General features: G+C 45.9%; 6 protein-coding genes, 1 non-coding gene and 1 pseudogene across 22 annotated transcripts; 3 read left to right on the forward strand and 5 right to left on the reverse strand.

Moving 5' to 3' along the window:
* Nucleotides 1-2503: 2503 nt before the first annotated feature.
* On the reverse strand, nucleotides 2504-81477 carry Ift43 (intraflagellar transport 43). Its single transcript, XM_057783027.1, has 9 exons — nucleotides 81413-81477; nucleotides 78946-79038; nucleotides 51070-51134; nucleotides 25139-25171; nucleotides 23830-23873; nucleotides 3815-3887; nucleotides 3507-3582; nucleotides 2957-3019; nucleotides 2504-2798 (listed from the first exon to the last, which is right to left on the reverse strand). The coding sequence occupies exons 1-9, from the start codon at nucleotides 81464-81466 to the stop codon at nucleotides 2679-2681; spliced, it is 621 nt and encodes a 206-aa protein (XP_057639010.1). The 5' UTR covers nucleotides 81467-81477; the 3' UTR covers nucleotides 2504-2678.
* Nucleotides 81478-84883: 3406 nt separating this feature from the next.
* On the forward strand, nucleotides 84884-111086 carry Tgfb3 (transforming growth factor beta 3). 2 transcript variants are annotated; one of them, XM_057782740.1, is made up of 8 exons: nucleotides 84890-86173; nucleotides 86514-86661; nucleotides 95563-95726; nucleotides 95981-96110; nucleotides 103138-103245; nucleotides 105273-105444; nucleotides 107820-107973; nucleotides 108898-111086. In XM_057782740.1, exons 2-8 carry the CDS (start codon nucleotides 86556-86558, stop codon nucleotides 109054-109056), a joined length of 993 nt encoding a protein of 330 aa, XP_057638723.1. In that variant the 5' UTR covers nucleotides 84890-86173; nucleotides 86514-86555; the 3' UTR covers nucleotides 109057-111086. The 2 variants fall into 2 exon arrangements, with proteins under 2 accessions (XP_057638722.1, XP_057638723.1); XM_057782739.1 differs by having other exon boundaries at nucleotides 84884-86661.
* Nucleotides 111087-111174: 88 nt separating this feature from the next.
* Ttll5 (tubulin tyrosine ligase like 5) lies at nucleotides 111175-369502 on the reverse strand. 13 transcript variants are annotated; one of them, XM_057782729.1, is made up of 35 exons: nucleotides 369260-369502; nucleotides 368508-368566; nucleotides 367669-367840; nucleotides 360925-361031; nucleotides 353081-353163; nucleotides 351401-351507; nucleotides 349331-349461; nucleotides 341978-342060; nucleotides 334362-334431; nucleotides 333538-333622; nucleotides 323137-323238; nucleotides 320955-321046; nucleotides 319938-320045; nucleotides 309707-309788; nucleotides 307632-307693; nucleotides 304955-305049; nucleotides 296497-296610; nucleotides 296137-296228; nucleotides 289545-289607; nucleotides 284792-284830; nucleotides 280623-280780; nucleotides 279434-279740; nucleotides 275371-275491; nucleotides 272624-272770; nucleotides 271520-271623; nucleotides 268373-268500; nucleotides 266051-266134; nucleotides 265158-265550; nucleotides 258735-258919; nucleotides 238689-238843; nucleotides 195735-195930; nucleotides 180199-180413; nucleotides 155857-155939; nucleotides 151558-151680; nucleotides 111192-113677 (listed from the first exon to the last, which is right to left on the reverse strand). In XM_057782729.1, the coding sequence occupies exons 3-34, from the start codon at nucleotides 367740-367742 to the stop codon at nucleotides 151559-151561; spliced, it is 3987 nt and encodes a 1328-aa protein (XP_057638712.1). In that variant the 5' UTR covers nucleotides 367743-367840; nucleotides 368508-368566; nucleotides 369260-369502; the 3' UTR covers nucleotides 111192-113677; nucleotide 151558. The 13 variants fall into 13 exon arrangements, with proteins under 13 accessions (XP_057638721.1, XP_057638712.1, XP_057638714.1 ...); XM_057782731.1 differs by lacking the exon at nucleotides 368508-368566 and having other exon boundaries at nucleotides 258735-258916; XM_057782727.1 differs by lacking the exon at nucleotides 368508-368566 and having other exon boundaries at nucleotides 369230-369502.
* On the reverse strand, nucleotides 166100-166205 carry LOC130883259 (U6 spliceosomal RNA). Its single transcript, XR_009057945.1, has one exon. It is a non-coding gene; the product is annotated as a U6 spliceosomal RNA (small nuclear RNA).
* LOC130882681 (60S ribosomal protein L17-like) lies at nucleotides 366662-367296 on the forward strand (annotated as a pseudogene).
* A 148-nt stretch (nucleotides 369503-369650) lies between the features above and the next one.
* Erg28 (ergosterol biosynthesis 28 homolog) lies at nucleotides 369651-378332 on the forward strand. 3 transcript variants are annotated; one of them, XM_057782743.1, is made up of 6 exons: nucleotides 369651-369876; nucleotides 372205-372365; nucleotides 374944-375034; nucleotides 375784-375839; nucleotides 377348-377466; nucleotides 377593-378332. In XM_057782743.1, the coding sequence occupies exons 2-5, from the start codon at nucleotides 372233-372235 to the stop codon at nucleotides 377455-377457; spliced, it is 390 nt and encodes a 129-aa protein (XP_057638726.1). In that variant the 5' UTR covers nucleotides 369651-369876; nucleotides 372205-372232; the 3' UTR covers nucleotides 377458-377466; nucleotides 377593-378332. The 3 variants fall into 3 exon arrangements, with proteins under 3 accessions (XP_057638726.1, XP_057638724.1, XP_057638725.1); XM_057782741.1 differs by lacking the exon at nucleotides 375784-375839; XM_057782742.1 differs by lacking the exon at nucleotides 375784-375839 and having other exon boundaries at nucleotides 372209-372365.
* A 2079-nt stretch (nucleotides 378333-380411) lies between these two features.
* Flvcr2 (FLVCR heme transporter 2) lies at nucleotides 380412-446026 on the reverse strand. Its single transcript, XM_057782599.1, has 10 exons — nucleotides 444941-446026; nucleotides 407595-407736; nucleotides 404712-404852; nucleotides 394967-395034; nucleotides 392514-392617; nucleotides 389303-389413; nucleotides 388001-388106; nucleotides 387593-387704; nucleotides 387065-387120; nucleotides 380412-382006 (listed from the first exon to the last, which is right to left on the reverse strand). The coding sequence occupies exons 1-10, from the start codon at nucleotides 445694-445696 to the stop codon at nucleotides 381941-381943; spliced, it is 1662 nt and encodes a 553-aa protein (XP_057638582.1). The 5' UTR covers nucleotides 445697-446026; the 3' UTR covers nucleotides 380412-381940.
* Nucleotides 446027-473733: 27707 nt separating this feature from the next.
* Batf (basic leucine zipper ATF-like transcription factor) lies at nucleotides 473734-495803 on the reverse strand. The gene is made up of 3 exons (XM_057783157.1): nucleotides 495527-495803; nucleotides 493132-493236; nucleotides 473734-474241 (listed from the first exon to the last, which is right to left on the reverse strand). Exons 1-3 carry the CDS (start codon nucleotides 495587-495589, stop codon nucleotides 474032-474034), a joined length of 378 nt encoding a protein of 125 aa, XP_057639140.1. The 5' UTR covers nucleotides 495590-495803; the 3' UTR covers nucleotides 473734-474031.
* Between the last annotated feature and the right edge of the window lie 53413 nt (nucleotides 495804-549216).

A 549216-nucleotide genomic window follows, 5' to 3' on the forward strand; every position in this document is an offset into this window, starting at 1 on the left:
CAGTTTATCTCTCTAGCATGGAGTTGAAAAGCCCTGGTTCCTGGGGATCAGTTGAGACAAGCCAGAGACACAGAGGCCCTTACTCTAGTTGAAGGTCCACCCATACATTTCCCACTGGGGTTCTGCATCCAGAGCTTCAAATTCCAGGGAGTGCTGTGCCACGCAAACCTCTTAATACATTCTGTCTGCCCAGCACACTGGGCACGCCTGGTCGGCCTAGGATCAGACAGCCATTTATTGACCTCTGGCCCACGACAGAGTCCATTGTTCCCGTTCCACACAGCAAGAATATCTCCGCTTCTCCAGGCTGAGACATGAATAGGAATTAAAAAAAAAAATACTGAAGTAAGTTTTCCTATGATGTTAGAAGGCCGGAAGAGGTGGAGGATGCCTGTGATACCCAGAGACCCTGGGAACACTGAGGCAGAACATCTTGTATCCCCTCATCTGCTTGACTTCTACCCCTTAGCCAGGCCTGGCCCATCCCCGCCTCCTGACTCTGGGAGGGTCCTTTCTACTGGACCAGCTGACTTCCTCTGTCCACCAGTTCCTTCAGATCTTTGAGCAAATGCTACATCAGATATGAAGCCCCTCCTGATCACACATTTCTTTCTGTTTTATTTTAGAGACAGGGTCTCAGGGATGCTAAACTTGCTAAGAAGTTGAGGGTGACCTTGAACCTCTGATTCCACCTCCCTAACAGAAAGACTACAGGTGGGTGCTACTGTGCCTGGTTTATGTGGCATGGGGATTGAACCCACGGCTCTATACATGCTAGGCAAACACGACCAACTGAGCTCCATCCCCGGAAGGGCCAGCCCATTTTAAATGCTGATATGTATTGTTTGGGCCTAATGGGCTCAGGCACACTGAAGGTCTTGTTCTGCAAGCCTGCAGGCTCTTCAGAATGAGAAGGGATGCCCACTCTGGGTTTAGGAAAAGTGGGAGAAAGTTCTAGAGAATGTTGGATTCTGCCCATTCATTACATCAGACTACTTTCGCAAGCTGAAGGCAATGTAGGAAGGAGAAAAACACAGGTGCCATGCACGCGGTGGAACGAGCTTCTGCATGGCAGCACTGTCACTCACTCAATCCTGGATGACCCTGGACAATCTCTTCACGTCTCTGAGCCTCAGCATCCGTCACTTGGGCGAAGCATGTTTCACTGTGTCCCAGCAGCTGTGGGACGAACGCGGGGAACTGTAGGCTGAGAGCTCCGGTAGCACACGAGCGCTCGGTGTGGGTTGGAATTTGCTGCTGTTGTAGGGAGAAGAAAGGAGCCAAGCCCTAGCCATTAGCTAGGGCCAGCTGAAGACCTCCAAGGTTGTTAAGAGCCTGGAGGCCGCGATGGAGTTCGCTAGTAATTAAGGGACTAGAATGCAGCCTTTGTCCTCTGGGTTTCAGAAAGATGTAGGCTCAAGAAAAGCTAGCCCGGATGAAAACTTCTCTGTGGCCATGGGAATTATTCTAAAGAAGGCCCGTCTAGTGCGACTCTGAAACAGGAGGCAACAGGACCCCAAAGCCACTAAGTCCCTGAGTTTATAATTAACCGGCAAGCATCCGCTCCACAGAAATGGAGCCCAGTAGCTCACCAGGGAAGGGCACTGTAGTCACACAAAAACAGCCCCCCAGTGGGTTTTTGATGTGTTGAGCCTCTTTGTTTTTCTGAATTTTAATGAAGAGCATTGCAAGCAGGAAGGCACAGCACTAAGTGCCTGGGCTAGCTAGGCAGCCTTCCTGGGCCTGCATGGCCAGTACAGGCAGCAGAGAAAGACTCCCCCAGTTCCCCACAAAATGTCTGGAGGGGGGAATAAAAAACAGGAGGCTGTGTAGGAGGTGGGTGGAGCTCTGCGCCCATCTCCACATTCTGGATCAGCTGGTGAAGCTAAGGACAGGGCAGACCAGCAGCGGTGTGCCAAGACAGCCAGAGGCTCCTGAGTGCTCCCCAGGAGAGTGCTTCTGGGGTTCCTTAGGGATGCTAGGATGGAACCTCCCAGTGTGAACCAGCTAGGAGGCTTTGGGGATCCTCAGACAGAAGGAAGACAGGAGAGTGTGGTCTTAATAGCCACCCATCCCGCCATCATATCCTGACCTTCGCACCCACCGCTTGCTGCTCCAGGAGGGTACAGCGCACCTGACAGCAGCTGCGGAGGTGCCCTGAGAAGTGGCAACTGCTTCTAGGAACAGCCATCCTCCCTCCCTCTTAAACTTTCCCTCTTGCGCTTCAACTCTGTGGAGCATTTAGAGCCATTATCTGATTATTTAAAAGTCACCTTCCTGCCTCCTGTAATTCCAGCACTTGGGAAGACTGATGTGTTGGAGGATCAGAAGTTCAAGGGAAATCTGGGTAAACAGCAGCAACAACGAGAGAGAGAGAGAGAGAGAGAGAGAGAGAGAGAGAGAGAGAGAGAGAGAGAGAGAGAGGAGGAATGTTGCCTTTCATCAACCATGAGTCTAAGAGTCTAAGAAGGTGTTGGACAGAGTGGAGGGAATGCTGAAATGCTCACAGACTAAAACCATTTATTGAACTGGAGTGACTGGAGTGATCCACTGTGGCCTACTGAAAATAAATATGTTATTACAAAACATTCAGTATAAAAATTCTAAGCTGCTCTCAAGCTCCCCTGGTTTTAGACTTCCTGCATTTGTCCGAATGCACAGGGATGGATGTTCCAGGGTCAGGTGTACCTAGACGATCCCACAGGGTCCTCCTTCTCTGCCCGCTGCAGGTCCCACTCCGTGAGGAGCTCTGATGACACCTCAGTGTACAGATGGTCCCAGTCCCAGCCTACATCATCCTGCCAAGATGAAGATGGCTAGGTAAGAGAAAGAAAAGCCTTCCCTCCAATTTGGGGCCAACTTCCCACCCTATCCAGGCCCAGGGAGGCACAGGCTAAGCTGGGGGGCTCCCTGGCTGGAGGGGCATCAAGGTGCAGGGCTGGGGTGAGTACTGTACCTCTCTTACTTCATGCTCAGGCGCCAGCACTTTGGTGAGCAGCTTCAGGTCAATTTCTCCATCCTGCGAATGCACGAAAAGTCAGGCTGGACCCTCTAGGGCTTTAGCATTCCGTTTACAAATAAGGAGAGGAGCTTGCGTATGATAGAACTCCCCAAACCGAGACCCCAGAAAAACTTCGATCAAAATACCATATCCCAAGTGAATGGTATGGTCGCTGGAAAAGGAGGGGAGGCTGTGGCATCCTCCACGCTGGACTCTCTGGGAAAAAGCAACACTAAGAGGACAGAGCATTCCACAAGGGCAGATGGCGACAGGGCGGCCATCAGGTGGCCACTGTGTGCCAACAGTGTGACTAGAGATAGCCGGGAGCCTGGGACAGGGATCTATGGCCCATGGAGAGTCCAACTATGTTTTGAGATGGCCAAGGAGTTACCTCCAGCATTTCTAGGCAGCCTTGGGATGTGGAAGAAGCATGTACGGCTCTGGAGGAACCTCCACGGACGTCCCCTGGAGTTGGCCCCTCTGAGCAGAAGTGGGGTCCACTCACCAAAGTCTGAAAGGCGGAGTACTTCATGAGGTCATTGTCCAGGTCACGGTAGGTCATCACTCGGTTTACCTGGATGCTGAAGGAAAGAGAGTGAAAGAGTCACACGCAGTACTGGCTGCAGGGGAGCTTCCGGGTTTCCATCTCTAGAACCATGTGTGCAGACAGAATGTTCTAGCACAGTACGAAGAATAGAATGGAGCCCCTTGGCAAAAAGACCGGAAGGGCCCACTGCAGATGACATTTGGAGTGTGTCAATGTATATGTTGGAGGCTTCCTCTCCAACCCCACACCTAGATTTATTTACCCACCTCGGAGGGGACGCCACCTGCAGCACAAAGTCTTCCTCCTGCACATCTTCCAGATCGGGGATCACGGGAATATCTGCAAGGGGAGGTGGCCTCATCACTGTCCACAGCATGAACAGGGCTCCTGTCTACTTGCCCACTGACTGCTTATCAGCTCCGAGACGCCAGCCCTGGCACCGTAGGCTGTGGTTTCACGGGCACTCAGACAGTCAAACACGGAGTGTGATCCATGTCTGAGCCACAGGCCTTATCCCTGATGGACTCTGGCACCAGGGAAGGGGCCTTGAGGTGGATCTCCACAGAGAAGTGTAAAGAATGAGAAGGAACCCTCAGCCTTCTATGCAGGCAGATGACAGTGGAACCAAAGGGCGTGGCACAGTCTGAGACAGAAAGGACAGTGTCACCAGCACAGGGGACACCCATTCATGAAATAGATCTGTACATGCGCTGCCCCAGTCAGGATCCCTGCTGTTTGCCTCTGGAGGACGCTTGTCCAGTCACAGAAGCTGTCAGAGATCAGGGTCGCCATTTTTCTGGCCTCCTGTGACACTAGCTCTCTGGTCTTTGTCTTGCTAGCTTTGGGAGTTCCCTCCCTGAACTCTCCAGACATGCTACACACACGCGCAGAGATAAGAGACTACTCTAATGCCACAGAAACAGGAGAACCAAGGATAGGCCTGCCACTTCATTAGGGGCGCCTGCTTAAGTTGCCAAAAAAGCATCCACTGGCAGAAAGACATATTTTCTCCAAAAGACTCTCCCTGGCTTGTTCAGGAGTTTTGTTCTAATCAACCAGAGCAAGAAGAAAGGCCGAGTAGGGTGAGGCAGTTCTGGGAGCTTACACCAACTGCAGATATACAGCAAAGAAAAACATTCCAAAGGGGAGGCTTCGGCTTCCGTGGGCTAGATGCAGTTTTATTTCCAAAAGAGGCATCAAGTCATTCCACGAACAGCTGGGAAGACTCCCGCCACTTCCAGCCTATTCATTATTTAGACGCCGTGACTGCTCTACTCAGGCTAAGCCAGAGTACGAAAATGTCTTCATTACTGCTTCCAGCTGTAGACTTACAGAGTCTCCGTACCCAGAAAAGAAGAATGAGCAACCGGGGAGACACAGAAAAGAAAAAGACAGGCAGAGAAGGGGAATTGTGAAGAGGACTAAGAAATAAGGAGACATTGCCAACAGGAATTGAACAAGACACACATGCACCAGGCCCCAAATAACGAGACACATTCATGAAGCCCTGGCCCTGAAGGGAGCCTTCTGAGCTTAGAGTCTCTCTCCCGGTCCTGAGATTCCATTTCTAATGCTACTGAAAATCTAGCTTTCTTTTCTCGTTCTCCCACAATCAGTACAGCATGGGGGTGGGGCTCCCTGGCTATGAGGCTGCACAGTCCGGCCGAGGGACAGAGAAGCTGGCTGTGCCCTGTGCCATCCGCAGAGTGACAGTTTTTGAGGGAGCCAGTCAGCAGCTCACTGTTGGCTCTCCTTGGCTGTGGAGTCCAGCCTGAGATGAATATTCAGGAGTTGCTGAAAATGGCCCATGCTGTGTAGGGGCTCGGGACGGGGTCTTCCCCAAGTCCGCTTCCCCTCCGCAACTTCAGCATTTGGACCCTGTCAACTCAGCCCAGCATCCTCAAGCCCCAAGGAACTGCACTTCTGCTCAGAGTTTACTGCCACTCCCCGTGGGCTTTCCTGGTGGGCCCCACTTCCCTCCTCCAAATGTGCACAAGGGGGTGTGGGGCCTGCCCATCTGTGACAGATCAGAGGTCAGCATAGGCCTTGGCAAAAGGCGGCTCAGAGTGGCACTGGTGGGGCTGGCCACACAGTGGGACTTCTCTCTAATTGGAAGCCTGGTGCCCAGTAGAACCCGGTGAATCGCCTGAGTGAGACAGAGCCAGCGATGACAGCCAGGCCAAGACAAGCTGGAACATTCCGGTGCAGTGACAGCTTGAGCTACCGCAGCAGAGGCAGACCATCCAACTCCCCACTCCCAGCGGAACAGGTGGCTGTGGAGAAGGTTTTGGGCAAACTTCAAAGAACTTCAAAATTTTAGAGTTTTGGATTTACAGTCACAGACAAGGGCTTGTTTATGTTCAGAGGATGTTCTGGGGAGTCAGTTTTTGCTTTCTTTTCTTCCCTTCCCCCAACTTGACCCCTCTGCCACACATACCATGGACAAAGCTAGAGAAGAAGAGAGGGAGACAGAAAGAGAGAGAGAGGAAGAAAGAATATAAACTCCAGAAACTTGCTCCCTCGGGGTTGGAGAGATGGCCCTGAGGATAAAGTACTTGCCGTGCAAGCATGAGGACCCGAGTTCAGATCCCCAGCACCTAGGAGAGAGCTGGGTGCGGCAATGTGACCTGTAGCCCGAGTGCTGGAGGTGGAGACAGGCAGATCCTTGGAGCTCTCTGGCCACCTAACTTAGTCAATCAGTGAGCTCCAGGTTCAGTGAGAGACCTTATGTCAAATTTTATGTCAAAAGGATGGAGAGTAATAAATGAGGATGCATATGATCCTCACATACACACACACCCTCATACACACCTCCACATACACACGCACACCCTCACATACACACATACACCCTCACATACACATACACACACACACCCTCACATACACACCCACACCCTTACGTACACACACCCCCTCATATACATATCCACACCCTCACATACACACCCACACATACCCTCGCATATACACCCACACCCTTACGTACTCACACACACCCTCACATACACACACACATACCCTCGCATACACACCCACACCCTCACATACATATGCACACACTCACATACACACACACACACACCCATACCCTCACATACACACACACACCCTCACATATACATACACCGTTCTAACAGAGATGAGGGGAGGGAAGAGGGGGGCCGTTTGGTTCTACTGAGAAGTTACCACTATTCCATCCCTTTCTGCAGTACTGAGGTCATCACCCAGAGCCTGTGTGTCAGCCAAGTTCTTTCCCACTGACCTACACCCTAGCCAATCTACCGTTTCCAAAAACCAGTAATTCAATCGACTCTTTTCTCTCGCGCTGTTTCTGGAAAAGCAATGACAATGGCTGTGAGGTGAGTGGAGCAGGCACGCAGAACTCCTCTCCAAAGTCAGGAGTCTGGATCCAGGCTCCACTGCACACTAACTGTGTGGCTTATGCCCCCAGGCCTCGGTTTCTTCATCTATAAAATGAAGGTCACGAATGCTTCTGGCTCTTTGGCCATTGTGAATATCAAATGCAGTCACGGAAAATACTAAGCACTGTGCTAGTACACAACTATTATTTCACTGTGAACCGTCCTAGCACGGAACATGGGGAGAGGCTGCGGCCCTGCGCTCACTTTCTCAGTCAATCCTGCCGGTGACTTTGATCTGGTTTCAGGAGAGCATGGAGGTGACTAGGACAGCCTGTGTGAGATGAGATCCTCAACAAGCAACAGAACCAGGCTTCTGGCTGCTCTGAGGCTCTCCCAGACCAGGGTGTTTCCTAATGTAAGCATCTTACCTCCAAAGACAACTCTCTTACAGGGGAAGGCCAAGGGGCTTCCAAAGGTAGGATGGCTTCCCTTGGTTCCCAGATCTAAATAAGCTTAGTCCCCACTGAAGTGGCTGACTTGCTACAGGCCACAGAAGAGCAAAACTGTCGCTCTACCAGAGAACCTGGAGACACCGCCCCACCATGACTCAGACTGGGGAAGGGGGCTGGGTACCTCCAACAGCCTGGAGAAGGGGAAGGACAGGTGAGAGCTTTTTCTGAGGCAGTGCCCTGGGACTCATCTTACATCTCCTTGTGGAGTCTCCCTGCCCCCCAGCATCTGCTGCGCAGCCCCAGGCCAGAGTCCTACGTTGTCTCTCCTTGCCCTGCATATTACCTCCCCGCCCACGCTAGCAACCTCAGCAACATGGAGTGCAAGCTACTTCTCTGCCCACGCGTGCCTGTTCAGTCAAACTGTGGGAAATATTGTCCCCCTTGTTTGTCCAGCCTGGTCACCCACCTATCTACCCACCCACCCATTTATCAATTCATTGATCTGAGCACCTACTATGTGAAGGCATTGCTAGCAAAGCCAGCAGCAGCAGCACACAAGGCAGGCACGGCCCTCATCTTCACGAAGACCAGCCAGACAAGCATAATAAACAGAAACAAATTCCCTGCTTACAAGTAAGAACTCATACTAGGAAGGAAACTAACTTCATTCTATGAGAAAACAATAGGGAGACCTAATTGTTATTGTTTCTAAAGTGAAAGTCACATTATAGGTGCCACGAATTCAAAGGCCATGGCGAAGTTTAGCATGGAAGGTTTAGCCCAAGTCCTTTCCTCAGAGGTAATCATTTAACTTCTGTAAGGATTTATGGAGACGTGGCACACACCACAGCACATCTGTCCCTTTAAAGTGCTGTAATTTTTGTCCTCCTGGACATACAGGTGTGTCACAGTCTCCAAACAGCCGTCTAATATCCCACTACGTGAATGCACCATGATGCATGCAACCTCGTCCAGGGAGGACCTGGGTTAGAATTTGGGCCATGGGGTGAGGACTGAAGGGAAGCCGGCTGGAGTTAGGGATAGAACAGCTGAGAACTGGAAGATAAGCAAGATCAAGCCTGGCAGGGACAATGTGAAGGACACTTGGAGGGGAGATATCCCTTGTCGCCCCGAAGGTCGGTTTGGGTGGCTGGAGCATGTGGCCTGGAAAAGACTGGCATGGGCTCGGGCTCGGCAGGAGCGTGCACACGGTACCAGGAGAGGAAGGATGTGCTCAGCCGGTCAGAAAGCAGCTACTGTGCTTGCTGTGTGCACATCATGGAAAGCAGGACAGAACAGATATGGCAAAGCTGCAAAGAGAGGCGCCACACACAGCGATACGCCAAGGGCAGAAGGGAGATGCAGAGCTCTTCCTTGGGATCAACTCTGAATCCCACAGGCAGAATTAAAAGCTTCAGGTTTTGTCCTGGCTTAATTCATTCGTGACCTCAGACAGAACGCACAGTGGCCTGTAGGACGCAGAGTAAGTGGGATTTAGTCCATGGCCCCCGCCCTTGTGGTAAACTAGCTGATGCCAAAGACGCGTTCCCAAATAAATAACAGTGAAATAAAGGCAAACTGAGCAGAGCTGAGTTGACAGGTGCCCCTCAAGCGCAAAGTCAAGCACGTGGAAGGAAGCATGAGTCCATCTCCTCTACACTCTTCCAGCTATGCTGTGAGTTCCACTGCGGCTCCAACCACCGCAGGAGGATTGGTTCTTCAGGTCAACCTAGAGCGACCCTTGGATACTTCCTGGGTTTCAAAATATCATAGCAAAGGCTTTGCTTTGCTTGTAAGCTGCAAGGCCTGTGGGAGACAATGAATGGGTGGGGAACAAAGGGGCCTCCTGGCTCCATCCCAAGGCTGGGTCACACTGTTCTTCACCCATCTCCACTTTTGGGAAGCTCCTCACAGAGGCTTGTGAGTACATGACAGGCACTCTGAGAATCGATACCAAAGCAAACTGATGCTACCTCCCAGATCCAGCTCACCAGTTAAGACCACTGAAAACAGCGTGGGGCTACAGATGTGGCCTGGCTAGAAGAGTCCCTGCCGAGCAAGGACTCTTGTACAAGGCCCTCGGTCTGAGCCTAACAACACAAACGCATAGATAAATAATGCCTATATAAATATAAGAGATAATACATGTACATCACACAAGCACATCAGTTATAACTGGTTTAAAGAGGGGAGAAGCTGCCTTTTACCCTCCGACATGTTTCACCACGGAGAGCACCGAGATACCCAGACACTGGCTGCCTGTTCCCAGAGAGGTCCTGTTCTACTCCCTGGGCTGACCATAAAGAGCTAGGCTGCTGTTCCGGGTGAGGGGGATCCGGGTGTCTACAACACACCATGTGGCAGCTTCTGTCCCCTCCAGCTGTTTGTACCATGACAGACTATGATCGCCTACCCTCAACTTTGGCCTTTTGAGACAGGGTCTCCCTCTAGCCCAAGCTGGCCTCAAATTCACCGCAGTCTTCCTGCTTCAGCCTCTAGGAGAATACATGTCCTAGCCGCGATGCCAGCGGAAAACAATGTTTTAGGTGGGCTCTGCTTGCCCTGTGTACGGCTTCAATAGCCATAGGCTTTTCACCTAGAGGAAACAAAGCAGGCCCCGTATGGCCTCTGGATCCTGCCCAGGAGAAGATGTCTCAGGCTGAGAGCCCTTCACTCAGAAGTTGTTCTTCTTTTTTACTGACTTGGTTTTTCTTTTAGCAGCACTGGGGATCAAACCTGAGCCTTGCACACTTATAGCAAATGTTCCGACAGTGAGTTTCATCCCAGCCCTCTGCTGGTTTTCTTGGTTGGGGATTCCTATACATGTCCAGATAGGTTTCTGTAGAACATAACATCTCTTCCACAAGTCAGTGCTTTCTCACCTTCCCAGGCCCCTTAGGGCATTTATGATAGCATCTGTCCTTATCACTTTATCTGCTGGCCACTTGGGACACACATCTCTTCACCTGTTCTTGGCCACTCTGTAACCTGGCCACCGCAGGGCATCCGTGAGCTGTTAGGACTCATGTCCACCATTCAGATCCAAGTTCAACAATCAATCTACATGAAAGAAATTGGGGCACACTGTTTTAGGGTGCAGTCCGGACACACCGAGTTTATGCCACAAGTCAGCACTTGCAGGTGAGGAAGAACAATGGCCATGTTCTTTGGAGACGGTGACCCGAAGGCAGGGATCACTGTGTCGTTTCTCTGTAGCTGAAAACTTTGTTTTACTGAATGCTGTCACCTTCTGCATCACGCATGGGGAATTTTAAGCAGGCAAACGGAAGAAGGTCTGATTGAAGATGAAGTTAAGTGAAAGAAATTGGTCTCATTTAGCACATGACAGGATTCATCTGTGTTCCCAAGTCCACTGAGGTGGCATCATGGCCGTTTCATATTCATGAGCTGCTGCGACACTGTGTCCCCTCATTTACAAAGAGCCGTGTTCAGCAAATTCTGTCCCTGTGGACACCCCGTGCATTTCATGGTCTTGTCAGAGAGACATCAAACGCTCCAGTAACCAAATACCAGAAAATGGCTTTAATTAGTGGATCTCAATCGTATAAATAATTTTTTTTCTAAGTGAAAAAATGAGGAATTTTTTAAGAGGGGAAAGCAGTAGGCAACAGGCTTCAAACACCGGAAGGAACAAGGGAGAGAGGTCTCGGAGGAGCCCTGAGCGGTCTACTGCAGGCCCCAAATCAGGGGATGAGGTCTCCAGGTCTCTGGCAGGCCTGCTGTCTGAAGCCTCGTCCCTTGTGATTTCTACTGCTTAACACAGGGTCCAGGCTGTCCTCGTTACGGGCAGATGAAGAGAAGAGAGCAGAAATGGTAACAGTGGCCAGAAAGACACACTACAAAAGACTAAGGCCAGGGCTGATGCAGGCACAATGGTGACCGGAGACAGAGCCACACCTGGGCAGCTCCCAGAGGAAGCGAGCGGTAGAAGACAGACGGCAGATGCTTCCACACAGGAAAGCGCCATGTGCTGCTGCTAAACCCAACGCTGCTATGCTGCCAGGGAGGCAGACCAGGCCCTGAAAGGAGGAAGGTCACTCTGGACAAGAATGTGGCTCCTGAGATGGGCCATGTGCTCCCCAGGCCGAGTCGGTCGGCAGCAGAGAAGGGGCTTGGTAAGAGCACCCTGTGAGTCGTGGCACTGTGGTGTGTAGAAGCCTGACCCCACTGCTGCCCACAGCAGCGTGTCACTACGCTTCGGAAGGAGGTCTCAGACACCCAGACAGAATGTCTTCATCAGCACTCCCCCTCTGCAACCCCTTCCCCCAAGTCTACCTAGAGCTCTATAGGAACCAGTGATGACCACACACAGGACCATCAACCAGGGCGGGGCTCGTGAGAGACGAGCAAACTCAAGAGGACTCCCAGGGGACTCAATTCCAAGAAGACCTAAGTGTTACATATTGGGGTGGCCTCTAGGGGACCATCATCGTGCTGGTGACTGGCAGCTGAAGGAGATGAACAGCAGGCTCCTCGGAGCTTCCCGGAGCTTTTCTCCACCTTTTATCTGCAGGCCTGCGCTAAGGACGAGGAGGAAGAAAGAACTTTAAACTTAACGAAGGAACGAGGAACTCTTCGCTGAGGCCCAGCGCGAGCGACACGGTGTCACTGCGGCAGTGAGAGCACCATCGCAGACGCACCACGCGAAGTGTGCTGGAAACCAGGCATCTCGGATTCTATTTCATCCTCTTCATGTTCCCGGGAAAAAAACAAGACAAACTACACGGCTTTCATTCCAAATCCTAAGGTTTTGTGTTTTTCCTTATATATATTTATTAAAAAAATGCTCCTTTGATCGATGCCACCAGCGACACCCCACAGACGGAATGCCTCTGAGCCGCTCTCTCCACGCAAGGCCACTGCTGGTGACAGCCAGCTGGTTTTGATCACAGCCATTCCGAATCGGATTTTCATAAGATAGATGAGGGGTCTTACTGCCGCTCTCTCTTATCAGATGAGAAACGGAGGGGGAGGGGAGGACGGGTCCTGAGGGAACAGCGCAACAATCAAGGGCTGTGTGGTTCTTTCTCTGTCCCTCAGCTGCGGCAATTTTCAAAAGAGTTCGCCTCAGGCACTTTTAAATGATGGTGTCTCAATTCTGTAATCATCTTTCAAGAGCTTTCTCTTAAAGGGTCTTTTAGGTAAACCTAGTCCGTCAACCACACTTATGGACTCAGGAATCAAACTGTCCTCCTGTGGATGTGTATAGATGAGTCCCCATGGTCGGTGACTGGCGGTGAAGTTTTTGAAAGCTGGGGAAAGTGACTCGAGGAAGGAAGAGCCACGGCCTGGCTAAGTTCGCCTCTTGCGAGAGTTAGGGGGTCCTCTGCTGCCTCCTCCCCAGATTTTGGCCACCAGGAGGTTCAGCTCGCTCAGGTCCTAGAGGAACACATTTCCATCTGTGTCAGAAGGCAAAGACTTCTTTCTACAAGCAAGGGTAAAGTGACGGTCCATGCCTAACCGCAGACACATAAACATACCTGCCCCTTTCCATTTCATCGAGGCAACACCCGGCAGTCGGGCTTCAACGTGAGCAATCGACCGCCTAGTGAGGGACGCATAGGCAGTTACTGGCCACTCCAAACAATTGGCTGAGCGTTGGAGGCAATTCAGTAGCTACACCTGTCTTCATGGCAGAGTCCATTAGGCTGTTTCTTTACGGAATCCCCAGCATTTGAAAAAGATCCTAGGACACCAAGCCTTTACCTCCCGGTCACGTACACTCGAGCATGTATGGAGAGTTTCTGTGTAGAGGCTGCCATTCCTGACGTGGAGCGCGTTGCACTGAGGAGCTCACCTGCTCTCCTGGGGCAGCCGCCTCCTCCTTTTACAATTGTATGGACGAGGGACTACATCCGGCCTGGAAGGCTGACATCCCTTGGCCACATCTGGACAGCCCCAGAGTACCAAATAGGAGTGTTTCATCCTATCCAGATTCTACCTTCCGTCCCCATGAGGAGGAAGCCAAGATGCTGAGAACATAGACCCTCACTTCTATCATGATTTCAGAGATGGAATTCTTCATATTGGTCAGATGAATGTTGGGTAAGCTACAATAAAACACATTCCTCCAGCTAGACTATAAATGACAATGCTGATGGCGCTTCCTGAGTTCCCGGAGGAAGGTCACGCAACCTGCTTCATCAAAAGCATGCATGCACACAAGGTGCAGTGCTTCAGATGGGGACATGGGAGTAAGCTGTACATGAATGAAGAAGATGGAATCCCAGAGAAGCTAGCTGTTGACCGAGGTGTCCTGACAGCAACTATGACAAGTTTGTTATGGTCTGAATGTGACCTGTTCCCATGTGACACGTCCCCATGGGCTTATGGTTATGCACATTTGTTCTCTAGGTGGCGCTGTTACTATGGGAAGCTATGGAACCTTTAGGAGGTGGCACCCAGCTGGCAGAAGTAGGTCACTGGGGACAGGGCTTTGGAGGTTATATTATCGCAGGGCACCATGATGTGAACAGCCACCCACACAGGCTTCTACCATGTGATGTGAGCAGCCCCACCGTGTCTCCCCTCTGTGATGGACTGAGACCCTCCAAAACTGTGAGTCAAAATAAATGTTTCCAGCAAATACTGTGGTCACAGTGACTCAGAAGTAAGAAATACATCTGGTGTGACTTACAGCATACCGCTCAGATACAAAGAGTGTCCCCTCCCAAGCTCTGCCAGATGCAGCAACAGAAGTCAGCCACGTGCTTCTTGCCATAACTATGTAGAACTCCCACCTTAGACTGGAACATCCAAAACCATGAACCCAAACAAACCTTTCTTTTCATAAGTTCCTATCTCGGGTATTTTATTATAGTAAGCGAAAACTACTTTCTTTGCTGCTGCGACAAAATCCCTGACAATAACCAACTCAGGAAAGGGGTCATCTCGGCTCACAGTGTGAGGGTACAGTCCACTGTGGCAGCAGGAGCTTGAGGTGGCTGTCAGGAGAGCAGAGAGAAATGAAGAGCGGTGCTCACTAGCCCTCTCCTTCCCACGCAGTCCAGCGATTAGGGCGGGTCCTCCCAGCTCCACTAACCTAGAGAGACCCTCACAGCCAGGTGGTGATTTGTCTCTGGGGTGATTCTGGACCTCATCGAGCAGAAAACCAAGTGCAGGCAAACATACACTCTTCTAAGTGACACTGAAAACAAGGGTACTTGGGACTCGGAATTCAGCACCTCCTCCATGCTAGGTTAGCTATGCTTTCACCATCATTACAGCTAAGGTGCCTACAGTGAGCATATGATATAATGGTGTGCCCACTGTCCTACCTGTGGCCAGTGATGTCATATTGTTAGCTTGAAACTAGCCGATGTGGCACCGCAGAACCTGGCAAACCCTGCCCTTTGTGATTGGCTTTCTTCCTATGGGGAGCTGGTTGCACTGGTCATGTGACCCGTGGGTTATTAAGCCCGCCATGGTGAGCAGGCGAGAGGGTGGTTATCACCAAGGTGAGCGCGTAGCATCACCACAGGTGAAGCAGTTAGCACTGTGGACATGGACACAAGCTTAATTATCAACACGCTTTCCCACAGGATTGGTTTGTTTCAAATTTCTTTTCTTTAAAAAAAGATTTATTTATTTATTTACTGTACACTGGTGTTTCGCCTGTATATACTCTGTGTGAGGGCGTCGGATCCCCTAGAACAAGAATTGTAGACAGCTGTGAGCTGCCATATGGGTGCTGGGAATTGAACCCAGGTTCTCTGGAAGAGCAGCCAATGCTTTTAAATCACTGAGCCATCTCTCCATCTCCGTTTCAAATTTCTTACCCAGTATCTTGTAAACAAAGTAAGGCACAGACCAAAGGGAGGGCAGCCTGCCCTAGCTCACAGCCTCTGAGCACTGGCTGTAGTTTCCATGTGTGGATGCTGAGGCAGGATAGGCAGGGATGGGGTTAGATTGACTTCTGTATAGAGTACTGTTAACTTTGGACTTAAACTGGTTTATTTAATAAAAACATCAGTGGTAATGATTACTGCTTAACTAAAACTATGAACACAAAGGGGCCAGATTTAGGAGGCACCTAGGAAATGCCACCAGCTGCAGGAAGCTTCAGGAAGGCAGGCTATACAATAAAGACGTCACTAAGCATGAAACAGGTGAGGCACCAGGATTACACTCGATCTGCTCTTAAAGGGCATTTCCCACTTTCGCTTGCTCCCCACTGAAGCCATTAGGCTTAAAGTGACTGCTGTCCACAGAAGGCATGGAGGATGTGGTAGAGGGTTAAGGGAGAATGAGACAGTGCCTGGAAGAGAGGCGGAAAGCCCAGAGATGGAGATGGCTGGGGAGCAGGAGTCGGGGGTCGGCTGAGATAGTCCTCTAGAGATAGCGTATTTCCAATTCCGCTGACAGCCTGCACCTCACGTCTCTTCCAGCCTTATTGCGTAGCTGTGCTGAGCCACTTTTACCTATTTTCCCTGTTGACATGGATAGAAAATTGAGCAATTACCCTTAAACTCAAAGCTCTCAGATCATCCAGATTGCTACACTTGAAGAATTAAGTCCCCAATCGCCCCTGGCTAGAAGTGGCTCGACTCAGCTTGTCCTTTAGGAATTAAACACTTTTGGGTTGGTCAGAAGGATTTATTATTCCTAGGTTTCAAGGCATTTCACTTCTGTCAAAACTGGACCTCGGAATGTGAAAGAGACAGCTCTCCCCAGCGGGGCTGCGGTGCACCCACAGCTCGGGGCCGCCATGAGAGGGAGTCGCAATGCTAGACACAGTCCTGCATGACGCAGAAGGTGATGCCTGAACACCGTGACTTTGATTAAGCTCCTGTTTCCAGAGACTGGGGAGAGGCGCACAGATGTTTTTCTAACTTGCATTTTGGTTTAACATAAACGAGTTGAAAGTTGAGTCCATGTTCAATTGTACATTTAGCGATAGTTTTAAATGACTATCCTTTGTGCATGTGTGTGTCCTTTCGTGTGTGTGCACCCCAGAGCACCTTCCTGCACCCATTTCCCCAGTGCTGGGACTACAGGCACCCACTCCTGTACCCAGGATTTTCAGGTGGGCGCTAATAAAACTCAAGTCCATGCTTGCATGACAAGCACTTCGCCAATTGCGGCTTCTCCCCAGTGTCCCTGAATATTCTCTTCTGGAGATAAAGAATTTCTTTTCCCATCTGTATACCCCTTCATGTTCTCTGAGGCCTTACTATCAGGAACTTGCCTTCTAACACTGAGTGCATTTTAGGGCAGATGGAGACTAAACAGGCCCGAAAGAGGTGGGGGTGGGCGTGGGGGTTTGTGCCTGTGGTCCCTTCTCTATCTCCCAACTCCTACTGCCCTTCCCTGGATACTTGAAAAACCACGTTTAGATTGTCGGTTCGCCTCATGCCCAGCTCAAGCGGGGGCTCTGTTTTTCTCTCTAACAGCACCTGTGCTCTTCCTTCAGGGGACCAGGTCACCATCTATTCCTCTTTGTTGTGTTTTGTTTGTTTGATTTTTCGAGACAAGGCTTCTCTGTGTAGCAGCCCTGGCTGTCTTAGTACTCACTTTTCAGACCAGGCTGTCCTTGAACTCACACCTTTTAAATCTGCCTGCCTCTGCCTCCCCAGTGCTGGGATTAAAGGTGTGCGTCACCACGTCTGCTGGTCCTGCTTATTTAGTTGTGTGATAATGTGCTCTATTCCTGTCCCCTGCTACACTGTAAGCGGCTTTGAAGGCAAAGATGATGACTGCCTTGTTCACCACCATGCCCTAGAGCCAAGCCTCGCGCATCCCTCAGAGGGATGTACAGACGGTTGCTGAGTCAAGGAACAAGGGAGCAGCTTGTTCAAAAAGTCACTTTCACAGACCGAGTGCAGTCCTATTCCAGAAACGATGCTCCTTTTCAAATGCCGTGTAACCATCCATGACAGATATCTAATGGCTTGAGAGCAATAAAAAACTTGATTTTTTTTTTTTTGAGACAGGGTTTCAAAAATTTGATTTTAAGAATGGATAAGCTACAAATTGAAAAGTGGGATTATGTGAAATTAAAATGTTTTGTATAGCTAAAGAAATATGCACTGAGAGCTTATGGAATGGGGAAATCACTGCCAACTATGTATCAGACGAGGAATTAGAATGTGATGCTCTCTATAAAGAACTTCCAACAACTGCCAACTATGTATCAGACGAGGAATTAGAATGTGATGCTCTCTCTATATAAAGAAATTCCAACATTAAACACCAGATATCCAACTGATAAATGGACCACTGAACTGAATAGAAAGTTCTCAGAAGAAGACATACAAATAAATATTCGGAAAAAGTGTTCAACATCCTTAGCTACTAGAACTGCTTTGAGGTTCCATCTCACCCCAGTAAGAATGGGCATCATCAAGAAAACCAAGAAAAGCAAATGCTGAGGCGATGGGGAAAAGGACACCCGCTTACACTGCCGGTGGGGTGGAAACAGGGGGAGCCACTGTGGAAGTCAGTGCAGAAGTCCCTCAAAAAACTAAACACCAAACTGCCATGACTCAGCTGAGCCACTCCCAGGAATATACTGGAAGGACAGTTAAGTCAACGTACCATGGAGATATTTGCACACCCATGTCTACCACTGTACTGTTCACCTAAATGTCAAGCAGGCAAAAGAAGAAATACGTTATACGCACAATGGAATTTTAGTTAGGCAGAAAGAAAAACTAAATGATGACTTTTGGAGGAAGATGGGTACTGAAGATCACATGCTGTGAGACAGATCAGACCCAGAAACATAGTTAAATACTGCACACACTCTCTTACACAGACTCTAGACTGAAATGTATATCTACGTATGTGTGTGTGTACATGCATGTGCATGTGTGTGTGTGATGAAAGGGGAAGGGAAGATTGTATGGGGAGAGAGAGGAGAAAAGAGTAAAAAGGAAAATGTGTGGCAAGAAAGCAGAAGGGAGGGGGCGTGTGATGGGACGAGGGGACCATTAAGTCACAGGGAGAGGGCATAAGAGAGACTGGGACCCATACCATCAAACACAGTGTGACATGTGTGTGTAAAAATGCCAAAATGAATGCCATTACACTGTATACTAAGTGAAGGCTGCTTGTCTAAATAGAGAAGACTTGCTTTGCCTGCTCCAAGGTCATGTGGGGCTCTAGCTGCCCACTACTCTCCAGCTAGTCTCTATAATCACAACCTCCCACTGGTTAGGAACAACAGGGAGAGCCTCAAGCTAGAGCCAGCAGGTTAGAAAAAAGACTGAACACCTCCATAACATCACTAAAGGCAGTCTAGAGATGGAATGGACAAGAATCGGGGCTTAGATCTGCAAACCAGCACCCCTTCTGACTACAATAACCGTTCTCCACCTAGAGTCTTTCCTCAATGCCGGATCACGTCTTCTCTTCCAGCCAATCAGGTTCTGTTCACACCTCACAACCGGACCCAGGTTCTTCCTTCTTCCTGAGGTGTTTTCAGTACCTACACAACATACGGTTACTACTATGCAACCATGTCCTGTCATGCCTCTCCTCTCTGTCACAGCTGCTGAATTCCTATAGAGGTTTTTTGTTTTAATCTTCTGTTTTGTTTCCCAACAAGGATCCATGTTCCTTTAGGGCAAAGCCATCCTGGGTTTGGTGAAGGATTTACAAATTGCTTCCAAAAGACCTAATCCAACTTGCAGCTGTGTTCTACTTACAGAGGATTTTTTTTTTTTAAAGAATTCGGTCTTGGGGGCTGGCAGCCTAGCTCAGTGACAGACCGCTTAGCGGACCTGTGGCCCTGGGTACAAGTTCCAGCACCACAGGCCTAAAAGTGTCATTTTTAATTTCGCATTTAATTTTCTTGTGCTGGGGATTCAGCCTTACAGGAGCTATGGGCATTTTACAAGTAGAAATCCATCCTTAGTCTGCCTGTCATCCTCTCAAACCTAACTTGACATCTTTCAAGCTGTGCTGTGTTCATCACAGGCTCCAACACTCTCCGCCACCTACCCTTTTGTTGTCTCACGTGTTTGTATTCTCTGCCTGGCCTCTACATCCATCTGAGTTTTCAGCCTAGCCACAGTCTCGCGAACAGTTCCACGTCATGTCCTTTGGTTCACCAGCAGACGCCCAAGCCACTTGCAAATGTCGCTCACTCTGTTTTTATCCTGAAATCTCTGAAAGTCCTTTCTCCTGTGCTTTTATGTCCTATTCCCTAGAAGGACGAGGCACTGGTGGAGGGATGTCATGCTTCTCCTTCCTTCCTTGGCATCAGAGCAGCATGAGTGGTACCCACCAAGGGTGAAGATGCTGAGAATGCAGGTATGAAACGGCTCCACGACCGACAGGCAGGCAAGGAGCAAGAGTGTCTTCTCACTAGACCAGAAGCTCCTGGAGGCCTGGGACTGCCTTAGTGACCACTGTCTCTAGCACCTGGGGCAATACAGGCCCCAGCAGGCACTGGGTGAGGCCCCGTTGGCTCTCCTCCATAAACCTAACCTCCAAGGCTGGTGGAATGGGAGAAGACGACAGACAGAACAAGGGAGACTTGCTGTTGGCTCGCCTCTTCCCTAGCGCTGCTGGCCAATGACCCATCCCTACCAGGTGAAATCATCCCCTTCCTGGGTGAAAACGCTCCCTGCTCCCCTAAGAACCTGAACAGGGTTTTATTAAGAGAGCCAGTAGGTCTCCCAACAGTTGTCCAAGGTGCTTTTAATGTCATGGTTGAACGTGTGGCATGGATGATTCATGGGGATCATTCCTGGACTCTCCCCACCCACCGGATATTCTGAGTTCAAAGGAGCAGCCCTCACTAGCCAACCACATAAGTCTCTGAGCAAAGATAATTCTAGAAACTAGTTATATATAACATATGATTCTTAGCGCACAATGGATTCTAAACATTCAAGTTCGGTGAAATGGACGAAGTCACATGTGAAGTGTGACATGAACTAGTTTTCCACTAAGGACACAAGCAGAGCTCAATGGAGAGACTGACTGACGCTAGGAAGGAGGTGTCACTCCTGGGGGGTTTGTGAGGAAGGGGTTTGTGCGTCAGGCCTCCATGTCAAAATCAGAAGTTTCCCATAACAGGTTTAAGAAAGGGAAAATATTAGCGGCGTTCTCGGAAAATCAGTCTTTCTTCTTTCCTTCTTTGGTGGGACTCAACTAGGCACCCAGCAGTCACTCTATAGCCCGTGGTGAAGATCCCAGCAGCTCTAAGGAATTCAGCCCAAAGGCTGAAAATAAGAGCTCGGAGGTCAAAGGTCTCCCTCAAAATCCTGCTGCTATCACATACTGGGTACGTGACCTTGGGCAAGGTTACCCTCCCCTGCCTTAAGCCTGCTTGTCTTCAGAATGGGGATAATGAGCAATTCAAGTGTTTATCAACAGGCTAATATACAGTGTGTGGTATGCCCATATAACGGAACATCACTCATCAATAAAAGCGAAGATACTAACAGCATTACATGCGACGATCTGATTCGGGGTTGGAATCATGATGAGGAGAAAAGCCAGGCATGTCTAGGCTTCTATTTATGTAAACTGAGATAAAATATATGTACGTATGCCTCCATTTATTCTGGGAAATGAAATCATTTTATCATGACCAAAAAAAAGTACCAACTGTTGAGGCCAGAGGCTGAGGAGGGATGCGCTGAGGGGTTAATAGAGACTCTGTCTGTTCACTGTGACAGCAGCTTCACAGGACAGGAACGTCGCTAAAGAACTGCCTACTTGGAATGGTTAAGGTTTTCTGTACTCAAACAGACTCAATAAAGTTGATTTAAAAACCTTTGCCATGGAGAGGTGGTGTGTCAGGAAAGTGCCTTTGGCACAAGCATCAGAACCTGAGTTAAGATCCTAGGAACCCAGACAAAAAGCTAGGCCTGGTGGTGTGTGTCCAACACTCCAGCAATGCAGGGCAAGGGTGATGGGTAGATCCCTGCAGCTCACCAGCCGGCCCAGTCAAATGGATAAACTCGGGGTTCAGCAAGAGACCCTACTTAAAAAGTAAAGGTGAAAAGTGATCTAGAAATGACATCCCTATCAGCCTCTTACCTTCGCATGAATGCGTACACATATACACACACACATATGCACATACACACACATGCACACAAACAAACCACACCGAGCTTGCTATAGACTGTTGATTGTTCTTGAGAGTCACAGGACGCAATATGTAAAATGTAAGCCAAATTGGTATCATATCCCTAGCTTGGCAATTGGTAATGGTGATGGCGACATTGATGGACAACTGAGGTATAAGAGCTGATTCTCCTGGGAGTTGGAAAGGCAGCCTCTGAGTCCCGCTACCCCATATAAACCCTCTAAGCCTCCATTTCTTAATGTATTAAAGGGCAGGTTTGCTGAGCACGAGCCAATCATAAAATGATTCCTGTATCAGAAAGGGTCTACACCCAATCGCTTCAAAGTACACCTAACCTCAGCTAAAATTTCCCTAAGCAGGCTTAAAAGGGGCTGCCTTATCCTCCCCCAAGGTCGAAGCCATTTTGGGTAGACCCAAGCATGCTGATTTTTTCTCTGTCTACAACTGCTCATTTGGAGCAATCTAAGGACTCTAGAGTAGCATTTTCCACAAGGAAAAACATGAAGGAAGCAGGGTCTTTAGATGTGCTGCAAGGCGGCTCCAGGCAGAAAGAGCTCTAGAAATCATGATTCCTGAATTTGATGTTTGTTTCTCACACAAAGCCCAAGTTTCTCAGTGTTACAAACAAATACACAAGCAACCAGAGACCAAGTTACTCAAAAACTGACCTGCAGACACTACTAGCCAATATTCACTCCTTCTTGCCGTTCCAGACTGGCCAGATCCGTACCCTGCAGATAACCTCCATTGCCATCTCCTAGTTCAGGCTGAGGCCCCCAAGCTTCCCAGGCCTCAGAGGTCTTCAGCCACAGGGTGTGAGGTGAGCTGGCCCCAGACAGGGAATCAGGACCTTGATGACTGACCTTAGCAGAGATGTGTTAGGTTGCACAAGAGGCACCAAAAGGACAGTCCTGTGATAGAGTCCTAAGACAGTGGCCTGAATCCAACACAGGTTAGATTCTTACTGGTAAACAGAAACCTGAACTCAGCAACCCTCAGGAATCTTACAATTTGGGTTTCTGTTTGTCAGGAAGGTTACTGCTTCCCTTCAGCTGACAGGGGCGAGATACACTTGGTTCTGGATAACCAGTTTGTGGACACCGACTCTGTGGACTAATATCTCAAACCCACGCCTTCCCACTGAGTTGCAGCTCTCTGGTTTTGTGAGACAGCCCGGCAGTTTGTCCCTGATGAGCGATTTTCTACCCACAGAGTGGTCGTTGGTGGTCGCTGCGCTCGCTCACAAGATGCCTTAGACTAATCCATGGCCGTGGGCCACCCTCAGCCGAGGAGAGCTAGAAATACAGTCTGAAATGGAACTGTAAACTTACTTAAAACGTACTTTCTAAATGCAATTTTAGCCGGGCGGTGGTGGCGCACGCCTTTAATCCCAGCACTCGGGAAGCAGAGGCAGGCGGATCTCTGGGAGTTCGAGGCCAGCCTGGTCTACAAGAGCTAGTTCCAGGACGTGCACCAAAGCTACAGAGAAACCTTGTCTCGAAAAACCAAAATAAATAAATAAATAAATAAATGCAATTTTATTTTTTTCTCTCCTTCTTTCCCTCTCCCTCCCTCCCTTCCTCCCTTTCCCCCTCTCTCTTTGTAACTTGATTATGTGGTTTTCAAGCATGAACTTTGTAGTTGACAATATTTTGTCTTAATGGCAAAAAGTTGGACACGTCTTAGTGCTAGCTCCAGACAGCTCTCAAAACAAACACCTTGACCATCAAAGACCTGCCAAAAAATGGATCAGCCTTTGAAGGTGGACAGATAGGTTCAGGAATAATATGTCACATCCAGTGTGTCCCATAGCCAATCAAACTATTCATCAGTGAGGGAGCTGTGTGTGTGTGCGTGCGTGTGCGTGCATGTGCATGCGTGTGTGTGGAGAGAGAAAGATAAAGAGAAGTGGAAATACCTCTTCCAGAAGGAAAAGGAGTCAACAGAAACAAAAGAGACAGCAATGATAGGATTAGCCGCCCAAGTACTTAAAATGGTCACTACAGATTACTATAGCAATAGAGGACACGTATATGAATGAATGTATACACATACACACACAAATCCATACACACACATAAAAAGAAAGACATGGGCAAGACAAGAGGTAAGCGGAAGATCTGTTTTAAAGAAGAATTGGGGCTGGGAAAAAGCTTCTGAATCTCCACCAGCCATGCAGAAAGTGGGTCTGGCTGCTCAAGCCTACAACCCCAGGAGAGCTGAGTGCAGCGGAGTCCTGAAGGAGCAGAGAGGAAGTGGATAAAGCAGGGGACCCCATAAAAGTATTCGGCAAGGCAGAGACGTGAGCAGCAGTCTTGGCTTCAAGCCCGCAGCCAAGGACTCCCCAGGGGCCCCCAGGCCTCCTGACTATGCCCCAACTTCCTCAAGGAGCTCACCTTCTTCATCTGATCCAGTCAGGCTGTGTTGTCTGAGGCGGCGGCTGTTAGCGGAAAACAGAACAGGAGAGTTTTAAACACAGCTGGCAACAACCTAGAGTTAACAGCTGTCCTGACTAGTTTTAGATCAGCTTGACACACAATCTGGAGTCCTCTGAAAAAAGGGAACCTCAGTTGAGAAAATGCCTCCATAAGACCCAGCTGTACAGCACTTTCTTCCTTAGTAATGAAGGGGGGAGGCCCCAGCCCATTGTGGGTGGGGCCATCCCAGGGTTAGTGATCCTGGGTTCTGTAAGAAAGCAGGCTGAGCAAGCCATGAGGAGCAAGACAGTAAGCAACACCCCTCCATGGTCTCTGCATCAACTCCTGCCTCCTGGTTCCTGTCCTGTCTGAGTTCCTGTCCTGACTTCCCTCAGTGATGAACAGTGCTGTGGAAGCGTCAGCTAAATAAACCCTTTCCTCCCCAACTTGTGTTTGGTCATGGTGTTTCACCACAGCAATAGTAACCCTAACTAAGACAATAGGTAATAAATTAAAATCCTCCTTCTTTCATAATCTTGGTCAAACCTTTCAGGCAAATGAGTCTGCTGTGCATGGCTGTACAGGCCGTGTGACCCCCCATACCCACGGGCAGCACCCACAGACGCACACGAATGCTCTCCTCAAGCCTGCAGGGGCGAGAGCACCTGCCATTTTGCCTTTGCCTAGAATCTTTTCCTCTCATTTTAATTAATTTCATTTTCATTTTTTAAAAGTCTTAGGAGAAGGCCAAGGTCAGCAGATTATCTTACTTTCCGCCCATCTGTGCTGTTCTAGCGGAAAGTTTGAGCTAGCACCCTGTTACCTGGACACGCGATCCTGAAAAGCCGGTGGTGAGCCTGACATGGAACAAGTGTGCCAGGTTCTGATCTTCAGGTGAGGAGGGACCATAAAGCAAGCTCTTACCTCACCGTGCAGACCTCAGCCCCAGGCCACAGCCAGATTCCAGGGCACCTGATCTTCTTTTTGAAGCCTTCATTATCACTTTTATGCAGATGACTGTTTGGTCTGCATACCGAGTGTGGGCCTGAGGTCAGAGGGGGCTGAGCCCCTAGAACAACTGGAGCTAAGGACGGTTGTGAGCTGCCACGTGGGTGCTGCAAACCCACCCCTGGTGCCCTGCACAGGCTCTGAGCTGCTGAGCCATCTCTCCAGCCCTCCATCTGTTGTTCTCAATGCTGTATTCAAAACAGGCTGGAGGGACGATGGCAGCCAAGGCCACACTGCTGGCACAACCCCCTACAGGACACACAAGAACACGGGAACTCACTCTTCCATCTCCTCGGAAAATTTCTTTCCCAATCTGAAAAAGAGAGAGAGAGAGACAAAGTTTAAGACGACCCCTGAGTTTCACACACTAGAGCATCCCTGGGGAGGGGTTCAGGTAGGGCTAACTCGGCATCTCTGTTTGGCTGAAATCTCTGGCTTGACCCCACTCAGTTCCTCTCCAAACCCTGACATCTCAGAAAGATCACCAGAAGTCGAGCTCTGTACTCCTGGCAGTCGTGGGGGCGCCTCCTTTGAGGCTGCCAGCTCCCCTAGGCTGTGTGTGGCACGAGCGTGTGTGTGTGTGTGTGTGTGTGTGAGAGAGAGAGAGAGGGAGGGAGGGAGGGAGGGAGGGAGGGAGGGAGGGAGGGAGGGAGGGGTGTGATGTTCACCCCCAGGTATTGAGTAGAGGCAGAGATTGGATCAGATGTGTTCCTGGATCACCTTTTACATTCTCTGTCTGTCTGTCTGTCTGTCTGTCTGTCTGTCTCCCTCTCTCTCTCTCTTTGGAGACAAGATTGGCCTGGAGGTCTCTATGTAGACCAGGCTGGCCTAGAACTCACAGAAGTCCACTTGCCTTGCCTCCTGAGTGCTGGGATTTAAAGGCCCACACCGCCATGCCCCGCCACCATATCTCTTGAGACAGGGTTTCTCTCACTGAAGCTTGAACTCACTGATTGGTTGGACGGGCTGGCCAGCAACCTCTGGACCCCTGCCCAATGCCAGGGTGACAGACATACATGACCATATCATATTTTCTATGTGGATGCCAGGGATCAGAACTCAGGTCCTAATGACGGCACAGCAGGTTTACTTTACTGCCTGGTCATATTCCCAATCCCCTGTAAGGCCTTCTTAAAGCCTTGGCTCAGTACAACTCCACATTAGATTGTTGAGTTTGAGTGTCGGTAGAGCAAGAAGCTGAAACCGGAAATGGAGGCAGACAAGGCCTCTTTCAACAACTGGATAATGCCTCACTGCCAGTTTGCTTTCTTCAACGACTAAGGCTCTGGCTGTATTTGGTGCTGTTCCTTACCAGACTAGGAACGTCACAGGAGCAAAGGGGGCGTGCTGGCTCTGTTGTTCAGTAAGCAGTCTTCTATCTCATCACGAGACTGGTACTGGGTGGAATCTGAACCTGCGTGACACCCAAGCCTTTACCTAAGGCAGTGACTCTTACGTGTCAGTGACGAGTCCCACTGGGAAGCCCGTTAGGCACGCAGACTGGCGGGCCTGGCATGGAGAGACTTCTGAATTGGCTGATAAGTATATGGGAAGCCAGGACTACATACTGTTGTTGACATTTGTGGTTTTATTTATTTATTGCTTTTATTATGTGGTATTATTCTTAATAAATAGTTTATGCTCTTGGGAACAGAAATGAGGTTTTACACATGCTAGATAAGCACGCTCCTCCTAAACTACACCTTCAATGTAGGACAATGGATTTTCAACAAAATTCCAAGGAATTCTGACCTAAGAAAGTTCCCACAGATGCTCTGTGACTGGCAACTGCTGACGGTGTTTAAAGCAGGCTTTGGGGTATACGGTGATTCCGTTTTTCCATGTCTGAAAATCCCTACAATGAGATTTGCATTTTCTTTTATTTATTTATTTATTTATTTATTTATTTATTTTTATTTTATTTTTTTTTTTTGGTTTTTCGAGACAGGGTTTCTCTATAGCTTTGGAGCCTGCCTGGTGCATTTTCTTTTAAATAAATTATTTTCAGCCTGAAATCGAGCACATGAGAAGACAGCCGGGACATGGTGGCAGCATTATAACGGCCAGAAGCAGAAGGAACTGGAGCTGGACAGTGGTCAGCTGCCGCATGGTGCTGGGAACTGAACCCAGGTTCCAGGTGAGAGCAGCGAGTGCTCTGAACCATCTCTCCAGCCCCACCCACTCCAGGCACTGGTTCTAAAAGTCAGAAAAACAATAGGTGCCCAGAAGACTCAGTCAGCATGTCACCAACAGTAGGAGGATGAGAGCAGGTCATGGGGAAATGGGATCAGAGACAAGGAAGACGAGGCCAGTGTCTTCACTTTGTGCACAGGACAAATATACTCACCGGTGATCGCCCTCGGGAGCTGCAGTACCCTGAGGTTAAGAGTCTCCCCACCAAGTGCTCCTACCAAGATGTATGTTCTGCGTGCACTACCACACAACCAAGAGAAGCCCAAAGCGGTGAGCGACCTGTGCTAGGCTCTGCATCTTGAATGTCCCCCGAGGGCGCTCGTGCTAAAGGCCTGGCTGCCCTTATGGTGCTATTGTGATTTCTAATGGGCCGTGGCAAAAGCAGGGGGAATTCTGCGGTGCGAAGATGATGGTGGTGATACTCTCTGGGGGAGGCTGATTAACGGCCACTTATCCACTCAGTGTTCAATAAGTGGCTGAGTTTAAGATCCAACTCAACTGCCCTGGAGCCCACATTCTGCTTTCTCTCCCTCTAGGGGGAGCCAGAGGACATTCTCCACCACCTCTTTTGGAGAAAGGAGACAGATGAGATGTCCTTGGAAGGGGTGCGTGCCCTCAGGTCACTCTGCCCCCCCCCCCCCCCCCGTCTCTGGGCTTTATCTAGAGTGGCAGTTTTCAACCTGTGGGGGCTGAATGACCCTTTTACAGGGGTCACCTAAGACCATCTGAAAACACAGATATTTACATTATGACTCCTAACAGTAGCAAAATTACAGTCATGAGGTGACAATGAAAATAAATTTTATGTTGGGGTTCCCACAACATGAGAATCTGTATTAAATGGTTGTTGCATTGGGAAGGTTGAGGACCACCCATCTAGAGTATAGAGTATGGGTGAATTTGGTTTGGACCACACTGCTCACCTTTCTGGATTACTGCAATAAAAAAACAGGTAACAACACAGCCCTTGGGACAGAAGCCTGACGGCCAGCCACCCTGAGCTCCCTCCTACCAGGCTAAGAGTAGTTCTGAGCAACAGAATCACATGTAAAACTTTTTCAACGGAGACCTGCTATCTCCCCCCCCCCCCCCCCGCACACTCACCCAAGTATTAATTTGTAGAAATAGGTCCCGGCCATGGTTATGAGAGTCACATCCCTAACTGTGTTCCGGATATGAGGCTGGACACCACACCTGCTGAGCAGCAAGACAGATACCTGTGCCCCTTCCTCCTCTTTTTCAGTTGCCTACCTACTGTCTTCCACCCCAAGGGAGAGTTGATGGAGATGGACTTGAAGAAGAGAGGGCCAGGAGCCCAAACAGCCCAGAAAGGAAAGCTTCTTATCCCGGGACTCACACGAGCCTGTGGCGGTTGTGCAACCCAAGCAGGAGTTCGTCACCATGGCAGGCCGGACAATCCAGGCCCACTAGAGACACCCACTCGCTCAATACGCAAACTGTAAAAAGCATGGCACTTGCTGAGCCAGCACTCTGGAAAGCTAAACGCCAGGCTTCTTTTGAGGGGCTCCTCCATCGCTTGCTGCCTGCTTTGGCCATTCTTCAGAAGACAGCTTTACCTATGGACCAGAGGAAAGAACCCCTCCCCTCTGACACGGCAGTGGGGAAGAAGCGTGTCTGGTCAGCTGGCAACCTGAAAGGGAGAAACCAGTCATCTCGCGGTGGCCCTTTGTAAGCCACCAGAACAGCTGGCCACAAGCTGCTGCACTCCAAGTACTGGCTTCTCAGGTGAAGTGTTCCAAGGCTGCCTTGCTCCCTCCACCTTCCTGCACAGCCCAGAGCTTGGCTCAGCACACGAGCAGTCCTTGCCTGGTTTTCATCCCTGCTTCTCTCAGACATGGTCAGTTTGATGCAGCCACACATTTCTCCAAAGAGCTGAGAGTTAGCAGTGGCCTGCCAGACACCAGGCACTAACACGGTATAACGTATGAACTGCTATGACATATAGCCTACATGATGCACTAGAACAAGCCCATCATCACTGCTATTAACCTCATTGCACAGCTGAAGCCGAGGCTCAGGGAGGTAAAGTCGCTTGCTTTCTGCTACCTAGAGAACAGCAGGCGTGAATGCAAGCCAGGATGGCTAACACCAAAGCTTAGCTTTTAACCCCTGTCTCACAGAGACACACATGCAAGTAGCTCTATATGGCAGATGTCCCCTTCCATACACTCCACTAGGACCCAACTGATACTTTCTATGGTGCCAATATGCTTCAAACTTACAGGAGGGCGCCAGCTTTGCCAAGTCTCCCAACCCGGTGGTTTAATTGTTCTGTGTGGTTTGTCACATTGCATGACTGCAGCCACGGAAAACCCGAGGACTCGGGGTTCTCTTGCTTTCACTCTGGGGCTCCATGGAAAAGTATGTGCTACGGGGTAAAAAAAATAATCACCCCAGGGTGATTCCTCAGGTGAGGGTCTATCTACCTTGTGGGCAGTACCCGATTCACCTCTCTGATGGTCTTGTAGCCATCTGTCCTCACTGGTCCCCTGCTATATCAAGGGCTTGGGCTGGTCATCAAAATAAGGACCGCATCTGAGGGACCTGTAGGTGGTTATGACCCCAACTGTAGACATTCCCAACAGCTGAGGGTGAGGCCCCCAAAGCAACCTGGGTCCCCTCTGCCATCACAGTCTGCTGCTTCCACACGAAGACTAAAGGTGGCCCTGACGCAGACCTCCTCCAAATCGTCTCTCATTTCTAATGGAACACCGCGGAGGTCTAAATGGAGATAAAGGACCACGGCTCAGAGGACAGGCGGAATGCTGTCTTTATGCAGCATGACAATGTTCGGTGGTTAATTAGATACCGTTAACCTAGTTTAGCAGTGGACATAACTGGGATAAATGGGGGGAAGTGTCCTTGAAGCCTCTTAATAGTGATGGCGCGCACTAGACCCCAGACCTGCCTCCCTGCTGAGGCAGAACCAGTGCCAAATGGACCCCGGAGTCAGTGGACATTCCCGACGGCCATTGTCTCCGATCTAAGAAGCGCAGTTAAGAGTCTGGGCACACAAGGACAACCCTGACTCTGGTAGCTGAGGACGCTAAAGGCACAGGCACGACTCCATTGCAAAAAGAGGAAACTCTGCAGCAAGGGCCGTGTTCACAGAAGAGAGTTAGTAGAGAGACATCAGAAAATACACAACGGCCAAAGCTTCTTACACTTTGTAAACACATACACCCGTGGAAGGAAGCAATCAAAACAGTTTCCTATGAAGTGTTCTAGACTCGGGGCTAAATGCATGATAGAAACCTCAGAGCTGCTGGGCAGTGGTGGTACTCATCTTTAATCCCAGCATGCAAGAGGCAGAGGCAGGTGGATCTTTGAGTTTGAGGCCCTGGTCTACATACATAGTGAATTCTAGGCGCTCTAGGCCAGCCAAGGCTAAAAAAAAAAAAAAAAAAAATAGAAAAGAAAACAAAAACAACAAAGAAACAAAAGCAACCAAACAAAAGCTTACCTCCCCACTCACCACTGCCTCTGAAAGCTCGCTGAGGTTTCACCCAGGCTTGAGTGAGGGATAAAGAGCCATTTATCCCTGATCCCCAAACCAAGGCCTCACTTTATAACACACATGGCCATCAGATGGGACGTCATGGTGGGAACTGAGGGGAAGGTGGTGTCGGCTGCTGTGAACACAGCCACGCTGTCCACTCAGGATCAGGTAAAGAACCAAACGCTTAAATCATGGCCACACTGTCCACTTGCGATGGGGTAATGAACCGAACTTAGGTCTTTGATCTAATCCATCCCCACACTCCCAAGTTCCTTCTGAAAGTGGAAGTGCCTACTTCCCTCTCCCCCAGTTCCTAGTTCTCGTTATTCCTGTTTAGTGTCCGGTGAAGATTAGGGTTATCTTTTTCTCACTTCTTTCAAAGATAGTTAAGAACTCGATAATGTCCATGCAGTTCTAGGTCACACTCCATCCTATTTAGTTTGTGCAAGAATAGTTCATCAAGTGTCATGTTGAGAGATGAAAGCCACATCCCTCTCCTGTCTGTACACAGACCCTGTCCTAGATGGGCTAGCGAATTAATGGCCATTCCTGGGTGAAGTCTGCCCTCTGCTGGGAAGATTAAGAATAGCATCTTTGTTAGGATTCTAATACAGCATGAAGAAAAAGGTTGGGACACAGTCACAGTTTTAGTACAGGTATCTACTGCAGAGAGTTTGGAGTCTGCACCGGTGCCACTTCAAACGCGTATTATGTTTTTCAGGAAACCTTTATGGGACTTTAGTTATCTACTAGAACAAGTAGGAGCTGGGACTTGGAGAAGTTCTATTTGGTGTTTTAAAATCTGGTGGGAGAAGAACATTATAGAAATAATATTAAATCCTCCACAAACTCACGATGCAAAGTCTTAGTGACTCAGATCACTGTCACCTACCCTGAGTCACTGCTAAGTGTGACATGGAGATTACAGGGACCCAAGGACGGCCCCAAAGCTGGCTGGCGGCAGACCTAGAGCCTCCCACACACTGGCCAAACGCTGTGTGCTCTCCTATGCTCCACACTTCACAGGGCAGGGAAGGTGGAGAGAAGCAAACGCCAAGGAGGGACTCAGAAGGAAACTAGCCGCCACAGCCTCCTGGAAGGCCTGCCCGCTGAAAGCCAGTGAAGCCACAGGAAGCTTTCCAGTTGGAAAAGGCAGGCCAGACAAAGACCAGAGCCATGACACGGCCACGTGAGGCAGATAAGGTGGCAGTTGCTGGCAGCCAGGTAGTGGCTAAAAACGAGGAGGGGAACAGAGCTAGCAGAGTCTGCAGGCAGGTTTGCTCAGGAAGGGACTGCTACCCACACCAGCTAGGCTGAGATGGCACAGTGGCCATCTTGTTGGGTCCTTGGTTCCCCTTCAAGTCACCAAGACAAGAGAAGCTGGAATTCTGCAGATAACACGCAGCTGGCCTGGTCCTTTGCTCCTGCAGGAGGGAGAATGGGGAGAGGTAGCAGCTGAATATGGTTTCCCAAATGCTCCCCATGCCGAATGCCACGGCCGGGATTTCTGCTACAGCAGAGGACTCTATATAACCACTCCACATTTCCTTAAAAAGACCGTACTTTCCATCTAATCAATTTATTTGAAAGGAAACTACAACCTCGAAGGAAAGATGGCAGCATCAATCAGTGGGACCGTATGGTGAAAACAGTTTTAAAGACTATATGTGTTATTTTAGTGTAGATAGACACAGCAGTTTGCCAGAAGTCTGAGTCTCCTGTGTATTCTGCTGGAAACGGGCATCAGCAGGGCTGGAGGAGTGTCAGGGAAATCCTGGGGGCATGGTGAGATTCATTCTTTGGACGGTCAAAGACAAAAGCTAATGGAAAAGATGAACCACTAGGTTTGAGTTCAGTCTTGGTGAAACCCAGCTGTGTGGACCATGAAAGGGACAAGATGTGGCAACAGAAACAAGCAGAAATCGGGGGTCCCCAAGTCAGAGGCCCATTTCTCGGTGTTTCCAGAAAGCTTGATTTCAATTCTCTTTTGTTTGGTTTTTGTTTTTGTTTTGTTCTGTTCTGAGATGAATCTCCCCATGTAGCTCCAGCTGGCCTTGAACTTGGATTCCTCCTGACTTCACCTCCCAAGCGCTGAGACTGAGATCTGCTCCACCAGTGAGGCCTGTAAAGATTTCCTTCTGGCACGAACCTGTTGGGGTTTTCCTACTTCCTTTACATCCTATCCTCCCAGAAGCCCATAGAGACTCTGACCTGAGTAATGAGATGCACACAGGGAGGGTTAAGACCCCCACAACCCCTTGTGGCTGCCACATTTGAGGCAAGAGGGGCTAGCAGGGCTGTGTGTGGTGCTTCTTGGAGATCTCGGAGCACCCCAAGCAAGATACATCAAGGGTAAACATGAGCCAAGGACACTTCAAAACATGGCTTCTTACCTAACAGCCACCAGGAAACCAGGAAATCCTGGACGCAGGCTGGTGAGAGGACCCCAGAGTGAGACAAGCCCACCCTGCCAAGCTGTCTCCTGTGCGCATGTGCCCAAACTGCTGCTGCAGGCATAATAAAACTGCTCTTGCTTATTCCTAACAGGGAACCAAAAAGCAAAAGGAGGGGGTAGGTGTGATGCTCACAGACGGATTTTACTTCTGAGAGCACGAACCCATCAAAGGGAGAACAAGGGGACCATTTCTGTTAGGAGAATTTCACCCAATGGCAGACGTCCCTCATCACTCCCTCCTGGCTCCCACCTGCTCAGACTGCAAGGCAACCAGTCTCCCTTTAGCGTAGCCTGGCTGGCTCAGGGGACACAACTTTTTTCCTTGAAAGTTTTTTTTTTGTTCATAAGTTTGCTTCATATGATCAACATCTCATTTCTGTGAGGTCCCAGAGGACGGCAGTAAAGACGATTTTATTCCAAGCACCTAGCTCTTGCACAAACAGTACAGCGAGCGGCCTTTGCATGAACTCGAGATGAATGTGAGCGGCTCTCAAGGTCTGAGCATGGGCACGGCTGTAGAATCCGAGGCACATTCCATTATACTAATTAGCTGCATGACCTTGGGCAGTAGGGCAAGGTGAACGCAAGGGCCTTTCTAACTGTAAGCTCCTGTAATTCCAAGCCACTTAACCTCCCCAGGCCTCATGTTCCCCAGCTCGGAACGGAGGAAGGCAGGTTCCACCAGTGCTTGGGCCCTGCCCCTCCTGATCCACATCCGACCCTGGATCTGTTTGCTGGGAAACACCTCTATTCTGACAGTTCCCCTGCAGCCCCGTCTCCACAACTGGCTTACCTCTGCCTGAGAATTTCAACCAAGAAAATGCAATATGCTTGTTTGGAAACCCAAATCAACACAGCGGGCAGGAAGTGGGATGAAGGGGAGACAGTTTCAGTGTGTGGGGGGGGGGGGTGGAGACGGGGAGGGTAGGAAGGAAACCATCTGTCCTCTTCCAGGCATTTTTTAGGGACAACACCGTCACCTGCATGGAGAAGTCTGGCTTTCTCTTGACAAGTCTCCTAACCCAGCCACTTGCTCTCTTCCCACCGAATGCCACTCCTGGTTCCCTTCCTGCCAGGTGGCTGGAAGAAGGGTATTTGCACAGATTTGCTGAACCCTCTAATCCTCGGAACTCAGGCAGCTCCAACCTGGGTGCAGTCTCGGGCCATGGGCCTTGATTTAGACAGATGGCTAGAGACCAGAGATTCTGAGTGTGGGCAAGTCAGAGGGTTTGAATGTGAGTCTCCAAAGCTCATGCTGCAGCTTAACTCCTGGTGCAGCAACTTAACCCTTGGTGCAGCAATTAACACCTGGTGCAACAACTTAACCCTTGGTGCAGCAATTAACACCTGGTGCAACAACTTAACCCTTGGTGCAGCAATTAACACCTGGTGCAGCAACTTAACCCTTGGTGCAGCAACTTAACCCTTGGTGCAGCAATTAACACCTGGTGCAACAACTTAACCCCTGATGTAGCTTTCAGGGGTGCTCATAACATTAGAGCAGAGGGATAAGCACATCAAGAGAAGGCTGGAGGGAACTCACTAGGTCCTTCTGCCCCTTCTGTTCGAGAACAAAGACTTGGGGTGCAAACTTGGAGGCAGACGGCACCTCTCAGCAGAATCTACTGGTGCCTCTTACTCTCTGGGTCCAGTACGCGGGAGAAACATTCCTATTACCTGGTCTATTGCATGTTGTTATAGCAGCTGAAATAGACTAAGACAGAGGTTCAAATCAGTTTCGCCATTCCCTAGCTGTATGCCCTTGGGGGAGCTTCTTAAACAGTGAAAATACCACCTTCTACTTCACAGGACTGGTTCAGGAATCAAGGACCATAATTCAGGCAGAGTACTGGGCATAGTACATTCACACATCATCTAATGAGGGGGATATGTGTTGAGCAATGCACCATTAGATAACATCATCGTTGTGTGAGCATCACCGTGTGCATTTAAAATAAGCTATGATACCACCAGACAACATCTTCTTGGGGACCCACTGAGGTACCTGAGATCTGCTGTTGACTAATGTATCTTATGCAGGGCATGACTATACTCGGCGCACATGAAGTGCACAGTGGATAGAAGCAGCCACAGCCATGGCAGTTATCCTCACAGGAGGCAGTAACATGACGGGATGCTTTTTCTTGCAGGGATGCTCTTTCTCCGTGATATCCAACCAAACCTGAGCCTCAGATTGCTAGCTACTTGTGTCTACCTCAGTTGCTCCATACCTTTTGTCTCTAGGGGTCCAACATTCCCCCACTCCTGCTGCCCCTCCCTGAATTTGCCTGGGCACTCAGCTGGGCGTCCTGGGACTCTGTGGGCATTCCACCCAGCTTGCTGGCCTTGCTCAGCTGCCCACTGCCTTTTAAACAGAATGAACTTGACCGCACCCCAGGTTTTATAATGTGTACCCTGCTAACTTTCCTACCTCCTGCCTTATGTTCTCTGACTCTTGGTCCCTTCCCCTCATTTCAGCCTCTACAATTTATTCCTATGTAAAAAGCAACTTTTCCTGGCTTTTACATTTTAAATCCTTTCTTATGGATTCTCCACTTCTTTCAGCTTTTAGAATTAGGTGAAATTGTTTCTGAGCTATGTAATACATCACACGACACATTTAAAAAATATAGTCTTGGGCTAGAGAGATGGCTCAGAGGTTAAGAGCACTGACTGCTCTTCCAAAGGTCCTGAGTTCAATTCCCAGCAACCACATGGTGGCTCACAGCCATCTGTAATGAGATCTGGTGCCTTCTTCTGGCCAGCAAGCACACAGACAGACAGAGCACTGTATACATACTAAATAAATAAATAAATCTTAAAAAAAATTATAGTCTTTTCATGTAACCCAGATTAGTTTAGCACTCACTACGTAGTCCAAGGTAGCCTCAAACACAATTCTGCCTTGGCCTCCTCGGTGCTGTGGTTATGAGAGCCGCCACAGCCAGCTTCACTGTCCTTACAATCTGAGCGGCTAGGCTCTTCTGGAGCAGCTTGCTAGTTTGAGAACAAAGACAATAGCCTAGTCCTCACCTCAAAGTCATCCTCCCTTCCTCTTGATACAAACCCCAGTTCTGTTAGGGTAACAAAGAGCCTGCCTGAGTTTCCACTCTGCAGCCTCTCACTCTGTGGGGAGGGGTTGTTCATTTCTGAGGGACAGGAACCATGAAGCAGATCTGAGGGAATTCTTCCTCACACAGCATCTCCTGCAGATCTGAGGGAGCCCCTCCTCGCACGGCATCTCCTGCAGATCTGAGGGAACCCCTCCTCACACATCAACTGCAGATCTGAAGGAACCCCTCCTCACACGGCATCTCCTGCAGATCTGAGGAAACCCCCTCTATACATGTCTTCTCCAGGAAATAGAATTCTGCTGGGAAGTTCTTCACCTTCCTGCCATTTCTGCTTTGCCCATCTGAGGAGAACAGGTGAGGTCGCAGACATCTGTGACTCAATGCTGGGGTCTGCATATGACGTAACTACACATTACAGGCAGTGGGGCAGAGAGCTGGACGGGCTCTGTTCATGCCAGCGCCATGGGGCTGTAGGCCCTGGTCCTCTTATTTTGAGACAAACACTTTTCTGTGTCTGCCCTGAGGATGGGTTTTTACTGCTTGGAGTGAAAACAACCCCACTGCACAGCTTGTTCAGGCGGCAGATGTGAATCTCTCCTGTCCAGAAGACACGTGCAGCTGGCGGGGAAACTAGACGCCGCGCAGCCGTGATCACTTAATCCTGGAACAGTATCTCTAAGGAGAAATTCATGAGTAGGAATGGATATGAGGCAACTGAAAGTCTCAAGGCACAAATGAGAGACATTGTCACAGTTGCTAGAGAAAGTCTCAAACTCAGGAAAAACAGATGACCAGATTCAATCTATGACTCTGCTCTCACCTAAAGAGAAGACACCCGCCATGAGGAAGGGCAGGGACAGCTTTTCAGAGCACAAAATATGGGCCACCATGAGAAATGCATACATCGGCTTTCCTGCCACACAGCTCCTGGGAGACATTTTTTTTTCATATTAACGGGATGACTGAAGATTAAGACCCCAGGAAGGGGGACTGGTGGCTGAAGGAGCTGGAACTTTTGATGCCGGTCTCCAAACTTCCCTATGCCTCACTTCAGACTCTGAGAGGGGAGAGAAGCTGGAGGCTGAATTCATCATCAATGGCCAGTGACTTGATTAGCCATGCCTATGGAATAAAACATCCACAAACACCCAGCGGAAGTAGGTCCTGAGAGCGCCAGGTTGGCAAATAGGAACGTGTCCAGGTGCAGGGCAGGTAGCACACCCCGACTTCACCAAGACGGAAGTCCTGCCTTTCCTCTCTCTATCCCTTCAGTTAGCTGCTCACTTAGATCCTTTCAAATGTGCTGTGTGGGCCAGTGAGACAGCTCCGTGGGGAAAGGCACTCACCACCAGGTCTGAAAACTGGAGTGCCCCCTGCAGCATGCAAATGACGGAAGGAGAGAGCTAAGTCTTGCAAGTTAATCTTTAACCTCTACAGCTATGGCACATGCACACACGTGCGCACACACACACACATGCACACACACACACACACACACATACATACACTCACACATACAATAAATAAGTAAAAGGTGATAAAAATTTTTTTGAGAGAGGGTTTCACTGTGTAGCTTTATCTAGTCTGGAACTCACTATGTAGAACAGGGCTCGAACTTCCAGAGATCCACCTGTCTCTGCCTCCTGAGTGAGTGCTGGGATTGAAGGCACATGCCACCACACCTGGCATATATATATATTTTAAATATGCTTTACAATAAATTGGCAATAGCAAGTGAAGTTTTTGGTTGAGTTCTGTGAGTACTCCGACATAATATTTGTACCGAGAGGAGGTAGTGGAAACCCAAGACTTATAGCTTCTTGGTCAAGAGGGAACCCGAGGCCTGCAGAGCAACCAGAGGCCTGCGGTCGGCACGGCCTGGTTGGGGTGGAAGAGTCCTGTGGGGCTGAGCCCTTATCTTGCAGGATCTGCTAATAACTCCAAGAATATAGTGTCAGAACTGAGTTAAACTGCAGAACACTAGAGAATTGCATGGTGTATTAAGAACCGCCATATACAGCACGCACACACACACACAGGCACACACACACAGACATGCACACACATGCACATATATGCACACCCACACAGGCACACATGCACACATACACAGAGGAACACACATAGGCATGCACAGGCAAAGGCTGGCACTGTTCATCTTCCTCAATTGTTTCTCTGCCTCATTTTTTTAAAAAATGGAGATAAGGTCTCTCACTGAACCTGGAGTTCACCAATTAGGCCATACTGACTGGCCAGCAAGCCCCTGGGAAGGTCTGGTCTCTACCTCCTCAGCACTGGAATTCCAGGCATGTGCCATGATACTCTGCTTTTTCCATGGGTGTTGGAAATCCAAACTTAAGCGCTGTCTCTCTGGCTCCGTGACCATTCAGTTCCGGGCCAACCTCCTCAGGAAACATTGGGCCAACAGATGTAAATGATGTGACCAAGATCACATGCCGAGGACAGGAAGAGGGGAGGAACACACATGGATGCCTGGCTCCTGGTACAGACACAGGAAAAGGCGACACCAGCAAAGGAGGGTGCTCATTCAGCACACTCAGGAGACAAGACGCCTGGCCATGTTAGTACACGTTCTCAGCACCTTACTCTAAATAAATTACCAAGCCCCGGGCTGACCATGGGAGTCACAGCCTCCAGAAGCAGGGATGGGACTGCTAGGGCCCCAGGGTCTAGCTGCCTAGCTCCCACACTGGCTGCCTGGGAACAGATCCAGCTCTTGGAGGGCATTTCGGGGCTGGAAGGGACAGTCGCTTCCAGTGCCTAATTGAACTTAATGACTGGCCTAATTAAGCTTGCTAATGGCAGGTCTAGTAGGGCCTTGGCTTGTGCCTCGTTACAATCGCATCCGCCCCCCTCACCTTCCTCCACAGGACCAGGAGCTGGCCGAGGCACAGTTCTTAAGATGACAGGCCCATGGTGGCCAGAGGGCTCTGGCCACGCCTCCTGGCCTTGCTGTTCCAATCGCACGTGCGCAAGAAGAACCCATATCAACAGAGTCCTGGGGTACCTGCTGAGCCCTACCACAGGTAAAGTCACTATACCAGGTGCCAAGGTGCCAAAACTAGATGCGGAGGCCCGGACATTATGAGTGTGACTTTTACAATCAGCCTTGGGTGGGACCAAGCTCTGGCTGGCTGCTGAGCACTGTGTGGCTCTGAGCAAGCTATTTAACCTTTCTGGTACTGGCTTCCTCACCTGCCAGCAGAGCTAACGACAGAAGCTCCTCCCAGGGCTGTTCTGAGGCCATAGGATGACGGTGGGGCCCAGCACAGGGCCCACGCAAACGTCACCAAAGATGAGTATACTTGCCTGTGCTGCTGGTCCACATGTGTGTTCTCATTCCATACAAGAGAGGGCAAGACACAGAGGATATTTCCCCAGAAGAGAGTCTATGGAAAGGAAGCTGCACGTTTCCTAATGCTTCTAAAGAGCTAGTCTTTAGAAACAGTTAACAGTGATAACAATATAATACAATCTTCACCATCGTTATCAGAGGATTGATAACAAGAAAAAAAAAAAAAGAAACATCCAAAACCTCCACCAACAGAGGAACCCAGTCCACAGAATTAATACAGAGCAGTTAGGAAAACAAAGTAAGGATGGTGGTGCGGCTCAGTGGGTGGAACGCTTGCCTAGCATGCATGAAGCTGGGTTTCTTCACCAGTACCACGTAAACCAGGCACGGTGGCACAGGCACATTTCTGACTTCCCAGAATTCAATCAAGAGGAGGGAGTGACAGAAGGATGGGAAGTTCCAGGTTCTCCTCTCTGCGGGGAGTGCAAAGTCAAACAAACAAAAAGAAGGTAAAGCTAGAGGCCCTAAATGCAAACACAAACACACACACACACACACACACCTTCTTCAAGATGCAATTATCATTAAGAGAAATACAACAGGGGCTGGAGAGGTGGCTCAGAGGTTAAGAGCATTGGCTGCTCTTCTAGGGATCCTGAGTTCAATTCCCAGCAACCGCATGGTAGCTCACAACTGTAATGGGATCTGGTGACCTCTTCTGGCCCGTAGGCATATATGCAGGCAGAACACTGTATGCATAATAAATAAAAAAAATCTTTAAAAAGAGACAGAAATATAATAAAAAAGGCAATGTGCAGAATACAGTATGCTTAAAATACTTCTATGTGGTATGTGTGTGTGTGTATCTATGCAAGCAAGTATACACACATTTTGTAAGACAGTCCTCAATTTCTCACTACCTGTGTTAAAATGCTGAGAATGCCCCAAGCTTACAGAAGCACACAGTTTAGTACAGCTCACTGCAGAAACTCAGACACTCCCATTGCAGTCTGGTAGCCAACTCCCTCCCGGCTGGTGCCCAGCATCTCCAGAGAGCACTACATTCTGTCATAGCCCGGAAGAAGATCCAAACCCAAGAATCAAAGTGAAGTTCCGCCTCACACATACTGCTTCAGACCACCGGAAAATCAGAAATTACTTGCCAAACTGTCACAAGTCAGCTCACCTCTTGAAGTACATGGGGACAGCGGTCCTGGGAAGTCACTGCTAAGGAGATGGTCAAGACTGGAGGAGATGGCAGCTGTGGGTAAATTTAGTTTGTTTCTGTCTGGCTTGCATTTGGACACTAGGGAAGGAACTTTATTTTAAAGCATGGAGCCTGAAGCTGATGTCAGGGAGTTCTCCTGCAGTGAGGGGCTCACATGGACCCCAAACAGCCCTCCGGCAACAGCAGAACTGGACAAATCAAAAGATACAGGTTTGAACTTCCTAAGAGAGATGACCTCTGCACAATGGACAATCCAGGGAAACAGGGAGTGTTCCACAGGAGACTTGGCATTTTGCCTATGGTTATTCAAGGGCTATTACCGAGGGCTGCTCATTCTGCTCCTGATCCATGGAGACGCGCCTCCAGCTCTACAGTCCCAGACCAGCTCCAAGAAATGGCCCACCACGGTGACTGGAGAGCTTCATGTCTGCAACACTAGACACTGCAAAGGGCTGCAGGCCAGTCTTCAAAGGCACATAAGAATTCATTCTAGATGTGTAGTTGGACCTTCATTACAAAGAAGCCAAGACTAACCTGGCTGAGAGAAGCTTGCGGTGGGAGGGGAGCTGTAGCAGGCTGGGGAGGTGAGGGCCGCCACCTATCCCTAGGCCCACCAGGGTTCACCAGGCTACGACAGCTACTGGGACAAGAACCTGTGGAGTGAGGGCTTTAGAAAGCTGCACCCACAAGGGCTCCAGCTGTCCTCTCCCTGAGCACTTGTTCAGCCCAGGCAGTCACTCTTCCTGACACTGGGGCATCAGGTGTGTCCCTCTGCTCCAGGGGTGCTGAGGACTCCTTAGCGGCACACCACTCGGCTCTGCAGAGCTAACGGATGCTAGGCCAGGAAGCACTGGGCAGCGGTGCCGTCACTGCACACCCAGGCATTGCATCAGCGAACTGGCTTTGTGACACTAGGCAGGGCCCCAGTTTGCACCTGACTGTGTACCCAACACCCCTGTATCTGTTCCAAGGGGAGGCCTGTGACCCCCCCAGATCACAAGAAAGATTGATGTGCAAGTCATACCTCTTCTCTAGCCTACAGGATCCCTGTGAGCATCCTAAAGCCTCCAGGAAACTTCCCAGGAGTCACATGGCAGGTACTTTCTAGGCCTGGGGAAATACTGTACCTCCTGCCTCTCTACCTCCCACTGAGATTAGGAAAGTCCGGTAAAAGCCAGCACTTTGAGATCCCGAACAGGAGAGCACAGACGGTACTGCTGCCTTGGAGTCATGGCAGTTAGGGAAAATATATCAACCAGTGTTTGTCTGTGTGCACAAGCAGCGTGATGTGTGTACGCATGCGTTCGCGTATACACACAGGTAGACATTGCATGCCTGCAATCCCGCCACACAGGAGGCAGAGGCCAGCCTCGTTATATAGTGAGTTCCTGGGCTAAAGAGTGAAATCCTGTCTCAAAATAAAATAAAATAAAAGACATGAAGCGAACTTGCAAAGCCTCCACATATCTTCTTTTGCTTTCTCTCCTTTAGGAATTCTTAGCCTCCTTCAGCCTGGTTATACTTCAGTTTTAAGCCTACGCTTTTCTGCACAAATATGCAATAGGCCACCCCAGAAAACCAGACTGAGGCCCTATCTCCAGGGCTTGCCTTCCCCAACACCAGTTAGAGTCCTGGGAAGTAGCTCCCTGCTGTAGGCTGTGGGGCTGAGTGGGGAGGGGCAGCTCAGCCTCTTCCTTCACCTGCACCCTGTTCTGCCATTATCCACCGACCACTGTCACTCCTTCCAACTCTATGGATGGATAGGGTGCTGGGGGGCAGGGTGGAAAGACCTGATGTGTCGGCGCACTTTCTCCACTTCCGTGAGGATCCTTGTCTTCCGCCTGTTATTTCAATGCATACAGTCTGGGTGTTGTTTAGTTTATCTTCGGGTCCTACTGAATATAACAGATATCCAGCAATAAAGGATGTAGGTAGATAAAAATTAATTAGGAGTAATTATGGGCTTGCTTATTCATGTGCTTGTTTTTGCAGAACCAAGCACCGACCCTGGGGTCCTGCTATGTGCCCAGCTTCTTTTAGCCTCTTTTGCAACTTGGAGGCAATGCCTCACTAAGCTGTCCAGGCTGGCCTTGAAATCTTCCGGGCTCAGCTTCCCAAGTATTTGAAGCTAGCCTGGGTTGGCCGAAGATTTTCTAAATTCATTCAACAAAAACCTCTTTCTCGACCATTGGTCAGTCTAGGAGGCTTTGAACACAAACATAGAGGAAAAGAGAACTCACTCTTTGTGGGTGTTGGTCAAGAAAACTGTAGCAATTTCCACAAGGGACAAAACTTTCTAGATTGATTCCTTATGTCCTAGGTGCTCTAAGGGAGGTGAAAGATTCCACCCTTTGGGAAGCTCCTTAAATTCAAGGAGGCAACAACTCAATTCAGGAGGAAGTCCCTGAAACTGATCAAATTCATTCATCCATCCCGAAGCATATACAAGCAGTAAAGATGGCTAGGAGACACTCAGACAAGCAGAGCTATCTGGACAACTACCTGAGCCACCAGAAGAGGCTCGGTCCAGCCAAGTTGGCTGGAAAAGACCCTCTCCAACCTGTGGACCTGCCCGAAGGCTATGCAGTGTGCTCCAGGCTCCCAGCTTTCCTGAGTCGTCACCCATGCTGGTGCAAGCTTTGTTGACGTAGTTGTCTTTGAGTAATTCTTGTTCCAGTAAGTCCCCTCACCCTTTCACCTGTAAGAAATCCCAATCCAACACACTGGTTCACCAAGTTGTATTTGGGTGGTAACCTTACTCTGGTCGGTCAGTCACCAGTCCCCTAGCTTGGCTGAGTAGACGCTTCTTTGTGTCTCCCAGGAACAGTGACACACAATAGAACAAAGAAATGTAAGGTGTATGCTAAAAAGTTTTGACAGTGTTTGGCTCTAAAGCCATCTTTTCTAAGCTTAGAGTATCTTAAAAGTTGACTGCAGAAGCCCTCCCCCCACCACACACACACACACACACACACACACACACACACACACACACACACGGTCTTCCCTTCTCAGTCATCTGCCCCCCTGATCGCACTCAACCTTGGACCCCTGTCATCTTACAGGTGACTAACCTACTGGACATTCCTACAACCTTACCACAGGTTTGAAATTTTTACACAATAAAGATTAATGGCCAGGAGGCAGGAAAGTAAGGACAGGTTATATCTTTGGCAATCAAATCATCAATGACAAGTTCTTAACAGAAGAATTTTCTGTAAGGAGTGAAAAAATTTTAAAAATCACCATGTGATAACACTTAATGGAATGATTTCCTTAAGCAACTCTGGCCAATGGATGCTGCACCTATTAAGAGTCTGATGGGATGGTAGGGTGGAGGGGCATATATGACTAACTCCATTGACCATGGATTACTTAGAGTGGAGTAAGTGGGTACCGGTGCCCACCCTTTGGCCGTACCTTCCCATATCTGCACTGCCCACACCCGGGCCCCCCCACACCTGGGCCCTCCCAGACCCCTCCACATTGGAACCCCAAGACCTCCCCGCCCAAGTCCCCCAACACATATCCAGACCCCCCCTCACACACAGGACCCTCCCAGGCCCCCCTACACCCAGACCCCCTCACTCCTGGGCCCCCCACACCCAGGACTCCCACACCCGGCCCCCTCACTCCCAGCCCTCAACCACAACAGTGCACATAGCTTGAAGTACCAGCTAGACCTAGCTATAACTCTTCCTTGGAACAGGACCATGGGGAAATAAAGAAACCATTTAAACACCACAACTCTGAAAGAAATGATCCAAATCCAAAATACAGGATACTCTCAGGCTAAGTGTCTTACAGTCTGCTCTCCACCCAGCAAAAAAAGCAAAATACTTGGGAAAAGTGAGAGGTGCAGCAAACCTAAGAAGCTAAGGGCAACAACTAAGCAAAGTGTGGACCTTGATTTGTCCTTTTTATAGCCCAACTCCACCAAGACATCTTTACTGCAATGAAAATAACTGAATATGATCTGGGTATCAGATAACATTAAGGAATTGTTATTAATTTTGATAGGCATAAAATAGCATGGTGGTTAATAAAGGAAAACAGTCCTTATCAATTAACAAAAATGAGCTCCAGCAGGCGGGAGGAAGTCAACAATCCTGTCACGTTGCTCTCCTTGCCAGGGACTCGTATCCACACGAACGTCTTCGTCAGACGAACTGTTTACCCGTACCTAAGTCTAACCCAGCAATTTCCCATCTTTCAAGTCGTGGAGCAACTAAATGAAACAACAGAGCGGCAAGCTGGAAGGGATGGAGAAGATTTCTCACAAGCACAGTCAGCCTCACGGCTTGTCCACATCTAGGTCTGGTATAGGCCCAAGGGCAGAAGATCGTAGGATGCAGACTTGCATCCCCGGAGCCACGCACAGCACCCAGAGGGGAGCTCCAGCAAGCCTGCACCTGCGACACCTTCCTAACGAGCGGGCTGTGGTGGGGCTGGGCAGGCTGTGACACGGCTGGGATGCGAGGACACAGCCCATGTCTCTGGCTGTGCTCGGAGACCGCCGAGCCCTCCAGTCTGGTGAGTCTTTGCCTTTCACACTTCTGTAACCTAATAAGAATTAACTACTCGCTGCTAACAAGAAGGTAGAGACTCCAATATGCAATGACATAGAGGGAGAGGACAGAGCCCTTTAGCATTCTTGGAACATCTATGCCATTAAAAGAGAGAGAGAGAGAGAGAGAGAGAGAGAGAGAGAGAGAGAGAGAGAGAGAGAGAGAGAAGGAAGAGGAGGAGGAGGGAAGGGGGTAACCTCGGGACCAGCGTGCAGCAGTTCCCCCGCCATCTTGATGTCCTTGACACGTGCAGATGGTGTGGAAGTGGCTGGCACCAGAACAGCCCGCGAGGAGGAATGAGCGGCCAATGGAGATTTATGTGAGCAGAGCGAGATGGACAAGGTAAAATTGTCAGGAGGAGTTGTTGGAAAGTAAAATATATTGTGACAATTCCACTCCTGCCGTTCATCAATAAACTGACAGATCATTTAGTGTCAATTAGGAGTGATAGATGGACAAGTCCCCATGATCCTGGGCCAAAATTAATGGCTGGGAGGGAGAGGGTGATTGAAAATGACGGCTGACATTGAGAGCAAAGTCCTGAAAGTCCCCGAGGGGCCATTACTTGCCTCATTCCCTTGCAGATCAATGCAGGGACAAACCCAAAAACAGACACTTTGAGACAAAACTTAGTCAGAAGGCCTTCTCCTCCCCAGGTCTGCTTCCCTGCGCTCAACTCTTATCACCACGGCCATGCCGGGGACCCATCAACACTTTCAGTGTCCTCATCCAGACAACCTCAGGCAGCGGACTCCAAGATGGCGCCTCTGGCAGAGCTACTACTTTCAGGCCAGAAGGGGCAGATAATAATGCAGGTCCTAAGCTATTCCTCAAGTCAGTCCTGCTCTGTACCTTGGAGTGAGCCCGAGTTCCGGGACACGGTACCTCCCAGGGCCAAGGCCCACAGATGCTCTACTCTGTCTTGGGAGTGTTTCACACGCCGAACAAAGGTACCTCAGGCTCTCATGTATGCTGGCTCCGAGCTCACTAGTCAGAGGCAAACAGCCCTCTTCTGTCCACAGAATACAGGTAGCTGTCTGACACTGTCATTTGTCCCCCTTCACTGATGGAACCTACCTGAGTTTGTCACAGCCAGGAGCTGTCTGCACCCCATTCCCATATTATTATGATGAACCCCAAATCTCTAAGGTGATGATGGTGTTTGCAGGTGGCAATTGGGCAGGGCTGGGGTCACAAGGATGGAGCGCTCACAAGGGGAGAGAGGAACAGAAGCGGACCTACCCAGAAAGAGCCCCTCATCAAGAACTATGTCACGCTGCCGTCTGACCTTAGACATCCTGTCCCCAGAAAGACCAGCGGAACTGTGCACTGTCTGAGCTCCAGGTATCTGGCAATTCCTAAAAGCAGCCAGACTGTGTCAGAAGTGTTGTGCCACGCAGCCATTACTATCCCAGGAGCTTCAAAAGCAAGCAGACTGTTTTCCAGCACGAATTCTTTGACCAACCGCCTAAGGAGGAGGCTGCCTTCCTCTCAACACCAAATCTTAAACCAAAACATTCTCACCATCTCTGTCAGAATCCAACTACCTTGACCCACATCTACTCTGCAAGGTGGTCCCTGGCCTTGTCACTGTCTTCTGATGTCACATGGCGAGCACCACCCACGCCATTTGCCTCCCTCTTGCCTGTGCTCCTTGGACGATTCCCGACTTATTGACTAGAGATGCCTGATATCCTTGATTAGAATCTAGCTCTCCCGGGCCAGGAAGCACACCCTGCACTGTGGTACTCACTAGATCAGTCTGGTTCATGCAAAAAACACCAGTAGACACTAAAGCTGCTAGGGAAAAAGTTGTGGAGAGCAGACTCCGTGCAGCGCCCTAAGGCAACCAAATTGACCACTATTCACTCTTGGAGAAAAACAGAACTTTCCGAGGGGAAGCTCTCTAGGTCCTCAACAAGGCTGAGCAGTCACACTCAATACTGCCAGCACAGTCCTGTGCCTTCGCATGAGATGCGGGTGCAAGTGCACAGTAACACCTGTTCTTTCCCAAACCTTCAACATGAATCTAATCATGACAAATTGGAGAAACTAAAGACAGTTTTCTGTGAGACGGCTGGCCTGGATGCCTCGGACAGTCCACAGATTCCACAGTAATGGGAACTGTTATGGGGTAAAAAAGGAGAAGAAGCTGGGCCTGGTGGCATCTACCTGGAATTGTAGCACTTGAGAGGCTGAGGCTAGATGACAGATATGGGTTTGAGGCTAGGTTATAAAGACCCTGTCTTTTCCCCTGAAAAAAGGGAGAGAGATAGAGAGAGGAGGGGAGGGAAGAGGGATAGAACTAGTTAGTATAATGTGTGCATTCTGACTGGATTCCAGAGCTAAGAAGACACAGAAGGACAAATAGGGCTATTTAAATGTAAATGGCGTATCCGATACTATTAAGTGACCAGTGATCAAGATTCTGTGACTACACTGGAAGATGTGAACTTTAGTATAAAGGGAGAAATGTCACAGCATTTACAACTTACTTTGGAATGGTTCAGGAATAATACAGAGGACGAGGGACATGGAGGGAGAAGCAGTGGGAAGAAGGGGTGCAAAGGATTGCAAAGAAACACGTCCTGCTGCTGTTTTTTACTCTGTTCTAGTGCTGGGGACAGAACCTTGAGCTGGGAAAATTCTCTTTCACTGAGCTATATCCCTGGGCCAAGAAAATCTCTAAATGTGTTATTTTGAAGACAACTACTCAAAGAAATTCTAATTACAGGTAATGTCTACTCTAAGACTGCTACTCTTTAAGACGATGTAATTTTTGTGTGTGTCTGTGGTTTTTTGTTTGTTTGTTTGTTTGTTTTTGTTTCTCGAGACAGGGTTTGATTTGGAGCCAGTCCCGGAACTTGTTCTGTAGACCAGGTTGGTCTCGAACTCACAGAGATCTGTCTGCCTCTGCCTCCCAAGTCCTGGGATTAAAGGCATGGGTCTCCATCACTTGCTCCATCACCAGGCTTTATATGTGTCTTAAATAACCTTGGCAAGTGGCCACCCCACTGGTGCAGTGAATAAAGTTTTGGTCTACCTTACATATAAGACTTAATGCAAGGAATTAAAAACAACTTGATTTGTAATCACACCTTTAGCAGGGAGTTCTGAGCAGAGAGAGCACTTCCCCTGACAGCTTACAGCCATTCCACTCCACTGGATCCATCTGTAAAATGGGACTAAAGACGAGGGCTAGGAAAATGCCCAACAGCTTTCTTCGTGTCAGACCAGCCTGGATTAACTGGCTTACACAATGAATCAAACTCCGAGAATCCAGAAAACCCAGCTGCAGCCAAACTTGTTCAGCCTGGAAGCCACCCACCCCAGAACTAAAGAAAACCAGAGGTTCACAGCAGGAGCTGCATGCAGGTGGCAACCAGCACTGCCCAAGAGACACCCTCCTATTTTGTTGGTTTGTTTGGTGTTTTTGTTTTTTTTTTTTTTTTTCTTTTTTTTTCTTTTGGTTTTTTGAGACAGGATTTCTCTGTAGGTTTTGAAGCCTGTCCTGGAACTAGCTCTTGTAGACCAGGCTAGCCTCGAACTCACAGAGATCCACCTCTCTTTGCCTCCTGAGTGCTGGGATTAAAGGCATGAGCCACCACCACCAGGCTTTATTTTATAATCCTGGAACTAAGAGAGGGCCATGCTATCACCAATCACCATAGTTTTAAGCATCAGTGTTAGAATTTTGCTGTTGTTTCCTGTGACATTGGGAATCAAATTGGGGCATTGCACACACTATAAACTGTAGCACCCGGCTGGGCAGGCCCCTGAGCTGAGAGCTTTTCCTGTGCTGTGTCTTCCAGCCTCAGGGCAGCTCTGTCCTATTACTGATCTTATAGGGCTAAATGACATCCCTAAGTGGACAGGGCCACAGAAGTTAGTGCTAGGTGTTTTTGAATCAGATGCCCACGGCTGTGAGTGGATTCCTATGGGCAAGATCAGGGATGACCAGCTGCCACGTGACAGTCAGTCTGCAAATCAGGCAGAAGTGGGAACTGACTTAAGAGATGTCATTTGGGAACCTTCCCAGAGACATGGGTACTATCATGGATGGCCCAAGAGGTCCATCTCCGTCTAGACTGAAAATCGCTCATCACACTGGGGCCATAGCTCAGTTGGTGTTCTTTCGTCTAGCAGTACACAAAGCCCTGGGTTTGACTCCCAACACTGTGTAAGCCAGGTGTGGTGCTGCACGCCTGTAATCCCAACACTCTGGAGGTAGAGGCAGGAGGACCATAAAAGTTCAAGGTCCATCCTTAGCTACATATTGAGCTTTCTCAAAGCCAGCCTGGGCCATATGGTACTCTCTCTCAAAAACAAAATCAACAAACCCAACAATGGTGGTGCCTGTCTTTAATACCAGCATGTGGGAGGCAGAGGCATGGGGATCTCTGTGAGTTCTAGGCCAGCCTGGTCTACAGAGCAAGTTCCAGGCTACTCAGAGTTATATAGTGAGATCCTGCCTCAAACAAACACACAAAACCCTACCAAACAAATCCCATAAAATCTCCTTGGAGTAAAGCTTTGGAAGCCTGGCATGCCTGTGCTAAGACACCTAATGCTAACTCAGATTAAAACATTGACATTCAAAACAACCCTTCATTTTCTAGACCTAGAAGTACTCCCAGACGACCCTTCGAGGAGAGGCATAGACAGCACTGTCTGCCAGAACACCTTTAGGGAAAATACTGTCAAAGCCATCAGTGAAGGGATGAAGGAAAGAAGCCCAATAATCCCATAGCAGCAGCAGCATCTACCTAGTGCCTCCTAAATGCTTCTTTCTCGTCTATGAACCAATGTGGTCCTCACATCAGTTCACTGAAGTAAGAGCTACTTAACCCTGATGCAGAGATGAGGAAACAGAAGCCATAGAGCTTAATCACCTGCTCAGCATCTCTGTGGTGTAACACGGAGCAGAGTCAGGATTTGAAACTAAGCATTCTGGTTCCAGGATCTGTGCCTCCCGATCACCATGCTCTGCCATCACTCGACATGGAACCACAAGGTCTCTGGCTTAAGGATGAATGGTTGGGGTGAGAAAGGGGTTGGCTATCACAGCAGCACCGGTCTTGTTGCTTCAACCCCTGCACCACCCTATTAGCACTGACATCCAGAGGTTCAAGGATGCTGAATGCTTCGCTCAACCTTATCCAGCTGGCTAAGAACAGACCCAGAATTCACAGCCCCACACAACCAAAAAGGGATGTGACGGGCCTGTGGCACTGGTTGCTCCTTCTAGGAGCTCCAAAGGAGAGGAGAGAATAAGACAATATTGAGTTATCATGGGCCAGTGTTCCCACCAGCTCCCAGCACCGGCTTATGATAAACATGAGATGCCAACAAGGCAGTGAGGGGACACCTGTCCCGCTCTTCACGAATGAATGATCTACGCCCAATGCAGACTACATTCTGCTACAGAGTTCATCCAAGAAACTAATGGGCAATTCCAGCAGGCTGGAGAGATGAAGAACAGAGCAGGGCTGGACTTTGAAAACGGCCAGTCAAGCAAGAGAGGAGTCATAAAGGATGGAATAAATCAGGGCCCACTGACACAGACCTCAGAAGAAGCAAGTCAGAGACAGCAACTACTGCCAATGGGTGGGAAGTTGGGGTTTCGTGGAAAAGGGACATTAAGAGGTACAGGGATTATTTCATGGGATGGGAGAAAAATGTCCTAAAATTGACCAGGCAACAGGTGCAGAACTAAGAACAATTAGATTGTATTCTTAAAAAGCATGTGATTTGCCTCAGTAAGGTTACAAAAATGACAACACAGGCATGCCGTCCCCGTCCCCATTTCCATAGCGCCCTACCCACCCCAACTTATCCCTGGGAGCTGTGTACTCACTTTGACACCTTTATGGAGTCGTCGGCCCAGCCTCCCTGCCGTCGAGGTGGTTTTGGTGGGGGAGTCTGTGTGAGAGGAGACAGCAGTCACTCGGCTTGTGCCTCCCAATACCACAGAGCACCAGGTTCAGGTCACCTGAACCAAGTTAGCCCACTGAAGCACTTCCCCAATAAAAATATGAAAATAAATTCTAATTTCCTATGGAAACCATCCCATCATCCCGTGTGGTGGGTGTGGAGATCAGCACACTGTTCCTGATGGACAGCTGGCAGCCGTCTACTGAAGACTTAAAATACTCAAGGTTTTGTTTTTTGTTTTTCTTTTTCTTTTCTTTTTTTTTTTTTTCAGGTCTGGAAAATAAACCCAGGGCCTCATTCATGCTAAGTACAAACTCTACCAGTGAGCTGCATTTCCAGCGTGCACACGTGCATGTGTACATGCATGCGTATGTGTGTGTGTGTGTATACATGTGGTGTGTGCATGTATGTGGGGGGTAGGGAATATGTTCACATGTACGGAGGCCCAAAGCGGCACTGGGTGTCTCTCCTCAGCTTTTCTCCTCACTGACGTCTTTAGACAAGGTCTCCCTGAACCCGGATTTCACTGATCAGGCTAGGCTGGCTGAGCAATGAGCTGCAAGGCTCTACCTGTCTTTCCCTCCCTGTGGTTGCAGGACCACGCTACCATGTCCAGCTTCTTATGTGGGTTCTGAGGACCTGATGTTTTACCTCCTGAGCCATCTCTCCAGCCTGCTTATGCCTGTTAAGGCAGTAATCCTTTTTTTTTTTTTTCTCTTTAAAGATTTCTTTGGTTTTACTTTCGGGGGGGGGGGGGGGGGGATGGATGTTCTGCCTGAATGTATGTCTGTATACCACATGTGTGCAAGGCCTAGCAATGGCCAGAAGAGGGTATCAGATCCCCTGGAACTGGAGTTAACAGATGGTTATGAGCTACCACATGGGTGCTAGGGGGATGGAACCCAGGTCTTCTGGAAGAGAAGCCTGCTGAGCTATCTCTCCAGCCCTAAGACAGCAATTCTAAACCCAGAAATTATCACAAGGACATAAACACAGATGAATATTTCATTTCTGTGTAACCAACACTTGTCAACAACCAAAACAGACAGCAATAAGAAACTAAATAAAAGGATACATACAAAATAATATGCAAATAATGTAAAACTATGTTATAAAAATATCAAAGTTCATATACATTAATTTAAAAACATTTCAAAACAGCAGGAATAAGGATCTGATTTTGCAAATGGCCACAAATATTTTTACTTAGTTCATTAGCTCTATACACATAATAGGGACTCCCAACCAAGGGCAATTTAAATTGCCCTTCCCTGTGCTGTTACCAATTTTCTGACTTCTAATGGCCTATTTATATTACTTTTATAAGAATAAAAGTAATAAAATGAAGATTTAAGAGTAAGGTTTGCTTAGCGGACATAAACACGGTGCTGGCCATTTGGCCAGGAAGCACTCCCCTAGAATGGGCACGGCCACAAAGCCTACCGGAAAAATTCTTAACCAGAGTGGTGGAAATAAAAATACCACCCAATAGCAAGCTTCTAAAACACCTGAGCCAGTGAAACAGCCCAGAACACGCCCTATTTTGAATTACACAGCATTCTTCCAGGAATGTTTTTTTGAAATCTCAGTTTTCTTTTTCCAAGAACTTCATAAAATTCTAGTCTGGAGAGGCGTTCTGATGAATGGGCTGCGACAGGGGTCGGCAAACTTTTATGAAGGACTAGGAGGCAAGTATCTCTTTCATGGGCCACACTATCTCTGGTGTGACCACTGAACTCTGACATTGTCGAGAAAATCAGTTCTGATATTAAGGCAAACAGTATAGCTGACTTTCAAAAACAAAACAGAAAGTCTAAATCCAGGCAGCAGGCCAACTGTGAGGGGAAGGATGTGGTTTGCTGACCCCTGGACCGAAATGTCATGTCACTGTGCCCTCCTTTCTGAAGTCTAACAGGACCGTTTGATGCAAACACCCTCTCAATATGCCTGCATGCCTTCATGTTTTTTTATGTTTTGTTGTTGTTTTGGTCTTTTTCAAGACAGGTTTTTGTTTTTTGTTTTTTCTGTGTAGCCCTGGCTATCCTGGAATTTGCTCTATTGGCCAGGCTTGTTGGCGGAGCTTTCTGTTCCTCCTGGTCCCGCAGCCATTCAGTCCCAAAGAAACACACAGAGGCCTACATTAGGTGGAGGCTGCTTGTTTGTTCCCCAGATGCTCTGACCCAAAATAATCACACAGAAATTTGTATTAATTACAATACTGTTTGGCCAATAGCTTAAGCTTTTTGTTTTTATTAATCTGTGTATCACCACATGAGTGTGGCTTACCAGCAAGGTTCCAGCACATCTGTCTCCGGCTTCTCTCTGACTCCATCTACTCTCTCTCTATATATATATATCTTTTTCAGCCTGGCTATATTCTGTTGAGTCACTGACTGAAAGCAGCTTCTTTATTCATTAACCAATAAAAGCAACACATATACAGGAGGACTTCCCACATCATAGGCTAGCCTCAAACTCACAGAGATTCAGCTGGAATTAAAGGTGTGCACCATTATCACTCAGCCTGTTTCTGTTATTTGTTTGTTTGTTTGTTTTTAACATGGTGATCAGTTTTCTTTCCTACCAACTTAGCAGTGCCGCAGCCTGGCAAACAAGTGTCCCATTTACATACAGGGTCTTTCTGTGGTAGGAGCCAGGATCTGCTGGAAATGACTGAGAAGGATCCAAGCCATGGAATAAAACACCCACACCTCACTGAGCACTTGGAAAATGTAAGGGACACTTGGGGGAAAAAAAATCAGCTTTCTACATTAGAGGCTGGCAACAGAGGCAGAGGAAGGCCCTGCAAGCCGATCCCACTTAAAGGCATCTTAAATACAGAAGCAGAAAACGTCTACCTTCTGTCCACAGAGGTGGTACGGGGAGACCCAACGATGTACTAAGGGGCGACGCCCTTGCTTCTCAGTCCACCTATGGGCTGGAAGAAGCAGCCATGTATCCCATGCCCTGCTTTCCCTTAGACACAGCTGGTTGAATCCCAGTGTACTGGACCCAGGCAGAAGTAAGTAGAGCCAGGTCCGATGACGCATGCCCCTAATCCTAGCACTCAAGAGGCTGAAGCAGGAGGATTCCAAGTTTGAGGCTAGCCTGAATGACACAGTGAGACAAACAACCACAAAGAATCAACTTGATTTCTTGCCCCAGGAATCCAGGCTTGAGCTGCGGAGGTAAGGGGGCTTCTTCAGACAGCACAGAGCAGGCAGGGCCTCTCTAAATAGGCAGAGGGACCCAAGTGATATGCAGAATGAAAGGACCTTGTCTTGTCTCCTGCCATGCATAAGACAATATGTTGAAGGCACAAACGTATGAACAGAACTGACCCACACTGAGCCCCCTTGAGATGTTTTAAACTGATTTACGGCCAGGCAAGGCAAAGCATGTTTATAATGTCAGCACTTGGGAGGCTGAGTCATGAATTCAAGTCCAGCCTGGGCTACACAGAGAGACACTATCTCAAAAAGGGGGTGGGGTAGGCTAGAAAAATGGTCCAGTGACTAAGAATGCTTGCTATTCTAATCATAAGAACCAGAATTCAAATCCCAGCACCCAAATAACAATCAGGGCATCTCGTGCACACATCTAACCCCATCTCTGCAGACAGTGGAGATGCAGGGATGACTGAGGCCGGCTGGCTTTCAGCCCAGCCAGGAAAACTCCAGCTTCAGGCTCAGGGGAAGTCCCTGCCTCAAAAGAAATAGGTAGGGCCGGGCGGTGGTGGCGCACGCCTTTAATCCCAGCACTCAGAAGGCAGAGGCAGGCGGATCTCTGTGAGTTCGAGACCAGCCTGGTCTACAAGAGCTAGTTCCAGGACAGGCTCCAAAACCACAGAGAAACCCTGTCTCGAAAAACCAAAAAACAAAAAAAGAAAGAAAAAGAAAAAAAAGAAATAGGTAGGGAGTGATGGAGAAGGACACCTGGTACCCTATTCAGGCCTTCACGCATGTGCACAGGTTCACACCCACACATGCTCACGCACGCATGCACATAAGTCTCTTAAAAATCGAAAAAGCCTACCTACCGGAGGATGGCCCCGTTTTCCCTGAGTCGATGCGGTGTGGACATTAATTAGTTATCGTGTTTTGTTTGGCCTCACAGTTTCTTTTGCTTGTTTTCAGTTTATGATACCATCTAAGAACTGGAAGGTTTCCACACTACAAGTCAGTTTCCAGCTGTCCTGACAAACTGGAATATCCGGTAATACTCAGGCTGAGCAGGAGCATCCCCGGGAGCAGGGGACACACGTGGCCGGTCCCTCACCTGTCCTTACCTCTGGCTCCTTCCTGCTAATGTTCCTTCTGTTGATACTGTACTGTGGCACTGTTTTTATCCCTGGTACAGAATTCTCTGTTCTGCTGCTGCTTACCAGAAATGGGGAGAGGGAGGCTATGCAGTTTCTGAGAAAAAACAGGCAGTGTGATCTTTTCTGGCGTGTCCAGTGGGCAGAATGAACACACTTTGACGTAACCATTAATTAGTTCAGTGGTTCTCAACCTGTGGGTTGCAACCACTTTGGGGGTCTAATGGTCCTTTCATGGGGGTCCCATATCAGGCAACCTGCACATCAGATATTTACATTAGGATTCATAACAGTAGAAAAATGACAGTTATTTTACGGTTGGGGGGTCAACACAACATAAAGAACTGTACTAAAGGGCCGTGGCATCAGGAAGGTTGAGAACCATGGCCTAGTCTAAACCGCACTCCCTGAGGCTGGTGCAGCCAACACCTGGGTGTGTGGTCTCCAAACATTTCTCTGCTTCAGGTGTCGGGAAAGACAGGATGAACTCAAGCAAAGCCTGTGATGGTAAAGTATGGGGAGCACCCAGTCTGTTGGGGAGCTTTTCTGTAAGATGCCAGGAGCCCAGGACAGGTCAGGAGGAGACTGACTCTTGGGTACTGGCTCTCCTCTACTCTGCATGTGGTCACAGGGACGATGGGAGGGCAAGTCTGACCTGGGAAAGGAAGGTGCATAGAAAAGGAGCAGAGGTGATAACAGACTTCTGAAATGTGGCTTTTGAGTAATCCCTTCAAATGGAGAGGGAGCGGCCTGCTGACAGGACGGCTAAGTGCATAGAACAGTGCCAGAGCTCCATGACTACTGTCACACAGGAAAGACCAGACCATAATCAAACACACAATCATTTGAGGGAAAATTAAAGCCAGACTCCTTTCAGGCAGGCCAGATCTCCTCAGTCACTGCAGCTAAGGTGAGAGGCTTCACCTCTAACCAGGCCCCAGGAAGCCATGGCCACTGGGGCGAGCAAAGAGCTTCCCCTCCTATGGGTCACAGCCACCGTTCTTTTACCAGTCACAGAATGGCGCCCTTGACTGAGAAACAAGCCTGCCGCATAGCAGCTGGTCCTCCAAGCCCAGCTGCTTGACATCTAGCTCTAAAATCAAAGTTTTTCTTCACAAATGGCAGAAACCTCCCAGAGCTGACATAATATACACCATGGTGGAGGCTGCTCCTCCTTTTCCTCAAACACTGGAGCATCTAGGAGAGGGGGTACGCGAGGAGACCTCTGGAAAGATAGGTAGGCAACAGGACTCCCGCCACTAGGGTCTTGGTTAAGCTCAGGGGGCGCTGGGGCAGTCAGGAGGCACACGCGTGCCTTCCCACTTCTCGTAAGAATCAGCCGACAAGAGACATACTGGGTGCTTCTCTTCGATGGCTCAGTTGGCAGCGTGGAGGATGGTAGAAACTTAACAGAAAGGGGGTAAGCTTTAGCTGGTAGTTCGTTTGAGGGTGCGGGCCATTGTGTCAGGGAAGACGCAGTGGACAGAGAGTGGGACAGCTCACACTGCATCCTGTCATCATGAGGAGAGATGAGTACATCTGCACAGCTTGCTCTCTCCTTCCCCACCCACGACTGGTGCTTGCACCCTCTGTCAGTTAACCTTTCCGAAATACCCTCCTAGACACACTGGGAGCTGGATTTCCATGGCTGTTCTAAACCAAGCTGTGTTGACAGACAGGCTAGTACCGTAGGAGGTAATGAGGGACAGGCAGGACTCAGCAGTCTGCAGAACTGGAACCTGCGCATTCAGAGGGAGAGGTCCATCTCCTGGTGGGGAATGTTTACACTCTGGGTTGATTACTGAGACCAAGAACTGGAAAATGGTCTCCAGGCCTGGGAGTCCTGTCAAGGTCACGTAAACATCCTGGCTGAATGAGACAGACTTCATTACCCGCTATTCCAAATTACACGGAGTCTTCTGCAGGGTTCAACTTCATTCCCTGGGCACTATCCTGGTGCAGAGACAGAAAACTATGCCATCCTTGTCTTCAGATATTCCTAGTTCAATGAGGCCAACAGGAGGCAAACTTCAGGTCTGGGTGAAATCTGTGTGAACACACATCAGGTTGAAGGTAAACCCAGGAGGCCACAATGGTGGCAGTGCAGACATGAGTTCAGGGAGCCGCAATGCTCCAGGGAGGCAGAGCTGAGGCTGAGGTGAGACCTCCCCTTAGGCACAGGAGAGCTCCAGGAAGCTTTGCCCTTTCTTGTCACCCTGGTGGCTGGCTCATGAAGCCACTTTGTCCTGGGGCATCTTAAAAACTGCTTTGACAAGCATGTTCCCAGGACTCGGCACACAGCTGAAGGGCAAAGAGAATGGTGCCAACCCAGGACACGCAAAGGAAGGCCAAGTCAGGGAAGCAATATGGAGAAAGTGAGTCTTGCCCTGGATTGAGAAATGCGTGAGAAGGGCTTCAGTGCAGCTCACGAGAAGAGCACTTGCCTAACTGAATCTGATTCCCAGCACTGGAAAAGGCAGGCAGGCAGACAGATAGACACACAACCCAAGGGTGTGTGTATGTGACAGCAGGGATAGTGACGTGATAGTGATACCAGCAAGAGCAAATGCTGTAGCTCCATCAATGTCATGGTCAGGGATTCTGGGAATATCCTGGGGACGCATCCTGAGCATTGACAATGCAAGCCAAGTGATGTCAGGTGCACCCTGCTGGCACTGCCGCTTCTTAAACTAAGTGCAGATGGTCTACTTGACATGGAAGTAGATGACTGGCTTCAGACAGTGCAGTTTCAGAAAGTTTCTTCTACATGGACTGTCCATCCTCTGGTTGCCTTGATGCCCTTCCTGGAAGCTCTGGTGACATCTAGGCACCCAAGAATCTCCATCTCTAAGAGTCCCAAGACCTTCTAGGAACAAGCTGAAACACAGGACAACCTGAGGCTAGGCCACTCCTAACGTTCCTTTTGAGACCCACATGCCTTTCCTTCCTGAAGGTCACAGCTCAGAGGCAGGAGTCCTGCAGTCCTGAAGGTCCTACCCAGCTCGGTGCTCTGAGCCCCAGCTGCAGTCATTCCTCTCCCGCGGGGGCCACAGATCCCTCTCCATCCTGCCCTTCAGGTCTGGATAGGACCAGAAGAGACATGAATGTGTGACTCATTTTTTTTTCTTAGCTCGTACATGCCTGAGTTCTCTCCATAATGACCCATTCATTTAAAGGGGAAAGAGTTTGCGGGGGTCCCTCCTTGGAAGGAGACCCCCAGGCTTCAGGCAGGCTAAGAAGACAGTTACCACCCTGCTTCCCTGGAGTCCATCAAGTGCAGAACTTGCCTGGGAGCACCTGGGAGGCTAGCACGCTCTGTTCCTACAGGTGCTCTGAACGAGACAGTGATGTTATTCCTGTGTTGGGGAGGAAAGAATATACAGCTCCAATGATTTTCAACGCCAGAAGAGAGGACTGACCCTCAAATTCCAAAGTCCCAGCTTATCCTTCAAACGACTCTGCTCTGAGATCCAGAGGTAAGACCCCAAGACATCAGTCAGAAAAGCCATTTCCAACTTTGGCTGACTTTCTGCCAGATGACATCACACACACACACACACACACACACACACACACACACACACACACTTTTTTGTAAAGAGGATTCTTGGATTATGTAACCCCAAGAAGGGCAGAAATGAGGCCTGGTGACAGCAGCATCCCTCTGTTCTCTCTGGAAAACCAAGCCACATCTCGAGTGTGGGAACTAATCATAGCCTGCTGGGGCTGCCGCTGCCGGGCGGAGGGGGCAGGACCCCGCATAGCTCCGCATAGAGAAGCAAAAATGTACTGTCTCCAAAAATAAACCCAGGGCAGGAATGACTGCGAGTAGAGGGTTGCGAGCACGTGACCACGGCTGCAGTCCTGAAATACCAGCATGCTACAAAAAGAAACCCGGGAGAGGCAGAGCGCGGGAAACTCAGGAAGCAGCCTCTTTATATGGTCTCATCCGAGTGGGCCAGGATTCAACGAACTGGAATTACCAAGTCAGAGGGAGCCTCTCAGGCCAGACTCATTTCTGATCTTTATATGGTTCCCCCAGATTCCTAAGATGCCGACACACAAAGATGCCGCCGTGCCAAAAAAGGAGCCTTTTGGGTTTGGAGCCTGAGCACGTGCTCTCGGGAGCTCTGGAGAAAGCCCACTCCCAACTTCCCCCCACAAATGAGTCAGGATCATCAGGGTTCTCAATTCCGAGGGTGATCTGTTTCAAAATGCCAGAGCAAGCACACAGAAACGCCCAGTGTGCAAGCACACAGAAACGCCCAGTGTGCAAGCACACAGAAACGCCCAGTGTGCAAGCACACAGAAATGCCCAGTGTGCAAGCACACAGAAATGCCCAATGCACAGACACGTAGTTAAGTGAGGGTCTAGTGCAAAGTTTACACCAGCCTTCTTCAGTTTGAACTTTGGTCACTGGCTGAAAACGAACTTCCTTCCTTGCTCCAGCAATACAGGTGCTTACACTCGGCAGGGGTCGGTATCCATTCTGCCACTCAGTACTCCTACGCTAGTACATCACCAAGGACTTCCTGTCTCCTGCCTAAACCCTGAGTCTCACGCTAAGACATCATAGAGCGGAGTTTTCCCACAGTGGATTTAAGGTCAAGGAGGGCCATGGATCATCTGAGCTTACAAATGAACCCTTGTGAGAATAAACACAACTCTCTCTGTGAAAGAACAAACTGAAATGGACCTAGAACACAATTATTCTACAAACAAGAAAGAAAGAAATCTGGGCGTTAATGGCCGCCAAAGCCATGGGTGGAAGACTGACCGGGAAGAATTGGTTTTCATGGTTCCAAAAAGAAAATCTGCCTTATAGATTAAGTACTAGCTGCGAGGAAGCAAGTGCTTCTTAAGGAAGGCCGTGTCTGTTGCCACCCCAGCTCAGCCAGCACACTTCACAGCGGTAACAATGGACGTGGCGTGCCATCTCTTGAAGGGCACAGCACCACCCCGGAAAGATCCCTGCCAAGAATGTTCCTCTGGAATCTAATCAAGCCTTCCGATCTCATTTCCAGTAAGCTGGAAATCAGGTAAGACCAGCCAGGTCTACAAAGGAAGTTCTGAAACAGCAAAGCTTCTGTTACACAGAGAAATCCTGTCTTGAAAAACAAAACAAAAACAGAAGAACAAGCAATAATTTTAGAGATAGGAAATGAGGTTCCCCGAGTGACAGATGACGCTGAGGTGGGGACATCGAGAGTGACACCTAGTTTCTTAGGAATATGTCACTTTAGATAAATGGTGAGACGCTGTAACCCAACAGAGACTATACCCAAAGCATAACTGTTATATCTAAAATATTTTCCAAATTATAAGCAAACAGGGTAAGTGTTAGCTACAGTTTGGTCTCGTGAGGAGTACAGGCTGTACCTTGTAGCATTGTCCCCCTACTTTTCCAGATGTTTCTGTTTGTAATGAAGAGATGACCCAGCCAAGGAGGAAGCCACAGTATAAAGTTCAGGCTAACAAAGAGCGGGGCTGGTGTGGAGGCGGGCACATTGTGCACACTGTCCACGGATGTGCCGGCTCAATAAAAAAATAAAAAATAAAAAGACGAGTGTAACAGCAGCACAGACATTCTCCACTTAATGGCCAGGAATTCCTAATGCCACAGCCAGAAAATAACTTTCCACCAGACACATCAGGTCTTGTGATCCCTGACATGAGCGGAAGCGATGGGGAAAGGCGCCTTCGTTGCTTATTTGGTCTTGTTGGCTGGAGACTGACCCAGAGCTTCAAACACACTAGACAAAAGCCCTACCACTGACCTAAAATGCCCGCGCCCCCACTGTGCCTTTAGATAAAAGCACCTCTCTGTCCCTAGAGAGAGTCATCACACTTTATGGTGGAATATGCTCTCTTGTGAACATATGCACTATGAAATTAGGGTAAAAAAAACAGGTGGTACAAAGAACACCATGTAACACAGCTACTAACCAATCGCACGATCCTGGATGTTTCCTTGAGTTAGAAGAATCCCTTCTGTTGTACAATCCCGTGTCTCTGTGGGGCTATGAGTTATAGTATTTCGAATTTCTTGGAGCAGGTACTTTGGCCAAAAAAAAAAAAATACGTGAAATGGAACATTTATCGCCCATGAGTGGATATGAAGGAGATAGGTCAAGAGCAGAGAAGACCAGGCTACAGGAAACAAATAGGAGACATAAGCAAGAAGACTTGATCAGAGTCGGGCGGCACTCAGGAGATGGAGGCAGAGGATCTCTGTGAGTTCAAGGCCAACCTGGTCTACAGACTGAGTTCCAGGACAGCTAAGGCTACCCAGAGAAACCCTGTCTTGAAAAAACAAAATACAAACAAAAGGTCTTCAGAAGTGTTGTGACATAGCGTGTCCCTTGTACCACTCACTGGTCACACACCAGTCAACAGTCCATTTGGTTCCTAATCCTTGAAAGACGAATTCAAGCCTGCAGCTCCAGGCTCTTTTGCTCCCCTGGGATATCCCTGGGTTACAGGCCCCACGGCAGCTCATTCTAAACACACATGGCATAACCAGGCCTCCACATACCTGGCGTGTGCCTGGAAGGCCCGGTCCTGCCCTCTCATCTGTTTCACTTCTAAGCAGTGATTGATTGTTGGACCAAAATGACTTGTTCTGAGCAGGCTCCAAAGCTACAGAGAAACCCTGTCTCAACAATCGCCCCCCCCCCAAAAAAAAGGCTTGATTGAAAGAGCCACTCTGGGCACGGCAAAAGAACATGCTGATTAAGGGTCAGTAAGAATGATGGCCAGGATGTGAGGGAAGACTGCTTTTGCTGCATCTCAACTCACCGAAGACCCTCCGATAATACCAAGTTCGCAGATGAGAAAGTAAAGCTGAAGCTAACTTACCTAAAACCATATCATCTGTAAGAGGCAGAACAAGGACCGAAAGCCAGGCCAGTAGGCATCAGAACTTGCCCTGAACCAGCTGGGACTCCCTGATGGCTATGTGCACAGCTGGGATGTGGTGCTGAATGTAACGGTCACAGACAAGGTCACTTAAGGATAGACTCAAGAAGCCTCCAAACAACTTGATCAATGCATCTGTCCTGACATTAAGGAGAAGACCTGAGAAGCCAAACTGAAACCTCATTTTCTACACCAAGAGTGAGAGGTACGCAATAATGACGTAAACAACCTATAATACTGGAGAACAAGCGAGCGGTCTGGGCTAACCTCTACTCTGCTTACACTTGGCTTACACTGAGGGGAGGATTAGAAAGCGAGGCCCAAAATAAGCCACGATAACTTGGACACCAGGGCAAACAGTGTCAGCTTGTGTGGTGTAAAGGTACACATTTCAAAGGCAGCTGTGAACTGCCGTGAGCCCAGGACAGCCTCCTTATATCACGTGGACCGGCTCTGAGGAATGAGGGAACGAACAGAGGAGAGAGGATTGAGCTCACCAGAAAGAAGTAATGGGGAAGCTGTAGTTTGAAAAGATGCAGAGGAAGAAGGAAGGGAAGGGTCTGGGTTCAAAGGTTAGAACTGCCCTTTGATAGCTCTCTGACTTGGGCTGGTCACATCTTCACTGAGCCTGCTTTCTTGTGTAAGATGAGGAAGGTCACAAGTCCCTGGCAGGTCTACCGTAAAAACCTTGGTAAGTTACTGCCACCTCATGTCGTGAGCGTATACTGTCAAGAACAGCGACCATGATCAAATGCAGGCTTTAGAGGAAATATTCTTCATGGCGAGGGCAAAGACAGTGCAAAGGTTTTGGTAGCATCATACAGGCAATCACTGCAGGGCCTGCCCTGGGCATGCTTAGTTCCAGAATCTAATAATTATCCTACCTCACTTCATAAGAGAGAAACCAAGATGAGAAACCCAAGCTCTTCTCTCACTGGACCGTCACTGTGATGCTCAGGAAGCCATGTTGTCTGAGAGTCATCAGACTCTCCACTCTGAGTCGCTCCTGGGACATGGCTGCCAAGAGTTGCTGAAGATCTAAAAGGAACACTTTTCAGCCCTGAAAATCATGCTTAAAATTCACCCTGGATCTGCCCATCTTGGACAGTATCTCTGAATTATATCCCCTTGGGTCATACTAAAACCAGCGCTCTCCACTCCTCTTCTTGGGTCCACATACCTTCCAGGCGCTAACGAAGACATGCCCGGTTCCCCACACACTTGGCTACTTGGCCAACATAAACATTCTCCTCAGCTTTCATCATAAATCAAAGCCTATACATTTTTGCCATTCTCTTTACTCTTTCCCATTTGTTCAAATTAATCCAGCATGTGTGTAGCAAGACGCGCGCGGCATGGAGGGGTGTGAATTCCTGGCCTCAAAAAAGCTACCCCTCCTGGCACCTGTGACTCCGTGGCTCTGTATAATCAGTTGAGACTTGCCACCCCAACCAAATCCAGAGAAGAATAACTTGGAGCAAGCTGAGGGCAGAAGCATGCCGGGAGAAACCTGAGCTCTTGTGTGGTTCCTCAGGGGTGACCACGGAAAAGAAGTAGGGGTGGTTGGAAGAAGCCAGCGATTCCTGAGCTACCTGCTCACTGTGTGAGACCCAGAGCGGACTGCCAAGCTCCATCCCCCCCATCCCCCACTCTGTGGCCCAGTGATGACTCAGGGACATCAGGTTCCACACTGCAGTCCTTTATCTTGTTTCAGCCCTAAGAATTCAGTAGGAACTGCCAGTGCACAGCAAGGGCACGGCTAACGCTTCAGTCTGGCCCCTCCCCATCATTTCAGAAGTGGCCCCTGTGATCCTCCCAGACTTTAGATTCCTTTAGGAGTGTTCCCTGACTCCTGAATCCCCAAATTTCATGGTCCCTCAATATTTCAAACAGCAAGATTTTCTATGGGTTTTGGGGGCATGGTTAAAAGTACTAGATTATTTTAGCTGTTGTTGTTTTATTTTTTGAGACAGGGTTTCTCTGTGTCGCCCTGGCTGTCTTTTATAGACCAGGCTGGCCTCAAACTCACAGAGATTCTCCTGCCTCTACATCCTGAGCGCTGGAATTAAGGGTGTGGCCACCACTCTGAGATAGGATTGATTTTTTAACCTTAAAAAACCCACCATTTGATATCAACATGTAGAAGAATGAAAATAGACCCGTATCTATCACCATGCACAGAACTCAAGTTCAAATGGATCAAAGACCTCAACATAAAGCCAGCCACACTGAACCTCATAGAAGACAAAGTGGGAAGTACACTTGAACGCATTGGCACAGGATCCACTTCCTAAATATAACCCCAGTAGACACTGAGAGAAACAATAAATGGGACCTCCTGAAACTGAAAAGCTTCTGTAAAGCAAAGGACACGGTCAACAAGACAAAACGACAGCCTACAGAATGGGAGAAGATCTTCACCAACCCTACATCAGACAGAGGTCTGATCTCCAAAATATACAAAGAATTCAAGAAATTGATCACCAAAAGAACAAATAATCCAATTTAAAAAAAAAAAATGGAGTACAGACCTAAACAGAGAACTCTTAACAGAGGAATATAAAATGACTGAAAGACACTTAAGGAAATGTTCAACATCCTTAGTCATCAGAGAAATGCAAATCAAAATAACTCTGAGATTCCATCTTACACCTGTAAGAATGGCCAAGATAAAAAATACCGATAATAACTTATGCTGGAGAGGTTGTGAGATAAAGGGAACACTCCTCCATTGCTAGTGGGAGTGCAAGCTGGTACAGCCCCTTTGGATGTCAGTGTGGCAATTTCTCAGAAAATTAGGAAACAACCTTCCTCAAGACCCAGGAATACCACTTTTGGGTATATATCCAAAGGATGCTCAATCGTGCCACAAGGACATGTGCTCAACTATGTTCATAGCAGCTTTGTTTGTCATAGCCAGAACCTGGAAACAACCTAAATGCCCCTAGACTAAAGAATGGATAAGGAAAATGTGGTACATTTACACAATGGAGTACTACACAGCAGAAAAAAATAACATCTTGAAACTTTCAGGCAAATGGATGGAGCTAGAAAACATCATTTTGAGTGAGGTAACCCAGGCACAGAAAGACAATTATCACATATACTCACTCATAGGTGGTTTTTAAACATAAAGCAAAGAAAGCCGGCCTACAAACCACAATCCCAGAGAACCTAGACAACAAATGAGGACACTAAGAGAGACATACATGGATCTAATCTACATGGAAAGTAGGAAAAGACAAGATCTCCTGAGTAAATTGGGAGCATGGGTACCTTGGGAGAGGGTTGAAGGAGAGGGAAGGGGTAAGGAGGGGAGCAGAGAAAAATGTAGAGCTCAATAAAAATCAATAAGAATATATATATATATATATATGTGTATTAAAAACCCACCATTTTCTCTGACCTTCATTGTATTAAAGAATGAAACTATATAATCTACCAAAATTATAAAGACACAAACCAAGATGATAAACTGTTCTTTTACACTGAATTAATTTACTTATGAAAGACTGGGCGGTGGTGGCGCACGCCTTTAATCCCAGCACTTGGGAGGCAGAGGCAGGCGGATCTCTGTGAGTTCGAGACCAGCCTGGTCTACAAGAGCTAGTTCCAGGACAGGCTCCAAAACCACAGAGAAACCCTGTCTAGAAAAACCAAAAAAAAAAAAAAAAAAAAAAAAAAAAAAAAATTTACTTATGAAAACTTAAAACTTTGGTTTTTGGGTTTTTATCACTTGTTAAAAATATACTCAAATTCTAGTGCTGGAAGATGCTGCTGTCTCCAATGCCTCAAGCAAATCTCTCCTCTCTGATTCACTTTTACTTATGTGATGTGCGCGTGTGCATACGTGTGCACGTGTGTCTCAGATCCCTGCGCTAAAGTTGCAGGTGGTTATGCACTGCCTAATGTGGGTGCTAGGAATTGAACTCCAGTCCTCTAGACAAGCTGCAATCACCTAAACCACCATCTCTCCAGCCCCTTCCCATTCTTCTCAAACAACGCAGGCTGAAGGCACTGATCATGGGTGATGAAGGACAGTCACAAAGGCATGGCTGATCAACTTTGTCACTTAGCAGGAGGCTCTGTAGGAAGGCCCTCTCCCGTGCCTTTGAACAGCACACCTCATCTCTCCAACTCTTGGAGAGATTAACTTTTCAAGCGTTATGCAAGTTTAGTGACCTGTGGATACCTATTTGCTAAAACAAAATCCAGACAGAACAATATAATCCAAGTTTCTATAACGTCACGGTACAGTGTTTCATATAGAAATAAAACTACTGGACATGTGTAGCCAAGAAATTCATGACCCAAGGTCAAAATTAAAAAACCTAGGAAAAACAGACTTTGCATGACCCAGATGTTGGAATAGTCAAAGGTTTTAAAGAAACAATTAGAAATATATTCAAGGGGGCTGGAAAAAAAAATGGCTCGGTGGTTAAGAGTATATACTGCTCTAGGAAAGCGCCCAGGTTCAATTCCCCAGCACCCACGCAGCAGCTCGCGGCTGTCTGTAACTCAGTTCCAGGGGATCTGACATCCTCACAGCAATGTACATTGAATAAAATAATTAAAAACAAAACAAGACTCGATGTGAAGGAACAAAAACAGAAAGGGGGACACAAAGCTAGCAACGCTCCACAGGGAAGAGCGGCATAGCTCATCTGACAGAAGCGTGAGCCATCTAACATAGAGTGTCCAGGAACAGGGAGAGAGACCTGGGGATGAGATGCTATTTAGGTCTACTGCTACACCTCCCAGAATGCACCTGATCCCGGAAGCTAAGTAGGGTCGGCCTGGTTAGTACTCGGATGGGAGCAGCTATCTGAGGAAAACCTGGCCTACATATCTCTAACTCTGGAAAAAAAAAAAAAAAACATACAGGTATGAAAAACCCAGCAAATCCCAACAAAATAAATATACAGAAAATCACATCTGGGAGCATCACTGGCAAACTGTTAAAAATCAGATGTCAGTCAGTGAAGCTGAACAACATGACCCAGGCACACTGATCCCCTGCCTCTGCAACCGCCTGCTGGAAACAAGATTTACATATAAAACCACCTTCACCAGTTACAAAGAAGGCCTGCGATCAAAGGAATAGCAATCTTGTTCTGTTTTGAGACAGGGTCTCCCACATAGCCCTGGCCATGCCTCCCACGTTGTTGGGGTTAGGAGAATTGTGCCCCTAAATTGCCCTAGCTGATTCTGGCAATTCTGAAGAAAAAGAAAAAAAGTTAGTCTAGGATTCTATATACAAAGAGAATATCCTTGAAGAGTAAAGACGAAATGAGAACACTTTCAGACAAACCAAACAGAACAGTCCCCGGTAAACAATGCCAGGTGAGGGCTGGAGAGATGGCTCAGAGGTTAAGAGCACCAGCTGGTCTTCCAGAGGTCCTGAGTTCAATTCCCAGCACCCACATAGTGGTTCACAACACCTATAATGGTATTTGATGCTTCTTCTGGCATGCAGGCATACATGCAGATTGAGTACTCACATACATAAAATATAAAAACAAATAAATCTTTAGAAAAAAGAAAAAACAAATCTAAAAATGAAAGAAAGGAAGAAAGAAAAGAAGGGAAAAATGCCAGGTGATGAATGTTGTCTAAGCTACAGAGAGGAAATGCTAAAAACTCTAAGCTGAGATTACAAAGTGTTCAGTGCAAGTTATAATGCACATGCTTTTAAAATATGTGTTGTCGATAGCACAGAAGACAGAAGGGGACAATGGAACTCACCCTGCAGTGCAAGGTCCCCACATCATATACACGTAGGTTAGGAATTTGTAGTCTAGCTTCTAGAGTAGCCACTGCAAGAATGATATAAAAAACTACACACAAAAAGCCAAGGATAGAATGAAGACGGGACATAACTCTCTATCACACTGGACAAAAGTATGTGGCCAGAAATGTTTCCGTCTGGCACTGATTACAGCCTCAGGAGCCTTCTCATGTGAGGTATCATTGCTAAATGAGTGTTTTACTATCAGCCGGCTCCACAGGAATTACTGGCATGCAGACAATGAGAAGAGGTCCGGTCTCACTCGCAGTCTCCCTGAGGCTTACCAGCAGCGTCTCCTGGTTCCTAAGCAAACGCAATACTCTGCATTCACCACGCGCTCTCTCCATCTCTGGCCTCTCCTAAACCCTGGCTTTCTTCCACAGATTTATTTTGTTTTTCTTGCAGCTCTTTCAAGTAGAGCCTGCTCCATCAAGTCTCACAAAAGAATGCCTCTACCTCACTCCCCCAAGCTCCTCCTGACCTTGACTTCTAAACAATTACAAAATATGTCTTGGGTTTTTTTTTTGTTGTTGTTTTTTTTCTGAGCTCTTGCTATTCAGTTCACAAGTCTCTTCTATTCTCCATCGTGGTCACTAAAAATTGCCTAAGTAAACAATGATTGTGCTGGTCAGTTTTTATTGTCAGTTTGACACAACCTAGAGTCACATGGGAAGGGGGAAACCTCAGCTGAGGAATTGCTCAAGATCAGACTGGCCTGCCGCCATGCCTGTGAGTACCTTGATTGACGACTGATGTGGGAGGGCCTAGCCCTCTGTGGGCGGCACCATTCCTAGGCAGGTGGGCCCAGGTAATATATAATAAAGTTGGCAGAGCCTGAACAGGTAAATGAACCAGAGAGAGAGACAGAGAGAGTTGGGAAGAGTATGTCTTGTATGGGAGATTGAATTCTCCATAACCACTGGTTAAAACAAAAACCAGAACGGGGTACAAGAAAGAGAAACTAGGGAAATGGAAGGAAAACAAGGGAAGGCCAAAAAGAGAGGGAGAGATGCCAAGGGAGCTAAGGAGCCCTTATCATTTGGTGGGGAATATAGACATGTCAAAGTCTACTTGCTGGGTTCTTCCAGCACATTCTTACTGAACCTAGTCCGTGTGTGGTTCTGTGCAGGCACACATAGCCCGACAGACTGCCCCAGAATCTGTAGAGATGTCCCCATTACTAGGTTCAGTAAACTGCCTTCCTGGATATTCTCTAAGGGGTGTCTAGCACTGCTGACCCTTCCTCCTTTGTGACATTCTCACTTACCTTGGCTTATGCACACCCCACTCTCCTCTCCTCTCTGGTCACTCAACATCTTTTTATAGACTGGCTTACCTATGTGTTCTTTAACTGTGGGTGTGTCTCAGTTTCTGCCTGTTCCTCAGCTTCTCATGGGGCCTCTTCTCTTTTGAGCCTACAGACTCTCTCATTGGGAGCACAGCTTCTACTCACCACCTGAATGTTAGTGATGTCAGCCCTGAACTTTGCATATTCAAGCACCTCACAGAAAAGCATCCTGGGCATCACCCATTGGCAGTCCTGCAGGTTTCTCAAACTGGTGCACCGCTATCGAACACAGAGCCCTCCTATGCTTCTTCTCTGTTCCTTTAACCAGAACTGAGAACTTTCCAGGCGCCAGGACCAGGGCCAAAGGGAGCAAAGTAGGAACGCCTAGAGTTTACAATTGATGGCTTAAATAATTACATAAACTACAGCTATCCACCGGAAGAGGGAAAAAGTCAAAGAACATTATGAAAATGCGGCGAGGGTACCAGCTTAAACAAATTTATTTTTAAAAGAGAAACACGCAACTCGAACCCGAGAATACGAGCAGAGGTGTAGGGCTGAGGAGACGGCTCAGTGCCTGCTGTGCAAGCAGGAGGGCCTGAGTTTGAGTCCCCAGCACATACGTATGAATAAAAGCCAATCATGGCTATATATGACTACAACCCCAGTGTTGGGATTGGACACAGGCAGATCCTGGGAGCTCACTGGCAAGTCAGCCTAAGCAAAATGGTAAGTTTCAGGTTCAATGAGAGACCTTATCTCAAGGGAACAAGGCACAGAGCAATAAGGGAGACACCTGACCTCCTCCCCTGGCCCTGGCATAAGTAGGGTTATTATTCTGGTCTGTGGGACGACACAGCTGGGGGATGGGATAGAGTCCACATAGACTCCAGAAGCAAAGAACAGAGTTCAGCTCCACCGTGACAGGGGAGCGCTCCGAAGTGAGGCTGGAGAAGTGCAAAGAACGAATCTCCCAGGGCTAAGTGGGAGTAACGAGCATTTACACACATACACATGCACACACACATACGGAGAGTTTGGCTATGACTGGCCTGGAACTCACTATGTAGAACAGGCTGACTTCAAGCTTACAGTATTTCTCCTGCCTCAGCCTCCTGAGTACTGGGGTTTCAGGCATGAGCTACAGCAGTCAGAATTTTTTTTAAACTTCTGAGAATAATGGGTGCCTATCATGGGAGGAACCTGGAGTGATGCACACTTGGAACTGCTCCGTGAGCCCCGTTACAGGCTTCGGAATGAGAGCTGCTGCACGCTTGTTCAGGACGACTCCAGCCGAGCCTCAGGACGCTGGGCATACAAGGGAAGGACCAGTCACCAGGCCACCCCCATGGGACCTGCGTGACACTGCAGTGGCACAAGCCATTTCTCTAATTCCATCTTGTTTTCCTTCACAGAGTGCAATTCGAAGCCAGGGCTTCTGAGGAGTCCGCTCTGGAAGCCTCGCCTAAACAGAAGTCAGTTCTCATTACAACACAAGCCTCGTTACCATTAAGATTCTCCTACCAAGAAAGACTGCTGAGCATGGGCCAGCAGTCCACTTACTCCACAGGGCGTCAGACCAACTTGAATGCTACAGCACAGCACTGAGGTTCTCGGGCCCAGCTCAGAGGTTTTCCTGACCAGACCACACGAACATGGAGAGGAAATGTGACAGGAAGAGGGCCGGTTTCAAACCCACGGGGCACTGGCAACACTCAGCACAAACCCAACTTGCCACACGCTCTCCCTGCCTCCAGATCGTCCCTCCCTTTACAGGAGACACCTGCTTCCTCTTCTGCCCTTAACTGAGTCTCAGCTCAAACATGGCTTCTTCCTGGAGAGTTGATCTGGGTGCCCTGGGCTTAAGAGCCTCACAGCTGGTGACTTCTCGCGCTGATCGGCTCCCACGTTTCACAGCTTCTTTGCAGGCTCCCAGACCAAGGTTCTAGAAGACCTTGTGTTCGTGAATATGCAGGACCTGGTACACAGCGGCTTTCAGACAAGCTTTATAAGTGAATAAATGTTACCTCTTATTCAAGGCCACTGAAATCACCAAGGTCACTCCTGTCCTCATCTCCTCCTCGGGCCCTCAGAACAACTGAGGAATGTGTCAACTGCTAAGGATTATTCTTTGGAAGGCAGACAAGTACCGGATAATAACTGGCCAATAGTAAAGGCAGGCATGCTCACAGGGGAGACAAAATGGGTCTCCATGGATTCTCTCCGAAGATCCCCATCCAAATGTTGTTTTTTGGGATGTTTTGTTTGTTGGTTTTGGGGGGATGCCCTAAGGATCAGTTAGTTTTGTGAATTATGAACACTGCTGACTCTTGACCAGACCTGAAAATTTAGGAAAAATTGGTAACAGGTTCTAATTTTCACGGCACAGATAAATGTCAATAGTGGCTGCATGTCTTGGACACTGCTCTAGAACCGTACACAGTCTCTCAGGTAACCCCCAGGAGCCCTGTGAGGTAAGTGTCGCCACCATGTCCACTCAGCAGCTGAAACAGGCTGAGTAGGGTAAGTAACCTATGAAGAGGGACACCCAGCCAATGGCAGAGCTGGGGTTAAAGGTAAAAAGACAACCCTCACCTTTTTGGACAGATAATGACAAGAGATGACTTACTGACACACTGGGCTAGCCCCTGGTATATATTTCAGATGAGAGTCTAAAGACTTGGTGAGAACTACCCTTCCTCATGGGTCATGGATGAAGCTGTCCTGAGACAGCCAGAAAGCTTTACAGGCTGAAGCTGGGGCTGGACAAGACTCTGAGATGCTGAATTTGAACTGTGAGTCTCCACTGATACGACATTCCTGCCCACACAGCAGCCGAGCCTGGGGATGGGTCAGTGATGTACATCTGCCCACCCAGAGGGAGAGCCCCAAACTGAGGCATTCGAATCATGACATAAATATGAAGTGTGGAAAACGCGTTCCTTGTGAACAGCTCCACATCAGATTCCCCGCATCCCTCTCTGGCAACGTTATCAGAGGCATCATTCAACTCAGGCGATTGGAGAAGGGGCTACGAAAAAGGCTGAAAAATGTGACCAATCATGAGAGTTATTTTTGTGAGAAAGGAGAAAAATGTCACCAAAAAGGGTCAGTAGATAACCCTATTGGGCTGAAAATAACCACCCTGCTGGCAGAGCAGCCAGGGGACAGGCCGAGGGCGAGGGACGTAACGCAAAGGGCCGCGGGAGCGTGGGCTGAGCGAGGTGGCTGGGGGATGAGGAAATTGGCCTAATTTGGGAACATGAGCCCAGCAACATTTCTCAGATTCCTGGGCAAGATTCCGGCTAACTTTGAGCTCTGTGTCCTCAGGAGGAACACTGAGGGTATCGTGGGGGGGGGGGGGGGGGAGGGAACAGCTGTGTCTCCAACGCTGCTCTCCACAAGGATAAGGGCGACCAAATGAGGACTCACTCCCTCTGCAGAGGACTCCAGGATAACCCTCCACACCCGTGGTCTCTCTGCTCTCTGCCAAAGTCCCTTCTTCATGGGATGGAGAGGTGGTCTGTACACCCACCTGCAGGGCAGCAGGTAGAAGAGGGCAAAGTGGCTGGCTACAGGCAGAGATGAGCTGAGGGCTCTGGACGGGTTACCTAGCCTCTCCTGAGTGAGGTAACGGCACTTACTGCAACAGGCATCTTGAGGCTTTCCTGGGTTGCCACGTGGGCTTAGCACACAGGCAGCAACGGTCTCAATGGTGGCTCTGATTTCTATCTGCAAATTAAAAGCTCAGGCCAAAAGCCACTTTATATAAGCAAGGCAGAAACGCACATCCATAGCAAAACCAGCCTTGGAGCGTTTTGCCAAAGATGACTCTTGCCCAAACTCAGCGTAACATAACTGGATGGCCCAGGGCTTTTCTCAGAGGAGTTATGTAAGATTCCTTTGAGTCAGCAGAACGGCTTGTCAGGTAGGAACAACCACTGTCAACTGCCATGGCTGCTCTTCCTCAGACAGGCCATAGAGCTAGCTCCCAGCAAAGCCCTCTCCTAATTGAAATTACTGCCAAGCTGATTTACTAACTCAGCTACACACCTGATCCAAGCCTGAATTGTGACCAGTGAGACAGACAGACAGACAGACACAGACACACACACACACACACAATGGTTGTGAGTCTTTTTCATTGCTCCACATTTCTTGGAGGCTCCATGACTAGATACTATATTACCTACTACGCTTACACTGCCCAGTGTGATCTCCATGACAATCCTAAAGAACCAGGGGACTGGGACAATGGCTAGGTTGGTGAAGTGCCTGCCACATAAGCAGGAGGACCTGTGTGCAATGCCCAGCACAACACCCAGGTAGAAACCAGGTACAGTGGTTCACATCTGTAAAGCATAGGATGGCAGGGAAGTCGGCGGGGGGGGGGAGGGGGGTGGACAGACAGATCCCTGGAGCTCTCTGGCCAGCCAGCCTAGCAGACTGGATGAATTCCAGGTTTAGCGAGAGACCATGTCCCCCAAAATAAAATGGAGAGTGATCAAGAAAGACACCCAACATCAACCTCTGATATATATATGCTCACATGAAAAAGTCCATACACCACACACACACACACATGCGCGCATGCACATACTCATATACCCAGACAGAAAGAATATGGCGCAACTCCAACGGACTCCAAGCCAGTAAAATGACAAAGGAGCTCATCTCCTTCTTAATTCAGGAAAACCAGGAGGTTCCGTTCTCTGAAATCTCTCCATATGGGCGGGGTCCCATCACTTGGGTTGAACCGCATGTGTTCCACAGGCAGAAAGCCCCTAAATGGTGACCAGCGTGGCTGGAAGAAGACCACTAACAGGAGACTTCCCGGGCAACTCACTTAGGCACACTGGGACACAAGACAGCGTTTTCATGGAGCCACACACAACTTGAAGGAATTGGAGAGGAATGTGAGGAAGGGAGTTAGCCAAAAATAGAATCCTTTCCTTCCTTATCCAAGTCTATTTAAAAATTTTGTATAAATTCTAATTTCTAATGTCAAGTTAGTTTGTATCAACCCCTGTGTATGTGTGTGTGTCTGTCTGTGTATCCGTGTCTATGTCTCTATAGGCTCATGGAGATCAAATGTTGACATCAGGTGTAGGGTTTCTCACTGAACCTGGAGCTCACTGATTGCCAGTGCTGGAGCCCCAGGGACTCTCCTGTCTCCACTTTCCAGTAGCTGGTGTTACAGGTGAGCACCGCTGAGCCCAGTTTTTAGGTAGGTGCCAGGGCTCTAACACAGGCCTCCTTGTGTTGGCACAGTGTGCTGGTCTGAACAAGAGTGGTCGCCACAGACTCAACTCCTTCGTCTGTCCTCAGCTGCAGGGGCCGTTGGGGAAGGATTAGGAGGTGTGTCGCACTGGGTGGGCTTTGGGACTTCAAAAGACTCAAGTCATTTTCATTGTGGTTTTAGCCCCCTCAGGATGTGAGCTCTTGGTGGGGAGGATGCAGGGCACACATGGGAGAATTTGAAGGAAGGAAAGGAAGGGGGGGGTGATGTAATTATAATCTCAAAATAATTTTTTTAATGTGAGCTCTCAGCTGCTGCTCCAGCTGTCTGTCCTGCCTACTGCCAGGCTCCCCACTATGATGGCGATAAATTTCCTGTCCCTCTGGAACCGTAGGCCCCAAGTAAACCCTTCCCCCATGAGTTGCCTTGGTCATGGAGTTCACCACAGCATCAGCAAAGTAGCTAACACACATGGCGAGCCCTTTACTGGCTGAGTCAGCTCCCAGCCCTGTCAGGTCAACTCGGGAAAGCCTCCTCCACAGCCGACTCCTCAGTCACCAAGGAACACCAATGCCCCAGGTAAAAACTCCACCAAAAATCAGAGTGGTCGTTACAAGACCCAATTCTGACCGGATTAAAAGCTCTCTTAAAAGCAAGGGCAGTTGTAAAACTGTGTGCTAACCAATAAAATGCAGCTACCCATATACCCTCTGAGCCACTGAGGTCTCCGGCTACTGTTTCCTGAGCAAAGGGGAGCATTTAACTGGATACGCCCTGAATTGTTCCTGCCTAGAATGCAGATCCAACCCCTGGACAATCATCAGTCATCTTGCAACGGACCCTGAGAACTAAAGCCACAAGCTTCCAAATGCACAGCAGGAAATGGGATGAGTTAGGGTGACACAGGATATGGCCCAGTGACCACATCCCCTCTGTCCTCCACTGAACTCCTCGAAAGTCAATCCTGTTTCAGCCAGACCAGAGCAAAGTGTCTGCTGGACGTAGCCAATTTCAGCGCTAACAGATGCAGAAGAATGCCTGGAAACCATCCCCAAGCAGTGCAGGTTTGAAACTCAGGAGGTATGGGCGCCATGCAAACCAAGTGAGTAAAGTCTGGCGGTATGTTAAAGTGAGAAGTGGCCAGACGTGGAGGTGCATGCTTGCAATCCCAGCACTCAAGAGGCTGAAGCGGAAAGACCTTATCTGATGTGTGAGGACAACCTGAGCTACAAAGCAAACTGTCTCAGAACAAACAAGCAAGAAAACGGAAAGTTAAGAAATGACCAGGTGGTGGTGGCACCTGGGCCCTTTAGTCCCAGCACTTGGGAGGAGAGAAGGGAGAAGGGGGAAGGAGGAAGAGGCAGAAGAGGCGAAAGGAAGAAGAAGAAACTAGCAGCAATAGTAGCAGCAGTGATACAAGCTGGAAACAGTAGCACATGCCTGTAATTCCAGTTATTCAGAGGCTAAAGCAAGAGGAAGGCAAATTCAAGGTCGTCCAGGGCAACTTAGTGAGATCATTTTATCCAAAATAAATAAATAAATAAAAAGAAAGGAGGGAGGGAGTGAAGAAAGGGAAGGAAGGAGTGAAGGAAGGAAGAGAGGGAGGGAGGGAGGGAGGGAGGGAGGGAGGGAGGGAGGGAGGGAGGGAGGGAGGAAGAGAAAGAAAGAGCTGGACATGGCTCAATGGTAAGGCACTTGTCTAACACATACAAGGCCTTGGGTTTCATCCCTAGCATTACAAATAAAGACAGGCAGGTGAAAAGCAGCAAACTGGAGAGGCCTGGTCACCCATAAGGAAGTGGCGCCAGTGCCCTGGCCAATTGCTGCCATGCAGAAATGCCAGTTCATGGGTCTCATTGGGAAGAACTTCTGATTTCCAAGGGAAACCCCAGATCTGGGTTTTTACATCAGGTTTCTCGATTTTATAACTACTAACCTTTTACGTTTTTTTCTTTTTAAAGTCTAATTGTATAAGTCGAACACAAGGTGACTGCAGCGCTGTCAAGAAGCCTCGGTAGATAAAGAGCTTGCTGTGCTCGGTAGATAAAGAGCTTGGTGACCTGAGTTCAATCCCCGAACCCGTGGAGGAAGGAGAGAACCAGCTCAGAATGCCTGGGGCCTGGATTCCAGCGTGGGAACCACACCCGGCCCTAACCATCCTCCCTCAACAGGAACAGCAGAGTGTAGCTCATTCACTCACCAGCGTGCGGAATGCTGAATGAACGGGGGCTTGCACAGCGCTTCCAGCTTGCCAAAGTGCTTAAATGCATAGCTCACTTGATCCCCACATTCAGCTACTGGCACTGTGATCACCATTTGGCAAATGACAAGATGAAGGATTCCAGAGATTAACGGATTTAAGAGCCAAGCAATTAGAAGAGCCAGTGGCAAGCCCGGCATCTCTGCTTCCTTCTTCCACGGCCCAATTCATCCAGCTCACTTTAAAATAACTATTTATTTCAGACTAATTCCTACTTGACTCTAAAGTACCACCAGTCTGTCTGACAGTTCCCAGGTACCACGCTTAGGATTTTTTAGGGATACCTCCACTAAATAAAGTCAGCGAGGGGATTAAAAATAAACATACCAAGTAGTGTGCTCAGAACTGGGTGTGAATGGGCACATAATCCTGGTCTAATTTTAGAAAGAAACGGCCAAGGAGTCTCACACAGCCCAGGGAGTATATGGTCCAGTGGGAGGCTGCTCACACCAGGCCTCAGGAGAGGGGAGGGAGGCATCCTGGAATCCTGCTGGGCACCAGAGAGATAAGGAGCTGAATGACTTTTCATAACGACTTCGAAGGAAGATGCAGAGGACCTGAGTCAGCAACAGATGTACACTACACACACACACACACACACAGACTGCCAGCATTTCTTAGCAGATCAGGCAGTGCTGATCTATATCCTGCCAGCCTCCGCCAGCTTTGATGAGGTGCCAATTATCCGTTTAGATTGGTCATATGACCTACAGGACCTAATATCCTCCCTAGGGTCCTCTGCTGATGGAGAAGAGTCAGCTGCCAGATTTTACATGTTGGCGTCATGGTTACCATAATCACTCCTCATACTCATGCTTCTACAGTGAGTGGGGAAATGAAAGCTCTGCAGACAGGACCACATAAAAAGTTTAAGAAACTGGTGACATCATTTCTGATGCAGGGGAAACATCTCCGCTTATGTGATCTGTAAGTATAGTGTGTCTGGGTCGTGCGCACCTATCGTCTGCCAGGCTTCTCAGCTCAGGTCCCCTCAGCCACCCACCATAAACTGTTAATGGCCAAGAAGCCAGGTTTCCTACTATCTGGTGGCTCATTCTCTAGTGGAGCAGAGATAGAGCAGAAAGAAGTGGGCCTGTCCCAAGGCAGGGACTGTAAAAGCAGGAGGAGGCGGTCCTAAGAAGACAGCCTACAGAGGTCAGGGAGATGGGAAGACGAAGGCTGTCCAAATGAAGGGGGCTGACTGAACCCTGGATTTCCCGGCCTTTACAAGGAAGCTGGATCACTCTATAAGGGTCAAGGCCAACTGGAAAAGTTGCCAGAAGGCAGAGGCAGCCCAATCTCCTTCCCGCCTGAGACGCTAGGAGACAGTGGTTGCTACTGGCAGCAAACCCCCAGTTGTGTGAGCCAATGTTATGGCACCAGTGCGCCTTCCTGGTGTTTATTCGGTGGAGATAAAAACCTGGACAGCTTCTGCATTTTGAAGCTTCCCAGTGCCTCACTTCAGGCGGCAGGAGAAGCTCGCCAGGGCTAGGGTGTGCTCGGTTGGTAGAGCGCTAGCCCAGCTAGCATGAAGCCCTGAGTCTGATCCTAGCATCTGCAACAACAGGGTGTGGCAGTTCATGCTTGTAATCCCAGCTTTCAGGAGGTGGAGGCAGGTGGATCTCTGTGAGTTCGATCCATCCTGGTTTACAAACTGAGTTCCAGAACAGCCAGGGCTGTAACACAGAAAATCCCTGTCTCAAAAAACCAAAAACCAAAACAAACAAACAAAATTAAGTAAAAATTGTACACTATGAATTTGGAAAAACAAAAACAAAAAATGGTCCAGAATCTAGTAGGTCTCTAAGAAAAGATGTTCCCAGTAGGACAAATGTCCTAGAAAGGAACTTCCAAATCAAGACATGCAGAAAAGCTGGTATTCCAAACAAATACCGAGTACCACAGCCCTGCTCATTAAGAGTTCACTTATTCTTAGAGAACATTTCTCTACATCTTCTTGTTTCCTTTCTGTCTTTGTAGCACTCACCTCTCCAGTCTGAGTCAGGGAAGAATTCTTGCTACTGAAGAAATTCTCAGCCTGAATTGACTCCTGTTGAGCTCGGCGGCCCATCTTGGCTCCCTGCAAGGAGAGACAGAGCACAGATGATCGCATGCCATTTGAGGCCTTGTGGGTATGGCATAATGGGAAGCCAGGACTCGGGTTTGATGGCACGGTAGAGAACGGGATTTGAGTAACTTGGTTATACTAACAGAGGCTTCTCTAAATCCTTAAGACAAAATAGCCAAAAGTCCATTCTGTTGGGCAAAACAGGAAACGGACAGGTTCCTGATCATGAGATTTTCAAAAGCCAGTTACAGAGAAAGCAAAGTCACTATTCCACCCATGACACACAGAAACACAGCAAGTGCCAGGCGGTGGTAGCACATGCCCCTAATCCCAGCACTTGGGAGGCAGAAACAGGCAGCTCTCCATGAGTTTGAAACTAGCCTGTTCTACAAGAACTAGTTCCAGGACAGCTAGGACTGTTTCACAGAGAAACCTTGTCTCCAAAAAGAGAGAGAGAGAGAGAAAGGAAAGAAGGAAAGAAGGAAAGAAGGAAGGAAGGAAGGAAGGAAGGAAGGAAGGAAGGAAGGAAGGAAGGAAGGCAGGCAGGCAGGCAGGCAGGCAGGCAGGCAGGCAGGCAGGCAGGCAGCTAGCCTGGGCAGAAGCCTCAAGCCACAGCTAAGAACTAATAGGAAAGGCTCCCACCTCCTAGGCAGGGCTTCAGTGACAGCTACCAGACAGGCTTTCAGAGAGAATTCCTCAATTTCATGGCAGCTGACACCAAAGGAATTCAGAGGGACGTCTTGCCCTGCTAGTTGGATCGGCATCACCGAACCCCACCCCCATCACAACCAGCACAGGAATGCCGAGACATCATCTTTGGAAAGCAGAACACTTCAAGACTCTGAGTCACCAGATGAAACATTTGCAGGTGTGGGCAGGGGCTCTGTTTCAGCATCCCCCAGGACAGAAACAAAACTCCGAGGCACACTAATGGATGCTGAAGAGTGTCTGTGTGTGATCACTTACTTAAAACAAAATAGAAAACCATCATAGCACAGCATTTTTGGGTCTCCTTTACCCTGACTCTGGGTCTCACAAAAAGTATGGACAAAGACTGAGGCTGACACCATTTCATAAAAGAGGAAACTGAGGCCCAAGGAAGTGATTAAGCAGCAATGTCTTCTTGTGACTTTGAATCCTGGGCTCATCACATAACACCCCACTGAAAACTCAGCGCTAAGTGCTCTAAGAAGGAAGAAAAGGAGTGTTGCACCGAAAACGCTAAAGTTGATCTGGGCACCAGACTGCAATTATCAATCCTTCAAGTTGTGATGCCAATCTTTCAAGGATGAGGGGAATGGTGTTCCTGATAATACAGCTCATTTCCCTCTCCAGGAAGGTGCCCTGCTTTGTTGTCCAAGTGTGTCTGTAAACGCTGTTGACAAGGGATTTCTCTAACAACTGTTGGAGGCTATTTGAAGACCCTATAAATTGACAAGACAGGAAAACACTTTATAGCTTGAAATCCTGTATTTTAAGGGTGGTCTATTTACTGTCCTTCTTTCCCCACCCCCCAGGGCAAAGGTCAGTGGTGTTCTGTTCCCTGCAAGAACAAAGTCCGATGCACGCTAGAGCTCAATCCATATTTGTGTTAGAATTACTAAATCATAACATTCACATCCCAGGTACTAGAAAGATTCATGTATCACAAAGACCTGGTGGCCTCTGGTTCTTAGCTTTTTAAAAACCCTGCTCCAACCTCAACTAATTGGCTCCAGCCCCTCGTCTCCCTCCAACAGGTGCCTCTCTAGCACCTTGGAGGGTGTCGGAAGCTACCAGGGCCCTTCAAAACCCCTGCGATTTTACAGGAGACACTAAGGACTTTCCAGGTGACCCAATCCTTCAAAGTGATCTCAGCTAACTCTAAAGGCTATCGAGACCTGGTGGAGGCTTTGACAGTCAGAAAACACTGAATGTAGGTCTTCAATCAAGTCCTATTATCTACTGACTATATGCTAGTCGTGGCCTGCGAGGGAAGAGCAGGGAAGGTCAGCTGGGGCGGTAAATGCTTTCCACGAATTCCCAATTTCACCTACACAGCAACGCCTCCTCCGTTCTACTTAGCGAGGAAGCTAGCATTCTGGTCCATCATCAGGTTTTGTTATGTTTTTACCCAGTTGTTACCCCCCCCCCCACGTAATAAACTGGGGTATTGATTTCCAGTCCTGCCCCTAGCCACCTCTCTTCCTAGCAGCTTTTGGTAGAACTTCCGGGGACTAGACTCCAGGGCGAGGGCTGCCGCGGCTCGGGGCGCAGACCCTCCGTTATGACGGGATTTGCACTCGGGCGACTGGGCCGGGGTCTGGCCCGACTTCGGGCTTCTCGGGGAGTCCGGCTATTTGTCCCACCCATGAACCAGTCCCCAACCCCCATCATCACTCCTCACGGAGGTGGTCGAGCTGCGTCGTCTCTCCTCGCCCAGGTCCAGTAAATCGTCCATCTCCGCGGCCGTTGACGTCACTTCCTGGAAACAGGCGTCCCCCACCGCGTCCCTAACAACGACCCCGCCCTTCCACCCCAGTATTTAAAGAGTCCGCCTCACAGTTCCTGAGTGCTGCGTTCACCTTCCAGTTTAAACCAGATCTTTCCTCAGCCAACTTTGTTTGACTTCGGGTAAACACAAATCTCCAGATAGCAAAATCCACTAAGGTTAGCCTTGGGTACTGCCTACGTGTGTAGATTTGATTAAATACGTTTGTGAGTGAGTGCAAGCACCGCTGTTGGTGATTATTTTGACCCGTCCCATTCACAATGTGCAAAGGCCTTCAAATTACTCCTCAAGCAAAAGTTGAAGCAACCACTATGGAGGGCAGGACACAGGGTATTATTTCCATTTGACAGATGCACACTAATGTAATAAATACCTTACAAAGTTTACAATGACTTGCAAAAATGTGGAGTATGTGACTTCTGCCTTCAAGAAGTGTATTGAAAGCAGTCACACATTCATGCATGCCTGTAATTCCAGCACTCAGGAGTTAGAGGCAGGAAAATCGGGAGTTCAAGGTCATTCTCAGCTACTTAGTGAGTTTGGGAGGTAGGACTGGGTTACAATGAAACTCTGTGTTTGAAAACAAAGTTTATTTAGAGGCCAGATTAAAATGTTCAATGCTCAAGTGCCAATCACTTTGAAAGGTATAACTATAGGCAAGGGCGGGGACAGAGGCCTTGCTTGTCACTGCTACTCAGGTGGATCATACGCCCAGGAGTTTGAGTCTAGGCTTAGCAGCAGAGTGAGGCCCTTCAAAAGAAGAGAAAAAAAGATGCAATGTTAGGGGTCTTACTTACTCTGAGCAATCCCACAAAGAGAGCAGCACTAGATCCTCTATGCAGCAGACAGATAGCTTGAAGAAAATAACTCCGAGCCAGGCAGTGGTGGTGCACGCCTTTAATCCCAACACTCGGGAGGCAGAAGCAGAAGCAGGCTGATCTCTGTGAGTTCGAGGCCAGCCTGGTCTACAAGAGCTAGTGCCAGGACAGGCTCCAAAGCTACAGAGAAACCCTGTCTTGAAAAACCAAAAAAAGAAAAAGAAAAGAAAAGAACTCCCGGACTAAGTGTTGGGCCAGCCCTTGTGTCTTTCTGCAATGTTTTTTCCAGCACATAATGACTGCCAGCCGTCCTCGTAGGCCTGCAAAAGGAGATATCCCACGGATTCCCGCCTTAGGGGGTAGTCAGCTTGAGTTCTCATTGACTCATATAACAGTCAACATCTCTGGCCAATTCCTGGTATTGGTCACTGGGACCCACAGGAAATGGAATGTGGACGGCTACAAGTTCAAAACGAGGAAATTGGGAGGACTGTCCCTAAAGCTGAATGACAAACATTACTGAAGTACCCAGCAAGTGACCTCCAGCACAAGGATTCATTCCCGTGTTCACTAAGTAAGACCAAACATCTTCATGCCCCATGACACCATCATCTGGGAGTCCGAGGAGGTGATTTCTCATCATTGCTTTGTTTGACCTTGGGATGACCTTTAGAGATTTCTCTGAGATCCTTACTTGCAAGAATATTTTGTTAGATTTTAATCTGATGCAACAATCATTGCCAAGAATCTCAGACAGCTTCGATATAGGCACCAACTATTCCCTTGTTCCTTCTTCCGTGGTGCTGGTTATGCAAGAAGGGATTAATGCTTGGCTTTTTCAATTTCTTGTAAGCTCCCGCCCACTTCTTCCCCAACTTTGAGAAGACAAAGGGTGAATGGTACTCACCCTGGGCAAAGAGAATCCCCAGCAAGCAGGGGCTGGCAAATCTTACCTAGCACTTGAATCATTTGAGAAGTAAATTTAAAAATATAGCTGCTATCCAGACACGGGCGTGAGCAAGGCAGAGAGTATAGCCTGGAAGAGAAGTCCCTTGATGACTTTGCCTCCTGTGTTGTACAGAGTTAGCCCAAGAACCTCAGCCTCTGGGGTCACCCCATTTTAAATTTCAATATTCCACAATCGGGGTACTCTCCTCCCCTTCTCTGTTCCATCCCTCATATAATTTTATTTATTTAATGTTTAACATCCTCTCCCATTGGGAAATGCAAATTCCATAAAAGCGAGATCTGTTTTGTTTATTAACTTATCCTCTGTGCCTAGAACAGTGCAGGGCATGCAGTAAACAAAGGCTATCCTTCAGGGTTGAGGAGGTGGGTCATCAATTAAGAGCACACACTGCTCTTGCAGAAGTCCAGGGCTGGATCCCTAGCATCTATGCTAGGCAGCTCACAACCTCCTATAAATGGCTGCCCTTATCTGGCTTCCAAAGATACCCATGTGCAAGTTCACAAGGACACACACACAATAAAAAAAAAAAAAAAAACAAAAAAAAACAACCTCTTTAAAAAATCTAAATCTAATTCTCAGACCGGCGGTGGTGGTGCACACCTTTAATCCCAGCACTCGGGAGGCAGAGGCAGATAGATCTTTTTGTGAGTTGGAGCTCAGCCTGGCCTACAGAGCGAGCTTCAGGACAACCACGGTTATACAGAGAAACCCCATCTTGAAACAAAACAAAATAAAAAATTCTATTTCTCAAATTGCAGAAACAAACATAGCAAAGTCTGGCAATAAAAAGGCAGAGCTGAAATGGTGGTATCGATACCTAAAATCTGTGTGACCTTAAGGGAGTCATTTTTAAGGTCTCTGTACACCTAAATTTCCTAATTAAAATAATTGTCTCTCCAGATTGGACAGCCTGGAATAGACATCTCTGTTACCCAGACGCAGTGTGACCTTGAAAAAAGTGAACTGTGCCTCGGTTTCCTCCCTCGTAAGGTAAGACATTAACACCCCTTCAATTGAGACTTCAGAGCTGGGCCTGTCTGAAAGGGTCCAGGAAGGCAATGATGAGGCTGGGAAGAAAGTGGGCAGCTCGGTCTGGGTCTGGCCTAACTTAAGCTGCTCGTGGGGACAAAAAAAAAAAAAAAAAAAAAAAAAAAAAAGACTTAGGGACCCGGTCGGGAAATGGGCTGGGGCCAGGTGCTGAGTCGGCCGGGAAGGGAGCAGCCCTCACTCGCACGTGAGACCGGGGACTTGACCGCGAGATCTGGTTGTACTCGTGGTCCTGCGGGGCCGAGCCACCGAGCCTCCGTCACTGGCAGCCCGGCCTCGCCAGAGGGCACCCTCGGCCTTCCGGAAAACGCCACCATCTACCCAAGCTGCAGCCTCCCGGCTCCCGGATGGTCAATGAAGAACCGCAGCCAGGATCGCGGCCGAGCCCGGTCCCACCCTCCGGCCTGAAGAGGGTGGCCCAGCCGCCCGGTCCCGTTCCCCAAGCAGACCTCGCGTGTGTCCCCGGCCCGGCCAGGGGGCGATCGGGGACGCGGGGGAGGCGAGAGAGCGGGGCGGGGAGCGTGGACTGACAGCTGGCCCCGGCACAGAGGGGCCGGGGTAGCAGGAGGGAGGGGGCTCGGGAGTAACTTTCCAGAAAAACAGCCAACGTGTAGCAGGAATGACTCCAAGAGGTGGGGGAAAAAAGTTCAGTTACCACGTCGAAGCAGAGGACTCGCAAAGTATTTTTCAAATGGGCTCGGCTTTTCCTGTGCCTGTTTAAAACATTAAAACCGTGTAGCGAGAGAGGCTGCGTGTGCTGGTCCCTCCCTCCCTCCCTCCCCCACCCCAGGCCGAGACGTCATGGGAGGGAGGTATAAAATTTCAGCAGAGAGAAATAGAGAAAGCAGTGTGTGTGCATGTGTGTGTGTGAGAGAGAGAGAGAGAGGGAAGAGAGGGAGAGAGAGAAGGGGAACGAGAAAGGGAGGGAAGGAGAGGGCCGAGGGTAGGGGACTGAGCCACAGCGAGGCGAGACACAAATGAGAAGAGGCTTGCCGACCAAGGAATACCGCTTTCCGGAGTCAGCTGCTGTGAATCGGCTTCTATTTTCTTTTCCTTCTGATTTTTTTTTCCCCTAAAGAGGAGCAAGGGACAGAAGCCATGACCGAGGGAGAAGACAAGCTAAGATGCTGGTGACTGTGGGTCCAAGTGGATTATCGGAGCTGTCTCCAAGAGGCCTGCCCTCTCCGCTTGCCAATTGCACATAATCGCTCTCATCCCAGCCAATGAAGAGGAGAGGCAGCGTGAACAGAGTCATTTAGAGAGCCCCAAGGAAGTGTAAACAAAAGGGGAAGCATGAATGGAGTGCTCGAGAGACAAGTGTGTCCTGCACTGCCCCCACCTTTAGCTGGGCCTGCGGCTGCCCAGCCCTGCTTCTCCCCACATACCCACTGGTGATTTTTTTTTTAAAAAAAAAAAACAAAAAACAACAACTTTTTTTTTTCTTTTCTTTTACATTCTCTTTTCTTATTCTTCTTCGGGGCAAGGCAGAGATTCTGTTTTTTTGGGACCCAGCCATGGCCCTTCTGCACTTTCTTTAAAATACCCACTTTCTCCTCATCACCAAACAGCGGTTGGCAATATCAGATATCCGCTCTATTTATTTTTACCTAAGGAAAAACTTCAACTCTCTTCCCACTCCCAGCTGCCTTGCCACCCCTCCCAACCCTCGGCTTGCCCTCCACCTGGCCTGCTGGGAGCCAGAGCCCAGCAGAACCTGTTTAGACATATGGACAAGAATCCCAGCGCTACATCGCACACACAGTCCGCTATCTTCCCGGGGCTGCCAGCGCTTCCTGGGAGTCCTGAAGCCATCACAGTGCAGTGAGTTCATGCACCCTCTTGCCAAGCCTCAGTCTTTGGGATCTGGGGAGGACGCCTGGTTTTCCTCCCTCTTTCTACTGGGGTCTCCTCCTTGCCAGGCCTCCCCTGCCCCCTGGCCTCGCTCCTGGGCTCACACCTGAAGATGTACTTGCAAAGGGCTCTGGCGATCCTGGCCCTACTGAACTTGGCCACGGTCAGCTTCTCTCTGTCCACTTGCACCACCTTGGACTTCGGCCACATCAAGAAGAAGCGGGTGGAAGCCATTAGGGGACAGATCTTGAGCAAGCTCAGGCTCACCAGTCCCCCGGAGCCATCGGTGATGACCCACGTTCCCTATCAGGTCCTGGCTCTTTACAACAGCACCCGGGAGTTGTTGGAAGAGATGCGCGGGGAGAGGGAGGAAGGCTGCACTCAGGAGAACACCGAGTCGGAGTACTATGCCAAAGAGATCCATAAATTCGACATGATCCAGGGGCTGGCGGAGCACAGTAAGTCCAAACGCTTGCCGGGCGTCTACTCTGGAGGGGATGAGCTGGAAACCGGTGTTCCGCAAAGGGGGCCTGTTGGTGGTTACCCAGCAGAGTGCCCAGGGTTCACTGCAGAGGTCAGGCATTGCAGCTGCAGCTGGGTGGGTGGGAGGGAAAAGGAGACAGACATTCTGGTTAAGAGACAAGCACTTCAAGAGGCCAGGAGTCCCGGAGCCAAGTGGCGTTCCGAACTCCTATCACATGCCTGATGGATATTAACTTGGGATGGTATTGTGTCACCTCAGGAAACATGTTCTCACACGTGTGTCCATAGAGGTTAACTGTGAGCACACGGGTCCATCAAAGCGGGGGCTGGTTGGCCACCATATCCTTCAGGGTTCTCTGAGTCCGGCCGTCTCCCCTTATTCTCCCAGCTTTTCCCAGCTCTGTATGCCACATCTCTGGGTCGGTTTTCCAGCTCTCAGGAAGCACAGTCCCTGCCCCAAATTTGATTGTCAAGTTTTTGGAAGCCCGAACAAGATATTAACTTCTTGCAGCTTGGGCCCTTCAGTCTAACACACACACACACACACACACACACACACATACACGGGGGGGGGCACACACGACCCACGTGAGCTGAGGGTGGGAGGATAATGCATGTATATTCCCACATACGTGGACTTTTGGAAGATGTGGGCTCTTACATTACGCAGTAGACAGATTTCTATGTGTAAAGTGGGGCCTCCTGGGCTAATGGACACAGGAGTGCAGGATGGAGGCGCTGGCTAACCCAAAGCATCTGTCTGCCATGGAGGTGTGGGTGGGAGGGATGGCTGTGGGGGCCATGGGGATGTGTGTCTGGGAGCGTTTCTTCCCAGGAGGCTGCTGTCTGCGGAGGAGTCGTGAAACTTCTGGGTGAGACGTCTGTGTGTGTTTGCACACGTGTGGAAGTCATGTGTGTTTACTGAATGGGGATTTAAAAAGCCTCAATACAAGAGAGAGAAACTGGCAGATGTTGAGAAACTGACAGCCCAGGAAAGAGGAATGTGAGCTGTTCCGGGCCTGAATCCGGGAGCAGCTCTGTTTGCTTTCCCTGCCAGCAGGTGTCCTCCGTGCCCTGGTGACTTCAGCCCAGGCCCACCTGGGAGGTGGGCAGTGCCCGAGTGGGGTGGGAAGATGGGCTGGAGCCAGGAGGGTGGTACAGTCAGAGTGGCCACGGGGCAAACAGCAGGAGGCTAGAGAAACCTGGCTGCAGAGAAGGGACGGGAATGAGCGCCAATGGGTGGAGTGGCTCTCAAGGAAGATGCAGAGGCCAGCAGGGAGCTGGCCTGCACCAAGCAGAAACCTGTGGTTTATGGAGGTGGGGTGGAGTTTCTCAGTGCAGTTTCCTGTGACTACCTGGAATGTCCTTTCTTAGGATCTGGCTCCTTAGGGGAGTTAAGGATGGAAAGAAGGCAGACCTGGAACTCCCTGCCGAGGGTTCCCCCATTGGTGTTGGTACAGAGACTTCCAGGTGACCATGGTTTCCAGTCTTTCCAGCCTAGATGGGCTGAGCTCTCGACTCCTTGGTCACCTACTAAAGCAAGTCATAGTAGCCACAAATATCAGAGAAGGTTACAAGCCTGAGGAAAGCAGAGAACAAGAGAGTAGGCCTGGAACCTTCCTAGCCTGGGTCAGGAGGAAAGTCTAAAGGAGGGATTGAGTGATGAGGGCCCACCTCACCTGGAGCCCTGGGCTGAAAATGAGCACTTTACAAGGAAACGAGGCAATATCTGTGGTTACTGCGCAGAAGCCCAGGGCTCAAAATGGGCAGCCTCAGACAAAGCAAGGAAGACCCCCTCCACAGATGTGCGTTCCCAAGCTGTAGCATCAACATCAAGGGAGTTCAAGACAGGGGGCAGGACATGGGGGCTATAGAATCATGGTCTAGCCTGTGCCAGCTTGGCACAGTGAACAAGATTGTCTTCTAGATGCTGAGGCGGAGCCAGTGTTCACTGGGACACAGGCAATGCCACGGAGGCTCACAGTACCAGGCTCTCTGCACTTGGCATAGGCGATATGGTGGTTGAACAGACCCCAACCTGGGCCTGTCCTGTGGCTAGTCAGGTGTGCCTCACCCCGGCTGCACGAGGCACACTCAGTACAAAGGAGGCTGTGGCAGCTGCTGAACAGAGGAGAAGCCTGTCCTGAACTTCTTTTGTTGTCGCTGTTGTTCTCAAGACAGAGTTTTTCTGTGTAGACGTGGCTGTCCTGGAACTTGCTCGGTATGCCAGGCTGGTCTTGAACTCAGAGATCCGCCTGCCTCTGCCTCCCGAGTGCCAGGATTAAAGGTGTGCACCATCACTGTCAGACTGAGGGTACATGGGACCAGCTCTGGGTCTATGCTGTTGCATTGCCAGGAGCTCCATGGCAGAGCTTTGTGGGAGAAGGGGCTGGCTCATGAGATGAAGTTCACTTCCGTATTTTGTCACTACCAGAGGATAGACATTTGGAGGGAAGTGACAATAGGACCTGGAGCAAGGTGACAGGGGCCCATAGAGAGGAAAAGCAAAAGTAGGACTCATTTCCAGTGGGAGGCGGGGCACCAGAGTGAGAGCAGGAAGAGCTGTCTTGTGGCCCTGCCCTGTCACGGTTAATCTGTTAAGTGATCTAAACTAGAAAGGATGTGTGCGAAACACATGCTAAATGTGTTAAGCTGAATACATGCTAAGCTGAATACAAGTGTGCGTGTAAAATGCACAACTCAAGGCCACCTTTAATCTTTAACCTGGGGGTGGCAGGGACAGCAGTTACAGCCTTTGTAACCCAGGTACCCCGGGTGGTTGGGAATAGCTGAATCTGTTTCCAGCTCTGACTGTTGGAGGTGGGGCTGGAGATTCATACGCCATGTATACTCCCCCAGCTTCAATGAATGGGTTTCCTTTCTCTTTTAGACAATCTCAAGCAGGTTAAGCAAGCTCAGCCATGTGGTGTTTCTTCCCAGAGCCTCAGTTTCCTTGTGTGAGGTTATCTCTCGGCTCCGTTTCACTCTGAATGAATTTTGTCACGTCTGGGGATGATTTGCCTGGATACCTTCTGGGAGGTAGAGGCAAGATTCTATAATCTTATGATTTTCTAAGATATTGCCATGGGAGATGAATAGACGCTTTCTCTGACTCATGCAGTGGAGAAGGATGCTGTCTTTTCAGTTTTGTATCACTCATGCAACCATCAGCCTAAGCATTATCTTTGTCTTTTGTCTTAGATGCATTTATATCTTTTCTTTTCTTTTTTTTTTTAAATTTATTTATTATTTATTATGTATACAATAGTCTATCTGTGTGTATGCCAAAGGCCAGAAGAGGGCACCAGACTTTATTACAGATGGTTGTGAGCCACCATGTGGTTGCTGGGAATTGAACTCAGGACCTTTGGAAGAGCAGGCAATGCTCTTAACCTCTGAGCCGTCTCTCCAGCCCTATATCTTTTCTTTTTTTTTTCCAAGATAGGGTTTCTCTGTGTAGCTTTGGAGCCTGTCCCTGGAACTTGCTCTGTAGAACAGGCTGGCCTCCAACTCACAGAGATCTACCTGTCTCTGCCTCCGGAGTGCTGGGATTAAAGGTGTGCACCACCACCGCCCGGCCTGTGGCTTGTTTTTATCAGCCAAGGGAAGTGCTAAGACAAATGCACACTTCCCCAGCAGGAAGAATACCCAGTGATTTGGGCTTTCTTTTCTGGTTGCCACCTGTAGATTTTGTTCATCATGAAATTTCAAAGGTGTTCCGCGTTGAAAGAACTCACATGCCACAGGTATCAATGTCAGACACACAGTAGGGCTCTGGCTATCCAAGGGGGCCCAGAGAGAATACCTGGGTCCCATCTCTCCCTTACAGAATAGGGCTAGCATGGAGATATCCTGGGGGACTTGTGTTTTCACAAGCTTAAAGACAAATGCCTTCAGAGACTAGGATGGGAGCGCAGATGGTTCTAGAAGAACGCTGTGGCCCAGGCACCATGGCAAAGTAGTTCAGGTCATGGAGAAAGTAGGTGTCTGTGGTGTGGCTGGGGCAGGAGGCTCTGAAACCCCAGTGACCTGCTAAAAGAGGAAGCCACTGTGTGGCTCTTACTGATTTTTGCATTCAGGAGTGTAAGTCCAACTTGTTTATATCTTATCATTTCTCAGGACAGTAGAGAATCTGGAAATCTCTGTGAAATCTCCCAACTTGTAATACAGACTTAAAATGTTTATGGCTTCCACCACAACACATTTAAACATTAGCTGAACAACACATCGAATTCATTTCCAGGTTAATCCATGTAATGTTTGAGACCATCCAGGCAGGGCTTTCTCAAGCTCCCAGAGCCCTTGAAGCCACGGTACCTTTCTCAGAAAAAGGATAAACTTTGCTTCTCTATCCAAGCTCCACACTGGGAACATCTAGAAAACTTGGGGAAACTGCTATGGACTCACTCAGTGCAGTCAGTCTCTGGGTAGTGGGGTTCACTAGTTTAAACACTCTCCAAGTGACCCCGTTGCTCATATCAGTCCTCCATTGGCTCCCAGAAACGAGATACCAGAGCCAATACCCACCTATCGGAAGTCATTTTAAGAGGCCGTTAACTACACATACATTTCCTGGTTGTCCATGGACACTGCATGCATTTCCTGGGTTGTGTGCTATTCTTCCTTCCCAACGCGAAGCAGACAAAAGAGCGTCTGTCACTATGCGGTGTTCCAAGAAATGGAAACAGTTGGAAACAATGTCCTTTACGGAGGTGACTCGCGCCCTCTTGACCTTCAAAGGCAGAGGTGGGGACTAAAGGGTCCTGGTCATCGAATCTAAGGCAATGCTATGGTGCCAGGGCCATTTTGAGGAATCCCATCATAGCTGTTGCTGAAGCTACTACTATCTTTCTATTGGGCAATCACCCAGGCTCACCCTTTCAGGGTCTCAGATTCCATAAATGGAGTGCCACCAAATTCCACCTGGGTTCAGCTCTCGCCTCTGCCACCTACTGCCTGAGAGGCCATAAAAAACCACTTAGCTTTTCTGATGTTCCATTTTCCCATGAGTAGAATGATACATTTTATATATTCTCTTTATTTTCAAGTACTGTCAGAGAAGCTACATAAAATGCAAGGTGGTATATTACATCCTTTGCGTATTTACTTATATGATTCAATCCACTAATTATTTTAAGCTGATTTTTGTTTGTTTTGAGATAGGGTCTTACTAAGTAGCTCTTTCTATATATTAGCCCTGGACTCTTAGAACTTTCTTATTAGATTTATTAATGTGTGTATGAGAGTACCCATGTTTGCTTACATTTGAGTTGAGGCCAGATGAAAATTTTTTGCAGTCTGTTATCCTTCAGTGTGGGTCCTGGGCATCAAACTCAGGTCATCACACTTAGCGGCAAGCACCCTTACTCACAAAGCCATTTTGCCAGGCCGTGGTCCCAGGCATTTTTTTTTTTGACTTTTTTTTTATTTTATATACATGGTGTTTTCCCTAAATGTATGTCTATAGCATATGTGTACCTGGTACCCTCAGAGGCCAGAAGGGGGCATCATATCCCCTAAACTGGAGTTACAGATGGCTGTGAGCCTCCATGTAAGTGCTGGGAATTGAACCCAGGTCCTCTGGAAGTGCAGCCAGTGCTATTACCACTGAACCATCTTTCCAGTTCTCACCCCAGGATCTTGATTCCCCAGCCTTCACCCCCAAGTGCTTCCCATTGCTTCTTGATTTGCCTTACAATTTTCACTAAGAGGGGCTTGTGACAGGGTACAGGACCTTGAGTGATGGAGTGGACGCTAGCAAGGAGAACAGTCATCCTGAGGACTCTGTTAGGGCATTGCCTTCCCTGTTCCCTGACTGCCCACTGCCTCCGCCCCACTCTGACCCCTTTCTCCTTAGCCACCACATCCTGCTTTCTTCCCTCCTTTTATACCTGGGCGCACTCTGCTCTGACTTATGCTCTCCTACCAGTCACTGCAGAGGCCAGATGGGTGCCATCTTCTCCCAGACCAACTCTTGGTCATTGAACAGGTTACCCGCCCAAGTGCTTGTCCGCATCCAGAGTTACAAACCTGCCAACTTAGGTTTGAAATTGCTAGGGAGACAGCTCCATTATGACATGTTTAAGCAATTAGGAATGTGTGCTGCTCTTGCAGAGGGCCTTAGTTCAGGTCTCAGCACCCACCTCAGGTGGCTTACAACCACCTCTAACTCTAATTCCAGGGGACCCAGTGCCCTCTTCTGGCCTCTTTGGGCACTGCACTCATGTGTACAAACCCCACACACAGATACACATAAGTACACATGATTAAAACTTGAAATAAAATATTTTTTAAATGTGTGCTTTGCATGTGAGAGGCTCTGGGTTCCACTTTTAGCTGTCCTCTATACATACCCATATGAGAATTGCCATCACCGATTCCTCTCTCTCTGGTCCTATTTAGACTGGCTTAGAGAATAATTGGCAGTCTTTGTTTCTTCAAGGCTAATTATTAAGCAGGGCTTCATTAGCTGGTATTCACACATTTCTTTCCTACATCTGTTCCATTAATTTTCCTTTAACCATGAATGTCAGGCCCACCAGATGGCAATTTCCAGAAACACCCACTCATCCATTCCTAAAGCCCAGAAGTGTGCTTGCTGGTTTCAGGCCTCAGATCTGCCCCGCCTTGCCCGTGACTCCTAACCCACCCCTGGGGGTGCTTACCCACTCATTCCAGCCATGTCCATTATGTGTGGAATCTGGGTCTGGGAGCTCGAATTTCGAGTCCTTTGTCACCCTTTGTGTAGAAGGATTTCTCTGGTGTCAATGTTCTCAGACCTTGATGTTATAAAGGACGCAGGGGCGGAGAGAAGATGGAGGCTTCCACTCTTCTTTGTCTGGCTTGGAACTGTGGAGAGCATCTGCTGCCTTCTGGCTGATGGACAGAGATGAAGAAAACGGGGTGACACGGGCTGGTGTAGCACATGCTAGCAGGGGTGACAGAGACCCTCTGTGCTGGGTAATTTTATGCCAGCTTGACACAAACTAGAGTCATCAGAGAGGAGGGAACATTAACCGAGAAAATACCTTCATATTTTCAGCTGTTGGCACGTCCGTAGGGAATTTTCATAATTAGTGATCAGTGAAGAAGGGCCCAGCCCACTATGGGCGGTGCCATCCCTGGACTGGTCCTGGGTTCCATAAGAAAGCAAGCAGAGCAAGTCATGGGAAGCAAGCCAGTGAGCAGCACCCCTCCATGGCCTCTGCATCAGCTCCTTCCTGTATGTTCCTGCCCTGTGTGAGTTCCTGTCCTTCAGTGATGGACTATGGATGTGGAAGCATAAGCCAAACAAAATCTTTTCTCCCCAAACTGCTTTCGGTCATGGTGTTTCATCACAGAAATATTAACCCATAAGGAGAAGAGAAAATAGTTGAGACAGATAGCTCTTTTGATTTGAAATATATCCCCTCCCCCCCGCCCAGACTTGAGATATGGCTTCTTTACCATAGAAACTGATCTTTGTTTAAGTCTAAGCCACAGCATTGATTCAAACACTTTCTGTAACTCCCTATTACCAGTAGGATGAAGTTTAGGCTCTCAGTTTGACACATGGGTGTCCCTACAGCCTGATGTCTCAACCTTCTTTCTCTTTGCTTCAGCTTGCAGTTGCAGGTCGCTCAGCCACTCTGGCCTGACTCTGCCTTCAGTTGTCCCTCTGTGTAAAACCCCTTTGTCCTCCTGCACTGTCCTCTCGTAGGGTATAGATTGCTGTACTAATTACGTGTTCCTATTTGATCCTTCCTCATTTCTTCCTGCCATTCCTCTGCATCACCAAAGGTCCTGTGATGTGGGTCCGTGTCACTCGAAGGCAGGGACTGTGGCTTCTGTCATCAGCATCACACCTGGCTCATAGCATTTATTTTGGATGTTTTATTTTTAAAAGATTTGTGTTTGTGTGTGTGTGTGTGTGTGTGTGTGTGTGTCTTGGTCTGGGTCTGGCTGTCTGTATGCCTGAGGAGGCCAGAAGAGGGTATCAGATCCATTGCAGCCAGAGTTACAACCAACTGGTTGCAAGTTGCCCAACATGGGTGCTGGGAATTGAACTTGGGTACTGTGGAAGAGCAGCAGGTGCTCTTAAACACTGAACCCTCTCTCCAGCTTAAGAAATGAATGACTGACTACCTAGTGAACAAGAAGGTGAATGAATCAGCTAGCTCTAAGATAACTAAATGACTAACTTCTATCTTCCCAGAATCTGTTTTGAAGTGATTTATTGATTATTTTGTTTCTGAAACTTAGCCAGGGCTGGGAATTTGCTTCATAGCCCAGGCTGGTCTTAAACTCAAGATCCTCCTGCCTCAGGCCCCTAAGTGCTGATATTATGGGCTGGGCTGCCAGGCCTGGCTGAGAATCTGTATTTTTGAAAGATTAAGAAAATTAGTTTGGAGAGCTTAGCAGTTTGGAGATAGCAAGACAGAGAGCAGAGCTGGAGAGGTGGCTCAGCAGCTAAGGTCACTGATACTGAAGACCAGGTTCAGTTCCTATCATCTGTGTGGGGTAGTTCATAATTGTCTGTAGCTCCAGTTCCAGAGGATACAACGCCCTCTTATGGCCTCTGTGGGCACTGCAGACATGTGGTGCATATACATACACTTCGCTCCATACTCATACACATAAAATAAATAGATCTTTTTTTAAAGACTGTGGGCAAAGGGGACAGTTGCACTTGACTACCCAGTCTCAGGTACATGTTCTATAGCTCCAAGGTCTCCTTACTCAGGACTCTGTATGACTCTAGGGTCACCAGAAATCTTCCCTGAGGCCTCAAGCCTCTAGGGAGCTCATTAACAGGACTGTGGCCACTTGGCGTGTGTCTGCTGGCAACATACCGGGCCCTCACTCACTGTGCCTCTCCCCCTTGCTTTCTCCTCTAGATGAGCTGGGTGTCTGCCCCAAAGGGATTACCTCTAAGGTTTTTCGCTTCAACGTGTCCTCAGTGGAGAAAAACGGAACCAATCTGTTCCGGGCCGAGTTCCGGGTCTTGCGGGTGCCCAACCCCAGCTCCAAGCGCAACGAGCAGAGAATCGAGCTCTTCCAGGTACCTGTTCCAGCTGGAATCCACACACTAGAAGTCAGCCTCTTCCATGTCTGGCCTCTGCTGAGCATGGGGTTGACAGACCTGGTCTGGAGCTGACAGAGGGCTCAGTTACCAGAGGTGCACAAAGGGCGCGGTGTTCAGAAGCCTTTAGTCACCCCGGGCTTGGCTCGCCAGTCCTGGGCACTGGGCACTGTAACCTATCCCTGCTACTTGGTCCTGGCCTCAGATACTCACTCTTTCCTCTGCCTCCTTAGATCCTACGACCCGATGAGCACATCGCCAAGCAGCGCTATATCGGTGGCAAGAATCTGCCCACAAGGGGCACTGCTGAGTGGCTGTCGTTTGACGTCACTGACACCGTGCGTGAGTGGCTGTTGCGGAGAGGTGGGTAAACTCTTAGCAGGAACCTTTCAGAATCAACCTCAGGTGGCTTCTGCCTCTTGAAGGGGAGAGGAGAGAACTATGGGAGCCAGATATCTGGTTCAAAGTCTAGCTTTCTCCAGACTCTGTTCTCTCCTTCATTGTTAAATGCTAGCACTGAGTCTGGCCCTAGGGACTCAGCAGCGAGCAAGACAGCGAGAGCTCAGATTTCATGGGGCTTTCATGGGGCTTTCGTTGTGGTGGCAGAGACACATGGTAAGCCAGTGAGCATACTGATAAGATGGAGTGCCAGTCCATGACAATGCACTGAAAACTAAAGAATCGAGATGATAACGGTTGGGTGCTCCACACTGATGGCTTGGAGGAGGTCTCCTGAGGAGGGGAGTCTGACATTGCAATCCGAGTTGTGTAGCAGCAGGCCGCTTGTTTGTTTCCCGGCTTCTCAGACTCCCAAAATAATCACACAGAAACTGTATTATATAAAACACTGCTTGGCCCATTAGCTCTAACTCCTTATTGGTTAACTCTTCTGTCTTAATTTAACCCATCTCCATTAATCTGTGTATTGCCACGTGGCTGTGGCTTACTAGGTAAATTTCCTAGTGTCTGTCTCTGATGGGCTACATGGCCTCTCTCTGACTCCACCCTTCTTTCTCCCAACATTCAGTTTAGCTTTCCCCTCCTAGCTAAGTTCTGCCCTGCTATAGGTCCAAAGCTGTTTCTTTATTCATTAATGGTAATCACAGAACATAGAGGGAAATCCCACCTCAAGCTAGCCCTTTAAGGTCAGGAGGCCAGGCTAAAGGGAGATCTAAGCAAAAGAAACAGTTAAGGCCTAGGCCCCTGGATGGAACCCGGCTTGATTTGTTGTAGCAGCAGAGAACAGACTGGAACATTGTGAGCCGAGGACATCTGGCTTCCTGTCAGACCACTGGAAGGTTTGGGGCTTCCTCCAAGTGTGTTGAATGCTATAAGCAAGGTGTGCATGTGGGTGCAATGGTGTGACTTACCCCTTTAAACAAAGGCCCTCTGGTTACTGGGAAGTGAAGGGAAAAGGCAAGGCAAACACTTAGGGAGCCTTGTAGCAGCCTGGACGAGGGTGGCAGGGGCTTGGACAGAGGTAGTACAGTGGATACAGAAATGACACGGATTCATCTGTAACTTGGAGGTTGAGACAATAGGCTAGTATTAGGTATGCTGTTTGAAGGCACAAGAACAACGTCTGATGACGTCTAAGATTTTAGACAGAATGTCCAGGCGGTATCATCAGCTGTTGGAAGAAGGAAGACTAGAAGAGTAGACTTGGGGCAGGTTCTGTGTAGGCCAATTGAGTTTCAAAGACCCAGTGTCACTGAACTCTACAACACGTATGTCAAATGTCACATGTCCAATACCAACCCAGCTCACTGTGTCTCATCTGGAAAATGGAGTACGCTTCCAGCCTGCAGGCTTCCCAGAGCTGCTGTCAGGGCCACATGTATTAGAGTTTTGTGGTTTCGATGTACTTTGTAAGAGTGAGCTTTCGCTGTGCTGGACAAAGAAGCCAAGGTTCAGAGTGAGCAAATTCTTCCACTGAGCTAATCCAGCCTGGAGTAGAATTTTTGTTTCCCCTCGAGTAATAATAGTCTGATGTCTCCCAACGCCATGTTGGTACTTCCTGCTCTGACAGCTTAGTGGTGGTGGAGATGGTGATGGAGGTGGTGATAGAGGTGGTGGTGGAGATGGTGGAGGTGGTGGAGGTGACAGAGGTGGTGGTGGAGGTGGTGGTGGAGATGGTGGATGTGGTGGAGGTGACAGAGGTGGTGATGGAGGTGATGGAGGTGATAGAGGTGGTGATGGAGGTCGTGGAGGTGATAGAAGTGGTGATGGAGGTGGTGGAGGTGATAGAGGTGGTGATGGAGGTGGTGGAGGTGACAGAGGTGGTGATGGAGGTGGTGGAGGTGATAGAGGTGGTGATGGAGGTGGTGGAGGTGATAGAGGAGGTGGTGGAGGTGGTGATGGAGGTGGTGGAGGTGGTGGAGGTGACAGGTGGTGGTGGTGGAGGTGATAGAGGTGGTGATGGATGTGGTAGAGGTGGTGATGGAGGTGGTGATGGAGGTGGTGGAGGTGGTGATGGAGGTGGTAGAGGTGGTAGAGGTGGTGATGGAGGTGGTGGAGGTGGTGATGGAGGTGGTGGAGGTGGTAGAGGTGGTGGAGGTGGTGGAGGTGGTGGAGGTGGTAGAGGTGGTAGAGGTGGTGATGGAGGTGATGGAGGTGGATGGAGGTGATGGAGGTGGTAATGGAGGTGGTGGAGGTGGTAGAGGTGGTGATGGTGGTGATGGAGGTGGTGGAGGTGGTGGAGGTGGTAGAGGTGGTGGAGGTGGTGATGGAGGTGGTGGAGGTGGTAGAGGTGGTGATGGAGGTGGTGGAGGTGGTGGTGGAGGTGGTGGAGGTGGTGGTGGAGGTGGTGGAGGTGGTGGAGGTGGTGGTGGAGGTGGTGGAGGTGGTGGAGGTGGTGGAGGTGGTGATGGAGGTGGTGGTGGAGGTGGTGATGGAGGTGGTGGTGGAGGTGGTGGAGGTGGTGGTGGAGGTGGTGGTGGAGGTGGTGGTGGAGGTGGTGGAGGTGGTGATGGAGGTGGTGGTGGAGGTGGTGGTGGAGGTGGTGGTGGAGGTGGTGGAGGTGGTGATGGAGGTGGTGGAGGTGGTGGAGGTGGTGGAGGTGGTGGAGGTGGTGATGGAGGTGGTGATGGAGGTGGTGATGGAGGTGGTGGTGGAGGTGATGGAGGTGGTGATGGAGGTGGTAATGAAAGGTTACATATAGGGTCCATCTGTTCCTCCTGACCTCTACCATCAACAGCTGTGATAATGTCAGCCCATTTACATACTGGTGGCCAGAGTCCCCAGGCAGGAGAATCCTTCAGTGTCCTTAATGTTTGAGGAAAGTGGGGTTGAAGGCAGTCACAAGCTGCCTGCTTTTACATTTAGCTCTTAGTCAGCAGGGCTTTTTGTTGTTTCAACAGTTGGGAGACTTCACATAAAGCTGGGGAAGGTGTGGAGGTACACACCTTTAATCCCAGCACTCTGGAGGCAGAAGCAGGGGGGGGTCTCTGAGTTCGAGGCCAGCCTGGTCTACATGTGAGTTTCAAGACAGCTAGCGCTGTGTAGGTAGAAAAAAGCAAAAACACATAAGCAAAACCAAAAACAACAACAACAACAAAACCCCAACAAAACCAAGGTTCCTGACTTTTCAAGACTAGTTGGAAGCCTGGCCCCTGCCCATGTATCGGAGCTGAGCAGTAGCCACCCTTCGAAATGTCCCCAGCCGCCGTGCTCCCTGCGGGTGAGGCTCCAAGGGGACTCTCTCGCGTCCACGATCTATTGGACTCTGTAGGCGTCCAAGTCTTCAAACTCCCACCTACAGGGCCTTGGGAGATAACGGAGTTGATGCGCGGTAGGCTGGAGACCCCGCCCTTGAGGAAGACAAGGCCTGTGACAAACAACAGGACTCAGTCAACCGCGGCAACTCTGCTCCTGATTCAGGCAGCTCTCTGCTCAGAGCTTACCACCGGCCATGAAGAAGGGGCTGGGGCAGTTCATCTTGGTTTCCCTGTCTGATTTTGATCAGCTCCACCTGGATCTCTCTGAAGCCCTGGGCACTTGGAATGCTCCCGTCCCCAGCTGCAGAGCTCAATGAGAAGTTTGCGTAGGATATGCTTTCCATCCTCCTTGAGACAAAAGAAGAGATCATTTCATAATAAAACCCGTGGGTCCTCCACCCACCACCCTGCCACTGCCAACCCTGAGGTTGGTTTTCCATTGGAACCCTCAGTTCACAGGCAGGCAAATTCTGCCCACCCCTCCCTTCCCTCGGGGGAAGTAGCTGAGGCCTTTGTTCACGAATCTCCTCAAGAGTTCATGGTCCCAAACCAGGCTGCAAACAGGCTCCAAGTTGGAGCAGCTGATGGTGCAGATTGATGGGGACTGAGTCACACCTGTGGCCTGGGAATCACTCAGAAGCATCTGCAAGCCTGTGTGCCCCAGGTACCCAGGCTGCACGCCAAGGCCCAGAGCTGCATGGAGCACCCAGGTCCTTCCACCGTTAATGCTGTTACTCACGCAGCCCAGTTTCTCAGTATAGAGCCAGGCTGGGAGGATGTGCCCAGGGGTCATGGTGACATGGTCAGAAAAAACAGGCATTTTGTACCTTGGTGAATGGGAGAACAGTGACTCCATGGTGCCTTGTGTAGCCTGTTCCTTGTCCATGACAATTAGGTGTGTAGTACCTCAGCTGGGAAGGGTGGCACACACCAGTGATTCCAGCACTGAGCTGAGGCAGGAGACTGCCAGTTCCAGGCTAGTCTGGAACCGTATAGTGAGTCCTTGTTTAAAACAAATACAAAGTATAGTGTGGGGTCTCTCATCAGAACCCACAACTCTCTGTCTTGATCTTAAAAGGAGGACTCATGGATTGGGTATCTTGGGCAAACTACCTAATATTCCAAACCTCAGTGACCTCCTCTGTACAGTGGGCCGATGATGGTTTTAGTTTATACAATTTTGTTTTGGTTTTTGACACAGGGTTTCTCTGTGTAGCCCTGGCTGTCCTGGAACTCCTTCTGTAGACCAGGCTCGGACTCACAGAGATCTGCCTGCCTCTGCCTCTTGAGTGCTGGGATTAAGAGGCATGCCCCACCACTCGGCAGTTTATAGAGACTAAATGAACTATTGCTGGTAAAATCTTGGAGCAGTTTGATAGAAAGTAATGTCAGCAAATGTGGGTAATTGTCACCACCCATGAGCCCTCTCCTAGGGAGAACCATAGGCCGAGTTAGGCCACCGTCCTATGCTGGTCACATGCACACAGACCTCTCCTTTCCCAGTACATCCGTGTGCACACTTTCACTCTCTAACACAGGATGAGAACTTGCTCACTCCAGGTCTCTCCTACCCACCTTGGACATCCTTGAACAGGAAGCACTGTGTGTTGCTCATTGCAGCTACTATGGCTCCTTCCAACTCCCTAACACCAAGGAGAGAGCAGACTTCACCCCTGGTCATGGCTCCTCTCGCTGCCCCCCAGCAGCCTGGCTATATTAACTTGTTTCTAGAACAGAGACCTTCAAAAGGTGCCTTTGACGTTTCCCTTGGGACAGGACGGATATGGGTGGACTTTGGGGTTATCGAGGAAGTGACTTAGTTCTTAACCATTCTGTCGGAATTCATGTTGTCTGGACCCTTGGGATGCCAGGCTCACACCACGGTGACTGAATCACCATGCCCGTACCAGTTTGCCTTGGAGGAGGTGCTGAGCCAGGTGGATTTGGAGGTGTTCTCTGATGACAGGAGATCTTAGGAAGATATCAGGTTGGTCCTGAGGCCACATGACTATTCAGGTGACCTCAGGGAAAAGTATACCCATCGTCTCACGGAGATGTTCACCTGGAAAGAGCCTTCTCTTGTGACCTCTCCCACACCAGCCAGAACTGGCACTATACCAGAGCCAGCCTGGTTTTCTCTGTGACTATTGGAATCAGTCAAACTTTTTAGTTACTTTGTGTGCATGTGCGTGTGTGTACCTGTGAGTGCGCATGTAGAGGCCATAGGTCAGCCCCACTGGTGTTCTTAGAATAGTCAGCCGCTTTGCTTTGCTTTGCTTTGTTTGTTTCAATATAGCTTCTCATTGGGATCTGGGGCACACTGGGTTGGCTAAAAATTAGGCCAGAGAGCCTCGGGGGTGCTCTTATCTGTGGCTCCCCAGTTCTGGGATTACAAGCATGTGTTACCCACGCCTGGTTTTTTTACATGGGCTCTGAGAATTGAACTCATGCTTGTGTAGCAGGCCCTTTAAAGACTGAACTATTATTACCCAAGCCTTCATTTCCACTTGTTTTTCCTTTTCTCTTTACTTCACTCGGGCCCCTTTTGCCAATGTCTGTACTTCTTTAATTCTGTTTACCAAAACATCAGCCCACAGCTAAGAGAAAAGGCCCTAGCTGGCCCTTTTGCACTCAATGTCTGTCAACAAAGCACCTCTGGGTTTCCTCAAGCTCATTCCCTCCAACCCATGCTATCTGGACCCTCGGGTGTAGCTCCCGAGAGGCGCTGCTGATAAGCGGACCATTCTGTGTTCCCACGCTGCTCATCTGGAGAGCTATCCACAGTCCCAACCTCCCACCACGGTGTCAGGCTTTTCAAGAAACTTCTAAGACATTTTTTACCTCATCACGTCTTGTTCCTTAGAGAAAATATAACCACAGTTTGCCTCTTAGAACCTCTGGGATAATCTCCACGGTGATGGTAGAAACGTTGACATTATTTACAATGACCTGAGTCACCGTAGTGTGACTTCTAGCATGGATTTCTGACTCCTTTACTTCCTCCCTCGTCACCCCCCACCCCGCCCTGCCCATCACCGTCACCGTCACCGTCACCCTACCTCCAGTCACTCCCCACCCCCACCCCACCATTCAGCTTTCATAAGTTCCTCAGTTACTCCCCTTCGGCCCCCACCCCCAATCCCTGCCTCATCTATGCTATTGAGTAACTGACTCAAGTAACTGTTCTCCCGGAAGACACTGAGGGACGTGAGCTTTTTCTTTCATTCTTGTGTCCTTTCACTTTGGTGGTTTTTTTTGTTTTTTTTTTTTTTTTTTGAGACGGGGTTTCTCTGTGTAGTCCTGGCTGTCCTGAAACTCACTCTGTAAACCAGGCTGGCCTCAAACGCAGAGATCCGCCTGCCTCTACCTCCCGCATGCTGGGATTAAAGACGTGCGTGCACCACCGCGCTATGTACCCTTGCACTTTTGCCCCGTGTATGTAGGCAACAGTCTCTTTATAGCATCCTTTGAAAACGGATGACTCTTTCCATCTGCCTCCAAAATGCCCACTATTTACACGCCCGACTAATTGTTTGGAATCCGTGGACTGCGGCACCCAGTGCGGGCAGCTTACTCTGAGCTTTGGAATCGCTTTTTGTCACCTGTGCCCGGATGTGGGTGTGCTGCCCTGTCCCTCAGTGATTCTCCCCCTGACTCTGGGTCTTATTTTACAGAGTCCAACTTGGGTCTGGAAATCAGCATTCACTGCCCATGCCACACCTTTCAGCCCAATGGAGACATCCTGGAAAATGTTCACGAGGTGATGGAAATCAAATTCAAAGGTACTGATGCTGAGGTGTGATGGGATGAGGGGGTGGATAACTCAGTAGGAGGCCCCTTGGGAAAGCCAGGAAAGGACCAGCATCCTTCATAAATATGGCTGTTTTTTTATTTTATTTATTTATTTATTTATTTATTTATTGGTTTTTCGAGACAGGGTTTCTCTGTAGCTTTGGTGCCTGGCATGGAACTAGCTCTTGTAGACCAGGCTGGCCTCGAACTCCCAGAGATCCGCCTGCCTCTGCCTCCCGAGTGCTGGGATTAAAGGCGTGCGCCACCACCGCCTGGCTGGCTGTTTTTTTAAAAAAAAATTATTTATTTTTATTTTACGTGCACTGGTGTTTTCCCTGAATGTCTGTGTGAAGGTGTCAGATCTTGGAGTTACAGACAGTTGTGAGCTGCCATGTGGATGCTAGGAATTGAACCTGGGTCCATCTAGAAGAGCAGCCAGTGCTCCTAACCACTGAGCCACCTCTCCAGCTCCCCCATAAAGATGGCTGTTTTGCTCTTGGGTCATTTTGGCCCCCAAAGCCCTGAGCACAGTGTTCCACTTGGACAGAATACATTAGCATCAACGAGGCAGCAGGCGTCTCAGGAGTGACGAAATCACCAGGCCAGCTGTCCAGGGAACTGGGACAAGAGTGCCTCTTTCATAAGCTAGGCGCGCCAACCGAGGCAATAAATGTATACCACCAAGCTGACACGCTCAGCGAACGAGCTGTCCTCCCCTCTCCCCAAGGAAATGAACTCCAGTGGGCCTGAACACAAGTGCCCTGACTTCCCAGCTTTCAGATATTGCTGGACCTTCACGAGCCTTGCCCAGGGATTGTTTGAGTTAATGTGGTTGCTTCCCGGTTCCAGCATTTGACCATGGGGGTTAGTATAGAGTTGGTGCAAGTGCTGAGAGGCTTTGTAGTCTCAGTGTCTAAAATAAGCGCAGTTTTCTGGGGTTCAGGGAAAGTTTCCTTTTCTATCTCCATGTTGGGCCACTGAGAAGTGCAGAGGGCAGAAGGCCATCTTGTAGGAGGCGAAGGTTGCTCTTGGCCTAGCACAGATCTTGGGCCTCAGCAATCCCTTACCCTGCATGGGCTCAACCTCAAACATTTTATTGATTTTTTTAAAGCTAAGAGTTTGACATCCTAACTACAGTGCCTTTTGGGTCCTCACATACAGGCCAGGCTAAGGTGTCACCTTCCCACCATCACAATATTGTCCCTTGTGCAGAAAGACTAAAAAAAAGGGAACCACACACCTAGGGCTCCTATTTATCTTATATACCCAAAAGCCCCTTCCTAAGATTCAAGTTCCTCATGGAAATCAGACTTCCAGAGTTTCTGCCCTGGTAAAGACATTCAGCAGTCAGCGGCTGTCCTTCCCAAATGAGATCCCCAGGAGAACAAATGTTTCTAAGTTAGGCTTCTCCTTTTCAGCTGAATTTGAGCTCTCTTTCTAAGCTTGCTTTAAAGCTCTGTTTCCTCCTCTGAATTTCACAGTGAAAACACCTCTGAACTCCTGAGTCCAATATGGATGGCAATGGTTCCTAAGTCTTGTTTCTTTGGCCCCCACATAGACTATTTCAAACAGTGACACTTTAAACTGCCAGTGGGTCTTCTGCGGTATCTTGACTAATTCAGACTCTAGCAGGAAACCCAAAGTCACAGAATAAGTCTCAGAATCTAAAGTGGCAGCCCCAAAGTGCGTGATAGGTACCCTCCTATCATGGGGATACTTCATGGCTTCATGAGGGAACCCAGGATACATCCATCTCAGGAAGGGCAAGGCGCTCTTACGCAGGGAGTTGTGAGGGCATCTGATTAGTGTCTGGAAGGGTAACCATGGTCACCGAGTACTTCTGATACTGGTGGCCCCCCTCAGGCTGTGCCTTCTCACAGGGTGAGGGGAGGGACTTGCCCTGTACCTTCCTCCCTCACAGACTGTGCTATCCCTCACCCTGACTGGGCAGTGGAAGCAGCCTGCAAGGACACTGCTTATCTTAGACACGAGGTTGTGGCCTTGCTCCCCTTTGCAGGGGTGGACAATGAAGACGACCATGGCCGGGGAGACCTGGGACGCCTCAAGAAGCAGAAGGATCACCACAACCCTCACCTGATCCTCATGATGATTCCTCCACACCGACTCGACAGTCCGGGCCAGGGTGGGCAGAGGAAGAAGCGGGCGCTGGACACCAATTACTGCTTCCGGTGAGCCTCGGCCCCATAGGGAGTGAGGTCAACCTTCCCTCTTGTGGCACTGACTTGAGATCTGAGCCTCAATCAGCCAAGGGTCCCTGATGCTTTTCACATCAGATAAGAGCGTTCATCCTGGCTGACAAGAAGACTGGAGATCTCTTCCAAACCTCTTGTTTTTCTGAGATCCCAGTATCTTCTGTAGCCTGGCTCCATCCAGTCTGGATAGAGTGAGAAGGAGAACCAACTGGGATGTTGGTACTGGGGATGCTTGGGGAAAGCCTCCTTACGGTCTTCCTGCCTGTGTACTAGCAAGGTGTGTTTGTGTAGGGGAGATTAGTGCAGGAGCCCATTGAGGAAGTGTTTGCTCCATTCCCTACTGTCTTACTTTCTTTCCCACTGCATCAACAAAACATGACAAAACAGCATGAGGGAGAAAGGGCTCATTTTACCTCACTGCTCCAGATTCGGCCCACCGCAGAGAGGGCGTGAGGAGCTGGAAGCAGCCACTCACATTATATTCATAGTCAGAAGAGAAAAATGAATGCATGCTAGCGTTCGGCTCACTTTCTCCCACTCTCCCGCCTAGGGAATGGTGCTATCCACATGGGTGGGTTTCCCCACCTCCATTCTTGAAATCAGGATAACCCCCAGGCACGCCCCCAGAGGCCTTCTCACAGGTGATTCTGGACTCTTTCAAGCTGACAATGAACAGGATCCATCACATCTATGCGGTTGGAGGAGGGAATGGATGGGGAACATAGGATGATCGCCATTCGTGTCTCTTGAGCTAGAGAAAATAGCAATGACTACCTTCAGAGGCTGTTTCTCTCCCCCCCCCCCCCAGGCGGGGTTTCTCTGTGTAGCCCTGGCTGTCACAGAACGCCCTCTGTAGACCAGGCTGGCCTTGAGCTCACAGAGATCCACCCGCCTCTACCTCCCAAGTGCTGTAATTAAAGGCATGTGCCACCACCACCTGGCCTGCAGCTTCTCTTCTTTGTGAACAGCTGGACTGCTCACAGATGTGGGAGGGGTGAGGAAGCCTACACACCTAGGGCTAACAGGAAGAAAATGACATCGGGAGGGGTCTGAAGGATGACATTCTTGCACACTGTGAGCTGGGAGTGCATCCGTAGACACAGGAAAGCTGGGGTTTGAACAAAGCCTTCCTTCAGGGATGGGTGAGGTGTGGATATGTAGGGATCCAAGAGCAGGAGTGCAGGGGTGCTTCCAGGGAAAGGAGCAGGAAGGGTTAATTGGCCAGAGAAAATGCCCGGATGGAGTTGGGGTGGGACAACTAAACACCCTGTTAAGAGATGGCCAGCTCAGGAAACAGAGGGGAGGTGGTGTGGTTGCCACCACCCACACCAAGGCTGGCACAGACATCTGTTCTGTGTATCTATTTGTCAACCGGGATGAATGCTCTTATCTGTGGACAACAGTGACTTCAGCCCTAGGGGATGTCTTGTGGCTCCTTGGTCTGGCTGCTTGATTTTGCCCTTGAAGAGAGAGACGTTCTGATCTCACCTGGGTTGCTTAATGTGCCAGCTCTTCAGCTTTTTGCCTGTGGTCCCGGGGGTTTCTGGAGCACCAGGTGACTTGTCCGTGCTTAAGAAACAAGAAGGGAAGAGCCAACAGCCTTCCGCTCCCAGCTGTTACTTCTCTAAATAATCAAGCGTCTCTGCCAGAGCTTGTCCTACTCCCTGCCAACTTCTCTAGTTCTGCCTGGCCATTAGTCAGGTCCCATGACCACCCGCCTGCAAGGGTGGCCAGGAAAATGAGTATCCCTGGAGTGGGAGGAGTCAAAGAAGGATGGGGTTAGGAAGAAACAATGGAGTCTATCATGGGTCGGCCTTTTCTTTTTCCTTTTTTCTTTGTCTTCCTTCCTTTCTTAATTTCTTTTCTCTTTCTTTCTTTTATTTTATTTTATTTTTGTTATTTGAGACAGAGTTTCTCTGTGTAATAGTCCTGGCTGTCCTGAAACTCACTTTGTAGACCAGGCTGGCCTCAAACTCACAGAGATCACCTGCCTCTGCCTTCTGAGTGCTGGGACGAAAGGCATGCACCACCACTGCCTGCCCATGGTTCCATCTTAAAACCTACAATTGGAAGTGGTGACTTCTTGGTGTCTTCAGAGATCTGTTGAGCCAAGGGCATATGGCCACAGGAAGGGTTGCCGAATGAATTTCTGCAGTCAGCAGGATTGGAGGGGCCTGATGGCCCCACTCAGGTTCCCTGGGAGTCACAGCTGTAATCAAGTGCACTTGAACCTGGGATTCGAAGGACTAGGCTTACCTCCTGTGATGGCAGAAGTACTCCAAGGGGAAGCAGGAAGCTTCTTTTGTAGTCAGTCTCCCTTTTTGCTGATTTCCTGTACGTTTTTACCACAGCAACCTGGAGGAGAACTGCTGTGTCCGCCCCCTCTACATCGACTTCCGGCAGGATCTGGGCTGGAAATGGGTCCACGAGCCTAAGGGTTACTATGCCAACTTCTGCTCGGGACCTTGCCCGTACCTCCGCAGTGCAGACACGACCCATAGCACGGTATGGGGCAGGGTGCATGCTCTCTGGGACCTGGGCGCTCCACTGACGAGCCTACTTGTCAGAAAGAGTGAATGAAAAGATTGGATCTTAAATGAGCAAAACCCCTGTAATAACATTCTGATCTTGGCAGGTTGGCCCAATTCTACTGATTCACACCCTGAAATTTAAATTCCCACCACAGGGGCTAGCACATGGGTAAACAGGATGCTTAGCATGCACGATGCTCTGGGTTCAGTCTCTAGCACACATGCTTAAATGAACACGCACACAGGCACATATGGACACACGCGCAGGGTTCCTACTAAGAGTTTCAAGCATCCTTTTTATTTTCTTCGTACCATGGAAGTTATTCAACTGTCACATGTCACCCTGTGTCATAGATGTGTGCACCTGGTTGGCAGGATGTGGGGTCCAGAGACGTTTCTATCTCTGTTAAGACCACATAAAGCATGTTATATTGTTTTACCAATAGAAAGAGTAGAGGCGTCCATGCCCCCTGCTACCCGCCTTTCTCAAGGGGGACAGAGAGCAGGGCAGTCATCTGTGAAGCGCATCTCCACACAGCACAACACTGCTGCATCCTGTCTGGGGCATGCACTCTGGCAATTACTAAATGTGCCAAGGTAGTGGTGAGCGAGAATGTTTTCCACTAACGTGGAAGGCCTTTTGGAGGAGTTTCTTATCAATTGTAAATCCCCAGCAGTGGTCACATGCTTCAGTCAGTAACCCAAGTCCATGGAGTCGGCCTTCTGTCACGCTGAATGGCTGCAGCTAGTCTCTCATCCAAACTCTTCCCACAATCCCTCTTAAACAGCCTCTGTGGCCACGCTGCTACATGCTCACTCGGAATGGGCCCTAGAAATTACATAGCGTCTGGGTCACAGACATAGGAGGGTCCTGCTAAATATGTGACCCTACCCACAGGTGCTGGGACTGTACAACACCCTGAACCCGGAGGCGTCAGCCTCACCATGCTGTGTGCCGCAGGACCTGGAGCCCCTCACCATCCTGTACTATGTCGGCAGGACCCCCAAGGTGGAGCAGCTGTCCAACATGGTGGTGAAGTCGTGCAAGTGCAGCTGAGGCCAGCCTGCAACGGAGGAGGAAAAACTGCCACCACTGACTGCTGCTCCTTGGGAAACCAAAGCGACAGACCTCACTCTAGAGGCCTGGAGCCCGCAAGCCCTGGCTCCCGGCGAATGGCCGAGAGGGAGGCTTCCTTCTGGAACATTTCTTTCTGCTAGCTCTGAGAATCACTGTGGTAAAGAAAGTGTGGGTTGGTTAGGGAAAGGCAAACTCTTGAGAACATGGCATTTCTGTGGTACAGACAGAGGTGGTGGGGTGGAGGAGAAAGGATGCCGAGGCACCACGGTGTGTGGTAGTAGGACGGGGCTACCCTAGGGAGGAGGTTGGGTAGAGTGAGGGTCAGTGAGGGTCAGACTGGAAGGCTCTTCAGATCTGAGGTCAGCTCTGCTCATTGAAGTATCACATCTGCTCTAAGGGATCAGGATGACATTAGAGGCGGCCGGCATTTTTCTTCAGACAGGTTACCAAGACAAAGTCCCCCCCAGAGTCAGATCTTGCACTGCCTGGGACTAAGGACAATCCGTTCTTTTCGCATACTGCCCTCTCACCAGTATCATGAATCATGACAGATAATGCAATTAGTTTCTGGGCTAGCAACTAGCTATCTCGAGTCCTCTGGAGATGCCGAACTCAAAAGCCAAGGTCAGAATTTGTTCTCGAGTCTTCCCTCGGGGCCCCTCCTTTTGCCTTCTCCTTGGTCGTATTTCCCCATGAACATCTGGCTAGACACCTTCCAGGTAGGTCAGGGTTGGCTCTCTGGATTGTGGGTCCACACAGCCTGGGGCATCAGGGATCATTTCCCTCTTACCCTCTTAGACTCCATGCTCCCCTGGGCTTCCTGGAAGCAGGTGCTACATGCAATAGTGTCTGGGGAGGCTGCGCATGTCTGACGTGACGACTTGGCCCCAGATGCACAGACTGAGGTATAAAGACAAACACAAATATTACTCTCAAAATCTTTGTATAAATAAATATTTTTGGGGAATCATGGATGATTTCATCTTCTGGAAGGTTGCTTCTAGAAACAGTAAAAACCCTGTTCTAAGGTAGATGTATGTCAGACTCCATAAATGTCCTTTGCTTAATTTCACATTGGCATCTACCTACCAGAGACAACAGTCCAGGCAGAGCATCCCTCATTGTTTGGCATGAATACACTGGGCCCACTGTTCTGCCTCTAGCACCTGAGAAGACTGCACCATGTCTAGGCACACTTCCCTCTTGCAGGGTACACTATTCTCAAACATAGAGACAGTGGCTTAGATGTGTAAAAATTTATAGCAATCTTGTGGCCGGGGAGAGATGGGCCAGTGGGGTAGGTGTCTGTACAAATGGTACCCAAGTCTGGCTCTCTGGAACCCATGCAAAAGTCAGGCATAGCCATGGCCATCTGTAATCTCAGTCCTGGGGACGGGGAAAGTGGCCTGGAGGCTCTCTGGCTAGCCAGTCTGGCTGAAATTACAAAGTCCAGGTCAATGAGAGAGCCTGTCTCAAGAAATAAGGTGGCGAGGAACACACACACACACACAACCCCTCTGGATAACTGTATGGTGTGTACCCTTGTGTGTAGAAATATGCCATTAGATTCAATCTAGATGATACACGCCAATAGTTTTGGAAACCACGTCGAGCCTTGGAGAAGCCACATGTGGCAGATGGTTCCAAATGAGACAGATGCTGTTAGCAGAGGCAACCAGGAACTCCTTTTCAGACAGTGGGCCTCTTTAGAGGCAAGAGCTCCCAGGGCAATGCAGAATTCCACTGTGGCTTAGCATTCATCTACGGTCGTCTCTGAGCCAGCAGAGCAAGGAACCCTCTGGTCTTAGCAGCTATAGAAAGCTACCAACATGGGCACAGCCACCGAGGCACAACCACTGATCTTACTAAAGCTGAAGCCTGCAGGTGGAAGGACATATGAGCGTGTGCAAACCTTGTTCTGAGTTCAAGACCCAACTCCTGAGGTTGGCCACTGCCTTAGTTAGGGCTTCTGTTGCTGTGAAGAAACACCATGACCACGGCAAGTCTTATAAGGAAAACGTTTAATTGGGGTGGCTGGCTTACAGTTTTAGAAGTTTAATCCATTGTCATGATGGCGGAGAGCATGGCAACATGCAGGCAGATGTGGTGCTGGCGGAGTAGCTGAGAGTCCTACATCTTGCAGGCAAAAGGAAGTAGACTGAGACACTGGGCAGTATCCTGAGCACAGGAAACCTCAAAGCCCACCCCCACCATGACCATACCCACTCCAACCAAGCCACACCCCCTAATAGTACCACCCCTATATTATGGGGGCCAATTACAATCAAACTACCACAGCCACTAAGACTATCTCTGTGCTTTGTTCAGGCCCAACTCATTTATACAGTGGCCCCCGTCCCTGGTTGTGGAAGTACTCTGTCTTATGTGTGTGAGTGCATGCGTGCGTGTGTGTGGTGGGAGCAATATGCCAACATGTCAGCCAGTTTAGTTTTGAGACAGGTTTTTACACTGTAGCTCTGGCTGCCCTGGAACACCTAGGAAGATCAGGCTGGTTTCAAATGACTCCTGAATGTTGGGATTAAAGGTATGCACCGCCATGCCTGGTCCAAGTACTACATTCTATTAATTGTGACAGTTATCCTCAAACTTCAGTAGGAAAGTCTCTCATGTTCAGAAGAGATGTACAATATGGGGCTTAAGAAATGTTAAGAGAACTGGCTGCTTTTCTGGAGGACTGGGGTTCAATGCCCAGAACCCACTCAACTGTAACTCATGTTCCAGATGGTCTGACATCCTCTTCCGGCTTCTACAGGTACATGGTTCACAGACATACATGCAGACAAAAGACTTACAAACAAGGTTTAACAAAACCGAATACAAACAGAAGTAACATACAGTTTTAGGCTACAGACCTAGAGGTCTGCTTCCACTGGGGCAGGGTCCAGGCTGCCTCCATAAATTGCCTTTGGGGAAGAAGCACAGTGCATCAGATACAGGTCCTTTCCAGCATCAATAAGGATGCAAGAAATAATCTTTCTGTCCCTTTCACCCTGTCTCCCAGGGTCCTGCTACAAGTCTGAACCAAGGCAACTGGATATGCTTCCTGATGCTATCTTAAAGAACACACCATGATTACAGGTGTTCTCACGCTAGACACTACTCATGTCAAATAACATGTACAAGCACACGGGAAGGTCTGCAGTCTAGTCTTCCCTTTCCTGGGCCACTCACAAGCACTGGGGCCATTTGAACCACTATCTTCAATGGCACACACTTGTTTTGAGGAGAGCGGCAGGAACCGGAGAGGAATGTGTTGTCTAGCCAGCTCAGATCAAGTGAGCAGTTAAGATGGTCCTAGACTACATGGAAACCTTTCTCTATCCTGCTCTTGAGAGCCCTAATCTTCCACTGTGCCTGAACCCAGTTCATGCACTAAACAGAAAGCAAAGTCCCCCTTCTCTGTCTTCACCCCCTGCTCTTCTTCCGTTTGTTGAGACAAGGTCTTGGGACTCTGACTTCCACACTAGTACTGAACTCACTACAAAGTCCAGCCCAGCCTGGTGTCTAACTCGTGGTAATCCCCCTGCCTTCCTCATGATGGGATGAGAGGCATGAGCCACCACACAGGACCCATCTGTCTTCTTAGGTGTCATTTTTTTTCTGTCTGGATTTCAACACGGTTGATGGGGGGTTTCTTGAAAGTCCGACTCTCAGCAGACGTTGGAGGGAAGATCTAATGTGTGCTGCAGTCACCGGGAGCAACTGCGTGGAGAGGCTGGGTGCAAGTGGGCACATCCACACCCCACTCAGGACCACAGTGAATAAGGCTGCTGGAGGACACGCCGGGAGTGGTGGCACACACCAGTTCCATGGCTCTGGGAACTAGCCTGGTGCTCCCATCTGCTAAGTTTCTTGATAGCTCCCATTCTAAAACGAAAACTGAAAAACTGTGCAACAGTGAGATATGAAACAAAATGAAATGTTGGTTCCATTTTAGCCCTGACTGTGAATATTGATTGTTGGGAAATTAGTGAATGGAAAAAAAGGAAAGAAAAATTGAATTACTTTATTAATCTTAGAAGTCAGTAATTCCAAAAGGCGCCTGTCCCATGGCAGTCGCCTGCTTGCTTCCCCACTCTGGGGAACTGGTGCTGTTGGCTCCTCTACCCCAAGGGAAGATCAAGTTTGGTGGATGGTGTTGGGATCTGAAGCTCGTACAAAATAAAATAAACTTAATACTTCAATCTGGAAAAGAAGCAAAAGCCAGATGCAAATAGCCAAAGAGCCTCTTTTATATCATCTGGGAGCAGCAGCAGGAGGGACAGAGAGGACCTAGCGGGGTGGGGAGGGGAAGGCAGGGGAGGCACACTCGCGCTCTGAAGGGGACATGACACATCAGGCCAGAGTCCCCACTGCCAAGTTCCACCAAACCCAGGGGATTTGCTTCCCTGTTGCCCTGGTTGGGCTGATGGCAACCATATACTGCCACTTCTGCTTGAAGGCCTTGGGGACTCTGAGGCAGCAAAAAAATACTATGGACCCCTGGCAGCACCGTGGAGGCGTAGTCCCCATCCCGCTCCCAGGAGTGCGCAACAGGTTCTTCTTCCCCATCTCCGGGTCATCGGTCAGTGAGTGGGATCTGGAAAAGAGAATGTCAAGCGCTCAGTGGCCGAGGATAGTTCCTAACGCATAGCAGGGTCTCTGGCAAAGGACGCTCACTCTGGAGCACACAACCCTCTAATCCTCTCCTCAAGGCATCCTAAACGACCTGTGTTCTGGTGCTGCTGCATCCTGGGTGTCTCTGCTTTTTTTCTTGGGCAAAACCATTTATTCTCGTTTACCTATTATTCTTGCTGTGTAGCCCAGGCTGACTCTACACTCCTAGCTTCAAGCCATTCCGCTGCTGTGGTCTCCGCAGAGCTGGAACCACAATGAAGCCGCCATGCCCACAAGTATGAAAACATCTTCATTCCTCCTCACTATGCCTAGACACCTTCTGGTAGTTTCTGTTACACAGGAATCCGAGGCAGGAGGATCACCTCAGCCCAGGAGTTCAAAGACAGCCTAGGCAACAGTAGAGTAAAACTCCCTTGTTCAAAACAAACACCCTCATGTTTCTAAACAGAGGATACTAAAAGCGTTCTCCCTGCCAGAGCTCAGGGTCAGCCACAGTATTTTTTAATGTGCTCTTGAGATCTCAATCTTGAGTGTCAGGTTGTCAGATAATGTCCTGCCTTGTGCCTACCCCCATCCCACCTCACCCCCATACATACACTGGGCTTCAGGACAAGCGTGCATCAGGTAACCCACCAGCCAGCCACAGTCCTTCCTCGGTTGCAATGCTCTGAATTCTATCATTTCCTTGACTGCTTTTAATTTAAAATTGGGTTAATAAATAGTCATTTCTATTTCAAAGATCTATCATTATGTTTGTGGGAGGGAGCTATGAGTATATGCCCAGAACCATGAGAAAACCCCTGGAGCCGGCGTTATAGACGGTTGTAAGCCACCCGACATGAGCCGTGGGAGCCCAAGGTTGAGCCCTGGTGCTGTAAGAATGAACGCGTGAATAAATGAATGAAATGATCAGCAGGAAGTTCTTCGTGGTTATCTTCCCATCATTTGCTCAATTCCCAGGGCAAGGGAGGCTGCTGAGACTCATTCTTCTCAAGTGTATGTTTTCCTGTATGTGTATGTGTGTGTGTTGAGGTGCACATGGTGAAGGTCAATGGTCATCGCTAGCTGGCTTCCTCCTCGGCTCTCTGTCTTGCTTTTGGAGACAGTGACCCTGCTCTCTCTGAAGTCCACAGCATGTGCACTTTCCATCACTTCTGAGGCATCTTCAGTCATTACCTTCTCAGACATCAGTCCTTTCCCGTGTTTTCTTTCCAGAATTCCACTTACACATCCATTGGGCCTTCTCAATTGACTTTCCATCTCTCTCTTTCCTTCTTTGATTTTGTATTCCAGATAATTTGTCTAGACACACCTCTGAGTTCATTAAGTCCCTGTCAGCTGGGTCTAATCTGCCAACTACTGATTTATTTATTTATTTTGGTTTTTTTGAGACAGCGTGGTTTCTCTGTAGCTTTGGAGCCTGTCCTGGAACTAGCTCTTGTAGACCAGGCTGGCCTCAAACTCACAGAGATCTGCCTGCCTCTGTCTCCTGAATGTTGGGATTAAAGGCGTGTGCTACCACTACCTAGCTTGATCCACTGATTGTTAAATTCCATCATATTTTCAAATCTGAACGTGACATATGGTTCTTTTGAACATGTGCTTATCACAATTCTAATCTACTGTTTTTGCTCATTTTTTTTTCTTCCCCTAATTTCTATAGCCATGAAGAGTGGTGATTTCAGTGTCTTGGTCCCTGCAGATCTAGCATCGGCTGCCTTGTCGGCTTTTGCTCATACTGCTGGTTACTGATCCATTCTATTATTTTAACTGTGACCTTTCATTTCGTAGGGTTTTACCTGTGGGAATCATTTGAGGTTTGGGTTAAAGGAGGATTCCTCTAGGGTCAGCAAGATGGCTCAGTGAGTAAAGGTGCTTGCGGCCAAGCCTGATCACCCGAGCTGGATCGCGGGGATCCATGCGGTGGAAGGAGAGAACCAACTCTTGCGAGCTGTCCTTTGAAGTCACCCATTAGGTTGTCACTCTCATCCTCTTCTGCTTTTGTTTGACGTCCTGGCCTCAACATTCTTTCTTGTATTTTGCTAACCCATGTATTTGGGATGACGCAGCTCATACGTGAGGACTTGGTGCTTGTTGGCACACGTAGTGACATCTTACCATGCTGTTTCCTAAGCAACAAGCAGCATAATCACAAGGCACACTTGGGGTTGACCCCCAACTACCCCTGCATGCCCCTGGAAACTACATTATACCGGTCCACAGAGAGCAGACTTCCACAGACCCAGCTTTCCTTCAGCCCGCTTTTCCATTTGCGCCCGGCTTGTGTTTATGACCACACAGAATGATCCGCCACGGAGCACTAGGAGGACTCCCGACAGAGCACTGCCAAGGCGGGACCAGGCTCTGGTTCTTGCTCTCCAGGAGGCAGTGCCTGGATGGCAGGCAGGGCTGGAGGGTCGTGGAAATCCATCCCAGTGGCTTCTTTTGCTTCTGGCCTCCACCTGGATGCCCTCACAGACGGTTGGGACTTCTGGGATGAGCCACCACGTCTAGCACCCGTTATTCTCTTGGAAGTGCAGAGGCTGTGTTTTATACCATGGTTTACACCATGCTGAGCACTGTCGTATGTATCCCAGGCTGGCTAGAACTTGTTATATAGCCAAGCAGAGGAATGACCTTACAGTTTTGACCTTCCTGCCTATAATGAGAATATAGGCACACACCACCATGCCTATTTTATGAGGTGCTGGGGTTTTTGTGTTTGTTTTTAATTATCTAAATGCAAAGACCTTTCTCTCTTAGGATAGTCCCTAAGGCCTTTCCAAATGGTCAAAGAGGCCTTGGTAGTCTCTTCTGGCATCATTCTAGTCTGATGAAAAGGGAAGTGAATTAATCCATTTATTTATATCCTGAGTGACATTAGCAGACAGGGACAGCTGGAACAAGAGCCATGCTCTGCCCCTCACCTTCCCGGGCACTGATCCAGCGTGGCGGAATGAACAACACAGGCACAAGAGTGTCGGATCTGTTTCGTGAAACCCTGCCTGGCAGACACAGCTGCAAGGGTTTTCTCAAGTCAGCCGGGGGTAACGAGAAGGCAGCCATGGGGCATAGTCTTCAAAGCTAAGTCAGCTGGGGTAACGAGAAGGCAGCCTTGGGGCATGGTCGTCAGAGCTAAGCCCGACCAGCATAGCAGTGAGTTGGCTCTCACACCAAATGCTCCCAGAACCCCTTTTAGTTGTGATGAAGGCACTTGGTCGAAGCCATGATGTCAGCGCCAATGTTAGTTCCGAGATGTTCTATTTGCGAATTAGCAAATGATTTTTAGTATAAATCTATTTAAAGGAATTCTGTTATCGTTTTTATACAATAAGCCTTTTTATTTTGAGACAAAGTCTGCCCAGGCTGGCCTTGAACTCTTGACCCTGTTTCAACCCCTTCTAAGTGTTACTATTACAGATGTGCACCACTGCACCAGGCTAACTCTTCGTCTAGGAAAACGTATACATTTTAAAATCATATTTGACTCTTACTAACCTCTAATTATAGTTTTCTTACTGTGATTCATTTTCTTAATAGGACAGTACCAGATAAATGTACTGGTAAAATAACATCATGGAACAGAAACAGGTGTCTCTAGACAACTTTCCAATGCGTCTCAGTGGAACATTTCTTCCTGTCCCTGCACGTAGACAGTGATATTCAGAGGGAAGGTCACTTTACATGTGCAACGGCCTCTTATTTTTTGTTTTTATTTTTGGCATGAGTATATTTAATAGCTACCCTTTTATGAAAATTTAAAAATTGCATAGCTGATCTAAATGAAACTTCTTGGGTTCTAATTCCGTGCTGTGACTATTGCGCCCATTTGGAAGCACAGTCTACCTAAGTAGATCCGATTATTTCTGTCTGTATATACAAATTTAGATTTGTAGCTGGGTGTGGCAGTGCACGCCTTTAATTTCAACACTTGGGAGGCAGAGGCGGGTGGATCTCTGAGTTACAGGCGAGCCAGGGCTGAACAATGAAACCCTGTGTTAAAAAACTGTAAAATAATCACTGTAAGAATAATTGCTTTATGAAAAACTTCTGGTCCCCTTGGAGGCCGTCCTGGAGATGGAGAGAGGAAGCAGAACCACGACTCTAATCTGACTACAACTTCTTCTCACGTTTACTCTTGGACATATTTATATGTCACAGCCATGTGGAGGTCAGAGGTCAGACTGAGGGGGGCAGCTGCCTCCTTCTATCCTGTGGGACCTGGTGACTGAACTCAGGTCGTCAAGCTTGGTGACAAGTGTCTTTATCCACTGACCCACTTGAAAAGTGAGCCTATTATCCCATTTTGCTATTTATGACTCAACTTTGGGCTTTAATGATTCTTAATGTGTTTTCAGTTTATGGTAGTAAATCTTTCATGGGCTTTAAGAATGGAGTTTACACAGCTTTGATTCCAAAAGGACAGACAGACCCCATCAGCAGGGATTCTTCTGTCTACTCTAGAACAGTGACTTCCAGTCTGTAAAAACCCAGCTCCACCCTCCTGTAGTAGACATAGCACTGTTGGGTTAGAGAGGGCCTGGGCACAGCCCTGTGCCTGAATCAGAAAAGCAGGGCTTCAGCTGCCCAAGAAAGGTCGGAAGGAAACGTAGAGACCTGGGCAAACGTAGAGACCTGGGCAAACGTAGAGACCCAGGAAAACGTAGAGACCGGGCAAACGTAACATAGAGACCCGGGCAAACGTAGAGACCCGGGCAAACGTAGAGACCTGGGCAGATGTAGAGACCCGGGCAAACATAGAGACCCGGGCAAACGTAGAGACCTGGGCAGATGTAGAGACCCGGGCAAACATAGAGACCCGGGCAAACGTAGAGACCTGGGCAGATGTAGAGACCTGGGTAAACAAAGAGACCTGGGTGGCCTTTAAACTGCTTTAGGACTGAGGTGTACAGTTACAAAAATGGAACATACATGCCATGACTTCAACAGAAGCCTCAGTACTTTGCTATACATGGTCCCTGGTACTTTTCTCTCTATATTGCATTTCCTTCCGCTGGGGTTGGAGGGCTGCTGACAGGTGTGACCCCGAGTGCACTACCAACTGTTAGGCCATCTCTCCCTGATAAAGCAAACAAAAGCTCCAACTTTGTGTTGGTGGTGGATTTATACCACAACTGGATTCAAATAACCACCATGATGCCACTGGCTAGTTCTCACGAACCTAAATGTGACCCGCTAATTGATTCAGTGACCCATTACTGCTAGGTCACAGCTCATAGTTTAAAAGTCCCTGCTGTGAACTCGGGCATGGCAACCCATGCCTGTAATCCCAGGACTTGGGAGGCTAAGATGCCAGGATCACCCTAGGCTCTATATCAGCCTGGGCTATATAGAGAGTTCAAGGTGAGCCTTAACTACATAGTGAAACTGTCTCAAACAACAACAAGAAGAAAACAACCAACCAAACCAAAATACAAAATCAAAAACAAACCACTGTTCCCATGAGGGAATCACCGAATTCTTTAATAGTTTAGAGGAAGCCGAGAGGGACGGCGTATTCTATTCCGAAGCTGCTGAGGAAGATGGCACGCGCTGAGGAGACTAAGTTCCCAGGCATCAGTGGGGCAGGACTCGTGATGCGAGGATCTCCAAAGACCTGGCCTCCAGCAACCCCAGGCCATCACCCCGAGCAGCTGAGATGCGCACAAATAAACGTAGACAAACCACAGTCCCTGTGCTTACGTCCCTCCTCGGCAATGTGGAAGGAGCTGGACAAAGGTCAGAGGTTGCTACATGACAGTGCTCTACACGTTCAGAAGGCTTCTATGGAGGATGAGTCACAAGGAAAGAATCTAAACAAAAATCCATTCCCAGACAATCAAAAAAAGGCACCTGTCTCATCATCTAAGCCCAACAGTCATCCCCATGCCATGCGTCTCTGGGGTCTAAAATACCCAGATGTCTACAGGGGCCAGCTGCTGGGCCTCCTCAGGGCTTTCTTAGCCCGGGGCTCTGAGCTGCTCTTCATCACACTCTTTCCTTGGGAGTTTATTCACCTATAGCTTTAATCCCTGTAAGGTGACGCTGAGCAGCACCACAGGCCAGGCCTGTCTCATCCGTCACAAGGCTGTTGCTGCCAACGGAACGTGTCACGGCTTCAGTTAACGCACTGTAAGGGAACCACAGTCATCGGAGGGGGCTGGAAGCAACCCCTCACTCACACTCCTGTAAGCCACCTTAATTAAACTCACTGCCCCCCTCCAAAAACAGGACATGAAAATAGAGGGTACACTAGTTGAGAGGAAGGGGATCACTGGGAACACAAGATGGTGTAAGAATTAAAGGGGAGTGGATTCGATCAAAACACATTATGTGCACATATGAAAATGCCGGAATGAAACCCAGCAGTATGGACAAGGGGCCCCCGAGACAAAAGTGTCGCTGCAGGTGGGAGAAACAGTATTCTTGGGTACTGGTGGTGGGAATGTAAAATGGTAGTGTCTCTAAGGACAACCGTATGAACAGGTCCTCAAAAACCGTAGAAATAGAATTACCATGCGATCCAGTAATTCCATTCCTCTGTATATGTACAGAAGAAACAAACACAGGATTGAAGTTAACCGTATGGCTCCACATTTAACACCTAGCTCAAAGGCGGCAGCAAGCAGCCCAAGGGCCACTGCTGGCTGAACAGACAGACAAAACTTGGCACGTTCACACGATAGAGTCTTATTCAGCTTTAAATGGGAGGGAAACTCAGACGCATGTTACAACCCAGATGAACCTTAAGAACATTACACTAAGTGAAACAAGCCAGTCACAAAAGGTCAAATAATGCACATTCTCACTAACGTGAGGCATCAGGTGGTAAAACCTGTAGGGAAGGGAAGGAGAACGGTGGCTCAGGGCAGTCATTTAATAGGTGCAGAGCGGCAGCGTTGCGAGATGAAGTCTGCACATGGACGGTGGTGCCAGCTTCACAACATGAGTGTGCTTGATGCCGCTGTGTACTGAACACAGGCAAACATATCTGGTTCCAGGCATGACACGAAATGCTTATTGCTCCTTTATCGTACTCAAAGCCTGCATTTGTACAGAAGTCAAAGTGGAATGTAGGGGACTTGACTATTTGGTCTGGTCCATGGCACTCCTCGTTTGCTTATGGTTTTAGCCCCTTTGGGAAAGTGTCCTACCCCCTTCCCTTGATGTCAACTAGGTTATTCTGGCCAGACTGGAAATAGTTCCATATTCCCTGGATCACAAAAGCTGGCAGGTGGCCAACACTTGGCCCAAGTCCACATCCCCTTGACCACAGCAACTCCTTCAAGAGGTGACCTTGCCATGTAAGCCAAGTCCTCCACTATTGTCTTGAGGGATGCTTCTACTTCAGTAGAAAGAGCACAACTCCTGGACTTGGCCCCTCGACTGTCAAGAGCAAAGCTGGAGCTGTTCACTCCCCGCATTCCATGATGTTTCCACACAGATGAAGCCACAGAAAGTAAGAGACAATGAGGTCAACGAAGCCATGACAGGAATCAAAATGGATGAAGGTGGGAGAAAGAGCAGGAGGCAGAGAGGAATGGAGACAGGGGAATGTCCCCCACAGGCTCCCGTTTGGACACTTGGTCCCTAGCTCATGGTGCTGTTACAGGAGGGTCTGGAACCGTTAGCAAGTGTAGCCTTACTGAGGAAGTAGGTCATGGGTAAAGGGCAGGTGGGCCTTGCATTTTATAAGCTGACCCTGCTTCTGGCCTATGGGGATGTGAGGAGTCTCCAGCCACACTCCTGCTGGCATGAGCTCCACCGCACCTTCCCCACATGAAGGACTGTGCCCTCCCAACCTTGAACCAAAACAAACCCCGGTCCCTCGCCCTGCTTCGGTCAGGTAATAAGTAGCAGCAACGAGAAGAGCAACTAATACAGACAGTATAGGAACTCACCAGCAGCGTGAACCAAACTCCCTGCATGGGTATTCGGAGTCAGGTCCAGCTGCTTCCAACAAAAATATCTTCTAGATACCACCAGTGGAGATCCAGACACCAGGATTGTATGAGTGAAGGCAAAAGCCAAAATTCAGGAGAAGCGTAATGAAGACAACGAGACCACAGAGAGAAAGAGCTGAGGAAGAACTGCCAGGAAATGGCCATTCCAACCTTCGCTAGATCACCAATTTAATTTTCTAAAATTATTTTGGGGCTGGAGAGATGGTATAAGGGTTAAGAGAACTTGCTGCTCTCGCAGAGGACCCAGGTTTGGTTCCCAGCAGTCAGGCTGCATTTCACAATCATCAAAACTGCAGTTATAGGGGATCGGATGCCCACTTCTAAGTGCCGTGGCACCAGGCATGTGTGTGGTGCACATACATATATACAAACAAAATAAAATATTTAAAAATTTGGGTGGACAAATTTTAAAGTCATGTTACTGTCACAGCCTCTGAATTCATGTTCAACATGAACTTAATTCACGAGAACAATCTGGGTTCAAAGGCTATGACGGTAACTTGACTTTCATTCACCCAGGGTTTTTCCGTTTTGTGTGTGCGTGCGTGCATGGCAAGTGTCATGTATGTGTGCAGGTGTATTTCCACGGATGCACACACTCATATCAGAAGTGGGCAGCAGATGCTGTCTGCTATCACTGCTCACCTTATTGGCGGAGGGGGGGGGGTGCAGGTCTCTCACTAAACCCGGAGCTTGCTGTTGCGGCTAGGCTGGGATCTGCCTATCTCTGCTTACCCAACAGTGGGGTTGCAGGCATGTGCAGCCAAGCCTGATTTGGTTATGGTACCCACTGCGGGTTCAAAAGCAGGCCTCGTGCTTTCACAGCAAGTGATCTTACCCATGAGTCATAGCCCTGGCCTCCAGACCTTTTCTTTAAAAAAACAAAAGAAGTATTTAAAACCGAGCCATGTATGGCTCAAACTAAACAACCAAACTGGAATAAAGCAGGGGTCCTCAGTGGGAAAGGAGCTTTGCCAGCAAGCCTGGTGACCTGAGTGCTATCTTTGGCTTTTATATGGTAGGAGGAGAAAACTGACTCCCACAAACCACACAGAGATGCATGTGTGCGTGCATGTGTACACACAAAATAAGTAAACGTGATTTAAAACAACAACAACAACAACAAAGAGATTCAAAGTTCAAGCGTCTCTCCCACCCTCTGCTCTGGGGCTTCCAGCTGTCTGGTCCTGCCGCTCATGTGCCTTTCTCATGACAGCCGACACACAGACAGGAGCATGACTTTGCTTTGCTTTCAGCTCTTCTTCCATTTGTTACGTAGCAATACATTTCGGAAAGCGGCACCACAGAGACATCTAGGTTAAGAGCACTCCTCAGGTAGTCTGTATGCAAATATGCAAACCTCAAGATGTCTTTGTAAGGAAAAGAAAGATGGGCCCTAGGATCTGTCTGTTAGTCTGTCATCCTGCAACCAAGAGCTAACAGGAAACAGCCTCTCCCTCCCTGACAACCGAGGCCCACCCAAGAGAGGCCATGGCCAGTGCAACAAGGGAGGTGCTGTTTCTTAGGACACTCTGAAAGAGAAGGGGAGGATGCCGGCACCCCCATATCAGGGTTCCTTAAGGTTGTGGGAAATGAAGTTTAACCTCCATTGGGAACAGTGACAGCTCTGTCACATGGACGCTGGCGCTTAGACCAGCATGAGCAGTCACACTGACAATGATGCTATTAATATTAGAGCTACAGCCAATGGGAACCTGGGTCTTCGTTGGGGCGTCAGAGGTCATTAGAGGCTATACAGCCAATGGGAACCTGTGTCTTTGCTGGGGCATCAGATGCCAGCTTGCTATCATCAGGCAGATGTGCTCCAGATCCTCCAACTAAAGCTGGGCTTCAACAATCGCCAACCCTTCCCCTGCAAACCTCTTCCTGTAAATTCATCAAGGTTCTGGGATGTGTCTGCTATTTCATGTTTATCACCCAAGCTAATCCACCCAGCCCCTTAGTCATCTTTATTGCTCTTCACTGGCTGTCTCACACAGCCTCATCCTGCTGAGGATTATGGTGCACTGCACGCCCGTCTCTAACCTCCTCTCATTTACGCCCCTCTACGGCCACCAACCTGAGTACAGTCAGGGCAGTTTCCCTAACTCGTGAGGACGCGAGCTCTTAAAGCTGGAGTCCTGTGCGGCTTCACTGTCTGTACACTGTCTTCTCACTCTCCACGGAGGATGTTCTGTATGAGTTTGCCTAGCTCTTCTAATCAACAGTACTGCTTCCCCTGCATCTCTCCCTCACCCCAGAGCCGGCAGGCACGCAGGGCACCACGTGACACTTGGGCTGAGGGTTCATCGTATTGTTTATCTTTATCCTACCTCGTAAGTGCTCTTCTCTACCCTCAGAGAACCTTATCCTACAAGCCAGGGTTTTAGATCTCTACCACAACCTTCGTTTCACAGAATGGTTCTGCAGTCTGTATTAACCTACCGCTATGAGGGTGCCCAAGTGTTTGGTAAATAGATCTGCCATGTAAAATCACCTCCAAACTGGCCAGCTCTTTAATGTTCTTTATTTGTTAAGTAGCACACACATGAAAACAAAACCACTGTTGATTGGCAGCCTGCAAGATGGTCTGTGATATTCATGTCCAGTGTGGATGGGACTAATGGCTCACTTCTCAGACAGACAATATGGTAAGTTACAGGATGGGGCATCCAAGATAAAGTTCTGAGCAGTCTGGAGGATCCCCCCTAGGGGTTTTCTCGCCATCCCACTGACCCACGAGCGCTCTACTGGCCTGTTAGGGCTACCATACAAAATACACACCGGGACGGAAGTAGGTAACACAATCTCACTGTTCTCTCAGCTCTGGGGGTGCTGGTAGGTTTGGCTTCTCTACTCTGTGTCTTCACACGGTCTTTTCTCAGGGAACTCTTGTGCCTGGAGTGTTCTCTTCTAGGGGGTCAGAAGGGATGAGGCCCCAGAGTGACAGCTTCATTTTAATTTAATCACGTCTTTAAAGGCGTGTCTCCAAGTGCAGCCTCATTCTGAGAGGACCAGGGGAAGGGAGAGCTTCCCCACCTGAGATCTGGCCAAGCACAGACAGACAGACAGATACCCCTGGGAAAGGGCACACGAGGGGCTGGCCAGCAAGAGCAAAAATGAGATTCTAGAAGCTGTTCTCCAGTTCATCTCACAATGAGGTCAGAGTCCCTACTGCTAGCTCGCTTACAACTGTAGGCGAAACCTCAGCCAAAGATGGCGGCTGAACCAGGAAGCCCAAGCCATAGGAACTGAGGCAATAAAGGCTTGTAGAACCATATTTGAGGATAAATTTATTACACAATTCTCAATACCTACCAACAAAGAAATCGTGTTAACTGAATATTTATGCAAAAATAGTGTGGCTGGGGGCTTCACTGTGAAGTGGGGAGAGGCCAAATACTTCTCTGTTTCAAACTTGGCTACAAGTAAAATCAATGCTCCGTTTTTAGTGGCGGGTATTTGCTGTCTGCGGATTAAGACTGAGATGTCACAAGAGAATAAAGAACAGAATCAGGAATCTAGAAAGTTTACTGGCCTCCCCAGTATCCCATCTGGCCTCTAAAGTCACCCCATGAAGAAGACATGGCAGCCATTTTAATTCAGGTGCAAAATATCTGACACGTGGCAGACACTAAAAATATTTCTAAGTGGAACTGTTTCCAAAGTCCTATGGCAAAACAGAGTCCAGAAAGGCCGGCTGTCCATGGAGGACAGCACAGCTAGTGTGTGGCTAGGGAAGGTACAGAAGCCAAGTCCAGGGTTTTTTTCCCCACTGAACTGTCTCATGTATTTTCTATTTGCATTTTTCATCTCCAAAATTATGAATAAAAATAATTTAAAAAGTAAAATAATGCTGTGCTAAGTGACATTTTACTTTTTGCTTTCCCTCCAAAGGCTATGCTGAAAGGAATGGAAAATAGACAGAAGCCAACAATTCGTTCTGCCAATGGCCGATCCATCAATGTGGGCACACATACCCCCACATTCCGGAGCTGATTCGGGAAGATTTGTACCATCTGGACCTAAATATTGCCCCCCTCTGAGGCAGGATCTTGATGCATTGCTGGGGTTGGCCCTGCGCTGTGGTCCCCCTGCCTCAGCATCCTGAGTGCTGGGAAGACAGCTGCATACACATCACAGACTTCTTATTTTTTAATAATAAGAAGAAAAAAATGAAGAAAAAAATAATTTTTATAGGTATCCCAGCTGGCCTCTACAGCCATTCTGTGAAGAAGATATTTTGTCTGCATTTATGTATGTCTGTGCACCACGTGCATGCCTGGTGTCCTCAGAAGCCAGAAGAGGGTGCTGGATCCCCTGGGGCTGCAGTTACAGCCAGTTGTGAGCTGCCATGTGGGTTCTGGGAACGGGTCCTCTGGTAGAGCAGTCAGAGCATCTGAGCATCATCTTTGCATTTGATAGTCAGTGGACTTAACCTTCTCAGATTACGAAAGACAGGCCCTCCACCGTCCACACGGTACACCTTCACAGAAAGCCTTTGAATCTCAGGGAAAACAAGATTACAAACATGAATGGCATTTATGTTTCTTCTTAGGAGTTCAAGGGACCGAGTATGGAGATGGTGCTCATTTATCTCATGTTTACTTCCGTCCACTATACACATATGACGATGTAGCATATGTGCACATATGACAATGTGTGTAATGGATGAAGGACATAATTCCTAGATCCTTTAGAAACTAACAAGGCAGTGGCAGAGGAAGAGCAAAATATAACATCTCAGCAAATTTTACAAGAGGACAGTGGGGTGGTGGGAGAGCTGATGGTAAGAGATGGTTCTAGAAAGAGAAGTTCCGTGTGCGGCAGCAGGGCGAGTCGTCCAGATGTGGGATGTGGATGGGTGTGCTGGGCCAATGGTGACAACGGCCGTCACCAGGGCAGGGGACAAACCCCTGGGCTGCCCAGGGCCTTCCGCCTCCAGGCAAAGCTCCACCATTCATCTACAGGGCAAACCTTGGGATTGGAGACAGCGATTCACTATGTAGTCCAAGCTGGTTTTGAACTCCTGAACACTGGGAACACCAGCATGTCAGGCACCACAACTCTGCACTGGCTTTATTGCTGGTTTCTGTTTTGAGACATGGTCTTACTCTATTGCCCTGGCTGCCCTAGAATTCTCTCTGTATGTAGATCAGGATGGCCCTGAACTCAGTCTCGCAGGCCTCTGACTCCCAAGTATAGAACCGAAGACATGAACCACCACATCTGGCCTTAGAAATGACTTATTTACTTATACTTTATAGTATTTATTAATTTATTATCTTAACTAATTAATTTTTAAGCTTGTGTGCCAGGGGTGTAGAAGTAAAAGGCAAGTTATCAAAATCAGTTCTTGCCTCCTACCCGTGGGTCCCAGAGACTCGAAACAGCTGCCAGGCTTGGAGACAAGCACAGGAGACAAGCACCTTTACGTGGGGCCAAGTCATACCCAACCTTGTTTCTTTTTCTTCCACATTTAAGACAGGGTCTCAGAGGGTCTTACTCTGTGTCTCAGACTGGCATAGAATTAAGCCATATAGCCTTGAACTCAAAGCCATGCTCTTGCCTCTGCCTCCTGAATGCAGTGTATCCTGACCTGTGATGCTATGTGTGGTGGCGGACGCTGGATGTCTAGATTTGAAATTGAACTATGTGGAGTTGGCTAAAGATAAGGAAAAGGACGAAGGCAAGATCCTGAAGAACAAGTCAGCACAGCATGAACAGCACTGTAAGAGACGAGAAGGAACAGACAGATGGGATGTGTGCACGTGCGCATGTGTGCATGCGTGCATGGGAGAGAGAGAGAGAGAGAGAGAGAGAGAGATTACCAAACTCAAGACTATAAACACATGCTTAACACCATTAATGGGGCTACCAAGAGAGGGGATCCTTTCCCACCCTCCTCTATTCATGAAAGCACCTCTGACCACACTGTACAGGCCATGGACACACAAAAACATGTGAAAGTTGGGAGGGGGATTTGTTGGCAAGAAGGAATTCAGGAGGAGTAGGGGGAGGGGCGGAAGGACCGTGAAGATGATGAAAATACATCATATATATGTATGGAATTGTCCAGTAATAAAACACTGCTATTTCTCAAGGCAAGAGGATCTAGATTCCCCTCGTGCATTTCCCATGTAGCCCTTGATCTGGTTGCTCCTTAACTCCTTGTTCTATGTTATTTTTTCACTAGAAATTTAATTAAGTAACATATGCTAATTTAAGGAGAATTTACAGTCATTCTTGGCCTTATAAAATGGCAATTTAATTTTTTTCTTATATGTACACTTACACACTGAATGTATCTTAGGGACCCTTTGATCTAGTCTTTGTGTTAGTTTCCATGTGTGCCAAATTTTAGGCTGAGCATGCGCGTAATGGGCACTGGCCGACTACACCATGGGAGCACAATTAATTCACATTAGTAACAGGGCCACGCACCCCCAAAGCACATGAGAACAACAAACAATGAAATGAAAGGCGGAGGGAAAGCGGATGTTCCAGACCCCTGAACGTTTTATCTAAAGTCTCAACGTTGTAGCTCCGGCTGGCTTGTAACTCACTGTGTCGATCAGGCTGACCTCAAACTCTGAGATCTGTCCGCTTCTGCTTCCTGAGTACCTGGATTAAAGATGTGGCCCTTTTTCGTAAGTCTATCGATGACTCTGTTGAATTTTAACACCAGAAGTCACCTTGTCATGTCGGAAATTTCTTTTTCCTTTTTTCCTTGAATGAGACAGGGAAGTCAGAAAGTGACTTTAAACTGAACACAGCAAACACGTCCCGTGACGGGTTATAACTTTGCAGCATTTTGGAGTGCAACCTCGATTCTCAAAATGTCAAGCTATTATTCGGATTGGAGAACAAATGGCCCCAGGGCATACAAATTTGAGACCCCCCCCTCCCGCTTTAAAGCCTCACGGAGGGCAGGCTCTTCAGAGTCCTTACTAGAGCCTCTCAGAACTGGCAGTGGAAGGCAGCATTCCTCAGACCAGTTGGAGGTGGCAGCCTGTATATTTTGAATACTTTGGGAAACATGGCCTTGATTTTACTAGCTGAGAGAGGGTGGGTGACCAGCCCAAGCTCACGCAAACCGCAAGCTGAGGTGAGAAGCAGCTTCCCCCTTCTAAATCAGGCCTTCTTTTTGGCACACCACACTGCTGGTATGAACCTCATATTCTGTTCTAAATCCTCCATGGAGAGCCCAACTCCACTCTCTTCTAAGACTCAGATTCTCTCTTTGAGTAGCAAGGACAAAGATCAATGAATGATCTCTCTGGGAGCCCTTCAGCTGCTCCTAGGTGGGGGAAGTCAATGGGGAGCATGGGGGAGTTCTGGGATGCTTCAGGATGCTTAAAAGAAAAGCGGATTTATGCGAGGTTAATTCCTGGAACAGATGTGAAACTGAATACTTCGAAGCCCATTCCTGCCCGTGCTCTTTCTGGAAGGGAAATGAGAAGAGCTGGGCTAACCTACTCTTGATCACTCCAGGCTTCCCGCACTCCCATGACCAGGGCACAAGCCCTTTCCTACACAGCTAAGGGGAGAGCTGGGGCTGGTCAGAAAAGGAGGCGGCCTGCCCTTTCTCCCACCTGACACCCTCAGAGGCGGGGACTTGTGGCAGGCTCCAGACCTCCTTCACCCAGGGACCAGCTGCTTTCCTGCCCTGGGCCATGAGGAAGCAGTTGCTTGTAAATGTGATTTGGAATCCTGATAACTCATCAATCTGGGGCTAGGGAGAAATGAGAATTAGTTTAATCTCAAGTGCCCCCCACGACAGGCCTGCACACAGTAAACGCCAGGCTACTAATGAATGGTGGGGGATTTTGTTTGTCTTCCTACGAAGCCAGGCTTGTGAAAGAGACAGATGAATTAAGGAAAATGGTACCGTCTTGGCTAGGTTCTAACACTACAGTACAGAAACATACATGTACACACACGTACACAGTGCATACAGCTTCTCCATTCATCACAGCTGCTTGTGCCTCAGAACTCATGTGTCAGAACGGAGGCTCGGAGGCTCGTTCCTATGAACCAGGCTGACTGGAGTCTGCTGCTCCTTTGGTTAACATGGAAGGTGCACGGCTCCCTAATGACAGGAACAGTAAGGCCTGGATCCCTGGGGGAGTCAGCAGCAGGCCCCTGCTTTTTCGGATCAGGCATGATTGCAGAGGGTTAGCCAGGAAAATGTCTTGGCGCTCAGCAGAAGGAAGTACCAGGAGCGGCCTGGCCAGCCCAGGGTCACTTAAGGTATCTCCAGGAGTCACCTTTCAAAGACCAAGCCACTTGTTGAGGCCCATTGTCTTTATGGTCAGCAGCAGGGCTGTGTTGGAGGAGGGGTGGCTGGGAGCAGCACTGGAGGGATTACCAAGGGCAGGGAAGCAAGCAGGGCCAGCCAGCCCCATTCTCAGCTGCTCCCTCCTGGATTTGGAGCATGCGGTGAAGCTTAAGGTCCTGAAACTATAGTCAGGGTCCCCTGAGCTCTCGGTGGACTAAAGCCATAGAAGTCCCCTGGAGCCTGACACCTTTCCAAACAGGGACATACAAGTGAGGCCAGGCCCAGTGACAGCTGCCACGTGCCAAACGCAGAAGTTGTTTGGCAATGTAAAACACTGTGGGTAACAGGGGGACCCACGCCTTTCCTCTCAAGATCTTATAGCACCTCTAAAGCAAAACAGATAAACACTGTTGGATAAGCCGATGTTATGTGTCATGAGCAGGGCACACTAAATAAGCATCTTCAAACAAACCTTTAAAAGTCTATCAGAAATTGTTTTTTTAAATATACATTTTATTGCTTTCAATTATGGAGAAGTGTGTGCACATGTGTGCTGCTGCCCAGGTTGGCAGAGGCATCAGATGCTCTGACTGGGTGTTAGGAACTGTACTCTGGACCTCTGGAAGAGCAGTGTGTGCTTTTAACCTCTGAGCCACAGCCCCAGGCCTAAATAAACCTTGTTACAGAGTGGTGGTGGTGGTGGGGAGAAGTAAAAACTTATTGCTGACACCGAAGGCCTTCTGTTCTGTTTCGAAAGAAGGGTATCGCCCTGTAGGTCAGGCTGGCCTGGAACTTACTGTGTACGTAGCCTAGGCTGGGCTCAAACTCATGGTAATCCTCCTGCCTCATACTCCCAGATGCTGAGATGATAGGCTCACCACACCAGCTTGCTCTATTCTTGATCTTTAAAATATTAAATTTTTGGATAGATACTATGTCTTTTTTGCTTGCATTTTGGAGACAGGGCGCCCCTCAGGTTGCCCATGATTACCTGGGACTCAGCCTACATAGAGGAGGGGGACTTTGAGTTCCCGGTTTCCCTGCTGGAGTCACAGGTGCATGCTGGTAGCTCTGGCTGCATTTCACATCTGAATAGAATCTACCCACTGAGTACACAATTCACAAGTTACTATTACACAGTGGTGTAACTACCACACGAAAACCCAATTTTAGAAAGCTTTCCTTATTCCAGAAATTCACCCTCCTCCCTCCCCCCGCAGCCTAGGAAACCACTGATGTACTTTAAGTCTATGAGATCACCTCTTCTGTATATTTTGTTTGTTTGCCTGAGTCAGGGTCCACATAGCCACGGCCTGCCTAAAACTCAGGATCCTTTTGCTTTAGCCCTCGAGTGCTGGGAGGACAGGCGTGTGCCACCACACCCAGCCTGTGCATTTTACGTCATCAGGGTTGTGATACATGGTGCTCTGTGACTGGCTTTACTCCACGTTTTCAAGGCATGCCCGGGTAGTGGTGTGCGTCGGCAGCTCACCCTTCTTTCACAGCTGTGTGTACACTGTATTTCTTATTATGTGGCAGACATCAGGTTGCTTCCACATGTTGGCTCTTAGGAGTTATGCTATCACACACCCTTGCACTCAAATATACCATCACTTATGGGTGGCTGGGTTAATTGGTAACGGCATATTTAACCCCGAGGGACCGCCAACTCTTTCCCAACCAGCAACAGCACTTTACAGGCTCATCGGCACTGTGTAAAAATTCCAGTTCCTTTCCATCTTCATCCAGACTTGTTAGCCCCTAGCTCTGTTTTGATCTGCGTTTTCCTTAATGACACATCTTTTCTAGGCTGTTATTGGCCACTTGTGCATGTTCTTTAAAGGGATGTCTTTGAAATCCTTTATTTCTAAACTGCCTGTCCTTTCATGTTGAGTAAGAATTCTGAATATATTCTGGATAAAGTCTTTTGCCAAACATACTTGGCATTTATTTTCTCCTGCTCTGTACCTTTCTTTGGTGTCGTACATGTACACATGCATGCATGTTCGTGTGGTCCCTGTGTGCACAGAGACCAGAGGAGGACAGGAGGTGCCCTGTTCTATCACGTGCCACCTTGTTCCCTTGAGACAGGGTCTCTCACAGAACCTGCAGCTAGAGTAGTGTGCAGCAAGGCCCAGTGAGCCTTCTGTTTCTGGCTGCTTCCCTCACCCATGCTGAATTTGAACTCAGATCCTCGTGTTTGTGCAGGAAATGCTCTTATGAACTGACTCATCTCCCTAACATCCCTTTTCTGGTCTGTACCTTTCTTGATGGTATCTTCTGAAGCACACAATTCAAACTTTTTTATGGGGTCCACTTTAACTGCATTTATGGGGCTTTATGGGGATGTATAAGAAGAAACTGCTGCTTAGTCAGTCATAAAAAACATACTCCTATATATAGGAATTTTAGCTTTAATTCTTTCTCTGTTTTTTTGTTTGGTTTTTGTTTTTTTTTTTTGATACAGGTTTCTCTGTAGCTTTGAAGTCTGTCCTGGAACTCGCTCTGTAGATCAGGCTGGCCTTCAACTTACAGAGATCCTCCTGCCTCTGCCTCCCAAGTGCTGTAATTAAAGGCATGTGCCACCACTGCCTGGCTTAGCTTTAATTCTTGTATTCTGCCAGTATATGTACAGTATAAACTAGGATCCAACTTTATTCGTCTGCAAGTGGACAGCCCATTGCCGCAAGGCCATTTGCTGAGACTATTCTCTCTCTTCTGGCAGTTGGGTCGACAATCAATAGCATCATCATATGAGGGTTCATTTCTGGATATTTAATCCTAGTCTGCTAACTTATTCTATGTCACACTTCTTATTGTACAGCATCTGTATTTATTACTTTTAAGTCCTGTTTAAAATTCCAATGCAGTACCGTTGGGTAAGCTTCTGTTTTGGATTATCACTGGTTATCAAGACCACTACTACTCTTTTTGGAGAATCTCAGTGAGGACCTGAGCACAAGAAAGCTTTTCTTCATCTGAATCAGGGGTCGCTAGGAACCTCTTTCAGTTCTTATGGCAGCCACACTGTGAGCAGACCCAAGGACACTTGTGGACAGAATTATTGCTAAGGTGGCAAAATGAAGCTCATAATGTAGGTCTGAGTACTGTGAGGGCACCACCCCCCACCTCCGCTGCAGGGCACAGCCACCCCTCTGCTGCCGGGCACATAACAGTCTGTGTACTCCAATGGCACCACCACTCGTCCACTGCAGGGCACTCGAGCAACCTGCACACAGCTATGGAACTGGTTGTAATAAACCAAGAAAACGGTATTATTCCAACTAGAACACTGACAGTTGGGTTTTACCCTCTATGGCTCATTTTCCGTCTTCACTCTGCCAGGAAGATGGAGACTCCCAAATATTTCTAAAACCTCCAGGAACCAGGGACCCTAATTCCATGTGTTGGCCAGGATAGTGGCAAAGAAGGGCCAAGAGATGTGTCTGTCTTTGTGTCAGTCACAAGCTGGTGACGGGGGGCCTTCGGAGGTGTGCCAGGTGTGTGCCGGTGTGTGCCAGGTGTGTGCCAGTATCCATTCCCGCGTACTTTCTCAGGGAAAGATCTGGATTTGCTGACGGAGGTGGCGGGCCCAGCTAAATGACTGTTCTCTGGTCTCTGCTGCCAGGACGGTGTGGGTAATAATGCCAGGTACTGCTGAGGAAGCTTCCTACAGGCAGGCAGGCTGAGCTGGCATCTGTCTTCTGCCCTAGCCTTCTTCTTCCCAGGAACACGGGCAGTGTTGGTGACAATGGTAGCATCTCTTACCAGAACTCTGAGAGACATCCCTTAGGGCTAGCTGCTTCCCGTGATGGCCAGGAAGAGCCAGTGACTCTGGACTTCTGTCTCTGACTTCTGAACCCCGCAGAAAAAGAATAATCCCCGTCTTAGACTGCCTGAGCTGTCCCCCCCAGGTAATACTCTACAATGATGATCTAGTGACTATGTCTTTCCTGTCCTCTGTCCCCCACTCCACAGCAGAGGGTCAGGCTCCTGGCTTCAGCTAACACCCTGGTGGGTTCTTTCTGCCCATCAGAACTGCTGTTCCTTCATAGGCGCCTTAGGGTGTGGGGGCACAGCCAAAGCGCTCAGGATCATGGATGTGGAAAACTTTCTCTTCCAAGACTTCTAAAGTCAGGTTCTGTCCAAACGAGGGAAGGTTAAATGTTTGGATTAGAGATGGCTTGGCAGTTAAGAGCACTGCCTGCTCATGCAGAGGGCTGGAGTTCAGCTTCTAGCATCTACACAGTGGCTCACAACCATCTGTAACTCCAGTCCCAAGGTGTCCAGTGACTCTCTCCCCATCCACCCCCTGTTTTTTGAGGCAGGACTTCTCTGTGTAGTCCTGGCTGTATTAGAACTCACTCTGCAGACCAGGCTGGCCTCAAACTTAGACCCACCTGCCTCTGCCTTCCAAGTTGTGAGGTTAAAGGACTGCACCACCACCTCCTGCATCTTCTGATTCCTGTGGCAAATACTCACACACATATTTTCTTTTTTTTTCAGTTAGATTACATCTGCACACTGCCAGGAATCCTGGAGTGAGCCTTCTGTGATGAAAGTCAGATTCTGCAGGGAGACCCAGAACACACTGACCAGCAGCTTCACTATGAAAGGAAGCTGATAAAACACCGCTTTAAGGGCCCAGCGCTCAGAGGGCAGGGTCTGGATAAGAGCTGAATTTCAGTCCCACCACTGTCTGCATGACTTGGGCACGCTACCTAATTCCCCCGCCCCCAACCCCCATGTTTTTCTCAGAGACAGAAGTGAGACAGTAACCATGCCCATTTCTACAGCACTAGGAACATTACACACAGTCTGTACTCACGTTGGAAATTTTAACGGAGTACACGAAACACAACTTACCCATGTTGGCAATCCAAATCATACTTCAGCCTCATGAAGCCGTGTACACCTTTATGTAAGCATCACAACTGTATTCTGTGAAACTATAACCTGTATCCATTAACCACTAACTCCCCAGTTCCCTTTCTCTAGTCCTTGGCGGTCACCATGCTACACCTGTGGACAGTGACAGGAAGGTCTTTCACCTAGGGTCCTGGCCATTTGTATTCTCTCCTTTGGAGAAACATTCTTTAGATTATGAATTGTTTTGTTTATTTGTTTTTTTGGAGCCAGGGTTTCTCTGTGTAGCCCTCGTTGTCCTGGAACTCACTCTGTAGACCAGGCTGGCCTCGAACTCCAAAAATATTTACATTATGATTCATAACAGCAGCAAAATTACAGTTATGAAGTAGCAATGAAAACAAATTTTATAATTTGTTTATAACAAGAGGAACTATATTACAGAGTCACAGCATTAGGAAGGTTGAGACCTTGCTAATATATTTCACACAACGCTCAATGCTAGTCATAGCTCTGAGAGCAGAGCCTCCAGCGTATGCAGTATACAAAGTGAGAGACACCTGGGGAACTCATGGAAAGTTCAACACACACACACACACACACACACACACACACACACACACACACACTTCGGTGTTCAAAAGAAAATCCCATCTCCGTGATAAAACTTGAAAAGGCTCTAAAGGGTGCAAGAGAGAAGAAAAAGGTGAAAGATAACGTGTCTCAAACACACTGAGCTGCACTGTGACTCTGCCTCCTTCCAGCGAGGTCGCTGGTGTGTGTGGCCTGCAGCGGGAAGTTCTCAGGAGGAGGTAGTGCTGAAACAAGCAGGTTCATGGTGGTGTCTGGAATACAGGTCAGAGGTCATTAACTATAGCAGAGATCCGTTTATAGGAAACAGTTTTATAGTGCTACAGGCGGTGGGACATCTAATTTTGGAGTTTAATAATAAAACATATTGTTTATGAATTTTCCACTAGATTTTATCTTCTGAGATTTTTCATTTTACTTCAAGCCAGAAAAAAAGAATTATTTTCCACAAGCAAATTTATATACATAAGTATGTATTATTTATTTTAAATCTCATATTTCAAGGCATTGAAGCACTATGGGTATTGACAGGGATTCAAAAAACATATGGAGTCTAATTCTACCTTCGGTTATGGTCTTCCCGAAGAGACAATCCACCCGAGAACCAAGCAGTGACAAGAAATGACAAAATATAAAGAACTGTTAAACTTGATGATGTAAACTTCTGAGTCTCGAGGGACTGAAACAGACCAGATCAATGCAAATTTATAGTACGGCTTATGGGAGGAGGAAGAGTTTAACTGGGTCCCCTAGGGCCGGGGAGGGTTTGCAGATAGACACAAGCACACAGATATTAGCAAGGTAAACAAAGGAAGGACTGTGCCGTGCACTCATTCATGTCCTCGGCAGGATTTCTCAAACGCCTGCTGTGTCCTGGACACTGTGCTGGGGCTTCGGACTGGACCCGGTTTCCTCCTCCTGGAGGCTGGGAAAGCATTCAAGTTAATCCATGAAGACCGAGTGTGAGAATGGCCATCAGAGCTCTGCCAGAGCTGAGTCAGATCAGGGATGGAAACGGGGCAGGGCTGGGCAGAAGGGAAGCTGCACAAGCCAGACACGGGGAGAGATGGAGGGAGAGAGAGACATGGCATCAAAATAACAGAAACTATGTGAACTCCGGACCAGAGCACACAAAGGCCATATTATGTGGACAGAGCACTGTGTCACCTGCTTCCCAATCACGAGGGCACAGCAGAGGAGAGACCGGGTATCTGAGCCCAAAGAGAAGTCCTCCTCAGGATGGTCTAAGACACACGCAATCCCTAGAGCCCTCTGGGCAGCCATTATCCTTCCCTGGATCAGGTGACCGCAAAGACCACTCCTGGCTTTGTCCTGTCTTGGGGCCATCTTTACTGACAAGCACCATAAAATTTTCCCTGCACGTACATCATGTCAGGAAGCTGCCAAATGAAACACATTTCTGGGCTAGCTGGCTCGGAGTACTATTACTTCATTCAGTGAACTCTACATAAAGCATGCTAAATAGTTACTTTGGAATAAGAATAGGAAAAAACAGGAAAACGTTTGATCCTCCCCAAAGGTTTTCTATTTTTATTTTTTATACTGCTGCCTGCTGCGAAGTCAAACCCGGAGCCTCATGCATGATAGGCAAGTCCTCTACTGCTGACCACTCCCCTTTCAGGTAATGAAAACTCCAATTTATATCATGTTTCCATTTTGTCCTGGCTAACACAACACTCAGGAGCAAGTTTTACATTAACTATAGTTTGTTTGACCTCCGATTTAAGAATTTTTGAATTTTCTTATTTCTTGGATGAGTTTCCCTTCATATTTCATGCTTTTTGATGGATGTTTTACATTGTATTTTGAGACTTTCTGCTGAAGGTGAGGTTTATGTAGAACCTGCTGAGTCAGAAACTCACCTCAAAGAAGCTGCCAGCAACGGACGATGTGGCAACTTCGACTTCTACACTTCCGCTACACTAACACTAGGTTGGCATCAGACTGGAAGGCAGGCCGCCAGTGGGCGTCTGCTGATGAATGAATTGGAAGAGCTCTGATTGTGTCTTCTGACGAATGGATACAAGAACGGTGGACAATGCCAGGTGGGGTCATGAATCCCCCAGTGCTGTCATCCTGCAAACTGTACTGGGTAATAACATTGGTAGTTTTGTTTGTTTGTTTTCTGAGACAGGGTTTCTCTGTAGCTTTGTAGCCTGTCCTGGAACTGGCTCTTATAGACCAGGCTGGTCTTGAACTCACAGAGATCCACGTGCTTCTGCCTCCCGAGAACTGGGATTAAAGGCATGCACCACCACCACCTGGCCTCCATTGATAGCTTTTAATCAGATATTATGATATGGAATTTTCAGATAGTTGTTCTTAGAAATAAGACTTTCCTCAACCTTGCTCATCCTTCTTATTACTAACTACATGTGCACATATTTACCTGTGGTGATATCCTGTTTGTACAAATAAAGCTTGCCTAAAGATAGGGGGTGGAGCTAGCCACTAGCTAACCATAGAGGTCTGGAGTTCTGTACAGACAGACAGGAAGTGATTTGGCTGGGCAGAGAGAGGAAGTGATAAGGTGGGAGGAGACAGGAGCTCACTCTCTTTTTCAGTCGGGAAATTGAGCAGTTAGGGTGGCTGTGGTTTTGCTTCTTTGTCTTTCTGATTTCTTAGCATTTCCCCCTCTATTATTAAAACCTATTAGAACTCACGCTACATTATTAGTGCCCAACTTAAAGGTACAACTTCATGAAAAAGCTGCTTGCCTGTGGCTTTGCGGTCACTGGCACAGGCTGTAGTTGCATGCAGGGCTCCTGCTGGAGTCACTGCACAGCAGGCTAGGTTCTTCTCAAACTCCACAGACACCTGGGCTCCAAATGCCACAGGGCTTACTTGCCCTAGATTGGCGCTCTCTCTCTCTCTCTCTCTCTCTCTCTCTCTCTCTCTCTCTCTCTCTCTCTCTCTCTCTCTCTCTCTCCACTGTGGGTTGTGGCCTTTCCCTACACCCCCCCTCATGGCTGCCACTCTCTCAGCTCATGGCTTCACGCTAGCAGCTGGAGCTCTCCTCAGCCAGGCTGTTCACCACCTGGGTTCACCACTCCGATGTCTATGCCTCACAGTTCACTGACATTGTCGGCAGATTTTGTAAGACAACTGGGAATTCATACATGGAGGAATTACTTAAAATAGAGAGCTTATTTCCCACATTAGAACATGGGAAACATTATTATTATGGGAGGATTTAGGCCTCTGTATGATAATATGCTTGAAAGTTTGAAAATGGAACAAAAAATGAGAGGGTATCTAATTTAGATGGAACATAAGTAATGTCAATAAGAAACATTATCAGTTTTATCACTTTTGTTTTTACACTAAAAATGTTGATTAATATGAGGGCCAAGATACAAGTTTTAGAAAAACGTAATAGAACAGATCATAGAGATATTCCAATTCAGACAGAAGAATTTAATTGGAGAACCAATTTCAGCACTGCATTATAAGGTTAGAGAGGAATAGCCTAAGGTTTTCAAATAACCAACTTTATTTATTCAGCCACTTTACAGGAACAGCTGCCAAATGATAGATACCCTCAAGGTTGTGCAAGAGTTAATTGCCTCCTGTGGAAATGTTAAATTTAAGGAGATTCAAGGAAGTGATAGTCTCATATGGCACCCATTCACCTTTAGTGAAGCAGATGTTAAACTCAGGGTCAACTTGTACTAGAATTATCCCTAGAGACTGTAGAGACTTGGATAAAGTGGTCTTGGAACCTGGTCCTCAATTACAATGGAAAACCTGGTGGAAAGAAGAGGCTAAGACCACTGAACAACAAAGTAGGGCTAGAGGCAAGGAAATCTCCCAAGACCAAATTCTTGGAGAGGGAGATTATGCTACTGTACAAAGGCAATCTGTATATGATGAACATACCCTTGGTTTATGCTGCACAGCAGCTTTGAATGCTTGGAACAGAACTGGTGAAATAGGAAAGAAAGTTAAGTCATTTACTAAAGTTATACAGGGCCCAAAGGAAACCTTCATGTATTTCTTACAAAGACTGATTTCAGCAATAAACAGAATGATACCAGATTCAGAAACTAGACAAATAATTGACATAAAAAACTCTCTGGCTTTTGAAAATGCTAATGCACAAGGGGTAATTAGGCCACTAAAAGTAAGATCAGCACCCTAGGAGGAATGGATCCAAGATGCAATCAATATTGAATCTCATGACCAGGATGCATGGATAGGAGAGGTGATTTCCAGAGGTTTGAAGAAAAATCAAAATGCCAAGTGTTTCAATCATGGCAGACATGGTCACCTAAAAAGGGATTGTAAACAGGGTGTTCCTTGAAACAATGGTTTGTTATAAGCATAATTCAAACAAAACACCTCTTCCTTCTGGATTATGTAGAAGGCATGGCAAAGTCAGGCATTGGATCAAAGAATCATTCAAGGCAACCCTTTGCCATCAGGGAAACTCCTTGAGGGGCCTCTTACAGGGACCCATGCCAAACTTGGTTCAGTCATTTCCTGTAACCATGGAGGAAACTCCTTCCGAGAGTAGCTAAAGAACCTAATACTTACAATAAGAAACCATACAGCTGTGGATGATAGAAAAGCTACAGAGGACAGTACAAAAAACTCAAGAGAAAACATAAAGCAAATATTTTTTTGCAACTTCTATAAATGAACAAAGACCAAAATTAAAATATGAATAAGTGGTGTTGTCATTGAACATCTGGTAGACATAGGTATGGATGTAACAATAATTGCACCAGAATGCTGAGGCATCCACATTGACCTCTTCAGGAGGTAAATGTTCAGTTTCTAGGAATTGAAATTTTATCTCAGGTAAAATAGAATGCAAGATGGGTTGAATGTATAGGGCCAGAAGGACAGAGGGGAAAATTAAAGCCATATGTTGCTAACATAGCAATGAATTTATGGGGACATGATTTGTTACAGCAATGGAATACTCAGATTAACAATCCTCCCATGTCAGAAACAAAGCATAAATTAACATATATTTCTGGGAAAAATATTAGCAGGTATTAAAAACAGTCACCAACCATTCAGGTTATACAAGAACAGGACACAACAGCTGCTGATATTTTAAAGGCACCAACAGCCCTACCTTTATAATGGTTCACAGACAAACCTGTATGGGTTATACAATGACCTTTAACAACAGAGAAACTGCAGGCTTTAGAACAGTGGGTACAAGAGTAATTAGATGCTCAGTATATTGAAGAATCAACCAGTCCTTGGAATTATCCCGTATTTGTTGTTAAAAAGAAATCTGGAACGTGGAGAATGCTAACAAATGTAGGAGCCATTAATAAGGTGATTCAACCAATGGGCTCCCAACAGTCTGGAATTCCTTTGCTTTGTCTATTGCCTAAAGGATGACCCTTTATGGTTATTGATATAAAAGTTATTCATATAGCCGGATGGTGGTGGTGCACGCCTTTAATCCCAGCACTCAGGAGGCAGAGGCAGGCGGATCTCTGTGAGTTCGAGACCAACCTGGTCTACAAGAGCTAGTTCCAGGACAGGCTCCAAAACCACAGAGAAACCCTGTCTCAAAAAACCAACCCCCCCAAAAAAAGTTATTCATACAAAATATTGTTTCTTCACTATACCTTTACAAGAAAAAGACAGAAAAATTTGCCTTCACAGTGCCTACTTAATTCTCAGCCTGCTAAGAGATAGCAATGGAAGGTTTTCCCACAGGGAATGCTAAGTAGCCTCACCCTATGCCAATATTTTAAACATCAGCTACTGGAAATGATAGGTAAGCAATTCCTTAATATATAGTTTACCATTTTATGGACAACATCTTTTTAGCTGATTCAAATACATATACTTTAGAAAGAATGTTTGAAGAAGTAAAGAAAAGTTGCCTTGTTGGGGATTACAAATTGCTCCTGAAAAAATACAAAGAGGAGAGTCTATTAATTATTTAGTATATAAAATATGTCTACAGAAAATTAGACCCCAAGAGGTGCAAATTAGAAAAGATCAATTGCAGACTCTTAATGACTTTCAAAGATTGCTAGGAGACATCCTATCTGTGGCACACTACTGGAATAGAATGTGTGACAAACTGAGTAATTTATTCAAAACCTTAGAGTGTGACAAGGACTTAAATAGTTCCAGGAAATTATCAGCTGAAGCTGAAAGAGAATTGGCTTTGGTGGAAGAATTACAGAAGGCACATGTGGATCATGTGGATTCAGAGCTTAACTGCATTCTTGTCATATTACCTTCCAAGCAGCTCCTACAGGAAGTTCAATGCAGAAGGAAGACAATCTTAGAATGGATCTTTTTACCACATAAACCAAGGAAAAAATTAAAAACATGTGGAAAAGATCTCTGAGTTAATTCTAAAAGGAAATTTGAGACTTTGTCAATTAGCAGGAATAGACCCAGCAGAAATTGCAGTACCTTCAATAATGGTGAAATTGACAAATTATGGGCAGAAAGTGAACCCTGGCAAAGAGCTTACAGTAATTTTTTTGGGAGAGATTAACCACAAATATCCCAACAGCAAGAGAATTCAACTTATAAAGAGCACTAACTGGGTCCTTCCTCACATTATATGAGAAACACCAATAACTGGAGCCCCTATATTCTATAGTGGTACAAATAAATCAGGAAAAGCAGCTTATAAATCAGAAAATTTAAGTGGATCAAAGTTCTTATGATTCTGTCCAAAAGTAAGAAATATATGCTATTCTCATAATACTAATGAATTTTATGGAATCTCAACATAGATACTGATTCAACATAGATATGCAGAAACAGTTGTTCTTCATACTGAAACCACTGAATTTATAACAGATGATACAAAATTGAACTTATTATTTATTCATTTACAAGAAATAATCAGGAATAGGAACCATCCCCTATATATAACGCACATCGATCCCACATTGGTCTGCCAGACCCTCTCGCACAAAGTAATGAAGATATGATCAACTATTGATTAGAAATGTGCTAGAGGCCTCAGAATTTCATAAAAAAATCATGTCAATAGCAAAGGTTTAAAAAAAGATTTGTATCACATGGCAACAATCCAAAGAAATTATAAGGAAATGTCCTACTTGTTTTTTTATATAAATAAACTCCACTACCTGCAGGAAGTAACCCAAAGAGTACTCATAGGAATAAAATATAGCAAATGGATGTGTTCCATTTTGTAGAATTTGAAAAATTAAAATATGTGTGCCACATCATTGATACCTACTCAGGGCAAGTACTTTGAGTTCAGAAAAAGCTGATTCAGTAATCCCATGCTTGCTATAAGTTATGGCCATTATGGGTATACCCGTACAAAAAAGACATATGCTCAAGCATATATCTCTAAGAAAATAAAACCTTTTTGCTTATTATAATGTAAAGCATATTACATGTATATCACAAATCCTATAGGGCAGGCAGTTACAGAAAGATAAAACTAAACTCAAAGGATATGTTAAATAAATAGAAAGGGATATGTTAAATAAACAGAAACCCCCCAGAAATAGACTGCATAATGCTTTATTAACTTTGAATTTTCTAAATGCTAATGAGAAAGAAACAACAGTTATAGAAAGACACAGGATAATGGAAAAAAATACCCTATGGGATTAAATCAGCTGTTATACTTTAAAGATGTCTTAACATCAGAGTGGAAACCAGGACATGTGTTATGTTGGAGAAGGGGTTTTGCTTTTGTTTCCACAGGAGAAGAAAAGCTATGGATACCATCAAAATTGTTAAAGATTAGATTTGAACAAGAGACACTCCTTTATTAGGAGAGATAATATTTAATCAAACATCATGACTGTTCAATCTAAACTAACTTTAAAACCAAGAAGAGCTTTACCTTTGATCAGATATAACTTAAGGCATAAATTGCCTCCCCAAAATTAGGGCTGGGAAGGGTTTTGTTTTTGTCTTTTCAGGACAATTAAGGTGTTCATCTAAGGAATCTGAAGACTACTGGACAAATGAGACATGGGAAGAAAAAGGACAAATCATCCCCCAAAAAATGTTCCAAGAAAAAAATTTGGCCTATTAGTATATCACACCTCCAACAGAATAAAATTTCATAAATCTTCCCAAATGTTTGACATATAATGCAAATTGTTTTTGTTGTAGCCCCAATCCAAATAAAAATTAAAGTTGGTTTTGGAGTTGGAGTGTGGCTCTATCCTTCTCTAAACCCAAGCATGCTTTGTTAAAGTAAAATCCCAAATCTCTGTCTCAGGCTAGAAGAGATGCCTAATATACAAGAGAAGAAAAACAAAAATTAAAGGACTATTTTATTATAAATCTCATAATCCTTTGGTCCTATTTTGAGTCTTTGAAACTTTTCTTGGAGTATAAATATTATGTAAAAGTTACAAAATTAAAAATATACTTAAAATTTTTATCATGCTATTAATGGCCATATAGAGTACTAACTAATTCTACAAAAAGGCTTCATCTACCTTCCTGTACATGATTTGGGGTTTGAGTCTCTATCACTTTTCTGCAGTGAACCATGAGCACGCCTAACAGTGACTTCAGGAAGTCTTCATGAGGAGGATGGGGCCCCACAGCGACAGTTCCTCCAGAACTATGATAACACAACTAAGCTGAAGAACAACACTTAAAGATCGACTTTGAACTACAAACTGCTCAGGACAATTTTGAAGTGGCTAGCTGAGATGATCCAGCCATACTGAGTACTCTAGCCAGAACTTGAGATAAGTCCTTGTGCTTTCCCATTACACAGAGACTGGACAACAAATGATAAGGCTACCTCTCCCAGGAAAGTTGCCGTCATCCCCAGAGAGCAGGAAGTAAATTTAAGAATATGACACCCACATTCCCAAGAGGTGGGGTGGATGGTTTTGGTCATTCAGTGAGTTATGGATATTTGTTATTGTTTTGGGCCGTTAGTTACAAGTTGTTATTATGATCAGGAAGAAAGCTGAACAAAGGAGATCAGACTTAGAGTTCTTGTTTTGAAAAAAAAGGGGGGATTTAGATGAAAGGCTATAAGGGTAGATTATTGAATCTACTCTGAAAAGAAATAAGGGGATATAGAAATAAGGTGACTATTAGTTTTAAATATTTTACATTGGATTGGATTTTTTGTATACCGATAAAAATTTAAGGTTATTTTTGTTAGAACATACTGTACATACATTTCTAATCTTGTTCAAGGTACTGTACCTATGAAACTCATTTAACAATGTAATGCATTGAAAGTTATTATTATCAAATATTTACGATAATAAGGAAATAAAGGTCACCAATTAGTCACCTATTACAATCAAAGTTACAGTCATATTAGGTATATTTTCAAGGTCTAACAGAGATATATTTTAAATAGATTGGTCATCTTCAAACACTTCAGAGTTCTATAGAATATAACATTTAAGATTTTTTTTATAACATAGGTTCTTTTCTTTTTTTCTTTTTCTTTTTTAGTGGCAATGAGACATGTCTGCTACAGGCAGTACCAATCTACTTCAGAGAAGATGATGGGCATCAGGGAAACTCCACATGGAGTTTACTTTTCTTTGTGGCAGAGGTTAGTCACTGGATAAGAAAGTGCTCTTGTCTCAACTGCTTACACTACGCTGTACAAATTGCACAAGCAGGACACAAAAGAAAGAACTGCTGAACTTTGCCAAGACAATGTAGGACAGCTCTTCAGAATATCCTGCTTCACAGAAAAGTCTGTCATGCTAGGCCTGTAGGCCAAAGATGGATGCCCCAACATTGCAGAGGAACCTTGGGTGACTGTACAGGCAGCTAGCTGTTTCTGTCATTTCTCACATTGTCTGGAAGTTGCTTGCTTGCACTTCCTGCTTACTCAGGTAATATTTCCTTCTTGGGTCTCTGATGGAGTTTTCCTTGTTACCAGATTCAGAAAAGAATTCCACTAAAGAAATGTAAAGTGTATAATGTCAAGAGACACAAAAAGACAGTTTTGGTAATGCAAGTTAGAATAAAAAGTGAATTAGGTACCACCTTTTGGATTCACCAAGATAGGATAAATATGGAATATTTTTTTCTGAATTTGTCAATTGTTAATGAATTAGACATTGTTGATATATTCATTGCCTGTATATATAGTTGTGATATATATATGTATATAGTTATGATACTTATTTTATATAGTTTTTCTCATATTAGTTATAACTTGAATTTTAAAACAAAAAAGGAGAAATGTGGTGATATATTGTTTGTACAATAAAGCTTGCCTGAAGATCAGAGGGCAGAGTTAGCCACTAGCTAACCACAGAGGTCTGGAGGTCTATACAGACAGACAGGAAGTGATATGGCTGGGCGGAGAGAAGAAGTGATAACATGAGAGGAGATAGGAGCTCACTCTCCTTTTGGCTAGGAAGTTGAGTGGTTAGGGTGGCTGTGGTTTTGTTCCTTTGTCTCTCTGATTTCTCAGTATTTTCCCATTTATCTTACTCTAGGCTTTTATTATTGAGACCTATTAAAACTTATGCTACATTTATTATCTCTTCTTGCTATTTATATGTGCACTTATTTACCCCTTCTTACTGCTAACTACATGTGCACTTATTTACCCCTTCTTACTGCTAACTACATGTGCACATACTTACCCCTTCTTACTGCTAACTACACGTGCACATACTTACCCCTTCTTACTGCTAACTACATGTGTACATACTTACCCCTTCTTACTGCTAACCACATGTGCACATACTTACCCCTTCTTACTGCTAACTACATGTGCACATACTTACCCCTTCTTACTGCTAACTACATGTGCACATACTTACCCCTTCTTACTGCTAACTACATGTGCACATACTTACCCCTTCTTACTGCTAACCACACGTGCACATACTTACCCCTTCTTACTGCTAACTACATGTGCACATACTTACCCCTTCTTACTGCTAACTACATGTGCACATATTTACCCCTTCTTTATGAAAAGGATCTGGTAACAGCAGATGTCTATATCTGAGGAGCCAACATATGATCTGGTCAGAGGAACAGGCTCACAGCGTACTGTTTCACTGTTTGGTCGGGTGGCCAGTTTTAATGAGTCTAGCTCCTAAGAAGACTGACTTTTTTCGATGTTTATATACAGCAATTTCCCTTCATAGAGGGGGCTTCTGTGTGTGTGTGTGTGCATTCATACATGTGAGTACAAGCATTTCATTTTGTTTGAGAAAGATTCTCTTTGTTGTGGGCTGATGCACACACCAGGCTTGCTAGCTCTCTGAGCTTCTGGAGAGGTCCCTGTTCCCTCCTTCTCCTTTGCTGTAGAAGCAACAGGATTGCGGCCATACATTACTGTGCCTGGCTTTCCATGGGTTCTAGGGATTAGAACTCAGGTACTCACGCTCGCACAGAAAGTGTTGGACCCGCTGAGCTACCTTCCTTGATCTTGTAGTGTCTCCCTTCTCCATGACCAAAAGCTTAGCATAGACAAGTCAGATCCTCTGCATGAATCAGGAATGGGTGTTTGCGTACATGCACAACAGAAAGAAGAATGAGCAGGCACAAAAGACCAGAGGAGAGTCTTCTAAGAGTAGCAGTTTTGAAAATTTCATATTATGACATTTGCTTAAAACTATGAATAGTTCATTATCCAATAGCCCTCAGTTCTCCTACAAAAAATAAAGACTTAACAAGTTTCAAAACATCTACATTCGGCCTTGGCATCTATTTGAATTTCCATGGCAAATTACATGTGAATAAGAGGAGGGAGGGGAAAACACCCTCAAATATTCCAGTGCCAAAATACAAAAGCACAAACCTTCTACTTACTAACAAGAGACTAATCAGTCAAAGCACCACAGTGATTTACAACTAGCTGACTTTTCTCATAATCTGAGAACCTGGTTGGTTTTTCTACTTATATCCCCATTTTGTGCTGGGGTCATAGGTTATGTCTTAATGATGTAGCTAAAGGAACACTTTACCCATTCGAGCCGCTTCTCTCTGGCATCAGGTACCTGGATTTCCTGGATTAGGTTAAGAGCAGAGAGCCCTTGCCAGCTATTCCGCTGACGGGGATGCCCATGCTCAGAAACTGAGAAGAGAAGGCTAGGCGATGGGTGTTTTAGTCTAACTAGTGATGTTTTCCACTCTGAGGACTGGAGGGAACCCGAGTCTTGTCTTTATAACCTAATTTGAAAGAATAAAGGATAAATATCAACACCAGTCATGTCAACAGGGCAATCTACTTCATCATTCTCCGAGCCCTGCAGTTAAATACCTACACCCCCTGGAGCCCAGCTCCAACTCCACAGATGAGGTAAGCACAGTTGTAAATATTCTATGTGAGTAAAGATTGCTCTTCCCAAAGACAGGCATGGCTTAACACGCCATGTCCTTTCTGCAGAACTTTTAGGAGCAATTATGTCCTAAGGACACACGGATGGTAAAGCATAGGTATGTGTCCGTAACAAGCATCCCATTAAGACTGGTGGCAAGGTGTGTGGGTTCACTGGCTGTGTGACTGGAGGCTGGACTGCTAACAGGGAGTGAGCTGTGGAGTGACTCCCAGGGGAAGGGAACTGGTTAGCTGCCCAGTTCAGGGCTACAAGAATGAACTGGAGCTGGGCGGTGGTGGCGCACGCCTTTAATCCCAGCACTTGGGAGGCAGAGGCAGGCGGATCTCTGGGAGTTCGAGGCCAGCCTGGTCTACAAGAGCTAGTTCTGGGACAGGCACCAAAGCTACAGAGAAACCCTGTCTCGAAAAAAACAAAACAAAAACAACAACAACAAAAAAAAAAAGAGAATGAACTGGATCTTCTCTTGCCAAATTGAACAGAGGCTGCCCAGGACCACACGACTTTGCTACAAAATGCAATGATGGGTACACGTCTAAGGATTTAGGGTGCCAGGGATTTTTTCCCAAGAGCAGTGTGTGCTTTGGTAAGACAGCCCGAGAATGAGGCCACTGGACCGCCCCTGTCTCTTTAACAAGGTAGTAATTGTTAACAGTGGAAGCATCACTCTTCTCCTGGGATCTGGCCAGCTCCACAAGAGACAGTATCACTTTTCAGATGTTATCTTTCCCAGTAGCTTATTTCTTAATCCACTTCAGAAAAAGAGTTCTTTGGCTTTCTTTCAAGCAGACCAACCCGCTTCGGACGGGTTCTTAGAAGTACCCTCCCATCTTCCCCATCTGAAAGCCAGGCTGCCTCCCCTCCGACTGCCAGCCGGGTGACTCAGCTAGCTATACTTGAGCATTGTTTCTCAACACAGAAAGAGTAACTGCAATGAGAGAGGCCTCAGGACAGGGATGTGCAGGGTTTCATTGGCTGGCTGCCAGGTCAGACGGCCACATACAGGCTGCATCCTTTTGTGTGGATGCAGCCAGATCAGGCTAGCAAAACACATCGCTAAAGTACCACTGTGTGGTGAGGCCTATCACAGAATGCCAAGACAGCAGTTTGGAGCTGGGTCATATGAACCGAATTAATAACTTTCATTGTATTCCTGGTGCTGCACATTAATGAAATCCTTACTGGCGTTTGTTCTATGAATGTGCATGGTAGACACGGCATGAGAAGTCAGTGTAGCCTCAGGAGGAAGAGGGAAAGGCTCGGGAGGAAGAAGCAAATCACACTTCCAGTTCCTAGAGAGTCTACATTACAATCACGAGTCAGAAAACTAAGCCGTGGTGGTCAGGAGACAGAGAGGAGCGAGGAACTCCGGACAAAGAGAAGACCTGTCAAGGACACAGGCTAGTTTCTCTCGTGGTTAATTTCCAGTGGCTTCAGAACTCTGGAGGTGTTCGTTAGATGCTTAGGATCTGGTTCAGGAATGACTGGGCAGGGAGAACACTTTGGATTGGTGTAGGAGGGTTTGATAAAGGGAGTTGTTGGGGATAGGTACCTGGGACTGGCTTGCAAAGAAAAGTCTTCTTCGGGGGCAACTTGGTGATCTATTCAGGACTGAATAGCCCTGATGGAGGCCGACACTTTCCTAGTCTGTAGGGACCTCAAATATCAGAATACTGAGCACACAGAAAATAACACAGGAAATACAGTTAACACAATATATATATATATATATATATATTTATATTATTATATTAGGAAAATAGACAGGAGCTAAGACAAGTCAGCAACGTCTCTGTCAGAATTTAACACTTGCCTAGACCAAGGGGTCTTTCATTCCCGATACCCTCAGCACAGTTACCTTGAAGAGGACACCAGGAATTTTCTCAGCATCGTATAACATGCTTTGCAAACATACTCAATCTTCTTGGTCTAGCACATCTGTCCCTCTACCCTACATAGGGAAAGCTTCTGGGGCTATCATAGCTGCGGATGCTGCTCATCACTGCTGTGGGTGCAGAGACTTCTGTGAGCCACCGATTCACAGACTGCTGCTGGAATGGGCTGTGGCCTCAGAGATTGTTCTGCCTCCTCACCGGGGAAGCTACTTCTCTGTTCAAGGGAGGCAGCACACTGCAGATGGGCGATATGAACCGAATTAACAGTTTCTGCAGACACAGCCTGGTGGGTCTGATGGGTAATGCTTCTCTGTAGCCACACTGCTCACTGATTTCTGAGACCGTGACTGACTCTGGGCCCATTTCCGTGCATCCTTGGCAATGCTGTCTCCAGAAGATGGTGAGCTCAAGTTCAGCAGGACCGCTTTTGTGCAGAATTCCAGGTACGGAAATGAACTTTTTCAAGGCTGCACTGCTGAAACGCCTACATGGCTGAGCACTGATGAGGGAGAACCAGAAGAGAGGCTCAAGGAAAATGATACACCGTGGCGGTCCAAAGCTCACAGTCCTGGAAACAGAGATGCCAGTACTCCTTGGCAGGCCATCAGTTTGGTTTGGAGTTGGCTGTCACATTCACCCTTCCGGATGCCAGTATATGAAGGACATCTTGATCTTTTCACTCAGCTTTCTATACTTTTTACAAGTTGTTCATCATGGGACAGGCTGTTTAGTGTCAGGGTTAAAGTACTATTGGCTTAGTGGCACGAGAATTCCGGGTGTTTTCGGTTTCTCCCGTACATTTTGGTAGATGATCAAGTCATGGATTTGGTGTTCCTGTCTCTCTCCTCATTCCTTTCTGGAGAGAGTTTAAATGGGTTGAGAAAGATATTTGAAGCTTTCTGATCCAATGTAAATGAACCCTGTGGTGGGTAAACAACTTTCCTTTCTCCTTTGCTCTCCTGGGCTATTTTAATGAACAATGCTTCTCAAAGGAGTTTATAAATATTCCCCCAGAGGAAAGAAGAATATTAAGCTCATAGGAGGTGTGCCATTAATGCTGAGTATGTGGGACTGAGCGAAGAAGAAAGGAATAATTGCAGTCTTGAGGTTTCAGAGAGTTTTCTGGTGAATTGTGAAGGCTAAGGCTGGAAGACGACACTGAGGAGCATTAGGAAAGTGAGGACACAGCTTCACAGACCAAGTCTGGCAGCTCCTTAATTGCACAGGCTACCACAGGTGGTGTGGGATGGGATAGAGCTTGTTTTGCTGCCAATTAACGGGTGTGTGCTCATTTAAAACTTGTAACAACCACAATTATCAACGTCACCAAAGCCTTTACAAAATATTTTTGTTCCCTTTCCACCTCATTATCTCAAAGTCCACAAACTACCTACCTCTAGCCTAAAAGCCTCTCCTGATAATGAGACGACTGCAACTGAGTCTCGGCAGCGTCACCTTTCCATCCCCCGCTCTACTTTACCTGTGAGCCTTGGTTATGGTTTTAATGTTTCTATTTGTCTCAAAGACCCTGCATTTTTAAACAAAAGCGTTTAATAACAGCAGAGAAGGTTCTTACTGCCACAGCGCCACCTTCTGGGGGGCCAGCACAGTATAGAAACTAGCGGTGCACAGCTTAACTTTGACCCAGGTTTGAAGTAGTCCTTACAAGTTGTTTGTATAAAGTCCCAATTGACTGCCTTTTCTGTTGCTGACCCAGGGCTTCGTACATGTTATAGCAGTGAGGTACGTCCCCAGACCCTGCATGTTAAGCATGCTATAGCAGTGAGGTACATCCCCAGACCCTGCATGTTAAGCATGTTATAGCAGTGAGTTACGTCCCCCGACCCTGCACTGCATTGCTCTTCTTCATAGTTACTGAGTTCTTTGCTGTGCCATGAAGTCACAAAATGATAACAACAAAAATACGCTATTATTCTTACTATTACCTTAAATTGTCCCTGACTTCATCGACTTTGATTTTCTCTGTCCTATAACTGTGGCAAGGGCTCCAGAATGTGTGGGTAAGGGTTTGGATCTGGCGAAAATAACTTGGGGCGCTTCCAAAGATCCTGGAAAAATGAAGAAGAAAAAAATCCCCACTTAACACTGTATTTGATCTTGGCCCAAAGGACAAGAGGTAAAATCCCAAGCTAGGCTTAGAGAATCATTGTTCTCAGATGTTGTCACCCCACCTCTGGCCAAACACGAACTCTATGTCTCTCTTATGTTCCCCAACAGCACAGGGGTGAGCATCACCTCAAAATCTTACCCTCAACCCCTGCACAGAAGAATGCTTAGGGGGTTTTAATAATGGGAAATGGAAGGAAAAGAAGAGGGCATCAGACACTAGTGCCACTGCCCCAGGAGCATTGCTTGTTTTATTCCTAACTTCTCATGTGCAGACCCACGGAGGAGCCCAGCAGCCACATACTGTATGATGAATAGTCTGCTAACGGAAACAGGTCGTATCACCGCAGCAGCCAGGCAAGGAAGTCACCTGGAAGTGAAAGTGACTTCTAGGTAAGACCCCCCTGGATTTACTTTCCACTGAAGTAGGTTCATTTCTCTTGTTTCAAGACACCGGAGGAGTGGGTGAGCACAGTCACACTGCGTGCTTCCGAGCTGTCCCTATGAAGATCACAGAGCTACTGCACACTTCACCAGTGCTGCAGATAATAAAGCTTTAGACGGGACATTGCTTCTTTCTTCCTGTAAATGGCATCCAACACTGACTTTCAAGACAGCAAGGTCCTATCCATAGCTACAGACCAACGGGAGCTTAAGAACAGGGTGTGGGAAGAGATGGCTGCACTCCAGTTGGAATGCTTTACAGAAGGGAGGGAGCAGGCTGCGCCGCGGCAAAGGGTGTGGCCGCGGATCCCCACAGTAACCCTAGCACCTCAGTTGTCTAATTTGCCTTCTTTGCTGTTTTAGTTCACCATCAGCCCTTCAGAGCTCGAGGAGGAGCACCATGGTTACAAAGGAGAGCCAGTGAGGTTGGCTTCAGGCCAAGGGCCCTCACTCCGGCTTCCTTCTCAAGTTTCCAAATCTGCTGACTCTCCTTCCTTTCATTGCAAACTTAGAATGTAAGGCCCCAGGTAGGGCAGTTAAGAAAGATAACATTCAGGCAGCATTCCTTCAAGCCCTCTGCTAGGAGAGTTCTACTTTACCAAATGTGCAGAATGGAAAGACAATGCGATTAGCCAGCCATCAGTAGGAAAGGGCTCAGCTGTTTTACAACTCGAGCTACCTGCAAAGCCACACATCTTAAAGTGGAGTCAGCCAGATGAAAGAGAAGGGTTAAAGGCCAGGAAACAGACAGGAGCTATATTTATGGACCTGTTACTGTACAAGATAGGGGCTCGAGGTATTTGGAAGACAGCTGAGGAGAGGAATATAGCATTGCTGCCTTCTCTTTTTCTGTCTCCTTCCTTCTCCCCCGCCACCTCCTTCTTCTGGGTTTAAAGAAAACTGCTGCAAGTGGCAGCCCTGACCATCGCACAGAACACCTTTCCGGAGCTCTAGAACAGTCTTTACAGTGCAGCCCTGACCATCGCACAGAACACCTTTCCGGAGCTCTAGAACAGCCTTTACAGTGCAGCCCTGACCGTCGCACAGAACACCCTTCCGGAGCTCTAGAACAGCTTTTACAGTGCAGCCCTGACCATCGCACAGAACACCTTTCCGGAACTCTAGAACAGCCTTTACAGTGCAGCCCTGACCGTCGCACAGAACACCCTTCCGGAACTCTAGAACAGTCTTTACAGTGCAGCCCTGACTGTCGCACAGAACACCCTCCCGGAGCTCTAGAACAGCCTTTACAGTGCAGCCCTGACTGTCCCACGAAGACCCTTCTGGAGCTCTAGAACAGTCTTTACAGTGCAGCCCTGACTGTCCCACGAAGACCCTTCTGGAGCTCTAGAACAGTCTTTACAGTGCAGCCCTGACTGTCGCACGAAGACCCTTCTGGAGCTCTAGAACAGCCTTTACACCTCACTGCCGTAGAAATCACAAGCTGCATTGCTGACACACGGCCACGCAGGGCAGTTACTCACTAGCAGCTGCAATGCCACGTGTGCCGGGAATTGAGTGAGTACCAGCCCGCGCTGCAGCAGTCCTTAGCATCAGGAAAGTCTCAGCCAATGAATCCAACAGCATACAGAGCACTCTAGTCACAGGGTGACAAAGCACTAAATACCTGGCGAGTGAACATGGCAGGAATAATTGGCTGGCTTGTACCTTAAGGTGAAAGCAGGGGAATATAACGGCTTGATCTGTCATATTTGCTGACACAAATAGACCAGGACTTTGACAAGATCTTCTAGCTGACATCATCAAGGGCTACCAAGCTGCTGCAGTCAGGATCCAGCAGATCCCTCACAGTTGTAACTCCCTCAGCCAGAGAGCACAGAGTTCAGCTCCATATGGCTCAGTTAGGAATGCACAGGAGGCAGGCGGGGTTCCTGGGTCCTGCAAATGTCTCCAGCTTAAGGCATGTGGGGGAGGGAGGGGGCTCTTATTGCTGTGACCCGGAACAACTTCAAACCTGCCCATGATTCTCACTTTGCTCCATCACAGTTCCAGGTGCAAGTTTTACTTCATTAAACCTCTCTGCCCTAGTCTAAGAGCTGGGGGCGTCCTCAGTGGTAGAGCGCCTAGCTTATGTGAGCTGCAGCCAATGCCTAGTGTGAAACAGCAGACACCACCGAGCTCTAGTATTCACAAGGGGATCACAAACACAGGGCCATCAAGTATCTCCTGATTCGGGCTCTGATGCTGTGAAGGAGAATGAATTTCTGAGCTTTTATGAGAATGATAACATGGCCCCATAACCTGGATGCAGGAAGAGTCCTTCTGTGCATATGCCTTCATTTAAGCCTCAAAATAAGGCAGTGAGATATACAGAACTGTCCTCATGACACGGTCAGGCTTCCCAGTGACCTGCTGTCACTTTCAGGGGCACTGCCACCTCTCATCACATTCCCTGTACTAATCCTGAACTCCCCAGGGCTTCGTGGGGCTGTCAGCATGGCGACAGGCTCCCTCCACGGCTTCTGACTGGCTCAGGATGGCGACAGGCTCTCTCCACGGCTTCTGACTGGCTCAGGATGGCGACAGGCTCCCTCCACGGCTTCTGACTGGCTCAGGATGGCGACATGCTCCCTCCACGGCTTCTGACTGGCCCTGATACTTCACCACTTTCTTCTTGCCCTATTTTGCACATAACCATTTCCCCAGCCATACTAACAAATGGGGTTTGCAGACAAAGTACATACATGTGCATGGCACAGGGCCTTTGCATTCATTGTATGTACTCCATGACGCTTTAGATATACTTCCCAATCTGCCGATTCCTGTACACGCAAATAAGACAGGGGCTCTCAGATCTTATATCTGTATACTTGACCATGGAGTTGCTAGAAAGTGCTCAACACGCAGCATGACATATGGTGAAGGCCTAGTCAATGTTGTCTGTTGTCATTCCCCATGTCCCCAGGACCAGAATCAATCACAGAATCTCCTGTAGCCACTTCTCATGCCTTTTCCATCTCCTTGAGTCTTTCAGTGCCCCAAATAGAGTGGAGACCATTTTGCTTGTCCAGTGCTGTGTGGACTCAGGAGCCTGTGTTCCGTGGTCAATGTTTGTTGACTTGAGTCAAAGTGACTTTCTTTGAGTTTTCTGATTAGTGTGGGCTTATGAATTATTATACAAAACAAACCTCTGGCTCACTGCTCCCTCACTGCATATATACACTTACAGTGAGAGGCTATGGGCCCCGTTGACAGACTGTTAGCATCAATACAAAACTTACATTAAAGTCCAGACATCTAACTCGATGCATGGATAACTAATATGCTGAGTCTTAGTTTCCTCATGGGAGGGGAGGTAGCAGATGGAGCTCATGAAGCTGTCATGAGGGTTGAGAGATCCAACATTCAGAAACACTATGTGAAGAGTGAAGTACCAGTCAAACGCAAGGAGTGTGTGCTCACATTAAAACTCAAGAGTATTCTGCTAGACAAGGATGTTGCATTTACCCCCATCAGGTTCCAATAAAAGAAAAGAAAAAAAATCCAGCTACCACAGGCTGTCTTATTATTCTAAAGAAAAATATCAAAATACCTATCTGCCAATGCTTTCAAAGGACATTTGTTCTTTTGAGCTGATACTCCTGGCAGAGGTAAAGGAGAGGACTGCCAGGTGCCACCCTCCTTGCTGCCCCACCCAGAGAAAGGCCACTGACCTGTGGAGCTGGCGATGGGCAGAAAGGCCGCAGGGTTAAGGCCGCTCTGAAGTCCATTCAGCTGCCCTTCCGCAGCGGAGACTCTGAAACACAAAGGAGGCCGGTGAGACCTGCAGGCAGGAAGACTCTCACGGAGAGGCAAGGTCAAGACAGATCTCTGATGGCCTTCCCTTTGGTCTTGGAGTTTCTTCCATATTTACACAAGCCCCTGTTTCTTTTAAGCCTTTGTTAAAATGTCATGTTCCCACAGATGGCTTCTTTCAACAACAGATACAGCCATCTCCAAAAATATTATGTATTTCAAAACTGACCTTTTGTTTATTCCCAACTGCATGGTTCTTTTCTCACTGTGGTGTCTCACTATCCAACAAGTAGTTATTTAGCGAATGAATACTTAGTTGGTGGTTCTGACTTAGAGAAATAACATGTTTGAAAGACTGCATTTCATGTAGAGCAGCGGCTCTTGGGGAAGGGAGGGGGACAGATTTGATCACCATCATTCTTCCCTGGCCTTGGACATCGAACAAGACTGAGACAGCTGTAGCTCTCATACAGCGGGTTACCTAGCAAGTAAGGGCCAGGAACGCTACTGAACAATCAGTCCGCAGCACACAGACAGGATCCCCAAGAATTAGTGCAAAATGTCCTAGATTAGGCTGAGGCTCCTCAGGAGCAAGCTATACGATGTCTCCCGTCAGGCCAGCCCTGGGGAGGCGGAGCATGACGGGTCTTGGTGCATAGGTTTCCGGCATGTCTCAGAAAGTCTACTCTGACACGTCAATTACAGACCATGCCAGATCTCCCTGTTAAAGGCTCTTACAGCTCTCTAACTTTTTGTTGCATTTATCAAAATTATAAGTTTCAAGGTTATAATTACCAATTTATGTAGATGGAGCCTATGTGTCATCTTGCCTGGCACACAAGCTCTATGAAGACAGAGACTATCAACAGTCTTGTTCACGTGGGGCATTTTGCTTATAGCAGATATTTAATACATAGTTTTGGAAGAAATTTGACCCATTATGTCCACAAACACATTTACTTACTGGGACCATCTGCCTTGATTCCAGTTGGTATATAACAGTTCTAGCTGAGAGGTTATGGGCAGAGTTTGCTCCTTCGGTTGGCTTTGTACTGTTGAACATTTATCCAACAGTCTTTGGAACCCCTCCCCCAGCGTGGCTGTCCTACTCACTGGTCCCCATAAACATCCTCAGCAGGCCCTGCGTTTCATGATGGTTAGTGCGGCCGGCATTAAAGCAAACGCGGAGGAAGTAAGCATGTGATGAAAGAAAGGGGCAGCGCTGACGACTGTAGGGGAGCAGGGAGCCGAGTCCCCTGGTGAAGGGCAAGGATGACCTTTCTGAGGAAATCCTCTTTCAGTTGAGTCATGACATTCTAAGAAATAGGTGTTGGCCCAGAGTGGAGAGGAGGGAAAAAAATTTTATGATGAAATAAACTTGTTCAGTAATTCTGAGCCAGAAACAGGCTTATACTGCCAGTCCTGGGAACATGTGGGGACCAGATAGGGAGAGGGGGATATTTGCTCTTGTAATTCTTGCTGAGAAAGAAGTAGGGTCCTCTCTTACAAGGCCATCTCCCTGACAGAAGTAAACAAACAGACACTGAAGTTATTATGCTTGCTTTAAGATCACCTGAGTAGGGAGCGGCATGGGTTGAACTCGGTTTCATTAAAGCCTGTAGGTGAACACTAAGAAGGGAGGACAAACTTATTGGTTCTCTAGAAGAAAGAGATAGGAGATTCTGAAGGTTTAGCCCCAGTGACTTCTGGGTCCCCCAAGTCTCTTAACCTTCTTTTTAGCCTCTCTGGAACTCCCCACTCTCTTTCCCCTTTAAAAGGCTTTCTTCTGTTCCTCTTCCAAGATCTCCAGCACCCCCACCCCTGTCATCCGTCCACAAGCACCACAGGCTGGGAGTTGGACCCACGATTCTACAGTGTCATCCATAGGGCCCCTACTCCTGTTTGATGGAGAAATGTGCCCACAGCAATTTAAGGGGAAAATCTGAGTGAAATTTTCCATGGAAACAGTAGGATCCAAAATGGTTTAGGCCTGTTATGTCTGGTTTTGGCACACTATGGGTAAACATGTTTGTGTTGTGCTAACATCATTTCCTTGGGAAAATACATTACAACTTCTGGGCAGCCCACTCTGAACATGGCTAGCCAGGGTGGGGGTGTTTTTTTACACTTGCCCCAAAATGCTATTTTTTAAATCTTCCTAGGATTAAATGTATTTCAGGGATATTTACCTAAGAACATAGGGATGAAGCTGTCTTCCTTGGTTTTAATTATCAATATGATACAGCCTAGAATCATCTGAAAGAAGAGCTTGAGTTAAGGAACTGCCTAGATCAAATTAGCCTGTGTCTGTGTCTGGGGAGAGGAGGCCCGGGACACACAATGATTGCTAATAGATGGAGGAGAGCCGACTCACTGAAGGTGGTACCAACCCAAAGCAGGTGGTCAGAACTGTGTAAGAAAGCTAATATTAGCCAGACTGCAAGCCAGCTAGTCTCCATGGTTCCTGCTGTACCTCTGTGGCTGTGAAATGAGTTCCCTGGTGTCTTAGTTAGGGTTTCTATTGCTGTGAAGAGATACCATGACCATGGCAATTCTTATAAAGGAAAAACATTTAACTGGGGTGGCTTACATTTTCAGAGGTTTAATTCATTATCACCATGGTTGTGACATGGGGGTGTGCAGGCAGACCTGGTGCTGGAGAAGGAGCTGAGAGTCCTACATTGTTTTTGACTTTCAGGCAAAAGAAAGTTATCTGAGACACTGGGTCTGACTTGAGCATATGAGATCTCAAAGCCCACCTCTACAGTTATACACTTCCTCCAACAAGGCCACACTTGTAATGATCTGTCCTGTCCCTTTAAGAGACAAGACATGCCCACTCCCTCCCCCATCTGCTGAGGCAGGCAGATCTTCCTTCTTGCTTGCAGCCTGAATCTCTTCTTTTTCCATCTCCCTCTTGAAGAGGTATCTTCTATCTCTTCCCACTTCTCCCCTTCCTACCCTTCTGTTTCTGTCTGTCTGTCTGTCCGTCCCTCCCTCCCTCTCCTCTTCTCCCCTACTCTCCTTTCCCCTCCATAACCCACTAAATAAATATCCAACCTCCCTCTGCATGGGGTGCCTATCCACGTCTCTGTCTCTCGCCTGCCATGTGGCTCGCTGGCTGCCCAGGACCAGTCGCCTTCGGAGACTTGTGGTGTGGTCCAGTGGTGTGCCCATCTGTCTCTTCTCATGGCCTGCTGCAGTCACTCGGGGAACTGCGCCATCCCTGCCTGGTACTGGCTGCTCTCGGGGACCTGCTGCCTGCTGCCACATGGCCCATTGCCTGCTGCTGCCTGGGGACCTGCAGCATTTCTGCTGCTGCAGCCACCAGGGATCTGCAGCATTTTATTTAATCCATTACAACACCCACTCCAGCAAAGTCACACCTCTTAATAGTGCCATTCCCTATGAGATTATGGGGGCCAATTACATTCAAACCACCACATTCCACTCCCTGGCTCCCAAAAGCTTGTAACAATATCATAATGCAAAATGCATTTAGTCCAACTTTCAAAGTCACATAGTCTATCAGCCTCAACAATGTTTAAAAGTTCAAAATTCAAAGTCTCTTCTAAGATTCATGCAATCTCTTAACTGTCCTCCTCTATAAAATCAAAATAAAAAAACAGATCACATACTCCCAACATTATACATTACCATTCTAAAACTTAGCAAAGGGAGCACAGGGAGGAAATACTGGACCAATGTAAGCTGAAAACCAGCTGGGCAAACTCCAAACTCTGTATCTCCATGTCTGATGTCAAAATGCTCTTCAGATCTCCGCCCCTTTTTAATTTTGTTGATTGAAACACACTTCTTTCTCTTAGGCAGCTCTCTTTGGCAGGTATCTGATATCTCCAACATCTTGGGGTCTCCTAGGCAATCTAGACCTCACCTTTACAGCTTCATGCAATGACCTCTCTAGGCTTCCATTCAGGGATACCTGACACATGCCTGGCCTCAGTGGCTTTCTTTAGTCACGGAGGGAGATTTCAAAATGCCTTTCTTATATCCTTGACTCTAAAGCCAGAACCATGTGGCTGAAGTTGCCAAGTTCTGCTGTTTACTGAGGCTTACTACCTAAGCTTGGCTGTCTTGAAACTGGATCTGTAGACCAGGCTGGCCTCAAATTCTGAGATCCACCAGCCTCTGCCTCTGAGTTCTGTGATTAAAGGTGTGCACCACCACACCCAGCTTTAAGCTTTTCTTTAATTCCTTTCCACAAATTAGAAATTTAGCTGGGATCTTGCCCTGAGGTCACCACTCCCTTCCCTTTATCCCAATTCTTAATCTGTTTATGTCCTTGAATACAGCACTTAGCTGCGTCCCACTTCTCAGTGTTCCTTTTCTCCTTAGCTTGCTCCTTTTCATATAAATCTTGAGTTAACACTAATAACCACATGACAGAGTCTATACTAGGCTGTTTTGAGATTTCCTCTGCCAATGGAATTAATCCAAGAACGCTTCAATTTAGCCTCAGACAGACTGAACAAGGGCAAAACAGCAGCCGCATTCTTCACCAAAATATCATAAGGACGATCTCTAAGCCAATATACTAAAATTCTTCTCCTCTGAAACCTCTGAGCCAGGCCCCTACAGTTGCAGTCACAACCAGCACCAGTGTCTTCCATGCTCCTACTAGGATGACCTATTAAGCAGCACTTTAAGTGTTCAACTGCTTTTCTAATCCACAGTCCCAACGTCCATATTCTTTCAAACAAAAGTATGGTCAGGCCTGCCACAGCAATACCCCACTCCCAGTACCAACTTCTGCCTTACTTAGGGTTTCTATGGTGGGAAGAAACACCATGGCAACTCTTATAAAGGGAAAAACATTTAATTCAGGTGGCTTACAGTTTCAGAAGTTTAGTCCACTGTCATCATGGTGTGACATGGTGGCATGCAGCAGACATAACTGAGCGTCCTACATCTTGACTCGCAGGCAACAGAAGTGGTCTGAGACACCGAGTGCGGCTTGAGAATAAATGAAATCTCAAAGCCCGCCTCTACAGGGACACACTTCTTCCAACAAGGCCACACCTCCTAATAGTGCCACTTCTTATGAGCGTATGGGGGCCAAGTACATCCAAACCACCACACTTGGTAAAAGGGAATGCAGTGTGTAACAGCAAGCAGACTTGCCTTCAAGGTCCTGCCATGATTTGCCCACAGCTACCACCTACAGGGATTCCTGAAATATTAAATGCATACTTTGTAGCCTGGCTTGTGAGTCACTTGTCCCCTGTCTGTCTACTTCCTTTCCTACCTTTTCTGCAGTCTAAGAAAGAACAGACATACATCTTCAAACTGATTACTAACTCCTAAGGATGGGAAGAAATTCTTAGAATACAAAGTAAGCCTAAAGAGATGAATGCTCCCCAAATGAAACACGTTTTTTATTTTGATTTTTCTTAGTAAGTACTCACTCACAGATTACCTATCTTCTAAATTCTTTCCAACATTCCTATGATTGGGTCCCAGTGGCTTCTGTTTTCCTTTCTTTCATTTTTAAAAATTAGTTCCCCCAACTGTCTTTTTATAGCTTTTAGGTTATACAATAACTCATTTCTTTCCGTTATCATTTGCCTTTAAAAATATTTAAAGTTTGTGTGTGTGTGTGTTTGTGAGCATGGACACACATGCACCTGAGCTCCTGCAGAGCCAGAGGAGGCACCAGATGCTCTGGAGGTACAGCTGCCGGTGGCTGTGAGCCTCCTGATGCTAGCACTAAACTGTTCCTAGAACAGCCAGTGCTCTCAACCACTGAGCCATCTCTCCAGCCTTCCTTTTCTTGTTTTAATAAACATAATTACATGATTTAGGCGAAAGAGTATGGCTTGGGGGCAGAGTACTCACCTAGCATGCTGGGGTGCTGAGTGTGATTTACAGCAGCAACAACAAAAACAGCTTGGGAGCAGATTTGTCCCAGGACACTGGTTTGATGGACAGCATGCCCACAGCCCTTTAGTGTGAAGTATTTTATATTTCACTGTTACCTCTAAATTATAAGTCACAGGCATACTTAAAAAATACCACCAAGGGGCTGGAGAGATGGCTCAGTGGTTAAGAGCATTGCCTGCGCTTCCAAAGGTCCCGAGTTCAATTCCCAGCAACCACATGGTGGCTCACAACCATCTCTAATAAGGTCTGGTGCCCTCTTCTGGCCTGCAGGCATACACACAGATAGACTATTGTATACATAACAAATAAATATTTTTTTAAAAAAAATACCACCAAATGAGCTTTAAAAACTCAAAAGCTATCTTTTAAATTACTTCTAACAAGTTCATTATAGTTAAAGAAAATAAACTGTTTGAGACTGACACTTTGTGGCACAGTATAGTTGAACTTCGTGAACATCCAAAATTACCTAAAAAAAAAAAATGTATGTTCGGTTAGGAGCAGGCATAACTATTAAAATTTTTAAGAGGCTGAGTTGTGACTCATATGTAAGTTATAAAATCAACCTAGGGGCTCACAATCAGCATTAAAAATAAGATGAGATTGGACAGATGGGTCAGTCATTATGAGCATGCTCTATTCTTTTGTTTTTTTTTTTTTTTTTTGGTTTTTCGAGACAGGGTTTCTCTGTGGTTTTTGGAGCCTGTCCTGGAACTAGCTCTTGTAGACCAGGCTGGTCTCGAACTCAAAGAGATCTGCCTGCCTCTGCCTCCCAAGTGCTGGGATTAAAGGCGTGCGCCACCACCGCCCGGCTAGAGCATGCTCTATTCTTAAAGAGGACTTGAACTTAGTTCCCAGCACCCAGGTTGGGTGGCTCACAACCATCTGCAACTTCAGTCCTAGGGGATCTAACACCCTCTTCTGGCTTCCATGAACACACACACACACATAAAAAAGAATAAACCTAAGTAAATGAATAAATAAATAAATGAACAGAAAAATGCTTAAGACGTTTTATTTCACAAATGCTCATAGCTCTTTTTCTTGGATTGCATATTACATGTATTTTTATTATGTGTGGTATCCATAAAGATTAAAAGTTACCCATTAAAGCAAACTGCTAATTCTGCACTTCAATCATTCAAAATAGTGTTATTTTACTTGCGTTACTGCTGGGGTATATTTCAATAAGGGAGCACTACAAGTGGAAGAGGTGAAATAGGGGTATATGAGTGAAAACAATAGAGCTATCAAAGAAAATATGTCAAATGTACAATTTAAAAGACATATCTAAGGGGCTGGAGAGATGGCTCAGAGGATAAGAGCACTGGCTACTCTTCAGAGGTCCTGAGTTCAATTCCCAGCAACCACATGGTGGTTCATGACCATCTATAATGAAATCTGGTGCCCTCTTCTGGTGTGCAAGCATACATGCAGGTAGAACAACATAATAAATAAAAAAGAAAGATAAAAAAAGATCGCCTGGAGCCTAGGCAGTTTGGATGCTCACCTTACTAGACCTGAAAGGAGGTGGGAGGTCCTTGGACTTCCCATAGGGCAGGGAACCCTGACTGCTCTTCAGACTGATGAGGGAAGAGGACTTGATTGGGGGAGGGGGAGGGAAATGGGAGGCGGTGGCGGGAAGGAGGCAGAAATCTTTAATAATTAAATAAATAAAAAAAATTGCCTGACAAAACTGGGAGCATGGGGCGTGGAGGTGTAGAAGGAAGGGGAGAAAAGGAGGGTTGAGGAGAACTTGAGGGAATGGGATAGTCGAGATGGAGGAAGGACAGATATAAGAGCAAGGAAAGAGATATCTTGATTGATGAAACCATTATGGGGTTAGCAAGAAACCTGGCCCTAGAAAAATTCCCAGGAATCCACAAGGATGACTCCAGCTAAGACCCTAAGCAAGAGAGGAAAGGGTGCCTGAACTGGCCTTGCCCTGTAGTCAGACTGATGATTATCTGAAATATCACTATAGAACCTTCATCCAACAACAGATGGGGAACAGAGGCAGAGGCCCACACTGGAGCACTGGACTGAGCTCCCAAGGTCCAGTTGAAGAGTGGGAGGAATGAGAGTATGAGCAAGGAGGTCAAGACCATGAGGGGTTCACCCACTGAGACAGTTTGCCTGAGCTAATGGGAGCTCACCAACTCCAACTGGACTGGGAGTGAATGAGCATGGGATCAAACTAGTCCCTCTGAATGTGGTTGACAGCTGGAGCAGACTGAGGGGCCAATGACAGTGGCACTGGGATTTGTCTCTACTGCATGTACTGGCTTTTTGGGATCCTATTTTCTTTGGATGTATACCTTGCTCAACCTAGATGTAGTAGGGAGGGCCTTGGATTTGCCACAGGGCCGGGTGCCTTGTCCTCTCTTAGGATTCGGGGGTGGAGGGGATGTGTGGGAATTTGGATTGGTATTTTTTTAAAGTAATAAAATAAAATTAAAAAAAGTACTCCCTGTAAGAAACAGACACATTTAAATAAACCACCCATTATGATTTACAGTTTGGCAATTCCTCTTTGTAAGCTATTACCTTTGATGATTTATATATTTTGAATGTACAATGTTAAGAATATACATGTGCTTAAAAAAACAACCCTAGCCGGGCGGTGGTGGCACACACCTTTAATCCCAGCACTTGGGAGGCAGAGGCAGGCGGATCTCTAGGAGTTCGAGGCCAGCCTGGTCTACAAGAGCTAGTTCCGGGATGGGCACCAAAGCTACAGAGAAACCCTGTCTCGAAAAACCAAAAAAAAAAAAAAAACAAAACAAAACAAAAACCAACCCTATCAGGGTCACACAAGTCCAGCTACCTCAGTTAGATCCAGTTTGTTTCCTGGAACCCATGTAAAAAGCTGACTGCGATGGCACGCACCTGTAATCCCAACCCTCACTCCTACACTAAAGGCGAGAATGGAGACAGGAGGATGGAACAGAAGCTCCCAGGCCAACCAGCCTGGGGCATCAGAACAGCAACGAGACAGATGCTGCCTCGACAAGGTGCAAGGTGACAGACAGGTAACCGCCAGGTGTCTTCTGCCCTCCACAAATGGGTATGGCACATACATGCCCACGTTCTCTCACGCTTGCATACACAAAATATAAAATAAAATGGGAGGCAGGCCCAGGCGGCGGAGGCACCGGCGTGCAAGCCAAGCGGACTCGGCGGATGCGGGATAGTACAGGCATGAAATAGTGAAGCCCACACTGAGAGCAGATCGCCCCACTACAATTAAATCAAACCCATTAGATAGCATCGATAAGAGGAGATGGGCAGACGCCAAGGCAAGAATTCACCCAACAATCTGAAAAACAACATGAAAACACCAGAACCCAATGATGTTATAACACAAGGACTTGATCACCCTAACACAGAAGAAGAGGAAAAAACTGACTTTATGAAACCAATAGAGTCCCTTAAACAACATGTAAAAAACGCCCTCATAGAAATGGATGAGAAATATAACAAAAAGTTTGAAGAAATGAGTAAATACGTAAATGATACCCTGGGAAACCAAGAAAAAATGATCAAACAGGTAATGGAAACAGTCCAAGAATTGAAAACTGAAATCGAAGCAAGGAAGAAAACACAAACTGAGGACCAGCTGGATATGGAAAATCTAGGTCAACGAGCAGAGACTACAGAAACAAGCATAATCAATAGAATACAAGAGATAGAAGAAAGAATCTCAGATTCTGAAGACACCATAGAGAAAATAAACGGACTGATCAAAGAAAACATCAAAACCAACAAGTTCTCATCACAAAACATTGAGGAAATATGGGACACAATAAAAAGACCAAACCTAAGAATAATAGGGATAGAAGAAGGAGAAGAGGCACAGCTCAAAGGCCCAGAAAATATTTTATTTTTTTTATTTTTTTATTCTTTTTTAATTAATATTTCCACCTGCTCCCCGTTTCCCATTTCCCTCCCCTCCTCCCAAATATTGCCCCCTCCCCCCACTCCCCTCCCCTATCCCCACTCTTCTTCTCCTCCCCCCACACCATTCCCCCTCCCTCTTGATACTGAAGAGCAGTTCAAACTCTCTGCCCTGTGGGAAGACGAAGGTCTTCTATCTACGTCCAGGAAGGTGAGCACCTAAACAGGCTAAGCTCCCACAAAGCCAGTTCATGTATTAGGATCGAAACCTAGTGCCATTGTCCTTGGCTTCTCATCAGCCTTCATTGTCCGCCTTGCTCAGAGAGTCCAGTTTCAACCCATGCTTATTCAGTCCCAGACGAGAAAAATATGGAACGCTTCACGAATTTGCGTGTCATCCTTGCGCAGGGCCATGCTGACCTTCTCTGTATCGCTCCAATTTTAGTGTACGTACTGCCGAAGCGAGCACCCAGAAAATATTTTTAACAAAATTATGGAAGGAAACTTTCCCAACATAAAGAAAGATATTCCTTTGAACATTCAAGAAGCATATAGAACACCAAACAGACTGGAGCAAAAAAAAAATCCCCTCGCCATATAATAATCAAAACACAAAATATACAGATTAAAGAAAGAATATTAAGAGGTGCAAAGGAAAAAGTCCAAGTAACTTATAAAGGTAAACCGATCAGACTTACACCTGACTTCTCTATGGAAACCATGAAAGCCAGAAGGTCCTGGATAGAGGTACTACAGAAACTAAGAGACCATGGATGCAAACCCAAACTATACCCAGCCAAGCTATCGTTCACTATCAATGGAGAAAACAAGACATTCCAGGATAAGAACAAATTTAAACAATACGTAGCCACAAATCCAGCCCTACAGAAAGTAATAGAAGAAAAATCACAACCCAAGGAATCTAACATTGCCAACACTGCCTACAATAACTCAGGCATCTAGCGACCCTTCAACAGCAGAACTCAAAGAAGGGAGACACACAAACTCTTCCACCAAAAGCAATAAGAATAACCGGAGTAAACAACCACTGGTCATTAATATCACTTAATATTAATGGTCTCAATTCACCTATAAAAAGGCACAGGCTAAGAGATTGGATACGAAAACAGGATCCAACATTCTGCTGTTTGCAAGAAACTCATCTCAACCACAAAGACAGGCATCTACTCAGAGTAAAGGGTTGGGAAAAGGTTTTTCAAGCAAATGGTCCTAAGAAAAAAGCAGGTGTGGCCATACTAATTTCTAACAAAACTGACTTCCAACTAAAATCAATCAAAAGAGATCGAGAAGGACACTTTATACTCATAACAGGAACAATTCAGCAGGATGAAGTCTCAATCCTGAATATCTACGCCCCTAATATAAAAGCACCCACTTATGTAAAAGAAATATTGCTAAAACTCAAGGCAGACATCAAATCACACACACTAGTAGTAGGAGACTTCAACACACCTCTCTCACCAATGGACAGGTCAATCAGACAGAAAACTAATAGAGAATTAAGAGAATTGTTGGAGGTAATGAAGCAAATGGACTTAACAGACATCTACAGAACACTCCACCCATATAGGAAAGAATACACCTTCTTCTCTGCAGCTCATGGAACCTTCTCGAAAATTGACCACATACTCGGAAACAAAGGAAACCTCCACAGATACAAAAAAAAATCAGTGTCCACCTGTGTCTTATCAGATCACCACAGATTAAAGTTAGAAGGCACCAACAATGCTACCCCCAGAAAGCTGACAAACTCATGGAAACTGAACAGTCAACTACTGAACCACACCTGGGTCAAGGAAGAAATTAAGAAAGAAATTAAAGTCTTCCTTGAATTTAATGAAAATAAAGAGACAACATACTCAAACCTATGGGACACGATGAAAGCAGTGCTAAGAGGAAAGTTCATAGCACTAAGTGCCCACTTAAAGAAAACAGAGAAAGCATACATTGGGGACTTAATAGCACACTTGAAAGCTCTAGGAAAAAAAGAAGCAGACGTGCCCAGGAGGAGTAGAAGACTGGAAATAATCAAACTGAGGGCAGAAATCAACAAAATAGAAACACAGAAAACAGTCCAAAGAATCAATGAAACAAAAAGTTGGTTCTTGGAGAAAATCAACAAGATCAACAAACCCCTATCCAAACTAATTAAACAACAGAGAGAGAACACACAAATAAATAAGATCATAAATGAAAAGGGGGACATAACCACAGACACAGAGGAAATTCAGAGAATCATTAGATCTTACTACAAAAGCCTGTATGCCACAAAACTGGAAAATGCAAAAGAAATAGGCACTTTTTTAGATAAGTACCATATACCAAACCTAAACCAAGACCAGGTGAACGATCTAAATAGACCTGTTAGTCGCGAAGAATTAGAAATGATTATCAAAAATCTCCCTTCCAAAAAAAGCCCAGGACCAGATGGTTTCAATGCAGAATTCTACCAGAACTTCCAAGAAGAGCTAATACCTATACTCCTTAATGTATTTCACAATATAGAAACAGAGGAGTCATTGCCAAATTCCTTTATGAAGCTACAGTTACCCTGATACCAAAACCACACAAAGACCCAACCAAGAAAGAGAATTACAGGCCTATCTCACTCATGAACATTGACGCAAAAATTCTCAATAAAATTCTGGTTAACCGAATCCAAGAACACATTACAAAAATTATCCATTATGATCAAGTAGGCTTCATCCTAGAGATGCAGGGCTGGTTCAATATATGCAAATCTATCAATGTAATCAACCATATAAATAAACTGAAAGAAAAAAACCATATGATCATTTCATTAGATGCTGAAAAAGCATTCGACAAAATTCAACACCCCTTTATAATAAAGGTCTTGGAGAGATTAGGGATACAAGGGTCATACCTAAATATAGTAAAAGCTATTTACAGCAAGCCGACAGCTAACATTAAATTAAACGGAGAAAAACTCAAAGCCATCCCACTAAAATCAGGAACATGACAAGGATGTCCACTCTCTCCATACCTCTTCAATATAGTGCTTGAAGTTCTAGCAATAGCGATAAGACAACATAAGGGGATCAAGGGGATTCATGTTGGAAAGGAAGAAGTTAAGATTTCGTTATTTGCAGATGATATGATAGTATACATAAGCGACCCCAAAAACTCTACCAAAGAACTCCTACAGCTGATAAACACCTTTGGTAATGTGGCAGGTTACAAAATCAACTCCAAAAAATCAGTTGCTTTCCTATACAATAAGGATAAGGAAGCAGAGAGGAAAATCAGAGAAGCATCACCTTTCACGATAGCCACAAATAGCATAAAATATCTTGGGGTAACTCTGACCAAGGAAGTGAAAGATCTATTTGACAAGAACTTTAAGTCTTTGAAGAAAGAAATTGAAGAGGACACCAGAAAATGGAAGGCTCTCCCTTGCTCTTGGATTGGGAGGATCAACACAGTAAAAATGGCAATTCTACCAAAAGCAATCTGTAGATTCAATGCAATCCCCATCAAAATCCCATCAAAATTCTTCACAGATCTGGAGAAGACAATAGTCAACTTTATATGGAAAAACAAAAAAACTCAGGATAGCCAAAACAATCTTATACAATAAAGGATCGTTTGGAAGCATTACCATCCCTGACTTCAAACTCTATTACAGAGCTACAGTATTGAAAACAGCTTGGTATTGGCATAAAAACAGAGAAGTCGACAGATGGAATCGAATAGAAGACCCTGACTTTAGCCCACAAACCTACAAACACCTGATCTTTGATAAAGGAGCTAAAAGTATACAATGGAAAAAAGAGAGCATCTTCAACAAAGTATGCTCGCAAAACTGGATGTCAATCTGTAGAAGAATGAAAATAGATCCATATCTATCACCATGCACAAAACTCAAGTCCAAATGGATAAAAGACCTCAATATCAGTCCGAACACACTGAACCTGATAGAAGAGAAAGTGGGAAGTACTCTACAACACATGGGCACAGGAGATCACTTCCTACGTACAACCCCAGCAGCACAAACACTAAGGGCATCATTGAATAAATGGGACCTCCTGAGACTGAGAAGCTTCTGTAAAGCAAAGGACATTGTCACTAAGACAGAAAGGCAACCCACTGACTGGGAGAAGATCTTCACCAACCCCACAACTGACAAAGGTCTGATCTCCAAAATATATAAAGAACACAAGAAACTAGACCGTAAAAGGTTAATCAATCCAATTATAAAATGGGGCACTGAGCTGAACAGAGAATTCTCAACAGAAGAAGTTCAAATGGCCAAAAGACACTTAAGGTCATGCTCAACTTCCTTAGTGATCAGGGAAATACAAATCAAGACAACATTAAGATACCATCTTACACCTGTCAGAATGGCTAAAATCAAAAACACCAATGATAGCCTCTGCTGGAGAGGTTGTGGAGAAAGGGGTACACTCATCCATTGCTGGTGGGAATGCAAACTTGTGCAACCACTTTGGAAAGCAGTGTGGCGGTTTCTCAGGAAAGTCGGGATCAACCTAACCCTGGACCCAGCAATACCACTCTTGGGAATATACCCAAGAGATGCCCTATCATACAACAAAAGTATATGCTTAACTATGTTCATAGCAGCATTGTTTGTAATAGCCAGAACCTGGAAACAACCTAGATGCCCTTTAATGGAAAAATGGATGAAGAAAGTATGGAATATATACATATTAGAGTACTACTCAGCAGTAAAAAACAATGACTTCTTGAATTTTGCATACAAATGGACGGAAATTGAAAACACTATCCTGAGTGAGTTAAGCCAGACCCAAAAAGAGGAACATGGGATGTACTCACTCATATTTGGTTTCTAGCCATAAATAAAGAACATTGAGACTATAATTCGTGATCCTAGAGAAGCTAAATAAGAAGGTGAACCCAAAGAAAAACATATAAGCATCCTCCTGAATATTAACCTTCATCAGGCGATGAAAGGAGACAGAGACAGAGACCCACATTGGAGCACCGGACTGAAATCTCATGATCCAAAGGAGGAGCAGAAGGAGAGAGAGCACGAGCAAGGAACTCAGGACCGCAAGGGGTGCACCCACACACTGAGACAATGGGGATGTTCTATCAGGAACTCACCAAGGCCAGCTGGCCAGGGTCTGAAAAAGCACGGGACAAAATCAGACTCGCTGAACATAACAAACAATGAGGACTACTGAGAACTCAAGAACAATGGCAATGGGTTTTTGATCCTATTGTATGTACTGGCTTTGTGGGAGCCTAGGCTGTTTGCATGCTCACCTTACTAGAGCTGGATGGAGGCAGGAAACCCTGATTGCTCTTTGGGCTGACGAGGGAGGAAGACTTGACTGGGGGAGGGGGAGGGAAATGGGAGGCAGTGGCGGGGAAGAGGCAGAAATCTTTAATAAATAAAAATAATAATAATAAAATAAAATAAAATGGTTTTAGATAAAGGAAGAAAATAAACAGGGAGGTAGATGGTGGATTTGGCAGAGAAGCCGAGGGCAGGACAGCAGGTAAAGATGCATAAGGGCAGGAGATTAAAGTCACACTGAAAAACGCCAGGGCCTGAGCAGGGTAGACACTGGGACAAGCCAGCAAGTCTACATTTTGGTTCATTTTTTAAAATTGTTCTACATCTTAAAAATGATGCAGATTACGAATTTACCTTTGAGTACATCTCTGACTATATCACAAATACAACTTTTGATGTATGTAATTCTTATTTTCAGATAGTCTTCGATATGACTTTGACACAAGTTACTTAAAATAATGCTTAAAAATTTCCCAATTATTTGGGTATTTTGTCATTTCATATAAAGTGGTCAAATAATTTTTTTCTTTTTGTAAATTTTAATTTATTTTTAAAATTTCATTTTATATTCCACCCCAGGTCTCCCCCCCATTTCTCCCTACCTCCCCCGCCAGCACTCCCCACATCCACTCTTCCCATGGGACGTTAACAAAGTTTGGCGCTCTAAGTTGGGGCAGAACCAAGCCCCTCTCCCTGCATTAAGGCTGAGCATGGCATCCCTCCATAGGGAATGGGCTCCAATAAGTTAGCTCATGCACCAGGGTAGTCCTGGTCCTACATCCAGGGGCCCCTCAGATAGTCCAAGCTTCACCACTGTCTCCCACATATGGAGCACCTAGTTTGGTGCCATGTAGACTCCACCACTGTCGGTCTAGAGTTCCTGAGTTCCCATGAGCTTGGTTCAGCTGTCCCTGTAGATTTTTCCTTCATGATCTTGACCTCCCTTGTTCGTATATTCCCTCCTTCCTCTCTTCACCTGGATTCCTAGAGCTCGGTCTGGAGTTTGGTTGTGGATCTCCACATCTGGTTCCATCAGTTGCTAGGTGAAGGTTCTATGATGATAACCGGGGTATTCACCAATCTGATTACAGGGGAAGACCAGTTCGGGCTCCCTCTCCACTATTGCTAGGAGTCTTAGCTGAGGTCATCATTGTGGTGGATTTGGGGAATCTCCCTAGCACCAGGTTTCTCCCTAACCCCATATTGGCTCCCTCTATCAAGATATCTCTTTCAATGCTCTCCCACTTGACCCATCTCCCCTTTCGACCATCTCCTTCCCTCACATTCTCGTCTCCCATCTCTTCCCCTTTACTGCCTTCCCTCACCCCCAGTTTACCCAAGAGTTCTCATCTAATTCCCCATCCCTGAGTGACCTTTGTGTTCTTCTTAGTGCAGGCCTTGTTACCTAGCTTCTCTGCAGCTATGGATTGTGGGTTGTAGTCTGGTTATCCTTTGCTTTACATCTAATATCCACTTATGAGCGAGTACACACTGTGTTTGTCTTTCTGGGTCTGGGTTACCTCACTCAGGATTTTTTTTTCTAGTTCCATCCATTTGCCTGCACATATAATGATGTCATTGTTTTTACAGAAAAGTAATATTCCATTGAGTAAATGTATCACATTTTCTTTATCCACTCTTCAGTTGAGGGGCATCTAGGTTGTTTCCAGGTTCTGGCTATTATGAATTATGCTGCTATGAACATTGTTGAGCAAGTGTCCTTGTGGTATGATTGAGTATCCTTTTGGTATATGCCCAGAAGCGGTATTGCTGGGTCTTGAGGTAGACTGATTCCCAATTTTCTGAGAAACAGCCAAACTGATTTCCATAGCTTTACACTCCCACCAGCAGTGGAAGAGTGATCTCCTGACTCCACATCCTCTCCAAAATAAGTTGTCCTCAGAACTTTTGATCTTAGCCATTCTGACAGGTATAAGATGGTATCTCAGAGTCTTTAGATTTGCACTTTCCTGATGATTAAAGATGTTAAGTAATTCCTTAAATGTCTTTTGGCCATTTGAGATTCTTCTGCTGACTATCCTCTGTTTATCTCTGTACCCCATTTTTAAAATTGGATAACTTTGTATTTTGATGTCTAGTTTCTTGAGTTCGTTATACATTTTGGAGTTCAGCCCTCTGTCAGATGTGGGCAAATTCACTAAAATCAGGAACAAGACAAAGCTGCTCACTTTCTCCATATCTGTTCAATATAGTACTTGAAGTTCTAGCTAGAGCAATAAGACAACAAAAAGGAGATAAAGGGGAGACAAATTGGAAAGGAAGAAGTCAAGCTATCGCTATTTCAGATGATATGATAGTTTACATAAGTGACCCAAATACTCTACCCAGTCTTACAGCTGATAAATACCTTCAGTAATGTGGTGGGATACCAGATTAACTAAGAAAAAAGAAATCAGTAGACCTCCTATATACAAATGATAAGCGAACTGAGAAAGAAATCAGAAGAACATCATGCTTTACAATAGCCACACATATAAAATACCTTGCGGTAGCTCTAACCAAACAAGTGAAAGACCTGTATGACAAGAACTTTAAGTCTCTAAAGAAAGAAATTAAAGAAGATATCAGAAGATAGAAAGATATCCCATGCTTTTGGATAGGTAGGATCAACATAACAAAAAATGGCAATCTTACTAAAAGCAATCTACAGATTCAAAGCAATCCCCATCAAAATCCCAACACAATTCTTCACAGACCTCAAAAGAACAATACTCAACTTCATATGAAAAAACAAAAACCCAGAACAGCTAAAACAATTCTGTATAATAAAGGAACTTCCAGAGTTATAACCATCCCTGACTTCAAACTCTACTACAAAGCTACAGTAATAAAAACAGCTTGGTTTTGGCATAAAAACAGATATGTGGACCAATGGAATCTAATCAAAGACCCTGACATTAATCCACACACCTATTAACACCTGGTTATTGACAAATAAGCCAAAATGGTACCATGGAAAAAGGAAAATATCTTTAACAAAGAGTGCTGGCATAACTGAATGTCGACATACAGAAGATTGCAAATAGATTCATATCTATCACCATGCACAAAACTTAAGTCCAAATGGACCAAAGACCTCAACATAAGTCCAGTAACTTTGAGCCTGACAGAAGAGAAAGTGGGAAGTAGCCTTGAACACATTGGCACAGGAGACCACTTCCTAAGTAGAACCCCAGTAGCACAGACACTGAGGGCAACAATCAATAAATAGGACCTCCTGAAACTGAAAAGCTTCTGTAGGGCAAAGGACACAGTAAATAAGACAAAACGACAACCTATAGAATAGGAAAAGATATTTTTTCTTCTTTTTGAGATCTGAAACGTTCCAGTCTTAAAAAGTATCCCATTGGGGACAAGCTATTTCTCTACAGATTTGTTAATGATGTTGGTCAAAGCCCCATGTGCTCTTGTTTTAGAGCTAATGTGCCTACAGGAATGGCAATACTTCTGTTTTTGGAAGGCACTGTGTTAGGGTGAATTTCTCTTTCTTCTAATATATTTTTTTAAACCTTTGTAAGCATATTTTCTATTCCAAATTTTTGACGAATATCTTTGTTTTAGGAATTCCTCGCCCTCCTGTGCCTGGCTCTAAGTCACTGAATTCTGGGTTTTCACAGGTAGCCCCGGCGCCTGCACAGCTGTTCCTGCTGCTTGCACTTTCTCTGACACTTCTGCTAGTTAAAGCATGATACGCTCCACTTTTAAGGTCTGTTAGAAACACGGCTCAAGTGTTGTCCAAACTGCTGTTCTCTCTCACACTTCAGTGTAGTTTAGGAGTTGGCAAAGCCTCTGGATCTTTACCATGAATCCTTTTAATCCACCCTCAGATCCAGGGAGCTTTCAATATTTGCTCATCTTTAAAGAAGAATGTCTTCGGAGATGCAAAGCGAGGGAGGGAAATCCATCAATCATGTTACTAGTTCGCCCTCAGCAGGCAGGGTCAAAAGGTTAAGGCTTTTAATCCAATGACCCATGTATGACACACTGACAGAAGAGCTGCTGTTCTCTGACTCTTACACTACCTACTGCTCACTACCTACTACCTACACACAACTGGAGTGACTTCTCTGAGCGTGCCAGGCCCTGTCTCTCCAATGCTCGCACCAAAACCAAACCTGAAGACCCCTTGAGCGATAGAGAGAAGACAGGAGAATCTAACCTCTTGACTGCTTATTTCTTCTAGGTCCAGACTCTGTCCCAGAGTGAGAGGCGGCCATGTGGGCATATTTCACCTCCCACTCACTTCCCAGACTGCACTCCCACAGGAAGCCATATAAAAGCCTTCAATGTTGTTCTTCGGCCCCGTCCTTCCTGGGTAGCACCTAGCAGGAATTCCCCACCACTCTGCATCAGAGTGGCATTGCTCTTTCCTCCGTTAGAGTGCTTCTCCAGCCATTTAAGTGGTAAAACTGGCATGAAAAGGAAGGGGCTGAGTTCCTAAGTGCTTACTTTGGAATCTCAAAAGCAGTATTTTGGGATGATTAATCTGCATTTGCTGTACACATGCAATTTAAGAGGACTTGTTGGGACTTCTGAAGTCAGTGGTCTGCTGGGAAGTCTGTGGTTAGCATTCGGTGCCCAGAGTCCCGGTTCTGGCTTGGCCACCTGTGTACCCGCCTACACTTGTAGTCCATCCTATGCTCTCTTCCTCTACTTTCTAGCATGAAGACTTTACAACTACTAATTACAATGACCACTTTTAGAAATACGTTGATAGATGTCAGACTCAACCATGTTTCTTCAAATCATACAATAAAGATGGATAGATAATGGTTCATCTACAGCACAACAAGGTTGGACCACCACAACTCCTGAGTACTTTTCCTAGAATCTTCCCATTGCGATGGTTCACATAAGGAAAAGCTGTAACATACATACATGTGTCTTAATAGATGTTTATTTATTTATTTATTTATTTTGGTTTTTTGAGACAGGGTTTCTCTGTGGTTTTGGAGCCTGTCCTGGAACTAGCTCTTGTAGACCAGGCTGGTCTCGAACTCACAGAGATCCGCCTGCCTCTGCCTCCCAAGTGCTGGGATTAAAGGCGAGCGCCACCACCGCCCGGCTAGATGTTTATTTTTATGTTCTTCTACCATCTATTCCTGAGCACTGTTCACACTGTTGACCTCTGCAAATACGCAATCATGTGTAGATATTTGGTTGGACCTGACTGCTTAGCTAGATACCTTCCTCCTCCTAATCCCAAAGTCTTTAACAAACACCACTGTCCTAGGTGCTGGCACAGGAAACCTTTAAAAATTCCCATTAAAGCTAAACGTGGTAACACCCGCCTTTATTCCTGCACTCTGGAGGCAGAAGCAGAAAGATTTCTGAGTTCGAGGCCAGCCTCGTCTACAGAGCCAGTTCCAGGACAGCCAGGACTGCACAGAGAAACCCTGCCTCAAAAAACAAAAACCCAAATTCCCACTAAGGTCACTTGACGCAAAGTGACGTAAGTACTGTAGTTTGGTCTCCATCTTCCTCCGCTTTCTCTCTTCGTTCTCCTCTGTCCCATCTTTTCCTGACCAACCCTATGCCTCCTCCTTTCCTTTAAGATCCCAGGGCCACAGACTTGCTAAGCATATTGTCTATTACTGAGCCAACAGCCCCCTCTTACTTTCTTACAAGTTTTCCAAGTTATAACTATTTTGATCTGGTTCATTCAAACCCATCATGATCCTGTCAGTTCAGCTGGTAATCTTTAACCTCTTTGGGTTTCTTTTCCTGTGTTTCCTGGGAAATACACGGCTTGGAAAAGAAACATCACAAGGAAGAAACAGTTCATATGCATTTAGCTGTTCACAGCTACCGCCCATTTTAGTTCAGTTATTTTATAGAAGAAATGCCACAAATACTACTGAAAGGAGGAAGTGAGATGGACATTAAATTATAAAGTGTTTTGAGCAGTGGAGGAAAACTAAGAAAGGCGATTGGTCCTATGTAAACAGTTAAAAATAAGCAAGGGGGAAGGCAGAGAAGGAAGAAACGTCCACTCTCCTCACAGAACCAGCACGTTATTCTTAAGTGGGATGGGGATCTATGAACGATAACAAGAACTGCTGGACCAAGAGAGGACCAGAAAACAGCTGTGAAGCCAGACTAAAACACAAAGGCACTCATGAAGAAGCTTCCAACCTCACCAACAGAAAACAAGCTATCCTGGCGAATTTTTCAAGAGGGGCAGCGGGTTTTGTTTCAAAGATGGGAAAAAGACTTGAATATTATCATAGCGAAACAGGACCCCAGCGTTTTGATTTTCAACTCCCTTTGCACCCAAATCCAAGTGACATTCCATCTTTTATGTCCTATTGTTCTCCAGACTCAACCTCTAGGATGGGGAAGCTTTGATGATGCTCTTGGAAACTGCTTCTGCCTGGCTGATGCCAGCCTCTGTGCTAGGAGAAGCTTGAAGTTCAACCCAAAAGCACAGGGCTTGGCATGGGAAAATGCTCATTACAACTTCTCATTAGCTGTGCCTCTTGGGGCAACAGTGGCATTCTTGAGCGTGACTCAGTCCCAGCCGTCAGAAAGGACGGCTCTTGGTTAATCTGAGCTGAGCCGGAATGAAGGCTATAACAAGACGGGAACGAATGAAGCAACACAGCTTACAGGAACCCAGTAAAAGCGTTACATGAAATCCTTCGCTTGTCGCCTCACTGTCAACCACAACATCACGGAAGCCTTAGTTAGCACATACTGTGTAGCACTAACTGTATTGTGCTCAACATTTCAAAACTCACTTCTCTTCAGGATCCCTTTAGCCAGGTACTATTGTCACTATCTCTATATTTTTAAATTTAAACATTTATTTTAACTGGTTCATTTCATATGCATTAGTGTTTTGCCTGCATGTATGTCCGTGTAAGGGTGTTGGATCCCCTGGAAGTGGAGTTACATCAGTTGTGAGCTGCCATGTGGGTGCTGGGAATTGGACCCAGGTCCTCTGAAAGAGCAGCCAGTGCTCTTAACCACTGAGCTGTCTCTCCAGCCCCATTATTCCTATTTTAAAGGAGGGAACTGGATCACAGAGATGTGAGAGAGTTGTTAGTATGGCCAGGACCAAGAATCGCTCTAGAAGAGCAGGAATGGACCAAATTATGTTCACGATTCTGATTCCAGGAGTCATAAAAATTTCTGTGTATTAAAATGACTGCACTGCTTGTGTCAGGAAAACAAACAAAAAGCAATGAGCAAAGCTGCTGGGCACCTTGGGACTGACCGTGCCATCCCTTTAACTTTCAAGACTAAATTAATGTAACTTATTGAGTCAGTTTAGAAAAAAAAACCCACAAACAACAGCAACAACAACCAAAAACCCCAACACTATTCTTTTAAGTGAGAAGAGGGCTCAGCTCATGAAAACTCTCTGCAAGCCTGATGACCTGAGTTTAGTCCCTGAAGACCACGGTGGCAGGACAGCACCAGCCCCCCAGAGTTGTCCCTGACCTCCACATGTGTGCCATAGTCTATGTGGGTCCATTCCCTCCCCCCTGCTACCCCCACAGTGATGACGATGCTGATAGAAAATATCCCCAACACTGGGCATTCTACACGTGAGAGGGTGGAGGTCTCCACCAGTGCTGAGTTAGCGCCCCAGATTTACGCTAGTTTTAAAGGCGAATTGGAAACTATTTGCTGGAACAACGCCTCACAGCACGCCTTCTGATACTTGGATTACATTTCTTAAACTCTGAAGAAATCTTTGCTTCCCCCCTTCTGTGCATTTTTGATGCTGAGCTGTTTCCGGTTTTCCCACACTCCTGCCTGTCACAAAGAAGAAACCACAAAAATTCGGCAAAGCAGAATTTGCCCAAAGAGCTGCAATTCCATCTTGGGAGTCTGCAGGGCTCCTCTGCCAGCAGCAAGTTTAGGGTAGCAAGCTGTGCCTTCAAATTTCCATCCCTGCCACCCAAGTCCAGCTATTCACTAGCACCACCCAGGCCCCCAGGCCTGTGCTGGAGAGTCCACAAGAACATATCAGCAGATTCAACACTTGCTTTCAAAGGGTTAGCTGTGAGCTTCTCAATGCTGTAGAGTGCCTTAAATATCCATCAGAGGATAATTACAGCCCACCTAGTTCCTGTTTATCTAGTTACCTGTGAAGTGGGTGATTACTGCTTCATTACTGCAAAGGAGAAAACCACGGTCAAGAGATTAAGTAGCTCGCTCAAAGTGACCAGTAAAACGTGTAATGGGCGGGGATGTGGTAGACTGCACACAGGGACTGCACTCTTCAGGGTCTGATCCGACCTTCTGTACCTTCCACTGTCCTTCACTCATGTTCCAGAGAGCGGGAGGTCGCTGCCGTGCTGCCGGCTCTCCCACTCCTTAGTGCATAGCAGATACCGAGTAAGTATTTGTTGGGTAAATGGATAATGAGAGCAATGTAATCATACTGAGAACTACAGGGGATTGTTTTGACTCAAATCCACAATGTGATTCACCCTCCAAAGGAGGAAAAGCGGTAACTACCTGTTCTGAGTGTCTGACAGCTAAAATTGAGCATGTGAAAGGCGGCCACGTGAGGAGTCTTCATGAGAGAGAGTGATGCATACCCCTGGGTTCCTGTTTAGTATAAAATAGGTGGCCTACAAAAGGCATCAGAAATGCCATTGCTACACAGCTCTGTGATTAGCACTGATAAAGTTAACTGCCTAGACACAAAGGCTTAAATAAGAGAGGAGGGCCGAATGTGACAAGAAATGGAAGGATCTGATTCTGTAGCGTGAGCATAGGAGACCCGAGGGAGACCTTTGTAGCCTCCTTTCTCCGAGTCAACAGCTCAGGACCATTATCTGGTGCATGGTCTGCAGCCCCTGTCAGAGGTCAGCAGAACTGAGTAGTAATAACCTTGAACCTTGTAGGTACCGTATCCCAATTACCAGGGGATCCAAAGGCACAGTGGCCACTCCCCTACAGGACAGAGCCCAGATACTGCAGACTCCTCCTCAGATGATTCCAATTTGGAACCATGGCAGAGTCCCAAGTTTGACACTGTACTTCATCAGGTGTTGGCATTTCAATTCAAACGGTCTTGAAGGCTTTCTAACGAGCAAGCGCTGCTGGCTGAGGATTGACACGACCCTGGGAACTGCACATGCCATTACGGAAAACTTACTTGGAAGCCCTCTGGGATGCGGCCTTTTTGAGCACTTGTTTGTGATTGGATGGGGGCTTGGAGACCAAGGAGGAGGAACTTGGAGGTGGCACCACTTTTTGTGGCAGGGTGTTTGGCTTCTGGCCACCAGCTGTGGCGCTTGAAATTCTGCAGCCTGCACCATTATTCATCGTCCATAAACTGGCGTTAGGTAGTGTCTGGCTGCCAAAGATCGCCTGTAAAGAAAAGGAGAAAGTGATGGATGGGGAGCTCCTGCACCACCCCTGGTTGGATGCAACTGATCTGAAATCCTGAACAGGGGCAAAGAGGAAGGGACACGCTGGTACTGAGTGTCAGGGGAAACCCCCTCAAGTTGGTGGGACAGATCTGATTCAGAGAAGAGAGGTCTCTCAATGAAGAGTTGCCAGGGGCTTCTGAAAACACAAGGCACCTGGGCACTGAGGGTTTGTCAATACACACACGAGAAAAGCATTTGGTCTCTGAGCTCAGTTCCCGTTGCTGTTCAGTTTAAGGAGAGCTTAATGAATGTCCTTCTGTGTCAGAGGAAAATGACCTGGAAACATGGCTGGGACACTGCATTACTTCAGGACTAGAGGGAAGCAAAGAACCCTGTGTGACCGGGGCATCCTGCGCTAACAGTTGGAGAAATGAAGCAGAAACAGAAATCAGGAGCCAAGTCATGCCTGACCTTGAGGGCTAGTTTCGGAATCCTAGGACAGTAACACCTCACTGAAATAAATTTTAACATAAGATGTAACACTTGACAAAGCTTGAAGTATGTTTACGCCATATCTACCAATGGAAACACGACTGGCACTTGATACCTTCCGCACGAGGTGAGCCCAGAAAGACCCAGAACACTATTTAAACATGGTGAGAGCCACACAATCTGCAGAATGTGAAGGTGCATTTCTTTCAAATGAATGCTTAGCAATACTTTTTCCACTTTTATGTATGCGTGTGGTATGCATGCACATGCGTATTCATGTTTACAGGTGTGTATGTGTGTGTGTATTTGTGAGCATGTGGAGACCCGACCTTCATGCTGGAACTCAACCTTATGCTGGGACTCATGCTCTTCAATTTTATTCAGAGGCAGGGTCTCTTAAACCCAGAGCTCGGTGACATGGCTAGTATTAGCCAGCCTGCTCTATGATTCCCTTGTCTGTCTTCTGAGGTTGAATTACAAACTGGTCACTATTCTCGCCTGGCATTTATGTGGGTTCTGGGAATCCAAATTGGGTTTTCACGATCATAAGGCAAATGCTAATGAGGCCATGTAAGTGCTCGGGGTCTGCGCCGCCACCTGGGCCAGCTGGAGTCCAGGGACCATGCTGAGGCTGGGCTGATGCTGATTTAAGAGGCCTGTCCTGCTACCCAGGCCCCTGGTGAAATCCCGGCCCAAGCTGCTGCTGCTGGTCATGTCTGGGTCCTGTGGTCTCCTGTAGCAGCTGGGGTCTGGGTTGATGTCCACTACCCATGTTACCACAGGGGCCCATGCGAATCAAGTATTGAAGCACCAGGGCTGTGCAGAGCTGGCCTGCCCCTGGCCATGAAGCTGGCCTGCCCCTTCACTGGCCAGGGGAGAGCCCCCTCCTCTACTCTGCCCCTCATGGGTCCTGGGATAATGGACCTGGGTGACCAAGGCACAGGAGAGCTGGTATCACTCCTCACCTGTCAGGGATGGTCCCAGCAGCCTACACAGACTTGGCTACCACTTAGGCACACATCCAGGACTTTAAGTTGGTGCTCCCCAACATCTACACTAACTGTGACCTGCTGGAGCAAGTAAAGGGACTGGCCCTGTGGAACCTTAGTGGCAGGATCTCTGGGAGGAGAGAAGTTTCAGTGAGGGTCCAGTATCGATGGCATAGCAGAAGCCAGAGGTCTTGAACCTGACTGACAACACATTACACGATGAACATTTACAAGTGAGGCTGTGTGGACAGAAGAGTAGGGCTTCATGAGACACTGCAGCTCCCAGGGCCACCAACATGAGTGAAGAGGCAGGAAAGAGGGAGGAGTAAAATGGATTATTATTATTATTATTGGTTGTTGTTGTCTGCTTTTTTTGTTTTTCATTTTACATTAGTTTTTTAATTTCCTTTTTTAAAAAAAATATTTATTTGTATTTTATGAGTATTGGCGTTTGACTGTATATATGTCTGTGTGAAGTAGTCGGATCCTCTGGAACAGGAGCTACAGACAGGTGTGAACTGCCATGTGCATGTTGGGAACTGAACCCAAGTCCTCTGGAAGAGCAGCTAGTGCTCTTAACTGCTGAGCCATCTCTCTAGTCGCTTAATTGAAATTCTTATTTGTAGTTTTTTTTTTTTTTTAAGATTTATTTTTAAGTTTTCCTGGGGGGCGGCTTAAAAGGCAGATATGGAGGGATTAGGAAATGAGTTGGATTGGGGTATATGATGAGAAATTCCCCCCAAAATAAAAAAAATTATGTTTTTTGAAAAAGATGACTCAAGAGGCTGTGGAAAAATGTCTAGCAATTCTTCTCTATTCTATGATTTTGGGATGCCCATTTTTGGGAACTGAGTCCCAGAGTCTGGCTAGGGAGGTATGAGAGGGGCTTGAGGGCTCTTGTGTGGAGTAAAATCTCTGAGCTTCCCATGTCTTGTAGGCAGTTGTAGCTGTTTTCCTGGATTGTTGGAGAGCAAATGAAGACCACACAGATCACTCTAGCCCAGCACTCAACAAAGGTGCCTGGAAATTAGCCAAAGCGTCACACACACACACAAACAGACACAGCACACTCATTCCTTCCCAAACCTCATCCTCAGTTTAAAGAGGAACCCAAGAGCACGCAAGCCCACCTATCTGTCACCCTCTGCGAATGGTGGTTGGTTATGCATTTTTCCAAGACATTTTTTTTTGGTCTTATGATGATGCTCACTAGCTGGGAACGCAAACTCTTAAAATGAAAACATATGTTTAGGTTCTCAGACCATATTTACTCAATTCTTTCTGGCAGAAATAATCTTTCCCTCTTCTGAGCAGTTATAAAGATGTATCCGTGAGGCTCTTATCAGAGTTAGTCTGTCCTACATGTACGGTGGTCACTTATAAACCTAGTTTTCCTCTTCTCCAGACAGCGCACAATGGCAATGGCTGCCTTTGTTTGATCCATTTTTTTTTCTTTTTCTTCTTCTTTTTTAAAATTGTTTTTGTTTAAAAGTTTTTCAGCCGGGCAGTGGTGGTGGCACATGTCTTTAATCCCAGCACTTGGGCAGCAGAGATAGGCAGATCTCTGAGTTTGAGGTCAGCCTGGTAACAGAGTGAGTTCTAGGCTACCCCCATCTCAAAAAAAAAAAAATCAAAAAAGTTTTTCAGAAGGAGTGTGTGTGTGTGTGAATGAGTAAGAGAGAGAAAGCACATGTGTGCACACACACAACCTTGCACATATGAACACACAGGTAGAGGCTGGAAGTCAAGTTTGAGTGCAAGCTGGCCTTTAGGTAGGTACCAGGGATGGGAACCCAGGTCCCCATGTTTGTTCAGTAAATACTTTATTCACTGAACCATCTCTCAAATCCTCACAATTAACTTCTGTTGTACCCACAGTGACTTACAGAGTGTCTGATGCTTAATGAATATTTACACCACAAAGAACACACACACAGACACACAGACACACACAGTGCTATATCAGCTATTCTTTCTTTTTTTAAAGTAATGACTGGATATTCTGTAACAATAGGAAGTCAGAAGACAGGTATGTGTAGTTACATATAGGGTATTTTTTTCCACCTCTCTAGATTTTAGTACCTAGAGTGTGCGGTAGTTACATATAGTTCACAAAGTCTAAACAAGTCCTCTGCGGATCCCAAAGAAAGGAAGTTTACTTTCCAAATGCAAATTTTGTGCAAAGTCCTTCAAAAAACAAAAATGAAGCAGGTGTGGAGGAAATCTTGCCTAGGAGGCTCAACTGGCTTCTCTCTTTCTAGTGACACTATTCAAGGTCTGTTTGAATATGTGTGCTTACCTTATAAACTTAAAAAATAAATTACACTTGCTGTTTCTCTTATTCCTAAGATAACCACACCCACACTTCTGGCCAGTGGGATCTAAGCAGAAGAGCCTGGGTATGGGTCTATGACGGTTCTTTCAGAACAGATGGATGGCTGATAGTGATAGCTGGCCCTGCTCTGCTTCCCTCTTGCATGGACTGCCTGCCAGTGGCAGATGGGGTAAGACGAACCCAATCAATAAAGCGTGTTGAAGACGGAGAAGAGCATGGGTTTCTGATGGCACCACGGAGTCTGGAAGAGCCTATTTCCACAGATTTTTAATTATATGGGAAAACTCTAACACACCTAACTCATTTAGGGATAGGTTAGCTGTTACAAGCAGTCAATTGTAATCCCAATTTAACAGATTCAAGCTTGCTTAAGCCTCAACACAACAGGCATGGACTGTATTCCACGGGAAGTAAAAAGCTGTGATTTGTGGTTTGGTAGCCACACTCTTGGAAAATGAAGTGATCACCATTGCGTATGATGACACACCAGTTGAACATTACCTGTTAAAGACTCAGCAATAGAGACAAGTCTCTGGACACCTCACCAAAGCTGAGGTTAACTGGAATGGGGTTAAAGCAAGCACAACTGTAAGGAACAGCCCAGAGAAACATTGGACTCTATTAAAGGCAGACCTGAGAGTGAATGTGTTGAGATCAGTGGCAGAAATCAGCTTCCCTAGGCTTCCTTCCCCTGCCCTATATTTTGGCTTCAATCCTGCAACTCTGTCAGTCACAGATTACTGGGAGTAATTCTTCTGATAACCATGCCTAACAGGAAAGAAGAAGCAGATGAAGCTCCTTCTCACAACACGAGATGCCCGGATATATACTTTCAACAACACAGGCGGCGGTCTGTCATGCTGAGTGTGCTCGGAGCGAGGGGATGGGGAAGAAATGATTCTACTGACCAGCTCGACACAGCCGCGGGCTTCTGCTTTGCTGGGTGTGGGAAACAGCCACATTACAGCAAGGAGACTCAGAAAACCACAGCTTGAGGGCTGGCATGGCCCCAGGCGAAAGACTGGAAAGGCCCTCCTTCTCCCACAACACGGGGCTTGTGGGTGGGAAGGAGGGGTTTCTGATGGAAGCACACAGGCTCTGACGGGGAAGGTCACAGTAGGTCACAGGGAAGCAAGATCTGGCCTCTTACTAGAAAGATAATGCTGTCCAGAGATTAAATTCTAGGAAGCTTTTATTTTTTTTTTCTTCCAGAAAAACACCGCCTTTGGCCTTCTCTTAGGCTGACCCACGATAGAGCAAAGCTCTCTGCAATACAGCAGCTCTTACTTTACTCTTTGAGCACCTTGGGTGGGGAAGCAGCAACTGGCCTCTATTTGAGTAGGGCAGCACCTCTGTGTGGCCCTTAAACACCAGTTCCAGAGGAGCAAACATTTTTAAATAGGATTTTCTCTCTCAGATTTTGATCTAACTAGGTAGCATAATGCCCATTAGCCCATACAAAGCTGCTTCCAAAGGGTTCCTCTCCGGCAACTCACAGACAGGGATGGTACACTTTCTTGCACACACAAACCACTAAATATCTTTTTTTTTCATATCTGCAAAGGTAGGCCTATCATTGCTTTTATGATTATATATTTTCTATATGATTATCAAACTGACTTAAAACTAAAAGTAAAATGTTACAAAAGTGACCTGGGATAGATGTATAATCCTAGTCACATAAATAAAATTGTAACACATGGTTGAGTGGAATGAAAAAAACAGTATTTTTTTTTTCTTGAGACAGGGTTTCTCTGTGTAGGCCTGGCCGTCCTAGAACTTGCTCTGTAAACCAGACTGGCCTTGAACTCACAGAGATCCGCTTGCCTCTGCCTCCTGAGTGCTGGGATTAAAGATGTGTGCCACCACTGCCCGGCACCATTGGGATTAAAGGTGTGCGCCACCACCGCCCGGCCCCACATTCTTCACTCTCCATTTTGGACACACCCACCCCACACAGGCTGAGACTATAGGCTAACAGTACCATGTCTGGCCTTTTCTCAGGGGATGTGTGTGACTCAGGTCCTCAGGTTTCTTGACAAGCACCTGACTGAGCCATTTCCACAGCCCTTCAGAGTCTTCTGTTCCAACATGGCAGAGGGGTAATTCCCTTGACTTTCCTCTGATCATTATGCAGAAATGGTTTGTACCTCACAAAAGTTCCATCAGAACTCGATGCTGATGCTGTTTTCCTCCTTCAGTTTAGAAGACATTTCTGTCTTTGGACAAATGTGTTAGCAATAAACCCGTACAATTCTAAAAAAATATTCATTTTATCCTGGTATTAATCTCTATTTTTAACTCATGCTTGTGCCTTTCTCTCCAACTGTGAATAAATTACATACGCCCTTTCAGTTGTCCAAATAGGTAGCTAATTAATGAGCCTGCACCTGCTCCCAAGATACATTCAATAGCATCTTCTCTGTCTCTGGGAGAAGCACAGGAAGTTGAACTAAAACTTCAGGGTTGAAATTATAATACTGTGTGCATTTAAGGTATAAAAAATGGCCGATGAAGTGCTGTGTCCAGAAAAGCCTTACTGAGACAGCCAAACTATGGAGACAACTTCCGCACATACTGATGCCTAAGCGGAGAAAGCAATGTGACACGCAGACATAGCGTACTCCTGTCTAGGTAGGACAGTCCCCTATGGAAAAGACACATCATGTGTGGTGGGGACACTTTCTCCACATGCTATGGTACGGACGAAACGTGAGGCTGTGATGCTAGTAAAATAAAGCAGTCAGAGAAAGGCAAATCCTACAACAGTCTATGCATATGAAAAACCCCGAAGTAAGCAAACCCCTAGCAACAGGGAGGGAAATGGCAGCACTGGATGCTGGGAGGAAGCGGAGGAAGCATTGCTCAGTGTGGCTTCAGTTTCTGTCCTGCAGTATGGACACACTTTAGAGACCAGCTGTCCAGGGAACACGCACAGTTAACAACGCTGCTCTGGATCGCAAGAATTGCTAAGAGCGGATACTTATGTTATGTTCTTTTTACCACAATGAAAAACTACATTAAGAGCAGCTGAATTTTTGCTTTTTTAAAACAAGGTCTCACTCTTAGGCCACGCTAGCTTCAAACCCAGACATCCTCCTGTCTCAGACTCCCAAGAGCTGGATTACCCAGTTTAAGGGCAACTAATCCTTAGGGAACTCTTTACCATGGGTCAGGACTGCTCCACACACTGTACATGTTAAACTCTGCTAACCCCTACCTGTCATCTGCAGTGGGCTGTACCACCACCTCTGTTACAGAAGGAGTCAAGGCCCACAAGCGTGAAATTGTTCTCCATGAATATGCAGTTACTGTGTAGTAAGCTGCGATTCATAACCCAGCATGTAGAGTGGGCCACCACATTCAGCTGCCTTCCATCCTTGTGTTATCTGACTCCCTTTCAGAGAACAAGTGTCTAAAGTACATCCTTTAAGTCAAATCTCTTTTCTAAAGCAAACATAAACAAGGCTAACACTGTAACTTTCACCAGCTGAAGAGGAAAACAAATGTCTTTTATGTGTGTGTGCATGCACGTGCACATGCATATACACATGCACACACATATACACATGCGTGCACACATGTAACATGCATACCAACGCATGCACACATGCACACATGTAATACACACGCGCATGCACACAATGCAACATTCACATGCGCACACACACATGCACTCACACACGCACAAATACACATGCAACACACGCACACACGCACGCACGCACACATGCAACACGCATGCACACACAGGCACGCCTGTGTGGAGGTTGACACTGAGAATTTCCCTCTAGTACTCACTGCCTTTACTTTATTAGTAGAAACTACGCATCCCTGGTCTGGAACTCACAGAGATCCCCCTGCCTCTGCCCCCGAGTGCTGGGATGGAAGGCATGCACCACCACTCCTGGCTTTTGCCTTTATTTATTGAGATAGGATCTCTAACCTGACATGGTGGCACACGCCTTTCATTCCAGTATTCGGGTCATTTATATACAATTTTTAGCAGTTTTGTGCATGAAAATAGTTTTATGGCAAGGAATTTTCCACTTGTGGAATCATGCAAGGTCTCAAAAAGTTTTGGATTATGAAGCTTTTGGGTTTTCAAGTTCCTGATGCTCAGTCTGTAGAAAATCAATTAAAAACAAAGCAATTACCTCAGCCTGAAAGCTCAGCTGGTTAACAAAAGGGAATTCACAGTTCTATTTTCAAAGACCTACTCTGTATTTTATTTGCTAGCAGTTGTAGAGAATTGTATATTAGGGCTCCTGATTTCCTAATATCATGCTGGAATCTTATACCTTCTGATTATTAAAGAGAAATAGTAAAAAGTACTAAATTCTCTTATAACTTGAAATTCTGTTTATCTAACCTATCTCTGTCCTGAAATGAATGATTTGTTTGATTTAGCCCAGAATCATATGCAGTTGGCGTATGCGCAGATCTTATACAGACCTCTCTCACGCATTCATTAAGACATTTTCCTGTGCCTGCGTCCATCTCAGATGGATGGAGTGCTTCCTGTTAAAGACATCTTTCATCATTTCATACAAAAGTACTGCTTTGTGTGCCGCCATGTGCGCAGGGACAGAAGCCACAGGCAGGGTGCAGAGAGCGGACAGAGGCAGGTCCTGTAGCAAACACCATCTTAACCCTCTAGACTTGCAGTCCTCAACCTTCTTAAGGCTGGGACCCTTTAATACAGCCATGCTCTGGTGACCCCCGACCATAAAATTACTGCATTGCTACTTCATAACTGTAATTTTGCTGCTGCTATGAATTGTAATGTAAATACCTGATATAAGACCCCCAAAGGAGTAATATGCAACCCACAGGTTGAGAACCACTGTCCATTAGCCTCTGGTGTGTGAACACCCAAGCTGAGGTCCGGATGGCGTTGACTGTTCATCTCAGGGTGGAGCAGAGCAGTGGCAGCAAAGCTGAATACTTCATTTGATTAGTGACATGTGGGGGAGGGGGGCTCCTGAAGCCTCTGGCCTGGCACAGCCCAGGGACTGAGGAGGTGCTATGACTGGGGGCAGTTTCCTCAACAGTGGAACAACCAGCTTCACTTGCCACACAGGAGACACTCCTCACACGTGCCGTGTCCCCGCAGGTCACAGAGGGACACCGCCACAGCAGCAGCTTTACAGAGCAGCCCGGTGGGATCCGGGGATGCCTTTTACTACAATCTATAGTGCAACAGTGCATTAAGAATCAGATTTATAGGCCACTGAACATGGAGACCTGATGTGAACTCTGCAAAAATGTCTGTGACATCCAGTCTGTAGATTCCTGCTATGTTCCCTGGCAGTTTTCTCCTAACACCTAACAGAAATAAAAATAAAACAGTATCATTAGTAACAGGGTTAAAAGAAAAACTAAAAATCTATTGAAAAGACAGCAGTCTTCACAAGCTCCGAATCTGGAAGCCTCTGGAACACGTTTCAGGATCTTGCATGGCTCATTAGCTTCTAACCCTCTTACTAATGAAGGATAAGGGAAGGCGGAGCATGCGTGTTCCCATGAACTCCTTAAGACACTTAGTGAATTAAGCATTGCGGTGACTGGGATAATGTCTAGGCCTTACATAGGTTTAACAAACTTTTTATTTTGAGACTGTACATATGAAAGCCAGAGGTTATGATAGCTGAATTACAACTTTTCAATAGAGTTTTGTGTCAGTAAAAACTTGCTGAATGTGTGAGCTCCAGTGTATGTAACCATACACACACAGACACACACAGACACACAGACACAGACACACACACACACTGTGCTTTAGAAGCAGCACACAGCATGGGAACCAGAGTTTGGATATCAGATGCTGACAGCGCTAGCTCAAATCCCAGTTTCCCCAGTTCTTATTTATGTGACTGAGAAAGTTATATGAACGATCTTTTCCCCCATTTAGGAAAAGGGGGCTAATCGAAGGCAGTTCAGGGAATCAGTACAAATGTAAAGCTTGGTTTGGTAACAATTGATAACGTTTCATTTGGGAATCACAATCCTAGTGGTTCCCCAACAAATCTCTCTCATTATTTTCCAATAAAAGAGTCAGAAAATGAGATCCAAAGAAGTTCCAGTAACCTGTGTTAGGTCATGCCCTGCACAGGGAAGAGTTAAATCACACACCCCAAAGCTTGTCTCAAGGGACCATTTCCAAAGCCAGTGAGGGTAGTTTTCACACACATTATTCCAGTATTTTCAATACAAAAGAAGAAGGTTTAGCTTGGCAAAATCTACAGCATTAGAGTGTCCTAGGAAAAATAAATAATGAAACACTAGAAACATAAATGTTAAATGAGTGAGTTCCCACTTCGGGTCAAGAGAAAAGAGTGTACAGGCATGTACATGCACGCATGCACACACACACACACACACAAAGGAAAAGAAAACAAAAACATGCAACATGTCATGACATTTTGGTCCACACACCCTTGCAGGCCTGCAGGCAGGCAACCCTTCGCCCTCTGACACAGGAAGGCTTTCAGGACTTCCTGCAGGGCTGAGCAGTTGTTCCCTGCCATTGCTTATTGCTTGGAAAAGGGAAGGATGCCTGCTCAGCACCTCCACAACACCCAAACATATAGCAGCTGAAGCTTGAGGAAAACAGAGTTACTTCCTGCAGGGAGCTGAGCTTTTCTCGACAGGTGCTATAGACTTTTAGGAGCAAAATAACAAGACTTGGATGTTTATATGGGAACACCTCCCACACCTGTAGAGTACTGCACACACACACACACACACACACACACACACACACACACCAGTAGCAACCTGTTGCCTCCCTGGGGCCAGCCCAGTAGCATTCCATCACCTTCCTAGGCCTCCCAGATATTCCTACACAGAATTGAGGCCTCTCAGAGAATGCCAAGGTCCTGGCCGTGCTAACTGGAGGTGCATTACCTGTTGTTTCATGAGATCTAAGTTAGACCTGCTCCCGTGGGAAGGGGAAGTAAAGCACAGATAGGAAAGATGACCAGAGGAACACAGATGCAGCATCTTCCTACCCTGGCTCACCTTACTCAAGTAGCAAACTCAGTCTCTGAAAACTGGAAGGGCTCTGAAAAGAAAACAGAGCCCGTGACAAAAATCTCTCCTGACCCCATCACTGCGAAAAGAGACTTCAGCAATTCTGCCTTGGCCCCCAGAACACCCTTACTTTTTTCTGCCTTTTTGGGCTTCTTTTCAGGCTGGATGAGGCAGAGAAGAGTGGGAGGGAAGGCAGGGGGCTGGGGCTGGGAGCAGGACTTTAACAAAGAGTCACTTCAACAGAGACCACTGAGTAATGGCTTTGCCTGCGCCAAGAATAACATCAGCTCCATGTTGCCAATTAGAATCAGGTCAGTCGGGCCTCACCACTGCTCCAGGCCCCCACCCGGACCCCAGCATGGGGTGCTGCTCATGCTGATGTCACCAGCAGTCACTGTGGCCCCGCAAGTCCCCCACTCAGTTCAAAGAAATATGCTCTTGCTCTTTCCTCTCACAGAGGCAGGGAGCCAGGAGCAGAAGGAAGTGGCCGTCAGAGGAGGCTCGCGGGGTGGACACATCAGTCTGTAAGATCCACCTTCCCAGCCCTAACTCAGGACTCCAGCAAAGCCCCCAAGCACCCTGAAGCTCCCTTTACATGAGTTAAGATAGAGGCAGCACCTGGAACAGTGCTTCATAAGCCAGCGCTGCTGAAGCAATGGTCATCACTACCAAAGCAGAAGGGGAGGACTCTGCCCCACTCCTTATCTCTCGCTTACTCAAAGACGTGAATCCCAGAGCTGTGACTAGTGAGCAGAATGTACCCTGATAAGAAGAATGAGCAAGGAGGTGTTCTGATAACTTACTTATGAGAAGGTCGTGGGGCTCTGGCTGAGGAAGATAGCAACAAGATTCCCATAAAAAGGATTGCTTGAAATTTTATAAGAATGATACTAAGTTTTAAACATACAACTTCCCTTCCAAGGGACAGCAAATAACCAATCACACACACACAGAGAGAGAGAGAGAGAGAGAGAGAGAGAGACAGAGACAGAGACAGAGAGAGAGACAGAGACAGAGAGACAGAGAGAATATACACTTAATTCTTTCTGGATGGATTTCATTGTACGGTCCTTGAGAGAATGGCATTAGCATCCCTTGGGAACTTGTGAGAAATGAAAGCAATTGAGCCTCTTCCCAAACCTACTTCCATTAGAAATGGGATAAGTGAATATGTGCTCAACTGTGTTGATAGCAGCATTGTTTGTCATAGCCAGAACCTGGAAACAACCTAAATGCCTCTCGACCGAAGAATGGATAAGAAAAATGTGGTACATTTACACAATGGAGTACTACACATCAGAAAGAAAAATAATGACAGCTTGAATTTTGCAGGAAAATGGATAGAGCTAGGAATCATCATTTTGAGTGAGGTAACCCAGACACAGAAAGACAAGTATCACATGTACTCAGTCATAAGTGGTTTTTAAACATAAAGCAAAGAAAACCAGCCCACAAATCACGATCCCAGAGAACCTAGACAACAATGCGAACACTAAGAGAGACTTACATAGATCTAATCTACATGGCAAGTAGAAAAAGACAAGATCTCCTGAATAAATTGGGAGCATGGGGACCTTGGGGGAAGGTTGGAGGGGAGAGGCAGGGAGGGGAGAAGAGAAAAATGTAGAGCTCAAAAAAAAATAAATTTTTAAAAAAGAAATGGGACGAATAAACGATCAGTGTTTTAGCTGGCTCTTCTGCTGTCCTGGAATACAGATGTACAGACTAGGGCTGCAGGCCAAATCCAGACTGCTGCCGGTTTTGTAAATAAAGTTTTATCAAAACACAGTCAACAGTCATTCATGCACACACCAAGTATGGTTGTTTTCACTTTACCGTGGCAGAGCTGAGGAGCCACAACACAGACCCTATGGCTAACAAAGGTTATTTTCAGGGGAAGTCTGTCAATCTTGTGCAAAGTTTTGCAAGCTACTGGGTTCAGTCTCTAGGGTATAAAGAAGCCCACACTTCCAGTACTTGCTTTCTTTCTTTATCATGGATGATACTGTCTCTTATTTCTGTCCCTAAACTTCTGCTAACAGTTTTAACTGACTTCCTTCTTTCACTCCCAGGTGATGTGTCATTTTTCTCAGGCGTGAAGTTGGCACATGGCAATTTCTAGATTTGTAAGTGTAAGTACAGTGGCAGAGACAAAGAGCAAAGCTGATTCGACACAGATGAATGTGTTGGTTCTACACTGACACTCTAAATCAGAACTTGTCTCCCTGAAATGAACACAGTGGTAATAGGCTGAGTGTCTAAGTGCTCTGACTGAAGGCAGAAAAGGATGGAGGACTTTCTTGGCATGAAATGAAGAAAAGCTATACGGTCATCCAAACATTTATTAAGAGATCACCATGAGAAAGGTGCTATTTATAGAAGGCATCACTACACATCACTGCATGCTAATGCACCCGAGTAAGGGAAACACAAGGACTAACATACTAGTCTCCAAACATCTCGTCTATGGATGCATACTTGATAAACCCAATTTTAATTCTACACAGGAATCTTAAAAAGACAGTTAGCCAAATTGCTAGTTACCTATACTTCAAGAATATGGCTTAAAAGCACAGGGTATTCATCAGATAAATACCATCTCCACCCAAAGAATTAGCATGAGGGAGAGATACAGGCCACACTGAGAATGCAATCCATGCTTCAACCAATCAACAGTCTGGTGGTAATGAAGATGGTCAGGTCTAGCACAGCTAGGCTAAAAACCAAGGCTTGAAATCTAGCAGGACTTTACTTGGAGTGACAAACTATGAGTATCTTCTGAATAAAGTGCTCCAAATCACGAAGCTCAAGTTAGGTACCTAATACCTCATTTGCTGTCTTGCTATAAATCTAAGTTGGTAGGATTTAGTTGCTCCTGCTTCCCCACAACCCTAGGACTTCACCCTTACTCACTTGTACCTAAAGCAGTTGTGGTTTAGAAAAACAAGGGACAGAAACAAAATGATGTATATACATATATAAAACCAAGATGAATGATTTCTATCCCCTCTCCAGGAGACACAAGATAACTCCCTTCTTGGGAGTTCTGCCTCCTCCCTAAGATGGATATTCTGACAGATCTGAAAAAACATATTTTCCATATACTTCATAATTCAGTGAAACTAAACTAGGATAATCTTCACTGAAAAAAAAATCCACACAAGAAAAGCAGTACTCTGAGTTTTCAAAAGAATGTGTGCTGCTGGAAGCTAATCAAAAGCATGAGAAGCCTCAAAATGAAGCAGCTTTTAAAAGAGAAAATCAGCAAAAAACGGCCTGTCCTCCCCCCAAACTTCAATGCGCTGTAAACAAATCCTTTTGTTTTGAAAATACTATTTACCATTTTAGTGTGTTAAAGTGTGGTTTAACAGGAACCCATGGGTCTGTGAGATGGCTCAGTTGGTAAAGGCAACTGGTGCCGAATCTGGCTACTAGAGTTCGACCGTGGAGCCAACAAAGTGGAAGGACAAACCAGCTCCACAAGCTGTCCTCCGACCTATCCGGGAGCCCCGAGGCTCACTCACACACACTGTAATTAAAAGAAGGCTTGCCTGTAGTTTTGGTTAAAAAAACAGACAAACCCCAAAACCAAAAAGAGAGAGCAATGGGGCCAGAGAATGGCTCAGTGAGTAAAGGTGCCTGCCCCAGGGCCTGTACGGTAGACTGGATTCCTACCAGCTGCCCTCCGTACGCACACATTCACGGGCATGCACACGCACAGATAAACACAGGAAAGAAATTAAAAGGGACCAAAGGTGTAATTTCAAATGATCTACTATTATACCCACTCAGGTCTGTTCTGGTCAGCATCCGGTTTGCTGGCACTGCTGGGTAACTAACACGACAGAAGTTTAGAAGTGTAAGGAGCTTTAAGAAAAAAAAGAGAAAAGGTTTGTCATTTTCTCCAATAAAAAAGAACTATTCACAAATGCCTGCATTTATAATTTCTCAATTACGATGCAGTAATTGACAAAACACACTGCTGTGGATAAGTACAGTCAGGTGAGAGACAAGGCAAAGCACAATGGGCACGGTCTGCTCTGGACAATAGGTTTGATGGTTATGTGGATGTCAGCTTGATTAGCCAAGACATAAGTGATTAGTATAGCACACCTTTGCCTATCCTACGGAGGACAGAAATTGGTACATTTGCAAATAAAGATGCTCAAAATACAGCTTTGGGGAACGGAGAATTTGATTAGGAAGCTACTAAGATCATTCAACAGAAAAAGTAAACACGGTAATAAAGGATTTTACAAATTCACATAAAACCATGTTGAGCACTAGTTCGGCATAACCTTCCAAAGAAGCCAAAGCTACAGCCAGAGAGCTACGACAGCCAGAGAGCAGCATGGAGAAAACCCAGGGCAGGCGGGTGAAGGTTTAGGAAACAGTCACTCACGGCCCATTCATCCCCTCAACTATCTCTCCAACAGAAGGAAGATAACATCTTAGGACTTTCAGGTACCTGGTGCCGGGCTCGACTCTGGTCCAGGAGCTGCCGGGACTGAAGTTTTTGTTGTTCAAGTTGCTGGAGGGCAAAATGGAGCTGGTAGCTGCCTGCTGTGGGGTGATACTTGTGCTGCGGAACCACCCCTGTGGCCTTGCTGTACGCGTTGTTCTCCACCTCGCCCTCCCAGGCAAAGCCGCCTGTCTGGAGGCTCCTGAAGGCAAGAAGAAGAGTTGTTTTTTTTTGTTTTGTTTTTTGTTTTTTTTTTTTAGCACGAGTATGTGAACAATCTAAAAGAGATGTGTGTCTACTATTTTTCCTTTATAGAAGCAGGCACCAGCTAGAATAAAGCTACTGTATGATAAATTACCTGACTTCACTAAAGCTCACTTTGGTGTATTTCAATCAGTGCTTTGATCTCCCAACTTCTCTCAAATGAAGAGATTCCCCGATACCCAGTTAAAAGTATGTCTGTAAAATGTGTTCATGTGTGAAGGATTTTGCTCCTATAGTCTCACCTTCTGATAGGGATAAGCCACACCCCTTGCTCAGGAATCGGGTGCTCAGTTTGGCTTCCATAGAGACTGCTCAGTTCCATGCTATCAGCTAACCTTCTTGGCCAAAAGGACCAAAAGACCCAAAAGATTAATTTATTTGGCTTCTGAGAACAATGTCTGATTTTCAGCAATTCCTCAGAAAATACTTCAAGGTGTGTATCCATTCTATAGAGCTAACAGAGCTAACAACCTGTGGTCATGACCCCTTTTGAGGTCAAATGACCTACCCTTCACAGGGGTCACCCAAGACCATTCTACACGCCAGACATTTACATTACTATTCATGACAGTAGCAAAGAAAATAATTCAATGGCTGGAGGTTACCACAGCATGAGGAGCCTGAGGAACTGTTCTTAAAGAGTCACAGCATTAGGAGAGTCAGGAACCACCAAGCTATCACCTATGACACCAAATATGTACATATCATGTATGTACACATAATAAATCTTTCCCAAAGGATTTCTGAACATATGGAGAAATGGGTTGACCACTAACAGAAACATGAATTAAAGTTAGCCTGATTCACAAGGCAGAAGATTGAGTGAAGTAAGATGGGATTACACAGCAAAGGGAAGAGAACCTTTTGTGTGGGGAGGCAGGGAGTGTGTGTGCGTTTTTATTTATTTATTCAGTGGTATGTGTGTGTGCGCGCACGTGCGCACACTCAGATGCATACGTACATGCACTTCCATGTGTGTGGAGGCCAGAGGTCAATACTGAGTGTACTCTTCAGTCACTTTTCAGCTTAATTTGAACCAGGTCTCTTACTGATGCCAATTCTGTCAGACCGGAAGCCCAGCAAGCCCCAAGAATCCTGTGTCTACCTGCCCTATGCTGGGATGATAAGTGCACTCTGCTGCACCTGGCTTCTTCTGCAGGCCTGAGGATGTGAATGTAGGTCTTTATGCTTGTGCAGAGGAACTCTGCAGACTGAGCCTCGTCCCAGCTTCAGGAGACTCTCTTATCTTTTTTCTCATTAGTGAGGAAAGATAAGCTGACTGATGATAATGTGTAAGAAGCTAAGAGGCAATGATTGAGAGGGTTGTGAGTCGAAGGAGGGGCGATGGAGAAAGGCAGTCAGGTTTTATTTTATTTGATTTGACTCAAGGTCTTCCAGGCAGGCTTTAAATTTGCAAACCTCTGGACTGCAGCCCCTACATGCTGGGAATATAGGTGTGTGGTACCATGCTAGCCAAGTATTGGCTTAAAGATGAGAATAAGTCAAGGCAGGAACACCTCTCCTTCAGATGAAAACAAAGGGAAGGGACAGGCGATTGGGCGGAATTATCTTGAGAGCTTCATGTCAATTAAGTTAGGTCTTGTTTTCAAAGAAGAAAATAAAGTTTGGTGGGTACAGAGATAGAGATGGCTCTGGGAGGAATTCAGTAGGGGGGTGAATATGATCAAAATACAGAGTATCAATTAATGAATGTAAAGAATTAGTGAAAATATTGCTTTAAAAATCTCTAAGGGAGAGGAAGTGAACTCCACAGGAGCAGGACTGAGTCAGCAACCTGGACTGGAGTGGGGCTGAGGCAGTGAACTCTACAGGAGCAGGACTGAGTCAGCAAATTAGGCCAGCAGGCCTGAGAAGGCAAACTCCACAGGAGCTGAGCAAACACCGGGAGTACTGAGCGACCACGACCTCCAGGAACAGGAATGACCAAGAGGCACTGTGACTGTGGCACTGACGGCACCACAAGGATCAACCATCTAAGCCTTGGATCCACTGGCACCTGGAAGATTGATCACCAGAGTCACACACAGCCCCAACTACACCAATTGGAGGAAAAGATGGGTAGACAAGGTAAGAACACATACAACACCACAAAAAAGCAACATGATACCAGTAAAAATCTAGTGACCCTAAAACAGCAAGACTTGAACAACCAAATTTAGATGAAGCAGAAGAAAATGACCTAAAAAATAACTTCAAGAAAATGTTTAAGGCACTTAAAGAGGAAATGAGAAATTCCTTCAAAGAAATGGAGGAAAAGACAAAGAAAAATTGGAAGACATCAACAAATCCCTTAAGGAAAACAAAGAAAAAGCAATGAAATATATGAAAGAAACTATTCAAGACTTGAAAACTAAAATATAGACAATAAAGAAAACACAAGCTGAGGGAATTATAGAAACAGAAATAATGAGAAAATGATCAGGAACCACAAATGCAAGCATAAACAGCAGAATACAAGAGATGGAAGAGAGAATCTCAAGCACTGAAGATACAATAGAGGAAATAGACTCATCAGTCAAAGAAAACATTAACTCTAACAAAACCTTAACACAAAATATCCAGGATATATGAGACATCATGAAAAGGCCAAACCTAAAACTAATAGGTATAGAAGAAGAAGTTCAACTCAAAAGCACAGAAAATATATTTAACAAAATCATAGAAGAAAACCTAAAGACAGATATGCCTATGAAGATACAAGAAGCTTACAGAAAACCAAATAAACTGGATCAAAAAAAAAAAACCCAAACCCCCCCCAAAACAAAAAAAGTCCCTCACCTCATAATAATCAAAGCGCTAAACATACAGAATTAAAAAAAAAAAAAGCCAGGCAGTGGCGGCACACACCTTTAATTCTAGCATTCGGGAGGCAGAGGCAGGAGGATCTCTGTGAGTTCGAGGCCAACCTGGTCTACAAGAGTTAGTTCCAGGACAGGCTTCAAAGCTATAGAGAAACTGTCTCGAAAAACCAAAAAAAAAAAAAAAAAAAGCCAAGTTACATAAAAAGGTAGACCTATCAGAATTACACCTGACTTCTAAATGGAGACAATGAAAGCCAGAAGGTCCTGGTCAAGCGTCATGTAGACATTAAGAGACCACAGATGCCAGCCCAGACTACTGTACTCAGCAAAACTTTCAATTACCATAGAAAACAAAACAAGATATTCCATGACAAAACCAGATTTGACCAATACCTAGTCACAAACCCAGCCCTACACAAAGTACTAGAAGGAAAGCTGCAACCCAAGGAAGTTAGCTACATCAACAAAAACACAGAAAATTGATGGTCTCACGGAAGCAAATTCCAAAGAAGTGAAAACACACAAATTAACATCACCAGCAATGAAAACTAAATTAACAGGAGATAGCAATCACTGGTCATTAATATCCCTTAATATAAATGGACTCAAGTTACCTATAAAAAGACACAGGTTAACAGATGGGATATGAAAACAGAATCCATCCTTCTGCTGCATACAAAAAACACATTTCAACCTCAAGGACAGACATTGCCTCAGAGTAAAGGGTTGGGAAAAAATTTTCCAATCAAATGGACCTTAGAAACAAGCTGGTGTAGTTATCCTAATATCTAACAAAATAGACTTCCAACTAAAATCAATCAAAAGAGACAAAGGAGGACATTTCATATTAGTCACAGGAAAAATCCATCAAGAAGAAATAATACTGAACATCTGTGCCCCAAATACAAGGGCACTATCATATGTAAAAGAAACACTTCTAAAGCTTAAATCCCATACACTATTATATTATACCCTATACACTAATCGTGGGAGACTTCAACACTCTACTCTCACCACTGGACAGGTTAGTCAGACAAAAAATTAAAAGAGAAATAAGGAAATAACAGATGTTATGACTCAATGGACTTAACAGACATCTATAGAATATTCCATACAAACATAAAAGAATATACCTTCTTCTCAGCACCTCATGGAATCTTCTCAAAAATTGACCACTTACTCGGTAGCAAAACAAACCTCAACAGATACAAAAAAATTGTAATAACCCCATGTATCTTATCAGATCACCATGACTTAAAACTAGAATTCAACAGCAACACTAATTCCAGAAAGCCCACAAACACATGAAAATTAAACAATGCTCAGCCGACTCATCAATGAAAGTGACCACACAACATAACCAAATTTATGGGACGCAATGAAAGCAACGTAAAGAGAAAAGTTCATAGCACTAAATGCCTACATAAAGAAGCTGGAAAAATCCTACACTAGTGAATTAACAGAACACTTGAAAACTTTAGAACAAAAAGAACACACTCAAGAGAACTAGATGGCAGGAAATAATCAAATTGAGAGCTGAAATCAACAAAATAAAAACAAAGAAAACAATACAAAGAATCAATGAGACAAACAGTTAGTTCTTTGAGAAAAATCAACAAAATAGATAAACCTTTATCCAAACTAACCAAAAGGCAGAGAGGGAATATCCAAATTAACAAAATTAGAAATGAAAAGGGGGATATAACAACAGACACGGAGGAAATACAGAGAATCATCAGGTCATATTTTGAAAACCTGTACTCCACAAAATTGGAAATTTTAAAGGAAACAGACAACTTTCTGGATAGATATCAATAACCAAAATTAAATCAATATCAGATAAGCAAATTAAATAAACCTACAACTGCTGAAAAAAAAATAGAAACAGCCATTGAAAGTCTTCCAACCAAAAACAATCCAGGACCAGATGGTTTCAGCTCAGAATTCTACAAGATTTTCAAAGAAGAACTAATACTCTTCAAATTGTTCCACACAATAGAAACAGAAGGAACATTGCAAAATTCTTTTTATGAGGCTACAATTAAACCCTGATACCCAAATCACATAAAAACATTACTAAGAGAGAGAAGAGTATTACAGACCAATCTCACTCATGAACACAGATGCAAAAATACTCAATAAGTACTGGCAAATCGAATTCAAGAACACATCAGAACCATCATCCACCATGATCAAGTTGGCTTTATCCCAGAGATGGAGGGATAGTTCAACATATGAATCTGTCAACGTAATCCACCATATAAACAAACTGAAAAATAAAAACCACATGATCATCTCATTAGATGGCCAAAAAAGCTTTCAACAAAATACAAGACCTTCATGATAAAGGTTTTGGAGTGAGCAGGGATACAAGGAACATACCTAATACAATATACAACAAGCCAACAGCCAACATCAAACTAAATGGAGAGAAACTCACAGTGATCCCACTGAAATCAGGAACAAAACAAGGTTGTCCACTCTCTCTATTCAATATAGTTCTTGAGGTTCTAGCTAGAGCAATAAGATAACAAAAGGAAATCAAGTGGGATACAAATCAGAAAAGAAGTCAAATTCTCCTATTTGCTGATGATATGATAGTTTACATAGCAACACAAAAAATTCTACCAAGGAACTTCTAGAACTCATAAACACTTTAAGTAATGTGGCAGGATACAAGACTACCTCAAAAAAAAAAAAATCAGTAGCCCTCCTTTACACAGATGATAAATGGGCCAAGAAAGAAATCAGAGAAGTATTACCCTTCACAATAGCTACAAATAGCATAAAATATCTCAGAGTAACTCTAATCAAACAAGTGGAAGACTTGTATGACAAGAACTTTAAAATCTTTGAAGAAAGAAATTGAAGAAGACACCAGAAAGTGGAAAGATTTCCCATGCTCTTGGGTAGGTAGGATTAACATAGTAAAAATGGCAATCTTACCAAAAGCAATCTACAGATTCAATGCAATGCCCCTCAAAATCCCAGCAAAATTCTTCACAGACCTTGAAAGAATGGTACTCAACTTAATATGGAAAAGCAAAAAACCCAGGATAGCCAAAACAATCCTGTACATTAAAAGAACTTCTGGAGGCATCACAATCCCTGACTTCAAACTCTACTACAAAGCTACAAAGCCTGGTATTGGCATAAAAACAGACAGGAGGGTCAATGGGACAGAATAGAAGACCCGGATATTAATCCATACACCTTTGAACACCTGATTTTGACAAAGAAGCAAAAAAAAAAATACCAAATGGAAAAAAGAAAGAATATTTAACAAGTGGTGCTGGTACAACTGGATATCAACATGTAGAAGAATGAAAATAGACCCATATCTATCACCATGCACAAAACTCAAGTCCAAATGGATGAAAGACTTCAACATAAAGCCAGTCACACTGAACCTCGTAGAAGAGAAAGTGAGAAGTACATTTAAATGCATTGGCACAGGAGACCACTTCCTAAATATAACCCCAGTAGCACAGACTCTGAGAGAAGCAATTAACAAATAAGACCTCCTGAAACTGAAAAGCTTCTGTAAAGCAAAGGACATGGTCAACAAGACAAAATGACAGCCTACAGAATAGGAAAAGATCTTCATTAATCCCACATCAGACAGAGGTCTGATCTCTGAAACAGACAAAGAACTCAAGAAATAGGTCATCAAAAGAACAAATAATTCAATTAAAAAATGGAGTATAGACCTAAACAGAGAAGTCTCAACAGAGGAATCTAAAATGGCTGAAAGACACTTAAGGAAATGTCCAACATCCTTAGTCATCAGAGAAATGAAAATCAAAACAACACTGAGATTCCATCTTACACCTGTAAGAATGACCAAGATCAAAAACACCGATGACAACTTATGCTGGAGAGGTTGTGGGGTAAAGGGAACACTCCTGCATTGCTGGTGGGAGTGTAAGCTGGTACAGCTCCTTTGGATGTCAGTGTGGCGATTTCTCAGAAAATTAGGAAACAACCTTCTTCAAGACCTAGAAATAACCTAAATGCCCCTCATTCAAACAATGGATAAGGAAAATGTAGTACATTTACACAATGGAGTACTACACAGCAAAGAAAAATATCTTGAAATTTGCAGGCAAATAGATGGAGTTGGGAAACATCACATTGAGTGAGGTAACCCAGATGCAGGAAGACAATTACCATATGTACTCAGTCATAAGTGGTTTTTAAACATAAAGCAAAGAAAAACAGCCTACAAATCATAATCCCAGAGAACATAGACAACAATGAGGTCCCTAAGAGAGACATACATGGATCTAATCTACACGAGAAGTAGAAAAAGACAAGATCTCCTAGTAAATTGGGAGCGTGGGGACCATGGGAGAGAGTTGAAGGGGAGGGGAGAAGCAGGGAGGGGAGCAGAGAAAAATTTATAGTTCAATAAAATCAATAAAAAAATCAACGTAAAAAAATCTCAAAGGGAAACTATTATTAGTCACCGAACTGAAGGTTAGAAAATTCACCCAGAGATTCTGCTTCCATTTCTGGCTTGATGATTATAGAAGTTTCTAGCCATAGGGAACAATCTAGATTCAGTAAGTATATAATGGGAAAGTAAAGTAATATGCACTTCATACCAGAATTAACCCACTGGGTAGCTCAAGTGATTTCATTTGCTAATAACTGTTCTAAGAAATATTTCCATGAGGCATTCGTTTTAATGCCTCCTTGTTGTGTATTAGAGAGCAGCTTTTAGACAGGTCCTTTATTTGGGGAAATGCTCCTAAGGTTCTCAGGTATGGGAGCTAGGGCACATGGATGCAGAGGTCAGGACAGTGGACAAGAAATCAAGTCAGAGACTGTGGGTTGACGTGTTCTTCCAATTCCGCATATACTGCAGAGGCTGGGATGCCATAAACTTTATAGTGAAATGTGTTTTTAATCTCATCAGTAACTGAGCTCAGCCTGAAAATCGCAGAAGGAAGTTTCTCAAACCAGTGGAGGCTTTTAGCAGAGAGGCAGGAATTTTTACAGCACAGCACTGGAGGGGATGGGGATGCTTGGCTGTGTAATATAATAAGTGCCACGAGAACCTTCTTGCTTTGAATTTCAGTGGGGTTAGTTGGAGCACATTATCTCATTCTGGAAGCAAAAGTTGTTGGCATTTCCAGCAAGCAAGTGCTTCAGTGACTTAGAGGAGGCTGTGTGGATGGCAGCTGGCTGCCCCTGGAATCTGGCACCTGAGTTTAGACATCCCTTCTTCTAACAGCACCTAATGGCTCCAACAACCATCTGCAAGGCTACCTCATCTTCATAAACCTGTGTTCATTCTGTTTCACCAGTAATACACGTTATATCCTCACTAAAATTTTGAGATCAGTTGAGTTTATGAAAATTTTGTGAGATTCCCTAATCCAAAATGCTTGGGGTATGTAATGGATTTCTTTCTTTTTTTTTTTCAGGGGGGTTGGGTATTGGTCGCAAATTTTTAAATATGTATATATATATCTATATGTATATATATGCATGTGTGTATATATATTTATATGTGTGTGTATGTAAACAGACAAGACAGGCAGATAGATAGATATTTGGAACACTTAATCCATTTATATTTCATAACCTCTTATACTCCAAATTTGTAGTCCCAGCTACTGGGGAGACTAAGGGAGAAGAGCTTAAAGGTAGGAATTTGGGGCTAGCCTGGGCCACACTACAAGACTCTATTATGATAAAATTCTTTTTAAGGCCAGGTGGTAGTGGCATAGACCTTTAATTCCAGCACTTGAGAGGCAGAAGCAGGTGGATCTCTGTGAGTTCGAGGCCAGCCTGGTCTACAAAGCTAGTTTCAGGACAGGCAGCACTATTACATAGAGAATCCCTGTCTCAACCCCTTTCCCCTCGAAAGATTCTTTTAAAGTTACAAACAGGCAACAACATGGCATGTTTCCCCATACTAGATTCTCTCCTAGCTTGTCCACCAAGCTTATGCCCCTCACTCCCACAACAATGCCATGTGGCCGGAAGCACTGTTCCTCCTGTAGCTGCTCTTCCCACACACCACTCCACCTCCGAATGCCCTGCGCGTCTCTCTCTGCTATGTGCGTAGGAAGTGCGGAGGGAACGGAAAGATCCACAGCAACATTTCTTCAGCATGCAGGGCTGCACCCTCCACAAGGGCACCGAGGCTTCTTAAGAAGGTACGATGTCACAAGAGTGAGAGCAGAAGGCAGTTGGCAGTGACAGTCGTGCACCTGTGATTCTGCTGTCCACTTCCTTTGCCTACCTCACTTAGTCCCTGACAAATAGAGCTACCCTGTGGGGGGGGGGGGAGTTGGGTTGGGCTGGGGGGTGTGCCCCACCCGTCAAACCACTGTGTGCATCTCTATGCTGCACTTTCAGTCGCCTCGGTGATGTGTGGGGGTTAGGCATAAAATAACATTTATTAAGTGCAGGTCATGAGTATTAAACAGCCAGGAATTTAAGGAATAGTCCTGTACTAGAAAAATGTGTGATGCTGCTCAAAAGACAAATGGTCTTAATGACAAACATGGTGGTGCTTTCTGGACAGTGTAGCTGTTTAAGGACAGTAGACATTATATTTTCTTCAACTATAAATTCTTAGCCACAAGCCACACATCAAATGCAGAGGCCCTCCAGATGAAGGAGCTTCCCATGAGAGGACAAACAGCACGGACCACAGGAAGCTACATGATCAGGAGTTGTCATGTGAGGGGATCTCCCTGGCCTTTGCAGTGCTTCCAATGACACAATTAGAGTGCCTTTGTATTGAATAAACATTTGTATCTCATTAAAATGAGGTCAGCTAGGGTTAGGTCATATTCACAAAGATCAAACATAAGGTTAAGGAAGGCACGAGCAGGGAGGACCCTTGCACCAAGGCCCCTTAGTGCATCTAACTTCTCCACAACTTTATTATCATTAAATTTTGTCATCTACAAAATGGAGATTAACAGGCCCTATTGTCAAAGGGCTGTTGCAGGAATTCAAGAGGGAACGCAAGTAGAAGTCTGACAAAGAAAAAGAAAATACAGTCCCACTCTTTATGTTACTATCTTTGTATCCTTTCTCCAACCCAGGATCTCCTTCCAGTGCTGCCAGAGGTCCAGACTTCTCTGGGGTGGGAATAGTAGGCCACAGAACATAAAGGGAGCCACTTGCCATCAGGAAACCCACCGCTGCAGTTGGCACAATGCAGTCCTTTGTAGGACAGCATCAGACAGTCCAAGGGCTGTAAGTACTAAAAATAACTAATGGGCCTTGGCACAAGGAACCAAAGAGCTGGTATCGTAAAGGCTCTGAATGAAAATATATTAAAGTGGTTTTGAAACCTTGTGGTATGCAAAGACTTCTTGGAATGAGAAATTGAACTTTAATAAAAATCAAACAAGACTTCATTAATGATGTCGCATGGCTGACGCACCTGTAAATCTGGCACTTGGGATGAGTACTAAAACAGCCTCAGCGACATAGTGAGTGTGAATCTATAACCCTACAAAAGACCTTGTGTCAAGAAAAGGGCACTGTTAAGAGTAAATAGGAGCCAGACGAATAGTGGTGGCGCACGCCTTTAATCCCAGCACTTGGGAGGCAGAGGCAGGCGGATCTCTATAAGTTTGAAGCCAGCTAGTTCCAGGGCAGGCACCAAGGCTACACAGAAACCCTGTCTTGAAAAACCAATTAAAAAAAAAAAAAAGCACGCAAGAGAGACAGAGAACGAATAGGCCATACACACTCTAGGGAAAAGTATTTACAGTACATATATGTAATAAAGGATTTTTTTTAATTTAAACTTTTATGTATTTTTTAAGTGTATGGGTATTTTTTCTGCATGTCTGTCTGCACACATAAGTGGCCGGTGCCCTCTGCCCGTGGTTGTGAGCAGCTATGTGGGTCCTCCGAAGAGCAGCCAGTAACAAAGGATTCCTCCTGTCAACATACAAAGAAGATTGTGCTGTAAAGTAATCCTAACAATAGAATGACAAGTAAAAAAAATATGATTTTAAAAGATTTTATGAAGTAAAAATATGAATGTTCAATAAACATATGACAAGTTCTAAGTATCAATAGTCATCAGGGACATTCAAGGGAAAATTTGTATCTATTATAATGATTAAAATTGTAATTGGGTGTAAAGCCACATGTCTATAATCCTGGCACCTGAGAGGCAGAACCAGGAGGGATCAGGAATTCAAAGACAGCCTGGGTTACAGGAGATACTTTCTCAATAAACCAGACCAAAGAAAAACAAGGTGTGGCGTTGCTTAAAGTCAAGCACAATATCAAATATTGGTGTGCATGTAGCACAATAACTATTATACACTGATAACAGGGGTGTGTAAACAATGCAACAGAAAACCAAGCGTTTTTTTTTTTTTTGTGAAATTTACACCAATGAGTTAATTACTTAAAATAAATAAAAGCACCTGGCTAACAACAAAGATGTAGAAAAATATTCACCAAAATTATATTTATAACTATTAAAATTGGAGTCGATCCTAATGCCCATCAATAGGAAAATAGCTGAATAAAATATGATATATTCATGCTCATTAATATTACTCAATAAAATGGCTGAACTATTAAAACAATCAACTAATAGATGAATGTTAGAAACACTGGGTTGAAGGAAAGACAGACACAGAAGAGAAAAGATGCTATGATTCCATTTCAACAAGCCAAAGACACGTAACACACGGCGAGAAGCACACGAGGGGCTGTGCACAGAGAGGGATGTTGGCACTGAAGTGAGATACAGGGGACTCTAAGCATGATAGGAATACCCCAAGCCTGCTGTGCTATACAGAAACACAACTGCATAAACACACTGAAACTTATCAAACTGAGTGAATAAATATTCACGTAAATGATACTACAAGTTAGAAAAGACACTTTCATTCATTTAAAATTAAAATACTAGTTAATACTTCCTGTTCTGCATATATGGTATGACGGTGTCCCCATTTTGGTTATGAAACCATGCACTTTGTAATAGCAGGACCACACAATAAGATCCATTTAGCATTTAGCAGTTGTTTTATTCCAAGGCGATGTAACCTATATCTTCTAGATACAGCATGATCTGGAGGAATAGCGGCAGGAGCGCTAGGGTTTGGGAAGGTACTGCACTGACACAGAGGCCTAAGGCCTAGATGACAGCATTAGGTGAGCATCGGGGGAACTGGCCTTTAGGACAACAATAATGGAATCCTATTGCCTAAGCCCTGGATCATGTGCATGAAGGAGGAAGGAGAAGGAACTCAAAGCAGATACTGGGGGAGCACTCACACTGGGGAGCACTCTGAAAAGCAGCCTGAGGATGTATTGTGATATTAAAAGGCAAAGGTAGAGCTGGGCATTATGATTCATGCTTGTAATCCAGGCATTTGGGAGGCCAAGGCAAGATGACTGCTGGAAATGGAGGTCCGCCTGGGATCTACAATAAGAGTCTGTTTCAAAAAAAAAAAAAAAGAAAGAAGAAGAAGAAGAGGAAGAGGAAGAAAGAAGAGGAGGAGGAGAAGGAGGAGGAAGAAGAAGAAGAAAGCCAACAGGTAGTGATGGTTTCGGTAAACTGCTTCCACCAGGGAAAAACAAAAGCCAAATTGCATTTAGAAACAAATCCAGCAACAGGGAGATTATCTAGTAACAAGCGTTAGTTTACCTCAGTTACAAACTAGCTACAGTTTGGTAGCTGTTGACTGGGAACACTGAGAGCTAACAGGATGAACTTTGCCTTCCATCACTTAAATGGTAAGTCTGATGGCTCAGTTAAGACAGCCCACACTCTTGGTGTCATGGGCTTTGATTTGCAGAGACCTTATGCACTGAACTATAATTTTAGAAGAGTTTCTGAGAACGATTCGGGTCCACTCAAGAGATATATGCACTTAACCTCTGAGAGGGCGCGCAGGGTGAGAGTACACGCTTCTTCGTCTGTCCTTCCTGTTCTCCACCTGTGGAGTTACAGGAGATGTCTCCCCCAGGAGGGAGAGCACAGCAGAGGCAGCATAGAAATCAAACCCCAAGAGCACACGGTTCTTCTGGATGACCTACATGCTGGGCTGAAAGCAGGTGCTAAGTGCAGGCCAAATTTTCTGCTCAAGAACAGGGAGAAAGGGATTAAAATATTTTGTTTATTTTATTGATGAAAGGCTCTTGGGAAAGGATTAAAGAAATAATTCAAGGAACAAGGCAAAAGAAGTAAGGTGTGAGTGTGGGTCCAAACCAGAGGAAAAGCTGGGTCACTGAGAGACTTCTGAGGTAGTGGAGGCCCCAGATCGGCACCAGCCCGGAATGGAAGGCAGGCACTCAGAGACCCAGGGATCTAAAATAAGACTGCTAAGTTCAAGTAATGGCTTTGCCATTAAAATAGTACATTTAAATTCTTTGTGCTTTGGTTTCCTCTGCTGTGACGGAATAAATATTGGTCCCACCTCTTATAGGCTCGCTAAAGGATTAAATATGACAACCCCTGTACGCATTTAGCTCATCCCTGGCACTGTAGAGTTAAGTGCTCAATTACAAATGCTTTTTCTACTGAGAGCATGGGATCAGAGGGCAAACAAGAGGGACATGAGGAGCAATGCTACTTTGGTGAGAGGAGAATGTCTTTATAACCTCCTTACCTAGTACTGTCCCTCGGTGACAAGCGAGGGAAGTGGTTCTCATGCATGCAGAAATGGGCAGAAGCAGACAAGAGTGTGGTGGCACATACTTTTATCCTCAGCATTTGGGAGACAGAAGCAAGTGGATATCGATGAGTTTTGAGGCTAAGCTGGTCTATGTAGTGAGTTCTAGGTCAGTTAACCCTACAAACTGAGAAGCTGCCTCAAACAGAACGAAAACAACAAAAGAAAGAAGGAAAGAAAATGGGCTGAAGAGGTGTGAGCTGGAGCACCAAGTCCAGTCATGGCCATCACCTACCAGGGCAGCGGCAGAATGGCAGCCCTGGCTGAGGGGACTTTATCATGCTGGCAGTCTGCTGGCTGGGCTAAGCCAGCAGGAGAGTATGCCACCTTGGGCAGGGCGCTGGCTCCTGCCAGGAATTAGGAGGTTACTATATTAATAATGTTGACAGTTAGGGAGCAGCAATTTGAATGGAGATTATCAGCCTCCCCAGCGCCTCTCCACCCCAAACCAGAATTATGAACAGCAGTCACAGTCCAGCAGTGAACCCCTTACACGTTTATAAAATGAAGTCTCTCTCTCTCTCTTTCTCTCTCTCTCACACACACACACACAAACACATTTTTATTGTTTTTGGAATAAAGCGGTATGTTCTTAATATCTTAAACTATAGAAACACAAGAAGCTCATCTTTGAGCCAACAAACAAAATGTTAATTGGAAAATTTGGTCAATACTTTCTTTGGTTTTTAAATACAAGGACTCATTAAGTAGCCCAGGCTGGCCTGGAACTTGCATTCTTTCTGCTGTAGCCTCCAGGTCTGAGTCACCACGTTGAGTTTACCAATATTCTGCCAGTTTTTCTATTCCATATCAATGTCTATTACACTCGCAGACAACCCGAATCCTTAAGCCTTCTTCATACTTGAGTGTTTGAATTCATATTAAGGAATAAATGTTTTCCTACATCAAATTCAGAGAGAACAGTCATTCTGGTCTTTAAATTCTGATAGTCACCCAAGATATACACTATTTCAAATCAACTGAAAACAGGATTTGTATGTTTTCTAGATATGTAAGTGCCTACCAAAAGCAGGCAACCATATAACTATGAATGGCTAAACCACTTCATTGCTAAAAATGGGAAATTAGTAAGTCAATGGCACAGTCAGGTCTTAATTACCAACTACAGATTGGCTGGAGTTGGCATAGTTATCAGTACTAACGACCACATTTCTCTTTTGTGCTCACAAGACTTTACTAGGTTTTCTCCTGAAACCCACTCACGCCCATCCTTTTCTGCCCCGTCTTCTTTCACTGAAGGAATTCTACCACGAAGGGAATGGGGTTAGCCTGACATGACTTTGTTTTCTCACGAATCATCGGTGTGCTAATCTGTTAGATTCTGGCCTGCAATTGACATCTCAATTACTAATTCATATATTCAGCGTCTAATTCATCTTTATCTCTTCTCTTCCTTTCCCAGAGTCTGAACTCCTTCCCTTCACATTAATCAGACCCTGAATCACTAACTCAGGGTCTGGAGACATAAATCAGGAATCGGGGCTCTTAAGAACTGCTTCTTCCCACATAGTAGTAATTCAACAGAGAAAGCTAAGACTGATTCAGGCCTGACTCCTGGTGAGTTTCATTGTCTCTGAATTAAGGTTTGAATAGAACCAACATGAAAACTACTAAGAAGACTGTATGTCAATTAGCACTAGAAAAATAAATGGGGCTCCTACTGCTCACTATACATCCTAACCAAAAGCTGAAAGCAAGAGGAGGAAAACATTGAAGTAAGGTGGTTCAAAATCAATAAAGCTCTTCTCAGAGGTAGAAAAAAAAAGTCAAGAGAAATTAAGAACATAAGCCAGATCCAAATGAGATCCTAATTTAAAACAGAATTGCAAACAAGGGAGAGAGAAGGTTTGGGATCACTCATTTGGTGAGGGAAAGAAGCAGAAGTGGTATCGGGAAGCTGTCTGGGGTATGTTTTGGCCAACTTGACTTTGATTTTATTAACTAACTGTGTGACAATGACACAGCTTTGGGAAGAATACGACGACGTTCCATGTCGAAAAGCTAGGAGTTGATAAGCCTGTCCTTTTAAAGTACAGCAAGATCACAGCCAGCTGGCCTTGACAATGACTATGGAACGTGAACCAGACCTCTGCCGTCTCCACACCCCCTCCACTTCATGATGGATGGAACTCAGGAGGAGGAAGTAAGGACAGAGTTGGACTCAGTGTGTCTGGCAGAGACTCTGGCTCTGGGAGCAAGTTTCATGGAACACAAAGCTAGACAGAAAACCAAACCTCTCAAAGGTTATGTTCACAGCCCTGCTCTAAAGGCTACGCAGGATTCTGGGAGCCAGCCAGTTTATGTAGATAGTGATTCCTGCATCCTTTATCTATTAGCTTTCTGGATCTGAAAAGACAGACTAACCCTTTGCCTTATGATCAAGAAATGTCTTGTCTTTGATCCAGCTCTTTATTTTGGCATAACCAGCATACCACATGAAGCCTAAAACATGTAGCTGTGAACTAAAACCAAGTGAGCTAAGAGTGACCTTTAAGAACGCCACGGGAGAACTCCCTGACACCAGTTCATTCAACAAGACTGAACCTGCTCAGCAGGATTTCTGTCAACCAGAGGGAATGGGCTGATGTCTTATGACAATAATGGGGACACACACCAGCACAGCTGGCCCTCATAAAGCTGGATAGCCATCACCTACCCTTCACACCCTGCAGAGACAAGCCAGAAAAAGCTTTCCAAGTGAACGTGAATGTGCAGATTGTCTAGGGCAACTGGCATGCAGGGCCCTAAGAACTTCCACACTGACTGGGGTTGGGTTCAAACTCAGTACACACAAACAGCTTGGAGCAGTGTCGCAAGTGGAGAATTCTAGCCCATGGCCTCAGTCTGCCTCCTTTCACGTCTCCTCTTTTCCCTGGGAAACACACCAGCAGGCAACTTGGCACTGTCAAGTTCACAGCTCTTCTGGCCCCACTGCGCCTCTGCCCATTTCTTCCAATTGGCCAAGGGAAACAAAGCTCAGCTCTGCAGACTCCGCCCTTTGTCTTAGCCTTCTCCACCTGCCCTCGTCTTCCTTTATAACTCATGATATACTCATAAAACACCAGGAAAACCACGGACAGGAACTCTTCTAAGGAAGTAGTAAGGCTAAAGGGAGTTAAAATGTTACTTCTGGTCAAGATTTTTTTTCCGTTAAAGTCGAGAGTGAGCAGCTTCTGGGAGCCTGGTCCCAAGTTACTTTCTGCACACAGACAGTAGAAGCAGCCCCTTCACTACACTGGTGGCATGGCCACGAGAGCACATACTCTGCTATGCCAAGACACACGAACATTGCTCGAGATTTTCTAGAAAGGTTAGATCAGGCCCAACGCAGGCATGAAACACCTGTCTCTAAGAGGCTCAGACCTTTGAAAACACACGATCTCACTCCTCGCTGCATACGCTGTTTACCACATTATTACCACCGCAGGTTACAAAGCATAGGAGATGGCCATGATTTTCCAAGTGTGGCCCTCGAGTCAGAAACAACCATGTCAGCTTCACTTTGGAACCTGCTAAGGATGGCAATGATGAGCCGCATGCCAAGGCTACTGTGTAGTTGAGGACCAGTAACAAACTCAGAGGGTGATTCCGATAAGTTGAATCACTCACAAAGTGGTTAAGGGCATGGATTCTGCCACCATATTGATAGGTTTGAGTTCTGACAGCTGCTCACCAACCCTTTTGGGAGAGTCACTCTCTGAATCCAGTAACTCGTGAAGTTTTCGGAACAGTTGCTAGGACAATGTAAAAGCAGCCAGGCAAGAAGCATCAGATTATCTTATCCCTATTGTTCTTACCGGCACCCATGTCTCACAAACCAATCGGAAGTGGCATCGGGCTATGGGGTGAGCTGCCCCACTTCCCCAGCACAGAGAAACAAATGAGCTTTGGTATGAAAGCAATAAAGTGAGGACGCAGGGTACGCACTCAGGGACTGAAGCCAACGCTCCAAGTTCAGACACTGCACTTGCTGAGGGAGAAATGGAGAGCCCATCAGTCTCTGTCCCGAGGCCTGACTCCCGTGCTTGGAGCCCACAGATGATACAGAGCCCGACAGGGCCATCTTTCAATACCTCTTCTTTGTCACGTGCTTTTCCTGATAATGACTTCTCTCGAAAATGCTAGTTATTAAACCATATGTTTAGCTCGCTGATGAAATAAATGATGACAGTTAAAAGACCCATTGACCAACACCTGCATGGCTTCGGTTATTAAAACAAGAAGACCAGATCCCACACAATTTCCATCCCCCGGAGTCATAAGAGTTCCCTTATAAAACAGACATGCTCTAATTTGCCTGAGCTAGTGGTTCAGATCTGTGCCAGTGAGTTACGTCAAGGGGAATGAGCACACAATGAGCAAGAAGATATTTAACACATGTGGTAAATACATGTCGCGCATTCACAGTTAATGTGCTCAGGCTACCGACAGATTCTGCCCATACACAAGGCTCCTAAATGACACTGGCACTTGGAGCCAAATGAGCAGCTGTACAAATCCACTGGCAATGATGGAGACACTGATGATGCTGCACCACATGCTCTACTACAGCTGTACGTACCTGCTGCGCAAACTTGTCTCCCATAGGTCACTAGCTGCAGTTTACTTTCAGAAGTACCCCAGCTCTCCTTTGCACCATCAACAAATACCCCCAGCTCTCCTTTGCCCCACCCTTCCTTTGTACGGCATCATCGATGCAGAGGTCTAAAGAGTCTGAAAAGCCATCAAGAAAAGACTAGGACTAACTTCTCTCCCTCTACAGGTAGGGAGGGTACTGTAGTGTGGTGCCACCTGTAAGGCTATTTAAACAAGTCCCACGGGGAGAATGCAGTGCCCACATTACAGACAGGTTTCAGAAATAAGTGTGATAGAGAGCATAAACCACACACATGGCATCAAGTTGGCTTTCAACATTATTTATTCAATCGCCTTTTCCTTTCCTGCCTTTTGTTCCTCTCTTATAAATAATGAAACATTATCTTATCAAAATTAGCAAAAGAATCCTAATGAATATCAATTTGTAGGGTACATCAAACAATATAAAATGAAACAATATAATTTTAAGATCTAAAACATATTATGAAATGTGTAAGGACTAAAAATGTACAGAAAGGGAGAGTGTTCCCCACACCACCACCTGCAACCACAGCTTAGTGTGTTTCATTTGGTCTTTTCTCAGTACCAAGTAGTTAAAATTATTTTGCTTTTATCATTTAATGTCAGTACTAACACATGATGGACATGTGTGCATGTATAAAACACGCTCATTTCCTAATTAAGGAAAAAGCCTACTGCCCACACCGTTTGCCTCTGTGCTGGGAACAAGACACTGCCAGCTTTAGCTTCAGAAACTGAGAGAAAGGGAACAATTTTCTATAGACAAAAATCAAGGAAGGTGTCAACAGACATGGCATTTCACCTTGGCCTCAAAGATAAACAGCAATTTGTCAATTGGAAAAGAAATTCCAGGTAGTGGGAATGGATTCCAGCAGAACACGGACAACAGGAAAGCCAAATGGCCACAGGGACAGAGTCATAGGAGAACAGGATCTGTCAGTCGGGTTGGTAGGATGCAGCTCCCCCACACGTCAGAAACACAGGAAGTCTTGGTCATAACTGCCACTCAAGTAATACACAGAAGAGCAGCCTGAACACAGAACTTACACACGTGCACTGAGAGTGGAACCAAGGATGGGAAAACCTAACGTCTGCGAACTGCAAAGGGCACAGCAAGGCCTGTGGCTCAGGTCTCACTGCCGCCGCCGCCACCACCACCACCACCACCACCACCGCTTCGAGAGCTTTCTAAATACGGGACCACTCTGACCGCCTCCATCTATTCCTCCTTGCATGCTCAACAGACAGCGGTTGGCAGAGGTAGTGTTATTCCACGTATAGATGAGAAAATGGAGGCTTAGGTTCATGTCTGCAACTGCACAGAGTAAGTGAGAGAGATTCTTTGGGGCCTAAGTCCATATGACTTCACAGTTACAACATGCCATTGAAAATTAGGATGAAAAATGCCACTGCCAAGGGCTTTCTGGCTATCACTGTCATTGGGCTTTCCTTTAGGAATACTAAAATTATCCGAAGAGCCACACAGACACACTCAAGTGATTTCTGGCAAAGGTCCAAATCCAACAAATACGATCTTCTAAAAGCCATTAATTTGCAAATGATAGAATAATTGAACATATACAGACAAAATAAACCTTCACCTATACCTCACAGTTCATTAAAAGTTAACTCAGAAGGATCATGGACTCAAACACAAAATCTAAAACCATCCCAAAGATGATTTTTAAAGCCATTTCAGTTGGATGTTTTATATAGGCTCGGAATCCCAGCACTCAGGAAACAAGGGCAGGAAGAGTGCAGTTCCGGGTCAGCCTGGGCTACACAGTGAGACATGTCTCAAAAACTAAACCTACAGCAACAAAAATGCTTTAAAAACACGTTTGCATTTGGGCTGTGTGAAGCAGAAGTGCGATGCTGAGAACAAAGGGTAGACACTAAGCACAATGCTGGGTGTTGTTCCAGCCTGACTGCACTTAAACCTTTAGGACTCCTGGATGTAAGGACCATGACCCAGAGAGCTGGACCATCTGCTCAGCCCCTGCATCCTCAGCATTGCCTGCTGCCTGCTTCATTCACTACCGCACTCGCCTTGCAAGGCCCCACTGAAAAGAGATTATTTGGCTCACAAAATAAGACTTTTTTTTCCTTCTTGTGCAAATTGGACCTTGTCTGTTTGTTTGTGAGATGGGGTCTCCCTATATAGCTCATGCTGGTTTCTAACCTGTTATGTAGCCCAGGAGAGCCTTCTATCTCTGCACTGTGATAACAAGCACATGCCACCATGCCTGGCCACAGATGGACATCTATTGGTGTGTGACACTGTGACTCTAGCTTAGAGCCAGTGGAACTAGGAGCCACATGTAGTAACTTGTTTTTATTTCCTCTCCTTACATGGAATGACTGGGCAAAGAGGCCAGAAGCCCATTCTTACCTTGGAAGTCAGAAGGGTGAGGTGAGGCCATGCATTCTGACCACTCTTTAGATTTCAGTTCACAATGGCCAGCGTGGACCATGATCCACAAAGGCCCCAAACTCCAAACACGCACCTCCCTGTCCACTGGCTTAGTGAGAGCTTTGGATTAGAGGGTGTGCAAAGGATGGGCTATTGCTAATGTAAATGCCTGTCCCACAAGCATTCTTACTGTCCCCTCAAGAACGCATCATCACTAAACCTGGTAAACCATTGGTCAGCAGGCTACCAGCAGCCCACAGGGACGGGGCAGGCAGGCTAAGGGATTTCAGCACTCATGCTTCACCCTTCAACACCTGCCCCCACCTGTCTTCTGAAGCCTGGAGGACACCACCTCTCTAGCCACTAGAACTGTGCAGGTAAGGAAGGGTTAAAGCGTGTCCTGGCTGTGGCTCTGTTATGATCACTTTGAAAAGCCGCGGGGTTTACAGGAAGAGTGAGGATGCCGCCTTGTTCCCAGCCAACATTTGGTTCCAATTACCGTGAATAATCTCTTTCCTCCCTTTCCCCAGCCCCCACCCTGTTTCTACTTTTTCCACACTTTATATTAAAAATACATCAAACCATTTCTTCCTTTTTAATATTTCCCTTAAGCTTCTTCTACTCAGCTTTCTGGGCTCACTGGCTTTTCTTGTTACTTGTTATTGCAGGAGCAGAGAGGATTAGGCTCCTTGAATGACATCAGTTAAGAACAGAACCAGGGGAGCAAAGTACCTAGATACAAGAACCGAGCCAGTGAAGCTCTGTAGTCGGAATGCATTGAGAAAAGAGCCTGTTGGACTTTCACCCTCCTGGCTTTCTGTCCCAAACAAAGCACCCTTACCATGCTAGGTGTAAAAACAGGGTCTTTCTCTATAATTCCACCATCACTAAAACTAACAGGGAACTCACACAAGAGGTATAATTATGGTCCAGCAGAATAGTTGGAAAGCCCAACAAAGGCGAGGGTGAGCAGGGTGGGCTTCAGTTCTCCTGACTGGGAATCTCTGTGGAGGCCAATTGCACAGTAGGTATAAAATGTCCAAGCGAATATATCACCAGATGTAATAATCCTACCTCCTGGACTTTATACTACAGACATACTTACGTGCACAGACATATGAACAATGAGTCAGCGCAGTTACGGCAGGATGGCAAGATGAATTATGGGATACTCATACTTTAGCATCTACAGTGAGGCTACTACCTCCAGTGTGTACATGCTGTGGATATGTGTATGGTAATAGTGCAGCTATTTTTTAAATGCATCAATGATTTTTTTTATAAAGATTTATTTATTTATTTATTTATTTATTTATTTATTTATTTATTTATTATGTATACAGGCCAGAAGAAGGCACCAGATCTCATTATGGATGGTTGTAAGACACCATGTGGTTGCTGGGAATTGAACTCAGGACCTCTGGAAGAGCAGCCAGTACTTTTAACCTCTGAGCCATCTCTCCAGCCCAGTGCAGCTATTTTTTTAAAGGTAGAAACATCAATGTTTCATGCTATAAAAAAATGAGAAAAATAAACATGTGATTGATTCTTCCTGGCCCCCTTGTTTGCAGCCTTACGTAAAATGTCCAGAACTAGATAAACAACACATGTTCCAAAGCCAGACTTAGGGAAGCAGGTTAGGGGATCTCTGGGCGTGCAGGGAGGATGGCAGAGAAGTAGATACACGAGAAAAGACACAATTACCATGCTTCAAGGGCACAGCTATGATAATGATGTCCACGAACACTGAGCTGACCCAACCTTCTACCTTCAGAGAAAGCAGTGCCTGTGTGCGCATATGTGTGCGCATGTGTGTCCATGTGTGCGTGTATGTGTGTGTGCGTGTGTGACACAGGAGCACTGAACAAACTTACATACACTTACAACAGATAAGGGGCTTTAGACAGCATCCAAAACAAAAATTAGAAAATATGACAAATACCAAGGCAAATGAGAGAAGAAACAACTTTGGAAAAGTTCAGAGTGGTTCTGGAGGACAGAACTTCAACTTGGGTAGCACTGGGAGGAAAGGCCAAGTGACTTCACTACAAATCACACGGAATCACTCATCTTCTACAGTAAATTAAACAATTACTGTTTTTGAGACACAGTCTCTCACTGTAGCCGAGGGGATCCTGGAGCAGGCTGATGTAGTCTTGGGAGGGGCTTGATCTTCCACCTCAGTCTCCTCAGAATTTCCTAACCAGAATTAGCATGGGTGGGCCTGAGTGGCCCGCACTCACACTGAACTGACTGGCCTGTGCAAACGGCGGCAGCAACATAAAAACGCACACTACTAGAGGAACACAGGATAATAGTTCCTCAGTATGGCTCCAAAGTCACATACGGAAGAAGAAAAAAAACAGACAAACTGAAATGTTTATGAATAACAGATTATTCTGTTGAGACGCCTCAGTGGTTAAGAGCACTGGCTGCTTTTGCAGATGATCTGAGTCTGGTTCCCAGCACCCACAGGGCAACTAAGGCTGTAACTAACTCCAGTTCCGGAGGCTCTGATGCCCTCTGCTGGCTTTCGCAGGCACTGTATGCACATGGTATATAGACATACTTGCAGACAAAACACCCATACTCATAAAATAAAATACACAATTTTACCTCTGCATGTCCTAGAACTCACTACATAGACTAGGCTGGCCTCAAATTTATAGAAATCCATCTGCCTCTGCCTCCCCGGCGCAGGGGTTAAAGATATGCACCACCACCCCTGAATGAGTAAATCTTTAAAAAGTTTACTCTGTTCAAAGGGGAAGAAGGCAATACACGGAATAGAAAAAAAAATGTAAATAAAAATTCTAGTAAGGGACTAGCATACAAAATAGGGAATGAACGCAAATGCATGAACAATAAAGTGGCCAAAGGAGGTGAAAAGACACACGATGGCTAGCACACACATTAAAAGATGCTCAGCACACTAAATTACCAGGGAAACGAAAATCAAAACTGCAGGATACCAATTCATGCCATTAGGGTGGTAGTAACCACAAGACAAAATCACAAGTTGCTGAGGATGAGGAGAACAAAGAACCTGCACATTACTGTGGGACTATGAATCCACGGTGGGGGCCCTGGACCTTCTGAGATATGATCCTACTATGGGCCTATGAACCTATGGTGGGATTATGAACCCATTGTGGGATTATGAACCAGCATAGTGGCTGTGACAAACAGGACAACAGGGCCTCAAAATGCTACTGCCTTTCCTTTCTAGAGAAAGCCAAGTGGCAGCTTTCACCAGGGCTGAAGGGAGGCTCAGGACCCCAGGAAGAGGCTTCTAGAAGTGTATGGCACTGACATCAGGGCTAAGTCACAGCAAGATGGTAGGGCGAGGCTGAGGAGAGGCAGGGACCTTGTCTTTCCCTGAGCACACTCACTGCCTGGTGTGTCCCATCAAAGGAGGGGTTTGCACAGAAGCAGATCCACGCTGTCTAAAAGACCAGACTCAAGGCATGTTCACCAGTGGGGAACACAATAGCTGCTTCAGTCATGTTAGATGTGCCAAGGAGGCAAGTCCCAGCTCCTTGCCACCACTGTCTGGGCTTCCTATCACCACACGCAGGGCCTATGGTGGAAACAAGAGGATTCAGAGGAGCCCCACACCTTCCTTGTAGGGTGCACAGTCTCTGTGGCTCTAAGCTGGTGATCTTGCCTGCACCGAAGGGCACTGTGCCTGGAAGCTATTGTTGATGGCCAGTACTCAGAGCTGCTATACTTCTATGGCTATACCACCCTGAATATTCCTGATCTCATCTAATAACTGCTACACCACAGCTAGTGGTTGTTCTGTTGCTATTACCAATGTTACCAAGACAACCATCTCTGGCATCAATAGCCACATGGAAAGACAAAGTATTAAATGTTCCCATCAGACCACCTAGTAAAAGACCCTCACCAGAGCATCCCAGCTCTAAGAAAAAAAAGTCAGTTAATCCTGAAGAAAAAAATCTGTAAGGATCACAGGAACCAGTAATTCCACTTCCAAGTATTTTCCAAATAATCAGAAGCAGGGACACAAAGAGAGACTGACATACCTGTGCTCCTCCACATCTATTCCAATCGCCAAGACAGAATGTAGACCAGCCTGTTCTAATACTGTTATTTATAAGGATGAACCTTAAAGGCATAATGCTAAGTGAATAAACTGGTCATGCAAACACTGGAGAAATTCTATCAGTAACTAGAGCAGTCAAATTATCAAGACAGCAAGCAGAAGAGGAGTCTAAGGGGGAGGGGTGGAGAATGAGGAAACTTTAATCACAGCTTCCAGGTTTCCCAAAAGAAAAGAACTGTGGCTACAGGCAAAAGTGACAGTTACAATGGGCCTGTCTTAATTGTATACTTAGGAATGCTTGAATTACCAAACATTACCGGGTGTGGTGGGGCTCAGGAGGCAGAGGCAGATGGATCTCTGTGAGATTAAGGCCAGCCTGGTCTACAGAATGAGTTACAGGACAGCCAGGGCCTGGAACATAGAGAAACCCTGTCTTGAAACAAACAAACAACCCCCCAAACACACACACACACACACACACTCAAATATTATGTTGTTTTACCACATCAAAAAAAAAATGTAAAGATAATTTCATGCCGTGTCTACCTGTAATGGTGAGAATTAATTTCATACAGATGAGAATGACTAGCTCCCATGGTTAGGTCACGGAGGCCCCTGCGGCTCTACCTTACTCTCTGTTCAATCATCCTTCTGAGGAAGCCAATGCTTGTCGTAAGTTGAACATAAAGCCCTGTGGAAAAGCCCAGGTGATGAGATGCTATGGCCTCCTGCCCACAGCAACAGCAAGCGTAACTCCACCCCCAGGAGAGTAAGCCGTCCAGAAATGGACAGAGAAACAGAAATGGACCCTCCAGCGCCAGGGAAGCATCAGCTGACTGTAGCTGCTGGCTGCATCCTCATTGCTGTGTCAGAGGAGAACCTGAGCCAGAACCACTTGGCTAAGCTGTTCCTCAACTCCCCACCCACAGAAATGGAGACAACAAATGTTTATTGTTTTACATGAACTTGAAAAGAAAAAGAAACAGTTGAAAAGCACTGTCACATTGTGGTGGCCTGCTATCCTGGGGGGTGGGGGTACAATTTAAGAGCACAGTCGTGCTACTGGCTAGATAGAGCCTTAGGCAAGGGGCTCTCAGCAGCTCTGGATTCGGCAACCTTCCATAAATGAGACGTTTGATCAGCATTTAAATGTATTTAAGCTACTTTTTTTTTTTTCTTTTGGTGCTGGTGGCAGAACCCAAAACCTCACACATGCTCTTTCTTCCCAGCCAGCCACAGGCCCAGTGCCCTCGCTGCACATTTCACTACAATGTTACAGCTGTGTTTGTCACACAAAACGCCTCGCTGGTTGGCTCTTGTGGCATAGGGTGGGGCTGGGTATGTTTGTAATATTTATGAAAGGAAGTATGACATCAAGTTGTGCCAAATATAGAATGTACATTTATTAGGCTCTGAAGGAACTTTGCTTGTGAGCACAGTGGGGCTGTACCACGGCAGTCCGCAAGCATCACTGTCAAGCTGCCTGGTCATGAAGGTTGGCCAGGGAGGAGAAAGATGCGTCCCTTCCACTTGCTGGCGGCCCAAGCTCTGCCTTCATGGAGTCCACTCCGTGAACGCATGGGGCTGAGGAGCGCTTTTGTCTTTTATTCTCTTCAGTTGTGAGCAGAGTTCAGATATGTGGATGGGTGAGGCCAACACAGCAAAGGGAGGCAATTGCTACCACAACTGGGCTTTGGCCAGCTATGCAGTAAGGTACATTGCCAGAGAAAGCCCCGTCTCCTGTTCAAAGCCAGCAGGCCGAGTGACGGTTCTGGTTAAAGGACACGGTCCTGACATGATCTACGTAAAAAAAAAGCGACTTTTAAAAAGCCATGGTGGAAGTTATGGAATCAACCTATTGCTTAACAACAAATGATGGCAAGAAAACGTAATAGAGGGGTTTTATTCAGCCATAAAGAACAACAAAACTTCTAGATTTAACTATGCACACATTAACACACACACTCAAAGCTCTCAAACACTTACATACACACACACATACATGCCTATACGTTCTCACGCCCATGTACTCTCATACACGTACATACATACATACCGACACAGGATGGGAATGAAGATTAACTATTTAGGCGAATGAAGAAGGAGGGTAAGGGAGAGCAGTGTGTGCGCCGACGGGCAAATGCATGTAAAATACAATGACGCATATGGATAAAAATGTTATAACGAACCCCATAGCCTTGTATGCTAACTAAAAAAGTTTAAAAAGAACAAAATTATGTCATTTTCAGCAAAAGTGATGGAACCATAGGTCACTGTGTTAAGTAAAATAAGCCAGACTCAGAGAATATCATGTGTTTCTCTCACACAAAAACCAAGATTTAAAAAAAGAAGTAGACGGGGAACCACCTGGGAAAAAGAAGGAACCAGGGGCACATAGACAGGAAAGGGTAACAGGAATTAGCACGATTACAGCACATGACGCACATGTATGAACACATTATAATGAAATCTATTATTTTGTATGGTGAATACATTAATGAGAAGAGGAAAAAACGTGATGGTAAGTTAGGGAGGCAGCTTAGTGGTGGAGTTTGCTTGCCTGGCACACACTGATCCTCATTCAATACCCCTCCCCACCAAGCAACAGCATGAAAAGCAAGGCACAGTGAAACACACCCATAACCCCAGCACTCAGGAGACTGGCACCTTCAAAGCATGCCCGGCCTATGTGGTGAGACCCTGCCACAGGCACAGGGGCGAGAGAGAGAGAGAGAGAGAGAGAGAGAGAGAGAGAGAGAGAGAGAGAATGTGTGTGTGTGTGTGAGAGAGAGAGCGAGAGAGAGAGAGAGCGAGAGAGAGAGAGAGAGAGAGAGAGAGAGAGAGAGAAAATGTGAGAGAGAGGAAGGGAGAGAGAGGGAAAGGGAGTGAGGGAGGGAGAAGAGGGAGGGAGAGAGAAGAAAGTGACTTCTTGTATAGAGAAAAGCTGGGTAGGAAGCTGTGTAGATGAAAGTCTAGACTGTGACTGTGGATGTTCACGCCTGAACTCACTCAGCATATGCTGAATTAATGGAGATTATATGTGCGTCACTTCATTAAGGAATGGGGATTGAAACGTGTGTGTATGTGTGTGTGTGTGTATGCATGCGTGCACACATACACACACACACACACACACACACACAACCCCAGAGGAAGCAGTAGAGTTCAGAACCACTACAGCTGCAGGCAGGTAGGCTGCCTCTGCCTGTGAGGAAAACAGAGGCACAGAGAACAAACAGCAGAACTGGGCTGCACCTAGATGATAAAAGCTGGCCAGGTGGGAATGGGAAAAAGAAAAATGGTGGAAAAAGACTGTGTGAAATAACAGTAAACAACTGCCGGTGTCTTCATCTGATGTTAGTTTAAAGGGCACATAACGGGATAACTCCAGAGTTTTCCCTCTCGTGCTCACCCTGCTCCACCTTGCACAGGGAGCTCCCGACACACTCTAGACAGGTTCTCCCACACCTGGACTCCACACAACTCACCGTTTTCACTGGGGAAAAGAAAGTCTGCTCTGGATTGGTGGAGGGAGGTACAATTTGCTCAGCCCAACCCCTCCACCTGTGTTCCGGAGCCCTTCCCAGCATCACTACTTCTACCAAGAGGACCACCCAAGTCCTCTGTGGTCTGTGCACACCCAGAGCCTGTTATAGGCTGCTTCCTGTAGATAAGTGAACAGTAAGTACCCTTCCATCTGAACGGTCTATGCTGTACTGCAAGGAAGGACGTTTGGACAACCGCTGGCTCTTTGGGGGGGGGGGTGTCACTAGTGGCTCTGGCTCCTGGCCTTACCACTCTGCAGGCATGAGAACTTGTCACCTCCTGAGCTTCTTTGAGTCTCACACTGTCATCCCATGAGACAGTGGAGACAGATGGCATGGGGATGTCAATGATGCCTCCCGACTCCTGAGCACATAGTCAATCCAGGAGCATGGTCCTAAGCATAGCATTTTCATTTTCTCTGCAGACAGGACACATTTTACTTGATCTTATAGATAAGAACATTAGCTTCAAAGAACTTTTCCTGGAGAAATAAGTGGCTAAAAAGAGGACTCCAAATTTGTTTATCTCTAAAATACATGGCCTCAAGCATTAGGTCATAATATTTTAATGCAAGGCGTCAGTATTTCAAAATAAAAGAATTTGAAATTACTCAAGCCGGACTATAGTGTTAAAAATAATACACTTATTTATCCCACTTTTTTTCTTAAGGGTATGCTTCAAGGTAATATTCTCTCTCTCTCAGTATGTGTGTGTATGCGTGTACTGTTAAGAATATGGGAATCTTGAAAGGGGATATAGCCTTTCTAGATGAAAGGTCAGATTTGGAGAAAGGAAGACATCAAGAAAAACATGTGCTGTGCGAAGGGAGCCACTGGGATTTGTTGAAAATCTTACAGAAGAGCCAGAGCATGAAAGGAAAAGAGAGGAGAGCTATGGATGAAGGTATGGTGGGTGCTTGGCTGAGCAAGAGTCAATGTCGAGGTGCCTAGGTGAACACTATGGGACACGGGTGGGGTGCTCACACTGAAGAGGGGCTGTTAGGAGGGCAATTCCAGATGAACCTCAGAGCCCTGGCAGGTGACTCTGCTGTTCAAAGAACTGAGGGGTTTAAAGAGGGAATTCGGCTGGGCTCAACAGGAAAAGGGGAGGCTGTAGAAAACAATGACTTCACAGGCCTGAGGAGGAGCTGGCAGACTGTAGGTAGCGACGACAGGAAGTACCTGGAATTGAGCACCCCAGCTTTAAACACTTGCCAAGCTAGCCTAGTAACTGGAGACTGCTCAGTGACTCAGCTCCGCGGAGATTAGTCTTCACATCACAGCATAAACAAGCAGGGCTGCTTCACCAGGGAACCAGGACACCTAGAGTGGGCAGTGCTTCAGAACCTTTAGAACCCTCATCTCTCTCTCTGTGGCACATTTAGGCTTACGTTTTGTCTAGTCATGAAGTCCCAGGTAGATCTGGGCCTGGCACCTAGGTCTTCTCAACTCCACGGGCTTTGGACAGATTTCCCTTTAACAAATTTCTGTCTCAGTAGTGGAAAGACAAAGGCATAAACAGCTGGTAACCTTACCAGGGAACAGACACTGAACTCCCCAAGAGTGGAATCCAGCTGAGAGGGCTTCAAGTGGCTGAAGTCTGGGGGGAGAGAGAGAGAGAGAGAGAGAGAGAGAGAGAGAGAGAGAGAGAGGGCTAGCTCAGCAGGAGACAGGGCAGAGGGAAGGCTAGCTCAGCAGGAGACAGGGCAGAGGGAAGGCTAGCTCAGCAGGAGACAGGGCAGAGGGAAGGCTAGCTCAGCAGGAGACAGGGCAGAGGGAAGGCTAGCTCAGCAGGAGACAGGGCAGAGGGAAGGCTAGCTCAGCAGGAGACAGGGCAGAGGGAAGGCTAGCTCAGCAGGAGACAGGGCAGAGGGAAGGCTAGCTCAGCAGGAGACAGGGCAGAGGGAAGGCTAGCTCAGCAAGAGACAGGGCAGAGGGAAGGCTAGCTCAGCAGGAGACAGGGCAGAGAATGCAGTGTGGAAGGCACCTGGGCTCCTGGACCCCCTCCATCCCTGTCCCCAGCACAGCTGTGGCTACCAGTTAATGAACACTGACAGCTGGCATCGAGGAGCCAGGAGTGAACAAGAAATTTCTCCCAGGGCCACCGCAGTTAGCACGACTTGCTGGGGACACCAGGCCATCTATGCTTCTGAGAAAGCGAACGGCTCTAATCTCAAGAGTGACAGCCCAGTCGGAGAAATGCGGGACCTCCAGGTTGCCAGACCTGGCGAGGCTCTGCTTCTCCTCCAGCAGGTGGTAAGAACAGAACAGCCAAAAGGGAGGGTGGGGCACTCAAGGGGCTAGTTCTCAGCAGAAGAGTAGTTAAATGGTAAAGCCAAGCGGGTGTGTTTAGCTCTGAACTCCACAATTTCACACTTAACCCTCCTGATATACGTCTAAGCTCTGCTGCATATGCTGTGCACACATCATAGGGAAATATGTGGCATGGGACCGTGGAGAGTCGGCAAAGTGCTGAAACGGCATACCTGGCAGCTGCTAAGACAAACTTCAAAGATCTGGCTTCTCTGGAAAGCCATCAGGAGGACCCCACCCATTCCCCCTACTAGCCACAGCTTCCCTGGGAGCCAGCACACGTAACCACTTCCGCATGTTTGGCTTGGTTCCCCGGGGCTGGAGCAGCTTTAGAAGCCCTGTCAGAACTGCCAGGCAGGCAGGTGGGGAATGGGGTGAGGCCGTGGGGGGAGAGGGAAGTAAGACCTCCCCCAGCAGCGAGCCATGGACTGCTCAAAAAACAAAGTGCTAATACTTCAAAACCTCTTCCTGTCAGGTGGCCCAGCTCTGCATTGGCTAGGCTCTGGTAACACAGAAGCTCTGGCCTTTGGAGATTTCCAAGGCTTTAGAATTCGCCCCTCCCAGTACCACAAATTAGTTCAAGAACAGCATCTGTGGTAAATTGCTAGAGTTAAACAAGAGAGGCTCAAGTTTACAGAAGATCCTAAGAGGATAATCAAGAATATACCTTCCTTAGAATTTCATTTCTTTTCTAAACTGACGAGCTCAGGATCTTTATTACAGTTTCTGGGTCTGTGCTGACCAAAATGGAAGCCATAAGCTACATGTGACTTTCAAACTTCAACTAATGTCTACTGAGACTAAGAAATGAAATTTTTATTGAGACGGGTATTCTGTAGCCCACGTTGGCCTTGAATGTTAGCCATTTAGTGGAGGATGACCTTGAACTTTAAGAGCCCATGATTTAAGTAGCCAAGTGTAGCTTGTGATCACCATACTGGGCAATGCTGACCTCCTTAGGCACCCACTGAACTTCACTGAGCATTCTGGTGGGGCTCTATTCAGAGACAAAGACACACATGGCTTGATTGGCCTCCACCCTCCCACAGCTTCCACTCCAATGTGGTCAGCAAGGAAGCACACAAACTACCACTACACAAAGAGGAGCCGCAGAGCTGTGGGCGCTGGAGAGACAGTTCGCTGGGCAAGGACAGACGCTGCACTTTCAGAGGACCCGAGTTTCAATCTCAGTATGCACAGCAGGCAGCTTATAAGAGACTAGAACTCTAGTTACAAGGGACCTGACTCCCTTAGTGGACAATCTCACTCACTCACTCACTCACTCACTCACTCACTCACTCACTCACCCTTTTAAAAAGAGCAGAGGTGTGTGACCTGGCAGTATGCATACACACACACACACACACACACACATACACACACACACATCATTTTAGAAAGAGCAGAGGTGTGTGACCTGGCAGTATACACACACACACACACACACATCTTTTTAAAAAGAACAGAGGTGTGTGACCTGGCAGTATGCATTCCCTCTACCTTCGTCACTCCAGAAAGCTTATGTAACAAAGGACAGAGGAAAGAGAAGCACCTAGAATCAAAGATACACATTCAGCAAAAGCTACAACTTCTGGTCAACAAGCACGGAAGAGGCTAGGGATGAAGGGTGAGCAGCACTCTCCAGTAGCTGCTAGAAATGGCTTCCAAATCTCCTGTAGGCTGTTCTGATTTGGAGACAGGTGACAAAAGCAAGGAACCCAGCCAGCCCCATCTCCCACACTCTGCTCCATCCTCAGACTGGACGAGACCTCTTGCCTGCAGAATACTTCTGATTTCGTTTAACTAGAAGGAACCAAACAAGCGCTACGAGAAAGGTCCTGGTGTGGCAGTCCACACCTGCAATCCTGGTACTAGGGAGTCCGAGGCAGGAGCATCATTGGGAGTACAAGGCCAGTCCCAGTGACTTGGGGAGTGGTGTCTGAGGGAGTTTCCTAAATTCAATGGAACAATTAGCAGTTTTTATTCTCCAGCATCCAGTGCACCCTCAGGAAGGGCTCCAAGGGCCACCCTGTAGAAAAGAAAGTAACCAAGCCAGCTTATTCACTGTTACACCCTAGTGCTTGGGAGACGTCAGAACTTCCATCCAATGCCTGTCTTAGAGAGACCAGTAGGCGAGGGAGAGGTGAGAAACCTTAGGGGATGTACTAAGGAGGCCAGGGAAGGCTGCTGAGTCGAGCTGAACTGAGCTGTTTCTGTGTACCTTGTTATTAAGTGCCTTTTGTTTACCAAGGCACTAGGCTATAATGTAAGATGACTCAGTCTTCAGTGAAATGGTGACAGAAAGTGGAGGGAACTAATAATTTAGGGACTTGAGAGAGACATAGCTGACAACACAAAGAAGCAAAAAATATATTAGACTTAATTAATTTTTGCTTTAAAATAACTGCATAACTTGATAATTCTTTCAATTGCTGAAACATGTACGTATTGATGGTACATAGTGTGATATTCTAGAATAGGTCTGCTTGTGGAATGGCTGAGTGGAGTCACTTAACAGCTGTGCCTGACTTCACACACTTTTACATTTTACTTGGTGAGAATAATTCAGATCTCCTCCTAGCGACATCAAAGTATACAATATGACATTATTAACGTCAGGAAGTGGGAAGATGAGATGGCTCTTCTCAGAAAGGCACTGGCGCTGCCTAGCCTGATGGCCTGAGTTCCATCCCCGGAACTTAGACAGTGGGAGGCAAAAACTAACGCCTATAGCTATGACCACATCAGCATAGGTAATGCCTATAGCTATGACCACATCAGCATAGGTGCACACACACAACAAATAAAATGTAATTAAAAATTAACTACAGTAACCTCTAATCAGTAATACTAAATACATCTGAAAATTATATATATATATATACACACAAACACGTATATAAATATATATGAAAAAAGTACTATTTTTGAATAAAAAAGAACAAGTTATTTTGTCACGCCTTTGATCCCAGCACTCGGGGGGCAGAGGTGGGTAGATTTCTGTGGGTTCCAGGCCAATCTGGACTACATAGTGAGACCTGTTGAAAAACAACAAAACTAAATAAAACAACCCAATTATTTCATTTTTAATTGTGTGTGTGTGAGCGTGTGTGTGCGTGTGCATCTGAGTGCTGGTATGTGCAGGTGACTCCGGAGGCCAGGAGCAGACCCTCAGAGCTGGAGTGGCCTGACGCGGACGCTAAGGAAGGAACAGGTCCTCTGCAAGAGCAGTATGTACTTTACCCACTTAGCTTCTCTGCAGCTCAAATACTTGGCCTGTTTTTGTTTTATTACATTATTTTATTAGTGTGCTTGTTGAGACACAGTCTCACTGTGTGGCCCTGGCTGGCCTGGAACCTGCTTTGTTGACCAGACTGACCTTGAATTCACAGAGATCCACCTGCCTCTTCCTCCTGGGAGCTAGGATTGAAGGTGAGTGCCACCCCGCCTGCCCTGCTTGGTGCCACCGCAGTGCTGGAACTAAATGTGAGAAGGAATGACCCTAGAAAGGCAAACGGGGCACAGGGAGGGTTTACTTTGAAAATTTGGCCCCGATCAATTTTTTGTTTATTTTCAAACTGTGGTGTATTGGGTCTATTTTCCCTGAAAATGTGCTTCAATTATACAAATGAACAAACAATGGAGTAGAAGCAGGCTAGAGAGGCGGGCCCTGCGTGCTCAGCACTGTCAAGTTCCCCTCGGCACTGGTAAAGACAGTACTTTGCTTTCATTTTTCTCCTACTAACTTCTTGTTTAGCTATGAACTTGGAGGAAAGCAGAATAAGCGATAAACTATCCTTCCTAAACTCAAATTTTTGGCATTTTAGTTGTGTGAAATAAAAAGATGTCTACTACGGTCAGTTTGATTTCCGTTCCTATCACTTAAGCTTCAGTGCGTTTTTTGGCTAACATACTATTTCAAGGAGAAAACCATATGTTATCCAAACTAGTTCCCACCCAGTTTCTCACAAATCCTGGTCCACTTTGCACATCTTTCCCCATCTCCCTGGTGTGTCACTGTCTGTATGCTGGTCATAGCCTGGGACAGGATGGAAATCTTTGCTTTCTACTCACTAGTATCTTGTCTGTATTATGAAGCCCTCTGGCCCCAAGTGCCCCTTTAATCACCTGCTCTGAATTTTACATGAAAAAAAAATCATTCAGACATACAAACTAGTGACCCTAGGTCACCTTGCCAACCCGAGCCAAGAGAGCAGGGGTGTGAATCATATTTGTCTGATAGTTCACAGATCCCATAGTCTGGAGCCAAGGAAACGCTGTGGGCTCTCAACTCCCACCTACCCTTCTATATTCAGTTCACAGCTTTCCATGAAGTTTTGGCCAGCGTTGTTTAGCCAGTGTGAACACTCTGTCCTCTGGACTCTTACCATGAGTACAATGCTATTTATCAATAAGGCACATACTCTCTTTACTTGCATTAATAATGTGTCACTGATTTTCCTCCACAGGGACAGGGACTTTGTCTAGCGTATCCTTTAGGGCCTAAGCCAGCTCCAGTGTTTAGGAGGTAACTGTGTGCTAACGGGCTAGGACACATTATTATCCACAACAACCAGATGAGACCATTTTTCCAGATGGAACACTACTTATCGCCAGTCTCACCCCCAAGTATTTCCACGTTCTAGGTACCTGGGGAAGAAGGGAACAGAAGTCTGTGACATCTGTGCTTCAACCGTGCTCAGGAGAATGCTTGTGGTCTTCAGCAGAAGGAAGGGCAGAGGGCAGAGGAACTCCTCAGCCAGGAAACCTGCCCAGTCTTCCTTCCAAATGTGTGAAGTTAGTGCTGGGTAAGGACTCAAAATGGTCCACCAGTGTTCCTCTAGAGAAGTGAGAGGCAAAGACAGGGTGTTCCCTCCCTGCTGTAATTCCTCCCAAGCTCTTTCAGTGCTGGTAAAACGGCTGACCTGAAGGGTTAAGAAGATATTAGTGGGGGAAGTAATAACAAAGCCAGGGAGGAACTGGACTGAAGGGCAAGTGCAGCAAATCCAATGCTGCATCGACCTTCTCTATACATAAGGTTCAGTCAACTTCAGACTAAAAATAGTTTTTAATTGAGTCTGTCCTGAACACAAACAAATTTTTCCATAATGACAAATAAGTCTGTATTATGGTACAACTATCTACATACATAATATTAGGTATTACAAGTGATACAGAGACAAAGCATTTGGGCAGGTATGAGTAAGCTATATGCAGACACCATATAATGTCATATGAGGGACCACAGCACCTGAGACTTTGCTATCTGCAGGAGTCCTTTAACTTCTCTTTGATGATCCTGAGGGAGAACCATATGATATCCCGATTCTACTCTCATTCAGCTTCACATATGAAACTGCGATTTATGACTCTAAAGACTAAAATAATCATCAACTTCAGATAGCTAAAAGATTACAAAGTGGAAAGTTCCATGAGATAGGACTGCATGTCTAACAATGCATGTGTGTGTCTCTGTGTTTGCATGTCTAACAATGCATGTGTGTGTCTGTGTCTGCATGTCTAACAATGCATGTGTGTGTCTGGTGTTTGCATGTCCTGTGGCAATGGAAAGCAGCTGACTCTCACTGCTCTGGGTGTTGGAAAGGCACAACAAACTGGTGCCTGGCAGTGACAACACAGCAATCTGTATTTTATTTATGACTCGTGGATAAGAAAGAGCCACTTGGCTGGGCAGTGGTGGCCCACACCTTTAATCCCAGCACTTGGGAGGCAGAGGCAGCCAGATCTCTGTGACTATGAGGCCTGCCTGGTCTACAGACCGAGTTCCAGGCAGGCTCCAGAGCTACACAGAGACACTGTGTCTCGAACCTCCCCCCATCCTACAAAAAAAGAATCACTTCTTTTCCTTCAGAAATGAGGCCCCAAGTCCCCAAATATCCTTTGCTCTGGCATGATGTCCAGTCAGCTGTCAGGGACATATTTCTTGTGTTTACCAACATCCCCTCAACTGCTCTCCTGGTGAGGGAGGAGCTGAAGGCTGTTGACAGGTTCGAACTGCCTGGGGTACATACCTGTCCCTGGAGAGAATATGATGTTGGGGCACAGAAGGGTGCAGCTTCAGGGAGCTATACAGACTTTTCTAGTCCTACGCTGGGGAAGCCTCAGACTCAGGGACATGCCCATGAGGGAGTTCTCAGGAGGAGGAAGGTCAGGCAAAGTTTGTTTTATGGGAAAGAAAGGAAGAGAGTAAGTAGTGAAATATCACTTCAGCAGGGCTCCAGCATGAAAGAGCTGTTTTGTTAGCCTTCTTCTCCGCCCCCACCCCCCAAGTGGTTTCTTTCTGTGATTGTGCTCTTTGGCTAAACACTGTTGTTTATATAACAGGATGAAGTACAAAATTATAAGCTCCAAGCTCCTCCAGAGAAAGGCTCTCCCAAAGCTCGACCCCCAGGATGGATGGAAAATATGAGTGTTTGCTGGCTGGAACATTGAGCTGCAGTGGAAATTTCAACATTCAGAGGATAGCAGAGAGGAAGGGCACTGCGCTTCAGCAGAGTTCAATGAAGGCAGAGCTTCTGCTGGGCCCCTCCCTAAGAGCTCCCACCTTCTGAAAGACTGCCTCTGGGTAATCTAGCTCAGGTGCTGCACAGGGCAGTGGCAGTGCTCTCTGGACCAGCCCAGGACTGAGTGTTGTAGCAGCAGCATCCTGGGCAATCCTTGGTGTCAGTCTGTCTGTATCTCCCCACCGTCTCTCTCTCTGGAACTCAAGAGTCTATACCTAAATCAGGCATTATCCTCCGCTGACTACTTTCATACATAACTCCATTTAATCTCTAAGAATAATAATAAGACAGGTATTATTATGCACATTTGTAAAAAGTAGTAAGGGCTGGGATATAGCTCAGTGGTAGAGTGCTTGCCTAGCACCCACAGGCTGTAGGTTCAGTCTCCATTCACACACACACACACACACACACACACACACACAGGTTGGGGGTGTGGTGGCAGCTGTAACTGTTACTTGTCCAAGGCTACAGACTCACTTGGGCAAATCCAAGCCTTTCAGATCCTCAGGTTCTCCCCCTTACGTTGCCATATACTGTCCCCGCGGGGATTTCGGGCCCATTTCCTATTATGTTGACATGGACAGCTTCTGAAGAACACAGAGCTCTTTCCAATCTTTACACAGACCTTCATGCTCTTCCTACACTGTACTAAAAAGCACACAATTGCATATTTCTCACCTATTTTTATGTGTACACTCAGGAACATTAAACACACCATTCACTTTGTTCTACAAGGGATCCTAGAACATCTTCATCTTGTAAGACTGAAACTCTGTATCCTCTAAACACTGACTCTTCTTCTCCTTTGCCCCAGCCCTTTGGAACCACTGAGATTTTATCTCCGTGTGCATACATTTGCCTCCTTGTGATGGGTCATCTTGGTGCACTGGCTTCAAGGTTCTGCCATGCTGAAACATTAGTGTGTGAGAAGTCCAACCTGTTCTTCATACTCTTTCCAATTGCCTGTGCCAGGAAATGCAGGGACCTGATATGTGCTGTCTGGCATGGCTCTCTAATTGGTTCATGTGTACATAACATCTTCTCATATCGGATGCTAACTTCTTGGTGATCAAACAGTAGAGATTACATAGCTTTTAACCCCTACCTACCCGAAAACCCTCTTCTGAGAAGACAGACCACACAGCCTGGAGACCAGGGCTGTTCTTTGTTACTGACTGCCCCACCCCAGCATGTAGCAAAATGCCTGATACCAAAAACGCACAGGACATACCATGCAAAAAAATGAACGAACCAAAGGCTGACAACTGACCACGAATGAAAAGTTGTGAAGTCACAGACCTGACTCTCCAACAGTATTTGGGAGAAGTAATTTAAACAAAGGGAGAAAAATATTAGCTAAACTGCAATCAGAACCTCTAAAAAAACTTATTCTAAACATTACACACAGCAGGATGCCAGACTCTTTCTGATTGGTTATTGAATAAGAGAACAGGGGCAGGGTAACAAAGAATGTCTTGAATTGCTAGGATTCCCATTCTCTGCTAGGAGACAAAGCTAAGAAACACAGACGCTTACTTGAGAGTTAGGGCTGACCTAGCTGAGCATCTCATGCCCACAAGGTCTAAGAAGAAGGAATAAAGTCTGCTTGTATTCTTCTGTTAACTCGCTTTCCTTTACCATCGAGGAACAGACAAATCCCCAGGATGTGTGTGCAAGCAAAAAAGCCAGAGATGGATAAAAATAATTCAATGACAAATGCTGGAAAAACACACAAAGGGGCAGAAGCCAGACATTCGTGGGATTCCCTGACAGCTCGACCCACAAGGAAGGGCTGGTCTGGAAAAAACAGGGCCTCAGGTTCCTGCCAAGCTGTCTGAGGCCCTGTCCTTCCCAAATCACTCCAAGCAGCAGCCAAGACTTTATGGTAACCCTTCCAGGTCTCCCAGAAGGACTCACAAAGAGAAATGCACCCCAAGTCCATCCATCGGGTGTTCCTCACCAAGACATCCTCCCTGGTGATGTGGTCCAGCTCCACAGAAGGCTGGCAGCAGACAGGAGAGATCTGCATTCGCAGCTCCTAATGGCTCCCCGTTGTACTCGGAAGACAGATCATGGAAAAGCCAACCTATCTCACTAGCGAGGGAAAAGTCAAAACAGTCAGGTACCAACACCTAGAGACCAGAGGCCAGGCTTGAAGAAAAGGTCATAAACACATGACACTGGCACCCACAGTCTAATATGGCACCTGCATCCCAGAGTCCTGCTGGGTAATTCATACTGGCCCTGCTTGAGGCATGCCTCAGGCTTCTACACATGTGACTGAATTTGGCCCTAACAAGTCTCTTCTGGAGAATGGCCTGCAATTAATCTCACTTATTACCTCTGAAAAGTAACAACAGAGGAATGGCGGGCCAAGTCCAACTCCAGAGCGTCTAGGGAACTGCAAGCTGCACGGCCAGGTCTCAGACTGTCTGGGCAAGTTGTGGGCTCCTTGCCTTCCTCTCCCACAACAAAGCTTGAGCAGGACTCCAGACAGACCAAAGGAACCAGGGGATTTGAGGCGCTGGGCTGAGCTCACACTGACCCAATGGGAGACGACAGCCCTGAGGCTACTTTTGGAGCAGTTTCCAACAGCGAGGGAAGAATAAGGTTGTCTGGTGAAAACTTGTGCGATCCATAAAACGGAGAACAATAGCAACATGGGGAAATGTAGGGTAACACTATCTGTGAGTTCTCATGAGTCACCGTTTATTCATTCCTGCGGCTACCAAGTCTCCAGATTCCCCGACAAGCTGATCAAAGTACAGCCAGCACGGGGAGTCTCTTTCCATCTCAGCCTCGCTGGGCAGTCTCGCTTACTGAATTAGCAGACTGTATCAGCCTGGAATCCACTGCTTCTATCACAGAAACCAGGGAGAGTACCTTTTATTTACTTAGCTCCCACGTCCAAGGAGATCAAAGGCAATCCAAAAGCTCTCAAAACAGACTGGTTTATATGTAAGTAAGTCTGCCTACCCTATAAAAAGATTATATAAATAGCTTAGGGTCGCTGAGTGTCAAAACCAGTAATAAAACTCAAATCTCTAAGCTACAAATCCCATATTCATTAAGCTTAGTCACTTCTTACTACAAAGAAGAAACAAGAGACTAAGTCAATATCCAAAAATACCCACTTCACAGTGACTTACCATGTGAAAATGGAAATCAAGCCTCAGGACTGTGTAGAGGCCTCGAGCTGGGCCCTCACAGTTCACTTAGCTCTTGGGTGGCTGCTCCTGGAATTCCACGTGGAACTGGAATGCCCAAGTTGAGCCCCCGGCTGTCCTGGCAACTAGAGGTTACCAAGGAGCCTCAGAAGACATTCCAGGGCTCCTTGCACTTCACTAGAACCTGACGACTGGCCTTTATTCTTAAAGAAAAGCAAGCAGAGCTATTATAGACAATTAAGTCAAGATGGAAAGCTGAGGGGGCTTCATGGAGGCTGCGTTCTGGCTGCAGAGGCACTGAGGCAAATACAGTATGCCATATGCCAGGTCACTGCAAGGCTCAAAGGCTAGCCGGGAGCTCTAACTCTGACACAGCCCACCATCTTGTCTCTTATTTCTAACAGGTGTTGCCAAGAGAAAGCTCTGCAGCCAGCAGGAATTTCTATTAGAGCCCCCTCCTTCAAATATGCAAACTGAAAAACTATCTCCAAGCGTGTACTCTGACATCTTGTTTACAGTATGGAAAGGGCCGGCTGCTGTCCCCCAGCTAGAATAGCAGAGACTGCAGCACGAACGCATTCCGCAGGAACAGCTCTGCCCGGTCATGAAAACCTAACACTTGCAAACATTCGTAAGGTGAAGAAAGTGGGAACAGAGCTTCTTTTCTATGACTTCTGTGTCAGGAATGTGGTCATTCTGTAGACTGTAAATCAGACAACAGACTTTCCTGGAGAGGACCGTGTGGAGGGCGCCCTATCTCAATAGTGCTGCAGCCCCGTTTGTCCCCAGCACTTGTAATCCTCAACTGAGATGCTTCTTTGGATCCCAACCACAATGACTATGGGAATAAGAGATGCCACTCCAGGGCATGATGTAATGTGCTTATGTTTATGTCACTTCCTGGGCATGGTTTCTGGGTCCCAAATTAGCTCCTCAAATACTAAGTCTGACAGCAACAGAAACTCCAACTGTTGGGTAGCTCCTCCTCCCCAGGTCTTTGGTCTTCCTTGTCAGGTTTCCAGCAAAGCAGCACAAAAGAGGCGGGAGCAAGAACCACTGGCATTGGGGCGGGGGGGGGGGGGGGGACACCACTCACTGGAACACCTGACAGCTCCATGCCCAGGGAAGAGGATCCTGTGGTCAGGACGCTTCACTCACTCTAATACTCATGGCTCTTCACTGCTCATCTGACTGAGGGGCGGGTGCTGCTGGGTCCATACTCAACAACACTACAGCGGGACGGACGAGCTCATGCTCTCATGCAGGAGATTTCATATGGACAACAGTAGTTCAAACAGTGTTAAAAATCACAGTTAGTTGCTGACTCAATATTGTTCTTTAAAAAAATTTTTAGATTTTTTTTATCAAATATTATTATCTAATATTAAGAAATGATAGTGTGTTTATTAATACAAGTGATAGTGTGGCACCCCTTTAGTCCCAACACTCAGGCAGAGACAGGTAAATCTCTGTGAGTTCCAGGCCAGTTGGAGCTACACAGAGAGACCTTGTCTCAAAATCAAAACAAAGCAACTTGAAGTTGGATGGGTAGGGAGGTGGGGAGGATCTGGGAGGAGTTGAGGGAGGGGAAAGAATCTGATCAAAAATATATTGTATGAAAAAAGCAATAAAGGGGGAAAGCACAAAACAAAATAACAAAGCATTATTATTACTCTGTGTCTGTGTGTGTGCATGTGCCATGGCTCCCATGCTGGGATAGCTCTCCTTCCGCAGCGGGTTCTGTGGGCTGAAATCAGGTAGGTGGGCTTGTGAGGCGAGCACACCCCCAAGCATGTTCTGCATCAGGATGAGCCTTTCATACAGAGACCTTTCTCTGTTTTTAGGACACTGCCACACTAGGACCTAGAGCCACACACTTCGTATTTGGGAACCTATTTCATATTATCTCTTTTCATAAAGGTAGTGTTAAAATTCAGAAAGAGACCATCATTCAATACGGTGCTTTCTTTTTAATTTAGAACTTGCTTAATGTCCAAGATCATTTGGATTTTATCCCGTAACACTTCTTCTCAACTACATAAAGGAAATACCTTTCCACCCCTCAAGTCAACATTATTGGAGGAGGCCTAATTATGTAACTTAATTATGGTTGGCACTAAATTATATGACCTAGCTTTTGGAAAACTAAGAGACAAACGCCTGTCCAAAGCAGAGTCAGAAGGACCTGAAGCACAATGCAGGATAGGCTGTAAAAAGAAGCAGGGGTGAGCACACACTGGCAAAATTCAGACACCAGAAGACCGTTCGGCAGAGGTGAGGATAAACAGAGCAATTTTCCCAGCTATCAGAAACTTCCTCTTCACTGAGTTTTCATGAAAACAACCTTACAAATTAAAGCGCTGGCCTTGTTGGCTCAGTGCTGGAGGATGTGGGCAGGCATAGGAAAGGTATCTGCTCACTAGCCTCCTTTCAGGGCTCTCTGTGGACCACCCCACTTGGGTCGCAGTCGCAGGCAGGCCAGTCCTGTGTAACCCAAACGCTAGCCCCAGGCCCTTCACTCACCTGCTCCCAGGGGGGCTGGCGTGGCTCTCAGGAGCGTGGAGGTCTGACTGTATAGACCACGTCGGGCCGCTAGGGCTGATGACAGGCCGAAGGGTGGGGGGCGTGGAGGCGCTACTTCTGTTTATGACACTGCCGGCCAAGTTCAGGTTTGCCACCTAGAAATGAGGGGACGGAAAGAACTTAATTTTACAAAGTTTTAGGAAAGGATCATGAAAAAACCATATGGGAGCAATCACAGTCTGAGAGACTGACTCATGTGGGCCGAGAGCAGCGGCTGCGACAAAGGCACAGAGCACAGACTGGCTTCTGTGCACAGAAGGCCAGCAGAGGTGGGACCTGCAGTGTCTGTGCACTCCAGCAAACACTCACTCTGCCCCTCACTGCGGATGGCACTGGGATGGGGCTAGCAATGTTCACACCAGTCTGCCTCTTCCCTACTGCTTGACAAGCTTCAGCTGGAGATAAGAATAGTAACCAAAATTATACCAAGAGCCATTTAGAAAGAAAAATGTGGACAGTTCGTCAAAATGGGAATTAACATTCATAAATGATTTACAAAGATGGAATGTGACCAGCCAATTTAACATTTTGAACTAGTTTCCATTTGTAAGTGAAAAATTCTTTTCTTTTGTTTGTTTTTTATTTATTTATTTATGTATTGTGTATACAGTATTCTGCCTACATTCATGCTTGCAGGCCAGAAGAGGGCACCAGACCTCATTACAGATGGTTGTGAGCCACCATGTGGTTGCCGGGAATTGAACTCAGGACCTTTAGATAAGCAGGCAGTACTCTTAACCACTGAGCCATCTCTCCAGCACCCAAAAATTATTTTCTAAAAATGTAAACTGCAAAGAAATGCAAGTTGTAAGACAAAACTGTGATACTGCAAAACAGTGTTCAGGGTCTGGAGAGATGGCTCCGCGGTTAGGAGCACTGGCTGCTCTTCCAGAGGACCCGGGTTCAACTCCCAGCACCCACAGTGGCTCCCCACTGCCTGTACTTGAGCTCCAGAAGATCTGACACCTTCACACAGTCATGCCTACAGGCAAAATACCAATGAATAAAAATAAAAATAAATAAATCATTAAAAAAAGAAAAAGAGCCCAGTGATGTCAGGGGCAGATTAGATAGGTATTTATATTTTTCCTGTGTCTGCGAGTGAGACAACTTCTCTAGATATCAATTTAGCAATGTTACTACAGTACACTAGAATATTGTCCACTCTGATGTTTGCTTCCAGACCAAGAATGCTGCTGCAGGTGACGAATGACAGTGACTATTACAACAGCAGTTAGTGTTTATCAGAATACAGTAAGAAATACGATCTGAGTAAGTAAGTGTGAGTAAGTTACACGCATCTCATGCAAAGTCAGAGTCGGGAGTCTGGTCATCAGTGCAGTGCCCGTCCTAATCCTCATTCTGCACAGGATAAAACAGCCAGGACTGCATTGATGCCTCAGGATAAACAGCAGAACTAGGGTTCAAGGACCGGAACTCCACAGTCCAGCTTTATAACACACACTACAGAAAACATATATTTAAAAGCAAGCATTATTTAAAATAAAGAAAAATAGGAGAAGGTATAAATGGCTAACAAGATGGTTACATTTTGTTCTATCTATATAAGAGAATAATTTATTCATTATCTTTTTTCAGAAACACTTGACCTAGCAATATGATAACACAAGAAAAAAACATGCTAATAAAAAATCACATGCTAATAAAAATTTACAGTGTAAATTTCCTTAAACATAAATAAACATGTGAATAAACTCAAAAACGGTAAAGAAAAACCAAGAATACACAGCATCTACTTCAGCATGGCAATATCATTTTTATTCTTGTGCTTCTGTAAACTCTCCATATTTTCTTTTAATTATTTAACGAGTCACAGCACTGTTTCAAAGTTGTTAGGTTCACTGCAGTGGAGATGTATTCAGTGTAAAACCTGGGCAGTGACAACAGGTGAGAGAAAGGGAAGGGAGGCCCAGAAAAGCATTTCAGAACAGGGCAGAGAGAGACGCTGAGAGGAAAAACCCAATGCTCAGCGTAGGCCTCTTGTGCACACGCTGCCAGATGGTATCTTAGGTCATCAGTCAAGAGAAGCAAACCAAAGGGAAATGCTTGTCTATAAAACGTTTGAAGTACCTAAATAACCTTGACATTCACAAATGAAAGAATTCTACATTTAAAAATTATCTGAAATCATGAAGGCAGAAAAGTCATTTTTAGCACGGGTGTAGTGTTTCCTCCCTAGTTGTAGAAGTTGGTAGTGAAAACAGCCCAGGCCAGTGTCTTCTCACCAATGACTCAAACTACTTGTCTTGGACAGAGAGCTGTTTTCTGGCGACTGGGAGGCTGGTGTTGGGGCGCCGTGGATCGGTTCTCCAGGGTGGCCCACACTTGAGAAGAGGCCTCGGGAGCTGATTATGATACCACTTCTGCTCTGCTGTCTGTAGGTACCAGGGACAGAGGAAAGGCTCGGAATGACTCAAGGACACCTAAGACAGGGTTAGGGCGGGATGCAGCATGGTGATGCGAGCCCCTTTCCCCTGGACCCTGGGTCTTCTGAAGTACTCTCTCCTACTTTTTCTACACCCTACATACAGGTCGCAAGGGCCAGATCCTGAGTCAGAGACATCAGCTCGAGTAGGACTGGAAAACATTCTCAACCCACACGGACTGCACACCTTTGTGCACTGTTAAACACCAGGGGTTTTAAATGAATTTATCACGCTCTTGTAGGCTGTAAAAATATTACAATGTGGAAATATCACTGTGATAAGGAAGAACTGTACTGAAAACCAGGGCTGGAGAGATGGTTCAATGGTTAGCGCTTGCACGTCTTCTGGTTCTTAACAAGGACATCTGGTGGCTCAAAACTACCAGCTCCAGAGAATCCAATGCTCTCTGCTGGTCTCTGCAGATATACATCCATAGACACACACTTTAAAAAAATAAAAAGTTGTACCAAAACATAATAAAGGGGACTTAATAATAGTTTATAGTGGTTAAACAGTAGGTTAAAACGTGCACACTTAGTCATGTTTAGCATAAGGGGCAGGATTTGGAGAACAGAGCAGGCAGAAGAGGAGAGGACAGATTTGAGAGATCTGATCATCTATGTGCTGGCGTGGCAAACACCCGCTTATTAAGTGTGCCGCGTATTGCCATCCTTGCCTGATCACATCCACCCCGAGTAATACTCTTAGGTCTGTTTTACCAAGGAGGAAACAAATGTCTAAAGCAGCCAAGCAGCCACACAAACGCCACCCATCTAACTGAGGCAAGGTCAAGATGAGAAGAGAGTGCTGGACTCCAGGTGCATGGGGCATGCTGTCCCCGGACTACACAGCTCACCACCTGAGTGGCTCAGGGCACTTTGGATGCTGTAACGAGCTCATGTGTACTTTACCCAATACTCACAGAGGAAGACACTCTGTTTCACAGAGGAAGAAAACCGAGGCTCTGAGAGCCTACTACAGCACTTTACCCAAAGCCGTGCAACACTTGTAGAACCGGGGCTCTAGTTTCAAACCCATTTTCTAACTAGGATGTAGGAAAACAATCCTATTCACTCTTAACTATTTGAGAACTGCCATCAGAGACTTCTACTGCAGAAGGAAGTGACTCCACAAGCATCAAGAAAGCAATGGCTGCTCTTCCCTCCTTAAATCCTATTTCCCATTTTTCTTCCTCAGAGGACATTACGGAAGTGAGACAGAAAAAACAAGCTCAGTCCGTTTTATTTCATCCAAGTAAAAGGGGGCAGGAACATGTGCCCAACTTTGCACAGCTGGTGGGTTGTGGATTCAATATCCACTCTTTATTCTGTGTGTGAACCAAGAGTTGGCAGCCATTGAGATCTCTTTACACACAGAAGCAGGCACAGATAATTTACTTAGAGAGGCAGCAGGTGATTACTGCTTAGATGACAATACCCAGAACAGGAAAACTTTAAGCCTTCTTACCTTTTTCTTCCCAAACAACCTGGCCCCCCTTACTGTCAATACTGTATTCTCGCCCGCTTTGCCTAGAAGTCACAGAACACGTACCACACTACTGTCCCTACCCCTCGCTTCCAAGATCTGTCTTGCAAGGACTCACACTGCCAATCAACCACAGAGTGAGGGAATGAACTGATCTTTCTTTTTAACAACCTTTATGTACAGCCACATAGTTTGCATCTTAATCACACTAGAATGGAATGATTTGATGCAGTTTTAAACAAGAAACAAGGGACAATTTGCAGGTCATCCTATTTTCCAGCTCTGCTCTAAAGAACATAATCTACCAGAATGCTTCCTGCTGATGAACTGACAATCTGCACTGTCCAATGGAACAGCCACTAGCCACATATGATTCTTGTGTACTTCAAATTGGTGTGGCTGAGAAACTTGATTTTACACTCTAATTTTAAAATTCAACTAGCTAGTGGCTAATTTACTGGACAGCACTTCTCTGTAGCCTTGGCCATCTCTAGATAAATATGTATAATGGATAAGTTACTACATACAAATTATCCTGGTTCTGTCCCAGCCTCTTAGCCTTTTCCATAACGGGCAAAAGGGATCCCTGAACTAATGGATCCAAGCCATCAATTTCTTTTGCCAAGAAAGGCAGGTCTCCTGGCACTGGGTGAGTACACAGGCCAATGAGGTCTCTACATATAAGAAGATAACTACAGGTGCCAGCTCACTGCAACTGCTTCTCTATCCAATCACATTTTCCGCTAGCTCCAACTAGATGAGGAAGTGAGAAACGGCACTGTGTGTACTGGTGTGTGGCCATAACAAGCATTTTATTGCTAAAGAATTTCTTCAAAGGAAAGTCTTAGTCAAAATGCACAAGAATATAGCAATACTTGTCATTTCTCTCACAGTAGAGGTCACAGCCATTAGGTCAGTCAGCTTCCCTGAGCTGGTCACTAACTAGAATGTATGTTACTAAACTCCCAATTCTTAGATTCATGGCATTGACCGCAAATGGGCCTAGAAGATAAGCAGGGCACTTTAAAAACCCCTTTTAATGATAGAAAATGTGATTCAAAGAACATGCCTAAATTAGAGAGATGGCTCAGCAGTTAAGTGAACTGGCTGCTCTTCCAGAGGACTGGGGTTAGATTCCCAGTACCCATAAGAAAGCTCATAGCAGCCTGCAAGTTCTGGCTTCTGTGGGCACTGCACACACATGGTCCACAGGCACATAGGAAGGCAAAACATGTACACTCATTAAAAAAAAAATAAAAATAAATTTTAAAAAAGAACATGCCCAATTGATGATGACTACTCACATCTTTTTAAAAAAGATTTGTTTTATTTTCTGTGTTCGAATGTTTTGCCTGCATGTATATATGTGTACCATGTGCCCGTGGAAATGATAAGGTGTTGGCTCACCTGGAACTAGAGATAGATGGTTGTGAGCCACCATGTATGTGCTGGGAATTGAACTCAGGCCCTCTGCAACAGCAACCAGTGATCTTGACCACTGAGTCATCTCTCCAGCCACAATATTCACATCTTTATGCACAAAGTTGGCATAGCAACTTATGAAGACCCTTGTGTCCTGCATTAGCACATTTGAGATGTCCTGCCATGGTACAATTTTAGCAGCAATGACAATGAAATCACAGGACTCTCATGATGGCTGAATTTAATAAACAGCTCTTTGTAGGTTTTCTGCTTAGCACACTATGTGTGAACTAATTTATTCTTAAAGATAGATGGAGAAACTGAAGTTGAGAGGTAAAATAATCACTAAGTGTAGCCTTTAAATTTAACTTTTAGACTTCCTGAGGCCAAACCTCCCTATCTTGTGACTTCCACCACTGTGTCAGCATTTGCATCTTCCAGTTTCAGTCTGTGGCGCAGCAGCACTTGCATCCCTGGACTCTTGTTGCAAGTGCATAGCTCAGCTTCACCCCAGAGAACCAACCTACATTCAACAAGATCATGGGTAGCCAACTTGCCGTCTAAGTTTAAAAATCACTTTTCGGAGATGGTAGAAAACAAAAGGCAAGAACAGGAAAGGGGAACATGCATGACTTCCTGTCCCCCACAAAGCCAAGGGGATCTTCCAACAGACAGTAGAAAAGCCTTGGATGGAGTACATCATAAAACAAGGGGGATGGGGAGGAAGAGAAAAATTCCAGGAGGGATAGTCAGGTTTCACTATTGCTTGGTGTTGTTTGGGTGCTCAAACTTTAAAAGCACGCTGAGGATGCAAAAGCATACAAAACATTTCAAAACAAACCAGAAGAGTCCAAGACTCCTTATTACACTGACATTATTAAACAGCCATCTAAACCTAAAACCACCAGCTCATTACCTATACCTCCATCTCTGCCTTCCTCTGGCTGGCTAGCTAAGGGATGAATTGCCTGTGGGAAATCTGGCCACCAGCTCCTAGCTCATCTAAGCCTTGGGGCCTGCTAGCCAGATGTTTCTCCTTGCCCTCCCCTCTCCCTCAGCTCCCACTCTTACAGCAGCTAATCCAGATGTTCGACTTCCATTCTCTGCCTTGTGTCCACTGCCGCGGTGACCTCAGCGCATTTTTTCTTCTGGTACCAAAACAGTATTTATTTTAGAGGCAGCCTTCTGAATAGGGCAGGTGAGCAAATATCTGGATGTGTGGGCTAAGGACACATTGCATACATTCCATTTAGACAGGTGTTTAAATTATAGCAGGAATAAATACAGGTGATGGATTGGAAAGCGGGGAGGAGAAACAGAGGAGGCGGCCAGTTTCCGGTGCCTGGCCCGCCCAAGTGTTACTGCTTGTTACTGATGTTTGCTAAAGGTAGTGCTGATGCCAGTATTCTAATTAAAATACCGTGGAACTGCCCTGATGGATTCCCAGAAAACAGCCCCAACAACTCAGATACATACCCTTTTGGAATGCAAAGGGGCTGTCTAGGGACAGACCTAACTAGAAGTCCCTGGCTGAAGTTACATGCTGTCCTACATGCTCAAACAAACTTTACACCTCAAATGTAATTCAACAAAGAATCACTGTGCTCTCTATCAGAAGCAAGGCCACGGGGAGAGTGGGAAGTTACAAAGAGAATGTGGCCTCTGCCTGCCCTCAAGTTACATCAGATGTGACCATCTAAAACATGAGAGCGAACACTATTTGAGATCTCAAATGTGGTAGTGCCAAGAAAATTCAGATACAGCCTATGAACTCCTAATAGAAGACAACATATGGACAGCAACAAACAAGCATGAATAAATGCCTGAGACACGGACAGTTGACTTGGGGAAAGGCAGGGTACCAGAAGACAGCAAGGGACAGAACAATACCCTTGCTCTGGACACAAAGGGAACTTCTGGGAGCCACACCCAAGCTATGCTTTGATGTGGTGCTACGCTATGTGGTGAGGGCAGGCAAACCAAGAGTTGTTTTCTGGAGTGAGTTGAAAAGGATTAATGGACAGTTACAGCAGTTAAGTCGCTTATTGGTCTCTCCTTTGTCCCTTGCACCTAGGCAGGCCTTGGTGCTGGGTTTGTAATCTGACCATGGAAGCGTTCAAATTTCATGTATCCGTTGTTCACACTTGTCTATAGGATCTGTTTTCTGTGGGATGCTATTTTCCCAAGGTGTTGGAGAGGCGAGATAGAGCTTTCTACCATTTAAAAAGGGAAGGTTAAAGGGTAGCACATGCCTTTGACCCTCGTACTCAGGAGGCAGAGGTAGACATGGATCTTTGTGACGTTAAGGCCACGTGCCAGCCAGGTCTACATAACAAGTTCTAGGATAGCCATGACTACATAAAGAGACAGTCTCAATGCCCCCGACCCTGCCCTGCCACACAAAGGGTAGGGGGTGCGTTTAAAGAGAGGGTGACTGAGGCCAGTTTTGTTCAAGGACCACAGGGAAATATGTCTCTCTTCAGATTTACTCCATGAGGTCTCTCTTTAACAATAAACTTGTTTAAAAGTCAAGAAAGGGCACGGCCAAGAAAGAGGTGGACAGACCAGCTAGATGAAGTCTCCTGGGACTTCAGCCTGGTAGGCAAAGATGTGCACGTGCGCATGTGCACACACACACACACACACACACACGCACGCACGCGTGCACACACACATCCCACACTGCTTGGCTCTAGTCACCAAAGCTAATGATTTACTGTGGAATCTTACAGTGATTACCAAAAGGATTTTCCTCAAAGGTCCTCGCTGGATATCTCTTGAATCTCAGGGTAGTGAAGGCTACATTCCAGCCACCATTGTCTACTGCTCAGCTTTTAGGATTCATGTGTGCCATGACCTCTGGCTTTATTGTGGAAAATTAAGTCCAAACACTGACTCTTAGAAACAGTAAGGCTCTTGGTAAATATTTGAAAAGACAGCACAGGTTAACGGATATAAAGTGTTGCATGTATTCTCTCAAGTCCTCCATCAGAGAGGACATAGGCAGCATCTGCTTTTATGCATCCATGTTCCACATAACAAACCATCATCCCTTAAAGACAGAGCACTCTCCCCCTACAGCGGATACTTGTATCATGAGAAGTCCGCCTATATGGTGATAGCTAAGGCTGACCTCAGACCAGGGCATGGTTGAGTCTGTGTAAAGAAGGCCTTACGCTTGATCTTTCTCAGCACAAACCAAGGTTTCTCATTGCTGCGGGGGGGGGGGGGGGCATTGACTAGCAAACAGACATAGCTATATCAAGAGGGGTCATGACTAGACCCACCCTGCAAAGAGCAGAAATCCTGAATGTTTTCTCACTATCTTGCTGTGTTTTGCAGCCTAAGGTATAATTTCTTTCTCCGAAAAGGCTCTCCCTCAGCCATAAATGATCACTGCTATCAAACTGCTTCAGGAGCTAAGGGGTAAGGTTCTAGAAGCGTCATGCCGTGCTTATATTATTAAGTACAAATTAATTTCCTATTTTTACCGTAGCCACTTTAGGTCAGGGACTGTATTTTACTTAGGGTTACATCCCCAGAGCACTTATCTTCTCCTGGTATCTGTTGAGGACTGGTTCCGCAACCCCTAGATACCAAAGCTAGAGAATGTTCAAATCCCTTTGGAAAAGTGGTACAGGGCTGGGATGAGAGTACCGACCTACCCTGAGTCCTCGTTTACTCCTGAGCATCCCCTTCCCCACAACAGTATCACATCAGAATACAGAGTACACATCTTCCTAGAGACTTCCACAGAATCGCTTCTGCATGATCCCAATCAGCCTGCATATGCCGTATTGTTTAGGAAACACTGACAAGGAAATGTCTGCACATGCTCAGCACAGACACTTCCTAAATATTTTAAATTTGTGGTTAGTTGAATACAGAGACATGGAATCTTCGGATACAGAAGACCAACTGTAATAGTAAACAAAGTGGACTTCATCCAAAGAAATTCAACAAACAGTCTTGGCAAAGGCTCGGGTCTATCTCCTGTGTCTCTGTCCCCCTCCACTCCCTCTCTTCAGTTAGCAGTAAGTAGTGGGGCGGCAAATGTCACTAGAAGGCTAGCAAGGAAATTAGAGGTTCCTATATTACCTCTTTCTGCACAGACCACAAGGGAGCGATTGCTTTGGAATTAAAGGAAATAAAATAAGCAGTGATTAGAGTGAGAGCTAAGTATTGCTCTGGTTGGTGCCTAGCATAATTTTAGAGATGATGTCTGCCTGGTCTCAAAGCCTGAGGCAAGGTTCTCAAATGGGTAAAATAATAGCTCTGGCACTCAGATTGTGTTCCCTTCTCAGCATAATGGCTATACTGCATGACTCCATCATGGTACTGAGATGGCAAGGGCTAGGAAAGCAGTTGTGATTCGTGGTGACAAACCTCGGGCTTAACAGGCAAACTTCATGCACCTTATTATTTATTTATCAAGATGGAGATGGAAACAGATGGGTAACGAGGGCGCAGCATTCAGGTGTAGCATTCTTGTTTTCCCTCTTTTGGTTTTTCGAGACAGGGTTTCTCTGTGTAGACCTGGATGTCCTGGAACTCACTCTGTAGACCAGGCTGGCCTCAAACTCAAGAGATTCATCTGCTTCTGGTTCCTGAGAGCTGAGATTAAAGGTGTGCACCACCACCTCCCAGCCAGGTGTAACATTCTTATCACTATTCAATCTTATCATGGCATGCCCCCAAATCTTAGATTTCTTTTCTTTTCTTTTTTTTCTTTCTTTTTTTTTTTTTTTTTTGTTGTTTTTGGTTTTTCGAGACAGGGTTTCTCTGTGGTTTTGGAGCCTGTCCTGGAACTAGCTCTGTAGACCAGGCTGGTCTCGAACTCACAGAGATCCGCCTGCCTCTGCCTCCCGAGTGCTGGGATTAAAGGCGTGCGCCACCACCGCCCGACTTAGATTTCTTTTCTAATAAGATCTAGAGGACTGTTACACAAAATGATTTCACTAATTCACACAAGTATTTACTACTTTTCTGGATTTGCCATTCTTCTCAGCATGGAGGAAGGCAATGAAAGTAGTAGTCCTCGCCTCTATGGAGACGACAATCTAATGCAGAGTGTTACTGAAATATTCATGTATGTATGTAGCAAAGATGGTGAGAGATTTGGATTTGGATCAAATTATCGATAACAATGGTTACATACTATCTCAAAGCTTTCAAGATCTCTAAACCTGGAGACCAAGTGTCCATGGATATCGAGAGGGAGCCCGTGTGTGGGACGTCTATGCACACTTTAGAACTGAACCCAAGTCTATATGTGTGCACTTTTCTTCTTTTTCAGGAGAAGAATACATCTCTGATTTGATTCTCAAAACGGATCATGTGAACTGAAAGGTACATGGACTTGTCTAGAGTTGCGTTCACACTGTCCTTGGAACCATACCAGAGTCCTTGGAACCATACCAGAGTCACTAGAGAATGATCCTCTGCTGTGTCCATAGAGGAAACCCCACCAGAACACAAGTGGACCAGGTGGGTCCTGTGAAAACTGTCCCTCTCCCAGCTGTGGAGATCTGAGGGATCTGGGGGGGCATGGGGTGACTCTCTCCCTCCCTCTCTCTCACGTGTGTCCCTAGAACAAAAGGCAATCCTTGAACAGGACACATCACCTCTGTTCCAGACGAGCACACAGAGGTAGGTATGCACTCCTTACAAGCTGGTGACACTGGAGCAAAGTGAAGAGCGTTATTTCTTCAAGGACATAGAAAAAGCCACCCTTAAGCAATTATACTTTGAACATTCCTCCAAAGACACCTCATGAGTAGTTATTAAATCGCTAGCTCCAGTAAGCAACAAACACATGTTTTCGAGCAGTTTAAATTCCTTTTTTAATTCCTGGATGCTGATAAAATGAACCGCAAGTTTATACTCCAATCACCAGGAGATAAGAGCTACCATGTTAATCACACTCTAAAGGGGGTTGGGAAGTGTGAAGAATTCTGAAGCACCGATGTGTCAGATCTGAAGCTTCCTGGCAACTGCCTCCCTCTTTTGAACATCACAGTCTACAGAACACCCTTACATGCATAGTTCTAAACAATAGTAAGAGCTGCAGATCAAAGTCTGACAGATATTCATGGGAAGCCGGCCTGAGAAAATGGCCAGCTCTCTTTTTTCCAATGTATGTATTCTGTTTATGTGAGCTGGGGGCTACCGCTCACCTGATAAGTAGATTTACACATATGAGCAAGGGATTGCCAAGGCAGGATTGCCTCCCCTCCTCCACTAAAAAGAAAGCACTGGCCATCCTACAGAATAATCCGATGAGGGCCCAATAAAATAAATAGTCAATCATCTTGATAGAGCATACGACTCTCAACTTGCATCATGGAGGAGAGAGCGCTTGCAATCACTAAAGGAGGTGTTTATTCCGGTAGTCCTGTCTTTGCAGGAGCAAAGGTGTAGTGACAGTTCTGCAGTGGTGGCACAGAACAGCGGGGCAATGCAATGCTCAGCCATGTTAGTCCATCTGAGTTCTGACTCAGAGGAGGAAGAGGCAGTGACCACTAAGACAAAACACACAGAGTCACAGAGATCAGAGATCGAGTCCTGGTACAGTGACTTTCCAGTGTGTAACCTTAGCAGTCACTCATCCTACTAGCTTGTGTATCTTCATCTTCAAAAGTTAAAAAAAAATGGGAAAAGCACTTTCCTCGCTCCTAAAATGGAAGCGATAATGAACTTAACAAATTGCCATTAACATACTGCCTAGGACAAAGTAGGAATGTGATTAATGTCGGCTGATTTGGTGTATAGGGCAGGTGTGCTACAATCATTGAAAAGGAATGGAAAAGCAAGTATTAGTCTTAAAAGAGAACACAAAACCCAAGAGCATACAGAAGAGAAGTTCTTTCCCCTCTAGCAAGCACGTGGTTTGTAGAAAGTACAGATCCCGCACTAAGTGATGGGTTAGAAAGAACTGCCATTATGTGGTTTACAGTCAGAGGCAAGAGATGCAAAATGACTATCATCCACCTGCTTTAAAGAGAGGCTGGTGACGGGCTGAAGGCAAGACCACGATGGGAAGACTTCTGTTGTGGTGGCAGGTGCTCTTCATTGGTTTATTAAAAACTATATCCGGATGTATGCTTTAGAGAACACTGGGTGTGGATGGTAAAAACTGGACACAGTCTGGTCTTCAAGGATCTTATCGTCCAATGAATGAACACATTTAAGGACTGGGGCCGTGGATCAGCAGCTGAGTTCTTAACTAGTACGCACAAGACCCTGCATTCAATCTCCAACACCATGTAGTAGAGTAGTAGTAACAAAGAGTGAGCACATTTATTAAATATCATTGTCCCTCAGCATCCCCAAAGTATGGCTTTGTAGGGCCTTTTAAAGATATAAAAATCTAATCCCAGCACCTGGGAGGCAGAGGCAGGTGGATGTGTGTGAGTTTGAAGCCAGCCTGGGCTACAACAGTGTTTCAGGACAGCTAGAAAAGTTACACTGAGAAACCCCTGTCTCAAACAAACAATCTACAGATGATCAAGTTTCTTATGTAAAATATAACTACATTTAAATATAGCATCCATATGCCCTCCCATAAAAGCACCTGAAATAGATTATTTATATGATGTAAAGGCTATGTAAAACTTTGTTGTACTTAGTTGTTTAGGGGAAAAGTCTGTACATGTTCAGAACAGATGCAGGCTTTTCAGAATTTACTATACTGACCCCAGAGAACACACAGACACAGAGGCTAGTCCCTGAGTCAGGTCTGAGGCATCATGGGACACCAAACTTAAGGAGCTCAATGTCTGTTAAAGGAGAGAGTTATGTAGATACACAATTAGACAGCAGACTCAGCACACCAATGGGATTCATGCAGAGGTATAGGTCAGACACGGTGACTAAGAGTCATTTCTCCCGAGAAGATGGCATATATTAAGGCATACAGATTAGCAGAAATCCTAGCAGAGCTATGCAAAACCCTGCACGCTGGAACGGAGACTGGCACAGTGCGCTGCAGCCAGACTCTCAGGAAAACCACGGGTAGCATCCACTAGTTTGGTTTTACATCACAGAGATTCTAAGAGCAGAGAATACTAGGATCAGACATGTGATTTAACATAACAAGAGGTCTTTAACGATGAGGATAAGCAGGAGGACACTGCCAGGAGATCGTTTAAGAGGTACCTGTGGTCGTTCACCTGAGAGATAATGGAGGCCTTTGGCAGAGCAGTGATGTAACTTAGAGAAGATGCAGAGCGGAGACACTGGAGTCAGAATGGCAAGACTTGGCAACAGCTTGGTGCAGGGAAGATGGAGATGGAGGTGCCGATAAGCCAGGCTTCCACACTCGAGTTTCAGGGGTGTCAATGCACCAAGGCAGAAATGAAAAGAAGGGGGAAAGCCAACAGCTTTCGGATCCACTGAATGGAGGAGTCTTCCTGCATGCTTCTGAGCATGTTCAAATGTCTGGATGCTGGCAAGATAGTCAAGTGGAAATGTCTAGAAGGCAGTTGAATATTTGGAACTCAAACTCAGCACAAAAGTTTAAGGTTAGAATGCATATTGGAGGTCTGGAGAGCTCAGATTAAGAGGACTGGCTGCTCTTGTAGAGGTCCTAAGTTCAATTCCCAGCAACCACACGGTGGCTCACAGCCATCTACAGTGGGATCTGATACCCTCTTCTGGCATGCAGGCATACATGCAGACAGAAAACTCATACCAAAAAAAAAAAAAAAAGTTAAAAAAAAAGTTAAAAAAAAATGATGCATATTGGGAGAAATCCACAGAGGTACCAGATAAAGCTGTGTGTGTAGGGGGATTTCCCCCAAGGAAAGGTTCACTGAAAGACATCCACAGCATGAAGGGGACAGAGCCCAGGACCACCTCACACTTCTCACTCAGCACCCCTCAATTGTCTGTGCTCTCTGTGTAGGGTTGCGGCTTCATGAGCTTCCCCTACACATCAGCATGTCTACTGGCGTCTTCCTTACTCAGTTCATGCTTAGGCAGCCATACTGGAAGACTCCATGGGTGTAGCTTCTGACATTGTCATACAATACAACCATCCAACAAAGCCTGTTCCTCTGGCTCTTAGAATCTGAGTTCTGCCGCCCCTTCTGCAGTGATCTTGAGCCCTTAGGAGTAGGAGTTGTGTTGTAGATGTATCAGGCAGGACTGGGCTCCACCACTCTGCGTTAGGATAGGTTGTGGTTTTCTGTAATGGTCTCTGTCTGTTGCAAAGAGAAGTGTCCTTGGTGAGGAGTAAGGACTACATTTATCTGTGGGTAAGAGGACAAATATTTAGAGCGTAGTTAGGGATTAAGCTCCTTTAGTAAAGTGGCAGTTGTAGGTTCTCTTCCGAGATCCATGACTTCACTAGCCCGAGAGAATTGGCTACGTTTCCAGTTCCAAGCAATGAGCTCCCTCTTGTTAAGCAGGTCTTAAGTCCAGTTAGAGAGCTGTTGTTACGGCCACAGTACGCATGCTACTACTGACCCCTCAGAATTGCTGTGCCATGCTGGTGGTTGCTGTGGCTTACATACAGCATTGTAGCTGGGCATGACTTTTGGTCACCCCTCCTTGGAAGCTTGCATGGGGTCTTTTGGTTCCATGAAAGTTAGTCTCAAGGGAGCGGTTTTTCAGGACAGACCCAGGTCAGGATCTCCGGGCCTGTGCCTAAAGCAAAATCGTCTACCTCTGCTCTTTCTTTTCTTTTCTTTTCTTTTCTTTTTTTTAAGATGAGGTAAACACAGCCAGACAGGGCAAGTAACTTCCCAGGTCTCATTGGCTTAAGAACTAAGGTTCCCCTATCTACCTTGTTGTCTTTCTAGAAACAGGAACAGGCGGCAAATGTGGTACTAAAGAGTATATTTTCTATCAACAAAGACTACAGAGTCAAAGGAAACAGTAAACAATCCCAGACCAGAGCTAAAGTGCACAGCAGTTCATGTGTTCAGATGAGCTCAGAAGGAAAAAGAAAGCTTCCAGGGCCAAGTCCTGCTGCCTGTAATGTGCAGAGAGGATGCTAGCACCTAATGCCAGGAGGCAGCACTGACTCTCAAACTGGAACCTCCGAAACTGAGTCAAGGTCTACTGGGGACCTTTCTAGGAGCTCCCGAAACAGACAGCATAACCCAGAGTCCCTCTGGATACAGAGGAAGAGTGAAGGACTAACTGCTGCAACCCAAACATTCTGTACCTTTCTATGCCCTTCCCCAGGTTTAGGCTGGGAAGTCTCAGAGCAACGGAAATGAAAGAACCGAGTGGTTTTCTGCTCCGCTCCCCATCAAAATGAAAAATCTCAAGAGCACAAAGCGTCTCCCCCTCTTCTGTGTCTGTCAGCACATTTCAGGAGGCCTGGCCACGTCTCTGCACGGCTGGCTGGGGGGCAGACTGACACGGCACACGGGTTCGTGGTGGGGCCCTGCCTGGGTGGTCTGTTCCTATCCCTTTGATTAAATTCCCAGGCTGGGAGAGCTGGAGCTGCTCCTAATGATAGCTGGGTCCTGAAATCTCAAACTCGCTGTCCAGAGAGGGCCAGAGCTCCTCGACGGCCCTGCCTCCTGCTCCTCACCACAGGCTGGGCTCCTTCACCACATTCTTCTGTGCACTACCAGCAATGACCACAAAGGGCCCTGTCTTTGCTCATCTGCCCTCCCTTGCAGCCCTGACTGAGGCAGAGAGAGATCTCACCCCTAAGCTGATGCCCTATTCCAGCATCCCAGGACCCCTCCCCCTACAGGTGCAGATGCTTCTTAACACTGCTGTAAGGAACCCACACCTCAGTCACTAAAAGAGCCCATTCCCGAAGATGGCCCCCTTAAACAGTGTCTGTGAGATACACCTGCACCCACAACAACAGGTATAAAACATTCTCTGCGCATTGTGATTCAATGCGTACCTCCGAAAACAAGCAGGCTAGATTAGACATTCTCCTGATTGTTTAAGGGGCCACTGTTCATGTAGTGGAGAATGTCTGCTGTTCTTATTCTAGGACTTAAACAGAGCTGCAACAACAGCAGAAAGATTTAAAAAAAAATTCAGAGAAGTTAGCTTCTGCTTTTAGCTACACAAATTCCTTAAAAATGTAGACTCTAATATAAATTCTAAGTCCCTTTTCATCACTTGTGGGTAGTTAAGAAGAACTGTCTTTGGCAAGCTTACTATCCCTTAGCATTTTCCTAGAAAACAGAGAAGGAAGGGGCGGCACTGCCTCAGTCTGCAGCTCCCCCGCTTCTCGCTCAAGCACCTATGTCTGGGTGGTTTCTCATCACCTACAAGAGGCTCAGCCAGCCCCTCTGAAGGCCTGGAAGCCTGCAGGGCTTTGCTTTCAGCTTCAGGTCAAGTGCCCAGAGCTGACTCCCCAAGTCCGACTCACCACAGACATGTACGCCAGGGTGCCAGGAAGCTCATTCTGCCCTTCCTGTGATGGAGCTGAAAATGAGCGCATCTAAGGAAACCGCTTCGGCCTTCTTTCCATCCCCACCGGCAAGCTGGGTTGCCCTTTAGGTAGTTTTGACATTCCCCGAGAAAATCTCTGGTGTGCTCCTGGCTATCAGTATTGTTTGAGTGGCTGTCACTCTTATAGAGCTATGAGTTATTTCTCAGTTAGAGAGATGTCACACCATTGATGGGATACTCTTAGGGGCTTGGATAAAGTGTTCTCTTTTAAATAAATAATCACAACAAAATACAAAGTTTATAGAAAATGCCACTGACTAACAGGACAAGTAGTTGAAATTACTGATAAAAATAAAATGTTTTTTTTCTCTTCTTCTCTGGGGAGGAAAACATGAAGGAACGAGATGGCCAAGATGTGGAAAGGACAGAGAGGGACAGCAAGAAAAGAGATTTCTTGATTGAAGCAATAGTGGAGAGGGTACCTCAATTGGCCTTCCCCTGTAATCAGACTGATGACCACCTTAATCGTCATCATAGAACCTTCATCCAGCAACTGATGGAACCAGATGCAGAGATCCACAGTCAGCACTGGACCAAACTCCCAGAGTCCAGTCAAAGAGAGGGAGGAGCGATAGTATGAGCAAAAAGGTCAGGACCATGATGGGCCATCCACGGAAACACTTGACTTGAACACTATGGTGGGAGCTCACTGACTCCAGACTGACAGAATGGGAACCTGCATAGGCCCAAACTAGGCCCTGTGAATGTGGGGGGCAGTGGTGTGGCTTGGGCAGCCTGTGGGACCACTGGCAGGGGGACCAGGATTTATCCCTAGTGCTTGAACTGGCTTTTTGGAGTCCATTCTCTTTGGAGGGACACCTTACTCAGTCTAGTTATAGGGAGGAGGGCCTTGGTCCTGCCTCAGAGTGATGCACCAGACTTCGTTGACTCCCATGGGAAGCCTTATTCTCTCTGAGGAGTGGATGGGAGTGGGGTAGGTGGGAGGTCGAGAAAGCAGTAAGAGGAGAGGAAGAGAAAACCGGAATTTGTATGTAAAATGAGAAAAGATTATTTTGAAAAATAAATTAAAAACCTAAAGTAATTAAATTTTTATTAGTAAAAATTTAAAAAATTCTCAGAAATACTCTATAATTTTATATAAATTTTCACTATATACAGATAATTTAAAATCTGTTTTCCTTGTCCAATGAAGTCTCTTAACTTCTTGCCTACAAAACAATTAGATAATAGTTTACAGGATATAACTAAAGCAATGCTCAGAGGAAAATTCATAGCCTTTAATATAAACTGGATGAAAATAAATTAGACATGCCACTCAAGAAAAAGAGAAATAAAGATAAGGAAAGCACAAAGAGGGAATTAGTAGGAAAACAAAATAATTAGTTCTACCACAATAAAGCAACAGTATTAATATATCCAGAATTAATCTTATGAGGAGGGAGCTATCCACTAGGCACCCACTTTCTGATATCCGTATCAGAAAGCACAGATACGGAATTGAATTGGGAACTGAGGAAGAAGGAAGTATGGAGTCAGAGGAAACCAAGCACCCGCGGCTTATGGACACAAAGCTGCTTGTGCTGACGGTTGCAGTTAGTTCCCAGGTGCAAGCACAGAGAACGTCCAGAGCTCCTGTCCTTCCCTCCAGGAAGCCACGGGCATCTATCACTCAGTTCAGTTGAGAGATAGAAACAGCTTTCCTTTATAACACAGCATAAAAGCGGCTAGAGAACAAACGTCAAAGTCCACCACAATGCACTATTAGTTATTAAGGAGCAGAAAAAAGTCCAGAAGTTTCCAAATTACAAAATAAGTAACTGTATTCACAGATAGGAAATGGCTGAGTAACAATCGAGTTTTTCTCTAACAAAATGCATTTTTCTGACAACTCACTGTCATCACATTAGAGACAATGGACTTCAAAAGCCTAAAGGACCAAAATAACAATATTTCCCCAGTACATGGCATCAAGACTTTGCAAAGAGGCTTTACACCCCATCTTTATCACCTGGCTGTGTTTTTCCCCTCAATAAACACACTGCAGAGGCTGAGAAATGAAGTGCTCAAGATCATGCAGGCAATCATAAAGAAGGACACAAGTCTTGGGCTGGCTAATCCTCCTCTTCCTAGGTGCTCCACCCTGGTTTCTGCACAGTACAGCACCTCCCTCAGTACCCTACCGTGGAAACACTGAAAGTTAAGGCTGACATCTAATGGCAGGTTCTGATTCTCACAAACAGGAGCTGATGGGCTTGCGGGGCACAGGCACACAGTTTCATTCATTACAGATGAGAAAGACCGAAGGGGTTAGCTTCCCAGTGAGGGTGTGCAAACTGGTTCCTACAGGATCAGGATCTTAGAAGTTTCTGGGCTCTGCAATACAGCCAATGATAGAAATAAAAAATATGTAAATACACTAATACTGATAATAATTTTATTTCCTGATGCTCCTAGATTACTTAACTGGAAGCCAAAATGCCAGCTCCTGACCAACAATCTTCACTTTTCCTAAGAACAGTGGACATTTTCAAATTTCCTCTCTCTTTCCTATGGCCATTGCTATTCCCATTCGTCTATGGCTGATGTCTAACTGTCCAGTCCCCTTCCAGTCTCACTGCCCCTTGTCATATTTCTTTGCTTCCAACTACAGCTTCGGGCTCCCCACCTGTTGTTTCAAACTCCTAGAGATTGAAAGGGAAAATGATTACTGCCTGCTATGCTGAGATGAGGGCGGGGGAAAGCCAAGTCCACGTTAGGCTTATCTTTCTTTGCTCTAATATATTTTTTTTTTAAACAGAGAACTAGGGTACCATAAGAGAGAGGTGCGTTTCCTACTTTCACATGTACTTGAAGCAATTTTCACCTCTACTCCCCAGATTTAATCATCACTACAACAATCAATTAAAAATCTTAACACAACAGAAATACAAAAAAATTTAACAACACAGTGAATATCATAGGACTACTATCAGTACCTCATTTGGAAGGTTTGATTCCATTTAGCATTAAGGAAGAAGGTTTCTACTTTTAATTCAATCCCATGAAGACTACCAGAAGAGAGAACAAAGAGAACCCAAAGGTCATAAAAGTGCAATGCCTGTGAGAGCCATTTTCTTCACAGTTAAGAAGCAATTCAGACCACAAACACAAAGGAACCAGCTGAGCCAGGGAAGGACGGTCCACCCGCCCTGTCACACACACTCCCAGGCCCAAAGAGCCCAGCCTGGTCTGGCCCTACCTGCTGGGTGAGGAGGTTGATGTGAGTGGCTGGAGAATACTGCCTGGCTGCCTGCTTCTCTGCGAGCCGCTGGAGTTCGGCTGTAACCAGGCTTTGGTTGTACCTTCTGTTGAATGAACCATCTTCAACCTCTTTTTGAGTTTTGGCTATTCCTGAATGATGCTTATGAGGATGGCATGAACCTGCTGAAAAAGAGAAGAGTTCTCACCCACTTAGAAATCATGTCCCAAATAAAAGGAGAACAAGGGCAAACAAGTGTCAGTTGACAGACACTCTGCTGAGTCCTAGGGAGCTCTGACAACATGAAGGCCAAAGATGACCTCGGAATGGTAGAAATAGGGAAAACCCTTACCATGCCCTAGAAAGGCTTCCTACAGCCAGATTACCACGTGTGTACTGGTGTGTGTTGGCTTACAGAGAATGTTCTCACTGGGAGATGAGAAGAGCCAGTGTTAGGATTAACTGAGGACAGCTGAGCAGCAAGCAACCACATGGCACTGGGATCTAACCTCAGCATCAGCAGGAACAAAAGAGAACCCAGACCTCGAAATTCTGCTTCTTGTTTTGCTTTATTACATAAATGCCCACGTCAGTCTGTGGCAGCCATGGTAACAGCACTCACATTCTTACAAGGCGCCAAAGGGAAGCAGGTAGGAAAGAGAACCTAAGCAAGTGTACTTAAAGAATAGCGGTCTTGTATTCGTGAGTTACGGTCCTCTCAGAGTCCAAGAGTTCAAGTTTCTTTCAACTATTTGGTCACAATAAAATCAAGGTTCAAGGTTTTTTTTCTGATTATAAAATATCTCACTGAAAGATTAGTTTTAAGTCACAAAAGTAGAAATACTACATGTTTTCCTGTTCTATCCACTTACTTATGTCTCTTTGTGGTGCTGGGGGTGGAGATGGGATCTCATTCTATCTACTACTGAGCCATACCTCCCAGGCCCCTTCGGCCCTTTTACAATGCATTATCATCCTATAGACACAATGTAGCGACGCTGCTCTAAAACACCTTTTCATATTTACTGTATTAACTGGTGTGTCCAGATAGCTTTACAATGCATGAGTAAGTTACACACGCCTTATGATGAACACCTGTGAAGTTTCTACCACTTGCTTACGTTAACCAATTGCTCCTCTCCATCCTTACTCTCCCCCTTTCATTCATTCTCTTCCTTTCGGATATAATTTTATTAAATACGTAGGAATGTTTTCCTGTATGTGTATACATAAATACTGGATACTTTGCTTATTTTCAGGCTCCATAGCAAGGATCTCCCACTAGTAGGCTCCCAGTGCTAACTTTCATCTTCTAACATGGCACTGATGAGAGGCATCCTCGCTGGCCAGCATGGACAAATTCATGCACTTTATTTGCTGTTCTGTCTGGCAGTTCCTCTGAACCAGCTGTGGTTCTAAACAGCACAGTGGCACTCAGGCACATAACTGCAGTAGGGTTCTTCCTGTGCCTCTGCCCAGGGGTGGGACTGCTGGGTCACAGGGTCCATGTATTTTCAACCCAAAGTGACAGGATCCGAGTGGCATGTCCTATCCTCCTACGCAGACATTCCTGCTGGCCCACACATCCTTTAATACTCGGACTGTCAAACATCCGAATTCTCCTTTCTCTAGGAGGCTAACCAGTTAACCAGTTAACAATGATGTTGGACGTTACTGCTTTCCTGATAACCTTATCATTTTTCTATAGTATTTTCTTGAGTTACTAGAGTTGTGCTTCTGTTTTTACTTTTGTTTCCATATAATAACCTGTAAAGAATTTTTTGAAGTATTAAGTTCTATATCTGGAAAAATGCTTTTGTTTTTTGAAACAGGATCTCATTATATTGCCCAGACTGGCCTCCTGAACTCAGGATACTCCTGCCTACACAACCCAAGTGTGGGTGTCACCATTCACAACTGAAATTTATTTTTATGCATGGTTGAGGCAGGGGTCTGGTCTCACCACAGCATCGCTTATGAGAAAGACACTGTCCCACTGATGTACAAGGCTACCAACTTGTGTGACTTTTCTACTCTGTTCCTTTGGTCATTGTGTGCTTTTGCCGACACCACACATTTTTACCTTTACGTGAGTCTTAACAAAGGAATCCAAGAGGTCCTCAGTGTCGCTCATCACTTCGGAATAGGCTTACTGAATTAAACAAGATACTCGCTGAGGTCTTTGAACTTTTGAAACCAGAGATCAATTTGATGAGTGTGATCTGAGGCCTCCTATGCCACATACAGAACATTCACCCACTGATTTAGGCCTTCTCTGATGATTTTCCACATTGTACAAAACATTGTCTAAACGTTCCCCAGGGTAGCTTACAGTTTTCTGCTAATGTCCAAGATGCTTTCTATAAACAGCTCAATTAGAGATAATGGACTCAAAGGCATAATCAATATCAGAGAACCTAACCGTGGGAGTGTGGCCTCTGGGAGGCTGAACCTGCCCCACAGGATACCCACACTCCCAAGAGTACATAAGCACCACAAACGGGACTCAGTGCTTTTCAGTTGATAAAGTGTACATAATAAAATCTAACATTTAAACTTCTTTGATTCTTTGCAGTTTTTACACAATATATTTTCATGGCATTGATTTTACCCACCCTCTCCCAATTCCCCCTTCACTACTCATCCAACTTTGTGTTCTCTTTTCATTACATAAAATTTCAGTTCAAACAATTCTTGTGGCTAAGTCTTTTCTAAAATGCACCTAGAGACCATCTTATATTTTGTAGGTAGACAGAATATTATATGCAACTATATCTTACTGCCTCCATTTTAGTTATCAGTTTTTAATATTTTATGCTGGTTTTAACCTCCAGTAAAATGCTGAACAGAAGAACAGGAGTGCGGACATCATTTTGCCACTGAGACAGACACATCTGCCGGCACAGGGCAGATGGCCTCTGCTCTGGCTAACAGGGACCTTCTCTTCTCAGTGTGCAGAGGATTATCATGATTGATGCGGAGTTTACCCAGTCTTTTCCTGAATTTCCAATGACGTCAGGAACACCTTTACCACTGCCACACCTTCTACAACTGAGCCGCTCCCGTCCTTGAGCAGACTTGCTTATGGCGCATTCTCTCCGACGCGGCTACTTTTGGCTGGCTTTTATTTTGATTAGAATTTCTGCATCTACATTTACAAATGAAGGCTGTTTATAATTTTCCTCTCGAACCTTACCACTAACTTATTTTGTTTTCAAGACAAATCCAATCACACCAAATTGGTTAGAGGGTATTCTGCTATTCTCTAGCAGTGTTTAATCCCAGGGTTATCTACTTTTTGAAAAAGCATTAGAAATTACCTATCAAACTATCTGGGCCTTATCATTTCTTTCAGAGAAAAGCTTTAAGTACTATACCAATTATACTCACAAGACTATTTTGGCCTTCTTCATCAATCTGAGTCAATTTTACACGTTATGCCTTTAATGAAGTTTGTCCATCTCAATTTGGGGAAATAAATTGTTGGTCATATCCTATTTTATCTCATCTATACATCTTTCTGTGTCTGCTTCTTTATTCCTTCTATAATGTTCCTGTCTTCTCTTTTCTTCATCCATTTCACCAAATGCAGATCTTCTTTAGGAGACAAAGTTCATGAGTGGCTTTGATATCTTTATTCTACTTATGAACTGTGCAGCTTTGGCAAAAAAAAAAGCTTTATGTCTTTCTCCTTAGATGCAGATCATTGTTTTCCTTCTCCACACACCAGGACATGCAGCTATCCGTTGCTATTAAGTTCTAGCATATTTCCTTTATATTAAAATTTCTTTTCCCTTTTTTGATTTTGAAATATACAGAGATTTGTTATATATTCCTTTGTTATTGGCCTTTCACTCAGTTGCAATGTGGGTAAAGAATGATACTATATGACTCCAAATCTTATCATTATTTTCTTGCTTATGATATAGGATATAACTGAGTTTTACAAATATGTGTTTTTGAGTAGATATTTTCTCTATTTCTTGGGTGCACAGTCCTAAATATGATCAAGAGACAACCTTGGTATTCTGTTTGAATCATCTTTTAAAAAGATTACATTTGTACATTTATTATGTAGTGCGTGTGTGCAGGTGCACATGTCCACAGACAGCACCATATGTATGGGGCAGTCAGAGGACAACGGCAGTTTGTTCTTTCTTACCCCCAGGTGGGCCTCAGGGATAGAGCTCAGGCTGTCAGCTTGGTGGCAAGTGCCTTCACCTACTGAAACATCTTGATGCCCACCCTCCACCCCTTTTAATGATAAAGTTTCACTACGTAGTCTGGACTGGCCTGGAACTTACTACGTAGGTTAAGCTGGCCTTGAATTCAGAGATTCATGTGCTCCTACCTCTTGAGTGCTGGGATTAAAGGCATGTCCCACCAAGCCTGACTAACGGTAGTTGCTTAGTATAAGCTCATTTTTATAAAATGTGGCTTAAGTATAGCTCATTTTTAACAGGGCATTATTAAATTATTTAAAATCTCAACCAATGTTAAAACACTCCCCAAAATGATTCACCACAATCTCTATGGACTTAATTTTTAAAATGCAAAAATTGACAATCCCACAGTTTTCATAAAAATGTAAGAAACCGCAAAAAAGCCTCAAAAGATTTGAGAAAGAAGAATAAAGTTCGGAGAACCCTTGGTGATTTCACAACTTAATATAATGCTACAGAAAGACGATGTGGTACTTGTGTAAAACTGAAACAAAATCAACAGGAAGAGAACTGAGACTCTAAAAGAAATCTTTCCATTCACAGGTAAAATTTTCAACTGTAGGGAAATATCATTTTTAAATAAATGGACCTGGAAAAAATGAATCCAGAAGAATGGAGTTAAACCCCTACATCGCCTCACACAATATGCAATTGAAAATGGACAAAAGTTCCAAATTAAGGATCTAACATGAAACTCTAAGAAAAAAAATAGGAGAAAATCCTTATAAATTTGGGTTAATGTTTTCAGATATAAAAACTATAAGCAACATAAGGAAAAAATAGGGACATCAGACTTCATCAAAACTTAAAACATCTATGCTTGAAGAAAGTAAAAAGAACCAATAAACAGGGAGAAACCATTGCTAAAGCACTCACCTGATGGGGGACTGGTATAGAGAATAAAGAATACAACTCAATGATAAAGATATACCTCAACTGAAAAACTAGCAAAGAAATCAAACATTTCCTTTATGCAGATACACAAATACTCAAAAGGCATAAGAAAATCATTAGCCATTAAGGAAATCCCAATCGTAACCCTTCTGCACAACAGAAAAATACATAGATAGACAGGTAGACAGATGGATGTATTCTAACCCAAACCGTCTATGATGGGTAAAATCAAAAAAACATTAAATGTTAGCAAGAACTTGCTTGATCAAAATGAGGACTCATGAAATTTATCACATGACCTAGTAATTCTTTCTACTCTTGCTATATACCCTAGAAAATAAAAATTAATATCCATGTGTAAATGCTGTCACCCTGCATATAGCACCACTGGTCATAATGGCCAAAGTAGGGGAAAACAGATACCCCACCTGGCAAACACACAAACAAATGCTGTAGCCACACACTAGAACACCACCCAGCTGTTTACAAGGCATTAGCATGACACATGCTCTAACAGATATCCCTGGAAAACACGACACTAAGTGAAAGAAGCCAATCACAAAGGCCATTTATTGTATAATTCTAGTTATGTGAAATGTCCAGAATAAACAAATCTGTAGAAAAAGAAAGCTACCTGTGGTTGTCAGAGGCTAGGAGGAAAAGGTAATGAGGGTGCTGCTAATAGGGAGTTTCTCTGAGAGAAGAGAAAGTGTTCTGAAGCTAGGCAGTGATGCTGCTTGTAAGTATCTGTGAACGTACCAAAACCCATTGGATTCATACGAAATAGCCAAGTTTCTGAGTAGGGGTTATGTCTCAACAAAGCTGTCATTAAACCTGGGCTGGGGATGTAGTTCACTGGTAGGGTGCTTGCCTAACACATGTAAGGTCCTGGGTTCGATCCCCAATGCCATAAAATAAATGAGAAGAAAACTTGACTGATAATATGGGTCTACTTCATTTAAAATGAAATATCGTATCTTACGAAGTCTTTGGTTATGTATTCGTTTGTAAATGTTCTGATGTCAGAAATAGTGACGTGAATCAGAAAGAATGCAGAGTGTCTTCACAGTCTGTGATCATCTGCGGTGGGAAATCTAGATGCCTTGTCTTATTCATCTCCTTTTTACAGTACCTAAAAGCAGTCCTTTTTCGTTCTGTATCAGTGAATGAATGCTCGTGGACAAAAAAGCAAGACCTCTCTTTAGTCACAGCAGAAGGCATCAAAAGCAAAGGGAACAGAGGGAGCTCTACTTTCATGGGGCTGGGGAGGAGCTGACATGGCAGGCAGTCTTCATTTCTCACTCACCTGCCTTTGCTGAAGAGGGACGAGACAGTTTCTGGCTATAGATGTGTGCGGCACTTTGGAAAGAGGAAAAGGGGCCCATGGTGTAACTGCCTGATCGACAGCGTGGCAAGCCAGCGGGGCTTACGTTCTGGGTCCCAGGGTGTATGGAGGGAGAAGCACTGTCGGGGACTGGGTTCAGTAAAAGTGCTGACTGGTGAGGCATGCTGGGGATAGCTGGAGAAATCTGAGATAAAGAAGAATGGTGGCCAGGACCTGACGAGAGGGCAGAGGTGGTAATAATAGATGACAAGTGGGTGCTGGGAAGTTTCTGCAGAAGAACAGCAGCAGGACCAGAGAGAGAAGAACAATTGGTATAGACTAGTTTAGCCTCTTTTCCTGCTGAAGTGGTAAATCCTATTAAAGCAAAAACAAAACAAAACAAAAAACAGGTCATTTTAGGACACATAAACATACAATTTTTGAACATCAAAATATGTTAACATGAAACAGAAATCATGCAGACTTTAACAAGTATTCATCTTGAACGTCATAAACGTTGCTTACCAGAGACAGCCTGGTAACAAGGATTTTACTTTATCGTTACCCCTTCCTAAAAGCTTGAGTTGAGACATCCCCCACAAAGCAGAGCAGGCATGGTCTACAAATGCTAAGGAAGCAGGACAAAGTTTCTACAAGGAGCAGCTAATTCCTCTCCCTCTGGGAAAAAAGAAAGTGCTCAGAACTTCTAAAGAAAATGGAAAATGCTTCTGAAAGAAATAAAGTTACCAACGGGAAATTCTAAGGGAAGGGGAAGAACAAAAGGAAACTTCCCAGGGCAATAATGGTCCATGCGCTTAAAATGTTTAACATCTGACAGCGGTTTTCATAGCGTAACGTGTGCTTCAAACACTCACGAGATAATTTATCGGAGTGGATTTCTGTTGCCTGTTGCTGTTTGGGCTGCTTTATTTTCACTTCTTGAATTGTCTCAGGGTGATCTGAAATAAAAAATACTGACTTAAGTGTTTTACTAATCAAGATCATAACATGATACACAAGTATTAAACAATGCTGGGAAACATGCACACATCACCACAACTTTTAAAGGACGGCAACAGCTCTAGTGAGCAGTCAACTCCCAACGACTGCCTACATCAGCACCATCTCACTCAAACCCACGGCAGCAATCTACTGACTGTGGCCCAGCTAGGACACGCCTGGATAATGATATGAGTAAAGGGAAGTCGGATGCTCCCACCAGGACTCCAGGCTGGGACAGGGGTGGGGAGATAAGAGATCACAGTGGCTGGCAGGACCTGCTGGAGCCAAATCCACACACATGCACAAAAGCAGCATTGTGAGGTGCAAGCGTGGCCTCACTAATTGGTTTGCCACTTTGACTCTACAGCTTAAAGTATGTGCCTCAGTTTACCTGAGACAGGCTGATGATTATACTGACAAATAAAACCATTTTCCACTGTAGCAATTTTTCTCTACCATCAGATTCTGAAACAGAACAGCCCAAAGCTATTCATAACTAGAGAAGTGCTCCTAGTCTGCTTCAAAGGCAAGATTTATACAAAAACGTAAGAGTTTCTCAGAGGATAATGGCATCTGGGTCCTGTCTGCTCCACCAGCACCTGCAGGGGTAATGCGATCACTTGCTTGCTCAGCTATGAAATGAACCCAGACACCGAACTATCAAATGCTTCTTTTCTTGAATGAAACCTTCATACCCCTTTCTAGGTTTAGACAATAGATAAATGCAGGAATTTATCTTCTAATATATAAGTATCTTTAAGAAACAAATTTGAGAATTTGAAGTGTCCCATTTGTATTAACAGGAGCTGCTGGTACATGCTACTGTGTCTTCTCCATTACTGTCAAGGGCTAAGTTGCCGTATCAAAGCCCGTGTGGGCCCCATCTCACCAGGTAAACACGCTGTTCCCCGCTCTGGACCTCCCTGCATACATCTCTCCACCTCCCGTCCATGACACTGCTACTGCTACTTTTCAGATTTTCATCAGCCTTCTCACACTCACCCGCTCAGTTCCACACACCAGACAAGACACTTGATAAACTCAAGGGCTTTGAGGGCCACGACATTGAACTGCTAGCAGTTACCAGAGGGGATAACGCAAAATATAGCAAATAAGAGAAAGAAAAAACGGACAGATGAATATGAAGCTAGAAACAAACTCCAAGAGGAAGCAGGGTTTAAAGGGACTGCTAGAAATACAATTCAGGAACACAGCCACTAAGGAGGCTTTATGCAATACCCTAAGTGAGTTTACAACACCGGCTTGGGATGTCAGTGCTAGAGAGAGCTAGTCTAGCATTTTGAGGCTTTGGGACCAATCTGCAGCCCTGTAAACACAAACAAAATTTACCCTGTTTCTTTGGGAAACTCATTTTACATTTGAAATGACGAATTTTCCTGAATATTTCAGAAAATATTCACAGGACTGGGCTAGCCTTAAGAGCAGAGAGACTGAATCTAGCACTCACAATACTGACAAGGGGGCTGGAGAGACGGTCTAGGCAGACCTGGGTTTAGTACTCAGCACTCACCTGGCACCTTACAACTATCTACAACTCTAGTTCCAGGGAATCTGATGCCCTCTTCTCCACAGGCACCAGGCACACAAGGAGTCCACAGACACACATGCCATAAGACACTCACACAAGCTAAATAAATAAATAAATAAATAAAGTACTAAAATACTGATAAAATTCCTATGTTGCTACATTTGCAACTAGGTTTGAAACTGATCTTACATAGAAAGCACAGAGCTTTGTTGATACAGAGTGATTGTTTTTTTTTTTTTTTTAAATAACAACAATATGAGCTAGAGAGTCTGGTCCACATTTGATTCCAAACCTCAGCAGTGAGAACTTTTAGAAACACAGGGAACATCATAATGCCTGAAGGAAACCAATGGCATCTGGGGCTTGGAACCAAGAGTATCAGTCACCCCAATTAGGTATAAAATAGGCCCACAAACAACAATAACAAAAACCCTACCCAGTTGGGGAGGGGAGGTGGCACACGCCTTTAATCCCTGCACTGGGAGGCAGAGGCAGATGGTGAGTTTGAGGCCAGCCTGATGATCTACACAGTGAGTTCAAGGACAGTCAAGGCTACACTCAATCACACTCAAAACCAGTGTAGAGCCAGAGCTCCTATTCCCGATGCTTCTGTTTGCACGGCTCACTCATTAGCTCGTGTACTTACCACCTTTGGCCCCACTATCAGAATAGCTACTGCTGTTCTTAGAACTCTTAGAGTGAGTCCCCAGGAAGACACTGGCAGACTTGTTTTTTTGGGTATAGAAAGTCAACACCTCCTCCAGTTCAGCCTCACTGAAATGAAGAAGAGAGTTCGGTCAGCACAGGAAGCTACTCTGGAAAATCTTTTGACATTTTATTAGGGAAACAGTAAGAAGAGAAGGGAAAGTGAGACACGTAAGGCAAAAGCTCCTCATTAATAGTTTAAAACGAAAGCAATTGGGAAAGTGTGGACCATGATAAATCTTTATTAACCCCCAGAGAATTTCTAGACCTGCACTACCTGATTCAGCAGCCACTCTAGTTACACGGAGCTATGTAGACTTAGCTGAATGAGATAAAATTAGACTATTCTTTGCCAGAGTCACACCTCACACATTTCAAGTACTTAGTCACCTGCACAAAATTTTACTGGGTAAGCACACTCTTGGTAAGAAATTGAAACCACAGATTAGGTCAAAGCTTACCAACAACCTATTTTTGTACAATACTCCCCTCATCAGCTTACACACACAAGGCGGGGGGGGGGGGGAGTGGAGGGAGAGAATGAGAGACACGGAGAGGTGTGTACCATTAAAAAATAAAATATGTAAAAAAGACTATTTCTAGCCACAGAGTGCCGCTCTCATCTGGCTGCAGTTGGCAGTGTATCTACCCTGCTTCCAGATAACTGAGCTATTTTCACTCAAGGGGCCACAAGTCATTTTTATTGGCTCTGTCAGAAATAAGGAGACCTAGTGTGGCCACAGACGGGATCTTTAACCATCTGAACATTGAATGAGATAGAACTAGATGGGCACTTTGAGTTACTGAAATGCCATGTTATGAGTGGCAACAGAGTCTAGAGTATTAGAAAACAGAGGAGGGTCTGAGCAGGCTCCCAGCAAACACAGCATGTGTGGGCTCTGAAGCAGTAACGCAGGAATTTTCAACACGGACAACCACTTTTTGTAGCCACTTTCTCATCTCTGGAGCTTGGTATTATTTCTCATAGGCAGCCTTTAAGGAAGTGAGGCAATCCACCTGCCGTCTTCAGGACACACCAATGAGAACCCAGGAAAGCACCTCTATGGATCTCCATAAACACTCAGGTCCCCAAGCAGAAGAGAAGCACAAGATAAATAGCGTTAACTGGCAGATACCTCCAGCTGGGGCTGTAATGGGCCCTGCTTCTCTCTGGCAGTGTTTTATTTGGCGCTCTCAGAGTACTGGAAGGCAGGGGATAGCTGGCCCAACCACAAGCAACTCTGCACCTGTCTTATCCTTTGCCCACTTCGTCCTTAGATCTTCCTGCCTCCTTCCTGCAGGCAATTGAACTTGTCAGCCTATTCAAGGAGTCTGTGTGCTCGTCCTAATTTAGTAAAGGACCCTACGCTGCCACACAGTTCCCAGGAACTGCTCCTTAAATGACAATCAACAATATAACCTAATATATTTTTACCCTAAACACTCTGTTAAGAGTATATATATAGTTTACATTTAGTATCCAGTTATGTTTTTTTTCTTAAAAAAAAAAGTGAGGTTTTGGGCTGAAGAGATGGCTCAGAGGTTAAGAGCACTGGCTGTTCTTCCAGAGGTCCTGAGTTCAATTCCCAGCAACCACATTGTGGCTCACAATCCTCTCTAATGAGATCTGGTGCCCTCTTCTGGACATACGTGCAGGAACACTATACAAAGTAAAGTATATATATGGTTTTTTCTCTATTTTTCTATTTTAGGAACTTAAAAAAAAATCTATTTTTGGTATTTACTTTTTTTCCTTTTCTGCTTTTAATCTTTTTACATTTATTTATTTACTTTGTGGATGAGCACATGCACAAAGAGGTGTGGAGGACAACCTGCAGGAACTGTGTTTTTCCTTCCACCACGTGGGTCCTGGGGATGGAACTCAAGTCTCTGTCTGGCTTAGGCATGAGCACCTTTACCCACTGAACCACCTTGTCCTCTTTTGCTTTTGCTGTTTTTATGAGGCTGATGTGGAAAGCTGATTCCTGCTTTATTTATATACCTGCTTTCTCAAGACTTCAGAAAATCCACAAAAGAGCATTATACAACTAGAAACCCTACAAAATGATATATGTGTTTGTAGCACACCTAAAACATAAGACACTGAGGCCACAGTGAAGTCTGTTCAAAGAATTAACCAAGGACCTCAGTGTTGGAGACTGATAAGCCATTACCTACTTTAACTTCACAAAGAACGGAATGTTGATATTCTACTGTTATCCTCCCACTGTGCCTTGGACTACTGAAGCCTAATTAAAGGGGCTTATCATTGCTTTTCCTTTAGTTTAGTAGTTTCTGCACAGCTCTCTAATTTTAAAAAATATATATATTTTTAGATTTTATTATTTTATGTCAGGTCCCCTGGGACTAGAGTTAAGAATGGTTCTGAGACACCATGTAGGTGCTGGGAACAGAACCCAGGTCTTCTGCAAAAACAGATAATGCTCTTAACCCCTGAATCAACTCTCTAGCCTGACAACTCTCTAATTTAAAAAAGACCCTCCATTCTGAGTTTTTTACAAATGTTAAAATTAAGTGCTTTTATTATCTCTTCCTTTGGAAATACAATGTCAGTGAGTAAAACGGTCTGGCTGGCTTACATCAACAGAGTTGAACATAGAGATTTTCAGTTTCTCAAGGTCAACCCTAAGCATGAAAAACTTGTTCTGTTTTATATAAATTAGGCGTGACCCTCACAGAGTTGAGAAACCGCCAGTCCTCACCCTACTCTATGTAGGAATATTTGGTCGTCTCCACCGCATCAGTAGGTCGGGAATAAATCTGGACCCAGCAAACACTAGAAGCCACTAACTTCCCCTTTCCAGAGGCTCTCATACTCTCAGGGCTGTGCGCTGAAGGCTGTCTAGAACTCCAGCCCAGACACCCAGCAGCAGTGTTTTGATAACTGAAGTCATGACAACAGCAACACAACTGGCTAAGATATGGAGAGGCCAAACCTAGGAAATGTTCCCTCCTTTGGGGACTGAGTTTATTCCCATCCACGTAACAGAAACAAGGGGTTGCGGTTGATCCAGTGGGCAGTTCAGGAGATGGGAGGACATGGCTATCCATCAGCAGTGCTCTGTACCTTGCTTGTCGAATGAAGTCCTGAAAGCTTTCTGCGTTCACCCCATCTTCCTCCTCCTCTTCTAGTTTCTTCTTTGATTTCTTTTCAGCCATTTGTTCTGTTTCCTACCCGTGTCCAACCCAGAGAAAAACAACAAGATCAAACTGACTCCCGAGAGATGTGCTTTCCCCTGCTTTCCTCACCTTGCAGGAGAGGCTTTCCTTCTTCCCGTATTTCCACTACTTATAAATCTGACAAACTACTTGGGTCATCATTTCATGAAATGTTTTGAAATTCCCAAGTAACGGTGGTAGAATGTAATTTTTAATCATATTTTTCTTTCTGCTAACATGGGTCATAGAGCAAGAGCTTTTTATAGTAACATCTGGGATGATAATTGCAGCTTCACATTGCTGCTGGACAACAGACACACAATATTTTGTTGCAATTCATAGAGGAAAGATTGGTCTTGGAAGAGTCTCTTGTATCAGTTTCCAAACTGACTGAGTTTTTACTTGTGTAAGACAAACAGGATTCTCAACAGACCTGAAGTAATCGTGGCTACAGGTTCAGTGTGTCGGCAGTCCACTATCCTTTCCATGTAACTTCAGAAAAGCCGTGTCAGTTTCCAGGACTCAGCTTTTCCTCCTACATAGTGGACATACTTTTTCTCCCAAAATAGTATCTTTTTAAAATGGTCTAGAACCTCAGATACAAAACATTTTGAAAAAAAATTCTAATTAAATAGTGTATCTTATAGGTGTGAAGTCATATTCCTGTTTCAAATGTTTCAGAGAAGAAAATCTAACTATTCCAAAATAGAAATGCAAGCCATCATATAAAATTCATAATTTCAGTTCACTCTTAAATGGTCATCTCCCCAATGTCTACAGGCACAACACTATGCTACAGTTGCACACAGACTAGGATCTTTCTCAGGTATACTAGAGAGCAAAGAATGGTGCAATTTTATAAGAATTAAGTATAGCCATTGGCCCTCAAAATATGCAGTTTTCAGCCCAGCTGGACGGGGAATGGTGCCACCAAGAGAACGGGACAAAGCAGATGGCCTGTTCCCAACAGGTACGATGAACCAACACTGAAGACATCAGGTAAACAACTTACCTTGTTGTACACAACGATAAAGTCACTTAGTTGGTGGGCAAGGATTCTTCTGCGCTCCAGAAGTGCCAATCGCCGACTGGGCAACACCATCCTTAATGAATGCTGGAGATTACTTGATGCTCGCTTAAGGAAACGAACCACTAGCTCCTAAATAAAGTAACGAGAAAGAGAGGAACAAAAGTAGGGATTGTGCTAAACATGGAGAAGACAAGCAATGATGGGCTCTAACAAAAGATGTGGGAAGACAACAAAAGATGATGGGAGAAGAGGTGTACCACACAGCTTTACAAGCGTTAGCTATGGACACTACATAAAGACAAAACAAAAGGACCATATTCTCTTCCCTCAGTATGTGGGCAATCAAAACCAAAAACCAAATAGAGATGCAAGTAATTATTTAGTAAGGCAGTAGTTATACAAATACCACCATGTATATATACACAAGTAATACAAATACCACCATGTATATATACACAAGCAGAGCTATCAGAACTTAAAGAGTGGACATTGTTTCTAAAAAGAGGCTCAAACAGATCCATTTAGGAAAGTTAGCATTCAAGGTCAATGCAAACTAAAATCACAGAAGCAGATGAACTCAGCAAAGGTGAGAGGGCAGAAACAGGATCAGGTACAATGGTACATGTCTATAATGCCAGGGCAAGTTAGAGACCAACCTAGGCTACACAGTAAGACCCTGTAACAAAACAAAACAAAAAAAATTCATGTACAGAGAGAAACCTAATAGAAAACAATGCCACAGAAGTCAGGGAGAAAAGGGTCAAATGTCAAAGTCTCCCAGAGTCACTCCCGGAGTGAGACATGATCACAAGCTAGAGGCAGCCCCTGGATCTGGACTCTGGGGTGGCATCAAGAGACTTCATATAAAGAGGGTGGAGGAAGGTATAGAAAGAAGCATGGGGAATGAACACAGCTGAAGTGTAGAAACCACTGCTTAGAAAGTGGCTATGAAGGAAACTAGAAACTGATGGACAAACCGTTCTTCCTTCCGAAGGATAAGGGAATTCTAAGAGCCAGGAGTGGGAAGCAACACCAGGGGACAGTCACTGAGAGAATGGAAGGCTATTCCTCACTTAAGATGGAGACAAAGGATTCTGAACTGGAGAGGATCTTAGTCAGGTCATTTCATGACACCACAGATGCTTCTGAGAGATTTCGTGGAGCCAGAGACCTCAAAGAGGTTACTGCCCATAAAATAGAAAACTGTTTTCATGTGGCGGGTCTCCAGGCTTTCGACTTGGATCACAGAAGGAAGCTGTGTACCTGCCTTTTTCATAAACAAAGCCATGGCCGGGGCAGCTCAATGTTTACTCAGTTTTGCAGTGATGATCTCGTATATTCTTGTAGAAGGCCCCAAATCTTGGGCGAATACTCAGTCAACAACAAGAGGGTTAGTTTGGTTGTTTTTTGTTTGCTTATTGGTTACTTTCTAAGTGATTTTTTTACATTTGATTTTTTTTTTTGTTCATTGCCCCCTCCTCCAATTTTCTCCAGCATAAATGTTACAGCCTTATAATGGGGGATGGGGTGTATTTTATAGTTCTCTGATGTCTTTACTATAGCGTGGTTTAAGCTACTATATAAAAACATTATTTTTCAGTGGAGCAGACAAACTGACTCTGAAAAAGGCAGGCTCAATTTTCCACTTGGAAAGTGTAGTGCTAACATTTTCCACTGATGGCTGAAGGATTATTCATGACACACAAGGTTTATCTCTGGGTTGCACTGGCTACTTTAAATTCATCATTTGCTTTCTGGGATAACTACTATGCTTTTTAAAATGCACCTTTCATAAAGAGAACTAAAAATTAAAGTCAGCCCTGACAAAGGACCCAGCTTCCTCAGAGTTGAAGATCCCTCTGCTTGTGGTAATGCTAGTAGCTTAAGATGGGCACTAAAAGGCTGTGGCTTCCTCTACAAGCTCTGATCTTACCAAAAAACCCTGATGCTCCCTGTCATTGTGATCCAGAATATTAAATCCTTGGTGAGTTCAAATCACTAATACATAGTCAAAATTGTCATAAGTTTGATTCTAATAATCCAAAAATTTTACACAACTACAAGTAGACATAGGAACAGTACTTCCTGGGAGAGTTTACAAAGAGGTACTGACTCAAAAAGCTAACGGGACTCCTCAGGACAGAAAAGAAAGGAAACAAAGTAAAGGCAAGAATGACATTCTGGGTCCAGTTTTACCACATTCCAGCTACAGAACAAAAGCGCTGGCTTTTCTAGGTCCTTTTTTCCTCATTTGTAAAATGAGGTAACGATGCCTCCCTCAAAGAATGAAATGGAAAGCAGTTTAAGGACAGAAGAATGGTTTTTTTTTCTTCTCAAAGGCTTCATGCAGGACTTAACATCCAATGAGCAATCAATTTCCAATTCAAAACAGAGTAAACCGATGCCTCCTCTACACAGCATAACGCACACGGCCTCAGAGATCTGCTTCACATCACATAAAAACATGAGAAACCTTCAAACTTTGCCATGTATAACATCTGTGTGTATGTGTGTGTGTGTGTGTGTGTGTGTCATACACGGTGAATGCCTGTGTAGGTCAGAGGACAACTGTGGAGTCAATTCTCGGGTCACCAGGCTTGCATGGTTAGACCTTTAACAGCATCCCGCAGTGATTCTTTTATCAGAACATAATGCGGAGCTGGGGATAAAGGGAGAGAAGGAGAGGAAGAAAAGGGGTAAGTCACAGGTCCCAGCGAGCAGAACCTCACCATCTGTTCATCCTCTTTGGCAGCCCAACTGGGACTGAGAGTCTGACCACCACTGTCTTTCGTCAGGCGGACTTGCACATGCTGAAGGTAGGCAGAGAATGCCAGCCGGGCCTGCACTTTGCTGTAAGATCCAAAACAGCACATCGTTATGAGACAGAATGGCAAACCTGCCCACCAAATACCTGCCTCTCTCCAACTGACCTTTAAGATCATTCTGTTTGGATAGCTAAGAATATGAAAACTGTTAGGTAGACACTACTGAATAAAGAACCCTTCCAAACCCTACATGAACTTTCAAATTGTTTCCAATGTAAGAAACCATGATAATATTTCTCATTACTAGCATAAAAGGGGGATACACAAAAATTGAAAATTCTTTATCCTGCCCCTCTACCTCTCTGATTTTTAAGAACTTTCTTGGGAGACTGCAGAGTATTCGGTGATCGAGGGGACACAGGTAGAAAGGGGCCTGGTGATCGAGGGGACACGGGTGGAAAGGGCCTGGTGGTCGTGGGGACACGGGTGGAAAGGGGCCTGGTGGTGGAAGTTCCTTAGGACATACTTAGCAGATAGTAGAGAAATATGGATTTTGTTATAAGAACCAATACTCCTATCACGGAAAAGCGTCTGAAGAAGAAACTAGATGAACCCTACAAAGGAACTTTTGAGCCCAAATTTTAAGGTCATGCATCTCAACTCCATGGCAGGAGTGGCTGGAGCGCAGAACTGAACAAGTGAATGCGGTCTAGCAGAGCTCGGTGTACACGGCCTGACAGGCAGGGACGAACCCAGACATTCAGTGGGGAAAATAGCCTTCAAGATGGTGAAATGCACCCTAGTGACAGCTGGTTTCTGCCTGCTGGTCTAGGGTACAGACAAGGACTCTCCTCAAGCTGCAGTGGGAAAGCCAGGGGACCAGAGACAGTGACGACTTTCACTTCGGCAGCTAACTGTGGCAGATCTGTTTTCTTTCAGGAAAGATTTGGTTACTTCAGCTGATTGGCCTCCTGACACTGTAGCCAAAATTACATCAGCTAAGATTAGGGCCCAACACAAATTCCGTTCACAATCCTCGCACATGTAATCACTAAACACTGTCTGCTCATGTTCCGCACGGTCAAGATGAAGGATCTGTCCCAAGCAGACTGCAGATTCTACAGGGTCTAGGGCCGAGTGTGTTTTGGAGGACTGGAGCGCAGGGGAGTCAGGTCAGAGTGTCTGCTTGCTCTGGAGTTTTCATCTCTAAGAGTTCCTAGCTATAAATAAGGCTACAATCTTATTACTAACAGGGACAGTTATGGGAGTACAGTATGAATCTGAAACAATGCATTTAAACATCCAAATGTTCCCAACGAAGACATTCCTATTCTCATCTAGAGAACAACAGCATTTTCCAGATTCTTCCAACTGTAGCCGAGTAACCAACTGCATTCATTGGAGCCCTCATACTGATAACCAGTTGAGATTTCAATCCTTATTTTGTTTCAAATGAAATAAGAGTACTAAGTTTTTCACATCTATAAACCTTCCTAAAAAGACCCCGGAAAGCTAACCTGAGACCCACTCAAAGGCATTCGTCAGTCATCAGCACACCTCCTACCCGGACAGAAGTATAAGACAGACATGATTTGTATCAAACCAAGAAGGTTCTAAAAATCAAACCGTTATTAAACAGATCCTCAGGAGATAAATCACACAAGGAGCAAGTGCACGCTGTCTCTAGTCCTAGCTGTGGTCATACCCAGGCTCCCGGGGACCACTGAAACATCCCACAGAACAATGGGCAACGGTCTGGAGTCTGCTGACTGACAGCAAAATATCCTGCAAGCTCTGTTTCCTCACGGACAGTGAAGCCCCTAAGACTGACTAAGAATTACTCATTTCTACAGTCACTAAGGAGGGTTTTATTGCTGGAATGGAGCTCAGAACATACTTCCATCTTCCATTTCCAATTTCAATTTTTTTAACACCCTCTGCCCCCAAAGTCAGGAAACAGTTTCAGAACTCCTGGTCTGACCTGCACCTTGGCTCGAGAGAGAACACTGAAGCCTGGAAAGGGTCTCTACTCTCTGACTTGACCTCAGTCGCGTAATCAATCAGCTAGCTCAATCCAAAGACCAGAGCCCAAGTACTGGGAATGAGTTCACACAACCTGAACTCACCGACTATTCTCTTTCTCCACAGCACCCTCCCAAATGTAAACCTTTCTGCACCTTCTGGCAAAGCGTAGGATCTGGCCTCAGGAGAGCACAGGCCACTGAATAGCCGACTCAGCTTCTCCGCTCTTTGGCTTCCCTCATGGCTCGCCACACAGCCCATCCTTTAAGACTTGGAAAAAGAGCCATCCCTCCACTGGCCTCTTTCCACCCTTCTTTTAGAGCCCTTTTCTGCCAATACATCCATTTCTATGTCTTAATCCTCTGGCCATCAACTCCTTCCTCTGAAGTCTACGAAGGCTCCAGAATTGCTATCTTTAAAATGAAAAGCATCCTTTCTTAGCTAGCTCTCCCTGGGGCGTGCTCTTACCTTTCCTTTGCGGCCAAGCCCTAGGGAACAGTAACTTGACACTTGCTTTCTGATTCCCTCCGTTCACAGCTGCTTCTCACACACAAATTCACTTCACGAGTGGCCCCTTAGGACCTCCCACAACACTGGTGTCTTAAGCACTCTGCGGACTTGATACCCTCCTGCTGCCTCTGACCGTGTGCCTCCCTCCTGCTCTGAAGCCAATCTCTTGGTCTTTGTACTGATCTTCCCAGGGTGCCTTTTCTCCCCATCCACACTTAATCTGAACGGACAGCAATGTCCACTGTAAGGCTTGACCTCTAAGCTGTACTTTTGCTGGACAGAACAGGGTACATCCTCCTTACATACAAAGAAGCTGGAACCTTCTGTCAAGAAATAACTCTTGTATTTTCTGCCTACGGATGGGGTCACATTAGCCAATGCAGAGCTTTAGTCTGTCACTCCTACTCACAAATAGCGTAAGCCCATCTTCATCTCTTCATTCCTGTAATATCGCCGACCAACAGCTTCATCTTCCAGATTTGGACAATTCTAACTGTCCCCTTTCTACCCTGAGTTTCTTCCCTAATTTACTTTCTGAAACAAGGTCTGACTGTTGTATAGAGGCTTAAATACCACCCAGAAACCAAAGTCAGCTCCTCTAAAGCCCCTAGGCAATCTAACAGTGCCTGCTGGGGACAAAGAGTTCTTAGCACCCCCTCCTGACCTTTCCAATTCCCTCAGGCGGACACTTCCCGAACACAAAGGCTTGTGCCATTTCCGTGGCCCTCGTTTTCCTCTGCCTGGAACTGCTGGCCTCCTGGCAGAGGGCGGGACTGACTCCTCACACACATTCATGGCAAAGATCACCTCTTCCTGCACGGCCAGCACAGTCATAGTAACCCTGCGTCCCCACCATCACACCACTGCCATCTTCAGAGCACTCTCTGCTGTCTGGAGTACCAAGTTTCTTTGCTTACTGCCCATCTTCCCAGCAGACTGTAGGTTCCCCAGGGCTGCCTTGCTCCCCACAGCAATGCGCTAGGGCATAGCATAGTCTCGGCACTGGGCAGGTGCGCAGCAATACCTGCTGATGGACTGCAGGAATGACCACTACACCACTTGTGTGCCACTCATGTCTACCTACTCAGCACTCACCTGCCACTTCCTAAACCTTAGGAAGGACTGGTTCAAAGACCCCCTTGCACATGATGCTTTCCGTGTCCTTATGGGGGTGAGACCCCAGCTCCTGGAAGGTCTCACATGCTAAGCCTGAACTGCTTGAGTTCCTCCTCTCGGTCACTCTGCACTCGTAGAGACTGATGCCAACCAAGCATCTATTTGGCCTATGAAACCCAGGGCTGTACTATAGCTCGACCTCGGACAAGTTACTTCTCCAACCCTCCGTTTCTGTGATAGTAGCAATGTCTAAGCAATCATTAGTTCACAGGGCTTCTGTGATTACCAAAGGAAATTGTGAAGCCACTGACATTCACCTGGTATTCAGTACAAGTCAGCTATAAGCAGCTTGACGACCATCACTCTCAAAGGTACCTACCTTAGATTTCCATTATCCTGGAGAATCTGCATCAGATTAAATTTAGAGTCTGGCTCTTGAGTCTCAATTTTGCAGCACTGATCACCTTTATTAGTCCACTCGGCAACTTTCATGGAACTGTCTCTGGGCGAATTTTCTACTATAACAGTCAACGAAGGTGTGTACTTGGCTTGAGTTTCTGCAAGAGACCCTGCAGACTCCTCCTGGGAGGCTTCCTGCTCTTCGTCTTCGTTGTCTAATCCAACGTCTTCCTCCTCTTCACTTTCTGTCTCAGTTTTAATATTCATTTCAGCTGGTTGGGTAATCACTAAATGCGAAGAATCACTAATGTTGCTGAAAAAAGGATTAAAATGTCCTCTCTCCCAACACCTTCCTTTTATCTTAACAAAACCCATTTCTATGTCAAACTAGCAACGAGACACAAAGTTGGCAGCAAGCACATCACTCTCACCTTCTATTCCCAGCAGCCCTAACAGTGATCATCACTGGAGCTGAGAGATCTCATCACGCCCATGGCTTTCTCACTACTGAAGGCATCCCTAGCACAAAAGCCCTTGCCTGCGTGCTCTTCAGCATGTCAGAGGGGGTTAAAAAAAAAGTACCCTTCATGGAGACACAAGAGCAGGGGACGATCATTCAAGCCTATGTGTACTGCTATCTTGGAACAGGAACCCTGTCTTTTGAAAATTCATCAATTAAACCTCAGTGACTAATGAGCTGTCTGACACAGGTGCTCTACCAAGGAGGGAACATGGGGGTGTCAATCTATGGGTCAGTTAGAAACAGATCTGCGCAGACAGTCAGGGTGAGAAATTCCATCTAAAATACTCAGGCCACCTGGCAATTTCAGGTCATCATCACTGGCGGGCAGCACTGCTCAGAACCCCACTAATCTGGACACTCATTATCCTCAAGTCTCAAGTATTTCCTTGATGGTGGAATGAGAGCAGGAGCCAAAACATGCACTTCACTGTGGACAGTTTTCAGAGCAAGTACTAAGGAACTGGACATTTCAAAATTTATAATCCTTTCAAAATTAAGTTTCAGAACGGGAAGAGATTACCTAGAGGAAAACTAACCTCATGTCATCAGGAAAGTTCTGACTCATTAGGTATTATGGAAGAAACTGCTTAACTGGCTCTGCCAGGGCCCAGATCATTCCGTTTGTTCAATGCTCACTGGCAGGTACCTGGGTATTTTGGCCTCATTGCCCTCAATCTGCCACTCCGTCGTCTACGTTTTCGCACCTCCAGAGACAGGAGCTTCCTCTCATAGAGAGCAGCATGCAGCTTGGCCTTGGAATTCATGCTCTCCACCTTCAGTTCTGGTGCGCCTTCAGTATTCACCCTGCAGGGAAACACAACAGAGCAGGCAGGCCGGTCAGAAAGCATTCTTCCTTAAACTGTACGTGGTGGCATATGCCTGTGACCCCTGCACTCTCAACATCGAGGCAGGAGGATCCTGAGTTCAAAGTCATCTATACTGCAAGTGTGAGGCTAGCCTCGACTACATAAGAGAGTAAAGTCCTCTTCTTTATTCCAAGACCAACCTTGAGAGCATCTGTAAGGACAACAGATTGTCATGGAAACCCTCATGAACACTAAAGGGGTTGCACAGGTAAATGGGAGTATTTCAGTCAATAGTAAGACTTTATTAATGGTTTTTCTGAATTTATTAAGTGTTCTGAACAAAAACATGTGACGACGACATTGAAACAGCTTTGAACACCTAGTAATACCGGCTAGTACTCTACTGCAGGGACGATAACGTGCCATCCAAACCTCGTATCTTCAGAAGGACCTGGAGATAGCAGTAAGATTTTAACACTTGAGATAGAAAATGTGTTTTATTGTAGCTAATTACAATTTTCTCATTAGTATTTAAACATCCTTTTGAATTATACAATAGTTAATACATGCAGATTTGGCAGAGAAGCAATGGAAGAGAAGAGATGACATCCGAGAATAGGGTCGTGGTACACGGGGGACTTTGCCTCATAGGGAAGTGAGAGTCTGCTCAGTCTATTGTTCCACAACCTGAGGACACACCAAGGCTCCTGACCTTCTTTGGCACCTGTATAGCTCCACAGAGATGGGAGAGGGGCAGGATCCCTCCAGGTCTTGGGCAGAGTCAGGAACTAAGAGTCAGAGGCACAGACATGAGCTGGTGGCAGAGAGAAGACAAGGCCCAATCCCAGCAGCTTCTGAATGACGAGTGCGACAAGGAAGGGAGCTGGCAATGCCTAAGCCAGGTGTCAGGAAGACAAATCACAGTTAGGGATGTGAGTGATGTGGGACCCGGTCCAAAGAAGGAGTGGACAAAGCACAGGGCCTTTGCCCTCTGAGCCATCTCACCACCCTTTTCTGGTGGACAATATCGCTATGACACCCAGGCTGACCTCAAATTTTGGGCTCAGGATCCTTCTGCCTCAGGTTCCCAAGTAATACAACTAAGAAATGTTCAAACTTATCTATTACCATACACCCAAAAACTGAACTGCAGAGCTCTGAAAATATATCTAGCCAATTAAATAATGAATTAATACCTGATTAAAAAGTACCATTCAAGCCATTTATTCACTAATATCTAACGTGCTCAAATTTGGTAATTGTGTAGTCAAATGTGATATCTTTATCTTACATGCTAGCATGTTTCTTTCTAAAGACACATCTTCTAAAAGCTTAACATGGGCCCAGAAATAGTAGTTCACATCTTTAATCCCTGTACTTGGGAGGCAGAGACAGGTAGATGTCTGTGAGTTAGAAGACATCCTGATCTACAAAGTTGAGTTCCAGGACAGGCAAGGCAACATAGACAAACTTTGTCTTGAAAAAAAATCCAGATAGATAGATAGATAGATAGATCGATCTTAACCTAGTTTGAGCTTAGTATTTTAGGTCACCTTAATTGAATGGGTGAAAGTTATATCTTTAAATTAAAGCCCAGTGTTTATGTTCATGAACTAAAGTCTACTGCATAAAAAATATTTCAATTTACACTGCTAAAGCATGGTTTTTTAGAATTTTACTAAGTACACTGATACATTGTATTTTGTGAATGTCTTGTGTTCCTGCCCCTCCTCCTCCTGTATGGGTAGCATGCACAGTGTATGTACACATGTGTACCTGTATGGGTAGGTGTGTGCATATGTGTGCATGCAAAGACCAACAGACAAGACTGTATGTCTTCCTCTATTACTCTCTGACTTGTTCCCTCGAGACAGGGTGTCTTACTGACCACTGAAACCAGGAAACCTTGTTTTGTAGGAAGTCTTTTATAAAAAAAAAACAATACTCTGACTAGATTCAGTGCCATGCAGAATCTCTACTTCAGCTCTGTTCAGTCTGCATCAATGCTCTCCTCAGCAAGGAGTTCAGTCCACTTTTCCTAAGCTGTAAGAATAACAGAATATCTTTATCAGTAACGGTTCCTAGCATCTCCCCACAGCATCCATCTCGTGTCTGTCGGTCCTACATTCACGCCACCCCTCTATCTCATGCTGCTCCTCAGTGCCCTTTTCCTTTTGCTAATTTTCTGTTTGTTTGGTTTAACTGTCTTACACTTTTTCTTAATTTCTCAATTCTACTTACTTTTAGTTATTCGACTCTGCTTTGTATAGTTTCTTAAGATGAACTCCAGATCTGTGACTTCAGTCCTCAGAGTCTTCCCTTTGCTTCTTGCATCTTTTCTTCTTCTTCTGAGACACAGTCTTGCTATCTGTAGCCCAGGCTGACTTTAAAGTCATGAGCCTTTGCCTTAGCCCCCACAGCAGCAGGACTGTGGGCACATCCACCATGCCTACCTCAGCACTCAGGTTGTAATGCAAGCACAGAGAGCTACAAACATCCCTCAAGGCACTACTTTCATTGAAAAAAAAATCACATATTTTATGCTTTATTTTTATTATTAATGCTTTCAATATACTTTCTAATGTCCTTTGTGATATCCTTCTTGATATGCATAGATTACTTAGAAATGTGTTGCTTCTAGCACAAATACTGAGATTTTCCAAGAATATGATGGTATTATTTCAATTCTTTTAAACCGAGTAAAACTTCTTTCCAGGAAATAGTACTATAGTCCAGTTTTTATCTCTTTAATCCCCTATACCACCAAAATATCCATATAAATATTAAGAAATGATAGCTAAAAATTGGAAACTAAGGCCCATTCATTTGAAACAATTTTTTTTCTTTTAGTTTTTAGAAAAAGCGTTTCTATACTATAGCCTAGCCTAGTTAAAAACTAAGTAGCTGAGGCTGAGGCTGGTTGTGAACTCACCACAGCACTCGTACGTTAGTTTTTTTTTTGTATAAGGATTACATGTACCAGTCACCACACTCAGCTTTTAAATGCTCTTTTTGTATGATTTTTTTAAAAATTTCTTTTCTCTAACTTCCAAATTGAGGGGAATACACCTAGGAAGCCTATTCCTTGACTAAATGTTATAGAAAACTTAACAAATTTTGACTTTCATTTGGAAATAAGCTACAAGTAATTAATTTTAGTTTTTCCTAAAAAGGCAATTACGATGTCCTTAAAAGTTCAATTTATGCTTCAAAAAGGCTTGGGTGTGGGTGGTGGGTAAAGGCACTTGCTGTACAAGCCTGGCGACCTGACTTCGATCCCCAGCAGCCATGTAAAGAGGAAGAAGGGAAGCAGCTCCGCAAAGGTGTTCCGTGACTTCCACACATGTGCCAGGACAAAGGTACCCACCCACACCGTACACACAGAGACACACACACACAACTTAAGTTACTGGATGAGAATCCAAGTTTTAATTACTCGTAATGAAAAACAAAGCGAGATGCAAGTAGCTATACTGTCTTTCTTGTTATTTTGCTTCTGAAGAGGACAGCGCAGACCAGGCACATGGAAATAGTTGAAATCTCTGGAACCTGCAGATATGTGGAGGATGAAAAGTTTCTGTGGCAGCTGCAGTCTTGACTGAGGCAAAGCCATGTTGGTCTTGCCTCTGGCTATTTTTTGTTCTGCCCAAATGAAAAGCTACCTGTGTGCTGACTTCCAGCAGGGCCAGCCATATGCCTCAGGTATACCAAAGCCACAACATAAACATCGAGTTAGCATGGCAATGGTCTTGGAGTCTTTCACCCCACCATGCAACAAATCTATCGTTATTGGTTAAAATGATGCACATATGGTTCTAATAAATTAAATCTTATACCTTTTTTTTTATAATATGTGGCCACAGAATACTTTTTCAATAGAAAGCATTTACATATTGCTGCTAGTCATGATGAGCCAAACTGAAAAGAGTTATATAAGGCATGTTCGGTCTATGCATGGCTGCGCATCATGCACATGGAAGGAATTTGTCAACTTCGAAAAATTAGTTACCGTGTTCTTCCTGTCAGCAAGCTTCTTCTTGGGTTTCCCCTGCAGATGTAGAAAGGACAGCAGGGTTAGAGAGCACCACCCACCCACTCACTGCAGAGTTCACACACATAAGGAACACATTCACAAACTCTTCAGTAGACTCGACATCTAACATGGGGAACAGGCAAAGAACCTGCAGAGAAAAATGAGAGTAGTAACATTTGTCCATCTACTCATAAAGCAAATCATTAATTATTCCCCATGACAATGCGAAGGCAGTAATTACCCCCACTGTCATGTGCATACACATGTGTGTGTATGTATGTTCCTATGTGTGTGTGTATGCATGTGTTTGCATGTGTATGTGGTGTGTGTGCATGCATGTGTGTGTGCATGTGTGCCTGTAGATGAGCAGGAGATGATATTTCTATATTCTGCCCATGGTCAGGGCTGCGAAGGTCTACAGTGGAGTTCAGGATTTAGATCTGGCTACAGAACTTTCTGCTTTCATTGAACAATCTCAGAATAGGGAACCAAGTTCCGTTCTCATGGGATTCCAAAGACTATTCATCAAAAATAGGCTTTTCACAACTAAAGAAACAAATCAGTTTGTGTGTGTGTGTGTGTGTGTGTGTGAAAGGGGGGGGGGAAATGTTCCTAAGCTAAATGTTAAACAGGCTTTTGTTTTTCCTTTTAAAACATACCATTCTCATTCAATTTTCACACTTAACACTGGGGTGGGAAGTGTTCCACAGCCTGACTTTCTATATTTAGTTCAGCACAATTTTATCATCATTTGTGGTGGTTTGAACAGGAATAACCCCCATAGAACCCTGTGTTTAAATGCTTGGCTCTTAGGGAGTGGCACTATTGGAGGTTTGGTCTTATTGGAGTAGGTGTGGATTTCTTGGAGGAAGTGTGTCATTGTGGAGGCAGGCTTTAAGGTCTCATATATGCTTAAGCTACAACCAGTACACAATCTCTTCTGCTGCTGCCTGTGGATCAAGATGTAGAACTCTCAAGCTCCTTCTCCAGCACAATGTCTGATTGTATGCCGCCATGTTCCACTAGGATGATAATAGACTAAATCACTGAAACTGTAAGTCAGCCCCAATTAGATGTTTCCTTTATCAGTGTTGCTCTGGTCATGGTATCTCTTCATAGCAATAGAAACCCAAACTAAAACATCATTGCAATGTTAATGTATCAACCACAAGACACCACTCACCATGAAGCTCCCATGCTGGCATTTCATTACTGTGCATACTTCCAAGCCAACTCTAAATCCATTAACTTGTTCAATCAAATACTTTGTCATCTCCAAAGTGTCAATGGAGACACATAGTATATAAACTGTAGTATTTTTTTAAAAGGCAAAAGTAATATAGATAATATTTACAGAAAACCAAGTGAAAGAGTTAAATTTTCACCAGGATGTTTTGTTTATCTTTTCCTATAATACTTTCCTGTCCCTGTTAGTGTCCTGATGTGAGTGCGTCAGAAAACTCAGGATGACTAACTTTTAGCCCAGACAATGGTCACCTCCAAGGATCTATAATCATGGCCTCTAAGTACAATCCCAAGGGCATATTTTAATAACTACCTCCACTTCCCTCCAGGGATGGGTTTGGGTATAACTGTCACTTACAAGAACCCCAAGTTGCTAATTTGCATTCAGAGTTAAGACTATTGCCATACAACAGGACACTGGGTAAGATACTGTCCGTCAAAGCTGGTCGAGTAGACGGGAAGAGCTGTGGAAGGAGTGCAAGGTGGACACACCCAACCCACAAGGGATGAGTGAATAATCCGTTTGAAATTGACAAGAACTGTTTAATGTGTGAAGGAAATATCAATTCAGATTGAGGGAAGGATTCAGTGAAATGTGAGGATGTAGAATGAACACACATCATTTCTTTCAAAGCATATTTTTCTCCCACACGATAGGTTTTGAGCGCTGACAATGACTAACACAAGAAAGCAGCAGCTCAAAGGCCAACAGGTAAAGTAAGTCAGTAAACAGGAACTCTAAATCCAGCCCAGGAATGCAATGCTGCCTGGAGGAAGAAAGACTCAGTGAGAGCTACTTAGGGATGGATGGAAGGTATCACAACAAAGGGAGGTCTGTCAGGATAAGGAGGAAAGAAAAAGCAAGAAAATATGGCCCGATTGAGCTGTGGTTGGTATATAAACCTGGAGATGAAGCTTTAAAAGGTCACCAAGAATAAATCATAAAGTATTTCTTTGCTAAACAGGGAAATTTGTTTTCCTAATAAAAAATTCTAAGAAGCTTATAAACAAGAGTTGTTAGCTGAAACCTACAGAAAGAATACAGAAATATGCTGTGTTGGATGATGTAGTTCAATTAAATGCAGCATTTTGTCCATACAAGTTTAGGAAAATACACAATAATGTATTTCTGTTGTTTTAAAGACAAGGTGTCACTATATATACCATCTGGCCTGCAGAGCAGGCTGACCTCAGACTCACCCAGATCCGCCTGCCTCTACCTCCAGAGTTCTGGGATTGAAGTGTGCGCTACCATGCCCAGCATAATAATGGGTTATAATAACTCACTTTGAAAAGAATTGCACTTTCTTCCCATCACAACTATTTTAAATGCTATAAATACCACTCACTGGCTGAAACCTAGGTGGCTGACAAGGTTACTGCTATATTTTACTAATGAATAAGACATATTTTTTTCTGTTTTTGGAGATACAGTCTCACTATGTAGCACTGGCTTCAAAATCCTGATCCTCCTGCCTTAGCCTCCCAAGTGTAGGACTCCAAGTGTATGATACCACGCCCATCCACATATAGTATACATCACATTTCTGACTCCAAACAAAATGTTTCATAAATATGGCTAGGCTGGTAGTTTCCAAATGGCCTGCTGTGCCTTCTTCCCCCCACCCCCATGAAAACTCGAAGGATGGAAAAGATCCAGTGTCAAGCATGGAGTCCGTGTCAGTTCTAAAGCAGAACAGATATTGGAAGGAAACCTGTGCAGATGCCTATTTTAAGCAGCTGGTGAATTACTTCTAAGCATGCCTGGACAATGAAAGCGCTCCAATTACATGCAGATATTTGATGATAAAAGATAGGATTATTTTTCAGCTGACTGTTTTTTAATTGATAATAAAAAATAGTTCTCTAGGTGAAAAGAATGAATTATGGAAACGTTATATAGTGCAAAAAGCTGAAAAGATATCAAGACAAAAAGATTTGAAAAGAAATACATGAATAAAACATGAAAGCTAGTCAAAAGTACAAATAGTTCCGGGATATGAAAGTAAAACTTTCCCCAATAGGTACTAAATATAGTAACTCCTGCCTATGATCGCAACAAATGATAAACAGAGCTAGAGACTAGAAGACAAAGTTTAAGGAACTCTTAAGAAGCTAGGCACGGTGGTTCACACCTTACTTCCAGAGGGTAGGAGGTTGAGGCAGGCTCTCCACGAGTTCAAGTGAAGCTCCAGATCAACCTGTGTTCTAAGGTGAGCCTGTCTCAAAGAAACCACAGAAAAGACTAAAAATGGAGAATATAGCCAAAATGTTTCAGTAAAATTCCATAGAGAGTCCCAAGAGGGAGGAAGGAGGCTATTCCCACTGAAAGAGTCAGGACTGAGCTGTGGTGCAAAGTCAGAGCACTGACAAGTGACACAGCAGGACACATCCTGCTGAAGAGTCTGACCTGCACAGATAAAGAAACCTTGGCAAAGTTCTCAGTCCAAACTCCAGTTTGTATGCAAAGATCTAGGGCTGTCTTCCACGCAAATCCAAGGTCATCAAATGCTATGCGAGTGGTTATTCAATACTACTTAGCACAAATACACAGATTTGAAAGTGCAATTCAAGTTTCTGTAATAACCAAGAAATTGCAAGAGATGCCTGGAATCTGGATATCCATTTTAAGACTTTCTCAGAAAACAAGACATATCCTTAGAGAGAGTTTCTTCACACAACTAAGGTGCTTCATTAAAATAATGGGCTGAACTGTTGTACCGTGTGGTTATTCTGCATGGATGATAAGCATCCACAGGGGTACACGGGCCCTGGTAGCTGGGCCATCTCAAGTCCAGCCTTTGCTAACATCAGCTCCCAACTCCCCTGGTACTGCGCTTACCAGCTGCCATTTATGAACCCTCCTCGTCTTCTGATCCACTAACCCTTTTGTGCTTGAAAATCAGATGATGACACCATTTAAAACTGCCCAGAGCATTCCTCACTCTCTGCTTTCTGGCTACAGATGCTGTGTGACCCACTGCACCATATTCCTGCCTGGGTGGCTTCGCTGACATGATGAAGTGGCTCTCAAACTGTGAGCAAAAATAGACCCTTTCTACAGAAAGCAGGAAAGGAGGGAGGGGGGGAGGGAGGGAAGGGGAGAGGAGGAAGGGGAGACAGGGAGTGGAAAAAAAGGAAGGGAAGGAGGAAAGAAGGGAGGGAAGGAAGGAGGGGAGGGATGGAGGGACAGACGGATGGAGGACAAACAGCATGCAAAAGGATCTTCTTTTTAAAGAAAGAAGGGAAATGGGGCATCTAGTAAGACTGCTCAGAAGACTTTTATGGCTTAATTTTGGGTTTTTACAAATATCACAAAATGCTGAGAACTGTTAACACATGCTGGAAAGTGAGCTATACACTGGGTTTTGTAAAAGGCCTTTTCTACCCCAGGCCCTGCATGAAGACTTGGATAAAGCTTTTACATATGTTTTCTCTTAAGCTTATAATCGAGTTCTAGACATTTAGCTGAGCAAATGCCTACCTGTCCTGGAAAAGGCGTGTTGCCAGCATATAGTTCATGGAGGTTTTGTGTTCGAGGTAGGACCTGCAGGACAAAGAAATTATTTGTTAAGTTTAGTGCAGGTGGGAAAGGGCAGAAATCAAGCACGAAACTGACAGAATGCTTATGTACTACTTCTAAAGTGCCAAATGAGGAGATGGTTGTTCAGAGTAAATGATAAACAATTAGAGTAAGAATAAATAGAATAAAACAAAGAATAAAGAAGAGGATTTGACTTAGAAAACAGAAGGCAACATTATCTTGTAGATTAACCAGAGGTGATAGACTACATTCAAAATGTCACACTGAAAGGCAAAAAGCAAACTAACCAAGAAATCATACGCACAGACAGGACAAGAGAAAAGAGGAGCATTCAGTGCTTCTGTGCTCATCACTGTGGGGGGCACGCATTTCTTCTTGTAAACTTTCAGAAACTGGAAAATCTGTGTCAGTAATTCATTCAGCTATTCCCCACACAGCTGTTAAATGTGACTCTGCCACACCAGCCAGACGGCTCCTAGGAGCTTTCTCCTCACACATCTCCCATGGACCCTCTACCTCTAAATGGAAACCTTCCCAACATAATGGCTGCACAAGTCCACCCAGTCACACAAACCCTTCCTTGACAGAAGCACTCTTTGAGTCTCCAGGTTTCCTCCTCTGACCTGAAAGACATGTCACATGCTATCTCCAAGAACACTCACTCCAGAAAAGCTGCATGATGCAATTCACCCCCAGCACACCCAGAAGACACATTCAAGAATGCCAACAGCATAGCCGTCTTTGACAGTGACACACCAGAAAGAAGTCAAATGCCCATCAACAGAAGAATGTGAAATAGCTGTTTCAACATACAGGTTAAAGGGAAAGGTATTCAAAGGGAATGAGCTCTAGCTATATGAATCTTGGTAATATGCTTAATAAAAAGAGCAAAATTATATGGAATACACACTTTCTGTCTGGCAAATGTTCAAAAACAATGAAAGAAACAATTCTGCTTCTAAACACAAGAGGATAACTGCTATAGGCACAAAAGTCTGAAAAGTGTACAAAATACAGAAACAACTGTTTTTTTCAGTCAAACAAATGGTGGCACAAGGGGTGATTCTTTTTTGTTGTTGTTGTTTATTTATTTATTTTTTTCTTTTGAGACAGGGTTTCTCTGTGTAGCTCTGGCTGTCCTGGAACTTGTTCTGTAGACCACGCTGGCCTGAAACTTACAGAGATCCCCTGCCTCTTCCTCCTGAGTGCTGGTATTAAAGGCATGTGCCACCACAGGGGGTGATTCTTATTAGGGAGAAGTAACAGAATTCTTACAACTTCTCTGCCTTTCTTCCTGCAGGGAGTCTCCAGAGCATCCACCTCATCTTCTAAGATGAAAAGACCTGACTGATCAAAGCTAGAAAAGTACTTAGACTTGCAAGGCACTGAAGAGGGACAGGCTATGCAAGAGAAAAAAATTCCCAAAATAATGAGGGGTCCCATGAGTTTTGGGGTACACATCAATCTGCTCAGACAGAAGGTAAGCAAAAGGCAATGGTCAGAATATAGAACAACCAAAACTAAATGTAACTCAAATACCACCACAGTTTAGAGGGGGCTGAAAATTAAGTTCCAGCTTCCAGAACACAGGGATCTTCTTGAAAGCTGGGTCATTTCAATGGGCACCCCAAAAGTGTCTTTTGAGGCAGATATATGCTGGGCTCCTATTGAAGGAACCCTAACTTTGCCATTACAATGTTCATGCTGATCTACAAGTAACACAAGTGCCTCAACAGAAAATTTTAATAGGAGTTAAAGTGGGCAAGGAAATACAAACACCAAAGATAAAGCATTTAAAATGTATAGCATCTAATCAAAGTAACTGCACATAGAATAGTATATCCCATAAGCCAGTGTTTATCAACATGTGGGTTGTGACCCCACTGAGGGTCAAAAGACCCTTTCACAGGAGTTGCAAAGCAGATATTCTGCATATCAAATATTTACATTAAGATTCAAAACATATCAAATTAGAGTTAAGAAGGAGTAACAAAATAATTTTATGGTTGGGATGTCTGTATTAAGGAGGAAACACTAAGAAGGTTAGAAACACTGCTATAAACTAAAGGAATGCCAACCAACGGGCTCAGAAACGGCAGATATGAGTAAAAAGAAAGAATGATGAAAAAAACCAAAACCAAAACCAAAAAACAGGAGGCAGAGACAGGTAGATCTCTGAGTTGGAGGCCAGCCTGGTCTAAAGAGCAAGTTCCAAAACAGCCAGGAACCCTGTCTCAAAAAAACCTCCAAAAAATACAAATAGGACTTCTACATACAAAAAAAAAAAAAAAAAAAAAAAAAAAATCCAATACTGGAAATAAAATGTTTGCTAAAATTATTATTAGAAGTTAGGATGCTGCAGACAAACGAAAACTGACCCTAAGAAAAAGAAAATTGACCTTAAAGACAAAAAAAAAAAAAAAATGGCCATGGCATACTACAGCCAAACAGGTAAAACAACCATAAAACAATATCTTGGGCTGTGGCGATGACTTAGTTGCTAAGTGCCTGTTGGGTAACATGAGGACCTGAGTTTGGCTCCCCAGCACCATGTCCAAAGGTTGGGGCAGTGGTGTGTGCGTATCTGTAACATCAGAGCCAAGTGTTTGAAAACAGACACCCAGAGTTCATGGCCAGGCAGCCCGGCCAAAGTGAAGAGCTTCATCAATGAGAGACCCTGTCTCAAATACAAACAAACAGGCCAGAGGGACGGCCCAGCAGGTCAAGGCACTTGCTACTAAGCTTGGTGACCTGTGGTCTACCTCTGGGACCACGTGGTAGAAGGAGAGAATCAATCGCTACAATTCATCCTTTAACACCCACACAAGCTGGGATATGCACACACCACTGCCCCTCCCCACAATATACTGATAAAATAAGCAGGAGAACGATCAAGAAAGACACCTGGCATTGACCTCTAACCTTTGCACACAGGTATACACGTGTGGAAACAGACCCACATGCACACTTACACAAGCCTACATCCACACCCTTAGAAGGAAGCTGAAGGTGAGGGCAGCACTGATACCGCAGAGTCCTCCTAAGAATAAGCATGCCAGGAGACAATGGAAAGACCTTCATTTCAAGTACTAGAGAAAACAGTGTCAACCTAGAAGTCTATCTAGAACTTGTCAAGAAAATCTTTCAAATGTTGAGACAAAAGCATCTGCAGAGAACCAGAAGTGGGTAACGTGATGCCAGCAGAGCAGCACAGAAACATCAAATCCTGGAGGAGGAAGCTCTTCACACGGAAACACAGACAAGAGTATGGAAAGTGGCAGTGTAATTGTAAATAGAAGACTTAAATTTCCTTACATTTCAACTGACTCTTCCAGTGAAAGTAACAATGTAGTTCCAGGGGACTTAGAAGCAAAATACATATCAAGAATAACACAAGAAGGACAGAGTTATTATGGCTGTAAAGACCCTATGTTATACATGAAATAGTATGTTCTTTGAAGAGTACTTTGCAATAAATAAAATATATGATAATTAGAGGAATAATAGAGAGGTAGGATAACATTAATCAAAAGATGACATAATGACATAAACCAAGAAATAAACTAGAGAAATAATACAAAAAAAACAATAAAATGAGTTATCTTATTTAATTACTTGTATTTTCTTTTTGCTTGATTTTTATTTTTATTTACTTTCTGACAGCCTCATGTGTATGCAACGTGTGCTCTGATTAAATCCACCTTCCTTTACCCTCTTATCCTCTATCCTTTCCCCTCTGAACCCCTTCTTCCCAACAAGCATGGCTTGATTTTTAAAAACTTTTTATTTATTGATTTTATTTTATGCATGTGTACCACACATGTGCTCGGGGCCCATGGAGGTCAGAAGAGGGCATTGGATCCTCTTGAACTGGAGTTATGGATGCTTGTGAGCCACCATGGAGGAGCTGGGAATTGAATCTGGACCCTCTGTAAGAGGAACAAGTACTCTTAACTGCAGAGCCAATTCTTCAGCCTCAGAATTATTTTTCTAAGATATACTAAAGATAATATCAACAAACCTTCAGCTAAAGCAATGAAGAAAACAAAAATGAAAAAAAAAAAAAACAAGATGAAAGGAGAAATCACACCGGTTAATAGAGATGCAAAGAATCATGGCTGGGTGTAGCTGTTGTTGCAGTCTGCTGTGGGATAGTGCTCTTGTACACTGTAAAGATTTGTCACTCGTATTGATTTAATAAAACGCTAACTGGCCAGTAGCCAGAGAGGAAGTATAGGTGGAACAATTAGTCTAAGAGAATTCTGGAGGAAGAATGGCAGAAATGCAATCATCGGCCAGACGCAGAGGAAGCAAGATAAGAATGCCTCATTGAGAAAAGGTACCAAGTCATGTGGCTAAACATAGACAAGAATTATGGGTTAATTTAAGTTGTAAGAGCTGTTTAGTAATAAGTCTGAGCTAATAGGCCAGCCAGTTTATTGTAATATAAGCCTCTGTGTGTTTCTTTGGGACTGAACTGGCTGCAGGACCAAGCGGGACAGAAACTTCCGTCTACAGGAGTTTCCATCTAGCAGAGCATGCGCACAGCTCTGGATTCCATCTCCAGAACCATATAAACTGGACCGAATGGGTCAAAACTGTAATTCTAGCACTCAGAAGGTAGAATGAAAAGGTTAGAAGTTTAAGGTCATTCTTGGTTTTATAGCAAGCTTGAGGCCAGTTTCAGATATATGAGATCCTGTTTCAGAAAAAAACAGGAGGGGATGCTGAAGTGGAGAGATGATCCAGCAATTAAGAGCACTTACAGAGGACCCCGATTTGGTTCTTAGCACCCACATCAGGAAGCTCAGAAGGACCTGTAATTCCAAGCCCTCTGTTGGCATCTGCAGGTGCCCACATTCACATGCATAGACCCATACAGAAACACACAAACAAACACACACTGTTTTAAGTCCTGATCATAAGAAACTATTAAGAACAATTACATGCCAACAAACTGGATAATCTAGAAGAAATGAGTAAGGTCCTATGCACATACAACATACCAAGATTTAATTATGAACAAATAAAAATCTGAATAGGTGAATAAAAAGTAAAGATGTGCAACCAATAATAAAGTCTTTGAAGAAGAAGAAGAGAAAGAGAAAGAAGCTGCTACCACCTAGGACCTGGTGATAGTAAGGAAGGGAACCAACTAGAAAACTATTCAACATCTTGGGTAAAAGCATTAAAGTATATCACCACTGGTCAATGACTTATCAAATTCTACTCTAGGCATTTACTCAGGAGAAATGAAATTTTAAGGGCACACAAGGCACAGCCCATGAACACTCATAGGGATTTTCTTTACAACAGCCAAATAACGGACACACCTGCCCATGGTAGGAAAATGGATAGAGAAACTGTGATAGATAACATAATCAAACAAAACACAGGAATAAAGAATAAATTATTGCTTCATGTGACAACAGGCATGAACCTCAATAATACTGTATAAGAAACAGAAGCCAAGTGCATAAGTTACAAAAACAGTCATAAAATGTAGCTCTGCTGACGCCTGAGGCCTGGGATTACATGGAGGGGACTGTCAAGGGTCATACAGGATTTACGAAAGTGTCCTGTGTAATGGTTGTGGAGAGTTAAATTGGTGTTTAATTTGCCAAAAGCCACCATCAAAATGAACACTTAAAATGGAGGCATTGTATTTACTGTCTGGAAACTAGAACTGAGAGCTTATCAGAATGAACGATGTATTATTTAGGCACACACAGTGAGGACAAATAAATTCTCAGATCAAGATGATAAAAAAATTAAGGACAGAGGAATGGTCAGGAGGGAGACAGTAGATTAAAAATGTCGGGGGGGGGGGTTGAAGAGATGGCTCACAGGTGTCGGGAGGGGGACTGAAGAGATGGCTCACAGGTGTCGGGGGGGGGACTGAAGAGATGGCTCACAGATGTCGGGGGGGGGACTGAAGAGATGGCTCACAGATGTCGGGGGGGGGGGACTGAAGAGATGGCTCACAGGTAGGGAGCACTTGCTGCTATTCTCGAGGACCTGTGTTCAGTTCCAACACCCACATAAGGCTCAGAACAGTCTGTAAGTCCAGCTTCTGAGAATCCAATGTCTCTGCTCATGAGACCATTTGGAGTCACGTGCACATAGCTACATGTACACATATCATGTAATCAAAATTAATAAAAATGAATCTTAAAAAATGGGGAGGAGCTCCAATACATAGGTGGGTTAATTACCATCGATGGCCATATTCTTGGATTTATTAGTATTGTGGTTTGTCTTTTCTCCCCTCTCTTTGAAGTCTGGGTCTCAAGGAGCCCACGGAGGCCTCAACTTCCCTATGCAGCAGGGGGACAACATTGAGCCTCCTGCCTCTCCTTCCTGAATCTGAAAATGTTAAGCATGCATCACCATGCCTGGTTTGTGGATTAACTACTGTTTCAAAAAAGGCAAGACAGCCGCCACATTGGAAGCAATAACAACGAGTCACAAACAAGCTAATTCTACAGACCTGAGGTATAACTAGAAGAGAAAAAAAAGGCAGTCACCTCACCCATATATTTCCCATGTCTCAGATGTAGGAAATATGCGGATAAATCCTCCTCTCCGGTCATTCTCTTCCTTTACCCTCCGTAAAACTTTGATCTGGGTGGAAGAAGAAAGAACAGAGTAAGACAAAAGAGCACCTACTCTGAAACCTGTGGCTATAAGACAAAGGCAGAGTTACACATGAAGAAACCAGCAAACACGTGTGCAAGAATTAATGACATTAGGATGTCTTCTAAGGAGAAACCTCTATCTAGAATCTTTCTCCTTTCGGGGAAAAACATGAATTTGTCATGATATTAGGAATCACAAATTTGCAATGAGCACTGTGCTAACCCACAAAGGCCTGAAATGAAATAATCTTTACCTCCTCCATTGACAGACCAAGCACAGAACCGCCTAACTTCCCTGGCACCTTCTCCCGGGCTGAGGCCACAAGGTTTTTCATTTCTGCGTCACTGGCAGAAAGTGGACGGGAACGCTACGAGGGAGAAAATCAAAGCAAGGTTGAAGGGAACAAGCTCCATTAGCGCTCCCTTGCTCCCCACTCAACATCAAATCTACAGCCCAATTTCTAGAATTAGTCACTTAACACAAACCCCCAGGAAACAGAAGGAAAACAAACCACTAGTGACCTCCAAGTCAAGACGAGAAATGGCAGAAAACAGCTAACGCGCAGAAACAAGCAGGAAACGACGGGCAATGCTGGGTGGGTCCTCAATGGACATTTAGTCCTGGTTTTAGGGTATAGCCAATATTTTTGGGGAATGAAGAAAAAATAGCCCCACAGAAACAAGACTGTGTATTTATTCTAGTAAATAATTATGTTCCCTTTAGCACTGGGAGAGGAGAGTTGGGGGACCTGAGAGAAGACACCAAGGAATACACTTTTCTTTCAAACTGGGTGCTCTGGGGTGTTTTAGAAATTGAAAGGGAAACTCCTGAGAGCTGAATCATCAGTAAATTTAAAGGACAGCTCCACTGAAAATCCTACCACCCAGGCAGCACTGTGGCTGCTGGACATCACGACTGGATGAAGGCTGACTGCCCCGAAGGATGGCCCTCGTGGACCAACAGACAATCTGGGTTACGGCTGTTTCCACAACAGGAGCAGGAGTCTGAGGACCATGCTTTCAGGGATTTTGATGTTACACAAGCAGAAAAGTGGCAGGGGCCAGAGTCAAATAGCCTGAAGTGTGAAAATACACTACTACTGACAATGACGAAATGCTAATAAAACATAACAAACACAAATGCCAAGGAGACAAAAAAGGGAGAAATAATCAAAGAGCTATAGGCATGAAATATCTTTCTAGTTTCCTGGAAGAAACTTCCATCAAGGAGAAGCAGGTCAACTGTGAGCAGCTAGTACTGTCTTTATGCTTAGACCAGACATGGGTATTTGTGAGTCTCCAAAATTCATGATGAGGACCTACCCCCCAACTGATGGTATTTGGAAATGGGACCGTTAAGGGGTAATCAGATAAGGCCATATTCATGGTGCCTTAGAATTAGTTCCATAGAATTAGTGACAGAGACCTTACTCAGTCTCATGTGTTCTCCCTGATGTGTGCAAACAGATGTGCTCCGAGTAGGGAATGAAATGTCTACCACCTACAAAGTCAGGCCTCAGAAGGACTTCTACTTTGCTGAAATCTTTTGTCTTTTTGCTTTGTTCTGTTTTCTGATTTTTCAAAACAGGGTTTTTTGTGTAGTCCTCGCTGTCCTGGAACTCACTTTGTAGACCAGGCTGGCCTTGAACTCATAGAGATCACCTATATGATCTGCCTCCCAAGTGCTGGGATTAAAGGCATGCGCCACCACTATCCCACCCGGAATCTTGTAAACATCCCAATGTCTAGAACTATAAGAAATAAATTTTCTGCTAAGTCACCAAGTAACATACTGTAATGATACACAAACCATGGATGGGTTTCCCTTTGAACACAGGAAACTATGTGTAAAACACTCATCTACAAACTAGCATAGAAGTAATAAAAACTAGACTTTATAACTAGATAGTTATAAAAGTCCCATGACAAGCTACCTATATAATGAAAGAGCATGAAATCAGCATTTATTTGTCTAGCTTTTACTGTGGTATCTTCAACATCTAGAGAAGTAAATCAATAAATATTTGCTTTAGAAGTGAGAAGCCATGCTGGGATATAGCCCTAATATGTTCAGAATTTAAAACTGCAGAAGAATTTTGGGGAGCATTTTGATTTCCCTCAGGCTCTAGGAATAAAGTGAACTATAGTATGCACCAAAATCCAGTTGTAAAAGGGAGAGTGTAAAGATTCAGAGAGAAACATGTCACTTTTGCAAGTCTCTAAAGTGTGATGATTATTTAGCAAAGAAGAACTGATATAGTAAAGAAATGGCTTGAGGACTTTTCGCATCACTCCATCCTACTTACTGGTTGAGAAAACAGACAAGCTTATCTAGTTCCGATCATGAAGCCACATAGAGCCACTGGCAATGAGTCTTCCAAAATCAAAAAGCCATCTGGTTTGATCCTAAGGGATTTATTTTAATGTTGGGGGAAGTTAGCAGATGGAACCCTGGGCCTTTCTGTATGCTAGCAACTTCTCTACTACTGAGGTATATCCCCAGTCCTTGATGTCTTCGAGAGAGTATCTCAGGCTAGCCTAAAACTAGTGATCCTCCTGCCTCAGCCTTCCAAGTACTGATACTACAGGTGTGTATCACCACACCTTGCCGTTAAGGGTACTTTAAAGTCATCTCAGATAATATAATGAGGGAATAAGACATATTACTCAAATGACTGCATGCAAATGAAGACTTTCATCGGCTGTCTAGAACAGACTGCCATGCAAAGGCACTGATGAACTAAACCTGCATTAGGTGGCTAAAGTGCTGAGAGTGCTGATTCCTAGAACAGTTATCAGGGACGCATCATGTATGTCCAGAAACACAGGACAAGCCAATATTAAATAAAACCTAATGACAATTTCCAACTTCACTTCTTTGTAGCAGGGTTCTTAATAATCATTGGATCTTAACCTAATGCTCAGCATTACAGCATTCCTGTAAAGAATGAATTAGCACCTAAAACGCTTAAGTTTCTCTACACTAACTTTCAAGAGACACCTTCTACACTCCCGCGTACACACAGAGATCCTTTCTTACTTACATCCCACCTGTTACACTCGTGTGTGAGAAAAATCAAAGTTTGGGAGTGCCCCAGCACACTAGTACACCAAAAGCAAGGGGGGGGGGGAGGAAATCAGATTGATCTGCAAAACCAACATAAATCAGGGAGGAGTGGGCGCACAGCTCAGTGATCCTCAGTGCTCGGCTAGCATATGCAAGGCCCAAGGTTCTTCCTATTACTTCAAAAAAATAAAAAATAAAATAAAATAAAAACAACTTCAAGAAAAAGCAGTCATCCTGTGGCTTTAACTTAAGTCCTCCCACTGCATCCTCTGAGTGGTAATATGAAAAATGACATATTCCAGCGGGCTGCTGACTGCTTAGAAACAAGGCTCCACTGAACTGAGAGCCCAGTAGCTTCGGGAGATGACAAGCTATGTACACCATCAAGTGCTCAGATAAATTTTAGCGCGCCAATTAGTGTCCAGGTAAGAATCTACCATGCAATGTGTACCACGCTTACATGACCACGGGCACCACTCTGGATTTAGAATCTACCCAGAGAAGACACGTTTACGCATCTTAGCATCATTGTTTGAGGAGGAAGCAACTGAACGTAAAATGGTCAAGACAAAGGAACAAGTACCTGCACTCAGTAAGATCAAGTGGTGATTACAAACTTTTTCTCGCAGTCTAAAGAAGGCTGCCAAAAACCTGACAAAATGGAGACTCGGAAAAAAGGTGAACTGCCTGAATGACATCAGAATTGAAGGTAAGAAAATATGAGACAAGAGCAATGTAAATAAAAAGAATCTACAATTCTGTATGTGAAGTGCAGAACTCAACAGTGTAAGTAAAGGAACCTAGAAGTAGCTCAACTCTTTGTGCTGTGACTGGCTATAAAGAAAATAAAAGGTAAACACTGAAAAAGTTAAAGAATTAATGTTATCAAATGAAAGAAATAAAAAGATCATGTATCAATAAATATAGCTTCTAAAATATGACTTCAATATAATCAGAAGCATACTTTGAAATTAGTTAAGCGGGCTGTGTTACAAGGAAATCAGATGAGCTATCTAGATCTCTGGAATTAATCTAAGTCAGTAGGTCTGAGAGAATGTGTTTTGTTAAGAGAACTGACTTTAAAAAGAACAAAAACCCAACAACAAACTTACCCAAACCTCCTATAATTATGTCTGAGAAACTATGAAGCACTGACGTGGCACCAGAGAACTAAAGAACAGTAACTGAGGGGCCACCTTAAAAACTGTGTGTCTGGGTAACTGATGCCAGCAAGGCTGACTTGGACCCCTAGTAAAATAATAGACAAACACGAGAAGAAAAGACTCACAGGCACTTAGGGTTTAGTTTGCTCACAAAGGATAACAATATGGAGACTGCTTTATTCTAAACATGCCTTAGAAGTCTGACTTTTAGAGCAAAATTTTATATATATATTCTTTTTTAATAGGATGGCAAAGACTACAGCAGACATAGGAAGGCTTTAGTGTCTTTGGATTTTATAGAAGCATTTGAGAAAATTTAATATATTTATACCAAATTTTATTTCCAGTCAGGGAGTTATTGTTATAATAAATATAATATATGGCAAAAATGCAAAGTGTTAAAAATGTAAATAGAGCATTATATAAACGGCAACAAATCAGAAAGTATCAATGAAATATTATTGAGAATCTTTCCTAATATTTGAAAACAACTATGAGCTGATGACCATGAAAGTAAGACCAGATACTGATGCTGGGGGTAAAGCAATCAGAGGGGACTGAGAAGTATGAAGGGCACTAGACCTTCTGGGTATGAGCCGCAGCATCCTGCTGGTGTTTTATACTTTCTTTCTCACAAGAATTCCACACATGTATGTATTCGTCCCATTTGGCAGGTATGGGTCCTGAGTCCCAGAGACTTCAGTAACCTCCCTAAGGTCTAGTAGCTAGTTATCAGCAGGGACTGAACTTAAATCCAGGTCTCTCTCCTTCTAAAGTTCACCTGCTTTCCACAGAACCATCACAACCACACAGTTCATTTTTCAGCAGGTGCAAATTTGAACTACAGGCATTCCAGGCAGGAAATAATGCAGACAGAGATAAAAGAATAGAAAGACAGGCACAAGCAAGCAATACTAGAGACTGTATAATCTGACAGCCACGGAGCAGGTCGCCATGCTCAGGAATGCCTTTTCTTTCCTCCCTTTCTTGATCTCATCTTAGCTCTGATAAGAAGTTAGGGGGGCACTGAGGGCTTCATTTCCAGAAGAACAGTGGCAAAGAGAAGTAAAGTTAAAGAATTCAACATTTATAAAACAGGCTTAATAAAGCCAGGAAGGCTTTACATCATGTAGGCCAGTTTAAATATATAACTAGAGAGAGGCCTTGCTAAACAAAACAAACAAACAAACAAATCCTAAGCAACAAAGCTACATGTAAGAACCGAAAATGAATGACACAGGGAAATTAAGATGGGAAATACACATAAGGAATTACACATAAGCACACCATGCAATGGTTCAAGTGCCATTTAGAATGTAGGCTCCTTGTCTGGTTGGTTATTTGGTTTTTGTATCTTACTTACATATTTTAAAGGCAGCAAATAATATTTAGATAATTACTAAATATGAAACATTACATTCTGTAGAGTTTTGAATTCTACCATCTATGTGACCAAATACACATTATAGAATCAAACACGACACTAGACATCGTAGGACTTTTCTTAGCCATATAAATCATCTTATTGGAAGCAGGAGTTCAGGAAGCTGCCATTCAGGCTTCCAGTTTAGACAATGTACCAGAGAAGAGAATGTTAGGATAACTGTAGCAGAGCTTCCTGCTGCGCATCAGCGGGAACAACCTGAGCCTCTGAGCAGAGAGAAGAGATGACCTCCAATTTAACACACGGCAGCAAAACAGTGCCAAAGTCCCAAACTGAGCAATGCCAAGACACTGGTAGTCAATTTCAAAAACTGCTTATACGAACAATAAAGGAGCAAAAGTTGCTCGTGTCGGAAAAACACATGTTATTTTAAAGGTCACATCTAATTCTGGCAGGCATCTAAATTCAGATACAAATCGCTGCACATATCAAGTAGCAGCTGTGAGAAAATGCAGATAAACCTAAGACTCAGTGTGAAAAGAGCTAACACTAAGCCACTGGAGTGGCATGCTTCCTAAGATACCTGAACCAGAGAGAGCTCCTTTGTGCATTTTAGTATTTGCTTTCCAGAATATTTTGGGGAAAATAATGGATAAGCTCTGTTCATCATTTCAATCCAACTGCCTTTACCACAGCAGAATCATCCTGGGAACTGACGACCCTAACTACTGCGTCCTCTGTTCTCATGGTCTGTAACCACGAAGATACTGGCGCATTTCTTTCCAGGCAGTCTATTTTGTGGTCTCAAATCATACAAAGAGCAGGTTCAAGATCTACATATACCGCGAAAGTCCAAGGCTGAAAGGCTTTCTATTTGAGAAATGGGAATTAAAACTGAGTCCAGGCTCCAAATGACCTAGAATGCACCTGTGTGATTTTTGTTGGCTGAACCTATGCAGACACTGGATGCTATAAGAGACAAAGAAAAGGGATAAAGCGCTACCTTTTCCTAATAGGCCTATGGCTCTCCATTTCCTGCGTCTAAGACATTAGAAAGCACAGACCACATGCAAGAGCCCTGCCTTGGTTGAAAAGTGAGAATATTCCTCTTCAGTACTGTTGTCTTCCTACTCTTTGTATTCCAACTTCAACTTCTCGTTACTGTTAGATACTGAAGACCCCGAGTGAACAAGCCTCCCTGACAAACCTGTCTCAGACAGTACACTGTATATATCACCCAATGCTGCTTATTGATGACGTCATGCCACTGCCTACCAGTAAGTAGAACAACTATTGGGTAGATTTTTGGTGATTTGCAGAGAATAGCCAATAAAAGCTGACTGGCAAGTTAAGACATGGATCCATTCCTTCAAGATTGGAATGCTGCCATTCCTAGAAAAAGAGCCTGGCAGAAATCGTATCAAAACCGTGAGAAATATTCACAGCTCTAAGTGTGCAACTCTGTCCAGGGACCGTGCAAGGAACAATTAGCATAGGAATGCGACTGCCTACGTTTCCCCACTATACTGAGGTTAATAATTCTCTATCTTTTCTTTGATCTGTGAGGATGCTCTTGAGCAAGTATGACTCTGATGTCTGGCTGTATTTCTAATCTGAGACAATCCCTCTTGCAATACAGCATGTCATGCTCCAGAGCACACCACCACCTCGGGAATCACCCCAGAGCAGGACTCCCGACAGGCAGCCAAGGACACTCCAGATCAAAGGCATGTTAGGTTTGGCTTGCAATGCTTTATTTAGGTTTGTTTGACTGAGCTAACTGACAACATTAAAACAAACAAACAAAAGGAAACAAAAAAAATCCTTTCTGGTTTCTCTGACAACAGGAGGCTCTTGGCCCTGTTTGCCCACACTGGAGCATGGCAGTGATCAGCTAGGTCATCCTCATCAGCTTGGCACATCACTGCGTTGGTTGTAGCTACCTACTATCCCTTCTTCACACTACCTGCCTGCATACAAGACTGTGGAAAGCCTGTCAATGTGACAGTATCTGACACAGCATCGCTCTCCGTGAGATCCATGAGCAATGGATGAAGAGGAAGAATGGAAGGATGAAGTGGAGGAAAAAGTGATGAAAAGGAGAGGGGAGGGACAGTTGAGAGGGAGAGGAAGGGAAGCTATCAATAGTGCTTACAGTGTAGTGGAGGAGCACAGGACAAAGGCCACAATCAATGAATGCAAAACAATATATTGAAAACAAGGTAACTATGGTGTCCTTATACTATCTCTAAGGACACTAGAGGTCCTTAAAGATAAGTTGGTTTATAAAAAGTAGTTCCAAAGCTTGAGTAGATCGGGGAATCCAACCAGATGGGCAGAGAAGAGGCGGGCAGAGCTTCATTTAGAAAGAAGAAACACTGAGTGGCTGTACTCAAGCATGCAGACGGATGGCACAACCGAATGAGCAGGCCCAGAACCAGAGTGCACAGAGCCTGGAGCAGTACTTGACCAAATGATGCTTCTGATTCGCCAGCTTCTTTGGCTATTTATTTTAGCTCTAATCAGAGCTCATGAGCACTGAGGGGCCCTTCAAAAAGAGGAAAGGGGACACACTGTTTCAATGGAGCATCTTTACAGAACTAGTCTGAAGATTAGTAAATGCCTAGTCATGCTTAAGAACTAACAGACCCGCCGGGCGGTGGTGGCGCACGCCTTTAATCCCAGCACTCAGCAGGCAGAGGCAGGCGGATCTCTGAGAGTTCGAGGCCAGCCTGGTCTACAAGAGCTAGTTCCAGGACAGGCTCCAAAACCACAGAGAAACCCTGTCTCGAAAAACCAAAAAAAAAAAAAAAAAAAAAAAGAACTAACAGACCCCAGTATGGCAATCTGAGGGGAGAGATGGTAAGCTTGGAAGGAGAAGAAAAGGTAGTGAAGAGAGAAAAGACAGAACAAAAACAAGGAGTAACTCTGGTAGAAAGCAGTTAAAAGCATCAGCATCAAAGACAGGCATTGCAGAACACATTCCCAAATTCTCCTGCCCTGAGTGACCTCCCAACCAGCATTTCAGCTCCCTCATTTCATCAGCGGCCACTCCCCAGCAAGCCTTCTTCGGGGTTCCTGCTCCTCAAATTGCTTACCTGAGGTTTCTGAAAAGGGTTCCGCCTGGAAGACTCAAAGGTGGGATAAATTGACCGGTTGGATGCCCGCTGTGCAGGATCTTGGCACACAAATCCTGGATGGGGAATGAGCAGTATTAAGAGCTGCCCTTTTCTAAGAAAGGAGCCTGTTTGGTTTGGTTCAAGTACCTTTAAACTAACCCCACAGAGGGAGCAGACTGAGGAACCCAGTGCAATCTCGATTGACAGAGATGTGGCTTTGAAAAATCTCAAACAAATGAACAAGTCATCTTTGTGAAACACAGCTTTTCATAAAAATCTTTTCATAAAAGAAAAGCTTGCTTGTTGTGTTTTTTTAACTAGCTTTCTGGATGGTGACTGGAAGGGAAACAAAGCTTTTGCCAGAAGAGTCCATAGCAAGCATGTCATCATGTCCTGCTACAATCTACTGGGAATTTTCCAACTTCTGCAACGGACTTTAAAAATATGTTATATCTGTTTTTCAAAAAAATATAATTAGCATTTTTACACTCAACACAATCTAATTATTATTAATATTAATATTATTTTGGTTTTTCAAAACAGGGTTTCTCTGGGTAGCCTTGGCTGTCCTGAACTCACTCTGTAGACCAGGCTGGCCTCAAACTCAGAGTCCCCTTCCTCTGCCTCCCAAGTGCTAGGATGTGCACACCCAGCTCTAATTAATTATTTTAACATTCAACTGTAAAGTAATAATACTAGGTCATGATTCCCAAAAAAGGAAAACAGATTTTGGCCTAAATCATAGATTATATTGGTTCTTATATTATTGGTAAATTGCATGTGTCACTGTAAAAACAGAGATTTTTTTCTTCAGAATTTTTCTAACAAAAAAAGAAAAAAACAGAATTTCCACTAGTTTTACTTCCTTCCTATAAGAAATAGATTCTCCACCAAAAAAATGTTACAAACCATAGGCCCAGAGAGGCCAGATAACAAAGAGAGCTCAAGGCAGGACGCTCGACTCTCCCTGGAAAGGGGAAACAGAAGAGATTTTATGGGTAGACTGGGGGCAGGTGGGGACGGGATGAGGGATCAGGTAGAGATGGGGTGAAAGAGACGCCTGGAAAGCAGGGGGCCATTCTGGGTCTGGTTGATACCTGGTGCATGGAAAACTCACGGGAATCTAGAAAGATGAGCCCACAGCTAAGGGTCCTAGCAATCGTGAATAGGAAGCATGAACTGGCCCATCTCCTGTGACCAAGTAATGGAGGGACTGGGACACCACCCAGCCACATGACCTTCAACTTACAGTCTATCCTGTCTATGGGATGTGCTGAAGTAAGGATAACCAACCTGTGACTGGTCCAACCTGAGACCCATGCCACGAGAGGAAGCCCACCCAACACTGCCTAGAACACCAGGACCCAGAGGCTGGATGACCAGGAGACCTGGGATAGAACCAAACACCACTGGAGAAAAAAATACCAGTGTAATGATGCCTAATGATATTCTGCTAACTCATAAACTGGTCCCCAGCCCAACTGTCATCAGAGAGGCTTCATCCAGCAACTGACAGAAACAGATGGAAAGAAGCACAGCCAAATATTAGCCAGAGCTTTGGGAATCCTGCTCAAGAGAGGGAGGAAGAGGGGGAGGACTGTAGGAGCCAGAGGGGTCAAGGACATCATGAGAAAGCCCACATCATTAACTAACCTGGGCTTGCAGGGGCTCAGAGTCTCAACTGACAACTAGGGAGCCTGTCTGCATGGGACTGACCTAGATCCTCTCTTATACGTGACAGTTGTATAGGTTGGTCTTCCCGTGGGACTCCTGATAGTGGGCAGGGGCTGTCTTTGACTGTTTTGCTGGCATTTGAGATTCTGTTCCCAAATACTGGGTCGTCTTGCCCAGCCTCAATACAAGAGGAGGTGCTGCCTCTTACTGCAACTTAATCTGCCATGTTTTGTTGATATCCATGGGAGGCCTGCCCTTTTCTAAACAGAAATTGGGACTGGGGTGGGGCGGGGTGGGTGGTGGTGGTGACAGGGGGGCGGTCATGGGGAAAGACTGAGAGGAGAGGAGGAGGAAACTATGATCAGAATGTAAAATAAATAAATTAAAAAAAAAAAAGAAGAAAGTCGCTAAGTTTTACAGCACCGGCAGGTACGAGTACTAGCTCACATTAAATGGATTTCATTGTGTCTTTTTGGGGAAATTTTAAAACCCAATAATAAAGCCACGTCATACCCACCTGACTGCCCATCTCCATTTCAAAGTTCTGGCTTATCTACTTAAAATGGGATTTCTTCCTCAGGCTGCTTTGGCTATAATACTGCAGAGGGATCATGTTGAAGCCAGCAGAGACTGTCTAGGAGAAATACAGCCGGTCTCCTTTGTAACAGGGCTTCTTCGGTGGGTTTCACTTTCCCAGCTCGGAGAAAAAATATGCTCTCTGCAGAACTTTGCTTAATTCTCTGCCTCTGCTCATAATTCCCATGCCCCAGGTCTCAGCCTTAGTTGTGGTTCAGCCTCGGGACAGGATGGAGCCAGGGGGAGTAGAAACATATAAACACTTCCCTGAAAATATAATTTTTTAGTACAAAACATTCAGCATGGCTTAGGAACTGCCAGTTGGCAACACCTACAATTGGAGCCTGGCAAATGGAAGCTCTGGTTAATTTTTTGAGAGTCCAGTTCAGAACACACTGCTACTTACCTACAACAGTGAACATATCTGAGATCATACTGGCTTTAATCTTGAGGTCCAGCGGTGCATCACTAAGAGAACAGAGAAAGAAAGGGGCAATGGATCGCTCTGTAGGCTAACAGAAGAGCTGCCTCATCATGGGTCCCAGTATAACAGTTTCCAAACATCTGAGAAGCAGCGCAGCACAACAAACTGACAGGAAAGGGGAAGAGAAATGTGGGTGGAAAATAACAGGATACAAGCCTTGTGAGAAACTCATCCTCTGCAAGGCAGGCCCAGCATCAATACATTGATTCCCCGACATGGAATCTTTTACTCCAGATCTTGTGCAATTCAAGTTTAGAGCAAGCCAGGGCTATTGCTTCATTATCATCGTGGGGTTCGGGCCTTGATTGTCAGTGAGCTCGTACTTTTACTACTTCTACGAGTGCCCTATATTCAAATCACGTCTTAGTGATTCATCATTCACTTACATTCACACACAAGACAAGAAAGACATTTTGGCCACCTTGATACTTTGCAGAAGTCTTCATTTTTCTGGGCTAACTCCTGCTCTCTAGGCTTGCAGGCTTGTAAATAGGGCAAAAAGACCCAAGCAAGCCCTACCGACATCTCACCATCAGAGGAAGCAGCAGCCCTGGGGAACACTGAAACAGTGGAGACCAAAACCAAGAGGCCTTCCTATGGAGAGGGGTACCCTGGGGCTTCGGTGCGTCTCCATGACCCACTCTGCTCTTGCTGCTGGCCCCACTGTGCTCCTCTGGGATGTTTAACACTGGCACCTGTGCTTTCCTGGGCAACGCGAAAAGGGTTCACCGGACAAAGGGAGGTGCTAACAACTGAAGGCACTGCCCGGCTGCACACCTCACACCTGAGGTGAGCCAAATCCCCACTCTACCAAGGAGTCAACATGGCTTTAGTTGATGACTTGGCATTCGGCCAATCTCTCATCCTTAAAAGCTCCGTAGCTGGGTGGTCTCTGGCAGAAACCTCTAGGGATTTCTGTTTAGAAAAGCACATAGCTAGTAGAAATTCTGTTGCTGCAGATATAAGCAGGGTCTTCCTGGGTAATGAAAAATATATTTCTTCCCTTCTAAAAACCAGAATTTATTTTATTTTTGTAACTCTAAGATTGTTAAATGCTTTAGACATTAACCTTGGGTAGACACCAGGCCACCACACTGAGCAAAAAGAGCACTCTGATGGGCCTTGGCACAGCCTTCCACCCTACAGTATGCACAGACTCCGTGGGGAAGTCCGCGGCAGCAAAAGGCAGGGCACCACCTGAGGGTATTCCAGTCCTTCAGCAGAGCACCTACAGAGCTGGGGAACAATAACAAAAGGCTAGAATCTGGCACTGCAGAGTCTGACTGCAGCAGCATGGTCTGCTGAGGGGCAGCCAAGAATTCAATGGTAAAGTCTACATCTTCCCCGAGAATCAGTTCTTTAGGAACACCAAACTGAAGAACGTGGCTTGGATAAAGAAGTAGCTGCTTTCGTTTTTGTTTTTTTAATTTAGGTCTGCTCAGGCTGTTATAACTTCAAAGCTACAGAGGTGAGTACAAATCAGAGGACTGAAAATCTGAGATGGTATGAGTATATATGGGATGATGCAGAAATCAAGTTGCTATTACTTTCTTATTCATGCTCTCTGATGAGTAGTACATTTTGTTCACACTCTGTTTTCAGTTTGGGATATCTGTCAGCATATTTTCTCAAGACTATTGCTCTTTCCAGTGTAATGAAGTAACTTGTTATTCGTGTTTCAAGTGGTTTAGTAATGCAAACAAGATGAAATAATAGACACATTCTTATCTGAGCATCTTAAAAAATGTTAAAAGTCAAAATATGAAAGATCCTTAAGAAGCCAAATAAATGGCAAATATGTATGGCAAAACGACTGGGAAACTCACTCTCACAGAGGTTTGATTACATACCATAAAACATCTAATTTTTAAGTTTCACCATCACTGTGTAAAGGAAAGTCTTTTACCAAAAGGGAAATAGCATCGCCCTCAAAAAAAAAAAAAAAATTTAGTAGCATGTTCAGGTTTGTCTTGTTTTTCGTTGACAGAACGACTTACCAGGCCAAAGAAGGGGAGAGATTCACTTCCAATAACCATGGCTTCAGAGTATTATCTATGAGCACATCAAAGCCATACAGTTCTGGAAATACAATACAACATGCAAGATCATTTTCCATGCAACAATCATAAGAAGTCACTCAACTCCCATCCGAGGCCTAGAAACTCACTGAGTGTAAGCAATAAGCACAGATCCTTAAGCTCAAGAAAAGCTAGTCTCCGAAGAACAGTTAGAAGGAACACTAAGTACTCCAACACACTACTGCTGTTCCTGAGTTCTACACAATGAGACAACACACAGGATCCCACTGTGCCGACGGCTGGAAGGTGAGAGAAGGAACAAAGCAAGACCACCTGTTATGAATGCCACACCGGGCATGTTCTGAGCTGGCCTCCTCTAGCACCTGCCCGCCACACTCTGAAAACTGAAGCACCCACCCCAGAGCAGCAGGCACAGCTCCTTCAACACATCTTAACTTTCAGACATTGCTTCTGCGACCCAGTTCAGAAGGCATCCAGATGTAAAGTGTACTTACTCTTTCCCCTTGCCTTCAGTTTCAATTTCTTTTTGAAAAGAAAAACACTCAGCCTGACACAGAAGGCAGGCGGCTGGCGACACAGGGTGTGGCAAGCTATCTTGTACCACTAGTACTATTCAACGAAAGGAAGGAGCCAAAGACCAAGTTTCCGTGGATCCTGAATTTTTTGTTGATTCTACTCCTTTACCTTCCCAACTAAGGCGAGAAGCAAGGTAACACCAACCAGGCACCTCTTCTCGAATCCTGCTTTTACTTACAGAATTCAGGGATGCAAAGCTAGCCTGGAGCCTCCGAGTTTTCCTAGTGGGAGCCTCACAACAAGAGCAGCAGAGGCGCGCAGCCCTTGGTGTGCATACTCCAAACACCATGCCCAGTGACAGACACTCAAACGAACCACCACCTGCATCTCTTCCCCAGGAGAAAATCTGCTACTTCAGAGCTCTCACACAAAGGAACAAGCAGGGCCTTCTGGAAATGCACAGCTAGAACTGAGCGCGTCTCAAGAAGGATTCTTCACACTCCTTAATCTTTTGAAAAACTAGAAACATATAATGTAGAACACAAAAATCTAAAGCTATAATGCAGCACTAAGAAGCCTAGGACAGGCTCTAGAGAGCCCATTCTGGGGCGGGGGGATGGCACTTCAGCCTGAGAGACATCTTCCAGGCTCCCTCTCTCCTTTCAGCGGTCACTAACTGCAGGTTAGATGTTCACCCAGGCCATAGTCCATTTCTACTGCATAAGTCACACGGACATGCACATCCCTTTGTGTTTGCTTGAAACAGGTCCTGTCGTGTAACCCAGGCGAACCTCTAACTCATGATCCTCCTGCCTCAGCTCCCAGTGCTGAGATTACAGGCATACACTTCCATACTCAGCTAGATCTGGATATTCTGGTGTTTTCATGAATATGTCTGTTTCCATAGTAAGTGCTTACATAGGATTCCATTTAATTTGCAAAACCAATTTTAAAAAACAGTGAAGGTTTGGCACATCATACATTTTTATAACTATATAAATCTTATTTTAATATAAAAAAGGAAACTGTTCTTTTACTAACAAATTCATACTTTTACAGACATTGCAATTTTCTCAATAGCTTGCCTAGTCTTCAGGAACAACAATAATCTCATTCTCACCTTAATCTGAGAAAAAGATTTTGTCATGTAGCTCTAAATGAGACTTTCTTTCTTTTTCTTTTTTTTTTTTTTCTTTTTTTTTTTTTTTTTCGAGACAAGGTTTCTCTGTAGCTTTGGAGCTTGTCTTGGAACTAGCTCTTATAGATCAGGGTGGTCTCGAACTCACAGAGATCTGCCTGCCTCTGCCTCCCGAGTGCTGGGATTAAAGGTGTGTGCTACCACTACCCAGCTTAAATGAGACATTTTAAAAGGAACAACCCTTAGCAGGTATGCTAGCATACATGTGCAATCACAGCATTTGGGAGGCTGAGGCAGGAAGATCATGAGTTGAATGTTGAGTTTGGGCTATACATCAAGATAAAATAAAGAAGGAGGGATAGAGGGAGGGAGGGAGGGAGGGAGGGAGGGAGGGAGGGAGGGAGGGAGGGAGGGAGGGAGGAAGGAAGGAAGGAAGGAAGGAAAACTGTATATTCTGGATGTTGTGCAGCACTAATAAGCAAGACACACTATCTCATACAAAATATTTCCTTCAGTTTTTAAGAGCAGAAGCAAAGATTCGACTATTTCATAAAGTAGTATTTAATAGGCATGAAGAATATGTTGACAACAACGACTGGTGCACATACAGATACAGTCTGTAGAAAGAACAAGCCACAAAGGAAGTCCAGTGTGAGGCGGATCAACAATCAACAAGAGCCACTATTTTAACACTCAGCAATCACACTTAATCATCTCATCCCCTTCAGAGAAAAATTCCAAGAGCTCACATTAAGCTGAAGTCTGAGAAAAAATATTCTGGGAAAAGCAAAACATATCTTAAAGTGAGAAAATCACTTTCACAGTGCTAAACCAACGTACTCCTGTGATAACCATGCCCACAAAGCATGCCAAGCTCTAGAGTCAACCAAGCCTCATCTAACTACATAGCCCAGACTTGAGCCCACAATCATGTGCGAGCGGGAGAAGAGCACACTGCTCTGTGAAAGCATGGCAGCAGCGTGCCGGGTACAGTCACCCTAAGAAGGCTGTGCTCAGTGGTAGGGAGTGGGGGTGAAAGGACAGCTTATGTATCAGATTGAACTCGCAAAACTACCAGCTCAACAGGTACACTGATGTCCTTCTACCTTTCTCTTTAATCAAGCCAATCATTTCGACTCCCTTATGAGGAATAATTTACACATGATGAGATGGGTGAGTCTTGAAAAGATTCAGACTGATGAATCCTGGAATTGGTTAAATCCATACAACCCTCAGTCCTATCAAGGGACACACCGAGCACACCCATCAATCACCCCAGAAGATTCCTCAAACCTCTTCCCGATAGACAGCTTGCTCCTGCCTCATCCCTGACAACCATTTACTCTTAATTCTTTCCACTATCAATTCTATTCTAGAATTCATAAATGGAAACCATATAGTATATACTCATTTGAGTCTAACTTCTTGTATTATATTTGGTGTGTTTTCTGAGTTACATCTATCAGTAGATCCTTTTAAGGTAGAGGTACTGAGATATAAGTTATTTGGAATAAAATTTACCCGTTTAAAGTGAACAATTTGATGAATTCTGAAAAGCATATAGTTGTTTCAACCTGACCTCAATCACAATACAAATCTTACCACAGATGTACCCTGTGCCTCTCTGTAGTCAACCCTCACCTGCCTCACCTTCTAGCAACAGGATTTTGCTTACTTTTTTCCTTTTCCAGAAAGTAAAAAATGTAATAAGCATAGTCTATAGTCTTTTGAGAGTAGTTTCTTTCACATGGCATCTTCTAAAACATATCTATTCTGTTACATAATCAAAGTGTAGTTCATTCCTTTTAATTCCAAAGTAGTATTTCATAAAATGGACATACCACAATTTATCCATTTAACAGTTGGTAGGTATTCTGGCCGTTTCCAATTTGGGGTCATTATGAATGAAGTATCAACATTTGTGAGCAGGGACTGTGTGGACATAAAGTTTCCTTTCTCCAGGATAAATACCTGGTCTCATGGTTACTGTACATTACCCAAGTACCTCTTACCTCCTGAGCCATTTTTCTAGCTGTCAACAAGAATGGGGGAGGGAGAGTGAATGTCTGTCTAGGAGATGCTGTCTAGGAGAGGGAAAACTGCCAGCTCCTGTCCTAACTCTCTGCAGTTTGCATAGCATATGCCCTCTGTTAGGGCGCATTTCTCTGGCTCCCCTAGACAAAGCGGTGGTGGTATTTGCATATCCCAAGAGTATTATAGTCACTCTGTAATGAAACTATGTGAACTGCCTCTTATCACTTCATCTCTGAGTCCTCCTCTCTGGAGGGCAGGCACCACATCTCACTTATCATTTTAGATCAAGTGTGCTGACTGTTTGCCAGCTTGTCAAAAGCACAAGTCATTTTGGAAGAGGAAACTAAATATAGAAAATGTCCCCCAATAGACTCTTCTGTGGGCAAGGCTGTGGTGTGTTTTCCTGGTAGATGATTGATTGGGGGGGAGGGGGGGTCATCCCAGGCAGGCGGTCTTAGGTTGTATAAGAATGCAGGCTGAGTGGGGCATGAGGAGCAAGCCAAGAAGCAGTGCTGCCCCATGGCTTCTGCTTCAGTTCCTGCCTTGGGTTCTTGTCCTGACTTCCTTCAGGGATGGACTGTGATATAGACCTGTAAGATAAATAAACCCTTTTCTCCTCAAGCTGCTTTTGGTCATGGTGTTTATCACAGCAACAGAAACCTAAGGCAGAAGTAATCTGCTCCAAAAGTATAGTATTTAGGAAATATATTAAGAAACAAAGGGCGAGGGAGATGGTTCAGTTAATAAAATGTTCTTCAAAGCCAGGCGGTGGTGGCGCATGCCTTTAATCCCAGCACTTGGGAGGCAGAGGCAGGTGGATCTCTGTGAGTTCGAGGCCACCCTGGTCTACAAGAGCTAGTTCCAGGACAGGCTCCAAAACCACAAAGAAACCCTGTCTCGAAAAACAAAAAAAATAAATAAAAAATAAAATGTTTTTCAAGAGCTTGAGTTCAGATACCCAGCACCTACGTACAAAGATGGTCATGACAACCTATGCACTGGGGAGGCAGAGACTGAAGGGTCGCCGGGACTTGCTGGCTAGCTGAAACAGTGAACTCCAGGTTTGGTCAGAGCCTTTGTTCAAAGAACAGTAATAAAATAAAAGGAAACATGGACAGCGACTAAGGAAGGTACCAGACATAGACATCTGGCTTCCACACAGATGTGCACGTATACACGCATGCATACGTGATCGGACAGATGTGCCAGCACATTTATGTGTGCATACAGTAATTAAGAACCACTAAGGGTGAAAAAAAAATTATGTGTAAGTCAAACCCAACAAATAGCTGATTTTTCCTGCCCTAACTACATAGTCACAACAAAGCTACCAGTCACAAAAATGAAAGAAAATAAATTTGTTCAGTGCACTGCAAAGAGAAGATTTGGCATAGCAGTAACAGAAGAACCACCTGCCAAAAATAAACAGAAATTCTCAATGAGGAAAATTTACTAAAGATACATTAAGGAAAAATCTGATAAAAGATGGCTTTTGGCCGGGCGGTGGTGGCGCACGCCTTTAATCCCAGCACTTGGGAGGCAGAGGCAGGTGGATCTCTGTGAGTTCGAGACCAGCCTGGTCTACAGAACTAGTTCTAGGACAGGCTCCAAAGCCACAGAGAAACCCTGTCTCGAAAAACCAAAAAAAAAAAAAAAAAAAGATGGCTTTTGAAGAAGGGGGAGTGGGAAATAGTTAGAAAATATTCCCATGGAGACCTGAGCTCACTAAAGATAGCACACAGTGTCTTTTTTGGAGACAATGTACTCAGCCTCCCCAGAAATAAGAGCCTGGGTGAAGCTACAGTCCCTGGGCCATGGAAAGAGCGGGACTGACAGGTGCCCACTGTCACTGAGATCCTCTTCTGTAACAGGAACACTTTTCACTCAGCTTAGGATTCGAGTTTAAAAACAAAGTGAAATTCTTTAGAACGGGTCCAAAAGAGAATTCTGGAAAAAAGTAGAGCAAGATCACACAGGAAAATGAACTGAGTAAGAGAAGTGTTAACTTGTTAACTCAGCCCTGAAGTCACTATGGTACCTAGCTACTGCCTGGAATGGTAGGTCTAAAAGGAGGATCTAGGCCTGGGCACTGTGCTCTTTTCCAGTCTGATCCACTAGAAAAGATGATGTCATTGTTCCTGAGATCTAGTTACAGGACAGCACAGGAGAATCCAGGATGTGGGGAGAAAGGGCCAGATAGCTGGCCTCAAACCGAGCCTTGCCATTTATTAGTCAAATGGCCCAAGACAACTTACTTCAGCTCGCCGACCCTTTCCCCTGGTCATAAACCACGGGTTTACAACACATGGCTGGGAACAAGCACCAGCACTGCTGGGGACAAAGAGGAGCCTCTTAGGAAACACCCTTCCCATCTGAGCTGGAGCTAGAGATAAACTAAGAGGGGCTTACCTTGCAAATCGCCCCTGCCCTCCACTCCTTTACTGTTGGTGGAGAGGTCGCATACTGGAGACAGCACGCTCCCTTCCTGCAGCCCTCTGACAATCACTTATGGACACCTCCCTTTCAAAGAGCATGGCCTTACCCTGAAAAATGGTCAAGAGCAGAGGTAACAGAAACTAAATCATATTTCACTTAAGGGAGGTAGCCTGAGCGTACTGGTTTTCCGCAGACATGCCATTGGTCTCTGTTCATCAGCGTCTGGTCCACACTGGAGGACCAGGATCAGAGCCCATCGCTTCAGCCATTCTCACAAACAAACACTAAACCACTGTCAGCAGCAACATCTTTGAAAGACAGCTAACATCCTGTTGGTTTTGGCTGTTTTTCTTTAAAAAAAAAAATGTTGTTCTCATAGTCAGTAATTTTGCAGCGCCAATTTCCTTAGCATATTTAAAGAGTTGCCATTGAAGCATATTAGTTCACATTGTACCACATTTTCACAATCGTGGAAGGCAGTAAAATTTGACTGTTAGAAACATGTTTTATTGAGGGAGGCATCCAAAAATCATATAATTGAAGTCCTATGATCAAGATGGAAGATTGCCAAGACTCATCCTCTGAGGCCCCTGTTTTCCAGGCAGAGTCTCTTTCATTCAAGTCTTTCACTCCCTAAGTCTAGAACCTGAGACCAGGGCTAATTTCTCAGGGTCTCCATCTTCTTTTGGATGTACAAGCTTACAAAATAGCATTAAATGGCTAAGTTTCTGACTGCCTGCTATGGATGAAACACAGGTAGTAATGAGACAATGCAGGCTTATGAACACAGCAGCAGCTCAGGGCAAACTGAGTTTGAGAAGAACAAACTGTTGACAGTAATGCGCTGCTACAGTACTAATCTCTGCCCAGATGCAGCTGGGCCTGGAAAAGAGTGATGTGTGCAAGTAAAGCACTGACAGGGGGGTGGGGGAGGAACCTGCAAACAGCACAGGCGGCAAGGGGAAGAAGAACTCACAGGGCAGAAACTCCCATAACACAAAGCTTCTGGCACTAGTCTATAAGTAAAAGGCCAGAAATGACTACCAAAAGAATAGAGGGAACCCCACCTCTGCATTCTGTTTCCCTAAAAGTATGGGTGCTCTCCTTAAGCCGAAAGCTTCTGGGAAGCTCTCAAGTCCTGGTTACCCTGACAAACACAAAGTGACTCCTTACCATGCAAACCCCAGGGAAAGCTAAGAGTCAGGGGGAGGCAAAGGGATTCACACAAATACACACGAATATACAAAATCATATCTCATGGGGGGGTTAATGAAGCACAGAATCCCAGGGCTGACAGGAAGTGGAATTAGAACCACAAAAGCCAAGGAGACAGTCAACAACTTAAAAAACTCCAGATGCCTTGAGTGTATTGGAACTGGACCAGGACAGGAAAGGGGAGAGGAGACCCTGGCTGATTGACCTTGGGATATTTCTGAGTCAGAGAGAGTTGCTGCGTGTCTTTCATATGGAGTTCTGTAAAACCATTCCTAAGCTTCCAAAAGGCAATCAGGTTACAAAGCAAGATAGGAAAAGAAACACCCAGAAAAGCCTTCAGGATTAGCTACTTAGAACAAAATGTTTTGTTTTATCTTGGTTTTGTTTTTTTAATATATCAGGGGCCATGAGAAATTTACCAACAGAGGCAAGCAGAGCTGGAAAGGAAACATAGTTAATCTTGAAAGGTTTCAACAGCTGGAGTCCCATTCTGTTAGCTCCCACCTCATCCTCACACAGACTAACAATTCTGAGTCGCAAGCCTTACCAAATCAGATCCACTAAAAAGCTTACTGCTAAGCCACCAAGAAGTCAGGAAAACAAGCACCAAGCAATCATTCAGCAAACATTTGCCAATGTTCTCTACGAGCACAAGATGCTGCTCTGCATGAGAGGGACAAGCCAACGCTGACACCATGACGGCCATCATCAAAGAGCGTCCACAGAAATGATACCAGAGGACGCCAGGAGACACCGCAGAGACATGACAGAGTGCTGGAGCTACAGGGTGGGAGTCCAACATTCACTTGGAAGAGTAGGGAAAAAAGACCACCAAAGAAATGATGCTTGGCTTTGCCTGGAAGGATGTCGGTGGCCTACTAGGTAAAGTAACATGAGAAAAGTGAAGGGAGTTCAGCTGCAAGGTAAACTAGAGTTAGAGTGAGAGAAGGTCCCAGAACTCTGATTTGACATAAACAGGATGACACAACGGCTTAAGAATTCAAGAAGATAAACGCGGAGACTTCTGGGAAAGCATCACAAAGCACGCACAGAATGGCATGCGGGAGGGACACGATGAGGCCCTGTGCCCAGCGAGGCTTCAGAAAAGCAGCGGAGTGAAGTGGGTCTTAAGGGAATGGAAGAATGAGAGGCAGACAAGGGGGCTTTCTAGCAGACCCAGAACCTGTGGACTGGTGCAGCCCCCCCGAAAGGCCTGCTTTTGAAGTCGGTGCCATCTCTTATTTTGCTCTACAGTTCCAGATCCTGACTGCCTGCACCTTCCATTCAGTCTCAACAGTTTTCCTACTTGAGCATCAGTCCAATACATCCTGTTATAATCTATTTTTTTATTTATTTTATTTTTTTATTTTTTATTGAAAAAAAAATTTCCGCCTCCTCCCAGCCTCCCATTTCCCTTCCCCTTCTCCCACTCCTTTCCCCCTCCCTCTCCAGTCCAAAGAGCAGTGAGGGTTCCCTGCACTGTGGAAAGTCCAAGGTCCTCCCCCCTCCATCTAGGTCTAGGAAGGTGAGCATCCAAACTGGCTAGGCTCCCACAAAGCCAGAACATGAAGTAGGATCAAAACCCAGTGCCATTGTCCTTGGCTTCTCATCAGCCCTCATTGTCCCTGTTATAATCTATTAAAGAGAACAAGAATTAGTGTCTAAGCCAGGCGGTGGTGACGCATGCCTTTAATCCCAGGACTCAGGAGGCAGAGGCAGGCGGATCTCTGTGAGTTCGAGGCCAGCCTGGTCTACAAGAATTAGTTCCAGGGCAGGCTCCAAAGCTACAGTGAAACCCTGTCTCAAAACAAAATAAAAAAATAATTAGTGTCTAATTATGAAATTAATAAAAGTAATTTTTATTAAGTACAGCTTAAGGGCCAGACATGCTGCCACGTGCTCTCTTTGCTTGCACTGTCTCAGTGATTACAGTATTCTTAGGAGGGAGATATCACTATGGCTGTCACTTAAGAGTCTAGAAAATGAGACGCAGGATAACTTGCTGAAAATCACCCAACCAGAAATGAATGCAAATGGGTCTCAAATCCAGGCTGCCAGACTCTAGGGACCATGGTCTTTATTTCCCTACTCTCCAGCCCCCTAAGCAAGCCACACCACCTCTGTCCTTACTATCACACTTTAACTAGCATCACTATATCAATAATTATGTGTATTCTATCCCCAAGGTCCAACACGTGCCCAAAGCCTACCTGGCCCTATGGGCTTTCATCCTGGCAACTAATACTAAGTTCCTATCCATAGAGAAAGCAGTCGCACCAAGGCCACCTTGGTGTGACACACACAGCTAGCAGGTCAGGAGGTCAGAGGCTTCCCTTTCTACACTATCTCTGTAAAATCAAAAGATAGAGTGAAACAGAAGGTGAGGGGAGGAGAGGAGGAAAACTAGCAGGAGAAAGAAAAGGAGGAGGGATCCCCTAGGAAGAAGGCTAAAACTAAAAGGAGGAGTCCTCGGAAAATGGGAGAAAGCACACACTGGTACCAGCCAGAGCTTCTTGGACCTGTTCCCAGTCTGGCTGCCAGAGAGCTCTGGAATATATTTGTTAGAGCTGGATTCCTGAGCGGCCTATCGCAGACTTTTTCTGAGTGTACTCTGACAGAGAGAATCACACTCCAGTTTCAATCCCCATTCTCCACATTGGAAGCGAGTTCCTCCTCCAGAGATTCCAATGAAAACTCACCATTGGCCTCTTGGGAGGATCTGCATCTACTCTACCAGCTTAGTGATGCAAACCCAGGATGTGTCCCTGACTCCTATAGACTCACTGAGCCCCATTATCTGAGAATCCTAAGACCCTCCACACAAAACACAAGCGTCTGGTGGCTCCTTACCGAAACAACTGCTGCGGTGCGGGACAAAGGTCTTACAGGCAGTGGCGATAGCTAGTTCAGCAGAGATTATCGTCTTAATGATCAGGTCTTCCACATGGGCCATCAATGCTGCAAAAACAATCTTTTGTAATGAAAACAGAAACACTATAATGCATGCATGCATGCGTTTGTGGGAGCAGATTCTAGGTCACTATGCAATTATAAAAGCACGTGTTCTCATTCAAAAAGCATCTAAAAGGAGGTCTTCAGAATGGGTGCAACAGGGCTGGCGTGCCACGAGTAGAGACAAGGATGCAGATGGCCTGTGACAGAGTACAGGCTGCAAAAGGGGCCTTCTCTTCCTCTTGCTCTCCTGTGCACAAAAAAGTCTATTTGCACACTGCTTCCCATGCTGCTCAAGGCTCAGCATGGGTTCTTTTGAACTTCAAGCCCCATACTCAGATTCTACCCTGTCCATTGTCCGTGTCAGCAACAAGAATGAAAGTTCAATTCACAAAGATTTGAACCCAGAGCCAACACAGATAACAATGCAGCATACATAACGTCACAGTATCTTAGTTAGCAGCACACATTCAAGAAAGATAAACTGAGGACCAAAGAGAAAGTGATGCTTTCCAAACTAGAAACAAGAAAAGGGATTTGGGGAGGCTGTAGAAAGTTTCTTTTCCACTGTGAACCACAGGAAAAACAACAACAGTCACCCACTGGCTTCTCAGCAACATTATCAAGAGGCCTGGTGAGACACGACAGTAAAATCATACAAAGTAGTAGAGTCATGGGGCTGGAGAGATGGCTTGGCAGGTAAGAGCTGGCTGCTCTTGCAGAGGACCTGCGTTTGTTTCCCAGCACCCATGTAGGATAGCTCACAATCTCCTGTAATTTCAGCTCCAGGGAAACTGATGCCTTCTTGTGGCTTCAACAGGTATCTGTGTGCGTGCGTGCGTGTGTGTGCACGTGCTCCTCCCCATATTTTGTATATATATAACAGAGTCTACAAGGAAGAGGTATGATGCTCACCAGTTGTATCCTTGCCTTCTTGTTTCAGGTACCTAAGCATGGCACTCATGCTCCACTTGTTCCCATAATCCTCCACTTCTGGATCATCACAACTAAAAAGAAAGAAATTGAGGCTGCATATGCCAAGAGGCCTGTCTTTTTCCCTGTGCTTTGAGTATATTAGAGAACATACAGTTTGCTGATTTCCACCTGGTGCTCCCTGGTTCTTTTGTAAGACACCCTTTCTATCAACTCCTTAACAGGAAGGGAAAATGAAGTTTGCTTTTCTGAAGAGTGCAGAGAAGGGAGCTAAGAATGAGTGCAAAGGCCGGGCGGTGGTGGCGCAGGCCTTTAATCCCAGCACTTGGGAGGCAGAGGCAGGCGGATCTCTGTGAGTTCGAGACCAGCCTGGTCTACAAGAGCTAGTTCCAGGACAGGCTCCAAAACCACAGAGAAACCCTGTCTCGAAAAAAACAAAACAAAACAAAACAAAAAAAAGAATGAGTGAAAATCCAGGCATGGTGGTGCACGCTTTAATCCCAGCACTGGGGAGGCAGAGGCAGGCAGATCTCTGTGAGTTTGAGGCCAGCCTGTTCTATAAAGTGAGTTCCAGAACAGCCAGGGCTGTTACACAGAGAAATCGGTCTCCCCCCCCCCAAAAATAAATAAATAAATAAATAAATAAATAAATAAATAAATAAAAATAATAAAAATAAACAGTGAACAAAGTCATGAAAAAATATGGACACGTTTAAGAGTTATAATAAATTAACAATGGGATTTAACACATCTAGCCTGAGGCAAATGTCACGTGAGACCAGCAAACCACCTCAGGTGCCATTTTCAGATCAGAGCTGAGTTTGACACACTAAACAAGACTCCTGTCTGTGGCAATGACAGCTACTTCCCCTCTCAAGTCCCATGAGTGACAGGGGACGCTGGGGTGCCAGGAAGAGCACTGGGCATCCCACTGTCGCTAATGGTGAATGGGGCAGGCTCCCCTGAGTGTCGCCCTGCAGCCAGGCAGTTTGCCACTGACTTCTCAATCCTCAGAGCCCTCTCCAGTTACATCTCTGCTCATCTCAAAGTGAGGGACATGGCGGCTTGAAGCAGTTCCAGGGCTGGTCAAGGGCCACTCGCTGAAACCTCTTTCACTTCAGCAACTACCCCAACATTTCCAGTTTCTTGCCTTCCTTGGACCTGCTGGGAACTTATTTTTAGTCTGAGTAGAAAGTGACTGTTTGGGTTTCTTTTCTATTTTTCCACTTTCTGGCAAAATTATCTGGATGAAAGAAAACAGAGCAAAAATAACATTTCCACACAGCTGGGCTGCTACTCCCCTCCACCAGTCCTTCTATAAGATGGCCTTGCTTCTTTAATGTTTTCCTTCTTTTTGGTCTGATCATAGTAGTATATTTTAGAAAATTTTAGAAGCTATATAAAAGCAATGAGTAAAAACCCTAAAAGCTAACTACTCTAATCTTATACTTTGTGTTGAAGAAGAGTTAACATTTCAGGACATATCTTTTTCTCCTTTCTCAGCAAAAATACTGTTTTAGCTACTAGATTGATTCCGTCAAGGCGTCTGCTGCATGTACTGTCTCAATGTCCTCCATTAAACAATACACAGTAAAGACGGTTCTAGCTCTGGTTCTGAACATCCATCCTGAAGGTTAAATTCATAGAAACGGAACCACGGTGTCAAAGGACACATATAATTTTAAGCTTCTGATATGACTGCTAAATTGAAATTCTTACCCAAGTCAATTAGGGAAAGACAAATGGTGAAGGTGCGGAATTATAGGTTGAAAGAGGTGACCTTCTGCCAAGTTTGCCATGGAGAAGCCGTGGCAGCAGCCAACAACAGTGCCTCCAAAGTGATACTTGAGGGGCTGGAGAGAGCTTAGTGGCTCAGAGAACTCACTATGCTTCTAGAGGACCTGGATTCGATTCTCAACACCCACATGGTGGCTAACAACCATCAGTAACTCCAGCTCCAGGGGATCTAACACGGCCTCGGGCTTCCAAGGGCACCATGAATACACATGGTACACGCACACCCGAAATACCATAGATTAATTTAAAAAAAAAAAAAAAAAACAACAAAAGACACTTGACCCTCCGGTGTCTCCTAAGTATTCTGACACTCGGCTCCAGTGCAGCTTGTTAGCTTTCCGTGTCCACACTCAGATGCGGCCAGTACCTCACATAGTCTCCACTCTTCTTATTCACACTGTAGTTCGTCAGGTGCATGAACTGGTTCCGAATGTTCTTGGATCCTTGGTCATATCGCACAGTTGCAAACCTGACAGGAAGAGCACGGGTGAAATGCCAGGAACAGTGTCAGTGGAACTGAAGACTGGGGAGATCACAGCATGGGGGGTATTATCATTATCTTACAAGGAGGGTGGCACTCTTATCTAACAGATAATGATCTCTTCTAAGTGACAACTCCTGAGAAGTGTGTTCTATGCATCATTACATAACAATTGACCCTAAAGGCAACTTTCATGAAATAGAACCATGTTACATCTAAATTTTAAATAGATAAAAAACTAAATATGACCAATAAAGACTGAATAACTTGGCCATGCATGGTGAAACAACCTTTAACCCCAGCACTAAGGATGCAGAGATCAGCCTGGTCTAGCTCAAGAATTCCAGGTTAGCCAGGGCTGCGGTAAGACACTGTCTCAAAAAATGAAAGGAAGGGAGGGAGGGAGGGAGGGAGGGAGGGAGGGAGGGAGGGAGGGAGGGAGGGAGGGAGGGAGGGAGGGAGGGAGGGGAAAAAAGAAAAGACTGAATCACTTATCCAAGATTGCAAACTCTAAAACCCCATGGCTTAGCCACTCTCAGACACTGCTTCTCTTATCCCTCTATCAATGAATAGAAGAATAAAAATTCAAAACACAGCAATTCACAAGCTAGGCAAGTGCATTTAGTAGGCTGCTACAGCTATGAAGTTGCAGTTAACACCTACTAGGCCCACGCAGTGACTGAAACAACATTCTCCAGGAGGAAAGGAAAAATGGTCCAGCACAGTGTTGTGCAGACTTGAAACACCCACAGAGGGAAGAGCTCTGATTCGTAATGGCTCAAGAAGGCTCATCAAGGCACTAACAAGAGGAAGCACAGTAGCATGAACATGGCACAGTACAGGAGAAGCCCACAGCAAACAGGCAGGAACTCCATGTCCATGACTACTGTTGAGAACATCAAAGCATAAAACACAGACGCCACTGCAGGCAGCAAGCAGGGAGAGGGAAAACTGCCCAGCAATGCTCAGTATCAAAAAGACCTCAAGACAATAGTTCACAGGCTGCTAGTGCCATATCACCCGGCCCTAAAGTGATTTTCCCAAGACACATACCCAAGTGTGTGAAAAAACCTAGAAGGCCACAAGTTTATTTTCATATGATTTACAAATCGTTTACATATGCTTACCCAGACTATGAAGTCAACATGATTTTTACCACATTAAAGGTCAGAATTTAAAAACTTTCCTCTTCTCTATTTCTTCTCACCCACTCCCACCATCTCCACTCCCTAAGTCCCTGTACCAAAAAAACAAAAAAACCCCAAAAAACTAAAATAAACAAACATAAGGTCAGGAAAAAGGATGTGGATAACAAGAAAATTCTGACCAGGCATGTATGGCTAAAGAGAGTTTGACAAGCATTATCTACGCTTGAGAAAGACCTCAAAATTTCCAGAAGCTTCTAGGAGCTACCATTTAACACTGTCTTCAGTTGGTGGCAAGTGGACTTGGTCTTTACATCCCTAATCTTCATATAAAGAAGCAGAGCAGGTGGAAGTCACTCTCTGAAATCTGAAGTCTGAAACTCAAGACTGACAACTTCCACAGACATTAACTGGTGATATATCACTTATCTTCAGCAAGAATTAAGTGTGAGGAAGAGAAAATCCTGCTAGGCAAGGAGAGGTCTCTTTTGGCTACCTCTGCATACTTGACTCAACCTGACCAACATAAAAGCCCAGCAGAAGCACCAAGTGAGCTGGATCTGGGGCTCCTTGCATTTGCACCCCCAAATGCTTTTAAGGGGCCTGGGCTCCTACAAATCTTCCTCATCTTCCTTTCATTGGGACATTTGACAACATTACAAATGTCACAGAGTGGGCTCCTACAGGAGCTAAAAAACAAGAATAAGAGCCGAGGGCAAAGAGAAGTGTGACAGCAAACTGCCCTGACAGGGCAAAACCACCAACTCTGTTATCCCTCGGTCCAAAGAACATGAAGTACAATGCACGAAGAGCATACAGGGGAGGGAGGGCTTACCCGGTTAGATCTCACGGCGCTCATGAAAACCTGTTAGACATGCCACGTTTATCTCTGCTCACCATTTTTCTTCCTAGGGTCCAGGTGAGAAGTCACACTACCCTGGTTATTCATCCAGTTATGACTATGTGCTTGACTCTCCAAGATTTGGTTTGGGACGATTTCCCTTGATTTTGGCTTTTAACTTGAATGACTTGGCTAGCTAACTTCTTGCAGATCCATGAGAAAGACAGTGTATGAACAAAAAGCAAACCCTGGGGAAGTGCAGAACAGCCTCATGGGAATCTAATTGTAGAGAACAGAGAACATCTGACTGGGGAGGCAGCTCAGCAAGGCCAAGAGACAGGCTACAAAGGAGAAAACTTAATAAATATGGTAAAGATAACAGGAGACAGTTTTTTCTTTGTTGGACAGGAAATGAGAATATGTAAAAGACAAAAGCTAGTTTATACTCTGAATTTAGAGTAGAGTTGCAAATGCCAACATAACCTATTTCCTAATACACAGATATAAATGTGGATGAGTGCATGCGAAGAGGGACACACATGCACACATTTCCTAGGCAACCCTATTGAAGAGTGCATGAGAAGAGGGACACGCATGCACACGTTTCCTAGGCATCTCTATTGAAGAGTGCATGAGAAGAGGGGCACGCATGCACACGTTTCCTAGGCATCTCTATTGAAGAGTGCATGAGAAGAGGGACACGCATGCACACGTTTCCTAGGCATCTCTATTGAAGAGTACATGAGAAGAGGGACACGCATGCATACGTTTCCTAGGCACCTCTATTGAAAGCCCCAGAGCAACGAGATCATCTAATCATCTAGTATCCTCCTTCCCTCCCTCCCTCTCTCTGTGTCTCTGTCTCTGTCTCTCTCTCTCTCTGAGACAAGGTTTCTCTGTGGAGCCCTGGCTGTCCTGGAACTAGCTATGTAGACCATGCTGGCCTTGAGCTCACAGAGATCTGTTAGCCTCTGCTTCCCAAGGTCTAGCATTAAAGGCATGTGCCACAACCGCCCAGCCAAACCTTCATTTCTAAATACTCTTCTCCATGACCAAGTAACCAGTGCTCCTTGGAGATATGACTGGTTCCAGAGCTGGGTCAGAAACGTCTTATACTCAAAGAATTATAGAGACATGTCCAAAGGACACAAAAACAAGCATAAAGGGGCTCCCATTGTCCAAACCTGGGACAAACAGAGCATGAAAATAAAACAGTATAGTAGAAGGACCCATTGAAATAGAAAATTTTCAGTATGTGTTCATATAAACAAATGACTGCATAATCATAAGGAGAAAAACTTTTTCCTCAAAGTAAAATGCCAAATAATACAAATAAAAGGATGATGGGATTTGAAAATCATCATCTGGCAGTCACTACTCAAGCAAGAAATATCAGTAGATATGAAAGCTATTGTTGAAACTGAGATATGGAGTAAGTTTTATATGGTTTCAACCACCTCATCATAAATTCTTGGTGATCACAGAGGGAAGAAAAGTCATTTTAGAGTGGAGGAATCTGGAAGGCACTACCTTAATCAAATACTAAATAATTAGCGTAAACCATCAAATATACTGAAATGGGAACTTACCATCACTTCTGTGGGACTCTGACGCCAAATGAGCAACCAAAGTTTAATCATGAGAAAGTACAGACAAACCCAAATTGAAGGACAAATTGCAAAATGACTAGCCTGTCATCTACCAAAACGCCAAGGTCAGGAAGTCACAGAAACGCTGAAGAGCTGCTCCAGACTGCAGAAGTCAGGAGACTTGACAGCTGAACTAAACCGCCATCCTTGGCTGGGCCCTTTGGTTAAAGAACATGAGTAGGACAAACTGGCAGAGCCAGACGGGGTCTTCTGGGCAGGTAAAAGCAGCTCCTCATACTACTCAGATAGCTTCTTCACAAGTCCAAATGCTCAAAATGCAAAGTCTCAGAGGAAATGAGTAAGTTTCTTGTGAACTTGAGAACAACAGAAGGCCTGGCCATTCCATTCTGAGTGACTTGGGAGCTGCACAGCACACGGGTCTGTGCATAGGAGCAGCTACTTCCCCATGCTCCAATGTCTGCCTGAGCAGCGCCCTCTGGTAAGGCACCATGAGCATTTAGGTCCGTGACCATCACACACTATCACACATCATCCTACTAGACCTGAAAGTTTCCACACAATTTCTCTACTAACGAGCTAGAGGAAACCAAATCTGCTAACACTCATCCTAACACAACATAAGTACTGACCCTCGCTCTGAAGGAGATCAAGATTTAAGACACTGGGGCCCTCCCACGGAGTCTCACAGTATAGAAACACTCGGGGCAGGCCCACATCCAGCACGTGGCCAGTACAAAACCAACTCAATGATATTTTGGGCAATTTATTTATTTATTTGGCTCATATTGCTTCGTTTGGACATTTTTTGCTTGTCTTTTGCTTACTTAATATGGCTTCCAATTTCCTGGGTTTTTTTGTTTGCTTGTTTCTGGTTTGTTTGTTTCAAAACAGGATTTCTATGTGTAGCCCTGCCTGTCCTGGAGTTTACTCTGCAGACCAGGCTGGCCTAGAACTCAGAGATCTACCTGCCTCTGCCTACTGAGTGCTGGGATTAAAGACGTGCACCACCACTGTTATTCTTTCGGTCCCGCCCTAGCCACGCCCACTCCTTTTTTTATCTCTGACCTCAGCCGCCATCTCTCTCTCTCCTTCTGTTCTCTCCGGGTGTATACACGGGGCTTTGCCTCTCTCTCTCTCTCTCTCTCTCTCTCTCTCTCTCTCTCTCTCTCTCTCTCTCTCTCTCATCTATGTACTATGATGCATGTGCACGCAGACAGACAGATGACTGTAATTAAATAATAAGACCTAAGAAAGCCCACACAACAGAATTTCACAGCCTCGACCTTTAGGCCAAGAAAAGATTATCAATCTGTAAACGAATACGGGTGATCTCTATTTTGAAAACAAAGTCTTAAAAGCTACACTTTGTCTTTTCTGCTTCTCACATGGAATCAGGATTTCTCAGAAATGGGAGCATGTGACTGAAGAAAGGGCAGCAGCTTGATAGTTTTCCACTTTACGATGGTGTAAGGGTAATCTGCATTCTGAAGAAATCCCACTTTGAGTTCTGAATGCTGATCTTCTCCACACTAGAATATGCACTGGTGCTATCTTGCAACCCTGAACAAGAGCAAGCTGCAGCCAGTCACTCACACCATCATGACAACTGACATGCAACAGTAAACCATATTGCTAAGCTAATGTGTCTGGTAGGTTAGGTGTGTTAAATGCATTTTCAGGGACAGAGGAGATTAAAGGCTCAGCAATTTAGAGCATTGGCTGCTCTTCCAGATAACCTGGGTTCAATCTCAGCAGCCACATAGCAGCTCACAACTACCTGTAACCCTTTCTTCTGGCCTCCTCCAGCACTGCACATATGTAGTGCACTTACATATAAAATAAAGATAATAAAATCTTTTTAAATGCATTTCCAATTGGTGCTATTTTCAACTTGAGGGACTAGAGTTGAACAGATACTCTTGACAGGTAGACAGGAAGACAGGCATGACTAGGAAACCAAGATAGCAAGCTTCCAGCTCCTTCTTGATATTTCTGGCCAGGCACAAAGGCCTACAGCCCCTCCACCACTGGAGCCCAGCTATGGACCACTCTGATAAGTTTGAGGCAAGTTCAGGACATGTTTACCCCCAAACTGTCAATCTATCAGCCTCCCTATCTTTGCTCAAACTGACCAACCCTACACCCAGGGAAGAAGCCCCCTCAAAGACCAGGCTTCGGCTTCACAAGTCTCAGCTGTGCTCTGCAGGGCCTTTCTCTGCACGTGCCCTGCTGTGTGTGTGCAGCCGCACCCTTAACAAAAGCGTTTCTTTACAGGCTGACTCTGGGCTCTGTCTGAGATTCCCCCGCCGCTACAGGATAGTAGAGGGATTTGTTTGTTTGTTGTTTTGTCCTGCCTTTTAATTCTTTAACTGATGGGGGATGGGAGGCACCTATCAAGACCCCTAGATGGTAACAAACTGATTATGGCTATGTTGGGACATGAGTCAATGGCAAATCCAGAAACATCTGTGGTGGGTACGTAAGCTGCTTGTTTCCAAACCTTTACCAGCATGGAAACAAGCATAAAGCCAGTGAGGGCTTCCATGCTTTTCTCCCTGCACAAACTGTGTAGCTCTACAAACCTGACAGCATATATTCTCATGGTCATAGTCACGGAGCCTAGATGTAGAAGAGCTGAGTACTCGATTTAGCAGATACATTTTCTACATTCAGAACAAATGCACAAAGAAAGGAGGCTGTAATAGTGGCACAGGAGTTATCTTTAGCAGATACAGCTGTTCTGAGCAGAGAGGTCTGGGGCAATGAGACTTCACCTCAGGCACCCTTGCCAGAAGCCACTGGGTTTCATCCTAGCCTGACCTAGAAAAGTCCTAGGGAAGAGAACAAGAGGCCCAAGAGTGCTCTGATCTACTGTGGACCAGCTGCAGCAGGGAGGCTGCCAAGAAGCTGCAGTGACTGGGCAGCGCCCTGCACAACGTCTGGGAGGGGATTACCAGCCTGATCCTGTCCTCAGAGCCAGAAATGACTCAAACTTTACAAACAGCAAGGGCCTGCCAGAGAGAGTGACAGGGAGGCCAGGAAGGGCTTCTCCCTGTTGCTGGTGTCTCTTCCCCCAATTTGCTGCTGTGGCAGACTCTGGACAGTATGCAGCCTGTGAGGTAATCTGAATTCCTTGGCAATCAGCAAGTACCTGAATTCTTTCAAAACCACAGGAATCCAGCACAGAAAAGGTAAATATCCCCCGGAGCCAGTGTTAATTAGCAAGCAAGACTACTGAAGAAGGGCCTGGGGGGTGAGGGAGGGAAGAAAGGCCTACAGATGACTGTGGTCTTTTCTGCATCTCCACTGGGTAAATGGCTGGGGAAGGGTGACCTCGAAGCTGCAAAAGGGCAGCACTAGAAGAGGCCTTCAGTTTCCCATTTCCACTGCGTGCGGCGTGGGCGCGACCCTCAGAGCTCCCCACGGACCCTTCATGAGCTGGAGCTGCTGCTACCTTTCTTTCAGTCACTGACAACACATGTGCTTTTCAACTCAATGTCATCTTAATTAAAAAAAAAAAATTTCCTGTTTCAGTGCAAATTTAGCTATTAGCTTTGTCTCAAAAAGGACTGTATCAAATCATTTATATCCGAGATTGGATCCTTCTATAGTTGTAAAATCCAGAACCAAACCTTTTTGGATTCTACTTCTGACATAAAAATGTATCTCCACCATTTTGGTGAGAACTACACCCCTCTCTCTAGAAATGCATTGCCTCCGTTTTACTAGTTCAAAACAGCAACTTCCACAGAAATTCTACAGCAGGAGCCTGCACAGGGTTCTACAGCGGCAGAGGAGCGGAAGCACCGCTACCAGACCACAAGACAGCTGACGTTAGTGTCAGATGGGCAGCTCCACTTTCCCATCTCTTTACTATTTACCTTCATAGAAGAAACAGTGAGACAGAGCTGGAAAGATGGCTCAGCAGTTAACAGCACTTGCTGCTTTTGTAAAGGACCCAGGTTCAGTTCCCAGCACCCACATGACAGTTCAAACCATCTCTAAGTTCCAGAGGATCCAATGCCCTCCTTCACCTCAACATGCACTGAATTTATATATGCACAGGCAAACCCTTCTACACAAGAAACAAACAGTGAGGGTCTGCTTTTTATGAGCAAAACAAAGAGAGATGGAAACATTAACCAGAATGAAATGGGGGGGGGGGTTGTCTTTTTATTTCAAAGGTTCAAATGGGAAAGGAATTTACACAACAGAACCTATTTCACAATGCAATGACCTTTAGAAAGTGAACTTTCACTCTCCCACCATTAATTTGAAGCTCCCAACAAAAATGACAGGGTATAAAAGCCTAAAGAAGGAAACTAATTCTTCTTGCCTCTAGGTCTGTCTCTTCAGAAAGATTATGGCTTTCTTCTCGTCTCAAAGGAAAGGAACCTGATGATCTCATCCCACGCTGATTACCTTCAGTTATGGCTACACAAAACGCACGTGACCCAAGATTAGCAGAAGCTGCAGGTGCGGAGGAGCTGTAGACAGATGCTGAACGTAATGACACAGCTGAGCGCACTCTGAAGCCTGAGAGGCAAGAGAATGCCAAGATCAACAGTGACTGCATAGGCGCACCGAGGCGCCTGCACAGAACAGCGCGTCCTGTACGTCTGTGCAAACAGCTTGGATAATGCATGATATGCCTATGGTAAGGACTTCAATACCCAACTAGGTTTCAGGTGAACCCACCAAAGACCTGAAAATTTTTATTTTCCTTTTCTGGCTTGATGATAGGAGTAATTAAAAAGGTATTTCGCCAACTGTGAGGAAAAGCATGCCCCGGCCATATAAATGTGTGTATGCATGCACACGTACATGCTAGTTCCTACTGGAAACGAGACAACTGCCACTAACTCTGACATCTAACACAACATATAGTCAGAGTTATTTACACATCTGCAGCAAACTGTAATGTATGCTAGAGACGCTCTCATTTTATGTTTTGAACCATAAAGATGCAAAAACTATGTAAATTTTTACTCATAGTGAGGGTTACAAACACTGTAGGTGAAACATCTTCAGGCTATGACACAAAAGATACTGGTATGACACCCTGGAGAAACAGGGTGCATAAACACCTTCTCTCTTCCAGAAGACCAAGCAGGACTGAGGACATGAATTGGGATGAGGATGAATGGATGAAGGATAATGAAGACACTCATTGCACAAGAGAGGGAAGGGTCAAAAGTCTCAGCTCTGAAACCACACTCCATCGCACCCTATGCCCCAGAAGCAGCAGGAGTATTTTACCTTCTCTCTGTTCTAGACAATACGGAAACTAGGTTTTGATATTTATATTGGGCTTCTTTCTCTGTATGCTCATATCCACAAACACTCTGGGAAATGTCTTCCTTATGATAACTGAATCGGAGCTGATAGTTCATGTGTGATGCCTGGTCCAGGCCTTTATTCAACTGGGAAATGTTTTCTTTTTCTCCTTCTCAGTTTTCAAGGGACAAGCGGGCAGGACAATGGAGTGTCAGTTGTCTCCAGTGTTCCCAAGGCTGTAAGTCATAAATCTTAGTTAAGAATATGACAGAACTTACAGAAGCTGTCATTGCCACCTAGAGGTGAAGGGAAGACATGGTTCGGCCAACAAGAGGTTTTTGTTAGTGCCCTCACTCCAAAACTGGAAACAGAAAACTCAGTTGTCACAGTTCAGTACAGTACAGCCTGTCAAAGCCATGGACAGGTAATGGAGAAGTTATGTGAGGACAGGGATCCATCTGTCTTTTTTTTTTCATAAATACAAAGAATTAACCTTATTTTATTCATGTAGTCTCCATTTCCAAAACAACTTTCCTACAATCAGAAACAGACACAGACTGACTTTCCCATTCACTTTGTCTGCACACAGATGCAGAGCTCCCTTTAGACTGCTACGCACTATTCCACCAAGGCCATGATGCAGAAGAACTGCAGAGTGAATTAGCTGATTTTAAAAAAAGTAAGGGGAGGAACACATAGCAAAGTTACGACTTTTTAAAATAGCTTAAAAGATTTATAGAAACTGTTACCTGTGGGTACGGGAGACAAAACTCCAAATTATTATAAATTTATAATTTAATTCTGTTGATAGGTACACTTTAAAACCTACTAAACATCCAAGAAAACTGTATTTACAACCACAGCAAAGTATATAACCTGTACATTAAGGTATGAAAGCCATGGATACCCCCTGACTATGAGAAACACGACTATTCAATGAGCTCCAATCCTATGCACTTCCTCATTAGGGGAGCTGAGAAAAGTCACTGTCACCCCGTTCATGCAAAGCCGTTTCTTCTGCTGTAAGCGGCAGCAGGTACTACTGCTGCAAGCGCCGACAGAAGGACCTGGTGTACAACAAGTAAATTAAATGTGGCTTTTTTTTTTCCCTTCTAGATCTACTCTGAAAAAAATTACATTTTTTCTTAATACCCTAGGTCCCTCATAACAACCCTCATGCATGAAATTGCCCTGTGGCCTCTACACCTGAAGAAAGTGTGTGTTTCTACACACTTTGTAAAGCCTCGCAAGTAAAGTGTAGACTACCAAGACTGTGTCCTGGCCTTTGAAGCCACCTGGTTGCACTCTAGTGCCCTGAGTTGAACCTAACAAAGAAGCAGCTGGTCTTAGACACCTTTCCAGTGGATCCACTCTACCATCCCAGCCAACCCCTCTGCCTAAGAAAGCCTCTTACCTAGCCAATCCTTCCTCATAGAGATAGATGACAAGGGGGTCATAGGAGGTCACGAGCACATAGAGGCGCACGTCAAACTTGAAATCTAGGAAGAAAGAAAGTTGGGAGTCACAAGAAAAATGAAGTTCATCTGCTTTCTGTTGTGATGAACAGGACAGCACAACCAAGAACTATGAAAAATGACAATTCACCTCACAGAAAGCACACACTAGATACATCTTGAATTTTGAGACTAAAGAAGCATTGCTCACACCGTGCTATGCAACGTAGTTGCTAAATACACAGGACAATGTTGGAACAAGGTCCAAGAATAAATTCATACGTGGAGATTTTTGAGTGAATGTGAGAAAACACCAAGAAACCAAGACAAGAATCTTGTGACCTCAGTTTGTTCAAAAACATGGGCATGTTCTTAGATTATGCCTCCCAGGTGTAGCACATACAAGTGAATTTACTTCAGATAATTTACTACAACTGGCTAATTATTTGTTTATATGGCTCTGTGGAAAAACATTTTTTTGCCATGTGTGGCTTACATGCTGTATGCGGCTTACCCACCAGACACCTGAGTGTGTGTGTGTGTGTGAGAGAGTGTGTGAGTGTGTGTGTGTGTGTGTGAGTGAGTGTGTGTGTGAGCAGTATCTCTCCTGTATCACTTAATTTCAGTTTCAGAAGGATGATAAAAAAACCATCCTCACCTCTGGAACTATGGGTACCAAAAATATCAGACTAGCTTTAAAATTTACTAGAGAAGACTATGAAGAGGTTACAGAGTTGAGCAAGATCCAGCCAAGTCAATCAGACAAGAGTCAATGACAACTTACCGTCTATGAGCAGGGGGTTGCTAATGTAGCGGGAGACCAAGATGTTCTCTTCCAGGGAGATCTGGTTTGGCTGTTGAGGAAGCAGAAAGGAATGAAAAGAAAGAAATCCTAGAATGTATAGTGAGGAGCAAAGCTCTTACCCTTTTAAGAAACGATACTGTGGAAACCCAGAATAATCAACTGGTCAGATGAAATACCACTGTGGGCACCCAATTACAATAGGGAAAAATAAATTGATATAGCACCTCTCAAATGCAGCTAAATAGCTTTAAAGATTTATATGCATCGTATAAAATAGTTATCTACCAACAAAATTAGAGCTACTTAAACAATAAAAAGCTGCTTCTTTTAAAATATGAAGACAAATGGAAGTTTTAAAACACTACACTAGTCCCAATGCACCTCTCATTAGACTGTTCTGGACAGACACAGATGCATGATAGAGCCTAGCATTCCCAGGGAGACTTAAGTCATCTGCTAACCAATGTGTGTAAAGACTGAATGGGATCGTTTAAAGATCTCGCCAATAGGTAAAAACTGTCTACGTAAGAACAGTGGGTACTGCGCCCACAGGTAAAGCACCGAGCACTCAGTGATGAGGAAAACAGACACAACTGTGCCCGCGCAGAACTTCATGTTCAGCGGCTCCTTTCCCCTAAAGGGTTTATTGTTTCGGGTTAGAAAAGCAAAATGTAGGCTCTAAAGGGGCATGGAGCAGCAGTTCCACAAATATAAGATGTCACGCCGCCAAAGGGGCCAGTCTGCAGGGCAGTGACAGAAAGGCTAACTCTGGCCAGCAAAAGAGCAGACACAGAACTAAGCAGTGAAAGCTTCGGGCATGCACAGGGGAGAAAAGGAGGCCACTGTCATTTGCAAAGGCCTGCAGAAAGGAGGGAGGCAGATTCATGAGCCTGGGGCTGAAAGTTCTAACTGGGAAATGGCAGGAAGAGAAGGGAATAGCAGAAGCAGGGAGCCTTTGGCACAGGAGTTGAGATTTAATATGGTGGGAAGCAGGAAGTTATTGCAGACTCCACGTGGAAGAAACAGTAAGATGACGCATCTCAAAGAGAACAACTGCATCTGTTATCAGATTAAGACAAGGACCAGCTGCAGTCAATCCAGATGGGCAAAGGGCTCCAGACTGCAAATGGCAACAATGGCAACAATGGCAATTATGAGATTAACTGTCGCTGCTACTTGGAAATAACCAGCAGCATCTGCAGAAATAATTACAATTTAATAGAGGTACCAAGCATTTACCAGGTGCCAAGAGCTGTTCTTAGCATGTCCCCAGTATTATTTCATCCTCACCTAACCCAGGGGCAGGTATACCACCATCTACATCCTACAAATGAAGGACGGTCGGGTGGGACAGCTCTGTTAGAGCTGCAACCATTAGAGCAGCACTGTGCCTAGGCAGTGCAGAAGACTCACTTTCAAGCACTGTTCGTAGTGTTCCCCAAATCGTGGCATGAAATAACTGTCCCCAAAAGTCTGTAGCAAAGCATTTCCTAGCCCCACTACTACTGCCATTATCTCCAAGGCAGACCTCAGCTTTAACAGCTCATCTCTACGCATCAAACGAACACAATGACATCAGTATTCATTCATGCTGAATGAACGCAATCACCCATCCCACTTCCTGATGCCCTTACACTTCTTGATCAGTCTATCACAAGTACTATCTCCATTTCCAAGTTAGCGAGTAAGAACGCATGTAATCACTAGAAAGGCAATAAAGCTGTGGGCTGTGTTCCAGACATGAAGTTAATCAATCACAGCTACGCAGTACCTATAGGCTACAACTATGCAACAATTGTAGGCTCCATCTGAGAAACTCCTAGGGACTACAACAGGGACATGACTGGTACCCACCTGTCCTCTGTACCAGAGAATACACTGGAGGTGGCTCTCAACCCTGTGACATATCTAGTGCCCATGCCTACTTCCTCTTTCCACTCCCTAAATCTCTAGTCACCCAACTATGCAGAGCATCGACTCCTGAGTTGAGACTCCTTAGTACTTGCTCAGCTGTCTCACCACTCATTCCTAGCTGGATAAGGAAAATGGAACGCTCATGGACTAAAGGGTTATTTGAAAATGGTTCCTTCACCTGGTATTGTACATTAAAGCCCAAGTAAATGTTTTTGATATCCTTAAGAGTATTTCCGCCGGGCGGTGGTGGCGCACGCCTTTAATCCCAGTACTCGGGAGGCAGAGGCAGGCGGATCTCTGTGAGTTCGAGAACAGCCTGGTCTACAAGAGCTAGTTCCAGGACAGGCTCCAAAACCACAGAGAAACCTTGTCTCGAAAAACCAAAAAAAAAAAAAAAAAAAAAAAAAAAGAGTATTTCCTATTCACTAAATCCTCTCTTAACTAATTTAAAAGTATTTCCATTTCAAGGTTGAATTTCCTCCCCGCCCCAAAAAAAAAGAAAGAAAAATAAAGCAGGCTAATACAGGAATCGGAATCGCTGTGGAAACTGGAGAGATATCGATTTTCCTAACTGGATTTTAAGATTCAAGCTTGGGGTACGTGTTAGGTTACTGCAGAGTAGAAAAGGGTGGTGGTCAAGAAGATGCTCTGGAACCAGGACTTCAGCTACAACGCGAGAAAACAGTAGCTCTCACAAGAGGTTCTTGTAAAGAGTAATCTTATTAGGAGATTCTATTTGGAAAGCAAATAGAAGGTGTGGGTTAAATGCTCAAGAAGCATCAGTTGGTGCTGGGAGTGCAAACACTTTTAGTTCCAGCTCTCAGAAGGCAGAGGCAGGGATCTCTGTGAGTTCTAGGTCAGTTAGAGTCTACAGGATAAGTTCCAGGTCAGCCAGGGCTACATAGTGAAATCCTCTCAAAAATATATCTCAAAAAAGTGTATCAGTTGCTATTACTATTACAGTAATAGCAGTATCTGTGTGATTCTCACTACTAGATTTCACAACTCAACAACATCCATCTCCACACGCCACATGCCAGAGCAATGCACTCAACTGTAATGAAGACACAGAAGAATTAGAATACACAAAATAATTTCTCCAAAGGTTTTAAGGAATGATAGCATCTGGCACACAGCCAGCACTTCCTAAATAACTGCCAAACAATAAGAAACACAGAGAACACAAGATAAATACATGCAAAGAAATAAGAAAGAGAGAGAGAGAAAATGGGATTCTATGCACAAGGAGGACGGATGGGGTGAAGAGTGTGACCTAAGTCTTTCGGTACTTCACAATCTCAGGACGTCTATTACTAGAACCACGGATAACGCTGACCCACAGATGACTGCATTGGACCTCAGCAGTGAGATTCATACCTTCATCAGAAAACACCAGGTCTCCCACCTCAATTTCAATACCCTAGGTTGGGAAAGTATGACATTTGGTCAGGTTACTGAAGAAGCTGGAGTAATCAGCTTTGTTCCTTATGCTGCATTTCTGGATAAGAGCACATCATTAGGAGCCGTGTCAGTCAACCCAGTAGGATGTTTCCCTCTGCAGGAGGTCACAATGCTGTCTTCGGTGCTGCACAAAAGCCACACTTTTTCTTTCCTTTTTTTCTGCTCTCCTTATGGTAAAAAGTTGCTTTGGTGTATGTTTCCCAATAGGTTACAACAACTGCAGGAAGGTTTTTCTCATGCTAGTGGGAAGACAAGGAGTGACCGTCTCATCTGACCCTCACATCTGTCTCTAGCCCCTGCCACAGTCCCTCCCCCACTCCTGGTTCTGCACCCACCCTTTGCCTCAGCACTCTCTCTCCCTCCCCCTCAACTCTGAAAGAAAAGCAGGCAGCAGCCTTGGAAAGAGTTACTTCATCCAGTTGGCTAATGGGTCACATATTCCAGGGAAAGGGTCCAGGTATGGAAAAGAAGGGGTGGTTAAGAAGAGAGGAAGATTAACAGTGCAGTTTGTAGGTCTGGGTAAAAGGTGATAAAATTCCAGTTTGGGGGTGAAATGGGAATATGTTCCCATCAAACCCACATGTTACCAGCTCTCCTGTGCAGGCTGGCATCTGCCCAGGCTTCTGTCTGGCACCTTCACTAAATACCTAAAAGAATCAGCTTCATTCCCAAGCTTCACCAGCGGGGGTAGGGGGACAGCTGGCAGAGGCCTAGCCAAGTACTTTGATCTATGCAGGGGGTCTCAAGGGACTGAGCCCTTGGAGAGGTGGGAGGGAGAAAGTGACTCTTACATAGGCTGCCAAACGTGCATTCCCTAAAGACGCGTCATTCCCTTTATGAGTCTCAGCCTCAGTGAAGGTTTGGAGCAAGAGGTTCCCAGCTTCATTAAGGAAGGTTTAGCTTTTCTATTCTTTATGATGTTAGCTTTAAAAGAACAAATCACTAGGGCAAAAGATCATTCCAAAAGAAAAAAGCCCCAGATGAGCTGGGAATAGATCCTATTCTCTTTGACTCGTGTCTAAGAAAATAAAAAGCAAACTTGAACCGTAGCTGAGTCTCAACAGCAATTCCATTTGGCAGCTAAAACCCAAACCCAAACTAGCGCCGTTCTTGCAATTCAAACAACACTGCGCTCCTGGCAAAGAGCTGAAGGCAAGACTGTCGGATAGGAGCCTTATGCCAAGGTCACAGAGACAAGAAAGAGCCAAGGCATAACACCATGTTTTAGCTCACATGGGACCCAGGGTTGAGGGACTCCAGGTAACAGGACCCCTGGCTGGGGCCTGATGCTGTAGCAATTGCTCAGCCAGAACTAGAGGCTATCATTTCTCCAGTGAGAACGGTCTGGCCATAACTGTTTACTGTACAGTTTTGGATCCAGACTGATCCTAAGGACTTTCCAAAGTGAAAGACTTTAGAGAGTTCATTTCTGCACACACAGAAAATAGCTCAATGTGAAAAAATAACTGGGGAATTTAAGACGGAGTACTGACCACACACACACACAAACACACACACACGATACATCTACCCCAACCTTCCTTTCCAGGGCTCACTGGAAAGAAAGAAAGGATATTTTCAAAAGAATGAAATAATAACAAAGGCTAGAAAAAAGGCAAAAGGAGCCAGAATAGATCAAAAGTCTAAGTAAATCTTCAAAGACAGGGAACAGATAAGATCAAGGGAAAAATCAAAACAGAGCAGAGCAAAGGGAGCCCCAGCCCCAATACCAGGTAACGAAGACTCCCAAGGAGGCCCTGAAAAGGGGTAGACTGGCAGTGGGCAGAGCAAGGGTGTGGTGGGCCAAGGAGTAAGTCAGGAGAGTTCCCACTGCCTGGGAGCCGTGAGGCCGTGGGAGTTCTCCAGCACCTGAGCAGTAGCATGTACGTCAGGGGATCACATCCAAGATGGGTCTTAAAAGGACATTTTGTATAGGTGCACTGTTCTTACGGAGGAGGAAGGAACTGAAGACACTCTATTCCCAAACAGGCATTATAGAGAGAACAAAAGTAGCTCTGCCCAAGATGGAATTCACCATAAGCTTCTCCTCACCTCCACAAGAGCCCTACCTATTTCAGAAGGGAGAAGGCAAGCTCTTCACCAAATCCAGCTATGCACAGCTAACGGTCAGCATGCTACACCTGTACAAGGAGAGGTGTGTGTGTGGGGATGGGATGTACGACATTACATCATAGGGAAGGCCATAATAGTCTCTAATTTCACTTATAAAATGGCTAATATCTAAGGATTCCCAAACTTAAGGGGGAAAAAAATCCTACAATAGAAGTAAAGATAATCCCAATAAAAGAGTAAAAACAGAAGAGTATTTTAATAATATTTCAATGGTATCCTCAAAAATGTGGGTATCTACTGCACAATGATAAATAAGGGTAAACATGAAAATCAGGAAGAAGCATCCCTGGAAATTAAGTATATAGCCATGGAGGGAAGCAGGGCTCTTCTTCAAAAAGGAGACACCAAATGGAGACAGAGGCCTAGGAGACAGTTAGAGGATCAATGGCTTGCTGTATGAGCAAAGGGTCAGGGGCTCAGGTCCTCATCACCATGTTATGCCCAGTTATGCAGCAGCATGACGGAAAGTATCCCAGCCTTGGGAGGCACAAGGAGTCCCCGGAGCAGTGAGCACTGGCAAACTCTGAGCTTGACTGGAAGACCCTGCTTCAGAGAATAGGGAGGAAGAGCAGTCATGGACGATGCCAGATACCAATCTCGGGCCTCCAGGGGCACACACGCGTGCACGCATGCACATACACACACACACACCATGCAAGAAACATACATACTTAGGCCTCCATAGCACACAGGCACACACACACATGCAAAAAACATAAATATGCACACCCCATACAAAAATACAAATGAAAAAGAAAATAGAAAAAGAAATAAAAAGGATACTTTTCCTCAAAGTAAAGGAAAAATAGACAATGCCCAAGTGTTTCTACTTGTCTAGTAGAAATAATTCTGTAGTCTAGTTCTACTGAGTTTTTAAGAAAATTATACAGGAGCAGAAACTAAAAGTTATTAAGAAGAACTGTAAATGTTAAACAACTTTTTAAAATTTAAAAGGAAAAATTAATTAAACTTAAGAGGTGGACTATGGAAGGGCAGGTGGGAAGGATATAAGTGTACTAAATGTAAAATGAAGATTACCAAATGCAATAAGATTCTCAAACTAATATAAAATCAAGTGTGGTATGGGAAGTCCAGCAAGTGAGACTAGAGTTAGCATTGTACTTACTTTCCCTGTATACATACTTTATTGTTGTTGTTGTTGTTGTTGTTATTATTATGGCACTGAGGATTGAACCCAGAGCCTCACGCATGTTAAACAAGGCTTCTTACCACTCAGCCATGCCACTGTTCTGCATTAATTTTTAAAAATATTTAATAAGGAATTTGCAAAGAGTCAAGATATTGGCAGCTTCTGACAGAGAAAGGAAGAGAAGGAGAGAACAAAGCAGCAATGGCAAAAACATCAAACCAACTTAAAGCGTGATTCTTGAGAGCTCAGTGTAGTGATATTTTATTTATATTTTAATAAATAAAGCTTGCCTGAAGATCAGAATGCAAAGCGAAGTCACTAGAGGCCAGTGAGTGGTGCACACACCTTTAATCCCAGGACTCAGGAGACAGAGGAAGATAGATCTCTATGAGTTCAAGGCTACCCTGGGCTACACAAAATCAATCGAGGAACAGATCCAGATGGTGGTGGCTCACACTCTTTTGTTTGGGAGTCACACATTGTTAATCCCAGCACTAGGGAGGTGGAGACAGGAGTGATATGGCTGGACAGAGAGAAGAGTATAAAGGGAAATAGACAGGAACTCACTGGAGTGTGGAGTCTGAGGGTCACCCCTAAAAGGTCTCTCTAGTGGCTGACTGCTCTGCTTCTCTACTCTTCAGCTTTCCCCCCCATCTCTGTCTCTGGGTTTTATTATTCGTGCTACAGCTCAGTGCTGAGTAGATGACAGGACAACAAGCTCAAAGCAGAAGACACTTCTGTGCTAATACAACAGGCTGCCTTCTCCCCAAAACCAGTCTAGCAAGTGGCATTCTGGCCATGGGCATGCTGGGCCTTGGGATGAAGCTCCCAGCAGAGTGAACAGCAGTGCACACCCGGCCTCCACTCACATCTGAACTAGTGCAGAAGGAAATACCTGCTCAAAAAGTGCCAGGTCTGCAGTTCTCCGCATACTTACATTGTTGATCAAGTAGACGCCCCGCCCCCTAGAAGAGGCCACTGGTTTTACTATCCAAGGTCCCCGGTCCTTTGAATATGAATCTGCTCAAAATATTGGGAGATAAAAAGGGAAGAGAAAAAAAAGAAGGAACATGAGTTTATTATCTTCAACTGAAACAACAGTACCCAAAGAACCTTCCAAATCTGCAGCTGGGGAGCAGCAGTGCACCCAGAAAGGGAACTTAGGAAGAAGCAGAAGAAGGAAAGGGAGGAGGACAGCAAAGTACTCACATAATTATATCCTCCACTACTTCCTCTTTCTTACATAAGGATGGAAACAAAATAAGGTCAAATCTGAACGTTAGTCTGTTACCAAAAACAACCTTCAGGAAACTGAAAATCTCATTTTTGTTAACTGAAGAACTGCCAATAGATAGAGACAACTGAGTTTTTTATATCTCCAAATACAGCTACTTCCTTTGAATAATTCTTCAGATCTCGTAAACCAGGCAGTGAGACAGGGCAAGGAAGCATCATGACCCACGAGCACAAGGTGGCCTACAGCCCACCAGCTTCAGGTCAGTTCTTAAGTATCTTTGGGTCATAAGAATAAAAAGCAGAAATTTGGCACTGAGACTCCCCGGGACTCCTTCATGGTCTGGGAAGAAGCTGAGGGTTCTGACTTCCACTTGGGGAATATCCTAGGATTGGGGGGACGGACTCATGGGGAACTGTGGGGGAAGCCCCAGGAAAGAGAGAGCTGGTGGCAGGCTCCACTCTACCTCAGTCCCTTCCTCTTCTGATGAACCCCACACCCACCGTTTCCAAGGAAGAAGGAAAAGCTGAAAACTAAGATACTGGTTTCTTGCTATTTTCTCCTCTAAAAGGGCGCAGTGTGTGAAGAAATAAAACCACGTGAGTGAAAGTGTTTCTGGCCTCTCAAACACCCAGCTGTTCTGCATCAGGATAACATCATTTTATCCAGAACACAAAAGCATAAACCCAATAAAGTTCCCTCAAGTTTATAGTCTCTGGTTTGAGTTATTAAAAGGCCAAGGGCTGCCACCTGTGCGTGTTAATCCCACCTCTGCTCTTCCCACATGAGACACAAATGTCCCCTGACCCTGAACAGGGTCCCACCCAGGCAGACTTCAGGACTCCAGGAGCCAAGAGCCTGGCACCAGCAACAGCCCCAGGGCGGCATATATTCCCAGACCACTTACCAGCCTCCTCTTCCATCTCCCCTGTGCAAAGTCTAAGTTTCTTTTATGCCCCAAACAGGAACCTGACTTTGGCTCTACCACAAACCACTTTACCTGAAGGAGACCTGGGAGGGACCTAAGTACCTTTGTCTACCCCATCTTGCCTTGCCTTTTCTCTGGCTGCAACGTAACAAAATTAGCACCAGAAGAAAAAAGTACTATGAATAATCTAAAGGTTCTAGATACTAAATAGGTTTAGAACTGCATCCTCTACCTCTATTCACACGAGTGTGGAACATGTATGGGGGTGGAAACAGGGTTCAGCGGCTAGGAGCCCTTGCTACTCCTCCAGAGGATCCTCTGGTTCCCAGTACCCATGTCAGGTAGCTCACAACCTCTTCTAACTCCAAATCCAGGGACTCTCCTGGACTCCTCAGACACCTGCATTCACTTCACACACACACACACACACACACACACACACACACACACACACACACACACGAGCACGCACTAAAAATTTAAAATTAGGGGCTGGAGAGATGGCTCAGAGGTTAAGAGTACCGGCTGATCTTCCAGAGGTCCTGAGTTCAATTCCCAGCAACCACATGGTGGCTCACAACCATCTCATCATGACACCTGGTGCCCTCTTCTGGCCTGCAGGCGTACATGCAGGCAGAACATTGTATACAAAATAAAATCTTTTAAAAAATAAATAAATAAAAATTTAAAAATAAATCTTTAGCCAGGTGGTGGTGGTGGCACACACCTTTATTCCCAGCACTTGGGAGGCAGAGGCAAGCAGAACTATGAGTTCAAGGCCAGCCTCGTCTACAGAGTGAGTTCCAGGACAGACTCCAAAGCTGCACAGAGAAACCCTGTCCTGGGGGAAAAAAAACTTTAAAAATCCCACATTGTGTGTATATATTTATGAAGTTATCCCATGCTGGGCTATAAAAGCAAGAGATTAATTTAATTAAATCTACTCTATCATACCTATGTGAGGGGCTGCAGGCTACAAACTAATTATGAAAAGCTGAACCATAAGCACTTTTGGTTTTATAGGAAATGCAAGCTCTGGTGTAAGAATTCAACTCTACTGCTGTAACTTGAAAACAGATAATATACAAACAAAGGACAGTGGCTGTGTTCCCATAAAACCTCATTTACACTGAATTCCGTGCCATTTCCACATGCCACAAAGTTACAGTCATCTTGATTTCAACCATTTGAAAATGTAAAAAGCATCCTTAGCTCATAGAGATGGCTGCAAACAGGCAGAGATGGAGTATCTCAGGCTGCATTTGCAAGCACCTGATCAACACAAGAGAAACCTCAACAAACGTATGCAATGAGAATATTGTTAATTAATTGATGTAGAACAGTCTATGAAAAGAAGAAAGCAAAAAGCAATAGTCACTGCATGCTTCCTCCATACCCACACACATTCAAGCTGTTTGACAATGATTGCCAAGAACGTCCCCAGAAAGACATGCAAAAAACTAGTAGCAAACACTGGTGAGCCCCAGGGAGATAGCTGAGACCCATGAACAAAAACAGGCTTCTTGCGGCTAGAGAGATGGCTCAGTGGTTAAGAACACTGACAGCTCTTTCAGAGGACCTGGGTTCAATTCCCAGCACCCACATGACAATTCTCAACTATCTGGGACCTGACACCCTTTCACGAGCATACACATAGGCAAAACATCAATGTGCACAAAAATAAAAATAAATTTAAAAAGAAAAGGAGGTTTCTTCCCTGGTTACTGTTTTATTTAGTTTTACACCATGGAAATATATTACTCCTTCAAAAAAACATAATCTATATCATGTCAAAATAGTGCTATAGAAGTTTATAATTACATATGAGAAAAAATTAAATCTATATGAAATGAGGTCATTGAACACAAAATATGTCATTCTTTTATGACCTCCCTCAGATCTCTGAGGAAGCACTGAGGCTGAGCATGCTGTGCCTTGAATATGACATGTCCCACAACTGGTGGCACTGTTTGAAGAAGTTATGGGAACCCCACAGAGGTGGCACCTCACTGGAGGAAGTGGCCCTTGAGCCTTCCCAGCTCAGCCCCACTTGCTCACTCGTCACTTCCTGAGTGTAGAAGCAATGTGACTAGCCAGCTTCCTGCTCCTTCCACAGTCCCTTCCTCCCTAGCAGTTTCCACACCATGGTGCACTGCAGCCTCTGGAACTGCAGGACAAAATAATCCTCTCTCTCTTGAGATGCCTTTGCAGGAGATTTCAAGACAAGAAGCTATTAATACAAAACAGGAGATTTCAAGACAAGAAGCTATTAATACAAAAACAAAACAAAACAAAAAGATTAAATCTTCTAAGCTCCATACATTGACTCATTCGAAACCTTTATGTATTTAATCTGCCAAGTAGTTTCCTAGAGTGGGATACACAGTAGGAAGGCGTCTTCTACCTCACAAAGCGCAGGCTAGCAATCAGACAGACATTAAACAAGCGTACAGACACTGGGTGCTGTGAGCCCTCTGAGAGGCTGGCCAAAGCTGCCTGCAGACAGTACTCCACAGCGCCACTGGACGTTGAAAACTCTCATTTTCAGAGTAGGTTAAGTCTAGCGACGTGTAGCATTTGCTACTAGCCTGCTGTTCAATGGACTCTGCTCTGTGAGCTCGTGTGCTGAGATTAGGAGGTAGCTCAGTGGCTGCACACTTCCACAATGTGCCAGGATGCTGTACTCAAACCCCAACTCTGCAAGGAAAACTTTTTTCTTAATTAAAAAAAGTGAAATCTGCTTCTGGTGCTTCATTACTGGCATTTCTATGAGGACTAATGTCAGAATTCATCTCCTGTGCTGGCATTTTTACACTGATTTGGGATCTTTTATAATAAAGATCTATTTCTTTTCAGCATGTTAAAAAAAATGAGCAAGAAGCAAGAAAAATCAGAGGCAAAAGCAGGGCAGAGGTCGGAGCAGTCTGCTTAGATGAAGATATTATAGACAATCTGAAGCCCTTCCCATCATAGTTCCAGTGACAGCATGTTCAGTACACTGGAAGAACACGGAACCAGGAGCAGCAGCTTTTCAGGGATGAGGATGCTACTGGACTCCTTAGTCTTGTCTTTCGTCTCATTTGCTAAGATCTCCTAGAAAATCATGGTCCTAGAAATTATTCCTGCACTGAAATCTGAGTGTCTGCAATAAGCTGCACGATACCATAATTGTGTCCACATCTCAGAACTACTCAGCTTCCATCACGCGTGGAGATGCCAAAGAACGCAGTTCTAGGGAAAGCTCCATGATATCCACACTGCTGTCACCCTCATCTTCCTTGTCATTTCTGTCTGCTTGAGGGAAATGGCTGGAGTGGGCAACAGATCCCTAGGCAGGTTCTCCAGGGTCACAGACCTTCAGTTCTACAAAACATTAGCTGGACACGGGGCCAGGAACCAGGAAGACTCTGTGCGGTATATTCCCAGCCCTGCTCACTGAGGACTCAGTGAACAATTCAGGCACCCCTCAGGCTTTTGCCCCTCTGGCTGTAATGACTGGTTCCTAGGCTCAACCTCTCCACAAACAAACTTAAGCCTTTTTCTTATTATGATAAAAAGCTAATCATCTTGAGGATCACCTTGGCTCATCTTCCCCGTGGTCCTGAAAAACTTTACATCATGCTCAACCTGTCAAAGACCCTATCAGGACCTTTCTGCCCTTTTAAGAAACACAGCCCCACACTTTGCCCTCACTCCTGGCATAAGACCATACCACCCTCCTTTCTAGGCAGGCTGAGAATTTATCACATGAACCCAGCCACCGCTTTCTGCTGCGTGCAAAGTCTTACCTGGCCAGCACTGAGTTTTCTTACCCCCTCCCCCACTTAGGGAAGACATCCCAGCTCCTTCCTAAAGTTCGCTCTTCTACTGGAGCCACTGCCCCTTCTGAGACATCCTTCCCATGTTCTCCTACCATCTCTTTCTGCCTGGCTCGCTGCGCGCCCGCTTCTCTATCTTCATGTATCTCCGAGTCATCGCTTTCATCTGACACCTCCAGATTCTGTATCTTTAGCTAAACTCGGAGCTGCAAAACATCACTGCCTGCTCTCCCCAGAGCACATCCAAACTGAACAGTCCTTGCTTAGACTTCCAAGTCCTGGTGGGGCAGTAGTGGTTCACACCTGTAATCTCGACTCCCAGGGAGGCCCAGGAGTTTGAGGCCAGCCTGGGCGACCACCCTCACCACCCCCAGCAACCGCTCCTTGAGGTCTCAATGACGCCCATAGCTTCTCTAACTCACGTCTTTGGAGGCCCGTTTGGACCTTTAGCCTGATACTCCACACATCCAGTTAATAAACCTTGCTTGTCCTTCTACTCCACCTACCAACACTTGTCCATTCTCACCACACAGCTCAGGCCCAGCCATTCTGAGCCACATCACTGCAACAACTTTCAATACCACATCACTTTTCTTCTCTTGGCTTTTTTATTCCACAGGTGCTTTTGTGGCTAGTGTTCCTATCTCTTTTCTTCTCAAAAATCTCCTATTGCCTACAGTCAAGTAAGTGAGGCAGGCTGAGGAATTACAGTGTCGTGAAAACAGAATTTCTGAATAGCATGTGCTTGAGGGACACCAAAGGAAAAGGAGAACTTGAAACAGATTCTACAAACAAAAAGGACTGTCTCTTTGAAGAAGAAAATGGATAGGGTGTATAGGCAGCCTTCTGCTCCAACATGTGACTCGGGAACACAGCTGTCTGACAACACTGGTTTTAAATGCCGAACAGAAGCCAGAAAGCCTGGACCAGCAGCTCAGAATGCCTGCATCCTGCGAGAGGCTTCCTTTTCGCTGTATGTCTTTCCTATCCCTGCTTTTCCAAAGAAAAGAAGTCCCTGATGTGGTCTGTGGGTGGTGATCACAGGAGTGATTTGCACTGGTTGGTGCTCAAGGAACATACTTGTCTGCGTGTGCTAGGTCTAAATGAGGTCCCACTGGCAAAGAGGCTGTGCACCTTTCGAGTTCTTTTTGTTAAAGCAGAACTTGTAAGGATTAGAATGACTGGCTGAAGACGCAATCCACTGCAACAAGCCAGGCTGGAGCTGGCAGAGGGACTCTCACCCTGTGCCATCGTCTACCATCCTTCTGCCCCTGCCTCCAGGGCTAGAGGGCCACAGTGGAGTAAGAAGCAAATCTGACTCCTCTAAACGCCAACAGAGAATTACTTCAGGATTTCCTTTAGGACTAGTGACAGGAGAGGTTAGTATCTGGATCTCTATGATCACAGTTGCCACTCACATGTGCCCCCATGTGCTCCGGACTCTGCTTACATCACACCTACTGAGTTGGGGTCTTGTGTGAGGGGGGAAGGTACAAACAACCCAGCTGCTGCCAGGCCTGGGATGGTAAGTTCCGTGAGGCCAAAGAAATAAGAATCCCATTGTAGACCTAGATTTAGGCCACGTGTTCCTGGCACTTTACCAGCAATGCAGCTGACATTCAGATTTCCATTACATGCCTACGTGTACTTTTTATTAGTATGAACTCAAAAGGAAAAAGTGTGACTGATACCACCAAACACTTAACAACAAAAAACATATGATGCTGGCCACGGCAGCAGCCTTTAGTCTCAGCACTCAGAAGGCAGAAACAAGTGGAACTCTGTGAGTTCGAGGCCAGCCCAATCTACATAGATGGCAAGTCCTGGACCAGCTGAAGACACCTAGTGAAACCCTGCCTCAAAAGACAAATGAGCAAGTCCAAATTTTAAAGACATGATACTTATTCTCCAAAGAATTTAAGTCTGGAAGTCAAAGCAGCAAGACATTCAAGTGAGAAGTGGAAGGGACACCAGAAAGGAAACTTGCAGTTCACATTCACAGGAGTTTAGGCCCTCAAGCCACACTTAATCTCAACAACGAAGAGACGAATTGGCAAAACTACCCAGGACAGGAGGTGCCTGGATGACAGCAGTGTGTCCTTCCATAAACTACTGCCACACTGTCATCCTACCAAAACCAAACATGCAGGAGCACCACCCAAACACAAGTAATTTAACTATGTAACTGTTCTTCCAAATTAAGCAAAAATTTTCAAAGACTTGGAAAGCCCCAGTAAGCTCTAAGGTCAGCGATGTCAAAGTTAAATCTGCCTCAAGCCCAGGTGCGAGGGCACCTCAGCCAGCACTTACTACAGAACTCCGCGTACTCAGCTGGCAGGAGAAAGGTCTGAGGGAGGATGTGGAAAGCCTTGAATCCATGTGTGTGCTGCATTCGAATGATGTTTTTATACAGTCGGTCCTTCCGGGTTAGTTCATAAGATCTGCAAAGCAAGAAAATTTTTCCATTTCAGTGAATCACACCTACAAAGGCTTCCTCTATTACCAGACTGTGGAGAACTCATAGCACTGAGTTCTGAAGCAGTTACTGAAGACAGTAGATTATCCAAAAGTCTTATGAAACATTTTCCTCAAATAGACATTTCTTAATCAGATTTATGCATAAAGATACAATTTATGTAGAATAACTCCCCCATTTTCCATGTTTAATTCTGATGTGTTGATTAGGTAATGACGACCACAATCAAAATACAGAGAAATACTAATATCCCAAGGTAGCTTCGATTCCCTTGCAGGCATTTCTTTTGCCAGACACAGGGCAAACATGTGTTTTCACTTCTTCCCAAACAGATAAGCAGTATCCTGCAATACTTAGCATTCCTCTGAGCATGAAACATCTCAGCTTTATTCTATCGGTTGCATATATCAGTATTTTATTCTTTTATGTGCTAAGTTACAAGTTGTGGTATGGATATACCACAGTTTGTTTATCTTTTCAACAGTTGAAGGACATCTGGATTACTTCCAGTGTAGAGAAGATTGTGAGTAAAGTTGCTTGAAAGCACTTACATATAGATTTTTATATAAACACCAAATTTTTATACAAACATTTCCATTTTCCCAGGTGTGGGCCTGCTACGTAGTTTACCAAATTATCTATTGCTAGATAATAAACAGCCCCAGAATATAGCAGCTTAAAATAGTAGTTCACATTCATGATGTCAGTGTCTGTGGGCCAGCGATGTGGGATGATGACAGCCCTGGGCAGCTGTCTCAGCCATCTGATGAGGTTGCAGTGCAGATGCGTGCCTACACTGCCATCATCAGGCCCGGCTAGGATGGAGCATGCACGTCTCAGTCTGCTCACAGGTATGGAACCAGCTGGCAGTGAGCAGCTTCAGTTCCTCAGGTAAACCCTTCCACAGGCTGCATACTTTCGTGACATGCTGCTGGCATACTCCGAGGCCCACTGATCCAAGGAAGAGGTGGCAATGTCTGTAATGACCCAGCCTCCACTGATCCAAGGAAGAGGTGGCAATGTCTGTAATGACCCAGCCTCCACTGATCCAAGGAAGAGGTGACAATGTCTGTAATGACCCAGTCTCCGACATGGCAAAGCACCACGTCTGCCACATTCCATTCATTAGAGACAAGTCACTAAGTCTAGTTGACACTCAACAACAGAAAAATTTAGCTCAACCTTTGAAGGAAGTGTCAAAGAATTTACAGACACATTTTACAATCACCACAGAGTATATGTTTAACTTTAGAAGAGCTGCCAGCAGTCATTCTGAGGACACTGGGAAAACAGACTCAGTTTCTCCTCCCGTATTCTGAGATGTGGAGGAATACCAGAGCATTTTCCTCGGCTCCACTCAGCTCCACGCAATCATCAACACTCCTGACACCAGCTGGGGGTGGAGGGGCATTCCCACTACCAGCAGGCAATGTCACTGCGGGTGCCACTGGGTGTCCTCGAATTCAGTTCTGACACTGTCTACCTGGGGGAGGTATCCAACCCCTCAGGATGTCCCAAATACAAGGTTTATGAGCATGTGCCATCACACCTAGCTTGGAACTCCAAAATCTTTTGTGCCCAAGGAAAACGTTCCATGTTAAGACAGGAGTTGAGTCACTCTTTAGCAGAAATGACGATGTGACAGTGGGAGGAGAGGTGAGAAAGGGGACCTCACCCACTGGAGACACATACTGTGAACCACCTCAATTTTAGGACAGAGAAATGGAAATTGTCTCTTTAAAACCTTTCACATCTCCATAGCCCTTGAAGAGTCTCCACCTCCCAGGGATAGGAACACTTCAGCCTCCAGCACGGGCTGAACCAAGTTCCCCAAGAACACTGCATCTCTCCTCTGGCTACATGTTCCAATGACAGCGACCTTTAAACACCGAGAGGAGCTTTACCTGGGGAAGTGATTAACTTTCTGTGCTTCAGAGAGGGTTCGAAGTAAGAAGGGCTTCAGGTGGGATCCTGTCCACATCAGGTTATAGTCAGTGCTGCTCGGGTGAACCTAGTCACAAAAGACACATGGAAAACAAATGAACAAAAATAAGCAGCAGCCTGTCTCCAGAAGAGCAATGACAGAGAAAGTCAGTGGTTTCTCATCTACAGAGGACTCTCGGCATGACCCTGTTACTATATACAAGCCTATTATCACAGCAGAGTACCACAGCAAACAAGATAATGAGGGTTAGAGAAAGGGGGAGCTGGGAGGTCTCATACACAGACCATAAAATAAAGTGACCCTTCTGGGCAAGTCAATGATGTCTAACACACATATCAAAGTATACCTCAGAACCGAGCTCCAGACTCCTTTTGTTCCCAGGCCTCCCTTATGTCCTGTAGATCCTAACTAAAGCCAGACCTGGATGACTCAGGGGTTAAGAGTAGGTACTGTTTTTTGCAAAGGACCTAGGTTCGATTACTAGCAACTATACTGGGTGGCTCATAACCACCTATAAGCCCTAGTACAGGGGACGCTGATGCTTCTAACCTCTATGGGCACCTACACTCTCATGCACATACCCACACATAGACACGCAATTAAAAATTAGAACAGAGACTAAGAAAAAGTGTTAAGCCTTAGATTTCCTTTAATCATTCATCAGAATGCATTTGTCCATTCATTATTAATTGTGTACTCTGCCCATATAACACACTAGGACAATGGCAAATGATTTAGATAGAAAAGCAACAAGCCGGCATCAACAGTATGCGGTCCCCAAGTGCCCCCTATTGGTACCAACTTATAAAAAGCAGCTAGTGACCAGACTTTCATCAGTGGTCTCAGAATATCAGTAGTGGTGGACTGTGTAGCATCCTTTCAATGACAACTGTGCCTACCCCTTTCAATGACAACATCTTGTTTTTGCAGATTTCTTAGGGGAATGACTTGCTCCAGGATATTAAAGAACCTGCCATCTGCTCATCTGCCCTCTTCTCCACTCCATAAGATCTATAACCTAAGTTGGCCCAATAATTCTATCACCAGAAAAAGAACAAACACAATGAATGGAGCCAGTAACTTCCAAAGCAGTGCGTTGAGATAAAACTAGAGAGTCCTGCCCTTCAGTGCCCGAGGCTGCTGTGGCCTCTCCCCTTCTATATAAGCCTCAGCGCCTATAAGCCACCCTCTCCATAGCACACTGCAATTCTGTCTTGGTTTCAGTGACAGAGTCTGCTTCTGTTCTGTGCTACCAAAGAACCCCATCTAGGTATCAGATGACATCTGATGGGCAACTAACCCTGCCCGAACCTAAGAACCCCAACTAGATATCAGACAATGTCTGATGGGCAACTCTGCCCAAATCTAAGAACCCCAACTAGATATCAGACAATGTCTGATGGGCAACTCTGCCCAAATCTAAGATCATTACAAGAAAAGGGGAGGGGGAATCCTGTGGAAATGCTTCCCATGTACCACAAGGAGAAACTGCTGGTAGTACCAAGTTCTGCAGAGTCTCTAATCACTGGTCCCGTGCGCTTCCTAGCGCTGCCTCTGCGGATGGATAAAGTCAGTTAGGTAGCTAGGATTTCGGCTTTTGAGGCGATTGGGTGAGGTGAGGTTGTAAAAATGAGCTTACTTCGTGAAATCCATGGGCTGTCAGAATGCTTCGCACCAGGCGACTGTCCGTTCTCACAATCTTGTAAGACAAATGATAACGTTCTAAACAAAAACACAGAATCAAGTTCAGTAGCCAGAAAGTTTAATTGCAAAGACAAAAATAAACAGCAACATGGAAACTTGATTAATGTACTCAATGGTGTTATACTGCTGTCCTTAAAGTGACTACAAATCAGCTGAGGATTAGAGCCAAGGCTTCCTTGAATATATTTTTAGTACTATATTGTGATAGGAAAGGATCCCATACTAGGATGTGTGTGGAGGACACAGGACAACTCTGTGAAGTTGGTTCCCTCTTGCGTCCTTTCACTGGGCTCCAGGGACTGTTCAGGTCCTCAGGCTTGCAGGACAAGCACTCCATACTCTGCACCATCTTGCAGCCAAAGACCAAGAATTTTTAAGCTAAGAGATAGTGAGGTTCACTCAATACAGAAAGGGGAACAAAACCTACATCATCTTTGTTTTCACTAGTTTCCAGGTGAAATTTAACAATGCTTTCAGGCGGTGGTGGCGCACGCCTTTAATCCCAGCACTTGGGAGGCAGAGGCAGGCGGATCTCTGTGAGTTCAAGACCAGCCTGGCCTACAAGGATGACTTTAAAGAAAGCCAGGGCTACACAAAGAAACCCTGCCTCAAACATCCAAAAGAACAACAACAACACTTTCAATGAGGAGTGTAGGCATCAAGGGCAGGCAGTGTGACTCTGCTGTTGTGGCTCTGTCACCAAGTGACAGATCCTAGCCATTAAGTTCACTTCACAGTTGTTAATGTTCAGAGTACTTATAAGTTGTGGTAGTTAACAAACAAATGACTAATAAAAATTATATATGACTTGAATCTGGGGGTTGGGTTACATTTTTATTTTTTAGTTTCTTGACACAAGGCTATATTTGTAGCCTCAGCTGACCTAATACTTACTATGTAGCCCATGTAGCCTCAAACACACACTCCTACAGTCAAGGATGGGAGGCATGTACCACCACATCCAGCTATTTGTCTTTTTAATATTTTAATTATTATATTTCAACATAATTCATTTCCTTTCTAATCATTCGTCTATTTTTCCACCTTAAAATCATTACTCTGGGGAAAGCCCTTGGACTTTTTGAGACTGAGAAAGAGGTCCTCTGTACTTAAAAGGCTACGAGCACTGCTCCAGACAGCCCTCTGTGTCCTCAAATGCTGACTGCCAGAACATCTTAGACCAGGGGTCTCTCCAATACACAGAGATGAGCAGGGACCTCCAACCGCCCCCTTTAAGACAGGCGCCATTTTGTTGTCTTTATAAAATCACCGTAAAAAAAAACAGGCAGAATCCTATGCATTTGTTTCTGTGCAGAACAGAACGTCAAGAGCCGTGCAGAATGCTGAGACTGGAAGCCGGGAGGCTTGAACCATCCTTTCTGACCCAAAACAGAAATGTTCAAAACTGATTAGAAACGTGTCACAATTAGCTTAAGTGGGCTCTCAAGGGACAAGTTTGAGACAATCTAACATAAAAGTGACAAAGCAGCAAATAGCTAGATGGTAATGCAATTACAAAACAACCGCAAATCCCTCCCCACGACAGCGAGGTGGGATGGTTTGCTTCTACTGCAGTAACAAACATACTTGTAGCTGTGCAGCCCCTGCCCCCCACACACATACAGTAACACAGGCACCACCAGTCTAAGGCAAGGCTGTGACAATCAGGCTGTGCTCCCTTCTGTGGGCTCCTGGTGGGATATGGGTCCTTTACTTTTCAGTTTCCAATGGCCACCTCCACCCAGTGCTTTGTGGTTTATTGCTCCCTTTCTCACTTTCAAAGGCAACAATGGCAGATCTGGTCTTTTTTCACCTGTCCCACTCTGGTCCTACTGGCTCCTCCTTCCATGTTAAGGAACCCTCTGGTTGCACCAAACTGGACACTCTGGGCTAATCCAGGCTAATCTTCTTACTTGAAGGTCAACCAATTAGCAACTTTAATTCCCCTTTACCATCCAAATAGGTTTATATTCACAGGTTCCAGAGATTAAGACAGAGGCACATAAGGGGCCCTACCGGAACTCACCCTTTGTTCCCTAAGATTCATACTTCTCTCACATGCAAAATAAACTCAACCCGTCCCGACATCCCTGTCAACACAACCCAAAGTCTAAAATCTAATCTAAATTTAGCACCTCAAAATTCTCAAATCTCATCATCTAAATCAATACAGTTCACCTTGGGACAAAACTGGTCTCCATCAGTGGACTTGAAGCAAATTATTTGCTCCCCAAATACAGTACCTAGAACTCCAGCTATGTGGAGGCTGGTTCAAATACAGTACCTAGAACTTCAGCTATGTGGAGGCTGGTTCAAATACAGTACCTAGAATTCCAGCTATGTGAAGGCTGGTTCAAATTCAGAGACAATTTAAGGAGGAAAAAAAAGAGTCACAGTATGGACTAGGGTCTAGCATTTAAATCTGCAGGCTGAGTAAAGCAAACTCCCATCTCCAATGGGGGTGGGCATTACTCATTCCATTGAGGGCTTAATGAAAGGGTGGCAGTACTCATTCTCCTCCCTCTCCTTTCCCAAGATAAACTTAAGCTAGAACTGTAACTGCAAACTGAACCTGCCCACTGCCCAACAAAGAAATCCTGCACCTCTATATTCATCCACATGGAAACAGGAGGCAGGACCTGATCCTTTGGATACCAGCAAACTGCCAAATATCCTGCTTCTCACCCCCTGAAGAACCTTCACATCAGTTCTACCACAGACTGAAACTTCTTCCCCCCTAAATGTTCGCATGTACCCCAAGAAGTAACATAGAATACTAGTTCAAGGTTGGCTGCAACAGCAGACAAAAACAAGGAACCAGCCATTAGCACAGAGGTACCCAAGAGAATAATGACATCCCTAAGGGACTTAGAAAAACAGCATGAGGCAGAGCTGGAGAGGTGGCTCGGTGTTAAGAATACTGGGTACTCCTGCAGAGGCGGCAAGGTTGGTTCCCAACACTCAAAGGGCAGCCAAAAACAGCTGGTAACTTAGGATCTGGGGGGGTCTGATGCCCTCTTCTGGCCTACACCCACACTTTACACACACAGTACACTCACATACAGACAAAACTCAAGTATAAAATTAGAAGAAAAAATTTAAAAATAGCATGGGGTGTGAATGGTGTTGTACACCTAAAATCCCAGCACTTGGGAGACTGAGGCAAGAGAATCTAGAATTTAAGACCGGCCCAGGCTACAGAATGGGAACCCAGAAGGAAGATATAAACGATACATTTGATTTTCAAAATACATGAATAGAGCCAGCAAGAGAGCTTGACCATCTGAATTCAGGCACAGGAACTCACACAGTGGGAGAGAATCAACTCCTCAAAGGTGTCCTTGGCCATGCATGTGTGCACTCACACCCCTCTGTAAACACAGATATACATAAATAAACACTCTGCAGTGGCTTCCCAGATGGGCTGTCACCTACTATTGGAAAATCAGTTCTACACCCCAGTTGTCCACAACAGTATTTACCAACCACATCTGACTAACCAGCATTTCAAATGTGACAGGATGACAAAGGACCAGAAATTTTTATTTTACTTCAGTTGATGGAATTTAAATTCCTAAGATGAACTATGTAATAAACCAGTGTGGTGGCACAAGTCTGAAGTCCCAGCACTGAGAAAGCAGAAGTAAGGGAACAGAAGTTCAAAGTCAGCATGGGCTCTATGAAATTCTGATCAAACACAGACAAACAAACTAAGTAAATTAAATAAATAAAATGGGTGCCTGATTAACTAGAACGCAGGCCAGGGTGGCTCCCTGGAGAAGAACATGATCTGGGCTCCATCCCCGGCACCAAAATATAAAACTCAAGAGTCCAAGAGTAAGAATATAGAAATGTAGATTCCAAAAATAAGAATGTAGAAATAAAAATATATAAAGTTGTAAGCCTAGGAGAATGACAGCAGGCCATCAGCAGCTTTCTCGGCAGCTTGAGGATTAACTCTTAACAGTGGGTTACTCCGCTTTACAACCCAGAGCTCTGTCTGCAAGGCTGAAGCGTGTAACACTATGGGGTCAGCAGAACATAGCTAATGCCCCGGGATAACTTCTCAGAGGGTTTTAACTACTTAAGACCTGAGCAGACTGCATGACCTACTATTTTAGAGACAAAAAAAATATCACAGATCAATTGTGCTTCATTTAAAAAAAAGCGTACATTAGCAAAAGTCATTAAAACTGTCATTTACATAAAAAGTAAAAAAGTTAAACCTCAAAAAACATAGAGAAATAAAGAACAAATTTAATAATATATAATGATACAAATGTAATCGTTTTTAACGTTTTTTGTTTTTCCAGTTGGGTCTTGTTAAGAAGCCCAGACTGCCGTTCAACTGAAAATCCTCCTGCCTTAAGTCTCCATAATGCTAGTTACAGACAAGAACCACCAGGACCTTTATCTATGGAAATGGCAATTTAAAAGGCTTGGGTTCCAGAAAACACTGACAGACTGAACTATTATTTTACATGTATGAGTGTTTTTCCTGCATAGGTGTATGCACTCCATGTATGTGCAGTGCACCTAGAAGTCAGAAGAGAGATGGAGTCCCTGGAACTGGGGCGCACAGCTTTAACAAATGGGAATACAGAGATTTTGTTGTTTGTTTTAGCACAAGCAGATCGAGAGCAGCATATTTTGAGGGGATTGTTACTTTGCTACTTCTGCTGGTTTTAACCACATTTGTATTTTGATCAAATCATATTTAAGGGATTTTCTCAGCAGTGTTCAGTCATTAAGGCTTTAGAGGAAAATGAATAAATCCTGTCCCTTTAAAAGGAAGGCTAGCAACCTGCTGAGGAGATTAGAGCACAAGGGCCCTTGGGAAGAGAGGAACACGCAATTCCCAAAAGTAAGTCTATAGTTCTCTCTGAAATCGCTTATTATGAGGTCATTTAAAAATAGAGCAGCCCCTATTCAACAAGAGGAATAAGCAGTCTAAGTTTTGATTGCCTGTTATGTACCAGACATTAAACAATCTCATTTGCTCCTATGATGCCTGCAAGACAGAGAATGACCCCATTTAATTAACAGTGAAACTGGCAGAGACTTGAAGTGATCTGTCTACGATGCACTACTTCATGCCCAAGCTGAGACATGAACTAATGACCAAGAACACAAGTACGGACTCTGCCATTCCACCTGACAGTGATGATCCACATCCTCCTAAGCTTTGAAAACAGCTATAGCTTAACCCTGGGACTCAGAGCTGAATCTGTCCACACCACAAAGGCCAGTATTTCAGAGACAGCAAAGTTAATCCTAAAATTAGGTAGACTTGCAAAGAAACTTGAACAACCAAAATAATCCTGAAGGCCGGGCGTGGTGGCGCACGCCTTTAATCCCAGCACTCAGCAGGCAGAGGCAGGCGGATCTCTGAGAGTTCGAGGCCAGCCTGGTCTACAAGAGCTAGTTCCGGGACAGGCACCAAAGCTACAGAGAAACTCTGTCTCGAAAAACCAAAAAAAAAAAAAAAAAAATCCTGAAGAATTCCCCATTTCAAAACTTAAAATACGCTGAGTGTGGCTGTGCATGCAATTCTAGCACTCGGAGGCAGAGGCGGGATTGGGAGAGAGCTCAGTAATTAAGAGCATCTGCTGATCTGCAAAGCACCCAGATCCAGTTCCCAGTGGCTCACAACCATATTTATTTATTTATTTACTTACTTATTTTTATTTATTTTTTTAGTTTTTTAGTTTCTCGAGACAGGATTTCTCTGTGTAACTGCTATGACTGTCCTGGAACTCACTTTGTAGAACAGGTTGGCCTCAAACTCACAGAGATCCACCCGCCTCTGCCTCTGCCTCTCAAGAGCTGGGATTAAAGGCGTGCGCTACAGTTCTAGAGGCTCCATCTCTCATCTGAGTTCTAGGGGCACTGCATATACATGAAGTACATACACATATACAGGAAAAATACTCATAAAATAAAAATAAATTTTTAAAGAATAATTAAGTGCGGGAGGCAGACACAGGCAGATCTTTGTTAGTTCGAGGCCAGTCTGGTCTACAAGAGCTAGTTTCACTTTCAGGACAGGCTCCAAAGCTACGGAGAAACCCTGCCCCCCGCCCAAAAAAAGAGTACAGAGATTTTTGACAATAGTGCCATTCAATAGGAAATTCAGAATATTCTCTTGAACTATTTGTGCTGGGACAACTATATGTCAACACATAAGAATGATGGCAGAGCCGGGCGGTGGTGGCGCACGCCTTTAATCCCAGCACTCAGGAGGCAGAGGCAGGCGGATCTCTGTGAGTTCGAGACCAGCCTGGTCTACAAGAGCTAGTTCCAGGACAGGCTCCAAAACCACAGAGAAACCCGTCTCGGAAAACCAAAAAAAAAAAAAAAAAAAAAAGAAAGAAAGAAAAAAGAATGATGGCAGAGGGGCTGACGAGATGGCTCAGCAGTTAAGAGCATCACCTGCTCTTCCAAAGGCCCTGAGTTCAATTCCCAGCACATGGTGGCTCACAACCATCTGTAATGAGATCTGGTGCCCTCTTCTGACCTGCAGACATATATGCAGACAGAATATTGTATACTTAATAAATAAATCTTTAAAAAAAAAAAAAGAATGATGGCAGACTCTACCTAACACTAAAAAAACAAACTCCAGATGAATCAAAGACTATTCAGCTCTAAATATAAAACCTTAACCATAAATCACATATAAAAATTCATGTTAGGCAGTGGCTTCTCAAACACAATTATTAAAGGCATAAAAAACAAAATATAGGTAAGCTATGTCCTATCAACACTAAAAAACCTGCTACTGAGGAAAAAACAACTCACAGAAAGCAAAGCCTGCAAAAATATTCTATAGAATAGGGGAAATGAAAACCATACATTTGATAAAGATCGAACACTCTCATGACCCAGTAACTACAAACCTCAATTTGTAAAATAGGGGCAAAGGCTTGAACAGATAGTTCTTCAAAGAAATACAAATAGCAAAATACACATGTAAATATTTTCAGTGTTGTTTAGGCATTAAGGAAGTGAAAATCAAAAGCACAGGGAGATACCACTTCTAGCAGCTGATGAATGGATAAATAAGATGTGGTACGTGCATTCCGTGGAATATTATCCAGGTAGGACATGAAGGACAACATGAACAGACTGGAAGGCAGACACAAGGGCCATGTATGTGGTTCCATCAGTGGTTTCCATCCTTCCTTTAACAGTTCCTCATGTTGTGGTGACCGCCAACCACAAAATTATTTTTGTTGCTATTACATAACTGTAACTTTGTTACTGTTACAAATCACAATGTAAATATCTTTGGAGAAAGAGTTTGACAAAGGGGTCTCAACCCGTAGGTTGAAAAGCATTGATTTATATGAAATAAAAAATGTTTCCATGGGAAAATCCATGGAAACAGAGAGATTAGTAGTTGCAAGGCCTTGGTGGTGATGAGGAAGAGAGAAGGGCTGCTTGAATGCAGATAGAGCTTACTTTGTAGATGAAAATGTCCTCAAACTAGACGCCAGTGATATATGTGAAGGAATAAATGCTAAATAATTGTACACTCTAAAATGGTCAAATAGTACTTCTGGTATGTGCAAATAATTACAATTTGAAAAATAAACACATACACATAATTTTTAGAAACTCAGGAAACAATTTTAAAAACTATGAATAGTATTTCAAGTAACAAGCCAATGCATGTTCTCATGGCTAAGGCCTCCCTGTGTGTATGACAAACTAACTTTTTCTAAAGTGGTCAGGATCAAACCCAGACCTTCTTTCTATGGGAGCAGTTACACCTACCTCCAATTACTCTAATATTGTTGTCCTTTGTCAAAATAGCTTCAGCATGGAAAACCAAAACTGGAATTCTCCTGCAGCCTCCAGTCCACATGATACATGGGTGATCCCTACAGGCATAATAAGACACTGCATTAATTCACAGCTCTAAATATGAATAGTCGGAGTAGGCGGCTATGGCTGTCCCCACTGCATACTTGCAACTAAACAGAACTGTCACATTATGCCTCTTAACCCTTTTCCCACACAATGAGCACAAGTGTCTCAGTTTCTTGCCTGAGGCCGTACAACTGTCAGGTGTAAGTAGAGAATTCAATGTCAGCCTTCTTCCAGAGCCTTGCTAAGAAATCACATTTAGGTAAAGTTTTGCATAGTGCACAATTTAACTCTTTGAGAATACTGGCCAACCCATTCCTTAAGTGGACTGAGATCTACTTCCTAAGTATCACTCTCTGAGAAAACTCACAAGATCACACAAGCCAGACCACAGACAGCAGGGCCAGGCTATTCCCTCCCGATCCAAAATTTCAACAGCCACACCCTGGCCAGGACACAAGTCTCAGAAACTGGGCAGCCTTGGGCCTTGCCTTGAACTGCCAAAGCTTTACAATGAAGAAAGCAAATACTTTATTTAGTTTGTCCTCTGTTTTCTAGTAAAAGAAACATGGATGCTTGCTGTTCTTGATGTCGGAAGCAGACAAGAGTGTTGCTCTAAGTTAGTTTCTGATTGCTGTGATAAAACACAAAGACCAAAAACAGCTTGGGAAGAAAGGTTTTCTTTCAGCTTATATGTTCTGATAACAGTCCATCACTGAGAAATGGAAGCCAAGGCAGAAAACCAAGCAAAGCAGGAACCTGGAGGCAGGAACTGAAGTCTAGCCATGGAGGAGTGCTGCTTACTTCTCCTGGCTTGCTCAGTCTGCTTTCTTATTCAACCCAGGACCACCTTGGAGTGGACCCTTCTACATCAATCATTAATCAAGAAAATGCCTTCACAGACTTGCCTGCAGACCAGTCTGATGGAAGCATTTTCTCAATTGAAGGTCCCTCTTCCTAGACGGCCTTAACTTGTATTAAGTTGATAAAAAACAAAAACAAAAACCTAACCAATACAGTGCCATTCGTAAGAAATGGCATTTACAGAGTCTATTTAAAAAAAAAAAAAAAAAAACCAGATGAATGTTTTGTGTAGTGATGAGGTGAGCAGGCCTGCTTTTCGTCCCACCCGACTCCCGCATGGTTAGCTTTACACCCGAAATAACAACACACAAATTGTATTCATTTAAACACTGCTTAGCCCATTAGTTCTAGCCTCTTATTGGCTAGTTCTCACATCTTGATCAACCCATTTCTAATAATCTGTGTAGCACCAAGAGGTGGTGGCTTACTGGGAAAGATTCATCATGTCTGACCTGATGACTGGCTCCATTGTGTCTGCCCTCACTTCCCTTCTTCTCAGCATTCTGTTCTGTCTACTCCACCCACCTATGTTCTGACCTATCAGGCCAAGCAGTTTCTTTATTAATTAACCAATGAAAGCAACAGACAGACAAATGACCTTCCCACATCAGTTTTGTTTGTTTTGTTTTTCAAGACAGGGTTTCTCTGTATAACAGCCCTGGCTGTTCTAGAACTCTCTCTGTAGACTGGGCTGGCCTCAAACTCACAGAGATCTGCCTGCCAATGCCTCCTGAGTGCTGGGATCCAAGGCATGTGCCAACATTGCTGGGCACAAAATAGATTTTGTGTATGTAGTTTGTTCACTTTTTGATCTTAAGCACATGTAAAATGTAGATATGAATTCCTCTTCTCTCCAAATACATTTTCTGCCCTACACCCCTTCTGTGTCAGTAGACACAGGAAAATAGGTAGAGTCTGGAAAGTAGCCAGAAGTCCTTGACAATCTGGCACTAGCTACAGACTGGTACCACAGTGCCTTCACATCACAGACAATAGATTACGCCGCAGTGAAGAAGGCCCGACAAGACTTGGCCACAATGAACAGATCCACAGCTGCGGAGAGCCCAGACCCTGGCTGTGGAAAGCAAATCCCTGACAGAGACTCTTTCCACTCATAGTCAATGAAAAGACAAAAAGAGAGATAAACTATTAAGGGAATTATTAGCAAAGTAACCTAAGAAGCACTTTGGGTAGATGTTAAGCTGTCGTTAAAAGCCATGTTCCCTGACAGAGGTCAATTTCAACAAAAAATACACCAGGTACTAAAAAAAAAAAAATTCAAATTGATTAGGAAACTAAAACTTGGAAGTTTAAATCTTTTTTTATACCTGAAATTGGTATACATTACGAAATTTGCTTTGTTGGGTATGGAGGTTTATCTATTTCGTCTTATGTGTATAAATGTTTGCAGCATGTTTGTGTGCACACCACATATGTGCCTGTTGCCTTTGGAAGCCAGAAAGTGGTGTCAGACCACCTAGAACTGGAGTTTCAGAATGTTGTAAGCTACTGCCTGGTCACTGGGAACTGAACCAGGGCCTCTGAAAGAGCAACCAAAGTCCTTAACTGCAGAGCCCTCTCTCCAGCCCCATAACAAAACATGTGAACAATCCTTCCTGAAACAGACCGTGTGGCTGACTTTATGAAATCCTAAGAACACACTCGCTCCTGGGAGGCAGACAGAGGCGTAAAGCAGCGCCAGCATCTTGCTGCTGTGCCTTCTTCACACAGTGCCCCATTAAAATGCCTTCCCTTGCTGCTGGCCTTTTAAGTTGACATAATGCCCCCTTGCAGAATAGAAATTAAGACTACTAACTTTTTTCAGTGACTAAAGAAGCCTGACATCAAGTTCGCACATGGAAGTTTCCATGGTTACATCAAATCTGGAGAACTTCTGAGTATTTGATATCTGAAATAATGCTATGTAAAATGAGGACAATGTCACAGTTAGCTTCAGTCAGCACCACAACACACCTGGAAAAAGGAAATCTCAACTCTGGAATGTGAAGCCAACAATGACAGGCTATGGCGCTCCTAAACCTGTGTCCAGGACTGTAATGCTTTAATAAAACCTGAGGATCTGATCAGACTTAACAGATGTCTATAAGCATACAACAACTCAACGGCTTTAGATGGTGTGAGCCCTTTTAACTTTTATAACTTCTAAAATATAAGCCTACTACTCTAGATGTAAAGAAAATGACGTTAGTTTTTATACTAGTTGGTTTTTTGTTAGCTTGATACAAACCTAGACATATCTGGGAGGAAGAAACCACAACTGAGACAATGGCTCCGGCAGAATGTACTGTAGGCAAGCCTGCAGGACATCTTAATTAGTGACTGATGTAGCCCACTGCAGGCACTACCGCCCCAGGCAAGTGGTCCTGGGTCATATAAGAAAGCAGGCTGAACAAATATGAGTGACAAAGACATAAGCAGTGCTCCTCTAAGTCTTCTGCTTCAGTTCCTGCCTGTAGGTGCCTGTAGCTTCCTGCCTCCAGTTCCTGCCCTGACTTCCTTTCACTGTAGACCTGTGATCTGGACATATAGGCTGAAATGAACCCTTCCTCTCCATACTGCTTTTGGTCATGGTGTTTTATCACAGTCTCAGAAACCCTAAGCCAGCTTCTCAGGGTAGAAAGCAAGTATCTGATAAACCGGGACATCAGCTGATGAAACCAGAGTAACCACAAAAAATAGGAGTCTGCCAAAATTCTATGGATTTAGATGAACGTTGGGAAGAGAACAGCCTGTATTTTCCATAAAATCTACTAGCTATTTAACATTTCTCAATTATGAATAAAAGCCAACAGTCACAGTTGTATTGAATTTTCCATGCTCACCACCTAAGCCTCTACTGAGAGATTAAAAAAACAGAGTGGAAGAACAATTTTGGTTGGCGTTTAAAATTTTGTAAAATGAGTAAAAGACAGTACACTGAGAGCAAAATGGCACATGAAGGCAGAGCGAATTGCCCATCTAATTATCTGAAAGGGAGTGACCCAAATACACTGTCAAATCATTATAATTTGCTATGAACCTAATGACGGTCATAAGTCTTTCCTCAAAACTTAATTAATGCTTCATTTGTTTTTCAAACTCTATTGACTTCTATCTTATAAAGTCACAGTGAATGCAGTAACCAATGCCTTACATTTATGTGGTGCTTCACAACTTTACCAAGTAATTTCATACATAGTATCTGAACCTAATCACATTCTTTCCAATTAGTCTGGCAGTTACTCAGGTTATAGAGGACATATTCTAAAGGAATAAGAAACATATCTTAAAACTAGGAGCGATGACTCATTCATACCTATAATCCCAAGCACTCAGCAAGCTGAGGCAGGAGGATTGCTATGCATTTGAGGCCAGGCTGGGTTACCTAGTGGATTCCAGGACACCCTGACCTCCAGATTGTGATTAGGTGTTTATTTGTTTACAAATATATATTATACATTTGTGTGTATATACATTTATAAAAGGATAATAAAGAAAAAGTCATGAATTTGGAGAGGGGGAGTAGGAGAGGGAGAAATGATGTAAATACAGTATATACATGAAAGTTTAAAATACATTTTAGTAAGCTATCTTAACATTAAATCAGCTTAATAATTAAATAAGTTATCACAAAAATAAATCAGCTTTTCTCTTTTGTATCAAGCAAAAACACGAAGAGTAAAACCCTTCAAACTCCAGGAGGGCTAAGCTCAGACCTCAACCCATCTCTTCTCTGTAAGGGCTCTTGAAGATCTTTTAATGAGTTTAACAAAGTAGAAACAACATCTTCAAATTAAAATCTTTCAATCTCTACATTACATGAGCTACTCCACCATCTCTCGGAGCTGCATTTGGCAATGTTAATCATTTTTATTATGAGGATCCAGCAATCAAGAAAACTGACTCTTGCAGGGAGGTGGTGGTGGCACCTGCCTTTAATTCCAGCACTTGGGAAACAAAAGCAGACAGATCTCTGTGAGTTCAAGGCCACCTTGGTCTACAAAACAAGTTCCAGGACAGCCAGGACTATTACATAGAGAAACTCTGTCTGGAAAAAAACAAAAAAAGAGAAAGTTGACTCTTAACCTAAAACTCCAGAAAGCCAGTGCCACAGGCTGCAGAACTCTAACATCCTCGTAGGAGTTGCTGAGGATCTTTATATCATCACGGCTCTATAGTTGTAAGGGATTTTGAAAAAACTAGTATAGTCAAGGTCAGAGCTCAGGAAAATAACTTTTCATCCATCTCTAAAACTTTCAAAATCTCAAATTTTCAAATTATTAAACACTACGGTCAAGAGTGAACCTGGCACGAGGCTGGCAAGGTGGCTCCATGCTGGTCACCACACATGACCTGAGTTCGAGTCCCAGAACCCACATGGTGGAAGGACAGAACAGACTCCACAAGCTGTGCTCTGGCCTCCACTGCACAGCAGCATGTGTGCCCTACCCCCAACACACATGAACACTAAAATAAATAAATGTAAAAAAAAAATTTAAGTTCACACAATGGGGCCAGGGAGATGGTTAAACAGGTAAACGTACTTATTTGTAAGGCTGGCAACCTGAGTTCAATCCCAAAACCCACAAGAAAAGAAAAAAAGCCAGATGCAGGAACTAGAGAGATGGCTCTACAGTTAAGAGAGTTTCTTGCTCCTGCAGAGGACCCAGGTTTATTTCCCAGCTGCAACTTCTGTAACCCCAGCTCCAGGGGATCCCATGCTCTCTGGTCTCCTCAAGAACCTACAGGCCCACTCTTCCTATAAGCGGCCAGAGGTGACCCGTGAAGATGGTTCGCTACTCTCTTGACCCAGAAAACCCTACAAAATCATGCAAATCAAGAGGATCAAACCTTCGGGTTCACTTTAAGAACACCCGTGAAACGGCCCAGGCCATCAAGGGTATGCATATCCAAAAAGCCACCAAGTATCTGAAAGATATCACTTTGAAGAAGCAGTGTGTGCCATTCCGACGGTACAATGGTGGAGTCGGTAGGTGCGCCCAGGCCAAACAGTGGGGCTGGACACAGGGTCGGTAGCCAAAAAAGAGTGCAGAATTTTTGCTGCACATGCTGAAAAATGCAGAAAGCAATGCTGAACTGAAGGGTTTAGATGTGGACTCTCTGGTCATTGAGCACATCCAGGTGAACAAAGCACCTAAGATGCACCGACAAACTTACAGAGCTCATGGCCGGATTAACCCATACATGAGCTCCCCCTGCCACATCGAGATGATCCTCACTGAAAAGGAACAGATTGTTCCAAAGCCAGAAGAGGAGGTTGCACAGAAGAAAAAGATATCCCAGAAGAAACTGAAGAAACAAAAACTTATGGCATGGGAAATAATTCAATATGAAATAAATGCAGATAAAAGTAAAAAAAAGAAAAAAATGAACCTGCAGGCATGGTGCATATAAACTCAAGCAGGCACATGCAAGCCTTTTAAAATATGTAAATATATTGTTTCAAAGCCAGACGTGGTGGGAGCACAATAGGAATGAGACCCTACCTCAAAAACAAATTGGAAAAAGGAAAAAAAACAAAACAAACAAAAAAACTAAAATAAACCACAAGCTCACCCGCGCTCCTACCTGAACTTTACAACATCTAAAGCTGATATTCTCTCACAAGCCTGGAAACATACAGCCCAGCCTTTACATTTCTGAGAGCTGAAGGGGAAGTGAATAACAGGATGTGGACTTCAGTCACAGGGGGACAACAACAGAGCAGGGATGCTGGCTATGAGCAAGAGAAGCGACTTTCTGCCCCAAGGGCTTGCCATGACTTACTCTTGGTTTACCAGGTCCTCATCCTCTGAGGATGATGCTGTTTCCTCCAGGTCCCGGGCCATCACAACTGGCATTTCCTTTAGGGTTTGTCATGCAGTCAACAGACAGAGGCCTCAGAGACCTTTCTTCCTTGCAGTTTCACTGGATCAGACAATTTGGATAGCACAGACTCCTGCGAGAAAGTCAGAGGATTTCAAATACAATGCAGGTAGGCACTTCAGGGTTTGGGGCACTATCTTTAAAAACAAATGAAAAGAAATGTATTCCTAAATATTATCCAGCCTCTAGAAGCTCACCTTCTGCTACTGTGCACCTCAAATGCCATAAAAACCAAAATTATTTTTTCTTTTCTTTTGTTTTTTTTGAGACAGGGTTTCCTCTGAGTAGCCCTAGCTCTCCTGGAACTCAATCTGGAGAACAGGTTGGCCTCAAACTCTGAGCTCTACCTGCCTTTGTCCCCCCCCCCACCACCCCTTAGTGCTGGGATTAAAGGCATGTACCACCACATCCAGCTTAAGATTTTTTTCAAACACAGTGTCTCTGCTGTATCTAAAAAGCTATTACTAAATTTGAGTTCCTCACTTTTCATATATGGCAAATGTAGCATGCACCAAAAAGGACAGCTTTAGGGCACTCTGACATGGATAGCTGACTGCCTAAATTTAGACAAGTCTTTGCTAGACGAATTGATGAAGATCAAAACAAAAATTCAAGGTCCACAACATTTGTGACTATTTATACAGACTCTGCCACAAGCAAACAAACATGGTGCTGTGTTTCTAGGAAAACCAATTCAACTTAACTTTTAATAAAAGTGTAAAGAAAATGTTTCCTCTCACCAGGAATGACAAACAGCTGGGGAGTAGGGAGCCAAACACTCCTAATAATTATTCTGTTACTAAAAAAAAAATTACACATTTTAATTCAAACCTAAAGTAGACATTAAAAATAGGACATTTTCAACTCCACATTTTTAACTTCAAACTTTCTATGGAGGAAAAGTTCATGTTCGCTGTTTTAGAAGAAATAGAAACACATAGGAAAAACGCTCGTTACTCATAGATAATCTATTTGGGGCAATTTTCCAAACTTTTTCTTGTCTATGCATACACAAGATCAAGCAAACGAAACAACTGCAGCAGGCGGCAACAGCTACATATCTTCAGCAGAAATCGGCAGCATCTGGCAACCTCAATGATTCTTTTCGGATGATTCCTAAAGGGATTTCTCGATCTTTCCCAAAATGCTTAAGCGTCTTTTAAGTTAAACTAAAACCTCCAAGCAAGAAGGATGCCCACCTTCCCTTGGCTCCTTGACGAGCAAGACGAGATAAGGTGCTCTGACGATCAGAGACACTATGCCCAAGGAAGTCCTTGTCCCCCCGGGGATCTGCCGCCTGCTCCACCCCAGCTCACCCCAACCCTAGGCAGCTCCGCAGGTGCTACGCTGGCAAGGACGCGGTACTGTGCCGCAGCGCTTCTGCCCAGCACGCCCGGAAGCCAACAGCTGCTCCGGGGCTCGGAGGGAAGCGCAGCGGCGCCCACCCAGCCTTGGGGCGTACCTCCCCGGAGCGCGCCCAGCAGGCGTTTACCAGTCTCATCTTCTCATAGCTCCGGGATGGCAGGCGGGGACCGCGCTCTGCTTCACCTCCCTCCTCCTTCCCCAGTCGGAATCAACGCAGCCGCCGAAGGCTGCTTCCCCCGTTACTACAACAACCAACAAGCAACCGCCCGCTCGGAGCCACTGCGCAGGCGCCTGCCAGCGGCGCGAACAACGCTCGACTGCCGGCGCGGACGGATGGCGTCATCACAGCGCGCCCGGGCGCCGGCGTAGAGCCAGGCTGTCGCCCGAAGGATTTCTTGGCTCCTCTACTTTTCGCGTTTTCCCCACCCCTAAAAGGCTGACTCCAAACCCAGAGTTCCGCCGCGCTCGACAGAAGGGTTTACCGCGTGAGCGGCGCAGCGGGGAGAGGCTTAGGCGTCCGCAACCGCTGATTGGCAGCAAAGGGGTTCACTCCCTATCGCCTGCTCGAACTGAACCAGCCCAGCCAATCGGAGCGAGGACTGACAGGAACGACCCAATCCTAGAGCTGGACTGAGGGTGGGGGCGGGGACAGTGGCCCGAGTGGACTTGGGACTGGCGCTGTCCTGGGGGAGCTGGTTTGTGGATGCTGTTGGTTCTCGTGCTGCGGTAGTACTGGGTCGTCAGGTAGGAGAATTTGGAATGGGATATAAGTGTCCGTTTTGCATACGAATGAGACTATCTGAAGAATTTAGGAAAGTGGGGGTTGCCTGGAAAGCTACCTTTTGGGAGGGGAAGGAATCTAGAAATGATGTCCAAGGGGGTGCTAGGAAAATGGAGAGCGTTTGCTAAATTCTGAGGACAGGCGAATGAACGAGCAGTCACTTTGAACCTAGCACTGTGCAGGGAGCTTTCTCATTTTCTCGTGTAATTCTCCAGTAACCCTTGAGATAAATGTTTGTATCCCCAATTTACGGATGAGAAAACTGGGGCTGTGGAGTCTCAGTGACTTGCCTGAGACCTCAGAGCTGAGTGGTGGAGCTAGGATAGGAATCCCTCTTTCCTGATTGCTAATTAGCCTTGCATCAACGCTGAACTGGGTCTGGACAAAATTTGGAAATCGATACTGTAAACCCCACCCCTCCCATCACCTCAAAACTCCAGGGAAATGGTTTTAAGGAATTGGTAGAGCAATACAGAAATACACTGGTTGTGTCTTCATCAGCTCTCAGCTGAGATTTCTAAGATCTGTAGAGTGGAAGGCATACGGTCTGCTTCTATGAATGGGAGTATGTGTGAAGGTGGAGCTTTTTTTAACTGAGTCAAATTGAGTCTGGTGTTGACAAAATAAAGAGAAGTGGATCTTGGCCTAGGCTGTGAATGTCGGTGAGGGCCAGAGACTCGATAGACTGGGACAGTCTGTGTTTGGGGCCTCTGTTTCCCCTGGATTCAGCCTTCTTCTCCTGACGCCCTGTTTAATTGGATTTTGGTCACTTCACTTTACTATCGGTACTGGGTAGTGTGGGATCGTACGGAAACATACTACCACAGTAATAAAGGCAGCCTGACAGTTTCCTACAGCTTTCAGGACAAAGAAGTTAGCCTGACAGCAGATCAATCAATGAAGGGCCAAAATTATGATGATCATGATAAATTATCTCTGTGGGATTCATTTAGATCAAACTGATGGAAATCGCTACTCAACAAGGCTTGATCTAAACAAAAGGTATAGAAACTCGCTCTTCTACCATCTGAAGACAACAGTGTTTTTGGTGTGTTTAGCTTCCTCAAAAAAAAAAAAAATGGGAACTTGGCTGTGCATAGTGGCTGTCTTTAGTTCCAGCACTCAGGAGGAAGAGGCGGATGAATCTCTGTGAGTTCAAGGCCAGCCTGGTCTAGGTAATGAGTTCCAGACCAGCCAGGGCTACATAGTAAAACCCTGTCTCAAAGCAAGTAAATAAATATTTTTTTAAGATGGGAACTTCATCAAAATATTCGTCGGGAGGTAGTATTTACACAGAGTCATTTCAACAGGCCATGGCCCTCTGCCCTATATTAGCCATGTGACCTGAGCAAATCACTCAGCTACTAGTCTGAGCTCCATCTGTAAAATGGAAATACTAGTAGTGCCTGCCTATGGTGATATAGGTAACAAGTCAAATACAATATTAGATACATGGGGCAAGCATAGGGCACCAGTTCCCCATAACTGATAACTAGTGTAGTTTTTCTTGCAGCCCAACACCAAGCCAAGGAAGTTTGTTTTTTTTTTAAAAAAAAAACAAAAAAACAAAAAAAAACCTCTTTTTAGATTGTTTTAGTTTATGTAACACTATGTATCTGGGAACCAAGCAGAGGAAAACTAAGGATGCCAGTTGGTCACCCACACCATAACTTCCACTCAAATGGACAGTACAGCTTCTATGAGTTTGGAAGTATGTCATCAGTATCCAGGTATCTGAGTAGATTCAGAACCACCTTTGAGCCACTTGTATTGTAAAGGAATGGCATGAAGAGATGAAGAGACAGTACTGATTCCAGGCGAGGGGATGGAATTCTGGCTTACAGTGGTACTGTGCTTTGGGGAATGACTTAACATCCTACTGCAAGGTCACCGTTCATTCACCCTCATCACAGTGACTGAGCACAGGCAGCAGCACAAGCTTCACCCAGAAACCCATTCTGTTACTTGATATAAATATTAGTCTACCCCATTTCTTCTGCTCCCCTTCCTGCCATTTCTTTCCTGCTAGAATTCCCACCCGTTGCATTCTTTTTTAGCCTCGGTCACTCTGAACCGACCTCCGCGTAAGGCAGGTATTCCTAGGCATCATGTCTAGTGAAAGCGGTGTGGCAAGAAAACAGGGTTGCTCCAGAGGACGCGAGGAGGAGTCTGTGACATGTTCTGCCAGCGTCCCTCGGACCAGCTCTTGCGAGTGGGACCCAGACTAACCCCAGAGGTTAGAGAGCTGTGGTGGATGAGGAAGTACCTTCATTGTGTCCTTTGTTTCCAAGGCAGCGCGCCCTCTCTGTGAGGGGAATCATGAGCCGCTTCCTGAACGTGTTACGAAGCTGGCTGGTTATGGTGTCCATCATAGCCATGGGGAACACGCTCCAGAGCTTCCGAGACCACACCTTTCTCTATGAGAAGCTCTACACTGGCAAGCCAAACCTTGGTAAGAAGTCAAAAGAACATGCCTGTAATCCTAGCGCCCAAGAGGATAGGGCAAGAAGATTGAGAGTTCAAAGCCACTGGTCAATTTGGTGAGACCCTATATCAAAAAATAAGTTTATTGTCGGGCATGGTGGCGCGCACCTTTAATCCCAGCATTGGGAAGGCAGAAGCAGAACTCTGCAAGTTCGAGGCCAACCTGGTCTACTAAGTGAGTTCCAGGACAGCCAGGACTGTTACACAGAGAAACCCTGCCTCAACCCCCTACTCCCCCCCCTCAGAAAAAAATTAATTAATTAGAATAACAAAAAGAAAATAATGTAAAGAAGTGTATTCTGTGTGGCACTGACCTAGCTGTTAATTCCCTGATTGGGCTATAGATCTGAATAGACCAGGCTACTTAGTCTATCAGAACACAGACACTTCCTTCCATCTCCAAATCTAATCATTCAAACCTGCCTGGGACTCTAGTTCTAGAAGTATCCTGCTGGTTCTGTTGCCTCCTCCAGTCTTGGTAGCCACTAGGGAAATAGAATGTGTGGGAAGCGCTTGACCCCTTTTTCCCAGTTATCTCTGGACATCTCTCCATTCAATTGACACTACCCTGGACAGTGGATGTGTTCAGAAGCTCCTGCATAAAGACAAGCAAGGAAATAGAGTGACTCTGGGGCACTATTCGAAAGCCATAAACAGACGTTCTACTGTTTCTCAGTGCCCTCATCAGAAATCAGGGCACGGCACACAAGGCCCATTATCTATGTAACAGGTAGACAGTTACCCAGCCAAGATTTTCCCAAAATGAGCTCTAGTCCAAGTGAATACTCCAAATCCCTCCAGATTGCTCTCTCAAAGTAAACCTTCCAGCTCACAGTGACCTTTCCTGACTCATGAAGCTCACCACTGCTTATCTGTTCTCTGCAGCTGGCACTTGGCGCCATTGGCACAGGGGTACTGGGAAATGCAGCTCTGATTGACAGCAGCTCTGTCACACTTATAGCTAACCCAGATCCAGGCTCTGACCTACTCATTCCTCTGCAGCACGTAGGTAGGAATGAAATTAAGTAGGCTGAGGCTTACTTTGAACAAAGTTCAGATATAATGGGAGTCAAGAATCTGGAAATGTGAGCAGGAAGGACTTTTTCTTGCTGCTCAGTTGCTGTCCTGGGTGGTCGTGGAACTTGTATAGTTGCACATCACAGAATATTAGAAATTATCTGGAAGTGGAGAGGGCATCTTCTTGCCCAGAGAGAGAGCGAGCGAGCAAGCGAGCATGTGCACATGGATGTTGGCAGAACAGTGCTCTAGTGGCCCAGACATGTAAACTTTCACTTGATCCTTGTCAGGTTTTGAGTAAATCACACTAAAGGAATTTCTTCCGTCTTCATTGGAAAAGCCATGAACTTGGTTTCTAAAGAATGTGTGACCAAATGGCTGATGTTACAAGTATTTTCTCATTACGCTCTAAAAGGTCCTTGGTGTGAATTTAGCAGAGTTATCTGCATTTCCAAAGGCAAACGAATTTTTTTTTTTTTTTTTTTTTTTTTTTTTGGTTTTTCGAGACAGGGTTTCTCTGTGGTTTTGGAGCCTGTCCTGGAACTAGCTCTTGTAGACCAGGCTGGCTGGTCTCGAACTCACAGAGATCCGCCTGCCTCTGCCTCCCAAGTGCTGGGATTAAAGACGTGCCACCACCGCCCGGCTGCAAACGAATTTTTTAAGCCCAAGTGAAAGCTAATAAAGTTCTCGGTTGTCGACTTTGTTCATTGACTCCCACCCCACCCCACCCCCGGTGCTGGGAGTCAAACCCGGGACGTCTTATCCTGCATGTTGGGCAAGTGCCTAACAACTGAACTACTCCCAGATTTTCTTTTTAATAAGAAAAAAAAATTTTCTATAAGAGAGATCAGCAAAAGAACTAACTGTGTTTTGCAGTTTGAATATTTGAAATCCAGGGTGCTTCAGTTCACTGGCTCTACAGTTAAGTTACGCAAGCAGGGTGTTTCTAGAAAGTACTCATGACTAGAGAATCTGATATAACTAATGGGGTGTCCAGAGCATGGGGATTTTATAAAACTCCTTCAGGTGACACAGAAAGTGCCACTGTTACAGGAAAATGTGACTTGAATCTTCAAGGCAAGCTATTTAATTCAGCAGTATCACAACGAAGCTACCAAGAACAGAGACCCCAGAACCCCCAGAGAGATAGTATTTTTACACTTCTGTGTGCACAAGAAGCCGTCCTGGTTTGTGCATCGTCACGACAGAGCAGATCTGAGACCTCTGGAAGCCCACGCCTTGAACACATCTATGCTGGTGCTGGCATCTGGTCTCTAGCAGTCTACAAAGGCTGTTGGTCCTGGTAGGCATCTGTGTGTTCAGACCATCTCTGCAGCATTCCCTTCCAACTGCAGGCATCCGAAGTGGATGGAGCAGCACTCAGAATTCCTTCCGTTCCGTTCCTCAGGGGCCCCCACAGGGAGGTCAGGCTGGGCTGCTGTCTGTGTCTCACCAGGGAAGTAGGCTAGCTTAGGGCAAAGCTCACTTCGGCCCTCCCCTTCTCACCGCTCTCGTTCTTTACTACACAGTGAATGGCCTTCAAGCCCGGACCTTTGGGATCTGGACGCTGCTCTCGTCGGTGATTCGCTGCCTCTGTGCCATTGATATCCACAACAAAACGTATGTCGGGAAAGAACGCCTTTGGCTTCCTTTTGTTGCCAGTCAGGCTCCACGCACGTGCACTGCCCTGCTGTTTGGACCTGTCACTTTAGGGCATTAGCATAGAGTATAGAAAATGAGAGTCCTGCGCACCATTCCTTCCGGGCCTGAAATGCCTTTAGGCCTGACAGAGCATAGCAAATGACATTGCCATTGACTAGTGGCCTGGACGTCTTGACTGGAACCCACCTTTCTTCTATAAAAGAACTAGAATGCTGTGCTCAGTTTAGTCTTGGAGTATTGTTTTGGTTTCACTTCATAGTGCTGCTGGATCAAATGAAGGCCCTTGAGTACAGTCAATACATCCTCTAGCCCTGAGCTACATCCCTAGTCCCATACATACGTTTTGCACAATCCTCATTAATCAGGAACCACCAGAAATCCATGAAAAGAGAGAAACTCACAAGTAAGCTGAAAGAGGCCCATGAAGAAGTCAGTTAGTATGGGAAACATGTATGCTGCCTCTCCTAAGAATAAGATGAAAATAAACAGGGGCAGGCCATCCTAGCCTCTTTTCTAGATGATGCCATACCCAGTCTTGGCCACTGGAGGGGGCTCAAGCTTTCTTCCCAGCAGTAATCACTATCTCGGTTGAAGCAGCCATTGCTCAATTCACTAGGTGAAGCTGTCAAAGGGCCAACCTTACACTGAAATCTTTTTATCTTGTCCCCCCCCCTCGAATATTTATGGCTCCTCTCTGGTTTTTCCAGGAGCTTTCACCTACATGACCTTGCCTCAGTCTCTCAGCAGCCCCTGGGGAGAGAAGGTAGTGATTTTCATTACTGATTTTGTAATATAAATATTAAAAACTCAATTAACTTAAGCAGAGGGAGACCAACTCAAGTGGGATTTGAAGCAAAACTATTAGCCCTTTGATCTTTCCATCTTTATTTTTATTTTTTTTTTTTAAACTTGAAACTGGATTACATGTCCTAGATTGGACACATATTTTTAGAAGCAGTTTGGTTTAGTGGAAACTGCCTGGGGTCAAGAATGAAAGCAAGGAAAACATATTCTGCTCTCAGTGTTGCTGGTAGCCGGGTTTGTTGTCTGCTCTCTCTGTACCTTGGTCTCATCTGTAAAATGATAATAGATAGCTGTTCTACCTCTCTGGGTGAATGAGAAGAAGGGAGGATGGGATAATCATTTTGAAGACCCAGGTATAAGGGCTGCAGCTTCTGTGCTGTGCACGGAGAGTGAACAGAAGTTCATTCTCACCCTCACTCCTCAGAGTTTTCCCGCCTCCAGCCCAGAGCAGTTGCAAATGCTGAGTTAATGTTTCCAGTCACTTCTAGCTTAGGACCTTGATCCATTGCCCTCTGACATGCAGCCTGAGCTTATTCCCTCCCTAACCAGAAATGCACACACAACACACACACGCAACGTGCACCAGCATGGTAAAAACCAATTTAAGACACTGGGTACTTTTGAAAAGGGGAGGGAGGAGAAGGCAGTCAGGGTAAGCTAAGGGTGCACAGATGTTTCCACTTCTGTAATGTTTATTTCTTTGTAATATAAGTATCCACCTGGGGATCTAGCTCAGAGTCAGAATGCTCACCTGGCATTCATTAGTCCCTGAGTTTGATCCCCAGAACTGAAAAGAACCAAAAATGTCCAAATGTGAAAACCGGTAGCTATAGCTGAGTCTTGGTCACACTGTGCTTCGTTAGTTTACTATTTACTTGGAGTGTGTCCTAATTTTTTTTCATAGTTTACAAAAACAAAAAAACAGATACCTGAAATTCAGGTGGTCAGCCACCATCTCATCATCAAAACTGAGGAACAAGTTCTCCTCCTCTGGAGTTGCTGTGTGACCTCCCCAGACCAGATTTTAGGCCAAGACATAAACTAGCAAACCTGTACTGCAAGAGCATCTGAGGGCCTCTTGCCGCTTAAAACACTCATTTACGGTTCCATCACACAGCACTGGCTGGCTCATGGCCAGACACCTGCTAGGGTAGGCTTCAGCTAGAGTCTGTCAGCTGGCACTGAGCACGTGAGTATGTTTGATCCAGAACTGCTGCACGGCCCAAGTCTACCATCCAGATTCTCTCATGGTGACTTCTCTCTACCTTGCTAAGTCATAGGGCCCACTGTGACTGCTTGGCCCATGCCTCAAAGGTCTCTAGTTTTGCCCCAGGAGAGTAGAACTTGATGTCATTAAATAGCCAGGTGTTTCTAAGGAATGTGTCACTTGTGCCCAGTCAGCCGACACCCTCTGCAGTGCTGAACCAAACACGTAGTCACTTTGGTTCCCATCTCTGTCCCTTACAGACTCTACCACATCACACTGTGGACCTTCTTCCTCGCCTTGGGACACTTCCTCTCGGAGTTGTTCGTATTTGGAACAGCAGCTCCCACAGTTGGTGTGCTGGCACCCCTGATGGTGGCAAGTAAGCACCAAGCCACCCTAGACCCCCTGCGGTAGTGACCCCTGTGGCGGTGGGGCTGGTGCAGAGCACAGGTGTGTTGGACTTGTGGTTTTTATATCCACCGCTAATCTTCTCTCTGTGTTGAAGGTCTCTCCATCCTGGGTATGCTGGTTGGGCTCCGGTATCTAGAGGCAGAACCAGGATCCATACAGAAGAAGAGAAACTGAAACTGAGGCCAGCCTTGCCACCTCCAAAACATCGTCGTCTTCCCCTTGGCTGTCTTCGTTCTTCATCCTCTGTCCTTACATCATTTCTTTTCACCTGTGTCCTTAGCTCCTTCATCTAGGTTCAGCATCTTTAGCTTTTGGGGTTTTGGGTTTTTAATGTTTTTAAATATTTAAGATGTTCATACAGAAAACTTATGTAACACGTATATATAATTTAGAGTCATCTAAGAAATATCGTTACATTAATTAAAGTCAAGAAATCCTCAGAAGCCCCACACACATACCCATGTGCCCTCCCCTAGCTGGCTTCCTTTTCTGGTCCTTCACTTTTTCTGCTAATCGCCGTTCCTTGCTTTGACTTGTGTGGTGGGAACATGAGAACTGTGAACTCAAGCTGCTGCCTGCCCAGAGCAGCTGCGACCAAGGGCTGCTTCCAGGGATTGTCCACACATACAGGCCTCTTTCTGCTGCTGGACCCCAAGACTCTGACCATCCGAGGAACAGGCAGCTCTTCCGAGAAGGGCTGCCCTCCGTGTGAGCAAGACCAGGCTTTTCTTTTATCTACAGCTGGATAAAGGTTGGAAGAGTCTGGACTGTTTTTAGACCTTTCGGTCAGTTGTATTTGTGTAATGCATTTTATAATAAATAGAAAAGCCTTCTATTCTGATCAGTCGTGTGCTTTAACCTTTCCTAAGGGCCTCTCACCCTCCATGAGCCCCAACACCGGAGCAGCGGAGCCTTCTGCGTCTTTCTGTCCACTGCAGAGAGTAGGGCGGGGTAAGGCAGCTCGAGGCCCTGGAAAGCCTGGCTGCCTCTAGCTCCTCATGGTCGCTTGCTTACTTGTCTTCTTGATGCCACTTCTTCCTTCTTCACCTTCAGGATTCTCCATCGACAGCGCAACAGTGATGGCCCTTTCCCATTCTCTTCCCAAAGAAGTAGATTCCTGAGCACAGATACCTAAGGTAGAATGAAGCAGCTAGGAGGAACAGCCATGAGAGTATAAGGAAGCAAGGCCAATGTTGATGCCTCCGTGTGAACAACACTTCTGAGTACTGCTCCAGAGTGGCCACCGACACTATATATTCAGCAAGCTAGTCACTGTTTCAACAAACACCTATAGGAATTTTTCCATGTTAGATCCTCACGATGGAGACATGAACAGCATAGACAAGGCCACGGGCCTCACACAGTCAGGATAGCAGGTTCCATGAAACAGCCAAGAACTTGAGACAGAATTCTGTAAGGAAGCAGGTGTTTGAATCAAGAGGCAGAGGGAGGAACTATTGTGGAATTATCTCTTTGTGCACTGTGAAGACGTGTCCCTTGGAATGGTTTAATAAAAAGCTAAATGGCCAATAGCTAGACAGGACTTTGGGGGCAGAGAGGATGTTGGGAAGAAGGAATGCAGAGCAAGCAGCATAGGCATTACAAAGGAATGAGCCTCATAAAAAGGACATAGATTAGAAGATAGGGGTTAATTTAAGTTATAAGAGCTAGTGGGACAAGTCTAAGCTAAGACCAAGCTTTCATAATAAGTCTCCATGTGGTTATTTGGGAACTGGCTGGTGGGACAGAAAAAAGACTCACTACAAAGAAGACAACAGATCCTAAACAGATTAGAAAGATCTTCTGCACTGGAGGGCTTCAGCTGAGACTCAAATGCCTGGAACGTAGATGTTGAGCATTTAGGGGAAAAGGAGCAGCAACCATTCAAGGAATGAGGTCAGTGAAGCTGTTTTGACCAAAGGGTGAATGCTTTGACCTTGAAAGGTGCAAGGTCAGAGGAAGGAAGTTGCTTGGGTAAGGGTAAGGAGGACGGCTGGTGGTCTTAGTTAAATACATAGGAAAGTAGAAGGAAAGCTTGCCTTAAATGACTGAAGGGTAAGATGGCTTGGTGTTGTAGCCCAAAAGAAGATGTCCTGGGGTTCGGTGGTGTTTGGTCGGGTCTCCAGCTCCCTTTTACTGCAATTCTCTCAGTTTTGCACAGCTCTGGCTTCCGATTCAGGCTGGCTTCATTTATATTGCCAAAAGAGAATGCAGTTCCAGACCTCGGATCCCCACGACGAAATTATCTTCACCTGCTCACTGTTTTAAGAAGACAATTTAAGAGTCAGGCTCAATCCCTCCCCTACGTCTAGTGAAGCATGGTTTCTCCAGGTGAGACTTGATAAGATAGAGTGCCCGAATGTCCCGGGTGTGGGGCACTTCTCAAGGCAAGAAACAGGCAGAAAAAGTGACAGCAGAGAACCTGGTAGCCGATGTAAAGTGAACAGGGTGGAGAAGAAGAGCAGGGAGGACAGTCCCTGAGAAAGTCACCAAGCTGCCAGTGCTGGAGCTACGCTGTGGACACCAGCCAGAGCAAGCTGGTGTGGGTCTGGGACGATCAAACAAAACACTTCAGCTGCCTTTGAGGCAGAGCCAAGGACAACAGTGGGCCTTTCTCCTGGGGAGGAGCACATTCCAGCGTACACACAGTAGACACAGTAGAGGGAAAGTCAGGGTCACAGGTTGGCCGCTGAGTTACATCTTCTACGTAGGCGGTCAGGAACCTTTAAAGTCTGTTAAAAAAAAGTCCAACAGGATGTTACACCCTTGTCAACAAAGGACACAGATGTTCTGGCCCCAAGCCCTGCCCCTTACCCCCAGTCGTCTCCCAGACAGTCTCAAAAAAGTGTGATAATCTTGTAGGGACTGCCCAGAGCTGCCACTACCTTGCCAAATGACAAGGCAAACCACTTTGAAAAATCTTTATTGCTTTAAAAATATTTGGTATTATAAACAAGGAATACAAATTCTGTTTGTTTTTTTTAAATAAGTGGATTGAGCAAACATGTCCATTTTGAACAGTTGAAAAAAGTACTCCTTTCTCTTGACAGAAAGTAAGGCACCTACCTCTCTCTTCCATCCCTAACCCTCCACCACACTGCTTTCCTCCCGTCCACTGCTCAGGTCTACACCCAACACACAAACACGCACGTATGTGCACACAAGTGAATCCCCTCTGGCCTGGCACCCCGATATTGCAGGCAATCTGGCTATTCTGGAATGCTAAGGCCATGGCCAATGCCAGATGACGCAATGGTCTTGACCAGAATTGCTCAAGGCGCAGGAGAAATTAGTTGCCAGTTTCTCTTGGAGGAGACACTACAAAAGCCATGACGTTACCAGCAGACTGGGGGAGGAAGGAGGTCAACTGGGATTTACAAGGAGTCCTTCTCAATTTAAAATATCTGGTAGAATTTGCCAGCAAAGGCAGGGAGAGGGTTTGGTTGTGCAAATACTGTCCCAGACTTCCACAGGATTATGTTTACCTGAGACAGACATCATGTCTGTTTTAAGAGCCGCCTTCTGCCTCTTTCCTCAGAGACAGCCTTGGGTGTCAGAGTAGAGTCAATGAGACTAACTTTTAATAAAGGTTAGAGCCATGAGCCTCTGGGCTGATGGCAGCATTTCCCAGTGCAATATTCAATAAAGACATTCTGAGTAGCCTCGGACACTGGAGTCCCTGGGGAAGCACCTCTTTTGAAGGAAAGCACCTTCCCATCCTAGCGCGGAGCCCCACACACACTCAGGGTAACCCCCAGCACTGCTGCAGCTAGGCCGGGAGCCCTCTCCAGTCATTTTCTGCTTCAGGGCTACAAGAGAGGTTTTGTCTCATTTATTGCTGTTTTGTCTTTGACTGTCAGGAAAGAAGGTGGGAAGAGAGTGCAGTGTTTGGCTGGGAGGGCTGAGGTCAAGAGTCCTGATAGGGCTGCCTCTGTGGAATGCTGGGCTCTGATGGAGGCTGTACCATGATGCTTCCTCATCATGACCCTCAGGCAGAGCAGCTTGCCCGTTCTCAGTAAGAACCAGGCTTCGTGTGGTTAAGTCTTAAGACATTAGAAAAAGTTAATCTCCTGAATAAGCTTTCTTAGGATAATTCTGGAAGTGTTCTCCACGAGAGAAGGGATAAGAAAAGGCAAGGGACCAAGCAAGGATGGACTCCAGCACCCTTCACCAGCCTCTCCCAATGCTAGTCCCTAACAGGGAGAGGGGACCAGAATCCAGTCTGCATCTGGAGAGAGGTGAGGTTTCCCCTGAGTAAACCAGCCAGGTTCTCAGGTAGGGCCCAGTAGGCATAGGCACTGCCTTGCAAGTCACAGATCTTCCAGCTGCTTCCTGTAGAAGCTCCTCCGTGGAGATGTAGGTGCTGGCAGTTGACAGCTCAATGGGACCTAGAGGCGAGTGTGTCTGTTCCTGAGTCTCTGCCACCTCTCTCTGTCTCTCTCTCAGAGATGAGCCTCTGACACAACGGTGGGCACCTTGCTGGTATTGCTCTCCTCCTCCTGGACTTTCTAGAAGGCAAAGAAAACAGGAAGCCCTGTGATTAAAACACACAGATCTCCTCCACCCTGGTTGAAGCAGATCGCTGTCCATGATGGATCAGCGTGAGTACAAGGGCAAGAGGCCACCCACTGTCCCCCCCAGAGCAAATAAAAGGCACAAGGAAACAAGCAAGCAGCCCAACCTGAGTGTGCTCCCCCAAATACTGCCCCCCATCGTTACCACTCATCGAAGGGAGCAGAGCCAACATCCTGTCCTGACAGTTCCAAACTCACCTCCCATGCTCCAGGTTCCAGACTGGCAAGTCCCTCAGACCCTCCAGCTAGCCCCAAATGGGAGGTGGCCCCCAGGATGAGGTGAGGGTTATTATAAGGTCCATTAAATGGATGCCATCGAGCAATTTTGAGACACCCTGTTTAATTGTATAGCTGAACTCAATGGCTATGTGGTTATATATGTATTCAGAGAGAAAAACCCGAGAGCAGCTTTTGGAAGGAACCAGTTTGGACTTGACTTTTTGGGGGAAGGGTATGGCGTAGAATTCACTTACAGGAAGTCTCCTGGCTCACACTTGTTAAGTGGGTTTGGGATTAAGCATGGCCTGGAAATTCTCCCTTGGGGTCCCTGGTACATATTGCCAACTCAGGCATTTGGCTGTCTTTTAATTGGCAAAAGGATCTCGGACACAGTACTGCAGAGCCAGCACTGCTCAGGATTCAGGGGAGTGGATGCAGGGCCAAGCTGGAGGCCAACGCCAGCCGGACAAATAGTGTTTTTGTCCCTAGGAATGCCTGGGTCCCGTCCATGACAAGGGCCACAGCTGTAGTAGCCCAGCCTTCTCATTCTCAATCTTGCAGGCCCTTTGGCACCGGCTCTGCCTCGGCCTTTAGTAACCTTCATTCAGATAACTCACAGCTGACCGGGTCACTCTCCGCATTTGGCACACACAATGTACACATGCCTGCCTCCTCTGAAGCCACCACCTCAAAATTGGCATCAAAAATAGATTAGGCGTATGGAGGCACATCTGCTGTCTAGGTGCTGGGAGAAAAATGGAAACCCAAAGTTTCACAGTCAAGGTCAAGTTAGTTGCTCTGTCCTTAAGCTCTCTCTTTATCTGAACAGTGCATCTCACTGGTGTAGAGAAAGGGCAGATGCAGCCAGATCTGACGCATGCCCTGTCCACACTGGGCTCTGACAATGTGTTTGTCTCCAAGACTCTGAGCTACACTGACTGCCATAGGGTGTGTCGTGATCAGGGCTCCAGAAAAGGGATGCACTGACCACCGTAGCTCCTTCCTGACAGCCCCAGCATAATTCTGACCTCCCCTTCATTTCAAGTAGCTGCAGATGCCAGTGAGGGCCAGAATTCAAGCATACAAAATGGGGAGACAGCACAGGTGAGCACCATTGCAGGCACTTAAGGCACCGAGGCCCATCCAGTGCTGCCTTCAATACTCTATCCTCAAGGAGACTGGGCCAACAGCTCCACTTGATTGAAAACTGAGCAAATATCCAAGGGTCTGGTTCCAACAAGAGTGAAGTTTTACAACTGAAAAAGTAAACAAGAGAGAAATAGGCAAATAGGCCTATCTGTAGATGTAAGGCATAGAGTGCAATTGGTTCTGAAGTTTATCTTTAAAGTGTGTGTGTGTGTGTGTGTGTGTGTGTGTGTGTGTGTGTGTGAGAGAGAGAGAGAGAGAGAGAGAGAGAGAGAGAGAGAGAGAGAGAGAGAGAGAGAGAGAGAGAACAGTCAAGTGAGTGCTGGGTCTGAAGAAGGCATCAGATCCCCTGAAGCTAGAGTTACAGGACCTGATGAGCTACCTGATATATGAATGGTGGGAATTAGACTTGGGCCCTCTGCGTGAACAGTACTCTTAGCTGGAGTGATTGCCTTAGCCCTATCTATATTAAACAAACATATAGAGTAGAAAATGAAATATATGCATGTCCATAGGTTATAGCACTGGTAAATGGACTGGGGATACAATATGATCAGCTATGTATAGTATTAATATTGATATATATTAATATGTAATATGTAAATACCATTTATTTATAACTCTTGCTTTGCCTTTACCTTCTAACTTAAACACATCTCATGTTACCAAACATAAAGATTACAGTCCCAATTAAAAATTTTTCACCAAAAATCTTGTTTTGCTGCAAACACCTTGTCATATACTTATTGCCCAAAATACCCTAAATCATTCTGTCTCCTAACATATAACAGTGAACGCCCATGTCCATGGTGGCCTTTGCTCTTCACACTGGTCTAGATAACTTCATTCCTACCCTAGGCTTTCCATCTCCCAGCAAACACTCTATTGTAGGCTCCTCCCCTTTCGATTGGCTACCTGCCAACTCTAGAATGTGTTATCAGAAGACAAACAGTAAAGAAGTAAAGATTCTCACTTATTATTCTCACATAGCCTTGAATGTCCAAGGCGCTGCTTGACAGCTGATCCATTTCTCCAGGAAATACTGTATACTTAACAGAGCAATCCATATTAATTCCTATACTGTTTATTATAATGTAGGAGGCACAGAGGTCTTTGTGCTCACAGAAAAGCACTAGGGGAACCAGAAATGTTAAACACACAGGTTTGTCCCTCCAACGGAATGGAATGCATTACCTGATCCACCTAGAAGGCTAGGCACTGGCGGGGTTAATAGCCTGGTGACCTTTGACCCCACTGGATCCTCCCCAGACCCTTATCAGCAGCTTGTTTTTCTCAGACAATTTATAGAACCCATCTTAATGGAAGGTGTCACATGTACCTCTAATCTTTATTTAGCTTACTTTGTTTCCTGAGGAGATTTGTGAATGTTTTGTTATACACACGGGATTGAGTTATGTATTGCCAGGAAAGTTTTCACCAAATTGTGCTGTGCTTAACTAAGTCGAAAATAAACTACTCAGGGTCAGACTCCCCAAGTCTGAAGGAGCACCTGCTAGTTAGTCATGTTAAACCAAACTGCCTTCTTGCCTCCCGGAGACCACTGCTCTGCCAGGTGTGGCGGTCTAGTGGTCACAGAGACCCCCGCGTTATAATATTGACACCATACTCAAACCAAGCGGGTTAACCAGCCACTAATTATAATACTGATGATAACAATCAAAAATAATTTTAATGTTCAAAGAACAACAACAAAAAAAACTGTGAAATCAAGGCTTACTCATATAAAAGAACAGTGTGGAGTCATTAAAAGTGTATGCAGAAGATCAGTACCCTTGGAGTGTTGCAGTAATTAGAATAGAGTCTATTGGAGGAGGAGGAAGACGAGGAAGAGGAGGAGGGGGAGGAAGGAAGGGAAGCCAGGCATGGTGGCTCATGCCTGTATTCCCAGCACTCATGATATTAAGGCAGGAGAATCACCCTGAGTTTAAAGCCAGCCTAGGCTACATAATAAATTCTAGACCAGCACAATTAAATAATAAGATCATGACTATAAACAAACAAACAAACAAAAACCAAGACTTGGAGATGGCTGGTTCAGTGGGAAACGCATCAACCAGATAAGCATGAGAACATGAGTTCATATCCTTAGAACCCACTCAAAGGTTGGGTGGCCCTGGTGACCCACTTGTAATTCTAGCACTCAGCAGATGGAGACAGGAGAATCCCCAGAATAATCAGGTTAGCCAAACTAGCTATATCCATGAGCTATGGGTTCTGGTAGAGATTCCTCCTTAATGTACGATGTAGAAGACCAAGGAAAATTCCTAATGCCAACCTTGGGCCTCCACATGCAGGCACACAACCACCTACACACATGCAAGCATGCATGCACATGAAAAAGAAAAAAGTAGGTGTATACACATATCTACTACATGGACGTGCATAAGTTGTAAATGCTGTATTTCTAGATGATAGAATTACAGCATGATTTTAAGACTTTTGTATATTTGCTATGCTTTTATCAGTTGTTTATTTTTATTTTTACAAAGGATATATAAATACCCTGGTTGAAAGTCAAAGGGATGGAGAGATAGATAGATAGATAGATAGATAGATAGATAGATAGATAGATAGATAGATACATACATACATACATACATACATAGATAAATAGATAGATAGAGATAGACAGACAGAACAAATACCTTACTTCCACAATTGCAATTCCTTTCATCCTCACTTGACTCCGCATCCCTCATGTGATGCTCTGCAGATGCTGAGTAAGCACTCTGCCACTGAGCTACCCTAGCCCCACTCAGACTTAAGCCTATCTATCATTTTGTTTAAAGTGGTTTCCAGCTGATTAGAGTAGATGGAAAATACTCTTCTGTTGTAGGACATACTCCTGGTCCCACCCTCCTCTTCCACTGCCACCAACTTCTGCTTCTGGACTTGTCCTTTTAGAACCTTCTGGCAATCCATTGGCTCCACGCCCATATCTCTGCCTAAGAGGCTGTCACCACCACTGTCCCAGAGTGGTCAGTTTAAGTGTCTGTGTCCCCTTGCTAGTCACTGACTCCAAGTTGATATCAGTGAAGCCACGGACCCAAGGCTTGGTTCAGAATCACAAGATTAGATGCTACTTAGAAGTTTATGCCAGCAATGATAATGCTCTTGGGGACCTAACAAGGAGGCTGTGGCTAATTGAAAGTAGAAGAAGGGATGGAGAAACAGCTCAGTGGTGAAGAGCATGGGTTGCTCTTAAAGAGGACCCAGGTTTAGTTTTCAGCACCCACATGGTGGCTCAGAACTACCTTCAACTCCAGTTCCAAGGGATATGATGCCCTCTTCTGAGCTCTGTAGGCACTAGGCATACAAATGGAACACATATATACAAGCAGGCAAACACTCATACACATAAATAAAAATAAATCTTTTGAAGAATTTAGAAAAGAAAATGGGAGAAGATTCTAAGAAAGAGGAACAATACTGAACACCCATGAGAAAATTCTTTGGATGACATGTGTGTAAGTGGCAAGCTGGTCTCACAGACACCACAAAAATCAGTTTCTCTGAGAACTCCAGGAGGCCCCATCTGAGTCACCACATCCTTATCCAAAGGCTTGGGACCCAGAGCCTAAACCCACCAAGCTCCCACACACTCACAGTTTCAGGAACATCCTTGTTTGCCCTCTGTCTCCGAAGGTCTGCCTTGATGAAAGCTGAGGTCAAAAGAGAAGGGTGTCAAAGGTGGAGTCATCAAGCAAATCCACTGCTTAAGTTCATGCAGCAGAAGGGACCCTCATTTTCCTAAGAATCACAGCTCTCCCGACCCTGCTTCAGATCAAGATGGAGCTGGCGTCATCACCCATCTTACAAAAGGTCCCAGGTAATGAGGCTGGCATCCAATTAGGGGCCACCACACACACTGTGCTAACCACCAGCAGCAAATCCTCACTGCACGAATTAGGATCTGAGGCTTCCGAAGCCTGGGCCACTTGCACAAGCTGTGGACGTCAACATCAAACATGGGCCTTCTGATGCCAAAAGTCACTCACCCATGCAAACAGATACCCCAAAAGAGACCTGTCAAGCCCTCCCATCTGTCCCCTACATCAGGCAAGACACAGGTTCCAAATTGCCAAAATCCCAAATATAGTCTGAGCCTTAGCTTGCTCCCAGACCCCCACTCACCAGTGAGAGCTGATCCAAGGGCAAGGAACACACAAAGGAAGATGTTCCCAGGCTTTGTTCCATAGTTGTCAATAATCTGGCCTTGGGAGATGGTGAAGATGATCCCAAATACCTGGAGGAACATACAGAAGGCAGGAGGCAAGGGCTTAATCGACTAGGCCTTCAGGAGGATTAAGATGCCATACTCAGCCGGGCGGTGGTGGTGCACGCCTTTAACCCAGCACTCAAGCAGCAGAGGTGAGTGGATCTCTGAATTAGAGGTCAGCCAGGTGTACAGGGTGAGTTCCAGGACAGCCAGGGCTGCACAGAGAGACCTTGTTTTGGCGAAACAACAACAGCAAAAGATGCCATACTGCAATGTAACACAAGCACAGCCAAGCAGGGAACAAGAAGAAAACAGGACCCTACCTGTGCCGACACGTTGAGGAGGCCGGACGACATGCCTTCAGATTCTGGGTACGTGAGCTCCACGGCAAACTCAAACCCCAGGGGCAGATAGCCAGTCATGAAGAAGCTAAAGTCCAGACCAGAGAACAAGGCAATGAGAGCCTCCAGAACAAGACTGGGAGCCCACCTTTCCCGTGAGAGACCCTCCCCTGCTTTTCTCTTCCCGTCAGGTCAGCAGTCTATCTTCTACAATGGTCTGGGATGATCTACCAAAATGGAGAGATCTCTGCAAACGTCTCGGCCTTATGCTCGGTGGGTCTCTAATGTCTTCCGAGGTCTTCCCTCTAGCCGCAATGACACATTAGCATTTATGGAAGGGATAAGAGTGCCTGGTGTGCTTCACTTTCAGTTGAGAATATGTAGTCCTGGTCCACAGGCCCTGGCTTAGAAGGGGAAGTCCCCAGACACTGGGCTACATCCCCGTGGATCTCTGAGACCTGGAAGGACACTCTCCTTACTGCCTGCCCAAGAGGAGGCAGCTGAGGACTGAACCAGGTACCTCTCATGCTCTCACAGCTCCCACTGCCCGAGGGAAAACGGCTGAGAGGTGGAACCCAGAAAAAGGCCTGTGGCTCTGTGCATTTTCTCACCCAACATGTCTGAAAATGCTCGTTCTAACTCCTTCCACCTGCACCATGCTTCCTTGGGTCTTCATACCATGGCCTCTCTCACTTCTTCCAACCACCCTATCAAGTTGGCCACACTCATCTTCGTTTTAGATGAGGAGACATAAGCTCGGAACATAGGGGCCATGCCTGTGCTCTAACGACACTGGGTAGTGAAACTGAACCCTGGTTGGAGCCACTAAATTCCCTAGCATCCCAGATGCCTTGAAGGACATAGTTCATGCTTCATTCCATTCCACCCGCACAGCCCAGCTACCGGAGGTGACTCGGTTTTGTTTTGGTTTGTTTTTTACTTTTCTTCTTTCTTTCTTTTTTTTAAAAAAGAGATAGTCTCTCTACATAACCATAGCTGTGTAGGGAACTGAAACTCGCTCTGTAGACTAGGCTAACCTCAGACTCACAGAGATCCCCCTGCCTCTGCCTCCTGGGTGCTGGCATTCAAGGCGACATTCAAGACATGCACCACTCCACCTGGCCTATGCCTCAAGATTAACAAGACCCCTCGGCACCATTTCCACATCCCCGGAGGTCAGTGAGGAGGCAGCACAGGGGACGTGCATTGGATCTTGGGCTACTGGCCACTCTAGGAGCCAGCGGCTGTGCTTTCCAACTCAAGCAGGTCAGCGGTGAAACTTACCCCAGTGTGCCAGCAGTGATGAATACTACCCATAGCCGCTCCAGGTTTAAGGTGAATGTGTATACCACCATGCCCACCAGAGTCATGATATACACCACCAGGGTTGTCTCCCTACGGATAATGCAAAGACGGTGAGCCACGTGACCCTACTTTAACAGCACCCATTGCTATACTGCTCATTCCACGAGGATCTACTGGATGCCTGCTCTGTTTCCAGCTCTCTGCAGCATGTTGGCACATCTGCTTCCATAGAAGCATCTTTGTGTAGGTGAGGAACACTAATCCAACAGTTATCCATTTACAATAAATAATCACACCATGGTCAATGCTACAAAGAAGACTAGGTAGACGCTAGTCTTCTCTCTGCATGCTCTCTCCACAAGCCTAACCTGTCATGTCCCATCCATGGGTAAGAACGGTACAGCCCTGTCCTTCTTCTGTCCCCCAACAAAAACAAAAAAGGAGGTGGGGGTGGATAACAAGACAAACACCAGCTGTAGTCAAGGTGGTGATGGCCAAGCCCACTTTAAAGCTTGCTCTTTGTGAAGCATGTACTTGCTTGCTACATGTGAAGTCCCAAAGCCCCATAGCAGTGCTGGGCAGTAGCCTGGCTTGTGGACTCCCTCTATTAAGTTCTTCCTGTGGCCCTTTGCATAGCTTTTCCTGTTGAATTTGAACCTGAACCACTCTGCTCCGGACAATGCAGCTGAAAGACAATGTTCTCTAATTTCGAGCTAATTCCAAAGCCAAAGGGAGAAGCTGGCCGCCTACTCCCTGCCGCCTTTCTCTGTGTGCTGGGTTTGAGGTCAGGCTGGCCTCTCCCATGTTCTTCCACACAACTCTCTTCTGGGTGTAGGCCACCCAGAACTCTTATGAACCTGATTCCTGCAAACAGACCTGCATTCTGCTTCCTGGACCACTTCCGGTAGGGTGCCGCCTCAGCACACCCCACCCTTCTGTCCTTCTGCCATGCGCACCAGGTCTCAAACGTGACCACTCAAAACCTTTACGTGTCACCTCTGAAGCCAGGCACACAGGGGGACACCAACAAGCACACTCATAATTTTAATGGAACTCGGATTACATACTTTACATGTGTTTATGACTGCCATCAACCCTGCAAAGAAATCTCTGGCAACCCCTAATCTTACCAATGAAGAAGAAGGTTTATTATGTGTTTAAGGTCACTGGCTGAGTACATGCAGAAGGTAGGGGCTGACTCTGAGCTAGGTTTGAAGCAACGGCATTATCTCAAGCCGCACACTGCAATAATAATCTACTACGCAGTTGCATTTTGGGGAGAGGTCAAAGCCATAGCCTCTAGAAGATGCTATTCTTACCAGGTTCTGAGAATGGAGGACCTGCTCCCTTCACCCCAATGCACTCCTCCCTCTATTCCCACCACCTTGCAGAAAGTATGCTCAAGAACATGAATCATTCTCAGTAATTCTACAAGTTCACCAGAGAACTAAAAAAAAAAAAAAAAAAAAAAAAAATTACTGTGTTTGTTAAACCACAACTCTCTCTACCTTCATACAGTGCACAACAACAAAAACTATTTCCTAGTCCCAGCCTGAGATAAACAGACCTCAGTATCTAGTTTCTAGCCTCCAAGCCAGAGTAGACAAATCCAGGAGTTTGACAAAGTGGAAGAGAACTGACCAACAGCTGGCTCTGGACACGGAGTGACATGAAGAACCGGCCATGTCCCACTCCTGAAGAGGGCAGAGCAAGAGTCTCCCCAGGCCTCTGCTGTATTTTCTAACTCCTCTAAGTCCTCTGGCTGCCCACAACCCTGCCAAGCCAACATTCCAACCCCTCCCTTTTCCTGCTATAGGACAGGCCCGGGAAGAAGGGACTCCGCTGTCCTCTTGCCTGGGGGTGGCCAGCCTTCAGTGCTTTTGTATCTAGCCGAAACAAGCAACTAACAGAGACAGAGACAGAGTGGCAGCCAAGCTTCGCCAGCAGTAATTAAGCCGAGCCAGGCTCCTCGTCGTAGTAAGCCTGGAAGCCACATCCCTGCGAGGGGCCTCAGCTGGCCTTTGACTAGACTGGCTAGAGACTTGACCTGCCCAGAGTCTCACAGAAGTGGGTCTGTGTGGCAGAGAACAGGTCTACCACTGTCTGTCGCCTCCGGACACTGGGAACTTTGGAGGCTTTGACAAAGCAGCCTGGAGTGCCGCCTACCCCAGCGCAGGACCATCCTGGCAGCTGACCTGCAGCCAGTGTTTCCTGGACACCCTCTGCAGGAGGAGCACTACAGAGTTACCACCAGAAGGGAAAGACAGAACTAGCAATGTAGCTCGATTACTTGCCTAGTGTACACAGGCCCTGAGTTCGACTCTCGGCACATGGGTGTGGGTTAGAAGTTAGTTAGGAGACCATCTGCTCTCCAGCGGTCTAGTCTCTGGAGAGTTCCGCTAAGGCTGGCTGATGAGCTGGTACCCACCGAGTCCCAGAAGATTACAAGCACATGCCATCATGTGTGCCTTTTATGTGCATCCTGGGGTTCCAATGCAGGCTCTCAGGCTTACATGGCAAGCACCTTATCAATTGAGCCATCTCTCCAACCCCCAGCTTGGTTTACAAAGCAGACCCTACTACTACATTGGCATCTGCAGAGGGGGTATCAGGATTTTGTATTTATAGGCCAAGATTAGATTGGCATATACTAAAACCTTTTATGATCACTCTGGGTTCTTTAAAGTATACTGGATATTCAGGTCCAAGGCACATCATGATATTTGCAAACAAGATAAAAAATATTGCAAGATAAAATGCCCTGCAAACTGAAGTAAAACACAGAAAGCTCAGTTAGCCCAGAGCAGCCAAGGGCATGGGGTGGTGACGTCACCGCTCTGCACTCTTGGGGCGTCCACAAATTCCAACTGCTGGGATGTTTTTTTTACATTTATTTTCCCTTCTCCTTCCCACAAGGCTTTAGGGAGACAGAACAGGGAGAAGGACGAAGGTAGCCTTCATGTCCACTGTTCCTAGTTCTTCCCAAGATCCGCAGAGTGAGGATAGGGTTCCACTTTGTAAATGGGGAAACTGAGACTCAGATAAAGCAAGTTGAAACTTATTTTCCTCTGCTTGACTGCTCAAACCTCCAACTGCTACCCCACGCCTAAGCTGTTGGGCTATGCTCCTAATAAGTGTGTCATTTCAAAAGCAGAGGGCCCCAGTTCTCGACCCAAAAAGAGTGACTCACTTGTAGGTTTTGGACTTATCCAGCCAGATGCCTGAGATCATAGCTCCAACCATCCCTGCGATGACAATGGTCAAGCCAATTCTCCCAGCATTCACTTCTTCACCCTAGGGAAACCACAGAGACCACCAGGGGAAATCATTACAGCCAGTAGTCTGCAAATGTCAAGCTCAGACAACAATCGGGAGAAAATTCTAGAATAGCTGCTCTTCCACAGAATAATACCCCAGCTATGTATTTATGACCCTGTATGCTGGGATAACATGATCAACCAAATTCTGTCCTTAGAACCACTGTCAGTCATATATCTATATCTACCTATAGATATATCTATATAGATATATTTAAATTTTTTGATATTGTGTCTTAATATGTACCCCTGTCTGGACTGAAACTTGCTATGTAGACCAGGCTGGCTTTGATCTCACAGAGATCTACCTATCTCTGCCTCCCAACTGTTGGGATTAAAGGAGTACATCCCAGATAATTTTTTTTTTGTTTTTGTTTTTGTTTTTAGAGACAGGGTTTCTCTGTGGTTTTGGAGCCTGTCCTGGAACTAGCTCTTGTAGACCAGGCTGGTCTTGAACTCACAGAGATCCGCCTGCCTCTGCCTCCCGAGTGCTGGAATTAAAGGTGTGCGCCACCACCGCCTGGCCATCTCAGATATTTTTAAATTAGTCCTTACAACAATTCAATCTTATATATCATTGTTTCCATTTTATAGACAGGAAAATCAACTAGAACACATATATTTCTATTTTTCAAGTGGGTCTAACCTGTGACCATGCATCTAAGGATAGCTATGAACGCGGCCTAACACATTTGTAGGTAACAATATAATTTTGCAATGTCAAAATGTCTTAGGCACTCCTGTTAACATTATTATTTAATTCTCATAATCCCCACCACACAGGAGACAGTTTGTATTCGTTTGATAATGTGAATCTGAGGCACACTGAGATTAACCTGCTAGCCCAAGGTCACGGGCAAATGTTTGTAAAGACAGAGCGAGGACATAATCTTAGAACCAGCTCTGAAAACAACATGAACTTCAAACAACTATGGCTCTATCCCGGCAAGTGGGGCATCTACAGCCTTGGTGCTCTGACTCTGATACTCAGTATCGCTTTCCCTGATAGCCAACCTTACAGCTTCTGGAAACATTGTTCTAAAATGCTCTAAACTGGTTCCAGGACAGCTAGGTCTACACAGAGAGACCTTGTCTCTAATGGTAATAATGATGATAATAATAAATTAAGAAGAAATAATATGCTGGGGCTGGAGAGATGACTCAGCAGTTAAGAGCCGGGAGGATCTGACTGCTCTTCCCAGAGGCCAGGGTTCAATTCCCAGCACCAACATGGCAGCTCACAACGGCGTGTGATGCCACTCTCAGGGGACGTGATGCCCTCTTCTGGTCTCCATGAACATTAGGCACACGTGTGGTACATAGACATTTATACAGGCAAAATACCCATACACATAAAAATGAGTAAAAATTTTAAAAAACCAAAAATCTTTAACTGAACACATGTGAGTTCAAAATAAAACCGTGTCCATATAATAAATATGATATAAACATACACATACATATGTACAAGTGTCATTACTTATTCTCTAGTCGTTTTATATACACTTTTCTTTTGTGTTTGGGTATTTTGCCTGCATGTACATATGTATCCCACATTCATGCCCAGTAGTTGCAGAGGCCAGGAGAAGGTTTCCAGTCCCCTGAGACTGAGATGACAAGGGGCTTGTGAGCTACCGTGTGCTTTCTGAGTATTGAACTCAGGTCTCCTGGAAGAATAGCTCGTGCTCTTAAGCACTGAGACATCTTCCCAGCCCTTATTCTCCAGTCTTAAAAGATAGTCTTACAAGAGGTCACTGTAGCTGGGCATGGTGATGCACGCCTTTAATCTCATCACTTGGGAGGCAGAGGCAGATGGATCTCTGTGAGCTTCTGGGCAGCCAAGCCTGTATAATGGAACTCTGTCTCAAGAAAAAAAGAAAAGAAAAAAATTTAAAAAAAAAAAGAAAGGAAAAAAAAAAAAAGCTGGGAGGTGATAGCACACACCTTTTATCCCAAAACTCAGGAGGCAGAGGTGGCAGATCTCTGTGAGTTCAAGTTCAGCCTGTCCTGAGTTCCAGGATAGCCAGGGCTATGCAGAGAAAACTCTGTCTCAAAAGTAAAGGTAATTATAGGTTATATGTCTTCTGCAGGAAAGAGCGAGGTCTAAGATGATAACAAGCTTGTCGTACTCATGCTATGATAAAGGTTAATACCACCAAAACTTAAATTGCGATCCAGCCCATCTCCCTCCAAATCCGGTAAGCACACCACCATCGGAGGCTACCTAAAACTAATTCGATCCAAGAGGGACCGCTCTCCAGTCTCTGAAGAGACAGATTTACAATCTTACTGTCCCCCTGCCTGCATGCCTGGGGACCCGCCTTACCGGGAAGTGCAATATCACCATGCGATTCAGCAGCGTGGACAAGGCATAGAAGGCACCAGCATTCAGACCTGAAGGAGGCAGAGTGAAACGCATTAGGACAGGCGGTCTCTCAGACTGTAGGCTAACTTCTCCCTCCTCCCCGCAGAACTCAAGGAGGTCTACAACCTGCTTCCACTCTGGTGTCCTTGGAGGGAAAAAAAACAGGGAAATATGAGGTGACTTTCTAACTCTTCTGAAAGAAAGACTTGAAACTACTCAAATTAACTATCATAGCCTCTCTTTTTCCACACGCTATTGTACCACGATCCCTTTAGCCTGACCTCGAAATGACTCTGTGTAGGACCACTCCAGGTCAGAACCATCTATGTTCCTTCTTTCAGCTCTGTCCAGACCTACGGGGGTTCAAAGAAGCAGCGGACACCCTCCACCCCCTCCTGATGACTCCATTCCCGCTCTGAGCATCCAGACCTTGGAGCTCTAATAGCATTCCACCTCCTGGCTATTTCTCTCCTCTCTCCATTCCTCCACTTCTCCGATTCGGGGTCATCCACATCTACTACGTGAAACTAAACTACACCCGAGCGAGCATTTAGTTGATGTCTTACTTCTTCAGTTCATTCGACAGATAATGGAGTGCCTAGAAATTACTGGTAGGAATAGAGAATAGGAAGCTGGGGAGATGGCTCAGTTGGTAAGTAAAGTTTCGCCACTCAGGCACGAAGACCTGAGTTTGGATCCCTGGTATACATGCGAAGAGTCAGGCATGGCCTCTGGAGTCCGTAACTCCAGTGCTTTGGGGAAGGGCAGAGACAAGTGGATCCTGGGCTCACTCGGCAGTCAGCATAGCAAAACTGGTGGGATCCAGGTTTCAGTGAGAGTCTGCTGCAAAAAAATGTAAGTTGGGAGGGAGACAGAATGGGGGATACTACGAGAAATTGGGGGCAGGCAGTAGATAGCATGATCAAGATGCATAAAAGTATTTTTTAAATATTTATTTATTTATTTATTATGTATACAAAATTCTGTCTGTGTGTATGTCTGCAGGCCAGAAGAGGGCACCAGACCTCAATCCAGATGGTTGTGAGCCACCATGTGGTTGCCGGGAATTGAACTCAGGACCTTTGGAAGAGCAGGCAATGCTCTTAACCGCTGAGCCATCTCTCCAGCCCCTAAAAGTATTTTTTAAAAGGTAGACAGTAACAGGAGGACATCTAATAATGACTTCTGGCCTCTGTGCATTGTAGTCATGTACACACTCACATTAACACATTCATATACACATATATGTGTATATAAACACATACAGGAAGGAAGGAAGGAAGGAAGGAAGGAAGGAAGGAAGGAAGGAAGGAAGGGCCATAATAAGGTGATTTTCCCAAAGCCACACAATCAATCAGTGAGTCCGCTGAGATTGGAACTGACCTAAAGGAGAAAGGGCCTCCTGGCCTTCCTTCACGGCTGACTATGCTGATAATGATGCTGATGAAGATAATGATGATGATGGCAACACCACATACACAGGTCCTAGCCCTGTCCTAAGGACCTTACAATCTTTATAACTTCCCTAGAAGCCAGTGGTGTTAGCATACCCATTCTATAGATGAGGAAAATGCACAGTTAAAAGGCAAACCCAAAACTTGGTGAGGGGATACATACCGCTAATCATATCCCACATCATCCCAGCATCTCGGAGACTGAGGCAGGAGGACCTTGAGTAAGACGCCAGCCTGGGTAAGATCCTGTTTGGTTTTTTTTGTTTTTGTTTTTTGTTTTTTTGTTTGTTTGTTTTTTAAAAAAAATAAAAGAAGCACAAATACCAGGGGTCTTTTTTTTTTTCTTTAACTGCACATGGACGCTCACAAGACTACACAAGCACACTTAACATTCTGTTTGTGGAGAAGGGCATAAGGCAGGACACAGCTTGCAGCAGGACATCCTTGGGAGTTCACCTTCAGTGGAGCCAGGCCACAGAGCCTCAGATTAGAGGCATCTGGATGCTGTTTCTCTTTGGGCCTCAAAGGTTTTGACTAAGGAGCAATGCAAGCTAAGTATGTGAATCACTGACTGGCACCTCCCAGCCGCACAACTCTCCAGTCAGAGTTTCCTAGGTCCCCATAAAAAGAACAGAGTAGTGAAAAGAGTCACTGTACTCAAGGACACACTGAAGAGCCTGGGACCTGATATGACTAGGTCCATTTTTAACCACGGGTCATTTTTATCGTAAGCAACCGTGCCGAAATATAGTTGTCATTCTTCCTGTATCAGGTTCCCTGGAGAACATGATACAAAGTGAAGGTCAGATTCTCGTGCAGAATAGATAAAAATTTTCATCCCCACTCCTGCAAGCATACAGGCATTAAGGGGTAAAGCTGGATCTGTCTCCAGAGTCCTTGACTTTAATCATCTGGTTTCCCGACTCAAAACAAAAGTGTCCCTAAGGCAGGCGGGTTTCTTCCCATCCCAGCCTCTCTCAGCACAAAATCCCAGTCACTCCACAGATGCAAACGCCTGGGATTGATGTGACTTCCTCAACCACACAGGACCAGAGTGGGCCAACAAAATGCCACATGTTACCCAAAGTTACAACTGCCAGGCTAATGATTGTCGCATAAGAAAACATCCTACAGAGGACCAGAGAGATGGTTCCGTGGGTGAAAGTACCTGCCACCATGTCTGAGGACCCAAGTTCCGTCCCAGGACCCACATGATAGAAGGAGAAGATCTACTCTTGCAAGTTGTCCTCTAATCTCTGCCAGTGCACAGTGCCACACACGGGCACATAATGCACATACACACACACACACACACAAATAAAGTGTTTAGTTGGCATCCAATCAGCATCTTACTAGAAAGTAAACCCAACTAACTTCAACCACACACCCAGATACTTAGAATTCCATTCCTGAGTCAAGAGAGTCAGCAGGAGACAAGGTCCTGAAAAGTGGTGTGGCCTGGATGTGGGAGAGAGAGAGAAAGAGAGAGAGAGAGAGAGAGGGAGGGAGGGAGGGAGGGAGGGAGGGAGGGAGGGAGGGAGGGAGGGAGGGAGGAGAGAGAGAGAGAGAGAGAGAGAGAGAGAGAGAGAGAGAGAGAGAGAGAGAACACCAGCCTCCTGGCCTCTTCTCTTCACCCCCTATTTTCTTCTTGCCCTTCCTGCTCATCCTGTGGCCTCCTGGCCTAGCCTGACCCTGTTAAAGCCAAGTGAACTTTGGCTTCAAGTAGAACAGCTGTTCTCAGCTTGGATCTCCAGCTGGGATGAACAAGGTAGTCAAAATTCAAGGAAACAGAGACACATTATCCAACTGAAGGAGAGAAAAAACAAAACAAAACCCACCTCAAGCCGGGCAGTGGTGGCGCACGCCTTTAATCCCAGCACTTGGGAGGCAGAGGCAGGCGGATCTCTGTGAGTTTGAGACCAGCCTGGTCCACAAGAGCTAGTTCCAGGACAGGCTCCAAAACCACAGAGAAACCCTGTCTCGAAAAACCAAAAAAAAAAAAAAAAACCCAGCTCAATATTCATACTTTTGTGAGGGCAGAGTCCTGGGTACCCTGGCCCAGGATACTAAGGCTGAGCTGGGGAATCGGTGGGATAGTTAGTGACCATGTGTAACCTACTGACACATGCCCAACCCTACCCCAGACCCACTGCTTCAGGGGCTCTGGGAACGAGCCCCCACAATCTGTGTGTGATCAAACAATTCTTTCCCTGTTGAAGATGGAAACACTGACTCGGTTAGAGAGCAACTGGCGAATAGCCTCTCCTCGCACCCAGCTGGACAGCCCGGGTGAAGGTGGAGAAGGGCAGGGAGCAGAGAACTCCGGAAGGCTGTCTGTCTTTCCCATGGTCTACACACTCGCCCCAGAGGAGTTAGCAGCTGATGTGTGGATTGCTGAACCAGTCTTTAGATGTGCTTCTCCGTGTCTTCAACACTGACCGACAAGTCAGACAACTTAAGTCCACTCCTTTGCACAGTCCAAAAGGGTTGAGCACCTCACACCCAAGAGCAGGAAGAGCAGGAATGAACTGCAGGCTCTGCCCCGAGGGCGAGGCACCTCCTCCGCAAATCCAGGGGAACCATCTGATAGTCAGTTCAGTGCAGAGGCAGTGTGACTACCCTGGGAGCCTGCCATGCTGATAGTCACAGCGCTGGGAGATAGATAAGACGTTCTTGAGGAGGCCGGCAGATGGGACAGGTATCACCGGGAGTCTCCTAACTTTGTTAAAGCTAGTGTTTTCCCCAAAACTATTTCAGGGACCACTTAAAAGTCCAAAAATGAAGCCAAGCAGTGGTGGCACAGTCCTTTAATTCCAGCACTTGGGAGGCAGAGGCAGGCAGTTCTCTGAGTTCAAGGCCAGCCTGGTCTACAAAGCGAGTTTGGGTTCCGGAATAAAAAGGATGAAAGACAGACGAAGATTCCCAAGTGGTGGGGTTCACATGAAAAAGGAGCCCCAGGATCACAAGATCAACCCTTCTCACAGCTACTTCAGAAATTCCCAAATCTGCTGCAAGTCAGAATTGCCCGAAGTGTTTACGAAAGGCAGACCTTCGCCTATGCTGCCTGAATCTGAGTTCCCAGAAACATTTAATCAAGTATACCATTGGATTCTATCCGTGGGGAAGCCTGCTGTGCTAACTGGCTTTGTAGCACAAAATGCCTGGGTGTTGAAGTTTGAATGTAATTGGCCCCCATAATCGCATAGGGAGTGGCACTATTAGGAGATGTAGCGCCTTGTTAGAGGAAGTGTGTCACTGTAGGGGTGGGTTTTTGGGTTTTCTATGCTCAGGATTCCACCCAGAGTGTCTCTGTCAGCTTCTTGTTGCCTGCAAGATTTAGGATACCTCTCCAGTACCTGTGCCACACACCGCCATGATGATATTGGACTGAACCTCTGAAACTGTAAGCCACCACCCCAAATAAATATCTTCATTTATAAGAATTGCCATGGACATAGTGTCTCTTCACAGCAATAATAATAATAATAAAAACCCTCATTAGAAGCACTGGGATAATTAACTTTTAGGAGAGAAAGGTTTCTTTTTGGTTCAAGGTTTCACTGTTTTGGGCCTGTGGCAGGCAGTGCCCATCATAGCGGGGAATCTGTAGTGGATCAAAACACCTCACCTCTTGACAGACAGGAAGCTAAAAAAAAGACAGGAAGGGGCCAGAGCCACAATATTCCTTTCAGAAGCATTCCCACAGTCGTTGTTAACCCCAGTTCCAGAGAATTCAGCAGGCATGCATGCGGTGTACACGCACACATTCAGGCAAAGCATGCATATTTATAAAAGTAACTAAAACTTTAAAAATTTTATTTTTTAAAAAAGAGTACTGGAATTAGAGGCATGCACACCACACTCAGTCCTCCTCCTCTTCTTCTCTTCTTCTTTATTTTAAGATTTATTTTACCAAAAAAAAAAAAAAAAAAAGCCGGGCGTGGTGGCGTATGCCTTTAATCCCAGCACTTGGGAGGCAGAGGCAGGTGGATCTCTGTGAGTTCGAGACCAGCCTGGTCTACAAGAGCTAGTTCCAGGACAGGCTCCAAAACCACAGAGAAACCCTGTCTCGAAAAACCAAAAAAAAAAAAAAAAAAAAAAAGATTTATTTTAGCTGGGCATAATAGTACACGCCATTAATCCCAGCTCTCGGGAGGCAGAGGCAGGTAGATCTCTGAGTTCAAAGCCAACATGTCTACAAAGCAAGTTCCAGAACAGCCATGGCTACACAGAGAAACTCTGTCTCAAAAACAAAATTATTTTTATGTCTGTACATGTTTTGCCTGCATGTATGAATGTGCACCATATACATGCCAGGGCCCTCAGAGATCTGAAGAGGGCATTGAATCCCCTGGAACTGGAATTATGGATGATTGTGAGCCATCACGTGGGAGCTGGAAGCCAAACCCAGGTCCTCTCCAGCTCCATCAATTCTTTTTTTTTTAATTAAGAAAATTAATCACATACAAAGTAATGGATTTCATGGTGACGTTTGCATACACAGATGTCACTGTCTTTGTTAAGCTCCCTGAGAGCTAGGATCTTTTTTTTTTTTTTTTGGTTTTTCAAGACAGGGTTTCTCTGTGGCTTTGGAGCCTGTCCTGGAACTAGCTCTGTAGACCAGGCTGGTCTCGAACTCACAGAGATCCGCCCGCCTCTGCCTCCCGAGTGCTGGGATTAAAGGTGTGCGCCACCACCACCTGGCGAGAGCTAGGATCTTATAGGCACTCTGAGATCCCTCTCTTGGTCCTTCCCACAGGGTAGAAGAAGGGTAAAACACTTGAGAGCCCCAAGGGAAAGGGAATCTCAAGCAGAGCCTCCCAGACCAGATGTTAAGACACCTGGGACCGTGATCTAGCACACAGCTGCAGGCAGGTGTGGAAATAGCCTGGGAAAGCAGTCCACCTTTCAACGTGGCAGCTGTCAGGTTGTGAAAGACGTTAGCAGATTCCAGAAACTTCATGCATTGTTGTCACGTTGTGGTGACAAGCCCACTGTTCCTACTACTACTCTTCCTTTTTGGTTGTTTCATTTTCTTGTTTTGTTTCTCAAGACAGGGTTTCTCTGTGTAGCCCTGGCTGTCTTGGGAACTCACTCTGTAGACCTGGCTGTCCTTGAACTCAGAGATCTGAGCGTCCAAGGCTGGCCTCAAGATCCAAATGTCTCTGTCTCTTAAGTGCTGGGATTAAAGGCATGTTCCACCACTGCCCTTCTCAGCCATTTTCTTGACTACAGACCACCTACAATGTGACAAGAGCTATTAGCAGTCCTGGGGCGGTGGTAGTGACTGGTCATTTTTTCCTGTTTCCTGGAAGCTTTTAGACAAGCAGATTTCCCAAGATCCTTATCACTGCATAAGAGTCCATCCCTTGGGCTGACAATGTAGCTCGGTTGTCAGAGTGCTTGCCTACTGTGAACTAAGTTGTAGAACTGATCCCCATCACCACATAAAGCAGACATGGTGGCATATGCCTATGATCTCAACATTCTTTTTAGTAGCAGGAAGACCACAAGTTCAAGGTCATCCTCAGTCATTCTAGGCCAGTCTGGGATTCACAAGACCCTGCCCTAAATAATAGAATAAAATACATTCAAAAAAGTGTTTTCCTTGTTGCCTGCATTTATCATCTAACCAAATAGACAAGAAAGAGGAACCTAGAGTGTCTAGTAGTATAGGATTAAAACGTGTAATTCCTTCTAAAGGACAGAAATACAAGCTACCAGCCATAAGAGAGACAAGGAGGAGTTGCTTTGTACCCCACAGTGTGACCCAGAGTTGACCTCCCAGTAGCCAGGAACACCATCCTCAATCCATTTAGGTAGTTTCATGCTTTCATATGTCAGTGACCTGGCCCTGCCACTCACAGCCTCCAGCACTGAAAACCACAACTCTACAATGCATCCTTGCCCAGCAGGTACCACTAACATCATCTTCAGCCACAGAAAGCACTGAAGCACTTATCTACCCCAGAGCCGCAAGGGAGACCTCAAACACCCCACTGTCAGATGCAGTCCCATTCACAGCAGTCAGAAAGATGTACTCAGACAGGGTGAAAAGTAAAAGTTCTCAGAGTTACAGAATCCTGAGCCTGGAGGGGAACCCAGAGGCGTCGGGTTTCGCTATGTGTCTAAGGCCTAATGGTCCTCAGATATTTCCTGACCAAGGGCTTGGTCCTGTATGCTGGTATACTGCCCAGTGACGAGCAGATCGCAGCTGCTTTAGTTGGACATGTGGAGAGGTTGGAGGCATCATTGTGGATAAATGCAGAGGCATGCTTAGAGCTGAGAAACTGAAGGAAATGAGGGACGGAGGACCAGATTACAGAGGCTAACGGGGGCCTCTAGAGCTCTACCGGAGGAGAGCTTTGGTGTACGGCTAAGAGACATACTACTTCTCTGTAAGGCTAACAGTCTCTGACCTAGAACCTCAAGAGATAAGGGTTCTGAGCTAAAGGGCACTGATGAACCTAATCTGCTGTTGTTGTTGTTTAATTTATTTATTGTTTTATGTGTATGAATGTTTTGTCTGTGAGTCCATCGCACCACCTACATGGCTAGTGCCTGGGAAGGCTGAAAGAGGGAGTCAGATCACCTAAGACTGGGGTTACAGATAGTTGGGAGCCACCATGTGGGGGCTGGGGGTTGAACCCAGTCGACGCTCTTCGGCTGAGCCATCTCTCCAGCCTTCCGGGCACAGCTCTGGAAGGAACTACATGGGCAACTATGGAATATGCAAGCAAATGCTGGCTTTGGAGTTGGCTGTGAATGGCGTGCGCCTGTAGTTCCAGCTACTGAGGAAGCTGACATAGGAGGAACACTTTAAGACTTTGTCCAACGCCTGGGTTATGTAACACAAGAGAAGAAGCAGGCTTTCAAGTTTATCAAACTTGTTTCTGAATCTGGTTCTGCCACTTGAAGTGTATGACCTTAGTCTAAATGCCTAGCCTCTCTGAGTTTCAGATTCTTGCTCTGTTAGGTGAAGATAATTACAGTATTGACCTCACATGGTGTGGTGGTTTGACTAGTTAAAGCCTCCATGGACTTGTGTTTGTATGCTTGGCCCATAGGAAGTGGCACTATTAGGAGGTGTGGCCTTGTTAAAAGAAGGGTGTCACTCAAACAGCCTTTGAGTTCTCATATATGCTCAAGCTACACCCAGTGTGGTAAACAGTTCACTTCCTGTTGCCTGCAGGTCAAGATGTAGATCTCTCAGCTACCTTTCCAGCACCATGTCTGCCTGCCTGCTGCTTTGCTTCCCACCACAATGCTAATGGACTAAACCTCTGATAAACTATAAGGCAGCCCCAAGTAAATGTTTTTCTTTGTAAGAGTAGCCGTGGGTCATGGTGTCTCTTCACAGCAATAGGAACCCTAAGACAGTAGTAGGGATTAGCTCAGATCTGATGGTGGCGGTGTTCTGAAACAATAGTTTGTGCACCCGTAGAAAACCTGAAGTCATGGCTGGCCCAAAGAGTCTCACTGTAGTTTATCTTGTCAAAGCAACCTCACATCTTTGTTTTACAGGTTATTGTGTGTGTTACACACTTGATTTACTTTTACTTTTATCCAGTGGTTAAATGGTCAAGTGTAGGCTGTGAGGCAGTGCACTTGGGCGGACTTACAACTTCTTGAACTGAGAGTGCCCACTCACAGACGATATTTATCTAAAGGATGGGTATTTAAAGTGCTATGGCCTTATTTGTTTTGTTTTTCTAGACGGGGTTTCTCTGCGTAGCCCTGGCTGTCCTGAAACTCACTCTGTAGATCAGGCTGGCTTTGGACTCAGAGATCTGTCTGCCTCTGCCTCCTGAGTGCTAGGATTAAAGACGTGCACCACCACACCCGGGCAGCAGTTGTAATTTTCAGCTTCATTCATTCCCTTGTTCACTCATTCATCCATCACCCCTGGAGTATACAGCGTTTATTATTATTGAGGAACTATACACGAAAAGGCAGCAATCCACTGCCTGGATTGAGCTGGATTGAGACATTTTATTTTAAATCCTAAGTATTAAGATGCTAAAGAGGGAGAATCATCCACAATGCTGTAGAGACAGGATGCAGAGATCCACAAGCATTTGTCAGACCTGTGTGGAAAGGAATGGTTTTCCTAAGATGGACTTTACAACATCTGCAGAGGCCCCAAGGTCAACCCTAAACAGCTTTCCATGCACATTTGGGACTTGGAAAGAGGGAGAAACACTGACACACCAGGCTAGTTCTGGTCACTTCTGGACACCTGTGCACCTTACCGTAGGTGATGACCAGCAGCACGAAATTGAGGTTTTTGAAGAGCCGGATGATGGAACTTAAGTATGAAGCATCAGTGGACGCCAAGGCATAGCTCAGGGACTGGGCCCTGCTGGGAGGATACTTGGGCTTCTCCTTGAATACTGAAAGGAAAGTAAGAGAGATGAGGGGAAATTCCTGTGCTCCCATCTCAGCAATACCAGCCCCACACAGACACAAGCTGGCTCCGTTATCTCGGGAGGGGCTGAAACTGTAAAGGAAATAACAGTTTCCAGAGAAATCTTCCCGATCCCTTTTCTAAAGTAATTTTTCATTGTCTGAGGCTTCGCAATCGAGCCCTTTCATTGCTTTCTCTTTTTTCTCTTTTGCAGTTAGAGGAGATGGAACTAGGGCCTTGAGCAGAGGAGGCAAGCACTTTGTCTCTGAGCTATTTTCTCCAGCACTGCTATTGTTTTATTGCCTTTTCTTTAATTGCCTCATTGAGCCTCCGAAGCAGTGTTCAAAGATCAAGGCAGCCCACAATAACTGGCGAATAACATAACAAAAAGGGGGGGGGGGAGCATGGGTGAAAAGAAGAGAAAGCTAAACTTTGGAAGGTTAGTGAACCCTGTGAATGCCTGAGCTCCAGCGCTCCTGGGGGGTGGGGGGGATGGGCCCTGTGACTACAGAGTCAAAGTCTGGAACATGGCAGTCAAAAGCTGCTCCCTGAGTCAAAGAAAATTACAGTAGCAAAAATTGAGTGTATTCCTAGTTTCGCCAATGCTGAATCAGCCATGTCTTATGAAAGAAACGAGATCTAGGAGTGATCACTAGTTCATTTAAAGTCGAATTCCACACAGCCATTGTGATTGGACCCCACTGAGCGCCATTTGCCTCTCTGCAGGACAAGTGTCTTTCGCTAGTTATTTGACTAAATTGTTTTCTCCACATGGCCTGAGCAAGTACTCCAAGGCCTCTGGCAAGTCCCAAGAGACCCCTGCTGGAAGGTGAGCAGTCTGCCTCTAGAGGAAGTTCTGGAAATGAGATTGGCTCTCCAAGCAGATCAAAGTAACCCCCACCCCCAGCCACACCAGCTTTGACTTCAGAGCCCTGCCTCTTCCTTCTCCAATAATAGTTCTGGATAAATTCTCCCACTGGAATGTGCCCTCCATTGTCTTGGCTGCTCAGCTCCTCTTCCACCAGAAGAAAGGAATGCAAGAAGGGGGTTTAGCTCCATTTGGCATTGGGTGTTGGCTCAAGGATTCAGCAACCACGAAGCAGGACTCACGTTTCATCCTTCACTCAGTCAACTGCTATCTCATTAAAGTCAACTACTATCCAACTACGATCTCATCAAATACCCAAACATAGCCATGTCCTACCACTTAAGTTTGCGGTTGCAAAGATCCAGGACCTCACTGGCTATGAACGCAAGCATTTGGAGGCAGGCACATTACAATTTCAAACTTGAGTGGAATCAGAAGGCCCTAGGCTGGTTCGTTCTTCCTGGCTTCCACTCACAGCTCCCTGTTGCTAGCCCTAGGGAATCACTGTCCTCTGTCTAAGCTACTTGGAATGAAATGACGTAGAGAATGGTGGTAGGGGACAGGCTTTTAACCACCTGACTCTGCAGGTGAGCCTGCATGCAGGGATGAACCTTTAACACCTGAGATAGGGCTTCAGAGCCGAGGGCACAGGGTAACCTTTAGACGGGTGACTAAGAGGGAAGAAAAGTCTACCTGGATGTTTCTGAATTTATCCCAGGAATGTCACCTACATGAAAACAATAAGTGTTTCTCTTTTACTTTTTTGCTCACTTTTTTGCGGGTTTGTTGACGTTTTGTTTGCTTGTTTTCTTTGAGACAGGATCATCCTAGGCAATGTAGGCTGTCCTTGAATTAATCATCCCCCTGCCTCAGCCTCCAGAGTGCAAGGATCACAGGGGCCAGCCAGGAGACAGAAATAATCAAATACTTGGATGAGTAATTGGACATCTGTGTAAAATGTTAATAGCAGTTACCTGAGTTTCCTTGTTGGGATGAAGTTGTTCAAGGATAAATTAATGATCATTCTTTTCTTTTTTCCTTTCTTTTTTCCTTTCTTTTTTTCTTTCTTTCTTTCTTTCTTTCTTTCTTTCTTTCTTGTTTGTTTTGTTTTGCTTTGTTTTGTTTTGTTTTGTTTCGTTTTGAGACGAGGTTTCTCTGTGTAACAGTCCTGGCTGTCCTAGAACTCACTTTGTAGATCAGGCTGGCCTTGAATTCACTGCGATCCACCTGACTCTGCTTCCCAAGTGCTGGGATTAAAGGCATGCACCACCACTGCCTAGCAGTCATTCCTTTCTTTAGAGTCTTATCTTTATATTTTTCCATGGTGCATATATTATTTTTATAATCAGAATAATGATGAAAAATTTGGTACCCAAGTATTCTCAGATTAACCTTAGATTATTAGTGTTTGTGGAGCAATTTCTGTTTATAATTTATTATTATAATTTATAATTTAGTCTTAGTTTCCTTGTTGAAGAGGCCCTACAAGACACCTCATTTGTTGGGTTGCTGGGAACTAGATGAAACCAGACATTCTCTACATAATCCTTATGACACTGGAGAGTCTCCCTAAGGTCTCATCAAGGTGATAACAGTCTACCTAATTCTTCTGGTGAGGTGGGAGTGGAGACTGGTCAGCTACAATTAAACCTTTCCTAGGCCACTAACAGAGAACATAGCACCAGTTAGCACTGTATTAGGAACAATGACTCAGACTACAACATCTGAAGACTATAAGAAGCCCAACCTCCAGTAGCTCTAAGTATCTGTGGTATTTGGGACCATGTCCAAAAGGCGCCCCACCAGAGTTGATGTAACTTCCCCACCCCCTGCCCACCAGCAGCCTCCTAAGGGTCTTACCGATAATGACAAGGATGAAGAGGAAAGTGGCCACACCTCCTATTATGTAGAACATGATGCTGATGTGGTAGGCGAGCTTTTCCTGGTCTTTGATGTTGGGTACCAGAACAGGAGGGACCAAAAACCCAATTGCAATTCCAAGCTATAGAAGACAGACACATCAGTCAGTCAGTTGTCAAATGACCACGAGCTAAGAGACAAATTTAGAGGCTGCTATTAGGAAACATAATTTCTCAGGATGGGGAGATGGCTCAGTCAGTAAGGTGCCTGGCAAGCATGCATGAGGGCCTAAGCCCACACACCTAGCACCTACATTAGAAACTACTGGGTGTGGCTGCCACCCCAGCATCGGGAGGACAGAGACAGACAGATCCCTGAAGCTCACTGGCCCACCAGCCTAGCAGAATCAATGAACTCCTGTCTCATAAGCCAAAGGTAGAAAGCAATGGAGAAAGACAACCAGTGTAAACTGTAGTCGGATTTTTCTTTGGGTCGCCAGCTCACAAGTAACAACACAGGGACTTATTATTAGTTATGCAAACTCGGCCTTAGCTTAGGCTTATCTCACTAACTCTTATAACTTAAATTAACCCATTTATGTTAATCTACATTCTGTCATGTGGTTCGTTACCTCATCTCTCTGAACTGCCCATGCTACTTCCTCATATCTGGCTGGTGACTCCACCTTCTTCTTCCCAGAGTCCTCTCTGTCCCCAGAAATCCCACTTATACCTCCTGCCTAGCTATTGTCTGTTCAGCTTTTCATTACACCAATCACAGCAACACATTTCACCAACAACAGTCAACCTCACGTCAACATGTGCACACACCCTCACAAGCATGTACACATATTGTACACGCTCACATACACATGCACAAAGCAATTTAATTCCCAACTTCCAGTTTCTCCTCGCACAAAAATCAGAATTATTTCCCCCGTCAAGATTATTTTGGTTGACAACTTGACTCATACACACTTCTGACCCAAAAGCTATGGGAAAAGAAATCACACGGCAGGCTGGCTCTCTCGAATGCAAACTAACCAGTAATGGTTCCCATAGCTCCAACTCTGGGGTACAGTCATATAATGTTGGTCTTCTTTTCTCTTGTGCTGTTGAAATCACAGCTCCGGTTCTCAGAGCTCAGTTGAAAAGCTTATATAACCTTTAGCCACAGAACTTGCCTTCAGTGAGAGCTAGATGGTGTCAGCCCATTTCTAAGCATGAATGCTTCGACTCATTGTCTAATAACTTAGCAACATTCAAAGTTTCTGTAACGTGAGGTCACACACAGCTGCAAAATGGTTACTCACCCCCACACACACACATGCGTACACTCATGCGTGAGTTAAAATACCTCACGCTGGTGTTGGAGTGCAAAACTCCCAGGACCTAGCAGATAAGATAACCTGGGTGTTCCTGAGAACAGAAACACTGTGAATCAGCAGTAACTAACTCCCAAAAGTCCTGCCATCATCAATCATTGGGAGTCAGGGCAGTCCAGGACTTTCCCTGAGGCCTGGATGTGTAGAGAAGGAACATAGTTTCTTGCTAAAACCAGGAATGTGCTTGTAGGGCCAGAGACTTGGGGAAGCTGCAGTTTGGGATCCTGGGAGCCTCCTTTGCCCCAGTTTGAAGGCCTGTGGTTATCAGTTCCGAGGTCACTGAGCGCCCAGTCTCTGATGGCCTGTGCTCCCCTTGTGCAACATCACTTTAGCTTGCTGCTAAGTCTGTTCTGTTGTATGATAGCTTGACAGCATCTGATGGTTCTGTCCCATTTGTCCTGGAAACAGTACATAAGATGCCGTCTTCTCAGTAAACTTGCTGGTCTTGAGCCATCAACTCATGAAAGACCTTCTGACTCCAATTTTTCTATCTTCTTCATTTTTTTCTCATCCCTGGTCCCTCCCCCGCTGGAATCTGTCACTGAAGAACAGCCTGTTGGTTCAGGTCACATAATACCAAGGCAGAGAGTTCATCAACTCGGGCAGGCTTCCCGCTCCACGAGTGGAGGTCGACTGGACCGACAAGACTCAATCCCTGGATTCAAAGCCCATGTGCTGCGTGGTACTGAAAGGAGCAGCAGGCAGACAGTTGGCTCTTCCATCTTCCTCCTCAATGTCATACCCTTCCGCTGCCAAGTGAGCCTCCACTTACTTCCTGTACGGTGCTTCCTCTGTCAGTTACTGTCCATCAAATGGCTCTGGAGTATGCAGAAGGCTGCTTGAAGGGAGTGGATGCCCAGCTGTTGAGAGCACTTGCTGTTCTTCCAAAGGACCCAAGTTCTGTTACCAGCGCACATATTGGGGGACTCACAACCACTTGCAACTAGTGATTGAATCTGATGACCTTTTCTCGGCTCCATGAGCACCCGCATATACATGTCTCACACACACACACACACACACACACACGGGCACAAGTGCTAAACAAACAAATAAATGTAAAAAGCACGGTTTAAAAAAATGTGACAAAAGTCTGGAGAGGCAGAATATAGGAAATGAAAGTCAAGAATGTCTGCGTGTCCTTTCTGTAACCTCAAGGAAGATATCACCATGCTTTGGTAATGTCAGGGCTATTTCCCCAGGGCATAGTTAAAAATATGTCTGTGTGGTCTGAGGTCTTTGAGTGCTGCGGGACGATGGTTTGTACCCTGTCCGTTGTATTTTAATAAAATGCTGATTGGCCAGTAGCTAGGCAGGAAGTAGAGGTGGGGCAACAAGAATTCTGGGAAGAGAAAGAGTCAGTCTGCAGTCATCACCCAGACACAGAGGAAGCTAGACACAGAGCAAGCAAGATGTAACTGCTTCACCGAAAAGGTGCCAAGCTGACATGTAGCTTGGTAGCAGTGTTTGCCTAAGGTGAGCAAGGCCTCGGGCCCATCCTGAGCACTGCCTCCCACCAAATTAACCTATCTAATTTATTATGAAATGCAACATATGCTATGTCAATCTCTGAGGCCCATAGAACCTCTGTCTCATCACCATCCACGTAATCTGGATCAGCAAATCCCTGTGTGAGTCACAGTTCAGTCAGAACCCTAGCACAGTGCTGTTCGTCCCGGGCTTGATGGTCATGGGGTCAGTGAACTTTGTGCCTACACAGTAATGAGGGTCTGGGTCCACAAAGAACAGGGAATCGCTGGACCCCCTTTGAGCATTTACTTAAGATCCTGGGCATTTCATCTTCCCGACACAAGCTGTAGGCAAGACGAACTCTCTTCTTCTCCATCAAGAGACAAGAACCCCCAAGGCAGGGGCAGACATGGAATGACTGGGAAGTGAGTACGGTGGGGTGCATAGTATAAAATTTCAAAAGAATCAATAAAAATATTGTGTTAATTAAAAAAGAAAAAAAGAGACAAGAAACAAGAACCCCAATAGAGAACTACTGACAGAAACTCGTGTCTCCTTTGGCCACCCATCTCCCAGGCATCCTGGGCTATTCCTAGAAAGATAAACTATCTCCAGGCCCTAGGCCTGAGTCCCAGCGTGCTGATTCTTTTCCCTGGACACAGTCTCTAGGATGAGCCAAATGCATTCCTCGGAGCTTCAGAGTTCCCCAAAACTAGCTCTCTATCGCTGAGTCACAAGTGTCCCTCCACTAGGTCAGTACCTCTCCCCCCTTCTCTCCCCCCTCCATCTCCCCATAGGGAAGCCCTCTGGCTCCTGACACTGTCATCTGGTCTCCTGCAATTTAATCTGGGCTTGCTTTGCTCCTTGAGGAACTCATGCCCTGCTGTGCTATCTTCTCATCAAAATCTTCACCTTTCCTGCTTTCTACCTCGACAGACGCCGTACATATCACACTTTACAGTAGCAAAGGGACATTTAGCTCTGGAGCCAAAAGTCTCAGTTCAATTCCAGCTCTATCCGTTACTTGGTTTCCAGTGTCTGAGATGAACTCACCCACAGTACCAGTTTCCTCCTCAAAAAAGAAGACAGTCTCTGGCCAACTGGGGTGGGCTCACCTCTTATCTGCAACTCCTGCCCTTCTACGTCTCAGCCTCAGTGGGCTCAGACAGTGGACCCGGTGAACTCACACACAAGCCTGGCTTAGTAAATGCTCCCCTACCACCATCCTCCCCTGGCTCTCCACCACCTTCCTCTCCAGCTCCTCCTGTGTGGTCTTTCCCCAGGTCCTTCAGTCTCTCGCAGTTTCCTTCAAATCCTTCCTTCCCCCTTCCCCCTTTCTATCTGCCTTCCAGGCAACTGCAGTCTCACCTTCAGCCAGCCTGCCAGTGCTCATAATTTTCAAAGCTCGCTGGCCACACTGCCATGCTCGGAAGTCTTTAAGGTAGTGTATCCCCACCACTACCCAGAAGAAGAAAGGAAATCAATCCAGCACTTACCTCCCTCCCCCAGCGTGCTGCTCTGGGCTTTTCTGGCCACTTCCAGTGACTTTCCAGTCTCATCTTGTCCCATGTCACTACAGATCCCATAATCCTCTTATCCAGGTAGGACAAATCATAATGCCAACCCTCTAATTTGCACCTTTATTGAAAATTCTCTTATTAGTCCAATGCCATTTCAACAGCAGTCTCTGTACAGTGATTTCCCCAGGCAAGCATGATCTCCTTGCCATAACCTTTTCTGAGCCTCTGGTTCCGCCCATCTTCCTGTCATTTATTAGCTGGTGTCTAGTAAGCAGGCTCCACGCTTCATGGATAAACAGGTGTCAGTGAACAAGTGAGCCGTAGTTAAGGCTTCTTGGGAGGATTCCACTTCCAGAGTCAATTTGTCCATGTGCCCAGACTACTGAAAAGATGGGTTTGGAAACTGTAAGACCCTCACCCCTTATTCTCAAAGGGGCGAGAAGAAATTTCCTAACAAAATGTTTTCCCAGGAAGATAATGGCCTTCTCCTCTCCCACCCAGAAATTATGTCCAGCTACCTAATACAGGCTGATAAAAATGGCCTGACTCAAAAACAGGGTGGCCTTGCTCTAAAAACAAAAAACTAGCTGACACAGCAGGATGAGATAGAGCAAAAGACCTTGCACCCATGCCAAAAGAGCTTCAAAAAGCCTCTTTGTCGTTACACCTTTAAAAGACTAACCTCCCTGCCACCACACAGAGGGAGCTCAACTCCTCTTTGCCTCCCTGCAGTGGGTTAGACATGGGTTCCAAACATGTTTGTATTATGCTAAATAAAATTGCTTATTACAGTCTGGGCCTCTCTGGTGGTCTCTCTCTGGGGGTCGTAATCTGGGCACAATAGATTACCAAAAATCTAGACAAGGTTCTTGGAGAACATTTGCTATTTTGAAAAGCATATTTGGGCTAGCAAACATCTCAGCAAATAAGGGTTCTTGCCACCAAACCTGAGAACCTGAGTTCCAGCTGAATTCAACCCCTAGGACCCACATGGATGAAGGAGAGAATTGACTGACTTCTGTAAACTGTTCTTTGACCTGCATATATGCACAATGGCACTCATGTGCATGAACACACACACACACACACACACACATACACACAGAGGTATGCATGATAAACAAACAAATAAATATAAAAAGCATGGTTAATGGGTTTTTGTTTTGTTTTGTTTTTTCGAGACCGGGTTTCTCTGTAACTTTGGAGCCTATCCTGGAACTAGCTCTTGTAGACAGGCTGGCCTTGAACTCACAGAGATCTGCCTGCCTCTGCCTCCTCCTTTAATCCTCTGCTGGGATTAAAGGCATGTACCACTACCTCTTGGCTGGGTCTTTTTTTTTTTTTTTTTTGAATCAGAGGCCCACAAAAAAACGAGACTCAATCAAGAATGCCATACCTCAGATTGCTTAAAGCCCATATGAGAGAGCTTTATTTTAGATTTATTTTTAAAAATAATTTATTTTTTTCTATGCGTACATTGGTGTTTTGCCTGCCTGTATGTCTGTATGAGAACATTGGATCCCCTGGAATAGGAGCTACACACAGTTGTGAGCTGCCACGTAGGTGCCATTCTTCTGGAAGAGCAGCCAGTGTTCTTAACCACTGAACTATCTCTCCAGCCCAATTTATTTATTTCTTATATGTGTGTGTGAGCATGTGTGATTTATAGGTCCCATATGTGTGCAAGAGTCTACAGAGGGTAAAAGAAGGCGTCAGATACACTAGAATTGGAGTTCTAGAAAGTCGTGAGCCACCATGTGTGTGCTGGGAATCAAATCCAGGTCCTCTGGAAGAGTAGCCAATGTTCTTAACCACTGAGCATCTCTGCAGCCCCCATATGAGCAATCTTAAAGCACGCAGTATGATGTTCCTCTCCCAAGAACACTTCCCATAATGAGATGACCTAATAAATATGTGTTACTATGTAGTATAAGAATAAGTATAAGAATAATATAAGAATAATTATTACATGTATGAACTTTTAAGTGTGCTCAGATATAGTATGCCCAATTTATATTCCATACAATATGATATACCAAGTCGTCCTGGGGACCAAAGGCTAGGTAGGCCCTGGTCCCTCAGACAAGCAGAGAGTGACCACCACTGAAGCGCCACCAAAGACCAAGTCCAAGTGAGCAGCTACGTGAAGGTGATCTGCCACATTCTGCTTCTTGTCCCCTTATAGTGGTGTGTAGCTGAAACACCACAAAGACGGAAGACGGTACAATGCGAGCCTGACGTCTCTAATACAGAATTCTGGGGTTACTAATATGGGGACTGGCGAGGTAGTTCAGCAAGTAAAGGCGCGTACTGCCAAGCCTAATAGCCTGAGTTTAACCCCTTGACCTCCCATGGTAGAAGATAGGAGAGTTACTTCCTGACTTCCACACACACTTGCACCACCACTCCCCCCCCCACGCGCACATGTATAAATAAATGTAAAATAAAACAAAAACCTTTGCCGTGTCCCTTGGCGAGTAAGCATGTCAACACGTCAGCCTGCTAGAGAGTAACTGACTTGGGCAGGTGGAGCAGAATGGAGGCTCCAGGGGCCCAAATTATGCAGCAGAGGTCACATTTGGACCTGTGGAGGGGGTGTAGCATGGGGTCTTGGACAGAGTCTGTGGATACACACCCCCCACACACACACACACAAAAGGGAAAGTTGGCGTGGCTACTGGCATTCTGACCTATTGTGCATTCTGACTGACTGCGCATTCTGACTGACTGCAGAGCTGAGAGGACAGAACTGCAGCTCAACCATGAGAACCTGCTCCCAGCTCCCAAGATTGCAGGCAGCTCTGAGGAATAAGCCATGGCGGGTGGCACTGGTCACACATGCAAAGCCTACTCAGATGACTCTATGTGAAATCCCAAAATCCAAGCCCTTGGCTTTTTTCGAAAAGGCCAAATTGGGATTCAGTTAGTAGCAGGCCTTTGTGAACAAAAACAATCCCACTGATTTATAGGAGATCACTCATGAGAGGGGTTTGTGGATCTGAGGGTGGAGCTCAGGTGTAGAGAGCCGAGGAAACAAGGTCACAGCTGGTCAAACCCAGACTTTCTTAGAGCCCCACCAAGTCTCCAGGTTTGTCCTCAGAGCTAGGACTGTGCTGATGGCTCACAGGGCAGTGCCACTCTTGGGTTTCCAGGGTCCCGGAAATGTGTGTCGGGGGAACCAGCTATAGAAATGAAAGTAGCCCACAGCTCTTGATTTCTATAGAAGACATTAATAACAAGGACAGTGAGCCATGACATCATGGGACAGGAGCTGAGTTAATCCACATTGCAAAGCCGGTTGAGGACACTAGCCTTTACTGATGTTGCCTGCTCAGTGTCCCCTAACAGTAAGTGATGAAGCTGGACGTCCAGCTCAGGTCATCATGTCCATCAGACTATGTGCGGCAGCAGTTGGCTGTTATTCAGACTGGAAGGGAGCCCTGGGTGTGGTGGCGCGTGCCTGGCTGTGTCCCAGAGCTTGGGGAACTGAGGCAGGCTTATTGGGACTCCACAACGAGTTCCAGGTTATTCTGGGCTATGACGCTGTCTCAGTAAAGACTGAGAAGATACAAAACACCAAACAAGAAGGAGAGAACCTAATATGTGCTAAGCACCTACTGTGTGCTGGACAACACCCTGAAGAGCTTTTCACACATTGTTTTACTTATGCGCTCATATTCACCCCCTACCACGAATTTAATAACATCATCACTAGATTTATACAGATGAGAAAAACCTTTGGAACCAGCTGCTCAGCTTCTAATGGCTAAGATTCGAACCCATAGCTATTTAACTCCAAAGACCTTGATGGGAGAGACAAAGGTCACAGAACTATGATGTCCCCGAAACTTGACATTGTTTTTGACTGATAGACTCTAGTCTGTAGTTCTCTTGAAGAAGTAATGGCAAGAATCATTTCCAGCCGTGTCATTGATCTTGAGCTCCTTGAGAAGGTTAGGGTGTCAGGCTAGTGAACCCCAGGGATGCACCTGTCTCTGTCTCCCCAGGGCTAGGATTACACATGCATGTCACTGAACCCACATTTTTTTTTTGATGTGGGTTCTAGGTACTAAATTTAGATCCCTGTACTAAACAACCTTCCAGCCCAATAATTATGTAGCCTGGGCTTGCCTCAAACTGGTGATCCTCCTGCCTCACCTTCTTCAGCGTTGTTTACCAGTGTGTACCACCCAAACGGGAGGATTATTTTCTTATACAATATTTAGTTTTATTTAGCTTGTCAGCATGTTGAAGACAACAACATTGACTGTAATTTCCTCGTGTGGCTCCTCCTCACTAAACACACACTAAATAAAAAATTAAAAATTAAAGAAGTTGTGATGGTTAGTTCTAACGGTCAACTTGACATAAACTAGAACCAGCTGGCAGGAAGGGTCTCAATGAGGGGCTGTCTAGATCAAGTTGACCTATGGCCATGTCTGTGGGGATTTCCTTGACTACCTTAACTGTTAGAAGTAAGAAGAGCCTAATGTGGGCAAAACCATGACCAAGGGCAGGGCCCTGGACTGCCTAAGAGCAAAAGCAGCAAGCTGAGCCTGAGTCACACGGGCATCCATTTCCCCTGCTCTTGCACGTGCTGTGACTAGCAGCCTCAAGGTCCCCCTCACCTTTTCTGCAATAGTAGCTATGACCCGGAATTGTGAACCAAATAAGCCCTTTCTCCTCCTTGGTTTTTTGTTTGTGGTGTTTTATCACAGCCACAGAAATGAAACCAGCATGGAAGTGATGCTGACCAGGAGCTTTCCGTCTCATTGACCCAATCCTGGTACTAATGCCTGCGCTTACTCAGGAAAGTAGCCCAGTTCTTGATTCCTCTGACGCCTCTTGTGATACACATCCCAGGATGTTGGCTGCGTGTTCCCCCAACACTGTTCTTGGGGTAAATTCTGCAGAGGGTGGGGTGGAGAGCTGAAGTGAGGTCTCCTCTTTCACAAGAGCACAAATGACTGCCGGCCGCATGCTCACTGGTCTCTCTGGATGGCCCTGCTGACCACCAGCTGACACAGTCTCACAGAACTTCCCTTTCATTGGGGGAAGAGGAGACAAGAGTAGGTGTTTGGGGAACCAGCCAGCCAGCCAGGGTTGCAGCATGCAAACCTCAATCTGGGTTTTTCACATTTGACGAGAGAGACAAAGGGGCAAAGTTCTACTTCGGTGCCTCCAGAGTCTTCATCCTGTGTTTGCCCACTTCCTACACTTTGACAGATAAATTGACCCAAAGGGGAGGAACTGTTACCTTTGCCTGCAAAACTGCCAGACTAAAATTAGAATCCAAGTGGTGGCTGATCTTGAGTATCTTTCCAGCTTTTTAGACAGCAGACTTTCTTAGCTATCCCCTTCTTTCCTTTAAATGTAAATGCTGGGTTTTTTTCTTTGTTTTGTTTTGTTTTGTTTTAGAATTCTCTCTCTCTCTCTCTCTCTCTCTCTCTCTCTCTCTCTCTCTCTCTCTGTGTGTGTGTGTGTGTGTGTGTGTGTGTGTGTGTGTGTGTGTGTGTACGCACCACAGTGCATGTGTGGTCAGAAGGTGATTTTGGGAGGTTCTCTCCTTCTGCTCTGGGGGTCCCGCAATCAGAGATTGAATTCAGATTATCAGGCTTGGTGGCAAGTGCCTTTACCCCGTGACTATATTGACCTGCACGGCGATAACTTTCAATGCCAATGTCTGGTCACTAACCTTAGAGCTACTGCTTTACTGATTACCATGAACAAGACTTGGTTCTTCTAGAATGCATACCTCAAGAAATAACAAGGGTGGGTCTCATAGAGCTTTCTTCTAGGAGCTGACCTACTCTGCCTTATGACCCCATAGAGAAATCTGGAAAGAAAAAGAAAGCTAAACCTGACATTAGCCAGACATGTCCATCGCTACCACAAGAGAGCAGCAGTAGCAACATGACCTTGTTATTTGAGGGGTTACTCAGAGGCCACCATACCCCCAAACATAACCCAATGTTCAGGACTAAAATCATCTCCCTTTCTTCTTACTTGACCCAACATTTTTATCACTGGTCCCTCTGACTGGTTTATGGTCTAAATCCAGGCCTGTCTGACCTATGCAGGCCCATGGACCATATGTATCAAAACAGCTATGGATGAGGCCCAATGAAACCACAAACTTATTTAAAATATTAGGAGATTTTTTTTTGAAACTCCCTTACATAGCAGTGTCACAAGGTCAGAAGCTTGTGACAATATCTGCCTTCACTTAGATGTAAACCCTACAGGTACAGCCTGCCTGTTCTTGTTCACACAGCACCTCCAGGGCTCAGATGGCTTGGCATACAGTAGACATTCAACAATTGTTCAAGAAATAAAATAATTGGCTACGTTGCCTTGTCTCCTAAAGTCACATGATCATTCAAGAGGACAATGGCCTGCATCTATTGGCTTTCATTTGTCACTTGGCCTGCTGTCAAATGGGAAGACACAGGAAGAGTGGTAAAATTTGTACAGATAAGAGAGACAGAAGAAAGACTGGCCAAGGCTGTGGGAATCAATTGAATAACTAGAGGTCTGGTCCAAGATGACAGGAAGCACATGAAATTCTGGATAACATAACACATGCCATAACCAGGGCAGACAGTGGAGGAAAAAGACCTGCCGTGTTAACAGGGCTCCAGACCTTGGCACAACTGACTCCATGGTGGAAGTGACCATTCAGACCACCAAATTCAGCATGTAGACAGTAAAACCAGCCAAAAACAAAAACAAAGACCCAATCCATCAAAGTCCATAGTTCTGGGAGAGTCTCTAATGTACTAACCTTGTTTTGTTTTTTTGTGCTTAAAAGCTCTTCTTGAGAAAGGCTCGATGCTGAACTGGGGTCCTAAATGCCTGGTGTAGTCGCCAACCAGCTAATAAAGACTTTCTATTGGCTTACACCCATATCTGAGCAGTCTTCTCTGGCGGATACTCCACAACACATGGAGACAACACCTTCAAACAGCTTTGACTTCACTACGATTGCCAAGCCCCACCCAGCCCCATTCATTCCCAGGAGGAACTCGCCCCTAACCTACCAAGCTCCATGTTCTGAGGGTAGGGAGCTAAGTCAGTTCTGAGTTGAGCCTGAGATCTCTCACAGAGGACAGAAGAGCCATACTAGGCACACTCTTCTCTCGTCACTCTCTGACAGGCAGCTCTCTGCGGCCATCTGTGACCTTCCTAGCATCCAAAGGCACCAGGAGGCTCTGAAGGACTTCAAGATGCCCAGGCATCAAGGATCAAAGGCAGCCTCCTCTCAGGAACCCAGAAGTTCCAAGAGGTTCCTATAACTAAAATGATCAGAATTTACTTGGGACAAGCTAACCCCAAAGACTAGAAATGCTGAGCCTGCCAAATGGAGGATGTAGCCCCTAGTCCAAGGTTTCTCTTTGCAAAACAGACAACCTCTTTTCTTTCCTGTCAAAGGGCAAGCCTGGAGCCTTTAACTTTGCTTGTTTGTTTGGGTTCAAGAAAGAGCACCCAAAGTCAACATCAGCAGAGTATTTCATTATTTTTAAGACATCTGCACATCCTGAATACTATCTTGGCCTCAGATAACCCCGTGAAATCCACAGCAGGTGGCCCAATATCGAGATGGGGCAGCAGAGCCCCAGGAAGGCCCTGCTTCCATTTCATAGTGGAATTTAAACAATGTGTGCTGAAGTCACAGGGTCAATCAGGTTATGTTAGACATCTAGACCTCTAAGATTCCTTCTCCGGGCCTGCGCCCTTCCTAAGGAACCTGCCTGACTTTAGTGAGCCGCCAAGAAGCAGCAGATCCCAGGAAGACATTGAGGTGGCAGTGGGGGGGGGGGTGGATTCCCAATAATCCCAAGTACAGAACACACTATGCCTATCTGCAGGATGTCTAGGTCATCATACACAGATAACATTGATGGTGGACCTCCTATCAACAATCTCTCCACGAAGTCAATCAGAGTGTGGTTTTGGGAGAAGAGACAATGTGAATGTCTCCAGAAGTCCCCAGAGTCTTCCAGACCCTGAGACATAATATGCTTCCCCCCACACACACACACACACACAAACCTTCAAAGAAGCAAACATCAGTAAGGAGGAAAACCCTTCTTATGCCACAGGAAAGAAAGCAAGGTGTTAAGAGGCCTACTCCAATGTCATGTGGCAGGCAGGCAGGATGTCTCCTGGGGCTGGGGCAGGATGGAGCAGACACAGAAACAAAAGACTGTAAGATGTGGTGACTGGCTGGAGGAGAGGAAGTTCTAGGGAACCATAGAGCCCCAAGTCTTCCCAGGCCCCACCCCATCCAGCTCCACCTACATGGAGGCCTAGGGGCTTGACGGTCTATGACTCTTCAAAGGCTTTAGGAATTGAGAAAATGATATTAGGGATTTTCTCAAGGTGGGGGTGGGTTTCTGCTACACATAAATGTTGAGGAAGACTAGTAAGGATGCCCATATACACACACAAAACACACACACACACACACACACCAGCCTCATTCCTCCTCAGGCCTTGTTGTTAAACAGTTGTCTCAAACATGCTCCGAATTTTTTCTTTCGGCACCGAGAGGCAGAACAAGAAGCAGCACCCTTGGGTGGCAGAGCACCAGGGATTAGCAGAGAGACTATGCATCGAGGGCTGTCATCCTTCCTACCCTACCAGTGTCCTTAGTCCCTCCAGCATCAGCCAGGCACAGCTTCTTCAGACCCCAGTCCCAGAGCTCCAGCGGCTATGAGGCGGAGCTCTATCTAAAAGTGTGACACACTGACCTCACCCTCTTACACACCCCACATGTAAAGTATGTGTGTGAGAGGGGGAATAAAGGGGGCAGTTTCCCTTGGTATCTTCTGCTCTCCGCTTCCCAACTTCTGACACCAGAGAAAAGGAACTATCCGCAAGGGTTTCTGGGAAAGTAGCTGAGATTTTTTTTTTTTTTTTTATGAGCAATTCAAGCCAGACAGAAGAAGGAAGTTTGTGGAGCCGGAGTTAGGGCCAGAGATGGATGGAGACGGGGCAATGTTTACCAAGGATGCATTTAGTTCCAGGAGTTTCCACAGACATTGCCTCACTTGTGACAACTCTGAGTCCAGCATTCCTGCTCCAGATAATGAAACTGACACCCAGAGAGGACAGGTGTCCTGCTGGAGGCCTCAAACTCAGCTGCCGACAGAGCGGGGTCCAACTTCTCTGGCTTATAAACAAAGTCCATTTTATCTCTCTCTCTTGGAGAGGACCAAAACCACAGAGTTCCAGCTTCTGCCCCAGACAGTCAACTCCTTGGGTCTCCTCTTAGACCTAGGAATCTGTTTCTAACAAAGCCTGAGGTAGTTCTGATCTTAGAGGTTCATGAGCCACCTTTAGAGAGACTTGATCTCTATAGCCCCAAGGAAGGAAACAGCAAGGCGATTCTCAACTGCTGGTTTCCCCAGATGTCCTAGACAGAGAAGGCAAGTGCTCCTCCAGCCTCTGCAGAACAAACAGTTTCCCCAGTGCACTCAATCCACTCAATCGGGTTCTGTAAACAGGCCCAGGACAAAGGTCCAAGGAAGTCTGGGTTGCTCAATGGGCAGCCATTATCCTCAAACAAACATCTCCGTAGAAATGAGCCTGGTAAACATGACTGTCTCACAGCTGTTCAAGCCTTACAATTTGCAGAGAAGATGGACACACAAACAGCTTCATGTACAATGGGTTGGCTACCTAGAGAAGACCCAGCCATATCAGCCCAAACGTTTCACACAGAAATCAAGAATGTCCAAGATGGGCTCAAAATGCAAAAGGGCAGCCCATCCCACAACCCCCACCTTGCTATTCTCTATGCTCCTTCCCCTAGGGTCCTCAGTGCTATTGATCTAATGCAGCTCCTGAAACTCAAGGGGGATTGTGTGCTGACATGTGTGGCAGCAGAGCAGACAGACTGGGAGGACCAAGAACACGCACACACACTGGGATCTAGTCCGCATTTCCTGCTGGCTGAGAATCAAACGTCGACACAACAGATCCAACCAGATACATCTACAGGGCTGTGTTACACAGAGACACCTCAAACTAAGAGCTCAAAGCAGCAATGGACCTCATGATCCTCTTTACAGTTTCATCCACAAAGGAATATAAGATGAGTAAGTTACCCAGTCCAGTATTCCCAACTTCATTTTTAAGCTTCCCTTTGTTATGCCCAGATCCTCAAAGTCCCCCTGCCAAAACCAACAAGAAAACCCAGTCCCATATGTAAAAGCAAAGAGCCTTTATTCTACACAAGTTTGAAACTCGGACTCCCTGTGTGTCCAGCGTATTGGAGTGATTGGAGAGCCCTGAGCTCAGTTAGGCTTGGGTTTTGTTTTTTTTTTTTTTTTTTTTTTTTTTTGGTTTTTCGAGACAGGGTTTCTCTGTGGTTTTGGAGCCTGTCCTGGAACTAGCTCTGTAGACCAGGCTGGTCTCGAACTCACAGAGATCCGCCTGCCTCTGCCTCCCAAGTGCTGGGATTAAAGGCGTGCGCCACCACCGCCCGGCTCTAGGCTTGGGTTTTTATAGTAGCAAAGTGGGGGTGAGGAATTTCCAAGGTTCAGAGCCCCTGATTGGCTGACATTTGTCTAGGGGTGTCCTGGTGAAAAGTGATGGGAGGCTCCAGTCCCCAGGACCCCAGGAGGGGGCTGAACGCCAGTAATCCACTTGGGAACCACCCCTCAGGGCCAAGATTCTTCATATACCCAACACCCTTTATGGGACTTGGTTTCTAAAACCTTCCAGGTGATAAATGCCTCTAAACCCAATTTGACTAAAGAATGCTGGCTGTGTCTAAACGCACAACCCCCTTTCTATGTTGGTATTGCAATAGCTGATGATTACACCTCAGTATCCCCCAAATCCTGCCCTTGGGGAAAACTAGGAAAAATTTCACTACAGCAGGGAACAGGTACGGGGACCTGTATGGTGCCCCCTGGAAGGCAAGCCCCAGCAGGTCTATGTAACCAGACCACCACAATACAAAATAATGCCCTCTATTTGGTATCTGCTGGATGGTGGGCTTGCACTTCAGGGCTCATTCCCTGCATCCGTGGGACAGTCCTCAACACAGGACAAGGTTTTTGTGGATGGTCCAATTGTTCCCCAACATAAAATGCTATACAGAGGCCCAAATGGAACCGACCTTATCCCCTGTTCCTGCCTGGGCAAAACGAGCTACAGGGGCAACAGCTGTCTTGCTCTCTTCCCTGATGGGACTCGGCATAGCTGGAGCAACGGGGGTGGGCACCTCAGCCTTAATCCGCCAGGATAAAAACTACCAGACCCTACAGTCGGCCATTAATTTGGATCTCAAAAACATAGAATAGTCTATACTCAAGCTAGAGATCTCTTTAGATTCCCTGGCTGAGGTTGCCTTACAGAATCAAAGAGGTTTGGAGCTCCTCTGCATGCAACAAGGAGACCTGTGTGCGGCCCTCGGGGAAGGATATTGTTTCCATGTCAATAACTCTGGGGTAATTAGAGGTTCAATGGCTTTGTTAAGAAAATGGATTAAAGAGAGAGAACAGGCCGCATGCACGCGCGCAGAAGCTGGATGATGTGAAAACTTGTTCAGCCAGTCTCCTTGGTTAACCACTTTCAGCTCTAGCAGGCCCCTAATGACCCTGCTCCTACTACTTTCTCCCGGTCCCTGCCTCATCAAGAGACTGATGGCTTTTGTTCAAGAACAGGTCAATAGTGTTTGACTAAGGCTACTGAGGTCCCAATAACATCCCCTTGAGCCCCTGGCCAGACAGGACCCATAATTGAGTCCTGTCATTGGTACTTATATAGGAGAAATATAGCGCCCCAGGCAGCTTGCCCATGGCAGCTTGGTACACACCTGCCAAGATAATGTTTATTAGATCTGCAGTTAGGTAGGCCTGAGTCTCAGTTTGCCCTAGGGCAATGCCTGGTTCTGAGAAAGACCATAAACTGAGACCAAACATGTTCTACCCGAGAACTGACGTCCCTTAGCACATACCCATCACCTTTTCACCAAGGAGAAATTCCCAGTGTTCTGACCATTGTAGATAGGATCACCTGCCAGCACACACCATTGCTTTTCCCCAGGACACCCCTAGTCAAATGTCAGCCCAATCAGGGGTCTTGAACCTTAGAAATACCTCACCCCCACTTTTGCTACTATAAAAACCCAACCCCAACTAAGCCCGGGGCTCTCTGATCATTCCAATACATTGGACACACTTGGGAAGTCCGAGTTTGCAAACTTGTGTAGAATATAGGCTCTTTGCTTTTACATAGGAGACTTGGTCTCCTTGTTGGTTTTGGGGGGACTTTGCAGATCTGGGCATAACACACTTAATTTTTAACCTTTGCTTAATCTTCAAACTTTAATATAATTATATCCTGCATGCCATGTAATTTAAAGAGCCACAAATTTTCATATATACATGTCTAGATATATGTATGCATAAGTTTATATAAACCTGCTGGGCAGTGTTGGCACATGCCTTCAATCCCAGCACTTGGGAGGCAGAGATGAACAGATCTCTAAGTTTGTGGCCAGTGTGGTCTACAGAATGAGTTCTTAGACAACCAGAGCTACAAAGAGAAACCCTGTCCCAAAAAACCAAGTGTGTGTGTTAAATCTAAGGCAGTCCATATAGCCAACTGACTGATGCGGGTAAATGCAGGCAGTGAAGTCAAGGAAAGCATTTCTGGAAACAGATCAAGGATCATCAGGGCATGGAAAGCATCTGTGTGCACCCGATAAACCGGGACACCTCCCTTCAGCCGAGTCTTGGGTTTATGAGGGTGTGATCTCCATGCTGTATGGGTGTATATAGAAATGCACACATGCATGTATACATGTGTTTATATGCATGTATATCTGCAACCACAGTGAAGACACTTAATGGTGCATCGCTATCTTAAGACACGCATACTCATACCCACAGTCTGCCCTCTTCTCAGGTGCCTCTGTTCCCTTTCTATTTTTAGACAGGGCCTCATCGATAACCCAGACTGACCTGGGATTCACTCTGCAGTCTAGGCTCACCTCAAACATGCAACAATCCTCTTGCCTCAGCTTCGCCACTGCCAGAATTATAGGTATGAACCACAATGCCTGGCTCCCCTCTGTCTAAGGTTTCTAATTTTGCTTTCCTCTGACTCCTCCTGAAATCCTCTATGGCATGATCGGGGATTCAGCTTTAATAAGCAGATGTCCCCAAGCACTCTTCAGACTCCTGGCAGCACTGACATTCGCCTTTTCTCTCCCTTGAGGTGGAATTCGGTGGAGCCAACGCAAACACTGCACCATCATAAGGCTCTGATAGGCTGTCTAACCTCCCGAAGTTGGTAAGGAAGTAAAATCCAACCCACTCCCACTCCCGTCTACAAACAGCCTGCTGTCGTCTCTGCCTGCTTGGCCAGGCTGCATCTTGAACTATGAGTGGAGAGAGGCTGAGTTCAGAAAGCTGGACCACCAGAATCTGGAACATCCCACTCTTCAGTACTGAATGATTCACCAGAGAAAAGGGGGTAGGGGTTTGTTCCACAGGATCAAGGAAAGAAAGATGCCCTTGTAAGTTTGGGGAATGGTATTGAGCAAGAGGATGGGAGGCAGAGAATAAAGAGGAGGAAGCAACAGTTTTCACCTTGACCTCACGGTTCCTTATCACTCCTGAAAGGGTTGAACCCTTTCATCCTGCAATCCACCCAGTGCTGACTGATGTGGGCTGATGGGGGCAGTTACATCAAGGGAAGGACATCGGCTAGAAGCGCTTCTAGAAACAGATCTGGACTCAGGCCACAGAAAGTAGCTGTGTATACCTGCTAAACCTCTCCCTTCAGCAGAGTCTTGGGTTTGTGAAGGCGGCTGTAGTCTGTTGTGTGGCAAGGGGGTGACCCAGAATCTGTACCAGAATCTGTACCATGCCAGACTCCAAAGTCACATCACAAAGAAATTTTGTCACCATGGTCTAGGAAAATGACACTTTGTCCTTGCACCTCACTCTGCCTGTAGCTTCAGAAGCCCTGTGGGGACCCTGCTAAGAAGTCTTTCTAGGATGGCTCAGCCTCCCTTCTGATCAAGCTCTTGACCACTTTGCTCATTGAGATAGCAATCTTACCAAAAGCAATCTACAGATGCCCAGCAAAATCTCAGCAAAATTCCAAAAAAATGGTACTCAACTTCATATGGAAAAGCAAAAAACCCAGGATAGCCAAAACAATCCTGTACAATAAAAGAACTTTTGGAGGCATCACAATCCCTGACTTCAAACTCTATTACAAAGCTACAGTACCGAAAATGGCCTGGTACTGGCATAAAAACAGACAGGAGGACCAACAGAAGTGAATTGAAGAACCGGATATTAGTCCACACACCTACAAACACCTGATTTTGACAAAGAAGCAAAAAATATCAAGTGGAAAAAAGAAAATATATTTAACAAGTGGTGCTGGCATAACTGGATATCAGCATGTAGAAGAATGAAAATAGATCCATATCTATCTCCATGCACAAAACTCAAGCCCAAATGGATCAAAGACCTCAACATAAAACCAGCCACACTGAATCTCATAGAAGAAAAAGTAGGAAGTACATTTAACACATTGGCACAGGAGACCACTTCCTAAATATAACTCTAGTAGCACAGACACTGAGAGAAACAATTAATAACTGGGACTTCCTGAAACTGAAAACCTTCTGTAAAGCAAAGGACACAGTCAACAAGACAAAACAACAGCCTACAGAATGGGAAAAGATCTTCACCAACTCCACATCAGACAGAGATCTGATCTCCAAAATATACAAAGAACTCAAGAAACTGGTCATCAAAAGATCACATAATCCAATAAAAAAAAAAAGGAGTACAGACCTAAACAGAGAACTCTCAACAGAGGAATCTATGTGCATTGATGTTTTGCTTGAACATATATATCTGTACGCATGTATATCTGTATGAGGGTGTCAGGTATCCTGGAGCTGGAGTTACAGACAGCTGTGAGCCACCATGTGGGTGCTGGGAATAGGCCTTCTGGAAGAGCAATTAGTGCTCTTAACCACTGAGCCATCTCTCCAGCCCTCAACAGAGGAATCTAAAATGGCTGAAAGACACTGAAATGCTCAACATCCTTAGTCATCAGAGAAATGCAAATCAAAACAACTCTGAAATTCCATCTTACACCTGTAGGATGGCCAATATCAAAAACACTGGAGACAACTTATGCTAGAGAGGTTGTAGGGTAAAGGGAACACTTCTCCATTGCTGATGGGAGTACAAGCTGGTACAGCTCCTTTGGATGTCAACGTGGTGATTTCTCAGAAAATTAGGAAACAACCTTTCTCAAAACCCAGCAGAAACCCTGTCTCGAAACCCCCCCCCCCAAAAAAAAAAACCAGCAATACCTGGAATCGAATAGAAGACCCGGACTTTAACCCACAAACCTATGAACACCTGATTTTTGATAAAGGAGCTAAAAGTATACAATGGAAAAAAGAGAGCATCTTCAACAAATTGTACTGGCAAAACTGGATGTCAATCTGTAGAAGAATGAAAATAGATCCATATCTATCACCATGCACAAAACTCAAGTCCAAATGGATTAAAGACCTCAATATCAGTCCGAACACACTGAACCTGATAGAAGAGAAAGTGGGAAGTACTCTACAACACATGGGCACAGGAGAACACTTCCTACGTACAACCCCAGCAGCACCGACATTAAGGGCATCATTGAATAAATGGGACCTCCTGAAACTGAGAAGCTTCTGTAAAGCAAAGGACACTGTCACTAAGACAAAAAGGGAACCCACTGACTGGGAGAAGATCTTCACCAACCCCATAACTGACAAAGGTCTGATCTCCAAAATATATAAAGAACTCAAGAAACTAGACCGTAAAAGGCTAATCAACCCAATTATAAAATGGGGCACTGAGCTGAACAGAGAGTTCTCAACAGAAGAAGTTCAAATGGCCAAAAGACACTTAAGGTCATGCTCAACTTCCTTAGCGATCAGGGAAATGCAAATCAAGACAACTTTAAGATACCGTCTTACACCTGTCAGAATGGCTAAAATAAAAAACACCAATGATAGCCTTTGCTGGAGAGGTTGTGGAGAAAGGGGTACACTCATCCATTGCTGGTGGGAATGCACACTTGTGCAACCACTTTGGAAAGCAGTGTGGCGGTTTCTCAGGAAATTCGGGATCAACCTACCTCTGGACCCAGCAATACCACTCTTGGGAATATACCCAAGAGATGCCTTATCATACAACAAAAGTATATGCTTAACTATGTTCATAGCAGCATTGTTTGTAATAGCCAGAACCTGGAAACAACCTAGATGCCCTTCAATGGAAGAATGGATGAAGAAAGTATGGAATATATACATATTAGAGTACTACTCAGCAGTAAAAAACAATGACTTCTTGAATTTTGCATGCAAATGGACGGAAATAGAAAACACTATCCTGAGTGAGGTGAACCAGACCCAAAAAGAGGAACAGGGGATGTACTCACTCATAATTGGTTTCTACCCATAAATAAAGGACATTGAGCCTATAATTCGTGATCCTAGAGAAGCTAAATAAGAAGGTGAACCCAAAGAAAAACATATAAGCATCCTCCTGAATATTAAACTTCATCAGGCGATGAAAGGAGACAGAGACAGAGACCCACATTGGAGCACCGGACTGAAATCTCAAGGTCCAAATCAGGAGCAGAAGGAGAGAGAGCACGAGCAAGAAACTCAGGACAGCGAGGGGTGCACCCACACACTGAGACAATGGGGATGTTCTATTGGGAACTCACCAAGGCCAGCTGGCCTGGGTCTGAAAAAGCATGGGATAAAACCGGACTCGCTGAACATAGCGGACAATGAGGACTACTGAGAACTGAAGAACAATGGCAATGGGTTTTTGATCCTACTGCACGTACTGGCTTTGTGGGAGCCTAGGCAGTTTGGATGCTCACCTTACTAGACCGGGATGGAGGTGGGTGGTCCTTGGACTTCCCACAGGGCAGGGAACCCTGATTGCTCTTCGGGCTGACGAGGGAGGGGGACTTGATTGGGGGAGGGGGAGGGAAATGGGAGGTGGTGGTGGGGAGGAGGCAGAAATTCTAAATAAATAAATAAATAAATAAATAAATAAAAACAATAACAACAACAACAAAAAAACCAGCAATACCACTTTTGGGTATATACCCAAAGGATGCTCAATCATACCACAAGGACATATGCTCAACTATGTTCATAGCAGCATTGTTTGTCATAGCCAGAAACTGGAAACAACCTAAATGTCCCTTGATCGAAGAATGGATAAGGAAAATGTGGTAATTTACACAATGGAGTACTACACAGCAGAAAAAAATAACGACATCTTGAAATTTGCAGGCAAACGGAAGGAGCTATAAAATATCATATGGAGTGAGGTAACCCAGACCCAGAAAGACAGTTATCACATGTACTCACTCATAAGTGGTTTTTAAACATAAAACAAAAGAAAACTAGCCTACAAATCACAATCCCAGAGAACCTAGACAACAATGAGGACCCTAAGAGAGACATATATGGATCTAATCTACATGGGAAGTAGAAAAAGACAAGATCTCCTGAGTAAATTGGGAGCATGGGGACCATGGGAGAGGGTTGAAGGGGAGGGGAGAGGTAGGAAAGGGAGCATAGAAAAATGTAGAGCTCAATAAAATAAAATAAAAAAGAATCAGTTCTAAGAACTCCAAGACCTGGTGGTGGTGGTGCTACCTTTAATCTCAGCACTAAGGAGGCAGAGGCAGGCGGATCTCTGTGAGTTCGAGACCAGCCTGGTCTACAGAGCAAGTTCCAGGACAGGCCCCAAAGCCACAGAGAAACCCTGTCTCGAAAACAAAGACCACCACCAACAAAAGAATCAATTCTAGAAATAGGAGAGGCGGCTCGACAATTAAGAGCACTTGCTGTTCTTGCAGAGGACCTGAGTTGGATTCCCTGCACCCACATCAGGAAGCTCACAACCATCTATAAGGGGCTCCAGGGAATCCGATCCCTCTCCTGGACCCAACAAGCACCTGCGTTCTTATTCACACACACACACACACACACACACACACACACACACACACAATTTTAAAACATTTTTTCCCTTTAAGAATCAGCTCAAATTTCAGTTTCTTAGAAAAGCTGTATGCTTGCATCTTACTGTGCCTGGTACTAAGGCCTTGCTTTCCCCCAGCTCCAGACTCCTCCAGACAAGGACTGACCAGCTATTAGGCTTCATTTACATAACAAAAGAGACAACCCTGACTGACAACCAGCTACCAGATTGTAAGAACCCATTTCTCTATTAGAGAAAGTACCTCTTGTCTCTTAGGGGCATCTTAAGGAGGTGGCAAGGAGTGACAGCCATCGTTAAGACCTCCTACGACATCAAACCCCAGGCTCTCCTCTTGACATTGCACAAGTCAGCCGGGTGGATCTCTGAGTTCGAGGCCAGCCTGGTCTACAGAACTAGTTCTCAGACAGCCAGAGCTACATAGAAAAACCCTGTCTCAAAATACCAAAGGGAAAAAAGAAAAGAAATACACAATTCAGCCAGGTGGGCAAGATGACCCCAGGAAAAATTATCAAAAATGACATTTATGCAAAATAATTCTGACAATATTTGTGCTGTGTAAATCTCCCATCTGCCTTAGCGGCCAGACTTGCAGTCTCCAGCTTCTGTTAAGTTGTTCAATGTGTAACCTGGGGCCAGGACCCAAAAGAGGTTTAAGAGCGATGGCATACATGAACTATGTAAGCCTATGGTTGGTATATAAGTTAGTAAAATGTTCTGTTCGAGGCTGATTCCCTTCGGTACATTAGCCAGAACCAGCCACACACTATTATTAAAGAGCTTTTCCAAACGTGGCTGATCGCTAAGCTGCAGAGTGAGCTCTCCCTGGGAAGCCAGATTCATTCTGCAACAGTAAACAGTTCAGCTATCATCAATTTTTCCTGCATAAACTAAGTTCCCTTGAGAGCCAAAATTCTCCTGGACTATCTAAAGACAGTCCCCTAACGGCCATTTATCACCACTCTGTGTACCTGAGCAAACACCCTTCCGACTTGGAGTAGATCCTTTGGAACGCGTTAGCTTAGCACATCGTTCCTTTTCATCAACCCCTAAGCTAAGCACGTTTGCAGATTACATCTGAAGTTACATCTCAAGTGTCCTGTTTTTCTGTAACCAGCCTACCTGATGTCCCCATTAGTGACTTTGGTAAATACATTGATTTATGACTGTCCTGTTCTGTGACTGCAAAAGCTCATGTAAAGTCTCCACAGTGGAACAAGTTGTTCAGGGTGACCTGAACCTGTGTCCTTGGGCCATGCTCACTCATATCTGGATCAGAATAAGCCGTTTCTTGTTCCCTTCGGTTCGCATGGACACTTCCAGTGACCTGAACCCTCCAAGGCTCACCAATTCATCATCTTGATTTCGTCCAGGAAGTAGAATGCTGTTAAGTCACCAATAGAAGGCAACTGTCGCGCCCAAAGCCCTGTCAATCAGATCGGGGCCCTTCAGCAAGCTTCCCACTTGGTGATAAGAGGGTAGGGTCAGGAAAGCCTGCAGGAAGACAGTTCACAGGAATTAAGGCCAGTAGTGTGAAGGACAGGGACTAAGGTCCTCAGGGCAGGGGTGTTACAGTAGTCTGCAGCATGATGGCTAAGGCCCCTACCTCTCCTCTTCTGGGAAGACCCCCTTTTCAATTTAAATATGAGAAATAAAAAGGGAGGTAGATGAGCTTAGCGGAGGCCCATTGAGGCAAAGGTAAAAGGAGGTCAAAAACCTGGAATCTGAGCCTGGAGGTGGTGGCGCGCGCCTTTAATCCCAGTACTCAGGGAGTAGAGGCAGACAGATCTCTGTGAGTTCCAGGATGGCTAGGGCTACATACACAGAGCCTGTCTCAAAAAGCAAAACAAAACAAAAAGCTTGGCATCCGAAGTGTGCCTCTATTGGGTAGAGACCTGATGTTATGATTCAGCCACAACATGGCTAACACTTCCGGGTTCCAGGGCCACGCATGTGCGGACAAGGTCTCGGGCGAGATCCATGCGTGGCATGGTTGCATCACCTATGTAAAACGCAACTATATGAGCCGTTGTGCTCATGCGTGTGCTCCGTCATCCATGTGTAACATAACCCGCCATTCCCCTGTACGCATGTACTAGGCAGCCTTTAAAGGCTGGACGAGCCCTCTTCAGCTCTCTCTCTCTCTCTCTCTCTCTCTCTCTCTCTCTCTCTCTCTCTCTCTCTCTCTCTGCACACGGACCTCACTAGGCCTGTACATACCCCCCCCCATAAACTCCTAAGCAGGTTTGTTGCGTGTTCTGCCAGGTAATTTCACCTGATATTCTAAATTACATACTACTGTGTCCAGTCTGTGACCAGGAGTCACTCAGCCACCCTGTTTTTCTGAAAACATGCTAAGGTGAGGGGGGATTAATTCTCCCTTTAAAGAGATCATGTTGGCAGCAGCCTGCCTCAGTGAAGCCTCTAGGGCACCGGTCACCATCATGCCTGCCAGGCCATTTGCCTGCTTTCGAGTCCTAACTCAGAGAAGCCTAACTTTCCCTTTTCCTTCCTTTCTTGTCTCTTTCTTTCAGATACCCAGCGGTACCCGTGCATGCTTTCACTGGTGCTCCGGGTCTTCTCACTCATTCTCTGACACTCTGCCCTGACCCTACTGCTTGCCAGCCTCCATTGCAAAGACATGATGGTTTCTCTCCCTTCCCTCTTCCCCTTCACCTCCCTATTCCCAGGAGCTGCTAAGAATTGCACTTTGCTTGTTCTTTTTTTTTTTTTTAAAAAAAAAACAAAAAACAAACTCTCTCAAACTAATAACTTTGTCCTCAAGCTATCTGAGTCCATTTCTAAATTATTTCAGTAATAAGAGCCTACAAAAAGAGCCCACATAGTGGTGCACACCTTTAATCCCAGCACTCCAGAGGCAGAGAGAGACAGATAGATCTCTGTTTGTTAGAGGCCAGCCTGGTCTGTGAAGCTAGTTCCAGGATAGCCAGCGCTACACAGAGAAGCCCTGTCTCGAAACAAAACAAACAAGACAAACCCCCAATTTACCCAGAGAGGTTTTCAGTTGAAAAAGAGTAGGTGTGGAATATTTTTCCCCTGCTGGTGGTAGTTTAAATTTTTAATATTTCAGGTGAGGGTTTAGCTCAGTCATAGACGCAGGAGGCCCTGAATTCCATCTCCAGCATCAAGGGGGGAAAGGTATTTTAAGTATTTTGAGCAGGTGGACCAGTCCCATTATGTTAAAGTGCTGGTTTTATTGTGCAATAGTCACATGATCCAACTCATCTTCTCAGAGTGAAATAGCACCAGTTAATGCATCCCATTGCCCTTTCCCTAGCATCTTAGCAAACCCATTCTAACGCTCTAGCTGTTTTTGGTTTGTTTGTTTGTTTGGCGAGTCTATGTACCGTAGCATAACACAAATTTTACTTATATTATTTGGTCTCTGTCCCAGTTCCTGGCTCAGAGCTCCAAAACTCTCTGGAATGACCTGACTGACAGAAACATCTTTTCGTTATTCTTAACGAGTCTGTGGTGGTTTGGATGTGATTGCCCCCACAAACTCATAGGGAGTGCCACTATGAGGACCTGTGCTTTGTTGGAGTAGGGATGGCCTTGTTGGAGGAAGTGTGTCACTGTGGGGGCGGGCTCTGAGGTCTTTTTGCTTAAGCTTTGCTTGTTTCTTGTTGCCTTCTGATCAAGATGTAGTCAGCACCATGCTCCCCACCATGATGATAATGGACTAAACCTCTGACTATAAACTGCCACCTCAATTAAATGTTTTCCTTTATAAGAGTTGCCGTGATCATGGTGTCTCTTCACAGCGATTGAAACTGTAAGACAGAGTCCCTGCCCCCAAAAGACCTGAGTTTATGCTCATGAGGTCACAGGTTAAGGCCCCCTAGAGAGTGTGACTGAGAACAGTAGTTACTGGGAAATGGGAGCTACCTGTTCCACCTTCCCCGTACTCCAGGGAGTAGCCCTCAAGACTAAGCTGGAGAAAGACTCTAGAGTCTAGAGACAGAACTCTAGAGTCTAGAATGTTGGATCACAGGGCGTTTCCAGGCTGGGAACACACAGAGAGCTGGGAGTTTGGCCTGTAGGGTCCAGGAATAACTCAGCATCCTCCCTCTTCCCGTGCCCCACCCAGCATGTCTCTGATATTTCCGGAATGGCATCCTTTACCAGCCAGTAAGTTTTAAGTCAGGCATTCTCCCCAGCCCCTGAGCTGGTGTAGCAAATTAAATCTTTGGGAGCCTCCAGCTGGTGATCTGGTTGGTCAGAAGTACGGTGGTCCCGGGAGTCGTTCAGTACACCAGTGTATAGTGGGGCAGCCTTGTGAGGCTCGTGCAGAGTCTGACAAGTCCAGTGTGCTGTTAGTGAGTCACAACACCCAGCTTTGCACTCCTAGCCTTGCCTGTTTGGATAACCGAGGTGAGAAGTCACCCAGCTGAGCCGCAGACTCCCGGTAGCTTTGCCATAGCTACCACCACTTGTGTTGCTTTTCAGGAACTTGGTAATATAAGCCAGTTGAAACCCTTGACCCCTCACTTGGGATTGTGCAAATGCCCAAGAGTGACCTTTTGAGCATTTAAACTCCATCCGTAAAGCACACTAACAAGGCCGTTTTCCTAATGCTCGTTCTATGAAGGCTTTAAATTTGGTTACAAGCGCACAGTTCACAGATTTCTTTTCATTCTCTCCTTCAGTTCTTCTCAACTCAGACCATCCTGCTTACAACAGAAACCCTCGTTAGCTAAGTCCTGTGAGGAGTGCATTTGAAACTTGGGGCTCCTCTCTGTTTGTCTGAAAATTTCTTTGCAGTGATTGGCAGACTGCATGTAAAAGAAAGGGATGTGTCTGAGTCACAGATAATAATGTATAAATATCTTCTTCCATTCTGGGGGCTGCCTTTCTACTCTGCTGAAAAGAGCCTTTGATTCACAAACGTTTTGAATTTTGGTATAACCCAGCTTATCCTTTTCTTTTAGTACCTGTTCTGGGCATCATATCTAAGAAACCATTGCCAAATTCAGTATGTTAGTTCTTTCCTCTATTGTCTTGAAAGCACTGTACGTTTTCAGAGCCCGCATTTGTCTTTGGCCCACTCTGAATTAGGTTTTATGTTGATATAAGGGTCCAGCTTCATTTTCTCATGCGCCTGTGCAGCTTTCCTACCATCATTGCTGAAAACATAGCCTTCCTCACTAAGACCTGATGAGATGGCTCAGCAGATAAGGTCCCTTGCCCGTGAGACTGAGAAGCCTAAATCAATCCCTGGAACTCACGTGGTGGAAGGAGAGAAATGACTTCTAAAAGCTATCGTCTGACCGCCACGTGGGTATGTGCTGCACTTTGTACAAACACACACACACATTAAATGTTAAATAAAAATATGAATGGGGAGATGGCTCAGCAGTTAAGAGCTCTTGGTACTCTTGCCGAGAGCATGAGTTTTGTTCCCAGCACTCACATGGCGGCACATAACTGCCCATAACTGAAGTTCCAGGAAGTCCAACACCCTCTTCTGGCCTTCGCAGGTACCTCCTGCATATAGGTAGTGCACATACTTAAAAAAAATAAAAACATTTTTGATCATATACGTGAGGGCTTACTTCGGAATTCTCTCCAGAATTTCAATGTTCTGTGTGTGTATATAAATTCTCTCCAAATATATGTGTGTGTGTGTCTTTCTGTCAAAGCCATTCTGTCTCCATTGCCACGGCTGTGCAGTAGGTTTTGAAACTTGAACACCATTCTTGTCCTCTTGTCATTTCTCCAGTTGCTTTGGACCCTTTGAGATTCCCTATCAACTTTAGGATGATTCTTTGATTTTTGCAAGATAGATCAGTTGGAGCTGGAGAGAGACGGCACTGCCTCTGCCAACCTCCTTGAGCAGTAGCCATCTTAACGTTATGAAATCTGTCAACTGGCAAAGCAGAAGGACTTCCCGTTTATATGTCTTCTTTACTTTAGCAACACTTTATAGTTCTCTGTGTATAAACTTTTCACTTCCTAAGCTTATTCCTAAGTGTGATTGTTGTTTTTTCACTATTATTATTATATTTTTGTTTGTTTGTTTGTTTTTCAAGACAAAGTTTCTCAGTGTATATCTGGTTGTCCTAGAACTCACTCTGTAGACCAGGTCAGTCTCAAACTCAGAGATCTACCTGCCTCTGCCTTCTGAATGCTAGGATTAAAGGCGTGCACCATCATGGCCTGGCTGTTTTTCACTGTTATTAATGGAATTGTTTTCTTTGGTTTCTTGCTGGATTGTTCTTTGTTATGTATCAAATGCTGTTGTGTTTGCATCAAAACAGCATAAAATGCCGCTAATTTAGTGTGCCGTTTGCTAGCAAACCTAGAGGAGGCTGGAACCGTTCTGGATCCAGAAGAGGAAGGCAAAGTCATAACCTTTCCAACCTCTTGAACACTGGCTGCTGTTCCTTGGCTATGCTTAGCTGCTGTGGAGCTCAGACAGATTTGCGAAGGTTGTATAAAGAAGTTATTTTGGCCAGTTCCTAGTTGTTTATTTGATGTCTCTGCAGGGAAGCAGGGACCTAGAACCATCCTGCCAATGTCACTCTCCGCCGCAAATAGCATCTCTTCAAGGAAATGGTTATGGAACCAAACTGGTGAGAGCAGAGCCAAGGCTGGGAAGTAATCAGACAGGCTAGGCCAGGCTAGGCTAGGCTAGAAAGGCAGCAGCAGTTCAGGGTCTGCAATGGGCTAAAGTCAAGGTGGGGGCCAATGGGGCCCGCCTTTACCTCCTCCAGGATGCTGGAGAACGTTAGAGAGCCAGGGTTAGAAGCACCTGCAGTGAATGTGCTTCCATTCTATCAGAGCTGCCCCTGGCCCTTGTTGACATCTGGATCTCAGGGGATTCGAATTATGAGTCCTTCTCAGAAGCCTAATCTGTCTCCTCAATCTGACAGGTAAGGGGCCCAAACTCCCCTTCCTTCTGACTGAACACCAGACACAGCATACAAGAAATACACAGTAAATCAGCCTTGGTAGAATGGCTGTATGCAGGCAACTCCCTCCTGTGGACTCTATGTCCTTCAAACTCAAGCTCCTAAATGCCAGCCTCGTATGGGAGTCAGCTGAAAACAGAGAAACCTGTATACAGAAAACTACAGAATGATACTTTTATATCTGAGCTCTCCCAGAGAGTTGATCAAGGACGCCTCCACCGGGCATCTGAAACCCAGCCCCATGACCGCGTTTGTGGAAGGCTGGACCACTTAGCCTTGAGAGCAGAAGACGGTAGAACTGAAACTCAATTCTATGCCACCGTCTCCCAGAGTCTAAGACTAGCAATTTTCCTTAACCCACGGTTTTAAAATAGAAAATTCAACACTCACACACACGTAAACACACAGAGTGGAGAGAGGACGTTAAGCCTGATGGAGCATTCCTACAATCCTGGTTCTCAGAAGCTGAGGAAAATAAATCTCAAGTTTGAGACCAGTCCAGCTGTACACCAAGATATGTCTTAAAACCAAAACCCACTGTGCACACCTTTAATCCCAGCACTCAGGAGGCAGAGGCAGAGTATAAAGCCAGCCTGGTGTACAGAGCAAGTTCAAGGACAGCCAGGACTACACCAAGAAACCCTGTCTCAAAAAAAAAATCAAACAATCAACCATCCAACCAAACAAACAAAAAACTCAACAGTCAAAATAAATAAATAAATAAATAAATAAAACAAATAAATAACACCAAAAAAAAAAACCACACAAAAAAACAGAATCTTTGAATTAGATATTGACCTTTAAAAATGAATTTCAGGAGCTGGAGAGATGGCCCAGAGATTAAGAGCCCTGGTTGCTCTTTCAGGGGTCCTGGGTTCAACTCTGATACCCACATGACAGTTCACAACTGGCTCTAACTCTGGTTCCAGGGGCTCTGATGTCCCTTTCTGGCCTCCTCAGACACCAGGCATGCGTGTGTATGCTCGGTCATCCATGCAGACAAAACACCCATGCAGGTAAGATTTAAAAAGAAAATCAAGACGAAACCAATTGCATAAGGCAGACAGTGAAAACTGTGACTATGATTCCATTTCCATTAGCACCCAGGATAGGCAGATTCAAACACAAAGAGTGCCAAGTAGAACGGGGATTCCCAGCAGTTGGAGGGAAGGGGCGGGAAGAATTACTGTTTGACCGTGAGCTTTGTTGAGGCTGAAGGATGGTATCAGTGAATGCAGCTAATTCCACTGAACTGACGTGTTACTAGCCTTTTATGATAAACATAGTACATTTGTTTCATCATGACTTAAAAAAAATATATTTCAAGCCAGATGTGGCAACATAGTCTTGTAATTCCAACCGCAGGAGGATTACTGCAGTTCAGGTCTAGCCAGGGTTACCTGACAAGACCCGGTTTCAACTTCCACACCTGGCCCGAGAATTTTCATATGAAAACCTGTACTTATAGTTGCTCTTCATATAAGAAAGTGGGAAGATAGATCTGTGGACATCAGGTTATAATTTTTGTAGCAACAATTGGCCTTCCTGTTGGGTGGGGCCACACCCCATTCCAATATCGCTATTGTAGGCTAGCCTCAGTCACTGGTCTAACAGGGCTGGCCCCATCAGAAAGAGCAGTTCTGAGCCTCTCAGTCACCACCAGGCCCCCCTCTCTGGTCTTCTATGGCATTGCTGGAGGTCAGAAAGCAGCCAGGTATGGGAGCTCATGGCCACCGCAATGATCATTATGATAATCAAGGGTCCTGCATCTCAGACTTTGACCCGCCTCTGAGCTCAGGAGATGCAAGACAGATAAGAGCTGAGCGATAGAGATAAGTCAGGATCTCCTGACCTACAGCGTTACCATACCTAGGCAGTCAGACCTCACCTTAGAACTCTGGCTCCTGACTCACCCTTAGCCTCCTTTAGCTTCTCTGGTGAGAGCACAGGCTCGGCCAGTTAAGCAAGCCCAGCCTCCTAGGGGCTGGAGTCACTTCCGAGAGTCCATTTTTGTTTTTCTTTTTCTTTTCCTTTTTGTTTTTGTTTTTTTGAGACAGGGTTTCTCTGTGAAACAGTCCTAGTTGTCCTGGAACTAGCTCTTGTAGACCAGGCTGGCCTCGAACTCATAGAGATCCACCTGCCTCTGTCTCCTGAGTACTGGGATTAAAGGCGTGCACCACCACTGCCTGACCCAAGAGTCCATCTTTATCTGCCACAAAATGTCTTCACCATTGTTCACCCGCATGTCCACCTGGCTGTGGAGCAAGGCCTACTCAGAACATGGGGAGACACGGAAGTCTGTAAATCTTCAAAGCCTTGACAATGAGCAGGATGTAAAGACCAAACCTGTCACTCGATGGTAGGGCACTTGCCTAGACCAATGAAGCCTCAGGTCGGCTCCCCAGCACCACAGGGGTGGAGGCAAGATGTAAAATATCACACTAGTATTTGTGTTAGATTGACAACACGTTTAAATAGCACTGGGGATGTGGTGAGCTAAATAAAATCTAGCCCTAACACTAATGGTCTCTTTCGTGTTTACATTTTTAACATGGTGACCAGAAAATTTAGTTCCATATGAGGCTTGCACATGCTCTAACGCTACAGTCCCATGATCCAGGGTTATTTTATATAATCACTAGCACTTCTGTGGGATTCGAACTGTGAAAGTCTGGTGTTGTCCCTGCCTCCAAAAGTGAAGTGATTTTACTGTTCCCTTTCCTTCTCTGTGCTGTAGGCCAGACCCCCTCACCATGGGCTGAAGCTGACTTTGAAGATCTCTCCCGTCTCCCAACGTCCAGCTCATCCTGGGCTACCCCGTTCTCGGACTCAGGGTTTCCTTTTGAATGAAAAAAGAAAAAAAGAAATACAAAAAGAAGGGAATGACTGCTTGTAGGTATGGTGGGAGAGGAGGTTTATTGGACTGTGAGGAAAAAAATAGCCAGAGGCAGAGACATCTGGGAGAGTTGAGTGACCGCCCTGAGCTGGGCCAGGGGAGGAAGTGGGAGGAGAAAAGGAGAACCATGAGACCAAAAGACCAGGAAGTTAAAGGGTGAAAAAAGGCAAAAGATCCAGAGTGGTCCAAATGGCTGAATTACACAGGGAAAAGCGTGGTGCAAATGGCTGAATTACATAGGGAAAAGGCACGGGGGTGGGGGCAACCCACCCCTGGGCTTGAAGGGTTCAGGGGAGGGGTATACTAGCTATACCCTGTAACAGGTAGGAACTAAGGGATGCTGAGAGAACCTGGCAGTATGTTACATAGCCACTTCAGTTAGCCCTTTGTCCCACCTTCTACGTCTTGTACAGTAACAATGTGTCTGTGCTACCCCAAACCCCAGTGCAGATGGTTTTCACCTGAAACTGTGCTGAGTGTTGCCCAAAAACTACCCAGCTTTTACTACCAGAGAGCAGCCGATCTGAGCCTTGAAAAGACAAGAGCTTCAAGTTCCTATCTTGAGTTCCCTGTCTTCCCTGACCCCACCAGTTTCTTTCTTACAGACTCTGGCCCACTTTCCTGACTATGTCCAGATCTACTAGGTGCGGGAACTTTAATCCCAGCACTTGGGAGGCAGAAGCAGTTGGATCTCTGTGAGTTTGAGGATAGTTGAGTGGTCTATGTGTTGAATTCCAGGACAAACAAGGCTATATACAGAGAGACACTATCTCAAACAAACAAACAGCCCCTCCAACGCAAGAGGCAGAAATGCCTCACAGAAGGCGATCATCAAAAGTTCTTGAGACACAGAACGAAATTTGAACCTCAGATTCCCACTTTTTTTCTATGTGTGCTCATGCATGGTGGGGATCCAACCTAGAACGTAGTATAAATGCTAACCAGACAAGCTGTACCCCAGCCCTAGTTTTCTTCCTTCCTTCCTTCTTCCTTTTCCTCCTCCCTTTCTTTCGTCTTTCAAGCCACTCTTACTGTGTCCCATAACTGGAGTTGTAAACCAAGCTGGCCTTGAACTCAGATATCTGCCATTCTCTGCCTCCCAAGTTTAAAGAATTAGGCGTGACACCACCACCTGGCATTTGATTTTTTTTTTTTTTTTTTTTTTTTTTTTTTGAACACTGGCTTTCCCTCACGAAGATTCAGTGTTGGCTTACTGATAACAGAGTCAATTCTGCTTCCTGCAACCACTCAACTGCTCCAGGAATGTGATTAAGGTTACCCTTTTTACATTACTCTGTCTCCTCACAGGGACAATTATACCTACCTCACAAGTTGCTGAAAAGCTTAAATTAAATATTAGATGAAAAGTACCCTGCATATTTTAGATGTTATTTAGGCGTTAACTTCTTTCCCCATTCTTTACCCTTTCCTATAGCCAATAAACCTAGACAACACAAAAAAGGCATAGAGAACTGGAAATAAATCTACGATTCTGAATCTAGGCATTCGGCACACACTTTAAACCCTGGTAGAGGAAATCTGTGAAGGCAGACAACAGTTTCATAGCCTTTACCTAGAGTCTAGCAAAATGAGGTGCTCAGGGAAATTTCAGGCTTGCCTAATGTGTGAAAGATGAATTTTATATAAGCAGAGGTTGATTGCTGTGTGAAGTACACAAGAAACACTAGGAATACAGAGGTCAGAATTCCCTGTGAAAGAAACATGTCAAGATAAAAACAGTCATTGTGTCAACCTTAACAACAGCAACAACAAAAAGCAAATTGTGCCAGTGTGGTGGGACACACTTTTAATCCCAGCACTTGGGAGGCAGAGGTAGGAGAATCTCTATGAGTTCAAAGCCAATCTAGTCTACACAGCCAGGTCCAGACAGACCTACCAGTGCTCCACAGCTGAGAGCCTGTCTCAAAAAAAAAAGGGGGTGGGGGTGGGATTCTGAATGGAAATGTTTTTGTTTTGTGGAAATGACCACAACAGCACAACAGCTTCTGTTAGACCCCGACCTTACAGAGACCTGTGCACTTTTGCGGTGCTGGGGATCATACCCAGGCTCTTGCACACGCTAAGCATGCACTCTTCTACTGAGTACATCCTGGCACCGGTGTGACGTCACACAAAAAGCACTTCTAGAAGGACATCTCCCCAGAGTCTGTCTGTTCAGCCTCAGACCACACCACTGCTATTAATCATTGTATCCAGAGACTATTATTTCAAAATAGCTGATGCAATCCTCTTTATTTGAGTCTTTTAAAACTCCCCCTTGGGGCAACAAGCTGGTGAATAAAGGCACCTGCCAACAAGCCTGAGGACCTGGGTTCGATCATCGGGACCTACATGGTAGAAAGAAAATTATTGCAAATTGTCCTCTGACCTCTATGCATCGTGGCACATGCACACACCTTTACATACAAAACACCTTGCCTAAACCTGTTTGCATACGTGGATAGATTACTATGGCATATATATTACCATTTCAATATTCTGCAATTCACAAATAGCAGTATTCTTCGGAGACTCTCTTTCTCTGGTCCCACTCCCCCACCCTGGGTTGAAAAAGATGTTGGGTTTCGGATGATTTACATGGGCAAGGTCAAAGTGAAGTCTGCAGGATGGAAGCCAGCTCCGTGGAGTCTTTGCTAAGATGTAAAGCACAGGCACTCTGTAAGCATTTCTTCCCATGCAGCCGAGCTTTGCCTGGGAAAAGGCTATAGAACAGAGAAACAAGCAATCCCATCTCTTCCCGCTTTTCATAATGCTGCCGAATTTAGCACAGAGGATCAACCAAAATAGTCAAAAGAAACAGCTATTTCCCGAGGCAAACATACTCCACCAGCATAGATTTTTAATTTTTTAAATACATCTATCTATCTATCTATCTATCTATCTATCTATCTATCTATCTATCATCTATCTGTCCGTCCATCCATCTATCTATCTATCTATCTATCTATCTATCTATCTATCTATCTATCATCTTTCTATCTATCTGTCATCTGTCTGTCTATCTATCGTCTGTCTATCATCTGTATATCTATCTATGTTTCTATCTATCTATCTATCTATCTATCTATCTATCTATCTATCATGTCTCTGGGGGTGTAGGAGAAGCAGGTGCATGCCACAGCAAGCATGCAGAGGTCAGAGGACAGATGCAGGAGTCAGTTCTCTCCACTCCACTGTGTGGGTCTGGAACATTCAACTCAGTTTGTCTGGTTTGTTGGTAGGTTTGGCAGTAGATGCCCTACCCACTGAACCATTTCACCAGCCCCAGGGTATTTTTTTAAGTGTAAAATTCTTAGCATTTCTTGACCTTGTCAAGAGTGAGAGTTAGAAATGAATAAACTATTCCTCTTAAATTTTAATGATGTGTCTAGTATTATGTCCTTCAGAAATGTGGGTCAGGGGGCTACTTTGGGCCTTAGGATTAATAACAACAAAAGTGTTAGAAACCCAATTTTGATGGCCCCAGATAAACAGAGAGGAAGTCGTTTAACTCCTCCTAAATGGTAAGGCTGAATTATACCACCTTCTATGAACCCTATTCTGCTCATAGAATGAGGACCTTTTAGAAGATAAATTCTTCACACCCCAGTCATAGCTTCCAATAATGGCTAGAGACATTAAAACCCACAGTCAAATTTATTATTTTGAGGATTGAGGATTGACAAATATTATATATGCTTGTTTGTTTGTTTGTTTGATTTTTGAGATGGTTTCTCTGTGTAGCCCTGGCAGTCCTGGAACTTGCTTTGTAGACCAGGTTGGCCTTGAACTCACAGAGATCTGCCTGCCTCTACCTCCTGAGTGCTGGGATTAAAGGCGTGCACCACCACCACCACACAGCTTTTATTTATAGATTTTTAGGCGTCACGAGTGGTCCTGAACTCACTGAGTAGTCTAGGATGACCTTGAATACCTGACCTTCTTGTCTCTATCTACCAAGTATTACACCCAGTTCAAACACCACTACACCCAGTTCAATGTCTATCTTTGTTAAAGTCTGTTTTTAAAGGTTTATTTTTATTAATTGTGTCTATGGGTATGTACACGTAAGTACCGGTGCCCTTAGGAAGGCAGGCGTATCAGATCCTCCTTGGCTGGAGTTAGAAGTAGTTGTGAGCCACCCAGCATGGGTGCTAGGAATCTAACTCTGATCCTCTGCAAGAGAAGGAAGTGCTCATAACTTCTAGGCTGGCTATCTCACTACGTCAGAAGTTACATTTTCTAAATGAACTGATAAGACAAAATAGGCTAATGAGAGCCAAGGGTGACCAATGGCCTAACAGCTGCTTGGACAACAAGTGCTTGGGAAGAAGTGAGAGCCTATGGATTAGGGCTCCCATTAAAGAAGCACCCCATAAACTTTTACTTTGCTTCAAATAGAGTCACAATCCAATTCACAGCATGCCCAAGTTTCTGGACCAGAACCACACTAAGGTGAAAAGAATTGGGCATTCTTGGCCCAAAGCAGGAAAGAGGGGAGATTAAGATATTAGGTGCTTAGACCAGAGCCGTCTTGGAAGTTCACAGTGAGATTTCTACTCTACCCTGCTGGACTTGGCTCTAGACCCCAGAGAGGGAGTCTAGGACCAAGCATTGTTCTCTATGTCCTGGGTTCAGCGGTGTGTAAAGGATGTAAGAACAGCCCAGCCCACAGTTCTACATAGAAGGAATCCTGCATTCTAGGTCCAGCTAAAACATCTGCCAAATTCCAAGGACACCTAAACAGCCAAGGGGTCGAGGAGGGCTGTCAGAGAAAGCTAAAGACTGACACAGGTTGATGGAGAAACACCATCAATGGATGGAAGAAAAAGTTCCTTGTTTGTGACACCCCCCCCCCATTGACCTTACAATGTCACTGACAGTCACACCCAACCACAAAGACACCCAGAGTCATAAAGGCTGTGAACTAGAAAACTGCAGCCTCCCACATGGAGGGTCAAGTCAGGTACCCTCTAACATACTCAGCCCCATCATGGTGAGATGCTTTCTCTTTGGCATAGCCACACACACACACACACACACACACACACACACACACACTCCTCTACTCACCTGATTGCCAAACACAGCCACGGAGCAAGCTGTTGACACTTCATCAGCCCCGAACCAGACGGAAGCGATGCGTGAAGGCATGCCCAGGATGAAGACCTGTGCCACCGAGCAAATGACCTGACCCACCACTGTGACTGGAAAGAGGTGAGGCTCCAGGCTGCCTAGCTTCACCCAGGCCCCCAGGCAGTTGAGAGCTGAGCCAGTGATAGCGATGGCGCGAAGACCAAACTTCTCCAGCATCCAGGCCACGGGCAGGAGCAGAGGGATGTAAACCAGCATGTAGCACATGGACAGCCAGTCGATGGCAAAGGCGCTGACGCCATAGAAGGTCATGAAGATGTTATTGATGGAACCATACTGAATCCACTGGAAGGCGTTGCACAAGGAGTAGCAACTGAACACCAGGACCACGGCCCAACGGCGCTTGCTCACCTTGATCACGCTGCCTTCCCGACATGAGCTACTATGATGGGTCACTCCGCTGGGTTGAGCCAAGGTACTAGGGGGTGCTGAACTGCTGGGGCGGACAGAGACGCTGGGGTCGATGGAGACGCTGGGATGGCCCGAGACACTAGGATGGATGGAGACGCTGGGATGGCCTGAGACGCTGGGATGGATGGAGACACTGGGATGGCCTGAGACGCTGGGATGGATGGAGACGCTGGGATGGGTGGAGTTGCTGGTGTCCGTCTGGAATGAGGACTCGGGCGCAGGGTTGTCATTGCTCTCCTCCTGTTTGGGACTTTCATTCACCATGACCACAGTGTGCTCCTGAGCCCCGGACACGAGCTGACTCCTACTGTCTTACAGTCTTTTGCCTGCCCGCTAGAGCTAAGGGGACACTTGTAGCAGCGAACCTCTGTTCGCGGAGAAACCGAGACCTCAGCTGTTTAGAGGCAGCGCTCAGTTCCAAACTCCTTTCGCTGGTCTTTGGGAATCGTTCCCTCCCTCACAAACTGTTGTCACCAAGTCGGCCGCAGACTCTTCGCCACACGCTCCAGGCTGCTCCAGCCTGGAGTTCTCAGATGAAGTGTAGACCGTCCTGGAAAAAGTTTGCTCGCTCGACTGCTGCTGCTGGGCCGGCTCGGTTCGCTCCCGGGCAGGCTGGGGCCTCGCCCCCTCGGGCGCACGTGACCGCCCCGCCCCCGGCCTGCCCGGCTCCCCACGCCCCTCGACCCCTCCCACCCAGGCTCCGGCGCCTTCTTGAGTAGGTCTCGCAGGGCACCGCGCTTGTTTCGCCATAGCTTGGGGTGCATTCCTCCACCACGTCCCGGGCGCCATGGAAACCGCCCGGTTAGCCCCCACCCCCTACACAGCCCCTAAATTCATTTGTTTCCTCCTGCCTCTCCTAGAAGACTCTGGTGGACGTCCCGCCTGTCCTTCCGAGGTCTGAGTCTTGTCCGGGCCAGAGCGCGTGCACCGAGGCCCGGGGTCCCCAAAGCTCTCGGGGGAGAAGGGGGATCCGAGACAGATCCTGGCCTTTCTTCCTCTTTCCTGGGCTCCACGCCCGGGGCTGAGAGCTCGGGGTGACAGTTGGCGTCTCTGGTCAAAGGAGCGCTGCGGAGATCTTAATTTTCTCGCGGCCTTTCTTGCGGACGAGGTCTTATCTTGATGGACAAAACCTTGAAGGGCTGTTTAGTCTCTGACGGGTCCCCGAGGCCTGCCACGAGGGAACGGAACCCCGGGAAGCTCAGCACAGCCTACAGTAGAAGCTGTCGGAAGTGCAGTTGGCTGAGCTGGCCCTGGGCATGGTGTTCAGCGGTTCTGGCAGCCTTGTTGTCCTCGCCTGCCACCTGCCGATCCCCTGAGAATCACCCCTTCGCAGCTTTGAAGCAAGGCCTGCAGGGAAGGCATGCTGGCTTGCATGATAGTGATGAAGAAACCAAATGTTCAGATAACGACTTAGGTGTGGAACTATGGGTCACTGCATACCATCTCTGAGCCCTGGTTTCTTCTACAAAATATGGATGGTGAAATAGCCCTTAGAACAATCTCTGACTGATAATTCATTCCACGAATGTTGGGTATCCTGGCCAAACACCAGCATTTGTTGCGCTGGAGTAAACATGCTTACTTAACACATTACTTCATGTGTGAGCATCTCGGGAATTCTGTGATGTAGCTACTATTGCTCGCCCTGTGTATGCATCTGTATTTGTGTATGTATATGGTATATGGGCACGCACACCAGGCTTTGAAACCACTGAGTTAAGCCCTCGGTCTTCTTGCCCCCATTTTATAAACAAGAAGACAGAGCCTCTTAGACTGAGTCAATTTCTTAAGTTCCCAGCTGGCCTGAAGGGCCTACTTCTCATCTTTCAAGCTACCATACAACTGAGCAGTCTGGGCAACTCCTGGGAAACAGTTGGTTTGTTTGACACAGAGTTGCTCAATGTAGCCCAGGGTGGTCTTGAACTCCAGGTCCTCTTGCCCCACAAATGCTGGGATGACAGGTGTATGCCACCATGCCTGGTCCCTGGGAGCTTGTTAAAAAGGAAGATCCCAGATTCTCAGGCTCACCCCCATACCGCCTGTATCAGAAGCTGCATTTGAACAAAACCTCCAGGTGATCAATATGTTTGCACATTGGGTCTTGAGGGCCACTGGACAATACTGTTTCCTTGTCCTCCCCATGCCCTCTTTTCAAAGTTCTGGAGTAGTGTTCACAACATGAGTTGCATATTAGAATCAAGAACAGATGGTGGTGGGGTTGGAGAGATGGCTCAGTGCTTAAAAGCTCTGGTTGTTCTTCCAAAGGACCTGGGTTCAATTCTTAGCACCCACATGGTGGCTCACAACCTTCTGTAATGGGATCTGATGCCCTCTTCTGGCCTGCATGAAGACAGAGCACTCATGGACATAAAATATATAGATAAATAAATCTTATGAAAGAATGGTTGGTGGTGAAGAGATATAGTTCAGGGTTTAAAAGGGCTTGCTGCTTTCCCAGAGGACCTGGGTTCAGTCCCCAGCACCCACACTGAATGGTTCACAACCGTCTGTAACTCTAGCTCCAAGGGATCCCATACCTTCTTCAGCCTCAGGGACCAGCACACATGTGAGCACACACACACAAATGTAAATAATAGTAATAATAATAATAATAATCTTTTAAAAATAGAATCAATGGGCCAGGCGGTGGTGGTGTACACCTCTAATCCCAGCACTTGGAAAGCAGAGGCAGGCAGATCTCTGAGTTTGAGGTCAGCCTGGTCTATAAAGTGAGTGCCAGGACAGCCAGGGCTACACAGAGAAACCCTGTCTCAAGAACAAAGAATCAATGGGAATGTGTGGTGTTGTGGAGCATTCACCAGTGTTGTGGAGCATTCACCAGAGAAGACAGCTTGAATATGGGGTTAAGCCAATAGAAAGTCTGTTTGTCAGCTGGAGGCCACACTCGGGTGTTCAGGACCCCACTGTAGCACTGAGTCTTTCTCAGGGTGAGGTTTTAAACACAAAAACCATTTTCTGGGATGACACACCTCGGTTAGCAAGAACAGTTAGACAGATGCTGAACCACAGAAGCAAGGTTAGTACATTTAGGGACTTTCCTAGAACTCTGGACTTTGATGAATTAGGTCTTTGTTTTCATTTTTGGCAGGTGATTTTGTCTACATGTTGAATTTTATGGCCTAAGTGGTACTTCCACCATGGAGTTGGTTGTGCTATAGTCTGGAGGCCTTTTATAAGTGGGAGAACCTTAACATTCTAGATGTCCAGGCTGACCCGCAAATCAGCCATCTAGGGATATCTGGGACCTGCTTTAGGACTAACCTAACACACAGCTAAATTTGAGTGGCCCCAGGGAAGACTTCCTACTGGTTCCTGGCAGAGAAAACCAGGTTTTCTAGTTCTGTTGGGGGGATAGAATGCTGGAAGCACACATTTTTTTTTTTTTTTGGTAAAAATTATGGAGGCTTTCATTATATTATAAGATATTTGTAGAGAGAACTCATACCCCACTGAAGAGTTTCTACACTCGTTTACAATCCCAAGCTCTTCCAGTTCCTCCAACGGTCTCCTCCTCCAGGGAGTACAGAATGTTTGCTTTCTTGAAAACCTTCTGAACCCTTCCTTAGGTGATTGTGGTCCCTTCTCAAATTCTTAGACTACATTTGTTTTTTGAGACAGAATCTTATGCAGCTCACATCGTCCTCAAACTCTTTATGCCTTCTGCCTTTCACCTCCCAAGTGCTGGATCGAAAGTGTGGCCATCACATCTGGTTTATTCAATGCTGGGGATCAAACCCCAGGCCCTGTGCATACTAAGCTAGTACTGTATCAACTGAACCACATTGCTGACCCTTACAGTATATTCTCCATTTGACAGATAAGGGAACTGGGACTGTGCCGCACACCACGTCTCCGTGTCTGCGCTCAGTGCGCTATTACCCAGTTCACGAGCTTTGGGCAAGGGGCTGGAGGTTAAAATATACAAACACACACAGACAGAGAGACAGCAACAAGGGTCATCCTTGAATTCCCCAAGAATGCTCCCTTTTATTGTGTTCAGGGACATATTATATAGAGATAGCCATGTCCCAGCTAAACTCACCAGAAACCACTCTCCTGCCATCAGGAACTCCTGAAGGTCTCATGCTCAGAGCAGCTGTAGGCACTCAGATCAGGGGATTACAAGAAATTCAGGATCTGGGGTCTCACTGCTCCCAACAGGACCGTGTGTGTGCGTGTGTGTGTGTGTGTGTGTGTGTGTGTGTGTGTGAGAGAGAGAGAGAGAGAGAGAGAGAGAGAGAGAGAGAGAGAGAGAGAGAGAAAGGAGAGAGAGAGAGAGACTTGTTCTTCATATTTTCATGTTAGTCAGCATCGGAATAAACAGCTGTAAGGCAGGATCCTGTTCCACGAGACTCCTCCCCTGCACTCAAGAGCAGTTCTGCAGTCTAGACTCAATCCCAGGGTCTAATGGAGACCTGAGAGTCAAACAAGATTTGAGCTTGTGTGTGTTGTGGAGTGGGTTGGCTTTGTTGTGAGCTCTGCGTTCAGTCTGCTTAGATTAAAAGTACTGTACTTTGGGACCTTGGTGGAGGGACTTAATTATCTACACCTGTCGAATGAGCATAGTAATTCCTGATTCAGTCAGGTATAGTGGCACACACCTTTAATTCCAGCACTTGGGTGGCAAAGGCAGGCAGATCTCTAAGAGTTTGAGACCAGCCAGGACAACCAGAGTTTACACAGAGAGACCCTGTCTCAAAACAAAAACAAAAACCACACCACTCCCAACTTTTGGAATCCTAGTGTTGCTAGCAGTTCTGATAATGTACATAAATTGTTTTTAGTGGTTAAAAAAATGCTAATCAGGCAGTCAGTAGTGTGTATTTCTGGTTGACTTCCACCAGGGGGCAGACAGCGCTATAAAAATTAGGTCGATGTTAACTAGAGATGCTCTTTATTCATCCACCATAAAGACATGTGTTGACCAGCATCCTCTATGTGTTCTTTCCTCCTTTCCTTTCCTTTCCTTTCCTTTCCTTTCCTTTCCTTTCCTTTCCTTTCCTTTCCTTTCCTTTCCTTTCCTTTCCTTTCCTTTTCTTTTCTTTTCTTTCCTAGACAGGATTTAGCCCTGGCTGTCCTGGAACTCGCTCTGTAGACCAGGCTGGCCTCGAACTCAGATCTACCTGCTTCTGCCTCCCGAGGGCCAGGATTAGAGCCTACATCACCATGCCTGACTTTACACATTCTTTCTGCTTGTGTCCTCTCTACAGGAATCTGCAGGCACACCTTGAAGGAAAAGGGCTTACACATTTTAGGAATTTCTTTCCGACCAAGGACTCTGGTTTGGGGGGTGGAACCCAATCCCCAGGGAATAAGGAACCTCTGCAATTGTGAACTCCAGCTTCCTTCCCCCTACCGCTCAGGATGATAAGAGCGAAGTCTGTTCCCAATAGTTAAGAGCAGCTTGACACCAAAAGCACAAAAACTGAAGTGAAAAATGTTAGCCTCCCACCATTTAAACAAGGGCTGCGGGCATGGGAGGTGGGGAGTGTCCTGGGGGCATGGGAAGGTTTATCTTAGACTCAGGCCCCAGCTTTTCTCCCACTGCTTGGACTTTGCCAGGCTGTTCCTGAGTCATTTAGGAGTAAGTTAGATGTGTAACACGGCCTGCTCGCCAATCTTCTGTTTTCCTTACCTCCCCACACTTCTCGCAAATTCTAACTGAGAATCTGTGCCTATCTTTGTCTACTCTAGAACAGGTAGTGAGAGATACTGTATTGGACAGGTCCTTGGCTTGAGTCATGAGATTCAGCACGGGATCTCAGAAGCCAGAAAACAAAGAGACTGAACACATCAGAGAGGTTGGGGGACGCCTTTAATCCCAGCACTTGGGAGGCAGAGGCAGGCGGATCTCTGTGAGTTCGAGACCAGCCTGGTCTACAAGAGCTAGTTCCAGGACAGGCTCCAAAAACCACAGAGAAACCCTGAAACCAAAAGAGAGAGAGAGAGAGAGAGAGAGAGAGAGAGAGAGAGAGAGAGAGAGAGAGATTGGGGGAAAACAAAACAAAACAAAACAGACCAGTAGATTTATAAGAACTCTCAAAAGGTAGGATTGGGGCTGGAGAGATGGTTGGTGGTTGATAAGAACACACCCTGCTCTTTCACTGGACTCATGATTGTTTCTTAGCACGGCTCAGACTGGGCAGCAACTCCACAACCCTCCAACTCCAGGAGAACTGACGCTCTCCTCTGGCCTCCACGGGCAACCGACACACAAGTGGCCCACACACATATGTTCAGGCAAAACACACAGACAAAAATAAATAATTAAGATAAAATAAAAGTTCAAAAAAAAAAAGAAAAGTAATTTGGGTTGCTGTAAATTCATTGAGGAGAGTTGCTATAAATTCATTGGGATTAGGAAGTAAGTGTGTCTGTGTGACTTGAGGTGAGCACGGGACACACGGAGTTAAACTGCCGTCTATATAACATGGAAAAGTTCAGCAAGTCTCGCTATAGGCACGTGATTTAGAGCTTGGTGGTAAACACCAAGAGAATCATCTGAGGTTAGAGTAATCGTCTCAGGAGAACCAGAAAGGATGGCTAAGCAACTGATGTTTCAGATAGGAGTATTTGATTCCTTAAACCATGTAGACCTTTCATTAAAAAATAAAATAAAATAAAATGTCCACTCCCAAATGTAAAGTTGAATCAGGGTGAGGAAGCAGCTCTGCTGGGAAAGGGCTCACTGGGCAAACATGAGGATGTGGGTTCGGATCACCAGGACACATGTGTAAAACTGGACACGAGCAGGGTGTGCCTGTGATCACAGAGCTGGGAAAGTGGAGACGGGAGGGTTCCTGGGGCCTGGTTCAGCTACTTGCTGAATCAGGTTCAGCGAGAGACCGTGTCTCAAAAAATAAGGTGGAAAGCAATTGAAGAAGACGCCCCACATTGACCTCTGGCCTTCACACACACACACACACACACACACACACACCTATGCACACATGTATGCATACACATAAAAATGTACAGGTACATAAACCACATAAATAGGCTTAGTCGAATCAAATTTAATAGAGAGGTCTATTTGGCAAAGCCCCTCAGGTGGTACCTAGGGTGTGAACAGCTCTGGGTTTGACAATGTTAGTGTTAAGATGGACACCTGAGACTTCAACCCTTGACCTCAGTGGAGATAAATGCTTTCTCTGTTAAGCAGTATTCTCCAAAGCAGCGTCAGGCTGCCTCCTCAGCCACCCTGGGTTTGGAGTCAGAGGCCCATTCCCTGCCCCCTGCTACCCACTCCTGACACTTTATAAACTCGTTTCTGACCTTTTTGTGTCTCTTCTATCCCCAGAACTATGCCAAGGTCGACCCCTCTGCAATCCCCCCGGGGAATAGCATTGCCAGCCCCATAGAAACCCAGAGCCTGAGAACGGCCTGGAACTTTCCTCCGGTCTCTCCCGAGGCTCACTCCCTAATCTCCTCCACTCCTGTCCCATTGCTGCCATCTTGGTTTGGACTCTGTAGGTCTCTCACCTCCTTTCTTGTTCTTAACCCTGCCAGTTCACCACCAGGCCACTTCATGGGCTTGTCTTAGACTCTTTCAGGACATTCCCCAGTCTCAGATTTTACAGTGGCTACCTAAAACATCCCTCAGCCTACCACACATTATTTGGGCCACATTGCCCACCACTGTCTACTCCCCTCTTTTGCTCCAGACATGTGGAACCGCCTGCGGTTCCCACCAGCAATATGAACCCAGCATGCCTTGCACGTGCCATTGTGACTTGCTTTTCAATGCAGGGCAAGCATTGGCACATCAGGAAGCCTTCCCCCACACCCTGGTGGGACTAGAGGCTTTGACCCACCTTACGTGTGTATCTTGATGTCAATTCCTGTCACATTCTCTCATAAAGTCTTACTGACTTCTTCAAGTATCTACTTTTGTGAGTCCAAGTTTCTGAATCACGCCCCGTTCATCTCCAAACCCCCAATCTTAGCTCCTTATCTGGTACCCATGAGGGCTAGGTACTAACTCCTTGCCTAGTTTCTTAGACGAGTCCCACCTCAGGTGGCCTCAAAGTTTAATATAGGTTTTTAATGCTTCTTAATGAATAAAAAGCAAAAATGTCTCTTCAAGAAATGAGATGTAACTAAAATAAAGCCAAAGAGGAAAAGAGTTTTATTTTTGCATAATCTATAGAAAGCCCGGGGTGTGAGGCTCTCTTTGCATAGTAGAGATGGGGAACTATATGCAGAGGCGGTGCTGGTGCTGGGCAACAGTAGAAAGGCGTGTGGGGCAACAAAGCAGAGTGGTGCCCATTGGGTAGGGCTCTGTGGTTCTGGAGTCAGAGTGTGGAGAAAATACAGAACTGTTGGGTTCTGCCCTGATATTTATGGGGATAAAACTTGGGCTCAGAGAACTGAGAGCTGGTTCATTCATCCACCACTCTAATCTCCCACAAGTCAGGCCTGGGGTAGAGCAAATAAACTGACAAAAAAATGGAATTCTTGAGTAGTTGAGGGATAGATTGTCTCAGGGTACCATAGTGATTGCAACAGAAAAGGATTATGCTGGGTCACAGGTTGGCAGAGTCAGGAGCCAGCGGGCTTCTCAGAGAGATGTTTGGATAGAGTCCTGACACAGTTAAGACATAACTCCTTGGGAGTAGTTGAGGACCCACTGAGCAAAACAGTGGTCCCTCCCTCCCTTCCAGGAGTCTATAGTCACGGTAGATACCAATCAAGCATTCCCGTGTACACATCAGGGGTTTTGTTTGTTTGTTTTAAGAAGAGCTCTGAGATCATCCTTAACGTTCTGTAAAGATGTGCTAGAGATTTTAGGAGTGGAGTTGGAATTGGCAAGACTAAGAAAAGCAGTTAAAGTCAGAGGGGACAAATGTGAGTGGACCCTGAGCTGGGATAGGAGAGTTTTGTTTGCTTGTTTTGTTTATTTTTTTGAAATTGAACCTAACTAGCATAGCTGGGGAGAGGGAAGGGCAGAAGTGAGAGACAGAGGTAGGGTGGGAGCAGGGAGGGGGAAGAAAGAGAAGAAAGGAAGGAGAAAGCAAAGGAAGAATGGAAGGAGGGAGGGAAAGGGGAAGAAGGAAGGAGCCGGATCCTAAGACCAAAGGATCCACAAGGGGATTTAAAGCAGAAAGATGGTGTCCGATCTGATTCTGGGAGAAATGGCTGATTGCTTTGAAGAGAATCCAGCCATGCTGGGGGCAGAGAGACTGCACAGGAGGATGTTGTGGTCACCAGGGTGAGAATGGATTTCGTGAACTGAGCAGAGCTGGGGGAAGTCAGGCAGGTGTCAGCGGGAGCAGGCTAGATTTGTAGTCTGGGGTGTGTGGGTGGTGAGGTTGGAGTCAGGATAATGTCCTGATTGGGTTTCCAGGGGACCTGGGTGAATGGGTAGTGAGATCACTAACTTCATTCTGAAATGTTACATTCTGAGACGTGAAGAGGGGTAATGCAAGTGTCTGCAGAGTATTGCCCAGCGTCTGCCATTTACCCCACCACCATCTCAGCCCCTGCCCGATGGAGATTAAAAAAAAAAAGAAAGACGTGGTAGTTCAGCACTTGGGAAGCAGAGGCTGGCAGATCTCTGTGAGTTTAAGGCCAGCATGACCTACATAGTGAGTTCCAGGCCAGCCAGGGTTACAGAGTGAGACCATGTTGAAAAACAACAACAACAAAGCTGGGCAGGTATGGTGGTGCATGCCTTTAGGGAGGCAGAGGCAGGCAGATCTCTGAGTTTACCGCCATACCAAGGTGTATACGTGTATGTACGTATGTATATAGTTTTGGAGACAGGGTCTCATGCAAACCAGGCTGACCTCCAGATCAGGTAGACGACCATGAACTCCTGACCCTCTGAGCTCTACCTCCCCAGTGCTGGGATGATAGACGTGTGGTACTATGCTGCCCTCCAGATGATCCACTTTAAACTCAGAATGTTAATTCCCATGAAAACCCACAGTCAAATGGCAGGAAAATCAGCAAGTCCCTTGTCTCATCTATCGCAGCTGGCAGTGTGGCTCCTCTCGTCACCGCCAAATCAAGCCACCTGTGCTTCTCAGGACCTGGCAAGCCTTGTGCTTCTTGCACGCTGACTCTGCCCGGCTTCCTCCTCCTCAGCCTCCTTCCTTCTTAAGAACTATTCCTGTGACCCGAGTGTGACCTGGGAGCACCCCTACTCTTGAGCTGCCTGCAACCCTAATCTCCTATCACAGTGGTCTGTGTGATTCTCAGATGACATTAGAATCAAGGTGTGGTTTCACACACACACACACACACACACACAATCTGTTTGATAGTTTTTTTTTTTTTTTTTTGGCCTTACCTGACTTTTTTTCTTGCTCTTTACATTTTTTTTTAAAAATTATTTTATGTGTATGAGTGTTTTGCTTGCATGTATATCTGTGTACTACATGTGTGCAGTGCCCCCGGAGGCCAGAAGTGGGTGATGGATTCCCTAGGGTGTAGGACTGGAGGAGTTACAGTGAGAGCCACTGGGGTTTGAATCCATATCCTCTAGAAGTGCAGCAGTGCTCTTAATTGCTGAGCCATCTCTCCAGCCACCTCCTCCTCTCTCTGAGATGGGGTCTCACTATGTGGACCAGGGTGGCTTCAAACTCACAGAAATCCACCAGTCTCTGCTTAAAGGTGGACTTAAATCCTGAACCACCACACCTGGCATCCCTTTCTCATTAAAAACAAAACTCTTTAGTTTGAATGTGTAGGTACACTGAGAGTGAGACACAGTATACACAACCAAGTGTGTACACACACAGTGTACACACGCACACAGTGTACACTCAGTTCATAGCCACAGTGTACATGCATGCCCAGTGCACATACACAGCATACATACAAGCACACACACAGTGTACACTCAGTTCATAGCCACAGTGTACACACACACTATACACATACACACAGTGTACGCTCAGTTCATAGCCACAGTGTACACACACACTATACACATACACACAGTGTACGCTCAGTTCATAGCCACAGTGTACACACACACTATACACATACACACAGTGTACACACACATACTATACACATACACACAGTGTACACTCAGTTCATACACAGAGTATGTACACACACCAGTGTACATGTATGCGCAGCGTGCACACACAGCACACACAGCACACACACAGAGACACAGTGCACACATACACACAGCACACACACAGAGACACAGTGCACACATACACACTGCTGCAAAAGCTCCACCTCCTAAGGAAAGCATAGGGATGATTTAGTGACATAAAATCACACTGTGGAATACAATGTAACATAAAATCACACTTTTGGATGCAACTGTGGCAAGAACTGGGGCTAATACTTTGATGGGCACAATTGGTTTTTCCTTTTTTTAAAAAAGATCTACATTTTTATTTTTTGAGGGTTTATTTACCTGGCACATGAGCACCATGTGCATTCCTGGTTCCCTGGGGGCCAGAACAGGGAACAGAGTCAGGGATTGTAAGCCACCCCTGTGGGGACTGACCTTGAGTGACCTTGAGTCCTCTGCAGGAGCAGCAGGTGCTCTCAACCTCTTCGCTATCTCTACAGCCCTCCACGATTTATTCTTGAAGAAACTACTCAATCTATTGAACTGCCATAGAAATCAAGACCAATCTTTCTAGAAGTCACAGTACACTCAATCTGGTTTTGGTCCCTCCCTCCCGTCTCCCCCTTTCGTACCTTTCCTTCAGCCTTTAGTTGTTTTTATTACCTCTGTCCTGTGAATCCAAATCAAGACATTGGAGAAGGCACAAGCAAAAACCCCTTCAATAGTATAATTGGCTGATACGGCAAAATGTCTTCCTTGCTGGAAACATTTGCATTCTATTTTAATAAACACCTAAAGTCACGGAATGAAGTTCTAATTATAGCCTTCCAGATATCAGGTGAATCATGGGAGAGGCTGTTTATAGGAAAGCGTGTGTGTGTGTGTGTGTGTGTGCTTGCACGTGAGCACGCATGCGTGTTCTTAGGCTCCTGTTCTGTGTACCCCACCAGCCACCCCTCTAAGGCCCAATCATTTGTTCACTGAACACTTGACCTGGACACTTTAGAACAGGACCAATTTGTCAAAGAGACACTTTAATATGTGAATGCATTATTTAAAAACCTACTAACCTTCCAGTTCTAACAATTTATTTTCATATCTACATCAGATAACCTTTATCGCCGGGCGGTGGTGGCGCACGCCTTTAATCCCAGCACTTGGGAGGCAGAGGCAGGCGGATCTCTGAGTTCGAGGCCAGCCTGGTCTACAAGAGCTAGTTCCAGGACAGGCACCAAAGCTACAGAGAAACCCTGCCTCGAAAAACCAAAAAAAAAAAAAAAAACAGATAACCTTTATCTATCCCTCACCTCATTGCGCCCTTCATCCCTGCTCCTTCCTGCTCATCACTGATGCCTTGTGTCAGAGCTGACAAACTGCCTTGGCCCCAAAGTCCTGCTTCGTGTCAAGTGACTTCCTCTGCAGCCTGGCTTATCCCTCTGTGGTGGCCACAGAGCATCTAATAGGATTTCATCCCAGCGTCCCTGTGCTCTGCTTTCCATCAGCAGCCATGTTCCCTGAGTCTTGGGAGACTGCTCTGTGTACAGATGGACATTTTGTACCTTGAGATCCTTGGATGCTTTGGGAGTCTATGAATGCCTGGAGTACTATTACCAAAATTGGAAGAGTTCATGTATATTTTGTAAAGGGAAGTAGGGGTCTGTGGTATACAAGAAACCTTCAAAGCAACCCAGGGACCCCCAAATGTAAGAAATTGCTGATTTAGGTGACTGATCTAATCCACATATTTCAAGTATCTTAAAAAAAAATTACCATGGGGTACATCACCCTGTATTTGCTGTTACTATCAACACCGTGTTTATTTTGTCACTATGGCAACCAGTTTATGTAGAATTAGTCAGGGTTCTCTCTCTATATATATATATATGATTTATTAGAGTGGCTTATAGGCTGTGGTCCTGCTAGTCCAACGATGCTGTCTACCAATGGAAAGTTCAAGAATCCAGGAGCTGTTCATCCCCAAGATCACATATTAATAATGACATCAAAATAAAACATTTTACAAACTCATGTCCTACAGCCTTACAAGTTCAAATATTTTAAAAGTTGTCTCTTTAAAAATATCCAGTTGCGCCGGGCGGTGGTGGCACACGCCTTTAATCCCAACACTTGGGAGGCAGAGGCAGGCGGATCTTTGTGAGTTCGAGACCAGCCTGATCTACAAGAGCTAGTTCCAGGACAGGCTCCAAAACCACAGAGAAACCCTGTCTCGAAAAACCAAAAAAAAAAAAAAAAAATCCAGTTGCTTTAAAAATACAAAGTCTCCATAAAACTCCAAAGTTCTCTCTCTCTCTGGCTTTTCAATACAGGGTTTCTCTGTGTAGCCCTGACTGTTCTGGAACTGTTTTTTTTTTTTTTTTTGCTGTTGTTGTTTTTTTTTTTTGAGACAGGGTTTCTCTGTGGTGTGGAGCCTGTCCTGGAACTAGCTCTTGTAGACCAGACTGGTCTTGAACTCACAGAGATCCGCCTGCCTCTGCTACCCAAGTGTTGGGATTAAAGGCGTGCACCACCACCGCCCAGCCTGGAACTGGTTTTGTAGCTCAAACTTGCCTTGAATTCCCAAAAATCTGCCTGCCTCTGCTTCCCGAGTGCTAGGATTAAAGCCACCACACCCAGCCAAAACTTCCTTTTCACACATTCAAAGTCTCTCAACTGTAGGCTCCTATAAAATAAAAAATAATTAAATGTTTTTTTTTTCACTTCAAGAGGGAAGAACCAGGGCACAGTCACAGTCTGAACAAAACCAAACCAAACTCCAACAGTGTAAATAACTCAGTGTCTGAGATTCACTCGAGATTTTCTGGGCTCCTCCAAGGGGCTTGGGTCACTTTGGCTCCACCTTCTGCAGCACACAGAGCTTGACTTCCAGGTCCAGCAGGCTCCACTCCACCCCGATGCTGTTCCCCGTGGTCTTCCCACGATACTGGCATCTCCAAAATGCTAGGGTCTTCAGCAACTGGACTGCATTTTCACCATTAGCCTCTCCTGGGTTCTCCCCATGGTGCCAAGCCACAACTTCTCCACAAGACCTGTCCAATCCTGGGCCTTCAGCTGCTATGGAGGCTGCACCTTCACCAGCGGCCTCTCTTGGCCTCTCACAGTGCCCAGCCTCGGCTGCTCTCCATGACCCCTTCATGCCTTTACAACCAGCACCACCTGAGGGACTCTTACACCACCAAGTTTGGCTCTCAGCTCAAGGCACAACCTCGGTCACCTCTGGAACACAGCTTCTGTGTGCTGACTCTCACACTTCCCGAAGATGTCACCTCAGTGACACTGTCTCTTCCATCGCTGATTTCTCAACCCCAGCCGATCAGCATCAATTCCCCAGTAAAGCAGAGGTTTCACTTCCATGGTGCTGGTCTCTTGTTAATCATGGCTACTTTTTAGATCCAATTAGCCAGAAGCACTGAAAACAGCAAATATAGCCAGAGGTGGTGGCGCACGCCTTTAATCCCAGCACTCGGGAGGCAGAGGCAGGTGGATCCCTGTGAGTTCGAGGCCAGCCTAGTCTACAAAGCCAGTTCTAGGACAACCAGAGAAACCCTGTCTCCATATGTAACAGTCGTGATAGTCTTTACATAATTCTCAAACTTCCCTTTCCAGAGGTGGCCAAGGTTGATGCCTTGAGCTGAGAGCCAGACTTGGCAGCAGAAGTATCACCCAGGAGGTACTGGTTTTGAAGGTGTTCTGAGCTTCACAAGCCAGGGATCCATTGCACTTCTCTCAACACCCTTTTCTCAACAGTTCACCAAGTTTTGTGAACATTCATTTGATTTTGATTTTTTTTAACCCAAAGTTCCACAGTCCTCCCAAAAGGAACATAGTCATGCCTGTGCAGTAATGCCCCATGATCTTGGTACCGATTTCTGTCCTAATTGCGGTTACAGTTACTATTGCTGTGATGAAACACATGACCAAAAGCAACTTGGAGGGGAGAGGGTTTATTAGGCTCACACTTCCGTATCTCTGTTCATCATTGAAGGAAGTCAGCACAGGAACCCAAACAGGCCAGGAACCTGGAGGCAGGAGCTGGTGTAGAGGCTGTGGAGAGCGCTGCTTACTGGCCTGTTCCTCATGGTTTTCTCGGCCTGCTTTCTTTCTTTCTTTCTTTCTTTCTTTCTTTCTTTCTTTCTTTCTTTCTTTTTTTTAAAGATTTATTTATTTATACAGTATCCTGCCTATAGGCCAGAAGAGGGCACCAGATCTCATTTATAGGTGGTTGTGAGCGACCATGTGGTTGCTGGGAATTGAACTCAGGTCCTCTGGAAGAGCAGTCAATGCTCTTAACCACTGAGCCATCTCTCCAGCCCTCAACCTGCTTTCTTGTACAGTTCAGTTCCACCTGCCCAGGGATGGCACCATCTACAATGGACTGGGCCCCTCTTTATCGATCACTAATTGAGAAAGTGCCATACAGGCTTTCCCGCAGCCTGATCTTAGGGAGGCATTTTCCCCAAATGAGGTCCCCTCCTCTCTGATGACAACAACTTGCATCAAAGTGGCGTAAAACTAGCCAGAACGGAAGCACATAACCTAGTATGGATTTTGCCACACACATTATCCATGTTGGAGGCGACTCTTGAGGACTAGACCAAGCAGCTAGGGTTGATTTTGGCCAGAGCAAGGCGCACATTTACTGAGACGGCCTTCCTTCTAAGGAGTGACCCTTTATCCTCCTTACTCTTGCGATAGAATGCTGAGGCCCATGTCTGAGAGGAAACAGAAGCTCTGGCTTCTGTCGTTCAGGGGCCGTAGACCAGGGGAAGGAGCTATGGAATGTGCAGGGAGCAGAGGTGGGGAGGGGCTGCCGTTTATGTGCTCGTTGCTCACACATGTCCGTTTTTCAGTTGAGACAGCAATCACTAGATAGTCACATTTCAGACTGAAGTGACTCTTCACTGCCATAAAGGTCTGGAAAGCCAACCTGCTGACACAGCCCCCTACCCCGCTGACTCTTGAGTCATTGTGCCCGAATGACTGGGCTGACACAAACAGGTCTCACCAGGTGAATCCAACCGACAAGAAGTGGGGCACAGGGCAGCCTGGAAGGGCAGACACTCTTGAGGCCAAGGTGCAGGGTTCAAGTCCCTGCCCTGTGAATTCCCTGATGACTGGAGCCCAACAGGACAGACACAGAAAGCAGTCTTGCCATAGAGGGGGTGTGGGATGAACTTTGACCCTCACATCAAATGTCTTCAGAGGTGTTGTGTGGAGACCAGGTGGAACCCGCAAACCATAGAGAGCTCCCTGTCATTCATCTATGCATCCCTTTATATTGCACTCTGGGGTTCCCAGAGAGGTGGCAGCTGACATCTAGAGTCACAGCTGTGCACCCCACTCCTGGCAGAGCAAGGAAGGTGTGACCGCCGTAACCAGAACTCCAGTGGTCAGTTTAGGCAGGAAACGAGGACCCAAAATTGGTGTGTACAGTTCTCTATCTTGTCACTGGGTGGCAGCACCACTCAGGCCCGCTGTTCCCTGGCTCGCTCTGTAATTCTTGGGGCTTCAGTCTTCTCCAGATGCTCAAACCTGGCCCAGAGCCCAGGCTTTGGTGGCGGCGCAGGCCAGCTGAGTGCCATGTCCGCACTTAACCTTGGCAAACCAGCTAACCTCTTTTGAGGCTGTTTCTGTTGAGGATTACAACCGTTCCTGAAAATGGCGCGAACGGAAAATGAGGCCGAAAACGAGGCCACGGGTAATCTCGGCCATCCACGGAGCACAGCCCCCTTCCTTACCCACTTCATTGCCCTTATTTTCACCTTTTTTTTTTCTTCACGCCCTCTTCAGTGCTTATTTCAAACAAATGCATTAATAAGAGCTTTGGGCTAGGGGAGAGAGGAGGCAGGAAAGCCCCAATGAGATTTTTTTTTTTCTGGGGCAGACTGGACTCTGTCACCCCGTCCTTTCTCTTGGTCTTCACTTTTCCTCTTATCTCCTGGGCGCTTACTCACGAATCATGTGAATACCCTACTCTGTGCAAAGCCCTGGGCTGGGCAGGCCCCGCAGGGAAGCGAAGGAGGAGGAAATAGTTGTGGGAACACCCTGGAGAGTGCCTCTTTCCCCAGAGCATTCAAGTTTCCTGGTGCTAAGCTGGTACCCAGGCAGAATGCATGAAATGCAGCTATACTGGTTGCTAGGACAACAAAACACTTCCCCTCTAACTGGCTAACGGCCTCTGTCTGGTATACCTCTGCCTGGGTGATACAGAAACAAGCCTGCCCCTGCCCTTGCTCCTGCCGCAATGTGCTCTGATTGGTCTGTAACCAGATGGAAGCGTGAACACAGCCTTTAGGTAGACGAGCTGGTGTGCGGGTCAGTACCCGAGAGAGGTTACCTACAAAGTGAGGGTCTAGGAGGCTCACATCCCTTGGGACCTCTGGTGGATGGCGATGATGAGAATGGTGGCGTTGCAGATTAGGAGGGGGATGAAGGGAAGACAGGAACGGGTGGGAGAGGGGGGTGATGTGAGTAAGAACACCCCAACACCTGCTCCCCAGTTGAGAGTGCAGTTTGGTGAGGCTTGGAAGGTGTGGAGGAGGATGCATGTCACTCCAGGGCAGGCTTTGAGTTTTCAAAGCCTCCAGCAAGTCTCAGTTTGCTCTCTCTGCTTCCTGCTTGCTGTTTAAGCTGTGGCTATCAGCTTGCTGCCCCAGCCACCGCGCCTGCCTGCTAGGCCTCTCTGCTGTGACGATGGTGGATGCTCCTCACTCTGGAACCATAAACCCAAATAAACCCTTCCCTCTGCCAGCTGACTCGGTCACTATAGTTTCCAACAGCAACAGAAAAGTAACTCTTACAGGAAGGACAAAGGAGAGGAAGGGAGGGGAGGGGAGGGGAGGGGAGAGAAGGGAATAGGACAATGAAGGACAACAGGAATCCCAGATTTTTTTTTTTTTTTTTTTTTTTTTGGTTTTTCGAGACAGGGTTTCTCTGTGTAGCCCTGGCTGTCCTGGAACTCCCTCTGTAGACCAGGCTGGCCTCAAACTCACAGAGATCCACCTGCTTCTGCCTCCCAAGTGCTGGGATTAAAGGCGTGTGCAATCACCAACCAGTGAAGTGTTTAATTTTAATTGAGTATGTTAATTAGGTAAGCAGAAGGAGGTTTTTGCTTGTTGGACTTTAATACTTTAATTGCTGGACCTTCTTAGTCAGCCTGAGAAGGAGGAAATGGCCAAGTAAGGAAATGGACCTTGGGGGCTAGTTTTAGGAATGCAATATTAACAGTTTTTTAGCAAGGCAGAATTAGGGAGAAGGTCAAGGCCTGCCGAGCCACATGCTTGACTGTCCCTTCTGAGAAAAAGGCGGGAACCTGGACAGCTACCCTGGGATTCTCTGGTTGAGCTCCTCCACTGTGGCAATGGGAGGTCTTTCCCATGAGGAGTCAGATTTCCATGAAGAGTCAGATTCCCGGGAGAAGTTCTGATTGGCTCAGCCTGTGTCACATGATTGCACCTTGACCAGAGAAGTAAAGGCCTCTTGATTGACAGCCTAGAAAGAGGCAATTACTTTTTAAAGTTTACTAGCATGCTAGTTGTACATAATAGGTTGTATTGTGACATTTTCATATTTGTATGTAATGTATTTGATCACCCTTACCCAGGAGTGCCATCTTTTGTCCCTCCCTCCTCACTGATCACTTTCCTCTTGCTGACCAGTCTCTACTTATAGATAGGTCTTTGGTGACCCATGAATCTTGCTCAAATCGCTTACAGGAGCATGTGTGGAGGGTTATTCACATCAACAAGGACACCTTACCAGCGGCTACATCACTGAGGAAAATGTCTCTCTCTCCCCCAACCATTAACTCCCTCAGATCCTCAGGGAAGGTGGGGCTTTGGGCTCCTCCGGCTCCAAGGCAGGATGCTGACAGGGCCAGCCTTATTCAGGTCTTAGGGAGGTAATCAGAGCTGCTCTGGGTTCAAGGGTGCAGCATGCGATGCCCAGAAGACAGCATTCCCCAACACTCCACCCTTCCTCTGGCTCTTCCGTTCCTTCAGCTTTCTCTTCTGCATTGTTCTCTGAGTCTTGGAGAAGGTGGCGTAGCCATTTCATTTATTACTGAGCAGTCAGCATCTATTCTCATCACTTTGTCCAGTTCTAGGACTCTGTTGTTACCACTGCCTGCTGTATAAATCTTCTGTGGCCAAAGTCGAAAGCAGCACAGTTCTATAGGCATAACCATTATTGAACAGGGAATGTGACAGACACACTATTCCATTTAGCAAAACAGCAGTAGTTTCTTCCCTACTGGGACTCATGCCATTCCAGCCATAGGCTTTTAAATGGGTTTACAGGTACCAGTGCTTGCCTCAATCAGCAAATGCTTGGTTACATCTGTAACAGACGTGCCACTATAGTACTGCTAGGCACATCTTGCCTGGAAGGTTGGTTACGTAGCATGCACGGTTCAAATGAATAAGACTCTAGATGACACAAACCTTGCTTAGCAGCCTATATATAGATAGCACCTTCCAGGGCTCTGGGGTCTAGCCTGCAACGGGGAAGCATTTGGCTCAGTGATAATTTAATTCATCTATGTCCTGTGACCAGAACACCTGTTCTTCAGCATTAAGGTCTTAATATTCTGGTGGGCACCCAAGATCAGTACAATTAAAAAAAGAGTCATTTAAAAAAGACTTTTTATTATTATTATTTTAAATTATGTGAACACATGTGTGTCTGTGTATGGGTATGTGCATGTGAGTGTAGGTGCCTGAAGAGTCCAGAAGAGGGCATCAGATCCTCCTCAGCTGACTTTACAGGTAGACGTGGATGCTGGGAATCAAATTCTGGCCAGAACTCTGTAAGATCAGAATGCACTCTTAAGCATCCCACCATCCCCCCAAACTATCTCACTAGTCCCCAAAGAGGCAATTATTAGTCAGGGTGCTAATAAGGAGGATGGATTCTCAGTGACAAAAAAGGTCACTTTAATCACCTTCATTCCAGATCTGGGTCACACTGCAGTGACACCCTCTCCATTGCACCCAAGTATTAGCCTCAGCCAGAGCTAGGTCCTTACTCTCCTCTCCAGGTCCCCAGCAGTCAGCCCTTCGTAGTTAGTCATAGGACAAACTCGAAATATTCATACTGAGGAGACAGATGTAAGAACGGATGGATACTCTGTGGGGGACCAGAAATGTGAACCTATGTCCACCTTGTCTGAAGGTCAAAGTTGTTGACAATGAGTGTGACTACACACTCTGACTTATGGTGTGGTTACTTGGTGTTTTGGACATTAAGATGGCCCACACAGGTAGATCCGTTTCACCCTGATCAAAGGTTAGAGAATTCAAGCAGACATCTGCTGCTTCTTTTGGATTAAGAGGTTTGACCTAGGGAGTGGCTGCCTTTGGGATACTTGGTCTAGGATGGGTTCACTACCTAAACAACAGAATAGTTTTCTCATGAATTAATGACTTGATGTCTCAAGTACTGAAGCAAGTAACTGCTTGGTTATCCTTTGTATCATGTTAAAGAAGTCTTTTTTGCCTCTCCCCCGCCCCCCGTTATGTTGGGATATAAAATTGTATGGAAAATTAAACTTGGGCAATTTTCAGCATTCACCGGAGCTCCCTCCCAGTTCTATCCTATGCTTCTGTTTTATTATTTTCATTTGCATCTTTGTTCTCTTTACTTATTTCTCTAATCCCCATGCCCCTACCTTGGTAAGTGGTATACTTGTCGAAGTTTGCCCCCAATAATGATCCATACTCATAAATAATTTATCAAGTGTACAGGCAAATATTAAGAGCATGTTCTGTTGGACACTAGAGATAGGACAGTGAATAAGACAGAGGCAGTCTCCATCAGCTCTTCCTGAAGGCCAGGAGTCTTAGGGATAACCCATGTAGACAGGTGGATTCTTTATTGCCTAACACTGGCCACCCCTGGGTGGTTTTGCAATGTTATGGATGGATTTTTCCATACATAGAGTCTCACTATGTATCCCCAATTGGCCTGGAACTCACTATATAGACCAGGTTGGTGTCAAACTCAGAGATTCACCTGCATCTGCCTCCCAAGTACTAGGATTAAAGGTGTGTAGCACTATGCCTACACCACCTTTTCCATTTTTTAAGATTTATTTTATTTATGTGCATGCATGTTTTGTCACATACATGCATGTGTGCACCTGGGGCTGTGGAGTCATAAGAGGGCAGGAGTGACAGATGCCTGTGGACTGTCATGTGGGTGCTGGGAACTGAACCCAGGAAGAACAGCAGTTCATTTAACTGGGGACCATCTCTCTAGCCCATGGGTAGAATTTAAAAAAAAAAAAATCTATAGGTGGGGTTGCATGTAGCTCAGGCTGGTCTCCAACTCAAACTATGCAGCCAAGGGTGACTTTGAACTTCTCATCCTCCTGCCTTTATATCCCCAGTTCTGGGGTTAGTGGAATTACAGGTATGCACCGCCATGCCCAGTTGATTTGAAAATAGGGAGTGTGAAGGAGAAGCCTGGATTGTCTTGGAGAGCACAAGAAGTTAGAGATGCCAGAGTCATGCCAAGGAGAGCTGCTAACAGGGAGTGGAAACAGCCCAAGAGAAAGAAGTGTGGTGAAGTGAACAAAGATGAAAGGGATTGGAGATATGAGGAGGGTTTTGACATCATACACGGAGACTCAGAGTTTGGAGTCTGCCCAGCAGGATTCCAGTCTTGCTTTGGTCCAGTATTTTCTGCCTATGCTCCTGTCCTTTATTTTGGAATGGTAATGTATATTCTGTGCCATTATATGTTGGAAGTACGTGATCTGTTTTTTGATTTTGATTTTATGGAAGATTACAGTTAAGAGATTGTATAAATCTCAGAAGAGACCTTCAATTTTGGACTTTTAAACATTGTTGAGACTGTGATAGACTATGGGAACTTTTGAAGTTGGACTAAATGCATTTTACATTATGATATTTTACAAGCTTATGGGGGCCAGGGAGTGGATTGTGGGCAGGAAGAGTAAGTAGGAGGAGGAATTTAGGTTTGAGGTGGGAGAGAAAGAAAAAGAGTTGACAGGGAGACACCAGGAGCCGGACAGACAGACGTGGAAGAAACAGGAAAGCAGAACATACAGAATGAAAGGAAGGTGAAAAGCCCCAGAGCAAAATGTGTGAATAGAAACAGGCTAAATTAAGTTAAAAGAGTTAGTGGGATAAGCCTAAGCTAAGGCTTCATAATTAATAATAAGTCTCTTCAGAGACCCACATCGGAGCACTGGACTGAGCTCCCAAGGTCCAGTTGAAGAGCAGAAGGAGGAAGAAGATGAGCAAGGAAGTCAGGACTGCGAGGGGTTGGTTCACCCACTGAGACAGTGTGCCTGATCTAATGGGAGCTCACCAAGGCCAGCTGAACTGGGACTGAATGAGCATGTGATCCAACCGGACTCTCTGAATGTGACTGACAATGGGAGCTGACTGAGAAGCCAATGATAATGACATTGGGATTTGATTATACTGCATGTACTAGCTTTTTGGGATCCTAGCCTGTTTGGATGCACACCTTCCTAGGCCTGGATGGAGTGGGGAGGGCCTTGGACTTCCCACTGGAGGGGAGAGGGGGAGGGGGGAGCGGGAGGGAATTTGGAGGAGGGGAGGAGGTGGAAATTTTGAATGGTATTATTTATAAAGCAATAAAAAAAAAGAAATCTCTGTGTCTTTATTGGGAGCTGTTGGGTGACCCAAAGAAAATTCCAATTACAAACAATTGCTCTGACCTCTGACCCATTTCTTCAGACCTCCAACAGATTCACTTTTTAAAGAGCTTTCTTGTAAGTCCTCCCTATTTAAAACTTATGGTCAGAACTGAGTCACTCGGCCAGGTCTAGCTACAAGGTAGCCTGGAAGATGGATGCAATCTTATCCTGCTGCCAGTCCTACAGATCACGGTTACTATTTACAATTCAGCAGTCTCTCCAGGAGTCTTCCAGGCAGACCCTCTGAGCAGCAATGCATCCATTGGTGCAGGCTTTCCTGTTAAATTTCTCCAAGAGAGAACTTCTTAGCTCTGTGCACCAGCAGATTATTCAGGCCAGTATAAGATCTGTGTTTATCTGCTCAGATGGGAGTTAACTCAGGTCATATATATCAAATACAGAAGAAAAGAGAAAAGATTTTGTGGGGAAGTGGGTGCTGGAGAGACACTTCAGTTGGTAAAACACTTTCCAGGCAACGTGAAGACCTGAGTTCAAAGCCCCAGCACCCACTTTAGAAGCCAGTTGCAACAGCAGGCCTCTGTGCTCCCAGTGCTGGGCAGGCTAAAAGAGATGCGTTGTCTAACTAATCAACAAGCACCAGGTTCAGTGAGAGCCCTTGTCTCAAAAATAATGTGAAGGGCAGCACCCAAAGATATACCCAATGTTGACCTCTGACCCATACACACATGTTCCTGAGGCACACCTCACACACACACACACACACACACACACGCACACACAACACATACACGGTGGGGGGAGGGGAGGCTGTTGCTAGTTTTCTGTGAACCTGAAACAGAGCCATCTGAGAGAAGAGGACCTTTACTGAGAAAATGACTTCATAAACCAGGCTCCACGCAAGCCTGTTTGGGCATTTTTTAAATTGGTGATTGATGGGGAAGGACTGAGCCCATTGTGAAGGGTACGATCCCAGGGTTGGTGGTCCTGAGTTCTATAAGAAAGCAGGCTGAGCAATCTATAAGGAGTAAGTCAGTAAGTAGCACTCCTTCAAGGCCTCTGCATTAGCTCCTGTCTCCAGGTTCCTGCTCTGCTTGAGTTCCTGTCCCGACTTCCCTCAGTGATGAACAGTAACGTGGAAGTGTAAACCAAATAAACTCTTTCTTCCCCAAGTTGTTTTTGGTCATGGTGTTTCATCACAACAATAGTAACCCTTCCTAAGATACACCCACCACCACCACACACACATGGAGTCACAATTTTCTATCCCTATCTCCCATTCTTTGTATGGTACCCACCCAAGGTCAGGGTGGACACTGGTCATCTCCATGGCAAGAATTAAACATCTCCATATCAGAGCTGTTGACCTAAAATGTCACTTGCCATCAGGACCTCACACGTTTAGTCAGGCACTATCCCTGGTAGGTCTTAAGGTGTTGATCTACTCTATTCTTCTAATGCTAACACTTAGGAGGATGAGGCAGGAGGATTTCAAGTTTGAATCCAGACTGGATACATAGAATAGAAATTTTCAATGTCTGAAAATAAATAAATAAACAGAGCAAAGCATAACAGAAACCCATTTGGTACATTAATGTTGGTCTTGGTTCCCTAGCCCCTTTCTTTGCTGGGACTCCCTTGAGCCACTTTGAGATGCTGAAATCGGTAGGAGAGAAGGAAACGTGGGGCGGGGAATGGTGGGGAAGACAGCCTACCTGTCCTCCAAATAAGTGGGACACCCAGCTGCCTCACCTCCTGTATCACAAAACCACAGCAACTACTGTGCCACGGGCTGGAAATATTAATAATATTCATTGCTGGTAAGTTGTGGTCCAGCAGACGGTAACCCCATGAACTTTGAGATCACTCGGCTCCCTTTCTCTCCCCGCCCACACTCCTCAACCTGAAGACTGAAGTTCTGGCTTTCTCGTAATTCTTCAGTACTGCTAGTAAGAGGTAAACAGAGGCCAGCAGGTGGGCAAGCAAGTATTCTGGAGGGGTCAAGGCGACGGGCAGCACTGGGGCTGTTTCACACCCCTTGCTTGCCTTCTGGTAGCCCGGACTTTCCCAGTAGCTGCTGTTGACCCAGATCAGGAAGAAAAGGTCAGACCTCAGAAGTCCCATCCTAGGCTCATCCAGGACGGCTCCCTGCTCTGAACTGCCCATATTACAGGGACCAACGCTGGCCTGTCTCTTATCGTACCCCTTCTGGTGGGACAGGGGTCCTTAGGATGAAGGAGACATGCTTCCTCAGAGCCCCCAATGTCCCATGTAACCAGGACACCAGGATTCACTGAGTCAGTGCCCTTTCCAGGGCGTTCACTAGTAATTATCCTTTCTGGGACGGAAGTGTGACCAGACTCTGACGCTGTGAAGAGGAGTCAGGGAGGGAGGAAGTGTTAACTAATCCCACTGATGGAGATTAAGATCATGACCACAGTTTAAAACCAAATTTGAAGCAAAGTTTAATTAAATATTGGCCAGGTGGATGGACTCTGGCCAGGTCCTTCTCTGGGTTTCCAGAAAATGGCCCCAGTTATGTTTTGCGGGAGCTTAAGAAGACCAAACCCACAATCCACATTTCCCATGAAATCCAATAAGGGGCAAACATACTTCAGACCTACTTCCTGCCTACGTACCTCCCGCCCACATGGGATAAAATGTATCTGGTACAGATGGGGCAAACAAATTTGTTAAGGGTATAAAAGCTTATGATTTGTTATCTCCCATAAAGCACAGCCTGCAGCCTTTCAGGAACTCTCTGTCCTTGGGCAAGGGGCTTGCAGATCCGAGGTGGTTTTGTTTCATGGATCTCTGAGGCATAGTAATTAAAACTTAAAATATAACTTTGCCTTTTACAGAAGAGCAGATGCAGCTGGAGGGGTGTCTCCCCCAATACCTGTACCGATAGAAAATTCCAAGGTGTCTAAAAGGCCTAAATTTCAAGCTGGCATTTCAGGGGTGGAAGCAGTATGAAGTTGTCTTTGCCGAGGAACAAGAGCACAGTGTTTAAACATTTAGACCTATAGCACGTGACCTTTGTACTTTGTCCCAGGCCGTACAGATGTTAGGGCCAGATGTGACCCATCATTATAGTTTGTTGGTTATGTTCACATCAGATTCTTTTAAAAGCTGGAGCAGAGCATGGTAGAACAGATTTGTAAATCTGGCACCCAAAAGGCTAAGGCAGAAGAATTGTTTCAAGTTCAAGGCCAACCTGGGCTATTTAGTGCCAGGCCAACAAAAGCTACATAGCCAGACCCTGTCTCAAAATAAACAGACAAACTCATGATCCTAAAAATTGGGTTTGGATGCTGAGGTATGATTAGTGGCAGAGAATTTGCCTACTATGTGGGAGGCCCTGGGTCCCAGCCTCAGTACTGGAAGTGGGGAAAACACACATGCACATAGAAAGGAAAAAGAAACTCCTAAAGGAATTCTGATTTTAGCTTTTCTTACCAATTGGAAGATGCCTGGATTCCAACATGGCCCTGCTGTACAGAACTACAGAGACAGGACACACTCTTTTGGTCTGTCACACTCTCCAACGCACTGCATTTACAGAGTCCTTGTGGCCCCAAGAACAGAGGAGTGTAGACCAACCAGTCCAGCCCGGGGCGGGGCGGGGGGGGGGGCAAGGAGGCGGGGTGCCATTCCTGTCACGAGCAGCTAGCTAGGATGAGATATTTGGGGAATTCAAGTGTGTACTCAATAGCTGCCCATCCCGAGTCTTCAGCCCCAGCCCTAACCTTCTGCTCCTTTACGGGGCTGACAGGAAAGGAGAAGTGGAACCACCCAAGGTCCTTAGAGAGTAGAGACTGAAAAGGGAACAGAAGCCCTTGCTGACAGACGGGAGCCACACACGTGAGCTCGCATTTCTAGTTCTGCCCCCAAGTCTCAGAAGATGCCCGGGCCAGTCATGTGCCTTGAGCGGGGTTTCTGGGGGGAAATCATCAAGCTACAGCAGGGGATGGGAGAAACACCTCTGACTGGAAGGGAACCTGCTCATGAAAGATCAACTGTGGTCACCTGCGGAAAAAACTGGACCCAAATTTCTAGGTCTTGAGATTATGACAGAGACGACACACGAGACATCTGGAGGGAGCAGTTTCTTTGCAGGGCCTGCTTTTGGAGGGGTGATGAAAAGAGGATCAGGGAATGAGCTTCCAAGTCCCATGTCCTGTAGAAAGCTTTGGGGGGCGGCGGGCAGGCAGCTCTTCAGCTCGTGTCCCAGGCCGCACGGAGCCTCTCCTCTGGAAGAGGAGTCCCAGTTGGCCGTTTTGTTGGGAGACCAAAGATTAGAATTCCAGATACGGCATTGAGGGAAAAATGAGTGCTCCGTGGAGATAGCTCTCTCTGGGAAGTCTCCCCAAACTCTGAATCAGGGGCTCAGCCTAGCCCTACTCTAGGACATGCAGAGAAAACGATTTTGAAGATGAAGCCTCGCTCTGCCCCCACCCCAGTGATTGCTGCGAGAACTCAGAGACCAGACCCAAGGAAGTCACAGTCAGGGGTCAGGTTTATCAGGCCGCTAGGAAGTTAAATGCTCACATCTGCCTCACACGGCCCTCATCCCACAGGGTAGGAGACACCTGGGTAGAAGTCATCAAAGGTGTCCTCAAATGAGCCAGAGCCACTTGCCAATGGGTTAGGACTTGCTGACAAGCAAGTGGTTGGCTCCTCCCTCCCCTTCACCACAGCCAGGCTGTCCAAAGGGAAGCAGCAGGAATGGAATGTTCTGAGAGACTAGAGGTTGGGCCTACAGCAGAAGCCTGGCCCTGTGCTAGCTGCCTCATTTGTGCCCAGCCACTCAGCAAGGACTAAGGAGGTGGGCAGGTTCCACAGCAGCTTTAGAAAAGACGTCGGTTCTTGCTCCTGGGCATAATATAAAGACCAGCAGTCATGTGACCTGGGAACATCTGAGAAACAGGCGGACATCAGGGAAATTGGAGCACACTGGCTCCAGCCGGATGTCCAAACTGAACTCTACCCTGAGCTACCCAACCTTGGGACAGTCAAGTGCACAGGTAGCAGTCACCCTATTTTCTAAGGGTGTCTTTGGCAGGGTCTGGCAAAAGGCGATCTACTGTCTTGAATGTGAGGAGCTGGCTTTGTGTTACTCAGATTCCCAGCATTGAACCTGGCCCACGGCATCCTGGAGACTTACTATATGGCTGGAGTAGTTGTCTGGGAAGGTGTACAGACGGGAGAAACTGAGATCTCCCTGACTTCCATCCCTCCAGACGGCATCTTGTACTGAGTCTTTTCTCTACCTGCAGAGTGAACTGTTTCACCCTCTAGAGAAAGCGCTGGGTAGAAGGTAGGATTGGGCAGGTCACGCTGAGTGGATCTGGGGAGCAGGGTGAGGGAGATGTCTAGAGGTGGAAGGTGATTCGAAAAGAGACCAGCTTCTCAAGCAGGTGAACCAAACATGGAAAAGAGACAAGCAGAATCCCTAGAGCCTGGAGAAGCTCCCTGAAGCCCAGGAGAAACACCAGTCCCAAACCAAAAGGAAGTTGTTTGTAGAACGCTAATGGAGGAAACGAGGGAAGCTGCTCTCCAGGGATGGTTTCTTAGAAAATATTTATTTAGAAAACTATCAACTCCCTGCCCTCCTTCTGTGCTGTGGGTCTTGGGCATCATTCGTGACACTTGGTGCTGTGTCTCCACTCATGCGGGTCCAGTGCATTGGCTATACTCTGCTGAGAGTCCCTCTGGCCACTACAGTTCTTGTGTTCAATACTTGTCCAGGCCTCTGCCGCTGGGTGTCCAGATGGGGTATGAGGGTAACCAGGCTTCGGTTTACATGCCCCCTCCCAAGGCCTGCCGGAGTAGCGTCAACTGGGGCTCTGTCCTCATCCTGTCTGGACGTTCAGGGCTGGAAGCGCGGTGAGCTGATGTGAGGTTGGTGGAAGGCATGGGCGCTGTACACCACCTCGGGAGGTGACGGGGTGCCACTGGCCAGCACAGAACACAGGGGCTCGTGGCTACTCAGCACGGACGAGAAGTACTTCAGCTCCTCCGTGAGTTGTTTGATCTCTTTGCGCAGAGCTGCGTTCTGTTTTTCCAGGTCTTCACTCTCCTGCGAAGGGACAACCGGCAGGATGGTGAGTGTCAGCACATTCATGAGAAATTATATGCCCACGAGGATATGAGCACGTGGATACTTATGTTTGTTGTGTGCACCTATGTGTGTGGGGTGCATACACATCAGGTTGACCCATATGCAACTGCCGAGAGCTGTCTGTTTTGACTAATAAAAATTAGTCAATTTCATCGTCCAATCTGCCTCTTCCCTATTTTATAACAAAACATTGGAGGTCGGGTGGTTTGTTTAGCTCGGAGTTCTGGTGGTTCAAGGATAAGGTGACTGAGGGCTGTGCATGGTGGGAAAGGTATGGGCAAGTGGGGAGTGGAGAAATGCTTGTGTGTAAGAGAGAGGAGGGGTTTGAGTCTCTTTATAACAATCCTCTTCTGGTACCCTACCCCATCCCTCAGAAGTGAGAGACACAAGCTGGGCATGGAGGCACAGACTGTCATCCTAGCACTCAGCATGTGGAGGCACGAGGATTGGGAGTCAGAAGCCAGCTTGGGCTAGAAAGGAAATATAGTGAGAGCCTGTCACTGTGTCTCTAGATGAACGAGTGTAAACTGGGAAACCCGCCTAGTGTGCATAAGACAGTGGAGCCTTAGGTTCAATCGCAGGGTACTAAAAAAGGAGAGAGAGACGGAGGGAGGAAAGGAGGGAGGGAGGGAGAGAGGAAGGAAAGGAGGGAGGGAAGATAGAGAGAAGGAAGGAAGAAAAACAATAGAAAAGAAATCTTAGGGTGTTAATATACCTAAGATAATATACCTACTATAACCGTCCCTCGCTGGCACCACACATTCCCAACACTGTTGCTCCACTAGGGACCAAACATACATACAAGTTTGGTGGGGTTAAACCATGAAAAACCTCACCCAGGTAGGGCTCATGTGCATGTGTGTGTGTGTGTATAAACCATGGAAAACCTCACCCAGGAAAGGGTGTGTGTATGTGTGTGTGTGTTTGTGTATAAATCATGGAAAAACTCACCCAGGTGTGTGGTGTGTGTGTGTGTGTGTGTTTGTATATAAACCATGGAAAACCTCACCCAGGTAAGGGTGTGTGTGTGTGTGTGTGTGGTGTGTATAAACCATGGAAAACCTCACCCAGATAGGGGTGTGTGTGTATGTACATAAGGTCACACTTGTGCTCTTACAAGTGTGTGTGCAAACATGCCTGCATGTGTTTGCCTCTGGGCTGAGAGTGGCAAGCAATTGGGCCAGATCCTGAGAGTGGAAATCAGTTTGTGAACCTCCCCCCGCACCCCCACCTTGTGTTCACACATCTCAAGCACTGCCGCCTCCCTCAGGTTCTAGAATGTTTAGAGCGAGCCTTTCTGAATATCGAGGCTCTATAATGAACTTGGCGTTCTATTCTGCTCCCACTTGCCCACAATTGTTGAGTTTCGCAATCCTGTTCCAAACCAGCCCCAACCTTGGACAGTACCCAGCAGACACTCTGTGTTTCTAAGTGTACACCTGTGATGAAGTTTATAAACATAGGAAGAGATTATCAGCAAATAACCATGAAATGGAACATTTATGACAATATACTATAATCAGAGTTACTGAAGACTTCAGAATTGTTGATTTCTGGAACTTTCCATTTAGCATCCTCAGACCACAGTTTGACAGTGGATTAACTAAAACCATAGACGGGAAACCTCAAGTAAGTCCTGTGCTCTCCATGTAAGTACAGAAGCAACGAGCATTTTGTTCAGGTGCATCTTTCCCTGTTGGTAGGGAACGCGCTGGTACACAGCAATTGCCAAGAAGCAATAGCTTCCCCAGACCATGTGATTCCCTGAGTGAACAGACACCTGCTAAGTCCTGGGGTTTCCTCAACCCCCCAGAAAGGCAATGGCGTTGGAGGGGCAAAGGAATCTCAGCTCGGTTCAGAAGTCACCTGGTGCTAGCAGCTCTTACTTTTGCAGAGCTGGGATTTGAGGAGAAATTTCTCTTTTCCATGTGTGTGTTGTGAGCACACATGTATGGGTGCAGGCGCATACATGTGAGGTATATGTGTAGAGGTCAGAAAGCAACACACACACACACACACACCTACCTTGTATCTTTCTTTCACAGTTTGAGACAGGGTCTCTCATTGACCTGAACTTCCAGCTGGCCCACAAACTTGCACGGATCGACCTCTAGCCTCACCATGGCAGAGGTTCTAGGCACACACTCCCTCATCCCACTTTCTACGTGGTTATAGACAACCGAACTCGGGTCCTCACGGCAGTGCTTTACCAACTAAGCCATCACCCCAGCTCTGGAAATCTGAGCTTTTAACAGGTGTCTTAGGTCATTCTCAGGCAAGCTTGAAAATTATGGTTAATAAAATACTGGTTAAATATGATACAAACAATTATAAATTCTGCTTTAATTATTTCAACATTATTAAATGACTGCTTAAGCGCCAAATGAACTTAAATGTTTGTTGACTGACTGGCTGATAACATCAATTGTTGGCATGAGAGTGTTGACTCAAAAGTATAGCGGTTAACAGATATAAGACAACTTGACATTTAAAATTTGCCCTAAATGATCCAACAGGAGTGAGCTGAAGGCTGATGAGAGATGGGATTCATCACTTACACGGCCGGTCATGTAAAACCAGTGCAGACTGCGCCTCCTTTTTAAGTGGTGGAGGACCACAGGACCCTGACCTTTCCCATCAAGTTGTCTTCTATTTTTTTGGAAGGTCAGTGTGAACTTGCTCAACCTCAGCTTTCAGAAAGCTTTCTGAGGTACCCAAGGCCCTTAGTGGGGTGTAAAGGAAACCCTATCTCCAGAGTGGGATGAGGGAAGCCAGAAGCTGGATGGTGGCCAGTCCCTGGCTGCTGCTCCTGCAGAGTGTGACGAGCTGGGCACTTCACCGATTCGTGTTTTCTGGCACATTCCAGAGGGAGCTCGGCAAGCCCTTTACCAGGAAGGCACTCACTACCCCTTTACTGAAAGGTGGGCGAAATGAACCTGGTGTGGGGGTACGCTAAGACGGGAATTGGGGCCCCCGAAGTCCTGGCCTTTTCCCCGCCCCCTCTGAGAGTTTCCATTGGTGACAGCATTTACTGTAAGTTCAGTGCTCTGAAGAGCCCGGGCAAACCCCGCTGCAAGGAGGGACGAACTGGGTGGGCGGGTTCTGATCTTCTCCCCGCCTAGAGGCAGGCCCAGCTTTCGGGAAGTGATTGCCACTAGGCCTGCCGATTCCAAAGCCCAAGGTGGGGCAGGCCAGAATAACCACTGCCTGCTGCCTCTCACGGGGGCACAAAGTTTGACTTTATCTCGGAAAGCCAGACTACTTCTTGCAAGAGAAATGTCTGTAAGCTCTGGGCCTTGCCCACACCGGCCACTCCCTAGAGAAAGGCTTTGGCTTTGGCTTCCCTTGCAGGAGGAAGTGGCTGATCTGGGCCCCATCCCTCTACTCTGCAGGGGACAGCAGGGGCCCGCCGAAGAGACTTACGTAGCTAAAGGGACTGTTGGGGGCTGCTGTTTATCCACAAGGACAACAACCATACCCCCTGACTTCCCAGTGTGGGCTGGGACCAGAACTTGGGAGGGAGAAGAGTGAGGGGGGCCTGAAGGAAATTTCCTCTACCTGGCCGGCCTCTGGCAAAGTGGAGAGAGAGCTAGCCTGCCTGCTGGCTCCCTGGAGCTTTTCACTTTTCAGAATGTGGTTTGGCACATCAGGGTTCTCACAATGCCTGCGCTGTCGGTATGACCATCCTACCAGGAGGCCGACTGAGTCCCCAGAGCAAAACCATACCGCCCAGTTTCCTAAAATGCCCACAGGCTGGGGGCAGCAGCTGTGAGGAGGAATCGCTACAGAGCCCCCACGCGAGCGCCCCCCCCACACACACTATTGTGTCTTCTCAGAAGCGTAGAAGCCTCTGATGGTGGACCCACGGCCAGGAAGGAGATCCGCCTCAGTTGGACTCCTTTCTGCCTCTCCTGCATTGAGGACCTGACTGCTGGGCTAGGGGCTCCCAGGAGCAAGGAGAAGACCTCAGTCCCTCCCCCCCATCCCCCCCCCACGCTTCCTGTGTCCTCCCAAGGAACAGCAGTTTTGGCGATCATTACACACACAGTCTATGACCCCACACAACACCACATAATACCACATGCTGAGCCAGCCCCACCCCTGAAGCCACAGAATTGCCCACTTCCACCCTGCCACCCTGGAAAGGCCCTCCACTGAGGCCAGATCATCCTCCAACGTGAGCCAGGGCCTGGCTCCACGACAGCAGGTGGTTGGCCCTTGGGGGATTGGCTTTCCTTATTGAATATTGAATACAGTTGCTTCACTTGAAGACAAGATGATCCCCAAGCTTAGCCAGATACGGGGTGCTCGGGGGAGCACTAGCAATGCTAGTGACTAGATCTGGGGTAGGCTTGGGTCTTTCACTGTTACAGGCTCCACAAGACTTCTGTTGGGCTGCTAATGCGGATAGTCACAGAAACGGGCTGTCTCGAGTTTACCCTTGAATTTTCCAATATTTCAGATTCCCAGTTGGCTACCTAAATGTATTAGCAGACTAGAGCCTGTAGCCATCCCCCTTCCAGCCTTTTGGGATTCTTTGTGCATGTGTGTGTGCATGTGTGTGTCTCAGGCATCAAGATTTAAGTGTGTGTGTGTGGGAGAGAGTCTTATGGAACCTAGCTAGCCTGGAACTGTCTGTGTAGACCAAGATGGCTAAACTCACAGAGATCTGTTTGTCTCTGCCCCCTGATTACCAGGCTTACAGGCATGTGCCCTTCACCTGCGCTTTTAAGAATTTTATAGTTATCAGCACATTTAATCTTCGCAACACCATTTGTACAGCATGTAACATCTCCCTTTTACAAAAGGGGGAAACCGAGGCACAGAGAAGTTAAGCAAACACACTGGAGGTCACACAGCTTGTACCTGCCCTTTGCCTCCTTAGCTCCCTTGGGAGCCTGCTACAACCTGAGGAGCCTGAATTACCCCTGCTGGAGTCACTTGCCAAGGCCACCATCCCAATCGCCCTGCCCCCACGCTGCTCCAAATGCTAATGTTCACAGCTCACCCTCCCTCACCTGTGGGGTCACCTGATGCCACGTCTATGAAGAGCTGGGGGTGGTTAAGGAGGAGGCTTCCTGAGGCATGGGAACATTGTGGGAAATCCCCTGTTGGAGGGCCTGAAGAGGAGGTCACTCAGAGCGCCTCAGCTATGGGGAATCCCCAGGCTGGTCCCTCAGCCCCAGGCAGCTGAGCTGAAGGAAGATTGGGAGCAGCCGGCACCTCCTGGCTGGGGTCCGGCCTGAGCTCAGCAGGGACTCCCCAGACATATTCCATAGAGCTCTGCTCTGCTCCCTCCGGCTCTCAGGGAGTGCTTTGGCCTTCCTGCGTTTTCCTTTTTGAAAAAAAAAAAAAAATGTATTTTATGTGCATGTTTGCCTACATGCATGTTGTTACACCATGATGTACCTGGTGCCAGTGGAGGTCATAAAAGTTTATCAGATCCCCTGGAACTGGAGTTACAGGTGGTTGTGACCCACACTGTATGTGGTGCTGGACATGGAACCCTGGCCCTCTGGAAGAGCAGCCTCCGCTCTTAACCACTGGGCCATCACTCCAGCTCCACCTTCTTGCATTTACAAAGAGCCTTTTCCAGAGGTTGCACATAACCCCGGTGCCGCTCCTGCTCAGAGGAATGCACTTACTATCATTGGCATGATGAGCTTGCAACTCACATGCATTGGAGAAGGTGCCAACGTGTGCCACACGTCAAGAACACATGACAAGTGGAGTCCACGATTTCTGAAGAATGTTTTCAACTGAGAGGTGGGCTGCTGCTCCCCAGGAGAGGGAGGGCCAGGCCTCCATTGCCTCTCACCTGAGGGGAGGAGTCACCACATACTGAGCTCTGGATCTGTCTTCAGCTCCCAGTCATCAGTAGCTGGTCTGCCACACCAACCGTGCCCTCAGGGCCCTGTCTAGTCAAGGGATTGGAAGGTTGTTGCCTGGGCCTCATTTTTCTTCATAGTTTGAAAGACACTGGAGCTTGGCTCACTCAGCATCCTCTCCAAACACCCCACTGCTTTCACCTTGAGAAACAAACACCCAGCTTCCTTGCCTCTGGAGCAAAGTGTGCTCGAGTTTGTGCAAGAGTGTGCGTGTGTGTACGTGCGAGCCTGCGTGCGTCTGTGTGTCTGTGTGTGTGTGCCTATGTCTCTCTCTGTGTGTATATGACAGAATTATGACCAGTGATATGTAGATAGAAGGAGAGGGACAGGAGATTCTCTTTCATCTTACATGGTAGAAAAGGAAGGACAAACCCACCCTCCTTCAACACGAAGTGATGCCTGGGGGGTCAGCAGCCGCGTTGAGGCCTCAAGAAGAAAGCTGTGCCGATGCCCGTGGCAGTCTGGAGGGCTTTGTTTTTCTGTCTCAGATCTGCTCTTTCCATTCTGAGCTTCTTGTTATGTAAGAAAAAGAAACCGTGGCTAGCCACTGCCTCCCCTTGATGGCCTATCTACTACGTGTAGTTGACTGAACTCCTAAGAATCCCGGTCCAGAAAAACAGAGCACAGAGGTTTGAAGCGGCACGAGGAGCTGGGACGGAGGACTGGGCTGTTCACACACTTGGCTGTCCGGACTGACTCCACACAGTCTGCTGCATGCCCCCTCGGCTTCCGTTTATCTAATTTACCTCTGCCCGTGGCTCTTCATCCATTTCTGATGCCCCAGGTTGCTTTTGGCCCAGAGTCTCTGCCATTGGTCCCTTTACCCCAGATCCACCCAGCTTCTGCTTTGAGTCACACTTCATCTCCAGTATTGGGGCTGGAGAAAATCTCCCTGCATCGCTGCTGTCCCCTGTCCTGAGGCCACTTTCAGCATTGTCCTGCTTCATTCTTTCCAGAGCACTTCCCAAGCTGTGCGATTGACATGCAGACTCTACAGTCTGGGCCCCACCCTGTGTCCCTCAGAGGCCCCAGTTTCATTGTTCTGCATCAGCACAGGCATCAAGATATCAAGATTTTAAAAAGACTTCCCTGACATGCCCAGTACTTAGCCAAATCGAGAATCATGTTCACTGTGGGTTTTTAATACCAGTATAATAGCATAGCTAATAATTATTAAATTTATTTCATGTTTTATTTCATTAAATATATTTTTTCTTTTTTTGCTTTGTTTTTAGATTTTTGTTTGTTTTTCAAGGCAGGGTTTCTCTGTGTAGCTCTGGCTATCCTGGAGCTCACACTGTAGGCCAGGCTGGTCTCAAACTCAGTGATCTGCCTGCCTCTGCCTCCCAGCTACGGCCCCACCACCACCTGGCTACATTAAATATATATTTTTATGAGTAACATAAAACAAAAAATCTTAGAGTTGGATGAAAATTTCTAAAATAATTTTTCTAAAACATGGAATTTTAACATAATATACAGTTGGTGAAACGATGTTCAGAAGAGCCCTTAAAGGGTTAAATTAAATTTATTAATTGTGATCATTACTGTGTGCTTGAGGACAGGCATGCATGAGCCGTGGGCAGGTCTGTGGAGGTCAGAGGTCATCTTTCTGGAGTCAGTTCTATGAGTTCCAGAGATCAAACTCGGGTTGCCAGGCTGTGCGGCGGGCAGTTTCCCCCTTGAGCATCTCTCTGGCCCCAGTCAGGAGCGGCAGGAGGTGAGAATTCGTGGGGCTCTCATTAGCTAAACCTTGGTCACACTATTTCTCCTTGGGTTGGTGAGCTTCCCCTTGGGCAGAGGGAAGCTACCTCATCTTCATGGTTAGTCCACAGTGATGGGACAGGGACAGAACATCGTAAATGCTCAACAAATTTGTATTGCTGTTTGCCAGCTCGGGATGAGGCAAATGCCTGTGGAGGTAGCAGGCACGTGACACCCAGGTTATTGGCGAGTGCTTTACCCAGCCTTCCAGCTTTAACAGCTTCTGCTTTGTACCTCGGGACAGTCGCCAAAGAATCTAAGGTTGCTTTTTCAAAAGGCCCGGCCACGTAGAGAGGGAGAATAGCCAAGCCATACCACTCTGCCGCTACCTCGGCTTTGAATGTAATTTTCCTCACGTGGGCTTGACCAAGTCAAGGCAACTCAGGCAGATACAGTGGATGGCCCTTACGGTGAACGGCAAACTTAGAGTTCTCATGAACACCCCAACAGAAAGATATAGTTCTCAAGAGGAGAAAATGCAGAGTGAATTTGTGTGTTTCCCATTTGTGATAAGAGTTCAGGTTCACTGGTGAAAGGCCCTTAGCTTGGGAGGTCTAGGCCCTAGTTGAGGAACCTGACACTGTTCTGATAAATTGCTATCTGCCTTCTTAATCTTTATGGTGATAGCCACAGACTAGTGCTGCCAGCAAGCCTGGCCAGAGAGAAGCGCCTTCTGCTGTGGTCAGCAATTATTGTCACGGGACAGAGTGCCGAGAATAAGGGACTACTGAGTACTCAGCCCCAGAGTATCAATATCAACTCCCAGCCCTTCCACCGAGGCTCAGAGAACTCCACAGAAGAGGGGGTAGAAAGAACATAAGAACTGGAGGATGGGGGCGGGGAAGCACTGTGAAATGCTGTCTGCTGGGTGTGGTGTGGCCATTCAACTTACAAACTCACTGCAGCTGTCTTGACCTGACAGGATCAGTGGACAGTCCGATGGGCAACTTTAGTTGGATTCAGTGATTAAAACAATTTTTTTTTAAAAAAAAAAAAGAGAAAGGGAAGGGAATGTGTTGGGGAGATTAAAAGGGGAGAGTCGGGGTAGGATGATCAGTAGGCGCTGTCTAAACATAGGAAATGATCCAAGAATTAATAAAAGATACTCTATTTTTTAAAAAGGTTTAAGTTGAGAGCACTCCCCAGCCTGGATTAGAATGATCTTCATATGCTCCACCTTCCCAGCCTGGGTCCTCTCTGCACATCTGATTTGTCCCTGTCACTCCGACTCTGTGACTCACTGTCCTTTTCTGATGTCCCAAGTCTGCCGTTGGTCTCCTGTCCCCAGATCTTCCCAGCCTCCTCCTTGGTTTGCACTTTATCTCCAGAGTCAGGGCCTTGGGAAAGGCCCCGACGCCCCCATTACTGCCCTAGCCCTGCCCCGAATTCACTTTCAATATTGTGGCATTGCATTTTCTTCAAAGCGTTTTTCACAAAGGGGTGTAGTTAATGAGAGCCTCTGTTTGTCTGGTTTCCTGACCTACAGTTGAATGGAAGGCCCATGAAGCCAAGGACTCGGGCTTCCTTGTTATAATCTCAGTGCCTAAGAGAACCACACATGCAGGAAACTGGCCAATACTCGCCAAGTGGATGGAGCATTTCTGCTGGTGGGTGCCGAGACACGGGTCTGCCTTTACCGTCTGCTGGAGCTCCCTGCTGATTGGGTAGGAGACCTTACAGTTGATCCTCTAAGCTGAAGCACTTTGGGGAGTGAAAAAGGACAGAGTAAACATCACACCTGAGCAGTAGATGGACTTGGACCATCCCAGAAGTGTGGGGGACATGTTCCTGAGCCAGCTGAGTCCTTCTGGGTGCTGGAAGTTGCCTCCGGGTCCTAAGAATTTTGGCCCTCTACTTGGCTTTAAACCTTATCATTTCCTTTGTGTTTGTAAGTTGTCCAGGTCACTGTCCTCGGTTCCCCCACACTTCTGGGATTAGTTTTGTGAAGATTTCTTAATATCATCTTACCAGTACAAGTTACCAATTTCTAACAAAGAAAAAAAATCTTAAAAAAAAAGAACTTTCTATATCTGTCTCAGTTAAATAGGGGTAATTGTTCTGTCCAGGGGACATCTGGCAAGTTCTGGATGTCATAACTGGAGAAGACAGGTGCAGTGTCATCTGCTGGGTAAAATTTTACATTCTACAGCACACAGGACAACCATACAATGTTTTCAGAATTATTAGCAGACCTGGGGGTATGGGCCTGCAATCCTAGCTGCTTGGGAATATGAGGCAAGAATATTGAAAGTTAAAGGTATACCTAGGCTCTAAAATGAGTTTAAGACCAACCTGGGGGTAGTCCCGTGATACCTTGTCTCAAAAATTTAAATGTAGAGGGGGAAAAGACTAGGGGTATAGTTCAGTGGAGAGTGTTTGGCCAGAATGTGTAGGTCTAGACTCAATCCCCAGTACCGGGGGAAGAGAAAAAACTGCGAGACTCAAAATGTCAGTCACTCTGAGGGTGAGAAACCCTGCCTCGATGCGTGCTGTTTTCACAATCAGAACAGAAAATTAGGTTATTTTCATTTGGCTGGGAAAAATGTGTGTAAGCTTTCTGTGCACAGTCTCTGCCCACTTATGGATTGGTGTCTTGATGTTTTCCTTTCAAAAGATGTCCGTTCTTTTGGTATACACGTTAAATCTTAGTGCATTAATTTCATACTAGTATTTTCTTCAAAGCTACCATCGTCCTTGTGGGTTCTTGCCTTTAAATCTTCTAAATATGCATTTAACCCCAGGCCTTCCCCACCTTAACGCTTTTTAGGGTCTCTTGCTGTTGTTGAATGTTCTAGAACTAATGAGAATCTTGCTGTGTGAGCATCCTGGCCATCAGTCTACTTCATGGCTATCCCTTTGGGAAATGACAGATGGGAACAGCAAAAACAAACAAACAAACAAACAAAACCAACAAAAACTCAAAAACAAAGCTCAAAGTGGCACAACACAGATGCAGGCTACTAGGGAGGCAAAAACTAATGACATTGATTTCCTCACTGGTAACATGATAGGTTGGTCTAAAATCCCCCCGAGTTCCTTTTTAAATATTTTGCTCCAAGTATCGCCACAGTTCTTGGCATTTCCTCTACAAGCCATTACGTGGACTGTGGTGAGACCCTCTGTGTGAAGACCAACTGAAAGAACTTTTATCCCTTTTATCCTGTAGACCAGTCCACCGCTGTGGGAAGCAGGGGCCGCGCTGAGGACGGCCTCCTGGAGAAACTTGTTGAATGGAGTAGCTGTCGGCTTGTGACCTGGTACCCACAATCCACTTGAGACAGGCATTCTTCAAGTGTGGGTACTTCCCAACCCTAACACACCAGTCCATCATCCTTGGATAAGTCGTTGGGGTGGTAAATTGCCTTGATATGCTCTTCCTCAACTAAAATAGCTGATTTGCAGAAGACTTGAGCTTTTTCTGATTGCTTACACAGCACAGACTCATCATAATAAAACTGCAAAGAGTACCAGGAGTAAGGCAATTGCCCAAGCCCAGTCACCCACGAGTAACCACTATTTGTATTTTGGAGACTCTGCTTCTAACCCCCAACCCTCAGACTTTACATTAGCAGATGGTGCTCTGCACACTCCTCAAGCCTTGCTTGCTTAACTCAGTTCAGTCTCAGAGACATCTTTCTAAGTCAACCGACATAGATCTCCACACTCACATCTAATGCCAGCCTCAAACTCTGTTGTAGAAATGGGTCACAGTCTGCTCAATACCCCGCTGCTAACCTTCTGACTAATGTTACGGCATCCATAGTGTTTGCTCTCCACAGACACAAGCATCCTATCTGTCCTCTTTGCCTTACACCTTTATAAGTGCAAGTACTGTCTCCAAGGGTCATTCTAGTGTACAATATTGATGAAATGCAACCTTCTAAAAATGGATACACGTATCACATGTCTATCTATCTATCATCTATCTATCTGTCTGTCTGTCTGTCTGTCTGTCTGTCTATGTGTGTGTTCATGTGTGTGTGTGCATACTCCTGTACACACACACACACACACACACACACACACGAGAGAGAGAGAGAGATCTTTATCTTGATGAAGCCTAAAGATGAGCTGAAAAAAACAAGAATTTTTGAAGACACTGATAAAGAGTGAAGAATAAACTCAGCTAATAATCCAAGGAAGATAAAAATAGACAATATGTTCAGTGGTTAGGAAGGATGGCTCTGAAGGTCAAGCTGTGTAACCTTGGGCAAATTACTTGATGCAAAGGACTTATTATTATTATTATTATTTGCAGCATGAGCGCTACACTGCTGGTAGGGCACTAAACACACAGAACCTGACCACGGCCAGGTGTTCAATTACATTTTTTAAAAGAAATTCAGAGTGCTAGAGACAGCACGGAGGCATCTGTTTTCCGGAGATGATTCACTGGCTTTATATTGAACTTTTCAAAGGAACTAGCCAGAACATTCCTTCGTGTTTTATTATTTCAGAGCTTTGAATTCTTTATGCTAATAAACCTTAGGGCATGGTCTCTCAGAGACAAAGAACTGCAGAAACGATAGAGGGCCCTGTGGAGCCACCTCTGCAGACTGAGAGCTCACCGTCTTTGGGAATTTCTCCACTATTTAGTTTCCCTCTAACTTGTGCTCATGTTTCAAGGCATTAACTCAGTTTACATGAATTCCCTGTCACAGATGTCTCTGTCCTGAGCTGTGGCGAGATTCCTTCAGGCACCCACAGCAGCCATTCCCTGGTTCACTACCTTTGAAGGGAGCACTGATTTCCAGTTTCCAGATGTGGCGTGGGCTCTCAAGCTACCTTGCTTCAGTTCACCCTGAAGACCAGATCTCACGGGACAACAGCACTCTCTGGGATGACGCTGCTGGCCACCTCCCACCTCCTTTACTTTGAGCCTTCTCATGAACAATGCTTCTAAAGTGATCTTGGTTCTGTTTTCACTCACCCTGGACATTGACGCAAAGTTGCCTAAGCTGGAAGGTGCCAGAGAGCGTCCACCGGCAGCAGGATGGCCTGCCTCAGGAAAATGACTTGCCGTACCTTATGTACCTTACGGCATTTCATCTCATACCATGGACCTCGGAGTCACTCAAATCTCAATGATAGCTGCCTCTCAAAAGAACTGGGATAAAAAAGATTAAGAATGTAAATAATACCCCTCCTATGCTGTGGGACAATGGTCTGTACCCTATCAACTATATTTTAATAAATTGTTGATTGGCCAGTAGCCAGGCAGGAAGTAGAGGCGGGGTGACCAGGCAGGAAATAGAGGTGGGGCAATGAGAACAGGAGAATTCTGGGAAGAGGAAAACTCAGTCTGCAGTCATCACCCAGACACAGAGGACGCAAGATGTGACTGCCTCGCCGCTGAAAAAGGTACCAAGCCACGTGGCTAACACAGACAAGAATAATGGGTTAACGTAAGATGTAATTAATTAATAAGAAGCCTGAGCTAATAGGCCAACCAGTTCATGATTAATATAGACTTCTGTGTGTTTCTTTGGGACTAAACGGCTGTGGGACCAGGTGGGACAGAAACATCAGTCAACACTCCGGTCTTACAACTTCAGTGTGACTTTTTGGAAATAGATAACATCAATAAGTTTGGGTGATCCATTTGAAACTTGTTTATATACTTACTTATGCTCAAACAGATTAAAAACTAGATACTGTATTTACACTTTTCCTACTTAAGAGTCTGGGAACTTGGGGCTGGTAAGATGGCCCAGTGGGTAAAGGTGCTTGCTGCCAAGGCTGATGACTTCAGTTTTATCCCTGGGACCTACACAGCAGAGGGATAGAACTGATTCCCGTGGGATGTCTGATGACCGCCACACATGCATGGTGGCATGCATGCACTTTCCCTCCATAATAAACAAGCAAACAAACAACAAATACTTCATTTAGAATTATTTAAAGAGGCGCTGGGCAGAGGGCTCAGTGGTTAAGGCTGTCTGCTGCTCTCAAAGAGGACCTGAGCTCGGTTTCCAGCTCCTATGGCTCACAGTTCCACAGGGTCAACACCTCTTTCCATCTTTTGTGGGCACTTGTACGCATTTACTTGCTCATGCACACACATACACACATAGCTTTAAAAAACTTTGAAACTATTTTAGAAAAAGATATGATAGACTTCTACATTCAAATGCAGCTCATTTTAACAGTTCCGGAGTAGTCCACTCAGAATGGACTATCACTTATTCAACCCCCACTTTTTAAAATAATTTATTTAAATGTGCCTTCGTGTGAAGGTGTCAGATCTCATGGAACCGGAGCTACAGTCAGTTGTGAGCTACCATGAGCTACCATGTGGGTGCTGAGAATTGAAGCCGGGTCCTCTGGAAGAACAGCCCAAGTGCTCTTAACTGCTGAGCCACCTCTCCAGCCCCTCGATGGCCCTTTTACTGATGGATATTTAACTAGTTTGCAGTCATTACAGATCAGCGGTAGAGCATCTGCCCAGCCATGCACAAGTCCCTGGGTTCCGTCCTCAGTACCACCAACACAAAACAAAACAAGAGAAAAAAAGAAAACCCAGCAGAGAATTACATCATCAACAGTGTCCTGACAAACCACTGGAGACAGGGAAGGGGCGCCTGTCATCTGAGTGCGCCTGGTCTAGTCTGATGGGTTACAGCAATTGGTCTTGCTAAGGGAATGTGATGCTCGCTCTCCCCTCTGCCTCGGCCATTTCCTGTGCCAGCGTCATCTTTCACCCGTCAGCCTGGCAAGGAAGTCTCAGACTCACCCTATTGGCGTTGTCCTGAGGAGCCTGCCCCATCTCCACATAGTCAGGCACCTTGCATTTCTCCCTTTCTGCTACTCTGCAGTCGCTGCTGGTTTTCCTTTGAGATCAGTCACTTCCCTGGCTTAGAACTTTCACATGTGCAGTAAACGCACCTCTTTGGCTCGCAAGCTTCATAGCTTATTTCCTCCCAGTTTTCCATTTGCTCTTGGTTTTGCATATAGTATTTTGAGCTATGTAGACTTTTAAAAATGTCCTCTCTTTTTCGAGATGGGATCTCACTATGTAGATGAAGCTGGTCTTGAACTCACAGGGACCCACCGGCCTCTGCCTCCAAGCTAGGATTAAAGGCATGTGCTACCATACCCAGCCATTTAAAAAAATTTTTGGTGTAAGTATAAGTCATATTTGTATATCAGTATTTTCTTTTATGACTTTCTATTTTATTTGAAAATTTTTTTCATGCCAAGATGTATTTCAAAATGTCGTATTTTCCCCTAAGATGTTTTTAGTTTCCTTAAAAAATATTTAATTCTATTAGTTGTATAAGGAATGAGGACTCCTGCCTTTTGTTTCTTCAAGTGACCAGTCAGGTGTCCCAACTCGATCTATTGAATAATTCAACTTCTCTGACTCGGTAGAAATGTCACACTAATTGTTTTGTGTTTATATCTGTGTCTTAGAAACCACCACATACATTTCATAATTATGAAACTGTGAACAGAATCACAAATACGTTTTGTGTGGAGTTAGTCAATGCTGAGGACATTGTCACGTGTTTGTCACAGGAGGCTCCTCCCCACCTCTGTCACCTGAAAAGCAATCAGGGCACCTTGCTTGATGACAGAACAGATATTAAGAATGCTAAATGGTAAGCATCCCAGAGTCTTACAGGAGAGGCTAGGCTACTGGGAGCTTTAAGGAAGATATTAGTGCCAACACGTGACATTAAGAAGACACTGGCAATCCAGCATCCATGAGGATAGGACCCTATCCCTTACTTGATATATTCCCGGTAACCCATAAACTCCGATTTTCAAATTCTCGGTGGATGAACCCTGCGAGCCAGAAGATGGTTCCAGAACCTTACGCGTAGAGAAAGAATGGAAAGGAGTCGAGGGCAAACTAAGACTTGAAACTGAACTCATTGGAGCAAGCGGGAACTTTTCACTCTGAAGCACACACGTATTAAAGAGGGTGACTGAGAGGGTGACGGTCAGCGGGAGGACATGCAGAGTTCAAACCCGGTCAAACTCTGCGCGTGTTGGCAACTGTGTGTTGCAGTCAAAAGCTTCTACCCGAAGCCAGGGAATGGAGCATTAGGTTATAGTGACTGCAGGCCACAGACTCTGCGACCTGTTCACTGGGTGGAACGTGAAGGCACACTACAGTGTTCCAAAGAAAGGAGCAGGGAAAGAGTTTAGATACACGGAAACATGGATGCTGTAGGGATTGAGGCTGCGACATGAGTGTGGCCATGATGAACTCATGACCAGAGATTACTCGACTGCAGTTGTAACCAGACTCAGCCTTTAAATGTTTTGCTTCTACTTCTTGTCTTCCCAAACAGACTACGTGCCAGCTCAAAGACCTCCCCTGGGGGCTGAATTTACAGGGAAGCAGCCTGCAGCTAGAGACAGGGAGACTCTTCAGCTCCTGTGTCTGGAGGGAGGCAGCACTCTGCCACTAGAGGTGACCAGGTGTGAACTGGGGGACCTTTTGTAGCGGGAGTGAGGACTGCAGAAGATTCTCAGGCATCAAAGGTGTCTGAGCTTTACCGCCTTTAAGAAGGCTCTCAGCACTGATTCTGTGGAGAAAACGTACACACACACACAATACACATACACATACAATATACATGCAACACACACCTAATACATACATATATACATACAGGAAAAATACATGTATAAAAGACTGAAAAGTATACGTATGTACGTATATGCCTGCTCATTCTCAGTTTTCATGCTTCTTATACTGCCACTATAATTCTGGTTGCGCGGAATTGTTTGAGGATTTATTTACTGCACGCCAGCCACCATACTGAGCTTTTCATCTGCTCTCCCTCTACAAGCAGTTCCAGCCCTTCCTCATTCTAGAGATAAGGGCTGGACCTGAAGGCCCATGAAGAACGTGCCAGGGCTCAGCCACACAGACAGCAAACGGCAGAGTGGCCATCCAAGTCTGGCCCTCGCTGCACAGAGAGGCTGAGCTCAACTTGCTTCTTCTTTTAATATTGCAGACTTATAAAGCTTGGAGGTGCTTCCCCACCCATGGCATTGTCCACTCGCCCAAACAAAGAGGATCTTACCCTGTCGTAAGTGTGGCTTTGTTGCCTTAAGGGCTATTAAATAAGACCAGCTTAAGCTAGTGAGACTGCTGTGAGATTGTAAGCCTGAAGGGAATCGCTGGAAGTGGATGAGTATCAGGGGAGGAGACTGAGCACCCAGATTGTTGGTCTCAGTCTGCACTGACTAATTATATTCTTTTTTATTTTTGTCAGATTGACATGCATCTGTCAGCTGAAAATGGTGTTGGCATATACTGGAGACTATGTTAAGTATCTATCACACAAAACATGAGCGTGGGCAGAGGGGCTAGGACACTCCGTTCTCAGTTTCCTTAAAGCTAAAGAAGATCCCCCCTTTCTGTCTTCTAAAACTATGTTATTACTTGTTCTTTTTAGGGTACGTGTGTGTGTGGAATGTATATGTGTCTGCTTGTATGTGGGCATACATGTGTATGGGTGCACATGCATGTGTGTGGCCCAAAGGAGATGTTAGTATCTTCTCCAATCTCTTCCCAACTTCTGGATTGAGTCAGGGTCTCTTGCTGAACCCAAGGCTTGCTGTTTTGGGCTAGTCTGGCTATTTTGACTTGTCTGGCTAGCCAGCTTGCTCCAAGAGTCCCTCTCTCTACCTCCCATGAACTGGAATTACTGCAGGCTGCCATGCCCATTAGGCTTTCTGATGTATGTATGTATGTATGTATGTATGTATGTATGTATGTATGTATGTTTTGACAGAGGCTCTCTATATAGTCCTGGCTACCCTGGAGCTCACTATGTAGACCAGGATGGCTTCAAATTCACAGACATCTGTCACCCTCTGCCTCCTGCCCATTTGGCTTTTATGTCAGTGCTGGGGACCTGAGCTCTGACCCTCATGCTTGCATGACAAGCACTTTACCCACTGAATCATTTCCCCAGCCCCGTATTACTTCTCCCCGATACAGTTAACACAGTCCGTTGCTATGCTAAACATTTGTTTCATTATCAGCTTATTTGGTTTTGGTGCTTATTGCACTTTTACCATTGAAGGAAACTTCTAGAATATAAGCAGTATGGAACTATTTTAGGAGAAAGTGTGGGAAGGAGGATTCAGTGAAGAAAGAATGGCTGACCTGAGGGATTTCCTGGACCCAAACACTAAGCCATCTCTCTGGAGAGCTAGTCCTGCCCACCAGGTGTTGGCATGCTGGTTGCTCACTTTGTTTTAGGGCCTGCACACCTGGTATGTGTGTGTGTGCCGTTTCTGGCATCTGTGCACCCATCACACTCCCTGGAGTACACTTGTTGGCACACTATAGTGGGAATATCAAGATGCAATATTTAGGGACTGCTGCATGACTCTTAAAAGTTAACAAAACTGTTTACAGGGGAAGGGAACTGTTAACTGCAGAAGGGAGGGAGGGAGGGGGGAGGGAGGGAGGGAGGGAGGGAAAGGAAGGGTGAGGAAGGAAGGAGGAGGAAGGAAGGGAGGGAGGAAGGAAGGGAAGGAGAAAGGAAAAAGAAAGGTTGAGCAAGACACAGTGAATGGGGCAGATGATAAAGAGGAAAAAGGTTGGGGGCACTGTCCCCAGTTAGGACTCAGGGTCTCCCCTTGTGGCTGTAGGTTTCCCAAATGGGGCTGCAGCTCATCTCCTCCATGCTAGAAAAGTCTGAGAATATTGGCCACTCAACCAGGATGGTGATTGCCCCAGGTAAGCGCCCTAAAGTGGTGTCTTTCACAGTCCCCAGATATACAATTAACAGTGGAAATCGCAACAGGGAACTTTCATGATGTTGCCGGGGGGCAGAAATTAGGGGCAGCACCATTGACCCCTTGCATTTGGGTGGCAGACCAGCTGCCTTCTGGAGGGATGAGATGTGTGAACCTGAAAGATTGAACTTCTCAAAGTTAACATCTAACTTCCTCCGAGCATAAGTGTTCTGCTCACAGTGGCTCAGGAAGGGTGGCACTCTCCTGGGTCAGGAAGATTCAGCCTCTGGTCCTGTTCTCTTCTACTGAGTGTTTTAACACATGCACGGGAGAAGGAGCCTTCCCCCCACCCCTCACCCCTGCATTTACTCTGCCCATGAACGTAGCTCCACCACAGCGGAACCATCAAGGCTGAGTCTCACAGCCCCACTGCTGTGGGATGCAGAGCCCAAGGCACAAGAGCAGAGTAAGAAGTCTGGTACTCACCAAGTGCAGAGTGTCGGCTTTCTGTGTCTGCCTCTGCCGACTCTTCTGGGCAGCGATGCGGTTCTTCTCCCTCCTCTGAACTTTTCTCACATCGTCAGATGAGTCCTAGGAAGCAGTGAGAGCAAGAACTAGGTAGGCTCGTGCCTTTCTCCCAGTCAAAACAGGCTGCTGTTGCGTTTGGCTCACTCCTCCCTTCCCTCCTTCTGTCCTTCCTCCCTGACCCTCAGTTCCTTCTGCACCATCCATCGCCTTATTTATAAAACACCTGCGCCCAAAGACATTTTCTTCAGCATTCCCCACCACCCACCCTCAAGTCTCCCATGGCCTTCTTTTGATCAAAAGAAGTGGAGAGAGACTAAGGCTTCAGAACGACTGCTTTGGGAAATAGTTAAGACGATGAAACCTGTCCCACCATCTCTGCCTTCTCCAGAGCCACTCTACTTCTTACATTCCCTCTCTCCAGTGTGTGTGTGTGTGTGTGTGTGTGTGTGTGTGTGTGCCCCTTCTTCTGTTTTGTTTTGTTTTTTTCTGCAAACGTTGTGGAACATCCACTAAGTGCCAACCTCTGTGCGAGTGATTTCAGAGATACGGCGATATAATCCCCCAGCTCTCTGAGCAAGCACAGTCATTTCTAATTTACACAGGATGAAGCTGGGGTTCTTCACGCTGGTCCCTGAGCTCATGGCCATCCAGGGGTATGGCATATTCTGGTGCTGATTCTAAAGAAAAGCATCCCCTTTCCACCAGCAAGATTTTGTGTCGCACCCTTAGGCAGAGGGCCCCACCCCAGATCTCTCTTTCTTTCGTTCATCCCCTTCGTTGTGCAGGCATCTTGAGACCTTCCCAGTCCTGAACACGATGCCTGCTACACATGAGGCTCCAATATAATATAATACAAATAAGTCTATGAATTGAGGTGGACGTCGCCTGCTTTAGCAAGCTGCGGATAGGGCCTTGGAAGACAAAGCACTCTTCCGGTGCTCTCTAAGTATGTCCTGCAGAAGACTGGCGGGGGGGGGTGATCTTCAGCTTTGCCCCCATACTACAGGTTAGTGAAAACACTAAGAGAAGCCCTTCAACAACCCCTACCCTGACAGAGGGGGTCACAGATCCTGGGGCCAGGCTCTGATCCCCTTCCCTCTTTATCCAAAACTTCCAGGTCATTCTAGCAGGAGGACACTGGGTTAGAGAGAGCAAGAACGCACTCTTCCCACAATGCCGCAGGGGACTAGGTTACCATGGAACTGTGAGTAATTTCCTTCTTAAGAAGAGCATGGTACCATCTTCCAGGCAGTCTGAGCCGCTCTGATGCCATTGTGGGCAAGGGGCTGACTGTTTACCACTAGAGATCTTCACCAGGATGGCTTTTTGGTTAGGGGCTTACGGTAGATGTGGTAGAGGAAGATTGTTTATGACAGATGGGGAGGGAAGGGTTGTAAACTTTTACTTCAGTTGCAGCATTTTCGAAGCCCCCTGGCTATGTGTAAGGCAGGCACTCTATTGTTGAGCTATATCTCTGGTCCGATATGTGTGCTACAAAAAGAATAAGGTTTTTAAGTTACTAAGATGTAGAAAAGTTTAATCCGTGGCTCTATGCTGGATGAGGAGCGCTTACTAGATCTAGGGGCGTCAAGACCGTGGTAGAGAGAGCTCCAGAAACTATGAAGTGGGAAGGGCATCCCATTTGAGGCACCTCTCATGCTGAAACATCTTGACTTGGTAGTCAAGACTCTAAGTCTGCCAGAATCCTTCCCTCCCTCCCTAGTTTCCCAGAACTGGTATTAGCTTCTAGCGCAGGTCTCCAACAAACCTCCAAGGCCACTGCCTTCTTTCTCCTATCTGGAAGTCACAGGGACAGAGATCCAGGCTGTGACTTCAGCCTCCCTCCTCACTGGCTGTGCTAGTCACAGAGGCAGCCCTCAGCAGGTACATCTAGCCATCCTTTCCTTCCTGTCTATGTTGCTTCAGCTTACTGTATTTCTCTTTCCTCCCCTCGGTTCTGTCTGGCCCCTTGGTTCTTCCTGGAAAGCTACAAGTCTAGGATCTGTGTGGAGTCGGCCAGCGCCAGCAGCCTGCTGGAACATTCCTCTGCTAGCTGTACACCCCTTCCTCTGAGTTCTGTGATAGTCACCCTGCCCCTTGCTTCCTAGAAAGTTTCACGGTGGAAACCTAAGTGTGGCAGAGAGGAGGCTTACGGTCAGGAATGGAGCGGAGCAAAGAGGGTTTGTGACGGGAGGAAGACTCTGCCACTTGTACCTCAGCATAGCAAATACCACAACCAGCGTCTGCTAGAGAGCACTACTTCCTTCTCCCAAGAGCTCCCCCGGGCAGGACAGGGGAGTCTGGCCCTCTTCCACCACCCCAAGACAATCAGAAATCGGGGATGTGGGGGTACCTGCTTGCCAGGGGGAGGAGAGCGGCTGAAGCTGGAGTCACTGCTGTCGGAGCTGTGAGGCATGGCTGTAATCTTCCGGGCTCTCCCACAACGTCCCAGATGCCTCTGGGCGATCGGCTCACTAGCTGGCTCCCCTTCCTGACTGCTAGGGGGTCACCAGCCCTCCACTTTCCACGGGTGCCTCCCCTGCTTGCCCGGCAGCCACCTCCGACAGACCCCTGCGTCCTCCTGTCTCTGGGGTGCAGAGGGACTGCTCCCCAAAGGGACATCTCGCTTACTTTGGGGCTTGCGCACACGCTCTCTCTTGTGGTTTCTGGTAATTCAAGCTGGAAGTCACATGGGCGGAAACGTCAACAAGTTAGAAGGTAGTTAGAAAATACATATCTGGGAAAAGACCACAGAATTAGGTGAAAGAAAAAAAATACACAAAACCCCAGTATCTTCCGGCAGTTTGAAAGACAGAGCGAGCTCTCTTCAATTGATGGAGATAAAAGAGAAAAACAGCCAGGCAGGGAAAATCCCCAGCCAGAATTAGCAAGTCCTCTTCTGTCAACATGGCAGAGAGCGGGGAACAGCGGGAAAGAGTTTCCACCTTCGCACGACTTGATTTTTAAACCCAAATAAAGCAATAAGATGGGGACCTCTTTCTGGGTTTCACCGGAAAGCAGCTACCCACCCTGTTTTGGGCTGGGCCTCCCCCATTCACCTACAGGACAGTGCGGGTGGTCTGGGGACAGAGGTAAGAAGGGCAATGTCTTTTATGGACTGCCACACATGAAGTTGGGACTGAGAGTCGCAGGGGGGCTCTGGAATGGACACGGAGATGTTCACCCTGCCCCTTGCTTCCTAGAAAGTTTCACAGCAGGAACCCAAAGGTGGCAGAGAGGAGACACACTCCTAGGAACGGAGGAGAGGGGGCTGTGGAGAAGTTTACCCTCACCCGTGCCTCTTGGCAGGGCATTTCCATTCTCCCAAGAAAAGGGATGTTTTCTGTGGAGAGGGTCCTTCAAAAGTTTAAGGCTGACCTTGAATCTTTAGGACTCAAAATCACCAGGTCAGAACCTAGCAAAGAGAGAATCTCAAAACGAGTGAGTTTTATGGAGTCAGATCAACCCATACCCCACCCCCACCTAAAACCTGCCCTGCCTGCCTCTCGGAGCTACTGCAATGAGTGGAACACTTTGAATTGTAATGTTTTCACACCCTGTAAAGCACACTAGGAAAGTGGTCATGCTTGTCATGTGTGACTTGACATGAGCAAGCTGGTAGTTTTACTGACCAATCCCGATCTTTTCTGGGCACTTCTGCTAGTTTAAACAGGTTTGGGGACTGGAGGGATGGCTCAGCAGTTAGGTAAGAGCACAGCTTGCTCTTCCAAAGGACTTGGGTTTTTCTATTCCCAGCACCCATATGGGGGCTCAAAACCATCTGTATCTTCAATTTGGGGGGCTCTAATTTTCCCCTCTGCCATCTTCAGGTACCAGGAATGCAGAGGGTACACATAAACACACACATGTGCACACACACATATAGGCAAAACACTCATATACATTAAAATAAAATGTCTTAAAAAAGTAAAAAAAAAAAATAATAAAATGTCTTACTATGTTCCCAATGTGGCTCAAAGTCAAATGCTCACCACGCTTAATCTGAGGACTAACGATATGTCTGGTCCCTAAAACATTTCCGTATCCACTGATTAAAAGTCTACCTAATGACAATATTGTGCTAAAGGGCAAACTTACCAAAATAAAAAATCTCAACCCCTGTGGAATTTTTATTTAGTGATGAGAGGAGACAGAAAACAAGCGAGTTGACGTATATCAGAGGTTCACAAGGGTCACAGGTAGAAATAAAACAGAATCGCAGAATTCTGAGGGTGGCCACTTCTGTAAGCCAGCCAGGAAGGGTGTGGTGAAGGGGTCATACTTGAGCAGGACCTCCAGGAAGAGAAGCAAGGATATCTAAGTGAGGAAAATTCCGGGCAGGGCCATCAGCACACAGCAGAGGTGGGAGCAGCAAGAAGGCTAGTGTCTCTGGATTAGAGGTCTGGAGAGCGCAGGAGATACGGTCAGCATGGTATGTGGGTCCTCGGTGTTGTTAGAGTCCATTGGAGGATTTTTGCCATATTCCCAAGCAAGCAGAGAACCAACCGCAGATCCACGCTCCCACCTCCGCTCTCTTCCCACCTCAGTGATTGTGTTTGCTTCATGGCACTGACCATAGCGGCTGATAATTTTAGTGCTTGCTTCCTTCGTTGGGATGCTAACTCCATTTGTGAGTTTCTTAATTATTTTATCAAATGGTCCTTGAGCAACTACCATGTGCCAGGTGAAAAGTTTGACTCTTTTCTCTGAATGAGACAGTTTATCAATAAGTTTCCACTGCGTAACAGACCAAGAACATCTTAATAACTTTAAACAAACATGTTTTTGGCTTTTGCATTTGTAAGCGATTTGGAAGATTCCAGAAGGCTACATTAGCTCTGATGGCATCTGGGCATCTCTGCTGATAGGTTGATTGGCAATTGACTGGTCTGGAAGGTCTTTTCCAGCAGTTCTTGGCTCACCCCATCCCCTCCTCTCAGCACCCCTGCCTGTGCTGAGCAGGTGCAGGGTTCCAAAAGCAGAGCAGAAGAACTCAGAACCCCCCAAAATTCATGCTCAGAGCTAGCTAGTCCCATCCACCACATCCTACTGACCAAAGAAAGTTACAAAGCCACCCAATGTTCAATAGGCTGAAAATACTGTCTACCTCCTGCTGTGGATCCAGTTGAAAGACTTGTGGTCATGTCTGCTGCCTCCCACAGTGGGCAGCCATTGGTAGTGTCAGAGAAGAGGAAGGATGTGAGCTGACTGAGGTTTCATGGGGTCCCTGTAGACAGTTGAGATTTTACTATGGGGAGGAAAGGGAATGAGGGAAGACCAGTTGGGATTACAGTGTTGGATGCAATGACCTGAGCGAAAGATGTTGGCAGCATAAATCACCTTGGTGATGAAGGTGGAGAGATGTGACCCACGTTCAAGCTGAAGACTGTCTCATGTTTACAGCTGTATTATGTCCAGTGCCTAGTAGGTACCCAACAGAGAGCTCTTCAAGTAACTATCCAAATGAATTCCTATACAACTTAAAGTTATGATCTGCATCTTCTTTAAACCGAGGATGTGGAAAAACTCCTTAAGAATTAGAATGGTCATATGTATATTTTATTTAGTTTCACCTGCTATATTTATCACCTATTATGTGTTATAATAGAAATCAAGAAATCATAAGTATAAGCAAGACAGAGACCCTGCTTTCATACAAAGACAAACACAACCAAACAACCAAAAGAGTTATGCGTTATGTGCACAAAGTTCTTAGCTCTGAATTCCACCATTCAACAGTCAATGATGGCTTGACTCTGTGGTGTCCAATCAATACAGTGATTAAATAGACTAATGAGAAGAGAAATCCAAAATGATTTCTTTTGTAGACAGAGGGGGTCTCATTCGATGGAATACTAATAGATTATTTTAAAATAATTAAGTTTGAAAATAATAAACATTGGGTCTGGCAAAATGGCTCAGAGGATAAAGATGCTGTCACCCAACCTGGACTTGGTCCCTGGAACTGATCTTAAAGATGGAAAGAGAGAACATATTCTACAAAGGAATCCTCTGGCCAGCGCTAGGAGATTTGGAACATGAACTGCCACCACATCATCATCATAATAATAATAAATAATAATGATGCTGTGGGTTTCATTACAGCACAAGACCACAAAGCAACAGCACTGAGAAGGAGGCGGGGCCCCCTGTGTTCTTTACTGTTGCACACACCGTTGCCCCAATCAGCAGCTTGAAGCAACTGGATAGCTTTAAGGGTCGATGTTTCGCACAGGTTTTGAAGGTCAGGAGTCTAGGGACAGCTTGGCTCAGGGTGGGCTCACGAGGTTGCTGTCAAGCTGCGGGGTTAGGACTGTTGCCCTTTGAAGATCTTGATGGACTGGGCGTTCCATTTCCAAGCAGGAGTCCCCACATGGCTGTTAGCAAGAGGCCTGGGTTCTTCTCCTGGTCTCTCTACGGGACTGCCATAGCACCCTCAAGACAGAGGAACCGGCTTCAGCTACTGTGAGCAGCACGGGAGGGGAGGGGAGGGGAGAGGAGGGGAGGAAGAGAAGCAGGAGCATGCCTTTTATGACCCAGTCTCCTCTTCTCTCTGCTTAGCTACTCACAGGCTAAGAGACTCTTAACACCCCACTCTTGAGGGAAGGCCAAAGAGACTTCACCGCTTTTGTTTTTGTTTCCAATTTTATTTATTTATTTAATTATTATTCTTATGTGTAGGAGTGTTTTGCTTGCATGTGTCTGTGTTCCATGTGTGTGCAAGGCCCACAAGACCAGAGACGGGTATCAGGTTCTCTGGGACTGGAGTTAAAAGTGGTTGTGAGCCGCCATGTGAATACCGGGAACCAAAACTCTCAGCCACCTCTCCAGACTGTTCTTGTTTTGAGACAGAGTCTCACTTTGTAGACCAAGCTGGCCTTGAACTCGTAAAGCTCTGGCTGCCTCTGCCTCCTAAGTGCTAGGTTTAAAGAAGTACACTGCCATGGGCTAGGACCTCACCTCTTAAAGGCAGGAGTAGTAAAGAGCTGGAGGACTGGCCAGTTAGGGTGGCACATGCTTTCAATCTCAGCACTTGGGAGGCAGAAGCAGCCAGACCTTTTTGAGTTCAAGGCCAGCTTGATCTATATAACTAGCTTCCGGTCAGCCAAGGCTACATAGTGAGGACCCCCCCCCTCAAATGACTGGAGAACATTTCTTAAATCTACCATACTCCCCAAAACTGACTTCTAGGAGAACTCTCATCAGAGGCTAAAGGGATGTCAGAGGCAGCAGTCTGTTCCTGGTTTTCCCCTTTGTTGAATTTATAACCCTGTGTGGGCTAGTTATATGTCAACCTGATACTATTCTAGAGTAATTTGGAAAGAGGGAATTTCAGTTGGAAAATGCTCCCACGGGATTGGCCTGTGGGCGAGGCTGAGGTACAGTTTCTTGGTGGGGGTGGGCCCAGTTTACTGTGGGTAGTGCTACCCCTGGGCTTGTGGTATAAGAAAGCAGGCTGAGCAAGCTATGGAGAGCAAGCAGTAAGCAGCGCTCCTCCATGACATTGACATTTACTTGAGTTCCTACCTCCAAGTTCCTGTCTTGGGTCTATGCCTGACTTCCCTGGTTAATGAACTATAAACTGTAAAATGAAACAAATCCTTTCCTTCCTTACTTTTGGTCATGGTGTCTTATCACAGCAGTAGAAGCCCTAAATAAGACAGACCCTAAGAAAGATCTCTTTCCCTCTCTATTTTCCCAGGCATAAACCTGGTGTGTGTGTGTGTGTGTGTGTGTGTGTATGTGTCTGTGCGCGTGCGTGTGTGCGTGTGTTTGTGTGTGTGTGCGTGCATGCGTGTGTGTATGTGTGTGTGCGTGCGTGCGTGTGTGCGTGTATGTGTGTGTGGACGTGCGTGCGCGTGTGCGTGTGCGTGTGTGTATGTGTATTCATGTGTGCGTGCGCGTGTACATATTGGGAGGGGGTAAAGGCTGAAAGGAAGTGTGCTAGAGTCTACTTTGTGAATCTCAATTTAACAAAAGAAAAATAAAAAAAAATGCCTCATTATTTAATGGTGACATTTTCAAGTTACATTTGTTGGGTGTGTGTGTTTGTGTGTGTGTGGTGCATGTGTGCCCTCTGTGTGTGGAGGTCAAATGACAGCTGTGGGGAGCCAGTTCTTTCCTTCTACCACGCGGGTCCTAAGGATCAAACTGAAGACACCAGGCTGTGCTGCAAGCACCTTTATTACTGCTGAGCCATCGCTCCAGGCCATCATGATAATAACTTTCGGTGATGAGTGAGCTAGACCTAACCAGAGGCCAACTCTCCGCTACATCTGGCTAATGTGCCTCAGTTTTCAAAATGGAAAATCCAAATTCCTTCCAACCTTATAAGACTATTACAAGGTCCAAGTGAGTTAATAGTTTACAGTTCTCTAGACCATGGCCTGCCACATAGAAGACATGATGAGAAATGTGTGAAATTAAAAACTGGTGTGCAAGGATCCAGCTACCTATGGGCAGCAGAGAACCCCAAGCGGCTGTTGTTGTGAGCAACAGAGTGACTTACAATCAGGGACCATTGTTTGCCCCCCTCTAACATGGTGGGAACTTCTTCATCAGGACAGACCAGCCCCTCTGAGTCATGGTAATAACGTTTTAGTTGCTGATTGCAGGGAGATGAAAGAGGTGGGAAGAAAATGAAAGAAACTCCAAGGGCTTAGGTTAAGTTGGCATTCTCTATTCCAGTCTCTCTGTAGCTGACATTGTGACACCTATTGATTGGCCTTGTTTCAAATCAGCATAGTACATCAAATGAAAATGGTTTCTTTTAAAAAATATTTTTAGAATTTTTTTCTTTAAATGCATGATCATTTTGCTTGCATGTGTGTATATATGTGCATCACATGCATGCCTGATATCTCTGGAAGTCAGAAGTGGGCACTGTATCCTCTGAAACTGGATTTACAGATGGCTGTGAGCTACCATATGTGTAGCACAATTAATAATGTGTTAAAGTTAACCTTCCTTTTTTTTTTTTTTTGGTTTTTCGAGACAGGCTTTCTCTGTGGTTTTGGAGTCTGTCCTGGAACTAGCTCTTGTAGATCAGGGGTCTCGAACTCACAGAGATCCGCCTGCCTCTGCCTCCCAAGTGTTAAGATTAAAGGCGTGTGCCACCACTGCCAGGCCAAAAACTTCCTTTTTAATGAGACAAAAAAGGGGCAGATGATATGGGAGGCCCTCTTGTATATGTGCTACATTTATTGGTTGATGAATAAAGCTATTTCAGCCAATGACTTAGAAGCCAGGCAGGAAATCTGAACAGAGATGGAGAGAGAAAATAGGCAGAGTCAAAGAGATGCCATGTAGCCACTGCAGGAGAAAGATGCCAGAACCTTACTGGTATGTCACAGCCTCATGGCAATATATAGATTAATAGAAATGTATTAATTTAGCATGTAAGAGCTAGCTAGCAATACACCTAAGTCATTGGTCAAACAGTTTTGTAATTAATGTAGTTTCTGTGTGATTATTTGGGTTTGGGAAGCTGGAAAAGGAAAGCACATTCTCCCTCTACACATATAGATGCTGAGAACAGAACCCAGGTCCTCTGCAAGAGCAGTCAATGTTCTTAAGCACTGAGCCATTTCTCCAGCCCTGCAAATGAATTTCTAAAGATCATCCAAAAAAAGGGTCTTTTTGTGCTGTGGGATAATGCTTTTGTAAACTGTAAAGATTTGTCACTCATATTGGTTTACTAAAACACTGATTGGCCAGTAGCCAGGCAAGAAGTATAAGCAGGGAGACCAGACTAGGAGAATTCTGGGAAGAGGAAAGGCAGAGACTCAGTTGTCAGCCAGATGCAGAGGAAGCAAGATGAGAATGTCTTACTGAGAAAAGGTACCAAGCCACGTGACTAAACATAGATAAGAATTATGGGTTAAATTGTAAGAGCTAGTTAGTAATAAGCCTGAGCAATAGGCCAAACAGTTTGTAATTAATATTAGCCCTGTGTGTTTATTTGGGACTGAATAGCTATGGGAACAGGTGTGACAGAAACTTCCTTCTACATTTTTGTTTTGGCTTTTTAAGTGTGACAATGTATGTTTATGCCAGTCCAGGTCCCCTATGTTTGCTCTTCCATGTCTCAGGAAAGACAGATTTCAGTATAACACACAGGGATCAAGTCAATTCATGGGCTTTAAGTTCTGACTGGCTGATGATTGACAAACAAGGGCAGAGAGGCTCCGGCCACAACATGAGGAGAGAAACAGAGCAGAGCTGAATATGGTGTGGCCCTGCACTGATGGTAGAGAAGGTTTCCTCCCTCCCTGAGAATCATGTCAGGAGTCAGGCTTTCTTTCTAGGAATGTGGTGTGGCATCTCCAAAGCCAGAGAGAAGGAAGGAAATACTGACTTGACACCCATGATAGTGTTCTCATGCAGTCCTTTGTTGGATGGGAAAATCTGGACACATTGTCCAGTAGGGGGCAGTCTGTGGCTTCAGGGGCAACTTAGTGTCTCAGAGGAGTAGATAGCACTGACCTCTATTATATCTCTTGATTCTAACTCATCTGCCTGGGGATGCACAGGGGTTGACTCTGGGCCTCCACAGCACCTATAGACAAGGATTCTTCTGCCTAAAAGGTCTCAAATGGTTAGCCATCTAGTATTACCATTTGGTTTGAGTTATCCAGCAACTTCTATAAACCAAATCACCTGAAGCTAAGTGGGGAGCAAGATGGATATGACTCCTGTACACCCCACTTGGCTCTTACCAGTACTCTCTGAAGCTTCTGTCTGGTCTCTATGCCTCTGCCATGGCAGGTGGCAAGACTGGCTCATATTCCCTGAGTGCTGGCCTCCCATTCCCTAGTAGCCCCTTCTCTAGTTACTAAAGATGAAACCCAGGGACAATAAGCACTCTGAAGAGTGCATGCAAATGACCCAGGCTCCCCAGGGGATCCACACTAATGCTGGCTTCTGACTGGGGGAGAAGTTTAAGGCCTCTTCCATGCTCCCACGCACCAATGCCCACCCCAGTCTAGCTGTTTCCCAGACCAGGCCAGAATGCCCAGATCACCAACTTTCCCGTCTGAGCTATCAATTGATTCATGACATTTAAACACCCCACCACTCACCTTTTATTCTGAGCTCCCTCTTGAGGGATATTCTTGAGATGTGGTGTCTTTGAAGTCTTCAAATTGACTGCTATTTAGTAATTTGAACGAAAATAATAAAAATCCCCTAACTGCTTTAATTTTAAAAAACTTTTTAGTGGAAAAAGCACATTAGGGTACATCTTCACAGCTTATGGGATAGCTAAGAGGGGAGTTTTTACAAAGTTCCCCAAACAAGTAGAGAAAACATTTACCTGAGGGCAGAGCTCTCTAGTGAAGGGGCCAGAGGGGATGGCCAGGTGATGATGAGGAAAGTCCCTTGCAGTGGCCGGCAGTCTAGTCCTCTGGGTTTTCAGCCTAGATAAAGACCGAAGGAAACCCTGAGATGGAGCAGTAGCCTTCATGAGGCCAGTCTAACTGGTAAAGGGAGGTTTCTTCATATTTTGACCACAGAAGTCTTTGTTGTGGGGATTGTCCTTGGCCAAGCAGGATGCTTAGCAGCCTTTTTGGTCTTCTACCCACCGGACTCAGGTAGAACCCCTAGTTGAAAAGATCTGACATGTCTTTAGGCATCACCAAATCACCAAATGCCCCGAGGGAGGAAACACAGACATCCTAAACTTCCTGCTCCGTCTGTCAGTCTCAGCCTGTAGCCTCTTCTGTCTCCTCCTCTTCAAGCTCAAGGTAGGCAGATGTCCCTAGGCAGCTTTTGAGTCTTCAACCTGAGGGCATGGCCATGTTGAGAGCACTGCCCCCGAGGTATTCACACTTGCTTCTGGAAGTTTCCAATCTGCCTTTTACCTTTCAGACAGGAAGGCACTGGAGCAAGGTCTCTCAGAAGGGGAGAGAGGATTCCCAACCTTCCCCATCAGATTGAAAAATGAAGGGCTGGCAAGATGGCTTAGAGGGCAAGGGCACTTGCTGCCAAGCATGACAACTTGAGTTCAGTCATATTGGTACTGATAAGGAAGCCTCCTCCTTGAAGGCTAGCTTTTGTAGAACTGGTAAAGGTTCTACAGGAAGTCTTCAACAGTCTTACTCAGCTGTGTACTCTGGGAACTACAGGAATTACCAGCACAGCAAGATATGCCTATGGGTGTACTAGTGGCATAACCATTGTGGGGTAACCAACCACTTTCTGAATAGATTTAAGACCTCCTCTGCAGGAAGACACTCATGCCTGGTTCTGTAAATCTGGCCAAGAACACATGGTTGAGCAGTTCATAGACCCCAAAAGTGAGCCTACTACTATTATTTTGCTAACTGGACATAGTTTGAAACAGTTCTCTAAACTCCCATCTCTGTACCCATAGATTAGTGCAGCTCTCAGGCATCACCAGATACATCTCTTTGTATAGTGGATGGTGATTAATGCAAAAACATGCAACTGGTCAGTGGACAGAGAATAAGTATCTGTGGAATGTTCAGCCACAAATGGGGCATCTATATCACATACACTCCTCCAAGACTCATGGACTATTGTGGGAAAGGGGGAAAAAGAGTACAAGAACCAGAGGTTGGGGAGGACCAGTGTGAAACAGTGTGTTTTGGACACAGCAGGACCAATCTACTCGTAACTCAGTCACATAAGGCCTGTACAAGATCAAGCCAGTCAACCTTCTAGCATGGGATGGGGCGGGGAACCTCACTAGTCCCCATCTCCAGCTGAGGTACTATTGACAGTTGGGGTTTTGGGAAGAGGAGACTCAGCTGTCTTTTAGGGTGTCCTCTGGTTGGTTGACCATGTTTTGGAGTGGTCTTATGTATATGGGCAGCACAAATGGAACTTGGTGGGTTGTTGTTACAAGATAAAGAAGAATGTTAGGGGACAGCTGACTCCATTTTCTTTTTAGTTAAACAATGATGGGCTTCGATCATGTCCTTATCTAGAGGTCAGCTTGGTTATTTGGATTTGTTCTTCCTCAATAATCATGTGAATTACACATTGTAAATTGTTTCCATTGATCCAAGAATTGGCTGATGATAAAATGTTTTGTGGTATGTTAACTGTTTGACCATAAACCTATAACATGTACCTTTCCCGTGATCATAAAAATAACTGCAAAATTCCACTTTTAATCCCTTACTCACTTGATATAAAAAGGTTACTATGCCTTTAATCTGGGTCATTTTCAATCTCCTACTATGAAAGACTGAAATCATGGCCCAGCGTTAATAAATCTTTACCCTGCAACATCTTGGTTTTAGCTCCTGGTTTTTGGCCCTATATAAAGGAGATGGAAGAGGAGGAGGAGAAGACAGAAAGTTGTGAGGAAGTGGGAAGGTGGGGGCAGATCTGGAAGGAATTAGGGGGAGGATCGACAGGTGAATAGAATTAAAATACATGGCATTTATGTTTGAAATTCTCAAAGAATAACAGTATTATATTTTTTAAAATAAGGTTGAGAGGAATAGTAGACACCTATGCTAACTTCTGGCCCCCACGCCCACACACAAACGTGAATGAGCTTTCATTCATGTGCATACCACAGAGAAAAGAGAGGCTAAAATAACAAAGAAGAAAATGAATTAACAAAGGAATAGCATGTTTAAACTTGTGTGTGTGTTTGGGTATGTGTGTGTGTGTGTGTGTGTGTGTGTGTGTGTGTATATCCCAGGCAGTCAGGGATTCACCCAGTCCTTCATTCTTGGCAGTGGGTGAATCCCCTCTCCCTGGTCTTTTGGGACGATCTCTGGCCTCCATGAAGTGAGGTACTTTGGGGTGCAAAGTGAAGCAAACTGTTTTGCGGCCTCCCTCCTTTACCCTAAGATGATGGGGAGAGACATGGCCCAGGAAGCAAGAGAACAGGCAAGACACCTCTTAGCTGTGAATTTGACTGTGACTCTGTAGCCATGTGGTGCTGGCAATCCCTTAAGCCGTGCCTCAGTTTCTTTATTTACGTAGCAATACACATCATAGAAATCGACACATTTAAATTGCTTAGCCCATGTTTAGTGCCTAGAAAAGCATGTGGTATCCATTAGTTCTTGTTCCCATAACATTCATCTCCTATAGCCTAAACAGAGCTGGTTTCGGGAAATGGCTCAGTGGGTCCGATGAGTATGTTGATTCTGAAGCATTAACTTCCCTTGGATTACTGAGGTCTGCTCTACACGCTCATTCCGCTTAGTGTATTTTTCAAGGGAAATGTAATTTGCAAAACATGGAGTTGCTGTGTGTATGTGTATGTGTGTGTGTGTAAAAAATTATGTCAGGTCGTGGTAATGAATTATGACAAAATATCTTTAACATTCTAAAAGATTGAAACTTAGGTCACAGCCACATTTAACAATACACCTTGAGGTTGTAAATTCTTAGGGCGGCTCTCCTACTGTGTACATGCCTGTCTGCTTAATCTGCCTTTAAGGAAACAGTGTAAGATGGGAGTGGTAGTATACGCCATTAGCCCCAACACTCTGGAGTTCAAAGCCAGCCTGGTCTGCTTGGTGAGTTCTAGAGCATCTAGGTTACATAGCCCAGTGGTTCTCACCCTTCCTAATGCTGTGACCCTTTAACACAATTCCTCAAGTGATGACCCCCAACCACAAAATCACTTCATTGCTACTTCATAATCATAATTTTGCTACTGCTAGGAATAGTCATCTGTGTTTTCCGGTGACCCTTGTGAAAGGGATGGCAGCCCACAGGTTGAGAACTGTTGACGTAATAGAGACACTGTGAGGGGGGAAAGCAATGTAACAGCCAACCTTACTTGCCTTGGATTTCCCATGCAATCAAAAGATACTTTTGATCAAAACATCCAAAAAGTAATCAAAAGATTACTTTTGAAAGTAATCTTCTAAATTAAGTATCCACCATAAATGTTGAACACAGCACTTATGGACATTGGTTGAGTAACAATGATATTTGTCATATTGTTTGCTGTCTGGGTCAGTTGGGGTCACTTGGGGTCATTTGGAGCTGGTTATTTCACCTCCAGTAAAACTGTGAAAGACTTTTGTAAACTACCCCATTCCTTCACTATGTGCTGCTTCCTTAATGCGACACTAATGCACCATTGGTGACTCAGAGTTAATCACAAATGCATCTAATCCACGCAGCAGGGGTCTTCCTCAGTCACTTTCTGCTTTGTTGTGAGACAGGGTCTCACTGCTGAACCTGGAACTTGGCAGTCCGGCAAGAACGGCTGGCCAGCAGGCTCCAGGGCTCTTCCCGCCTCCACATTCCCAGGGCTGGGATTACAGGTGTACAATTCCAAGCCTGGCTTTTATTTTTTAGTGTAGATTCAGGGGACCAAACTCCGGTCCCCATGCTTGCACAGTGAGCATTTTGCCACCCGAGCTATGTCACCAGCCTCTAATTGCGTATTTGTGATTGGGTGTACGTGCGCTATGACTGTGGCGGCCAGAAGACAACCCGCGGGACTCAGCTCCCTCTGCCCACCATGTGTGTCCCAGGATTTAATTCAGGTTCCAAGCACCTTTACCAGTTTAGCTTTCTCAGTGGCCTCGGGTCCACTTTTAAACTTCAGTTGTTGTTTTTTTTTTTTTTTTTGTATCCATGCATCTACCGTCTGATTTTCAGATTTCTTTCTTTTTAGATAGGCTAGACATGTACCAGAAATATTTTAGCAGCCGGGCAGTGGTGGCACACGCCTTTAATCCCAGCACTCGGGAGGCAGAGGCAGGTGGATCTCTGAGTTCGAGGCCAGCCTGGTCTACAAGAGCTAGTTCCAGGACAGGAACCAAAAAGCTACGGAGAAACCCTGTCTCGACAATCCAAAAAAAAAAAAAAAAAAAAAAAAAAAAAAAAAAAACAACAACAACAACAACAAAAAACAGAAATATTTTAGCATCCTCAAATAAGTCCTATTCCTGCTAGCAGTTACTGCCGCCCTCCAGCCCCTCCACCTCCTACACACACACACGCACACGCACATCTTGGAGCTGAGTAATATTCATCTGTATGGATTCCCCTGTTCGGGTCATCCCATATGAACTGGTTTTGTTTGTTTGCTTTCTGTGTATTTGGTTGGTTGGTTGGTTTTGGTTTTTGTCAACTTGTCACAAACAAAAACACATCTAGAAAGAGGGAACTTTATCAAGAAAATTCCTCCCTCAGACTGGCCTGTACCCACGTCTGGGGGGGCATTTTCTTGGTTAATGATTGATATGGGGAGAGGTCAGCCCGTCGTGGGTGGAGCCAACCCCAGGACACTGATCTTGTGTTGCATAAGTAAGCAGGCAAGCTGGCTGAGCAAGCTGTGAGGAGCAAGCCAGTGAGCAGGTTTTCTCCATGGCCTCTGCTTCAGTTCCTGCTTCTAGGTTCCTGCCTGGAGTTGCTGCCCTAACCACTCTCCGTGATGGCCTGTGACCAGAGAGCTGTAGACTGAAATACACGCTCTCTTACCCAGACTGGTTTTGGTCGTGGTGTCTGTCACACCAATAGAAAGCTGACTAAGCTATCATATAAATGAAATCATATTGTTCTTTCACAAGTAGCCCTTTTGGGGTAATGTTTTCAAAGTTCATCCATGACACAGCAGGCATCGAAGCTTTATTCCCTTCTACAGCCCAATAATATCCCATAATATTCCATCATACCTATGATACACTTTGTCCACTCACCAGCGGGTAGATTTAAGGTTGTTTATACCTTGTGGTCCTTATAATAAGGCTGCGGTAGACATGTTTCTATACGTTTTGTGTGGCTGTGTTTTCAGTTCTCTGGGACGTACACCTCGGAACAAGGTGGCAGTGCCGTAGGTCACTCTGCGTTTAACTTTTGAGAAGCTACCGGACTCTTTTCTGTAGGAGTGGCCCCATTGTACACCCCTCACCACACACACACATGAAGTGGTGTGTGAGGATTTCAGTTTTGCAAATCCTTATCAATGCTCGTCCTTTTTGTTAGTCATCTGAGAGGTGTGATGTGGACATCTTGGTTTGTTTCGTATTTACCTAATGACCCTTGAGTATTCTTTTTCTTTTTACAGTTTCAAAACAATACCTTAAGAAAACATGTATATTTTCATGTGTGTGAATTGCACATATTTGCTTATCTGTGGGCACACATATCTGCGATGCACAAGCTTACATGTATATGGGTACGTGGATGTGTGTGCGCATGCGCGCACATGCGGAACCCTAAGGTTGCTACTGGGAGTCATCTTCCATTTCTTTTCCACATTATTGATTGAGCAGTTATCTTAATCAAGCGCAGAGCTCTTGGATAAGGCTGGTCTTGCTAGCCAGTTAGTTCTTGGGAGTGCTGCCTCTGCCTTCTGAGGTAAGAATTACAGGCAGCCTGCCACATCCATGAGCATTTGCTTGGGTTCTCAGGGTCTGAGGTTTTCAGTTCTCCTGCTTTCTTGGCAAGCACTCAGTCACTGCTGTAGCTCCCCAGCCCCGGTCTTGAACAGTTTTCGTATATCTGTTATCTCTTGCACATTTTATGCTTTTTAAAAAAACCTTTCCTCTTTTAAAGGATGGATTTCTGTGTTTTTACTGCTGGGAGCGTTCTCCAGATAGAGTAGACACTGGTTATCTTTCTCCTTGTTTATTCAATCAAGCATTTCTGTATCCATGTGTGGGTTTCTGCACATGTGGGTGGAGGGAGCCCCAAGAGCTCCAAATGCTGCCAAATGCCCCGCAGCTGGAGTTGCAGGTGTTTGTGAGTTAGATGTGGGTTCTGAGAACCGAGTTCCAGTTCCCTGGAAGCTCAACTTCCACTCTTAACCGCTGAGCCATCTCTCTAGCCCCTTACTTTCCTGGTTAGTATTGTTGTAGACAAAGACCTTTTAAGTTTGATGAAGTTCAAGTTACCTGCTTATGCTGTTTGCTCATGATTTTGTGTGGTATCTAAGGAGTTGTTTCTTGCTTGAGGTCACACCGTTCATGTCTATGTTTTCTTCTAAGAGTTTTATGGTTGTAGGATTTACATTTAAATCTTTAATCTTTTTGGAGCCAATTTCTATGCGGTGTGAGGAAGGAGTCCAGTTTTGCTCTTTTGCATAGGTGTGTCCAATTTGAACAGTGTGTTGAACGCCTTTCTTCGTTAATAGTCTTGGAAAGTATGGGTTTTTTTTTTTTTTTTAAAGAAAAAATTCATTCTCGGGCCAGTAGGATGTGCATGAGCATGCATGCTTTTGCATGTGTGTAAGTGCATATCTCTGTGTGTATACTTACATGTGGAGATGCAGGGTTGATTTGGGAATCATCTCAGGTTGCTCTTCTATTCGCTGAGGCAAGCTCTCTCAAACCCAGAGCTTGTTAATATGCTAGTCTTACTAGCCAACTCGCTCCAGGGACCTCCCACTCCCCGTTCCTACCTGCTGAGATTGGGATTACGGATGGGCCATCACCTACAGAATTTACGTGAGTTTCTGAGGATACAAACCTCAGTCCTCAAACTTTCATAGCAAGGGCTCTAACCACTGAGAAGTATCCCCAGCCTCCCCTTCATTTCTTAATATCTTTATTGATAAATGAGTCACATGACATACATGACATACAGTTTATCTTTCCAAGTATACAACACACTGAATATATTGAGTTGGACATTAATCAGCAAAATACATTTTGCAGTATTTTCATTACACCCCCCATACACACACACATACACACACACAGACACACACACACACACTTTCCTTAGCTGTCATTTTTTTTCTCCTCTAAACTTTCCCATTTGCTCATCCCCAGCCACTCAGACACTCTCTGTTTGTGTAGATCTTTTTACTGATTTAACTGAGTTTTAGGAGGGACCGCTTTTGATTTCATTGGTTCTGTGTCTTTGTTGGGTATGACCACAGTGTATTCCTTCCAATTGTTGTTGATATTCCATTGAATAAATAGAACAACAGCTTACTTAGCCACTCAGTTGTTGGTAAAAGGTTGAACTTTAGTTCTCTAACATTGTTTCAATCCCCAATTATGGATTTCCAGTAACTGAAGGTTTGTGACTTACTTCAGTATACTTGGTGACTTCCGTTTTCTGTCTCAGTCACTATAGTGTCAAAATATTTACATTTCTTGTAATTAATATCAGCACTTTTGCTTTTTAAAGGGAAAGGGTAGCAGGGCCGTTGTGGCGCACGCCTATAATCCCAGCACTTGGGAAGCAGAGGCAGGTGGATCTCTGTGAGTTCAAGGCCAAGCCTGGTCTACAAGAGCTAGTTCCAGGACTGTTACACAGGAAAACCCTGTCTCAAACACCTACATAGATAGATAGATAGATAGATAGATAGATAGATAGATAGATAGATAAGGGAAAAGGCAGCGCACAATAAAATATTAGCTATTCACTCAAATGGCTGCCATATGAATAGGCAAAGCTAAGCCTGTGATGGTTGGTTGAGGGCCATTCAGCCTTTCATCCCTCTTCAAGCCACTGAGAGCCCAGCAGAGAAGGACGGCAACAAGTGACTCAGAGCAAGTGTAATAATGAGAAGAACATTAGCATGTGAGAGATGGTGATATGTTTCTAGATGAAAAAATGTTAGAAATATGTATGATCTGAATGATGAGCAAAAAAAAAAAAAAAACCCATTTAGCACATGCAACGGGATGGGGCAGGGGAAGGAGGGGAGGGTCAAGGAGGAGGAGAGAAAGAATGGCAAACATTCACAGTATGTTAATATATTAATATATAAAGACATTAAATTAAAAAGTAGGTTAAAATGATATGGTCCTCACACTAATTTTTCTAAGGAGCATCTATGTGCATTTAACTGGAAGACTAAGACACCATAATCATAATGGTGACACAAACCTCATACAGGCTTTGTCCAGCTGCCAGGCTTTGAATGTGCCTCCCAGCTCATAGGTTGGGACCTTAGTAGGCCATGTGACAATCTTGTGAGGTGGAGCCTAAGTGGGAGGTGCTTAGCTGTGCCCTGATGAGTAGATTAATGGTTTTTAAATGGGCTTGCATGCTGGGCAATTGTGGTGCACACTTTTAATACCAGTACTCAGGAGGCAGAGGCAGGAAGATCTCTGAGTTCTAGGACATCCAGGATTGAGAAAAGAAATAGACAAGTGACAAATGATAGGGTTGGGAGGGCTTCCGGTGAACACTGTAACAAAAAGCCCCGAGTTCGTTGCTCACAGTCCATATGCACCCCAATCAAAAGGGGAGGGCACAAGAATTCCAAGATACAAAAAACAAGCAAACACAATTACCTTCTTCTGTCTCAAAACACCCAGTAACCATGCCCAAGTCAAACATCCTGTTGTCTGGCCTTTGAGGAGCAAGAACAGGTTTGAACTCTCTGACCTTTAGTCAAGAGGGACCGGACTCAAAACTGTGGGCTCTCACAGGCTAACAGTTCCCCTGAACTCACGACCATCTTCAAGGATATATCTAAGAAGGCACAAGGTCATTCCTCTGCCGTTCCACTAGCGGGGCAGCATCCTTGGCTGCATGCAGGTGCACAGGAGGACTAAGGTATTCTGTTGTGATGTAAAAAGTCTACTTAAACTCAACCCGGACCTAAGCTGGGCTAAGCCCATGTATTTGACATGGAAACACCTCTGAAATGACTGGGAAGACCCAGGAAGCAGAATGGACGGAGCCACGGAGAGAGGGGCCCTGTGGTGGGAAGCACGGTGGAAGGAGGAGGAGCGTGTGGATATCCAGAGCTAGGGCAGGGGGCGGGGCAGAAATAAAGTGAGCGTCAGAATAAGGTCCCATCCCTGTTATCTGGTGTGACATCCATATGGCTGATGACCCCTTCAGATGTGGTCGTTCTTAATTTCTGCAAACGTAAAACACATGCCAGATTTTGAACGCAGTCAGAAAAAAGAAACATAAACTCTCACTTGGTTTTGTTGAAAGTGTTTTGTATCTGTTAAAATATTATCAAAATCAGTATCATCTCTGTTTGCATTTTGAATGTGGCTACTAGAAAACGTGAGGTTATTTATGTGGCTTATGATAAATTTCCATTAGACAGTGCTGGTCAGAAGGAGTGTCCGAGCACACTCCCTACACATCGTCTGCCTTCAGAGCGGCACTGGGCTTCACCCTTCCAGGAATACTAGAGAGTTTAGATAGAAAAGATTTGACAGTTTTCTTAGAAATGACTACAGTTCCTCTATGTGTGCTAGAATGTGCATGCATGCATGTATTATGTGTGTGTGTGTGCGTGCGTGCATGTGCATGTGTGTGCGTGTGTGCGTGTGTGTGTGTGTGTTTAGGGAGGACCTTACTTAGTACCTTAATATACGCTTGGTGGCATAAACCTTTAATCTCAGCATTCTGGAGGAAGAGGCATGTGAGTCTTTGTAAGTTTGAGGCCAGCTGATCTATATAGCAAGTTCCCAGAACATAGAGAGACCCTGTCGCAAAACAAAACAAAACCCCCAAAACCATACCTTAAGGAAACATGTGTACCAAGAAACCCATGATGTTTCCCTGTCTATATCAACCCAGTCCTTCATTCTTAAGGATAATTGTCCAACCAAAGACTATAAGGTATATGACCTGAGGAAATGTCTGTATAAAAGATGGGAAAAGAACAAATAGATTGACTACTGACCCTGGAATAAATAGAGCTAATTAACTGTTTAAATTAGTCTTCTCAGAATTATTTAATATGGCATTCATGAAGGAAAAACAATATAATATCAGAGAAAAGAAATTAATGTGAATTAATTCAAAACATTAAATTGAAGAATTGGAAGAAAAAGTAATATAGAAAGGCTCACCTGGAAGGCCCAACGTTTTGATTAATAAGAATTACAGAAGGAAAAAAAAAGATAGAAAAACTGCTGATCTCTGGTGATGACTCAGTGGGCAAAGGTTAAGCCTGGCATGAGCTGGGGCCCTGGGACCCACAGTAGAAGGAGACACCTACGTCTGCAAGTTGTCCTCTGACTCCCAACACACACACACAAACACACCGTGGTCGTGCACGTGTGCACACACACAAATAAAATCGTTTAAAAAATCTAAAGCAACCTAAGAAAGTCCATAAACATAGAAAGATACATTGAACTGACCAAAGATACTTCCCCAAATTGAAAGTACAGATGGGAAGATTGTAGGAAGGCCTGTTTCTAGGCCCCTCTTTGTGAAACTTCATAAGCCCAAGAAAACGGGGAGAAAATCCTGAAACCTTTCAGGGAGAAGCAATGGGTGACTTAGCAAGGAGGGATTACACACATGCTTCAGGCTTTATCTTTCCACTGGGGGGTGGGAGGTTGCGCCACAGTCTCCACAACTCTCTAGAAGAAAAATGCCTTATCATGTAGGCAGAATTCTATACCACCAAAATGTGATGAGTCTTAAGGGCAAAAGACATTTTAAAACACACAAGAACTCAGAAGAACAAATCAGTATCTCCATCGCTTCCTCAGAAAGCTACTAGAGAATGCGGTCCAACCCGATGAGAACATTCCCACGAGGGTGGGTTCTGAGAGGTGAGCGCCTCACCTGAAATGCAAGGAAAGGGGCATTCAGCCCACTGCTGAACACAGGCTTGGGACGTAACAGCAACGACAACAACAACAACTGAGGTGAAGGAAGGAGGAAAGGAAAAAAAATAAAGAATGAAATAAGAACTATTTTATTTTCAATGTGAGTTATGAGTAGAAACTGATTGGTCAAGGTGGCCCTAACTGGCTTGGAACTCACTCTATAGACCAGGCCGACTGAGAACCTACAAAGATCTGTCTTCCTGTTATTAAATGTGCTCGACTTATTTTTTTTAAAACTTTTTAAAATTATAATATAAATACATTTCTCCCTTTCCGTTCCTCCCTCCAAACCCTCCCATGTACCCTGCCCACCTTTAAGCTCATGACCTTTTCTTATTGTTATTGCATGCATACATGCATACACATATATAGTCCTAAGTATACCCTGTTCCGTCTGTATAATACTACTTATGCGTATGCGGTCAGAGCTGATGATTGGCAGTGGACAACCAGTTGTGTGCTAGAAAAGGCTATTCCCTAACCTCATCAGCCTTTCTTTCACTTCTTCTGCCTCTTTAGATGTTTGTCAGGCCCCATGGGTTTGAGTGAATGCCCGAAAGGACATCTTTCGTGAGCCTTGTTTGAGTTTAGTCTTGCTTAGCAGAACCTGAAAATAAAAAATGAAAATAGTCTTCAAAGGTGCAGAGGTGGGAGCTGAGTCCTCCCAGCCTCCAGGGGGCAGCCGAGTCCTCCCAGCCTTCAGCAGCAGTAGGCTTGTTGGGAGACTTAAACGACGCCATGGCTGCCAAGGGCTCTGTGCCCTCACCACTCACAGTACCAGCTGTGTTGGTAGCCCTGTTGCTATTTGGTTTCCACAGCTGGGACAGGAATTTTCTGGAAAACTCGGGCCTATGTCATTGAAAACGTCAGGGGCATCTCCCCTGTGGGGATCAACCCCAATGGAGAAGACAAGCCCCAGAGCCTAACCTTATCTCTGCTCTCTGTCAGAGGCATAGAAAGCAGCACTGGGTCCTCCGCTCTGTCCCAGTAACAGAGATAGCCATGGCCAGCTGGTTCCCCTGACTTGGTGGGAGAGCCCAGCACCCATGGTATGTAAAGTGCCTCAGTCATGGGCTGGCCTGGGTCCCCTGGTCCCAGATAGAGCTTAGCCATTTACTGCTGTGCCGTTCCCAGGACAGGTCATTAGACAGACAGTCCAATTCACTCTCCCTAGCTCTCAAACCATATGGTCCAAGTTCCAGCTAACGTAAAAACAGAAAAAAAAAAATCGCTGTCATGGTAGAACACACACCCAAAATCAGGCCGGGAATCACCAGGCATTTGGGGCTTCCAGGAGTCGAGACTAGGGCAGAGGAGAGCCTCTGGCTGCTGCTGAGGTTTCTTGGTCTGAATCACTCAGCACAGAGGTAGCCAGCGGCGGGTGTGACAACTCAAGCCACAGTTCCACATCTGGCTGACTCTAGAGAAGAGAGACAGTGCCTGCCCCAAACCCTCCAGGGGCTCATGGGTTCATGGGTAGAACAGTTCTCCAACGTGTGCAGTGAGGTATGTAGACGTTAGAGTTTCTATGTCTAGTTATTTATTTGTTTTGTTTTAAAAATGTAGATAGGAAGGAAATTACAGAGTGATCATAACTAACGAATTAATGCCAGGACAATTGTCTATTGTGTTAATATATACTTTTGTAAACAATTACAAATGTTCTGCATTTATTTCATACATATATATGCCAATTTTTGTTTATTTATCTGTTACATCGATCTGCTTATTGGAGGAGCTGGAGCATGCCCCAGCCCAGGGGTGGAGGGGAGAGGACAATCTGTGGGGTTCAGTTCTCTCCTTCTACCATGTGTGACCCAGGGATTGGACTCAACAAGTACCCTTACTCAGTGAGCCATCCTGCCAATCCTGTACACCTTACCACCTCACTACCACACATCAGAGAATGCAATAGATGAACACATTGCCTGTAACTGGTAATTTGCTTTTCAAAGTTTTTTTTTTTTTTTTTTTTTTTTTTTTTTGTCAGCCATTGATGACTAATGAGTGGCAATGTCACTCCTGTCTTGGTCAGAGTTTCTGGTCAGAAGCTAGAGACTGCATGTTCCAGCTGCCAGCACCCTCCTTCTCGCCTTGGCTCTTCTATTTTGAATGCTTCCTCTGGATTGTCCCCTCTTCGCCATGGCCTAACAACTCTTATTCTCAACACCTCCACGTACTTGCGTCTCTGCCCGGAAACATTTAGAGGCAGCCCAGGCTGGATGCTCTGGGGAGGACATCTCTGCGTGCGCATTCCTTCATCACGGTGCGGTGGATTCCGACGAGAATGGCCCCCATAAGTTCTTATATTTGAATGCTTGGTCTGAAGTTGGTGAAACTATTTAGGAAGGCTTAGGAAGTGTGGTCTTGTTGGGGGAGGTGTATCACTAGGGGTGGGCTTGGAGGTTTCAAAAGCACAGGCCAGTTCCAGTTCTTTTTCTCTTTGCCCCCCAATTGTTGGTCAGATGTAAATTCCCAGCTCCAGCTCCAGCTCTATGTCTGCCTAGCTGCTGCCCTAATCCCCACCATGATGACCATGGACTCTAGCCCTCTGGAACAGTGAACCCAGATTAAATGCTTTCTTTTATAAGATGCCTTGGTCATGGTGTCTTATCCCAGTCACAGAAAAGTAACTAAGACACACAGCTTGTCCACTCACTGCCACGAAGCCCTGTACTGTTCACCGGTTCCACTAGCCATGAGCAGAAGGCCCTGCTTGTCTCTTCTCTAGTACCTAGCACGATGCCCAGGGCTGGGAAGGTCACTGAGGTTTCTTCATTCTCATTAGAGTGTGAGAAAACTGTTGATTGAAAAACCTCTGCCAAAAAGAAGAAGCAAATAGATAACATATTTTCCTTCTGGAGCTGGGATTAAATTGTGACCTCCATCCTGGTCTATGGTCTCTCTTTGAGACAGAGAAACAGGTTCCTGTCCCCTACTGCACCACAGGGCTTCCAGCACGATTCATAACCAAGGACTTCCCCTGGTGGCTCTGTCGGAGGCTGGGCTGAGCCAACTCTTTCTGCAGAAACATGATAGCATCAAAGCAGGAGGCTTTCAGGCAGCAGACTGTCCTCGGGTGACTGGAGGGCTGGACGTCCCCTCTTTCTCTGAAATCTTGCTTGCTCGCCCGCCTGCGGTGTCCTACCATTTGAATTCAAACCATCACGGGTACCTGAGGGACAGCTCAAAGTGGCAATCCCAACTTAAAAGAGAGAGACTCTGGCAAATCTGATCTGAGCCGGGCGTCTATCTCAGTTCTTGGTCTTACAAACATGGCTGCCAAGGACCCGTTCCAGTAGAGAAGTGGGAGAGTTCTCAGAGACCCAAACACGCATGCTCTCAAAAGTGTCATCTGAAGAAAGTAAAGAAAGCAGGAAAGAAATAGAAACAGGGCCACATGCTTTAAAAAGTAAAAAGTCTTAAAAGTAAGGAGTCAGAGCTGGGAGGCGGTGGCGCACGCCTTTAATCATGTGCACTTAGGAGGCAGAGGCAGTCAGATCTCTGAGTTCGAAGCCAGCCAGGTTTACAAAGAGAGTTCCAGGACAGCCAGGGTTGCACAGAGAAACCTTGTCTCACAAAAAAGAAAACAAACAAACAAAAAATAAGTGAGTAGCTGGCTCCCTGGGGCCTCACCTAGGCCCTAGCAGTCCCCCTGCGCCAGCCCTACACTGAGAAATCTGAAAAAGATCAGAAGATGAACGTTAACAGCTAGAAAGAGCACAAAGGAGCCTAAGGTGGCATCAGAAAGGAAGGGGAGGGAGGTGTGAAGTCACATGTCCGAACACACATATTGCATGATATAGCCTTATGTACCCAGTATAATAGACATGGGGGGCGGTGTCCTGGGCCTACCTATTCTTTGTCCAACCCTTAAAGCCAAGTCACATTCTTGGTGAAACTCTCCTGTAAGACCAGCTTTAGTGGAGACCAAGATGTGGAAGAGGTGGTACAGAGAACCCGAATCTGAGTTGTTGCCAAGGACCTGGTCCTACTTCACTACTAATGAGCTGTATAATCTTTTGTTTGGTTTTGGTTTTGGTTTTTCGGTGTTTCTCTGTGTAGCCCTGGCTGTCTTGGAACGTACTCTGTAGACCAGGCTGACCTCGAACTCAGAAACCTGCCTGCCTCTGCCTCCTGAGCATTGGGGTTAAAGGTGTGTGCCCCCACTACCCAGCTGAGCTGTAGGACTGTAGGATGTTAAGATGACACACTGATCTTATTCGTAGGGTGATAGTATGCCTGTTACTGGAGGGTGCCCGGCTGCTTCTGGAAGTCCCTCCTCTCCAGGGCTTTGCACACTGTAGAGCTGGTCAGCACGGGGTACTTCCAGCTGCGTCGGCAATGTTGACTGGCATCGTGCAGCCAGGCTCTGCTGCTCAGGAAGGTCGAAGCCTATGCCTTCTGTAACGGGTGCCAGAATGACTGGCAAGCTTGGAATTAAGCAAATTCCATCAAGAATGGGATGATTCCAGACTCCTGCGGGATTGGAAATCTGCCCGATTCTGTTGTCCTAATGCATGCAGAGAGGCCCACAGAGTTCTAAATATCCAGATACGAAGGGCAGAGGAAAAGGGACAATGGGAAGGGGGCGGTCGTGAAAAAGAAGAAAAGGCTCCTAAAATAGGACACAAAGAATAAACTGCTAGCCACGATGGTGCTCACCGTTAATCCCAGCACTCGGGAGGCAGAGGCAGGTGGATCTCTGTGTGTTTGAGACCAGCCTGGTCTACAGAGTGAGTTCCAGGACAGCTAGGACTATATAGAGAGATCCTATCTCAAAAAAAAAATCTTTTTTTTTTTTAAGTTTTATTTTTATGTGTCTGGCTGTTTTGCCTGCATGTTTGCCTGCGCACCATGTTTATACCTTATATTCACGGAAAATAGAAGAAAGTATCAGATCCCCTGGAACTGATGTTACAGACAGTTGCCTTGTGGGTGATAGGAATTGAACCCTGATCCTCTGGAAGAGCAGCCAGTGTCCTTAATTGAATGACTCATCTTCCCAGCCCCAATAAATCAATTCTTAACTTCTCAGTACAGGTAGCAACTAAAGGGTCTTTGCATATTAACGAGGCTGCTACTTTCTATACATGGATAAAAATCTCAAGGTGTCAAATATCAGTCATTAGAAGGGCCTTGAAACTCCTTGCAGGACCAGTAATAAAAGAATGACACACTGAAGCTGGGCGGTGGTGGCGCATGTCTTTAATCCCAGCACTCAGGAAACAGGAAACAGAGGCAAGGGGATCTCTGTGAGTTTAAGGCCAGCCTGGTCTACAGAGCAAGTTCGAGGACAGACAAGGCTACACAGAGAAACCGTGTCTCGAAAAACCAGAGAGAGATTGAGAGAGAGAGAGAGAGAAGGCACACTGACAGTTGGGCCATCTCATGCCCATGAATGCACAGACCTCATTTGAACTTGTGAGAAATAGTCAGAAGTTGTAACACTGTCTTGGTTCATTCTCTGTAGCTGTAACAGTACACCCAGCATTGGGTGATTTATACAGAAGTTTATTTAGCTTGTTTGCCAGAGGCTGGGAGTCCACTACGAGATGGTTGCCTCCTAGCCTGTGGGGAAGGCACATGGGCAGGTGGAGGCATGCCAAGAGACAAGGCCGCACAGAGCTGGGCTCTGAGACAGTTGACTCTGCCAAGAGCAGCAATTCATTCACTCCTGTGAGAACTGACCCTGCTCCATGAGGGCAGCTTTAGTGATCCAAAGACTCCTTAAACATCCAACCTCTGACCATGCCAACGGGCATGGAATGGCAACACTCGTCTCGGAGCAGACAGGCCATATTCGAGCCACAGCATCCTGCTTGCAAGAAAGGACGGGCAGTCCAGAGTCAGGCAGACTGTATCAAAGCACAGCTCCACCATTTTCTAGTCATGTGACCAGACAGATTATGGAACTTTTCTTAGTCTTCTCACTTGAATCTGGGGCTGTTGCGGGTGCATATGGTATAGAACGTTCTGTGAGGAGCATAGATAGCACTTTGGGGGCTAGAGTGAGCCACAGTTCCTGCTGTTATTAGCAGACCAATAGGCAACATCCTCCTCACCTGTGTGTGCCCCAAGAGCAGGGCCACAGGGCATGTACACCTGGTTGTGTGTAGAACAGCACACACTTGCTGACAGGCGTAAAGAACAATTACAGGAGATGCTTCCCTGTGGCTGCTCCATTTTATCACAGAGGCTGTGCACACATTTACATATGCGCTTTTAGAACCTTGGAAATTTCCAATATTGCATAACCAATCGTGGAAATCAAAGGCCTGCCCCCAGAAGGCAACGCCAGCAACTTCATGGAGACTCTGCTATTCCGGGGCTATGTCAAATCCTGTCAGGCGGGTGGGCGACACCAGGCCCCCGTTTTCCGCCTGTGGAAGCTGGGCCGGCTCAGTATGGCACCATGTCAAGAAAGACTCAATACTGGAAACACAGCCGAAGTACAGCCTTCGTCCTCTGAGATGAAGGAACGCCTGGGGGAAAAAGTCGGGTTGATGGTGTTACTGATGGTTGATACAGTTCCTAGGCTAACCGTTGTTCTGTGTGTTTTCACCTTGGTAAATGAGATCTGGTGGCAGGGTACTCAGGGTGACATTGACTTCCACTTCCTGTTGACGATGTCCACTTCCTGTCTTCCACCTGGAGACAGGCTCCGCAGCCTCTTCGGTGACGGTGACGATGACCGAGTGGGAAGCCTGTGATTATTGGAGGGGCATGGACTTGCCAGCCTGGTGACGGAAGTCCAAGAAGAGAGTGTCCCCCCAGCATGCCCCACCCCCAGGCCCAGAGCCCACCTCCCTAAACTTTCTCAGCTTTGCCAACTGCAGAGGGAGCGGAGGGAGAGTTTGGGGGAAACCCCTCCTCCAGTTCAGGCCTTTATTCTCTGTAAAGCCCGCTGTGAGCCTATTCCCTCAGAACCCTAGATTTTGTTTTGTTTTCTTCTCTCTTTTATGAATCAGCACAGAATTTACCTCAATGGGACAAAGACTCTTTGAGAATACAGATCTTGCTGGGGCCCATTGCTCCTGGGCCTACAGACTCCTCCTCCCTCAATTTCCTGCCCCATTAGGAGGACACAGACCTGGGCTTACTTCAGTCCAGGCCCCCCACCAGCCAGCTCTCCCTGTCTCCCAGGAGTCCCATCCCAAAGATGACAGGAAGAGCCCTCATAACCTATATGCCATCATCAGGCTAAGAGGCCAGCAGGAAAACTGTGGTCCACCCTACCTTCATGAGGCCTGCTCTCCACAAGGGACCCTGCAGGAGCCAAGCCTCTCTCCCCACCCTCCACCAATCATGGCATTCCTCCCAAGCAGGCAGCGGGAGTCACAGCCTGGCTCACTGGTAGTCCCCATGTAAGCTATGGCAAAGACTTTGAGATTCAAACAATGCGCAAACTCGAAACAAATAAATGCAGTCAATGTTTTAGGATAGCGATGGCGATCCGTTCCTCAAGTTCAAAGCCAGGTGCCGGTGGTCACAAGCTCAGAACAGTCTAGAGGGGATTCATGTGTGAGGCCCTCGCTGGGGGCCATGTGTTGAGGCACTAATGACCTGTGACCACACACAGGGTCTCAGTTCCACTCTTAACGAGCAGCAAGTTCCAGTTCAACCTCAAAGGGCTTTCCAGCCCTGTTCCTAGACTCACTGTCCCACGGTTCTGAAACTCACTGCGGCAGGGGCGGAGGAGCCTAGGAGACCACTGTTAACCGCTTCCTCTACCCTCTGTCAGGTCGCCCCTCCATGGAACAATCATCAGACCCGTATAACCTTGTAAGGTGGGAATTCATCAGGGACCCACAGCCAGTGTCCAGGAGCCTGGTGTCATGGGAAAGATGGATAAACAAACGCTAGGATTCCACCATAAGAGGAAGACAGAAGGTCTATCCCGGGAGTACCTGAAGAGTCAGGCCTCTTCCCCGAGGAACCAAACTGCAAGCCAGGACATCAGTGCTGCAGGAGACACCAAAGAGATTTGGCCTCAGATCCTGTGGCCTCAGTCAGTTGCACACACACACACACACGCACACGCACACACACACAGCCTGCAGCTTCCAACCGACTTGGCAGTAAATTATGACTACACAATCAGCCTTAAGTCAATGCAACATGGGCAATTCAGAAGCACCCCTGGGAGTCGTAATCTTGGCTTCCTCACCAGCTAAGGCCGAGGACACCAGGGACCCAGAGGAAATCAGAACTAATGACAGAAAGAGCCTGGACTCCCACATCATCCTATGCAAGACTCATTCGCAGAATGAGAGTGTCCTTCCATGCTACTACATACATGAGAAAGACAGATGTTGTTGCATAAAGCCATGGAGACTTGGGGCCTCTCTGTGGCAGCAGCTGGTATCTCCCGAATTTCAACCAAGTAAGAGCGGGAAATAAAATATTTTAGAAAATAAATGTAAATCCATTAGGAAAGAACAACCTGACTTCAGGGGACAGGAGAAAGAGTGGGGATGGACGGGAGCTGAAAATGGGTTCAAACTCTCCCTACCGTCCAGCTGTGTGGTTGTTGGAAACTCAGCCCGTCCGAATCTTGCTTTTCTTGGATGTAAAATGAAGACAAGACACCTTTTCTGGGATGGTCAGTATTGCTGACAACCTCACAGGCTGTAGAAGCACCTAGAAGACAAGCTTTGGGGCTCAAGATTAGACCAGCTTCCTGGGACGTATCTAGGTTGTGATTACTGTGGCAAGTGACTCGACTCTATGGCTGGGGTCCTGGACCGAGGGAAAAGGAGAAAATAGGCTGAACACCAGCGTTAGTCCCTCTTTCCTGACCGTGGATGCAACCTGACCAGCTGCCTCAAACTCCTGCAGCCTTGATGTCCTCACAGCGTCCGACTGTACACACCAACTGTGGGGAAAAAACTCTTTTTCCCTTAAGTACCTTTCGTTAGCTCTGCAGTTTTGACCACAGTCACAGGCAAAGTAACTCACGCGTCTCCTAAAGGCTGGGGGTGGTGGGGTGCTTGCCCTGTGTACCAGGCCTTGTCTTCCAGCCCCAGCCTGATAGGAGAGAAAACTTTATGGATTCTGGAGAGCATTAAGTAAATAATATGCGGGGTAAAGTTTCTAATGCATAAAGGGTTAATCAAGTCATAATTCCCCTTTTCTTAAGTATATGCATGATTACAGTGACATTTAGTTATTAATATGTTTTGACAACGGGTAACATTTATAAACTTGAGAAGCATTTATCAAGAACTAATTAAGGCCAGGGCTCCACTGTAATTACTGACATGTATAAATTGATCTCTTCCTCACTCTTAGGAATGAGACCCGATTCTGCTCGAATTTGCGGATGAGGAAATTGAGGCACAGAGCTGTTCAGCAATATGCCCAGGCTCAACAGCTGGTTGACAGAGCTGGGGGTACAGAACCTGCAGCATGATGACCAAGTCTACATGGCAGATGACGTACAGAGAGATTGAGCAATTTGCGTGAAGCAAAGGTGCAAAGGCAAAGGTCTGGGAATTGGGGAGGGTGGGCTCCCCAGAACCAGCGATGGGAGCCCAGAGCAGAAGCCTCCTCCTACTGCAGGAGAAGCACCATCTTTTGCATTTGGATAAGTGTGCTGGTCGACTTGACAGTAAGCACACTGAACAAAACCAAATTTCTGCTCCTCAGCCACGCGAATGTGGCCCTCTCGGCACCGCTATTCGTGCCCTTTCCGACTCTGCAGTGAGCTGGAGGCTTTGGAGGTTTACAAGGTCGACACTTCCCCCAGGTCTAAACGACTCACGCCTGAGCACCTCACTGAATATAAATGGCTCTTAACCTCAGAAAAGCAAACTAGTTCTAAGAAACCGGGTTCCTGGGAAACAAATCAGAAGTAGCAGAAACAGCCAGTTTGAGATATTAGACTGTTGAGGCCCCAAATGACCACCAGAGGGCAGCAAAGACACTGGTTAGAGGAGGCGTGCTCTCCGCTCAGAAGGGAAGCCTCAGAAGGCTGGGCTCAAAGAGCATTCTCCAGAACCAGCTATGGGCTGGTTCTTCTCGCTATAAAGCGGGTCCCTGGAAGTTGTAGAAAGTTTGGCAAATACAGAAATAAGTGAGTTAAAGTGGGTGAGTAGCGCATACCCACAGCCCTAGCACTGCGGAATCGCAACGCTGCCTGGACTGCATAACAAGGTGTGATCGGAAAACAATGGGGGTGGGGGGGGAGGGAAAAAAGAATCAAATTATTGATCTGATTTTTAAAAATGAAAACAAATTATTAGACTTCTATCACCCAGGTAGACGTAAGTTTAGATATACTCACATACAGATTTTTGTTTTATAAAACTGCTATCAGTCACAATGTGCAAATTAGCGATCTGTTCAAAAAACACACCATACATATCCCTATATGTGTATATGTCTGTGTCTGTGTGTGAGTGCATAAAGTATTCACCCGTTTGCGTCTCACTGGTCCACCTTAGGGCCCCCAAGGCCAGTCCCCATTGCATCCAGGAGTGCAGGCGCTGGGGTCCCGAAGGCCTGGGCAGGTGGGAGGAGCTTTCTCTTAGGCTGTTGGCCCCTCTGCTGGGTCTCATTTCCTGGGGTCTGTAAAGAGGGCAGTGGTGGGGTTTTCTATCTGAAAATACTCCAGCGTTTGCAGGTGTTCTGAGTTCGTTGAGTTTCGTCAAAATGAGTCACGGAAGGTGTGAACCAGCGTCAAGGTTTAAGGAGTTACCACTTCCTGGTCCCATGCCAACACATCCTGCACCTTAGACTGACCCCCTCCCCCAACACTGGCCATCAGGCAGCAGCGACCCTAGGCTTTTGCTCTCCAAAACACCTCTTTGTCCCCCCAAGTCAAGCCTGGGTACCCTTATCCAGAGGCTTCCCTGCTCACTGTCAGAGGAGCTCCAAGCTTAAAACCCACAGAAAGTGCAGCCATGCCTGAATGGGACCCTAAGGGACAGGAGAGTGCGCACAGGTCAAGAAGCCTCCACCACCTGCACTCAGGAGCCACTTCCTGATTCACATAGTAATGGGGATGCCACTGCCCCCTTCCCCCAAAAGAATTTATTGCCTTGTGCCCTGGAAGGCAGCCTATTGGTTCTGAATCTCAGTTCTTTGCAGTCTGACTTTCCCTTCTCCGGTAAGTCACATGAACTGGCAGGCTAACCTGAGCCAAAGCCAGTTCATGAGGAAGGATCAGCTATGCCGTTCAGTTGGGGCAGGGGAAGGGAGCCAGCACAAAGTGACAGTGAGGACGACCCTGAGGGCCGCAGCTGGGAAGGCCACCGCGAGCTACCACAGCAGCGTGACCATATAATGTACTGTTTTGTTTTGCTTTGACGCAGGGACTCGTGTACCCTAAGCTTGCCTGGGACTCACTATGTAGCCACGGATATCTTTAAACTACTTCGGAGAAAAGGAAACATGTTTATTAAAATACATTTCTGTGCTTTACGAAGGTAAGTGCTGGAATTACAGGCATGCACCACCATGTCCAGCTTATGCAATGCTGGCAACCCAGCCCATGGCTTCATGCATGTACCCTCTGCCAACTGAACCATCACCCCAGCCCGTGACGTGATAATATCAGCATTGTAGAAGATTAGTGAACAAAGGGCAATGAAGGAAGTGCCTGGTAAGCTAGACACACATGTCACTGTCTTTCTTCTCTCTGCCTGTCCTGTCTCCATGGCAACTGGGCAGGCTTCCCCGCACTCCCCTCCACTTAGCCATGCCCACAAGGTAACTGCAGGGCGTATCATCCCCACCTCCTTAGACGGGTTGTATATTCAATCATATTCGGATGGTGAGTCTTAACCTGCAGCCTAGCCAAGTCGGGGTAAGTGGGGGTACAAATGGGAAGATGAGGCAAAGGGAAAGGGACCTTTTCAACCACAGAGGGTGACCTTCAAAGGCAAGGTCTCCCCTGCGAGGCTACCAGCAGGCAGGTGCCGAAGCCGTTACAACAGGTATAAGCAGCCTGTGGGAACAACACACCTCCCCTTACCTTGTGGCAGAGCCAAGTAATCCAGCATAGGGAACAGGTTACTAAAAGCCATCCAAACTCCAGGGAGAGGTAACTCCTCTCACTGTTAGGAGTCTTACTAAGAAGCCTGGTAATGGTGGCGCACGCCTTTAATCCCAGCACTTGGGAGGCAAAGGGAGGTGGATCCCTGTGAGTTCAAGGCCAGCCTGGTCTATAAGAGCTAGTTCCAGAATAGGCTCCAAAGAAACCCTGTCTCGAAAAACAAAACAAGTCTTAGAAGTCTTACTAACTTAGAAGTCTTACTCTAGGTTTGGGTCAATAGACTGTGGGTTTGTAGGAATTACTGGTTCAGACCCTGTGATCTTCCTCAGCATCAGCCTGGCCATGGACCATAGTTACATACAGAGGATGTAGACAGCCTTGGTTTCTCAGAAAGCATTCCATCTGGGTGTACAGCCTAGGTGGAGGTGCATAATGTAAGTTAAAAAAAAATAACCAAGTTGCAAACTAATGCATGCAGAATGATTTTATCTTCTTTAAAATATGCTTGATCTATATATATATGCACATCAAGATATAATTGTAGAGATCAGAGGAAAAACAAGGAATGTGCATAGCAAATTATCAACAGCCACGGCATCCGTAGAGGGTATGAGGAATAGGGGAACAGAATGACCTGGAATGCCTATTGCTAGTTTGAATGTTTGTGCTCCCTCTCAAGTTCATATTGAACCCAAACCCCTACATAGGACAAAGGTGAAGCCTTTGGGGGCGATTATCACAAGGGTTTGTCCTTTAAGAATGTAGGAGATGCTCTGAGAAAAGGGGCTAATGGGGGGGGTCACCCTTTCTTTTGCCCACTCTGTCTCTTTATGTGAGTATACAGCATTCCTCCCCTCTAGAGGGTGCAAAGACAAGGTACCATCTTGGAAGGAGGAACCAGGTCCTGACCAGACATTAGGCTTGTGTGTGCTTGGATTTGGGGCTCCAACCAACCTCCAGGACTATGAGGAATGGACTCTGTGGCTGGGATGGATCGCATCTGGGAGAGTGCTTGCCTACCATACCTGAGGCCCTGGGTTCAATTCTCAGCATCCCATAAGTCAGATGTGGTGGTGCATTTCTGTAACCCCAGCATTTAGAAAGTGTGGGAAGGAACAGAACAACACACAACAACAACAACAACAAAGTGAAAATGGGTTTCTGTTCTTTATGGACTATCTAGTCAGCAACACTCGGTTACAGTGGCAGAAACTAAGAGAGATTGATGTTAGAGAAGTGGGCATAGCAAATGCCTGAAAATGGGGAAGTGGCTTTGGAAACAAGCAACAAATAGAGGCCGAGCCTTTGGGATGGCATTCTGGAAGAAGGCTGTGTTGGCAGGAACAAGCAGTATGGCTGGGGCGATGTGGGGGTTCTGACAAGGGCTGGAAAGTAGAAAGCCGCAGGGAAGGTTTGAGCCTCGGGGACTGTGTGAGAGTCCCTAAACAGAATGCGGAAGGACACGTGCATGGCCACGTACAGTAGGCGGAAATGAAGACGGAATACAGTAGACGGAAATGAAGAATTCTGGGCAAAGAGTGGGGGATGTGAGTCTCCAAAAAGCACCAGGAAGGGAAATAACCTTCCAAAGGGCAAAGGGAGGAGACATACCCTCACCAAGGACAGTTCCAAGGACGAGGCCACCATCACTCCATCTTGCCGAAGAGGCCACCGCACTTCTTATTTTCAGTGTAGCTCGGCCCTCCCCACCACCGTATCCAACAGCGGGAATCACTCAGTGTCTTGGTTAGGGTTACTACTGCTGTAATCAAACACCATGACCAAAGGCAAACTCGAGAGGAAAGGATTTATTTGGCTCACACTTCCACATTGTAGCCCATCACTGAAGGAAGTCAGGACAGGAACTCAAGCAGGAATGGAACCTGGAGACAGGAACTGATGCAGAGGCTGTCCAGTTGAAACCTCCAGCTTGCCCCTGTGAGATCACGAAAGCCCACTCCAGTTTCTCTCCAAACCCTGACTGCTCAGCAAGTCTCCAAACATAGAAAAGGAGCCAAAAACAAAAAACAAAACAAAACAAAAACCCAGTTCTTCATTCTTCACGGCTACTGCAGCTTCCTCCCCTGAAGCTGCCAGCTGCCAAGTCCCCAACTAAAATGCTCAGCTTTTGACCAAACTTGGCCACAAACCCAGCTTTTGGGGAACATGTCATCACCCTCTGCCTACAACCTATAAACTCTCCCTGCTTGTGTTTGTGGGTGCAGTTTCTCCAGCCTCGATCTCTGGGACAGGAGAACTCGCCTGGGAGTTGCTTTGCTCAAATCCACCTGCTGTTACACCTTCTCAGCATGGCTTGACCTGGCTTACTGCATCAGCAGAGAAGTCTATTATGTGGTGGCAGAAAACCTAGTAGAAGCCATAGAGGGTATTGAGGTTTATTTGGGGTTTAAACCCCATTAAGCTTCTCAAGCGTTCAGAAAGACTTGCTGTAGCAGGCAAAAATCTGACTAACAGGGTCTGAGAGTGAAAATGAAATAAATTAGCTCACAAAAGTCTATTTTATCATGCCTCATTCATTCTTTCTATGCCCTCTTCTGAGTTTCTTGATGTTTCTCACTGTTCTCGCTGCTCCACCCACCCCACATGGTTTCCAGTTTATAGACAGTTAACAGGCCTGCATTTCACACAATCACAAAAACTGGTTAAACCTGGCAAGCAGGCGCCTTGTGTCTCAGAGGAGGCAGGGCTGGGAAGCTCCCTGGCAGATGCTGGGAGGATTAATTAAGAATCAATACAAACTTCTAAGAAGTTTACATGCACTAACTACATTTCTTAAGAGTAACTAATTAAGATAGAGGTTTACGGTTAATAATTGTAGAAAACACAGCCGCGCTGATGCGCTTTCTGAGCACTTCCGCTTCCTTCCCCAGAGGCTGGAAACACGGTGCTGGTAACTCCAACGGGTGCCTGCCAGCACCCAGGTGAGGATTAATTTCTCTGAGGCTGGTTTAGTGGCTCAAATGTTTTTCCTGTATCTCTAAGGGCAAAGGCATAAACACTTAATTTCCTGGGGTACGACCTTATGCTAACTGAAACCAAGGTGAAGAGTAAATACAGAATATTAATAGCTTGTTGGGTTAGAGCAAACAGGCAGTAGATTGCACCTTCCTGTGTCTGCTGCTAGAGAATTCAGGGCCGCCCAAACACCTTCTCTCTGCTCAGTGCCTAGGGCTCCCTTCTTTGAGGAAGTCCTGTCAATAGGCAGCTGTGGGAGACTTGTTTTACGTAGATTTGACTATGAGAAGGTTTGACTGAGTGGATGCTTTCACACCAGGGCTCCATGGTATGGAAAAAGGGATACAGTTGTCCGTACAGAAAGAGGTTATCTCAATGAATGATTTATACACTGCTGGGATATTATGAAGGGAGAAATGTCATGATTTCACAAGATTTCTACAGATTTGACAATGACTATCCAAAAGAGGGTGTTCCCAAAGCTTCGCAGGTTGGGTTCTCCATATGGAGTGTCCGTACTCCCTTGGACTTGTCTGATAGATCTGTCAGCTGTACGTTTACTGTATCATACTTGTGGGCTTGCCACAGGAGGGAATGCTGCTTACTGTTCTCCTCATGGCTTTCTTATAGAATTCTTCCCAGGAATGGTACCCCTCACAGTGGGTTGGATCTGCCCCCATCAATCACTAATTAAGAAAATTCCCCATAGGCTTACCTACAGCCTGATCTTACAGAGGCATCTTATCAGTTGAGGCTCCTTCCTCTCTGATTGCTCTAGATTATGTTGACATAAAACTAGCCAGCATACCAGTGAGTGTCCTTCCTGGACTAGCTTCTTCCATGGAGTGATACAGACCTAGGCTTCTTCCATGGAGCTTCATGGGTCGATAGCTTGCATGCCTGCTCTCTCTCTCTCTCTCTCTCTCTCTCTCTCTCTCTCTCTCTCTCTCCTTCATGCTTCCTCTCTCCCCTTCCCTCCTTCTTTCCTTTCTTTTTCTTTTATCCTAGTATTGAAGTTTGAGCCCAGTGCTTCCCACATGTTAGGCAAATTCACTACCACCAAGTTCTACCCTGGCCTTCAAATTTGGGGAAATTATTATTGTTGTTGTTTTCAGAGACAGGGTTTCTCTGTGTAGCCCTGGCTATTCTGGAACTCAGTCTGCAGACCAGGCTGGCGTAGATGGAAGTTTCTATCCTGCCAGCTGCTCCCAAGTAAACACACTGAGACTTATATTAATTACAAATGATCGGCCAATACCTCAAAATTGTTACTAGCTATCTTTTACATATTAAATAAACCCATTTCTATCCATCTATGTGCTGTCCCAAGGCTCATGGGATTTATCTCTCTGGCATATCTTGCTTATTCCCTGGCTGGCTGGTGACTCATTTCACTCTGCCCTTCTTCCTCCCAGTATTCTGTGTCACCCAATTTCTTCCTGTCCAGCTTTTGGCCAATCAACTTCTTCTTAACGAGAAGCAATGAATATTTATAGTATACAAAGATTGTTCCATAGCAGTCTGGCCTTGAACTCAGGAATACCCTTGCCTCTGTCTTCCAAGTGCTGGGATTAAAGTCATGTACCAGGGGCTGGAGAGATGGCTCAGTAGCTAAGAACACTCATTGCTCTTCCAAAGGTCCTGAGTTCAATTCCCAGCAACCACATGGTGACTCACAACCATCTGTAATGAGATCTGGCGCCCCCTTCTGGCCTGCAGGCAGACATACAGGCAGAATGTTGTATATACATAATAAATAAATAAATAAATAAATAAATGAATGAATGAATGAATGAATGAATAAATAAATGCGCCACCACTGCCTGGCAGGACATTTTTTTATTTATTAGTGTTGTATATGTGTATGTCATGAGGGGTTAGGGACATGCCTTAGCACATGTGTGGAAGTCAGAGGACAACTCTGTGGACTCATTTCTCTAGGAATCCAACTCAGGCTTGTACAGCAAATACTTTTTACCCACTGAGCCATCTTGACAGCCCTGGACCCCTCACGCCTTCATATTGATCAATATGACTCCACTGCATGAATATATGAGCTTGCCTATCACCCTTCATATTGATCAATATGACTCCACTGTATGAATGTGTGAGCTTGCCTATCACCCACTCGAGAATATACTGCATTATTGCCTATTTAGAATAATTATTTTTTAACTTTTTTTCTGTGTGTGTGTGTGTGTGGTGAGTGCCCAAGTGTGGACAGATGGAAGCTATCTGGTATCTTCTATTGTTCTCCTCCTTATTCCTTTCAGACAAGGCCTCTCATTGAACTGGAAGCTCACCATATTTGCAAGGCTGACTGGCCAGTGAGTTCCCAGAATCCACCTGTCTCCCCACTCCCAAACACTGGGTCTGAAAGCAGTACTTTTACATGGGTGCTGGGGATCTAAATTTGGGTGTTCATACATGCAGTCTGACCCACAGAGTTTGCTCCCAGTCTTCATTTGGAGCAGTTCTCAACAGACTGCTAAGAGCATTTGCACGGATATGAGTTTAACTCATTGGCTCTTCCTGCCTCACCCAAGGGAATCAAGACGACAAAACATATCCCAAACTTTTATGGGAACATTCTAACTTCTGCCAGTGGGCGGGTAGATGAAAGGAGTTAAACCATCGTCTTGGCTAAGGGCAGGTCATGCGTCTTAACCGCCATCTTTACTAAGGGTAGCCACCTGACCAGCTCCTGTGCCACTCAGCCCTGGTGGTGACTGCGGCAGGGAGGAGCCACGGACTCTACAGTTCTGCCCCTAGCCAAACAGCACCACAGCAGCCTGCCCCCACAGCCAGAGCAGTTATGTCACCACCTGTCACAGCTGCCTTTACACCATTAGCTACGCTTTTAAATATCTATCTTACGCTAACTCTGCTGCATGTGGTATGTTTGCACAGTGGCATGCTTTTTGGCACGGCCCGCCAAAGCACCTACGTCACACAGGGACTCCACCCACCCGCCTTCCAGCGAGCTCTCTAGCTCACCCTCCCTGCTTGCAGGGACCCTACCCATCTACCCTCCCACCCGCCCACTCCACCTGCAGCAGATCTGTCCTCTTCCACCTGCAAGGAACCTGCTTTCTCCTTCACTGGTGGTTCTGATTCTCTACTTTCTCTCTCTCTTTAAACACCCTGTCTGTTTGCTACCATGTGCAAGTTAGAGATGGAAAAGCCAGTTTCCTTCACTCAACACGCACGCCTTCTTATTTTACCCAACTCCTGCCAAATATGTCTGTGTGTGTGCATGTCACTTTTGACTTAACCCTACCTGTGAATATATGTATGTGCATGTGTGTATGCAGCTTAAATCCAACTGCATGTGTGTGTGCATGCACTTATTGTTAAAGAAAACTATTTTAAACAGTCCTAAGGAGCTCTGCTCATTATGCATCCTTTTAGACTAAGAAAACAAGTCCCAAATACTTTAAACTGGTATGTACTTTTAAATAATGAAAAAAACATATGGTTAGATCTGTTATGTGATTTAACTCTGCTTTAAAATATATTCTATATACTGCATTTTTTTTTTTTTGTTTTGTTTTTCGAGACAGGGTTTCTCTATGGCTTTGGAGCCTGTCCTGGAACTAGCTCTGTAGACCAGGCTGGTCTCGAACTCACAGAGATCCGCCTGCCTCTGCCTCCCGAGTGCTGGGATTAAAGGCGTGCGCCACCACCGCCCGGCTTTATACTGCAAAAAATTTAAGGTTATAAAGATCTATTTCATGTTAACAAAAGCTAACATTCTCAAACAAATGTGACTTGTTAAGTTAAAACCAGTTACAGTCAAACGGGAGGACTCTGGGTAAAATATTTCTTCATAATCTATCAGCTTGGATCCAGCTCGCTAGGCAGATCCTATACCGTAGTCATAAACTCATATATACCCAATACACAGCCCTAAAATGCTCAGAGATCTGGGGAATATGGCATTTAAGTGTTTAATTACAAAGGCTTTTCATAACAGAGAGATAGGGTGGCTCCTGGCAGCAACCCCTATTTCCTCCAAAGAAGATGGATGGGAACGGAAGAACTTCCACCCATAACTTGCTTCATGAACAAAAGCGCTAGCCACTGAGCGAGCCTGCCTTTCACCTCATCTGTCGCAAAGATCTTTTCAGACCACGAACGATGGGACACTGGGATCGACTGCCTCCTTGCCCAGGGAAAGACAGGCCGGTTGTCCTACAAACTCCTAATCCACAGGCTCTTCTGAAGCCTGGCAGGCCCCGTGCTGTCAGCTGTAAGATGGACGTGCCTTAATGTCACTGCCCTCGAAAACTATGGCGGACCCTGGGGCGTGGCTGTCAGGGTAGCCAATCAAGTCTGGTAGCTTTGCCAGCTGCCTTCTCAGTTCTCTGTGTAAAATTCAGGTCACAGGCCTCACTCTCCTAGAGCCAAGGCTATGTCTAGACACAATTTAGCTCATTGCCAGACTCGAAAAAGAGAAAACTCACAAAGCAGATTTCTCTGGCGTGTTAAGGTGATGCCATAACGATGGGGAAAGAACAGGTGCTTTAGGTTTATTTATGTAAAGACACGAGAGCTTCGGATGCAAGGATCCAGGACTGCTTCAGGGTATAAGAAAGGGTTTTAAGGTGTGCATATGCAAGTTTTCAGATTTTTCTCTCATGCTACTGTTCATAATCTTAGCATTAACCAATAAAATTCGAACAAGCTATTAATCTAGCTCTGGCAGAGTACTGCTACACTCATAACTGCAAGATCAACACTTTAACTATAGACTTAAAAGGTGCTTTTCATTGTGCAAAAAAAAAAGTCACAGTCATTTCTGGCATAAACTGCCATTTATACAACGTAAATTTCAGTACAGATTATAAACAGTGAAAATGCCAATGTGTCTAAAACTTATGATGTCACAAACTCAAAGAATTCTTGTAAGTTCCAGGGAGTTGACTTGGAGCGCTCACCTCAAACAGATGCACCCTTCCCTCAAATACCAGACCCTAAGACCCTAAACCTCCCCACCTTTCCCTGGTCCTGGCACCCTCCCCCTCAATTACCAGGACCTAAAGAAAAAAAATTTTCCCCTAAATGTAACCTTGTCCTCTCCTCTGCCAACATCTTGCTGGGTCTAAGAAGCAGCAGAGTTTCATAGAGCCTGAACAGCGGTAAAACAGCCAGCTACCCCAGGATGTGGCAATACCCCAGCTTTTTCAGATTCCCCCAAAGATGGTCGATGCCCCCAGGTCAGTAGGAAGCAGTCTTGAGAACTCAACACCCTCATTCCCTTAACCTGTCTTGCCTAACTCCTCACTTTTTGCCGTTGTTTTGTTGTTTTTTGTTTTTGTTTTTAGACAGCGTTTCTCTGTATCTTTGGAGCCTGTCCTGGAACTAGCTCTTGTAGACCAGGCTGGCCTTGAACTCACAGAGATCCTCCGGATTGCTGGGATTAGAGGTGTACACCACCACCGCCCAGCCAACTCCTCACCTTTTTAATAAAAAAAAGAAGGGAGGAAAATTAGCATCCAGGCACACCTTGGTCCTGCCCCTTGGGCACTTGGCACAGTGCATCACCCCCTCTGAGCATGGCAAGCAGTACCCTGACTGCACACAGGTGCAAAGGTCCCTTTAAGAGACAAGCCCCGCCTTCTCCTGCTGCCTTCCTGCTGTTCTTCCTAAGAGGCAGCAGATCTCTGCTTCTCTCTCTCTTCTCCCCCTCCTCTGTGTCTCTTTCTTCCCTCTCCTTTATTTACCCTTCTCTCAATAAACTCCACACTCAAGCTCCATCTGTATGGCGTATTTGTCTTTCACCCGCCATGGGACCCGCTAAAGGTCCCGCTTCAAGCCTTATGTATAACACCTGTGGCTTGGATCTGAGCCACTCCCAGAAGCCCTTCCTGACAAACGCGTGCTTGTCATCTGGATATTTTCTTGGTGAGACTCCTATTGGCCATTTTGCCCTAAAATGTAATTGCTTGCCACTGCTCCCTCCTCCTTCTTTTGAATTTCTGAGACAGGATTGCTGGGGCCACAGGGGGGTGAATCTGCTGAGGCCTGTGGACAGCTTGCCAAGCCGGCTCTCTTCTGAAGGGCTGCAGGACGTCTGTGACCGACTCTTGTGGCACCACAGATTAATGTCTCCTGAGACAGGGACAACTTCGGGTCACCTAGATGAAGCAGCTCCGGGATAGCAGAGGAACGGCACCTGAGCCAGAGCGCGATGGGGGAGCGAGACCAGGACTGCCGTAAAAATATTGAAATGTTGGCACATGAAGAACGACAAAAATCCCTACTACTGCCCCTGCTCAGTCAGAGGAGAGTTTCGTTTCCCTAGAAAAAGAATGTGGTTTGCTGTTTACCTCAAGCCGCAGCCTGGCCCTTACCACACAGGCCTGCCCATTGCCCAAGAAACTGTGGCCTCCCTGAAGATGAGGACTTTGTTGGGCCCATACTTGCTCTCCAGCCTGGAAGACATTTGTGCTAGCTTTTCAGAGTCGAGAGAAGCAACTTAAAAGGAGGAGTGGTTTTTATTTTTGGAGCACAGTTTCAGAGGTCTTAGTCCACGGCAGCTGTCTCGGTTCTTTCCAGGCTGATGGGGAGCAGAGGCATTCTTCCCCACTGTAGCTGGGAAGCAGGAGTGACAGGAAGGGCACAAGGACAAAGTTTGCCTTCCAGGGCTTGTCCCCACTGACCTGCTTCCTCCAGATAAGCCCCACCGCGCGCTCTCTGCAGCAATCTGCCAGAAGGTCACCCCATTGATGGAGCCGTCATCCTCACGATCCGACTGCTTCCTGAAGCCTCACCTCTAAACCCGACTGCTTTGGGAACCAGGTCTAAAGGGCTACACACCACACCTAAAGCATAGCAGAGCTGAGCTAACGCTAGTTAAACTGAACCCAGCGGATAGTTGTGTGTGAAACTGAGCAAGTCTCTCAGCCAAGCCAAGTCTCTGTTTCTCCAGCCATAGGATGCCTCAGTAATATGACCAATCTCACAAGAACCCAGCAGGCTCCGTCTTTTGTTCATTCTAGAGCATTAGGGAGTCACATGGCCTTGCTGTTATTGCTCGTGTGTGTGTGTTTGTGTGTGTGTGTCTGTCTGTCTGTGGGGATCAAGATGAAGATCAGGACTTACAAAGTGCTAGGTAAGAGTTCTAACATTAACTCACATAGTCCCAGGGACTACGACACCCTCTTGTGGCCTTTGCAGGCACTGCACATATGTGGTACCCAGACAAGGCAAGCAGGCAAAATATCCGTACACATAAAATGAAATAAAAATAAAGAAGGAAAAATTTAAATTAAAAATTAAAAAGATTTGAGCCGGGCGGTGGTGGCGAACGCCTTTAATCCCAAAACTCAGGAGGCAGAGGCAGGCGGATCTCTGAGAGTTAGAGGCCAGCCTGGTCTACAAGAGCTAGTTCCAGGACAGGACCCAAAAAGCTACGGAGAAACCCTGTCTCGAAAATCAAAAAAAAAAAAAAAATTAAAAAGATTTAAAAGAGCCAGCAAGGCACAGAAGGTCTGAATCCAGGTCCCCGTGTGCAGAACTGTTTCTAGGATGACCGTCCCTTTACCTGGTTTGGGATCTGCTCATGGAGAGACGGGAACCAGCTTTGCAGAGCAAATGAGTAAGAGTCCCATGGGATCCCATCCTCTCCTTGAGAGCTCATACCCCAGCACGAGGGAGGGCCTGCTGTTTCCTCCAGCCTCCCAGCAAGGAGGAGGAAGCCATTTCAGGACATTCTCCGCTTGAGTAGATCCATCTGCACTGAGTTTCTCTGGGCAGGAGACCGCAAAGGACTTCCCAGCACCAGGTGTAGGGTAGTAGTGTGGACCACCTTGGGCTCTGTTTAGTGGAGCTACCTAGAGGATGCTAGATGCGCTGTGGCTTTGTTCGACTCTGGGGTTTCTTTAGATAGGGAAGAGCAGCTAGGAGGGCAGTCTAGGCCAGCCTCACAGTTGGCAGCTCTCCAAGCCCTGACCTGTGGGTTAGTTAGAGCGCTATCCCTAACACATTATCTATGCTGTCTCCAAATTCAGGTCTGTGAAGGTCCTGGGCCCCTTTCTCTGTGGCAGGTGTAACATCCAATATGAACTCGCGCTTCATTTTGAAGGTGATGCTTTGGGACACGTCAGACCAATGTCATCAATGTGGCAGGCCGATCAATCCACCTCGGGTTCCTTTCCCATTGTCTACCATCTCTGTGGCTTACGAGGCATCTAGTGATTGCCACTTCTAGCTTTGTGGACCTCATGAGCAGGATGACATCTATCCAATGGGAGCTTCGGGACCCTGTGGAATATCAAGAGACTCCAACTTCCCTTGGGTCATACCAGGATGGGGAAGAGAGAATCAAAGTAACCCTCAAGCTAGATGGTGAATGGGCATCTCTGCCTTTTCCCTGCGAAAGTGAACAGATTTTGACTCCTTTCCCCTATGGGTGAAACTTGAGAACATATTTACCAGTTAGTTACCTCACATATAATTTCCACCTGTATTGTCCTCTTTCCAGCACTACAACAGAATACCTGAGGTAATCATGCAAATAGCGTGAATAATCTTAGCTCATTACTTCTGAGCCTTCAGTTCCAATCGCTTAGCCCTGCAGCCTTGAACCTGTGATGAGTTAGAGTATAGTGGCACCAAATGCATGATAGAGGAAGCCACTCACCTCCTGGCATCCAGGAAACCCAAAGAGAGAGAGGAAGCCCCTGGGGTCCCAATATCCTCTTCAAGGGCACACTGCTAATGACCTAACTTCCTCTTACATAGCTACACTTCTTAACAATCCAACCACATTCTAACAGCACCACCAGCTGAGGACCAAGTCACTAAGGCATGGGTCTTCACTGGCGAGGGGAGGGCATTCACCATCCAAGCCCTCGTACCAACTAAAGCGAGCTACTTTGTATCCTACCCTTTAATGGAAGCTAAGAAGAATGCATTGCCCGAGTGACTGAGCAGTATTGTCGGCTGTGGTGACGACACACGCAGCACACTGGGCAGCAATTGTCTAGGTTCACAGTAGTTCACCTTCTGCGATCTACCTTGCATGGGGGCCAAACAAGTGGCTCCCATGGAGGTCTGGTGGGGACCAGGTCCACCTCCATCCTCTGAGTCCCCGCAGCAGGAGTTTGCCCTCTGTGTTGCACAGAGGGCAAGCTATCATTTCTGATTTCTCGTGTGTGTGTGTGTGTGTGTGTGTGTGTGTGTGTGTGTGTGTGTATGGGGGATCGGGGTGGAATGGTTTCAGATGCATCTGCTCAGCTTTTCCCATCAGAGGTCACTGAATGGTGCTGGTAATGTGGCGCGGGTGTGTGGGCTCACACGGGTTTGTGAAATGAAGATTCAAAGACACCTTGAGAACAAATTTAGCCTTTCGGCCGCAGGGGGCTTAGCCTCTGTGGACTGAAGCTTTTTCCCTTTGAGACAGGGTTTCTCTGTAACTTTGGAGCCTGTCCTGGAACTAGCTCTTGTAGACTAGGCTGGCCTCAAACTCACAGAGATCCACCCGCCTCTGCTTCCCAAGTGCTGGGATTAAAGGCGTGCGCCACCACCGCCCGGCCCCTTTGCCTCTTGTATTTTTTTTTCCTGTGTTTACACTTTAGCTAGTAGATTTCCATATCTCAAAACAAACTAAATGAAGCTTCCAAAAATACAATGCAAATATACAAGTGCAAAATACCTGATTCACAAGGTACCAAGGTTTTCTGGGTCTCCCCATAACCCAGTTTGCACAGGCTTTGAATCCATGGGAAACTCTCAGACAAGATTCACATAGGACAACAAAAGGTATCTGTGGCACAGAGGATGGAATAGGGTTGTGTGCTAACTCCGGAGCTAGGCTGGGTATGGCCCAGCGGGAGTTCATGGCTAGCGAACCCTCTGGCGCCAGGCCGGCATGAATTTCCGCCACAACTGAGTGTCGAAAATGAACATGAGGATTCTGCAGTCCCCAAGCTTCTCCCTCCCAAATGCACACTTGCAGCTTAGGCAAAGGCCAACAGGAAGGGTGTGACTGTAACTCACTACTGAGGCCACTGTGGGGCAGACTAGGGCCAGTCACCATCCAGCTCTGTGACACCATCCACAGCCTTAAGGCTGTGACAACACCATGACCCAAAGCAACCTGGGGAGGAAAGTGTTTATTCAGCTTATGTGCTGTCCATCGGGGAGGGAAGCCAGGGCAGGAAGTCAAACAGGGCAGGAACCCGGAGGCAGGGACTGATGCAGAGACCATGGAGGGGTGCTGCTGACTGGCTTGCTCTCTGTGGCTTGCTTGGCCACCCCAGGACCACCAGACCAGGGGTGGCACCACCCACAGTGATCTGGGCCCTCCCACATCAATCACTGATCAAGAAAATGCGCCATAGGCCTGCCTACAGGTTTTCTCAATTGAGGTTCTCTCTTCCAAAATGAGTTCAGTTGGGTCAACTTGACATAAATCTCACACCCTTTATATTAATGGGCATGACTCATTATTATTATTAATGGATTCAACAGTCCTCAGAAGAGCTGAGAAATCCATTTCCCTGCTGTAGAGTGTCTGGAATGCAGGGATTTCTTCAGCAGAGTGCCTTGCATACTGCATTCTGGGTCTGCGAGCTGACGTCCATCCAGACATGGAGGAGAACTTTGATGCCCACCATGCAACGATGCCCTTTATCATTGGTGGGGGACAATTCTGTATTCTGTCAATTACGTTTTAAATAAATGCTGATTGGCCAGTAGCCAGACAGAAAGTATAGGTGGAGAAATGAGAACAGGAGAAGAAGGAGGATCTCTCCGCAGTCCTGCCCAGACACCGAAGAGGCAGGATATGACCTGCCCCGCTGAAAAAGGTACTGAGCCATGGGGCTAACATAGATAAAAATAATGGGTTAATATAAGTTATAAGAGCTAATATGAAGCCTGAGCTAATGGGCCAATCAGTTTATAACTTATGGAGATCTCTGTGTGATTTTCTTTGGGACCTAACGATTGTGGGAACCGGGCAGGACAGAAACCCTGGCAAGCAGGCTCTCTTGTTACACATCATGTCTCAAACAGGCCTCTCCCATTCTGCAATTCCACAATCACCATCGATGTCAGACAGCTCCAGTCTCAGGGCAGCTTTCCCTATGGTGAACCCAGTACCAAGCTTCTCCAAGATGCTGCTGTCCCTCATCACAATGTGCCTGCTACCTGGAAGGGCGGGGGGGATATCTCTGGGTCCCTAGGGAGCACTGTCAGGTGATGATCTTCCTGATAAATTTTCCAATCCCCACTTAGTGGGAATCTGCTACTGCTGATGTAATACGCCAATCAAACCGAATTAATAAAGCCAGGTTTGATCTGAGCAGAGCACTCCTGGGTGACACTCAGGAGGGTACGAGAGGTGTCACATGGCAAATATGACTACCAGGTCTTAAGTAGCCTATAGGCGTGGTCTTGAGCAGCCTCAAGGAGGCGCTGACTTTTTTGGCTTTGGCAGGCTTTCTCAGGGGCGGAGTTGGAAGACCACAGCGTCAGGGGAGGGGCCAGTGCTAGGAGCACTGAGTGGGGTTTAGAGAGAGCAGCTCCAGGGGAAATGCCACTCAGAGTGCTGAGGGAGGGGTCTGGAATGGGGCTCCGAGCTGGAGATTCCAAACATCCCAGACTTTGGAGTGTATATGGAGGCCGGTAGTGCCTCCACCTAAACCCTTCCCATCTCACAAGTCAACTTCTTGGTGGGCCTTCTGGGCTCTTCCCTACCACCCTGAGGAGACACTGTCCACATGTTTCTACCCCACTTACAGGCCAGCATCTCTGTGTGCTGCTGGCGGCTACACGGGCAGTGGAGCAGATACATCCCAGATGTTGTTGTCAGAGGTGAGGCTCCCACTTTCCCAGACTGCGGCTTAATCCTGCCGAGATGCAACCATTCCTGCATGTCTTCTCCTGGGTCCAGCAGATACTTGTCAGGGTCTGGGCGTCCTCCAATAAGTGAGCAATTACCTTTTGGCCAGGGACTGTGTGTCTGGAGGTGAGTGTGGCCGAGGTGGGCCCGAGGACAAACATCAGGCGGCAGGGCCTGCTTCACTGCAGCCTGTGCAGGTGACCTGATTGCCTCCGCTTCTCCACAATATTCAACAGATTCTGGGGGTTCATAATTCTCAGTCACCCAAATGCCCCCTTTTAGGTGTTAGGGTCTGTTGTCCTAGGATGTTCTCTTTTAGGGCCCTAAATATGATGTCAGACAATTCGTCAAGGGGGCTGGCAAGATGGCTTGGTAGGTGAAGGAGCTTGCTGCCAAGGCTGACCACCTGGATGCGATCCCTGGGCCCACATGGTAGAAGAGAGGACAGATTCCTGCAGGCTGTCCTCTGATTTCCACAAGCATACTGTGACATACAGACAGAGTGACACACACACACACACACACACACACATCTTTTTGTTGTTTGTTTTTTAAGAAAGGAAATTCATTAAGGGCTATTCATTCACAGATAGGCCTGCTGTCTTTACAGTCTGATTCTGGATCCAGTTCTCAGCACAGTGCGCCCTGGTGCTATAGAAACAAGGGTCCCTTCAACAAAACACTACCAAGTGGGTTCTGGTTTTCATAGCCGAGTTTCTAGTCAGCTGACTTCAAAAGCAGTTGGCAAACACCAACCAACAAGTCGAGTCTGTGACTGGCCTCCAGGGCACTCAGGTGGCACACGAGTCCTTCTACCAGTGTCACGTCTCGCTCCACGTAGACCATCTGAGCGTCTGTGGTCCACGGGGGAGCTACTCACTGCACCATCCAGTCCGAGCAGCACTTGGCTTTGCTTGGCTCCTGTGAAGCGCACCTTGAAGCCAAGCCTTATGCTCTGGTGCTTAGTCAGCATGGTGGGAGGCAGTAAGGACTAAGTGGGACCAGGAGAAAGAGAGACAACCAGTCCATGTGTCACAGGACCAAATACCAAATCGCTTCTACAGGCCACCTCCACAACTCTCCCCTCTTTTACACCCTTCCCCAACAGCGGCCCCCCACACACAGCCCCCCTCCACAGCTCCCCTTCTACAGGCCTTCTCTAACCTACTGTTAGACCTCAGGGACCGTGGGAGAGGCCTCAGAACCATGCCTCTGGAGGATGAAAAGAAAGAGTGCTCGCCACATTCTCCTCCCCGCCAGTAACCACAGGAGGCTCTAGAAGCATCAACATCCTGAGTTTCCAGGTCGTGTGTATATAGCACAGATGAATTCCAGGGTAGGAAGTGGGACTGTCAGGCCCTGCACTGTGAGGAGGTGCCATCTGGCTGTGCCTGTGTGGAGATGCTCACACCTGCTCAGAGTAGCTTGTGAGAAAAAGCAGAGTCAGAGGGCTGGAAGCGAACACAGCGGGTATCCAGGACAGCACCCAGTATGTAGTGTCCTTTACAGCAGGGAAGGTATGTGTATCATTTTGCTGTCCTAGCAAGAAATCAGTCTCTCAAAATAGCTAGTGTTTATATATGAATTTCATACATTCCTATAATGTATTTTGATCAAATAAAGCCCTCTACCCCCCTTTGACTTCTCCTGGGTCCACTTCCCACCTGCTCCCAACTCCAAGCTCTTCTATAAAAAATAATCTATTGAGTTCAGTTTGTGCTGCCCACTCATGGCTGTGAAGAAGCCACTGGAGCATGGTCAACCCTCCCAGGGGCCACACTCCTAAAGAAAAATTACTTTCTTCTTTCCAGGCAACTGTCACGGCTCCTCAGATAGAGGAGGGAGTTATCTGAGTCCTTCCCTGCCCCATGCAAGAATATTGAATGGCTTGGCTTTGTGCAGGTCTTGTCCCATGCAGTTTTTAATCTGAAACAGCGCATCCAGCTCAATTAGCCACCCTTTTAACCAGACTTGGGCATTCCTAAATGACCAAGATATGCCAGTATGGTAAAAAAGCTTGTTTCAAAATTTCAGAGAGACTCTCACTATTTTGTATTTATCGTGCCTGTGACTATGCATTTCTGTGACTAGATGGATGTGTCTAGGTGGTCTGTGCATTTATCTCTGTGTCGGGCCAGACTTCTGTGTTTGTTTTGTCTCGCAGATCTGAATGCCAGGCACTAGGAGTAGGAGGGTGGAGGTACATCACACGTCTTGTGGAGCTCACAGGGAATGTAGCCTATCTTGCTGGGTAGCAGGACGGATCTTAGTTAAGGATCTCCAAGTTTTCATTTCCTGGGTCATAGGCAGAATAATGGCCTTGGAACCTGTTGTCATAAGCCGGGGAAACTAACGTTGCACATGAAGGTAAGGTGGGTAATTTTTGTTTGGTTTGGTTTGGTTTTTGGTTTTTTGAGATAGGGTTTCTCTGTGTAGCCCTGGCTGTCCTGGAACTCACTCTTGTAGAACAGGCTGGCCTTGAACTTACAGGGACCTGCGGGCCTCTGCCTCCCAAACGCTGGGATTAAAAGTCTGCACCACCAATGCCCTGCTGAAGATAAGGTTGTTAACCAGTCTTAAAAACAAAGAGATTGTCCTAGATTATCTCGGTGGGTACAATGTTATCACAAGGGTCCTTACAAGGCAGTAGAAGGGGCCCAGGGAGGTGGCTCAGTTTGTGAACTCTTTGCTGTGCAAGCAGGAGGTCCTGGGTTCAATCCTTAGCATCCACATAAAAAGACAGGCACATCTACACACGCCTGTGATCCAGCACTGGGAGGCAGAGACAGGAGAATCCTGGGGGCTGGCAGGCCAGCAACTCCAGCAGAACTGGTGAGATTCAGCCTTGGTGAGAGATCCAGTCTCAAACAGTCAGATGGAGAGAGACATCAGTGTAGACCTCTGGCTTCCTTATGTACACACACATGAACGTGTACACTCACACCAAACAAAGACAGATGTGAAAAGAAAGAGTCACTATTAGGGGCCTTGGGCATGAAAGGACATGTATAGCTATTGTTGTTGGTTTTGGAATGAGAGGGGAAGGACTGTGATTTTGGAAAAGCATGGATTTTCCCCGAGTCTCCAGAAGGGACAGTCCTGTCAATGCCTTAGCGTTAGCCCAGTGAGAAGCATTTCACACTTCTGAAGTCCAGAGCTGTGGGATAATAAAATATGTGTTGCTTGAAGCCATTTCCCCCGGTGTAACGTCACAGCAGCAGCAAGAAGCCGTGCACCGGGACCCACTGAGTTCTGTCTTTCAAAGGCTGCCCCCACCCTCTTCTTTCCCTACCGAAGGGGCAGAGTGGAGTCTTGGCCCAGGGGATGGATTTGCAAAGCCAGCAGGGAAGGAGAGCATCGAGGGGGCAGGAATTCACTTTGCATGCACCTTAGCTGCCCATTCCAGTGCTCAGGCACCGGGAGTTGCTGAGCCAGGGCAGAGGCAACTCTCCAGGGTAACACCCGCAGAGCGTCCTCCCCAGGGCAAGGCCAACTAGACGCAGGCGCTCTGAAGTGCTTCTCTTTCCCTCTAGGCATGCAACTGAACTTGCATAAAGTCAGAGCCAAGTGTTGCAATCCATTGAAATTTCAGAGTGGCTTTTATTTCCTGAGTTTGCTGAGGAAATAATAGGGGGGAAAAACCCAAACCTTCTATTTGAATTGGGATCTGCTCTTTTTACCAGGAAACTTGAACCAGACAAAGGAGGAAAAGGAATATAAACTGTTCCCTTGAGCACCTCTGGCGAGTCTGGAGTTACTGTACATTTGATGGTCATACTTAAAAGCGAAGAAAAGGTCACACGTACAGTTGAAACCCGGTGTCCTACTTACCCTTGGAGAATCCCCCGCTGGTTCCTGCCCACCCCGTGTCAATCCCAGACCCTGGTTTGGGTATTTATAGCATTCTTGCATTTGCTGCTCCGTCCGCTACCATCTCTGTGTGTCCTTAAGAATGTATCCATTTACGTGTTGAGAAACATGCCACACCTTCCATCCTTCTGTATCTGCTCCCCTGCCCCCGAGATTCATCCCAATGGATAGATGGCTAACAATGGGTATAGTAGGGGCTCATTCTAAGGGCTAACACGCTGGCTAACGATGGGCATAGTAGGGGCTCATTCTAAGGGCTAACACACGATTCTGTGAAAGACCATCATTTGTTTGTCTAGCCTGACATTCACGGTGATTAGGTGACTCCTGGTTTTCTTTTAGCACAAGCAGCCTCAGTAGTGATCCTTGGGCGTTTTGGGGAGCCTGTGACAGAGCTTCCCCCAAGTACCAGTCTCAGGTGGGAAACTCCTTTGTTTCCAGGTCACCACACCGCTATAGACGCTGCTCTCCCCAGAGTCCCACCTGCAGAGGATGGAAGCTTCCTTTAGCCATCCTGACGGTCCCATTCTGGTTCCTGCCTCTCTGGTGATGGCAAATGTGTCTCACCTGTCTTTCAGGCTATGACTACACGCAACTCAATTGCTTCATCCTGGACATTCAGGGAGGGAATGATGAACCCAACACAGCTGTAGGAGCCCAGGAGCCTTGGGTCCCAGGCTTCCATCACATCACACTACAAGCCCTGGTCAGAATGCAAACTCTGCAGCCGGCCTTTAGAGACTCAAAGATAGTCAAAGAATTTTGTAATAAATACCAAGTGGCCTCTCCAACAGAGGAGCAGGATACTGCTCATTTGCCTCCATTCTTTCTTTGATCCTGAGAACATCCCCATAAAAAAGATTAGGGTCCTACTGTCCCACGTTACAGATAAGGAAACACAAAGCTCTCCCCTGTAGATGGGCATAAGAGCTGGCGACCCGGTGTGTTCTGTGAACCCATGAGGCTCTGCGCCATCACTTCTGCCTGCTGCCGTGATGCTCTGGCAGCCGAGGTCTCATCGCAGACAAATTAAGCTCAGACCATTTCCTTTCCCAGGAAGGCATAGGCCCAGCTGTTATCCACCAGAGGAGCCGAGAATAGCATCTTGTCACTACCTAACAGGTCTGTGACCTTGGGCGAGGTTCCTCCTCTCTCTGCCTTGTCCTTCTGAGACTGTTGCATGGACCTCCCAGAAAAGCCGTGTGAACCAGCTGAAACACAGTGTGTGACACACAGGAGACACCCTAGAACTGGCTCTGATGGTGAAGCCAAGAGTGTAACTGAAGGAGAAAGCTACCATGGCAAGAACAGGAAGATGTTCACACAACCGGTCTGGATCAGGCGGGCAGTGGTGGAGCATGCTTTAATCCCAGCACTCAGGAGACAGAGGGTGGATCTCTGTGAGTTCGAGGCCAGCCTGGTCTACAAGAGCTAGTTCCAGGACAGTCAGGACTATTATACAGTGAAAGCCTGTCATGAAAAACAAAAACAAACAAACAAAAACCAAAGGGTTGGATCTATGAAAGTCTTGGCATCCCAGCAGGAAACTAAAGCAGCCACGGCCTGGAGTGGACAGCAACCCTGCAGGGGCATCTCCAGGCCTCCTGAAGGGCTCTTACAAATTCTCACTTTCCCTACTCTCCTGGCTGGACAGTGCTAAGAAACCTAGGTGACAGGCTATTACTGTGCACTGCCATGTCAGACAGGGAGCTGGCCAGGTTCTGTCTCCAGGCTGCAGCTCTGGGTAGAGCGACCACACCAGGCAAGTCGGATGGAGGGAACACAAGGGGAAGAAGAGAGGGACCAACTGTTTATTAGTGACCTATTTTCCATTCCCATCCCTCCCAGATGCCTCATTGATGATTGAGAAGCCACTCAAGGTCACTGACACAAAGTTTCAATATCAAGAAGTTCCTCAGCCCCAGAAGAAACACATTTTCAGGAAGGAACAGCGTGGAGCCTGCGCTCATCCAGCTTCTCTCAAGCTGGGGGACTTTAAGCTTGGTGAGCCTCCGGGTAGAGGGGAGCTGACAGCCACCACCTTGTTGGCCTGGCTGAACCCTCACAGACGCAGATAGCACAGTGAGCTGTGCCTTGCACACTGTCACGTGTGGAACAAGTGGCATCTGTTGTATGCGTGGCATTGGGCTGCCCCAACTCTGCGGGACAGGAATTTTGACTGTGGAGATGAGAGACGTATGTGTCTCTAGGTCATGGGCACCTCTGCTGGGAGAGCTGGCTCACTATACCACCATGGGCCAACCTAGAACTCTCCATTGTCTACAGCTCTCTCCCAAATTATATCTATAATCGTGGGCTCCAAACTTCCTGTTCCCAGGGGTGCGGCATTCATCCATAAGGACTATCAGAGACACCCAGTGATGGGAAAGCCATGTGTCTCTGGAGGTGGAGTTCCAATACCAGCTCTGTTTCTTGTGAGCTGAGTGACCCTGGGTAAGTCATGTGTCCTCTCTGAGCCCTAGTTAAGCGCTCTGTCTGAGAGGGGGATCTGCTTTATGCTGTTGTAGGAAGTAAAAGTGACCTCACATTTGTCATGCAGTTAGGACTTCAACAAGTGGTGGCTTCATCTTGTCTCCCTGGGTCTCCAAATCCCCATCTATGAACTGGGGCCAGTGGCTGCCCCTTTGACACAGCTGCCGTGCAGATGAAGAAGAGTGTTGGGTTTGAAGCAAGTAAGCAAGTATAAGATGACCCCAGCGTGGGCTCCATGGAACAAGGCCAAGGTTTGTTTATTCCCCGGCAAAGGTTCCGTTCATTGCAGTGCCTGGCCCACTCAAGGGTGCAGCTTCTGTGGAAGCTGAGGAGAGATGGTTCTGCTG

Source organism: Chionomys nivalis, chromosome 10 (assembly GCF_950005125.1).
Source record: "Chionomys nivalis chromosome 10, mChiNiv1.1, whole genome shotgun sequence".
Taxonomy (NCBI): domain Eukaryota; kingdom Metazoa; phylum Chordata; class Mammalia; order Rodentia; family Cricetidae; genus Chionomys; species Chionomys nivalis.

What these genes read in the sequence shown, in the direction of transcription:
- Batf (XM_057783157.1), bottom strand. Translation starts at nt 495,589, where the DNA reads ATGCCTCACAGCTCCGACAGCAGTGACTCCAGCTTCAGCCGCTCTCCT. An exon ending in CTCCTCCCCCTGGCAAGCAG is followed by an intron (nt 493,237 to 495,526) that starts GTACCCCCACAT and finishes ACTGCTTCCTAG; the next exon opens with GACTCATCTGACGATGTGAG. An exon ending in AAGCCGACACTCTGCACTTG is followed by an intron (nt 474,242 to 493,131) that starts GTGAGTACCAGA and finishes GTCCCTTCGCAG; the next exon opens with GAGAGTGAAGACCTGGAAAA.
- Ttll5 (XM_057782729.1), bottom strand. Translation starts at nt 367,742, where the DNA reads ATGCCAGTTGTGATGGCCCGGGACCTGGAGGAAACAGCATCATCCTCA. An exon ending in GAGGACCTGGTAAACCAAGA is followed by an intron (nt 361,032 to 367,668) that starts GTAAGTCATGGC and finishes TTATGCCTGTAG; the next exon opens with GGATCACCCATGTATCATGT. An exon ending in TTATCGTTGTGTACAACAAG is followed by an intron (nt 271,624 to 272,623) that starts GTAAGTTGTTTA and finishes GGACACGGGTAG; the next exon opens with GAAACAGAACAAATGGCTGA.
- Ift43 (XM_057783027.1), bottom strand. Translation starts at nt 81,466, where the DNA reads ATGGACGATTTACTGGACCTGGGCGAGGAGAGACGACGCAGCTCGACC. An exon ending in GACGCAGCTCGACCACCTCC is followed by an intron (nt 79,039 to 81,412) that starts GTGAGGAGTGAT and finishes CTCTCCTTGCAG; the next exon opens with GGAGCCAAGATGGGCCGCCG. An exon ending in TTTTCCGAGGAGATGGAAGA is followed by an intron (nt 23,874 to 25,138) that starts GTGAGTTCCCGT and finishes TTCCGCTAACAG; the next exon opens with CCGCCGCCTCAGACAACACA.
- Erg28 (XM_057782741.1), top strand. Translation starts at nt 372,233, where the DNA reads ATGAGCCGCTTCCTGAACGTGTTACGAAGCTGGCTGGTTATGGTGTCC. An exon ending in CACTGGCAAGCCAAACCTTG is followed by an intron (nt 372,366 to 374,943) that starts GTAAGAAGTCAA and finishes TTTACTACACAG; the next exon opens with TGAATGGCCTTCAAGCCCGG. An exon ending in GGCACCCCTGATGGTGGCAA is followed by an intron (nt 377,467 to 377,592) that starts GTAAGCACCAAG and finishes TCTGTGTTGAAG; the next exon opens with GTCTCTCCATCCTGGGTATG.
- Tgfb3 (XM_057782739.1), top strand. Translation starts at nt 86,316, where the DNA reads ATGTACTTGCAAAGGGCTCTGGCGATCCTGGCCCTACTGAACTTGGCC. An exon ending in TGAGTGGCTGTTGCGGAGAG is followed by an intron (nt 96,111 to 103,137) that starts GTGGGTAAACTC and finishes CTTATTTTACAG; the next exon opens with AGTCCAACTTGGGTCTGGAA. An exon ending in GACACCAATTACTGCTTCCG is followed by an intron (nt 105,445 to 107,819) that starts GTGAGCCTCGGC and finishes TTTTTACCACAG; the next exon opens with CAACCTGGAGGAGAACTGCT.
- Flvcr2 (XM_057782599.1), bottom strand. Translation starts at nt 445,696, where the DNA reads ATGGTGAATGAAAGTCCCAAACAGGAGGAGAGCAATGACAACCCTGCG. An exon ending in TGGCTGTGTTTGGCAATCAG is followed by an intron (nt 407,737 to 444,940) that starts GTGAGTAGAGGA and finishes TGTCTTCTATAG; the next exon opens with CTTGGAATTGCAATTGGGTT. An exon ending in GATAAGTCCAAAACCTACAA is followed by an intron (nt 389,414 to 392,513) that starts GTGAGTCACTCT and finishes CATTATCCGTAG; the next exon opens with GGAGACAACCCTGGTGGTGT.